This window comes from Lissotriton vulgaris, chromosome 9 (genome assembly GCF_964263255.1).
Source record: "Lissotriton vulgaris chromosome 9, aLisVul1.2, whole genome shotgun sequence".
Taxonomy (NCBI): domain Eukaryota; kingdom Metazoa; phylum Chordata; class Amphibia; order Caudata; family Salamandridae; genus Lissotriton; species Lissotriton vulgaris.
The window spans coordinates 659832839-660409554 of NC_141697.1; the positions used below are offsets into that span (position 1 = coordinate 659832839).

At 44.7% G+C, this 576716-nt stretch overlaps 1 long non-coding RNA gene across 1 annotated transcript; it reads right to left on the bottom strand.

Moving 5' to 3' along the window:
• Positions 1 to 183607: 183607 nt before the first annotated feature.
• LOC147692061 (uncharacterized) lies at positions 183608 to 185006 on the bottom strand. Its single transcript, XR_015299807.1, has 3 exons — positions 184972 to 185006; positions 184491 to 184876; positions 183608 to 183735 (listed from the first exon to the last, which is right to left on the bottom strand). It is a non-coding gene; the product is annotated as an uncharacterized LOC147692061 (long non-coding RNA).
• Between the last annotated feature and the right edge of the window lie 391710 nt (positions 185007 to 576716).

The window sequence follows — 576716 nt, forward strand, 5'->3', positions numbered from 1 at the left end:
CCACACTCCTGGGCGGGAGCAGATATTATAGTGATTCTCAAGAAGAATAAACCTCCGTTAGAACCTGGGTCCTACAGGCTCACAGAGGTTAAGCAAGGTAATTGAGAGTTTAGTTAGCACTTCACAGCACGGATTTATTCCAGGGAAAGGGAACACACAGCACACAAGGCAAATGATCACCATTTTAGATGCTACGGGGGTTGCAGGAGACCCTGTCGCGGCGGTATTCCTGGACGCGGAGAAAGCCTTCGACAGGGTTTCCTGGGACTATCTGTGGAAGGCTCTGGAGTGGTTTGGCATAGGCCCGGGATATATTAAAGCAATTCAGGCCTTATATGTAGACCCGACTGTGAGAGTAAGGATTAATAAAGGCTATACAGATGTAGTAGAGATAAGGCGCGGGACAAGACAGGGCTGTCCGGCCTCGCCCCTCCTGTTCGCGCTGTATTTGGTCTCTATCTTACGAAGGTTCGAGCGGAATATTAACATCCTTCCGGTTACGCTGCATGGAAAAGAACATAAAATATTCGCGTATGCGGACGACATAGCTATTATTACACCAAACCCAGGGAGAGCTATAGCAGAAATTGAGCAGGAAGCTACAAACTTTGGGGTAGTGTCAGGATATCTGATAAACAAGGGGAAGACGCAGGCCGTTTAAAACAGATTTGTAATATATCATGACATCAGAGGGGTGACGGAAGCAGTATATCTAGGGATAAAGGTTACAGCTGATTTAGATAGACTGGTGGAGCTAAATATGGGGCCCTTATTAGCAAAAGTAAAGGAAAACACTGAAAGGATTCACAATTTACATTTGACTCTGATGGGCCGTATAAACGTGATTAAGATGATAACGTTCCCGAAATTCCTTTACATTTTTAGAGCTATTCCGTTGTTTTTTGACCACTTATGGTTTAACAAACTAGAAGCAATACTTAATAGGCTCATCTGGGCACAAGGGAAGACTAGGAGAGCTTATCGATATCTCATGTTACCTAGGGAAAAGGGGAGCTGGGGGGCCCCAGACTTCAGGCTTTCCTACTGGGCAGCGGCTTTGCAGTATTTTCAGGGGCTGATAGGGGGCAGAGGAATGGAGCAAATGGATGGCAGACTTGGTTTCACTAATGTATATACTGCACTGTTGGGTGGTGAGGCTGAGAATGGTTTTCTGAACACAATTGATTTTAGTTATTTTAAACATACAAGGTTTAGGACACTAAGAGCGGCATATAATATCTGGAAGGTGATCTCAAAAAAACTGGGCTTAGGCAGGTACAATAGCTATACACGACTCTACAGGAATCACTCACTACCGGGGGATATTTTTAGGGACACGGTCATGAGGGACTGGGATAACAAGGAGATTATGAAGCTTGGGAACCTTATGGATCACCAGAGGGGTATCCTACAGTTTCATGAATTACAAACAAAGTTCAAACTAGAAGGTAGTAGCTTCTTCAAGTACCTGCAGGTAAGAAGCTATTTCACAAATAAGCAGGGTGGCCCACTAGGATTTGGCCAATGTCGAGTAATGGAATATATAGAACGTTGTACTCACTGCACAATCAGGCAGCTATGTGCAGAACTCTACGCAATTAAATGCGACAACAGGGCAAAATATGCCACAAAGTGGGTAGAGAAAGTGGGTACACAGCCAGAGGGCTTCCAGTCATCTCTTTATCTGGGACGTACTGTTTTATGCTCAGCGACACTACAATCGCAGCATTATAAGACACTCTATTTGCTGTATCACACTCCGGCCAGAATTGCACAGTGGGGTGGAGTCTCGGGAATAACCTGTCTGCGTTGTGATTCAAGCAATGCAGATATTGTCCATATGTTTGCACAATGCCCACAACTGTATTCTTTAAAGGTCGCTATCGAGAAGTTTATGGAGGGCTCACTAAGAATTGAGGTCAAACTCTCAGATGAATTAATAATCTTGGGGGTGGTGGAAGGGGTAGAGGGCCTATCCACGGAGTTTTTGTTCATGGCAGCCGCAATTTATCGAATTTGTATAGCAAGGGCGTGGCTCGATTACTCTCTACCTATAATTTAGAGAAAGCAATTTACAATAGAAAGGGGCGAAAAGCTAGAGCAATGGGGGGGGGGGAAGATTTGGCGACCTAAAGTTAATTGGAAAAATGCGATGGATACTGGAGGTATGTCGGGTGATGGGTGCGGGGATGCATCTCTGGCAACTGTCTAAAAAACACAAATGTTTATACGTTTATGTTTATGGATGAATTTTTTTCTTTTTATGTTTTTTCCTCTCCCCTTTGTGTACTGTACTGTTTGGAAACATTTGTGTCATGGCATAATATTGGTATAATTTGATTGAGTGTGCTGTAACACTTATTGGAACTTTTTTGGATAAATGCAAACTTTTTAATAAACAAAAAACAATTTAAAAAAATAAATAAAATGGTTCAGACGGATCGCCATGTAATAGCACTGGGGCTGAAGTAAAACTTTCCTTTAATGAGTTAACGGCCTCCTCAGCTTCTTTGGTCCATTCAAAATGAACACCCTTGCGGAGCAATTTGGTAAGAGGCCGAATCTTCCTGGACAATTCACCAATAAATCTCCTGTAGAAATTCGCAAAACCAATAAAACTCTGCACTTCCTTCACACAGGTAGGAGATTTCCAATCCACAACTGCCTGGATTTTGCATTCATCCATATTCATCCCTGTAGGAGAGAGGATAAATCCCCAAAACTACAACTTAGAAACATTAAAAGCAATTTTTCCAGTTTTACGAACAGCAGATTCTCCCTGAGTTTCTGTAAAACTTCTCTTACTTGCTCTTGGTGCGTGCATGTGTCTTCTGAAAATAGCAAGATATCATCGATATAGACAATTACACAGTGATCGATGTATTCTCTCAGAATGTCATTGATAAAGTGTTGAAAAGCTGCCGGCGCATTACATAACCCATAAGGCATTACCTGGTACTCAAATAATCCAATCTTGTCCTGAAGGCAGTTTTCCATTTGTCACCCTTCTTCATCCTGATTAAATGATAGGCTCCCCTCAGGTCTAATTTGGTGTATATCCGTGCACTTTTGACCTGGATCAGCAAAACAGAAATGAGTGGAAGAGGGTAAAGATTCTTTTTTGTAATTTTATTGATGGCGCAATAGTCTATACTGGTTCCTAGATCACCTTCCTTCTTAGGTACAAAAAACAGAGGCGAAGAGACTAGGGATTTGGACAGCCGGATGAAACCATTTGCTAAATACTTGTCTAAGTATTCCTTCAGGTGTTGGTGTTCTCTCTCGGTTAGTGCATAGACTCGACTGCAAGGTAGATTGGCGCCAGGTTTCAGATCTATTGTACAGTCATAGGTTCTATGAGGAGGTAATTGTTCCGCTTCTTTTTTTATTGAAAACGTCCTCAAAGTCTCGATGTTCTGGAGGTATTTCCTGTGAGTTGATAACGCAAACCGCCGCACCTGTCATACATAGTGAATGAGCAGGGTTGTTCTTGTAATCTTTTTCTTACCTTCCAAAACAATTCTCCTTACAGTAGTTTGAATTCATTGCAATTGTTCTGGTGCTCCAATCAATAGTGGGATTGTGTTCTGTCAGCCATGGCAGTCCTAGAATGAGCTGAAATTGAGGTGCATCAATTAAATTAAATCTAATGACTTCTTTGTGCCCGTCAATGGATATCATCTGCAAGGGTTCTGTATGGCTCACAATCGGTCCAGACGAAAAGTTAGTACCGTCCACTGCTCTCATTGGTTCCCTTTTAAGTTTTTGGATGGCTCTTAAATCTACCGTTGATACAAATTTTAGAACACAAACATTTCCAGTGGCCCCAGAATCCACCATCACCGACACATCTGTTAGAGTTATCTCCCGGAACTTGATCACCATAGACTGAACCAAATGAGGCGAGGAGGACTGAAGTGTATTTGCCAGCTGGTGTTCTTTCGGAGTTGATCCTCCTACTGGTGGTGCTTCGAGTTTTCCTTCGGTCTAAAAGAGGTTTTGGGTTTCTTCGGACATCCTCTCACAAAGTGTCCATTTGAGCCACAGTACATGCATAAATTTCCAGCTCTTCTTTTTTCCTTTTCTTTCATCAATGGGCCTCTTATAGTTCCAATTTGCATGGGAACAGTAATGGATTGTCCTTCCACAGCTCGGTTATAATCTGATCGGGCTCTATCAAATCTGGGTACTGCTGGTTTAAAATCTTTCCACTTTTCGCCTTTTCTTTCGCCTTGACGGAAATCGATTTCTAGTACTAAATCTACTAGTTCTGATATTTCAGTAGGTCGATTAGGTATTTGCACCAGCATATCCTTGAGTTCATCTCATAATCCACGATAAAAGACTGCTGCCCTTTTACTCTCTGGCCAGTTGGTTTCTACTACCAGCTTAATAAATTGGGCAAGGTAAGCCACGAGGTCTCGGTTGCCTTGTCGTAATTCAAGTAAATCATTGTCTACGGCTTGTGATATTCTTCGTCTGTCAAAAATTCGAAGGAATTCTTTCTTAAACTCATCATAGTTCTGCAAAATTGGATCATCCCTGGAAACTAGGGGCCTCGACCAAGATGCTGCGTTGCTACTTAAATATGACAGGGCAAACGCCACTCTTGACTGCGCATCTAGGAAATTTGAAGGGCGACACAGAAAGTGAAGGGAACATTGGGTGAGGAATATTTGTGCCTTTTGTCGATCTCCATTAAATCGCTCTGGTGGGGTCAGTGGAATAACCGGAGACTTAAACCTTTCCTGAACAAAACAGATCTTAAAACTGCAGTACAAGCGCTGGTCATATCAAGGATCGAATATGGATGTACTACCCTGGCTGGACTCCCTAAGATCTCAACTGCCCCATTGAAAGCTTGTCTTAATGCAGCCACAAGGCTGATAGTGGGATCAAACAAATTCGACCACATCTCACCTCACCTGAAAATGCTAAACTGGCTGCAGTTAGAAGCAAGAATTCAATTCAAATTGGCATGCATCACTCATAATGCAATTCACCACAAAACTCCAGGTTACCTGGCCCAGAAAATGACGCCATCCGGAGGTAACCAGCCTTCTAGGAGCAAATCAGACTTTCTTTTGAAACCGGCTCGCTTCAGCAAGAAAAAGACGTATGACCAGGCATTCTCAGGAGCAGCAACGAGAATTTGGAATACACTCCCACCAAACATCAGAAGAATTACATCCATTGCAACCTTCAAAAAGGAAGCAAAATCGTACTATATGAGCAAATTTCTTCCGTAAGGACTATATGGGAGGCCTGCTATCTATAAACTGCCCAACTTTATTACTGAATGTATATATGTCTATATGCTAAACTGAAGTGTAAAACATTATGACGGATGAAACACTATTTTAAAGAGCTATGCCACACCACACTGGGTCATGATCAAAGATGATCATGTATTTTAACTGCGCCATGGCAACTGTATTATTGAATGTATATATGTCTATATGCTAAGCTGAAGTATGAAACATTAACGACTGATGAAACGCTACTGTAAAGCGCTCTGATACCCTACACTGGGTCATGTTCGCGCTATAGAAAACACTTAATAAATAAATAAATAAATAAATAAATAAGTTAGTTGGTTGGAACCTTCAGCTGTAGCCCCTACACTCTCTCTTCCTGCACTAAAAGGTTGTCCCATTCTTTGTGCTAACTCTGCTGTTTCCTTTCTAGATTTTACACCTTCCTGTTTTAGATTTTGGTTTTCCTCCCTAACAGCTATCAATTCCTTTTGAATGGCCTCTAGAACCGTTCCCAAGGTTTGCAGGTTAATGCCCTCTGCCATCCTGTTTGGAGGCAATCACTAACGTGGGCACTTCACTCTGTCAAGGATTACAGTGAATTCTTACTTCGACTTGCACAGGAACAGGAACAGGTGTTGCCCTTTTCCCGACTCCGCCTCAAGGATACCCAGAGTCTGTTATAGAAACTAGACTCTCAAGGACCCCGAAGGGGGAAGGGGGAATTTGGATAAAATAACAAACTGAGAAGAGACTGCTCTGGAACTGTTCTTTCAGCTTCTTGTGTCTCGCCTTTTAATAAGCCGTAGCTGTAGAAATTCTAGCACAACCAAAAGAACAATTGTTAAATGCCTTTCTACCTACTCTTGTGTTTCTTAAAAGTACTATGTCTAACTCTTAACTAATTTTCCAGAGACTAGTGCTACTCTTCGTTTTTTAATCCTTCTTTTACTTTCTGAGCACTAATTCCAGAGTGTTGTAATCTGTAAATACTAGTACATTTATTTCTATCCTTCCTGCGTTTCTATTCTGCTATTTAATTTATTTCTCTCTACTCTTACCTTCTCCAGAATGTCTTGCTCTTACCATTTTCTTCTAGTAAATGTTCTTCTATTTATTCTTGTAACTTATTCTGTGCATACTTAACAATCTTCTTTTGCTTTTTAAACAATCTCAAATTTTTATGAATGTAGTATCTGAGAAGGTTAACTGGCAAGTATTGTCTCTCCAAACTCTCTATTCTTTCTCTGTATTTTCTTCTTGATTATTTGAATACACAGTCTCTCTAATACTTGAATACTAAGTCTCTCTATTTCTTGGATACAAAGTCTCTGTACGTTTCTTCTTAGAATTTGCAATTGCCTTCAAATACGCTGCGCCCACTTCTCTCTATTCTCCTCTGTAGATACTGGATACCGCCGAACTCCTGACCGCCGGAGAACTGGAGCGTGAGGTGAGTGAAGACTTGACGCGGTCTTTTCTTTGAAACTAAACTGAGCTCACAAAATACGGGAAAGAAATAAGGGGAGAAAATGGAGGGGGAGAAGGTCCGTGTAGAATTACGGTCCAAACAAGGGAAAGACACGACACACAAACAGGGAAAAAATGCGGCTAAACGGGAGCTCAGAAGCTTGATGCCTATTCTCCTATTGTCTCAGGTGAAGTGCGCAGTAGGATGCAATCGCGCTTCACCTAATCGCTAGCACCTGGGTATTGAGACAACAACTAGACCGCTGACTCCTCTCCAGAGTCAGCGGCCATCTTGAAGTTCCGGGCATGAACAGCGGAACTCCAGCAGCGGTTCTGAGTGGAATGTTCTCCTTTAACTCGGCATTTCTTAGTTTTCAGGGTACAAATTGCGTGGATTTGGCCAGTCACGGTCTTGGGAGGCCTGACACAGCCTCAAGTCCTTGCCAGCCAGCCCGGCCTCCTCTAGCCCAATGCCTCCTGGCACCGCACCGACGTGTGCTGGTCCCTGAGGGGGGCGCACACCCTCCCGCTCCTCGTGTCCCGTAGAAGCCGGGGCCCTCCTGGTATGTAGACTCAGCCCCGCAGTGTCTCTGAAGGCCCTATAATGAAGGCCTTGCCGCAATCTGCCTGCCTGTGCTCTGTGGCAGTAGCGAAGTCAGCTCACCCCCAACAATACCACCGCTGCCGCCGCACTCACTGTGCTCAGGATGGAAAGAGCGGCACACTCCCGCTGGCGGTCGCCCCCTCCCTGCTTACTTGCAACGCGGGCTCTCAATCTCCGAGCCTGCGGCGGCCATCTTGTCCTCACCGAGCCCACAAGCCGCCGGCGCCTGCAGTCACCAACGGAGTTGAAAACGGGGGTCTCGCTGCCAATTGACACCGCCAGCCGCCGCTCTTATTCTTCCGACAGCGGCAGGTGTCACAAGCATACACGGATAATGCCGGTTTAGGGGTGTATGGCTCGCTACTCGCTAGGGTGTGCGGCCATCTTCCACGGCTGCAGACCACACCCCCACTTTTTTTATTTTTGACACAGGTTTCTAAATGGAACTCTGTAATTTGCAATACATTCGAGTACAGCCAAAGTTTTTTTTTGAATAGTTTGTAGCTTTATTATGTCATTTTTTTCTTAGTTTTGGCCTCACACGCTCTCCATCACACACGTAGCACAACCTGGTGCTATCCCACAGTTGTGGCAGACTCTTAACAAAGAAATTGATAACAGGATTGACATCTTTTCCTCATTATCTGTATTATTATGCTTCTGTTACCTCTCTTGAAAATATTTCATATGTGATGGTAAAGTTTCATGTCTTGACAAGAACCCGTCTCTTTCAAAGAGAGGAGGTGAGGTCTCTATAGTTTGCTGTCTGTGAAATTAGGAGACCTTGATTTTAAAACCAGGGACCTAATGTGCAAAGCCAGTTAACAGTCACAATGCCTGCTCTTAGGAAAACCACAGGGTTTGTGACCAGAAAATGTCTTTTTTGCATTTACTGAACCGATTTTATAATTTCATGAGTGTTTACTGAATCTCAATTTCGAGGGGTGTGTTTAACCCCTCCCATGTTCATGACGAGCTGAGCTTGTCATGAGCCACAGCGCTCCGGTGCTCATGATGAGCTCAGCTCGTCATGGCCCGTGGAACGCTCAGGTGCGGGGAGAATTCCCCCGCTGTGCTGAGCGTTCCACGGGAGGCAATACACCTGTGACGAGCTGAGCTCGTCATGAGCACAGGAGCGCCGTAGCTTATGACGAGCTCAGCTCGTCATGAGCATGCGGGACCTGTGCACGCCCCCATCCCCCAGCACAGCGGGGGATTATCCCCTGCAGCGAAGGGGTTAAGTCATCCAATCCAAACTAGGATTTGAAATGCTATGTATCAGTGGTTTGCGGGCACAATTCCCGGTGCAAATCATTGAAAGTTTGCCAACTGTTCGAAGAACATGGTAACCCCTTCACAAAAGGACCTGTTCCCCTGTATGAATGTATGAAAAGTTTGTTTGGGAATGGGCAGTAACCTATATTGCCGTAGAACTTTTTAAAAAGTCATCTTTTTTTCAAACAGCACCTTTTCTCTTCAGGAAAATGAGCTGCATTTAAATGCAATCACAGGCAATGATGGTCTGCTGACCCAAGCTAGCCACCATTTCTGTGATGACATCTGTTGCACCTGTCAGCCTTAGGGTCGTCTTCCCCCAAACGTTTTGCCTAATTGCCTCCAATATTTGCTGGATGTTTGCTGGATGATGGCCTTAGGACTCTGTGCACTTTACTATTGCTACTGTGCTAAAGTGCTTGTGCTCACTCCCCTAAACATGGTTTTATTGGAATATACCTAAATGGGAAATGTAAACTACTTGTAAGTCCCTTATAGAGTGGTATACCATATATCAGCCTGTAAAATAAATGCAACTAGTGGGCCTGCAGCACTTATTGTGCCACCCACCTTAGTAGCACTCTAAAACCTGTCCCAGGCCTGCCATTGCAGTCCGAATGCAGTGTCACACTGCCATGTTGACTTAGCATTTGTATTGCCTTGCCAAGTCTTAAATTCTCCTTTTATTACATACAGGTCACCACTAAGGCAGCCCCTAGGTGGCCCATAGGGCACAATACTGTGTAATTAAAAGGTTGGACATTTACTTCTAAGTTTTACTTGTCCTGATAGTGAAACATTCCCAAATTAGTTTTCCACTACTCGAAGGCGCAACGCTCCTATAGGATAACATTGGGGATTCCTTATTATATTTATTAAGATTTAATTCTTGATTCAGAGGAAGTAGATATGTCATGTTTTGTACCAATGGAACTGTAATGATAAACCCTCAGGCCCACTCTTCTGTTCACTGCTGGACCTTCAGAAGGACTCTCAGAGGACTGCCTGCTGCACTGCCCTGCTGTGCGCTCTGTCAGACTGCTGCTGTACCTGGAAAGACTGCTTTGCCATTTGGAGATTACCTTGAACCTTCTGAGACCAGTCCTGCTGTTGAGCCCTGCATTTTTACCTTCACCCAGTTTCACTATAATTGACTCCAAGGCCTTCTGTTCAGAGCCACAGGGACGTAAAAGGCTCCCACCATCTTGATCCCACACCTGGAACCAGTGTGCCAGAGTCCTGAACCCCCAAGGGGTTTCCCACCAGTCCTGGACCCTTGGTTGTGGTGCTTAAGATGTCCAGATGGCCAATATCCATAACTAGAGATGGACAGAATTTGGCCAAAAGAGCTCTAAGAACCAGTAGAAGAACAGGACGAACCTGCTCGCCTAGCAGCCCAGGGTGCATCACCGATTGGGTCAATTTTGGGGCATCTACAGCTAAATTCTTGTTCGCAGCAAATCTGAGTCTGGAATCCTTCGCCAAAGGGGTATCTGACCTCGTGGAACTGTCTTCAGCTACTGCCCTTTGCCCCGCCCCACTAGAGATTTTTTACTTCCATTTCAGTGACTATGTCTGAAGGTCATACAACAACGACGCTCCCTCTTCTGCAGCCTTGCTCCACTGAATGTCTACCTTCTCAGAAATTTTTCTTAGAGAATTTTTCAAAGTCCGAAGGTAAGTGCTAATTTGGCACAGCCCACTTCTTGTATCTAAACTGCACTCCATCCCTTTTGGCCTTAACGTTTAACTTTGACCCAGTCTAGCGCAACCAGATGGCTGTGGTTGTCGCTTTGATCTTTTAGGGACTAGATTGCACTAAAAACATTAATAATCATAACTCTGGTTCTACTGATTGGATTTTTGTCACTTTGGTGTCAAATTATTTATCAAAATACACTCTATTTTTCTAAATTGGTGTAGGAGTTTCCTTGTGTTGCGTTATCACGGGCAACATCCTTTTCGACGCGGATTTTACATTGCAGTACTTTTAGAACACGTCCATTACAACGCAAGTCGTAACCACGACTTGCGCTTGAGGGCGCTAGAGGATAAAGAATAGTAAATTTACTATTCCAACACCTTCCCTAGAATCCACGGGGACTGGTGTTGGAATAGTAAATTATAATATTTACTATCCGCACCCCCAACGCAAGTCGTGGTTACGACTTGCGTTGTAAAAGACTCGTTGTAAAAGCACGAGTTGTGACGGTACGCGTCATACCGTCATACATCCCGTTTTCACTTTATTACTGTTTGTGTGGTGCATAAATACTTTACACATTCCCTCTAAGTTAAGCCTGACTGCTTTTCTGCCAAGCTATGAAGGGTTAAGCACAAATTAATTTAATGACTTTTTGTTGTTCATTCTGCAAGAGATTGTTGTGGTTGCTTGACCAGAGCTCACACCCTAGTCAACCAGCAAACCAATTTGTCATCCAACTGTAGTGAGCCTCTAATAGTAGGGACTCTCCTTTTACGACCTATCTCATGAATAGTAATGAGGTAGGTTGAACTGCGACCCACTCCGAATGGTGATTTTGTGAACTCAACTAATAATGCATAGGTCGGTTTTCGGAATTGAAATCAATTTGTAAAAAGTCTGTGCAATTTTCAACAATGTTTTGTGAATCAATTCTTAGTACAGCTGGCCCCCGATTCCTAAGTAACATTGTCTGATTGCTGGGTTAATCACTCAGGGCCCGATGTAGGTGGCCAATACCGGTCGGAAACGGCCGAATTTAACCTTTAACGACCAGTATTTAACCTTTTGAGATGTAGGAGACCTTTTTTTGTCCGATTCGGTATTTTACCAATTCGGTAAAATTACCGAATCGGAAAAATACAGAATCGGTAAGTTTACCGATTTTTAAAATTCGGGATGTAGGTGGGACTACTTTCAGTCCCACAGGCCCTTCAGATTCGGTATTTTAACACCCAATCCAATTGGGTGTTAAAATACCGAATCCAGGTGTGCATGCACATGTGTGCATGCACACCTATGCCATGTGACAGACAGACATGCCCTTAGGGCATGTCTGTGTGCCACATGGCACACAAGCCAGTATTGGGGGTGCTAGAGGGTGTCAAAGTGACACCCCCTGCACCCTTGCAGAAATCGGTAATTACCGAATCGGTAAATACCGATTCCTTCCGATTCGGTAATTTTTAAAATAATATTACCTACATCTGCCCTTCTCTTTTTTACCACTTCTTAAATACCGATTCGGTATGAATCGGTATTTATGAAGTGGTAAAAAAGATTTACCTACATCGGGCCCTAGATCTCTATGTGTCTCACTTTTACTGTTCTGTCAAAATATTTGATTTATCGAAAAAAGGGGGATGACGTTGTTGGCATGTTGTGATATTTTTTTAACATGATGCACAAGGTCATAAGTGGTGCATGATGGGAAGGGGACATACAAATAGATAGCTACCCTAACGCTGGAATTTCAAGGAAGACTGCGGAAACCTAGAAAGTGAATCCAAAGAAGAACCGACTGCACAGCAAGTCTCTCAACCCTTGTCTCTCTTACATGATCTCCAGCTTTATCATCCCTTTCCCTGCCCTAGTATTTCCCTTTTTCCAATCATCTAGTTTTTCAGTGCATTACCCGTGGTATCCACCACATCCACTGGCAGTTATAGTCCTACATTCCCTTTTTTTGCTCGGTTCTATTTAAATGGTAATCCCAACAATCTATTATTTTTTAAATGCTTCTTACTTACATAAGTTATGGCAAAACATAGATTTCAGACTGTCAAAACAATAATACTGACTATCCCAAAGAAGAAAGAAAAAGTGTCAAAGAATGGAGAGGCAGATCAAAGAGGGGAAGCTGTCACAAGGGATAATAAAAAGAAAAAGAGGCAAAAAGAAGAACGAGGTTCATCCAATCCATTCCGTGATTGGGCCCCAGACTTTCCGGCCCCTTTCATATCTTCTGTGCCCTTTTAGTCTATATACAGCAAATTTCATGTTGAAAATGGCCAGTAGTTGAACCCTCCAATTTAAAAATGTAGGGGAGTCGGGACTGATCCGTTGGGAAGTTATAACCTTTCTCAGAATAGACATAGAAATTAACAAGAAACCTTCTACGGCTTTGTTCTTCCCTGCTGAACTTTGTGTCTGATCGACCCCCAAGATTACTAAGGTAGGTGTTAGCAGCAGTTCTTTACCGGTAATCTGGACTAAAAATAATTCAATGTCTTGTATGTATTTGGACAAGTTGGGGCAGGAGAAGAACATATGGATTGTGTCAGCAGCCAAGATGCCACATCTGCTGCATGAATTCCCACGACTACTAGACCATCTCGAGATTTTTCCAGGGGTATAATATAAGTCAAAAGCTGACATACAGTGCTGGGCCCTCAGACTACTAGTTATTAAAGTTTAGTTGGCCAGCTCTAAGGAGGCCGCTAATTCTGTACCCTCTTGGCCAAATTTCCAGTCCCACCTCTCATTTTGAGTAATCAAGTCATCGGGTAAACCAGAGATAAGTGATTGGTATATTACACCATTTAAAGATCTTTTTTCTATGAGTCCTACCAGAGGTCTAGTGAATTCCAGCACCACTGCCTTACCCCAGCCAATAGTATTCCCATTTGCTGTAATAGTGCAGCCCAATGATAAAGCATTAGGGAAGGTAAACTCCAACCCCCCCTTGATCTAGGAAGTATCAGCCATTTGGCCGCCCTTCTGGCTTTATGATAACCCCACAAAAATCTTGTACAGGCCTTTTCTGCACTCGAAATACAGTGCACTGGAAATTCTACGTGGATAGTCCGAAATAGGTAAAGAAATTTAGGAAATATGGACTTTTTTTTACATTAGAGCGACCATGAAGTGAGAGGTGCAGATGGTCTAATCTTTCCAGAGTCTGGTTCACATCTTTGATAATCTGTGACATATTGATTTCTTATATCTGCTCTACAGATGGTGTAATCTTCACCCCCAAGTAGGTTGCAACTGGGGCTTTTGGGAACCCTTCCGACTTTGAGAAATCTGAATGTACGACATTCAGACGATGGCCCGAGACTGCACCGAATTGTTTCGATAGGTCATAAAGTGCTGGGAGGGCAGAGGTGATATCCTTCATAAAGATGGCCACATCTACGGCATAGGCTAGAGTTTTATAAGTCACGCCGTTAAGAGTAGCAGCCTTTATCTGTGGATTGTTATCCAATTTGCTCAGAAAAGGGACAATGTAGATTGAAAATAGAAGCAGGGAGCAGGGGCACCCTTGACGGGTTCCTATGCTGATAGAGAGTGAGCAAGACTCTTGACCAGCAATACGAACAGAGGCTACTGGGGAAAGATATACCGCATATATAGCTGTGATGAACTCCTGTGGGAATCCCTTGGTTTTCAGCAATAGCCATAAAAAGCCCCAGGAGACCCTGTGAATGCCTTTTCAGCATCCAACAGGATCATTGCCAAAGGCTGTTTACAGACCTGAGCCCAATCGAATAGTGCTATTGCCCGCCTGATATGATCCGATGTGTCACGACCAGGTATAAACGCATGCTGATGGGTGGACACCAGGGGGGCAATAACCTTTCCTAACCTGAGTGCAATAATTTTAGCATAGATTTTGCTATCAGCACATATTAGGGAAATCAGGCGATAGGAAGAAGGGCTGAGTTCTGGTTTATCTTTTTTCTTAACGACTACGATGGTAGTCTTATGTCATGAGTCAGGTGTCTGGCCATTCTGCGCGAGTGAAAACAAAAGATTCAAGCTCTTAAAAAAAGAATATGCCCGAATGTTCGGTAGAATTCGAGGGGCAATGAGTCAGGGTCAGTGGCCTTCCCCGCTGCCCGTCAGGTTATTGCTAGTTTCAACTCCTCCCTGGTTATCATGGCAGAGAGCATGACCCTCTGTTCCGGTGCAACCTTAGATGTTGTATAATCGCCCAGAAATTCTTCACCCGAAGTAACTTCCTCATCCCCATCTGGAGAGTAGAGTGACTTATAAAACTCTTGAAATACCTCCAACACTTTGCCCGGTTGGTCCTGAATCTGACCCTTTTTGTCTTTAATTTGGCGTATCCGGTTTGCAACAGCCTTGTATTGTAGTCTTTTGGCCGACAATCTACCTGTATTTTCACCGAACTCATAGATGTCCGTTTTGTTTTGAATAAACTTAGCAGCAAGTTCCTCCCCATAATATATAGGTATATTCTATTTTTACCAATTGCTATCTGGCATTTACATTCCTCTCTTTTTCCCTCATCAGCGATTACTAGAATGAGCTCTTCCTCTACTACTCGGAGCTAGTTAACCCAGCCGTAACCCTTTCTTTAATCACCTTCTGACGATGAATGGAGAAACTGAGGGTCTTCCCCCTCACGGCTGCCTTAAAGGTGTCCCAGACGATTAAATTGGGGGTCGTTCCGTTATTCCTACTAAAAAAGTCAGTTATCCAGTTTGTCATATAACTACAATACTCTTGATCTAGCATTAGTTTTCGCTCGAATGTCCAGGTTGCCGCAGCTTGTCTAGGGCCATTAGACGGTATTTGAATTATTAATGGATTATGGTCTTAGATTAATCTAGGATGGAGCTCACAGCTAGTGTCTTTCAGAATCAGGTCTGAGATGAAAAAATAATCTAAACGAACAAATTTGCTGTGGGGTGCTGAAAAGAAAGTATAGCCAAGTTCAGTTGGACACAGTTGTTGCCAGACATCTACCAAGGCATGTTCACGAATAAGCCCCCAAATGGATTTAAATGTCTTGCTCTTCCGCCCAGAGTATGGGGTATTGCTATATAAGTCTACGTTAGCATTCAAATGAATATTAAAGTCCCCACATAAAACTTTGAGAGAGGGCCATAACACAAGTTAGATGCTCAGGAAGTTTAAAATAGAAGGGTCATCGAGATTGGAGCCATACAGAGAGGAAATAGTATATGATGACCCTTTGATTAGAATATCAGCAATCACCCAGCTGCCTAAGTTATCCACCTTAACTTGCTTAGTGATAGTCGCGGCTTGCCAGGCCTGTATAGCTACCCCCCTGGTGGTAGTAGCTTGTCGAGTGCATGCAATAAGATCAAGACCCAACTCTTTTAACCAAGCCTGGTTGTTCCAAGAGACATGAGTCTCCTGCAGGCATAGTAAGTTGATATCCAAATGCCTAATAAGTTTAGAGAAAATGCCCCTCTTCTTTCTGTCATTCAACCCACAGCAGTTTAAAGAACAGATTTGTGTATAATTATCCTTAAGTACTGTCCAGACCAGCCCAGTGCGCCCAATACAGATCAGACCAATTTTTCTAATCCGGATGTCACCAAGAATAAGCTTAGTCAAATACAATTGTTGACATATTTTGTGCTGCGTGCCATAACTGCTTTTGAAAGGAACTGTCTGCAAGACCCCACTCCCACCCCCACACTCCCATTGAACCCCCCAGACCTCCCCCTCCCCTTTTCCCTTACCCTTACCCATTCTAAACCCATCCCTCCCAACCAACATCATCAGAGGCATGGGACCCAGTGGTCCCTGGTGATGCTGAGCTGAGCATCCCCACCCTCTCCACTACCCAATAGATGTACTCATAGATAGATGCAAAATTACAATAAAGAGCATCTGAGTAAGAGAAACAAAGAAACGGAAAATAACCTGAACAAGGAGAGACCGGAGAAGACCGGATGTATAAAGCAAAAAGTAAGCAAGTGATCCGATGATCAAAGTTAGTTAAAGTATTAGCTAAAGCAAAAAGTCAATCGAGTCCCAGAGAGCAACTGGGATTCTGTCCACTAGCAATTTTTGAAAGTTAAATCAGGGATTTTTTCCTGTCTTTATAGAGATAAGATACTCTTTAGCCTGGACCTTTGACTGGAAAAAGTGAGTTTGGCCTTTAAAAAGCACTTTTAACTTGGATGGGTTCAGGAGGAAAATCGGGGCTCCCTTTGCCTGGAATTCGAGCATCAGTTGTTGAAAGTGTCATCGCTGTTCAACTGTCTTCTGACAGAAGTCAGGGCGCACAAAAAATTTGCAGCCTTTCCCCACCCTTTTACGGTCGGGCCTCGCAAGATCGTTCAGGGATTCCCGAGCCAGGAAGTTGTTGAGGGAAATCAAGATGGCCCGTGGGTGATTGACAGACTGACCCCCTGAACTACGCTGATTAAATGGGCAGCGATGCACCCTTTGAATTTGAGTCTTCCAGTCCCATTGAGGGAGATCTGGGAAATCTTCCACAAAAAGTTTGATCACAAATTGGCAGATGTTGGACCCTTCCTGGCCCTCCGGAAAACCCAAAATTCTACGGCTGTTCCGCCTTGCCCGATTTTCCAGGTCAGTCAGTTTAAACAGAGTATTATCCCTGGCTGATTGCATAAGTTCAGTCTTGGACTTCTGTGAGGGCGTTTCATCTTCGAGTTGGGAGATCCGGGATTCTGCTTCTCCGATCCTAGTGGAAAAGTCTGAGCATATCTTGGCTATCCGGCGGATCAAATTTTGCAATTTCCTACAGGCCCCTTGTGTTCGGGAGCTTTCAGCCCTTACCTCCTCCCTATTTGCCATCATCACCTGGTATATTGTGGATAGTGTGATTTCTTCATGGCAGGGAGGAGTTGTAGCAGTTCTTGCCGATACTGCTCCGTCCATTATACCATTTTTGTCTATCAAGTCTGATGAATAAGAATAGTCCCAAGCCACAGCTCCTGTGGCCTCCTCCACCAGGGTGGGGCAAGTAGAGATTGCACTAGCTTTTTTCCTGTCTCTAGGTTTAGCGGAGAGTGATCAGCGTCGCCCTCCCAATGAAAACTGCTGGTGTCGCTCCCATTGCCAGCCCAATCCTTGTCCTGAATGTCACCATCATCTGAGGGATTGGATACATCAGACAGAGAAAAGAATTTATCGGCTGTGTCATCCTCCCTGTTAGGGTCAGTACCTTCCTGTAGGATGTTCTGACCTGCTGCTGCTTTAGGAGTGTTTAGGTGCTCTAAGTGCTCTAACTCTGGCGCTCCAGCTAAGGGGACTGCATTTACCAGAGTGCCTTGTGTTTGCTGGATGGGAGTTAAGTCAGTTAAATCAGTTCCTGGTCTTGCTGGAGAGTCAATCCGGGTACTGCCTGAGACATCGCCTGATACTGCTTGAGCAGCTACTGATAAATCTGCAGCTTGAAAGGACAATTCACCCACTGAAGCAAGCAAAAGTGGAGAGGAGAGATCCCCACTGACCTGAGCAGCCGGCACCTCTGGACAGCCGTTTAAGATAGGAGCTGGTGACTTTAGTTGAATGGAACCCCTAGCCCCCCCCAGGGGCATTGGGCGGTTGTTAGAAATGGAATTTACGGTTGGCTGAGGCTTGCGCCAAAGCCAGGCAGAAACCACCACTCTAGTCAGGGCAAGGGAGATACACGCCAAAGATAACACCTGCTCACCCTCTAGGTAACATGACACGAGCAGTAAGGCTTATCACGGAGGCAATGAGCGCACGCACCCACCAGCAACAACGTCCCAGGCCCCCCACAAAAGGAACTCTACACAAGGTTATATATAAAAATATCCTTTGTATTATACCAAACACAGTAGATAATAAACACACAATTTACACTGTGCCACTGGCAATATTTACAGGGGATTATATATACATAGGACAGGGCCACATGGACCACTGTCAGGAATAGCACTTGGTAGAAATTAGCACTTAGAACATAGGATAATTGTAGCACCAAATAGCAAATATAGCACACAACCAGTAACCACTGGTAAAAGGTAAGTACACCCTACGCAATCCTAAACACCATAGTCATATATCACGAACTCACTAGCATAACTATACTAGGATACACAACCTCCTAAGCATAAACACATTTAGAGGTATAGTCAAAAGCATTGTATTAATCACATTAAGCAGGTAATCACATTTGCGCCAAAATATCACAGAAGTGACCCCAGGCCAACCGGGCCTCTCAGGGGCTCACAGGCCCAATGTCCAGAATGTCTGGGCTGGCTGCGCAGGCAGCCAAAGAAGAATGCGCAAGGGCCTAATCAAAGCAGCTGCACACTAAGTGCTGGGCAGCTGGGAACTTGAGCCTGGCACCAGCGTGCCTCCTGGCTCTCCTCTAGGGCTCTCAAAATAAGCAGTAGTGCCCCCACCAACGTGGGAGCCTCGTGGGCTCTGGCTAAACAACTGTGCCCTTATGAGCCTTGTGGGCTCGAAACCGAAATGCTGTCTGTGAGAAGTTGGCCTGGTATATGATGCTCACTAGTTCTACTGATGACCTTGTACCATGCCAAGCAACCCTTATGATGATTGGTTGTAAGTCAACCTTATAGACCAGTTATCCTAGTGGTAACGTGGACAAAGCAGTCTTAGGCTAAACTCTGAAAGGCATGTGAAGCCAGCTGTATTACCATACACAATCCCCTTGAATACCAAATGAAAGGACACCACACAGATATATATTGAAAATATATATATATTTATTAACTACAAATATCCCCTGAACTCTTTATGAGCACAGAAGCACAAGCGTTAAACAAAACACAGTTTAAAATACACAAAAGTTGCACAATATGGATGAGCCCTAGGGGCCACCTAAACCATATAATAAGAAAGTGGTATAAGAGATACCAATCGAAAAGGAAACAGGCCTAGGGCCTTGGGAATCGCTGGAGCTGATCGGGACTAGCAGTGACTAAGGCGGGAAAGGCCCGCGGGACTCGGGTGCAGTGTTTAAAGTGCACGCACTCACCAATGCAATGACTATGGTGCGCAAAAGTTATAAAGTTAGTTAGTTAGGAACCTTCCGAGTGACCTAGAAAGCTGAAACTTAAGACACAGACACTAGAGATGTGTACCGGTGTGGGAACACTGACGTTGCTGAGTTACCTCACCCACAGGACGTGGGTGCATAGGGTCGAAGTAGTGTCTGGTTTCGTCACGCTGGTCGATGGTGCTTGGAGCTGAAGATGCTGCAGGCGGCTCGCTGTGAAGAGTTCCGGTGGATCCAAGGGTGGATCTGAAGTTGTGAAGACCTGAAAGCAGAGGGGACAATGTTCAAAGTCACTAGCCAGTGACTACCGTGGAACCAGATTGGAACCAGGCGATGTCGGGTGCAAACAGACGTTGAGGTGTAGCTTCTCTCTGCAGCCACGTGGACACGAAGAGGTCGAGGACATCCAGGAGTCAATCACGAGCTGTCCCACGCAGGCTTCTCGCTGTTGGCGGTGTCGACAACTTAATTGAAGCAAACAGGCCTTGGCTAATGCAAGCCACGCAGGAATCAAAAAAGGCTTATCAATCGGACCAGCAAGGTTAGAGCGGGTGCTCCCTTTTACAGGAGCGAGGGCAAGTCTGGAGCAACCAGACCCACAGTGTAGTTTGTAGGTTTCGTCGCCAAGATGGCCGCTGACCACGTGGCAAGTGGCCGGGATGGCACGTCAAGTGGCACAATGCAAAAGGGCCCCACGCAGATCGTGGAGATGCTGGGGGGCTGATCTTCGGTGCAAGGGCTGCTCGGTGGTGGGGCTTCTCAGTCCCCAAAGCACAACGTCAAGGGTGCCTCAGATGCTGCGCAGTCAGCTTCTCGGGGGTCTTTCAAGAGGTCTAGTCCCACGTCTCTCGGTGCCTCCACGGGTCCCTTCTTTGCAGGGCCTGTGGATCAGGCAGTGAGAAGTTTGGGAGTCTGGATCTTGTCAGGCTCTGGGCTCGGGCTCCGGCGGGAGGCGGCAGCAAAGCAGACGTCGAGTTGCTGGATGGTGCCTGTATTCACAGGGTGGCCACTCCTAGGCCACAAGGGAGATGCTCTTCAGTCTTCTGTGCAGCAGAATGTCGAAGTCCAGTCGTCTTCTTAGTTTAAAGTTGATTTCAGGATGATCTGAGGTGCAATGGCACTGCTCCCACTCTTATTCCCAATCTGAGGGGTGGATCACCTGCTAGGTCCCTCCTCTGGGTGGGACCAGGAATGGGGGCGGTTACACCCCCTTACCTTTGTCCAGCTCCTCGCCAGGCCTGGGTCTGGAAAGTCCCAGGACCGGTTTGGACTGGCTTATGCACTGGGACACCTTGTGTGCTCCGAGCATGTCTCAATCTATTCAGCCCTGTCCTACCCAATACACAAAATCCTGTCTGGGGTGGTGCTCGCACCTCCCAAGGCAGGAAACCCTTTGTCCAAGCCTCCCTCGCTGGAAGGACTCCCAGCAGCAGGAGGTCAGACTTGTGTCTGTGGTGGCAGCATCCATTTTGTGATGCTGAGGCTCTGGTTAACTTTAACCGGGGTTAAGGCAATGTACATGTCGAATCCCTCTAGAAGGGTGGAATGCTATCCCCGTCGACAGAACTGTAGAGGGGATAGTATTCCAAATCGTATGACACCTTACTCGACATGTTTTGATAAAGCCAAACCAAAGTTAGCATATAACCGCGAGGATTATAATGCACTTAAGAGTATATGGTATGGCAATATCCCGGTACAGCTAAGGGAGTTGTTCCCGACAGCTGCGGACAGGCTCAGCTCATGCTAGAGCACCATCTCACATATTTCCAAGCACTCTGCCTCCAGGATTGATGAGGCCTTCCATAGGAGTGGCTGATAGGAACATATGTGTCCAGTTTAGGTTAGGTATAGATATACTACACCTAAGCAAGAGGTGATTACACCAACTTGCCCAGGCTGAGTGATCAGCCAGTTGTGTCAAATATGGAGGCCAGGCCAGGCGTGGCACAATACATGCTGCAGCCCCTGGTAGGCCTTGGAAACACCTATGCCCTGGGTACCTAGGGTACACTGTTACAGGGGCCAATAAGGTGAACCAGTTCCAATTGTGTATGCACCTAAGGTACATGGAGTCCATTTTAAGGAGAGAGCAATCAGCCTGGGGCCCTGAATAGCAGGATCCCAGGCCAACTATGTCAAAAACCAACTAAACACCAGGCAAAATGTTTGGGGGTAACCATAGTCAGATATCCACCTTCCTACACTGTCGATTCGATTTGAAAGCTTTATTCGATTATTCAATAAACAATCATAAAAGCGCACAATATATTACATACAAATCCAGTAAAATTTGTTAAAACAATTGGGTTAAAATACATGATTCAATACATTTGACAAGGGGAGGAATATGATTGGCATAGCGGTAGTTAACATGGAAAAGTGCAAAATTAGAATTCCAAACTTTTTCTGGTGGACACAGATTTTTGGATAAAAGTCGCAGTATAAAAACAAACATCCGGGACATCGAGTGCAAATAAGAGTATCATGGCAGATGTAACAGTGGTCACAGAGTATTTCTTAAAAAGGGGTTTAAGATAAGTTATACGAAGATGCAGATACAGGGGACTGAAGGACTGGGTTATTCTAAGACCCAGCGGTGCCAGGGGACAACACCTGAAACCTTCGTGGGTAACCTGTTCCGGCGTACAAATGACAGAGACATGGGACACTTCCTTCGGCGTCAAAGATTCGAGGTTTATTACTGCAGGGAACACAGAAGTCACGAGAAGTACATAACGTAGGTTCACGGAGCCTGATTCAAATTGCTACTGTGGGTCGCTCCTTTTATACACATTTCTCTCATAGGTTAACATGGTACACAAAGGTTTACAATTTGGTTCCCATCGTAAAAGCCACAAGGGGTTACTTTCATGTATTCAGGGCCCGGAACATTAGTACGGAAACGTTTGGTGGTTCCCAACTGTAAAAACCCATCTTCCCACCATTAGTACATTCCAATCAGCAGTAAACAGATCGAAGAAGGAACAAGGACAGGTGCAGAGGAAGGCAGAAACAGTGGGGAGATCGGAAAGGGTGTAAAAGGGGTGGTATCGGGAAACACGAGCTACAGGCATCAAAGGGACGTGCCTAATGAGATGCACGACTAAGATAATAGACCGGCACGGCAAGATTAGCCTCGAGCGGGGCCATCTGCCTTACAGTATCATCCCCCTCATCATAAAGACACTTTCAAAGGAAACGTGTCTTCCGCAAGAGTTTGGGAATCCCAGGGTCGCGAAGCGGACAGCGTCCGTTCGCTGGCTACTTGAGGGCAAGAGACAAAATGGATGCCGCATCTAAGATGGAACCCGTGGGCTCGGATGTAGAAACTCACGAAACAAACGAACGGTTTAGGTTAGCACGGCGAAAATGCGTACACCCACTAAACTCGTCATTTGCGGTTCATAGATACCAGACTCGACCATATTCGTACGAGTCGAAAACACCACTTACAATCGTCACGGAACCTCAGACGCTCCTTTTGCCCTCATGTAGGCAAGCACTAGTCAGAATCATATTCGATATTCATCAAACCATCCAGATGTTGCTGCAGCATAATTCTATCCATCTGAGCTCCTTTGGTAACAGGCGGCTGTCTTATACACGTCGTAGCACAGAGGCCACATAAGGCAGGACCACACTGCACACAAAGGCAACACGTGAACAGAAACGCTACAACAACTCCGATGATCATCAGAATTTTCCAACCCCAAGTCGACATCAGGCCCCAAAACCATCCAAGTAGCGTCCAATCCCCTAAGTCCACGTGTATGGACTCAGAGATCTTATGCAACTTTGAAATGGCTTGATAGACAGTCGGAGCGTTATCTGGAATGAAAATACAGCAGCTCGAATGGATCACCTTACATACTCCACCTCGATCTGCTAAAACAACGTCTAAAACCATACGGTTTTGTAACGTCATGAGCCTATCCGCCTGAAGTTCTGCTGTGATGTTACCAAGGGCACTGGCAGTGATATTAGCTGTTGATTCCACCACTCGAGTCAACTGTCTCAGGTTCCTACTATTGACCATAGGTCCCCAAAACGGAAAGAAACCCTTGAAAAAGTCTCCTGCCTCTTGACCGGCAGTGTCCTCTTCACTAATCACGCCCCTCACAATTCTAGTCTTGTGGTACTCTGCATCAACGGTAAACGTCGGAGGCAACAAATTTGCAATATAACATGTGCCCGCAAAGTCGGAGGGGACGAGAGCATCGGCAAGACATACGTCTCGGAGCAAGCACTCTCTCCAAGATGAGCTCTCGGTCTTCGGCCACGACCTTTCAGACAGAAATTACCAAGGTGGGGTACGATCCATATCGGAGACGAGCTTCTAAGCTGTCTTTCACCCACGAGCGCACTATACTCAGCCTCACTCAGGTCCCTATAGGCTCTCTCCTCCTCCTCTGGGATGAGCGACGGCTCATAGATATCCCTATCTAAATCAGCGATCGCTATAGCCAAAGGCTTGTGGTACGGACCAGGACCAAAGTGGGAAGGACGTGGCTCTCGATTGGGGTAGGAATCTAGTGCACTTCGAAACATCGTTTGAAATGCTCGAGCTGAACCCTGGGAACTATAAGGAAGGACCAGATATGGAATTCCCTTATCCGTGGTATGTGGCATCAACCCACACACCCAACAATTAGTAGTATTAACCACTAACTGATGCTGATGAAGGAGCTGAATGAAGGAATTATTTCTGAATTCTGCACGTCTAGCCTGTTCGTGTTGGGGTAAGATATGGAAGGAATGAGGGGACACAGTGGTGGTAAGTTTAGGTTCAGAAGTAGGGGTAGGTGAGGCAGAAGGTAGGAAGTACTGTATCATATAATACACCCCACCCGCCAATAACGAGGAAACAGTTAGAAACAGAAGGAACACCTGAAACATAAAGCATTTTGTTCGAGTAATTTGTTGCAGTTTGAATCTTTGCGCCTGAGTTTTTTCCAAGTCCATCAGCTTTGAAAACGCCATCCTCTAAAACCGTCCGCAACGTTTCTTGACGCACTTCGTTCTGTGTAGCAGTAGTCAAACCCCAGGAGTTCCCAGGAACCGACGGCCTTCGACCTAGTGTCAAGACCTACTAACCAGAAGGAAGTACACGCGCGGCCCTACGGCACACCCGGATGCAAGGTATCTTAATTCACAAATATGTACAAAGTCTCACAGCTGTGGAAGCAAAAACACACATATGGAAAAAAACTCAATATTTACAAAATCACAATTGTATGAGTGTTTAGACTGATCGTGGCAATGGGGTAACGTAGATGTCGAGGGACAAAAGCAAACTTTTATTTGTCCTTGGTATTAGATCGCAAAGAGTATCGTCTTCTCCCAGGACGTGTCTGTTCGTCAAACAATGGATCCGATGAGAGAATAGAGTTCTGTTGATCAGTCAATTGTTCAGATCTTGAGTTTTGTGGTGGCAAATGTTCAACAATGTCGTTCTGCTGCACTGAGGATTCTCCGACAGGCTGAGCGTCGCTGAAAGGTACGAAGGTCTGCAGTCTTTCAGTTTCAGACGAAGCAATGCCCTTCCTCACCCACGAGTCCGCTGCTAAAGGTATAGGTACCTTCTTGGTGTGGGTGGCATGCACCCAATTCTTCCGGCCTTCCAAACGGACAGCAGTTCTCGTGGCAAGGAGGACTTGGTAGGGTCCAGTAAAGCGAGGTTCGTGATTTCGTTTTCTTCCAAAATTCCTCGTCACCACCCAGTCTCCGGGCTGGAGCTGGTGGCCTGGACCCTCCGTCTGCGTCGGCAGTGCTTCAAAGACCTGTTGATGAATTAACCTCAGTTTAGCAGTCAGATCATGAAGATAATCAATCAACATTGGGTACTCAAGATCAGAAAACACACTCGGTCTAGGGACCCCCCAAACATTCGCAGGACGGCCGAACACTATTTCATAGGGACTGAGCCCTACTCGGGAGTGTACAGTCGCCCTTGTTGACAACAGAGCTAGAGGCAAAGCGTCAGGCCACGAAAGACCAGTCGTAGCCTGAATCTTCGCTAATTTCAGTTTGCGGGTGCCATTGTACCCCTCAACCAAACCTGCTGACTGGGGATGATTGACGCTGTGGACTTTTTGAGTAATTCCAAGGCCCTTACTCACACTCTTCATCACACTCCCCACAAACTCACTTCCGTTATCAGACCATACAATCCGTGGCATTCCATACCGAGGAAAGTATTCCTTCAGTAGGATTTTCGCAGTGGACAGTGCCGTGTTGTCTTTGAGAGGGTAGGCTTCAATCCATCGGGAGAATGCGCAAACCACAACTAAAACGTATTTAAGGTTATTGCATCGCTCCATATGGATGAAGTCTAGTTGAATCACCTCAAAAGGACATGAAGGGGGAGCAATATGGCCAGGAGGTGTAGGGGTTCCTTTACCAGGATTGTACATCATACATATCATGCAATTCTTCACCAATCTCTCAGCACATTTAGTGATACCATCATTCTTCCACACAGGAGACAACAACTTGCAGATACCTTTCGCACTAATATGTGCTAACCCGTGTGCCATCGTCACAACAGCTAGCACATACGCATCTGGCAACATCCATCTCTTATGCTCCGACAAATCAATCCAACAGCCATTCGCATCCAACTTTCCCGTACTCTCTTTCCACTTCGTCTTTTCAGTTTCGGTGGCCTCATTCTGAATCGCTTTCACGCTCTCGATAGTATCCTCACACATACCAGTCTCTGTAGGCCACCTAACCGAACTCGTCACATACATTCTGGTGCTAAGGTTCCGGGCAGTCTCCTTAGCAGTCTCATCTGCAAACGCATTACCACGACCAACATCATCCGTCACCTTACGATGCGCACTACATTTGACAATCGCCACCTGCTTAGGCAACGTAAGTGCATCCAAAAGATCGTTCACAAGCTGTCCATGCTGAATCTTAGTGCCATACGACGTCATAAAACCTCTCTCTCTCCACAACCGTCCAAAACTATGCGCGACGCCAAAAGCGTATTGGCTGTCGGTAAACACATTCACCCGTTTCCCTTTCGACAACACACACGCTCTAGTCAAAGCGATCAGCTCTGCAGCTTGGGCAGAATTCTGATTCAATCTCGCAGCTTCCACAACAGTATTCAAAGTTACCACAGCATACGCAGTCGTCACATCACCATTCGGCAATTTAAAACATGAACCATCCACATACAAGGTCCCATCGGGATCTTCCAAAGGAGTGTTTTTAAGGTCCACGCGACCTTTCGTTTCCTCCTCAGTCCGTAAATAACAGTCGTGAGGTGTTACTTCATCTGACTCCATGCTAATTGGCAACAAAGTCGCCGGGTTCAGGACATTACAACGTTTTATCTGAATATGACTTGCCAAAAGCGTCAACTCATAACCAGACAACCTTGCACTCGTCAAGTGTTGGGTTTTTGTACGATTCAAGAGAGTGTCAACTGCATGCGGAACCATCACCGTAAGCATATTATCCATGACCAATCCTGCAGATTGTCGGATGGACACCGCAGCTGCCGCTGTTGCTCGCAAACAACTCGGCAATGCTCTAGCTACCGGGTCCAAGGTCGAGGAAAAATATGCACATGGACGTTGCTTACCACCAAAAGGTTGCGTCAAAACACTCAACGCACAACCTTCCCTCTCGTGAACATATAATGTAAACGGCTTGCTGTAGTCAGGGGTACCTAACACAGGAGCCGAACACAACGCGTCACGCAATTCAGAAAAACTTTTCTGACATTCTTCCGTCCATGGTAAAGGAGTTGGAACATCCTTGCATGTAAGAGTCACCAATGGTTTCGCTAGCAATGAAAAATTTGGAATCCATTGCCTGCAGTATGACGTGATACCTAGAAAGGCGCGCACATCTCTCTGAGTCGTCGGCACAGTCATTCGGGCAATCGCTGCAATTCTCTCTGGGGTCAACCTTCTTCCCTCCTTTGACAATAAGTGACCTAGATAGGTTACTTCTTGGCAACAATATTGCAGTTTAGAAGGAGACACCTTGTGATGCAAGTCACAGAGATGCTGCAACAACGATACCGTAGCAATTTTGCAAATGTCCTGAGTATCTGCAGCCACCAATAAGTCGTCGACGTATTGGATCATGGCTGCACCAGCCGGCAATACAAACGTATCAAGTTGGCCCTTCAAGGCTTGACTGTATATCGATGGACTCTCACAGTAGCCCTGAGGAGCACGTTTAAACCGGAAGCTGCGGCCACCAAGAGAGAAACCGAAAAGGTCTCTGCTCTCTTCAGCAATCGGAATACTGAAGAAAGCATTCTTCAGATCGATCACTGAAAACCAAGATGCAGAGGCTGGAATCAGAGTCAGTAGCGCCGTGATGTCAGGCACAACAGGGAACTGAGGAATCACAATTTTATTTACCTCCCGTAAATCGATAACAAAACGATAAACAGGTGGTTTTGATGGATCTGTGCGCTTCAAAATGGGCAGTACAGGACTGTTGCACATGTTTCCCCGAGTCTCCTCGATAACATCTTTTTCAATCAAATCGTAGATAATAGCTAACAATGCTCGCTCACCATCAAGGGAGATACGATACTGGGGAATACGTGGCAGGCGCACGTTAGATTTCAAGTGAACAACATAGGGGGAGATGTCAAGCAGGCCCACGTCATTGGGACCTGTTGCCCACAAAGATGCAGGAAGAGAGCTCAATTCCGGTGGAAGCTTATCGAGAGACAAGTACATTGGAGAGATAACTCTCTCACCCAAAGTAAGCTTTACTCCCGCAGGAGAACAATACAAAGTCGCATACAAACGTTTTAGCAAATCCAGGCCCAAAAGATTTTCACCACAACCAGTGGTCAAAATCAACGGAGCTTTCAGTTCACGAGGCCCAATTGTAAATGGCAAAGGGCACGAAACCGGATTGCTAACATGGGCGCCAGAGACTCCAACGGAAACATTTGTTAAGCCAGACAAAGGTGCGCCAGGGAGTTTCGAATGCATTATGGAACTTTTCGCTGCACCAGTGTCCAACAGAAAAGGCTCAACGACGCCCGAGGTGGCAACTGCGACGTAAGGCCCTCTCTGATCAACCGGAACTGATACTACTCCCTCTCCTTGTCTATGGCTGTCCTAGTAATTACCGTCATCAGCATCCTGATCGACGTAATAATCGTCCACATTGTACTGAGCAGATCGTCCTTGCGATGATCCGCGCTGGTCAAAACAATTATTGGAGTTAGAAGTATTAGTAGAACGATCGCTTTGAGCACCGCGACCTCTACCACGTGATGTCTGTTGAGAACCACCACAACCTCCTCTAGACGAATTACCACTATTACGCTCATTTAGAACTGGACAATCGAATTTTAAATGACCCTCATTTCTACAATAGGCACACTGATTGTACCCCAACGAAGATCTCTGCGAAGAGGAATCATTTCGTGATTGTGACCTATTTGGCTGAGATTGTGATCTGTTCCGCTGTTGCGAGTCATTCTGATTCGAAGGCGGAGGATACGCCTGTTGCAACAACACTTTAGTTTTGAGTTCTTTCGTTTTCTTGTCAGCACGATCATTCTCCTCTTTCTCCCTATTCTCATAATATTGGGCCGTAGCCAATATTTGAGCAGAAGTAGAAACAGCCCACGCACTTTCTGAATTTCTCAATTTGTTGCTCAAGTCAGGCAACAAATTAGAGACAAATTTGTCCACAAACAACCTCTGACCACCCTCGGTACCCATATCCTAACCACTATGATCGATGAATGCCTCCTCAAATCTCGTAAAGAAATCGGAGACGCTCTCATCCTTCTTCTGCTTGCAAGCGGACAGTTTGTCCCAATTTACCTTCATAGCTGGCATAAGCGTTTTCATTAGGGTAATTATTCTCTGAGGGAGATCGGCAATTAACTGTTCAGGTTTAGCCCCACCAATTTGTCATGTGTCTGCCGCAATAAGAGCAGCCCAATCACCACCTAATTCTGCTGCATGGTTTTCTTGACGAATTTTCGGCCAAACCGGTTGCGGTACGACATTGCCAAACAGCATATCGATATCGGCAAGATTCATTATCGTAGCATCTACAAGCTGCGACAATTCCTTATAATACCCTGCAGGATTTTTGCGAGGGTCAGGCAAAGATTGCTTCACCTGCAAAACTTCCGAACGTTTCCATGGAAGATGGATCCACACTCTCTGGAAATGCGGCAAAATCGGTGGTGCTCGAGTAGCATCACCTGGCATCCACACTGGTGGAACTTCGCGCATGGGATACTGACCAGGCGCTTCTAGCGGTCCCTCAATGTCTTCCACGAACAACGCTCGAGGCATTATAGAGGGACGAAAAGATAACAACTGCTCAACAGCACGTCGAACATTAGAGTCTACTATCATTCCGCTCGAAAACTGGAGCTGCAGATTAGTCAAAGCAGTCAATATATCGTCCGATGCATCGGCCGATATTTGATCACGTAAAACCTTACACATTTCCTCAAAAATGTATCTTTGTGTCGGTATATTGAATTGACAGAACGTATCAAGCACCGCACGTGGAGGATTTCTAAGGGGGTATTTCATCCAACCCATCGCCATATTATACAGCGCAGCACGTTCCCGATTACCGGGAAGCTGACTACGTCTTTGAGGACCGTCCGAACCAGCGGACTCAAAAATAGGTCCAAGAGAATTGAAAAAGTTAGCAGCAACTAAAGGAGTACGACGTCGAGTAGATGGAGAAGTATAGCATAGGGGATTAACAAGAGAAGAGTCGGAAACAGACGAAACAGCAGGAGTAAGTAGAACAGGAGCAGCAGCGGGAGCAGGAGTATGAGGAAGTACAAGCGGTGGAGCAGTAGGAATAGAAGTAGGCAAGGGAGCAGGAACAGTCGGAAGAACGGGTACAGGTTGAGGAACAGGTTGAGGAACAGGTACAGGGGGAACCACAGGAACTGTGGTATCCTGTGCGTACGGAGGTGGTGACTTCAGAAGATAGGACAGTAAAGGGTCCTCAACTGATTCCTCTTTCTTATCCGACTCCGTTGGCAAAGCGGGGTAACATTTATCTATGGACATACGCTGAAGCCTATCGAAAACTTCCTTTTCCTTTTCCTCCTTATCTCGCTGAAACTTCTGCTTTCTTCACTATGGTAGCAACTCCATCTCTCTGATTACGTTTTGTCTGTCTGATTTCTTTCTGCTTGGCTTCTTTGCGCCATAACCGAAAGGCATCAAACATGGCCGGCCTTGATTTTTTCTTAAACTATTTAGCCTCAAGGGTATCTAAAATCGGGGTCTCGAAACTACCATGAGGTGGCCAACTAAGGACACCGTCCTTTTTAGTATAGCGAATCCAATATTCATTAAAGGTAATCGGACCTAACCCATTCTTGCTATATAGCTCATAAGTTGGAGTTCCAACCGGAGGTATCGGACACGAGTCCTCCAGTCGGGAATCCACACCACAACGACCAAAACAACTGAACAAAGTACTACGGCCAGGCACCTTGCACACTAGCCGAGTTTCACAAACTTCAAGGGTTATGGGATTTACCAGGTCCCTGCAAAGAGCAAAAACCCTCGGTTTTTGGCGACTGCAGACGTCAAATATCACAACAAAGAACCAAGTACTAAGAACCACAAATGCAATGGAACCATGCAACAACTAAGCACCCACAACTAAGGACTCTGGGAGCGACCCACAAATACTTAACTTAAAGATCGATGGCGTCACCAGGAAGGCCCGTCAATCGTCTCGCTGTACCAAGGTCTACGCCAGGCGCCAAAACAGGTCTACAGTCAGGGCAGCAGTCCGTCGCAGCCGTCAGGAGGCAGGAATGTTCGCGGGAAAAGTCGTCGGGCCACTTGTTTCGACAACAGGATCGATGAAGCGGGGTGCACCTTCCCTCGGAGATTTCACACAAAGTTCCTCACGATCGTCGGGCTTGGACCGGTACCACTGATGCAGCCCCACGTTGGGCGCCAACTGAAGCACTGGGTTATTCTAAGACCCAGCGGTGCCAGGGGACAACACCTGAAACCTTCGTGGGTAACCTGTTCCGGCGTACAAATGACAGAGACACGGGACACTTCCTTCGGCGTCAAAGATTCGAGGTTTATTACTGCAGGGAACACAGAAGTCACGAGAAGTACATAACGTAGGTTCACGGAGCCTGATTCAAATTGCTACTGTGGGTCGCTCCTTTTATACACATTTCTCTCATAGGTTAACATGGTACACAAAGGTTTACAATTTGGTTCCCATCGTAAAAGCCACAAGGGGATACTTTCATGTATTCAGGGCCCGGAACATAAGTACGGAAACGTTTGGTGGTTCCCAACTGTAAAAACCCATCTTCCCACCATTAGTACATTCCAATCAGCAGTAAACAGATCGAAGAAGGAACAAGGACAGATGCAGAGGAAGGCAGAAACAGTGGGGAGATCGGAAAGGGTGTAAAAGGGGTGGTATCGGGAAACACGAGCTACAGGCATCAAAGGGACGTGCCTAATGAGATGCACGACTAAGACAATAGACCGGCACGGCAAGATGAGCCTCGAGCGGGGCCATCTGCCTTACAGTATCATCCCCCTCATCATAAAGACACTTTCAAAGGAAACGTGTCTTCCGCAAGAGTTTGGGAATCCCAGGGTCGCGAAGCGGACAGCGTCCGTTCGCTGGCTACTTGAGGGCAAGAGACAAAATGGATGCCGCATCTAAGATGGAACCCGTGGGCTCAGATGTAGAAACCCACGAAACAAACGAACGGTTTAGGTTAGCACAGCGAAAATGCGTACACCCACTAAACTCGTCATTTGCGGTTCATAGATACCAGACTCGACCATATTCGTACGAGTCGAAAACACCACTTACGATAGTCACGGAACTTCAGGACATATTAACAAAAAGTGCAACGTGCTCTGTTTGGAGGTTCCGTCACATGGGCAGGGATTTGACGTATGTTTTTTCATCTGGGGGAATGCCACCAAATTATGAACAATACCAAGTCTCAACCTGGTAAGAACAAACTGGTGAGATTGCTTGGTAATTACATTTAGATACTTTTAGAATTATAAAATAAATGGGAGGTAAACTGGCTACAGGCTTCTCCACGCAGTTTAGATTTATCCCCCAAAAAGACACATTTGAGCTCCTGTTTGGAGATGTTAGTGGCACTTACAGGATCCCTAGAAACATCCAGGTCAAACAGATCTTTATAAGAAGTCAAAACATATTTGAGCCAAGGGATCAGACTAAATTTATCCAGACGGAGACAGTCTTTTATTATTCTCCGAGTAAAGCCAGTTTCATCCTTGGCCCAAATTGACCTCCAGGCCATAAGGGGCCTCAATCCAGTTAAGTCAGTCAAATATTCCAGCCCCACTTCTTTGTGAACCAGCACATTAGACGCCGACGTTGGGAGACAAAGGAGCCTCTTTAAAAACACATTTTCAGCAACTTGCAGATCCCCTTGTTGGCAATGTCCCCAGACACCTGAACCATAGAGTGCCATTGAAGCGCATCTATGTCGGTAAACCGTTAGCATGTCTGGTAGACGGTGACTGCCCAGTTTAGAAGCAAATCAAAAACCCCTGAGGCCCCCTTACCCATCTTGGCCTTAACATTAAGAATCTCTGGGGCCCACGTGCCACTGTTGCTAAAAGTAATTCCTAAATAGCAGAATTTGTCCACCACTTCAATTGTATGGTCCCTGAACTGGAACGGTCTAAGCTTATCCACCCTTTTCCCGCATGCCATAATAAAAATGTTAGAATTATTAATTTTAAGTTTCCTACCCTTGATAAAAACGAAAAAGCAATTCATTAATCTCTGCAGACCAACAGGAGTTCTGGAGAGTAAGACAGTGACGTCTGCGTAAAGCAGTACCGGAATTGCTTGGCCCTCTACTTGGGGGGCATCAGCTTGAACCTTCTTCAAATCGGAGTCCAAAGCATTTATAAAAAGGGAGAAAAGTAACGGGGCTAAAACACAACCTTGTCTGATTCCGGATTTGACCTTGATCTTCCCAGCTCACACCGCGCTGTATGCAGACTCAGTGCCTCATCATCCTCTTCCAATCCTCCTGTGGATCCAGCACTTGAGGACCTCGCCGGACCCGCTACGCGGGTCCCGCATCGCCCCCTGACACAGGCAATAGCACAGCAGACCTTCAGGGGAACTTTGCTGGCAACCGGCAGGGCTGCGAGCACCAGCAGGGACTCCAAGGACCAGGAGTCCCTGCGCGCCCTTGGGACCAGCTGGGCTGCTTTCCCTGCCGGCACCGCCCGCCCGCTCCTGAATTAAAATCGGCCTCACCTGGGTCTGAGCGCTTTCCAGCTCACACCGCGCTGTATGCGGACTCAGCGCCTCATCATCCTCTTCCAATCCTCCTGTGGATCCAGCACTTGAGGACCTCGCCGGACCCGCTACGCGGTTCCCGCATCGCCCCCTGACACAGGCGATAGCACAGCAGACCTTCAGGGGAACTTTGCTGGCAACCGGCAGGGCTGCGAGCACCAGCAGGGACTCCAAGGACCAGGAGTCCCTGCGCGCCCTTGGGACCAGCTGGGCTGCTCTCCCTGCCGGCACCGCCCACCCGCTAGACTTCCTTCCAACGAGCTACTTAAAGAAGGCACATACCCCGCACCGCGGGAGCGCGCGGGAGGGCGCCGGGAGAAGCCCGGGACAAGGGCGGGACCGTCTGTGACCGTCCGGGGCCGATAGAGGCCGGGCCGGGCCCACTCTCTTTGCCCCTGTTGCCACCAATTTGGATCTTTTGAGATATTGCAGCTCTTATTGTGTTACACCATTTTTAACATAGATTGGCTTTCTTTACTGCAGTGTCTCCCATTTGTTTTATCATATAATAGGTCACTGTTACCCCTGCCCCCTGTTTTTCTCGTCTATTGAGATGTCTACCCTCGAGGCAACCCCGGTTCCAGGTACGTTAGGGTCTCCCATTTTAGGCCCGCTGGACAAATTTTTCGCAAAAATAAAGAATGAAGTCGACAGGGAGTTCACACTCGCAGAGAAACGAGCAGGGCGACGTCTCTCTATCGAGAAGTTAAAGCAAAGACCCCTCCAGCCCCATGATGCAGTTAAAGGACCTCTAATAGATTTAACTACACCTAAAGAACACGTTAACACCCCGTCTTTTACAGAAGACATCCCCCTCATTTTTCAGATGAAGTCCCCTGACCAGAAGGACACTATAATTATTTCTGACCCTTTTCATTCTCAGGCACCAGTCACTCAGACTATAGATTTAAGCACTCCTTTAATGGAACCAGCCCCTCTTTACGATAAAAATATACCTTCTCCTGTATTTACCCCAATTGGGTTTGATCAACACCCTTTTGGTATCCTTGAGGGAAAGCCTCTAAGATCATCTCCTAGGGTTTCCATCAAGCGTCCTAAAGGTTCCTCTGGCTCCCCACCGAGGAAGAGAAGAAGGAAGCATGCTTCTAAAAAGAGAATTGTTCCTTCCTCAAATTCTACAAACACCCCGTACACCACTCCCCAAAAGGAAGGGCTAGCAGATACCACGAAAGACATGACTCTCAAATCAATTTCTGTTCCTAGTTATGCAGGATTATTAAATGATATTGACTGTCTTATAAAGGCTCTGATCCTTCCTCTCACTGAAAGGATCAAAAGATTAGGGTAGAATATCGATAAAATCCTTCAAGACCAGAAGGGTATATCTTGCTTTAATCCAAATGCTCTTAGCGACACAACCCAGTCTACCAAAGAACCCAAACACCCCAAGCCTGTGATTGGTACCCCTAAAGCAAATCCAACATCTATAGCTGGGATCCCAAAACCTGTCCAGAATAGTAAACCCAACGACAAAAATAACAACAAAACTGCCCCATCTAACAACACCATGACTAAAGATAAGCCTTACACAGGGCCTCAAAGCATTCGCCCTAACAATAATAATAATACAAACCCTCCAGTTAATACATCTCATAATCCTAAAAGGAAGACCAATGAATATTGCTGACCTACCGCCTGAGTGCATAAACTATGTGATTGTACTCACAGGTGTCCCGCCCCCGCCAGACGGTAACCCAGAACATCAGGCTAATTTAAAAAATAAGGTTATCTACTGGCTGAGGAAAAACAGATCACTCCCTCCACACCTAAATGGTGATATCGTTTCGGCCAGGCGTTGCAATTGGGTAGGCACTAGACCTAAGGACATCGAAGGCGATGTGATCATAGTCAACTTTAAAGATCACAGACTGGTCACATATATCAGCGATTGGTATCCTGGGACGGGCGAGGGGGGGATCACAACCCATAACCTAAGTTACTTCTACCCTCAAGCTATGTTGAGGCCACCACCACCTAACAAATTTCTAGCTTGGAACAGATCCTACCATCCTATGAATAAATGGCACTCAAAAGGCCCCCACGGACCCACAACACCCTTGTTCCCAGCCCAAAGATGTCATACAGGATTTAATACTCCTTTTCCTCAACCAATGCCCACTCATTTTTCACCTAAGCACAGATCCTATGCTCCCCACAGACTAGATCCCATACTGATGTCAAGGGGCCAGAATTCTTATGACACTACCAATGATTTCCGTCAGTTACCTTTCCCACCGCAAAATTATCATAACCCTATCTCTTATTGGTGCGATCAACACTCCTACAACCCTAAGGACTCCTGGAATATACCGCTGACCAATTTATTCCATCCTCTCTCGGACTGGATGAGAATGAATGACATCATGAGAATAATAATACAGAAAAGCTGCCTGAGGGACACCAGCACCGTCAGTGCACCTTTACCCACAATCTTCCAGTAAGTCCATCAAAAGTGCATCAGGTCAACATGTGGGAGGGGATAAATTCCCCCGGTGATTTCTTGATACCTAGTTCCATTTCTCATCAGCCTAAACCACCTATCCATAATTGCCCTATTTCTATCCCTATGACTCCTCTCGCCACCTCAAACACACCATCTCTGCGAATGCAAAAATCTGTAGCGAGTGCAGGTAGCGTACATGTGATTACCAGGGATATATGATGTTACAACGCATACTATTACAACGCATACTGTTAAAACGCATCTTTTACAACGTGAATACTATTACAACGCATGTTTTTACAACGAGTACTATTACAACGCAAAATAGTACTTAAATAGGAAAAATACCATTACAACGCAACATATAACAACGTATACCATTACAACGCATATATATTATATATATATTATTCCTTTGTAAAATAAAACCTGGCACGGGATGCAGGGAAAATAGAGGTTTTGGGTGGGTAAGTGTATTAAAAAACGGCAAGAAAAACTATCATATTATTACGAATGCCAATTAATTATTTATTACATTATTACTCGAGTATTAAAAAAAAGAAATATAAATATATATTTTTTATTTCCTTTGTGAAATAAAACCTGGCACGGGATGCAGGGAAAATAGGGGTTTTGGGTGGGTAAGTGTATTAAAAAACGGCAAAAAAAACTACCATATTATTACGAATGCCAATTAATTATTTATTACATTATTACTCGAGTATTAAAATTAATACTCGAGTACTTACATTAATACTCCGAATGGTAAAAATGATATCATTTTACTTAATTCCCTTTTTAAAAACTAAAATAAACACATTTTTATTAATATACACGATATGTAATTTTCCGGATAAAACAAACAGATATATAGGATTCATGGACGCCATTTTGAAAAAGTATCACAATATTTAGTCCTACTATTATTTCAATGAATAAATACCACAACACATTAGCCAAAATGGATGCCAAAACGGCTAACATAACGCTATATAAACTACTTATAATTAATTTTTAAATTATACGTTCTCAGAGAAATAAATGTAAAATTAAAAACCAATTCCAGCGCATATTTTTACAAATAATTTTGAGATACTAAACCAAACTTATAAATAGTAGTCAGACACCATTTTGAAATTAGTTGATCCTCAACTACCCGAGAGAGCAGACGTGAAATCTCATTCTGTGACCTTTTCACCCTGTCATCCCAGTTAGACTAACTGAGCTACTTCATAGAACGATTAACAACGATTTACAAGTAAGTAACGTCTACTGAAAACGTTAACTGAATAAATATTTGTCATTTTATATGAATATATACCAAAATATTATTAACTATATTTCTTATTTAAAATGTAATTAAATGTGGCGAAAATATTACAGGGAATTAATAAAGATAAACGAAAAATAATTACATTTCATAAAAATACGTCCAATTTATATTGACACATAGAATTAAATAAAATAAATTTCTCAAGAAAACGTCATTTTATTTAAATACGATAAAAATAATATAATATTTATTTATTATATTTCTCTTAGAATTCACTTCAAAACGGTAAAAAACGAGAGACCTAAATATTACATTTATTCGGAAAACTGACCCGTTTGTCAAAGTTAGAAGAAGGTACATCATCATTATTAATTAAATAAATTTATTATTCATTATGTGTAAAATGTCGCATTACGAATAAACATTGCAATTTTTTCTGACAGAAATATTACTTCTAAATTACATCTCGGATCATAACTGGCCCAAAAAACTTTTTCGACATCCTTTTAAAAGGTAATAAACATATTTTCATGTCAAACTAAACACTGCATTTTGATTCCAAAAAAAAAGCACTTCAAACGGAAAAAGTTTATATTATTTTTTTTATGTTTCAGATAAAAACACCAATCCTTGAAAAAAAATAAGAAACAAACTGTTAACTGTGAAGAAACGTTTATCAAAACCATCATATAAAAAGGTAAAATCGAAATATTGATTAAAAATATATGTTATATATGTAAAAGCAATTTACATAGTCAAAAGATGTAATTTATTATTCTAAGTCCGATTAATTGCTGCAGTAGGGAAAGTGCAGGATAATCCAGAGATTGAAATTACTATACCAACTCCAGATAACTGTAGCAGTAGTAAAATTACTGGAAAATCTAGAGGCATAAATTAATAGTATTCCAACTCCATTTAAGTCCAGCAGTACAGAAAGTGCTAGAGAACACACAAATTTAAATTACTATTCCTACTCTGGATAACTGCAGCAGTAGGAAAAGTGTAGTATAATCCACAGGTACAAATTACTATTCCTACTCCATGTAAGTACTACCGTAGGGAAAGTGCAGAAAAGTCTCGGAATGTAAATTACGATTCCTGCTCCAAGTAAATGCAACAGTAGAAAAAAATGCAGAATAATCAAAAGGTTTAATTAACTATTGCAACTCCAAGTAATTGCAGCAGTAGAGAAAGTGTAGGATAGTCTACAGGTGTAAATTACTATTCCAACTCCAGGTAAGTGCAACAGTAGGGAAAGTGCTGGATAGTTAAGAAACATGTTAAATAATATTCCAACTCCTGCTAAGTGCTGCAGTAGGGAAAGTGCAGGATAGTCTAGAGGTGTAAATTACTATTCCAACTCCAGGTAAGTGCAACAGTAGGAAAAGTGCTGGATAGTTATGAAACATGTTAAATAATATTCCAACTCCTGGTAAGTGCTGCAGTAGGGAAAGTGCAGGATAGTCTAGAGGTGTAAATTACTATTCCAACTCCAGGTAAGTGCAACAGTAGGAAAAGTGCTGGATAGTTATGAAACATGTTAAATAATATTCCAACTCCTGGTAAGTGCTGCAGTAGGGAAAGTGCAGGATAGTCTAGAGGTGTAAATTACTATTCCAACTCCAGGTAAGTGCAACAGTAAGAAAAGTGCTGGATACTTAAGAAACATGTTAAATAATATTCCAACTCCAGGTAAGTGCAGCAGTAGGTAAAGTGCAGAATAGTCTAGAGGTGTAAATTACTATCCCAACTCCATGTAAATGCAGCAGTAGGGAAAGTGCTGGATAATCCACAGGTGTAAATTACTATTCCCACTCCAGGTAAGTGCAACAGTAGGGAAAGTGCTGGATAGTTAAGAAACATGTTAAATACTATTCCAACTCCTGGTAAGTGCTGCAGTAGGGAAAGTGCAGGATAGTCTAGAGGTGTAAATTACTATCCCTACTCCATGTAAGTGCAGCAATAGAGAAAATGCTGTATAATCCACAGGTGTAAATTACTATTCCGACTCTGAGTAAGTGCTGCTGTAAGGAAAGTGCAGAGAAAGTGCAAAAGTGTGCATTATTTCTATATATCTCGAATTAAAAAACATTTAAACTGTAACGAATTAAAAAGTCACTCTCCTCACAAATTATAACTGACACATTTTTTACCATACATTTCTTTTTAAAGGACACTACCCCACAAGAACTTGAAAAAGATCAAATAAAACCAACTGAAAGTGCAAGAACCCATTTCAGCAAATAAAACATCCAAATCGAAAAGTAAGTGAAAAACAGTTTACAATATACATATATGAATAAAGCATGAAAACAAAAGAATGCTAGATAGTGTAAAGTTACAGATACGTATTCCAACTCCAGGTAAGTGCAGCAATGTAGAAAGTGCAGGATAGTATACAGGTGTAAATTACTATTCCAAGTCCTTGTAAGTGCAGCAGTAGAGAAAGTGCTGAATAATACACAGGTGTAAATTACTATTCTAACTCCAGGTAAGTGCAGCAGTAGGTAAAGTGCAGAATAGTCTAGAGGTGTAAATTACTATCCCAACTCCATGTAAATGCAGCAGTAGGGAAAGTGCTGGATAATCCACAGGTGTAAATTACTATTCCCACTCCAGGTAAGTGCAACAGTAGGGAAAGTGCTGGATAGTTAAGAAACATGTAAAATACTATTCCAACTCCTGGTAAGTGCTGCAGTAGGGAAAGTGCAGGATAGTCTAGAGGTGTAAATTACTATCTCAACTCTGAGTAAGTGCTGCAGTAGGGAAAGTGCAGAGAAAGTGCTAAAGTGTGCATTATTTCTATATGTCTCGAATTTAAAAAACATTTAAACTGTAACGAATTAAAAAGTCACTCTCCTCACAAATTATAACTGACACATTTTTACCATACATTTCTTTTTAAAGGACACTACGCCACAAGAACTTGAAAAAGATCAAATAAAACCAACTGAAAGTGCAAGAACCCATTTCAGCAAATAAAACATCCAAAACGAAAAGTAAGTGAAAAACAGTTTTCATTACACATATATGAATAATGCATGAACACAAAAGAATGCTAGATAGTGTAAAGGTACAGATACGTATTCCAACTCCAGGTAAGTGCAGCAATGAAGAAAGTGCAGGATAGTGTACAGGTGTAAATTACTATCCCAACTCCATGTAAGTGCAGCAGTAGGGAAAGTGTTGGATAATCCAGAGGTGTAAATTACTATTCCAACTCCAGGTAAGTGCAGCAGTAGGTAAAGTGCAGAATAGTCTAGAGGTGTAAATTACTATCCCAACTCCATGTAAATGCAGCAGTAGGGAAAGTGCTGGATAATCCACAGGTGTAAATTACTATTCCCACTCCAGGTAAGTGCAACAGTAGGGAAAGTGCTGGATAGTTAAGAAACATTTAAAATAATATTCCAACTCCTGGTAAGTACTGCAGTAGGGAAAGTGCAGGACAGTCTAGAGGTGTAAATTACTATTCCATCTCCAGGTAAGTGCAACAGCAGGGAAAGTGCTGGATAGTTAAGAAACATGTTAAATAATATTCTAACTCCTGGTAAGTGCTGCTGTAGGGAAAGTGCAGGATAGTCTAGAGGAGTAAATTACTATTCCAACTCCAGGTAAGTGCAACAGTAGGGAAAGTGCTGGATAGTTAAGAAACATGTTAAATACTATTCCAACTCCTGGTAAGTGCTGCAGTAGGGAAAGTGCAGGATAGTCTAGAGGTGTAAATTACTATCCCAACTCCATGTAAGTGCAGCAATAGAGAAAATACTGTATAATCCACAGGTGTAAATTACTATTCCGACTCTGAGTAAGTGCTGCAGTAGGGAAAGTGCAGAGAAAGTGCTAAAGTGTGCCTTATTTCTATATCTCTCGAATTTTAAAAACATTTAAACTGTAACGAATTAAAAAGTCACTCTCCTTACAAATTATAACTCACACATTTTTTACCATAGATTTCTTTTTAAAGGACACTACCCCAAAAGAACTTGAAAAAGATCAAATAAAACCAACTGAAAGTGCAAGAACCCATTTCAGCAAATAAAACATCCAAATCGAAAAGTAAGTGAAAAACAGTTTACAATATACATATATGAATAATGCATGAAAACAAAAGAATGCTAGATAGTGTAAAGGTACAGATACGTATTCCAACTCCAGGTAAGTGCAGCAATGTAGAAAGTGCAGGATAGTATACAGGTGTAAATTACTATTCCAAGTCCTTGTAAGTGCAGCAGTAGAGAAAGTGCTGAATAATACACAGGTGTAAATTACTATTCTAACTCCAGGTAAGTGCAGCAGTAGGTAAAGTGCAGAATAGACTAAAGGTGTAAATTACTATCCCAACTCCATGTAAATGCAGCAGTAGGTAAAGTGCTGGATAATCCACAGGTGTAAATTACTATTCCCACTCCAAGTAAATGCAACAGTAGGGAATGTGCTGGATAGTTAAGAAACATGTAAAATACTATTCCAACTCCTGGTAAGTGCTGCAGTACGGAAAGTGCAGGATAGTCTAGAGGTGTAAATTACTATTCCAACTCCAGGTAAGTTCAACAGTAGGGAAAGTGCTGGATAGTTTAGAAACATGTTAAATAATATTCCAACTCCTGGTAAGTGCTGCTGTAGGGAAAGTGCAGGATAGTCTAGCGGTGTAAATTACTATTCCAACTCCAGGTAAGTGCAACAGTAGGGAAAGTGCTGGATAGTTAAGAAACATGTTAAATAATACTCCAACTCCTGGTAAGTGCTGCAGTAGGAAAAGTGCAGGATAGTCTAGAGGTGTAAACTACTATCCCAACTCCATGTAAGTGCAGCAGTAGGGAAAGTGCTGGATAATCCACAGGTGTAAATTACTATTCCCACTCCAGGTAAGTACAACAGTAGGGAAAGTGCTGGATAGTTAAGAAACATGTTAAATACTATTCAAACTCCTGATAATTGCTGCAGTAGGAAAAGTGCAGGATAGTCTAGAGGTGTAAATTACTATCCCAACTCCATGTAAGTGCAGCAATAGAGAAAATGCTGTATAATCCACAGGTGTAAATTACTATTCCGACTCTGAGTAAGTGCTGCTGTAAGGAAAGTGCAGAGAAAGTGCAAAAGTGTGCATTATTTCTATATGTCTCGAATTAAAAAACATTTAAACTGTAACGAATTAAAAAGTCACTCTCCTCACAAATTATAACTCACACATTTTTTACCATACATTTCTTTTTAAAGGACACTACCCCACAAGAACTTGAAAAAGATAAAATAAAACCAACTGAAAGTGCAAGAACCCATTTCAACAAATAAAACATCCAAATCGAAAAGTAAGTGAAAAACAGTTTACAATATACATATATGAATAAAGCATGAAAACAAAAGAATGCTAGATAGTGTAAAGGTACAGATACGTATTCCAACTCCAGGTAAGTGCAGCAATGTAGAAAGTGCAGGATAGTATACAGGTGTAAATTACTATTCCAAGTCCTTGTAAGTGCAGCAGTAGAGAAAGTGCTGAATAATACACAGGTATAAATTACTATTCTACCTCCAGGTAAGTGCAGCAGTAGGTAAAGTGCAGAATAGACTAGAGGTGTAAATTACTACCCCAACTCCATGTAAATGCAGCAGTAGGGAAAGAGCTGGATAATCCACAGGTGTAAATTACTATTCCCACTCCAAGTAAATGCAACAGTAGGGAAAGTGCTGGATAGTTAAGAAACATGTAAAATACTATTCCAACTCCAGGTAAGTGCAACAGTAGGGAAAGTGCTGGATAGTTTAGAAACATGTTAAATAATATTCCAACTCCTGGTAAGTGCTGCTGTAGGGAAAGTGCAGGATAGTCTAGAGGTGTAAATTACTATTCCAACTCCAGGTAAGTGCAACAGTAGGGAAAGTGTGGATAGTTAAGAAACATGTTAAATAATACTCCAACTCCTGGTAAGTGCTGCAGTAGGAAAAGTGCAGGATAGTCTAGAGGTGTAAATTACTATCCCAACTCCATGTAAGTGCAGCAGTAGGGAAAGTGCTGGATAATCCACAATTGTAAATTACTATTCCCACTCCAGGTAAGTACAACAGTAGGGAAAGTGCTGGATAGTTAAGAAACATGTTAAATACTATTCAAACTCCTGATAATTGCTGCAGTAGGAAAAGTGCAGGATAGTCTAGAGGTGTAAATTACTATCCCAACTCCATGTAAGTGCAGCAATAGAGAAAATGCTGTATAATCCACAGGTATAAATTACTATTCCGACTCTGAGTAAGTGCTGCAGTAATGAAAGTGCAAAAATGTACATTATTTCTATATCTCTCGAATTAAAAAACATTTAAACTGTAACGAATTAAAAAGTCACTCTCCTCACAAATTATAACTGACACATTTTTTACCATACATTTCTTTTTAAAGGACACTACCCCACAAGAACTTGAAAAAGATCAAATAAAGCCAACTGAAAGTTCAAGTACCCATTTCAGCAAAGAAAACACCCAAATCGAAAAGTAAGTCCAAAAAACTTTTCAATATACATATATGAATAAAGCATAAACACAAAAGAATGCTAGATAGTGTGAAGATGCTGATAGTTATTCCAACTCCAGGTAAGTGCTGCAATGGAGAAAATGCAGGATAGTGTACAGGTGTAAATTACTATTCCTAGTCCTTGTAATAGCAGCAGTAGGAAAATTGCTGGATAATACACAGGTGTAAATTATTATTCTAACTCACTGTAAGTGAAGCAGTAGATAAAGTGCAAGAAAATCTAGAGGTGTAAATTATTACTATTCCAACTCCATATAAGTGCAGCAGTAAGGAAAGTGCTTGAAAAACCACAGGTATAAATTACTATTCCTACTCTACATAACTGCTGTAGTAGGGAAAATGGAAAATAGTCTACAGGTGTAAATTACTATTTCAACTCCAGATAAGTGGAACAGTAGAGAAATTGCTGGATAGTTAAGAAACATGTAAAATACTAATCCAACTCCTGGTAATTGCTACAGTAGTGAAAGTGCAAGATAATTTAGAGGTGTAAATTACTATTCCAACTCCATGTAAGTGCAGCAGTAAAGAAAGTGCTGGAAAATCTAGAGATGTCAATTATTACTATTACAACTCTATGTAAGTGCAGCAGTAGGGAAAGTGCTGGAAAATCCACAAGTATAAAATACTATTCCGACTCTGGGTAAGTGCTGCAGTAGAGAAAGTGCAGGATAGTCTACTAGTGTCAATTACTATTCCAAGTCCAAGTAAGTGCTGTAATGGTGTAAGTGCAGAATAGTCTACAGGTTAAAATTACTATTCCAAAAACTTGTAAGTGCAGTAGTAGGGAAAGTGCTGGATAATACACAGGTATAAATTACTATTCAAAGTCCCTTTAAGTGCAGCAGAAGAGAAAGTGCAGGATAGTGTACAGGTGAAAATTACTATTCCAACTCCAAGTAAGTGCTGCAATGGTGAAAGTGCAAAATAGTCTAGAGGTTTAATTTACTATTCCAACTCCATGTAAGTGCAGCAGTAGGGAAAGTGCTGGATAATCCACAGGTGTAAATTACTATCCCGACTCTGAGTAAGTGGTGCAGTAGAGAAAATGCAGGATAGTTTACAAGTGTGAATTACTATTCTAACTCCAGGTAAGTGCTGCAATGCAGAAAGTGCAGGATAATCTAGAAGTTTAATTTACTATTCCAACTCAATGTAAGTGCAGCAGTAGGTAAAGTGCTGGATAATCTAGAATTAAACAATTATATTACTGATGCAAAATGAAAACTGCATACAAATCTTAATGTTAAATTTTTATATTCAAATACTTAATATTTTTTTTCTTTCTTTTCAGGAAATGTCTACACATCCAACTGCAAAATATATTGCTTCCAGGAAAGGAAACCAATTACTTAATCACGCAGGTTACATTTATTGTAAGGATAGGTTAAGTAATCCACGGATTCATTGGAGATGCGTGCAATACCATACAACTCGTTGCAGCGGCAGAGCGGTTACGGTCAATGATATTATTGTAAGAACAACTGACCATAACCACTCTGCCTCTGCAATGGAAGTTGATGTTAGAGAAACTGTTAATGAAATGAAAGCTATTGCAAGCACCTCCAATGAATCCACAGGATCTATTTTAAGACAGGTTGCACAACATGTCCCTACTCATGTTGCTAGTAATATTCCAAATATTCATAATTTGCGTAGAATTATACAACGTCAAAAGCAGGCAAGTAATACTCAAGTAAACACACCACATACCTTTTCTGATATCAATATTCCTCCAGAACTTACTATTTCTTTTTCTAATGAACCTTTCCTCCTGCATGATAACGAAAACCCTCTTAAGCGTATATTAATTTTTAGTACTCCACGTAACCTTGTTAAGCTTGAAACAAGTGAAATTTGGATGATGGATGGGACGTTTAAAAGCACGCCCCATCCATTCACCCAAATTTATACTATTCATGCAAAAATTAATAACAGTGTAATACCCCTAGTATATAGTTTGCTGCCTGATAAGACTTCTGCAACTTACACAGAATTTTTAACTGTGATTAAATCAAAAACAAACCAAAGTCCTAGGAAAATAATAATGGATTTTGAATTGAGCATGATCAACGTGATCACCAAAATGTACACGGATACCCAAATTCAAAGGTGTTTTTTCCACTTTTCCCAGGCATTCTGGTGTAAATTACAGAAAACACCCTTAGTTACAGAATACTCAACAGACAGCAAACTTCAAGTAGAATTAAAAAAATTAACAGCTCTTTGTTTTGTCCCTCCCAAAAGTGTAGACGAGTACTACACTGCCATTACAGAATCAGATTATTATTTAACAAACGAAGATAAATTGGCACCAATTTTAAATTATATGGAAGACACATGGATTGGACACCTAGGCAGATCGGGTCGCAGGAGGAAGCCACGTTTCCATGTGGAGTGGTGGAACTGTTATTCGAGTTGCCTACAGGGAGAGGCAAAAACAAATAATGCCATTGAGGGATGGCATAACTCCTTCAATCATTTAATTGGTAAACCCCACCCTAATTTCTATTCATTTCTTGAAACTTTAAGAATGAGCAAAGTTTTCAAGAAATGAGACTATCACAAACTCTCACAGGTAGTCTAAACTCACGGATTACTCAAAGAACTAAGGAAATGTCTGAACGACTATTGGCACTATTACAACAATTTTCGTTGTGTGTGGCTCTAGATTACCTTGAGAATCTTGCTAACATCCTTTCTTTTTAAACTATTATTGACATTACTTTCCTGCTTTTACCCAAATGTACTATTTTTCTAATTTAAATTGGCAAAAAACATTTTTACACAAAAAAAAAATCGAAATTTATTGTTGTGTCACCTTTTTTTCCATTTAATTAATTTTTTACCAGACATTTTTGAATAAATCCCTTACATGATTCTAATATTTTTTCTTTTTTAAACATAAACTTTTTGAAAAATAGCAGAAAAAATATTTCCAACATTCATTTTTTGACTGGATTATTAATTAATAGGAAATTACTTTGCAAATGAAATAAATGCATTTTCAATAACTTTCAAAACTCTTCTTTCAAAACTGCACCATAAAATTAATGAATAAAATATATATGTAATCAAAATATTGATATTTCCATGTTTCTAAATTAAGTGCTAATTCCTAAAACATTAGACATGACAATAAATCATTCATATATGAATTTACTTTGTTTTCTTCAAAAAGCGAAAAACAATCTGGGCTTGTCATTATTAAAATCCAATCTAACCTCATTTTCTAAATTCAAATATATCAACTCCTGCAAAAACCATAAATATACACTTCACCTTATTTTAAGAATAACCATAAACATTAATTCTGCCTTTAAGTATAATAAAGCAAAATAAAGTAACTCTCCGAATCTTTTGCTTTAATTATTTCAAATGAAAGACAAAGCAGAATGTTATACCAAATTTTTAATTGAAAACTAAATTGCAACCAATGTAACCAATCATAACATCACTTATTCGCAAATAATCCCACCAATTGAATCTCCAACAAATACATATTTCTTTCAAAAAAGCACGAATAAAACATTGGAAATATCACTATTAACATTCGTATAATATTTTATCAACAATTACTTGCAACTAACTTTCTCAAACTCCATATTTCCAAACTTTAATTTCACTCGAAAATGCATTTTAATACATTGCATACATAAATATATTTATTGTATATTAAATACAATTTAAAACTCTTTTTCATCTTTTAATCAAACTAATTAATGCTTTAATCTAATTACCGATCTTCCCCACGCCCTCCGACCCAACATAGGCATATTCTAATAATACGAGTAGCGACATGTTGTTTTAATGACATTTTTTTTAATTCGAGCAACCTCTACTTAACTTATCCTTACAATAAATGTTAATCTTTTTTTAATTTACATTATTATTTAATATTTAATTGGTTTTCCTACCTGATCGCAGATCAGCGTCCTGCTGCTTCCTGCTGCTTCCTGCTCCGGTACTCCACAAAATGGCCGATGACGCTCGCGTATACGTAATGACGTCAAGATATGCTGCAACAATAAACAAAGGACTACGGTACATTTATGTATAATACTTTTTTTGCATTAAAGTTATTTTTTATATATTATTACATGTATATGAAAAATGTACAAAAATATACATTAAATTTCAAAAAAACAGAAGTTTATTTTAATATATTTCTTGAATAATAAAATATAATTTTTACTTAATAAAAGACTGTCTCTTCGTTTTTATTTATTTAATGCAATGTATCTTATCTTTACTAATTTCATATAAAAATTGTACTTTCTTGTCTTACCTGTATTCTTCTTTCTTTTCCGCTTATTTCCATGTCTTTCCTTTTCTTTACTTTGCTTTAATTCCGGACCGCTATACATATCTCAAGGTATCATGAAAATAAATGAAGGACAAATGTATCCATTGAAAACAATGTTAAACCGTGGGAACAAAAACCTTTCTATGAGTTTTTCACAAATATAATCACTTAATTGTCTTTTTTAATTATAAACTTAATTAATATTATACTCTTTCTTTCATAACCATTATATTTTAATTAAATTAAAACTAAGATCTTTTAAAATAAATAATATTATTAATATAATAGTCTATAATACCCAAATTAATAATTAAATTAAATATACTTAAATTATTTAAAAAATACATACCTAAATTTAATAAACATACATTAAATGTATTAATAATACATACAATATATGCAATAAATAAATTTGACATATTTTTTAAAAATTAAATAATACACAAATTAACACTCAAATTAATTATAATTTACTTAATTAAAAAAAACTCCACTAAATAAAAATAAATCTTTTATTCCCAAATTATTCTATATTTAAATTAATACTCTAATACCCTAATTAAAACACAATATAATTATAAATACAATTAAATTATTAATTAATATATCTTATAATAATTAATTCTTTAATACCCAAATTAAAACACACATTGATTATTAAAATAATATTTCATATTTCACATAACTATAATAAAACTCAATTTACATTTATCTTAATAATTAATAATTATTATACATACATACATATTTATTTTAATATTCCTTTGTTTAATTCATTAATTAATTAATTAATACTTTAATACCCAAATTAATACCCAAATACCCAAATTAATACTCATAATACTAAAATAAAATAAACTAAAATAAACAATATAATGTAGAAATATTTTTTACCTATTTCTTTTAATTCTTTAATACCCAAATTGAATATCAAATTAATTATTAACATTAAAAATGTTATATTGTAAATTACTATATTTATACTCATTTACCATATAAATTACCATATAAATTAATAACAACAATTATTATTGATAAAAATAAATAAAAATATTACTAAAATCAAAATTATTTTTAAATAAAAAATGTAATTATATTTTAAAATAATAATAAATATAATAATAATATTAATAAATAGATATATATATATGCGTTGTAAAAGTACCTGCGTTGTAACAGTACCTGCGTTGTAACAGTATAAGTTGTAAATGTATGCGTTGTAATAGTACCTGCGTTGTAAAAGATGCGTTGTAACAGTACTGCGTTGTAAAAAATGCGTTGTAACAGGTGTATACCGATTACCAGCAGTGTACCCCATTCCAATTCCCTCCTTTCATGGAATGTGGCGGGGTTAGCCAGCAAAGTCACCAACAAAGCCTGGTTAGACGCCATACACAAGCACGATATCCTGTGCTTTCAAGAAACATGGTGCTCTGAAGAACTACACTTGCTTGGGTATCAAACCTTTCATTCTCCGGCTATGCCGTCAGCACAGGGTCATAATAAGGGTGGGCTCTGTGTTTATGTCTCAACAACGGCAGAGGTCAAGATTGACAAATTTTTTTCCAGCATTTATTTTCAAATCCTATCTTTTAACTGGGGTATGAATGAGAAAATTGTGCTGGTGAACTTTTACAACAATATGTCCAATAGTGAAATGGAGTCTACCATGTCCATCATGTTGTGTCAGTTGACTCGCACTGTTGACCTCTTTAAGGGGGCAAAAATAATATGGGTTTGGGATTTCAATTGCACCATTTGCTCACATTCTGACTCACCCCTGTGTGGTCTGGCAGACTTTGGGGCGGATGACCCAACCCATTTCTCTCACACAAAGATGGGGTCGTTGTTAAATGGTATTGTTTTTAATTTCGATTTTTCTTTTGCAAATCAGATTTGTCCATTGCCCGTGCCTTTTGAGGCAACCTTCTTTGGCAGAGGTTGTAACTCGACTATTGATTTTATATTGACAACCCATGCCAACCCAGGGTTTATAACCTCGTGGGAAGTTGGAAAAGATGTACTTAGCGACCACTATCCCTTGTTAATCGGCGTAAATGTAAAAGGGCGTTATGACAACAAGGGTATCCCTTCCACGTACCCATACAAGATCGATTTATCTAAAACTAATGGCTATGTGGTAAAATGGGAGAAGATCGTACCCAGTGTGTTCCTAAAAAAGCTGATCTCTGAGTGTGCCGCCGATGTTAATGCTTGTTTGGAGGAACACGCGGAGCCCACTACTGTTTTGTCAGCCTTTGCTAACATTCAACACCGCATTAAAAACATGCTGACTCATGTAACTAAAAATAACCAAACATGTAGCGTAGGGTGGTTCAATGGGAAGTGCACGAAAGCACTAAAAGCCCTAAAAGAAGCGCTGGCCCTGAAACCAAGATATCCTCATATAATACGCGAGGCCAGGAAATTATACAAACTTGCAATAAAAGAAAGAAGACTGGCCTTAAAAAAGCAAGCTTGGGAAACACTAAGAGAAGCCTCCACACAGAAAAATACCTCTAAGTTTTGGAGGCTGGTCAAAACTCTTTACCAACCGAATGATAGTGGCAACAAAATAGACCTCGCCATAACTGGTGAAAGATGGCTTACCTACTTCAGGCAATTGTATAAGCATACAAAGATAGCTGACACTATCCCACCCGTAGGGTCGAGCCCTATTGTAGTTAAAACTATAGTTAATAGTGGGGATACACACCCCCTAACTTGTCCATTTCCGATAGATCTAACCCCCTAACTTGTCCATTTCCGATAGATCTAACCTTTACATTAGGAGAAGTCCAGGACGCAATTAGGGATAGCGCACCAGGTAAAGCAGCGGGGCCCGATTGCACTCCGGTAGACGTTTATAAAGCTGAACCGGATTTCTGGGCTTCCCTTGCTTACAAATGTTCTGAATAAGGGAAACCGAAAGGGGTTTATTGAAACCTGGTCAGACGCAATAGTGGTCCCTATTTTTAAAAAGGGTAGCCGAGACGACCCGACCTGCAATATCTTTATTGGACGGTCTAATGAAAGTAGCAGGTAGGATCATTTTAAAAAGACTTCAAGAATGGGAGGAAGACCATAATGTTGTGTCACACCTGCAATACGGGTTCAGGAAAGGCATAGGGACATCCGAACAGTGTTTAAACCTGTCCCTCTTAACTTCCAAATATACCCAGGCTAGAGGTGGAGCACTTTTTATAACTTTTGTTGATTTAAGCTCCGCTTTTGATTGCGTGGACCACATGTTATTATGGTCCACGTTGGGCGATATGGGCATTGATGCACGTATAATCACCTTTATCAAAGAGCTGTACAACAACTGTGGGGCAAGAGTGAGATATGGCAAACAGGGGTAATGTACTGGAAAACTTGCACTTTCAAGAGGGGTTAGACAAGGCTGTATTTTGGCCCCAAGGCTATTTACATATTATATAAACTCAGTGGGTCAATACCTTTCCCTTTTCCCGAATGATTACCCCATTGTGAAAGGTTCACCAGTACCAATCCTCCTGTAAGCCGGCGATGCGGCCATAATGTCTCAGACTCAAGTTGGTAAGTATGTGTGAAATGGTCAGGGTCTATTGATTACCAACAAGCATTCATCTTAGGAACCTATATATAAATGAATTGTTTCAGGATTCCTTCAAAGTAGTACATGGAGAGTATTTATTTACTCAAACATTATAGCAATCAAATTATTTGAAAAGAAAGCAAACAAGTGCCACAAGTAATACATAAAGCTAGCGACCAATTAATTCATTGGAACAAGCAACACCAACACGGGCATAAATCTCCATAGCTTTGGTATCAACATTATCTTGTGGATTCAATTAACATATATTATCAATACAAAAAACATTTTGTATGCGCTCAAAAAGTGATCAGAAAGGGGGACAGTTTAGGTAGGATGGGTGTGGTTGGGTGGAGGTGAGGACTGGGTAAAGGGTGTTGTGACTATGTTCAATCACAGTGCAATACGATGCAACCTTTACAAACTAATTTTGTTCATTAGTTCCAATAAACTCTTTAGCATAGGATCTGTATGTATCCACGGGTTGCTTCCTGTGCTAAGAGGGTAAAGTATAATCCGGTCTACGTTTCGACCCCGGGATTAAGGGTTGATTGAAGCCTCATTCTGGGGTCTTCTTCAGGACTTAGAGAACTACAGGAGCGCCTGAAAGTGATATAAGTGTAGAGAGCAATGTATCAAAACTTGCGTTCGAGGCAAAAATGTACTACTACTGCTTAAGTGTAGGCATGGGCTTCTTACTTGATGTTGGGCCGTCTAGTGGCCTGTTAGAGTTGGACCATCATTGGTTCCTCCGTGATTAAAATTGACCTGGAAGTGTATTAGAAAAAGGGGTATATGTATCAATACTGGGTTATTTCTGTAACCCTATCCGTAGTATGTTTAACAGGAGACCAAAGGGGAACTTACTAGGACAAAAGGGGCTTTCCAGTCTGTCCATTTTCATATCCATATGTAATTCTTCAGATGTGTTATTCCTGAAGATTTAAAGAGAGGAGTTGCAATAGTTGTAAGAGCGGGTCAGATTGTCATAGTGGTAGTATAACTAATCATGGATCTAAGCCTCAATCCATGCAAATTACGCGCCAATTTAAAAAGGGAACTATTAGATCCTTTTTACATCACAATGTGGTACTATAGTATCGCAACACGCACAAGCCTTGTCTGGGATGGAAAATGGGGTTTTAATAAAAACGGGTCTGTTCTTGTCGTAAGGTCTTCCAGAAGCTGTCACTCGTTTAAAATGTGCATTAATGTGGAAACGTACAATACGGGATTTTAGCAAAAGCGCTTCCAAATCTTTAAACGCTAACGCAAAGCCGCATCTCAAAGTTTTAATTGAGCGCCGAGTTTTGGTTGTCGTTTCCCGATCGGGAGCGCTTACCTCCTGTGCTTTGTAAAGGCACGTCTATTCTGCAGCGCTGCCCAGCCGCTAGTGAAACAGCCGCGAGGTGCAGGCGCTGGATACTGACCGAGGGCTCGTCATAGACAGCCAATCGGATAGCAGTATCTGCGTCGTGTTCAGGGAGTGTGTCTAAAGTATATTCAAGGATTTGATAGATTCATGACATATGAAACATTTCAACATACAGCATCTCTAGGGTTATAGGTAGACAATATATTCAGGCACGACATATAGATATATGATTACATTTAGGCTGAGAAAAGCTTTTGCGTTTTTAACAACGAGCAAATATAGTAATGTTTAAAAATCAAACATTCAATGTGCACTCAAGTAGGCCTACAGAGGGCGGTTACTAAATTTGCGGGTTACATGCAGGAAAGAGGCCTTAAAGTGAACATCTCCAAAACATACACTATGCCATGCACCAATAAGCTTAAGAGGGCTCCCTGTAATATATTTCTGGACAAACAAAAAATAGCTACCATTGATAAGTTTTGCTACCTAGGAGTTCTGTTCGACAGGCGGTGCCGTTGGAAGCCGGCGATTGCAACTTGAAAACTGGCTTTCATTCGCACCATAGGCGCTCTGCGCGCCTTTTCTAACAGAATCGGTGGCAAACCAATCAAAGAGCTGACCCAGATTTATCGGGCCAAATGCGTTTCCACAGCTACCTATGGTGCGGGTCTATGGGGCATCAAGAAGGACCAATGCCTGCAGGGCTGTGAAAATCAATTTATCTGCTACCTTTTGGGAGTACCTAAAATCACATCCTCATTTATGACGCATATCAAGACAGGAGTTAAACATCTTAGCGACATAATCAAGATGTCCCCTATTCTTTTGTGGCACAAGGTGTGGACAACACTTGAAGCCAGTTTCAATAGGGACCTTCTAGAAGATTGCTTAGCCCTAGATGGGGTTGCTAATTTTAGATGGTTATCATATGTAAGATTATTACTTACTGAAATAGGTCATCCAGAATATTATGATAACCCGTGTTCCATGGAGGGTGTTTCAAGATCAGCTCTCAAAAAAATATTAACCATCCACCTGGAAACTGCGAGATGGAATTCCGAAAAACACAAACAAACCATCTTAAACTTCCAGGAAATTACCCCCAATGAAGGCTTGCAAACTTACCTAAATGTCGATCCTAGTCCGTACCATCGAATGCTTCTGTCCCGCCTACGTCTTGGGATTTTTTATCGTATGGTAACTTTACCTGACATGAACAACTGGTCAACCACTGAGCTGATCTGTACATGCGATAATATCGCAGTGCAATCTAATATGCATATAATGTTCTTTTGCACATTTTATTCTAACCCCAGAAAATTATATTTGAAACCTTTACTAAAACGATGGGGTTTAAGAAATTGCAGGCCAGCTTTTTTTAAACTGTTAAGATTTGAAGATGAGCACGTGATTTTCGCTGTTTCATGTTTTTTAAGAACTGTTATAAAGTATCGAAAATCCATGTGGTAAAATATTCCTCTTTTTGGTTTCACGATGCCCACGGTTGTTGATTGAAGATATTGCACTTTAAATTTATAACAACTGAAATCCTTTTATCTGGTTGTCTTTTACACTTGTTTTTAATTGAATGTGCATAAGTAAGCATTTTTTGTATTAACTATGATTATGAATTGATGTATTTGTTGTGCTTTTATGATTTCATATGAAAATCGATTAAAGCTTTACTTACTTACTACTTACTTACCTTGATCTTCCTGGTACATTCCCCCGCTGGGCCAAAACGAATCTGGGCTGACAACTTGTTATATAGTCTGGCCAGAAAATAAATAATAGCAGCAGGGGCTCCCATTTCAAGCAAAGTGGACCATAATAAAGCATGATCCACCAGGTCAAAGGCACTGGTAAGATCTGAAAAACAGAGAAATAAAGAACCCTGCTTGGCTATCGTGTATTTACCAATGATTAAATCTAGATTGATACACTGCTCGATAGTGCCAAGGCCCTTGCGGAATCCAAATTGTGAATCCGCAAGGATACCATTAGCTTCAGCCCACTCTTCCAAACGTAATATTAGGACCATGCTCATTTTTTTTAGCGAAGAATCAAGAAGGGAGATAGGGCGGTAGTTCTTGGCCTCTCCTCCATCTCCCTTCTTGAAAATTGGCAAAATGATGGATTCACTCCATGTAGATGGGGTGCTTTTATTAACAGAAGCATTAAAAACCTGTGTCAGGAGGGGGCTCCATAACAATAGGTCCGTTTTATACAGGTCAACCGGGACACCGTCCGGTCCTGGGGCCTTCCCTCCCTTGCTATTACGAATAGCGTTATCAACCTCTAACAGTGTAATCTCGAGAGGTAGCTTAGACCCAGTAATGTCGGCACTAGGGCTTAAATAATCCTCCCCGACCGGATCAAAGATTCCGGTAAAATATTGGACCCAGCTATCCTCACTAACATGAGCCGTTAAAACAGGGAAATCCTCCTTTTGGAGGAAAGGGCTGTTAACGGTGTTCCAAAATGGCTTACTGTCTCGCAGCTCTGCCGCTTTAGTCAAATTGTCCCACAGTTCTTCCCTTAGCTCCTGTTTTCTATGGTTCAAATGGAGTTTATAAGTTGCCCTAAGGAGTTTTACAGCTTCCCTGTCCCTAGGATGGTTTGAGAGAGCCTTCTTCAGTTCTTGAAGAGATTTCGTACAGGCTCTGTCAAACCATCCTACAGTAGCCGTCTTAATGTTAACATTGGTTATGGTGAGGGTCCTTTTAATAATACCGTTAAGTACTTCAAATGCGGCGATGGCACACAATGGAACTGCATCGTCATCAAGACAACGAAGCAGCTCTTCAGAGCTGGCTACCAATATTTTTCTCAGCAAATTATAAGAGTGTTCCCCGCACCATTTGATCCTAATACCATTCTGCCTACAAGGCATTATTTCATCAACAATCCCACGCTTGGCTGTAGACTTTGTCCCCCAAATAGATGTCGACATGACAATGGCATTGTGGTCACTAAGGCCTAGATCAACAATTTCTGGCATGGCACAATACGGTGTAATGTTAACTGAACCCAACAGATAATCTATTACAGAGGCTGAATTCCTCCCTACAAAAGTCGGTACAATATTACCTTCAATATCGCCAGCGGGCTGAAGAATTAACAAGTCAAAATGAAGCATGAAGGTATTCAGAGAGTCACCATAAGTTGTGTGGACAAAATGGGCCCGGTCCTCCCCATTTGACCCATCAAAACCACATACATTTGTAAAAGAGCGAGGGCATGTGCGAATATTAAAATCCCCTCCCCATATAATATCATAGGGATTATGGATAGCCCTGCCTATTTTCAGGACAGCAGTTTCAATACGTTAACTACACGGGTACTCGTGGGATCAAACATATTGTTATAGTGATTAATTAACAAAATATCTAGACCCCACTTTGCTCCAGCCATAGTACTTGCGAATGGAATCCAATGGTGGAATGGGACTTCACACGTATTGGGAAATTGAGGGACAGTAAAATCACCAGCCCACCTTTTGCCCTGCCCTTAGTGGATTCTTGCGCTAGACAGTTAAAGGACACAAAACCATTGTAATGGATCTCTGTCGTAGACCAAGTCTCTTGTAGGCAGAAGATGTCATAGTTTGCAATACTCCCCCTCCAACCAAGAGACAATTCCTTCTGGCGCCAACCGGCAATATTCCAACTTACTATTTTATAACCAAGATCACAAGGGGCAACATCTGGGATCACAACATCCCCAGAGGATACTAGGTTTGATGGAGACTCCTCATAATTGGCGGTGGAAACCAATGGGTGAACTATATCCGAAGGATTAACATCCTGTGAATGATCTAAGAGGTAAGTGGTAGTAAGGGGCACTAGGTGATGTATCCCGAGGGAGCTACGACCATTGGCAAGCACTCCACAAGGGTATTTACGTGGGGCTCAACAACTCCATCCGTTAGTACTTTACTCATGACAGAAGCAGAAGAACGTGTCAGTGTTAATGGCTGGACAGCTGGGGATAGTCAGTCGACTGCATCCAGGCAACTGAACCTGTTATAATCACAAAAGTGATCGCTCAGGGGCATGTGGACCTATCTTGCTTCATATCTTCTATTTCTACCCCTCCGCTCAACCCTGGTCCAGTCGTCCCTTCCTATTCTATGGGGCATAGAATTGCTGTCACCACTGGGGGAGCTGCCCGCTGCCAACCGTGGCCTCTCTACCCTCTAAAAATGCCCCTAACAATGTGGGTGTGGGAACCTCTCGGGCTCAAAACAACAATGTGCCCAGGAAGAACAATACCCCCTTTCGTGGAGCCTCTCCGGCTCTAACTAAACTGTTGCCCCTCACGTTTGAGCGGCGCGCAATGGCGGGCCCGCTCAGAAACTGGAGGGTCAGGCGTGGTGCTTCACAAGGCACCGCACTTGGGCACAGGGAGCTCCCCTTTCGCCTACGGGGACTCCCGACTTCCTTACAAGATGCCCCCCTCCTCTGCTCTACTCACCCGAGCTTCCCTGGCAGCATGCGGGGCAGGTCTTCCTTCAGGTGCGGCCCAGCGCGGGGTAGGCTCCCGCCTGGGTCTTCACTCTGGGACCGGTCTCCAGGCGCCACGCGGGGTTCTCCCTTTCTTCAGGGGAGCCCTGCTCGAGCCGGCGCTGGCTTCCGGTTTCCTTCTCCAGTGCCGGGACGTCCTGCAAGGCGGGGTAGGCTCCCGTCCTTGCTTTCACCTGCCACTTCCTCTTCATTGCGAGGCAACGCCCACAGCTGGGACCAATCCCAGTGCGGCGGCCTCGTTACGCCAGTAACGGGGGGGGAGGCCTTCCCATAGCTCCTGGGCCGCTGGCGGTGATTTGGAGGGGTAGGCTCCCTCTTTGAAGACTATAGAAAGCAGGGTAGGCACCCGCTATTAATGCAAAGGGGGCCAGAAGCTGCAGAAATGCGGGGTAGGCACCCGCTAGTCACACCATGCAGGGTGTGCACCTGCCAACGATTGAAATGTACGGCCGATAAGCAGGGTGGGCACCGCGCCGAAAATCACGCAGTCAGGGGGATCCCGACACCGGGGAATCCCTCAGGGCAGGAATCGCCGCTTCAGCAAAGCAGAAGCGCTATTTAGCAAAGGGAGGCCAGCGCTTCCCAGGCGCTGGCAGGCAGGCAGAAAATCCAAAAGTCCAGAAGTCTTTTTGGGAAGCAGGGGGGCCAGCTCACAGGGCCCTCCAGGCAAGGAGGCAGTCCCCAGTGGCGGTCCTCCTGGCGCCCAGCAGCAGCAGCAGGCCCCCCTTGTGTTTAGGATCAGGAAGAACATTTTTCAACGGGTCACAGCCCCTCTTTTATACACATATTCCCTTTGCCTAGGCTGCAGGGTTAATGGAAAAACCAGATGCAACTGGTTTTGGAGCACTGTGTTGTGCTCAGCCCCTCTCCCCATTCACAGGCCAGGCAGGGACATCAGACGCACCACAGGGGGCGGAGCCAACATTGTGAAGGGAAAGCCCAGTCCTATTCAGGTCCCAGGTGCACTCCTCCCACCCATCTGGCTGTCAATCTCTCTATGCACCACCGGGGCAGACCCATCCTGATTCCTGGAGCCAGGCACACCAGCCAGCTCCAGCCAATCACAAGCCAAACAGTCATTTCTCAGTTATTACACAGACATGCCAACTTCTAGAAGTATCCAACAAAGAACAAGTGCCTATACTGAATGTAATTGAAGAGGAATTTGACCACCAGAAAGGAGAGTTCTTCAGGACTGGGGTGTGCTTATAAATTGCAATTTTATTTTAACGTTTGGGTCAAAGAAAGAAAGGGCTATAAATGTCTTGGTCATAAACAGTTGAACAGAAAATATAGTTTTTACACACCAAGAGAAAATACTATGGACAAAAAACCAGTGAAACTGTTTAAAATCCAACAGGCATATCGAATTCATTCATATCACATTCATTCATCTTCATTCGTACAACACACAACTACAAATACTCTACCCGGTTAGATGCGAATAAATAACCGAGCAGAGTATTAGGTCTGCTCCAATATATACAGATATTATATACAATTTTTACAAGGGTTATACACGTCTCAATCAAAATCAATCAATAAGGTTCAAAAGATGCAATCAAAAGCAATATATCCAACAGTTTGTAGCCAGTAGTATGATGATGTTTCCACACTACGGGAAGAATAATGAAAAGAAGCAGACGCTGGACATGAAGGGGCCTACGCGTTTCAAATCCCTATGGGTTGGGAGGGATTTTCATCAGGGCCAGGTAGCTCTAAAAAGAAAAAGAACAAGAGTTCTATAGTGTATGGCTTAAAAGATTAAAAGAACCAAGAAGCTAGAGTGTAGAACCACCCAAGGTTCCAAATGCTTACCACTGAGCGGAGAAAATCCAAAGGAAAGATGTATCACCTGTGCAACAACAAAAACAATAAGGACTACATAAATGAAGGGAAGTGTTTGTCCGAGACTTAGAAATACAGTATTTAGGACAAAACAATTACCTAAGGTGTGTGCGACAGTACCAAAAGAGGTAATAATCTTTGAAAGAACTGTCCTCTCTGCCATCTCGGACATGGAAAAACAGAAAATGTTCGTGAAATTCAACCTTTCAAAAGAGGAAACTAATGCCCTTTCCACATTAAAAAATGACAATTCAATTACCATCAAGCAAGCCGATAAGGGCGGCTCCATCGTCATTTGGGACACCAACGATTATACAACTGAGATAATGAGACAGTTAAATGACCAGACTTGCTATCGCAAAATTGCCAAAGATCCTACGTTGGAATTCCAAAACCTTCTCTTTCCCATTTTGCAGGAAGGCTTTGAAGCAGGCTTTTTGGGACCAAAAGAATTGGATTATTTACGTAACAAACACCCCAAAACACCACTTTTTTACGTCCTTCCGAAGGTCCATAAACATCAAACAAAGCCTCCGGGGAGACCCATCGTAGCGGGGTGTGACTCCCTGTTGGAACCAATAGCGAAGTATGTCGATTGCTTTTTGAAGCAGTTCATGGATCTGGTTGTCTCTTATCTGAGAGACACAACGGACTTTATAACTAAACTGGAAGGAATAACATTCGAAAAGGAAAAAGATCTACTTGTAACACTGGACGTCACACAGCTTTACACACAAATCCCGCAGGATGAAGCTGTGGCTGTACTGGAATACTTTTTAGATCTAAGACCCAGACCCGTCCGGGTGCCCACACAATTCTTAGTGGACCTGGCAACTTTTGCCTTGAAAAAAAACTATTTTTGTTTCGGAAATGAATTTTTCCTTCAAACTAAAGGGGTAGCCATGGGGTGTCCCTTTGCCCCGGAGTTGGCAGTATTATTTATGTCACTCTATGAGGACAAATACATCCACAATAATAACCCCTTTAAAGATCACATCGCCACTTGGTGGCGTTTTATAGATGACGTCTTCATGATTTGGACTGGAGGTGAGGAGGCCCTCACACTGTTTCACAACTGGCTAAATACCAGAACACTGGACATACAATTCAGCATAGCTCACTCAGCTAAAAAAATTGCTTTTCTGGATGTTGAAGTCTTTCCATCGGCAGGAGGATTGGCTACTGCCCTTTTTACCAAGCCCACGGACAGAAATAAGGCCCTGTTATTCTCCAGCAATCACCCGAGGAGCCTTAAAGAAAATTTGCCATACGGGCAATTTCTACGAATTCGTTGAAATTGCACCTCAAACGAGGACTACAAATTACACGCTGAGAATCTAGTCTCTAAACTGTGCGACAGGGGTTACCCTAAAAAACTAGTCCGGAACTCCATGAAAAGAGCCAGATGGACCCCGAGGGACAGTTTGCTAGAAAGAAAAAATAAACCAGTTTCCAACAGACAAGTCTGTGTAACAACTTACTGCCCCAACGCCAATAATCTCAAAATAATCATCAACCAAAATTGGCACCTTGTAAAAAATCTGGATGCCAGCCTTCAAAACCCGCCCCTGTTTGCTTTCAGGAAAGAAAACAGTGTGGCAAACCACGTAGTAAGAGCTGGTATAAGACCTAACGTACAACCTTCGTTAAGGCAGATGATGGGATTTCCCCCGATTACAGGCCACCACAAGTGTGGAACATGTCTGTGTTGTGAATTAACCATCGAGGGATCATTATTCCAACACCAGGGTATCTCATGGAAACATGATAACTTCAGCAATTGTAAAACGAAATATGTCGTATACGGAATTATCTGCCCGTGTGGCTTACTTTACATAGGTAAGACCAATCAAGAAATTCGTACTCGAATTACCCAACACAAATCCAGAATAAAGAATGGAACTGAAAACGCGCCATTGGTAAACCACTGGAAACGTTGTAACCATTCCCTGAGTGACATCAAATGGACAGTGATTTCGCGTATTGAAAAGGATCCACGAGGAGGAGATATGGATCAAAAACTTTCAAAAAGAGAGGCCTATCTAATTGTCAAATTTGACACAGCCGTGAGAGGGCTCAATGAAATATCGGAGATATATAAATTATGAAGGAAAAACCCGAATTACTGAAGTGACTACTACTTTGACTTCACGCATGCGCAATTATGTACTACATAAGGAGGAGCTTCAGCCACTACATCACACTCCACGCATGCGCGAGGGACTAGTGCTATTGGAGACGCCGGTTAATCTCCCGATTAGACCTTTTGCTTTTTCCGGTAAGCTCTTTTTCGTCTAGCTCTAATTTCTAAGACGTGTGTATTCACACCTCGAACACTGGCCTGAGAAGCCTTCAATATTCTTCTCTTTTTCAATCAGTGACTGGAAACTAACGAAGACTGAGCCTGAATATTTGGAAACCAAGAGGCGGGACGCGATCGTCCACGATCCTCCGGTAAGAACCGAAGTTCAGTACCAGTTTAAGAAACACAACCTTACGCTATCGTTCCACACTAATAGTGTTCGTCTCTCCCATAGGCCATCTAAAGTCCTCTCGCCGTCCATTTTACAACTTGGATTTGTTTCACCGATGTGGCTGTCGCACACACCTTAGGTAATTGTTTTGTCCTAAATACTGTATTTCTAAGTCTCGGACAAACACTTCCCTTCATTTATGTAGTCCTTATTGTTTTTGTTGTTGCACAGGTGATACATCTTTCCTTTGGATTTTCTCCGCTCAGTGGTAAGCATTTGGAACCTTGGGTGGTTCTACACTCTAGCTTCTTGGTTCTTTTAATCTTTTAAGCCATACACTATAGAACTCTTGTTCTTTTTCTTTTTAGAGCTACCTGGCCCTGATGAAAATCCCTCCCAACCCATAGGGATTTGAAACGCGTAGGCCCCTTCATGTCCAGCGTCTGCTTCTTTTCATTATTCTTCCCGTAGTGTGGAAACATCATCATACTACTGGCTACAAACTGTTGGATATATTGCTTTTGATTGCATCTTTTGAACCTTATTGATTGATTTTGATTGAGACGTGTATAACCCTTGTAAAAATTGTATATAATATCTGTATATATTGGAGCAGACCTAATACTCTGCTCGGTTATTTATTCGCATCTAACCGGGTAGAGTATTTGTAGTTGTGTGTTGTACGAATGAAGATGAATGAATGTGATATGAATGAATTCGATATGCCTGTTGGATTTTAAACAGTTTCACTGGTTTTTTGTCCATAGTATTTTCTCTTGGTGTGTAAAAACTATATTTTCTGTTCAACTGTTTATGACCAAGACATTTATAGCCCTTTCTTTCTTTGACCCAAACGTTAAAATAAAATTGCAATTTATAAGCACACCCCAGTCCTGAAGAACTCTCCTTTCTGGTGGTCAAATTCCTCTTCAATTACATTCAGTATAGGCACTTGTTCTTTGTTGGATATATATCGGCCCAGCCTTGCTGATTCAGGGCCAACCCGACTTGTTTTCAGGGCAACTTCTAGAAGTGGCACTCCCGCACTAGACACATTAACGCCGCACACATCATCGCGCAGCATTCAATCTCACGAGTCCACACATACCAAACTCGAGCCTGCACTCCCCACACATCAGGAACTACCATGAACACATACATTCCCCATGCATTCCTAAGGGAGGGCAGGCCAATCTCACAACATGCACTCAGAGAGCGCACTCACTTTACACTGGGACACAGTGAAAGTGCGCTGAAGCCAAACATAACTAACACCAAGTCACATACCAAATCAAAAAGTTTAGGGGTGAACCTGCCAGAAGGGCCAAGTCCAACACAACCCCCTTCCAGCCACAACGCAGGGTAGACCAATCACCACCATGATGGGCTTACCTGATTTGGGTGATAAAACACGGATGCGGGCCCGCAACTGCAGGGACACCCTCCTGGTTTACGCCACGGTGAACCCATGGCGTTCCTTCTAAAAACACTGTCTGGAACAACTGGGCTACCCCACTGGTACTCCCAAGCTGTCCGCGGCCAGGACCAAGCCCTGAACGGGATGCTCCAAGTCCAAAACAGGGAGCGCCAAATCATTCGGGGGAACCCGGTTCTTCTCGGCTCTTTGCCGCTTCAGGTAGAGTAGTTAGCGAGGTTCTTCATTACAGAAGGACGGGTCAGTAGTGGAGAGTGGGACAACAGCTCAATCGTCTGTCAGTGCGGCTGCCATCTTGCATCCTCAATAATCCCAGCACTCTAGACTTCTATTTTGAAGCAGTTTTGAAATCCATTGCTCTAGAACAGAAAAAAAATCCTGCCTTGTGTCTTTTAATTATTTCCTCGAGAAAAGTCGAGCATCCTGATATTTTCTGTTCCTCTTTTCCACCAGTGTTTATAGGTTACATGGACAAGCCGTTCTTCTTTCATCTTGTCCTTTAAAGTATGATTTTGGTCAACCATCTCTGGATTGTCTTGAAACTATTTTTATCCTTTGATGACTTGGTCTCCTGAAATGTAGGTTATAAACGGCTAGAGCTGGATGCAATACCCCAGCTGTCCTTAATAAAACCGCACAATGGAATACATTTGATCTACAGAACTGCACACATTACTTCCAGAAGAGTCCACTTAGCTGGGCAGAATGCTCCTGAACTGGCCTCCAGAAACTGGCACAACATTCTTGATGTAGCCCCTCCAAGAAAACCAAGTATTGTCAAATGCAGCCTTAGGATTTGGGTCTACATACTGACTGAGGAGAAGTCTACACTAAAAGAAAGGCTAGATGTACAAAAGAATTGAGTCGGTAAAACTTTTACTGAATCTATTCTGATTTTGTGAGCCAACCTATGTACTAATCGGTCGGTTGAAAAAATCGGAATTGTAGTGAGTCACATTTCAACCTATCCCAAGAATAATAATGGGGTAGGTCACGAATTGTGAACCACTTAAATTTTCGGGCAACACAGGGATGGTGGGCTGCTAGGGTCAGCAAACCTCCATGCCGGTAACTGCTTTTTATTCAAGCAATTTTTTAATTTTTTTAATGCATCCCGTTTTCATTAAATGAAAATGGGCTATGTTTTAAAAAAAATGAAATGCTTAACAATTTAACCACTTTCTACTCTTTAAAATGTCTTTATTAAGATTCACAAGGCAGGCGGGGTCCCATGGGATTTGGATTTGTTCATGCTGCTGTGAGTTGCATGCTCACCTTATACAACATACTGAGTTTTTCCTTAGCTTCAAGTGATATATCATCTATTTATATTTTACCCAACACCGCCTGAACTGTATATTGTCGCTTAAATATTCAGAGCTAATATTACTAGGCTCACTGGTACACATCACTGACAAACAAATAAAAAGTACTGTAAATTGCTGGCTGGCACAAACACACACACACACACAGAACAGACATTATTTACAAGCTGGAGGTCATTCTATTCACCACAGTGCTGATACACACTGTCACACAAAGACATACGAACAATCACGTTCATCTCAGGAGCTTTATCAGTTTCTGAATGTAGGCATTTAATTGTTGGTGCATGAAAAAATTCAAGCATGGAGAGAGCAAGTGATTTGCTCAGGATCACAGAATTTGGTCAAGTATGGCAGTTGGGATTCATAGTGGATCTCGCAAAAAACTAGAAGCTTTGACATTTAAATCTGACAGTCAAGAAACTTCACTCTCACATAAATGGATGACACATCCGATTTAGCTGGAATCTGCCCAAGGCACTGTTTGGGCCATCTTGCCCAACACAGGTAATGATCTCCTTCATTCTGAAGTCCCAAATGAAAGTCAGGACATCCTGCCAAAGAAAATCACCTCTTCTTGCTGCTGACCAAGTGTCATCAGGTAAATGGGCTGTTCTGCTGGTCCTTGCCAATTCGCAGAGCGGGGGGTAGTAACCCCTGGCACATAGTAGCCATTCTCCACTCTTCCTCTCCGCAGGACAAGGCTAGACTGCCACTGGTTCTCCAGCTTAGGGTCTACACCCTCAGATGGACCAGGAGTCATGGGTGAGGCTCTTCTCCCCCTACCTCTCCTTCTAGGGTTCCGCCCTCTCCTCGTTCGAGAGGTATCCTAAGAACACCACTCTTCCAACCTAGGGTTTAACCCCTCAGGTTGCACCGGGGTCAGAGGCAGGCTCTCCCACTCTCTGCACCCCCATCCAGAGTTCTGCACCCTCCCAACTGGAGTGGTACCCCTGGAAGATGAACCGGTCAGGAAGCTGGTTACAGACGTCCTACCCTTCAGGTCAGGCTGATCCTGAACCTGGCCTCCCAACCTGTGGTCTAAAACCTTTGGTGGAATACTTGCCTTGCACTCCAGGACTTATGGGGACTTACACACCATCCCCCTGAGGCTAACACATGACTCATATGTTGTGTGACTGTCTGAGTGGCGCAGATCTCCCATCCCCTGTCCATCTGACAGTGCGTGAAGATCCCCCAGAACAGAAGTGGTGTCACCCGTGTCCCCCCAAGGGAACGTAGCCCAACTGGCTAGTCCCTGGTCCACTAGTTTTTCCACTGGGGAACTCATCCCCCAATCACTCCTCACTTCGGACTCCTGTGCCCTCCCAACTGGAGTGGCACTGCCGGACACTAGAACCACTAGAGCTCTATTTACAGGTGCTCCAGGTCCTCTATACACTAGGTGATCCTCCTCAAATGGACTAACAGGCAGCCAGACAGTAATTTTTCAGTTATTACACAGACATGCCTACTTCTAGAAGTATTTACAACAAGGGGTGGTATGATGCACTGGGCTAGGGACAGACTGATTTGCATATAGCCAGGTTCTGAGCTGGGATGGGGCAGTGAGATAAATAACGGTGATGGATCAAGCCCTGATCTTTGGACTGGGTAAGAGTGGTCTGCTCAATTCAGACAATCTGTTCATCACCACCCCTTTTGTACTTCTAGAAGTGGCACTTCCGCACTGGACACATTACCACCGCACACATCATCGCGCAGCATTCAATCTCACGAGTCCGCACATACCAAACTCGAGCCTGCACTCCCCACACATCAGGAACTACCATGGGCACATACATTCCCCATGCATTCCTATGGGAGGGCAGGCCAATCTCACAACATGCACTCAGAGAGCGCACGCACTTTAGACTGGGACACAGTGAAAGTGCGCAGAAGCCAAAAATAACTAACACCAAGTCACATACCAAAGCAAAAAGTTTAAAGGTGAACCTGCCAGAAGGGTCAAGTCCAACAGCGGTGGTTTAACCTTCTGTGATTGTGCCTTGAATAGTTCCGGTACAGTCTGCTTTCCCCTGGCCCGCGGTGTAAGTTTCACCAGCAGACTCCATCACAGAGACAGGTGCAGTTAGAGGATTTCCGACCTCCCTGTTCCCAGCATTAGCATCAGCCACAGGAGTTTTCAGCTGGATGCCTGGAGGAAGAGGTAGTTCACTACAGGGAAGTCTAGTTTACCAGCTATCACTTGGGCATCTCTTGAGCTGTAGATGTATGCTGCCACTGCTCGACAGCTGCACATCTTCAGGGGTGGTACTTCAGGCAGCGAGGAATTACAAAATACTGTTTCTAAGTGGCACTTGAGCACCCTCCGATGCTTGTAGCCCTTTAGGTTTCCACTCCTGGAAAGGCTGCTAAAGCTGCTTCGTGGTTCTAAACGTTAAACTGAGCTAAACTTCTAATCTTGAAAAGCTAGAGTCATGACACAACATTGTGTGCCAACAGACTTTGCAGCGTAGCATAAACCCTAAGGCAAACACAGGTCCTCTGGGAACTAGAGCAGGTCCTACCTGTGTCCCTCGTGTGCAGATTCATAAGCATTCCACAAAAAAAGTCAGACATTTGATCTAATAGCATAATTCTTCCCCATTATGAAAAAGTTATGACTTTTTGTGAATTCAGACAGGGAAATCTACAAGAGCCACACATTTACAGTAATAGTGAGGTCCCTAAGTCTGTTCGCCTCTAAAACTGCAGCATGACATAGAATTTCAAACGCAAAAAATAGAAATCTAATGTGCATTTTCAAGTTACATTTTTTGGTTTCCCTAGATCATACACTGCACCACCCTAGTGGATCCTGTTGTGCTTAGGCCAGGACCAAACTCAGTCCTGCTAAGTATGAGTAGCTCAAACAGATCCCTTCCTCATACCCTGTGGGATCTATTGCCCCTCAGGCCCTGTGCTGCTCCACCCACAGACTCAACACCGCTTCACTTCCCCACGGTATGCTGCTTCTTCCCCCAGACTCTGTCTTTCTCTAGCCATAGACCTTGTGTTGCTCCACCCAGACCGGGCACTGATTTGCTCCTTTGACCTTGTGTTGATCTATTTCCTCAGCCTGGGTCTACTTTCCCACAGAGTATTGTCTGCTCTAATACCCCGGAATTGTTTGTGCCCTAACCCCTGACATTGTGCCAGTGCACAAAGCTGGACCATGTGCACCACCACTGTCCACACTGTGACCTGCTCCAACACTGCCACCCACGTTGCTCTAAAACCACACCATGTAATATTCTGCCTCCTGAACCAAAACGATACTCCTGTAGACACAAAATTGCAGCACCCCAGACCCGACAGTTGTCAACCTCGCAAACTGTGCTTTTCTCCGGGACCCTGAGCTGCTACAACCCCAAACTCTACATTGCTCCACTCCCTGCAGCATGCATTGCACCTTCCCTGTCCCTGCACTCCTTCAATCTCTCTCTCCCTGCAGTATGTGCTGCACATGCAGCCCTACTTAAATCTCTCACAGCAGCGGCCTGTGCCGGTAAAAGCGGTGGGGTGGTGGGGCTGGGTTGGTGGGTGTTCAATGGATGACCACAAGGGAAAACGAAATAAATAAATTTCCCTCATCGTAGCTTCTCAAATCCCCCCCACAAAGTCCCACTGCCCCACTGCTCTTACCTACACAGGCCCGCGCCTGCTCCCTCACTCTTGTACTCTTACCCTTGACCAGAGTGCCAACCCCGTATCAGTAACATGACAAAATGTCCAACAGCAGTGCAAGCTTTAGAAGATAAGGGAAATACGCCCACTCTCCTGCCATCAATGCATTACCTTTTCTGTGAATTGCTCAATCCTGCAAACGTTCCGTTGGCAAAAACCAGTATTTTTGTCATTGCCAATGCTTATTTTCAAGCTGTGTCCTCTCTTAAAACTGAACAGGGCCTTTAAATGTAATTAAACACACAATCGCAGAATGGGTGTTCTTGTTGTTGCATAGCTCATTGGAGCACATTATGGATTGGTCAAAGTCACCAAGACTGAAACAAACTCAAAATGTGGTCAGTAGGAAGTTAGGATCTTTCTGGCCGGATTACCCCCACTTTTGGCTGGGGCCAGTGTTTTTTTGACTACTTAGTCTGCTGGGATCCTGCTAATCAGGACTCCAGCAACTGTGCTCTCTTCCTTAAATTGGTTCTGGTGTGTACATTTGTACCTCCGCAAGTGGGCTACTGGTGTACCCTTCTAAGTCCCAAGTGTATGGTACTGAGGTACCCAGGACATAGGTACACCAGGGGTTTCCCATAGGCTAGAGCATATGTTGTGCCACCCATTGGAGTTCACTTAAACTGTGACTACAGGCCAGCCATTGCAGCTTGTGTGGGTTGGGGCTTGCATCTCTCACAAGATGTAAGTTTAATTAAATCTGAGGCCACTGCACTTAAAACCTATACTTCACCCCTATGCCAGGCTCTCCAGTATTGTGGACAGGGTGCTCGGTTACAAGTGTGAGGGTGCTCCTGCATTAGTAGAACATCCCTGCAAACCCCAGAGTTGATTCTCAAGGCTTTGTAAGTGCCATTTTAAGACATAGTGGACATCAGTCATTACAAGATGTCTAACTATATAATGGCTGCACCAAAACTGGTCATGTTTGGTATCACACCTGCTGGAATCCTACCCCAACGCCAATTCCAGTGGTGGAAGTATGATCCCATGTACTGGGGGCTCCTTAGGGGACCCCCCTGTACTACCGGTAACAGCCTTTCAGGGTCTGCTGGCAAGCTAGTGCTGCTGCCCACCACAGACACGATTCTGCCCTCCTGCTGCTAAACCAGGCTCAAGCAGAAGAAGGTAGAGCAATAGGTTTCCTGTTGCAGGGAGGTGTAACCACCTTCCAGACAGGGCCTAGTGTATTGGGCTGGGGTTGGGGCACTTGCCAGTGCCACCAGACTGCTTTGAAGGGCACAGATGGTGCTCTCCTTGCATACTCCAGTTTAAGCCAGTTCAGGTGCCCTGGCATGAAACTGGACAAAGGGCATCGGAGTATCCTCACCTCTTGCTAGTAAATCAAATATACCAATCAGGGAAAACCAATCATAACATAATTTCCAGTAGGGGCACTTGCACTTTAGCACTGAATAGCAGTGGAAAAGTGCACAGAAACACTAAACCAGCAAAAATTGAAGTCCAGCATTACATCAAAAACAGGAGGTCAGAAAGTAAAAGACGGGGGATAAATTCCAAAAGATGCCAGGTCTAAAAAATTAACTTAAAAACATTTATTATTGTGATCAGTTGCCTACCTGTTGGTACCATTGGGTTATCAGTTGTTTCCAAATGGCTTGGTGCCAAAGATGTAGTTTTTTCATGTTTTTGAAGTCCCTCCTCATTTGCCAGTGTAGGTGTGTTGGAGTTGGCCCTTTTTGCAGGGTCATCCCTGAACTTTTTGCCTTCCTCCTATCCTTTTTTCTGACATGGTTCTTGGTGGTTCTATGACTCTGGGCACTTTAGCACTGCTGTCCAGTGTAAAGTGTGTGTGCTCTCTGAGGTAAACACGGTAAGATTGGTCTAACCCTGTTTGGCATTTTTAATTTACCTGTCACTCTCTTGTAAAGTGGTATCTCAGATACCCGAGGCCGGTAAATGAAAATGCTACTGGTGGGCTTGAAGCACTAATTGCGCCACCCACCAAAGTAGCCTTTTAAACCTGTCTCAGGCCTCTGCCATTGAAGGGCCTGTGTGCGCAGTGTTACTGCTGCTATGACGTGACACCTAAAGTGTTTGACATCTCTATGACCCCCCTTTTACTGCATGTCAGGCACCCCTAAGGTAGGCCCTAGCTAGCCCTATGGGCAGGGGACATTGTAGGTAAAAGGTAAGACATGTTTTGTGATCTTTACTGCTGATTGAAAACAAATTCTTGGTCCTTTAAGAATACTGTTTGTGGGGAATTGAACACCGATCTCCTCGGGGGCTGCACTTACTTCCTGCATTGCTGGTCAGCCATTCAGAGACGCCATTTTCTCGCAGTGCGCTCACTATTTATGGCTGCCGGCACATAAATATGCACGCTGCGCGGATGCGCATGCCTTTGAATGGTTTCTGATACTGCTACGATTGCCTCACACTAGCATTGCTCTTTGCACATCTATAGTTGCCCGATTATTTTAAACATTTTTAATTAGTATAGGAATGTTATGTGATCTTTGCTGCTAATTGGAAACTAATTCTTGGTCTTTTAAGAATACTGTTTGTGAGGAATTGAACACTGATCTCCTCGGGGGGGGGGGCTGCACTTACTTCCTGCATTGCCGGTCAGCCATTCAGAGATGCCATCTTCTCGCAGTGCGCTCTCTAGCTTTTTTTGGCTGCCGGCACATACATATGCATGCTGCGCAGACGTGCAGCGCCAAGCCCGTCTGCGCACGTCAGCGTCCTGGAAGAGGCCTGGGCCAGTTACTCTGCCCTTTGGCCTTCGGGCGCCCAGGCTAGGCTGTCTTACTCCAAGAAGGTGCTTGAAGCTCTGGGCATATATATGCCCTGTTCGACCTGCAGGTTGCCCAGGATTATACATGTGGTGCCTGTGTATTTTGTTAACACCCAGCACCTCTCGTATCCCCACAACCCATGGGCCATCAGCCCAAGCCCTCTAAGCCAATTTCCATCTCAGCGGCATTGATCAATGTGCGCTCCCTGAAAAAAACATTATTGTGAAGTGTTTGAACTTCTCTCCGACCGACCGGTCGACCTTTTGTTCATCACTGAAACATGGTTGGAAGTAACTTCAGACTCATTTGCTACTTTGGCCATCCCTTTGGGATATACAATCGCCAGGGCTGATTGCCTGAAGGGGAGGGGTGGAGGAGTGGCAATCATATTCAGAGGGAAGTGGGATTTTATTAGGGGTGAGACCCATACATGGGGTGAAGGGGAGGTGCTGGACTTTAGTATTAGGTTCTGTCCCCATTTTCTGTTAGGAGGCACTCTGATCTATCACCCACCTGGCTCTGCTCATTCTTTCTTGCAGTCTTGGGGTGATGCATGGACCACTAGGGCTCTTCGATTTTCACATTTTCTGTTTTTAGGGGATTTGAATATCCACCTTGATCAGTCAAAAGATGCCATTGCACTGGGGGATATCCTTCAGCTTGCCCAAGTGTCGCAATGGTTCATCCATCCAACTCATCAGGGCGGTCATATCCTTTAACCCATATGCTCTAATTTTAGTATTTCGGTCGAGGACCCTTTCCCAGTTTCATGGTCTGACCATTTTATCACCTTCTTTTTCTGAAAGCTAGCTTCGGCCTGTGCGATGGGATGTAATTCTCGGAAACCAGCTTTAAAAAAGTTGCTCCTTCTACTTTAGCAGTGGTTCCGGTGGCATCTAGACCTGCCTCTCGATCTCGGTGGGAGTCTTGCGGGCTTCACAAATTGGTTAGCCAAGTCTATGTCTTTGCTTGCCACTCCAACTTCATCTAGATTTTCGAGGGCCTCGCCTTCCAATCCCTGGTTTTCCTCAGACTTGCGCCTGCTTAAGCAGGAATGTAAAACATTTGAACGGATTTGGCGCCGTAGTGGGTACTGTCCCTTGGCTAAGGCTGCCCGTAGGGGCTGGCAAAAAATTTACTATTCTGCCATTTTTCAGGCCAAAAACCAATATTTTACAGCCCGTATTGAGCAGGCCCGTAATAACTCCAAGGAGATTTTCCATATAGTTCAGAGTTGTACATCTCCTGTAGCTCATACTTGTGCTCTCCCGGCCACTGTGGATTGGAGCAATACTTCATCACATTTTTTATTAGATAACATTTGCCTGATTCTGGAGTCCCTAGCTTCTTGCCCTGGTCCGCCCCTTGTCGCAGGGCCCGCTGCGCCACCGCAGGGTGCTTTGAGACATGTGCTGTCACCTTTTGCCCGAGTGGATCTTGTCAGCTCTCTGAAGATCCTAAAGGGTTTGAAGTCTGGCTTTCCCATGGATCCCTGCATGGCAAGACTGTTGGCAGCAGTAGCGGAGACTATTAACCCTGAGGTTAATGCCATTATCAACACCTCCCTTGGTGAGGCACGGGTTCCGTTGGAGTGAAATAGGCCAAATTCTTCCCCTTTTGAAGAAGACTAATCTCGACCCCCTGACTTCTGGGAACTACAGACTGATTTCCCTCCTCCCCAGCCTAGCCTAAGTCTGTGAGAAGGTGGTTACCAGGCAACTCACTGAGTTTGTGGACAAATCTGATACTTTGCATCCAACGCAGTCTGGGTTTCGTGCCTCTTACTGCACAGAGACAGCATTGGTTGAGATCTCTGAAGCCATCCGTGACTGTTTAGATGCTGGTGGTAGAGCAGCTCCGGTTATGCTCGATCTATCGGCTGCTTTCCACACGGTCCCGCACTTCAAGCTGCTCACCAACCTCATGGAGATTGGTGTCTCAGGTTTGGCTCTGGGCTGGCTGAGGTCCTTCCCGGGAGGGCGGGCCCAACAGGTTTGGCTGCCACCGACTGCCTCTTCTTCGCAGGTGGTAACTACGGGTGTACCTCAGGGGTCTTCCCTTAGCCCCCTTCTGTTTAATATCTATGTTACTCCTCTGGTCTTTTTGGCCGAGGAGTCGGGGGATAAGGTGATAGCATACACTGACGACACCAGGCTCCTCTTTACATGGTGTAAGGATGCGGTACAGAAGTGTTTGTCTTCGGTATTTGGGTGGCTCGCAAGGGCACAACTCAAGTGTAAAGAAGACAAATTGGAGATCCGTCTCTACGGCAACTTTCCGCCTGATTTCAGAAATATGATTTGGCCTTCTGGATTTCCCTCTCCTTCTTATAATGGGAAATCCGCTAAAAATCTAGGAGTATGGTTTGAGGATAACCTCTCCTTTTCTCTTCAGTTGAAAAAGATTTCAGGCTGCAGTTTTGGCCTCCTAAAAACACTCAGGACTTTTTCTCCCTCTCCTCCCTAAGTCTGCCAAAGAGACGGTTATTCGGGCAATAGTCCTGTCTCGCTTGGATTATGCTAATGCCCTGTATATTGGCATCCCTGGCTATTCTATGAATAGACCTCAGGTGATCCTGAACGCGGCCGCCAGGCTGCTTTTGGGAACCCCTAGGAGGAGTAGTGTGCGTGTCCATCTCTCTGCCCTGCACTGGTTGCCCATGTTGGAGAGGGTCACATTTAAATCACTGGTAATTTCTCACCATGCACTTTATGATCATGGGCCGATCTATCTACAGAAACGGTTCTCTTTTTATGTTCCGCCCAGACTTCTGCATTCTTTTGCCCTTTTGTTGGCAAGGGTGACTCGCTTCTACCGCTTCAAATTGGGAGGCTGCTCTTTGGTGTTAAGGGCTCTCAAGTTTGGAATGCTCTTCCATTCTATTTGCGGAACACTCAAGACCCGCTCGTATTTAAGAAACTTTTAAAAACTCACCTGTTCCCGTAAATGCTGGCTACTATGTTAAAAACCCCTCTTGGCTACGTGCTGGGATACTCTTTGGAGTAGCTATTGCGCGCTATAATAGGATTTAACATAACACATACCATAACATAACATAACATGTACCTTAAGTGTGTGACATGTCCTGGTAGTGACAAACAGCCATTTTGGATTCTCACTGCTGTGAGGCTGCACTCCCATAGAAATGAATTGGGGATTCCCTGATAAGTGTTTCAGTGGTAATTCCTGATATGAGAGGAGCAGCGTGGTCAAGTTTGGTATGGTTGGAATAGTAATAATAAATGTTGCGCAATGGTGTGCAAAGATTTATTATCACTATTTTAGAAATGACACTTCTAAAAGTTGCCATTTCTGCGTGCTATGTGTCTGCCTGCCTGAGGTGGATTGCATGTCTGGCTTTGGAGTGACAGGGGCTGGTGAGGTGTGTGTGGCTCCAGGGAGGGCAGGACGAGTCAGTGCTAGGCTGAATGGGCGATCTACATTTGTAGTAGTGAGGGGAGTAGTCCCCTGACCCTGGATAGGTCTGTGCCTGCCTAGGTGAATGCTGGCTCCACCCCCTGTGGTGTGTCTGATGACAGAACCCCAACCAGACAAAGGAGGACAGGAGAGCCCTGTAAACAAAGTGCTCTACACCCCCCAGAGCCAGTTCAGTCTGGTTCCCTCAAGCCCTGTGCCAAGCGCAGACAAAGGAGAAGGGTGTATAAATATTGGGGCTGTGACCCTGGGTATTGTTGTGCTTTTTGTGCTTCCTTGTACTGCTTTGGGGTGCTGCCTGCTGGGCCCCAGGAGGAACCACCACAAGGGACTGACTCCCTGCTCGAGGGTCCTTTGAGCTGGCCTGCCTGGGCCCAGCTGTGCCTCTTTCCAAGTCCTGGACTCTAGCACCTCGAGAGTGCCGTATCTTTATTGCTGGATCCCAAGGGAGGGGGCTCCAGCCTCTGCAAGGAGAAGAGAGCGTTCGTTGTAGGGGAGTAGGGTCTGCTTCCTATGGTCACCCCCACTTTTTGCTGTGATTCTCTGGTTTTTCGACTTTAGTGTGGCTGTGGGCCTGCTAATCAGACCCGCAGCCCAGCTGTTCTCTCTCTAAATTGATACTATGTACTTTAGGTACATACCTGATTGGGTATTGGGTCACCTTTGTGAGCCCCTGTGTAGTGTACCATAGGTACCCAGGGCATAGGTGCATCCAAGGCCTACCAGGGGCTGCAGCATGTATTATGCCACCCGTGGCTGGCCATCCAAACTGACACCACAGGCTGATCACTCAGCTTGGGTAAGGTGGTGTAATCACGCCTTACTTAGATATAGTATATCTATAGCTGCCTTTAATAGACACATAGTAACCTATAAGTCACTCCTATGGCAGGCCTTAACAATCCTGGAGGCAGAGTGCTTGGTTTTATGTGAGAGGGTGCCCTAGCATGAGCTGAGCCCCTCTTCAGCTTTTGGAACTGTAGCTGTTCTATGATATAGCCATACCATATACTCCTACGTGCATTATAATCCTTGCAGTTAAATGCTATTTTTGGTTTGGCTTTATCAAAACATGTCGTGTAAGGTGTCAAACACTTTGGAATACTACCCCCCCGCCAATTCTGGCGGCGGGGGTAGCATTCCACCCTTCTAGACGGAAAAGACATTTATGTTACTGCTTTACCCGGTAAAGTTAAACCGAGCCTCAGCATCACAAAATGGATACTGCTGCCACAGACATGAGTCTGACCTCCTGCAGCTGGGGGAAACTCCAGCAAGGGAGGCCTGGGCAATAGGTTTCCTGTCGAGGGAGGCGCTAGCACCTCCCCAGACAGCCTGTAGTGTTTTGGGGCAGGGTGGGTTGAATGGAGAGATGCTTTTCCAGACACTACCTGGGGCACAGAAGGTGCTCCATGCATAGCCCGGTTCAAACCAGTTGCTGGGGCACTCCAGCCCCGCTCTGGCGTGAAACTGGACAAAGGGAAAGGGGTGTAACCACCCCCTTCCCAGGTCCACCCATAGGAGGGACCTAGTAGGTAATCCAGCCCATTTTCTTAGTATAAAGATAGGTGCTGTGTCCCCAGGACTTTAGATTATCTGAAACGAAACTCTTGGACCTTCGACGTTCTGTTTCGACTAGAAGACTTAAGACATCTCCCTTGTGGTCAAAGAGTGACCACCCTGTGAAAACAGGCACCACCGGTAACTTGCCGGTCTGCTTTGTCGACACTCCCGATGGATCCCAAAGACTCAGCGACTCAGGAACTGGACTCTCAGACTTCTCTGACTCCAACCCACATCCACATCTGAGACCCGTGGCGGACACAAGAGATGTGGGACCAGACACCCTGGACATCCTGCATTTTGCTAACAGTGCAATTAGCGAGGCACCCTTGCAGTTGTGCAATGGGGTACGAGAAGCCCCAGACCCGAGCGCCATTTGCACCGAAGCCCTGCCCTCCACACTCCACGAGTGCCGCGTATTTGTATTTGTGCAACTTATCGTATACTAATTGAGTAACTTGTGATGTACTTCGATCTCTGACCTCATAAAGAGTACAGAGGGGTTGTGTTAGAAGTAAATACATATATATTTGATATACACCTTGAGTGGTGTCCTTTCATTTGGTATTCAAGGGATTATAATTGGTAAAACAGCTTGCTTTACATGCTCTCTGAAGTCTTAGCCTATGACTGCTGGTCCATACTACCACTAGGACAGCGTGTCTATAAGTTTGACTTTACAACCACCATCAATAAGGGTCGTTTGGACTGGTGCAAGGTGCCCACTAGAATAGTGAACATCATATGCGAGGCTAACTTCTCACATTCGTGCCCTGCAGAGCTGGGCTGCAAAATGTAGGCCGAGGGAATCCTGACATGGGGATTCTTCTACACTGCATAAGAGTTGGGATTGAGCCCAACCCTGCATCCTTGTGCCCTGCTGCCACGAGCAGCGACCCGAGAGAAGCGCAGCCAGAGAGGAAGGCAGGCAGCTGTGCCCCCGAAAAAAGAATCCAGGTGGGAGCCTACCCCGCGCTGGAAGGTGCTTGCAGGAGAAAAGCAGGAGTCTACCCAGCATTGCAGTGCCACTTTGGGGCAGTAGCCCAATCCGCACGTTGGTAAGGCGGGAGCCTACCCAGCCTTGTGGTGCTGACCACCGAAGACCGAAAGTCCGACGCCCGTGCCTGACCGTGGTCATGGCCTGCGACAAATACAGAGCCTCACAGGCTCCATTTTCGCCTCCCTATGTCCCCACGAGGAAGACCGATGGTGGCATCCTGATCGGGGGAGCCGGCGGAAAGGTACAGGGGAAACATGGCCCAGTGGAGCAAACCCAGGCGGGAGCCCACCCCATGCTTGTAGGCACCAAGGAGACCAGCAAGGCCCAGAAGGTGGTGTAGCCACCAGAAGAGACCAATAGAGTCCACGAGGCGCCCCAGTGAGTGGGGGGACCACAGGGCATTGTTTGTGCCTGGTGCTACAACCGCTTTTCACCCTGGAAAGAGCCCCGGTCAGTGGGGCTCCACTTAAGCAGTTCTTCTGACACCAGGACTCACTTGCGCAGACGGTGGAAGCTTCCGCCACCAGTTTTAAGAACTGTCTGTCAGACATAAAGAAGTGGATGAACGACCATTTCCTCAAGTTAAATACTGAAAAGACGGAGGTGATCGAATTCGGCCAAAAACCCTCCATCTGGAATGATCTCTGGTGGCCCCCAGAGGCAGGCACCTGCCCTATTCCGGCCAACAAGGTTAGAAACCTAGGATTCGTAATGGAAAAGGACCTCACCTGTACAGCCCAAATTAGTCAGGTCACCTCAGCTTGCTTCTTTACACTGAAGGTCCTCCGAAAAATCTTGCCCTACATCCCATTCGCCCTGAGGAAAACGGTAGTGGGAGCACTGATTATGTCCAGGGTAGATTATTGTAATCAATAATCAACAGAAGAGTGAAAAATTCTATATAATAAACAACCTCGAAATGATATACGAGGTGAAAGAAAAGAAAAGGAAAAACACAGAGAGATGGGACAATACAAAGTAATTTTAAGAACCCTCACTCACCAACCTAGTGGTGACATGCTTAATCACTGGGTTCCCACTGGAAAGACCTAATGTCTTTCCAGTGTGCTTCAACGCCTGTTTACAGCGGAGCTGGTTCTTGTGTGTGTTGAGGGTGTTTTCCAGGCCAAATTAAGCTAAGTGAGTGCAAAAAAGAAATAAATTAAAAAGTGCAGATTCGTGACTTTCAACTACTTTATTAATAGTCCGATTTGCACTGATTAAAAACAGATATAAATGGACCCATAGGTGATTTGAGATAATGCACCCCTAGTGAGATATAATATCCATCTCAGACATGAGGCACGCGTTCCAAGCATCCCCAATAACAACGAAATTGTCATCTATTTGACAATTTCAAATGTATCTGTCTCAGTTTTTGGTCGATGCCAGCTATGTGTTTTATTTTATCTTCGGTGGGTACAACCCCACCTAATTAACCCTCTTCCCCGAGGATGGTTTATTGGGCAAAACTTTCACATACGATGGATACAAACTTATCTGCCCAATGTTAGCAAAAACCCAAATTGCACACGCTGCAACGTATATCAGTTTCCGGAAATCAGGGTAACCGACAATGATAAATTAAAACTTCTTTTGAATACCCTCAGAATAATTATAAGACTTGCGGGTTTAATCCACCTTCTGACTCCCTTACAAACAACGTCGGAATAATAACAAACGCGTCCCCTTTAACATCTCGGGACTTTCGTGACGCTTCATGTGATCACATGTTGTTGTCACGTGGTAATACTAGGAAGTACGAATACCAACATCACCGGCGCCTCGGCGTTCATTCCGGGCCGAGGTGGTGCACGAATAGGTACTCGGCGGGGAGTCGCCTGCAATAATGTAAGTACAGAGTAATAATCTGTGCGCCTACGCTCCAATGCCATTATGATACCGGCATGGAGATGGGGATATTGTAATCTTAGCGATCTTTCCATTTGGCCACTTCTTTGCTTAGATATTCGGCGTGAAGATTACCCCACACCGCGATTGCCCACGAGGATATGCACTGACGTGCCTCCTGTGAGTTTAGAGAGAGACTCTCTTGTCTTCCATTTGTTCATTTGTTTTACCGAGTTCTTGCCTATGGAGCCTTTTTGAGACTCCGGTTTATGTGAAGATCATTTAAAGCGCAATTGATAGCTTGTTGTTTTCAATTTTATTATCCCCATTTTGTCACTTCTGTTAACAGTTGGGTGTAATGTTGAGCCTCATGAATTTTGAGGCAGCACACAATTCAGTGACCCACAGAATTCCGAATAGGCTGTGATGGTAGCCTGTGTCTTTTACGACAATGGGAACACTGCTAAACAACCACCTTGATTAATTCACCATACAGGTGGTTTTCTGTCTGGGTGATGGGACTTAATAGTATTATTTGGTACTGCACCATATTAATTGGGACTGTTTCATTCTAACCACTGAAACATTTCTCCCTACAGGTACACGACTCCAGCAAAATTGCTGTTTTGGTCTCGGACGGCTTATAATATATACCTTTTAAAAAGAAAAAAAATTCTTTTCTTTTTTCCTTTTCACACGCACTCCTCACGGCAGGGTGCACCTTAGGGCGTGTACACCACCAAAGGATCACATTATATGGTCCTGATGAAAGCTGAGCGACTCGGGCTCAAAACAAGCAGAAACATGTTGACCAATTTTTTCACTATGGACTAGGGGTCTTTAATAACTGAGACCAAACCTATGGGTCCATTTATATCTGTTTTTAATCAGTGCAAATCGGACTATTAATAAAGTAGTTGAAAGTCACGAATCTGCACTTTTTAATTTATTTCTTTTTTGCACTCACTTAGCTTAATTTGGCCTGGAAAACACCCTCAACACACACAAGAACCAGCTCCGCTGTAAACAGACGTTGAAGCACACTGGAAAGACATTAGGTCTTTCCAGTGGGAACCCAGTGATGAAGCATGTCACCACTAGGTTGGTGAGTGAGGGTTCTTAAAATTACTTTGTATTGTCCCATCTCTCTGTGTTTTTCCTTTTCTTTTCTTTTCTTTCACCTCGTATATCATTTCGAGGTTGTTTATTATATAGAATTTTTCACTCTTCTGTTGATTATTGATAGTAAGATAAGGGGTGTAAGAGTGAATATCCATACCCTTTCTCTCTTGTTGTTCTTGGATAGATTATTGTAATGCCCTGTACATTGGCGCGGGAGAAAAACAACTTGACAGACTCCAGTCAATTCAGAATGCTGCGGCCAGAGTTTTGCTTAACCTCCCCAAATGACATCCTACCTCCAAAGCAATTCGAGAACTCCACTGGCTGCCAGTTAGGCGCAGAATCCAATTCAAGGTCATGTGCCTGGCCCACAAGTCCCTCTATGGGCAGATATCCAAGCAGCTTTCCAGCCTTCTTCTCCCATATGTACCTGAGCGCTCACTCAGATCCAGATCCAGCTCCCAAAATCTATTGCATATCCCTAGGATGAAGAGAGTTTGCTGGGGTGGCAGATCCTTCTCTCATCACATACCCAAGCTCTGGAACAGTTTACCATCTGCACTTCGTTCAGAAATGAGCATAATAAAGTTTAGAAAGGCCTTGAAGACCTGGCTTTTCCACTGCCCTAAGCCTACACCCCTCTTTCCGTCCTACAGCGCCAAGACGCCTCGGCATAAGAGCGCTCTAAAAATAGTTCAGTCAGTCAGTCAGTCAGGAGGAGCCCGGTGATCGGGGTTCCTCGGGTCTGGTTGATACCAGTGCCTGACCATCACAGCTGCACTGCAGATCGTGGGCAGCTGCCACAAAGGTGGGCATGTGCTCCCAGGGTTCTGGAGGGGGACTGTAGAGGCACAGTGGTGCCAGGTCTAATTCGCACAGCTGCACTGTGAGAGAGCGGGCAGCTGCAGGGGCATTTTCTTTTGGTGAGAAGGAAGGGGAGAGACACGCCCCACGCCCCAGTGCACCGCACACCTTGGCTTTGCTGCTTTTGCAGCAATAGGGCTACTTGAAAGGCCCACAGGTTATGCCCTGACATTCTGGACAGAGGACATTTTGAGCCCCAGAGAAAGGCCAGTTGGCCTGGGGTCCTGGTTGGTACCTGAGTGTACAAGGAGGGTGCAAGGCCCTAAAGGTTTGCATAATGTCCTTATGCCTAATGTTATTGCTTAATGTGGTGATACCTAATGCAAATGTTATGCTTGGGATTTTTATGCATAACGTGGTTTATGCCTAGTGTGATGCAGACAGAATGTGTTTACGTGTTTATGTTGCACATGCTAATACTGAGTACAGTATTCTGCCAGTAGTTACTGGTTGTGTTTTACAAATTGCTAGTTGTGCTTTCTATAGGTTCTGACAGTGGCCCGATTGGCCCTGTCTTGTGTATATAATCCCCTGTGAATATTGCCTAGTGCTTGTTGGCACAGTGTATGTGTGTGATTATGGTTCTAATGGATTTTGGATAATACAAAAGCTATTTTTGATATATCCTTGTCTGGAGTTTCTTTTGTAGTGTGCATAGTGTGTTGCTGCTATGTGTGTGTGCTGTGCAAACTCTTTACACATTGCCTCTGGGATAAGCCTGACTGCTCGTGCCAAGCTACCAAGGGGATGATCAGGGGTTATCTTCAGCGTGTAACTCCCTTGCCCTGACTAGAGTGGTGGTTTCTGCCTGGCTTAGGCGCAAACCCTAGCCAACCAGAAATCCCATTTCTAACTAGGTGCATTTATTACTTACCACTTTTGATTTCTAGAACATGGGAATGGACCGGAAACAAGCATTCTGGGATGGGTTTTCAGGGATATTACCCCTCATCAGCCAGGCTAGCTTGAATCCAGTGGCTCATTGAGCCCGAGACCCACAATGGATTTAACCCAGATCTCTTGGCTGGGGGTGAATGTTCGGTTTGTTCCGCATTCCATCTATTCTGTGTCTTCTGCTTTCTCGCCCTCAGTGCACCGGGTATGCGCAGGCTTGGGTCCCGGGTTCATTTTGCCACTGGATTCAAGGTAGCTGGGCTGATGAGGGGTGAACCCCGAAACCAGTCCCAAGATGCTGGTCTGGTCAAGGAAGAACCGGGCTTGGCACTGTGGGCTGGACTTTTCCCATGAGAAGCAGGGCAAAGACTGATTTGCATATGGCTGCATCTAAACTCGGGTGGCGTGGTGAGCAAAGGAATGATGGATTTACCCCTGATCTCGTGACTGGGGTTGAAAATTTGATTTATTCTTCATTCCGTCCATCAATTGTGTGCCTTTTGCTCTCTTGCCCTAAGGGTGTTGGGTTTGCAGAGACGTGGTTCCCAGGCAGTGAAAAAGTGCACAGATACACTCCTGGGTCAGATTTCAGGGATATTACCCTTCATTCCAGGGATATTACCCCTCATCAGCCAGGCTAGCTTGAATCGAGTGGCACAGTGAACTTGGGAACCACAATGGATTAAACCCAGATCTTTTGGCTGGGGGTGAATGTTTGGTTTGTTCTGAATTCCATCCATCAATTCTGTGTCTTGTGCTATCCCTCCCTAAGTGTGCCGGGTATGCCCAGACTTGGGTCCCAGGCTCACTGTTCAACTGGATTCAAGCTAGCCTGGCTGTTGAGGGATAAAACCCCGCAACCGGTCCCAGGATACTTGTTTCTGGTCCATGGAGCACCTGGCTTGGCAGTTCGGGCTGGACTATTTCCATGAGGAGCAGGGCAAAGATTGATTTGCATGTGGCTGAGTCTAAACTTTGGTGGCATGGTGAGCAAAAGAACGATGGATTTAACCCAGATCTCTTGACTAGGAGTGAATGTTTGATTTGTTCAGCGTTCCGTCCATCAATTGTGTATCTTTTTCTTTCCGGTGCTATAGTAGGGACAAATCCATGCAGTACTGTAGTTAGAAAGCAGAACTGAAAAGCGAAGTCTTTAGAAATGTTTTAAAGGCAGAAATGCCCCTCACAGCCCGCAGATGCTGTGGGATCAAATTTCAGTGTTTTGAAGCAAAGTGAGAGTAAGAGCTACCACCCAGTGTTTCTCAGCATAGTTGTCAAATATTGTATGCTGATATATTGTGGCGATGTTACAATTATGTACTAACTAATACAACTTGTGTTCTAAGATATCTTGTGCTTTGTGAATGTACTCTTGTGCTAATCTTGCCTTTTTTTAGGTCTGACTTTAGCCAAACCCTTTTGATTTTCCTAAATTATATGTATAATATACAGACTTATATGAGGTTTCAGTCAGCCATTTTCATCCACTGCTCTGTTATTGTGTCATTCACATTTTAATTCTGTGCACAAGAGCATACAGCATGGTGCAATGGGCCAGATTACTTCAACCATTGGCTAACTTCACTATGAGTGCGGGCATATGTTCTTTCAGAGCAGCGCATCCACACAGAAAGTACTTAATTTCAGTGCCTGGGACTACAATGGCAATGTGTGCATTTCTCAACTAAAAATTGTTTTAGCCAGTTTTATTCTAGATTGATGAGGTCCAAGCAGCTTCCCAACAAGAAAGTTTTGCAGAACCCATAACAAAATCAAATAAGCATTAACCAACCCAAAGGTGGGCAGTGAAAAACAGACATATTGTTTTTTCCAATGCTTGTTTTCGTTATGCATATACTTGCCAATTGCACATCATATTTTTTAGGAGCACTCGGTGGTTAGAATGACTGGAGGTACATGTCCCACCTCAGCATTATTCCCAATATAGGGGCGAGCTCTAGGCTTGGATGCACCCCAGTTGATGAGAAGCAGGGAGTGCTCTTATGATCCTGTCTTTTGAACAAATAGGATTGATTTTCGTCTGTCTGTGGCAAATATAGCTCCCATGGTTGTTCCCTTTTTCTAATCAAAGCTGATCTTCACAACGTTTAGTTTGAAAAGGAAAATGCTACCTTGCTGGTGATCTTCTTCCTTGCATACTTAGTTTATATTATCTACTTTCTCAGGCTTGAGCGATAGTGCAAGATGCACCTTTTTTAAGTATTTTGGGAGTCTGATGTCTAATTGTTCTGTTTTCTTGCTTATTACAGGGACCAGTGGCACCGCCATGTAAGTATCAGCACAATTTACAGGTCTTTTAGCATAGAAGTAACAAATATGTAATGGAGATGTTACTAACTTCGAACATTTGAAAATGTAGATTGCATTTCAGCTGAGGTGGAAAGGCGCACATGTATGCATTATTTTTAATGCCACCCATTGAGCATCTGTGACAGGTTTCTTATGCTTGACACACAACATTAAATTGTGATGAAAAACAAGCTCACAAATAAAATAAAAGGATATCACCAAAACAATATTTTAGGTAATATTCTCTTTTACTGACAGATTCCAAATGACCTTCACTAAGGTGACCAATTTCAGACACCTGAGGTGAAAAGAGAAAATTAACCTTGAGTACAATTTATATTTTCTGGTCACTTAAACTATAGTAATCTCAATTACATTCCAATGACAAGAGGTGTGTATTACATTCATGTTGTATGCCTTCCTGCTATAAGAGTTGTAAGAGGTTTTTAAAAGCCTTGGTCAAGGTCAATGATGCACATTGCCAGTTACTGTATCCCTTGAAGAATAAACTCTTGAGGCCCTTCACTCTCTTGTTCCAGAAGTGGAAGCATCTACTTCTCCTTCCTGCATCATCCCTTTTCGGTGTACCTTCAATACTACTAATTGTATCTCAATTTAGTGTCAGTCAATGCACTTTATTTGATTACTTAAAATCATAGAAGACAATATAAGCAATTCATAGCAAATATATACATTCAATCATAATTACAATAGTCATACAATATACAAAGTATAATAAAATTCCATGATAAAAAGATTGTATAATATCTTGATAATGAATAAAAGTCAGACAGGGAGATTATGAGCAGCTAATCTTTTGGCGTTATTCCGTTCAGCAGCCACCAAAAAACTAGCAACACCAAAAATGGCACGAGTACTGCTTAGCAACTGCAGATAAGTAAGAGCACGCCTAACTTGTAAAAAACCTGCCTCTCTCAATATCGGAACTAAAAACTTTTTCCTAATATCCGCGTAGTACCCAACAAACATAATAAAGTGCATTGTGTCTTGAGTAGAAAAGTTATCATAACTACAAGGGTTAGAAGTTTCAGGTTGGCCCTAGACTGGAAAAGAACCAAGCAACAAATAAATTATATTGAATCGGAATCTAATTAAAAGGTGACGATGAAAAGGGATTGTTACAATTTTTAGGTACTGCTCGAGTGAGGGTGAAGTTAATAGAACATAATTAGCTCTTACACAAGGTTTCTTCAACTCCAATTCCTCATTATCCATTGATAGCATAACCAAAGAGTTTTTCTTTGTCCAACTTAAATCCTATTTTTTAGTAAGATCAGGTGATGTGTAAATCTCAGGGCGCCCAAGTTTTGTAAACATTTCTTTAATATAAGCTAACCAGGGCACCCTATCAACCTTCTCCATAGAAATACAATCACTTAAAATAAGGTGGTTTAATGTAATTTCTCGTTTTTTGCCAGGTCTTTATCCAACAAATCAATGGGGCAACTTTCAACTGATCGGTAACATACCCCAGCCCTAATTCTGTGTGCAATGAAAATGTGGGGGTAGATTGAGGTGCCGCCAAAAGGGATCTTAAAAATGTGTTTTCTGCGACCTGTATTTTCTCTTGTGGTGTAAAACCCAATATAGAAGCACCATACATGGCTATAGCCAGGCATTTGGATTTATTTATTTTTGTTTAAGAAATTTTTATTGAGATTTAACAAATACAATACAAAGCCATATAGTAATAGGTGGGAAACAAAATCAAAGAAAACATGTGGCATATGTAAGATGAACAAAATAGACTAAAAAGGGAAAGGGGCTAAGTATAGGAAAATTGGGAAAGAGGGGAGAAAAGAGAAAAGGCAAGAACAAAAGAGAGAAAAGGGGGAGGGAGAGAGAGAGAGCGGTCAAAGTCAAGAAGAAAGAGGAATATTTGCAAGATTGAAAAAAATACCATGTGATCATCTGGGAGATTTAGAGGAAAGATAAGTGGTAAAGGGGAGCCAAAGAAGATCAGATTTAATTTTTAGGGAAACAAAAGAAGAGGAGGCGACAGAAATCCTATGTTCATCACAAATGAAATTCCACCAAGTACAGATAGTTTGGAGTTATCTTTCCAACACGATAACATCACTTTAAAAGCAAGGGCAAATAAAAGATCAAGTAGCCTAGCATTAGAGGATACCATATCAATATCAGGTGATAAAGAGCCTAAAAAAAATTCAATAGTGATAAAGGGGAGGAACATTGGCATGCAAATATTCCAAACAGAATTCCAAAAAGTTAAAACAGAAGGACAATCATATAATTGATGCTTAAGAGTGCCTGTCTCTTTTGAACATGACCAACAAAGTGGAGAAGAAAGTGGTGAAAACGTATAAATGCTAACAGGTGTAATAACAGCTCTATGGTAAATAAAAAACAAAGATTGAGTGATACGTGCAGCAACAGAAACTTTAAACAATCTGGACCATAATCAATCCCATGTTACAACAGATAAAAAAACAGACAAATCAGTTTCCCAGGCAATCTCAACAGCTGATTTAAAACGATCAGGAACAGTAGATAACAATATTTTATAAACAAGGGCAACTTTAGGTTGATGTAATGAGAATAAAGGATATAGAGGAGTAGATGGAATAAAAGAAGGTAAAGTAGAAGATGCTAAAAGAATAGACATGTGAGATTGTATGGCAGTGATAATAATGGAATATTCTGTAAGACAAGAAGGAGACAAATGATACATTCTTTGGAGCTCAGGAAAAGGAATAATAGAATCATTAGAGAAAAATTGATGAACAAACAAGATACCCTATTCTTTCCAGTATTTGTAGTAGAAAGATTTGCCCTTGTATTTAAGAAATTTATTATACCACACAATGGAGGATAAAAAACGTTGAAGAGGGGAAAGGTCAGTAAGAAATGCATTATGAAGTAGTGTTTGGGAGTATTTTAGAACAGGGTGTTTGGCTAAAAAAGAGCAATTTGACATAAAAACAGTATGCTGAAATGAAAAATCCTGTAGAAGGGAGCGTTCAAAAACAACCCAACTGGGTATTGGAGTGGTCATATAATCATAAGCTAGGGAAAAGGATTGTTTAATCAAGAAAGCGGAGTGATACGTTTTAAAGTTGGGAAAGCGAACACCGCCTTCGTTCTTAGGTCGAATTAGTTTGTTGAAGGAAATGCGAGGATGCTAATCGTTCCACAAGAATTTAGTACAGAGAGAATTTATGCAGGAAAAATATGAGTTAGGAATTTTTATAGGGCGCATAGAGACCGTATATAATACATGAGGAGTAATCATCATTTTGATAGTGTCAAGTCTGCCCCACCAGGACAAGTGTAAAGGAGACCAAAGGTGGAGAAGGGATTGAACTTTCTTTATAAGGGCTTTAAAGGTGAATTTAAGTGTAGCAACTAGGGACGAAGAAAACCAAATGACAAGGTATTTAATTTTGGAGGGGCACCAAGTAAAATTAGTAGAATTGAACATGAATTGATAACATATAGAATTCAGAGGTAAGACCTCTGTTTTAGAGAGGTTAAGTTTATAACCCGAAACGGAGGAGTATAATCGGACTTCGTCCAAAAAAGGCGGGAGAGACGAAACAGGGTCGGCCATATAAACCAAGATGTCGTCAGCATAAGCGGATATTTTTGTTTCAATAGAGGCATGTTTGAAGCCAGCAATCTTAGGGTTATTACGAATTTGTTCCAAAAAGGTTCAAGGCAGAGAATAAATAATAGAGGGGAGAGAGGACAGCCTTGTCTGGTACCTCTAGATAGGGAAAAAAATCTAGAAAATTGATTGTCGACAAAAATACTGGCACGGGGGGAAGAGTAAAGGAGTTTAACCAAGGGAATAAAAGAAGGGCCAAAACCGAACCAATAAAGGGTACGAAACATAAATTGCCAATCGATGCGGTCAAATGCTTTCTCCGCATCTAAAGACAAAGCTGCTAGGGGGGATTTAAAATTCTTGCTATGCGAGATAACATTAGAAAACATACGCGCGTTGTCAGCAGCAAGTCTACCCTTCACAAAACCAACTTGATCTGTTTTAATTAGTAGTGGGATAATAGAGTCAAGATGGGAGGCAGGATTTTAGCAAATAATTTACAATCATAATTAATTAATGATATAGGACGGACGTTTTCACAATGGGACTGATCTTTGTTGGGTTTGGGAATTATAATGATGAGTGCATCCATGAAAAACCCAGAGGCCTTAGCTTCATCAATGAAGGAGTTAAAAAGTTGTAATAATTTAGGCGCAAAAATGTTGTGAAAGGTAGAGTAGAACTCAACTGGCAGGGAAATATCCTTCTCTAATTGGTGAAAGTCATCAGGAAGCGACAGTGGTGAAAGGAGACCATCGAAGAAAGATGCTAAATTCTGAGCTGAAGGGTGTGTGTCATCAGTATAAAGAGTTTGATAATAATTATGGAATACTTCTGCAATGTCTTCATCAGACGTGACAAGTTTATTAATGGTGGGGTTAAGAATAGGGCCTATTGTTTTACGTTCAGATTTTATTTTTAGATTGTTGGTCAACATTTTACCAGCTTTGTTCTGACCGCCATGGAATTTTGATTTAACTTTAAGCAAAGTATTACATGCTTCAATAGTAGCGATTTTGTTAAGCTCAGTTTTCACTAGTATTAGGTCGCTGAGAGCAGTGGAAGACTTAGAGGAGAAATAGGAGTGCTCAAGGCGTTTAATGTTCTGGAGTTGATCCTCATATTTAGTTCTGTTAAGTTTCTTTTTTCTTGAGACAAAAGATATAACGAAGGCCCATATAGCAGCCTTAAAAGCATCCCAGGTATTAGGGACAGAGGTGTCCGATGGGTTATTAAAGGTAAAAAACTCATTAATAAACACAGGAATTTCTTTTACAAAAGCAGGGTCGGACAGGAGGAATGTATTGAGTTGCCAACGACTAAATTTAGAAGAGGTAAGGGAAAGGTCAAGGTAAGCATAAACAGGTGCATGGTCAGAAATGAAAATAGAACCAATTTCAGATTTGATAATTGATGGGAGTAAAGATTTACTCACCAAAATGTAATCAATCCTTGAGCGGGTGTGGTGAACATTGGAAAAAAATGTATATTCAAGGGAGTCAGGATTACATGTTTTCCACACATCATATAATGAACGAGAGGCAATGGCAGATTGGAAACATTTATGTGATTTGTGAGGTTGTAATTTACACGAGGAAAGTCTATCTGAAAAAGGGTCAAGCCATTGGTTAAAATCACCTGCAATGACAATGTTTGGGCAATCAAATGAGGATATAAGAATTTTATTATCAGTCCAAAATTTAGGATCCGGTCTAACAGGGCCATAGATGTTCAATAAGACCAACGTTGTATTCTGAATCACAACCTTAGCCATTGCCCAACGACCTTCATCATCATTCTGCAAAGAGAGAACCTGATCAGACAACGCTTTATGAAACAAAATAGCAACACCCCCTTTTTTGTTAACAGCAGGAGAAAAAACAACCTGACCCACCCATTGTCTTTTTAGTTTGACCGATTCGACATCCGTACATTGAGTCTCTTGAAGAAAGACAACCTGTGAATTAAGCTTGGATAAATGAGACAATACCTTTTGACGCTTGACAGGGTGTCCAAGACCTCAAACGTTCCACGAAACAAAATTACACATGGTGGAGGGTAAGGATGACATTTGGAGGAGACACATCTCAAAACGAGAACTACAAAAAAGGACACAACAAACAAAAGCATTACATATGAATAAAACTCCCAATACACTCACAAAAGTAAAATAGCGAAAACACAAAGTCATAATAAACAACTACAAGAAGTAGTAAAAGAAAAGAAAAAAAAGAGATTATTCTGGAAAAGGATAATAGCAGACAGCACAGGACAGGAAAGAATGTCATAGGGTGAAAATGTACGCTAGGAAGAGAAGAAAGGGGAAAGAGATAAAGAGGAAAAGAAAAGTAGACAGATCAAGGCATAGAAGCCAGGTCTGAGAGAAAAAGAGAAACCAAGACAGCAGGGGCGAAGAGAAGCCATAGAGGACACGGATTCCAACGAGCATCAGAAGAGCCGAGAAAAGGGAAAAGAGAAATAAAAAAAGAAAAAAAAAGGATGAAATAGATAATAGAACCTCAAGAAAGATGTCAAGAAATAGAAGAATCAGGAAGAAGCCATATTAAGCACATAGATCACAACTGTTTAGCTAAGAAAAAGTAAAAAAGAATAGAAATATTAAATATTGGTGCCATGGAAGATGGGGAAACACATCTGCAGGAATGCGCGGAGCTTCTGAGGATCATCAAACGAGTACGAGTGTTTATTGTGGGTAATCCTACAAAAACATGGATGTAAAATACCATATTGGATGTTCAATTTTTTCATCTGAGGCACAGATTCAAAAATTCCTTACGGCGGGCATTCGTTGCATTCGAAAGGTCTTGGGAGATAAAAATATTGTGACCAGACCATAGGAGGCGTCGCTTGAGCCTGGAAGCTTTCAAAACATTCATTAACTCTGTAAATTCAAGGAAAAGCCGAATGATGCCACGAGGTTTAGACGCATTGGGATTAAGACGACCTAGACGATGAGCCCTCTGGATGTTGAGAGGATGAGACTCTGGCTGGAGTTCCAAAAATTCATGCAAAAATTTCCGAATGAATGACACCATGTCGGACCCCCCAACATTTTCCGGAATACCATAAACACGTAGGTTATTTCGTCGATTACGATTTTCAAGGTCCTCAGTGTGAAGTTTCAGCTTGTGAATCTCTTGCTCTGACATAGGAATTTAGAGGAAACAACCTGAATGTCACTTACTCGTTGTTCTAAGTTCAAAACTTTGCCTTCCATAACGACCCATCTTTCCTCTATTTGCTTAAGCTTTTCATTGGTTGCAATCATGAAGGGTTGAAGACCCCTTACCTCCTCCAAAATGGAATCCAAAACAGGATTTTGAGAAGTATGAATAGACGAAGGCGGGTAATTTTTTTAGTCGCTTATGCTTTGTTCCTCTGTGGGAGGACTTTGTGTTACTTGCATCATGCGCCATGATGGAAATGAGAGAGAAGGCAATCAGAATGAATTAAATGGAGGTCTAGGTAAAAGTAATACTGAGGCAGAAAAAGCAGAGATGTCTCTGAAAAAATTCAAAAATATGATGAGTTGCAAATATGGGCTGTCAGAGAAAGGCAGTATAGTGCCAGAGAAATCCGCTTCTAAATGGAAGGTGTCATCATTATACTGACTAAGATGACAAGCAGAAAAACGATAAGCTCTGAGAAGAGGTAAACAGAGGAAAGCTGATTAGACTGAAAAAAAAGGGGGCTGCAGTGAGAGGAAGAGTCAGCTGTACCAAAACGGGGCTTCACCAGCGCTGTGAAACAATGTAGCTGAGCAACAGAATAGAGTCAAAGGTTTGCGCCAAAATCTAAAATGGCGGTCGGTCGTCTCAGAGACCCACAAAAATCAGTGCAGCTGAGAGAGAACATGGCAAAAAGTAGAGTGAGAATATCACGATTTACGCAATACCTGAGATGATGCTTGAAAGCAGGTAGCAACTCGAAGATGTTACTTGTCACGGAGGCATCTCACAGGCGGAATGCGTTACATCAGATCGGGTAAGGACGCGGGCTCAGCGGCACAAAATGGCGGCCGCCCGCGTCCAGGAACAGAAGAAATCCACAGTTGCACACAACTTTGTGAAACCGGCAGGGAACCGGCAATTAAGCTTCCCTTAGATGTGGACCATGTTCCGCAAGCAGGACGACCGCAAATTAGGCTTCCAGCGGTGTCGAATGAGGTCCGTACATGAAGAGGAATCCCGTAGCTCGACGAAGCTCACACGGAAACCGCCATCCTGCTACGGTGCATAAGCCATGCCCTCCAGGCATTTGGATTTATAAACATTCAGGAGTGCCTCCATCGGTCTTTCACCCAACTGCTTTGCAAAGCCCATTAGTGCCGCCGTAGACCTGGCTACAGCGTTACTTTTGATCTTTTGTTGAGGGCCCCATGTACCTCTTTCATCAAATAGGACCCCAAGGCATGTGAAGACAGGTACCCTTGTTACCTCTGTACCTTTGCATAAAAAGGGTTTTAGCTTTAGACCCCTAGGGTGTTTACCAAAAACCATAACATGTGACTTTTTGTTATTAAACTGCAGGTCCAAAGATCCCATAAAGTCCCTAAAGGAATCCAACAACCTCTGGAGACCAAGGCCAGTACGGGCCAATAATACTGCATTGTCCGCGTATAGGAGAACAGGAATTACGGAATCTCCTATATGCGAAACATCCAAAGAGGCCCCCTCTAAGGACTTATCAAGAGCATTAATATATAAAGTAAAAAGAAGGGGCGCCAGGAGGCAGCCCTGCCTAACACCCCGCTTAGAACTAAAGTGACTGGTGCATCTAGCTTCCCTTGTAACCCTGACTGACGTTAAAAGATCCTGATGAAGAGCAGCTAAAAAGTTTACCAAAGGTGGGTCAATCCCTTACCAGGTCAAAGGCCGAGGAAAGGTCCATAAAACCCATATAGAGCTACCCCTCCTTGGCCCGAGTGTATTTGCTTATCAAAAGATACAAATTCAAACATTGGTCTAAGGTACTTCTCTTCTCCCTAAAGCCGTATTGAAGGTTGGAGAGGACCCCTCTATTCTCCAGCCAGTCCCTAAGTTTATGCAGGTTGACTCTGCCCAAGATTTTAACCGCAGAGTCTATCAAAGAGAAAGGTATGTAGCAGGAGGGGTCCCCGCCCTCAGGCCCTTTTTAAAAACTGGGATTATTATTGAAGTAGCTCATGATGCAGGGAACCCTTATTGAAAAGGCGATGAATCAACAGCTGTCGACCTTTATCGACCAGAATGACCTGCTGGACAATACGCAGTTCGGGTTCCGGAAGGGTCACGGGACGGAGACGGCCCTGATCAAAGCAGCTGAGGAGGTCAGGACTATCATGGACAGGGGTGGTACAGCGATTCTAATACTACTGGACTTATCCGCCGCCTTCGACACGGTCGATCACTCTATTTTGATCGACCGTGTCGCCGCCCTTGGCATCCAGGGCAGGGCCAGAGCAACGCTTGCTTCCTTCCTGGCCAATAGGATACAATCCGTGAAGATGGGAAACTTCAGTTCCCCTGACTTCACTCTTCCGTGCGGCGTCCCCCAGGGCTCCTCGCTAAGTCCGACACTCTTCAACATTTATGTGTCGGACTTGGCGAGGGTAATAAAGTCATTCGGCATAGGGCTTACATCGTACGCCGACGACACACAGCTGATCCTGGAGATACATAAAAACGGAGAAGCTGTGGCAGCTAACTTTCAGACAGGCATGAAGGCAATCAGTACATGGATGAATCGGAACTGCTTAAAGCTAAATTCCGACAAAACGGAGGTATTGGTTTTTGGCGAACTAACTCCGTCTTGGTCTCCGGTCTGGTGGCCTTCTGAACTGGGTACACCTCCACTGCCAGTTGCCAAGGTGAAAAACTTGGGCGTGCTTTTCGACAGTAAGCTGACGTTCCTTGGCCATGCTAACGCTGTGGTCTCTGCCTCTTTTTTCACCTTGAGAATGTTGAAGAAACGGCTCCCGTTTCTTCCTCCCACTGCTGGCAAAACTCTGATGTCCTCCCTGGTATTATCCAAGGTGGATTATTGTAATGGCTTACTGCTTAATGCACAGGAACAAGTGGTGAATAAGCTACAGCTTGTTCAAAATGCTGCTGCAAGGGTCCTCTTGGGGATACCAAAATACGCCTCTATCTCCCCTATAATTAGAGAGCTTCACTGGCTACCCATAAGAAGCAGGATAAAGTTCAAGGCCATGTGTATAACCTACAAGGCCTTGAACAATAACGGTCCCGACTTCTTCAAAAACGCCTTCAAAATTTACAAACCCAGTCGAACTCTGCGCTCATCCACAGCTCAACAGCTCCAAATTCCCCCAACAAAAAAGGTAACTTGGGGAGACAGACGATTTGTAGTGGCTGCATCCAAACTGTGGAACCAGATCCCTTCTCAGATCAAGGAACATACTTCGCTGCTTTCCTTTCGAAAACATCTTAAAACATGGCTTTTTAACCAGTAACATCTTCTCACAACCATGTAATCTGTACACACTAGCGCCGAGACACCGGAAGGTATTTGCGCGCTCTAGAAATTTTAAAAATGAATAAATAAATAAATAAATAAATAAATAAACCCATTTATACTGGAAGCATTAAAAACATTAGGTAAAATCTTCGCCCAAAATTTGGGTAAAGTACCATATAGATCCGCTGGGACGCCATCCGGACCTGGGACTTTATTTTTAGACATCTCGAGGATTGAACTTTGTACCTCATCCTCCTTGAATATTAGGGGTAGTAATGGCTGCGTGAACACATTATTATTCTCTGGGCAGGCAAGGCCCTCACTGCCATAGATCTCGCTAAAATGTGAGAGCCAATTCTCATCTGGAATGACACAGTCCAGAATTGAGTTCTCTTGCCCTGTAAAAAAAGGATGGTTGATGGTTGCCCAAAAATTACTAATGTCCCTTAGAACGTCTGATGACAAAAGATTGTTCCATGCCTCGGTTTTAATATCTTGCTTACGGTTAGCAATAGCCAACTTGTATGTCTCCCTTAATCTAGAGACTAACTCCCTATCTCTGGTTTTTTTTGCTTTAATGCTTGGAGAAGAGCACCGTGAGCTTTGGTGCAACTACCGTCAAACTATCTGTGTGGCTGATTTGGTCTTTCTTCATTTTTAACCTTCAGGTCCATTGAGATCTGGGTACAAATGGAGATGTAAGCTCCAATGATCTTCCTAGTAGGGGCAGAACTATCTAGACACATGGCCAGATTTGCGTCAGCCTAATTGAGAAAATCCTCCATGAAGGCTTCGGAGACCACCCTAGCCCACTTGAGCCTCCTACCTTGATCTTTTGGAGTTAATTGGTTAATCTCAGTGGTTGCCCTGTTCCTTAGGTCAGTAACCTCCCCCAGATCCAACTCCAGAGTTACTGGGTTATGATCACTATAAACGGGTAGAACTACTTTATAAAGAATGGCGCTAGCTAACACATCAGAGGATAAAAAAATATAATCGATGACAGTATCAGAATCTTTACCCTTAAATGTGGGGACCCTCTCCTCCCCCAGACCGGAAGCTACCTCAAAAAGGTTCATATTAGCTAAGAGGTCCTCTAGGGCCTCTCCCTGCCTGCTATGTTCAATGTGTGGGACCACAGAGCTTGGTGGCCCTTGATGGCTATCTAAAGAACAATCCCAGCTACATGGATGAATATTCAAATCGCCCAGAATAATAATATTGAAAAAAGTGTCATGTGCTAATTTATAATCTGACAGAATACCAGCCACGGAGTCTAAATGTTGGTTAATCGAATCCTTCTCACTGGCATTGTAGAAATTAATTAATTAAATATTAAGGAGATCTGGAACAGCCCACTCAAGAATTAATATGTTATTAGAGCCAGACTCCAGCCTTTTCAGGGGACCTCTCAGTTTTAACGAGATGAGGAGGATTAAACCTCCTTTCGGTCTGCCCCCTAACCCAGGGATTGCTGGAACAACAAAGCTTGTATACCCATCCAGGCTAAAGGTTTTAGATGTATCCCATGTTACCTGGAGGGCAATAACATCATATTGCTTTACAAAATCAACCCAGATATCATCATTTCTTTTATGTCTAGTTCCTGCCACGTTCCAACTAAGTATTTTACATGTAGGTACACCCTGGGTTGATCCATTAAATCTTGGGATGGAATGTCAAGGACTCACTTGGCTGATTCTCCAAGGTCTTGCACGGGAACAGAGATGCTAGAACCCAAATCCCCCTGAGCAATGTCGGTGGGTCAGATCCCTGAACCCTTCCTTCATTACCCGCAGGGAAGGGGGTGTGGATAAAATAACAAACAGTGAAGAGAATGATCCTGCAAGGGTTCCCTCTGTCTCTACCTTCTGCTAAAACTGGCAGGTGTGTGGAACCTAAAAACAATAACACAACATTACACTCCTGCTATCTATTAATCTCTAGTCTATTCTTAAAATGCATGTTTTTTCTATGCTCACCCACCCTAGTGCTGCAGGACCTTGCTCCTCTTCTTATGTATTGGTTTGGCGTCTGCTCAGCTACCTGTTGTCACTATATAACAAATAACAGCAATGAGTAAACCTGGGTATTCTGGTAACTGTGGCAGAACTCTATCTAATTATCGTGGATAAGAAGCGCACTTACTTTTCTGGCAACTGAGTCTCTTGTTAAAATGGGGTTCTGTTTTATTGTCTATTCCTATTTGTAGTTGCTTAAGAATAACTCTGTCCTTTCTTCCTCCTTATAGGTTTACAGGATTCCTTGAGTAGTCTCTCAGCTTATTTAGTAAGTTTTGCTCTTTCTTCACTTTGCTGGTTAGTTTTACTCTTTCTTCGTTTTGATCTTTCTCAGTTTTAAACGCGCGTTACAGTTTTTTCATTATTCTGTCTTGTTGAAAACTCAGGAATCTTTTTGATTAGCTAAATATATATATATATATATTCATTTGTTTAATATGACATTTCGTGAAAGGATTTCTGATTGTGCACTTAGCTTGCTTCTTTCTTGACGTCTCGCGCTGCAGGCGTCTCTCTCCTGAGCTTGTTCTCCGGAAACTCGAAGCCTCTGACAGGACAGCCGTCGAACTCTCCTCAGCTATTCCCGACAGCGGCTGGAGGGTTTCTTTGTGACGGTCGCTTCTCTTCAGCTTAACGGCAGTGACAGCACCTGTGACACGAAGAGCGCGTCTCAAGGCAGATAGCGGCTGTCCGGGTCTCTGACTGGAAAGGCGAACGCTCGCAATGTTTAACAGACTCGCGCTTGGTTTGTTGCGCCGAGTCTACATCAGCGAGTCCACCATAACTCTTCTATTCACTAATACTTATTGTACTTTTCAGAACTAAGACTATGATTCTTCTTCAGCTTGACACGACGAACTTCCTCAGCTAGGGTCTTCAGTGAAGTGCGTGTTTTTCATGACGCTCGCGCTTCACATAGCAATCTCAGCACCTCGGATCTGAAAGACTAGAACGTCCATTGTCTTTTACACTGGCCACGACGGCGGCCATCTTGTATCTCCAGGATCGTACCTTATCTACCCAGGTGTTTGGAGAGCATCTTGATTTTCTCCTTAACGCAGTCGGATTAGTAATGACAGTGCCCACAGCTGGAGTCCTGACAGTACCCCCCAACAAGGTAGATCCTTCCCTTCTTGGCTTGGTTGGAAATCTCTGATGGAAGGATTTCACCAATCTTGGTGCATGAACATCCTCTTCCTGCTCCCAAGACCGCTCCTCTGGACCATAGCCTTTCCAGTCTATCAAATAATACAGTTTGCCCTTGGAGCGCTTGGAATCCAAAATTTCTTTGACTTCAAATTCTGTTCCAGTTTCCAACTGGATGGGTTTTGGCGGTAGGTGGCTCCTCAGACTTGTGGAAACCTTTTTCAACAGTGAAACATGAAAGACTGGGTGTATTTTCAACTTTGATGGCAGTTCCAATTTGTAAGTGACCGGATTGATTTGTTCTTGTATAGGATACGGACCAATAAATCGAGGTTGAAACTTTCTATTTCCTTTGAGTCTCAAATTTTTGGTACTTAACCAGACCCGGTCACCTGTAACCAAAAAAGGTCCTGCTTTTCTCTTCCGATCAGCATATTCCTTGTACTTTTCTTTTGCCGATCGTAGATTGTTCATTACGTCTTGCTGAATCCGAGACAAATGTGACATGACTTCTTCCACAGCTGGGACTGCCGTCTCCATTTGTCGAATGGTTGCATTTGGATGTCTGCCATAATTTGCAAAGAAAGGAGAGAAACCTGTCGAGGTGTTCTTGGCGTTATTATGAGCAAATTCTGCTGCCCACAAATATTCCGACCAATTCCCTTCTTCTTTTAAGAGGAAGAGTCTCAAATATTGTTCCAATTCCTGGTTTACTCTCTCTGTCTGCCCATCTGTCTCGGGGTGGTAACTAGTGGAAAACCTAACTTCTGTTCCCAAACCTTCCATAAAGGCCTTCCAAAAACGGGACACAAATTGAGGGCCTCTATCTGAAATGATTATTTTAGGAATTCCATGCATTTTAACAATCTGGGCACTAAAGTGTGCTGCTAACTGTCTGGCTGTAGGTACCCCCTTTAAGGCTGTGAAGTGGGCCATCTTTGAGAAAGCGTCCACTACCACTAGTATGGTGTTGAATCCCTGGCTTACTGGCAAATCTGTTATAAGATCTAATGTAACTGTGTGCCATGGATGGGGGGGTGTGGGTAGTGGTTGCAATAGCCCCTTAGGTGCCTGCCGTTCTGACTTCCCCTGCGCACAAATCTCGCAAGACTTCACATACGTCTCAATATCTGACGCCATTTTAGGCCACCAATAGTGTCTTTTGACTAATTCCTCTGTTTTTGCTTCTCCCTTGTGGCCAGCCAGTTTATCATCATGACACTCCTGCATTACTCGTTGACGTAACTCGACTGTTGGCAGATATAAGGCGTCTTGATGATAGGGCAAATGTTGGATTATTTTTCTGTTGCTGTCTTCTTCCACCCATTTCTGCATGGCCTCGTCACTCATGACATCTGCAATTGACTCTTGCAATTGAATGGTGGTTATGGCTCCAATAATCTTTTCTGTGGGAATGATCGGCTGAATGTCGTTGGAAGATCTCTGGAACTCGGTACCTATTCTGGATAACGCATCTGCCTTCCCATTTTGGGCTCCAGGACGAAAAGTGATGATAAAGTCGTAGTCAGCGAAATACAACGACCACCTCAGCTGTCGTGGCGTAAGTGTTCGGGCTGTCTTCAAGAATTTTAAATTACGATGATCCGTAAACACCGTTACTTGGTGTTGAGCCCCCATCAAATAATGCCGCCACTCCTTAAAAGCGTCTTTGATAGCCAACAGCTCTTTCTCCGTGATGGTATAATTCACTTCTGCGGGTGACAGTTTTCTGGATCTGTAGGCAACCGGATGCAACTGGCCCGTGGTTTTGTGTCTTTGTGACAGCACTCCTCCTACTGCTTGATCGGACGCATCAGTTTCTACATAAAAAGGCTCAGAGGGATCAGCATGCAATAAAATTGGCGCTGTGGTAAAATTCTCCTTCAATGATTGAAAGGCCCCCTCAGCTTCTTCTGTCCATTCAAACTTGGCTCCTTTTTTCAGTAACTTGGTGAGAGGGAGGATCTTTCTGGAGAATTCGCTAATAAATCTCCGATAAAAGTTAGCGAATCCTATGAAGCCTTGAACTTCCTTAACATTTCTCGGGGATTTCCATTTTGTTACCGCTTCCACCTTGCGTTGGTCCATCACAATTCCGGAAGGTGACAGTACAAAGCCCAAGAACTCCACTTTGGTTACGTCAAAGGCGCATTTTTCTAACTTCACAAACAACTTGTTTTCCTGTAATTTTCTTAGCACTCCTCTCACTTGCTCGTGATGTTTTGCCACATCGGAAGAATAAATCAAGATGTCGTCAATGTACACGATTGCACACTGATCGATAAATTCTTTCAAGACATCATTGATGAAGTGCTGGAAAGCAGCTGGGGCATTACACAATCCATATGGCATCACCTGGTATTCAAAAAGCCCAAATCTTGTCCGAAATGCCGTCTTCCACTCGTCTCCTTCCTGCATCCGGACTAGATGGTAGGCCCCTCTGAGGTCAAGCTTGGTATAGATTCGAGCCCCTTTTACTTGGTCTAGAAGCACTGAGATAAGGGGTAGAGGATATCTGTTCTTCTTGGTTATTTTATTTATGGCTCTATAGTCGATGCACGTCCGCAAATCTCCCTCCTTCTTCGGCACAAAAAAAAGAGGCGAGGAGACCGGCGACTGGGAAGGACGAATGAAGCCATTGGCAAGATACTTGTCCAAGTACTCTTTCAAATGCTGATGTTCCTTCTCGGTCAGGGCATAGACACGGCTGCATGGCAAATTTGAACCTGGCTCCAATTCTATTTTGCAGTCATAGACTCGATGTGGTGGCAAACGTTCTGCTTCTGCTTCATTAAACACTTCTGCGAATTCCTTATAATCTTCTGGTATTTCTTGAACGTCGATTACACACAAGGAATGTTCAATGGTACACAAGGCTTGTGCTAGGGTGTTCTTCTCGGGTTGATTTCTTGCGTCAAAACAATTTTCACAACAGTAGCTTGAATCCATTACTATGGTTCTGGAACTCCAATCAATTGTAGGATTATGCTCCGTAAGCCAAGGGAGGCCAAGAATTAATTGGAATTGAGGGGCATCTATCAAATTAAACTGGATTTCCTCCTGATGCCCTTCTCGGGTTGTTAACTGAATAGTTTCGGTATGACTCACGATGGGTCCTGAAGAAAGATTCGTCCCATCTACAGCACGTACTGGTTCACTCTTGGCCTTCCGGATTGCTTGAATTCCCACCCTTGTGGCAAACTTTAAATCACAAAAGTTTCCCGTGGCACCTGAGTCAATCATCACGGATACTTCAGTCAAGGTAGTTTGTCTGAATTTTACTTCCATCGTTAAGATCAGATGCGGCTCTGCAGATTGCAACGTGTTTGCGACTTGATGTTCGTGTGGAGTTAATTCCTGAGTCGCACTCACCTGTTCAACTCCTCCCACAGGCGGTGCCACTAGTTTTCCTTCGGCTTAGATGGACCCTTTGGTCTTTTCGGACACTCCCGAACAAAATGGCTTCCGGATCCACAGTACATACACTGATTGTTCGCCCTTCTTTTCTCCTTCTCTTCTTTAGTCAGAGGGCCCCTTATTGTTCCAATTTGCATCGGTTCAACTCCTGTATGATTGTCAGACATTTTAGCGCCATCTGACCGAGCCCGGTCAAATCTCGGGGGTATTGTCTTAAAATCTTTTTTCTTCTCCCCACGCCGTTCTCCTTGACGGAAATCTATCTCTAAGACTAGATCTATCAGTGCTGAAATTTCGGTAGGCCGATTGGGAATCTGAGCTAAGGTGTCTTTCAATTCATCTCTCAGCCCACGGTAGAATACTGCAGCTCTCTTACTTTCTGGCCAATTTGTTTCTACAACCAGCTTATTGAATTGAGCCAGGTATGCAATTAAGTCTCGGTTTCCTTGTCGAAGATCTAAAAGTTTGTTATCTACTACTTGAGAAATTCTCCGTCGGTCGAAGATCCTTAAAAATTCTTGTTTAAAATCCTCGAAATTCCGTAGTAAGGGGTCATCTCTTGTGACTAGGGGCATGGACCACGCAGCTGCATCTCCGCTAAGATATGAGAGTATGAAAGCCACTCTAGACTGCGCGTCGGGGAAGATCGAAGGGCGGCACATAAAATGCAATGAGCACTGTGATAAAAATATCTGCGCTTTCTGAGGATCTCCGTTAAATCTCTCTGGGGCTGCCAGTGGTATGACCGGAGAGAGGGAGTGTATTACTTGAGTGGTGGATCTATTAGTTGTCTCTAAAACCGGGTTCATGGCTTCCCTCTCTAAACTACTGGGTGGGCGTAGTCTTAACGCCAAATCCGCAGTTTCTTTTCTGGCACTGATCACTTCTTGCCTCAAATTCCGATTTTCCTCCCTCACCGCTCCCAGTTCCTTCTGTATTGCATCTAAGATTGTACCTAAGGACTGAACATCAATTCCCTCCGCCATCTCTGTTCAGGTGCAAAGGTTACTTGGGCACTTCACTCTGTCAAGGACTCACTTGGCTGATTCTCCAAGGTCTTGCACGGGAACAGAGATGCTAGAACCCAAATCCCCCTGAGCAATGTCGGTGGGTCAGATCCCTGAACCCTTCCTTCATTACCCGCAGGGAAGGGGGTGTGGATAAAATAACAAACAGTGAAGAGAATGATCCTGCAAGGGTTCCCTCTGTCTCTACCTTCTGCTAAAACTGGCAGGTGTGTGGAACCTAAAAACAATAACACAACATTACACTCCTGCTATCTATTAATCTCTAGTCTATTCTTAAAATGCATGTTTTTTCTATGCTCACCCACCCTAGTGCTGCAGGACCTTGCTCCTCTTCTTATGTATTGGTTTGGCGTCTGCTCAGCTACCTGTTGTCACTATATAACAAATAACAGCAATGAGTAAACCTGGGTATTCTGGTAACTGTGGCAGAACTCTATCTAATTATCGTGGATAAGAAGCGCACTTACTTTTCTGGCAACTGAGTCTCTTGTTAAAATGGGGTTCTGTTTTATTGTCTATTCCTATTTGTAGTTGCTTAAGAATAACTCTGTCCTTTCTTCCTCCTTATAGGTTTACAGGATTCCTTGAGTAGTCTCTCAGCTTATTTAGTAAGTTTTGCTCTTTCTTCACTTTGCTGGTTAGTTTTACTCTTTCTTCGTTTTGATCTTTCTCAGTTTTAAACGCGCGTTACAGTTTTTTCATTATTCTGTCTTGTTGAAAACTCAGGAATCTTTTTGATTAGCTAAATATATATATATATATATTCATTTGTTTAATATGACATTTCGTGAAAGGATTTCTGATTGTGCACTTAGCTTGCTTCTTTCTTGACGTCTCGCGCTGCAGGCGTCTCTCTCCTGAGCTTGTTCTCCGGAAACTCGAAGCCTCTGACAGGACAGCCGTCGAACTCTCCTCAGCTATTCCCGACAGCGGCTGGAGGGTTTCTTTGTGACGGTCGCTTCTCTTCAGCTTAACGGCAGTGACAGCACCTGTGACACGAAGAGCGCGTCTCAAGGCAGATAGCGGCTGTCCGGGTCTCTGACTGGAAAGGCGAACGCTCGCAATGTTTAACAGACTCGCGCTTGGTTTGTTGCGCCGAGTCTACATCAGCGAGTCCACCATAACTCTTCTATTCACTAATACTTATTGTACTTTTCAGAACTAAGACTATGATTCTTCTTCAGCTTGACACGACGAACTTCCTCAGCTAGGGTCTTCAGTGAAGTGCGTGTTTTTCATGACGCTCGCGCTTCACATAGCAATCTCAGCACCTCGGATCTGAAAGACTAGAACGTCCATTGTCTTTTACACTGGCCACGACGGCGGCCATCTTGTATCTCCAGGATCGTACCTTATCTACCCAGGTGTTTGGAGAGCATCTTGATTTTCTCCTTAACGCAGTCGGATTAGTAATGACAGTGCCCACAGCTGGAGTCCTGACATGGAACATTTGGTCATTCATTATCCTCCATATTTGATAATGGGGAAAAATGATTTAGAAGAGCTATATCCGTATCCCGTTGGATTAATGAATTACAGATTGGGGGAGAGAGAATTGGTTAAAATCTCTCCTCTCTCTGGGGGGACCCTCTTACTGGATTACCTTGGGGGGCAACATGAAGCTGATTCAAGCCAGAAGATATATTCTTCTGGAAAGACAATGAGGGTTGTGTGACATGCGTCTTTATATGTGCAGCTACCGGTGGATAAAAATAGCCCAATGGTAGTGGCCTGATACCAGAATAACTAATGTCTGAGGCATCCCAAAACAATCTGTTTGCCACATTGCACCTGTTAAAATTAACCACCACGCAGTCCCCCTTTATACTCTTGATGCGCCTCCCAACCCATCCAACCCGTCTAGCCATGATGATGTGTGATTAAATATCTAGACCACCACTACTAAGCTAGGTACACCAGATTTTAGACTTCCCAAGAAGATCTTGGGTAGACTCTACCATGTTGTTATTTAGGGCGAGAACCCCAGTTAAGACAGCCACCAGAGGAGCAGCATCTGGTGGAAGATCTAGGGTAAAGCCACTAGGGGTAATAGGCCTGTTACTACTAAGGGCTGTCCTAAGAGATTTCACACCACCAACATCAGTAATTCTTACCCCATGGTTATTATTTAGGGGCAGGCTTCCCTTTGTTTGCTGAGGAGTATTTCTCCAGGTTAGGAGCACTAATAAGGCACACTTGGGGTAAAGTAATTTTAGTGCTATCCTGGTGACTCTTCTCAGCCCTGGTGTGGTTGTGATCTTCCTATGGTTGTTTGGCTAGACGTTGCCGACCTCTGTACTCTTTTATAAATTCATCTATATATTCGCAATTCTTTAATAATCCAGCAACACAAGTGTTAAGAGTGTCCACAATGTCCTTGGCTATACCTACGAGAACAGGCTCCAGCCGCGAATCAAACATTTCCTCCACTAGTGCCGCCTTTTAGTGAATTTCTTGCACTCCTTGCATGCAGATTTAATACCTAAAGTTGGTTTGAGTGTTAATGGCGAAATGTCCCTCGAATCTCCTTAAAACGATGAGTGCGACAAGGGTGTATATTGGCGCCCCTGCTTTTATCCTTTATATCAACAGACTATCCACTTATCTAATTTCTAACCCATAGACTCCCCGAGGATCGCACCCCGATCTGCGCTACTTCATGCTGAGGATGCAGTTCTCCTAGCCCGCACTTCTTATTTTATTTATTTATTTATTTACTGACATTTATAGAGCGCGAACAAATACCCGTAGACGTCTCGGCGCTAATGCACTGAGGCTGCTGGTGGATCGTTTTGCATCCTTCTGAGCAATCTTGATTTAACAACTAAGGAAAATCACACGTTATGGCGTGTGGGCCTGGTAAATCTAATAGAACCAGACTTAACAATCAACTACAAGCCACTTACCGATGCTAACGATTTCAGTTACTTGGCTGTAACTTTTAGATCAAAGGGGTCTTTGCTTTCTCAGCTTAATAGTTGCTGCCTTAAACTTGGCAGATTAGCAAGTGCAGTTTGCAATCTTTTTAGACCTAGAAGTAAAGGGACTATCTCCCCCATATTAAAAGTGTATGACATCTAGTGTGTAATGCTGCCATTCACGGGACAGGGATAATGGGCTTCCATACCACTTCCTCTTTTCTTTAAAAAAAAAAAATTGAATTTTTAAAAAAATATTTTACCCCCTAAACCGAGGGTAAGAGGCACAACATATCATAGAGTAAAATTTGCTTTGTACAGGTAAAGTATAGAATACATGAATCCGAAAGGCATACAATATAGACAACAAAGAAGAAATATTAGAAATTCAAAAGGTGATAAAATAAATACATCATAAATACTTCATCTTATCTCAATGGTTAATAACATCCTTAATCGATACATCTCTATATATAATTCTATTGTCCTACGTCTCATCCTTCCATCTAGTTATTGGTCTCCATATTTTCAATCCCAGTTTCCTCCCTTTCTTTCCTCTTCTAGCACAGATTGCTTTTTCCAAATTAAATACATTCAAAATCCTTGCCAACCAGTGTTGAAATGTCGTTGGAGTTGGGTCGAGCCAGGCTGAGCAATACATAACCTAAAAATCGACATAGCCACAAAAATAAAGTAACATTCTTCCCCCTGAGTACCATCTGAATTTACACCCAATAAGATTAAAGAGGGGGTTAAAGTAACTGTTATTTTCAATGCCCTTTGCATATAGGTCTCTATTTCATTCAAAATTGTACATAATTGTGGGCATGTTGCGAATACATGTACAATATCTACTTGTAAACTTCCACATCTTGCACAATTAATACCTGTTGGAGCTCCCCATTGTGCGATTTTTGCCGGGGTGTAATATCACCGATACAATGTCTTGTAGTGTTGCGCCTGTAAGGCTGCAGAACACAAAACATTCTGACCCAACTCTAATGATATATTAAAGCAATCTACTTCAACCTTTTAATTTAGTTACCCAACTTTCCCCCCATTTCTCCAAATCATCTTGTTTTGATTCTATTAGTTCATAGTAGAACCTTTTAATAATGCAATCAATTCCTTCCTGTACCAACTCCAAAATATTATTTTTCTCAAACCCAGCAGTTCCCCCTCTTTTATTTGACAAAAAACTTCTTACTTGAAGATACTTAAAAAATGCGTTTCTATCCCATATTTTGCTTGAATCTCTGAGAACTGCATGAGACCCTCAGTTCCCATCAAATCACCAATTTTAATGATTCCTTTTTTAACCCAATCCGTGAATACTAGATCGGAAAAGATTTCATTAGGAAAATTTGAATTGTTCTTCATTCTTGTGTATCTATTATTTTTACCCAAGCCATATCTCTTGCTAAAAGCCTTCCAAATATTATATGCTGCCATCAGTGTCTTAAAACGAGTCCTCTTGTAGTATGCTGAATCAAAATATCTAAGGAGTACATTATTGACATCTTCTCCCAGCAGGAGACCATATATTGCCAGGGTTCCTAATTCATCATCCCCCTCCCTCTCTGCACCACCAATTAGCCCCACCATATATTGCAGGGCAGCTGCCCAATAATAGAGTTTCAAATCAGGTAATGCCTAGCCGCCTCGTTCTCTTGGGAGTGCCATGAAACCTAGTGCTCTTCTAGTCTTTCCTTTAGACCATATAAACCTATTCATCAGGACTTCTAACTTTTTAAACCAGGAATTGTCAAACATCAATGGGATTGCCCTAAATATATATAAAAACTTTGGTAACACTAGCATCTTGATAATATTTGCTCTGCCAACTATTGATAGGTGGAGATTGTGCAACCTGTCTAGGTCCCTTCGAACCTTAGCTATGATAGGGGCAATATTCAATTCCACTACCTTGTCCAATTCTGAGCTAATTGTTATACCAAGATAAACACCTGCTTGTACAACCCTATGGTCCTGACATGCTACATTATTGTTCTTAATTATTTGCATTTTATTAGTATTCAGGGAATAGCCTGAAACCCTTCCAAAACTTTTTGCCTCTATTTCCACATGTCGGATAGCCTCCGTGGGTGATGATGTAAGAACTGCCACATCATCAGCATAAGCAAGTATCTTGCATTCCCCCTATGCGTAATCAGTGGAGCTATGTCTTCATTTCCATCCATTCTCCGAATCAAGGGGTCCAAGTACATAGCAAACAACAAAGGAGAACACAGGCAACCCTGTCTTGTCCCCCTCTTGATTTGGATCTCCCTAGTTAACCCCGAATTTACCCTTACAGCAGCTACCGGATTCCTATAGAGTGTTTTTATTGCATTCACGAATCCCTCGCCAAACCCCACTCTTTTTAAAACACACCACAGATAGTCCCAGGAAGCCCGATCAAAAGCCTTCTCGGCATCTAAAAACAACGCCGCCATCGGGCCCCCGAGACTTCCATGGTGTCCAATAAAGTAATAAGTTTCCGAGTATGGTGAGTCGTTCCGTTTCCTGGTATGAATCCATGTTGATTGATGGAGACTAATGGTGTTATCACATTTGCAAACCTTACTGCTAGTGCCTTAGAATAAACCTTTGTATCAGCGTTCATGAGTGTGATAGGTCTATAGGAACCAGGTTCACTTGATGATTTCCCTTTCTTTAATATAACCACAATTTCAGCACCTGACCAGGAGCCTTGTACAGATACCCCTATCTGTGCTTGTTGCAGGGTTTTCACCATATCCTTTCCTAGTGCTTTCCAGAATACTTTAAAGAACTCTATAGGTATTTTATCAGGTCCTGCTGCCTTTCCAGAGGGTAAACTAATGAGGGCGGCTTCAATCTCCTGAGAATCTAATGGTAAGTCTAATCTCCGTCGTTCTTCCTCTTCTAACATCACTTTTTCAATACTCTCTAAATAAAGTGCAATTTCCCCAGGATATTTTTCTAGCTGCTCTTCATATAATTTCATATAGAACTGTCGAAAAACTTCTCTAATCTTCTGCGTATCTTTTACCTTAATCCCTAAACTATCTTTAATTGCCCTTATCTCTCTAATCGCTGTTTTTTGCCTTGCTCGTACTGCTAGCGTTCGTCCCACCCTTTCACTAGCTTCATAGCACTTCTCTCTATTTGCTACATATATTTTTGCCACCTTGGTTGCTATATCTTCCTCTGCCTCACTCCTTATCTTTGCTAATTTAATAAGAGAAGCCTCCAGCGATTTACCTGTTAATATACATTCATTTAGCTCCTCCTCAGCTAGGAGCATATGTGATTTTACTTTTTGAATTCTATGTTGTTCCTGTTTACGTTTATTCGCACTATAGCTGAGAGTCTCCCCCCTTACCCCCGCCTTGAAGCTGTCCCATACAATACCATCTGATGCAGTGCCTCTATTTATTGACAAATACTCCCCAATCCATTGCATCATATGTTGAATATAGATCTCATCCTCCAAAAGCACTCTTTCAAATGTCCATCCTGTACCCCCCCTAGGACTCGACTTGGCAGTATAATTTAAAATTAACAGGTTATGATCAGACAATAACAGTGGCATCCTCTCAATCTGAGATTTAGATATGCAGTTACTTGATATCAGGAAGTAATCTAGTCTTACACTCACCCTATGCGGGCGGAATAATATGTAAATCCCTTGTCTTGCGGTTTTAAACTATCCCATAGATCTATTAGGGCATTATTCCTAGCCATAGAGCAAATTGCTCGGAAAACTCTTTCCTTCCTACCTTTATATGTTGTATAAAATCCAGCCCTTAATCCTAATCCCCCTGCACCATTGATATTAAAGTCACCTCCAAGTATAATACAAGGTGCCCATGTAGCCAGCTCTACGTCCAGGTATTAAAAAGTTTCAGGATCATCCCCTGTAGAACCATAGATAGAGCCTAAAGTTATCCATTCCTCCCCAACCATACACTCTACCAACGCCCATCTCCCCCAAGCATCCTCTAATTTCTTCCTCGTGATGATATCCCTGCGCCTTGATAGTATTGCCACCCCCCTATTTCTAGATCCTTGTCTCGAGAAAGCTAAGGTTACGAAACCCAGTTGCTCCAATAGATATATTTCAGATGCCATAATGTGTGTTTCTTGTAAAAGTAAAAAGTCAACTCTCGTGTTTTTTAACAGAAGAGATACCTTCTGCCTCTTCTGCCTATCATTCAGGCCACATATATTCCATGTCATTATTCATAATGCCATTAATAAACATCAAACACGTGTCCAATCCTTTTTAGCCATTTCAACTCAAATACTTGTTTCAACAAATATAGCCTCCACCATTTCTTATTGTTTATTTTCCTTTGATTTCTTTGCATTTTTGTATATAGTTTTTCCGTACTGTGCCCCTTACCCCCAAAAGGTCCCCCCCCCCCCCTGAGAGCCCCCCAGACTATCCCACCCCCCCTACTGGCAAATAGGTCCATAAGACCTATATGTGGCGACTGTGACCCCCCAAGGGTGACGCACTCTCACTCTCATCTCCATTACCCCTATACCTCCCATAAAGCACACCACTATCCCCTTCATTACCCCCCTACACTAAGCTTCTCCCTATTCTTCATGTGTTTTTCCCTCAGATTCTTGGATATAGCAGTCTCGTACTCCTCTTTTCAAATTCTATTATTTAAGTTTTCCGATTTCCGTGAGAAATCAGAGCCACTGTACCATCCTGAGTTCTGTTTTCTCTCAACCATACCAGGTATTCTTGGGCCTTTATCTCTGAGTAAAAAACTTTAAATTGTCCATTTTTGAATACCTTTAAGTCTACTAGGAAACATCAGATATGCCTCACATCCTAGTTTTTGAAATGGAGTTATTAACTCTCTCATCCTCCATCTCCTCTCAACTGTTGTGTGGCAAAAATCAGGCCTAGCAAAGAATTCAACATCTTTATATCTGCATTTAGCCTGGGGTTTTGCCTTTGCCATGATTTCTTCCCTTAGCAAATAGTTCCCAACATATATAAGTATTGCCCTAGGTTTAGCAGACATATTGCCCTTACTCTGTACAAACGGGAATCTGTGTGCACGTTGTATTTCACTTTCCCAGTTCCAACCTGTTATATCCGGCAGTGCACCTCTAAGCAATTCAATTACATATGCCCTCACGTTTCGGCTCTCCTTCCCCTCTGCCACACCCAGTAATCGTATGTTATTTCTTCGCTGTCTATTCTCGAAATCCTCGCGTTTCCACAACACATCTGACGTAGTTTTTTCTTGGTCTTGTTTGAAATCTTGCCACTTATTAACCTCATCTTCCAAATTACCAGTTCTCTCCTCAACTTCAGTAACCCTCCCCACAAGGTCTGTATATAGTTTATTAACTTTCCTAAGAGAGCCTTGTATCTTCTTACTCTCCTGTCTCGCTCTACGGCTCTCCACTCTAGCCTCCACTTGAATCTGTTTCAACATAGAGTACATTGTTTCAAATTCAAGCGGGTCTTGGCCTTGACCTGGCGTCTGCCTCTGTGGTATATCTTGGGCTGGTGCAGTACCCGCTGTCTCTTGGTACAATTGTGATGTCACAGAGTAGTACCAATCAAGTCTTTTTACAACCTGTACTTGTAAAGGACTTACACCGCTTTTAGATCTACTCCTTCTCTTTCTCACTAGGGTCTTTGATTTACGTCTGGAGGGGGTTTATGAACTGTTTCTTCCCTCAATTCCGAGCTATCTGAAATATCAGATTCTAGTCCGGATGGGAGTAGTTCCACTTCAACATCAGTATCAGAATCTGTTGAGGCATTAGTTAACTCTGAGCTTCAGCCAAGTTCAGTCCCTCCCACAGCTCCTTCTTCCACTTCATCACCGCCCTCATTAAGTGAGAAGAAACAATCGTCACTCGGTGAACCTGGGTTTATAGGAGATTGTAAATTAACACTCATAGGATTAAAGTCCAAAACCAATACAGTTTTATCAATCTGTGACCCTGTTGATGTGGGCGTTATCGCCCCGCCTTTGTTTTGTTCCTCTATACCCATAGTTTCTTCTGTAGAGTTCATATCCTCATTATTCACTTGTATTGCTCCTAACTCCTCCACACACTCTAAAAATAATTCTGCATTAGAGTGTACCTCCCCTTCCTCCAGAGTTACCTGCTTTATCTGTATTTGTTTTGTCTCCGTGTTAACCGAGGTCTGGATGGAAGCAGGAACAGTCTCCGAATCCTGTATCTGTTTCCCTTCATTACCCGGCACAGCATCTGACCGTTCTGTTTCATTCACAATGTGGAGCGGAGCCTGTCCTGACCTCTGCTCCAAAGACTCCGAATGCCTCGTCTGCTGATTCCGCGAGGTCTGCCCTGTCTGTTGCTCCGTTTTTAGTCCCGCCCCCTGCACAGCCTGTATTCCTCCGGTCCTCGTACCTGTCTGCTCTTGAGTGCGTTAGTGCAGCTGGTGCCGCTGGTAAGTATCCCGTTCACCTCCTGGTGACTCGTCAGGGAGCGTACCTCAGGAATCGTTGACAGCGGGGTATGAGGAATCGCTTTACCCGCCGATTCAATTGTTTTAGCGTTCACCATCGCCTTAGCGTTCAAACGTGTTGCAGCAGCTGCAGGAGAAAACGCCTCCAACACGGTGGGCTGTCTCAATCCTGCCTGCTCAAGTGTCTTTGTGCCGGTATTATTTCTCCTGGCTACGTTAGCCTTATCTTTTAATTTCTCCTTTTTCTCTTTTTCCTTTTGGTTTACCGCTACATTGTTACCAGTTGTCTTAATTGATTCTGTGTCTCGATCCTCTGTTTCCGGTGTGTTTGTTTTTGTTCGGAGATTTGCCGCTGGAGCGTCAGGGTCGCTACAAATTGCTTTCTCCTTTGTGTTTCTTTGTTGTTTTGGAGCCTTAATACGCCTCCTCAAACGGTACAAACAGCAATGGCTTGTAACAATAATTCTCTCAAAAAGTTCACGAGTGCGAGTCAGGCTCCGTTTTATGTTATCCTTTAAAATCAAGACGGACAATAATGTCTCAGTGGAGGAGCCCAAATCGGTTGGTAACAAGCTCACCGTAGATAACTTCCTTTGATATTTAACGTCGAAAAAACATTTAGTTTTCATCAGGGAGTTTTTCAGAAGGGATTCTTTACTAATCCTTTGTCATCCCTGTCAGTTAGCAGAGTGGCATGCTCTGTATTCCATTCAAAACTGCAGCTTCGGGAGTGAGGAGAGAACACGTCTTCCCTCTACGGCCTGCCAGCGGCCATCCTACCACTTCCTCTTTTCAATTGGAAGAAAATCGAATCCTTGCTGCACCTACCGCCGTCTAGTTCCAGTTTATTATCATCTCAAAGTCAGAGCTTAATCAGGGTTATATAGCAGACAAGGTGCACTTGGCTCCCCTACTGTTGTGGGTTATCTATGGAATAATCCGGAGGTATCATCATGCAGGGACATCATTTTGGCTTGTCTCAGCCTGGAGGAGGGTTCCTCTATTCCGTGGCTGAGCTACATCTGCAAAACACTGGACACCTGGGCAATGTCCTCCTTGTTTACAGACACTAGAAATATTAACATAAGGGATAAGTTCAAGGTAAACCTTGCTTTCTTAGTGCACTTCGAAGAAGCAAGATAGAAAATCGATGTATCTAAACTTACAGTGTTAAACCATTATAGATCTTTAGCATAAGCGGAATCAGCAATTAATTTAGCACTAGATCTTACACTTTTTCATTTTAGAATGGTCACAATCTGTTGGCTTTTGTGTTTTAAAAGTGTGTCTGACTCAGAGCGGAATGGAGTATCCTCCTGTCTATGTGATAACAAATCTGAACAGTAACTATTGCAGCCCTGCCAAGTACCACGCATCAGGCGTTAGACAAACGCATTTCAGTGTGGTTGTCCGAATCACCACACGGAAATGCTTTGTCACACATAATGCATAGGGCCTGTGCCTTCAAGGAGGAGCGCTAATATGTTTAAGTTTAACTATAGCTGAAATTGAAGCGCTCTGTGCGCAGTGCTCCCAGGTGAGGGGCTGGCCGGGAGTCCACAGATCTCTTTGCTAGCTATGAAATGAACAATTGTAACATTATATAAGGACTCACCGACACTTACAGCCACGTGGCAGATCTGATTCATCTGTGATGATTAACATGAGAGTAAGTGCTGCCCAATAAGAGACCTGGGGTGAGGTCATTATGAATTTTGGCGAACAGGCAGACTTCCTGCTGCTGCTTGCAGTGGCGCCAGGGCAGGCAACTGCAATTCACAAGGTTTTGGGAGCCTAGAATTAGCGCTGTTCGCATCATGGTATTATTGGCCCATCCACAACTAGAGCCGACCCATCCCACCACCAGAGGTTCAGTAACCACCACGCCCTATGCAGCCAGGTCTGAAGAGCCTCCGAATCATGCGGGCCAGCGTTTGCCTCTGCAGTCTTTGTGGCCATGATGACCAGGCGGCCTGTAATTGCCGCTCAACAACCCAAGTGAGTGAGTAGTGCCTGGATGGAGTGAACTCTCACTGTGATTGTTGAGCTTTAAAATGCTTTTTGACGCTAGCCGGAGCGCACAATTCACAGTGGACTGGTGGTGCCGGTCCAACAAATTACTTTAATCACACCAGCAGGCTGTCACATACTTAGTACTACTAATCAGGCTCCCTCTCTGCTGATTTATGTGACGCTGCTGCCAGCTCCGCTGGCCTGCAGCAGTGTTACATGCATCAGCAGAGAGGGAGCCTAGTGTAGTATCACTTGCTATGTGACAGCCTGCTGGTGTGATTGCTGGTGCCGCTGGTCGCTGGCCGTGGGGCTGAGCAGCCGAACTCCTTTTCAGGCTGGGTGTCACTCATACTTGTTGAAATGCCACTCATAATTACTCCGGAAATATGAAAATGTCACACATGGCAATTTTAAACCTTGGCAGCTATTCTATTGGACTTTACTTTTTTTCTGCTATTTGTACAATTTTTAACATAAGAACTTTCTGAAGCCCCTGTTAAAAAAGTTAGGGTATTGTTGGGGCAGAGCTTTGTTTCCCCTACAACTTCTGAGCTCTACTGAGATATGTTTCAGTGCAAGTTTTTTTTTAAATTCTGCTAAAAGAGCTACAAAAACAATGGATTGGTAATCATAACTTTCTCTCTTATTGCCCAGCGCTTGCGAATACTATTTGAGGATAATTGCGATATAACATACAAATTGTTTTAAGTAAAGTGAGTTTTTTATGATGTGCTGTAATTTCCCTTTTAGTATAGATCATGCTATGTGCGTACTTTCACCACTGAATAAGATGCACTGTGATCTCTTGCTTAATCAGTAGCTCCAGTTGATCATTGGACATAATCAAAATAATCATCAATCAAAAAAAATTAGGCAGACTTGCCTTGCACTAGCTTTGTAAAATACCAAAGTACTGATGACAACACAAGGAAAGGTATGCAATCTGTAACTGTGGGTGGCTCAATCCAGTTGAAAGGGCCTAAGTTACGGGATGGGTAAATACCTAAAACCAGCCAACCTTCCCATTTTGGGGCACCTGCATTATAAGGGCCTCATTTATGAAAAGTGACGCATCGCTGCGTGAAAACAGTGATACGTCACCTTTCATTGCACCCTGCTTGCGACATGCTGGATGCGTCACATTTACAGTATGACACATCATGTTGCAATTAGTTACCGATACTTCAGTATTTCTGCCATATCTGTAGGTGCTAAAATGACGCATTGCTGGAGTGTGTCACAAAAGTGACGCAACTGTTGCATGGGTCATTTCACACTGGCAAGTCCCACTTCAAATGTGCCTGCGTCAGGCTTACGCCTGCTGTGAGGCAGGCGTAAGATATTGACGCATTTTCGTCTTAGAAGTGGTGCAGTGAAATCTTATAGATTTCACTGCGTCATTTCTACGAGGCGCATTTGCGTCAGAATGCCTACCCTGCATACATTCTATCTTGCGCAAGTATAATGTGGTGCAGGGGTTTACAAAGTGACGCATCTACCTAGATGCGTCACTTTGTAAATATGACTCAATAATGTGATGCAAGGGCACATAAATAAGCCCCTAACTATTTTAGGGATTTATCATCTGTTTTTCAATGGCTCTGAGTTCTGATGCAATCTTGGTGTCTTGCAATGTTCTATAATTCTCCAGTATTGGATCTTTCATAGATTCACATGCTTGTATCTTCCCCGTCGTCATGGTGGGAGTCTCACGGTAAAAGAATTACCATTGCAGTTAAAGAAAAACTGCATAAAAAACTCATAGGAAAGTATGTAGTTAGGTAGCCTATCATTATTATGTGGTCCAAACACCAACCAATCAGCTGCCAGCCCTGAGATCACAATCCCCAGCAGAGCCACCACACTTCAGATTTCCAACCGAGAAGGAGTCTCCCTGAGCACTGCTCAGCTCTTTGGTGAACTTTTGACCTAGCTATAGTTTTGGATTGAAGTACTGTTTTTCCTCTATTTCTTCACCATGCCTGATAACTCTAAGAAGAGGCTTTTCAGACCTTGCAAATCTTGTGGGAAGGCCAGATTATTTTCTGAAGACCCTCATAAAGAATGCTTATACTGCCTTTACCCTAAGCACATTCCAAAGGAGTGCAAACACTGTCGGACTTTTTCTACTGAAACCCTGAAAGACAGAGAAGCTCGCTTATTATTATGGCTTCAGAAAAAGGTTACCTCAGACTCTGAGTCTGATAAAGGATATAAAGGGCACTCCTCTTCTAAACATAAGAGGGAGTTATCCAGTATTTGGGTATCTTTGATAGATTCACATCCTTAGAATCATCCCCGCCAACGAGGTGGGAATCTCGCAGTATAATAAATTATATACATAATAGTCATAAAAACATTATACAATAGGCTACTATGGACAGCAAAGTCACTACATTAGCCTATCTTAGTCCTTTTGTAAAAAGAACCACATTTGGAACCCAGCAAATCAGGCTGCAGCACCCTCTTAAAACCCTCCACAGAGAGGCAAACCCTCAGATTTTCTACTGCACGTCGTGTGACAGGGAGTCTCCCTGAGTCTGCTCAGTTTCCTTCACCTTTGGTTGAACTTTGTGAGTAGCTATGTCTGAGTCTTCCAACTCAACTTCCTACTCCTCCTGTTTTACAGAGTGCAGGGCCTTCTGCCCCTATCATTAAACCTCAGGAGGTTTTACATGCACAACATTTAGTCCAGGATGATGATGATACCGTTGCAGAGGATGGGGAATTACTGAATTCACCTACTACTGTGGATGAATGGGATGAATACCTGATTCCTACGCCGTCTTCACCAGTTCCTCAGGCAGTGGATTCACCTCCTGAAGATATTGGAGGTTTTCATGCAAATATGGAGAGGGCAGCAACCCGGTTTTATCTTCTGGTATATGTGAAGCAAACAGATTGTTTTCTTTATGATTTTAAGGACCATACTAGGAAGTCCGTGTGTTCTATCCCCATAATTGATCATATCTGGGAAGAAGGAACAAAATTAATTAAGAATCCTTTTTCAGTGCCTGAGATTCTTCCCAGAATCGATAAGAAATACAAAGCACCAGATAATGCTCCAGCTTGCCTATCCGGACATTCTAGACCAGTTTCCGTTATTTCACAGGATGCTCCACGTAAGTCCTAGAATCCATCCATACCTGTGACCACACCGCCGGATAAGAATGGGAGGCACCTTGATAGCATTGGTAAGCGTTTCACCACCATGGCAGGTGCTTCAGTTCCTACTACAAACTCTCTGGTGATTCTAGGAAGATATGACCGCCAGCTGTGGTCGGACATTGCCCCATATCTTGAATACTTACCTGATGACAAGAAGCAAGAGACAAGGAAGATTCTCCTTGAAGGAGAAAGGGCTGCGTCCAAAATAATTGATATTTCTATGGATCTAGCCCCTTGGGTTTTTGTCAATTGGCTGGAGCAGCAGTCCTCAGACGTCGGGGATGGTTGAAATCTATCACCTTCCTTCCCGATGTCCAAACGAAGATTTTGGACATGCCATTCGATGGTGATATGTTATTCGGTAAACATATAGATGAGGCTCTGCAAGACATCAAAAAAGATACTGACACTGCCAGAGCCCTTGGCACCTTGCAATATAGAAAGACTCATTTTCTCGGTTCTAGAGGCAGTGGATTGTATTCCTTTCGTGGTGGCTATCAGAGATACCAATACCTGGGTAATCAGGGACGACATAACTATTAACAGCAGCAACAGCAGCAGTCCTACAGAAACCCTCCAGCTGCCACTTATAGGCAGCAGAATAGACGACAGCCTCCAGGCAGAGATTCTGCTAGAAAACAGTGACGACTTCTTAGCACCTGCAGCAGCTCTGCCACAACTCATTTACAGGATTCCGAATGTATCCAGACACTTCAACAATTGGAAAAGGTTAACCTCAGACAAGTGGGTCTTTGACATTCTCAAATTTGGGCATACACTGGAATTTGTCACTATCCCTCCTCCTCACCCACCTTAAAGAAACGTCCTCCACAACTTGCTCTTCTCAGGAAGGAAGCAGAAACCATTCTCTCGAAAGGAGCAATAGAAAGTGTCCTCCGCTCTGAGGCGGGGAAAGGGTTTTATTTCCACTTTTTCGAATAAGGAAAAAGTCAGGGGAATGGAGGCCTATCCTGGATTGAAGAAAGCTGAACAAATATCTTCAAAAGAAATCCTTTCCCATGGTCACACTTCAGGAAATCCTTTTGCTTCTGGACCATGCAGATTTCATGACAACATTGGATCTCCAGGATGCATACTTCCACATCCCCATTCACCCCAAACATCGGAAATTCCTTCGTTTCACTGTGGCAGGTGCTAATTTTCAATTTAAAGTCCTCCCCTTTGGCCTACGTTCTGCACTGAGAGTCTTTATGAAATTCCTGGCCCAGGTGGCAGCTCATCTCAGAGTGCAAGGAATACAACTTTTTCCTTATCTGGACGATTGGCTTTTAAAGGCTCCTTCTTTTCAATAGGCTTCTTGAGCAACGTCCATATGCCTTCAACTATTTCAATCTCTGGGGCTGGTCCTCAACATTCAGAAATCAGCTCTTTGACCGTTTCAAAGGATTCAATTTCTAGGAGTAGTCTTCGACACTATTCAAGACAAAGCATTCTTGTCCAAAGAAAGGCAATCACGTCTGATTTCTCTGGCATCAGACCTCCAAAATAGACAGTTCGCTTCTGTAAGAATCACCAAATCAAATGCTGGGAATACTATCCTCAGCAATTCTGTTGGTACATCGCACCCGTCTAAGGATGAGACCGATCCAAGAGGAGCTAGACAGTCAATGGCTACAAATCTCAGGGTCGTTCGACAAAATAGTGAGAATAACTCCAATTATGCAGGAAGCGCTGCTTTGGTGGATTCGCTCCAAGAATATCTCAATCGGGCTCACTTTTCTTCCTTCTGTGCCGGAGTTCATCCTCACTACAGATGCCTCCCTAGAATGGTTGGGCGCACACCTCCAAGATCTTTGCATACGAGCAAGGTGATCAGCTGCAATGGCAAAAATGCATAGCAATTTCTTAAAGCGTCAAGCCATTTTCCTGGATTTGGAGTCTTTCTACCACGGCTTCAAGGGTAACCTTTGGTGTAGTGCGCATAGTAATGCTATGCGTAGCTACGCAAAGTGCACTTTGCACTCCGTGAACTGTGCGAACTGCATAGTACGGGAAACAACCTTTACAACGCAACTTTTACAACGCACTACCATTACAGCGAAACTTTTACAACGCAACATCCATTACATCGCATGCTATTACAATGCAACCATTACAACGCATGACACTACAACGCATACCACTACAACGCATGTCATTACAACGAGGTCATTACAACGCATACCATTACAATGCATACCATTACCATCCAACACTTACTCTACTGTTGCACCCCCTGGAGTTAGAATAGTAATTTTTACCCCTACACTATCCAACACTTACCCTACTGTTGCACCCCCTGGAGTTAGAATAGTAATTTTTACCCCTACACTATCCAATACTTACCATACATGCAATGTAATCTTATGCGTTGTAATGGTATGCGTTGTAAAGGTAGTATGCGTTGTAATGGAATCCATTGTAAAGGTAGTTTTAAAAAATTAGTTGTAATGGCATGCGTTGTAATGGAATGCTTTGTAATGGATGTTGCGTTGTAAAAAATGTGTTGTAAAGGTATGCGTTGTAAAAGTATGCGTTGTAACGTCATACAACCGCATAGTACACTGTGCAAAATGCTGTTCTTACTGATTGCACAGTGCTGGATGCTTGTCCGCACTGTGCAATCAGTGCAAACTGCATCTTGCACAGTGCAAGGGGTCGTTTTCTGCTGCTCGAGTAGATTTCTACTCGAGCAGCAGCTTTCTCAATGTGGACTGGTAGTTTCTCATTGCGAGCGGTTGCGAGCTTACGCGACCACTCGCAATGAGAAACCTGACCTCCCCACGTTGAGAATCTCGCTGGGAGGTTTATTTTCCCCGTTCGCGATCGGCAACTTGATGTTGCAGATTGCGAACTAGGAAAAAGTCGCGCCAGGATGTCATTTTGCTCGCTTGCGGTCGCCCACGTGATGTTGAGAACTGCGAGCAAGCAAAAAATGACCGCTACGCTATGCTAAGCGTGTTTACATTGTGCTATGTGCAATTCGCGTAGTGCAAAGTAGCGCAAACTTCGCAAACTACGCGCGCATAGCATAGTACTTTGCCCAGGGTTATTCAAGGGTCAACAGTTCTCATCAGAACCAACAACACCACTTGCATGCATTCCTTAAACAAGCAAGGAGGATCACACATACTATCTCAGGAAGCTCAAAGCATTTGGGATTGGCTGCTTTCTCACAATATCACGATAAAGTGGAGCATTTGCAAGGAATTCACAAACCTCTAGCGGACACTCTGAACAGGACTGTGAAGTCGTGCCACGAATGGGAGTTGGAATAATTAGTGGTGGAACACATTTTTCGGATGTGGGGCACACCAAATCTGGATCTCTTTGCATTCAAAAGCAATTGGAAGTGCCCATTCTTTGCCAGTTGGGAGCCGGAGAAGAGTTTGTGGGGGAACGCCTTCATGATGAGATGGCCAGGGAACTTTGCTTACACAACTCCCCCCTTTCCGTTGCTCCAAAGACTTCTGCGCAAGCTCAAAATTGAACTATTATGCATGATTCTCATTGCCCCGCGGTGGCCGCGTCAACATTGGTTCACAGAGCTTCTCCTACTGTCCAAACGCAGACCTTACCGCTTTCCAGCAGTTCTGACCCTGTTATCAATGAACAAGGGCCAGATTCTTCATCCTCGTCCAGTCCAATTGCATCTTCATGCATGGTTTCTGGATTTACACAATTTAAGGAGATATATTTACCTTAGGATTGTAGAGATATTCTTGCTAGGGCAAGAGCTACTTTTACCTTAAATAGGTATGCTCTGAAATGGAAGCGATTTTTTTCTAGTGCAGTCACAAAGATATGCATCTTTTAAGATGTTCGCCAGATAAAGTTCTGCTTTATCTTCTATCATTATCTAAGTCTGGTCTTATGTTTACGTCGGTTAAGTTACATTTAGCGGCCATCTCAACCTACAGACGTTCTGCAGGAGCTGCATCCCTTTGCTCTAATCGCTTGATCAAAAAAATTCTAAAGGGGCTATTCAGAACTTTACCACCCGTCGGAGATCCTCTTCCAGAATGGAGACTTAATCTGGGGTTACAGCAGCTCATGAAGCATCCATTTGAGCCTGTTCACAAAGCTGACCTCAAGTACCTCTCCTGGTAAACAGCACTTTTAGTGGCACTCACCTCTGCTCGGAGAGTCAGTAAAACGCAGGCTTTCACTATCAAACAAATTTATTTGAAATTCACCAAAGATTATATCCTCCTCAGGACAAATCCACCGTTTATTCCGAAGGTTCCCTCTACATTCCATTTTAATGAACCTGTTATACTGTGTTCTTTCTTTTCAAATCCGTCTTCCTCTGCTGAGAAGTCTTTGCATACCTTGGATATTAAAAGGTGTCTGAAAATATATATTTCACATACTGTGCCCATCAGAAAATCTGATCAATTATTTTTTGCCTATGGTGGTCAAAAGCCAGGAACAGCTGTGACAAAATCCACTATTGCAAGGTGGACTGCATCTACTATCCAATTCTGCCATTCTAAAGCTGGACATCTTTTATCTACGAAACCCAAGGCCCACTTCACAAGGGCAGTGTCCTCATCTACTGCTCTGTTTGCCGGAGTACCTTGTTTGGAGTGCTTCGACTTGGAAAAATGTGCACACTTTTACACAGCATTACTGTCTTGATCTGGCAACAGAAGCTGAATTAGCAGTGGGTCAAGCTGTGTCGCGAAACCTTTTTAAATAAGGTAAGCCTCTGTAAGGAGGTGATTATATCATTACATGGTGACATACTTAATACTTATTGTGTATTGTTGCTTTCTGGTTTTCAGACTGTATTTCTAAATATATATATATATATATATCGTGTCATGTGATCAAGGCTTTTGGTAGCCGAAACGCGTCATGGCTGACTGGTGTTGGGCAATAAAATAATTTCACCGAAGAATTGGGTCTCGCTTCATCCTTCTGCTCGGCTGAGTGGCTGTGTTTGGACGACTACGTACCGAATATATATATATATACATACATATATAATTTGTCATATTCATGCATATGTATTTAATGCTTTACCTTATTAGGGTTGAATGTTGTATGGCATTGCTGTATTGGTTTTTATGAGGTATCTATTGTTTTTTCTTATGATACCCACCATCCACTATACACCTTAGGATTATTTACTGCTAACTATTCTGATTCTAAGCATGTGTATCTATGAAAGATACCCCAATACTGGATAAGACAACAAGTTACTTACCTGTAACTTCAGTTATCCAGTATCGGTATCTTTCATAGATTCACATGCGACCCACCCTACTTTATTGTTATTGCATACTTACTGTCACTCGTGCTACGAAAATCTGAGGGCTTGCTTCTCTGTGGAGGGTTCTAAGAGGGTGCTGCAGCCTGATTGTCTGGGTTCCAAATTTGGTTCTCTTTACAAAAGTACTAAAATAGGCTAATGTAGTGACTTTGTTGTCCACAGTTGTAGGAGAGTAGGGTCTGCTTCCTATGGTTAATACTTATTGTGTATTGTTGCTTTCTGGTTTTCAGACTGTATTTCTAAATATATATATATATATATATCGTGTCATGTGATCAAGGCTTTTGGTAGCCGAAACGCGTCATGGCTGACTGGTGTTGGGCAATAAAATAATTTCACCGAAGAATTGGGTCTCGCTTCATCCTTCTGCTCGGCTGAGTGGCTGTGTTTGGACGACTACGTACCGAATATATATATATATACATACATATATAATTTGTCATATTCATGCATATGTATTTAATGCTTTCCCTTATTAGGGTTGAATGTTGTATGGCATTGCTGTATTGGTTTTTATGAGGTATCTATTGTTTTTTCTTATGATACCCACCATCCACTATACACCTTAGGATTATTTACTGCTAACTATTCTGATTCTAAGCATGTGTATCTATGAAAGATACCCCAATACTGGATAAGACAACAAGTTACTTACCTGTAACTTCAGTTATCCAGTATCGGTATCTTTCATAGATTCACATGCGACCCACCCTACTTTATTGTTATTGCATACTTACTGTCACTCGTGCTACGAAAATCTGAGGGCTTGCTTCTCTGTGGAGGGTTCTAAGAGGGTGCTGCAGCCTGATTGTCTGGGTTCCAAATTTGGTTCTCTTTACAAAAGTACTAAAATAGGCTAATGTAGTGACTTTGTTGTCCACAGTTGTAGGAGAGTAGGGTCTGCTTCCTATGGTTACCCCCACTTTTTGCTGTGATTCTCTGGTTTTTCGACTTTAGTCTGACTGTGCCCTGCTACCCAGGACCACAGCCTAACTGTTCTCTCTCTAAATTGTAACCATGTACTTTAGGTACATACCAGATTGGGTATTGGGTCACCTCTGTGAGTCCCTGTATAGTGTATCATAGGTACCCAGGGCCAAGGTGCATCCAAGGCCTACCAGGGGCTGCAGCTTGTATTATGCCACCCCTGGCTGGCCCTCCAAACTGACACCACAGGTCTGCAATTGCAACCTGGGTAAAGTGGTGTAAGCACCCATTACTTAGATTTAGTATACCTATATCTATCTATATCTATCTATATATATATATATATATATATATATATATATATATATATATATATATATATATATATATATATATATACGGCTCCAATTGCTGAGTCTCAACCACCGCAGCACCAAAACGAAGAGTGCGTCGTCGCAAAGGACTGACACGACCAAGTCTCTAATGCATAAAACAATCCTCTACACACTGGCACAGGAAGACGACGCCATGTTCTGCTTTCACCAAAAAGTTTATTTTACAAGTCGGCTGCTGGGACGCGTTTTGCCTGTTCACCAGGCTTGTTCACCACAGTGCGAATAAAGTTTGCATTACTTAAAGCCCACTGACTCGCAGTCGCGTAAATGAAACTACAATTCTATTGCCACTGAAAACAGACTCGTAGTTTTTACGAGCCAAGTATTAAAATGCGGTGAAACATCACTTAACCCATGCATTTGCGTAAACATTTTCAATTCATGGTAAGTGCAATGTATTCCAAACATCTAATAAAGTGACTAGTGCATGTAAATATCATTGGTCGATAGCGAATTTTGAGCAAGTGCTCATGAAAACCATTGAATCACAAAGGAGTAATGTTAAATTAAACCATAGAAATGCATAGAAAATACACCGCTATAATTTTTGTGTGAATAAAGCCCAAGTGGGCGTTTTCTATAGGCAACTTATTTCATGTCTATCATTCTCTTGTGGACTTTAACCATGTACCCCAATATCACCCATAAATAATGAAAAACTGTTAAAAACAACTGCAAACATCGAAAGGGTATTTTGCTGCTAGTGGATTAAAGGTGTCTATGAAGATCTTCTTCCATATTAAGAGTCAGAGTCAAAAATACTTTATTCGATTAATTAAAATCATAAAAGTATGCTACATACATTCACAATTGATACTTTCTAATTTACAAACAATTGTTAAAAAACGATAAAAACAGATAAAAACAGTTAAAACAGTTGTGTGGGCAATAGTCAGAGACGATTTAAACGTTTGGAAAAATGCATAATACCCTGTAAATCATCAGTTTGATTGTATATTAATTTCATTATCTTATCACTTCTTACTGACAGTCTAGACACAGCAGGGTAAAAAATGAACAGCTCATGATGGCATAAATTAATCAATCCAGTTTTGGCTAATCCAAAACACTTTCCATCATTGTAGAATTCAATATTCTTTTCCGTTTGGCACGCATTGTCGCTACCAGAAAGCTGGCAACCCCAAACATAACGATAGGGGTCTCCATAAGTTGTAAAAACAACAGCGCGGGTTTTACTTGCTTGAATCCCTTGTCCCTCAGAAGTGGTAAAATATATTTTTTCCTCCCCTCAACAAAAAAGGGGCAAAAAAATACAAAATGCATCAGATCTTGGTCATTAAAGGCATCACATTTACACGGGGCATTATCCCTTGGCTTATTCCATTTCAGATATTCACCTAAAAGAAGATGCATCTGATTAAAACGGAATTTCGTCAATAACCAGCGGTGATATGGCCTATTAACTACCGTTAGGTATGGCTGGATAGTCATGGTAGAAATTACCGTATAATGTGCCCTTACTGTAGATTTTTCAATTTCTATGGCTTCCCGCTGAGTATTTCTAAAGTTCAAAAATTGGACTTTAATCCATTTAAGGTCATCTTTACTAAGCCTTTCCGGGTGACTGTACAATTCTGGGCGGCCCAATAGAATGGCTAGGGATTTAATGTGTTTCAGCCATTTAATATCCTTGACTCTGTCTCTCCCCATACAGTCAGTGAGAATTTTTCGATTTAAGGACAGACTAGGGTTCAGCCATACTTTCACCCAAAGGAGTAGTGGTGCCAAGTTAAGGGCATCCTCAATATGACCTAGCCCCAATTCCGTAAGGACAGAGAATGAGGGGGTGGACTGTGGTAGGCCCAGTAGAGAACGCATAGACCTATTCTCCTCTTTTTGGATTGGGTCTAGATCCTTATGACCCCAAATCCCGGCCCCATATCTGGCCAGGGCCAGAGTTTTAGCTCTGTACAGGGAAAGAATAGCTTCAATTGGTTTCCCTCCCAGCCTCTTAGCGAAGGTCAGAATGGCTGCAAAAGATCTTCGTATGGCCAACGCTTTGTTAGTAATCTGGGGGGTCCAGGAGCCTAAATTGTCAAAAATTACACCAAGGTATGTAAATGTTTTTACTTTAGTCAGTGTCGCACCGTTACATCTCAGGGTTTTTGTGTTGTATTTTCCTTTCCCAATTGACATTACGTGAGACTTTTCCATATTTACAACCAGATCCAATTTCTGCATAAAGGACCCGAAACTGTCAAGGAGCAACTGTAGCCCATTAGGGGTTCTGGCAATGAGAACCGTATCATCGGCATACATCAGTACGGGCAGAGGGGACCCACCCATACTAGGTATATCAGATGTAGCTGAGGATAAAACTGAGTACAGTGAATTTATATACAGTGAAAATAACATGGGCGCTAAAATGCACCCCTGTCTTACCCCTCTGGCTGATCTAAAGCCAGCGGTGCATTTACCATCTAGTGACATACGAACAGATGCGGTCAAATCACTGTGCAAATAGGCTAGGAAATTTACCAAAGCAGGGTCCATACCCATCTCTAAAAGTAATGTCCACAGTTTCGACCTATTGACTAGATCGAATGCTGTGGACAAGTCCATAAATGCTAGATGGATTGACCCCCTAGCAGCAATAGTATATTTGCATATAGTCATGTACAAGTTAAGACACTGTTCTTCAGTACCCCTCCCCACCCTGAATCCATATTGGGTATTGCATAAAATTTCATTTTCCTTTTCCCACTTATTCCATATTAAGACCTCCCGGGTACTTGCTGTTTAACTTTATTATGTACCTCGACTCAAGTTTTCGAAGCCTTTTCTCATAATTCCCACCTCTGTCATTTTTCTGAATAGCATCTATCACAAAATAAGACAGTCCTGTCAGATTCCTTTCATGTTTTTTTATCAAAGTGTCTTGCGACAGGATATGCCTTATCTCCATTTTTAATGGCTCGAAGATGCTGCAAAATTCGCATGTGAACAGGGAGGGTGGTGCTGCCCACGTACTTCTAGCCGCAAGGACACTGAAGCACGTAGACAGCATGGTCAGTTTTGCAGTGGTAGTGGCCCTTGATTTTGAATTTTTCATCTGAGAGATTAGATGTATATGTCGAGGTATTTTTTCCATGAATACATGCCTTGCATTTTAGACATTTTACAAAACCCTCTTTCTTAACGAGCCACAATTTGGTTGATTTTTTGGGGAGAGGGGCTTTCAGAGTGTTACTAACCATCATCTGTTTAAAGCACCTGGCTTTTCGGAATGTGATCTGTGGTTTTTTGGTGACAATTTTACCTAAAACAGGATCACTCCGTATTAGATGCCAGTGCTTCTTCAGAATGCCTCTAACTTGAGTATGTTCAGTATTATAAGTAGTGATCATTCTGCAAGTATTTTTGTTTTCATTTTCTTTCCTTTTGGTGCTGTTACTTTTTCCAAAAAGAATTTCCTCTCTTGGTTTTTTCTTAGCTTTAGTGACAGCCGAGTTAACACATTCTGTGGTGTAACCTCTGGCTTTGAACCGTCTACTCAGATTTGTAAGGGCATCATTGCATTAGTTTTCGTTACTTCAATTCCGTATAGTACGCAGACTTTCCCCATAGGGGATGCTACGAATCAGGTTCTGGGGATGAAAACTCTTTGCGTGCAACAACGTGTTACCAGCACTTGGTTTTCGATAGAGAGATGTTTCAAGTTTACCATTTTCAATGTAAACTGTGAGGTCCAAAAAATTGACCTCAGTTTGGCTGATGTTGCTGGTAAACTTCAGATTTAAATCATTATGCTGTAGATTCTTGATGAAGTTTGCCAGATGGGATTCTGTGCCTTTCCACACAATGAATAGGTCATCAATGAACCTACTCCAGTGCATGATATTTGTCTGCCAAATGTCTTGGTACTGTTTCCGGACTACCTGCTCCTCCCACCAGCCCATATGCAAATTAGCAAAGCTGGGTCGAAGCAGGTACCCATGGCAGTACCACAGACTTGATGGAATAGTTCCCCATTAAAGAGAAAATAATTGTTTTGCAGACATATCGCAGTCATTTCCAAGATCATTTGTGTATGAGCCCAATATTTGACTGGTCTACTTCCCAAAAAGTAACTAACTGCATTCAGTCCATCTTGGTGTCTTATGCTTGTATACAAGCTAGTTACATCAATGGTTGCCAATATATAATCCTCTTCCCATGGGAGATCATAAACTCATTTCAAAAAATCCCCAGTGTCTTGAATGTATGATGGGAGGGATTTGGTGAGTGGGCACAGAAATGAGTCGATATATTTAGATGTATTAGATACGGCACTCTGTATCGCCGAGATTATGGGCCTGCCAGGTGGATTTTTCAGATCTTTATGTACTTTCGGTATTAGGTACATTACAGGAGTAACAGGTTTGTCTATCTTGAGAAATGACATTTCATCTTTTTTCAACAGGCCTTGCATATGCCATTCCGATAATTTACAATTGTAAGTCAAATGGCTTTTAATCATAACCGATTCATCTACTTTCACATAGTTTTGTCGGATATTCAGTTGTTTATATGCTTCCATAAGATATTGTTGCCTCCCCCACAGTACTACATTGCCACCCTTGTCAGTGTTGCACACAATACAGTTTGAATTGTTCGCTAACTTATTCACCAAAGCATGATAATCTTTTTGGTGCTGTGAAAATTTATTATTTTTAGAGTGGATTTTTGTGCACAAATTTTTTAAATCATTTACCACCAATTCACTATAAATGTCAATTGAGTCTCTACTGGTAATTGGGGTAAATTTTGAGGTTGGTCTGAAAGATGTAGGATCATTGCTCATGATATTCAAATTTTCTTCTGTTGCTATGTCCGTTGCTTGCCCAATATTATCTCTCTGTTCTGCCGCTTCACTTTGTGAGCCCTGTTGCATCTGGTAAACTTCCAACATGAGATTCATGTCATCAACTCTTAGTTCGTTGTCCTCCATAACCTCGATAGAACTCCTGGTTTGATTGGTCAAATTAGCACTGTTCAAAAAATGTTTTTTTAATTTCAAATTTCTGACGAATTTGAAAGTATCAATTCTGGTGGAAACGTAATCAAAATTGTCCTCACGGCAAAAAGACAAGCCCAACTTCAGTATTTTTTCTCCTTTTGTTAGTACAATGTCCGTTAAGTTAACAATGGAAGTTTTATCATCCTCTATTAGTTCTTCTTTTTCTTCACGGGCTCTCCTTGCCCGGAATAGTTTTGCGCCTTTCCTCCTCTTGCTCCTTTGCCTTTTCCTCTTGGAGGTTTTGCATATTGTACGAATTGCCTTGTTCTCAAATTGAACCTGTGTTCTTGTTCTAAAAAAGCAAATTCGTCAATGACTGTTGGTGCCGGGCCAAAATCTACATTTCTACCACTTGTGCCTTCTTCTGCGTCCGTTTCCACTTCAGAACTGACTGCACTGCTTAGGTCAGTTTGTCCTTGTGTTGTGTTGGCAGTTGCTTTGTTCATTTTTTGTTTTCTGATCGATTCAAACTTTTTGGCAAATGTGTAAATCTGGCCTCTCTCATAGTCCAACTTGTCTCGCATAAACTTTTGCGTTTTGCGTTCTTTGATAGATACTTCCAATTTTTTGAGTCTTGTCTGTATTTCTCCTTTATATTTCATGATAAATTCCTGGTCGTTATCTGCGGAAAAAAATTCTTCAATTTGTCTGATTTCTTCCATAATTTTTATCCTGTCAGACTCCGCATATTTAATGAGTATGCATAACATTTTTACTGAGGCTTCGTGGTTATTTTCTGCCCATTCTTTAAGCATATTATCGTCAGGGTCTTTGTATGTTGGTGCTACCAAAATTCGCAAGCCTCTCGGAATTCGCTTAACTTCCAGGTATTTAGTAAGTGATTTCGATTATTTACTGCTAACTATTCTGATTCTAAGCATGTGAATCTATGAAAGATACCCCAATACTGGATAAGACAACAAGTTACTTACATGTGGAGGGTTCTAAGAGGGTGCTGCAGCCTGATTGTCTGGGTTCCAAATTTGGTTCTCTTTACAAAAGTACTAAGATAGGCTAATGTAGTGACTTTGTTGTCCATAGTTGTAGGTGAGTAGGGTCTGCTTCCTATGGTTACCCCCACTTTTTGCTGTGATTCTCTGGTTTTTCGACTTTAGTCTGACTGTGCCCTGCTAACCAGGACCACAGCCTAACTGTTCTCTCTCTAAATTGTAACCATGTACTTTAGGTACATACCAGATTGGGTATTGGGTCACCTCTGTGAGTCCCTGTATAGTGTATTATAGGTACCCAGGGCCAAGGTGCATCCAAGGCCTACCAGGGACTGCAGCTTGTATTATGCCACCCCTGGCTGGCCCTCCAAACTGACACCACAGGTCTGCAATTGCAACTTGGGTAAAGTGGTGTAAGCACCCCTTACTTAGATTTAGTATACCTATATCTATCTATATATCTATATATCTATATATATATATATATCTATATATATATATATATATATATATATATATATATATATATATATATATATCTATCTATATATATATATATATATACTACTATTATAAAGAGAGAACTGTGCCCTTTGAGCCAGGTAAACTCGAAAGGTACACCACCAATCAAAACACCCAAGACATCTTTGAAAACCTCAGGGCAAGCAGAAGGACATAGGCTATTAAAAATAAAAAATCATACGTTGTTTAAAAAATTTAGAAATAAAAATAAAGTAGTCCCTTGCAAGTAGCGCCGGCCGCGACGTCTGCGTGATGACATCATTTGCGCTCCCATCACTTCCTGAACACTTCCTGAAATGGCGGCGGCGAAGATCGCGACCTGCTGGGAGGACTGCCCGGCCCTGCTTGCTGCTGGCCTGTGCGGGCGGGGCGCCTGGATCGGGACCGGCGGCTGACGTAAGATTGCATTGTCATGGAGTAGAGTGCGGGCGGGGCGCCTGGATTGGGAGCGGCGGCTGACGTAAGGATCAGGCTCTCCGGGACACGGGCGGGAGGGGGCCGGGGCGGGAGGGGGAGGGGGGCAGGAGGTTGGCTGAGGTAAGGGGCAGGCTCCGGGACACAGGCAATGTCGTAGCGGGCGGGGGGCAGGGGGCGGGGCGGGAGTGCACACAAGCCTCAAATGCAGCCCCCAGCCCCTTTCTGCCCCAGGCAACGCTGGGGCGGGCTGCTAGTATATATATATATATATATATATATATATATATATATATATATATATATATATATATATATATATATATATATATATATATATATATATCCTTTTGCACCCTCTCACATAAAACCAAGCCTCCAGGATTGTCGAGGCCTGCCATAGGAGTGGCTCATAGGTTCTTATGTGTATATATATATATATATATATATACACATAAGAACCTATGAGCCACTCCTATGGCAGGCCTCGACAATCCTGGAGGCTTGGTTTTATGTGAGAGGGTGCCTTAGCATGAGCTGAGCCCCTCTGCAGCTTTCGGAACCATCTACTTATAGCTGTTCTATGATGTAGCCATACCTTATACTCGTAAGTGCATTATAATCGTCGCAGTTAATGCTAACTCTGGTTTGGCTTTATCAAAACATGTCCTGTAAGTTGTCAAACACTTTTGAATACTACCTCCCTCCCCCCCCCCCCTGGCCAGTCCTGGCGGCAGGGGTAGCATTCCACCCTTCTAGATGGAGAAGACATGTAGTTACTGTCAAACCCAGTAAAAGTTAAACAGAGCCCCAGCATCACAAAATGGATGCTGCTGCCACAGACACGAGCCTGACCTCCTGCTGCTGGACGAAACTCCGGCAGGGGAAGCTTGGCGATAGGTTTCCTGTCCAGGGAGGTCCCAGCACCTCCCCAGACAAACTTTAGTGTATTGGGGCAGGGAGGGTTGCATTCAGGGAATGCTTTTTCAGACACTGCCTGGGGCACACAAGGTGCTCCATGCATAGCCCGGTTCATACTAGTTGCTGGGGCACTCAACCCCAACTCTGGCGCAAAACTGGACAAAGGGAAGGGGTATAACCACCCCCTCCCTAAGCCCACCCATAGGAGGGACCTTTCAGGTATTCCAGCCCACAAACTTAGTTTAAGTGTAGGAGCTGTGTCCCTAGGACTTTAGATTACCTTGGACGAAACTTTGATACATACATCCTGGACCTTCGACGTTCCATTTCGAATGGAAGACGGAAAACATCTCCTTTGTTGTCAAGGAGTGACCACCCTGTTCAAACAGGCACCAACAGCAACTTTGCTGGTCTCCATTTTCGAGGCTCCCGTCGGATCCCGAAGAATCTGCGACACAGGACACGGACTTCCAGACATCTCTGACCCCGACCTTCGCTCACAGCAAAGCTTAGACACGTGGCGGACACGCGAGACGTGGGACCGTAACTCCTGGACATCCTGCATTTTGCTACCTGCATACCCTTCCTGAAGCATCACGAAGTTGTGCATTGGGGTGCTTGAAGCCCCGAGCACCATTTGCACCGAAGCTCAGAGCCCCACACCGCACGAGTGACCCGTGGGCTCCGCTCCTGCGTTGCAGCTTGACACATCTTCCCGGTTAATTGCCCGTTGGTTAGTGAGCCCCTCGAAGACTTTCTTTTAAAATCAACTTGCTTTCCTGGTTGCTCCAGGCTTATTCCAGCTTCCCTTCAAAGGAGAAGTGCCACAGACCTTGCTGGTCTGCAACAAATCCAATCTTGATATCCTGCGTGGGTTGCGGTTGCCAAGGCTTGTTGGGTCCAATCCGGATACCAACACCGCAGTCAACTAGATCCATCATGGGACAGCTCGAATCCAGCTCCTGGTCATCGTCGATGCCTCCTGGATCTCGTGGCTGAAGAGACAACCTTCACTTCTCCTGAAATCACCTGACATTGGCTGGCAGCTTTCCATTGCCATCTTGGTCACTGGCAAGTGACCCAGACTCTGTCCCTTCTGCTTTCAGGTTCTTTAGATCTTAGATCCACCCTTGGATCCACCCGGACACTTTTCCTCTGGTCGCAAGCAGCACTTCTTTGCAGCTCTCCATTGAAAACGACGACAAAACCCGACACGAAAAGGCACCTATGCACCCGGATTCCCTGGGTGAGGTAACACGAGTACTCCAGTTCTCCTGTGGGTCTTGACTCTTGAAGTGTCCTAGTTTAAAAGGGTTCTGTTGTAGTCCATCCGGAAGTGTCCTTAAATTTTCCTTTTGTAACTTCTTTGTTTCCCATTGAAAGTCAATGGTAACCCGCGGCTGTGTTTAGACACTGCACGCGTCTCCCGTGGGCCTCCTACTTCCCAACCTTTGGTTGTTTAGAGTGGCCCCAGCGATTCCACAGGCCCTAAGCCTGCTTTCTATTCCAGACGTGGTTCTTATACCACTATTTTAGTATATGGTTTGTGAGGCTCCTAGGGCATAATGTATATTGTGCAACTTATCCTATTCTAATTGAGATTCTTTTAATGTACTTTGACCTCTGACCTCATAAAGAGTGCAGAGGGGATGTGTGTAGATTAAATACATATATATTTGATATATACCGTGTGTGGTGTCCCCGGGAGCTTGTTTCCTTCCCAGTGTAAGAATTGGCTTTTGTAGTTTGGTTTGCCCTGTTCCCATCATGCACTGGGACAGGAACAGACTAATTTGCATACAGCCAGGTTCTGAAACTGGGATGGTGCAGTGAGCTAAAAAACGGTGTTGGATCTAGCCCTGATCTCTTGACTGGGTGAGAGCTTTCTGCTTAATTCAGAGACTCTGTCCCTCACCACCCCTTGTTGTAAATATACCTCTAAAATAATAACAATTAGGGATGACTTCATGGAAAGTGAGCAGGAGGAGCAGACAGAGGAAGGAGAATTTCGGGAAGAAGGCCCTGGGGCCAATGAATGGGATCAATGTGTTACTTCTTCTCCAGTACCATCACCATCTCCGGCAAATTCACCACTGGAAGACATCAGTGGTTTTCATGACTTAATGGAGAAAGCCTCCAAAAGGTACGAACTTTCTTTGCCGGTAAAGGAAAATTATGTTTTCTTTATGACTTTAAGGAAACTTCGGGAAAATCTATAAGTACAATACCAATCATCATCCACATCTGGGATGAAGGGTTGAAGATTATGAAAAATCCGGCATCAGTTGCAGCCTCAGTTCCTAGGATCAAGAAAAAGTATTGTGCCCCAGAAACATCACCAGCGTGCCTAATAGGTCATCTTTAACCTGAATCGGTTGTTATGCAGGTGGCGCAGAGATGCTCCAAGAACCAGGCCTCTGCTTTGTCAGCTCCTCCTGACAAGGAGGGAAAAAAGATGGATGGCGCAGGGAAGCACTTTGCAGTGTTGGCAGCGGCTTCGATCAAAGCCACAAATGCATTTGCACTTGTTAGCTGATATAACCAACAGATGTGGCTGGACATAGCTCCACTTTTGTCTCATCTTCCGGAAGACAAGAAAGAGGAGGTGGCTATAATTCTACAAGATGGGGCTAGAGCTGCCTCTGAGTCCATTGACATAGCCATGGACATCTCATCAATCAGATTCAGACAGATGTCTGTGGCGATATCGCTTCGAAGACAAGGGTGGCTGAAGGCGACATCTTTCAGACCCAAAGCCCATGTAAAGATAGTGGACATGCCCTTTGATGGGGAGAAACTTTTAAGAAGGCACATAGATGATGTGGTGCAAGGAGTAAAAGCGGACACAGACACCGCAAAAACTTTGGGATCACTACAACAAGGAAGATTTCCGTTTTTTCGTGGAAGAGGGTCAAGAGGACAGTTCAATCAAAGATCTTCCTTCCAATCTTAACAGGTATCAACCCTACCAGCAGGGGTACGGTCAATACTCCGACAGCCAACAATTTCACTCCTCTAACACCTCTTACCAGCAGCAGTCTAGAAGAAAGTCTGCCGCGAGGGGAAAGGCACAGGACTTTAACAAAAGACAGTGATAACCTCCAGGCGCCTTCCAGCTCGTCTCATCCCAATCAGAGTCATTACCTCTCTCGCTATTATCATCAGTGACTGTCAATAACATCGGACAGATGGTGTTGGATATTATACATCAAGGCCACACCCTGGAGTTTCTACAAAAACCTCCAAGTCAAACACCCATTAACAGGACTCAAAACCATCTCTCAGCACTCAGGGCAGAAGTCTTGGCCCTTATTGTGAAAGGAGCAATAGAGGAGGTTCCAACTCAACAGCAAGGAAAAGGTTCTACTTGCAGGTTTTTCCCAGATACGAAAAAAGCAGTCCACCAAATGGAGGCCCGAACAAATATATTTAAAAAAATGTGTTTTGCATGCTGTCACTTCAAGAAATTCTCCTAATGTTGCGCAGAGGAGATTACATGGCATCATTTGATCTCTTAGATGCCTATTTTCATATTCTGATTCACATCAAACACAGACAGTATCTACGATTCGTGATGGCGGGGCACCAATGTCAATTCAAGGTATTACCCTTTCGGTCTCAGATCCGCGCCAAGGGTATTCACAAAATGCATGGTGCTGGTTGCGGCGCACTTGAGACAGCAAAGCCACCAGATATATCCGTATCTGGACGACTGGCTCATAAAAGGTGCATCGGTCCAGGACGTACGGCAATCCCTAGAATGCTGCATGGCTTTGTTTCAAAGTTTAGGACTGCGGATGAACATGGAAAAGTCTTCACTCATTCCAGCGCAGTCACTTCAGTTCCTAGGAGCCAAATTACGAACTCAAGAAACAAAAGCGTACCCCTCAGAAGAATTCACGCAAAAAATAATGGACCTGACAGCACAATTAAAATCAAAAAGGTTCACTTCACTAGGAATCTTCAAATCATTGCTGGGAATCATATCTTCTTGCATTCCATTAGTCCCCAATTTTTGATTTCGCATGCGGCTGCTGCAAGAACTTCTCAACAAGCAATGGGTACAAGCCCTAAGATACTTTGAGGATCAAATCATTACCAACCCTCAGATCAGAAAAGCTCTGTCATGGTGGGGCATCAGGAACAACTTATCAAAAGGTCTGCTTTTCGAACCATTATCTCCAAGCTACGTCATGATGACAGACACCTCATTACACGGATGGGGAGGACACCTTCAGGAACTGGAAATATAGGGCTATTAGACAGAGCAAGAGGCCCAATTACACATCAATCTCCTCGAGTTAAAAGCAGTGTTCCTAGGCCTGCAGGCATTCCTTCCCAGAATCCGAAACTCGCCTGTTCTAGTCAGGCCAGACAGTGCGACAAAAATGTTTTACTTACTGAAACAAGGAGGCACAAAATCAAAACTCCTCTCAGCACAAGCCCAAGAGTTTTGGAAATGGATGTTACAACACAACATTTCTCCGCAGGTCCAACATGTCCCTGGAGTACACAACAAGAGATCAGACCGCCTAAGCAGATCGGCCTCAACCTGCCATGAATGGGAACTAAATCAAACCCAACTCTTAAAAGATATTCAGGTTATGGGGCACACCAACTTTGGACCTGTTTGCAAATCAACACAACAAGAAATGCAAACATTTTGAAAGCTGATTCCCTCAAGCAGGGTTGTGGGGAAATGCGCTACACATTCGTTGGATGGGGATGTTTGCATACGCGTTTCCACCGTTCACTTGTATACCAAGGATTTTACGGATAGTGAGATCGGAAACTGAGATCGGAACCGTGCCATATAATCATAATAGCCCCGGTTTGGCTGAGACAGTTCTGGTACTCAGAACCCCTCCAGCTGTCAGTGAATCCCAGAGTGCAGCTTCCATTGATTCAGGATCTGATCTCCATGAGAGAAGGGCAAGTACTTTAACCGCAGTTAACCTCACTGAACTTGTCAGCCTGGAACCTCATGAGCATGAATTTTATTCCTTAGATATCCCTCAAGAATGCTGGGATATATTATCAAATTCTCGAGCAATATCTACCAATACAACTTAGACAGCAAGATGGAAGAGATTTTGCTATTGGTGTTTGGGTCAAGATCTGCATTCTTTTCACTCTTTGCCGGGGCAGATACTTCCTTACCTACTCCACCTAGCCAAAGCTGGACTCTCCCATGCATCAATAAAAGTACATCTTGCTGCTATATCAAGATATCGAAGAACACTAAATCATCCATTTCTTTGGTCACAGAGAGTCATAAAGGAATTCCTAAAAGGTCTGTTCAGAGTGTTTCCACCTATTAACCAGCCGTCCATTCCGTGGCAGCTCAATGTAGTCTTGTCTCATCTCATGAAGCCCCCGTTCGAACCGATTCACAAATCTGACTTACAGTCATCTCCTGAAAAGTGGCCTTGTTACTCTCACTTACTTCTGCCAGGAGAGTTAGTGAGATCCAGGCATTCTCTGTCTCAGAACCTTTTCTTCAATTCAAGTCAGACAAGGTAATTCTCAGGACAAATCCTAAATTTATCCCCAAAGTACCCACGGCTATTCCATCTCAACGAACCAATTGTATGACCCACATATTTCAGAGATCCATCTTCACCGCGGAACAATCCCTGCATACTTTGGACATCAGAAGGTGCCTCAAATTTTATATTGACAAAACAAAATCCTTTCAGAAACTAGACCAGCTGCTCGTCGCATTTGCTGGACTTAGAAAAGGCTTCGCTCTCTCAAGATCTTCCATTTGAAGATGGATAGCCTCTGCAATCACGTAATGTCATGAGAAGGCAAGAAAGCCTTTGCAAGCCAGAGTTCACGCTCATTGGACAAGAAAGATGGCAACGTCAACCGCATTGTTCACAGAGCATCGCTCCCGGACATCTGTAGAGCGGCAACATGGGCAAATGCACACACGTTTACCAGGCATTACTGTCTGGACACAGCGTGGAAAGAGGACACCGCAGTGGGACAAGCAGTTCTATGGCATCTGTATTTATCTATGGCATCTGGCATTTGTATGTTTACGTATATGCACATTTTCAAAAGACTAATTGAATCTGTTAATTCCTTTGTTCCATGACTGTTATATGTATCATCGATACTGGGTTTCAGGTTCCATTTTGCCAGGGTGATATGCAGTAAGACACATACCTCTGTTTTTGGGTCAGTATAACACATTATGATTTCCTGGTACTAGGAAGCAGAGCCCTACAAAAAGGGGTCTATCCTACAAACGCTACTTGGGTTCCGGACTGCTAACTATTCTGATACAAGCATGTGACTCTATGAAAGATTCAATACTGGAGGTAAGAGACTGGGGGGGGTGGAGTGGCGAATGTTTCCGCCCCCAAAACTTGTGCCGCCAGGGGCAGAACGCACCCCCAGCCCCCTTTGCATTGCCACTGTGCTTAGCACATACTGTCATGCGTTCATTCAGATAGTGAATTGACTCACATTATTCTGTAATAACCTTAACCATGTCATTACTAAAGAAAAGACTGAATAGTGTTCCCTTTAACAATTAGATCATCTTGCTTTGAATTAATCTTAAAAATGACAACATTCTCTACTGAAAGAGATGTCTTGGCCTACCTTAAAAAGGGAAAAGCTAAAGGTGTGTCAGAGCCGTTCACACAGCATATTGTCATAGACCACCTTCATGTTATGGGGTAGCTTCATCCATGTGACATGAATGGGATAACTGCCCAACCAAATCAAGTACTTACTTGGGTACGTTGTTGTCGACCTATCAAGCCATGTCTTCAGATCATTGCCCAACACACTAAGGTCTACATCTGGCACATCATGGTGTAATGAGATATGGACTGAGGGAGTGGGTGGATTCTGTAGTACCTTGTCTGTCAATAGCAGCTATCCTCTCTGTGTGGGCTTTGTGATACCCCCTCTGTGTGAGCTTTATTACAGAACTGGCCTTAAATGCTGCTTTTTAATGAGAGCAGCTGCTGTTAAAACTGACATCCTTTGGTGTGTTATATCTATTAGTTTTGCTTTCTGATCTCCTGCTTTTGATGGTCTGCTGAACTTCGTTTTTGCTGGTCTAGTGTCTCTGTACACTTTGCCACTGCTATTCAGTGCTAAAGTGCAAGTGCTCCTACTGTAAATTGTATTATGATTGGTTTTTCATGATTAGTACATTTTATTTACAAGTAAGCCCCTAATACAGTGCACCTTGTATGCCCAGGGCCTGTACATCAAATACTACCAATGGGCTTGCAGTTCTGGTTGTGCCACCCACACAAGTATCCTTTCAAAGTTATCTCAGACCTGCCAATGCAGTATCTGCGCGCAGGTTTACTACCATGTCGACCTGGCAAGTGCACCCACTTGCCAGGCCCTAACCTTTCCTTTTCTTACATGTCAGGCACCCCTCAGCTAGGCCCAGGATGTCTTACATGTTCTGATAGTGAAATACTGCCAATTTTGTTTTCACTATTGAAGGGCTATCTGTCTCACAGACTAACATGGGATTTGCTTTGTAGCATCTTACAAGCATAACTTTCCATTGTGACAAGATGGAGAAATGGAGTTTAAGCTTCCTGAACTCAGAATTTAAAGATGCATTGTTTAGTAAAAATTGTATTTATATTGTGTGTTTGAAAATGCCACTTTTAGAAAATGGGCATTTTCTTGCTTAACCATCCTGTGTGCCTCTGCCATTCGTGTATTACCTATCCGGTTTCAGAGTGGCCGGAGCAAGGGATGTGCTTATACACTAGACAGACACAAGAGGGGAGGGGTGGGAGTTGAGGTGTGTCCTGGCTTTCCTGGGTGACTCACAGCCAGGCTGAATAGATCTGGCTGCATTCAGAGTAGTGGTAGGAGTTGTTGCTTGCACCTGAATGGACTGTGGCTGCCTTCCACAAAGCTGTCTACCACTCCTGGACTGAGCCTGGCCTGAGCCAGGCAGAACTCGTTTATGTATGCAACTGGAATTTTGCTTGTGCCAACTTTGATGGAAAAGGAGATTGGCCCTTGAGGAGAGAAAGGTCAAATTAGGCTTACATTCCTATGAGAACGGTGGCATCAATAAAGAATCTGTGGTAGCTGCAGGCAGGGGTGCCCATGATCCTAGATTGCCCAAAAGGAATTATGCCAAAATATGTCCAAGGGAATTACATAGATAAGTGGCTGGCTCCCTATAAGAGAGATCTTAGGATGAGAAGAGTGGTGCCTAGCACTGGGAGTCCTTATTATGTGAACTGGTTGGGGGCGTGGCTTAGACGCCGATGTAGCTGGAAGCAGGACTCCGGAGCTCCTCCGCTCCCGCCTCGCTTCAAACCATATCCTGACCCCTGGCTCGGACCTAGGACCCCCAGGCACACGTGGGAGGTCCTGGTGAACGTGGGGAATGACCTTGGCGGCCCCAGAGTCCCTGTAACAGCCCTTGCTGAACGTATTTGGGCAAGGAGGAGCGCCCGGAATTACGAGCGCCCAAAATGGCGGCCGCGGTCCCAGCCAGCTCCGCCTGACGGCGGAATCCTGTGGACGACGAAGAGCCCTGCGGAGCAGCAATGATTGCCTGCTCGGCGGAGGGGACCCCCCGGTGTTGAAGGAGGTGGAGGGCTTTGCCCAACAAAGGGGCGCTTGAAGGTTCGGCGGCTGATGAAGCAGCAAGCTTCCTGACCCAAAAATGGCGGCCCCAAGGTGACAGGGGCGGACCGGGCTCTCTCGGCGGTGAGACCTGGCGGAGTGGCGGTTTCGCTTGGCATCTGTAGCGGAGACCCTGGTGCCCCTTGCCCTGGGGGACCTGGCACCCGTAGCTGAAGCGGATTTGAGGTGAGCGGCCCGAGTTGGGAAACCGGGAGTGCAGAGCGCCCAACATGGCGGCTGCTGCCCACATCTGACGGCAGGGCGCTGGTGGAGTTGGGGGGTCCAGGAGAGCGAGGGGCATTGTAGCAGTGACACCCCCCCCCCTGACGCCGGGGAGAATTAAGGGCATCGCAGCATTACCGGGATTGGAGTGCGAGGGCATAGAAGACTGCCTGACCCCAAGTTGGCACCGCCCATGCACCGAGGGCTGTCCTGCCGATATTGACATCGGGGGTCCCAGAGCCCTCGTTGAAAGGTGGGACTACCCCGCTCCTGGTGAGAAGACCCTGGCGCCCCGCGCCCTGAAGAGATCGGCGCCAGCCCCTTACTGCAGGTCAGTGGTGAGCGGGCTTTGAGCGTGGAGAGCACGTGGAGGCGGCGGGACCTCGACTGACCGGGGGGCCCTGGTGCCCCGCCGCCCTGGTGGAGTGGGGCCTGCTCCTGGAACTGCTCAAGGATCTAGAGCCCAGCCTGACGGGGGCACGGAGGCGCGACAGAGCCGAGAGCCTCCGTAGAATCTGGTTGGGGGTGTCGGAAGACCCTGATTCGCCGGTGACCTCCGAAGGGGCACGCAAGACTACCCGCCCGGCAGAATGGTGCGAGGAGGCAGGAAGAAGGGCATTGACGCCCTGAAGCTGGACGACCCGGGCCACCTTGTGGAAGAAGATGCACCGGGGCCTGGAGCGGGAAGCTCAACCTGCCCACGTGATCCTTCCCTGGGGGATAACATGCAGGCGATAGTGGCATCGCGGGAAGCCCTCGAAAAACGAATGGACACCATCGGATCGGACCTGACTTTGCTGAAGGACGACCACAGGAAACTGAAAGAGCGAGTGGCGACCTCGGAGGTGACCCTGAAAGATCTGCCGGGAGATGTAGCCGCTCTAAGAACATCTCTGGCGGAGATGGCGCAGAAGGTCCGGGTGCTGGAGCTCAGAGCTGAGGACAGCGAAGGGCGCTCCAGACGCAATAACCTCCGCCTCGTGGGGGTCCCAGAAAAAGTGGAGGGGCAGGACGCGGTCTCCTACCTAGAGGGCTGGCTGCGGTCTGAGGTGGCCCCAGATGGACTTTCCCCGTTTTTTGCCATAGAGCGGGCGCACAGGGTCCCTGCTCGCCCTCCGAAACTGGGGGGACCGCCCCGGCCGATAGTGCTGCGTCTCCTGCACTTCCGAGACAGGGACCACATCCTCCGGAGGGTACGAGACCTGCCGGACCTGAGAATCGATAACAGCAAGGTCATGGTCTTGCCGGACTTCACTAGAGACGTGCAAAAACAACGGACCTCTTTCCTAGCGGTCAAGCGGAAACTGAGATCACTGCAGCTGCCCTATGCAATGCTGTTCCCGGCTCGGCTGAGGGTCGTTGCTGGGGATCGCACCCACTTTTTCCTGACGCCACAGGAGGCCTGGAGCTGGATTGATGCCAGGGGGGGGCCGAGCGCAGATCCCCCTCCGGAGACCTCGCCCAGGAGGTGCTCTGTGGAAACGACGCCGACGCAGACATCTGGTTCCCCGTCGGGATGGCAGCAGGAAAGAGCCCAGGCAGTGCAGGCAGTGGCGGCCATCAGCCAGGGAGACGCCAGCCCTTCCAGTAGCGCGTCGGAGCACTCGAAGGTCAGTGTACCCAGTCCGGGGTCCAGTAGTGGTCACGAGCTCTCGGAGACGGACCTTTTGGTGGTGACTCCCCAAACAGCAGATGAAATACTTGGCTGAGATGGTTAGCAGGACACTGATCACATCTGTAAGGTACCGGGGTGCGGATGGGGGCTGCTTCCGGACGCTATGCGGTGAGGTGTGGAAGCCTCCTGGACTTATTGCTGAGGTGTGGGTAAGAGCCGGGGGACCTCTCCTGAATGTTCTGGGGGGGTGGGGCGGGGTCGGGGGGCTTCGGGTCTGATTGGGTCAGCGTCACGGCCACCCTAGCCCTATTCTACTGAGATACACTTTCATTGACTAAGTTTGGATGGGGTTTCCACGTTGGTTGTCTGTCCTGGGTGTGGGAGTTGGGGTAGTTTACTTGAACAGGTTGGGGGAGGATGGGAGGGGAACCTGGGCGTGCTGGGGGCGTCACTGAGAGAGTAGGTGGAGTGCGTTGGGCTCTACAATGGGATCCGACTTAGGCTACAAATGTCTCACATGAAACGTAAGGGGGATGCATTCAATGCATAGACGCCTCAAAATCCACTCCTATTTAGTCAGACGGGGCATTCACATTGCCTTCCTCCAGGAAACACACCAGCTGGCTAAGGAGGGAAAGGTGCTGCGACGAAGATGGAGGGGGCAGGTCTACCACACTGACTACTCTGCTTATGCTAGTGGGGTGGCCATTTGGATAAGGGCGGGGGTACCTTTTCAGTGCACACAACAGATAATTGACCCAGAGGGGAGGTACGTAATGGTGCGGGGCAAATTAGACGGGAGGGACCTTAACTTGGGTTGTCTATACGCCCCGAATGTGGACCAGCCCGCATTCTTCTCCCTGCTATCCAACAAACTGTGGAGAAGTGTGGCTCAGGGGTTAGAGGCGGCAGACCCGGAAGCTGAGATAGGCCCTGGACCAGGGTTCAATTCCCCACCCCGACGGGGGTTGGGCTCAATAATTCCACGGACTCGATAATTCTCACTCCGGTGCCTACTCGACTCACGGGTTCACACTCTGCGACTCTGGGCAATAGCTTGCTTAATCTCCACAACGGCCCCTCGCGGCGGGATGCCTGGCTTTCACCTTGTGGATACCCTGCCGGGTTATCTCACAGGGGAATACCAGGACGGGTTCCCTAAGCAAGCGCATAGATGCCTGCGATGTGGGTGATTTGCCCTATATAAATACATGTACATTTACATTTACAAACTGGCCCCTTTTTTAGTGGAACCCTTGCTCCTGGACGGGGACTTTAACAGCATGACCGATACTACCCTGGACATATCGCACCCCCCCTGGCTAATGCACCAGATGGCAAACTGGCACTTGCGCGCTCCGCCTGGCAGTGCCAATGAGATCTGGTCGACTCGTGGAGGGCTAACCACCCTTCGGACAGGGACTACTCGTTCTTCTCAGCGCTCCATGAATTGCATGTCCGCATCGATGCATTCCTGTGCTCACAGGACGTGCATGCAGAAGTGTGCCATAGTGAGTATCTCACTCGCTCGATCTCTGACCATAACCCGCTTCTTGTGCAGCTGCGCTGGTCGCAATACCGCCCGCGGATCCCGGCCTGGAAGCTGCGCCCAGAGGCGCTCGACGACCAGCTCTTCTGATCCACCATAGCCTCGGGCATCGAAGCGTACTTCCAGCTCAATACGGGCACAGCGGGCTCGGCGGCGACGGAGTGGGACGCCTTTAAATCCGTGGTGCGGGGCCAATGCATTGCGACCGCGTTGGGTGTGCGGAGAACCTTACTAGAGGACATCGCAAGGGAGGACGAGAAGCTGCGGGGGCTGGAGAGGGCAAGGCACGAACGTCCGGACACACATGAAGCCCTGCTCGAGGCGCGGGAGGTGGTGGCGGCGACGGTGGAGCGCCTCAGGTGCTTTGACTACAAAGCCTACCTAACACGCGCGCACTCGGAGCGCGATAAGTCAGGAGCGCTTCTAGCCTGGCTGGCCAACCGGCTCGCCGGAGCTCGGTCCTCCTTGAACTTAGGGACCGCGCGGGAGCGGCGCGATTTGACCAACAGGGGATTAATGAGTTATTCTATGATTACTACACGGAGCTTTATCGCAGCAGGGTCCTCCGATTGCTAGATGAATTCCAGGCCTTTTTGGAGGATCTGGAGTTGCCGGAGCTGGAGGAGGAGGAGGCGAAGCGGCTCAGGGACAAGATCGAGGAGAGAGAGGTGAGAGTCGCCATCAAGAGTATGGCGAGGAACAAGACGCCGGGCACCGATGGATTTCCAACAGAATTTTATCTCACCTATATTGATCTTCTTGCGCCCGACTGACGTGGCTATACAATGAGTCGAAGCGACTGGGTAGCCTGCCTGTGACCACCGGTGAGGCGCTCATAGTCCCCCTACTAAAACCTGGCAAACAGCCGTGGGACAGGACTGCGTATCGCCCATTGTCCATGCTCAACCTGGACTACAAGATTTTAAGTAAAATCTTGGCGACGCGCTTGCTCCCCCATATGCCCATGCTGATTCACGCGGACCAGTCGGGCTTCATCCCGGCCCGCAACACAGCGCTTAACGTGCGGCGGCTCCTACATATATTGGAGGCTGACACCTATGACGGCGACGAGGCAGTGGTGTTTGCAGTCGATATGGAGAAGGCCTTTGACAGCCTAGAATGGCCTTATCTCTTCCACGTCATGCGCATGCTGGGCCTGGGCGAGGGCTTCGTGAATTGGACGGCGCTGCTCTACCAGAACGCGACGGCGAGGGTCAGAACTGGGAGGGTTATCTCTGAGATGTGTGTGGTGGGCAGGGGCACCCGTCAGGGATGTCCTCTCTCCCCCCTATTGTTCGCCCTGGCGGTTGAACCCCTCACGGCGCGAGCCCGGCTGGGCCGGGTGTTTTAGGGGCTAGACGTCTATGGACAGGTGCACCACATCGCATTGTACGCAGATGACCTGCTGATGTTCTTGGCGGACTCGGCTGACTCTCTGCGTGGGGCTAAGACCCTCCTACAATCTTTGAGCAGAGTGTCGGGCCTCCGAGTGAACTGGGCAAAGTCCCACCTGTTCCCAGCCCGCCCACAAAGAATATGCCCAGAAATCACGGAGGGAGTGACGTGGGAGGAAAGGAGTCTGCAGTACCTCGGTACCTCGATCTTCCATGATAGGGCGGATATCCTTGAGGGAAATATTGGGTCGGCAATCAGGCACACTAAAGGGAATTTTGACTTTTGGAGCACACTCCCATTGTCACTCATGGGGAGAGTGGCGCTTCTTAAGATGGTGACCTTGCCGCGGCTGCTTTATTTCTTCAGGACCCTCCCGATCTGGATCCCGGCGAGCTACTTCCGGTGGCTGCGGACGATGGTTATCGGCTTTCTGTGGGGAGCGGGCAGACGCAGGGTGGCACATGACACGCTTCTCCGCCCCAGGACGATGGAGGGTTAGCAGTGCCAGACTATGAGCTCTACTACTTCTCGGCGCAGCTACAATGGCTGACGCAATGGGTGGCAAGAGCCAGGAGTAAAGAGGACGGGTCAGGAGAACCGGCGGGCCCGGTCCAGGTGTTGTCCCGGATTGTTCTGGGGCTCCCGATGGGAGATTTCCACCTCACTCAGGAATTTGCGACGGCCTGGAAATGCTGGAACAGGTATCGCCGGAGGGGTGGTATCGCGGTCCCATATGCACCTGAGATCCCACTCAAGCTCTGCGGGGCACTGCCGCATGGCGGTTCGTGGCACGGGCTAGACAGTTGGGACCTGCAGGGGCTGACGTCCATGGGTGACCTCTACGAGAACGGGGTGCTGTTACCTTTCGACCTCCTGAAGGACCGCTTTGGGTTGACGGGGGGAGACTTCCTCCTTCATGCGGCGCTAACGGCGGCGATTCGTAAACATTGGAAGACGGGCATGACGGAGCCGCCACTGTCTCTGGGCTGCCAGTATGTGGTGATGATGGTGGGGACGATCAAAGCTGTCACATGCCTATATCGGCGCATGGTCTCGGAGACTGTCGCCCCACTGCTGACCCTGAAGGCAAAATGGGAGGCTGACCTGGCGACCGAGATCCCTGAGGAGGCGTGGAATGGTATACTAGGACAGGCCCGAAATGGGACGCGCAACGCTAGGTGCCAGCTGGTGCACTTTTATGTCCTGCACTGGGCCTACCTGACCCCTGACAAACTACATAAATATTTCCCAGCCCACCCGCCGTCCTGCCCGCGATGCCCGGCGGACTTAGCTGATTTCCAACACATGTTCTGGTCCTGCCCAGAGTTGGGTCCCTTCTGGAGCGAGGTAGTGGATGTCCTGAGGGAGGTAACGGAGAGGGACTTACAACTCACCATGGCACACTGCATCCTACACTGGTTCCCACACACATCGAAGAACAAGGTCACTAGCAAGTTTCTGGACCTGGGTCTCCTCCTAGCGAAGCGGGCCATCACATCCCAATGGAAGGCAACTAGGGGCCCCACGGGAGAGAGGTGGAAGGCTGAGCTACACAAATGGGCCCGGTGTGAGGGAGAGCTCCGTATGCAGGCCGCACTCCGGGCAGACAATGACGCGGCTCTGGAGAGGGCCAGGGAGTGGGAGAGACTGGTCTTGCACCTCACGCTTCTGGACATGGATGAGGAGGAGACCCCGGTGCATAGCCCAGCTCCGGCGGAACGCCCGCCTGTCATGGGGGTGGCCTAGGCCCCCTCCCTTGCTCCCCTGTTTCCATTGTGATGACTGACAGCTGGTTGTTTATAGTTCCTGGTGGTTTGCTTTGGATCTGGATTCGTTGGGAGGGTTGAGGACTGGTACTGGTGGTACTCTAGCATGCCTGGGGTAGAGGGGGGTACGGTTGGGTGCAGGGGGTAGTGCTGGGAGAGGGGATGGGGGTGGGAGGGGTTGGGAGAGTTGGGGGAGGTCAGGGGGGCTGGTTGATCAGCAATGGTAAAGAGTGACTCCTGGTTCAATCGGACGTTGAGCACAGAGGAGGGAGCGAGAGGACTGAAAAAGCAGCACTGCCATTTCCCGAACACCTGGTAGTCAATGACCAATGAAGTATTCTCCAGCACAGATCTTTCTTCATGTTTTCGCCGCTCGACCTCCGGGGTGTGAGCTAACTGGCTGTGTGACACAGGGGAGGGGTAGTCGTATATTCATTGGGCAACAACGCGAATGGCGCAAATACTCTGATTGTATAACCTACCTTGCTGCAATAAAAAGATATTTACAAAAAAAAAATTATGTGAACTGGTTCTGTTGGTGAGGGAGGATAGGCTTCTGACACAATGATGACAATGATTTAGAGCACTGAATAAAAAGCAGTGTATAGTTGTTCTTTTAAAAATTATATCTCTGGAAACCTCCGGTGGATGTTTGTTTTTAAGGTGTCATTTTAAAGATAAACATACAACCTTTTATTAGAAACTGGTGTCTGATGTTTATTGTGTTTATTTCTCATTCAACTGTTTTGGTACTTTACTTCTTTATACTTTTAACCTATTCCTCGGATATTGTTTGTCTGCTGGGAGCCACAGCTACACAGGGTTGAGCTAAGTCTTTTTAAACCAATCTGTCTGGACCTAGAAAAGGTATTCGGTTTATTAATGGTGAGGTCTCACAACCACACCATATTATAAACGTATTTCCTCACATGCAATAATTCTATTAAAGCAGCACTATGACATTGCCATACTTCTGTTTTCCATACTTCTAAAGCAACCTCATACCGTATTATTGTATGTTAATCTGGCAGGAGGGCTCAACGAAAGTTGGTTGTAAGTTAGAATCCTGGGTTGAGGGGCAAGCAAAAGTCACTATATTTGATGAGTTGGCAGTTTGGCTGTTATGTTGTTGCATTTTTTCAATAGTGGTGTTTTGGGACAAATAAGGGCCATATGCATCAAGTAACCAATTTGAGATTCTGAAATAGCGATTTTTTAGAAATCGCTATTTCAGAATCGCAAATTGGGATGTATGTAAGAATGCGCCATTTTTTTGCGAATTCTTAGTATTCCTTAATTGCGAATCGCAATTAAGGAATACTTTCCCATTCATTTCTATGGGCCAGGAGGCCCAAAGGAATGAATGGGAAGTTATTCTCAATTTGCGATTCACAATTTGAGAATCGCAAATTGAGAATAATTTCAAGGGTGCAGGGGAGTCCAAAGGACACCCTGTTGCACCCCTGAAATAAGCATGGGTGCACATGTGACGCACATGTGGCGCACATACATGCCCTAAGCGCATGTATGTGCGTCACATGGCACTTTGAAAAATGCAAAAATGAGCATTTTTCATGGAATTCGCAAATTACCACCAACTTAAAGTTGGTGGTAATTTGTGATTCTTTAAGGACGATTAGCATTTTTTTTTTGCTTCATACATTGCATTTAAGGAATCGCAAAATTTGTGATTCCTTAAATGCAATTTCAAAATAAGGAATCGCAAATTTAGCCATTCCTTGTTTTGCACCAGATTTCCCTTAATCCATACCATTTGTCAAATTCGCATTCGCAAACGCCGAAATTCTGCAAATTTCGGCGTTTGCGAATGCGAATTTGCTTGATACATATGGCCCTTAGTGCTTGTGTTTGAAAATGAGTATAATTTGTGAGAAAAGGTGTGAACTGCAAGGAAGTAACACCCACACAAGAAAAAGGATGCCATGTGCCAATGCAGTGATCTTCAATGTCACAGGCCAGGCTTGAGTAAACCATCCAATGCTATTTTTTTAAGTCTCCCATATGGATGTATGACATTACAACGCATGCTTTTACCACGCATGCCTTTACAACGCTGTTTTTACATCGCATGCCTTTACAACGCATGGGGCCCGATGTAGGTAAATCTTTTTTACCACTTCATAAATACCGATTCATACCGAATCGGTATTTAAGAAGTGGTAAAAAAGAGAAGGGCAGATGTAGGTAATTTTATTTTAAATATTACCGAATCGGAAGGAATCGGTATTTACCGATTCGGTAAATACCGAATCGGTAATGCCCATTGATTCCTATGGGCATTGAAGCCCATAGGAATCAATGGGCATTACCGAATCGGTATTTACCGATTCGGTAATTGCCGATTTCTGCAAGGGTGCAGGGGGTGTCACTTTGACACCCTCTAGCACCCCCAATACTGGCTTGTGTGCCATGTGGCACACAGACATGCCCTAAGGGCATGTCTGTCTGTCACATGGCATAGGTGTGCATGCACACATGTGCATGCACACCTGGATTCGGTATTTTAACACCCAATTGGATTGGGTGTTAAAATACCGAATCTGAAAGGCCCGTGGGACTCAGAAGAGTCCCACCTACATCTGGAAGATACCGAATCGGTAAAAATACCGATTCGGTATTTTACAGATTCTGTAAATTTACCGATTCGGTAAATATTCCGAATAGGTAAATACTGGCCCCCTACATCTCAAAGTGCCAAATACCGGTCGGAAACGGCCGATTTTGGCCGTTTCCGACCGGTATTTGCCACCTACATCGGGCCCATAGTGTTTTGGGGCGCTGGATAGTGAATAGTTTAATTTACTATTCCAACTCCAGTCCCCGTGGATAGTAGGGAAGGTGTTGGATAGTAAATTAAACCTATTCCCTATCCTAGAGCGCCCCCCAGCGCAATGCGTTGTAATGGTTTGCGTTGTAAAAAGTTGCGTCATAAAGGCACTGCGTGGTAAAAGTTGCGTTGTAAAGGATGTTTCTCCTCCCATATAGATTGTTTTTATCTGTCTGTTCGGAATTTCCTCTTTTGGGCTGTACCAAATTTTACAGTGTGCTCATGTCCAATCTATTGCTTGATATTGCTTCACTCTGTTGTCAATTTTATTTGGAAGCTTTTTAATTGATGGCTTTCCTTGCTGTTTTCCTGTTGTCTTTCTCCTGGAGCAAAGCTTCCTTACTATCGTTTGATTGGATGGCTGCTATCCTTTTCCTTTTCACAATCGGGGACATCCTTTAATCTTTTTCTCTCATCAATCAATGAGAGTGCATGAGTTCTTGCTCTCACCCGCATGTGCTGCTACACCCATATAAGGGTCACCTCCACCTAAAGCTCTCCTTGCTGCTTATCTTTCTCTCCACCTCACCTTATTCATTGCTTCCTCATTTAAGCTTTTTTCCTTTTTCAGCCTTTTACTATTTTTTTATTTCCTCGAACTTTGAGCCCTCCATGCGCTCTGTGTTGACTTATGCCCCACCCACTTCTCCCACCTGCTTTCCGATTGTACCCCTCACCTCTCATCACTGTCTTCTACAAAAAAATATACGTTTATTAGATTTTTTAAGGCCGGGCTACGGTCATTCGCTGTTGGGCTGCTCAGTTTTTAAAACATGCTTTCATGTGTGTTTTACTAATTTTTGTTAATTTCCTGCTTGACTTCACTTTGTGTTCTTGTTTAGGAAAATAAAATTAAAAATCGTTGTACTGCTCAGTCATGTTGGTGAAGCAATCCGCCAAACTTACAAAGCATTGGCAAGAATCGCTCTGACTGTGGTTCTTGCCAATGCTAGAGATGCCCGCTGGTCTGGCAGACATCTCGACATTTGGGAAGCACGGACTCGGTCCGAGGGACATTGTGCTGTACTCCAGCACCCTGAAGCTTTACACACCCGTCCCCCAAACTCTTAATCAGTCTTTGGCCAGCACACAAGGCTCACCAGAGACACCATTAGAAAGTGACAGTGTCTACTGTGATAAATGTATTGTAAAATGAGGTCACACACAGACCCGACACTGGAATAAGTACTGAGCATTTGGAGAAAACACCTCCTGTTATGTGGTTAATGTGAGGCATGAGTTTGAATATGTAACTGTTGGTCTTATCCATCCTACTGTGAACTGTTCCCTCACCGGAGAAATTAAAATGTCGGTTTCCAATGATAGCATTGTTCACAAAAAGACTTCTTTTGTGATCAGACTAGAGAAACCAATGCCCTGACTTTAAGCTTGCATCAATATAAGATAGTTTATGTCAATGTGTTCAATTATAAACAATAACTTTTTCAAATATTTTTTTTATACAGCCACATCGAGTATGATCCGGTAAGAAAACCTGTTTTTTTCTTTACATAGCATGTATTTTCTCATCATGTTATAGAGGTGCAGATGAACAGATGATGCTACTTCAGGATATTTTTACGATGCATGTTATAAAAGGCAATTCTTCTGGGCCCCGTCGCACAACAAATCAATTTCTTACTGCTCCATGATGATGCACTGATCCTTAGCTATGCTGACCTCCTTGTGCTCAGACATGCCCTGGAATTACTTGGTCATCCACTAAACACCTTGAGTGAACCACGATAAGTTGTGTAGGTTTTTTGGGCCCTCTATAGTTTCTGGGCCCTGCACTGAGTAAGTAGATGCAGGACTTCTGTTGGCAGGTGGCCAATTGGCAAAAGTGGATTAATCAGGTTGTGCAAGCATTTGTAGTTTACTGTTTCCTTCCAGATGTGCCTTTGAAGCGAGAGGCCTTTTGTACAATGGCAAGTGTGTCCATTCGATTATCTGAGTGGTATTGAAGTTTGGAGTCCCACCTAATGTTGTGAATAAAAGGAATAATACAGATGCCAACTAGCCATTTCCTGTTGCATGCATGTGCCACTGGCCGAGAAGGTGATTCCAGGTCATTACAAGGAGTGCCATGAACAGAATTTCACTTTTTATTACATTTTCCTCCTTGGCTCCAAAGAGCTTTTGCCCATTGAAAACAAAGGGCAACATGATTACATTTGTAGAACCAATCCAATTAAACTTCCCCATTACTTCCCATTATTCTACACTATAATGGCCTGCAGTTTGGATTGCTGTTAATTAAAGTCTAAAGTCCCTGCCTCATCTTTAGCTCCAGTTTCCTGATGTGGAGCCCCTGACCCAGAAGATGCCTTACTTCAAGAAAAAGAAACTCTCTTGGGGCCAGGTAAAGGGTAGCAGACAATGTAACAACAATGCAACATTGCTGACATATTCCTTCCAACTTTGGAAGAGACATGCATACCCTCACTCTGGCCACATTCCTACTACAAGGCTCCATACTCCTACTCCTATTCATAATTATACCCCTACTCAAATAATATTAATAATAATAATAATTATAACAATAATAATAAATACCCTGCTTTTTGTACAGGTAACAGCCCCCTATACCAGGCAGCAAAATACCCATGAAAACTGGTCTCGAATAGTGGGGTCTGCTTCTCAACAAGCTTTTGCAGCGCAGGACCTCGTGCTAGCTAACCCAGTTCCTGGCATTGTTGGGGTATATGCAGGTACCTCTGGGCTTCCAGAACAAAAACATATGCAGCAATCTCCTATTGATTCTGAGGGTCACAAAGTACCTGTTTCTTTGGGGGACTACACCCTGGCAAGCGTGTATGTGGAAAGGCTGAAATGAGGAAAAAGTATAAGGAACAAATGAAGTCAGTCCATGTATGAGAAAACCAGCACTAGTTCAAGGGAATACTTCAGAAATCACTGGCCCAAATGCCTCCCTAAAGTCCTTAATCTTTCATTGTACAATCCAATTGTTTTACATTATCACTTTTAAGAATATGAAGTACGGCACTAGATTTAGCAAAACGATTTTTGGATGTGATCAATGAAAATAGAGCCATTGAAACATTTTTCAATGGAAATTATTTTTGGCCACCGTGAAATGGGATGTTTCCCATGTCAAGGGACAGCCTTGTTTGTTTTCTATACTGTATAAACAAATTATTGTTATGTTTCTTGATACTCCGAAAATCTCACTATTATAGTTCATGTATCTGTCAATTTGTGGAATAGTTTAAAAATCCAATTTTAAGCTCTATAATAAAAAACGGATCCTTCTGCTGAGCCAGGTTTCCTTAAGACAATTGAGTTCACAGTGTTACTCTCTTAAATTTTTTTCCACTATAGTGTTCTACTCTCTTAAATAGGACATGAATACATTGTGCTATTTCAATAGTTTCATGTAGGCATGAAATGTTCATTGGGGACAGTGTACTACACAAACTGTATACCGCAAAAGCTCAGCAATTCCACTAAGCATAAACCAAACATTTGATAATCAGATATTACAGCCTTTGGTCACACAATAAATAATAGTGACTTCTTGCCTCTTGTTGCCTCTTGTTACTGCTTTACACATTGGAGTATAACAGTGAAAAGAGCTATGCAAAAGAATGATAAAAACCGAAGTCTCCCTTCTGCTCCTACATGTCATATATTTGTAGACAATTATGAAATATATTGGTGATCTTATTTGTGCCCTTCTATTTTTCATCAAGCTCTCTGATTCTTATTTTTTAGGTCTTCAACTTTTCCTCACTTTTTTGGCAATCTTCCCTCCCATTTCCTCTTCTCCTGTTCATGCTTCTCCATCCCTGAATATCCCTACCACCTTTTTTCCTGAAACCCGCAAAGCCCAACTGCCAGTCCCCTATATAATCCCCCCACCCCAATTTCCTCGCCATGCCTGCAGTTATTTGCCCCCTCACCACCTCCAATCCTCTCGAATAAATCTTTCAGCGTGAAACTTTTTTCACCTACCTGTCCACCCCTTCCTCCCTCTCTCAGAAAGTATCCTCCTGGTGTTTCGCTCCATTCCTGTTTTACAACCTCCACACCCTCATCCTTCGAGCTGTTCCTCCCTGTTAGAACTGGCTATTTCTGGTAGGCTAAGGCTGACGCCAAAGCCAGGCAGAAACCACCATTCTAGTCAGGGCAAGGGAGTCACACGCCAAGATAACCCCTGCTCACCCCCTTGGTAGCTTGGCACGAGCAGACAGGCTTATCCCGGAGGCAATGTGTAAAGCATTTGCGCCATCACACAACAGCAACAACATCCTAGGCACACCACAAAAGGAACTCCACACAAGGTTATATAAAAATAACGTCTGTATTGTCAAAATACATCAGATAGAAGTCACACATGTATATTGGGCCAACTGGCACGGGAAATATTCACAAGGGATTATTTACAGGACAGGGCCACGTGGGCCACTGTCAGAATCAACACTTTTAGAAATAGAAATACTGTCAGAAATAGCACTTTGTAGATCATAGAATAAGTGTAGCACAAATTAGCAAATATAGCACACAACCAGTAACTACTGGTAACAGGGATGTACCACCTACGCAACCCTAACCACCTTAGGAGAATATCACGCAGGGGACCAGGACCTCACTAGGACCACCTGTACTGGAAAGAACAACCACCTAAGAATAAAATACATTTAGGGGTGTAGGCAAGAACAAAACACATGAAGCATAAACAACACATTCAGAGGTGTAAGGAAAGAAAACACATGATGCATAAAAACACATTCAGAGGTTTAAGGAAAGAAAACACATGATGCATAAAACACATTCATAGGTGTAAGGAAAGAAAACACATGATGCATAAAAACATTTAGAGGTACCAGAACATAACTCAATAGCGCAAAAACACATGATGCCTAAAACATTCAGAGGTGCAAGGAAGAACCACACAATTGCGCAAAAACTTACATAAGCCACCACCTGTGGCAGTCCCTGGGCCAATTGGCCTTGCATGGGCTCAAATGCCCTTAGTCCAAATGTCAGGCAGGCTGCGCAGGCAGCCAAGAACTCAAGCCTAAACGTGGCAACTGCCCACGAAGTGCTGGGCAGCTGTAAAGAGATGTGGCCACACGGTGGAGCCTCGCAGGCTCCACCGTGTGGAGGCTCTGGCCAAAAGAGATGCCCCCTAGAGCCTCTCTGGGGTCTTAATACAAAGATACAGCCTCACTAGGTGGAGGGGTCCCTCACGGGGGACCCGGGAACACTTGGAGCACCTTGAGCCTCTCCTTGACTCTCAAATCAAATATGGGCGGGAGCCTCTCGGGGCTCAAACACAATGCTCGGAACGTTGGAGTCCCTTACGGGGGACTCGGAAACAAACTGGCCCCAGGAGCCTCGGGGCTCCAATCACCAAGGGTGCGGGCGTCGTTGGAGTCCCTCGTGGACTCAAAGCAGTAACAAAGTGCCCCCGCGTTGGAGCCTCAACGGGCTCTGAATATCACAATTCCCCCTGAAGCCCTTGTGGCTTCGCCAGCACAATGAGCACGAGATTGCGCTGCTAGAGGGGGGGCGGACACCGACAATGTGTCCCGGCACCCCTCCCTTCTCCTCTGCGGCCCCACTCACTGGCTTCCTGTAGCGGGGGCTCCTCTGGGCAGCGCTGGTGCAGCGGGCGAGGCTTCTCTCACAGCGCTGGGCTCCTCTTCGTGAACGGAGCCCCGCCGGTACCTCAAGCCGCCTCTTCTCTGGGTGCGGGGCTCCCCCTTGGTCACGGGAGCCCCACAGCAGCAGGTGCCATCTTCTTTTCCACTCTTCCCGAGCGCTGGCCAATCCCAGCACGGCTCATCGGTGCAGCCTTCAGCGCTGCACCAATCACAGCGCTGCCTCTCCAGTCAAGCCCCCCAGAGCGTGCCAATCACAGTGTGGCCTCTCCGACAATGACTCGGGCCGATGGCGGTGATTCTATAAGGCAGAAAAGGAGGGGTGGGCACCCTCGGGAATCAAAACTAAATAAAAGCTCTACTAAGTGCTTAGGGGCAAAGTAAAGCGCTCTGAATGCTATAAGCAAAAATAAAGCGCTCTCAAGCGCTGGGGGAGAAATAAAGCGCTCCAAAGTGCTAGATGCCCAAAATAAAGCAGCAAAGTCCTTTAGAAGTCCGGGACCTCAGCAGTCCAGGACATACGGTGGAGCCCAGCAGCTCCCAGAACAGGAAAGTCCATCAGGTGACCAGGGGCTGGGCAGGGCTTAGGGAGGCAAGCCTTCCCCTGAGCCCAAGCAGCAGCAGGCCCCTGGCAGAATTCAAGTCAGAAACAAGAACATTTTGGAAGGGGACACAGCCCCTTTTTATACAGAGAAATCCTTTGTCTAGCAGGGTGCAGGCAGTGTGAGAACCAGCTAGAACTGGTTTTAGGGAATTCCTTTCACTGGCCAGGCTAGGGACATCAGACGCACCCCAGGGGATGGAGCCAGCATTGTGTGGGGAAAACCCAGCCTCACTCAGGACCCTCAAACCAGACAGTCAATCCACAAGCAGGCCCAGGCTCACTCCTCCCCTCACATCAGCATGCTAAACACTCCATTCACCACCGGGACAGATCCTGCCAGGCTCACCAGCCAGCCTCAGCCAATCACATGCCAGACACAAATTACACAAATATGCCAACTTCTAAAAGTGGCACTTCTACACTAGACACAATCATGCCGCATACATCATTACGCAGCATTCAATCTCACGAGTTTGCACATACCAAACCCGACCCTGCACTCCCCACACATCAGGAATTACCATGGTCACACATATTCCCCATGCATTCCTATGGGAGGGCAGGTCACTCACCACACATACACAGAAAGCTCACGCACTTTACACTGTACCACAATGAAAAAGTGCGCAAAGGCCTAAAATCACCAACACCAGGTTCCAGAAACAGGCTAGGAAAAAGCAAAAAGTTTCGGGGTGAACCTGCCAAAAAGGGCCAGGTCCAACACTCCCCAATTTCCTCCCACCCTAAAACATGTCTAATCTCTGTCATCCCAGCTGAGAAAACAACTTCTTCCCTTTCCACTCCATCACCTTAATTTCTTCCCTTTCTGGCACAAATGGAAGAAATTCTTCATAGCGACACCCCATTATAAGTATTATGTTTCCTTCCCACGTATTGTTACAATTTTTGACTTGAAAAGATACCTCACTCATTCACCCCTGCTGATATCCAGCAGTCAATGTCTTTGTATTATGAATATGAGAGAAATTGTTTCCTTCCCCAGAGTTATAAATCTCAAATCGTCCTTGAAGCAAAGCATACATAATTGATCATATATTTGCTCTGTTTGTATCTTGGATCCGTAGTGGGGCAGCTTTATTAATTTGAATCGTTTCACAGCTGCCTCCTGACCTGAAATTGTAGTTTCATGCGAAAGCCCAATATTTCTTCCAGATCTCATTTACAGGATGTATCCAGTCTGGACTAGAGTGTTTTTTGGATGGCAGCTCATTGCCCAATTCTACTTAGCTTCTGAATGCAATTGTTTTCCACTGAACTGTAACTCAAGCACAGCACTGTTTCTTCTTTCTTGGGTTCTAACATGGATCAGAAAGAAGATTCAGGTTGAGACATGGATACACATGTGCCACGACTGGGCCCACTTCCCTTGAGGGCAGAGTTATGCAGCCCGGCCCCTGAAAAGTGATTTCTGCGTCTCCCGTGCTGTTTTGCCACCAATAGGAGGCTGTTGGTCTAAGCCCATATTGAATTATGCAGAACCAAAAAGAAGTCTACTGAAAAGCTCATTAATCACTTCTTATTGACTTGTGCCATTGAAATACTTATTCTCTAATTATGGATCCAAACATCAAAAAATAAGTTCTCTGTTTAGGCTCACATAATCAATGACATATTATAATATAGATCCACAGTGTTGGTATATGTTTTATCATATCAATAATCTCACATTACTCTACTTAATGGGTTAGACAGGGGTATCACAACACAATGCAATCGCCATACACGCAAAGGCATTCTGGGCCCATGCTAACTCCATCAAAGTAGGGTCAATATAGGAGGCTGGGATGGATGTTCAAGAGAGGTAACTTGGGGGCATATTTACAAGCCCCTATCACCACGGGAACGTTGCTTTAAGTGATGTTCCTGTGGCAATAGGGGCTTCCCGAACTGCCAAGCCATGCCTTCCCTGGGCTGAAGATGGCTGGAATGCCAGAAACCGGTCCTCGGAAGCTTCTTTCCTGTCCAGGGAAGGCATGGCTTGGCAGTTCGGGCTGGACTGTTCTCATGAGGCACAGGGTCAGACTGATTTGCAAATAGCCATGTCTGAACTGGGGTGGCAGAGTGGGCTAAAGAACGGTGATGGATTAAACCCAGATCTTTTGACTGGGTGTGAGTGTTTGATTGATTCAGATGCTCCGTCCATCACCCCCCCCCTTTTGTACCGCTTTTGGCCGCCATAAGTGTGGCAGGGTATGCTCAGAAGTGAGTCCCTTGCTCACTTTGCCACTGGATTCAAGCAAGCCGGGCTGAAGACGGCTGGAATGCCAGAAACCGGTCCTCGGAAGCTTGTTTCCGGTCCAGGGAAGGCATGGCTTGGCAGTTCAGGCTGGACTGTTCCAATGAGGCACAGGGTCAGACTGATTTGCATATAGCCATGTCTGAACTGGGGTGGCAGAGTGGGCTAAAGAACGGTGATGGATTAAACCCAGATCTTTTGACTGGGTGTGAGTGTTTGATTGATTCAGATGCTCCGTCCATCACCACCCCCTTTTGTACCACTTTTGGCCGCCATAAGTGTGGCAGGGTATGCTCAGACGTGAGTCCCTTGCTCACTTTGCCACTGGATTCAAGCAAGCCGGGCTGAAGACGGCTGGATTGCCAGAAACCGGTCCTCGGAAGCTTGTTTCCGGTCCAGGGAAGGCATGGCTTGGCAATTCAGGCTGGACTGTTCCCATGAGGCACAGGGTCAGACTGATTTGCATATAGCCAGGACTGAACTGGGGTGGCAGAGTGGGCTACAGAACGGTGATGGATTAAACCCAGATCTTTTGACTGGGTGTGAGTGTTTGATTGATTCAGATGCTCCGACCATCACCACCTCCTTTTGTACCGCTTTTGGCCGCCATAAGTGTGGCAGGGTATGCTCAGACGTGAGTCCCTTACTCACTTTGCCACTGGATTCAGGCAAGCCGGGCTGAAGATGGCTGGAATGCCAGGAACCGGTCCTCGGAAGCTTGTTTCCGGTACAGGGAAGGCATGGCTTGGCAGTTCGGGCTGGACTGTTCCCATGAGGCACAGCGTCAGACTGATTTGCATATAGCCATGTCTGAACTGGGGTGGCAGAGTGGGCTAAAGAACGGTGATGGATTAAACCCAGATCTTTTGACTGGGTGTGAGTGTTTGATTGATTCGAATGTTCCGTCCATCACCACCCCCTTTTGTATCGCTTTTGGCCGCCATAAGTGTGGCAGGGTATGCTCAGACGTGAGTCCCTTGCTCACGTTGCCACTGGATTCAAGCAAGCCGGGCTGAAGACGGCTGGAATCCCAGGAACCGGTCCTCAAAAGCTTGTTTCCGGTCCAGGGAAGGCATGGCTTGGCAGTACAGGCTGGACTGTTCCCATGAGGCACAGGGTCAGACTTATTTGCATATAGCCATGTCTGAACTGGGGTGGCAGAGTGGGCTAAAGAATGGTGATGGATTAAACCCAGATCTTTTGACTGGGTGTGAGTGTTTGATTGATTCAGATGCTCCGTCCATCACCACCCCCTTGTGTACCGCTTTTGGCCGCCATAAGTGTGGCAGGGTATACTTAGACGTGAGTCCCTTGCTCACTTTGCCACTGGATTCAAGCAAGCCAGGCTGAAGATGGCTGGAATGCCAGAAACCAGTCCTCGGAAGCTTGTTTCCGGTCCAGGGAAGGCATGGCTTGGCAGTACAGGCTGGACTGTTCCCATGAGGCACAGGGTCAAACTGATTTGCATATAGCCATGTCTGAACTGGGGTGGCAGAGTGGGCTAAAGAATGGTGATTGATTAAACCCAGATCTTTTGACTGGGTGTGAGTGTTTGATTGATTCAGATGCTCCGTCCATCACCACCCCCTTTTGTACCGCTTTTGGCCGCCATAAGTGTGGCAGGGTATGCTCAGACGTGAGTCCCTTGCTCACTTTGCCACTGGATTCAAGCAAGCCGGGCTGAAAATGGCTGGAATGCCAGAAACCGGTCCTCAGAAGCTTGTTTCTGGGATTCCAGGGAAGGCATGGCTTGGCAGTTCGGGCTGGACTGTTCCCATGAGGCACATGGTCAGACTGATTTGCATATAGCCATGTTTGAAATTGGGTGGCAGAGTGGGCTAAAGAACGGTGATGGATTAAACCGAGATCTTTTGACTCGGTGTGAGTGTTTGATTGATTCAGATGCTCCGTCCATCACCACCCTCTTTTGTACCGCTTTTGGCCGCCATAAGTGTGGCTGGGTATGCTCAGACGTGAGTCCCATGCTCACTTTGCCACTGGATTCAAGCAAGCCGGGCTGAAGACGGCTGGAATGCCAGAAACCGGTCCTCGGAAGCTTGTTTCCGGTCCAGGGAAGGCATGGCTTGGCAGTTCGTGCTGGACTGTTCCCATGAGGCACAGGGTCAGACTGATTTGCATATAGCCATGTCTGAACTGGGGTGTCAGAGTTGACTATAGAATGGTGATGGATTAAACCCAGATCTTTTGACTGGGTGTGAGTGTTTGATTGATTCAGATGCTCCGTCCATCACCACCCCCTTTTGACCCGCTTTTGGCCGCCATAAGTGTGACAGGGTATGCTCAGACGTGAGTCCCTTGCTCACTTTGCCACTGGATTCAAGCAAGCCGGGCTGAAGACGGCTGGAATGCCAGAAACCGGTCCTCGGAAGCTTGTTTCCGGTCCAGGGAAGGCATGGCCTGGCAGTTTGGGCTGGACTGTTCCCATGAGGCACAGGGTCAGACTGATTTGCATATAGCCATGTCTGAACTGGGGTGGCAGAGTGGGCTAAAGAACGGTGATGGATTAAACCCAGATCTTTTGACTGGGTGTGAGTGTTTGATTGATTCAGATGCTCTGACCATCACCACCTCCTTTTGTACCGCTTTTGGCCACCATAAGTGTGGCAGGTATGCTCAGACGTGAGTTCCTTGCTCACTTTGCCACTGGATTCAAGCAAGCCGGGCTGAAGACGGCTGGAATGCCAGAAACCGGACCTCGGAAGCTTGTTTCCGGTCCAGGCAAGGCATGGCTTGGCAGTTCGGGCTGGACTGTTCCCATGAGGCACAGGGTCAGACTGATTTGCATACAGCCATGTCTGAACTGGGGTGGCAGAGTGGGCTAAAGAACGGTGATGGATTAAACCCAGATCTTTTGACTGGGTGTGAGTGTTTGATTGATTCGAATGTTCCGTCCATCACCACCCCCTTTTGTATCACTTTTGGCCGCCTGTACAGACAGGTTTTTGGCCCTAGTGGGCAGTGATATAGACTTTAATCTTGCTCACATCTAGGATACGTATTCCTAGCTTGTGTTGGCCCTTTTAAGCCCTTTCTTCCAGACCTAGAAGAAGCCATCTATTGCCTATTGGCTTTGGCCTGTCATTATTGCTTATAGTAGAGGTTGGATCCTGTGGTCCTGACTTTATATTACACATTGATATGGTTTATGTAGGTACTCTGACAGAGCTAAGGGTTATTTCATCCTTCTCAGGCGTACAGGCCTAGAACTAGAGGGACTCCATCTTGATGGAGCTGAGAGGCTTCAAGGGTAAAGGTAAAGTTTATAGTTAAAGCTGTTGTTCGCCCTAAGCGAACCGGAGAGAACCGGCCAGAGCTGAATCTAATCAGGAAGTGTTCCTGGGCTCAGGTCTCTAGACGAAACATGCGTGGGAGCGTCTAGCGCAAGGAGCCTGGTGCATGAGATTGGTGGGAGGAAGCTGCTGGCTGGAACTTTCCATGAGGAAACAGCATTCTATATTAGTGAAGTGCAGAGGCGGAGTCAGTTAGTTGAGCTGGAGTGCTAGAAGAGAGAGGAGTTGTTGGAAGAGCAGAGAGAGTTAGTTGTTGGAGTTGCAGAGAGAGAGAGTTCGAGCTAGAGAGAGCTGAGCTGAAGTTGCAGTTAGTTGAATTGGAGGAGCAGAGAGTGTTGGTAGAGTTGGAGAAGTGGAATTGCAGGAGGAGAAGAGACAGGAAATGCTTGGAACAGAGAGAAGACAAACAGACAGTCAGTGAGCTGGAACTGAAGGAAGCAGTCAGAAGCAGTTACTTATCAGGAGGAGTTGTGAATAGCTGGAGCCTGAAGTAATGCCTTTTAGAAGAGACTGAAGTTATATCGTGGATTAACCTGTGGGAGCAGCTGGAGTTAATTGGACATTGGCACAGAGACTATACCCATATTGAACAAGCTAGTGGAATGAACAGTTATCAGAGCGGCAGAAACTATTAGATTGAAGTTGGAAGGTGGAGAGAGTCCGTGGGGGAGAGAAATCCAGTGCAAAGTGATCAGCGCAGAGGTGTATCCAAGAGTGCAGGAGAGAGAGAGTCTGAGATGAGCCAAGACACAGACGAGAGAGGAGCCCAGATGACAGCTAGAGCAAGACTTCACACTCCCAAGGTGACCTCGTTCCTTTAATCTTGTCCTTATTCCCTAGGCTATTGTATGTCTAATCTTTTTCCTTTCAGCGGTGTGTTAAAAGTTCCTGTTACCCCGCAGATAAATTGTATGTGTAATCCTTTTCTTTCAGCGGTGTGTCAAAACTACTGTTAGTCATAGAGACCCCATAGATTTATGTATGTGTACTTCATCATTTTTATAATAAAACTTCCCCAGTTCTTAGTAAACTAGTGTGTATTTGTGGTTCTTATGATAGAGAGCGTTTTTACTCCTACAAGCAGACTGTCTTCTATTTCAAAGCATAGGTAACCTTTTCTTCTAGTCAGATGTTACAGCCAGAACAGATGCTGCCCCTGATCCGGTAAGTCTGAATAAATAGGGAGAACAAGGAGCCTTCGAGCTAGGGAATTGTTGACACTAAGTAATTCGGCCATCCCATAATATTATTGTAGTAGTGAGCCCGTAGTGAATAGAGAGAGAGACTTCCCAACATAGAGAGACAGAGAGCTGAAGGTATTCATAGGAAAGTGGTCGTCATTGGTAAGTGGCGTTAGTGAGAGCACTGATTGTGGTCAGTGTGTATACCCACAGGATTGTGGCTTGTGTTTGTATGAGATAGTGAGAGCACTGGGGAGGAGACCAGTGTGGAGGCCTGCCGGATTGCGGGCCGTGTGTAAGTGAGAGCACCTAAGATAGAGGGGTGTGTAGGTCTGCCGGATTGCAGACCGGGTATAAATGAGAGCACTGGGACTGCAGGCCCATGTGTGTAGACATGCTGGATTGCGTGTCGAGCGAGCACTGATAGTGATCAGTGTGTAATGGTAGATAATCAGAACTGCCCCAGGGTAGATTAGTCTGGACCCATGTGGTCGCGAGACTATAAGGTATGAGTGTGGTGTAGGGCATGGACGTCCTTAGTAATCAGTGAGTATTCTGATATGATATGATATGAATAGGCTTTTGTAAAGCGCGACTTACACTCCATGGAGCATATTGGCGCTAGTCATATCGTGTCCAGAGGGGAAGATAGGGAGAAAAACATAAAGCCAGGAGAGGAGGAAAATTAGTGGATCTGAAAGGGTTTGAGGGGTATAGGTTAAATAAGCGCTAGACAAAAGGTGTCCGAGGCATTAAAAATCCAGGTTTTAAGGGCCTTTCGAAACAGGTTCTCTGAGGGGATCAGACGCATGTGGGCTGGGAGCTTGTTCCAGGCTCTGGCTCCCAATACTCCTAGGGATTTTCCTCCCTTTGTGGTGAGTGAACCTGGGGACCACTAACAGGTTTTGGTTGGAAGTTCTGAGTGAGCGGGAGGGAGTATATCTTCCAAACCTTTGGGACAGGTATGTGGGGCCCGACTGGTGGTAGGCCCTGAAAGTGATTAGTAGGACTTTAAATAATACTCTCTTGTGGATAGGTAGCCAGTGCAGGGCTCTAAGTGCTGCCGAGGCAGATGACTTCCTAGGCAGTTTCAGCACTAGGCGGGCGGCGGCGTTCTGAACCATCTGCAGTTTGTGCAGAACAGCCTTGTTGGAGCCAGCATAGATGCTGTTACAATAATCCAGACGGGATGTGATGAGGGCCACTGCTACCGTCTTTCTAGCTGTCAGGGGAAGGAGGTCAAAGAACCTTCTGAGGCCCTTGATGATGTTGAAGCAGGACCCTGACACAGTACCTGCTTGTTGTTTAAAAGAAAGTGCTTCATCAAACTTTATCCCGAGGTTGCGGGCCGACTTGATGGTGTTCGGCGGGTCTTCGGCGTCTTGGGGCCACCAGATTTTGGGGGAGAAGAGATTGTCTCGGTCAAAAGGAAGGATTTCAGTTTTGCCTGAGTTGCACTTGAGGTGGTGGGTTCTCATCCATTCAAAGGTTGCGGTAAGGCAGTCCCTCAGATTTTCTTCTGCTTTAGTCGTGTTGTTGTCCAGAACAAGGATGAGCTGAGTATCGTCAGCGTAGGATATCGTGCTGATGTTGAAGGATGTAATGAGCTCAATCAGGGGGGTCATATACAAGTTAAAAAGAATTGGGCTCAGACTGGAGCCCTGTGGCATCCCTGTGTTTAGTGCTTTTTCGTCTGAACAGTGGCTTCCTAGTATGGTAACTTGTTTCCTATGGCTGAGGAAGTTTTTCAGCCATTTGAAGGCAGTTCCTGTTAGTCCCGATTCTGCCAGGCGGCCAGTTAATACGGGGTGTGAGACCGTATCAAAGGCCGCCGAAAGATCAAGCAGGATCAGGACGGCTTTTTTTCCTTGATCCATTGCCATTTTGAGAGTCTCTACTGTATGTAGAAGGGCTGACTCCGTGGAATGTTTAGCTCTGAAACCTGCCTGGCTGGGGTGGAGGAGGTGGTTATCCTCCAGATATTTGGTCAGCTCTTTGTTTACCGCCGCTTCAGTAAGTTTAAACAGCAGTGGAAGCAGTGATATTGGGCGAAGGTTGGAGAGTGTAGTGGGGTCAGCTAGGGGCTTTTTCTGCAAAGGTTTTACGGCAGCAAGTTTCCATTCAGATGGAATGGCGGCAGTGGCCAGAGAGGAGTTGATGATAGCATTTATAACTGGATTGACCGTGTCAACTAAAGTGCGAAGCAGCAGAGGGGGGCATGGGTCAAAGGGGGAGCCTGACTTGATGGAGAGAATAGCTTGACGAGTTTCGTCGAGGCTGACAGGGGCAAAATTATTTAACTGAGCTTTCAAGTTGGTTGGTGGTGGGATTTCATGAGAAAGGGATTCTGGGGGATCTGGGAAGTCTTTGATAAGATTTAAAATATTTTGTTCAAAGTAGTTTGCTATGGAGTTGCATAGTGCAAGTGAAGGCGGAATCTCTTGTCTAAGGGTTCTGGGGTTCATGAAATCATCAACTATTTTGAAGATTTCTTTCTGTTTGTTGTTGGACAGATTGATGACTTCTAGAAAGTGATCTTTCTTAGCGCTTTTTATCATTGCGTGATATTGTTTTCTGGCAGTTTTATAGGCGAGAAGTTCAGGTGTGTCATAAGTAAGGCGCCATTTCTTTTCAAGGGTTCTGACCTCTGAGCGTTTGTCTTTTAGAGGGAGGGAGAACCATGGGGCGGACTTTTTGTTCTGTTTTTTTCTCACTTTTTCTGAATTTGCAGGACCACAGAAATCTGTGATCCATTTACAGAAGTTGTTGTAGTCGGTTTCGGTACTTCCAGTTAGGGGCGGTTTAGAGTCCTCAGCAATGAGGTGCAGATTGGGGGAGTTTGCAAGTTTTTTCCAGTCTCTCTGTGTCTGGACGTCGATTTTTTGTTTGGCTGTATTGACTCTTTTCTTGTTAGTGGCCAGTTTGAAGGGGATCAGCCAATGATCGGTCCATGTTTGAACCAGGGGGGGTTTCAACGGCTAGGGTTTTAGTATTGGTGCAGATGCAGTCTAAGATATGACCTGCTTTGTGTGTAGGTATTTTAGTCAATATTTCCATCCCCAGGACATCAGTTAGGTCACTGAGCCATATTGCATTTGGGTCATTGGGTTTGTCGAGATGGAAATGTAGGTCGCCTAATACTGTCAAGTTGGAGTATTTCAGAGTTAAAGCGCTGAGTGCCTCTTCAAAGCTTTCGAAAAAGCCGTTCTGAGGTCCTGAAGGGCGGTAGATAAGGGCACCAGCAAAGGTGTTCTCCTCATTTATCTGGATACAGAAACCCATACTTTCTGCCCCCTTTACATCCGAGAGTTCGAACGTGGCGCATTTCATAGTATCCCTATAGATTTAGTGGTGTTTCTGATAATATGAGCTTGTATATTGCGAGTTCCCCATCCTCAGGTAGGTACCCAGGTGCCTGGATAGATGGTCCTGAGGAGGGAGGTGGTTACGTTCCGACTGGGTTAGAGGGGCTCTCAGGAGCTGATCCCATCTGGTCCGAAAATCCTGTCGGTACACCGCCATAACTGTGGCAGTGTATGCTCAGACGTGAGTCCCTTGCTCACTTTGCCACTGGATTCAAGCAAGCCAGGCTGAAGATGGCTGGAATGCCAGAAACCGGTCCTCGGAAGCTTGTTTCCGGTACAGGAAAGGCAGGGCTTGGCAGTTCGGGCTGGACTGTTCCCATGAGGCACAGCGTCAGACTGATTTGCATATAGCCATGTCTCCACTGGGGTGGCAGAGTGGGCTAAAGAACGGTGATGGATTAAACCCAGATCTTTAGACTGGGTGTGAGTGTTTGATTGATTCAGATGCTCCGACCATCACCACCTCCTTTTGTACCGCTTTTTGCCGCCATAAGTTTGGCAGGGTATGCTCAGATGTGAGTCCCTTGCTCACTTTGCCACTGGAATCAAGCAAGCCGGGCTGAAGACGGCTGGAATGCCAGGAACCGGTCCTCAAAAGCTTGTTTCCGGTCCAGGGAAGGCATGGCTTGGTAGTTCGGGCTGGACTGTTCCCATGAGGCACAGGGTCAGACTGATTTGCATATAGCCATGTCTGAAGTGGGGTGGCAGAGTGGACTATAGAATGGTGATGGATTAAACCCAGATCTTTTGACTGGGTGTGAGTGTTTGATTGATTCAGATGCTCCGAACATCACCACCCCCTTGTGTACCGCTTTTGGCCGCCATAAGTGTGGCAGGGTATGCTCAGACGTAAGTCCCTTGCTCACTTTGCCACTGGATTCAAGCAAGCCGGGCTGAAGATGGCTGGAATGCCAGAAACCAGTCCTCGTAAGCTTGTTTCGGATCCAGGGAAGGCATGGTTTGGCAGTACAGGCTGGACTGTTCCCATGAGGCACAGGGTCGGACTGATTTGCATATAGCCATGTCTGAACTGAGGTGGCAGAGTGGGCTAAAGAATGGTGATGGATTAAACCCAGATCTTTTGACTCGGTGTGAGTGTTTGATTGATTCAGATGCTCCGTCCATCACCACCCCCTTTTGTACTGCTTTTGGCCGCCATAAGTGTGGCAGGGTATGCTCAGACGTGAGTCCCTTGCTCACTTTGCCACTGGATTCAAGCAAGCCGGGCTGAAGACGGCTGGAATGCCAGAAACCGGTCCTCGGAAGCTTGTTTCGGGTCCAGGGAAGGCATGGCTTGGCAGTTCGGGCTGGACTGTTCCCATGAGGCACATGGTCAGACTGATTTGCATATAGCCATGTTTGAACTGGGGTGGCAGAGTGGGCTAAAGAACGGTGATGGATTAAACCCAGATCTTTTGACTGGGTGTGAGTGTTTGATTGATTCAGATGCTCCGTCCATCACCACCCACTTTTGTACCGCTTTTGGCCGCCATAAGTGTGGCAGGGTATGCTCAGACGTGAGTACCTTGCTCACTTTGCCACTGGATTCAAGCAAGCCGGGCTGAAGATGGCTGGAATGACGGAAACCGGTCCCCGGAAGCTTGTTTCCGGTCCAGGGAAGGCATGGCTTGGCAGTTCGGGCTGGACTGTTCCCATGAGGCACAGGGTCAGACTGACTTGCATATAGCCATGTCTGAACTGGGGTGGCAGAGTGGGCTAAAGAACGGTGATGGATTAAACCAAGATCTTTTGACTGGGCATGGGTGTTTGATTGATTCGGATGTTCCGTCCATCACCACCCCCTTTTGTATCGCTTTTGGCTGCCATAAGTGTGGCAGGGTATGCTCAGATGTGAGTCGCATGCTCACTTTGCCACTGGATTCAAGCAAGCCGGGCTGAAGACGGCTGGAATGCCAGAAACCGGTCCTCGGAAGCTTGTTTCCGGTCCAGGGAAGGCATGGCTTGGCAGTTCGGTCTGGACTGTTCCCATGAGGCACAGGGTCAGACTGATTTACATATAGTCATGTCTGAACTGGGGTGGCAGAGTGGACTATAGAATGGTGATGGATTAAACCCAGATCTTTTGACTGGGTGTGAGTGTTTGATTGATTCAGATGCTCCTTCCATCACCACCCCCTTTTGTACCGCTCTTGGCCGCCATAAGTGTGACAGGGTATGCTCAGACGTGAGTCCCTTGCTCACTTTGTCACTGGATTCAAGCAATCCGGGCTGAAGACGGCTGGAATGCCAGAAACCGGTCCTCCGAAGCTTGTTTCCGGTCCAGGGAAGGCATGGCTTGGCAGTTCGGGCTGGACTGTTCCCAATGAGGCACAGGGTCAGACTGATTTGCATATCGCCATGTCTGAACTGGGGTGGCAGAGTGGGCTAAAGAACGGTGATGGATTAAACCTAGATCCTTTGACTGGGTGTGAGTGTTTGGTTGATTCAGATACTCCCACCATCACCACATCCTTTTGTACCACTTTGGGCCACCATAAGTGTGGCAGGGTATGCTCAGACGTGAGTTCCTTGCACACTTTGCCACTGGATTCAAGCTAGCCGGGCTGGAGACGGCTGGAATGCCAGAAACCGGTCCTCGGAAGCTTGTTTTCGGTCCAGGGAAGGCATGGCTTGGCAGTTCGGGCTGGACTGTTCCCATGAGGCACAGGGTCAGACTGATTTGCATATAGCCATGTTTGAACTGGGGTGGCAGAGTGGGCTAAAGAACGGTGATGGATTAAACCCTGATCTTTTGACTGGGTGTGAGTGTTTGATTGATTCAGATGCTCCGTCCATCACCACCCCCTTTTGTACCGCTTTTGGCCGCCATAAGTGTGGCGGGGTATGCTCAGATGTGAGTCCCTTGCTCACTTTGCCACTGGATTCAAGCAAGCCGGGCTGAAGACGGCTGGAATGCCAGAAACCGGTCCTCGGAAGCTTGTTTCCGGTCCAGCGAAGGCATGGCTTGGCAGTTCAGGCTGGACTGTTCTCATGAGGCACAGGGTCAAACTGATTTGCGTATAGCCATGTCTGAACTGGGGTGGCAGAGTGGGCTAAAGAACGGTGATGGATTAAACCCAGATCTTTTGACTGGGTGTGAGTGTTTGATTGATTCAGATGCTCCGTCCATCACCACCCCCTTTTGTACCGCTTTTGGCTGCCATAAGTGTGGCAGGGTATGCTCAGACGTGAGTCCCTTGCTCACTTTGCCACTGGATTCAAGCAAGCCGGGCTGAAGACGGCTGGAATGCCAGAAACTGGTCCTCGGAAGCTTGTTTCCGGTCAGGGAAGGCATGGCTTGGCAGTTCGGGCTGGACTGTTCCCATGAGGCACAGGGTCAGACTGATTTGCATATAGCCATGTCTGAACTGGGGTGGCAGAGTGGGCTAAAGAACGGTGATGGATTAAACCCAGATCTTTTGACTGGGTGTGAGTGTTTGATTGATTCAGATGCTCCGTCCATCACCACCTCCTTTTGTACCGCTTTTGGCCGCCATAAGTGTGGCAGGGTATGCTCAGACGTGAGTCCCTTGCTCACTTTGCCACTGGATTCAAGCAAGCCGGGCTGAAGACGGCTGGAATGCCAGAAACCGGTCCTCGGAAGCTTGTTTCCGGTCCAGGGAAGGCATGGCTTGGCAGTTCGGGCTGGACTGTTCCCATGAGGCACAGGGCCAGACTGATTTGCATATAGCCATGTCTGAACTGGGGTGGCAGAGTGGGCTAAAGAATGGTGATGGATTAAACCCAGATCTTTTGACTAGGTGTGAGTGTTTGATTGATTCAGATGCTCAGTCCATCACCACCCCCTTTTGTACTGCTTTTGGCCGCCATAAGTGTGGCAGGGTATGCTCAGACGTGAGTCCCTTGCTCACTTTGCCACTGGATTCAAGCAAGCCGAGTTGAAGACGGCTGGAATGCCAGAAACCGGTCCTCGGAAGCTTGTTTCTGGTCCAGGGAAGGCATGGCTTGGCAGTTCGGGCTGGACTGTTCCCATGACGCACAGGGTCAGACTGATTTGCATATAGCCATGTTTGAACTGGGGTGGCAGAGTGGGCTAAAGAACGGTGATGGATTAAACTCATATCTTTTGACTGGGTGTGAGTGTTTGATTGATTCAGATGCTCCGTCCATCACCACCCCCTTTTGTACCGCTTTTGGCCGCCATAAGTGTGGCAGGGTATGCTCAGATGTGAGTCCCTTGCTCACTTTGCCACTGGATTCAAGCAAGCCGGGCTGAAGACGGCTGGAATGCCAGAAACCGGTCCTCGGAAGCATGTTTCCGGTCCAGGGAAGGCATGGCTTGGCAGTTCGGGCTGGACTGTTCCCATGAGGCACAGGGTCAGACTGATTTGCATATAGCCATGATTTAACTGGGGTGGCAGAGTGGGCTAAAGAACTGTGATGGCTTAAACCTAGATCTTTTGATTGGGTTTGAGTGTTTAATTGATTCAGATGCTCCGACCATCACCACCTCCTTTTGTACCGCTTTTGGCCGCCATAAGTGTGGCAGGGTATGCTCAGACGTGAGTCAATTGCTCACTTTGCCACTGGATTCAAGCAAGACGGGCTGAAGACGGCTGGAAGACCTGAAACCGGTCCTGGGAAGCTTGTTTCCGGTCCAGGGAAGGCATGGCTTGGCAGTTTGGGCTGGACTGTTCCCATGAGGCACAGGGTCAGACTGATTTGGATATAGTCATGTCTGAACTGGGGTGGCAGAGTGGGCTAAAGAACATTGATGGATTAAACCCAGATGTTTTGACTGGGTGTGAGTGTTTGATTAATTCAGATGCTCCGCCCATCACCACCCCCTTTTGTACCACTTTTGGCCGCCATAAGTGTGGCAGGGTATGCTCAGACGTGAGTCCCTTGCTCACTTTGCCACTGGATTCAAGCAAGCCGGGCTGAAGACGGCTGGAATGCCAGAAACCGGTCCTCGGAAGCTTGTTTCCGGTCCAGGGAAGGCATGGCTTGACAGTTCAGGCTGGACTGTTCCCATGAGGCACAGGGTCAGACTGATTTGCATATAGCCATGTCTGAACTGGGGTGGCAGAGTGGGCTAAAGAACGGTGATGGATTAAACCCATATCTTTTGACTGGGTGTGAGTGTTTGATTGATTCAGATGCTCCGTCCATCACCAGCCCCTTTTGTACCACTTTTGGCCGCCATAAGTGTGGCAGGGTATGCTCAGACGTGAGTCCCTTGCTCACTTTGCCACTGGATTCAAGCAAGCCGGGCTGAAGATGGCTGGAATGCCAGAAACCGGTCCTCGGAAGCTTGTTTCCGGTCCAGGGAATGCATGGCTTGACAGTTAAGGCTGGACTGTTCCCATGAGGCACAGGGTCAGACTGATTTGCATACAGCCATGTCTGAACTGGGGTGGCAGAGTGGGCTAAAGAACGGTGATGGATTAAACCCAGATCTTTTGACTGGGTGTGAGTGTTTGATTGATTCAGATGCTCCGTCCATCACCACCCCCTTTTGTACCACTTTTGGCCGCCATAAGTGTGGCAGGGTATGCTCAGACGTGAGTCCCTTGCTCACTTTGCCACTGGATTCAAGCAAGTCAGGCTGAAGACGGCTGGAATGCGAGAAACCGGTCCTCAGAAGCTTGTTTCCGGTTCAGGGAAGGCATGGCTTGGCAGTTCGGGCTGGACTGTTCCCATGAGGCACAGGGTCAGACTGATTTGCATATAGCCATGTCTGAACTTGGGTGGCAGAGTGGGCTAAAGAATGGTGATGGATTAAACCCAGATCTTTTGACTGGGTGTGAGTGTTTGATTAATTCAGATGCTCCGTCCATCACCACCCCCTTTTGTACCGCTGTTGGCCGCCATAAGTGTGGCAGGGTATGCTCAGACGTGAGTCCCTAGCTCACTTTGCCACTGGATTCAAGCAAGCCGGGCTGAAGATGGCTGGAATGCCAGAAACCGGTCCTCGGAAGCTTGTTTCCGGTCCAGGGAATGCATGGCTTGACAGTTAAGGCTGGACTGTTCCCAATGAGGCACAGGATCAGACTGATTTGCATATAGCCATGTCTGAACTGGGGTGGCAGAGTGGGCTAAAGAACGGTGATGGATTAAACCCAGATCTTTTGACTGGGTGTGAGTGTTTGATTGATTCAGATGCTCCGTCCATCACCAGCCCCTTTTGTACCACTTTTGGCCGCCATAAGTGTGGCAGGGTATGCTCAGACGTGAGTCCCTTGCTCACTTTGCCACTGGATTCAAGCAAGCCGGGCTGAAGATGGCTGGAATGCCAGAAACCGGTCCTCGGAAGCTTGTTTCCGGTCCAGGGAATGCATGGCTTGACAGTTAAGGCTGGACTGTTCCCATGAGGCACAGGGTCAGACTGATTTGCATACAGCCATGTCTGAACTGGGGTGGCAGAGTGGGCTAAAGAACGGTGATGGATTAAACCCAGATCTTTTGACTGGGTGTGAGTGTTTGATTGATTCAGATGCTCCGTCCATCACCACCCCCTTTTGTACCACTTTTGACCGCCATAAGTGTGGCAGGGTATGCTCAGACGTGAGTCCCTTGCTCACTTTGCCACTGGATTCAAGCAAGTCAGGCTGAAGACGGCTGGAATGCGAGAAACCAGTCCTCAGAAGCTTGTTTCCGGTCCAGGGAAGGCATGGCTTGGCAGTTCGGGCTGGACTGTTCCCATGAGGCACAGGGTCAGACTGATTTGCATATAGCCATGTCTAAACTTGGGTGGCAGAGTGGGCTAAAGAATGGTGATGGATTAAACCCAGATCTTTTGACTGGGTGTGAGTGTTTGATTAATTCAGATGCTCCGTCCATCACCACCCCCTTTTGTACCGCTGTTGGCCGCCATAAGTGTGGCAGGGTATGCTCAGACGTGAGTCCCTAGCTCACTTTGCCACTGGATTCAAGCAAGCCGGGCTGAAGATGGCTGGAATGCCAGAAACCGGTCCTCGGAAGCTTGTTTCCGGTCCTGGGAATGCATGGCTTGACAGTTAAGGCTGGACTGTTCCCATGAGGCACAGGGTCAGACTGATTTGCATACAGCCATGTCTGAACTGGAGTGGCAGAGTGGGCTAAAGAACGGTGATGGATTAAACCCAGATCTTTTGACTGGGTGTGAGTGTTTGATTGATTCAGATGCTCCGTCCATCACCACCCCCTTTTGCACCGCTTTTGGCCGCCATAAGTGTGGCAGGGTATGCTCAGACGTGAGTCCCTTGCTCACTTTGCCACTGGATTCAAGCTAGCCGGGTTGAAGACGGCTGGAATGCCAGAAACCGGTCCTCGGAAGCTTGTTTCTGGTCCAGGGAAGGCATGGCTTGGCAGTTCGGGCTGGACTGTTCCCATGACGCACAGGGTCAGACTGATTTGCATATAGCCATGTTTGAACTGGGGTGGCAGAGTGGGCTAAAGAACGGTGATGGATTAAACTCAGATCTTTTGACTGGGTGTGAGTGTTTGATTGATTCAGATGCTCCGTCCATCACCACCCCCTTTTGTACCGCGTTTGGCCGCCATAAGTGTGGCAGGGTATGCTCAGATGTGAGTCCCTTGCTCACTTTGCCACTGGATTCAAGCAAGCCGGGCTGAAGACGGCTGGAATGCCAGAAACCGGTCCTCGGAAGCATGTTTCCGGTCCAGGGAAGGGATGGCTTGGCAGTTCGGGCTGGACTGTTAGCATGAGGCACAGGGTCAGACTGATTTGCATATAGCCATGATTTAACTGGGGTGGCAGAGTGGGCTAAAGAACTGTGATGGCTTAAACCTAGATCTTTTGATTGGGTGTGAGTGTTTAATTGATTCAGATGCTCCGACCATCACCACCTCCTTTTGTACCGCTTTTGGCCGCCATAAGTGTGGCAGGGTATGCTCAGACGTAAGTCCCTTGCTCACTTTGCCACTGGATTCAAGCAAGCCGGGCTGAAGACCGCTGGAATGCCAGAAACTGGTCCTCGGAAGCTTGTTTCCGGTCCAGGGAATGCATGGCTTGACAGTTAAGGCTGGACTGTTCCCATGAGGCACAGGGTCAGACTGATTTGCATACAGCCATGTCTGAACTGGGGTGGCAGAGTGGGCTAAAGAACGGTGATGGATTAAACCCAGATCTTTTGACTGGGTGTGAGTGTTTGATTGATTCAGATGCTCCGTCCATCACCACCCCCTTTTGTACCACTTTTGACCGCCATAAGTGTGGCAGGGTATGCTCAGACGTGAGTCCCTTGCTCACTTTGCCACTGGATTCAAGCAAGTCAGGCTGAAGACGGCTGGAATGCGAGAAACCAGTCCTCAGAAGCTTGTTTCCGGTCCAGGGAAGGCATGGCTTGGCAGTCCGGGCTGGACTGTTCCCATGAGGCACAGGGTCAGACTGATTTGCATATAGCCATGTCTAAACTTGGGTGGCAGAGTGGGCTAAAGAATGGTGATGGATTAAACCCAGATCTTTTGACTGGGTGTGAGTGTTTGATTAATTCAGATGCTCCGTCCATCACCACCCCCTTTTGTACCGCTGTTGGCCGCCATAAGTGTGGCAGGGTATGCTCAGACGTGAGTCCCTAGCTCACTTTGCCACTGGATTCAAGCAAGCCGGGCTGAAGATGGCTGGAATGCCAGAAACCGGTCCTCGGAAGCTTGTTTCCGGTCCTGGGAATGCATGGCTTGACAGTTAAGGCTGGACTGTTCCCATGAGGCACAGGGTCAGACTGATTTGCATACAGCCATGTCTGAACTGGAGTGGCAGAGTGGGCTAAAGAACGGTGATGGATTAAACCCAGATCTTTTGACTGGGTGTGAGTGTTTGATTGATTCAGATGCTCCGTCCATCACCACCCCCTTTTGCACCGCTTTTGGCCGCCATAAGTGTGGCAGGGTATGCTCAGACGTGAGTCCCTTGCTCACTTTGCCACTGGATTCAAGCAAGCCGGGTTGAAGACGGCTGGAATTCCAGAAACCGGTCCTCGGAAGCTTGTTTCTGGTCCAGGGAAGGCATGGCTTGGCAGTTCGGGCTGGACTGTTCCCATGACGCACAGGGTCAGACTGATTTGCATATAGCCATGTTTGAACTGGGGTGGCAGAGTGGGCTAAAGAACGGTGATGGATTAAACTCAGATCTTTTGACTGGGTGTGAGTGTTTGATTGATTCAGATGCTCCGTCCATCACCACCCCCTTTTGTACCGCGTTTGGCCGCCATAAGTGTGGCAGGGTATGCTCAGATGTGAGTCCCTTGCTCACTTTGCCACTGGATTCAAGCAAGCCGGGCTGAAGACGGCTGGAATGCCAGAAACCGGTCCTCGGAAGCATGTTTCCGGTCCAGGGAAGGGATGGCTTGGCAGTTCGGGCTGGACTGTTCCCATGAGGCACAGGGTCAGACTGATTTGCATATAGCCATGATTTAACTGGGGTGGCAGAGTGGGCTAAAGAACTGTGATGGCTTAAACCTAGATTTTTTGATTGGGTGTGAGTGTTTAATTGATTCAGATGCTCCGACCATCACCACCTCCTTTTGTACCGCTTTTGGCCGCCATAAGTGTGGCAGGGTATGCTCAGACGTAAGTCCCTTGCTCACTTTGCCACTGGATTCAAGCAAGCCGGGCTGAAGACCGCTGGAATGCCAGAAACTGGTCCTCGGAAGCTTGTTTCCGGTCCAGGGAAGGCATGGCTTGACAGTTCAGGCTGGACTGTTCCCATGAGGCACAGGGTCAGACTGATTTGCATATAGCCATGTCTGAACTGGGGTGGCAGAGTGGGCTAAAGAACGGTGATGGATTAAACCCAGATCTTTTGACTGGGTGTGAGTGTTTGATTGATTCAGATGCTCCGTCCATCACCAGTCCCTTTTGTACCACTTTTGGCCGCCATAAGTGTGGCAGGGTATGCTCAGACGTGAGTCCCTTGCTCACTTTGCCACTGGATTCAAGCAAGCAGGGCCGAAGACGGCTGGAATGCCAGAAACCGGTCCTCAGAAGCTTGTTTCCGGTCCAGGGAAGGCATGGCTTGGCAGTTCGGGCTGGACTGTTCCCATGAGGCACAGGGTCAGACTGATTTGCATATAGCCATGTCTGAACTTGGGTGGCAGAGTGGGCTAAAGAACGGTGATGGATTAAACCCAGATCTTTTGACTGGGTGTGAGTGTTTGATTAATTCAGATGCTCCGTCCATCACCACCCCCTTTTGTACCGCTTTTGGCCGCCATAAGTGTGGCAGGGTATGCTCAGACGTGAGTCCCTTGCTCACTTTGCCACTGGATTCAAGCAAGCCGGGCTGAAGACAGCTGGAATGCCAGAAACCGGTCCTCGGAAGCTTGTTTCCGGTCCAGGGAAGGCATGGCTTGACAGTTCAGGCTGGACTGTTCCCATGAGGCACAGGGTCAGACTGATTTGCATACAGCCATGTCTGAACTGGGGTGGCAGAGTGGGCTAAAGAACGGTGATGGATTAAACCCATATCTTTTGACTGGGTGTGAGTGTTTGATTGATTCAGATGCTCCGTCAATCACCACCCCCTTTTGTACCACTTTTGGCCGCCATAAGTGTGGCAGGGTATGCTCAGACGTGAGTCCCTTGCTCACTTTGCCACTGGATTCAAGCAAGCCGGGCTGAAGACGGCTGGAATGCCAGAAACCGGTCCTCAGAAGCTTGTTTCCGGTCCAGGGAAGGCATGGCTTGGCAGTTCGGGCTGGACTGTTCCCATGAGGCACAGGGTCAGACTGATTTGCATATAGCCATGTCTGAACTTGGATGGCAGAGTGGGCTAAAGAACGGTGATGGATTAAACCAGATCTTTTGACTGGGTGTGAGTGTTTGATTGATTCAGATGCTCCGTTCATCACCACCCACTTTTGTACCGCTTTTGGCCACCATAAGTGTGGCAGGGTATGCTCAGACGTGAGTCCCTTGCTCACTTTGCCACTGGATTCAAGAAAGCCGGGCTGAAGATGGCTGGAATGCCAGAAACCGGTCCTCGGAAGCTTGTTTCCGGTCCAGGGAAGGCATGGCTTGGCAGTTCGGGCTTGACTGTTCCCATGAGGCACATGGTCAGACTGATTTGCATATAGCCATGTTTGAACTGGGGTGGCAGAGTGGGCTAAAGAACGGTGATGGATTAAACCCCAATCTTTTGACATAGTGTGAGTGTTTGATTGATTCAGATGCTCCGTCCATCCCCACCCCCTTTTGTACCGCTTTTGGCCACCATAAGTGTGGCAGGGTATGCTCAGACGTGAGTCCCTTGCTCACTTTGCCACTGGATTCAAGCAAGGCGGGCAGAAGACGGCTGGAATGCCAGAAACCGGTCCTCGGAAGCTTGTTTCCGGTCCAGGGAAGATATGGCTTGGCAGTTTGGGCTGGACTGTTCCCATGAGGCACAGGGCCAGACTGATTTGCATATAGCCATGTCTGAACTGGGGTGGCAGAGTGGGCTAAAGAATGGTGATGGATTAAACCCAGATCTTTTGATTGGGTGTGAGTGTTTGATTGATTCAGATGCTCCGTCCATCACCACCCCCTTTTGTACCGCTTTTGGCCGCCATAAGTGTGGCAGGGTATGCTCAGACGTGAGTCCCTTGCTCACTTTGCCACTGGATTCAAGCAAGCCAGGCTTTAGACAGCTGGAATGCCAGAAACCGGTCCTCGGAAGCTTGTTTCCGGTCCAGGGAAGGCATGGCTTGACAGTTCAGGATGGACTGTTCCCATGAGGCACAGGGTCGGACTGATTTGCATATAGCCATGTCTGAACTGGGGTGGCAGAGTGGGCTAAAGAACGGTGATGGATTAAACCCAGATCTTTTGACTGGGTGTGAGTGTTTGATTGATTCAGATGCTCCGTCCATCACCACCCCCTTTTGTACCGCTTTTGGCCACCATAAGTGTGGCAGGGTATGCTCAGACGTGAGTCCCTTGCTCACTTTGCCACTGGATTCAAGCAAGCCGGGCTGAAGATGGCTGGAATGCCAGAAACCGGTCCTCGGAAGCTTGTTTCCTGTCCAGGGAAGGCATGAAGGCATGGCTTGGCAGTTCGGGCTGGACTGTTCCCATGAGGCATATGGTCAGACTGATTTGCATATAGCCATGTTTGAACTGGGGTGGCAGAGTGGGCTAAAGACGGTGATGGATTAAACCCCAATCTTTTGACATGGTGTGAGTGTTTGATTGATTCAGATGCTCCGTCCATCACCACCCCCTTTTGTACCGCTTTTGGTCGCCATAAGTGTGGCAGGGTATGCTCAGAAGTGAGTCCCTTGCTCACTTTGCCCCTGGATTCAAGCAAGGCGGGCTGAAAATGGCTGGAATGCCAGAAACCGGTCCTCGGAAGCTTGTTTCCGGTCCAGGGAAGGCATGGCTTGGCAGTTTGGGCTGGACTGTTCCCATGAGGCACAGGGCCAGACTGATTTGCATATAGCCATGTCAGAACTGGGGTGGCAGAGTGGGCTAAAGAATGGTGATAGATTAAACCCAGATCCTTTGACTGGGTGCTAGTGTTTGATTGATTCAGATGCTCCGTCCATCACCACCCCCTTTTGTACCGCTTTTGCCCGCCATAAGTGTGGCAGGGTATGCTCAGACGTGAGTCTCTTGCTCACTTTGCCACTGGTTTCAAGCAAGCCGGGCTGAAGACGGCTGGAATGCCAGAAACCGGTCCTCGGAAGCTTGTTTCCGGTCCAGGGAAGGCATGGCTTGGCAGTTCGGGCTGGACTGTTCCCATGAGGCACAGGGTCAGACTGATTTGCATATAGCCATGTCTGAACTGGGGTGGCAGAGTGGGCTAAAGAACAGTGATGGATTAAACCCAGATCTTTTGACTGGGTGTGAGTGTTTGATTGATTCAGATGCTCAGTCCATCACCACCCCCTTTTGTACCGTTTTTGGCCGGCATAAGTGTGGCAGGGTATGCTCAGACGTGAGTCCCTTGCTCACTTTGCCACTGGATTCAAGCAAGCCGGGCTGAAGACGGCTGGAATGCCAGAAACCAGTCCTCGGAAGCTTTTTTCTGGTCCAGGGAGGGCATGGCTTGGCAGTTCGGGCTGGACTTTTCCCATGAGGCACAGGGTCAGACTGATTTGCATATAGCCATGTCTGAACTGGGGTGGCAGAGTGGGCTAAAGAACGGTGATGGATTAAACCCAGATCTTTTGATTGGGTGTTACTGTTTGATTGATTCAGATGCTCCGTCCATCACCACCCCCTTTTGTACCGCAAGCTTGGGAAGTAGGTGCACTAGCAAATGTGCAGGTGTCCAGGAGTTTCGGTTCCGTGCCTCTCGTGATGGCTTCGGGTCTCATCTTTGCTGGAATCTCTTGTCAGCCTCCGAGATGTCAGAAGTCTATGTCCTGTGTCACAAATCCGTCGGGATCTGGCGGGAGCCTTAGAAATGCAGACCGGCAAGATGCTTCTTTGATGCCTGTTTGAACAGGGGAAAAAAGCTAAACAGGGTCTAGACTCCTTACCAGCAAGGCTAAGTCCAAATCAAACTGAGTAAACAAAACAAATGCCAATACTGGACTTACTTATCAATTAATAACAAAAAAGACCTGTTATGAATTAAACATGACAGTCTATGGTCACGTTTGTTTCAAATTTATTTTCAAACGTTTTGAGAAATTTTCTTATTTTCAAACAATACTTTTTTTGTGTGCATACCAAAGATAAATACAAATTGTACAACAACATACACATTATATACCCATATTTACAATACAAAAAGATTTTAACTCAACCACACTAACCACTCTCATTCCTCATACATACCATTTATACAAAACTATTTTTGACACTCCAGATCATGAGGACATTATCGATGTACCTGGCCATGATTTTATTTGGTCGGGAAAGGGGTTTGTTACGTTGAGAATGACGTTTGTTTCCAGGTCATCTACAAACAGAATTGCAAAGTTGGGGGCAAAAATTGCCCCCATGGAAGTGCCCTTGCATTGCCTGTAGTACGTATCTTTGAATAGGAAGTAGTTTTTGGTTAGGGCTATTTCCAGAAGGCTTATTATAAATTCTGTGGGGACTTGGTGTGGAGCTGGACGGTTATTCAAATGTTTTTTGATTACATTGATACCTTTGTCCTGAGGAATGTTCGTGTAAAGTGACTCTATGTCTAGAGTCACCAGGATTTCACTGTCCGGATGGAATGGGTGTGACTCAATGAGATTAATCAGGTGTGTGGTATCCTTAACATATGTAGCCATGTCTTGTACCAGGTCTCGAATGAAAAATTCAATATATTTGCCTAGGGGTTCTACATCGGACCCGCATCCTGATAATATCGGTCGGGTGGTCGTTCTGTATCTTTGTGAAATTTAGGCAATGTGTACAGCACTGGGGTACGGGGGTTTTTGTTATTAAGGAATAAGAATTCATTCTTACTTAGAAATCCTAGGTCAAGTGCTTCTTGGGTGACAGTAAGAATTGTTTCACTTATATTTTTTATGGGGTTGCCTCTTAGTTGTTCATAGTGATCTTTGTTATTGATCTGGCGCAAGATTTCATTCTCATAAGATGTGCGGTCTTGGATGGCTATGCCACCACCCTTGTCGCATGGTTTTATGACAATATCATTGTTTTGTTTGAGTGTGATCAGGCTATTTTCTGATCCCTCTGAACCCTCTGATTCTACTGAGGATTCTGAGAATGTTACTAGCCGAAGATATGGGTGGGTTTTTTCTTTATTATATTGGTTGATGTCTTTAGAGACTTTTGTAGTTTTTTTATGGTGCTCAAAGCTCTCAAAGTCTTTTATGGTGCGGTCTATTTTCTCTAGTGCTGATTTGGCGTCGGCCAGGCTATCCAAATCACGGATTGCCTGTTCTAATGCTGCTATCTCCTCTAGTTCTTTTTTGCTATGCTCAAGGGCGGTATCGATGCCAAGCACCATCCAGTGGCTTGATAATAAAGAAAAAACCTACCCATATCTTCGGGAGGACTATTTCACTGCAGGTCCCCCAGACCAGCAAAGAGTTCCTACTGGATCGTGGGGCCGGTTCAGAAACCGAGCGCCAGTAACATTCTCAGAATCCTCAGTAGAATCAGAGGGTTCAGAGGGATCAGAAGGCCCTAGCACTTCCACTGGTACAAATCCCCATTTTTTAGGGAGAGGCCAGCCGAGGAACACAGACCCTCCTCGGGGGAGAGGGAGAGGGAAGACACGATCCAGACCCAGATACAACTTCTCCCCGGGGGAACGTCAGACCAGGAACAGATATTACCAATGGGGATACCAATATTAGACCTTGAACCAGTATCCAACGATATCCCAGAGACAATACCAATATTCAATCTGTCCCAACACCAATTAAATTCAACTGATATAGCTCTTCTTAGCAGAGGTCTATCATTTGTAATTGCTGAGAAACCAAACTGGTTCAATATCCAGGCTGAAATCATGCAATTTTTTAGAAAAGTAAGACTACAGACTTTCTTTAAAAACCGTGAGGGACCCAATAGGAATGACACCACAGGCTTACGCCCGCCCTCTACATTTAACCCTTCTAGCGGAACCATGCCACCAGAAGTGCTCACTTTTGAACACCTAGTGCTACGTGATCTAGGCAAAATACAAGACAACTATAAATTCACGCCCTATAACATCAGCAAAGAGGAGAAAAATAGCCTGATCACACTCAAACAAAACAATGATATTGTCATAAAACCATGCGACAAGGGTGGCGGCATAGCCATCCAAGACCGCACATCTTATGAGAATGAAATCTTGCGCCAGATCAATAACAAAGATCACTATGAACAACTAAGAGGCAACCCCATAAAAAATATAAGTGAACCAATTCTTACTGTCACCCAAGAAGCACTTGACCTAGGATTTCTAAGTAAGAATGAATTCTTATTCCTTAATAACAAAAAACCCCGTACCCCAGTGCTTTACACATTGCCTAAAGTTCACAAAGATACAGAACGACCACCCGGAAGACCGATATTATCAGGATGCGGGTCCGTTGTAGAACCCCATGGCAAATATATTGATTTTTTCATTCGAGACCTGGTACAAGACACGGCCACATATGTTAAGGATACCACACACCTGATTAATCTCATTGAGTCACACCCATTCCATCCGGACAGTGAAATCCTGGTGACTCTAGACATAGAGTCACTTTCACGAACATTCCTCAGGACAAAGGTATCAATGTAATCAAAAAACATTTGAATAACCGTCCAGCTCCACACCAAGTCCCCACAGAATTTATAATAAGCCTTCTGGAAATAGCCCTAACCAAAAACTACTTCCTATTCAAAGATACGTACTACAGGCAATGCAAGGGCACTTCCATGGGGGCAATTTTTGCCCCCAACTTTGAAATTCTGTTTGTAGATGACCTGGAAACAAACGCCATTCTCAACGTAACAAACCCCTTTCGTGACCAAATAAAATCATGGCACAGGTACATCGATGATGTCCTCATGATCTGGAGTGGTGATGAAGAAGCACTAAGCAACTTCTGCATATGGTTAAACACCAACCCAGCAGGTTTGAAATTCACCTACTCATACAGCAGACACCAAATCCACTATTTAGATGTAACCATCAAATGTGAAGAAGAACAACTGTACACTACACTGTTCCGAAAACCGACGTAACGTAACACCCTCCTACAATACCATAGTGCACACCCCAGGGCTCTGAAGGATGGATTACCCTATGGCCAGTTTCTGAGAATCAGGAGAAACTGTAAATACAGAAATGACTTTTTCTCTGAAGCAGAAGTTCTCTGCGGAAAATTAACTGCAAGAGGTTACCCAAGAAAACTTGTAAGGAGTGCCATGAAAAGGGCTTGGTACACACACAGAGAATACTTGCTTGAACCTCACCCCAAAAAAACCTTATAAAAAATCACCTGTGTTACCACTTTCAATACAGCTAGCAACCAAGGGGCTCATGCATCAATGTGTTGATTTGCGATTCGGAATTTGCGAAAAATAGAGAATCGCAAATTCCGAATCGCAAAACGGAATGCATCATCATTATTGCGAATTTTTACCGATTCGGTAAAAATCGCAGAAATGTGCGAATCGCATTAATTTATGCGAATAAATTGCGAATTCGCATTTTGCGATATCGCAAAATGCGAATTCGCAATTAATTCGCATTTTCATGCATCACAGCCCAGCCACACCCAGGAAGCCAGGAGCCTAATTGCACACACCTGCCAAGCAGATTCAAACTGAAAACAGGCAGTTGGTGCATTCAGCTCTGTTTGTCTGCAGTGGAGGAGTGTTTTGGAGTGCTGCTGTTGGAGAAATGGAGCCAGAAACTGCCAGTCAGGATGTACAAGTCAGAAAAAGGAAAATCAAGTTCAGTGAGCAAGAACTGGAGATACTGATTGAGGAGGTGACTTCACACCACGACCAGCTGTTTGGAAAGCTCTCTTTGAAGGTCCCTGAGGCTGCAAAAAGGAAAGTGTGGCTAGCCATACAGGCTAAAGTGAATGCTGTGGGGGTTGCCCACCGGGACATCACCAACCTACAAAAGCGTTGGTACGATTTACGCTCACGAGCAAAAGACAGTATAGCGTCCAGAATGAAGAGTAGTTTGAAGACTGGTGGTGGCTCCCCTGACAATAAGGTCACAACTCCCCTTGAGGATTTGGTTGAGGGGACACTTGTTGCAGAAGCTGTTGTTGGAGTGACCAACATAGACACCTCTGAGCATGCTGGCACTTCTCAAGGTAAGATTAATTTTTTTGGACAAATGCAAACTTAACTTAAATTGGGCTGCAGGATGTATTTAGTCATGTGTTTGATGTAGTAACATATAATTGTAATCTTCTGTTACATCATAACTTGCATAGCACTAGTGTAAAAGGCAATTTCATTGAACAGTGCAATGCATCATGGGAGTTGTAGTTTTTAGGTCTAAATCATTATTCATCAATGCAATATGTACATTGTCAGTTTGCCTATCAAATAATTGTTACACACATGGTAAATGAAGATTTAAAAGGCGTCCTTCTTCTGGAAAACATTGTCTTTATTACAAATCTTTTTTCTGAGAAGACATTACATTGATTTCATGCTTCATTTTTTTAATTATAGATGTACTAAAGGCTAATGAGGCAAACCCTTTTGATGACATCAGCATGGCTGTACATAGCCATTCAGACAATAACACCATGAGTTCCTCACCCTCTGTGCATGTTAAAAAAATCAGAAAGTCAGTGCGGAAAGTACTTGAATCAGACTCTGAGCAAGATGCCAATGTCACGGAATATGTGGTTGAAGATTCTGAGAAGGCTGCCACTTCCAAAAAAACTCCAGTGGTCGTAGAAAAATCCAAGAATTCTACCGAAGAAGGCCTCGCACTACAAATCCAAATGACTCCACAGTGGATGATGTCCATGCTAGTACAGTAGAACTCAAATTATTGAAAGTCCAGCGTCTTCAGGGGAAAGACCTGAGAGTGATAAAGGGACAAATGAGTCACATAGTGGAAGACATCAGTGGAATCAATAAGAGCTTGAAAACATTATGCAAGGTCATTGAAGGGGCACATACTGCCTCAAATCTGAATTCAGAGCGTGTAGCAAATGCATTAGTCACATTAACTGACATTTTTCAAAGTCAAAACATTGCCAACTGCAATAGACATTTGAGAGCTGTTGCAAGTATGCACACATATGCCCGGGCTCTGAATAGGGTGACCAGCAGCAATGCACGTGTCATAAAACACACAATGCGCATGCAAAAGGGCATCAAAAAGTGTTGTGCTGAACTATGTGAAGGATTGAAAAATATTAAAAGAGGGGATCATGTGCTGCCAACTGATGACAGCAAGAATACAGCTTTTGAAGGCAATGTGATCAATGAATCTGCAGGAACCAGTGTTGCTGCACACACAGATGACGTGTGTGAAAGGCGTAGTAAAAGAGGAAAAGAAATGTATATTTCCCCATGCATGGTTTCTGAATCCGTGAAAACTAAAGCTTTAGGTTTGCGTGGAAGGAAGAAGTGATTACTTGTAATTGTTGAATTTTATTTTACACATTTTCAATGTTCAATGATATGGACTAAGAATTACATTAGGCCAATTTCTTGAATTGTTTATCTTTTGAGAAAGTCTTTTTTTGAATATTTTTTTCAAACTACTACTGTGTGCAACATGGTTTATTAAAGTGTTCACCTTTTGAAGCATCAAAATATGTTTCCTACCTTTTATTAAAAGTAATGTTGTGTGATTTCTTCCCTTCTTCTTCTCCCTTCCGCTGCGTCCGGTCCATGAACTCTTGCATGTCGTTGTTGTGGCTGGTTGAAATTATTTGGTAGCAAATCATCCTCATGTAGTTCAAGGCCTCTCCTAGTTGCTAGGTTGTGCAACACTGCACATGTTGCAACTATTTTGCAACACACATCAGGCCGATATTGCAAGGCTCCTCCAGTCTTATGCAGTATTCTGAACCTGGACTTCATGACCCCAAACGTCCTCTCTATTATGCTGCGTGTTGAGATATGGGCCTTGTTGTACAGTTGTTCTTTGCGGGTAGTTGGATTCAGGTATGGGGTGAGAATGTAAGACCTCAATCCATATGCACTATCTCCTACATTGATAGATGACATATGTAAGTAAAACATCACAGACATTGCAATGGATGTCAGAATCATTACAATTTGCATTAAATTAAATAATAATTACCTAACAAATATCCATCTCCAAATTCTCCAGCAAGTAGGCGATCATGAATGGCACTATGTTTGAAAATATAAGAATCGTGGGCACTACCTGGGTAGCTGGCAACTAAGTCAGTGATGATTCCTTTGGAATCACAGATTGCTTGTATATTTAAAGAGTGGTAACTTTTTCTATTTCTAAAAATGTACTCATTAGCAGCTGGTGGACAAATGGGGACATGTGTTCCATCAACACATCCTATGACATGTGGGAAGTGTGCCACGTTATAAAAGTCTAACTTGGTCTGCATTAACTCCTGATGCGTTGAGGGGAAAATTATGTGGTGATTTATCCTATGGAGCATTGCATTCAGGAAGTCATTGAAGAATCTAGACAATGCACTCTGTGACACACCCCCTGCAACTGCTATTACCCCTTGGAAGGAGCCAGAGGCTAAAAGGTGTAGACAACATAAAACCTGCACATGGGTGGGTATGGCTTGAGTTCTACGCGTCTGCCTTTGCAGTAAGGGGTCCAACTCTGCAATTAAATCAATGATAGTGTCTGCATTCAGTCTATACTTATCATATATGTCAGCCTGTGTCTGCCCAAGCAAAGTAATGCGCAACCTGAAAACCCTTTCACTGAGTTCTCTTCTCCTCCTCCCTGCTGCTCTCATCCGCCATCTACGTGCTAGGAAAATTGCTGCTGCCATCCTGGAAGGGATCCTGAGTCATTCTGAGGTCCCTTTTATAAGTTGGTAATCATTTCAACATGTGTTGGTTTGAAAAAAAAATTTACCACCTGGTCTCACTTCTTCTTATTTTTGCACTTCCTAAATGTGTTTTCTGAGAATTACTGACATGTGCGAAAATTGATGCATTCCGTTTTTCGCATTTTTTTAAGGAATCGCAAAATTTGCGATTTTTTAACGAATCGCAACAAGGATTGCGAGTTTCTAAGGAATCGCAATTGATTTTGCATTTTTTTAAGGAATCGCAAAAGTAATTGCGATTCCAAAATGGACAAAAAAATGATGCATCTCATTTTCAGATATTGCATTCGCAAACGGCCGATTTTTGCGATTCGCACCGTTTGCGAATGCAAAATCTGTTGATGCATGTGCCCCCAAGTCACTAAAATGATCAAAAAACATTGGAATGTGCTAGACCCTCTAGAACTAAATACGGGGCTTCCCCTATTCTCATTCAAAAGCGGTCACAACTTAAAGGACCATCTGGTGAGAGCAGCCAGCCAGACAATCAGACAAGACACAATTGAAACAAGATTGAATATGCCACCAGTTTTAGGGCATTTTAAATGTAATAAGTGCATGGCATGCGAATTCACTACGAACACCAAAGTATTTGAGTATGGAAGTTGTAAGCACACCCTAAACTTTTTCTCAAACTGCAATTCAAAAAATGTGATTTACAGTATTGAGTGTCCTTGTAAATTGCTCTACATCGGACAGACGACTCAACAGATAAAGACAAGAATTTCTCAACACAGGAGCAGGATCCGATGCAAAGTGACAACGGCTCCATTGGTTGAACATTTCCTGGAATTGGGACACTCTGAAAATGACCTGAAGTGGCAGGTTATCGACAAACTTGTACCAAATGCCAGAGGTGGCAACCAACAAACAATTCTGAACCGCCTAGAATGCAAATGGATTTTTTATTGCAAAACAATTGAGAAAGGACTCAATACACTTGATGAATGGAATATGTGCACCTGAGCTATATCAAGTGATGGTTTACCGTATATCTATTGAGTCATTTTCTCCCTTTGCATATCATTTGGAAAATGTGCACCTGAACTTTTGCAGAAGCAGCACAGTAATGTTCCTTTGAAGAAACTTTCCATAAGAGTGTCTGCTTAAGGATGTAATTATTTCTTTACATAAATGTATGATATCATGAACCTTTTCAACCCGATCCTTAAAATTAAAGGCTAGTACTCTCCGCGCTAAAATCACTTTGTCAAGTAGTCTTTAAGAACCTGGATTAATTTCGCGTAGTTCCCAATGCAAACCACTCTGCCTGCGCTTAATTACCCCCGCTCATGCGCCACCGATCAACACAATCTCTCGCGCATGCTCCCTGAGCGCGTTCCGAGGGCACTCTGTCACACATGCCCCGCCGTGAAACACTACTGTTTCGGCGCGCGCACCACGCCAACACGCTATTAATGGCGACTTGGGCGTTCCATGAATTGTAAGCAGCAGCGAGAGAGGCTACTCGGACCCCCTTTTCTGCACGCCAAAACGCCGGTATTAAGTAAGTTTACCCCTGGGCGTGAGGAAACGCTTAGCACCCTGACTTTCCCTATACAACAGTAACCGCGTACTGAACAATTGCTTTTATAGTTACAGGCGCCAATAATCTATGACCAGAGCAACTAACGAGCTTAAACGGATTCTTCTAGATTGTCATTTCTTTTAATTTTCAAAGTAAGTGTAATTGCCTTTTCCTTTCCTATGACTGCAGCACTGTACAATGATATTAGAAAGGTTCTAACTACCCATTTTTATTTTAAATAAGTTCAAGTATGACCCTCGTCTCAATTTAAAGCGACTGAGCGCTACTTGGATCACCCCATTGCGAGATCTTAATCAATTTAAACCAATGTAAGTTTTCTTCAGTGAATAATCATTAGTAAATATGGGCTTCTATATTTTTGATAAAGCCACTACTAGAACAAAAGAATAAAACGTTTTTCAATCTGCATGCCTGGCTACTTTGACCACCCCCTCGAGAGATCCAATAATGTCAATGTAAGCTTTCTTCCTTAGTAAATAAGGGCTTCTCTACTGTGATACAGCCACTGTTAGAACCAAAGAACAAGAACTGCATGCTCGGCTAATACCATACTTTATAGTGTCCCTTAGGCCAATCTAGTGGCCTAAGTATAAATTGTTAGAAAACAATTATTAATACAATCTTGGCACTGTTTGAAAGTAATTTATGTTATTCCAGATTCTCTCCGGAAAAGCCACAACCAATTCAGTTGTATTATCAGAAAACCCATCCTTGCCTGATAAACGCATCGGCAAGGTAAAGTAAAAAACCAGCAATTAATAGTAAAAAAGTGCATGTATTTTTACATGGCCTCAGCACCAACCGTTTTTGGCTAAACAAGCGCTGCACTCAAAGGTGGAGTAAAATATGCACCTCCCTCATATTTTGATTAAAACGCGCATGTGAAAATAAACAGGTGCATGCTATTTCATTAACCCCCCGGAGCACGTAATCTATGTAAGTCTAAATATACATGTAGGAAAATATCGAATAACTGAAATCCTAAATCTTACAGTTTCAGGAGGCTCAACAGTCCTGATGATGATCTAAAGCTATATAGATCGAAACGCCGTCGACCCACCCAAGGAATTTCACTCGTCTTATTGTATATAATTGTTGTGTTTTTAACCTTGTTGTTGTTGTGTGACAGTACGTTCACTTTGATCACTTATGTCACGTCCTGCACCGTACTATTCACTTGAGCACCTGAAATACAGTATAAGAATATTTATGTTTATCTATAAAAAAGAAAGAGAAAATAAAAATTCCTACTTGTACCTACAATTCTCGCTCCCTAGCGTTTATTGAATACTCGCTATTGTCACCCTTTTTCCCTTGGACCTCATTAGGCCTACTCTGAACCATTGTTCCTCAAAAGTATCATTCCACCCCAGGTTCAAATTTAATGGGTTCCCTTGTTTATAAGAGCCATTGCAAAGTTAGCATTTGCTGCAAGGTTATAATGCACTTAAGAGTATATGGTATGGCTGTATCACAGAACAGCCTCAGAGAAAATATTCCGAAAGCTGCAGAGGGGCTCAGCTCATGCTTGGGCACCCTCTCACATCAAACCAAGCACTCTGCCTTCAGGATTGCCAAGGCCTGCAATTGCAGTGACTGATAGGTTCATAGGTGTCTGTATTTAGAGGAAGATATAGGTAACCTATATCTTAGCATGGGGTGCTTACACCACCTTACCCAGGCTGCAGTAGCAGACCTGTGGTGCCAATTTGGAAGGCTTCCCAGGGGTGGCATAATACATGCTTCAGCTCCTGTTAGGCCTCTGGGCTACCTATGCCCTTGGTACCTAAGGTACCATATACTAGGGACTCACAAGGGTAACCCAGTAACCAATCTGTAGTGTACCTAAAGTACATGCAATCAATTTAGAGAGGGAACCGTTAGGCTGGGGTCCTGGTTAGCAGGGCCCCAGCCAGACTAAAGTCGAAAAACAGTGAAACACCTGCAAAAAGTGGGGGTAACCAGAGCAAGCAGATCCTACTCTCCTATAACCCTTATGCCTGCCATGAGGCAGGCGTAAGGTTTTGATGCATTGGCGTCCTAGTAGTGGCACAGCAAAATCTAATAGATTTCGCTGCGTCACTTCTATGACCCTTTCTTGCGGAGGTACGCCCACCCTGCATACATTATACCTGGCGCAGGTATAATGTAGCGCAGGGTTTTACGAAGTAACGCATCTACCTAGATGCGTCACTTCGTAAGTAACGCATAGCGTTATTTTTTATGCCACTGGTGCGTCACAAAAAGTGTTGTACCGGTGGGGCAAAAGTGATGCAGGGGCTCATAAATGAGCCCCTTTGTATCTATAGGAGTCTTGGGAACCAGGGAAAACATAAATGTTTGTTCAGGGGATCCGGAGGATTCCTTAATTTAGTTACCTTTTAAAAAAAAGAAAATAGTTGTCTGCTTTTCTGTATCTACCCCAGTGGCTTCATGGAGATGTAGTGCCCTTCTGTGAAATGCGTGTTTGTTTTATTGAAAAAGAATAGAGTAGCTCTTACCTCAATGCCCCATGCATTGAACATTCCCTCCCTTCTCCCTTCTATCGCCTCCCTCCTTGTGAAGAACCCCAGCCTTTCATCACCTTGGACTCTGGGACAATCCACCTCTCTTCCACCCAGGACTCATCTTCTTCACTCCAGAGGATGGGTCCATCTTATATCGCCTGCTCGATGTCTTCTGCACCAGAATACTGGATGGCTGCTTCCTTCCACTGCTTCCCATTGTACAGAGAAGCATCCATCTCTTCTCAAGCTGCTTTGGTCTCTCCTGTCTCGCTGTCGGCGTTACTCTTCCTGGATGTCCCTTCTGTTTTTTCCGCTTCCTTTGGCTCTTCCAACCAAGAATCAAATCTGTTCTCCCTTTCACCCTTCCATTCACATGCTGATATCAACCATTTCTCCTTTACATTTTCCCATAAATGTATTCTTTCAATCTTTCACTATTACATCCATCCAGTGGCCATTCCATCCATCCATCCGTACAGACATCCATCCTCTATGCTTGCATCCATCCACCTACACATCCACCATTTGATTTATCCATCCATCAATAAAACCTTTCATACACCAATTGATTATTTTGCCTATCCATTCCTATGGTGCAAGGGGGCCTGCGTTAGTGCTAGGCAGCTGTAATTAGCACCAGTGCAGGTGGAAACGCCGGGCTGCGCAGTATTCTTTTAAATGCAGTGTAACCCTGCATTTCAAAAGTGGCAGAGCGTGGCATTAAGCCAACAAAGCTAATGCCAATTACCGCCAATTCACTTGTAAATATACCCCTTGGTTTGTTTCGCAATGGTGTCTTTATTTTTAGCTTGTTGTGCATTAAAGCATACATATGAGGTTGGGAGGAGTTTTTCCAAAATGATGGTAGGTTATTAATCTTCTTTGTTTCCTTCTAGGTCTGTGGAAATGGAAACACAAACAAACTTTCCAAGCTGCCGAACACAACCGTAAGTATTTATTCAGAATATAATCAATAATCTCCCTTCCCCATATCCTTTGGCGCTCAGGCTGAAAAAGGGGACCGAGAAAGAATAATAAGTAAATATGAATGAAAGGGAAGAAGTTTTACAGGAGTGAGGGAGAGAGGAACAGATGTCCTCTCTGTTCTCTCTCTTAAATTATACTGCCTGCTCCCCCAATAGGGTATATGTGACATCTCTGTATCTATCAGAGTCTTGGAAATCAGGGGAAACATAAATGTTTGTTTAGGGGATCTGGAGGTTTCTCTTATTTAGTTACCTTTAAAACAAAAAAGAAATTGTTGTCTGCTTTTCTGTATCTACCCCAGTGGCTTCAAGGAGATGTAGTGCCCTTCAGTGAAATGCGTGTATGTTTTTATTGAAAAAAGAATAGAGTAGCTCTTACCTCAACACCCCATGCATGGAACATTCCCTCCCTTCTCCCTTCTAACGCCTCCCTCCTTGTGAAGAACCCCAGCCTTTCATCACCTTGGACTCTGGGGCAATCCATCACTCTTCCACCCAGGACTCATCTTCTTCACTCCCGAGGATGGGTCCATCTTATATCGCCTGCACGATGTCTTCTGCACCAGAATACTGGATGGCTGCTTCCTTCCACTGCTTCGCATTGTACAGAGAAGCATCCATCTTTTCTCAAGCTGCTTTGGTCTCTCCTGTCTCGCTATCGGCGTTCCTCTTCCTGGATGTCCCTTCTGGTTTTTCCGCTTCCTTTGTCTCTTCCAACCAAGAATCAAATTTGTTCTCCCTTTCACTCTTCCATTCACATGCTGATATCAACCATTTCTCCTTTACATTTTCTCATAAATGTATTCTTTCATCCATGATTCAATCTTTCACTATTACATCCATCCAGTGGCCATTCCATCCATCCGTACAGACATCCATCCTCTATGTTTGCATCCATCCACCTACACATCCACCATTTGATTTATCCATCCATCAATAAAACCTTTCATACACCAATTGATTCTTTTGCCTATCCATTCCTATGGTGCAAGGGGGCCTGCGTTAGTGCTAGGCAGTTGTAATTAGCACCAGTGCAGGTGGAAACTTCGGGCTGCACATTATTCTTGTAAATGCTGTGTAACCCTGCATTTTAAAAGTGGCAGAGCGCAGCATTAAGCCAATAAAGCTAATGCCAATTACCGCCAATTCACTTGTAAATATACCCCTTGGTTTGTTTCGCAATGGTGTCTTTATTTTTAGCTTGTTGTGCATTAAAACATACATATGAGGTTGGGAGGAGTTTTTCCAAAATGATGGTAGGTTATTAATCTACTTTGTTTCCTTCTAGGTCTGTGGAAGTGGAAACACAAACAAACTTTCCAAGCAACCGAACACAACCGTAAGTATTTATTCAGAATATAATCAATAATCTCCCTTCCCCATATCCTTTGGCGCTCAGGCTGAAAAAGGGGACCGAGAAAGAATAATAAGTAAATATGAATGAAAGGGAAGGAGTTTTACAGGAGTGAGGGAGAGAGGAACAGATGTCCTCTCTGTTCTCTCTCTTAAATTATACTGCCCGCTTCCCCAATAGGGTATATGTGACATCTCTGTATCTATCAGAGTCTTAGGAATCAGGGGAAACATAAATGTTTGTTTAGGGGATCTGGAGGTTTCCTTAATTTAGTTACCTTTAAAACATAAAGGAAATTGTTGTCTGCTTTTCTGTATCTACCGCAGTGGCTTCAAGGAGATGTAGTTGCCTTCAGTCAAATGCGTGTTTGTTTTTTTGAAAAAAGAATAGAGTAGCTCTTACCTCAACACCCCATGCATGGAACATTCCCTCCCTTCTCCCTTCTATTGCCTCCCTCCTTGTGAAGAACCCCAGCCTTTCATCACCTTGGACTCTGGGGCAATCCATCACTCTTCCACCCATGACTCATCTTCTTCACTCCAGAGGATGGGTCCATCTTATATCGCCTGCACGATGTCTTCTGCACCAGAATACTGGATGGCTGCTTCCTTCCACTGTTTCGCAATGTACAGAGAAGCATCCATCTCTTCTAAAGCAGCTTTGGTCTCTCCTGTCTCGCTGTCGGCGTTCCTCTTCCTGGATGTCCCTTCTGGTTTTTGCGCTTCCTTTGTCTCTTCCAACCAAGAATCAAATTTGTTCTCCCTTTCACTCTTCCATTCACATGCTGATATCAACCATTTCTCCTTTACATTTTCTCATAAATGTATTCTTTCATCCATGATTCAATCTTTCACTATTACATCCATCCAGTGGCCATTCCATCCATCCATCCATCCGTACAGACATCCATCCTCTATGTTTGCATCCATCCACCTACACATCCACCATTTGATTTATCCATCCATCAATAAAACCTTTCATACATCAATAGATTCTTTTGCCTATCCATTCCTATGGTGCAAGGGGGCCTGCGTTAGTGCTAGGCAGTTGTAATTAGCACCAGTGCAGGTGGAAACGCCGGGCTGCACATTATTCTTGTAAATGCTGTGTAACCCTGCATTTCAAAAGTGGCAGAGCGTGGCATTAAGCCAACAAAGCTAATGCCAATTACCGCCAATTCACTTGTAAATATATCCCTTGGTTTGTTTCGCAATGGTGTCTTTATTTTTAGCTTGTTGTGCATTAAAACATACATATGAGGTTGGGAGGAGTTTTTCCAAAATGATGGTAGGTTAATAATCTTCTTTGTTTCCTTCTAGGTCTGTGGAAATGGAAACACAAACAAACTTTCCAAGCAACCGAACACAACCGTAAGTATTTATTCAGAATATAATCAATAATCTCCCTTCCCCATATCCTTCGGCGCTCAGGCTGAAAAAGGGGACCGAGAAACAATAATAAGTAAATATGAATGAAAGGGAAGAAGTTTTACAGGAGTGAGGGAGAGAGGAACAGATGTCCTCTCTGTTCTCTCTGTTAAAATATACTGCCCGCTCCCCCAATAGGGTATATGTGACATCTCTGTATCTATCAGAGTCTTGGGAATCAGGGGAAACATAAATGTTTGTTTAGGGGATCTGGAGGTTTCTCCAATTTAGTTACCTTTAAAACAAAAAGGAAATTGTTGTCTGCTTTTCTGTATCTACCCCAGTGGCTTCAAGGAGATGTAGTGCCCTTCAGTGAAATGCGTGTTTGTTTTTATTGAAAAAAGAATAGAGTAGCTCTTACCTCAACACCCCATGCATGGAACATCCCTCCCTTCTCCCTTCTATCGCCTCCCTCCTTGTGAAGAACCCCAGCCTTTCATCACCTTGGACTCTGGGGCAATCCATCACTCTTCCACCCAGGACTCATCTTCTTCACTCCCAAGGATGGGTCCATCTTATATCGCCTGCACGATGTCTTCTCCACCAGAATACTGCAGGGCTGCTTCCTTCCACTGCTTCGCATTGTACAGAGAAGCATCCATCTCTTCTCAAGCTGCTTTGGTCTCTCCTGTCTCGCTGTCGGCGTTCCTCTTCCTGAATGTTCCTTCTGGTTTTCGGCTTCCTTTGTCTCTTCCAACCAAGAATCAAATTTGTTCTCCCTTTCACTCTTCCATTCACATGCTGATATCAACCATTTCTCCTTTACATTTTCTCATAAATATATTCTTTCATCCATGATTCAATCTTTCACTATTACATCCATCCAGTGGCCATTCCATCCATCCATCCGTACAGACATCCATCCTCTATGCTTGCATCCATCCACCTACACATCCACCATTTGATTTATCCATCCATCAATAAAACCTTTCATACACCAATTGATTCTTTTGCCTATCCATTCCTATGGTGCAAGGGGGCCTGCGTTAGTGCTAGGCAGCTGTAATTAGCACCAGTGCAGGTGGAAACGCCGGGCTGCGCAGTATTCTTGTAAATGCTGTGTAACCCTGCATTTCAAAAGTGGCAGAGCGCGGCATTAAGCCAACAAAGCTAATGCCAATTACCGCCAATTCACTTGTAAATATACCCGTTGGTTTGTTTCGCAATGGTGTCTTTATTTTTAGCTTGTTGTGCATTAAAACATACATATGAGGTTGGGAGGAGTTTTTCCAAAATGATGGTAGGTTATTAGTCTTCTTTGTTTCCTTCTAGGTATGTGGAAGTGGAAACACAAACAAACGTTCCAAGCAACCGAACAATACCGTAAGTATTTATTCAGAATATAATCAATAATCTCCCTTCCCCATATCCTTTGGCGCTCAGGCTGAAAAAGGGGACCGAGAAACAATAATAAATAAATATGAATGAAAGGGAAGAAGTTTTACAGGAGTGAGGGAGAGAGGAACATATGTCCTCACTGTTTTCTCTCTTAAATTATACTGCCCGCTCCCCCAATAGGGTATATGTGACATCTCTGTATCTATCAGAGTCTTGGGAATCAGGGGAAACATCAATGTTTTTTTAGGGGATCTGGAGGTTTCTTTAATTTAGTTACCTTTAAAACAAAAAGGAAATTGTTGTCTGCTTTTCTGTATCTACCCCAGTGGCTTCAAGGAGATGTAGTGCCCTTCAGTGAAATGCGTGTTTGTTTTATTGAAAAAAGAATAGAGTAGCTCTAACCTCAACACCCCATGAATTGAACATTCCCTCCCTTCTCCCTTCTATCGCCTCCCTCCTTGTGAAGAACCCCAGCCTTTCATCACCTTGGACTCTGGGGCAATCCATCACTCTTCCACCCAGGACTCATATTCTTCACTCCCGAGGATGGGTCCATCTTGTATCGCCTGCACAATGTCTTCTGCACCAGAATACTGGATGGCTGCTTCCTTCCACTGCTTCGCATTGTACAGAGAAGCATCCATCTCTTCTCAAGCTGCTTTAGTCTCTCCTGTGTCGCTGTCGGCGTTCCTCTTCCTGGATGTCCCTTCTGGTTTTTCCGCTTCCTTTGTCTCTTCCAACCAAGAATCAAATCTGTTCTCCCTTTCACCCTTCCATTCACATGCTGATATCAACCATGTCTCCTTTACATTTTCTCATAAATGTATTCTTTCATCCATGATTCAATCTTTCACTATTACATCCATCCAGTGGCCATTCCATCCATCCATCCATCCGTACAGACATCCATCCTCTATGTTTGCATCCATCCACCTACACATCCACCATTTGATTTATCCATCCATCAATAAAACCTTTCATACATCAATAGATTCTTTTGCCTATCCATTCCTATGGTGCAAGGGGGCCTGCGTTAGTGCTAGGCAGTTGTAATTAGCACCAGTGCAGGTGGAAACTTCGGGCTGCACATTATTCTTGTAAATGCTGTGTAACCCTGCATTTTAAAAGTGGCAGAGCGCAGCATTAAGCCAATAAAGCTAATGCCAATTACCGCCAATTCACTTGTAAATATACCCCTTGGTTTGTTTCGCAATGTTGTCTTTATTTTTAGCTTGTTGTGCATTAAAACATACATATGAGGTTGGGAGGAGTTTTTCCAAAATGATGGTAGGTTATTAATCTACTTTGTTTCCTTCTAGGACTGTGGAAGTGGAAACACAAACAAACTTTCCAAGCAACCGAACACAACCGTAAGTATTTATTCAGAATATAATCAATAATCTCCCTTCCCCATATCCTTTGGCGCTCAGGCTGAAAAAGGGGACCGAGAAAGAATAATAAGTAAATATGAATGAAAGGGAAGGAGTTTTACAGGAGTGAGGGAGAGAGGAACAGATGTCCTCTCTGTTCTCTCTCTTAAATTATACTGCCCGCTCCCCCAATAGGGTATATGTGACATCTCTGTATCTATCAGAGTCTTAGGAATCAGGGGAAACATAAATGTTTGTTTAGGGGATCTGGAGGTTTCCTTAATTTAGTTACCTTTAAAACATAAAGGAAATTGTTGTCTGCTTTTCTGTATCTACCGCAGTGGCTTCAAGGAGATGTAGTTGCCTTCAGTCAAATGCGTGTTTGTTTTTTTGAAAAAAGAATAGAGTAGCTCTTACCTCAACACCCCATGCATGGAACATTCCCTCCCTTCTCCCTTCTATTGCCTCCCTCCTTGTGAAGAACCCCAGCCTTTCATCACCTTGGACTCTGGGGCAATCCATCACTCTTCCACCCATGACTCATCTTCTTCACTCCAGAGGATGGGTCCATCTTATATCGCCTGCACGATGTCTTCTGCACCAGAATACTGGATGGCTGCTTCCTTCCACTGTTTCGCAATGTACAGAGAAGCATCCATCTCTTCTAAAGCAGCTTTGGTCTCTCCTGTCTCGCTGTAGGCGTTCCTCTTCCTGGATGTCCCTTCTGGTTTTTCCGCTTCCTTTGTCTCTTCCAACCAAGAATCAAATCTGTTCTCCCTTTCACCCTTCCATTCATATGCTGATATCAACCATTTCTCCTTTACATTTTCTCATAAATGTATTCTTTCTACCAGGATTCAATCTTTCACTATTACATCCATCCAGTGGCTATTCCATCCATCCATCCGTACAGACATCCATCCTCTATGCTTGCATCCATCCACCTACACATCCACCATTTGATTTATCCATTCATCAATAAAACTTTTCATACACCAATCGATTCTTTTGCCTATCCATTCCTATGGTGCAAGGGGGCCTGCGTTAGTGCTAGGCAGCTGTAATTAGCACCAGTGCAGGTGGAAACGCCGGGCTGCGCAGTATTCTTGTAAATGCTGTGTAACCCTGCATTTCAAAAGTGGCAGAGCGTGGCATTAAGCCAACAAAGCTAATGCCAATTACCGCCAATTCACTTGTAAATATATCCCTTGGTTTGTTTCGCAATGGTGTCTTTATTTTTAGCTTGTTGTGCATTAAAACATACATATGAGGTTGGGAGGAGTTTTTCCAAAATGATGGTAGGTTAATAATCTTCTTTGTTTCCTTCTAGGTCTGTGGAAATGGAAACACAAACAAACTTTCCAAGCAACCGAACACAACCGTAAGTATTTATTCAGAATATAATCAATAATCTCCCTTCCCCATATCCTTCGGCGCTCAGGCTGAAAAAGGGGACCGAGAAACAATAATAAGTAAATATGAATGAAAGGGAAGAAGTTTTACAGGAGTGAGGGAGAGAGGAACAGATGTCCTCTCTGTTCTCTCTCTTAAAATATACTGCCCGCTCCCCCAATAGGGTATATGTGACATCTCTGTATCTATCAGAGTCTTGGGAATCAGGGGAAACATAAATGTTTGTTTAGGGGATCTGGAGGTTTCTCCAATTTAGTTACCTTTAAAACAAAAAGGAAATTGTTGTCTGCTTTTCTGTATCTACCCCAGTGGCTTCAAGGAGATGTAGTGCCCTTCAGTGAAATGCGTGTTTGTTTTTATTGAAAAAAGAATAGAGTAGCTCTTACCTCAACACCCCATGCATGGAACATCCCTCCCTTCTCCCTTCTATCGCCTCCCTCCTTGTGAAGAACCCCAGCCTTTCATCACCTTGGACTCTGGGGCAATCCATCACTCTTCCACCCAGGACTCATCTTCTTCACTCCCAAGGATGGGTCCATCTTATATCGCCTGCACGATGTCTTCTCCACCAGAATACTGCAGGGCTGCTTCCTTCCACTGCTTCGCATTGTACAGAGAAGCATCCATCTCTTCTCAAGCTGCTTTGGTCTCTCCTGTCTCGCTGTCGGCGTTCCTCTTCCTGAATGTTCCTTCTGGTTTTCGGCTTCCTTTGTCTCTTCCAACCAAGAATCAAATTTGTTCTCCCTTTCACTCTTCCATTCACATGCTGATATCAACCATTTCTCCTTTACATTTTCTCATAAATATATTCTTTCATCCATGATTCAATCTTTCACTATTACATCCATCCAGTGGCCATTCCATCCATCCATCCGTACAGACATCCATCCTCTATGCTTGCATCCATCCACCTACACATCCACCATTTGATTTATCCATCCATCAATAAAACCTTTCATACACCAATTGATTCTTTTGCCTATCCATTCCTATGGTGCAAGGGGGCCTGCGTTAGTGCTAGGCAGCTGTAATTAGCACCAGTGCAGGTGGAAACGCCGGGCTGCGCAGTATTCTTGTAAATGCTGTGTAACCCTGCATTTCAAAAGTGGCAGAGCGCGGCATTAAGCCAACAAAGCTAATGCCAATTACCGCCAATTCACTTGTAAATATACCCGTTGGTTTGTTTCGCAATGGTGTCTTTATTTTTAGCTTGTTGTGCATTAAAACATACATATGAGGTTGGGAGGAGTTTTTCCAAAATGATGGTAGGTTATTAGTCTTCTTTGTTTCCTTCTAGGTATGTGGAAGTGGAAACACAAACAAACGTTCCAAGCAACCGAACAATACCGTAAGTATTTATTCAGAATATAATCAATAATCTCCCTTCCCCATATCCTTTGGCGCTCAGGCTGAAAAAGGGGACCGAGAAACAATAATAAATAAATATGAATGAAAGGGAAGAAGTTTTACAGGAGTGAGGGAGAGAGGAACATATGTCCTCACTGTTTTCTCTCTTAAATTATACTGCCCGCTCCCCCAATAGGGTATATGTGACATCTCTGTATCTATCAGAGTCTTGGGAATCAGGGGAAACATCAATGTTTTTTTAGGGGATCTGGAGGTTTCTTTAATTTAGTTACCTTTAAAACAAAAAGGAAATTGTTGTCTGCTTTTCTGTATCTACCCCAGTGGCTTCAAGGAGATGTAGTGCCCTTCAGTGAAATGCGTGTTTGTTTTATTGAAAAAAGAATAGAGTAGCTCTAACCTCAACACCCCATGAATTGAACATTCCCTCCCTTCTCCCTTCTATCGCCTCCCTCCTTGTGAAGAACCCCAGCCTTTCATCACCTTGGACTCTGGGGCAATCCATCACTCTTCCACCCAGGACTCATATTCTTCACTCCCGAGGATGGGTCCATCTTGTATCGCCTGCACAATGTCTTCTGCACCAGAATACTGGATGGCTGCTTCCTTCCACTGCTTCGCATTGTACAGAGAAGCATCCATCTCTTCTCAAGCTGGGTTAGTCTCTCCTGTGTCGCTGTCGGCGTTCCTTTTCCTGGATGTCCCTTCTGGTTTTTCCGCTTCCTTTGTCTCTTCCAACCAAGAATCAAATCTGTTCTCCCTTTCACCCTTCCATTCACATGCTGATATCAACCATGTCTCCTTTATATTTTCTCATAAATGTATTCTTTCATCCATGATTCAATCTTTCACTATTACATCCATCCAGTGGCCATTCCATCCATCCATCCGTACAGACATCCATCCTCTATGCTTGCATCTATCCACCTACACATCCACCATTCGATTTATCCATCCATCAATAAAACCTTTCATACACCAATTGATTCTTTTGCCTATCCATTCCTATGGTGCAAGGGGGCCTGCGTTAGTGCTAGGCAGTTGTAATTAGCACCAGTGCAGGTGGAAACGCCGGGCTGCACAGTATTCTTGTAAATGCTGTGTAACCCTGCATTTCAAAAGTGGCAGAGCGCGGCATTAAGCCAACAAAGCTAATGCCAATTACTGTCAATTAACTTGTAAATATACCCCTTGGTTTGTTTCGCAATGGTGTCTTTATTTTTAGCTTGTTGTGCATTAAAACATACATATGAGGTTGGGAGAAGTTTTTCCAAAATGATGGTAGGTTATTAATCTTCTTTGTTTCCTTCTAGGTATGTTGAAGTGGAAACACAAACAAACGTTCCAAGCAACCGAACACAACCGTAAGTATTTATTCAGAATATAATCAATAATCTCCCTTCCCCATATCCTTCGGCGCTCAGGCTGAAAAAGGGGACCGAGAAACAATAATAAGTAAATATGAATGAAAGGGAAGAAGTTTTACAGGAGTGAGGGAGAGAGGAACAGATGTCCTCTCTGTTCTCTCTCTTAAAATATACTGCCCGCTCCCCCAATAGGGTATATGTGACATCTCTGTATCTATCAGAGTCTTGGGAATCAGGGGAAACATAAATGTTTGTTTAGGGGATCTGGAGGTTTCTCTAATTTAGTTACCTTTAAAACAAAAAGGAAATTGTTGTCTGCTTTTCTGTATCTACCCCAGTGGCTTCAAGGAGATGTAGTGCCCTTCAGTGAAATGCGTGTTTGTTTTTATTGAAAAAAGAATAGAGTAGCTCTTACCTCAACACCCCATGCATGGAACATTCCCTCCCTTCTCCCTTCTAACGCCTCCCTCCTTGTGAAGAACCCCAGCCTTTCATCACCTTGGACTCTGGGGCAATCCATCACTCTTCCACCCAGGACTCATATTCTTCACTCCCGAGGATGGGCCCATCTTATATCGCCTGCACGATGTCTTCTGCACCAGAATACTGGATGGCTGCTTCCTTCCACTGCTTCGCATTGTACAGAGAAGCATCCATCTCTTCTCAAGCTGCTTTGGTCTCTCCTGTCTCGCTATCGGCGTTCCTCTTCCTGGATGTCCCTTCTGGTTTTTCCGCTTCCTTTGTCTCTTCCAACCAAGAATCAAATCTGTTCTCCCTTTCACCCTTCCATTCACATGCTGATATCAACCATTTCTCCTTTACATTTTCTCATAAATGTATTCTTTCTACCAGGATTCAATCTTTCACTATTACATCCATCCAGTGGCTATTCCATCCATCCATCCGTACAGACATCCATCCTCTATGCTTGCATCCATCCACCTACACATCCACCATTTGATTTACCCATCCATCAATAAAACCTTTCATACACCAATCGATTCTTTTGCCTATCCATTCCTATGGTGCAAGGGGGCCTGCGTTAGTGCTAGGCAGCTGTAATTAGCACCAGTGCAGGTGGAAACGCCGGGCTGCGCAGTATTCTTGTAAATGGTGTGTAACCCTGCATTTCAAAAGTGGCAGAGCGTGGCATTAAGCCAACAAAGCTAATGCCAATTACCGCCAATTCACTTGTAAATATATCCCTTGGTTTGTTTCGCAATGGTGTCTTTATTTTTAGCTTGTTGTGCATTAAAACATACATATGAGGTTGGGAGGAGTTTTTCCAAAATGATGGTAGGTTATTAATCTACTTTGTTTCCTTCTAGGTCTGTGGAAATGGAAACACAAACAAACTTTCCAAGCAACCGAACACAACCGTAAGTATTTATTCAGAATATAATCAATAATCTCCCTTCCCCATATCTTTTGGCGCTCAGGCTGAAAAAGGGGACCGAGAAAGAATAATAAGTAAATATGAATGAAAGGGAAGAAGTTTTACAGGAGTGAGGGAGAGAGGAACAGATGTCCTCTCTGTTCTCTCTCTTAAATTATACTGCCCGCTCCCCCAATAGGGTATATGTGACATCTCTGTATCTATCAGAGTCTTGGGAATCAGGGGAAACATAAATGTTTGTTTAGGGGATCTGGAGGTTTCTCTAATTTAGTTACCTTCAAAACAAAAAGGAAATTGTTGTCTGCTTTTCTGTATCTACCCCAGTGGCTTCAAGGAGATGTAGTTGCCTTCAGTGAAATGCGTGTTTGTTTTTATTGAAAAAAGAATAGAGTAGCTCTTCCCTCAACACCCCATGCATGGAACATTCCCTCCCTTCTCCCTTCTATCGCCTCCCTCCTTGTGAAGAACCCCAGCCTTTCATCACCTTGGACTCTGGGGCAATCCATCACTCTTCCACCCAGGACTCATCTTCTTCACTCCCGAGGATGGGTCCATCTTATATCGCCTGCACGATGTCTTCTGCACCAGAATACTGGATGTCTGCTTCCTTCCACTGCTTCGCATTGTACAGAGAAGCATCCATCTCTTCTCAAGCTGCTTTGGTCTCTCCTGTCTCGCTGAGGGCGTTCCTCTTCGTGGATGTCCCTTCTGGTTTTTCCGCTTCCTTTGGCTCTTCCAACCAAGAATCAAATCTGTTCTCCCTTTCACCCTTCCATTCACATGCTGATATCAACCATTTCTCCTTTACATTTTCTCATAAATATATTCTTTCATCCATGATTCAATCTTTCACTATTACATCCATCCAGTGGCCCTTCCATCCATCCATCCGTACAGACATCCATCCTCTATGCTTGCATCCATCCACCTACACATCCACCATTTGATTTATCCATCCATCAATAAAACCTTTCATACACCAATTGATTCTTTTGCCTATCCATTCCTATGGTGCAAGGGGGCCTGCGTTAGTGCTAGGCAGCTGTAATTAGCACCAGTGCAGGTGGAAACGCCGGGCTGCGCAGTATTCTTGTAAATGCTGTGTAACCCTGCATTTCAAAACTGGCAGAGCGCACCATTAAGCCAACAAAGCTAATGCCAATTACCGCCAATTCACTTGTAAATATACCCCTTGGTTTGTTTCGCAATGTTGTCTTTATTTTTAGCTTGTTGTGCATTAAAACATACATATGAGGTTGGGAGGAGTTTTTCCAAAATGATGGTAGGTTATTAATCTACTTTGTTTCCTTCTAGGTCTGTGGAAGTGGAAACACAAACAAACTTTCCAAGCAACCGAACACAACCGTAAGTATTTATTCAGAATATAATCAATAATCTCCCTTCCCCATATCTTTTGGCGCTCAGGCTGAAAAAGGGGACCGAGAAAGAATAATAAGTAAATATGAATGAAAGGGAAGGAGTTTTGCAGTAGTGAGGGAGAGAGGAACAGATGTCCTCTCTGTTCTCTCTCTTAAATTATACTGCCCGCTCCCCCAATAGGGTATATGTGACATCTCTGTATCTATCAGAGTCTTGGGAATCAGGGGAAACATAAATGTTTGTTTAGGGGATCTGGAGGTTTCCTTAATTTAGTTACCTTTAAAACATAAAGGAAATTGTTGTCTGCTTTTCTGTATCTACCGAAGTGGCTTCAAGGAGATGTAGTTGCCTTCAGTGAAATGCGTGTTTGTTTTTTTTGAAAAAAGAATAGAGTAGCTCTTACCTCAACACCCCATGCATGGAACATTCCCTCCCTTCTCCCTTCTATTGCCTCCCTCCTTGTGAAGAACCCCAGCCTTTCATCACCTTGGACTCTGGGGCAATCCATCACTCTTCCACCCATGACTCATCTTCTTCACTCCAGAGGATGGGTCCATCTTATATCGCCTGCACGATGTCTTCTGCACCAGAATACTGGATGGCTGCTTTTTTCCACTGCTTCGCATTGTACAGAGAAGCATCCATCTCTTCTGAAGCTGCTTTGGTCTCTCCTGTCTCGCTGTCGGCGTTCCTCTTCCTGGATGTCCCTTCTGTTTTTTCCGCTTCCTTTGGCTCTTCCAACCAAGAATCAAATCTGTTCTCCCTTTCACCCTTCCATTCACATGCTGATATTAACCATTTCTCCTTTACATTTTCTCATAAATGTATTCTTTCAACCAGGATTCAATCTTTCACTATTACATCCATCCAGTGGCCATTCCATCCATCCATCCGTACAGACATCCATCCTCTATGCTTGCATCCATCCACCTACACATCCACCATTTGATTTATCCATCCATCAATAAAACCTTTCATACACCAATTGATTATTTTGCCTATCCATTCCTATGGTGCAAGGGGGCCTGCGTTAGTGCTAGGCAGCTGTAATTAGCACCAGTGCAGGTGGAAACGCCGGGCTGCGCAGTATTCTTTTAAATGCTGTGTAACCCTGCATTTCAAAAGTGGCAGAGCGTGGCATTAAGCCAACAAAGCTAATGCCAATTACCGCCAATTCACTTGTAAATATACCCCTTGGTTTGTTTCGCAATGGTGTCTTTATTTTTAGCTTGTTGTGCATTAAAACATACATATGAGGTTGGGAGGAGTTTTTCCAAAATGATGGTAGGTTATTAATCTTCTTTGTTTCCTTCTAGGTCTGTGGAAATGGAAACACAAACAAACTTTCCAAGCTGCCGAACACAACCGTAAGTATTTATTCAGAATATAATCAATAATCTCCCTTCCCCATATCCTTTGGCGCTCAGGCTGAAAAAGGGGACCGAGAAAGAATAATAAGTAAATATGAATGAAAGGGAAGAAGTTTTACAGGAGTGAGGGAGAGAGGAACAGATGTCCTCTCTGTTCTCTCTCTTAAATTATACTGCCTGCTCCCCCAATAGGGTATATGTGACATCTCTGTATCTATCAGAGTCTTGGAAATCAGGGGAAACATAAATGTTTGTTTAGGGGATCTGGAGGTTTCTCTAATTTAGTTACCTTTAAAACAAAAAGGAAATTGTTGTCTGCTTTTCTGTATCTACCCCAGTGGCTTCAAGGAGATGTAGTGCCCTTCAGTGAAATGCGTGTTTGTTTTTATTGAAAAAAGAATAGAGTAGCTCTTACCTCAACACCCCATGCATGGAACATTCCCTCCCTTCTCCCTTCTAACGCCTCCCTCCTTGTGAAGAACCCCAGCCTTTCATCACCTTGGACTCTGGGGCAATCCATCACTCTTCCACCCAGGACTCGTATTCTTCACTCCCGAGGATGGGCCCATCTTATATCGCCTGCACGATGTCTTCTGCACCAGAATACTGGATGGCTGCTTCCTTCCACTGCTTCGCATTGTACAGAGAAGCATCCATCTTTTCTCAAGCTGCTTTGGTCTCTCCTGCCTCGCTATCGGCGTTCCTCTTCCTGGATGTCCCTTCTGGTTTTTCCGCTTCCTTTGTCTCTTCCAACCAAGAATCAAATTTGTTCTCCCTTTCACTCTTCCATTCACATGCTGATATCAACCATTTCTCCTTTACATTTTCTCATAAATGTTTCCTTTCATCCATGATTCAATCTTTCACTATTACATCCATCCAGTGGCCATTCCATCCATCCATCCGTACAGACATCCATCCTCTATGCTTGCATCCATCCACCTACACATCCACCATTTGATTTATCCATCCATCAATAAAACCTTTCATACACCAATTGATTCTTTTGCCTATCCATTCCTATGGTGCAAGGGGGCCTGCGTTAGTGCTAGGCAGTTGTAATTAGCACCAGTGCAGGTGGAAACGCCGGGCTGCACATTATTCTTGTAAATGCTGTGTAACCCTGCATTTCAAAAGTGGCAGAGCGCAGCATTAAGCCAACAAAGCTAATGCCAATTACCGCCAATTCACTTGTAAATATACCCCTTGGTTTGTTTCGCAATGGTGTCTTTATTTTTAGCTTGTTGTGCATTAAAACATACATATGAGGTTGGGAGGAGTTTTTCCAAAATGATGGTAGGTTATTAATCTACTTTGTTTCCTTCTAGGTCTGTGGAAATGGAAACACAAACAAACTTTCCAAGCAACCGAACACAACCGTAAGTATTTATTCAGAATATAATCAATATTCTCCCTTCCCCATATCCTTTGGCGCTCAGGCTGAAAAAGGGGACCGAGAAAGAATAATAAGTAAATATGAATGAAAGGGAAGGAGTTTTACAGGAGTGAGGGAGAGAGGAACAGATGTCCTCTCTGTTCTCTCTCTTAAATTATACTGCCCGCTCCCCCAATAGGGTATATGTGACATCTCTGTATCTATCAGAGTCTTAGGAATCAGGGGAAACATAAATGTTTGTTTAGGGGATCTGGAGGTTTCCTTAATTTAGTTACCTTTAAAACATAAAGGAAATTGTTGTCTGCTTTTCTGTATCTACCGCAGTGGCTTCAAGGAGATGTAGTTGCCTTCAGTGAAATGCGTGTTTGTTTTTTTGAAAAAAGAATAGAGTAGCTCTTACCTCAACACCCCATGCATGGAACATTCCCTCCCTTCTCCCTTCTAACGCCTCCCTCCTTGTGAAGAACCCCAGCCTTTCATCACCTTGGACTCTGGGGCAATCCATCACTCTTCCACCCATGACTCATCTTCTTCACTCCAGAGGATGGGTCCATCTTATATCGCCTGCACGATGTCTTCTGCACCAGAATACTGGATGGCTGCTTCCTTCCACTGCTTCGCATTGTACAGAGAAGCATCCATCTCTTCTCAAGCTGCTTTGGTCTCTCCTGTCTCGCTGTCGGCGTTCCTCTTCCTGGATGTCCCTTCTGGTTTTTCCGCTTTCTTTGGCTCTTCCAACCAAGAATCAAATCTGTTCTCCCTTTCACCCTTCCATTCACATGCTGATATCAACCATTTCTCCTTTACATTTTCTCATAAATGTATTCTTTCATCCATGATTCAATCTTTCACTAATTACATCCATCCAGTGGCTATTCCATCCATCCATCCGTACAGACATCCATCCTCTATGCTTGCATCCATCCACCTACACATCCACCATTTGATTTATCCATCCATCAATAAAACCTTTCATACACCAATTGATTCTTTTGCCTATCCATTCCTATGGTGCAAGGGGGCCTGCGTTAGTGCTAGGCAGCTGTAATTAGCACCAGTGCAGGTGGAAACGCCGGGCTGCGCAGTATTCTTGTAAATGCTGTGTAACCCTGCATTTCAAAAGTGGCAGAGCGTGGCATTAAGCCAACAAAGCTAATGCCAATTACCGCCAATTCACTTGTAAATATATCCCTTGGTTTGTTTCGCAATGGTGTCTTTATTTTTAGCTTGTTGTGCATTAAAACATACAATATAGGTTGGGAGGAGTGTTTCCAAAATGATGGTAGGCTAATAATCTTCTTTGTTTCCTTCTAGGTCTGTGGAAATGGAAACACAAACAAACTTTCCAAGCAACCGAACACAACCGTAAGTATTTATTCAGAATATAATCAATAATCTCCCTTCCCCATATCCTTCGGCGCTCAGGCTGAAAAAGGGGACCGAGAAACAATAATAAGTAAATATGAATGAAAGGGAAGAAGTTTTACAGGAGTGAGGGAGAGAGGAACAGATGTCCTCTCTGTTCTCTCTCTTAAAATATACTGCCCGCTCCCCCAATAGGGTATATGTGACATCTCTGTATCTATCAGAGTCTTGGGAATCAGGGGAAACATAAATGTTTGTTTAGGGGATCTGGAGGTTTCTCTAATTTAGTTACCTTTAAAACAAAAAGGAAATTGTTGACTGCTTTTCTGTATCTACCCCAGTGGCTTCAAGGAGATGTAGTGCCCTTCAGTGAAATGCGTGTTTGGTTTTATTGAAAAAAGAATAGAGTAGCTCTTACCTCAACACCCCATGCATGGAACATTCCCTCCCTTCTCCCTTCTAACGCCTCCCTCCTTGTGAAGAACCCCAGCCTTTCATCACCTTGGACTCTGGAGCAATCCATCACTCTTCCACCCAGGACTCATATTCTTCACTCCCGAGGATGGGCCCATCTTATATCGCCTGCACGATGTCTTCTGCACCAGAATACTGGATGGCTGCTTCCTTCCACTGCTTCGCATTGTACAGAGAAGCATCCATCTCTTCTCAAGCTGCTTTGGTCTCTCCTGTCTCGCTATCGGCGTTCCTCTTCCTGGATGTCCCTTCTGGTTTTTCCGCTTCCTTTGTCTCTTCCAACCAAGAATCAAATTTGTTCTCCCTTTCACTCTTCCATTCACATGCTGATATCAACCATTTCTCCTTTACATTTTCTCATACATGTATTCTTTCATCCATGATTCAATCTTTCACTATTACATCCATCCAGTGGCCATTCCATCCATCCATCCATCCGTACAGACATCCATCCTCTATGTTTGCATCCATCCACCTACACATCCACCATTTGATTTATCCATCCATCAATAAAACCTTTCATACACCAATAGATTCTTTTGCCTATCCATTCCTATGGTGCAAGGGGGCCTGCGTTAGTGCTAGGCAGCTGTAATTAGCACCAGTGCAGGTGGAAACGCCGGGCTGCACATTATTCTTGTAAATGCTGTGTAACCCTGCATTTCAAAAGTGGCAGAGCGCAGCATTAAGCCAATAAAGCTAATGCCAATTACCGCCAATTCACTTGTAAATATACCCCTTGGTTTGTTTCGCAATGGTGTCTTTATTTTTAGCTTGTTGTGCATTAAAACATACATATGAGGTTGGGAGGAGTTTTTCCAAAATGATGGTAGGTTATTAATCTACTTTGTTTCCTTCTAGGTCTGTGGAAGTGGAAACACAAACAAACTTTCCAAGCAACCGAACACAACCGTAAGTATTTATTCAGAATATAATCAATAATCTCCCTTCCCCATATCCTTTGGCGCTCAGGCTGAAAAAGGGGACCGAGAAAGAATAATAAGTAAATATGAATGAAAGGGAAGGAGTTTTACAGGAGTGAGGGAGAGAGGAACAGATGTCCTCTCTGTTCTCTCTCTTAAATTATACTGCCCGCTCCCCCAATAGGGTATATGTGACATCTCTGAATCTATCAGAGTCTTAGGAATCAGGGGAAACATAAATGTTTGTTTAGGGGATCTGGAGGTTTCCTTAATTTAGTTACCTTTAAAACATAAAGGAAATTGTTGTCTGCTTTTCTGTATCTACCGCAGTGGCTTCAAGGAGATGTAGTTGCCTTCAGTCAAATGCGTGTTTGTTTTTTTGAAAAAAGAATAGAGTAGCTCTTACCTCAACACCCCATGCATGGAACATTCCCTCCCTTCTCCCTTCTATTGCCTCCCTCCTTGTGAAGAATCCCAGCCTTTCATCACCTTGGACTCTGGGGCAATCCATCACTCTTCCACCCATGACTCATCTTCTTCACTCCAGAGGATGGGTCCATCTTATATCGCCTGCACGATGTCTTCTGCACCAGAATACTGGATGGCTGCTTCCTTCCACTGTTTCGCAATGTACAGAGAAGCATCCATCTCTTCTAAAGCAGCTTTGGTCTCTCCTGTCTCGCTGTCGGCGTTCCTCTTCCTGGATGTCCCTTCTGGTTTTTCCGCTTTCTTTGGCTCTTCCAAACAAGAATCAAATCTGTTCTCCCTTTCACCCTTCCATTCATATGCTGATATCAACCATTTCTCCTTTACATTTTCTCATAAATGTATTCTTTCTACCAGGATTCAATCTTTCACTATTACATCCATCCAGTGGCTATTCCATCCATCCATCCGTACAGACATCCATCCTCTATGCTTGCATCCATCCACCTACACATCCACCATTTGATTTATCCATTCATCAATAAAACCTTTCATACACCAATCGATTCTTTTGCCTATCCATTCCTATGGTGCAAGGGGGCCTGCGTTAGTGCTAGGCAGCTGTAATTAGCACCAGTGCAGGTGTAAACGCCGGGCTGCGCAGTATTCTTGTAAATGCTGTGTAACCCTGCATTTCAAAAGTGGCAGAGCGTGGCATTAAGCCAACAAAGCTAATGCCAATTACCGCCAATTCACTTGTAAATATATCCCTTGGTTTGTTTCGCAATGGTGTCTTTATTTTTAGCTTGTTGTGCATTAAAACATACATATGAGGTTGGGAGGAGTTTTTCCAAAATGATGGTAGGTTATTAATCTTCTTTGTTTCCTTCTAGGTCTGTGGAAATGGAAACACAAACAAACTTTCCAAGCAACCGAACACAACCGTAAGTATTTATTCAGAATATAATCAATAATCTCCCTTCCCCATATCCTTCGGCGCTCAGGCTGAAAAAGGGGACCGAGAAACAATAATAAGTAAATATGAATGAAAGGGAAGAAGTTTTACAGGAGTGAGGGAGAGAGGAACAGATGCCCTCTCTGTTCTCTCTCTTAAAATATACTGCCCGCTCCCCCAATAGGGTATATGTGACATCTCTGTATCTATCAGAGTCTTGGGAATCAGGGGAAACATAAATGTTTGTTTAGGGGATCTGGAGGTTTCTCCAATTTAGTTACCTTTAAAACAAAAAGGAAATTGTTGTCTGCTTTTCTGTATCTACCCCAGTGGCTTCAAGGAGATGTAGTGCCCTTCAGTGAAATGCGTGTTTGTTTTTATTGAAAAAAGAATAGAGTAGCTCTTACCTCAACACCCCATGCATGGAACATCCCTCCCTTCTCCCTTCTATCGCCTCCCTCCTTGTGAAGAACCCCAGCCTTTCATCACCTTGGACTCTGGGGTAATCCATCACTCTTCCACCCAGGACTCATCTTCTTCACTCCCGAGGATGGGTCCATCTTATATCGCCTGCACGATGTCTTCTCCACCAGAATACTGCAGGGCTGCTTCCTTCCACTGCTTCGCATTGTACAGAGAAGCATCCATCTCTTCTCAAGCTGCTTTGGTCTCTCCTGTCTCGCTGTCGGCGTTCCTCTTCCTGAATGTTCCTTCTGGTTTTTCGGCTTCCTTTGTCTCTTCCAACCAAGAATCAAATTTGTTCTCCCTTTCACTCTTCCATTCACATGCTGATATCAACCATTTCTCCTTTACATTTTCTCATAAATATATTCTTTCATCCATGATTCAATCTTTCACTATTCCATCCATCCAGTGGCCATTCCATCCATCCATCCGTACAGACATCCATCCTCTATGCTTGCATCCATCCACCTACACATCCACCATTTGATTTATCCATCCATCAATAAAACCTTTCATACACCAATTGATTCTTTTGCCTATCCATTCCTATGGTGCAAGGGGGCCTGCGTTAGTGCTAGGCAGCTGTAATTAGCACCAGTGCAGGTGGAAACGCCGGGCTGCGCAGTATTCTTGTAAATGCTGTGTAACCCTGCATTTCAAAAGTGGCAGAGCGCGGCATTAAGCCAACAAAGCTAATGCCAATTACCGCCAATTCACTTGTAAATATACCCGTTGGTTTGTTTCGCAATGGTGTCTTTATTTTTAGCTTGTTGTGCATTAAAACATACATATGAGGTTGGGAGGAGTTTTTCCAAAATGATGGTAGGTTATTAGTCTTCTTTGTTTCCTTCTAGGTATGTGGAAGTGGAAACACAAACAAACGTTCCAAGCAACCGAACAATACCGTAAGTATTTATTCAGAATATAATCAATAATCTCCCTTCCCCATATCCTTTGGCGCTCAGGCTGAAAAAGGGGACCGAGAAACAATAATAAATAAATATGAATGAAAGGGAAGAAGTTTTACAGGAGTGAGGGAGAGAGGAACATATGTCCTCACTGTTTTCTCTCTTAAATTATACTGCCCGCTCCCCCAATAGGGTATATGTGACATCTCTGTATCTATCAGAGTCTTGGGAATCAGGGGAAACATCAATGTTTTTTTAGGGGATCTGTAGGTTTCTTTAATTTAGTTACCTTTAAAACAAAAAGGAAATTGTTGTCTGCTTTTCTGTATCTACCCCAGTGGCTTCAAGGAGATGTAGTGCCCTTCAGTGAAATGCGTGTTTGTTTTATTGAAAAAATAATAGAGTAGCTCTAACCTCAACACCCCATGAATTGAACATTCCCTCCCTTCTCCCTTCTATCGCCTCCCTCCTTGTGAAGAACCCCAGCCTTTCATCACCTTGGACTCTGGGGCAATCCATCACTCTTCCACCCAGGACTCATCTTCTTCACTCCCGAGGATGGGTCCATCTTGTATCGCCTGCACAATGTCTTCTGCACCAGAATACTGGATGGCTGCTTCCTTCCACTGCTTCGCATTGTACAGAGAAGCATCCATCTCTTCTCAAGCTGCTTTAGTCTCTCCTGTGTCGCTGTCGGCGTTCCTCTTCCTGGATGTCCCTTCTGGTTTTTCTGCTTCCTTTGTCTCTTCCAACCAAGAATCAAATCTGTTCTCCCTTTCACCCTTCCATTCACATGCTGATATCAACCATTTCTCCTTTATATTTTCTCATAAATGTATTCTTTCATCCATGATTCAATCTTTCACTATTACATCCATCCAGTGGCCATTCCATCCATCCATCCGTACAGACATCCATCCTCTATGCTTGCATCTATCCACCTACACATCCACCATTCGATTTATCCATCCATCAATAAAACCTTTCATACACCAATTGATTCTTTTGCCTATCCATTCCTATGGTGCAAGGGGGCCTGCGTTAGTGCTAGGCAGTTGTAATTAGCACCAGTGCAGGTGGAAACGCCGGGCTGCACAGTATTCTTGTAAATGCTGTGTAACCCTGCATTTCAAAAGTGGCAGAGCGCGGCATTAAGCCAACAAAGCTAATGCCAATTACTGTCAATTAACTTGTAAATATACCCCTTGGTTTGTTTCGCAATGGTGTCTTTATTTTTAGCTTGTTGTGCATTAAAACATACATATGAGGTTGGGAGAAGTTTTTCCAAAATGATGGTAGGTTATTAATCTTCTTTGTTTCCTTCTAGGTATGTTGAAGTGGAAACACAAACAAACGTTCCAAGCAACCGAACACAACCGTAAGTATTTATTCAGAATATAATCAATAATCTCCCTTCCCCATATCCTTCGGCGCTCAGGCTGAAAAAGGGGACCGAGAAACAATAATAAGTAAATATGAATGAAAGGGAAGAAGTTTTACAGGAGTGAGGGAGAGAGGAACAGATGTCCTCTCTGTTCTCTCTCTTAAAATATACTGCCCGCTCCCCCAATAGGGTATATGTGACATCTCTGTATCTATCAGAGTCTTGGGAATCAGGGGAAACATAAATGTTTGTTTAGGGGATCTGGAGGTTTCTCTAATTTAGTTACCTTTAAAACAAAAAGGAAATTGTTGACTGCTTTTCTGTATCTACCCCAGTGGCTTCAAGGAGATGTAGTGCCCTTCAGTGAAATGCGTGTTTGGTTTTATTGAAAAAAGAATAGAGTAGCTCTTACCTCAACACCCCATGCATGGAACATTCCCTCCCTTCTCCCTTCTAACGCCTCCCTCCTTGTGAAGAACCCCAGCCTTTCATCACCTTGGACTCTGGGGCAATCCATCACTCTTCCACCCAGGACTCATATTCTTCACTCCCGAGGATGGGCCCATCTTATATCGCCTGCACGATGTCTTCTGCACCAGAATACTGGATGGCTGCTTCCTTCCACTGCTTCGCATTGTACAGAGAAGCATCCATCTCTTCTCAAGCTGCTTTGGTCTCTCCTGTCTCGCTATCGGCGTTCCTCTTCCTGGATGTCCCTTCTGGTTTTTCCGCTTCCTTTGTCTCTTCCAACCAAGAATCAAATTTGTTCTCCCTTTCACTCTTCCATTCACATGCTGATATCAACCATTTCTCCTTTACATTTTCTCATACATGTATTCTTTCATCCATGATTCAATCTTTCACTATTACATCCATCCAGTGGCCATTCCATCCATCCATCCATCCGTACAGACATCCATCCTCTATGTTTGCATCCATCCACCTACACATCCACCATTTGATTTATCCATCCATCAATAAAACCTTTCATACACCAATAGATTCTTTTGCCTATCCATTCCTATGGTGCAAGGGGGCCTGCGTTAGTGCTAGGCAGCTGTAATTAGCACCAGTGCAGGTGGAAACGCCGGGCTGCACATTATTCTTGTAAATGCTGTGTAACCCTGCATTTCAAAAGTGGCAGAGCGCAGCATTAAGCCAATAAAGCTAATGCCAATTACCGCCAATTCACTTGTAAATATACCCCTTGGTTTGTTTCGCAATGGTGTCTTTATTTTTAGCTTGTTGTGCATTAAAACATACATATGAGGTTGGGAGGAGTTTTTCCAAAATGATGGTAGGTTATTAATCTACTTTGTTTCCTTCTAGGTCTGTGGAAGTGGAAACACAAACAAACTTTCCAAGCAACCGAACACAACCGTAAGTATTTATTCAGAATATAATCAATAATCTCCCTTCCCCATATCCTTTGGCGCTCAGGCTGAAAAAGGGGACCGAGAAAGAATAATAAGTAAATATGAATGAAAGGGAAGGAGTTTTACAGGAGTGAGGGAGAGAGGAACAGATGTCCTCTCTGTTCTCTCTCTTAAATTATACTGCCCGCTCCCCCAATAGGGTATATGTGACATCTCTGAATCTATCAGAGTCTTAGGAATCAGGGGAAACATAAATGTTTGTTTAGGGGATCTGGAGGTTTCCTTAATTTAGTTACCTTTAAAACATAAAGGAAATTGTTGTCTGCTTTTCTGTATCTACCGCAGTGGCTTCAAGGAGATGTAGTTGCCTTCAGTCAAATGCGTGTTTGTTTTTTTGAAAAAAGAATAGAGTAGCTCTTACCTCAACACCCCATGCATGGAACATTCCCTCCCTTCTCCCTTCTATTGCCTCCCTCCTTGTGAAGAATCCCAGCCTTTCATCACCTTGGACTCTGGGGCAATCCATCACTCTTCCACCCATGACTCATCTTCTTCACTCCAGAGGATGGGTCCATCTTATATCGCCTGCACGATGTCTTCTGCACCAGAATACTGGATGGCTGCTTCCTTCCACTGTTTCGCAATGTACAGAGAAGCATCCATCTCTTCTAAAGCAGCTTTGGTCTCTCCTGTCTCGCTGTCGGCGTTCCTCTTCCTGGATGTCCCTTCTGGTTTTTCCGCTTTCTTTGGCTCTTCCAAACAAGAATCAAATCTGTTCTCCCTTTCACCCTTCCATTCATATGCTGATATCAACCATTTCTCCTTTACATTTTCTCATAAATGTATTCTTTCTACCAGGATTCAATCTTTCACTATTACATCCATCCAGTGGCTATTCCATCCATCCATCCGTACAGACATCCATCCTCTATGCTTGCATCCATCCACCTACACATCCACCATTTGATTTATCCATTCATCAATAAAACCTTTCATACACCAATCGATTCTTTTGCCTATCCATTCCTATGGTGCAAGGGGGCCTGCGTTAGTGCTAGGCAGCTGTAATTAGCACCAGTGCAGGTGTAAACGCCGGGCTGCGCAGTATTCTTGTAAATGCTGTGTAACCCTGCATTTCAAAAGTGGCAGAGCGTGGCATTAAGCCAACAAAGCTAATGCCAATTACCGCCAATTCACTTGTAAATATATCCCTTGGTTTGTTTCGCAATGGTGTCTTTATTTTTAGCTTGTTGTGCATTAAAACATACATATGAGGTTGGGAGGAGTTTTTCCAAAATGATGGTAGGTTATTAATCTTCTTTGTTTCCTTCTAGGTCTGTGGAAATGGAAACACAAACAAACTTTCCAAGCAACCGAACACAACCGTAAGTATTTATTCAGAATATAATCAATAATCTCCCTTCCCCATATCCTTCGGCGCTCAGGCTGAAAAAGGGGACCGAGAAACAATAATAAGTAAATATGAATGAAAGGGAAGAAGTTTTACAGGAGTGAGGGAGAGAGGAACAGATGCCCTCTCTGTTCTCTCTCTTAAAATATACTGCCCGCTCCCCCAATAGGGTATATGTGACATCTCTGTATCTATCAGAGTCTTGGGAATCAGGGGAAACATAAATGTTTGTTTAGGGGATCTGGAGGTTTCTCCAATTTAGTTACCTTTAAAACAAAAAGGAAATTGTTGTCTGCTTTTCTGTATCTACCCCAGTGGCTTCAAGGAGATGTAGTGCCCTTCAGTGAAATGCGTGTTTGTTTTTATTGAAAAAAGAATAGAGTAGCTCTTACCTCAACACCCCATGCATGGAACATCCCTCCCTTCTCCCTTCTATCGCCTCCCTCCTTGTGAAGAACCCCAGCCTTTCATCACCTTGGACTCTGGGGTAATCCATCACTCTTCCACCCAGGACTCATCTTCTTCACTCCCGAGGATGGGTCCATCTTATATCGCCTGCACGATGTCTTCTCCACCAGAATACTGCAGGGCTGCTTCCTTCCACTGCTTCGCATTGTACAGAGAAGCATCCATCTCTTCTCAAGCTGCTTTGGTCTCTCCTGTCTCGCTGTCGGCGTTCCTCTTCCTGAATGTTCCTTCTGGTTTTTCGGCTTCCTTTGTCTCTTCCAACCAAGAATCAAATTTGTTCTCCCTTTCACTCTTCCATTCACATGCTGATATCAACCATTTCTCCTTTACATTTTCTCATAAATATATTCTTTCATCCATGATTCAATCTTTCACTATTCCATCCATCCAGTGGCCATTCCATCCATCCATCCGTACAGACATCCATCCTCTATGCTTGCATCCATCCACCTACACATCCACCATTTGATTTATCCATCCATCAATAAAACCTTTCATACACCAATTGATTCTTTTGCCTATCCATTCCTATGGTGCAAGGGGGCCTGCGTTAGTGCTAGGCAGCTGTAATTAGCACCAGTGCAGGTGGAAACGCCGGGCTGCGCAGTATTCTTGTAAATGCTGTGTAACCCTGCATTTCAAAAGTGGCAGAGCGCGGCATTAAGCCAACAAAGCTAATGCCAATTACCGCCAATTCACTTGTAAATATACCCGTTGGTTTGTTTCGCAATGGTGTCTTTATTTTTAGCTTGTTGTGCATTAAAACATACATATGAGGTTGGGAGGAGTTTTTCCAAAATGATGGTAGGTTATTAGTCTTCTTTGTTTCCTTCTAGGTATGTGGAAGTGGAAACACAAACAAACGTTCCAAGCAACCGAACAATACCGTAAGTATTTATTCAGAATATAATCAATAATCTCCCTTCCCCATATCCTTTGGCGCTCAGGCTGAAAAAGGGGACCGAGAAACAATAATAAATAAATATGAATGAAAGGGAAGAAGTTTTACAGGAGTGAGGGAGAGAGGAACATATGTCCTCACTGTTTTCTCTCTTAAATTATACTGCCCGCTCCCCCAATAGGGTATATGTGACATCTCTGTATCTATCAGAGTCTTGGGAATCAGGGGAAACATCAATGTTTTTTTAGGGGATCTGTAGGTTTCTTTAATTTAGTTACCTTTAAAACAAAAAGGAAATTGTTGTCTGCTTTTCTGTATCTACCCCAGTGGCTTCAAGGAGATGTAGTGCCCTTCAGTGAAATGCGTGTTTGTTTTATTGAAAAAATAATAGAGTAGCTCTAACCTCAACACCCCATGAATTGAACATTCCCTCCCTTCTCCCTTCTATCGCCTCCCTCCTTGTGAAGAACCCCAGCCTTTCATCACCTTGGACTCTGGGGCAATCCATCACTCTTCCACCCAGGACTCATCTTCTTCACTCCCGAGGATGGGTCCATCTTGTATCGCCTGCACAATGTCTTCTGCACCAGAATACTGGATGGCTGCTTCCTTCCACTGCTTCGCATTGTACAGAGAAGCATCCATCTCTTCTCAAGCTGCTTTAGTCTCTCCTGTGTCGCTGTCGGCGTTCCTCTTCCTGGATGTCCCTTCTGGTTTTTCTGCTTCCTTTGTCTCTTCCAACCAAGAATCAAATCTGTTCTCCCTTTCACCCTTCCATTCACATGCTGATATCAACCATTTCTCCTTTATATTTTCTCATAAATGTATTCTTTCATCCATGATTCAATCTTTCACTATTACATCCATCCAGTGGCCATTCCATCCATCCATCCGTACAGACATCCATCCTCTATGCTTGCATCTATCCACCTACACATCCACCATTCGATTTATCCATCCATCAATAAAACCTTTCATACACCAATTGATTCTTTTGCCTATCCATTCCTATGGTGCAAGGGGGCCTGCGTTAGTGCTAGGCAGTTGTAATTAGCACCAGTGCAGGTGGAAACGCCGGGCTGCACAGTATTCTTGTAAATGCTGTGTAACCCTGCATTTCAAAAGTGGCAGAGCGCGGCATTAAGCCAACAAAGCTAATGCCAATTACTGTCAATTAACTTGTAAATATACCCCTTGGTTTGTTTCGCAATGGTGTCTTTATTTTTAGCTTGTTGTGCATTAAAACATACATATGAGGTTGGGAGAAGTTTTTCCAAAATGATGGTAGGTTATTAATCTTCTTTGTTTCCTTCTAGGTATGTTGAAGTGGAAACACAAACAAACGTTCCAAGCAACCGAACACAACCGTAAGTATTTATTCAGAATATAATCAATAATCTCCCTTCCCCATATCCTTCGGCGCTCAGGCTGAAAAAGGGGACCGAGAAACAATAATAAGTAAATATGAATGAAAGGGAAGAAGTTTTACAGGAGTGAGGGAGAGAGGAACAGATGTCCTCTCTGTTCTCTCTCTTAAAATATACTGCCCGCTCCCCCAATAGGGTATATGTGACATCTCTGTATCTATCAGAGTCTTGGGAATCAGGGGAAACATAAATGTTTGTTTAGGGGATCTGGAGGTTTCTCTAATTTAGTTACCTTTAAAACAAAAAGGAAATTGTTGTCTGCTTTTCTGTATCTACCCCAGTGGCTTCAAGGAGATGTAGTTGCCTTCAGTGAAATGCGTGTTTGTTTTTTTTGAAAAAAGAATAGAGTAGCTCTTTCCTCAACACCCCATGCATGGAACATTCCCTCCCTTCTCCCTTCTATTGCCTCCCTCCTTGTGAAGAACCCCAGCCTTTCATCACCTTGGACTCTGGGGCAATCCATCACTCTTCCACCCATGACTCATCTTCTTCACTCCAGAGGATGGGTCCATCTTATATCGCCTGCACGATGTCTTCTGCACCAGAATACTGGATGGCTGCTTTTTTCCACTGCTTCGCATTGTACAGAGAAGCATCCATCTCTTCTCAAGCTGCTTTGGTCTCTCCAGTCTCGCTGCCGGCGTTCCTCTTCCTGGATGTCCCTTCTGTTTTTTCCGCTTCCTTTGGCTCTTCCAACCAAGAATCAAATCTGTTCTCCCTTTCACCCTTCCATTCACATGCTGATATTAACCATTTCTCCTTTACATTTTCTCATAAATGTATTCTTTTAACCAGGATTCAATCTTTCACTATTACATCCATCCAGTGGCCATTCCATCCATCCATCCGTACAGACATCCATCCTCTATGCTTGCATCCATCCACCTACACATCCACCATTTGATTTATCCATCCATCAATAAAACCTTTCATACACCAATTGATTATTTTGCCTATCCATTCCTATGGTGCAAGGGGGCCTGCGTTAGTGCTAGGCAGCTGTAATTAGCACCAGTGCAGGTGGAAACGCCGGGCTGCGCAGTATTCTTTTAAATGCTGTGTAACCCTGCATTTCAAAAGTGGCAGAGCGTGGCATTAAGCCAACAAAGCTAATGCCAATTACCGCCAATTCACTTGTAAATATACCCCTTGGTTTGTTTCGCAATGGTGTCTTTATTTTTAGCTTGTTGTGCATTAAAACATACATATGAGGTTGGGAGGAGTTTTTCCAAAATGATGGTAGGTTATTAATCTTCTTTGTTTCCTTCTAGGTCTGTGGAAATGGAAACACAAACAAACTTTCCAAGCTGCCGAACACAACCGTAAGTATTTATTCAGAATATAATCAATAATCTCCCTTCCCCATATCCTTTGGCGCTCAGGCTGAAAAAGGGGACCGAGAAAGAATAATAAGTAAATATGAATGAAAGGGAAGAAGTTTTACAGGAGTGAGGGAGAGAGGAACAGATGTCCTCTCTGTTCTCTCTCTTAAATTATACTGCCTGCTCCCCCAATAGGGTATATGTGACATCTCTGTATCTATCAGAGTCTTTTGAATCAGGGGAAACATAAATGTTTGTTTAGGGGATCTGGAGGTTTCTCTAATTTAGTTACCTTTAAAACAAAAAGGAAATTGTTGTCTGCTTTTCTGTATCTACCCCAGTGGCTTCAAGGAGATGTAGTGCCCTTCAGTGAAATGTGTGTTTGTTTTTATTGAAAAAAGAATAGAGTAGCTCTTACCTCAACACCCCATGCATGGAACATTCCCTCCCTTCTCCCTTCTAACGCCTCCCTCCTTGTGAAGAACCCCAGCCTTTCATCACCTTGGACTCTGGGGCAATCCATCACTCTTCCACCCAGGACTCGTATTCTTCACTCCTGAGGATGGGCCCATCTTATATCGCCTGCACGATGTCTTCTGCACCAGAATACTGGATGGCTGCTTCCTTCCACTGCTTCGCATTGTACAGAGAAGCATCCATCTTTTCTCAAGCTGCTTTGGTCTCTCCTGTCTCGCTATCGGCGTTCCTCTTCCTGGATGTCCCTTCTGGTTTTTCCGCTTCCTTTGTCTCTTCCAACCAAGAATCAAATTTGTTCTCCCTTTCACTCTTCCATTCACATGCTGATATCAACCATTTCTCCTTTACCTTTTCTCATAAATGTTTCCTTTCATCCATGATTCAATCTTTCACTATTACATCCATCCAGTGGCCATTCCATCCATCCATCCGTACAGACATCCATCCTCTATGCTTGCATCCATCCACCTACACATCCACCATTTGATTTATCCATCCATCAATAAAACCTTTCATACACCAATTGATTCTTTTGCCTATCCTTTACTATGGTGCAAGGGGGCCTGCGTTAGTGCTAGGCAGCTGTAATTAGCACCAGTGCAGGTGGAAACGCCGGGCTGCGCAGTATTCTTTTAAATGCTGTGTAACCCTGCATTTCAAAAGTGGCAGAGCGTGGCATTAAGCCAACAAAGCTAATGCCAATTACCGCCAATTCACTTGTAAATATACCCCTTGGTTTGTTTCGCAATGGTGTCTTTATTTTTAGCTTGTTGTGCATTAAAACATACATATGAGGTTGGGAGGAGTTTTTCCAAAATGATGGTAGGTTATTAATCTTCTTTGTTTCCTTCTAGGTCTGTGGAAATGGAAACACAAACAAACTTTCCAAGCTGCCGAACACAACCGTAAGTATTTATTCAGAATATAATCAATAATCTCCCTTCCCCATATCCTTTGGCGCTCAGGCTGAAAAAGGGGACCGAGAAAGAATAATAAGTAAATATGAATGAAAGGGAAGAAGTTTTACAGGAGTGAGGGAGAGAGGAACAGATGTCCTCTCTGTTCTCTCTCTTAAATTATACTGCCTGCTCCCCCAATAGGGTATATGTGACATCTCTGTATCTATCAGAGTCTTTTGAATCAGGGGAAACATAAATGTTTGTTTAGGGGATCTGGAGGTTTCTCTAATTTAGTTACCTTTAAAACAAAAAGGAAATTGTTGTCTACTTTTCTGTATCTACCCCAGTGGCTTCAAGGAGATGTAGTGCCCTTCAGTGAAATGTGTGTTTGTTTTTATTGAAAAAAGAATAGAGTAGCTCTTACCTCAACACCCCATGCATGGAACATTCCCTCCCTTCTCCCTTCTAACGCCTCCCTCCTTGTGAAGAACCCCAGCCTTTCATCACCTTGGACTCTGGGGCAATCCATCACTCTTCCACCCAGGACTCGTATTCTTCACTCCTGAGGATGGGCCCATCTTATATCGCCTGCACGATGTCTTCTGCACCAGAATACTGGATGGCTGCTTCCTTCCACTGCTTCGCATTGTACAGAGAAGCATCCATCTTTTCTCAAGCTGCTTTGGTCTCTCCTGTCTCGCTATCGGCGTTCCTCTTCCTGGATGTCCCTTCTGGTTTTTCCGCTTCCTTTGTCTCTTCCAACCAAGAATCAAATTTGTTCTCCCTTTCACTCTTCCATTCACATGCTGATATCAACCATTTCTCCTTTACCTTTTCTCATAAATGTTTCCTTTCATCCATGATTCAATCTTTCACTATTACATCCATCCAGTGGCCATTCCATCCATCCATCCGTACAGACATCCATCCTCTATGCTTGCATCCATCCACCTACACATCCACCATTTGATTTATCCATCCATCAATAAAACCTTTCATACACCAATTGATTCTTTTGCCTATCCTTTACTATGGTGCAAGGGGGCCTGCGTTAGTGCTAGGCAGTTGTAATTAGCACCAGTGCAGGTGGAAACGCCGGGCTGCACATTATTCTTGTAAATGCTGTGTAACCCTGCATTTCAAAAGTGGCAGAGCGCAGCATTAAGCCAACAAAGCTAATGCAATTACCGCCAATTCACTTGTAAATATACCCCTTGGTTTGTTTCGCAATGGTGTCTTTATTTTTAGCTTGTTGTGCATTAAAACATACATATGAGGTTGGGAGGAGTTTTTCCAAAATGATGGTAGGTTTTTAATCTTCTTTGTTTCCTTCTAGGTCTGTGGATGTGGAAACACAAACAAACTTTCCAAGCAACCGAACACAACTGTAAGTATTTATTCAGAATATAATCAATATTCTCCCTTCCCCATATCCTTTGGCGCTCAGGCTGAAAAAGGGGACCGAGAAAGAATAATAAGTAAATATGAATGAAAGGGAAGGAGTTTTACAGGAGTGAGGGAGAGAGGAACAGATGTCCTCTCTGTTCTCTCTCTTAAATTATACTGCCCGCTCCCCCAATAGGGTATATGTGACATCTCTGTATCTATCAGAGTCTTAGGAATCAGGGGAAACATAAATGTTTGTTTAGGGGATCTGGAGGTTTCCTTAATTTAGTTACCTTTAAAACATAAAAGAAATTGTTGTCTGCTTTTCTGTATCTACCGCAGTGGCTTCAAGGAGATGTAGTTGCCTTCAGTCAAATGCGTGTTTGTTTTTTTGAAAAAAGAATAGAGTAGCTCTTACCTCAACACCCCATGCATGGAACATTCCCTCCCTTCTCCCTTCTATTGCCTCCCTCCTTGTGAAGAACCCCAGCCTTTCATCACCTTGGACTCTGGGGCAATCCATCACTCTTCCACCCATGACTCATCTTCTTCACTCCAGAGGATGGGTCCATCTTATATCGCCTGCACGATGTCTTCTGCACCAGAATACTGGATGGCTGCTTTTTTCCACTGCTTCGCATTGTACAGAGAAGCATCCATCTCTTCTCAAGCTGCTTTGGTCTCTCCAGTCTCGCTGCCGGCGTTCCTCTTCCTGGATGTCCCTTCTGTTTTTTCCGCTTCCTTTGGCTCTTCCAACCAAGAATCAAATCTGTTCTCCCTTTCACCCTTCCATTCACATGCTGATATCAACCATTTCTCCTTTACATTTTCTCATAAATGTATTCTTTCTACCAGGATTCAATCTTTCACTATTACATCCATCCAGTGGCCATTCCATCCATCCATCCGTACAGACATCCATCCTCTATGCTTGCATCCATCCACCTACACATCCACCATTTGATTTATCCATCCATCAATAAAACCTTTCATACACCAATTGATTATTTTGCCTATCCATTCCTATGGTGCAAGGGGGCCTGCGTTAGTGCTAGGCAGCTGTAATTAGCACCAGTGCAGGTGGAAACGCCGGGCTGCGCAGTATTCTTTTAAATGCTGTGTAACCCTGCATTTCAAAAGTGGCAGAGCGTGGCATTAAGCCAACAAAGCTAATGCCAATTACCGCCAATTCACTTGTAAATATACCCCTTGGTTTGTTTCGCAATGGTGTCTTTATTTTTAGCTTGTTGTGCATTAAAACATACAATATAGGTTGGGAGGAGTTTTTCCAAAATGATGGTAGGTTATTAATCTTCTTTGTTTCCTTCTAGGTCTGTGGAAATGGAAACACAAACAAACTTTCCAAGCTGCCGAACACAACCGTAAGTATTTATTCAGAATATAATCAATAATCTCCCTTCCCCATATCCTTTGGCGCTCAGGCTGAAAAAGGGGACCGAGAAAGAATAATAAGTAAATATGAATGAAAGGGAAGAAGTTTTACAGGAGTGAGGGAGAGAGGAACAGATGTCCTCTCTGTTCTCTCTCTTAAATTATACTGCCTGCTCCCCCAATAGGGTATATGTGACATCTCTGTATCTATCAGAGTCTTTTGAATCAGGGGAAACATAAATGTTTGTTTAGGGGATCTGGAGGTTTCTCTAATTTAGTTACCTTTAAAACAAAAAGGAAATTGTTGTCTGCCTTTCTGTATCTACCCCAGTGGCTTCAAGGAGATGTAGTGCCCTTCAGTGAAATGCGTGTTTGTTTTTATTGATAAAAGAATAGAGTAGCTCTTACCTCAACACCCCATGCATGGAACATTCCCTCCCTTCTCCCTTCTATCGCCTCCCTCCTTGTGAAGAACCCCAGCCTTTCATCACCTTGGACTCTGGGGCAATCCATCACTCTTCCACCCAGGACTCATATTCTTCACTCCCGAGGATGGGCCCATCTTATATCGCCTGCACGATGTCTTCTGCACCAGAATACTGGATGGCTGCTTCCTTCCACTGCTTCGCATTGTACAGAGAAGCATCCATCTTTTCTCAAGCTGCTTTGGTCTCTCCTGTCTCGCTATCGGCGTTCCTCTTCCTGGATGTCCCTTCTGGTTTTTCCGCTTCCTTTGTCTCTTCCAACCAAGAATCAAATTTGTTCTCCCTTTCACTCTTCCATTCACATGCTGATATCAACCATTTCTCCTTTACATTTTCTCATAAATGTTTCCTTTCATCCATGATTCAATCTTTCACTATTACATCCATCCAGTGGCCATTCCATCCATCCATCCGTACAGACATCCATCCTCTATGCTTGCATCCATCCACCTACACATCCACCATTTGATTTATCCATCCATCAATAAAACCTTTCATACACCAATTGATTCTTTTGCCTATCCATTCCTATGGTGCAAGGGGGCCTGCGTTAGTGGTAGGCAGCTGTAATTAGCACCAGTGCAGTTGGAAACGCTGGGCTGCACAGTATTCTTGTAAATGCTGTGTAACCCTGCATTTCAAAAGTGGCAGAGCGCGGCATTAAGCCAACAAAGCTAATGCCAATTACCGCCAATTCACTTGTAAATATACCCGTTGGTTTGTTTCGCAATGGTGTCTTTATTTTTAGCTTGTTGTGCATTAAAACATACATATGAGGTTGGGAGGAGTTTTTCCAAAATGATGGTAGGTTATTAATCTTCTTTGTTTCCTTCTAGGTATGTGGAAGTGGAAACACAAACAAACGTTCCAAGCAACCGAACAATACCGTAAGTATTTATTCAGAATATAATCAATAATCTCGCTTCCCCATATCCTTTGGCGCTCAGGCTGAACAAGGGGACCGAGAAACAATAATAAATAAATATGAATGAAAGGGAAGAAGTTTTACAGGAGTGAGGGAGAGAGGAACATATGTCCTCTCTGTTTTCTCTCTTAAATTATACTGCCCGCTCCCCCAATAAGGTATATGTGACATCTCTGTATCTATCAGAGTCTTGGGAATCAGGGGAAACATCAATGTTTTTTTAGGGGATCTGGAGGTTTCCTTAATTTAGTTACCTTTAAAACAAAAAGGAAATTGTTGTCTGCTTTTCTGTATCTACCCCAGTGGCTTCAAGGAGATGTAGTGCCCTTCAGTGAAATGCGTGTTTGTTTTAGTGAAAAAAGAATAGAGTAGCTCTAACCTCAACACCCCATGAATTGAACATTCCCTCCCTTCTCCCTTCTATCGCCTCCCTCCTTGTGAAGAACCCCAGCCTTTCATCACCTTGGACTCTGGGGCAATCCATCACTCTTCCACCCAGGACTCATCTTCTTCACTCCCGAGGATGGGTCCATCTTGTATCGCCTGCACAATGTCTTCTGCACCAGAATACTGGATGGCTGCTTCCTTCCACTGCTTCGCATTGTACAGAGAAGCATCCATCTCTTCTCAAGCTGCTTTAGTCTCTCCTGTGTCGCTGTCGGCGTTCCTCTTCCTGGATGTCCCTTCTGGTTTTTCCGCTTCCTTTGTCTCTTCCCACCAAGAATCAAATCTGTTCTCCCTTTCACCCTTCCATTCACCTGCTGATATCAACCATTTCTCCTTTACATTTTCTCATAAATGTATTCTTTCATCCATGATTCAATCTTTCACTATTACATCCATCCAGTGGCCATTCCATCCATCCATCCGTACAGACATCCATCCTCTATGCTTGCATCTATCCACCTACACATCCACCATTTGATTTATCCATCCATCAATTAAACCTTTCATACACCAATTGATTCTTTTGCCTATCCATTCCTATGGTGCAAGGGGGCCTGTGTTAGTGCTAGGCAGTTGTAATTAGCACCAGTGCAGGTCGAAACGCCGGGCTGCACAGTATTCTTGTAAATGCTGTGTAACCCTGCATTTCAAAAGTGGCAGAGCGCGGCATTAAGCCAACAAAGCTAATGCCAATTACCGTCAATTAACTTGTAAAAATACCCCTTGGTTGTTTCGCAATGGTGTCTTTATTTTTAGCTTGTTGTGCATTAAAACATACATATGAGGTTGGGAGAAGTTTTTCCAAAATGATGGTAGGTTATTAATCTTCTTTGTTTCCTTCTAGGTATGTGGAAGTGGAAACACAAACAAACGTTCCAAGCAACCGAACACAACCGTAAGTATTTATTCAGAATATAATCAATAATCTCCCTTCCCCATATCCTTTGGCGCTCAGGCTGAAAAAGGGGACCGAGAAACAATAATAAATAAATATGAATGAAAGGGAAGAAGTTTTACAGGAGTGAGGGAGAGAGGAACATATGTCCTCTCTGTTTTCTCTCTTAAATTATACTGCCCGCTCCCCCAATAGGGTATATGTGACATCTCTGTATCTATCAGAGTCTTGGGAATCAGGGGAAACATAAATGTTTATTTTAGGGGATCTGGAGGTTTCCTTAATTTAGTGACCTTTAAAACAAAAAGGAAATTGTTGTCTGCTTTTCTGTATCTACCCCAGTGGCTTCAAGGAGATGTAGTGCCCTTCAGTGAAATGCGTGTTTGTTTTATTGAAAAAAGAATAGAGTAGCTCTTACCTCAACACCCCATGCATGGAACATTCCCTCCCTTCTCTCTTCTATCACCTCCCTCGTTGTGAAGAACCCCAGCCTTTCATCACCTTGGACTCTGGGGCAATCCATCACTCTTCCACCCAGGTCTCATCTTCTTCACTCCCGAGGATGGGTCCATCTTATATCGCCTGCACAATGTCTTCTGCACCAGAATACTGGATGGCTGCTTCCTTCCACTGCTTTGCATTGTACAGAGAAGCATCCATCTCTTCTCAAGCTGCCTTGGTCTCTCCTGTCTCGCTGTCGGCGTTCCTCTTCCTGAATGTTCCTTCTGGTTTTTCCGTTTCCTTTGTCTCTTCCAACCAAGAATCAAATTTGTTCTCCCTTTCAACCTTCCATTCACCTGCTGATATCAACCATTTCTCCTTTACATTTTCTCATAAATGTATTCTTCCATCCATGATTCAATCTTTCACTATTACATCCATCCAGTGGCCATTCCATCCATCCATCCTTACAGACATTCATCCTCTATGCTTGCATCCATCCACCTACACATCCACCATTTGACTTACCATCCATCAATAAAACCTTTCATACACCAATTGATTCATTTGCCCATCCATTCCTCCATCCATCAGTCATCCCATCCACTTTCTATTTGCTTCTCCGCCCATCCTCTCAGACTTCCATTTACCATGCCATCCATCCCTTCTCCCAAATGGCTAATTACTCTGTCATCCTTACATCCACTTACCTAGCCACCCATCCTCTGAGATTTCTATTTTCTCTGCCATCCTTTCTCCCACCCATCCACCCTCTAAGATTTCCATTTGCTTTTAAATCCATCCTTCCGTCCATCATCTCAGATTCTCATTTACTCCGCAATCCTTTAAATCCACTCACCCCTCCATCCATTCTCAGATTTCCATTTACTCTGCCATCCTTTCACCCCTCTATCCACCTATCCACCTATCCACCCATCCACTTAGATTTCAATTGACTTTGCTATCCATCAATCCATCCATCCATCCATCAATACATCTTAGGTTTCCATTTAGTCGGCCATATTTTCATCCACTGACCCATCCTCTCAGATTTCCATGTACTCTACCATGCTTTCAGCCATCCATCTATCTGTCATTTCACCCACTCACCCATCCACCTTTTCACCCTCCTACCCTTTCACCGACCTATACAAAATTTCACCCATCCATCCTTTCTCCTACTCATCCATCCTTTTGCCCGCTCAACCTTTAATGCACACATCCATCCTTTTACCCACCCTTCCTAACATTCTTTTATCCACCCATCCTTTCACCCACTCATCCATCTATCCTTTCATCCATCATCCTTTCACACACTGATCCATCCTTCTTTTCATCCACCCATCCTTTCACCCAGTCATGCATCTCCTCACCCATCCTCCTTTCTCTATCCTATCAGTCTATCTTTCTTTCTTCCGTTTAGAGATAATTACAAGCCTTTATCTGCCATGTTACAGATATAGAGGTCCATAAGAACCCTACCCCCACTGTAGCTGGTAAAGCGGGGGTTCATAACATCTTGGCCTCTGGAGGTGACTGAGAAAATAGCCAATCTACAAAATTAGGAAGCATCGGAAAAAAAGAGCTCTGTAAAGAAGTGTCTGTTTTTTTCCTAGAAAAGAGCATCACCAATCCGTTTGCTAACCTAAGCTCACCATCTTCCTAGTTTTAAGGAAAATGCAGAATTGAATCAAGAAACATTTTTTTTGCCAAGGTTTTCTCATTTTTCTTAGGGGTAGCCCATTATTCCTATTTTTTGTGCTTCCAACCTATTTACAGTTTATGGTGGAAACAGGTGTGAAATACATTGGTGATCCAAGAAAGCTATAGATTTCTGAAAAGTATGCATAATTCGGAATTTAGAAAGGAGTCATTTGTGTAGATCCTGCAAGGTTTTCCCGAAGATATTTACTGTTAAAATAAAAACAAATGTGAATATGAGAAGGAACAACAACCATATGTGACAACATTGTAACCTGTGACCTCTTGTCACGATAGGAAATTTACAAAAGCAACATACCGTTACGTCCACTAGACCCTTCTAGTCCCAAAGACATACAGGGTTTATAGGTTCTCCAAGAACTTGAGGTACCCAGCGCCAATATCTGAGCACCACCGTCCAATGATTTTTATTTGAGTACCACCTATGCAGTAATTCATATGGTAAAATATAAAGAATGAAAAATGAGTATGAAGGAAACCTATATATTTCTGAAATGTACAAATAACCACTACTCCTAAACTCAGTTTCCTGTGTACATCTATAAATTTGTGAGTAACCCATACTAGCATTTGATTACAAAATATCTTCTTTCTTACACACTGGCTTACATTTGGAAGGAACAGGTGCAGGGAGAAATCTAGTTGGTAGCAATACAGTGTCTTCTTCTTCAAAAACCTTTATTTTGGTCTGTACGACCATAAAAGTATGTATACATTACAATCAGAAACATTACATTGCATGGTTAAAAGCACCCAACCGAAGATATAAAAATAGAGAAGTAACATCAATGGGAACACAAGAAATTTCGCAACACGGGCTAATGATTCATTAGTTCTGAGAAAGTGCAAGTGCAATAATAGCAGGGAAAATAAAAAACACAGGCATAGATACAAGCAATCAAATCAATTGGGAGGATCATCAAATACATAGCAAATTTAAAAGTACACCCGGAGAGGGTTATAGATAAATATCACATTAAAAATCATCATTTCATAATTAAAGATTTTTAGAACAGTTAAGAAGAATAAAAAACTGACCCTTTACCCATATTTGTGAAATTGAGACAATCTATGCCCTAAGAGCTTGGGCGGTTGATACTGTTTTGGGTTTTTCTTTTTCTATAAAAGCCTGACGCCTGTGCCACATTGTGTTTAAAAAAAGAGACACAGCAAAGACAATGGGTTTGGAGGTGTCATGCTTCAGAACTCTGAATGCCACCTGGCAGTGCACAAACCCCATGTTCCTGCACAGCTGTATAGCCAACACTGCCTTGCCGTTTTATACCTATGGCAAAAAAAAAAAACATGCAACTCTGTCTCCTCCTCATGGTTGCATGCTGGACAACTACGATGGGCCGATCCAGACAATTTAGAGGTAAAGGCCCGCAGGGAAAGGGTACTGAATCTGAACTGGAGGTATAATTTTCTTGCTGGAAATGGTAGAATATCATCCAAAAATGGTTCTAATTTATACTCATCTTTTAGAGCAAGAGATTCTGCTGTCATAACACCTAAATTCGGGTTCCCATGGATGACCTCCAGTTTATGGGATTGATAAATTCTCACCAGTTCAGCTCGAGAAACTATAGGGCAAGTTTCTTCAGGGTTACTCCAGAGGGTTGGTTTGCCTATCCTTTTGCACTCTTCCCTTATATGTGCAAACCAGGAAAATATTTTTCCACCCCTGGGAGACGTAAAAGCTCTTTAGTTTCTGCCTGGTATTCTACCAGTTCCGGGGTCACCCACATCCTGTGCCAAAATGTTAGTGGTCATAGGCTAACTTCTTCTTCAATCTGCCTTATACCTAGATCTAACCGCAAGGGTATTAGCGGGGTGCTGGCGGAAGGCCCAGAATTTGTCTTAGAAAGTTGTTCTCAACTTTGCTTAGGAGACTAAAGAAACAGTGTCCCCAAAGTTCAGCCCCATGCAATGTGACTCCCCTTGCCTGTGCCCTATACATGTCAATGATTGGCCCAGTAGGTTTATAGGTCGATTCCCTCATCAATTTAGCTATCGCACCAGAAGTCTGTGCTAATTTGAGCTTAGCTTTGGCTATTTGTGGCCCCCAATCCAAGTTTTCCATAGGAGTAACCCCCAAATATTCAAATTCAGGAACCCTTTCCAGTGCTATACCATTTAAGTGGGGATTTGGGCGTGCTTTCTTGGCCGTATTGACAATCATAAACTTGGTTTTCATGGTATTAATCTCCAACCCCCTGTTATTACAAAAGATGACAAAACTGTCCAGTATCCTCTGGATTCCCATCAGTGACTTGGACCCCAAAAGGGTGTCATCAGCAAACATCAAGGCTGGAACCTTTGAGTTTGCTAACTTGGGGGCATCATTATCTTACACCTCTGTAAGTTGGGTAATAAGTGCGTTGACAAAGAGGTAAAACAGGGTCGGTGCAAGCACGCAGCTTATCTCCCCCCTCTGTCAACTGGAAGTCTAGTAGTTAATTCCTCCCCCTTTCCACACCTTACTCGGGCGTAGTTGGCCTCATGGAGCTTAATAAGAATGCTTAACAGGTGAAAGGGAATCCCCAATACTCTTAATACCCCTCATAATTTAACTCTGGGCACCAAGTCAAAAGCCGTTTTCAGGTCCACGAAGACCTAATAGAGGCTGCCACCCTACATTGACACAGTTTTCCATGATATAAGTTGGAGTCTATAGATTTGGTCAACGGTGGAAGTGTTCTTCGTGAACCCTGCTTGATAGGGGCTTATTATATCATTGTCATGCATCCACCCTTTTATATGGTCTAAAAGCATCTGTGCAAACAGTTTTTGGGTGACGTCGATCAAACTGATCGGTCTGTAGTTTGCAGGAAGTAGGGGCGAGCCCTTCTTAAAGACTGGGACGATTTCTGCCCCCGCCCAGGTGTCAGGGATCGACATGCCGTTCATTATGGCGTTAAATAGTACGCACAAATAGGGGCCCCAGATAGCTGGCTCTTCTCGGAACAGGTCCCCTGGTAACCTATCTAAGCCAGGCGCTTTACCTGTGGGTAATTTCTTGATTGCTTTGGTAACTTCAAGGAGTGTAATCCAATCAGGCACCTCAGCAGAATACTCAGGAGCAAGGGTGATTAGCTCCTCTACCAGGACAGTGTCAGCCCCTAAGTCCCCTTGTGTGGCAGTATGACTGGAGAAATACAAACCAGGGTCAGTTTCCATAGCATATAATGCCTGGAAATGGTCGGCCCACTTTTTTGCTGGAATATTCGGTTCAGTGGCTAAAATGCCTTCCCTACTACCTGTTCTAACTATGGCCCAGAATTTTTTCATGTCCCAGTTATGTAAGGCAGTTTTATTGTCCTCCCATTTGTTCACTTTCCAGGACTGCTTTGCTTGAGAGACAGCCTCTTTATATAAAACCCTCCTCGTTTTTATTAAAAGCCTATTTTTAGGTTTAATGGCCACTATCAACACCCGTTTTGTCTTGTGACAGCTTTCATTAAACCACATTTTTTGGGGCGCACTATTGGGTAGAATATGTCCACTAATTTAGTTAGCAGATTCGTATGAAGTTCTCCAACTTGGTTGCAGGAGGTTAAATGGTCCCAGTCGGCTACAATGCTGCTAAACTCTTGCAATGCTGGTACTACTACTTCATATAGGGCACCCAACTTCTCAGGTGTTTGTTTTATTGCCCCCCACTTAATTCTTCTTCTATTATTGGTAAGTGTTAACCTGTTCTCCCGGGGTGATTACTAACAGGGGAAATGCCCGAGTCCGGCACCTTCAATACCAGTATCAGCGCATTGTGGTCACTATCATGCCGTGAAAGAACAGCAAAATCAAGGACCCTGTGATCCGATCTGGACTCCACTAAGATATAATCCAAAAGATAGGCTTGGCCAATTCTATTGAATGTTAGTTTACCTGGTCTGTCATAAGTATGGGCGAAATTTGAGAATTTTCGGTCCGCAAATTTGTGTGAAATTGCAAAAAAAGTCAGAGAGTTCGCAAATTTTCCCGCGGACTCGTGGATTTTTGTGCCATTTGCACAAATATGAGACCACATGTGCCTGTAACTTTGTGAGCACGCCAAAAGGCGCCGAAGTCCCTTGAGTAAGCTGGCCATTATAGTAGGGACGGGCGGGAAGACGTTTCATACCGCTAGTCTCTGGTGGATGGGGCCAAACGGGCGGGGCTTCTATGCGAGTTCACATGCATCTTGTTTATAAAGGGTCAGAGACCGAGCAGAGCAGCAGATGAGGAGAAAGCAGCCTCCTGGTCACAGGAGCTACACGGGGATGGCGCTCGGGAAACTCATGGATGCAAAAATACGTTTGGCACAGGACCCCAGAATCCTTCAGATATCCAAGATAGCTCTGCTGCGCGTGTTGGTACAAAGCCATTCTGATCCTGCTCAGTGGGTTCAGGCGCATGCAGCTGCTGCTGCTAGACAATGTCCCATCTCATACTAAACTGCCCCGTACAGGCATATGCTGACACTGGGCAGTAGGGTGCAGTGGCATGCGGGTGCTCCACGCATGGTACATGCGCATACCGGTGCCAGAGGGGACACGTGTTTATTGGTGCTGTGTAGCAAGTTATGACTTTACATTTTGACTGCACCAGACGGTGGTACCACTTACACGGATCAGGAGCATCCAGGCACCAGACTTCATGGTGCAAGAGCATAATGGTGCTGTGCGGTATGGGTATATATGTACTGGGGGCAGGGGGACACTTAGCACAATGTGTGCTCACACCCAGAGGGCTCCCAGGCAATTGAGCATGAATGATTTTCACACTAAGAGGGCTCCTGGGCAGTTCAGCAGCACGGGGGCTCACACCCACTGGGCCCCTGGGCAGTTCATTAGCGCGTGGGCTCACAACCCCTGGGCAGCTCAGCAGCGCAGGGGCTCACACCCTCAGGGCTCCCGGGCAGTTTAGCCGCGCCACCCTCTGGTTCATCACTGCCACCCTCTGGTTCACCACTGCCACCCTCTGGTTCATCACTGCCACCCTCTGGTTCACCACTTCCACCCTCTGGTTCACCACTGTCACCCTCTGGTTCACCACTGTCACCCTCTGGTTCGTCACTGTCACCCTCTGGTTCATCACTGCCAACCTCTGGTTCATCACTGCCACCCTCTGGTTCACCACTACCACCCTCTGGTTCACCACTGCCACCCTCTGGTTCATCACTGCCATCCTCTGGTCACCACTGCCACCCTCTGGTTCATCACTGCCACCCTCTGGTTCATCACTGCCACCCTCTGGTTCACCACTGCCACCGTCTGGTTCACCACTGCCACCCTCTGGTTCACCACTGCCACCCTCTGGTTCATCACTGCCACCCTCTGGTGCACCACTTCCACCCTCTGGTTCATCACTGTCTGCCTCTGGTTCTTCACCTCACCCTCTGGTTCACCAGTGCCACCCTCTGGTTAATCACTGCCACACTCTGGTTCACCACTGCCACCCTCTGGTTCTTCACCGCACCCTCTGGTTCACCAGTGCCACCCTCTGGTTCATCACTGCCACACTCTGGTTCACCACTGCCACCCTCTGGTTCACCACTGCCATCCTCTGGTTCATCACTGCCACCCTCTGGTTGGTTCATCACTGCCACCCTCTGGTTCATCACTGCCACCCTCTGATTCACCAGTGCCACCCTCTGGTTCACCACTGCCACCCTCTGGTTCACCCCTGCCACCATCTGGTTCATCACTGCCACCCTCTGGTTCATCACTGTCACCCTCTGGTTCATCACTGCCACCCTCTGGTTCACCACTGACACCCTCTGGTTCACCACTGCCACCCTCTGGTTCACCACTGCCACCCTCTGGTTCACCACTGACACCCTCCGGTTCACCACTGCCACCCTCTGGTTCATCACTGCCACCCTCTGGTTCACCAGTGCCACCCTCTGGTTCACCACTGCCATTTTCTGGTTCCTCACAGCACCATCTGGTTCATACCTGCACCTTCTGGTTCATCACAGCAACCCCTGGTTCACCACTGTAGATTATGGGGAGAAAGAACACCTGCCCTGCCTCAACCGGGGGCTGGTTAATGTGTTACTGAATTTGAGCTTCAAGTCCGGCACCTGCTTCCTTATCTTTAAGTGCTTCCTGTTGTGGTTTAATTTTTGTGACAGCCTGGAGCATTGTGCCATACTTGTAACTATTCTCTAACCCTTCTTCGAGGGTCAGATCAGGGTCAGAGAATAGTTGCAAGTAGGCAACAACTCTGGAGACGCCGCTCAGGAAGCACTTACAGGGTTATAGCAGGTGCCCAAGTTGAAGTTAATTTCTCAAATTCCGCGAACGGAACGGATTTTACACCCATGCTTAGAGGTTGTTCGGCCATTGCAAGCTCTCAACGAGTGGTTTAGAAAGATGGCATTTATTTGAAGTACCAGGGGAGACCAGGACTTAATCGGTTGGATTTGTGATTCAGGGATAGCCCACTGGGAGTCCTCATTGGAAAATTAAATCGTAAGTGCCAGGAAGGGGCTCGAATTGACAATTAAAGTCACCCCCGACAATTAACCTTGTGTTAGGCGGCACATAGGAGATACAAGAGTTTAAGGCATCAAGGGTTAGTGATTCCTTGCTCGCTCTTACAGGTCGAGAGTAGACATTAATAAGGGCAAACTTCAACTTAGTGGGGAACCTATGCATGACACATTGGATGTCATTAGAGGAAGTGAGCAAAGGACTAGCTAGGCAGCCCACATGTGAGCCGACCCAGATAGATAAGCCTCCAGATGGTCTGCCCCTCTCTCTAGTAACAGCTGGAATGTTAAATGTCGCAAAGCCCGCGCTTGTGTATTCGTCCCCACCCATGTTTCCTGAAACATGCAGATGTCATAGTTGTCCACGAAAAGTCCCCATTAAGGGCAGGAGAGTTTACCCTTGATGCCAGCCATGTTCCAGGAGAGGATCTTCAGCTCGTTACCTGCCCATAAAATTTCCTCCGGGGGATAAGTACCAAATGGGATTACAATTGGGGGATTTACCCCCGGTGCAGTATTATTAGAGTGAGTAAAAGAGTTAATGAGTGTGGGCCCCGAAAGATGGCCTGGTCCCACATGGCCCTTACCCTCCTGTGAGGTGGCTAGAACCAGAGCCCCCGTTTCTGTTACTAACTTTGGAACGGAGGGCTGGATTTTGCCTCCATGATCTAACTCCACTCGTCCTCTTAGGGACGTCGGAATTCTCTCAAAATTACCCAATCCTACTGTCCCTGATGGTCAATCCACATTTTCCAGGGGCCAATTCGGTTATTTACAGGTAAATTAAATAAAAGAGATCTAGTGGGCAGATGTCTGTGATCAACCTTCTGGTCTTCAATCAGATGCCTTTCATACCCCAAGGTTACATTTGCCCTACCAGGATTAGAACAGTGGGAGTAAAAGTGGTCAAGCGAAAAAGCTCTCACCTCTGTATGGGGCTCTGCAGGACTACTTTTATGATTTAAAAGCCTATGTACAGTCTGAGGATTTTTAAAATTGATAACTACACAGTCCCCTTGAGTAGTTTTTGGTAGGTCCCACCCATCAATTCTCTGCACCATTAATATTTCCCCAGCCCTTTCATAGGGGAACTGCATGTGTCTTGCTAGCCAGAACAAACTCTTGTTCCTTAGTTCTAATTGTGACTCCCTCTGGTTGTTGTTAAGTGGAGGAACCCCAGCCAAAATGATTACACACAGTACTGAAGCAGGTGGAAGGTTTATAATTGACTGAGCAACTACTTCCATCCTACCTACAGGGCACTCAACCCTCCTCTGCTCTTCTCTGCTTGTACTTGGCCCTGGTACACTCATAATGGTTTGGTGGGTATTCCACATAGTATCGGTTGTGGCGTTACACTCGACCACACTGCGGGATGTCCTCATCCTTGTGTGTGCTGGCTGCTCTAATACTCACTGTGTACCGGAATGCTGGGGGATATGACTGGTATCTTGACTATTGATTGACAGGGTATTGGGGTCGTGGGTCCTAAGTGTCTCCTGATTATTTAGAGAAGCACAAGGGTTACGATCTAGTATATTATTAAAACCGCCCTCCCTCGTTGCAGATTGTATTACATTGGCACTGGCTTGCCTTTGCCTTAGGCCCCCCACCGTTGTAAAAATATTTAGTTGATCAAGTAATAGGGCAACTTCTTCCTTTATAATAGCTCTTAGTTGAATCAACATGTCTGCCAATAGGGTATGAGCCCAGGTTGGGTACTTTGGGTCTGTACAAGTGAAGATGGCAGGTTCTATTGATGGGTTGACATAGGTGAGTGTTCTAAACTTGGCTTGTTCCCTCTTTTTGATTTCTTGCTGTTAGTTGCCCTCCCGCCTGTTTGCTTTCGTTTCCCATTCTTACGCATGCCTAGACCCTTGTCCCCCTTTCTAGATACACTTGTCGGAATGTTCACTCCAAGTGAGGGGGATGAGGAAACATTTCCATTAGATGAAGGTACTGCAGAAGTAGTATTGGGAATAAAGAAATCTACTGTTTGGAGGGATGGATCAGGGGTGATTGACAATCGCCTTTCAGTGTGTTCAATTTCAGTTGTTACAGGCCCTATTGCCCTTTGTAACATTTTGTCAATTGACGTTGGGAGTGGCGAGGAGGAGGGGTTAACTTGGGCCCTGGCTTTTTAGTGGTACAAATGCGTTTCCCCATAGTGTAATTTTATAAACACACCATGCTCAATCCCCCTTTAAACCAGCTTCTGGAGTCCCGCGCCGTGTAAATTTCAGCAGCACCTTTGAGGGCTTATTGGCTCCTCCCCCACATCTGAGGCAGCTGATTGCAGTCAGAGAGCACCCTGGGACATGGAGTCCCATCAGGGTTGAGTGCGGCTCTTGGGATGTCACGATTCGAGGATCTGTGGGGAGGTGAGCGCATGCATTGTAGCCCCCTGGGACGAAGTTCCCACCAGGGTTTTAAGAGGACCACAAGCTGGCCCCCACAGCGAATAACAGCTTCTGGATTCCCGTTTCTACTATTCTGTCTTGCCACATGTATCCTGATAAAAATGGCACCTTACATGTATGAGTACGTCTAGTTTCCAGTAATGTTGAAGCTCACTGTGAAACTGTGAAAATAAAGGATAAATGACAACACTGAAATAAACAATTCGCTCTCAGCACACAAGTTTGCATGGTTTATTGGGAACCCAATCAGAATGTAATCAGAATGCAAATATACGTGCGGCACGGAGACCTCAGCAAAGCTTACTGAGTGCCTAATTGGTATGACAGTGCAGAGACATTTTATAGGTACAAGCCCTACAGGATGGGCATCATAGCATACGTAACCTAGATCAGACTATGTCCTGCTGGACCAATCAATGAAGGGCAATTGTGGTGTGATACCCTTTTAAGGCTCGAAATATGTCTATACCCTGGCGTTGCTGCCCACGTGCCATCTACAAGAGCAGATTTGGGTTTTCCCCTAAAGGTGAAACTGTCCCTCTGGTATACGTGGATTTGGCACGCACGTGACCGGCCAGGTCATGTCGACATGATTACTGAAATGTGAGGTTTTGCAATAGCTAGCTGGAAGCTGGCGTGTTTGCTCTCGGAAAGCCTTGCGTTGCTTTGCAAGTTGCGCTGACTGACACACAAAATGGAGCGTGCGACCATTTTGTGAATTCCTGCTGGTGTCAATTCTTTAGTAGCTCAAAAAAGATTATAGGCCTGGCAAAATATGCATTTGGTATCATAGAAATATCTGCCTCATCATTCCCAGATCTGATACCGAATCATATGCTATTCAGAAACCATCTGTGCTCATCATTTTTTGTCCCTCATCCTCATCCTTATGGGTGTGGTGAATCACCTTTCCTGGATATGCAGCGGGCACAGGAGCTGGAAATTACTGTACAACAAGCTGGGCATATTTTGATCAGGAGGCATAGTGTCAAAAAGGCTGCTACCACTATTATAATTGCCTTTAGTATCCAAGAACCCCAGTCTGTGAACCAGTTCATCATGTCTTCCCATAAGCCTCCTGTGTGTATACCGTGGGCCTCATCTCTGATGTCTTTGACCTTTTTTATTGCTTTATTTATATTCCCACTGTTATCCTGTATGAATACACAGCATTGGCTCTGGGCCAGGGAAGATACTTGAAGAAGGATGGAACAGACTCCTCCTTCTTTGGTCAGAATGATATCGAGAGCAATCCTGTTCTGGACCACAACTGCCCTCATGGAGGTGAGTTCCTCTGTTATATTTCCTAAGGCATCAGTGGTAGAGTCCGCTAGATCCTCAATCATCCTGGATAACTGGTGTATCCTTTCTGAGGTATAGATATTGCCTACTACTGGGATCATTACCCCAAAACCTGTTAACATGTGGTCTACCCATGCGGCTGTTCTCTTGGCCCTAACTAGTGTCAACTCTTTCTTTTCTGCTGGCACTAATTTTGTGAAGTGGGTCATCTGTGGGATGATGGATGCTAGGTAGCAACTTCCATACCATCCTGGGGGCAGATAGAAGTATGCCCATGGACCACAGACAAAGAACAGGCCCCTGTAACCTACCAGACCTGGTGACGGCTTGTCACGACTCCTAACTCGAGTTAGTCTTGTGGTGTGGTTACAGCTGCTCGTCCCCATGTAAATCTGGGGAACTACCTTGGTAGGTAGTATGCCTTTTATCCTGTTTATCCTGTCTCCACAGTCAAACCATCCCTGCTCCCCTTTAGCGAATTTTTCGAAGGTGCATCCAAATGAAATGCATTCTTTCCAGTTGTCTTTGGACAGCAGTTCCGAAAAACTGCATGTTCTGGCAGCTCCTTTTGGCAAAACCGGTATTCTATTTGTGTTAACATTTCATCCTTAAGGATGCAGGAGGGGGCTGAAACTTCCCCTACCCTGAACCTTGGTACTTTCATGTGGCTAGTCTCTATGTCATCCCAGCTAAGCATGGGCGAATTTTGCGAATTCGCGATCCGCGAATTTGCGGATTTGCGAATTCGCGATCCGCAAAATTTGCGAATTTGCGGATTTTTGTTTTTTTGTGTGTTCGCGGGGTTTTTTGCGTGTTCGCGGGGATTTTTGCGTCTACGCGAGCCGCTTGCATAGCGAAGTTACCCATGCAGTCGTTTATGGGAGAGGGAGAGAGAGATAGATAGATAGATAGATAGATAGATAGATAGATAGATAGATAGATAGATAGATAGATAGATAGAGAAAGAGAAGGAAAGAGAGAGGGACCGAGAGAACGAGAGAAAGAAAGAGAGGCCGGATCTCTGAAGGGCCAGATTCCTGAGTTGCCCCTACAGAACATACAGCTTTTTATTTTTAGCAAAATGCATATGAAAATTGTGCTGTAAAGGTCTCTTTTAGGTTACCCCCTCCTGACAACTCAAAATGGGTGTATTTGCCATCCTCTCCCTTCTTCCTGTTTTTTATATCTGTAAGTGCTTCCTGATGAGATTTAATTCCTTGGACAGGTGCCTCGTTGCCTACTTGTAACTATTCTCTGACCCTGCTTCAAGGGTCAGAGCAGGGTCAGAGAATAGTTGCAAGTAGGCAAATAGGCGCCAGGAAGCAATTAGCAGCAGGTGTCCAAGTTGCAGTTAATTTGTTTGTAACCCTTTTGTAAAAGGTTACAAAGAAATTAGGTTCAACTTTTGCACCTGCTGCTGTAACCCTTGCTTGGCTGAAAATTCGTCCCCGCTGATTCGCGGATTTTACAGCGATTTCGCGAGATTCGCGGATCGCGAAATCGCGGAAAATCCGCAAATTCGCCCGAGAAACGGATTTTACGCCCACCCTTAATCCCAGCCCGCTCGGCCTCTCCATTCCTCATTCCTAGCAGCCCTGTAAAATCCTTTTAGCATCTCTAGGTCTCCCTTAGTTGGCTGTATAATCATGCAAGGGATCCTCTTAGGTCTGAGAGGAGGGCCTGTTGTTTTTCTGCTATAGCTATAGCCATTGCTACCGCTGGGATCAGCAGCCAGTACTTCAGATGAGGTCACACCTATCTATACTGACACAGACATGCTGTGTTGACGTAGTATCATGTCATGCATCAGAACACAGCCTACATATTTGGATACCGGCAGCACATTGTACTTCAAACTATGTGTGGCATCTGTGGGCAGGTGTGTGCAAGCATAGCAATCTGATATATTCAAAATTGTCACATATAGTTTCAGCATTTCAATATATTAGTTTCCTTCATATGTATCCCACAACCTTTCTTGGTCCCCTTTATTCACATCCACCCCCATTTCAGTAATGTTCGCTGTTATATTCTGTTCATAGTCTTTTGGGGATTTTGTTGGCTCAGCTCCATCACTCCCATCCCCCACTCTTCCATTAAGATGTGGTATTTCAAGCTCAGCAGAATACACTATTATCATCGTTGTTACTAGTATTGCTGGTGCCGGTAACAATATTGCAAGGACCACTGCTTTCCAGTTACATGTGTGTCTTTCAGTGAACGGCATGACTCAAAACAAACCTGACCCTTCCCTATGCTATGCAATCTTCTTGTGAATAGACCCTTAAGTTCATTCTTGGTCCACTTGGGCTTGTGAATAGACCCTAATTGTATTCTTCTTCCTCTAACTCTCCCTTAGAGCCAAGTATTTAACCACTGTTTTTCTCTTGTATTTAATGTCTCAAATAAGTCTAGGACCAGTGACCTCTGTTGCAAAAACGGCACAATGGAGAATGTTCAAGGTTTTGAATAATGCTAGAACCAGTGCTTTCTATCGCAAAAATGGCACCATTGAGAATGTCAAAACGTAGATCAGTTAATTCTTGCTCAGGGACTTGCTCTGGGCCCGTTGGAAAGGAAATCTCATTAAAAATTAGTCTGATTATCTCACTGAGCAATAGTGGCCTTGGGATAAGTAATGTTAATGTTGCACTTATATCTCTCCCCGGACACAAAATAGTTAATTGTATCCTGGACCATTGTCCGCAGGCTTGTATTGACACAGATCGAAGTCTATCAGTCCTGAGCCCTTGCATTTAGGCAGCAGCTCATTAATCATTAATCTATGTCTGCGGCTTTCTGTTTGTTGAAGCGAAGGTTATATTCCTGGCGAGGCCCTGCTGTCGATACCAGCGTTGGTGGGATCTGTTCTTCGTTCTCAGGCGTTGCTTTTTTGGTGTGTGTCGCATGAATTCACAAAGTTAGACCATCACATTTCACTGCTGTAGCCGTAGTGAGAATAACCTGCATGGGTCCTCTCCATCTGGGCTGCAAGCAATTTCTCCGTGTGTGGGCTTTGACCCAGATCCAATCCCCTGGTTGCAGATCGTGGGCTGGTGGAGTCACGGCTTCTGCGAGGGTCTTCAGCACCTGACAATGGAGGTAACGTAAAATGTCTGTTAATTTCCTCAGTAACACAATAATAAATCGTCTGTCACTGACAGTGGGGCTGTTGACATGTGTCCTGGAATGTGCATTGGCCTACCAAACACAATGTCGTGTGGGCTCAGCTTTGTTAATCTGTCTGGTGTACATCTCATTGCTAGTAGTGCTAAGGGCAGCGCATCTACCCAGGAGAGGTCTGTTGACGCACACATTTTAGCTATTTTGTTTTTCAACACCCCATTCTTCCTCTCAACAGCGCCTGCTGCTGGTGGATGATAAGCACAATGCAATTTCTGTGTTATGGCAAGCCCCTTACATAGTCCCTTTATGGCATGAGAGATAAATGCAGGCCCATTGTCGGACGCAAGGAGAGAGGGTACCCCAAACCTTGGCAGTAGTTCCTTCAGTAGGCACTTGGCCACGCTCTGTGCATCGCAATGTTTGGTGGGGTAGGCCTCTGTCCATTAGCTAAACATACAGACGACGACTAAGACGTACTTGTATGTCTGGGTGGGGGGCAGGTCTATAAAATCAAGCTGAAGGCTTTCAAATGGCCCATGAGGAGGGGGAAAGTGGCCAGGTGCAGTTGGTGTACCTTTTCCGGTGTTGTATTGGGCACAGACAGAGGATTGCTTGCAAAGCCTTTCTGCTGTCTGGCGAAATTTTGAGTTATACCAACATTGAGAAAACAATCTGATCATACATCACGTCCCACATGTGAAGGCCCATGGAACAGTCTGCTCATTGAAGGGAGCATGGTGGAAGGCAAACATATCCTGCCATTAGGCCCTGTCCATAACCCCTCCTTTGTTTGTGTGCAACCCTGTTGCGCCCACTCCTCCTTTTCCTGATTGGCCGCACTCATCTGAATATGTATTGGGTCAAAATGTAATGAACCACTATCCTTTCTGGTTTCTGTTCTGCTGTCTACTAATTGTACCATTGTTCGCTGGCAGCCTGTAAGTGCTATTCTCTTCACTTCTTGGTCAATGAAAGCATTGCCTCTGGAAATGGGGTCTTTTGATGAGGTGTGGGCAGCACATTTTATGATAGCCACTTTGAAAGGTAGTAGTAGAGCTCGGAGAAGGTCACAAATCAATTGTGCATACTGTATCTGCTGGCCTGCTGATGTGAGTAACCCCCTCATTGACCACAGCTGGCCAAATTCATGGACCACCCCAAAGGCATACTGGCTGTCCGTGTATATATTCACTTTCTTTCCTTCAGCCCATGCACATGCCCTTGTAAGTGCCACAAGTTCGGCTGCCTGTGCACTCTTTGCTGCTGTCAGTCTCCCTCCTTCCAATAATTTAGTAGCTGTGCCCACCGCATAGGATGCTTGTAGTACTCCTGTGTCATCCCTTAAGCACGACCCATCTACAAACAAATCTCCTTGAGCATCTGGGAGTGGCGTATCTTTAAGGTCTGGGCGTATCTTAGTATGCCTATCTATGGCCAAGGCACAATCATGAAAGGAATCATCTCAATCAAAATCCTCCAGCTCATGTTCAGTTGGTAGCAAGCACGCAGGGTTCAAGGTTCTACACCTCTTGATGATAATGTGTGGTGTCAAGAGTACCAACTCATACCTGGCGAGGCATGCATTGGTGAGATGCTGTGTCTTGGTGGATGTGAGAAGTGTGTCCACTGCATGTGGAACATGTAGGACTAGTGTGTGTCCTAACACTAAGTTGTCTGAGTGTTCCACTGCAAGTGCTGCAGCTGCCACTGCTTTCAGACACGGCGGGAGCTCTGAGGCCACTGGGTCTAGCGTGGCAGAGTAATAGGCCACTGGGCGGTAGAAGACTCCATGTTTCTGAGCCAAGACCCCATTGAGCAACCTCCCTTCTCGTGACAAAACATGTGAAAATCCTTGCTATAGTCCGGTATGCCTAGTGCTGGTGCTTCCCTCAATCCTCTTTTCAGCTCATTGAAGGCTGTCTCACATTCTTGTGACCAGGGTATAGTGTCAGGTATGTCTTTGTGTGCGAGTGCCTGTAAGGGTTTCGCAATGAGAGAGAAATTCGGTATCCAGTGATGACAGTACCCTACAACCCCTAAGAATGCCGTAACCTCCTTCTGAGTGAGGGGTCTGGGAAAATAGGTTATTGATGAAATTCTGTCTGGCAGCAGTTTTCTTGTTCCTTCTGTTAACTCCTGGCCTAGGTACTTCACAGAGGCGAGGCAAAACTGTAACTTCTTTGGGGAGACTTTGTATCACTTTAGTACTAAGTGGCACAGAACAGCGACAGTGTCTTATACACAAGCTTCCCTCGAAGGCGAGGCCACTAGTAAATCGTCAATATACTGGATAAGCGTGGATCCCTCCTTTAGTACCAGGGAGTCTAAATCTACTTTTAAGGCATGCGTGAAGATGGAGGGTGACTCGGTATAGCCCTGCACGAGCCTTGTCCAACAAAATCTCTTCTGTCTAAAACTAAAGGAGAAGAGATGTTGGCTGTCCATGTGCAAGGGGATGGTAAAGAAGGCGGAGCTAAGATCCATCACTGTGAAGGGGGTGGCTGTCACTGGGATGTTGGATAGTATTGTTGCTGGGTTTGGGACCACTGGAAAAGAGGGCAACACTACCTTGTTCAATTCTCTCAGGTCTTGTGTGAATCTATAGACAGGTGAAGAAGGCCCTTGGTGGCCTTCTTCACCGGGTGTATCGGTGTGTTACATTGACTGTATTGAATCTCTTAAAATTCCTTGTTTCAGGAGGTCTTGTATGACTGGTGCGATGCCTTCCTCCCCCTCCTTAGATATTTTGTATTGTGGCACTCTTGAGAGAATTGCCCCTGGCTTTAGTTTTATCTGTACTGGTGGGTAGTTCAAGACCCGCCCTACGTCATTGGCGCTTGTTGCCCAGACTTCAGGCGGCACACAATGGAGTAGTTCTGGTGGTATTGTGGGGTCGGTGCATGTCATGAAAGCTTGCAACATTAGGCCATTGGCCTTGCTCTCTAGAAAGACCCCTGTTGGTGAGCAGTGTATGGTGCATTGCAATTTGCATAACAAATCTCTCCCCAGCAAATTCATGGGGCAAAAAAATCTGCAAAGAATTAACTGGTGGTGCACTGTTATTGTGCCTACTACAAACTGTAGTGGCCCAGTAAGGTATTCTGTAATCGGTTGGCCAGTCATGCCTTCTGCGGATTTCGTAGTCCTAGAAAGTGGAGCCTCTGGCGTTGTTAGTGCCTTCAGCATTGATCTTTGAGCCCCTGTGTCAATTAGAAATGGAACAACCCTGCCCAATATTTCTCCCTCTACATATGGTCTGGATTGATCTACTGCTATTGCTGGTGCTATCACGCAGTTTCCCACTTTCAGGCATCCCTAGAATGATGTTGGGGGTGGTGGTGGAGGCCAGTCATTAGTTACTGGTGTCTACCCTTCCCCCCTGTCCATTGCTGCTGGGACTCATTTTCCTGTTGCGCATTGTCTCGGTACCCTGTGTGCCGAGTGTAGTTCGTGTGCTGGTGTCTGCCCTCCTGCCCGCTGTTCTGTTTGTACCTACTGTCCTCATTTCTTTTCTTTAATATTGGGCAATCTGCTTTCCAATGATTGGGGTCCTTACAATAGAAACATGCTGTTCCTTGAGGTGGCAGGGAGGCTGATCTGCGGGGTATGGAAGGTGCCCTACTGGTCTGTTGTTTTCCTGCGCCTCGTGCCCCTCCTCTGCTCCTCTCCCTTCCCCTGTTATTGCTGTAAAACCGTTCTTGTGCTACCATTAACCTCACTTTTTCTTTCTTTCATTTTTCTGTCTCCATCGCCTGCGCACTAGACTGGAAATCTGAGCAGTATTTAGCCGCTGACAGCACTTTTTCTATAGGTTCCGGCTGCCAGCAGACAAAAGAGGTTTGCAAGTGTGTTTTGATAGGTGGTGTGAGGCCTTGTACAAATGTAGTTACCAGGGCCGGCATCGCATCCCCATAGGGTTTTTCAATCCACTGTTCTGCCTATATACTTGCAGGAGGCGGTCAAAGTGTGTATTCACACTTTCATCTTTCTTCTGTTTAGTACTCGTATTTTTGCTCCAACCAACCCTATCTTCAGGTACCTTCTCCTTCAAGTGTTCCACCACCTTCTTATATAACTCATCTATTTCTGGACCTGGCATCCCTCCCTTGCCCCTCTTTGGCTCCACATCTTGCCACCCGACCTTCCCTTTACATTCTTCTCAAAGGTCCTTTGGGATAATGATAATAAACAATGTATCCAGATCTCTCCATAGTAACCCCCCTAATGCAGACATTCTCTGTAACTCCTCATACCACTTTTGGGGCTCCTCTCTGAGCTTGGGGAAGTCTCTACTGAAACAGTTAATGTCCTGCCTTGACCATGGGACATAAAAATATGCTAAATCATTTGCTGCACTGCCAGGTGGTGTCGGTATCTCCCGTAGGGGCATGATAAGTGATGGGACTTCTGTTGTGGTGGAGAAGTCTGTTATGTTGGCTGTGGTGATGGAGTGGGCAAGAGAGTGGGCTACGTCAATTACTGCACATGTGTGTATTAGCTGTTTCCATTGTTGTAATTTTTCTAAAGCATATTTAAGCATGTCCTGCAACTTAGACTCCTCCCATGTTATTAAATCTGAGTCTGTGAATCCGAACTTCCCTATTTCCCAATCATATTGTGCTGGTAGTTGGGTACTGTTACCCGTGGTTGTCTGGGTCTTGGCTTGTTTCGCATATGCCAAATGGGCCTGAGGTCCTTTGTTCATTAACTCTGCTCGTGCTAAAGACAGTGTTTTCTCTAAATACTTTCTACCCTGTGTTTGTATAAATGAGTCCACAGTTAGTGAGCCCTCCACGGGCCGCTGTAGTAGTGCTTTACAATTTAAAGAATCGCTCTTTAGCATCAATTTTGGTGAGTTTGGAGTGGACGCAGAAGCTCCTCCCACCCCTCCCCCCAAACTGCCTCTTCTTTTGCTCTCTGGAGTTGAATCTGGGGCCAATTCACAGAACTAACTTAAGACAAAATCCTAAACTTACCACTTTTGGTATTCACAGAAGGTAGGATTTTGTCTTAAGTTTGTCTTAAGACAGACTTAAGACAAACTTAAGGCAAAATCCTAACTTAAGTCTGTCTTAAGTCTGTCTTAATTTTGTTTTAAGACACAATCCTAACTTCTGTGAATACCAAAAGTAGTAGGTTTAGGATTTTGTCTTAAGTTAGTTCTGTGAATCGGGCCCAGTGTGTCTGCCAAACACTGCTCTAAAGTCAAAATGTTGTGTTCTGTGTGGTGGACATATTTAAATACATCCCATATTAGTGAGTGCCACTGTGATTGGCTGAATGAATTATCCTGTGATTCATCCTCAAATAATTGCTGCCACTGTCTGTCTATTAATTTAGGTATTTTAACCTGTTTTTTCACACATTCATTAAGAATGCTATGTTTCTTGTTGTTGTAGTCTGAAGCAGCTTGGACTGCTGTGTCTCTCATTAGTTTCAGAGAACCCAGGTCTTGGACAGCGTCCAACTCTGGTCTCGCAACCTTATCTTTCAGCGCTCTGCGTACAAAGGTTATGGCTGCCTCCCTTTCCCCGGGAGTTAGCTCAGTGTGTTCTGGCTCAGATGCAGGCAGCGGTGAATTGCATCCCAGGCATCCCAAGAGAATATCTTCTAGGAGTTGGTCCTCCACCCCTGCCCCACCTTCTACCTTCTTTTCTTCTTTAACTTGGACGCATGGGAATGCGCCTACTACGTCTAGCTGATGCTCCAGTTTTGCCTGTAATACTTTCATTTTAATTTCCATAATTTCACTGTGGACCTTTGATTTGACTAAACTAGTTGAACGCATCTCACTTAATCCACAATCCCAACTATAGTAAGCCTCCCATTCCAGGCTTCTAACCTTCTTTCACTTTAAATTCAACATCTGGCGCAAATATGATAATTTTGGCATGTCATATGTGCCATTACATGGGAACTGTAGATCCGGGTTTTTAGATGTGAGATCGTGCCACTTGTGTGTGTACATAATTGAGCTTAAGCCTCTTTTTATACCCACTATATATGCAGGTGAGTTCTTGGGTGCCGCTGGCTGAGCCGTATCTAAATTCTTTTTACTATTGCTGTTTCCCATGGTTGAGTTGTGTGTAGCAGCTAGTCCTAAATGCCATACAAATAACTGTTCAAGTATACCAGACAGATGGGTTGCAGGGTGGACTTCAACACGGTAACATGTGATACAATAGGTTGGCAGAAATGCTTCATATATATTTCAGCCACACCGTATTTGCAAGAGAGCAACAAGAAAGCCATACATCAGTCACCCCAACAGGTCATGTTGTGCCAATTCATCAAAGCTGTTTCACAAGGAAGAAAGAAGCCAGATCCTGGTTGTTTGTTGAGCCTTGACGGCCTGTGAAATAAGTAAGATAGGAAAACAGACCCTGTCTGTGGCTGTGCCACAGGGTGCTAACATTCAACAATAGTAATAACAAGTAAGGGATGCCTCTGACACCATAGATTAGACACTTAATTTAGTCCAATGTCATAGTTTATTGACATTGTCATCAATTTTTACTTTTGCATTTTCTTCAAAGCTATTCAGTAGTACACAATTGGGTGTTAGCACTTAGCTTGTCATCATCTCCTTAGATGAGAAACACATTCAACATATATTAAAACAATGAATTCAAAACATGGACATTTTAAACATTATTCTACACAACATTTAACAATACTAGACATATATAGAATTTTTACAAAAATCTGTTATCAAGTCCTACTTGAAATCAATAGAATAATTGTCTTTGGGATATAAATACTTCTCCACAAAGAGATAATCAATATGGGCCTGTGTTAGGTCGGAGAGTCCTTTTTAAGAAAAGTTTTTTTGGCCGTAGTGTGAGATGCTTGTCTCACTAGATGTCCTGTTGGTTTATCAGGTCATAAGGCTTGCATTTCTCCTGGCCTAGATGATGTTAAGCCTACGCGTTTCGACCTTATATGGAACAGGCAGGAATTAGAATGAGAAAGGTCTTCATCAGGGCTCAATGCTGTTCGTGTAGGACATTGGGTTACACCCAGTGTGTGAAGAAGAAAAAATCTTTTTGTATTTTTTATCGTTGTGTCGATCGCTGAGCCCAGCGTCGTGACGTTTTTTCTTAGGTTGACCTGCAGTGTAGCCCACGAGTGTCGGGAGGATTCACAAAAGAAAGCAAGCAGTGCACTTACGATCAATTCAAGTAAAGACGCTACACTGCAGGTCAACCTAAGAAAAAATGACAATGTCAATAAACTATGACATTGGACTAAATTAAGTGTCTAATCTATGGTGTCAGAGGCATCCCTTACTTGTTATTACTTAACCAGATTCCAGCCTCTGTCTACCTTAACTGAATCAATCCCCTGTGATCGTATGCTTAACATTCAACAATAGAGCCAGAGGGGTGAATTGCTTCGTGCAGTTCAGACAATCACATAAAACATCTAGGACAAATTCTGGGGATCCTACGCGGCAGCGCTGTAGAAAAAACCCTCTGTACTGAGAATGCGTGTGGGTCTGCTGTACTTACCCAAAGAAGTGAGGGGAATAACAGAAATTACTTTTAGTTTTGGAAATTTAGAGAAGTGCACATTAATCGGTCTTTCAGCCAGTCCCTTTTAGAGGCCAGAGAGTATTATGGATATAAGTACCTATTTAGCAACGTTGGTAAATGGGTGTGTGAGGTAAAGGTCTTCTATCAGATCTCCGTCAAGTAACGTTCTGATACCCAGAATAAATGAACAAGCTGGCAAAGGAAATCTAGAACCTGGCACCAAGTAAAAACACCCCACATACCTAACAGTATTTGGCAACTAAATAAGCCAAGCCCATTGCAAGTACACAATAAAAAAATGCTATGAAACCTATAATGATTGAGAAAAGAAACACTGGTGTACCAAGCATCACACCCCCCTTTTCGTGCCGAGAAATATCCTGAGGCACGAACCTAGAACCACTCTGGCGCCTAGAAGGACGTCTCCATGGGGAGGGAGGAGGCGGAAGCCGGGCAGGGCGGCGGGCGCTAGCCAAAGAGCCAGGAGCGCCTGGAGCGTTCCTCATAAATGCCCAAATATTGGGCCAGCGGCGCGTGGGCGATAGTGCTAGACCCAGGTCAGAGCTCATGAGAACAAAAGAAAAGCACGATCGTCAAATACACAGTAGACAACAAAACATGGCTGCTAATCCGGCCACCCGTATCGCGATACCTAACAGGCACACACACTATGTGCCAATCTGGGGAGCAAAAGTACCATGCCCTATAATGGTGTGCTACCTGCTACCACCCACAAGGGAGCAAAACCTGCCACAGCTCAACAACTCAGGGCCAACTGCTACAACCCAAAACCGGAGGATGAAAATCCCCCCCAAGTGTACTCACCGGGCTCCGTCCAGTCTGTTAGAGCATACCGACGTCCGCTGCAACCAAGGAGAATGGTCTGGTGAGGGCGTCCCGCACTCCCAGCGGCCGTTGACTCTCTGCGGCGGGGGAGGGGTGCAGAACTTCACCCTCAATGGCAGGCCAAGGGCCTTCCGATACCGAAATCACCAAAGAGTTACTGCCGGCCAGGAATCCTGCAGAAACCTGCCGTCACCAGCCAGGGAACGAAGGAGACCAAAGCCAGACCCTACAGGACAAAAAAATGATTGTGAGAAAGGCAGCGGACTCCAGGTAGCAATGACAGAGGGGAACACATGCCAGTGTCACAGAAATGAAGAAAAGTCAATAGTGCAGGGAGCGAGAGAAACGGCTAAACAGGAGTTACCTCCTGGGCAGCGTGATGACAAAAACAAAAATATATTATCAGAGCCAATAACAGCAGAATGAAGAAAGCGATCAGAAAAGGGATCACAAAAGACATGGAGTCTGGACAGGCAGTGTAAATATCCCCAGGACACAGGCACACTGGTCCAGACATAGAAAGCCAAGAACAAGGGTCAGAAGAGGCAGAAACAACCCAAGCATGCTGAGAGTGAAAAGCGCAGGATCACACCAAAGAGAACAGAGAGGCAACAAACAGACCATCCACCGGATCCGACCCGTCCAGCAACCAGAGAGATCGGGGAGAGATAAACAAACAGAACGTTATCACCTCAAATCCCCGCCCTCAGAAGGGTGCCAAAGGGTCCGACCACCAGTGTCCGTTCCGTCAATGGAGCCAGTCAGTCGTAATGGGTCCGCATTCTTTCACCAAATGTTGAAGCTCACTGTGAAACTGTGAAACTAAAGGATAAATTACAACACTGAAATAAACAATTCGCTCTCAGCACACAAGTTTGCAAGGTTTATTGGGAACCCAATCAGAATGTAATCAGAATGCAAATATACGTGCGGCACGGAGACCTCAGCAAAGCTTACTGAGTGCCCAATTGGTATGACAGTGCAGAGACATTTTATAGGTACAAGCCCTACAGGACGGGCATCATAGCATACGTAACCTAGATCAGACTATGTCCTGCTAGACCAATCAATGAAGGGCAATTGTGGTGTGATACCCTTTTAAGGCTCAAAATATGTCTATACCCTGGCGTTGCTACCCACATGCCATCTACAAGAGCAGATTTGGGTTTTCCCCTAAAGGTGAAATAGGTGCCTCTGGTATACGTGGACTTGGCACGTACGTGACCGGCCAGGTCATGTCGACATGATTACTGAAATGTGAGGTTTTGCAATAGCTAGCTGGAAGCTGGCGTGTTTGTTCTCAGAAAGCCTTGCGTTGCTTTGCACGTTGCGCTGACTGACACACAAAATGGAGCGTACGACCATTTTGTGAATTCCTGCTGGTGTCAATTCTTTAGTAGCTCAAAAAAGACTATAGGCCTGGCAACATATGCATTTGGTATCATAGAAGTATCTGCTTCCTCAAAGGTACTGCAGAAGTAGTATTGGGAATAGACAAATCTTCTGTTTGGAGGGATAGATCACGGGTGATTGACAATCGCCTTTCAGTGAGTTCAATTTCAGTTGTTACAGGCCCTATTGCCCTTTGAAAACTTTTGTCAATTGACGTTGGGAGTGGCGAGGAGGAGGGGTTAACTTGAGCCCGGGCTTTTTAGTGGTACAAATGCGTTTCCCCATAGTGTAATTTCAAAAACACACCATGCTCAATCACCATTTAAACCAGCTTCTGGAGTCCCGCGCCGCGTAAAAGGCAGCAGCGCCTTTGAGTGCTTATTGGCTCCTCCTCCACATCTGAGGCAGCCGATTGCAGTCAGAGAGCACCATGGGACATGGAGTCCCACCAGGGTTGAGTGCGGCACTTGAGATGTCACGATTCGATGATCTGTGGGGAGGTGAGCGCATGCATTGTAGCCCCCTGGGACGAAGTTCCCACCAGGGTTTTAAGAGGACCACAAGCTGGCCCCCACGGCGAATAACAGCTTCTGGATTCCCGTTTCTACTATTCTGTCTTGCCACATGTATCCTGATAAAAATGGCACCTTACATGTATGAGTACGTCTAGTTTCCAGGGTCACAGAAATGCCCCAAAATGCAACATGGACACATTACATTTTTCAGCTGCACACTGGCACTCTTTTTGCTATGTGGCAAGCTGTGGATTTTGGGCCCAAGGCGAGCCAGTATCTATGGAAACCTAGTAAACCTGCACATTCATTAAAACTATACACCTAGGGAAATCCACGTTGGGGTGACTTGTCCTTGCAAACCTCAAAAATAGATTTTTTTTTGTAAAAACATTTTCCTCACATTTCTGTAATGGAAAGTTCAGTAAAGTGGTAGGAGCCACACATTTCCTACCAATTAGTATTCCACAAGTCTCTCGATAAAGATGGAACCTAATTTTTGTGGGTAGGCCTAGTGTCTATGACAGGAAAGGTTCTAAACTGCAACATGGACACATCACATTTTTTTACTGAAACCAGACCCTTTTTAGGTCTCGCTGAGTCAGCGCTTGTGCTGCTCTGCGAGACTTTAGTAGGTGAGTTTTCAAAGTGCTGCTGGCTGGTCTAGTGCTTGCGTTCACATGAGCGTGTACGCGCGCAGCCATTGTCTTTCACGGGTCATTAGAACCACTCGGCCGCACGTCTTGTGGCTCCTGCCATGTCAGCCGCCATCTGTCACGTCATGTCACGGGTCATTAAGTGCATGCTTCTTCCCGTCCCCTTGTGTGCTGCTTTTCATCTCTCCAGACACCCCGTTGCATACCTCCCTCAACTGTTCTTCCGTTGCACCCTCCAGCAGCCTTATATGTATATTTTAAATTAATTCTTTAAAAAAAGTATTTGTGCTACTTTATTTAATTTTTGAAACACGTGAGTTCATGCGTGCTTACATCATCACACTTGCGCACACACGCTGGGGCAGAATCATCCTCTAACCTCCGTGTTTAATGAAATCGTTTATTTCCCAGTCATTCCTTAAAAAAAGGTATTTGCACTACTTTATTTAATTTTGGAAACACGTGAGTTCATGCTTGCTTACATCATCGCACTTGCGCACACACGCTGGGGCAGAATCATGATTTAACCTCCGTGTTTAATAAAATTGTTTATTTCCCAGTCATTGAAGTTATGGCGGTTATCATTTCCAAACCGTGCAGTCTGAGACAGTCAGCTGGAACATGAAACTGCTGCTGGTACAGTGTATCGTCTTTTCAAACTTTTGCCACCATGGCACCCCCACACAGACGGGATCGGCCAAAGCCCTGCGGTCCTCTGCTCTCAAGCGGGATGGTAAGTGCACGCTCTGTTCGTGCTGCTGGTTTTTTTTTTATTGTGCCGCTCCTCACAGAGCGCCCCTCCCCCACCACATAGTGCGTCTCTTTATCACTCTCTTTATATGGCCCTGCTCCGGTCTGTCAGCTTATCCTCTTTGATGTAGGGTTCTAACATCCGCTGAACTCTAGTGTGTTTCGTGGACGACTCCATCGTTGAGGACACCACTGTCGACGATGACATCGACGACGGCAATAAGCCCACCGTCGACGGCGGATCCGTCGAGGACGAAGATTTCACTGGAAGTGATGTATGCCTGTTTTTCAACTCCGGTTTTGCAAACGGCGTGCATGGAGTTTAAAACCCCAAAGATTTCACCTCTACCTCCCAGCAAGCTTCTGGATGTTGAAGATACGGACGACGATGAGTTTCAATTTGGAGTGGCTTATAGCCCCTCACAGTTTAATGTGAAATTTCAAGAGGATGATGACTATGCTGAGGAGGAGCACTACTACCAACAGTATGAAGCCCCTCCTGTTCATTATAGACACATTGAGCAGCCTGTGCAACAACCTGCTCAATTCCCACCAGCGTTACTATTAGACCTCCAGAGTATGCTGCAGGACTACAGAAAGAGGTTCCCTCCTCAAGACCAGGAAATTGTAGTACCTCCACCACAGGCAGCACCTCCAGCACCTTTGCCGCCTCCTGTGATGCCAAGTCCCAATATCCTCCCTCTCCCGCCACAAGAGGATCCAGCTACCTCTGATGAAAAGCAGGAGGAGGGGACATTCCTGACCCTGAGACAGCTGCTGACGAATGGGATGATTACGTAGTGCCAACGCCTTCACTGCCACCTCATCGCCCTTCGGTTTCACCTCCTGAAGACATAGGAGATTTCTATAGTATTATGGATAGGGCTGCTGTTAGGTTACACCTACCAACTGTTGTACATCAGGAGGACTGCTTTCTGTATGACTTTAAGGAGCAATCCAGAAAAATTGTGAGGTCAATACCTATCATCGATCACATTTGGCAGGAAGGGGTGAAAGTGATAAAAACACCACCCTCTGTAATCCCTGTCCTGCCGAGACTGGATAAAAAATATAGAGCCCCTGAGGACTCTCCTGCTTGTCTAACAGGTCACCCCAAGGCGGATTCAGTAATCTCTCAGGCGGTTCCGAGGCCCTCTACGAATCCGTCCGCTCCTATTACCTCCCCCCCTGATAAGGATGGTAGACGTCTTGCCATCATCGGAAAGAAATTTTCGTCGATGGCAGCGATTTCTGTAAGGGCGGCAAACGCTCTGGCAATCCTTAGCAGATACGATCGTCAGCTATGGTCTGATGTAGGGGAGATGAAACTCTTCCTCCCTGAAGAAAATAAGGATGAGTTTGCTAAACTCATCACTGAAGGAGAAAGAGCAGCGTTAGAGCTGATTAAAATCGCTATGGACATTGCCACTACCAGTTTTACGCAGTTAGCCAATGCTGCTGTCTTAGGGCATCAAGGGTGGCTGAAAGCGACAAGTTTCAGCCCGGAAGTGCAATCCAAAATCTTGGATATGGCTTACGATGGTGATAGCCTCTTATGCAGCCACATTGATGAAGAGTTGCCTGCCATAAAAAAAGATACTGAAACAGCTAGAGCTCTAAACTGCCATCAAAAAAAGATACTGACACAGCTAGAGCTCTAGGTACCCTTCAGTACCGCAAGGTTCCTTTTTGAGGAGCTCCAGCAGAGGTTTCTCAAACTACAGAAGTAATTACCAGCGTTCCCAGACCTATCAGTCTTACCAGTAACGACAAGGTTATCAGCAATATAACCGCCAACCAACTACAGCTGGATTCTCTCGACAAGGCTCATGATGAAAGTCAGCATCCCAAGGCCGTGACTCCGGCCTCAAACAATGAGTTCAGTCGGGTACAAGTGAGACTGCCTCTTCCCTTGAAAGGTGCAAAACTCTCAATGCATTTACACCAGTGGCGCAAAATCACCTCAGACAAGTGGGTCCTAGATCTCGTACCTCACGGCCACACCTTGAAGTTTATTCAGATACCACCCAATACCACCCAGGGGATCGCACCCCTCTTGTCTACATATGTTCAAGAGGGAAGCGAAGATCATGCTTCAGAGCAATAGAAAAAGTCGCTGTCCCTCAGTTTTTTCCTTATTTGCAAGAGATCAGGAGAGTGGAGGCATATCCTGGAACTCAGAAAGTTAAACAAATTCTTGAAGACTCGAACATTCAGGATGGTCTCTCTGGCAGACATCTTGCGTCGCCTCAACAGTGGCGACTTCATGATGTCATTGGACCTCGAAGACGCTCACTTTCATAACCCTATTCACCCAAAGCACAGAGAGTTCCTAAGGTTCACAGTGGCTGGTACCCACTACCAATTTCGAGTCCTTCCCTTTGGTCTCAAATCGGCTCCACGAACATTCACGAAATTCATGGTCTCAGTAGCAGCTGCATTAAGAAACAGTGGTCATCAGGTATTTCCATAACTAGATGATTGGCTTCTGAGAAAGCGCCGTCGGCTCATCTAGTGGAAGCAGCACCGGAAGATTGCATTTCCCTGTTTCAGCGATTAGGCCTATCATTAAACTGCAAAAAATACTCACTCATTCCAAGCTAGAGAATGTGTTTTCTGGGAGCAATTCTGGACACCATTTAGAACAAGGTCTTCCTTTCCCAGGAAGGACAGCAACGATTACAGACACTAGCACTAAGACTGACCAGAAAAAAGTGTGTTTCTGTAAGGGTGTTCAAATATCTACTAGGAATGCTTTCATCGGCAATAGACCTAGTGCCAATGACTCGACTACACATGAAACCTCTTCAAGAGGAGCTACAATGCCAGTGTATATAGACCAAAGGCTCTTTAGACGACATACTAAAGATCACTCCGCTAATGAAAGAAACTTTCCTCTGGTGGGCACAACAATCAAATCTATCCAAGGAACTTTCTTTTCTCCCAGTTATTCCAGACCAACTTGTCACAACAGATGCTTCTATGGAAGGCTGGGGAGGACACTTACAGGACATACAAGTTCAAGGAAATTGGTCTTCAGTTCAACGCAAAATACAAATAAACAGACTGGAGTTGAAAGCCATCTCTCTTACTCCAATCTTTCCTCCCACTGATTCAGAGATCCTCGGTTCTAGTCCTCACGGACAACAACACAAGCATGTTCTATATAAACAAATAGGGAGGAACCAAGTCCCTATCTCTGTCACAAGATGCCCAACAACTTTGGGACGGGCTAACACTTCACAAAATCTCTTTAACAGTTGAACATGTCCCAGGTTTAAGAAATACCCTAGCATATGTCATGAGCAGAGCGAACGAAGGTTGTCACGAGTGGGAGGTGGAACAATCACAGCTGGACAGGATATTTACGACATGGGGGAAACCAGAACTGGATCTCTTTGCGACTCAAATCAACTCCAAATGCCGATTCTTCGCAAGCAGATTCCCTCTCCCAGGATCTCAGGGGAATGCGCTTTCGATGCGCTGGTCAGGGATCTAGAAAAGGGGGTGGTGATGAACAGAGTGTCTGAATTAAGCAGACCACTCTTACCCAGTCCAAAGATCAGGGCTTGATCCATCACCGTTTTTTAGCTCACTGCACCATCCCAGCTCAGAACCTGGCTACATGCAAATTAGTCTGTCCCTGGCCCAGTGCATCATAGGAACAGGGCAGACCAAACTACCAAGCCAATTCTTATACTGGGAAGGAAACAAGCTTCCGGGGACCGGTTTCTGGCATTACAGCCGTCTTCGGCCCGGCTTGCTTGAATCCTGATGGTGCAGTGAGCAAGGGACTCATGTCTGAGTATACCCTTCCACGCTTATGGTGGACAAAACGATTCAGAAAAGAGGGTGGTGATGAACAGAGTGTCTGAATTAAGCAGACCACTCTTACCCAGTCCAAAGATCAGGGCTTGATCCATCACCGTTTTTTAGCTCACTGCACCATCCCAGCTCAGAACCTGGCTACATGCAAATTAGTCTGTCCCTGGCCCAGTGCATCATGGGAACAGGGCAGACCAAACTACCAAGCCAATTCTTATACTGGGAAGGAAACAAGCTTCCGGGGACCGGTTTCTGGCATTACAGCCGTCTTCGGCCCGGCTTGCTTGAATCCTGATGGTGCAGTGAGCAAGGGACTCATGTCTGAGTATACCCTTCCACGCTTATGGTGGACAAAACGATTCAGAAAAGGGGGTGGTGATGAACAGAGTGTCTGAATTAAGCAGACCACTCTTACCCAGTCCAAAGATCAGGGCTTGATCCATCACCGTTTTTTAGCTCACTGCACCATCCCAGCTCAGAACCTGGCTACATGCAAATTAGTCTGTCCCTGGCCCAGTGCATCCTGGGAACAGGGCAGACCAAACTACCAAGCCAATTCTTATACGGGGAAGGAAACAAGCTTCCGGGGACCGGTTTCTGGCATTACAGCCGTCTTCGGCCCGGCTTGCTTGAATCCTGATGGTGCACTGAGCAAGGGACTCATGTCTGAGTATACCCTTCCACGCTTATGGTGGACAAAACAATTCAGAAAAGGGGGTGGTGATGAACAGAGTGTCTGAATTAAGCAGACCACTCTTACCCAGTCCAAAGATCAGGGCTTGATCCATCACCGTTTTTTCGCTCACTGCACCATCCCAGCTCAGAACCTGGCTACATGCAAATTAGTCTGTCCCTGGCCCAGTGCATCATGGGAACAGGGCAGACCAAACTACCAAGCCAATTCTTATACTGGGAAGGAAACAAGCTTCCGGGGACCGGTTTCTGGCATTACAGCCGTCTTCGGCCCGGCTTGCTTGAATCCTGATGGTGCAGTGAGCAAGGGACTCATGTCTGAGTATACCCTTCCACGCTTATGGTGGACAGGGATCTATGCGTATGCTTTTTCCCCCATACCCGATTTCCAGGGTCCTCACGAAGATCAAGTGGGAATGTTGTCACATTCTGCTCATAGGCCCCAGATGGCCCACGCAACTCTGGTACTCAGAACTCCTCCTGTTGTCAGAAGCAATGCCCATTCACCTTCTCCCAACACCAACACTATTATTCAGGAACAATGGACAAGTGTGTCACCCGGAACCAGCCACACTGCAATTGCATGCTTGGCTCCTGAAGTCTTTGAATTTAAAGACCAAGACTATAAAGAAATTATAGCCAAGTCAAAAGCTGACAGCACCAATAGAACATACAAACTTAAATGGAAGCGTTTTTGTATATGGTGCAGACTCAAAGGCTTAGATCCTTTCCATTCTGCTGCTGAACAAATCCTACCTTATTTATTCTTTTTAGCAAAATCTGGTCTCGCACACTCTTCAGTTAGAGTTCACCTGGCTGCTATATTGAGATACCGGCGATTGCCCAATCGCCCCTCGTTATGGTCATCAAGAATCGTGAAAGAGTTCCTGAAAGGCTTGTTTAGGATTTTTCCACCTATCAAAGCTCCACCTTCAGAGTAGCAACTAAATGTAGTATTGCCTCAGTTGATGAGGCAACCTTTTTACAAAAAGAGACTAATAGGCTATATGATGCATGTTTGCATCTATGGGCCATTGTTTTTTCATTATTTACTGCTATGTTATTTGTACCGTGGGACTCCCACTACGATGAGGGGGAATTTTATCAGGCATTTAAATCTATGAAAAATACCAATACTGGATAACTGCAGTTACAGTAAGTAACTTAGGGGCATATTACCAAGATTAAGCGATAATTATCGCTTAACACGGTTAGCGGCAATATTATTATCGCCGAGCTCCGCTGATTTTTATCGCAGATAAACCTTGCTATTATCAAGGTTTATCTCAAAAGCGATAAAAATCGGCCGTAATGCATGAATATCGCTAAAAAGTCAGCGATATACATGCATTACTGAGCTCATGATCTTAGCCATGTTATTCCACCTACCATTGGATAACATGGCTAAGAACTGCTCTGGGCAGGCGTTAGCTTTTGGAGATATTCGCGCTTAGAGGGAATATTTCCAAAAGTACGCCTTGTAGGTAATAGGAGATAGCGATGTTAGCGACTGTTTACAGTCGCTAACATCTTGGCACGCCCACTTTGCATGTCATTAGCGATAAATATTGCTGACATGCAAAGTGGGCCCCAAGATGATCGCTATCTCCTACTAGCTGTCGCTAACAGCTAGGTAATAGGGCGATAAAATTATCGCCGCTTTAGCGGGAAAAATTCCCGCTAAAGTGGCGATAAGGACCTTGGTAATATGCCCCTTATTTCTTACCTGTGAAATACTTTCCTTTTCATTATATAAGCATGCATGGTAAAGGCAAATGTGTTTTTAAAACTGAATATATGTATTTTTAGACCCATATCTGTATGTGTATATGTATTTACATATCTATAGATAATACATTTATATTTTTTATATACATGTATGTGTATATATAAATATATAAATCTATTTTTTTTTTTTTTTTAAATATATTTTTATTGCAGGAATCAGTAAATTTTTACAAAGCGGACCAGCATTATAAGTTCAATCAAAATTAGTAGGATACATCCCATCGTCCCTCAGCAGGATGGTCCATTACACAGCCATTTAGCCCGCAACCCAAGGGTCGGGCGGCGATACCCAGTGGGGACTCAACAGGAAGTCGAAGCCGGTCCGGATGATCCACTATCCGTCATCTGCTTTTCTAAACCATCCTACAAAAAAAGGCCAAAAGAAACCCCCCCCCCCAAAACACTATGAACCAAACAAACCCCCCCCCCCAACCCCGCCATCAGTGCACGGTAACAGCCGTAATAGGATCTGTGAGAGGACCCCCGGGGAAAGCAACAGACATGTAAAGTGCAATCGTCTATCGGGACTCGGGGCGAGCTGCATCCTCATTTTCGGAATCGCTGGGAGCGCAATAATCCCTGAGGGCCTGCACTAATGTCTCCCATTCTAGCGCTGCCTCCTGCGCCTTCTCGTTGTGTTGTCTCCTAGCTAACTGGTATCGCAGCGTACTTTCCCCCGCCGCCCATTTCAAGAGTTCGCTGTGCCATCGGGCCCCCGTTGGACCAACCCGTGCCTTCCAGTTCCTGGTCACCTCCCGTTTAGCAAGGAGAAGCCCCAGATCGATGAATTTACTAGTGATTTTATTTTTGGGGGTATGCGGAAACCAGTGCAGGAGCCCCACTGCCGCATCAACCAATAAGGGTCTCCCCGTTACCTCCTTCAGGGTATCCCCCACTTCCAGCCAGTAGGAGGACAGCCCCGGGCAAGACCACAACATGTGGAGGAGGTCTGCATCAGGCGCCTGGCACCTGGGGCAGTCCGCGGAGTCCGTGGCAAAATATTGTAGGATCTTCGCCGGGGTCAAGTATGCCCTGTGGAGTACATAGTAGTGGACCAATTGAAAGCGGGCGTGGCCCTTCCAGGCCCGCCTCATGAGTTGGGACTAGGTCGTCTCCGGGATCTCCTTCCCTATGTCTCCTCCCAACGGGTTCTTAAGGTAGTGAGGGGGGCCAACCCCTCATTGAGCAGTCTGCCGTATAGGCAAGTAACCGCCTTAACCGTTCCCGCAGACATCATGACATACTGGCACACCGGGGATGTAGGAGGTTCCTCCTGTCCGTGCTTCCAGTGCGCCTGAATCGCTCGGACCAGGGCCGTGTGCAAAAGAAAATCGCCGCGAGGAACCTCGAAGCGATCAATGAGCTCCTGAAAGGGCAAGAGCGCCCCGTCCTCGTAAAGGTCACCCACCAACTGTAGACCCGCGTCCTCCCAGTCCGCTAATCGTGACCAATCACCCCCATGAGGCAGGGCCGTCAGCATGCCCAGAGGCATTTCGGGTGCATACGGTATCCGCAACTGGCCCCGGGCGTGGGCTCTGTTCCAGCATAATCGAATGGTCTTCTCTTCGAGCGTCAGGTCCTGCAGGGCCAAACGCTGTCGCAGCGCTATGAAGGAGAGAACATGCCTAGCCATCCCTGTGCCCCTCCTGTCCTCTGGGCCTCGGAATTCTCTGGCGACCTCCTGGGTGAAAGTCTGCAGCTGCGCTGCCAAGTAATACTTTTCAAAGTCCGGCACCGCAAGCCCACCCTCAGCTTTCGGTCTCGTCAGGGTCTTGAGGGCCACTCTTCGGCGGCCCGAACCCCAGAGGAATCCAACCACCATTGACCGTAACAGTCGAAATGTGGCTGGCGGGACCCAAATCGTCAGCGCCCGAAAATAATACAGCAGCCGGGGGAGCGCCACCATTTTAAGCAGAGCGATCCGTCCCGTTACCGAGAGCGGTAGAGTAGCCCAGAAGTCCATGCTACCACGCAGCGCGCGAGTGCTGCGAGCTATGTTCCCATCCAGGAGGTCAGACGGTTCATGGTAGACGTACACCCCCAGGTACTTAAAGCAGTCAGGTTCCCACCTAATATCTCTGTTGATATCAGGGCTAGGTGTACCCTTGCGAACCGGGAAAAGACAGGTCTTAGCCCAATTCACCCGAAGGCCCGAGATCTCCCCAAATGCTGTGAGCGCCGACGCAGCCCCATTCAAGGCAGCAACCGGGTCCTCAAGGAAGAGCAACAGGTCATCGGCGTACAGCGAGATATAATGTGGGCCCGAAGGTGTCCATAAACCATTATAGTGGGTCCCCGACCGGAGTAGCAGCGCCAGTGGCTCCACCGCTAGCGCGAAGAGAAGCGGGGATAATGAACAACCCTGCCTCGTGCCTCTCTCCACCGGGTATTGCGAGGAGATCAGCGGGCCTGCCCGTACCCTGGCCGACGCCGAGGCATACAGTACCGTGGTCCATCTAACGAAACCCTCACCGAGGCCGAACCGCAGTAATACAGTGCGCAGGTAGTCCCATTCCAGGCTGTCAAAAGCCTTCTCCAAATCTACCGAGAGGACTACCGGGCATGGGGCGTCCACGAGCGGTTCTCCTAGCAAGCGGAACAGCCTACGGATGTTCATGGTCATGTTTCGCTTGGGAATGAATCCAGCCTGGTCCTCATGTACCAGAGAGCTCATGTGACCTAGCAATCTCGATGCCAAGATGCTGCTCAGTATCTTATAATCGACCGTCAACATTGATAAAGGACGGTAGGACGCCGGATCGGACGAGTCCCTTCCCGGTTTGAGGAGGGGAACCACTAAGGCCTCGCACATCGAGCCGGGGAGCCGACCAAGCCGCTTCGCCTCTCTGTAAACTATCAGCAACCTCGGTGCCAGGAGATCAGCATAAGCGGCATAAAATTCAACCGGAAGGCCGTCTAGTCCCGGGGTCTTATTCCTCGCCATCTTTTTAATGGCGCTGCGAATTTCCCCCAGTTCAGTGTCGGAGCCCAGGGCTTTCGCTACGTCAGGCTCCACCACTGTGAGCTCTAGGGGTCGCAGGTAGTCATCGATCAGGTCGGGGTCCCTGGCAGAGCGACTGCGGTACAAGCGTTCATAGTAGCGCAGGTAACAACTCAGAATCTCAGGCTGAGTGTGCACTTCGGCCCCTTCCGCCGTACGCATGGACGTCGTTAGAGAGGTCTGGCGCGTGGGATTAGCTAGCCACGCCAGCAATGCGCCCGATCTGTCCCCCTCCGCGAGCGACCTAACAGTATAGGCCTTATAGTCGAAACAGCGCAGCCGTTCGACCTCCGCCGCTACCGCCTCCTTCGCCGCTGCCGTGCGTTCCTTAAGTTCAGGGCGCCCGGGGCGGCGGAGTTCCAACTCACGGAGTTTCCGATCGGCCACAGCCAAATCATCAAGGATGATTCGCCTCATGCCCACCTTTTTAGAAATGCAGAAGCCCCTGACCACCACCTTAAAGGCGTCCCATTGCAGCGCCCTCGAACCCGCAGTGCCCCCATTGGACGCGAAGTATTCCGAGATCTTATCTTCTAGGTCCGCTTTGAAGACTATGTCCTCCAAAATTTCGGGACGCATTTTCCAGGTGGGTACAGCAGGCACCCCAGGAAACCAGCGAAGGTCCAGCAGGAGAGGGTTATGATCTGAGATGGTCCTGGTCAGATATTCAGACCGGACCGCCGCTGAAACCAATTCTGCCGAGCCCAGAAACCCGTCCAGTCGGACGTGCAACTCGTGCAGGCCTGAGAAGTAGGAATAGTCCCTAGTGTCGGGGTGCTGTGCCCTCCAGATATCCGTCAGACCCGAGTGCGTCTGCCAGTCCCTCCTACCTTTAGCCACACGGCGAACCGGAGAGTCAGGGAGGGGGGGGTGTGAGCGGTCAGCCTCCACATCCACTATTGAATTGAAATCCCCGCCGAGCAGGAGGGGCCCGGAGAAGAAGTGGGCCAACGAGCCCGATAACCTGGAAAGGAAGGCAAGCTGGTCCACATTAGGCGCATAAACACAGCAAACGTTTAGGTCCCTCCCCCCCAGTGTGCCCGAAATGGCCACGTAGCGACCCTCCGGATCCACAACTGATTTCGTAACCTGAAACGGAACCCCAGCTCTGATCCAAATCAGCGCCCCCCTGGCATACGCGGAGTACGAAGTGCAAAAGACCTGCCCTCTCCACCTACGCTGTAGCGCCGCCCCTTCCGCCTTGTTAAGATGGGTCTCCTGCAGCAGCGCCATTTGTACCCCTCTACGCACTAAATAAGCGTGGACTTTGTGACGTCTAGACATAGTGTGAAGCCCCCGTACATTCCAAGTGATGCATTTCACATTAGCAACATCAGCCATTGTCCCATATTGTTCGTGCAAAGTCTCTCCATCCGGGTTCCAACAAAGAAAGAGCAACAATCAACCCAGCACTGATGGCGGCCATTTTCCCCAACCAAAAAACAACAACCCCCGTTCGATCCAAACCAATGCCCACCCTCCCCAGAACAGGACCCAAATAGTACCATCTAGTTCCCATCCAAACCATACCCCCAACAAACCCACTGTCCCCAACTAATCCTGCAGTCGCCACCGCAGGAAGGCCTTAAGGGCTAGGTGCGGGCTGGGCGCCGGCAATGGGCCCTCGATGCTCGGGCTACCGAGACTAAAGTGAGCCCAAAACAATAAAAGAAAACCCTCATGTCACGAGCAGGGCACCCCACCTCCACTTCCCCGGAGTTCATGAGCAATCGCCTACCCCCGCCACCCCCGCTGCGGGCCCCCACCCAAATGGACTCAGCTCACCCCGTCATCCCTGTCCATCCAAAAGGTCCTCAACCGAGTTCGGAGTGATCACCGGCGTGTGGACACTGTCGGTCACCGATTCCTCCGAGTCCGTTGGTGCCCCCTCGTCACCAAGGTCCGCTTCCTCCTCAATGGGACCATCTCGTGAGCCAGACAGCGCAGACAACACCTCCAACACTCCCCTCCGCTCCGTCGATGTCTCCACAGTCGAAGGTCTACCTGACTGGCCACGGCGACTCCGAATTCTTTTGGACCGCCGCCGCTGTCCAGGCTCCACTGCTAGTTGAGACGAGGAGCCAAAGCCATCCTTTCCGGCTCTATAGAGTTCGAGCCAGCTACAGACGTCCTCCGGGGAATCAAAGAACTGAGTCTTGTCATCAACAATTATGCGGAGCCTTGCAGGAAACAGGAGCGAGTATTGGATGCCCTCGCTCCGGAGCTCGCGCTTGACCGCCAGGAAAGAGAACCGCCCGCGCTGGGTCTCATATGTGTAGTCCGGGAAGATATTCACCTGGCTATTCTCCACCTTGTAGGGGCCATTATGTCTGGCGGCATTAAGGATGAGGTCTCTGTCCCGAAAGTGCAGTAAACGTGCCACCACCGGTCGCGGGGCACGGCCCTGCTGCGGCGGCTTCGCCGGGACTCTGTGCGCTCGCTCCAGGGTGTAGAAGGAGGATAGGCCCTCCGGGACCACCGTGTCCCGTAGCCAGGCTTCCAAGTAGACCACCATGTCGCCATCTTCAATCTTCTCCGGCAGGCCCACCACTCGAATGTTATTTCGCCTATTACGACCCTCCGCATCTTCCGCTCGCCGCTCCAGGGCATCAATCCGGGATAGGGAATCCTTCATCGTCGCGGCCAGGGTTCTCTGTGCTGGCTACAAGGTTTTTACCGAGCCCTCCACTTCCTTGACCCTGTCGGAAAGCTTGCCGTGGTCCGCTCTGAGGAGGCCCAGACTCGTCGCAACCTGGGCAATGTCCTGCTGGAGGGCAGAGCGCGTGGTCGCGATCGCCTCCAGGACCCGGTCAAATTGTTGCTGCAATGGCGCGCCACCAGAGCTCTCCGGGTCCCCACGTTCATCTTTGTCCGGGCTCTCCGAGTCCGAGGCGGCTGGGGTGGTCCCCGTGGCTCCCCTCGGTTTTCCCATGGCGCAGGAGTCCCACGGTGGAGAGGCAGTCAGAGGTGCCACCGAGTGCGGGTGTCGACTATGTCTCTCTCGGCTGGTGGTCTTCGGGCCGAGGGCCGGCGATCTCCGTCTCCAGGGCCTGTTGGTCCTCCACAACCTCGGGCCGCGCCACCACCGCGTCGTCGGAGGGCACAGAGGAGGAGGCGGGGACAATCGGCGCCAAGTCGGGCAGGCCCGTTTGGCCGATGAGGATCTGGAACGAGGGTCACCAACACCACCGGAGACTTTGTGGCGCCAAGGCGCCGTGCTGCCCATGGAAGTCAGTCGCTCGGCGGGATGCAGCCAGGTGCAGCTCAGGGGGTCGGCACCGCAGACAGGGTCGCCAGGCGTCCGTGAATCGAGGTTCACGATAGTGTGGGCATCCGACCATCCAGGAGCGATCACCGCGTTCAAAGTCCGATCAGAGCGACACCCAGACCATCACATCACAGGGAAAAAGAAGGTGGAGGGTGCGCTGTAGCCAACGACGCTCCTCCAGACTAAGGGTCCCAGCCAAGGGGACAAAGAGGTCCGGGCGCCATGTTGGGCCGCACTCCGCGGGTCCTCAAACTTCGATTTTCCGTCGGATCAACCCATGTTCGAGTTGCACCGGGTGCCTCGGCAGGTCCCAATCGGTCCGATCAACGGTTTGCGGGGACTAGGGTGCCCCGCGGACTCCGATCTGCAGGATAATCACGGGCTCAGTCTCGGAGCCGAGCTCTCAGGCGGCCATCGCCATCGGCGTCCAAGCCACGCCCCCTCAAATATATAAATCTATTTATGGATTTTTTCTTTTATCAACCCCAAATCCATCCTTAACCCTCGAAATTCCCTTCCCACCCAAAACCCACCCTAAAAATTCCCTTACCAACCAGAAGCCCAAATCCACCCTAAACCCAAAAATCCCCTTACCACCCAAAATCCCAAACCCACACTCAATCCTAAAACTTTCCTTGTCTCCCAAAAACTGAAATACACCCAAACATTCTTTTGAAAACGAAAAACCCAAACCCACCCGAACCCTTATAAATTCCCTTGCCATTCAAAAACCCAAATCCACACTAAACCCTATAAATTCCATTGCCCCCCAAAACCCAAACACACCATTAACCCTTATAAATGCCCTTGCCACCCAAAAACCCAAACCCGCACTAAACCCTATAAGTTCCATTGCCACCCAAAAACCCAAACACACCCTAAACCCTTATAAATTCCCTTGCGAACAAAACACCCACACCCAGCCTGAACATGTCCTTATATATATATATAGGTCAAAGTGTCAAAGCAGGTTTTGGTTGTCATGAAAAGTTTAGGGGTGATCCAAGGAGGTGGAACCAAGAAATAGGGGCGCAAAAACAGGGTGTGTTATAATGTTAATTCCCATAGGTACATATTGTTGAACTAGAGCATGAACCATTACACGGAATTGCCCCAAATTTGGCAGAAAGGTAAATGTTGTTACCCAGATTGTGCCTTTTGTTATTTGGTGCAAATCTGTCCAGTAGTTTTTGAGAAATTTAAGCAGGTAATTCATAGATATATCTCTGGCCGTGGATATTTTGCGATGAATCTCAAATGCCCGCCCCAATGGGAATGCTCTTATTGGCTAGACTCCACCTGAGTCAAAAGTTGGGTTCATCATTTTATCATCTGGAAATGGTACCTGGGGCTAAAAATTTATATGAAAGCTCATATAACGGGTCAGGGTGGAGATACTATGGCCAAATTTTTGAGAAATGAGTGTGCTAGTGACACAAGTCATGTGTCCAAAATAGATTTTTTATATTATATCATATCATATTGGCGACAACGCTATGATCGCCAGCGCACCCCCTTGTACCATCACGGGGACATAGCGACTATTGTGACGTCATTTCAAATATAGGTGAAAATATATGAAAAAAATATATATATTTTTGTACACAATTACAAATCACTGTCACACACTCCTGTATGCACTCACAAACTCACTCAGACACGGATGCACCCATTCACATACCCACCCACACACTTATACATTCATTCACATACCCACTCAGGTACTCATGCACCCACTCACATACCCATTCAGGTACTCATGCACCCATTTACAGACTCACTTGGAGAGTGATGCACCCATGTACAGACCCACTCAGACCCCATTCACATGCCCAGTCACTCACACACTCAGTCACAGACCCTCTCAGATACTCATAGACTCATTCACTCATATACTCACAAACTCACAAACTCCCTCACAAACTCACTCAGATATATGTGCACCCACTTACTCACCAAGTCAAGGTTTATGCATCCATTCACATAGCCACCTAGACGCTCTCCCAGTCACAGACACACTCATACATTCACCCATTCACTCACCCACTCAGAGAGTTATGCTCTCACTTACAGACCCATTGTGACACTCATACACCCACTCACAGGTCCATTTAGACACTCATACATCCACTCATGGACGCACTCAGACACTCACACACACCCACAGTCACTCACACAACCACTCAACGACCTACTCAGAGACTTATGCACCCAGTCAGTTATACACTCAGAGACTCGTGTACCCACTCACAGTCACACTCAGTGACTCACACACTCACTGACCGAACTACTCAGACACTCAGACTGCCAGTCATAGATTCACTGAGAGACTCATGCACTCACTCACAGACCCACTCAGATACTCACTTGAACAATCATATATTCACTCACAGATCCAGTCAGACACTGATATACTTATTTACAAATGCACAAGGGCACTCATGCACCTACTCACCGATTGAGTGATAGATTTCCGCAACCAATCACAGACCCATTGTGACACTGATGCACCCACTCATAGATGTACTAAGGCAGTCATGGATCTCGTTACAGAAGAATTTAAAGACATGCACCGTCTCACAGTGAATGAGAGACTAAATGATACGGTGATGCATGCAGTTATAGATTTACAGAAAGTTGTGCACTGTGTTATAAAGATATTGAGGGAGTTGTACATGCGTTTATACAGTCGATTAGATAGTAATGTGTTTAGTGTGCTGGTTATAATCCAGTTTGCAGTTAAAAGTTTTGAATGTGGTGGTAGCTTTTAAATGTCAGCATGTGTTTTGTCATTTCACAATGAAATCATTGCGACACTTGGTGTTACTGCTGAAGTTTTTATACAAACTCCCTACAAAAATATGACTTCAAACAGTGCAGTAATAAACCCCTAGCATATCTGTGCTTTGCGCCCCCTAATAAATGGACAATTGTCGGTAATTAATGTACTTTATAATAAACACATCCCAAATCAAAAAATGAGAGGTATATTCAGGACTGATTAAGACAATGTTTCACAGTTACAAATTAGTATAAGCTTTGTTCATCAGTCACATTTTCATTTTTCTCCCCAACCATAAACATTGTCGGTCGCCATGTTGCCAACAGCCCATCCTGTAGCGGGAAGGACAATCTAGAAATATAATACTAATAATGGAGTCAAAACGTTCTCATGTCTATGCCCAACAGTGACATGTCACTCTAGCCCCACTGTGAATAGGGTCTGCAGTAGTCAGCCAACCCCACCATACATTACAAGAATAAAGCAACCCTCTTCCCTCCCTTCCTCCCCAACAGTCCCACCCAGTCCCCCCCGTCTCCTGGTCACAGTGAAATCACCATAATATAGTGCCTTCTGATTTATATCTTAATTGTGTAGACCATAGCATTAAAGATACAAGTAGTCTGTACGTTGCCCCGGGTGTCATAATGTCCCATCAATCAAGCTCTGTACACTGTGTAGGCATCATACCCTATCCCCTTGTGACAGTATAAGATCTATTCACTCCAGTTCAATTAGCATGACCTCCCATTCCTGTGCTATAGGATATTTCCGTTGGCCTTTCTCCTCCTCTCTTCTAAGAGCTGACCCCTCCGCTCAGCCCCACTTCACAAGGTCTGTCTGCCACACGGCCGTTCTGGGTGGCCTGGGGGATTTCCATCTCATTGCCAGTGCCCTGACCGCTAATAGGAGGGCCAAGTCTAGGAGTTTCAATTTAGCCTTCAGCTGTTTGGCTCTACTACGGACCCCACTAAGCAGTATAGAGCCTCCTCAGGTACTGGCAGGTGGGTAATGGTTCTTAATACCTGGCATATTTCTGCCCACTATCCCCGTCGGCGTGCACAGGACCAGAGCATGTGGAGGAATCCAGCCTAATCTTCCCCGCAACGCAGGCAATTATGGGAGGAGTCCGGGAACATCTTGTGTAGTCTTTTTGGAGTTAGATACGCCCTATGCAGCACCATTACTTGCATGAATCTGAATTTAACATTCCGCGGCACTCGCCTGTGATGCTCAATGATAGTCTGCCAAGCCTTATCTGTCAGTACTGTGTCTGTATCCTGAACCCAAGTGTCCCTAAGCATTATAAGTGGAATTGTTGCATGTTCCCTAAAATACAAAAAAGAGAAGGAATTTTCAATCATCTAGCACACAGTTATTATTAAAGGTGGCAATTAATGTGATCGACGCGCGTTTCGGCGTTAAAAGAACGCCTTCTTCAGGAGCCACGAATTTATTCTGTAAAATATAATCAAAAAGAAGAAAAAGATATAAAACTTCAATCTATACGTATTCTAATTACAATCATAAGAAATAAAGAAAACATTTGATAAAATTCATTTTCATCATACATATAAATACATAAATCAGCTTTAAAAACAAACCTCTTCCCTATCTGTTCAGATAACAAGTATATGATAAACATATAATTGAAAATTCCTTCTCTTTTTTGTATTTTTTCTTAAATTGATACTTATGCTTTCTCTTCCAGTTTATATGTATTATGTTGTATATGATTTATGATTTTAATATGAATGTTTATTAAAAGGAATATAATAATTTTATAATAGAGTTTGTATCCTTAGTCTCCTTTTTTACAACCTTGTTCCCTTTGCTGTTGTTATGATTGCCTGGATTGATATATACAACCCGGAGAGCTATGGCCAGGGGCTCCAGAGCGAGTATGAATAAGAGCGGGGAAAGGGGACAGCCTGTCTAGTGCCCCTATACACCGGGTAACTGTCACACACATATCTGTTTGTGCGCGCCCTGGCCAAGCGGCCCGTGTATAACAGTCTGATCCACCGCAACAAGGTGTCCGGGAAGCCAAACCGTTCCAGGGCTGCAAACATAAATGTCCATGACAGGGAGTCGAGCGCCTGTTTTAGGTCCAGAGCTATAAAGCCAGCTCGGGGGTAGTCCCGTAGCTTAGTTGTCATAAGTGCATGTAACCTCCGCGTGTTCAGGGACGTACTCAGTCCCGCGTGAAACCCACATTGGTCTCGATGCACAAGGGTAGGAAGGTGGGATTGTATACGCAAGGCTATGAGCTTACTAAGGATCTTATACTGTGTGGAGAGCATGGACAGAGGCCTATAATTTACCATGTCTTCAGTGTCCCTGCCAGGCTTTGGCATCGACGTGACCAGAGCTTGCATCATCGACGTAGGTAGATGTCCCTCCTCAATCGCGGCCCTCTATACCTTTTCCAGGACCGGTACTAGGGTATCTGCATAAACCGAGTAAAACTCCACCGGGAGCCCATCTAAGCCCGGTGTCTTATTGCGGTTGAGAGACCTGATGGCCATGCGTATTTCCTGCTGCGTGATGGGCCCCTCCAGTTCCTTCCGCACGTCATCAGTCAGTGCCGGGAAGGGAAGATCCTGTAGAAACTCAGACACCCTGTCCGGGTCCTCACGATCGAAGGGAGCATATAATGCTCTCAAGTGGTCGTGGAACGCTTTGTTAATCTCTGATTGCGAGCGGACCAGATTACCCGATCTATCAAGTATTCACGTTTCACCGGGGGGTCCGGCTGGTCTCGTATCAGGCGGGCCAATAGAGTGCGCGATCTGTCTGCCTCAGTATGTTGGCGGCGTAAATATTCCTTGTGATCAATGTTCCTCAGTGTTTCCAGTGTTTCCGCATGTTCAATGTTACCTAACTGCAATTTCCCTTTCTTCCCTTGGTCCATACTCGCCTCCCTCTCGAGTCCCTTTAAACGGTCCTCCGCCTCACATTGTTTTTTGTGGATTTCCTGTCTGGCTCCTACTAGTTGACCTATGGCGGCTCCACGCACTACGACTTTCATGGCATCCCATACCACTAAAGTAGAGGAAGCAGTGTCCCAGTTTTCCATGAAATACTTAGTCAGGGTGTCAGACAATGTTGCCCGGAAGGGGCCATCCTCCAGGAGGAGCGGATTGAGCCTCCAGGTAGGTACCGGGGTAGGCACCCTATCCCAGAGGAGGCTGAGCGACAGGGGCCTGTGGTCTGAGTAAGTCTTGGCCAAATACTCTGGGTTTTCAATCATGGACACCAGTGATCGTGAACACATGAACCGGTCGATTCTAGTATGTAGGTTATGTAAGGGGGAATAGTATGAGTATTCCTTGTGGTCCGGGTTAGATACACGCCACGCATCTGCCAGTCCTCAGCCTCCGGCCCATGCCGTAAATACCTCAGACAGTCGGGAAGCTCCAGCCGTTTGGAGGGGAGGATGTGATCTATCCAAACCCAGATCCAGTACCATGTTCCAGTCCCTGCCCAGTACCCAGGTGATACCGGTCCAATCCGAAAGCGCCAGACCCACGGTATGTAAAAATGTATCCTGATCGGAATTCGGTGCATAGATACTGCCAAGCACTATCAATTCACCATCTAAGGTGCCCTTTACCAGGATATACCGACCTTGATCATCTACTTTCCTCTCTATTTCCTCAAATGGCGCCCCATGTCTTATCCAGATGGTCGCTCCTCTAGAGAAGGCAGAGTATGTCCTGGAATAAATAGTACCTCTCCACTTTTTCCGTAGTTTCTGGGCCTCTGATGCTATGAGGTGGGATTCTTGGAGGAATGCAATCTGTGTGTGGTGTCTAAGCAAAAATTAGTGAATGCGATGCCGTTTCTGTAGTGCCCCCAGCCCGCGCACATTCCATGTAGTGAATCGATATGTTCCTACAGTGTTAGCCATGGTCATCTGGGAGCAAGTGCAGGAGTGTCAGTAAACCAATAGCACAGTCCCTTATGCCGGGTGACCAGGAGACTTCATACCCCAAACTCCCCTTCAAGAACTGAACTAACCTGGCGCAACAATACAACATTGCTGGGCCCAACATGGTAACAATTAACAAAGAAGTCCTAACTCCAGTGCGTACGCCAATGGGGGGTTGGCCAAGCACTATTTAGGTCATCTAATCGGTCGCACCGGGTGCCACTGGCTCAACGGCGTACCACCCTGGGGGCACAATTTTAGAATCATACTTGTAGCCATTGACTGCAGGCCTCTCCATGGGATGCCTCAATTAACCCGCAAGGTCTAAATTCAACTAGGGACCGCGTCCCTTGCCCTACCTCCACCCGGGCAGGGAAAGCGACAAACTCTCACAGTGTAAGCAGGCAGAAAACATATCACCCAGCAACAAATCAATTCCTCATAATAGAAGAGGGCAGTTAAAGCAATAAACAGAATACACATTATAAAGGATACTCAAATGGTGCAGTTCAGCCAGTCTGCTCCAAGCGGAGCCATCTACTTCTTCAATTGTCCAGCATGCCATCCGCCGCTCTGGGCATGACGGTAGGGAACAGGACCACACTGTGGTCCGAGTCTGAGTGGACCGTGCTGTCGTCCGAGTCCGTTGCGATCTTTCCCGAGTCTTCTCGGAACGTGCCCACCATCGCTAATGCTCCCAGCTGGTCTTCCTTCTGTTGCTCCCGCGATGGGCCTCGTCGTCCGGCTCTCCTCTCGGACCCCGGCGATCCTCCATTTTCATGTTCCGAGCCTCCCCGTGATCCATTGGCCGCCGTCTCTTGGGTAGCGTCTTGGGTCCCATCTATGCCCATCACCTCCAGCCATTCTTCAGCATCCGCAGGGCTCTAAAAAAAGTGTGTTTTCCTGCCGTGTACAATCTTTAATAGGGCAGGGAAGAGTAGCGCATATTTCAGTCTGGCCTTTTGTAGCCTTTTCTTCACCTTACAACAAATATATTGGAGGGTCTGACACACAATGTATCCTAACAGGGTGCCCTATAACAACTTCAAACCAGGTGTATCAAAAACAAAAGAGTCATCCCCATGATGATCAAGGAGGGATGCCCATCAGTCACCACACGGAACCGCCCTTCATCATTTGGGATTCCACCAAGACCACTTCTGGGATAGCCGATCAACTAACACGGTCGGGGGCCCTGATGTAGGAAGGAGCTCCACCGCCGATCAGTGAGGTCTAACTGGGGTCTTACTTCTCAAGTTCTATGGGTGAGTGTTGGACCCGGCCTCGTGGCGTGGTCCTCTCTGATCCCCGCAACCCAAGAACTACTGGTCGACCTGACCCCAGCCCGCCCAGAGCTGTACACGACCCCTCTACACCGGACGTGAGCCGAGCTCCAGACCGCGTGCCTGCACCCGTGCACGTGACCATCAGACTCCATGTTTGGCCACACCGGCCGGCCGGCTGCCTTCTTCCCTTTTGGCAGCCTTTGGCTGACCCTGGCTGCAGACAGGCGTGCGCGCCGGGCGCGCCCGGACCCGCCCGGGGGGTGAAGGACCCACCAAGTACCCGAAACCAAGACTTCAATCACACCTCCGGCCTCCTCCCGAGAAACTGGTTCCCCTCACACCTCTGAACTATCCATGGGGGCCGGTTTCGATCACACCTTTGGCCTCCTAGCGAGCTGGCTCCAAACCTTGATGGGCGTCTGGGAATCCCTGGACGCACGGTCCAAAGCATCAAAGAACCAGGCGCCCAGACAATCGGCCGCCTGGCCCTCGGACCACCCGCCCCCTGCCTATGAGGGTCCGGACATCAAAGGGCCCCTGAACTATAAGGCAGCCTGCCTCACATCCAGCCGGCAGTTGTATCCTGGACAAGAAAGCCCTGCTGATCTTATCGCGGCTGACCTTGAGGAGAACAGACTCTGAACCACCGAGCCCTGCTGACGCTGTCGCAGCACATCCTTGAAGCTTCGGGACTGAAACAGCGGCTCATCCTCGAAGTTACGGAACTGAACCATCGAGCCCTGCTGACGCTGTCGCGGCTCCCTCTCGAAGAGTAAGACTTGAGCCATCGGAGCCCTGCTGACCTCGTCGCGGCCCACTCTTGAGAACGAGAGACTCTGGATACCACCCCGAGCCCTGCGGACGCTGTCGCGGCTCCACCTGACTACGAGTACTATGGGGTACTCCCGATCAAGCCCTACTGACCTCGTCGCAGCTTAAAGACCCCTCTGGTCCGGCGGGACCAGCAACGCTACTCTCACGACAACCTCGAACCGAAGTGAGTAGGACAGCAAGTACCATCGCCAGCCCTCGTACCCCCCAGTTCGAGGATTGAGAACTGGGCGCAGGGTACGCTACGTATTGGCCGGCCCTCTAAGACTGTCCCGCTTCGCCGTTCCCTTGTTGCACGAGACTTTCGCGATCCCTTGATCGCTGTGTATTGCTACCTATTTTACTTTGATAAAGATCATACTTGATAAAGATTCACGGTGCGGTGTCCGTTCGTAAGTGTGGTGTGACGACAGTGTGTACGATCAGTCCTTCCCGGCGAGGACCATCTCTCGATAAGACTCTGCAGGAATAGTGGGAGAGGAGGGTCTCGGGTGGTTAGGAGAGCAATCTTGACCCCTGGGGTCACCCCCTTCCAACAGTGAGAATATCAAAACTTGGGGACTGATGTTGCAGTGCTCAAAAAGTGTTAAAGTAAGAAAAAACTAGTGAATATAAAATAGGATAGGGTGGTACTTATAACTTTATTCCGGTGTTACCCTGCCTTCCAATGTTAAAAAGTAGTAGTTAGTGACAGTCAAAAAATATATAGACCGTCTAGATGTTTTGTGTGGTCGACATGTTTCAGCAAACTAAAGACATATTCGTCATTGCTTTCTTCAGGACCATGTTAACTAATAGCTACTGCAGACTAAGTGATAGTGAATACAACTAAGTGCTCAAAATCAAAATAAGATACAGAGGTCATCTGATGTCACTAGGTGTCTGCTCCCTCTTAACATGAATTCTGAAAAAAGAGGAAACAGAAAGGTTTGAAGGATGCCTTTTCTTCACCGAAACATATGAAGAGCGCTGGTTTTGGACCACGTTGGTATAATCCGGGTAGAGGGATACTCTTTGGTTCTCATATTGAATGGGGGAGTTCTCTCGGGCCTTCTGCAATAGTTTGTCCCTGTCCCGGTAGTTGAGTATCCGTACGATCAGAGGGCGGGGTGGGCGGCCTGGGCCTACTGGTCGGGATACAGTGCGCTCGCTCTACATAGAAGTACGGGGATAATCCCTCCACAGCGACATGGTCCCGGAACCACTGCTCCATAAAATCCGCAGCACGGGCCCCCTCGCAGCACTCCGGAAGGTCTATGACGCGGATGTTGTTGCGGCGATTACGGCCTTCCGCGTCCTCCACTCGATCCATGAGGGAGGTGACCTGTTGCTGTAATTGTTGGATAGAGGTGGAGTGGTCGGAAACGGTCGGTGTGAGTTCAGCGATGGCGAGTCCCTGATCTTTAACCTTATCCGTCAATTTACCATGGGTCATTCGGAGGCTTCGTGCTCCCTCCTCACCTCAGGCGCCTACCTCCGGGTGTTCCCGGGCAGCAATCCGGTCCTCCACCGTCCCCGGGCCCCGGCTCAATCCTCACATCGGGGGCCTCCAGCTGGGTCCTCACCCCCCCTGCAGCCAAGCACTGTCCTCCGGTAGGCCTCTGATTCGGCGGCGCCTCCCCCACACCTTCCAGGGGGTGCAGTCCGGGGACTTCAGGCTTCGTGTGCCTCCGCCGTCCCGGGCTCCGCGCCTACCCCAGCTCCCGGCTTCTGCCTGCCGGCGTTGCTTCAGGCCCGGGCCTCCTCCATGCGCATTTTATGGGTCGCGATCACTCCCTCCGCAGCTCGCAGGCTCACCGCGGGTTCCGTCAGTATTCCCCCTCCGTATACCGCAGTCAGGATTCGTGCCGGTACCCTATATCAGGATCAGGCCCCCAGGCGGACACGGAGCTCTAGTAGCAGCCGACCGCCATCGTGGCTGGCTAGCCACGCCCCCCCCTGTATATGATCTAAAAATAATATACAATATCCATTTATAAAAAGAATATAACAAAATGTTAAAGGCTCACTTAAAACAAAATGGATGTTACAATTAAGAAATAGAATTTTTTTTAAACCTTAGAAATTCACTGAAAAAAATCAAAGGTTACAGGGATGTTATAGTTAGGAATTAACATTTAAAAAGCCATAGCAATCCACTCGGGAAACAAGCATTTGCAATGCAACAGGTCTCGCATCAGTTAGAGTTAGAGTTATTGGCATTGCAATTACAATTGTGTTTTATAGAACTCTCAATACTCCACTACTCATACTTCTGTTTGAATTCAACAGATATTGTTATATCTTCTGCTTTGAAAACAGCAGGAAAATGTTCTGCCTGTCTATAGTAACATATCATTATATCAATATCATTTTGAGGATGTGCTTGGGAACTCTGGCTCAGTATGTTTCCAGGTTCTAAGCAGTTGTTTTTGCAAAGTAGGTAAACTCTGATCAATGACTGAAATGATGGTGGTTTGCGACTCATGCGCTGCAATCTTACAAGGACTAGTCAGGTGGCTAGGTTAACGACTGGTTCAAATTGTCTCATTGTCTTCTTTGGTGACCTCGTTACATACTGATTAAATAGTCCATCCAAAACACCACCGGCGTGTGGACTAGGTTTGTCTTGAACTGCTACCCCTATGGTCAGGGTAGTGTCCAGGACACAAAACGGTTCAACAATGAGTGTGTGATTCGCAACTAATAGTATAGTCTGGGATTGCTTCCTCTTGCAGTGTGGGGGATTGCCTGTTCCTTTCTATACTATAGAGTACTGATTAAGTCAATAATAATGACAGTTATGCATGGTGTGCTTCAAGTGCCTAGAAATGGAATAAACGATCAAGTGAAATCTAAGCAAATTGATATCTGAAACTGAGGTCTTCAGAAAAGTTCAGACTTCTAGGCCTTATTGTAAATGGATTGACTCACAAACTACTGAACAGAGCAAACAGATGAAGGTAGACGTATGCAGAATGCAGATATCCACCAATCAAACTGTGTATCAGAGTAACCAGCACAGTGATGTGCATGATACTTTGCATTGCCAATCTCAAGTGGTCATTTAGTGATTCGACTTGACTTGCTCTGAAAAATTATATTTGATGATGATGATGATGATGACTTGCTCGGAATGGCTATGTTAAAGGCTGAAGAAAATGGACCTGTGGGCGTATATCGACATTTAGAACAAATATCGGACTTTTCTGGAATTAACAGAGGATTCCAGGACTACTTCTGGGAAGGTGTGCCTATCCCAGGACTAGCTCTGAAATCGTTTTTTTTTAATCCCAAACTTTGTAACATGCCAAGGCATTTATCATGTCTAACTGTGCATGGCGTACCTGTACATAAGCACAAATACCTTGCAATAGTGCTACTGTATTCGTTTTTCATTGAAACCGTTCATTTTATTAGCATCATTTAGTGTGGGCTATGCAGCCTTCCTCTACAATGTTAATAAACGCTACCATGACAGGAACGTGGGATGTATTTAACTATTGTTTGCATTTGGAAATTTATTGCCAGATTACCTTTCCCGTGCCCTGGTAATATTTGCAAACCAAACATGTGTGTTGTTTTTCTCATCTAGTGGGCTTCTATGCGACACTTCAGTACAATACCACCAAGTTGACAGTTATGGATCATGTACATACCATATTCGGTTATTGTCACTGTGCAAACAGCGGTGGTTGAAATATGGCATTCAGAACCATGGAATCGGACCAGTGAATTAATTATGTTATGTAACCAGAAGTGGCGCCGACAGTACGCCATTCTCGTGAATTGCAGATTTTTAAGCAATAAGAATCTTAAAAGACTATTTTAACAAAATAGTGAATGAGGCACAGATTGTGTATTTACCCTACTCAATATAACTGACTTTATAAATGAAAGAATGCATTGTCCTTCGGAAATGCGAACGTCTGTCTATCCAACCTACAGATTATTTACATAACTGCAGCTGCGCGCGGCGCTCACGTCCCGATTGGAACTGGGGTGTTTCCTGTTTAAGGACTGCTGTTTGAAGCACCCCATCAGCTCACAGCGCCTCGAATCTGCTGTTTGTTATCAGCTCCATCACCCACCGGTACGTGTCAGATGCACAGTGAAACAAGCATTTGCAATGCAATAGGTCCCGCATTAGGAAAGTGTGAGCTATTGTATTGTAAATGATAATTTTTTTTAATATGTGTTTGGCTTTGAAAATATATAAATTAATAGCATTGTTATTCACAAAGCCAATAGCTTACACTTTCCTAATGCGAGTCCTATTGGCTATGGCAATGCTTGTTGGTAGCAAGCAAGGACAGTGCTGTTGTAGTGCTGAGTGATGATGTGGTTGGGCTGAGTGATGTGGTGGTGTATTAGAGTTATGTGGTGGTGTATTAGAGTGATGTGGTGGTGTCCCAGAGTGATGTGGTGGTTGTGGTGGTGTCCCAGAGTGATGTGGTGGTGTCCCAGAGTGATGTGGTGGTGTCCCTGAGTGATGTGGTGGTGTCCCCGAGTGATGTGGTGGTGTTCCTGAGTGATGTGGTGGTGTCCCTGAGTGATGTGGTGGTGTCCCTGAGTGATGTGGTGGTGCCCCTGAGTGGTGCCCCTGAGTGATGTGGTGGTGTCCCCGAGTGATGTGGTGGTGTCCCCGAGTGATTTGGTGGTGTTCCCGAGTGATGTGGTGGTGTCCCTGAGTGATGTGGTGGTACTCCTGAGTGGTGCCCCTGAATGATGTGGTGGTGTCCCTCAGCGATGTGGTGGTGTCCCTGAGAGATGTGACGGTGTCCCTGAGTGATGTGGTGGTGCCCCTGAGTGATGTGGTGGTGTTCCTGAGTGATGTGGTGGTGTCCCAGAGTGATGTGGTGGTGTCCCCGAGTGATGTGGTGGGGCCCCTGAGTGATGTGGAGTAGCCCTTGAGTGATGTGGTGGTGTCCCCGAGTGATGTGGTGGTGTTCCCGAGTGATGTGGTGGTGTCCCTGAGTGATGTGGTGGTGTTCCTGTGTGATGTGGTGAGTGAGGGGGTGTGGGGGTGTGAGGGGGTGAGGGTGAGTGGGGGTGAGACGGTTGTGAGGGTGAGGGGTGTGAGGCAGTGAGGTTGTGATGGTGAGTGAGGGTGTGTGAGGGTGTGAGGGTGAGTGAGGGTGTGTGAGGGTGTGTGAGGGTGAGGGGGTGTGAGGGTGAGGGAGGGTGAGGGTGACGGGGGTGAGGGTGAGGGTGTGTGAGGGTGAGGGTGTGTGAGGGTGAGGGTGTGTGAGGGTGAGGGTGTGTGAGGGTGAGGGTGAGGGTGTGTGAGGGTGAGGAGGTGTGAGGGTGAGGGTCCGAAGTAAATGGTGGCAGGGCAGACATCATAAGACAGAGAGAAGAGACTGCATGGTGACTGCGTTGGTGAGTTTCAGAATCAGGAGGGGCAGAGTCAGCACAGTCTGCGAGGGACCAACGTGTCCAGAGGCAAAGCATAGCGGATGTAGCATTGCAGCTAGCAAGTTGAGTGTTTTCAAGCTGAGTGTCCCTAGAGAGATGGCAGCACAGCAACAGCGTTTGAAGAGCAAGGCTACTGTAAACAAGCACGGTAGGCTTTCACTTTCACCTAGAAACAAGCTCTCGGCATTGCTGTGGCGGGGGGGGCGGGGGAGCGGCAGCCTTTGAAGTCTGATGCCGAGGCACAGACAAATGGTGGTGCGCGATGTGCACGTGGGGGCGGGGGAGCGGCAGCCTTTGAAGTCTGATGCCGAGGCACAGACAAATGGTGGTTGTGTTATGTGGCTGGCGGTGGTGTGCACGGGCATAGATCACATGAACTGTATGCGATCCGCACCCGTTTTGGTAGATTTTTCTATTCAGCTTACTATAATCTCGCCGGAGTAATGTGCAAGCGCATTGACTCAGGCAAGACCTAAAAAGCAAACGTCTGGGCGACCTACATATGCATAGACCTCGGGAATTGGAGATCTCCGCAAAAGCTACAAATTGAAAAACATTCTGTAAAGAAATGTAACCTTGAGATCTGCTGCTGTGTCTCTTCATATAACTTTATTTTCAAAAGACAGGAGAAGGAGATGCGATAAACAAATCTCAAAGGATACCAAGTATTATGTCATATTCTTAAGCAGACGGGAGAGGGCGCTCTCTAGATTGCTATTATTCTTTTGTATGAGCGCGCTATCTCTCTTTTCTAATGGCTCTTTTTCTTCTACATACACATCTCGCTCAGCTTGGTGGACTTTAGTAAAAGGAGAAGAGTGTGATCTGTTTCTAGTACTCGGTCCCTGATCCAGTGACTGTTTCGGTATCATCAAGAAATACCAAGGCTGCGACTTACAATACATCTAAATTGCGCACGTCATCACGGATGGGGATGCAGCTCAGAGGTAGAGTGCATGCTTCGCATGTATGAGGCCCCGGGTCAATTCCTGGCATCTCCAGATTACACATCTGTATTTCACGAAAATTGATTTATGTTAAACCATAACGTAATAATTATTTGCTGTGCACGAAATATAAATTAATTCAGAAAGGAGGAAAACAGTGTTGAAAACGTGAGTTAGCTAACACAGATTGTGAAAGCTCGCGACCGTTAACTATGAAACATTTCAGGCGTGTTTGCAATGACTCATATGACGTCACGTAGAAAAAGCTGACATACCAGCTGAACTAATAAAACTAGACATTGCATTGATTTCAATTTACGCATGGTTTCAGTGGAGGCTCATTCCACAGAATGAATTAAAGTCTTAGGGGCATATGTATCAAGCCCTTTTCCCATCGCAAACAGGCCGATTCTCACAATCTACCCATTTGCGAATGGGGAAAGGCCTTTTGTATCATCCAAAAGACATCGCAAATTAGAGAATCGCAAAACTTGCGATTCTCTATTTTGCGAAAGCATTTAAGGAATCACAAATTGCAATTCCTTAAATGCACGAAAGCATTTAAGGAATCGCAATTTGCGATACCTTAAATGTAATGTAATAAGCATCCAATCAGATTTCAGTACAGGGATTGTCCTTAGATATAAAAACTTGTTTTTTTGGTTTATATCTCAAAAACCTCTGAACAGATTTACACTAAATTAGAAAAAGAACACTTTCTGGACCAAGAGCTAGCTTTTTGTCAAATTTAGTGTAATTCTGTTCACCGGTTCAGGCTGCGGTCGTGTTCAAAATCCCTAAGGCAATTAACATGGGGAAAACTTGTTTTGGGACCCCAACTATTTCTCTGCCCAGCATGATGGATCACCCTGAAACTTTCAAAATTTCAGCTGAGTGTCGTATTAGTTTTGAACATTTTGTGAAGATTTGTCAAATGGGCCCAAATATTTTGGGGAAAAAACTGCTCTTCCTATGGAAACTAGATTCTAACGATAAATATCTACTGGCGACAGCCAGTTGCTATATAAATATATTTCCTATGGGTGGGCCCCTCCCCCCTTTTTTAACAATAATAAAACATTTTAGAAAAGAAGTCAGGCCCCAGGTCAAGGAGTCCTCTGTGCCAAATTCAGCCTGGGAGTGGGGCTGCACAGCCTTCCTCCGCCTATTGTTGTTTAATAAAAATAAACTAAAAGGCATGGCCCTGGGGCCAAAATTGGCCCAGAAGGGGATGGCCGTGTAGCCCCCTCCCCATTAAAAAATGCTCTGGACTCGGCGGATGGGGTCCCTGGGCCAAAAACGGTTCAGGGAAGAGGAGCCATGCGCGCCCCTCCCCTAAATATTGTTTTAAAAAATTGAAAACAAACTCCAGAAAGTTGCTGGAGGCCACACCCCTTTCACCACCACTCTGCAAATGCGCCGCCTGACTCTCTGTCCACTGTGTGACCTGAAGTCCCCTTGGCTACAGAGAGTCCTTGGGAGCCAATAAGTTCTCCTGTTACTACTTTAAGTAGGTCCCAAACAGCAGATTTGCTGAGAGGACTTGGCCATGCCCCCTTTCTCCACCACTCTGTAAACGTGCCTCCTGGTGCTTTGCTGGTTGAAAGATGAAGCCCCTTGCTGCTGAGGGTCTTTGGGAGCCAACTACCCCTCCTATTATCTCCAGTGAGTCCAACACAGCGAGATTGCTGAGATGTTGTTGGAGGCCACGCCCTCTTTTTCTATCACTCTGCAATCACACCTCCTGGCGCACTGCAGGTTGGGGGATGGAGTCCCCTTGGCTCCAGAGGGTCCTTGGAAGCCAACTTCCCCTTGTGGTACCTCTGGTCAAGTCTCACAGAGTGTGATTGCTGTGAGGACTTTGGAGGCCACAACCCCTTCCTCCACTACTCTGCAAATGCGCCTCCTGGCGCACTACTGATTGGGGATGAAGCCCCCTTGGCTGCTGAGGGACCTTGGGGGCCAAAAAGCCCTTCTGTTACCTCCAGTTAATGCCTTACAGCGGGATTCGTGAGAGCTGGTCTGATGTCCCGCCCCTTTCTCCACCAGTCTGCAATCGCGACTACTGGTTACAAAAGCCATAGAAATTAGCTTAATTAAACAAAGGTTACAGGGACATTATAGTTAGAAACAAGAATTAAAAAAACCTTAGAAATTCACTGAATAAACCAAATGTTATAGGGACATTATAGTTAGGAAATAGAATATAAAAAAACCTTAGAAATTCACTGAAAAAAACAAAGGTTACACGGACATTATAGTTAGGCTCAGATTTCACTCATACTAAAACAGTGAAATTCAGCAGTTATAGTTACTTGAGAATCTGGAAACTGGGGAAGAACACAGAATCGCTCCAAACAACAGCAAGCCCAGGCCCGGCAGGAGTGAAACAAAGGGAGTACCTCTTCCTAAGAAGAACTTAACACTAATTTCATGGAACATCGCAGGGAGCAGCAAGATCGCAGAGAATAGCAACCTGAGGCGATTTCTGGAAACAGGAGACATACTCTGCCTCCAAGAGACCTGGGCATTATCTAGCACTGAAAACAAAGAGAGTCTAGGGGTCAGATACAAGGAACTCGACTACATGAACCGTCCAAGACACAACTAATTACTAACGAAGTGAATATAAACCTATAAGTGTCTATATATGTTGTGAACTAAAAGACAAATCTCAAGGGTATGGGAAAAATTCCCATCAGTTGCCACTCTGTACCACCCTTTTACATCATATGGGTTCTCCTTAACACCCAATGTGAGAAGTTGGCCTGATATGTAGTGTTTCCAATTCTGGAACCACTTGGTATCAGTCCAAACAAACCCCAAAGATGTCTGGTTGTAAGTCAACCTTGTTAGACAAGCTATCCTAGAGGTAGCATGGACTAAGCAGCCTTAAAGGCTTAACTTAAGAGGTCGTGTTAAGCGAGCTGTTTTACCACATACAATCCTGTAATCAAATGAAAGGACACCACACAAGTATATATTATAAAAATATATGTATTTATTTCTAAATTACTCCCCAGTACTCTTTATGAGGAAAGGGGCACAAGCGTTAAATCAAAAGCACAGTATAACATACAAAGTTGCACAATTTTGGATGAGGGCCGGTGGCCACTCAAACCATATACTAAAAAAGTGGTATAAGAGATACCAATCGAACAGTGGTTAGGCCTAGGGCCTAGAGAATCGCTGGGAGCAGTCAGGACTAGCAATGCTGAAGTCGGGAGTAGCCCACGGGACTCGGGTGCAGCACGGAAAGTGCGGCTTGCACCAATGTAATGTCAATGGTGCATAAAAGTTACACAAAGTGAGTTTAAAGATACTTCCGCTGAACCTAGAGGAACAAAACTCAAGACACAGACCCTAGAGGTGTGTACCAGTGTGGGAACACCGGCGTTGCAATGTTACCTCACTCACAGGCCGTGGGTGCACAGGGTCGAAGTGGCGTCGGGTTTTGACACGCAGGCTCTTGGTGCTTGGAGCTGAAGAAGCTGCAGGCGATGTGAAGCAGAAGTGTCCGGTGTGATCCAAGGGTGGATCGAAGTCGAAAAGTACCTGAAAGCAGAGGGGACAGAGTCTGGGTCACTCAGCAGTGACCAGGGTGGAACCAGGACGGAACCAGGCAATGTCGGGCGCAATCAGGTGGTTGTCGAGAGGCTTCTCTCCGCTGTCACGTGGGCTATGGGGCATCTGCGACGTCCAGGAGCAGGTCACAATCTGTCCCACGTAGGCTCTCGCCGTCAGCACCGTCGGCTTCAAGATTGCAGCAAACAGCACTTGGCAAAAGCAATTCACACGGAACCGGGAGATTGCTTCTCACTCGAACCAGGAGGGTCAGAGTGGGGGCTCCTTTTCACAGGAGCGGGTGCAGATCTGGAGCAACCAGAAAAGCAAGTCGTATTCAAGGTTTCGTCGGCACAGGGGCCACAAGCCAGCTGGCAAGTGACCGGCCCAACGCGTCGAGCCAAAACAAGCAGAAGGGCCCCACGCAGCACTCGTTGAGTGTGAAGGGGGTAGCTTTGGTGCAAGTGTAGCTCGGGGTGGGGGCTTCTCAAACCCCGGTGCACAGCTTCGAGGATCACTCGTGGGCTGCACGGTCAGCGTCTCGTGGCCTTTTCAAGATGGCGTGCCCCACGCTTCCGGTCGCCTCCACTGGTCTCAGCTCTGCAGGGACTGTGGATCGGGCTGGGAGAAGGCAGGCAAGCTTGATCTCGTCAATCTCTGTCGCTCGAGTTCCGGCGGGAACTGCAACAAAGCAAGGGTCGAGGGCTGGATGGTGCCTGTTTGCACAGGGTGGTCACTCCTTGACCACAAGGGAGATTCTTCAGTCTTCTATGTTGAGTAGAATGTCGAAGGTCCAGAATTCGTTTCTTATGTTTCTTCAGGATGATCTGAGTTGCATTGGCACTGCTCCCACTCTTATTCGAATCTGGTGGGCTGGACATCCTGCTAGGTCCCCTCCTATGGGTGGGACCCAGGAAGGGGGTGGTTACACCCCTTTCCTTTGATCCAGGCCACGCTGGGACTGGGGCTGGAAGGCCCCAGAACCGGTTTGGCCGGATTATGCAAGGGGCAGCCTTGTGCTCCCCAGGCAGTGTCTGGTTTCTTTGAAACCTCCCTGCTGCAATCCACTATCTCCTGTCTGGGGTGGTTTGACACCGCCCTGCGACAGGAAACCCTTTGTCCAGGCCACCATTTGCTGAGTTTCGGTCAGCAGCAGGAGGCCAGACCCGTGTCTGTGGCAGGGGCATCCATTTTGTGGATCTGAGGCTCATTTTAAATCAACCGCGTTTCAGTAAAGTAACATGTCTTATCCCTCTAGAAGGGTGGAATGCTACCCCCGTCACCAGAACTGGCGAGGGGGTAGTATTCCAATTCGTATGACACCTTACACGACATGTTTTGATAAAGCCAAACCAAAGTTGCTATATAACCGCGAGGATTATAAGGCGCTTAAGAGTATATGGTATGGCATTATCCCGGATCAGCTTAGGGAGTTGTTCCCGACAGCTGCAGACAGGCTCAGCTCATGCCAGAGCTCCATCTCACATAAAACCACGCACTCTGCCTCCAGGATTGATGAGGCCTTCCATAGGAGTGGCTTACAGGCTATACATGTGTCCAGATATAGGTTTAGATATAGGTATACTATATCTAAGCAAGGGGTGATTACACCCACTTGCCCCAGCTGAGTGATCAGCCAGTTGTGTCAATTTAAGAACCAGCCAGGGGTGGCAAAAGCTATGCTTCAGCCCCCTGGTAGGCCTTGGTGGCACCTATGCCCTGAGCACCTATAGTGCATGGTACAGGGGCTGACAAGGAGTCCATTTCCAATTGTGGTATGTACCTATAGCACATGTATTATACATTTAGAGAGAGAACAGCAGGCTGGGGGTCTGATTAGCAGGCCCACAGCCTCAGTAAGTCGAAAACCAGTGAAGCAAAAAGCAAAAATTGGGGTGACCATAGGATAGCAGACCCTACTCTCCTACACAACCCCCACCCAAACTCAGGGACATTAAACTTAACCTTGACCAGATAAGTCTTCATGTTCTAAGTGGAAGTACCTGGAGAGACCATCTGCATTACCATGGTCAGTCCCTGGGCGGTGCTCCACTGTAAAGTCCATCCCCTGTAGGGAAATGGACCACCTGAGCAGTTTGGGATTTTCACCCTTCATCTGATTTAGCCACAAGAGGGGCTTATGGTCTGTCTGAATTAGGAAGTGAGTACCAAACAAGTATGGCCTCAACTTCTTCAGGGCCCAAACCACAGCAAAGGCCTCCCTCTCAATAGCTGACCAACGTTTCTCCCTGGGGGTCAGCCTTTTGCTAATAAAAGCAATGGGCTGGTCTTGACCATCTTGATTAAGTTGTGAAAGCACAGCTCCCACCCCCAACTCAGAAGCATCTGTCTGTACAATGAACTGTTTGGAGTAGTCAGGACTCTTCAGGATAGGTGCAGAGCACATGGCCTTCTTCAGGTCATCAAATGCCTTTTGACAGCTAACTGTCCACTGAACCTTTTTGGGCATCTTCTTGGATGTCAAGTCATTCAATGGTGTCACAATGGACCCATAGTTCTTTACAAATTTTCTGTAATACCCAGTCAGGCCCAAGAAGGCTCTGACTTGTGTCTGGGTAGTTGGAGGAGCCCAGTCCTGTATGGTCTGGATCTTGCTCTCCAGTGGTTGAACTTGACCCCACCTACTAGGTGGCCCAAGTACACAACCTTGCTCTGCCCTATCTGGCACTTGGTAGCCTTGATAGCCAGGCCTGCCTTTTGCAGGGCCTCCAGAACCTTCTTCAGGTGGATCAGGGGATCCTCCCAGGTGGAGCTAAAGACAGCAATATCATCTAGATATGCTGCACAAAAGTCATCCAACCCAGCAAGGACTTGATTCACCAACCTTTGGAAGGTGGCAGGTGCATTCTTCAAACCAAAGGGCATTACCACAAATTGATAATGTCCACTAGGGGTAGAGAATGCTGTTTTGGCTTTTGACTCTTCAGCTAGTCTGATTTGCCAGTAGCCAGCTGTCAAATCAAATGTGCTCAGAAACTTGGCAGAAGCCAATTTATCAATGAGCTCATCTGCTCTTGGAATGGGATGTGCATCTGTCCTAGTGACAGCATTGAGACCTCTGTAGTCCACACAAAACCTCATTTCTCTCTTCCCATCTTTGGTATGAGGTTTTGGCACAAGGACCACTGGGCTAGCCCATGGGCTCTCTGGTGGCTCAATCACTCCAAGCTCCAACATCTTTTGCACCTCAGCCTTTATACAATCCCTGACATGGTCAGGTTGCCTGTAGATCTTATTCTTCACAGGCAGACTGTCACCAGTGTCCACCTCATGGGTGCACCAATTAGTCTGGCTGGGTGTGAGTGAAAACATATGTCTGTGGGCCTGCAACACCTGTCTGCAGTCCACCTGTTGCTGCTCAGTGAGGCTGCCTGCCAAGGCTACTCCATCAACTGAACCATCATCAGGGTTCTGGGAAAGCAGGTCTGGGAGAGGGTCACTCTCTTCCTCCTGATCCCCATCTGTGGCCATGAGGAGACTCATGTCCTCCCTGTCAACAAATGCTTTCAAACGGTTTACATGGAGCACCCTGTGGGAGCTCCTAGGGGTACCAAAGTCAACCACATAGGTGACTTCTCCCTTTTTCTCAATGATAGGGTAGGGTCCAGTCCATTTGTCCTGGAGAGCTGCTGGGCCCACTGGGTCCAACACCCACACCTTCTGCCCTGGCTGGAACTCAACCAGAACAGCCTTTTGGTCATGCCAAGCTTTCTGTAATTCTTGACTGGCCTCAAGGTTTTTGGATGCTCTCTCCATGTATTCAGCCATCCTGGAGCGGAGACCAAGTACATAGTCCACAATGTCTAGTTTAGGCTTTTTGAGAGGTAACTCCCATCCTTCCTTCACCAAACTCAATGGACCCCTCACAGGGTGGCCAAACAAAAGTTCAAAAGGGCTGTAGCCAACCCCCTTCTGTGGGACCTCTCTGTAAGCAAAGAGCAAGCAGGGTAAAAGGATGTCCCATTTCCGCCTAAGCTTCTCTGGTAAACCTTTTATCATTCCCTTTAGGGTCTTGTTGAACCTTTCAACAAGCCCATTGCACTGTGGATGGTAGGGTGTGGTAAACTTATAGTTTACTCCACACTCTTTCCACATTGCTTTTAAGTATCCAGACATAAAGTTGGTACCTCTGTCTGAAAGAACTTCCTTTGGAAAGCCCACTCTTGAGAAAACTGCAATGAGGGTTTTTGCCACCACAGGAGCTGTGGTGGTCCTCAGGGGAATTGCCTCTGGGTACCTGGTGGCATGATCCACTACCACCAGTATAAATCTGTGCCCAGATGCTGTTTGAGGATCCATGGGACCCACAATGTCTATTCCAACTCTTTCAAAGGGTACCCCCACCACAGGTAGTGGTATCAGGGGGGCCTTTGTTGTGCCACCTGACTTACCACTGGCTTGGCAAGTGACACAGGAGCGACAAAACTCCTTGACATTTTCTGACATGTGAGGCCAGTGAAAGTGTAGAACAAGCCTGTCCCAAGTCTTATTCTGGCCTAAGTGTCCTGCAAGGGGAATATCATGGGCCAAGGTAAGAAGGAAACCCCTAAACTTCAAAGGTATAACCAACCTCCTGGTTGTGCCAGGCTTGGGGTCTCTAGCCTCTGAATAAAGGAGTCCTTCATCCCAATAAACTCTATGGGTACCTTGAGCATTCCCTGCAGCCTCAGCAGCAGCTTGCTGTCTGAGGGGTTCAAGTGAAGGGCAATCTAATTGGGCCTGCCCCAGGTCTGCCCTTGAGGGTCCCCCTGTCCCCAGAAACTCAACCTGGTCAGGTTCAAGCTCCTCTGAGACAGTCTCCTCTTGGACTGCAGAATCAGTTTCCTGTGAAACTTGATCCTCAACCTGGGGCAAGTGGGAAGGCACAGCCTTAACCCTCTTGCTCCTTCTCTTGGGTTGTGGTTGGTCTATTGTTTCAAGATCCACCACTGGTTCAGGAAGGCACTTCTTAGCCTGAGACCTTGTCACTGCAAGGACATGAGCTGAAATCCCTAGCATTTCTGCATGAGTCCTGTACTCCACTTCTGACCAAACTGAGCTTTCAAGATCATTGCCTAACAGACAGTCTACTGGGAGGTCTGCACTCACAACAACTTTCTTTAGGCCATCTACCCCTCCCCAGGAGAAGTTCACAACAGCCACACTATGTGAAGTAGTGGAGTTGCTTGCATTGGTCACTAGGTAACTTTCACCTAGTACAATCTGACCAGGGTCCACAAAGTCTGGTGTCACCATAGTGACACTGGCACAAGTGTCCCTGTAGGCCTGAGCCAGTTTCTCATTGATTAAGGAAGTCTGCCTATATTTGCCCAGGTTACTGGGACTTACTGCAGTGGTCAAAGATAAGTCCACATCATATAGGAGAACTGCCTGTGTGGGGACTCTGACTAGGCCAGATTCCACCTCAGTACCCAAGGTTAACCCTACTATCCCCTTAGGTTGTGCACTACCACTGCTGACTGTACTAGGGGGTGCAGTTGCTTTAGGAGCTGCAGTGGTAGGAACTGGATTTTTCTTAGTGCATTCACTGCCCCAGTGTGAAACTGATTTGCAGGTATTACACCAAGGTTTCTTTGGGCCATCATTCTTCTTTTTCTTGTTTCCATTTTGGGAACCCCCCTCCTTATTGCTAGTTTGGGGGCCTGAAGACTTCTGGTCCATTTCTTTATCTTTCTGATTCCCACCCTTCTGGTCTGTTTTCTTCTGGTCACCTTGTTTCTGTTTTTTCTGCTTAATCCTTGTTCTGACCCATTTGTCTGCCTTCTTTCCCAATTCTTGGGGAGAGGTCAGATCAGAGTCAACAAGGTATTGATGCAACAGCTGGTTCTGACAGTTATTAAGGATCTGTTCTCTCATCATAAGATTGTACAATCCTGTATAGTCTGAAACTTTACTTCCCTGCAGCCAACCCTCCAGAGCCTTAGTGGCACAATCAACAAAATCAGTCCAGTCCTGAGTCTGTGCTTTTTGGGTGTCTCTGAACAACAACCTGTATTGCTCAGTGGTTAGGCCAAACCCTTCAATAAGAGCACTCTTCAGGACAGAGTAGTTTTTGGCATCCTCAGGTCTAACAGTGAGGAGCCTATCCCTCCCTTTCTCAGAAAAGGAGTACCATAGAATTGCTGCCCACTGATCCTCAGGGACCTGCTGTACCATGCAGGCCCTCTCAAGAGCAGTCATCCATTTGTGGATGTCATCCCCTTCCTTGTAGGGGGGCACAATTTTGTCAGGTTTCTATTATCATAGGCCCTGTCTTTTTCTTTAGGACCTTTGCTGCCACCAGAGGCATCTAAGCCACACAATTTTCTTTCTCTTGCTAAAGCAAGTTTAGCTTGAGCCAAGGCTACCTCTTCCCTCTCTATCTGGAGTTGGACAGCCCTCATTCTGGCCCTATGCTCTTTCCTCTGGGAGGGAGTCATCCCTCTTTGAGATTCTCTTGAGGCACTAGAAAGGTGAGAGTCCCCTGATTGAGATCTCACCCTCCTGTTGCCTGGGAGAATTTGGTTATGAGATCTGGAGTGGTGCTGGCCCTCTCCATTCCCATGTAGGTCTAAGTTGGCCTGGTTAAGCCTGGCAACCTGTACCTGGGTCACCCTCTGATCCTGATCTTCAGACTCTTCTACATCTGAGCCTTCCTCTTCCTCTTCCTCCTCCTCTTCTTCTTCTTCTGGAAGATCCTCATTCTCAGGGGAGTTTATCCCCTCACCTGAATCTAAGGGAGCCTGATTCACCTTATCTAAGTCATCCTTTTCCAGGATAGCTATCAGGGAAGGAATGGTAGGGCCTCTGCCCTTTTTTAGCCCCCTGGCTGTGCACAAGGCACTCAGGTCTTTGTGGCTAAGGTTGTCATATCTGGAAGTTGCCTTGGTAGGGTCAACTGCTACAGGAGCAGAGCCTGAGGCTCCACCTGTATCAGACATGACTGCTAGTGAGGTGTAAGTGATGCACTTACCTACACTAAGAGTTTTCCTACTGTACCTTGCTAGTGAGTTGTAGTCAGGGTGTGCTAATCCCTTTAATCTACAACTACTAAGTTCAGTAGAACTTAATATGCTAAGCTTTTGATTTATATGTACCTAAGGTACTTGATGTGATCTTTCAATTTGATATAAAGATTGCAATGGTAAAACAAACAGCAAGCTCAAATCCGCACCGCTGCACACCAATGTGAGAAGTTGGCCTGATATGTAGTGTTTCCAATTCTGGAACCACTTGGTATCAGTCCAAACAAACCCCAAAGATGTCTGGTTGTAAGTCAACCTTGTTAGACAAGCTATCCTAGAGGTAGCATGGACTAAGCAGCCTTAAAGGCTTAACTTAAGAGGTCGTGTTAAGCGAGCTGTTTTACCACATACAATCCTGTAATCAAATGAAAGGACACCACACAAGTATATATTATAAAAATATATGTATTTATTTCTAAATTACTCCCCAGTACTCTTTATGAGGAAAGGGGCACAAGCGTTAAATCAAAAGCACAGTATAACATACAAAGTTGCACAATTTTGGATGAGGGCCGGTGGCCACTCAAACCATATACTAAAAAAGTGGTATAAGAGATACCAATCGAACAGTGGTTAGGCCTAGGGCCTAGAGAATCGCTGGGAGCAGTCAGGACTAGCAATGCTGAAGTCGGGAGTAGCCCACGGGACTCGGGTGCAGCACGGAAAGTGCGGCTTGCACCAATGCAATGTCAATGGTGCGTAAAAGTTACACAAAGTGAGTTTAAAGATACTTCCGCTGAACCTAGAGGAACAAAACTCAAGACACAGACCCTAGAGGTGTGTACCAGTGTGGGAACACCGGCGTTGCAATCACCTCACCCACAGGCCGTGGGTGCACAGGGTCGAAGTGGCGTTGGGTTTTGACACGCAGGCTCTTGGTGCTTGGAGATGAAGAAGCTGCAGGCGATGTGAAGCAGAAGTGTCCGGTGTGATCCAAGGGTGGATCGAAGTCGAAAAGTACCTGAAAGCAGAGGGGACAGAGTCTGGGTCACTCAGCAGTGACCAGGGTGGAACCAGGACGGAACCAGGCAATGTCGGGCGCAATCAGGTGGTTGTCGAGAGGCTTCTCTCCGCTGTCACGTGGGCTCTGGGGCATCTGCGATGTCCAGGAGCAGGTCACGATCTGTCCCACGTAGGCTCTCGCCGTCAGCACCGTCGGCTTCAAGATTGCAGCAAACAGCACTTGGCAAAAGCAATCCACGCGGAACCGGGAGATTGCTTCTCACTCGAGCCAGGAGGGTCAGAGTGGGGGCTCCTTTTCACAGGAGCGGGTGCAGATCTGGAGCAACCAGAAAAGCAAGTCGTATTCAAGGTTTCGTTGGCACAGGGGCCACAAGCCAGCTGGCAAGTGACCGGGCCAACGCGTCGAGCCAAAACAAGCAGAAGGGCCCCACGCAGCACTCGTTGAGTGTGGAGAGGGTAGGTTTGGTGCAAGTGTAGCTCGGGGTGGGGGCTTCTCAAACCCCGGTGCACAGCTTCGAGGATCACTCGTGGGCTGCACGGTCAGCGTCTCGTGGCCTTTTCAAGATGGCGTGCCCCACGCTTCCGGTCGCCTCCACTGGTCTCAGCTCTGCAGGGACTGTGGATCGGGCTGGGAGAAGGCAGGCAAGCTTGATCTCGTTGATCTCTGTCGCTCGAGTTCCGGCGGGAACTGCAACAAAGCAAGGGTCGAGGGCTGGATGGTGCCTGTTTGCACAGGGTGGTCACTCCTTGACCACAAGGGAGATTCTTCAGTCTTCCAGGTTGAGTAGAATGTCGAAGGGTCCAGAATTCGTTTCTTATGTTTCTTCAGGATGATCTGAGTTGCATTGGCACTGCTCCCACTCTTATTCGAATCTGGTGGGCTGGACATCCTGCTAGGTCCCCTCCTATGGGTGGGACCCAGGAATGGGGTGGTTACACCCCTTTCCTTTGATCCAGGCCGCGCTGGGACTGGGGCTGGAAGGCCCCAGAACCGGTTTGGCCGGATTATGCAAGGGGCAGCCTTGTGCTCCCCAGGCAGTGTCTGGTTTCTTTGAAACCTCACTGCTGCAATCCACTATCTCCTGTCTGGGGTGGTTTGACACCGCCCTGCGACAGGAAACCCTTTGTCCAGGCCACCATTTGCTGAGTTTCGGTCAGCAGCAGGAGGCCAGACCCGTGTCTGTGGCAGGGGTATCCATTTTGTGGATCTGAGGCTCATTTTAAATCAACCGCGTTTCAGTAAAGTAACATGTCTTATCCCTCTAGAAGGGTGGAATGCTACCCCCGTCGCCAGAACTGGCGAGGGGGAAGTATTCCAATTCGTATGATACCTTACACGACATGTTTTGATAAAGCCAAACCAAAGTTGCTATATAACCGCGAGGATTATAAGGCGCTTAAATGTAAGGTGTTTTGTAGCGCGCTCAATTACTACCGGAGTATCCTGGCGCGAATGACCGCTGGGTAACCCGTCCTGGCTTTCCCTGTGAGATGGTCCCATGCTGGGTATCTCCAAGGTGAAGCCAGGCATCCCCGGCGTCTGTGGGGGGCCGTTGTAGCGATGAGGCAAGCTTAATGCCCAGAGTTACCGAGTGTGATCACTGCCCAAAGTGGGCACCGAGGCGAGAATTATCAGTCCGCTGACCCTGGTCCTCGACCCTGCCGCGTCGGGAATCGAACCCTGGTCCCGGGCCGTTCTCAGCCTCCGGGTCTGCCGCCTCTAACCAGTGAGCCACACCTCGCTACAACTTAAGAGTATATGGTATGGCATTATCCCGGATCAGCTTAGGGAGTTGTTCCCGACAGCTGCAGACAGGCTCAGCTCATGCCAGAGCTCCATCTCACATAAAACCACGCACTCTGCCTCCAGGATTGATGATATTTACAACAAGGGGTGGTGAGGGACAGAGTCTCTGAATTAAGCAGAAAGCTCTCACCCAGTCAAGAGATCAGGGCTAGATCCAACACCGTTTTTTAGCTCACTGCACCATCCCAGTTTCAGAACCTGGCTGTATGCAAATTAGTCTGTTCCTGTCCCAGTGCATGATGGGAACAGGGCAAACCAAACTACAGAAGCCAATTCTTACACTGGGAAGGAAACAAGCTCCCGGGGACCGGTTTCTGGCATTACAGCCGTCTTCGGCCCGGTTTGCTTGAATCCTGATGGTGCAATGAGCAAGGGTCTCACATCTGAGAATACCCTTCCACGCTTAGGGTGGACAAAAATATTTACAACAAGGGGTGGTGAGGGACAGAGTCTCTGAATTAAGCAGAAAGCTCTCACCCAGTCAAGAGATCAGGGCTAGATCCAACACCGTTTTTTAGCTCACTGCACCATCCCAGTTTCAGAACCTGGCTGTATGCAAATTAGTCTGTTCCTGTCGCAGTGCATGATGGGAACAGGGCAAACCAAACTACAGAAGCCAATTCTTACACTGGGAAGGAAACAAGCTCCCGGGGACCGGTTTCTGGCATTACAGCGGTCTTCGGCCCGGTTTGCTTGAATCCTGATGGTGCAATGAGCAAGGGTCTCACATCTGAGAATACCCTTCCACGCTTAGGGTGGACAAAAATATTTACAACAAGGGGTGGTGAGGGACAGAGTCTCTGAATTAAGCAGAAAGCTCTCACCCAGTCAAGAGATCAGGGCTAGATCCAACACCGTTTTTTAGCTCACTGCACCATCCCAGTTTCAGAACCTGCCTGTATGCAAATTAGTCTGTTCCTGTCCCAGTGCATGATGGGAACAGGGCAAACCAAACTACAGAAGCCAATTCTTACACTGGGAAGGAAACAAGCTCCCGGGGGAAGAATTGGCTTGGTAGTTTAGTCTGCCCTGTTCCCATGATGCACTGGGCCAGGGACAGACTGATTTGCATATAGCCAGGTTCTGAGCTGGGATGGGGCAGTGAGATAAATAACGGTGATGGATCAAGCCCTGATCTTTGGACTGGGTAAGAGTGGTCTGCTCAATTCAGACACTCTGTTCATCACCACCCCCTTTTCTGAATCGATTTTGGCCACTATAGGTGTGGCAGGGTATACTCAGACATGAGTCCCTTTCTCACTGCTCCATCAGGATTCAAGCAAGCCGGGCCGAAGACGGCTGAAATGCCAGAAACCGGTCCCCGGTAGCTTGTTTCCTTTCTGGTGAAGAATTGGCTTGGTAGTTTAGTCTGCCCTGTTCCCATGATGCACTGGGCCAGGGACAGACTGATTTGCATATAGCCAGGTTCTGAGCTGGGATGGGGCAGTGAGATAAATAACGGTGATGGATCAAGCCCTGATCTTTGGACTGGGTAAGAGTGGTCTGCTCAATTCAGACACTCTGTTCATCACCACCCCCTTTTCTGAATCGATTTTGGCCACTATAGGTGTGGCAGGGTATACTCAGACATGAGTCCCTTTCTCACTGCTCCGTCAGGATTCAAGCAAGCCGGGCCAAAGACGGCTGAAATGCCAGAAACCGGTCCCCGGTACCTTGTTTCCTTTCTGGTGAAGAATTGGCTTGGTAGTTTAGTCTGCCCTGTTCCCATGATGCACTGGGCCAGGGACAGACTGATTTGCATATAGCCAGGTTCTGAGCAGGGATGGGGCAGTGAGATAAATAACGGTGATGGATCAAGCCCTGATCTTTGGACTGGGTAAGAGTGGTCTGCTCAATTCAGACACTCTGTTCATCACTACCCCCTTTTCTGAATCCAGGATTGATGAGGCCTTCCATAGGAGTGGCTTACAGGCTATATATGTGTCCAGATATAGGTTTAGATATAGGTATACTATATCTAAGCAAGGGGTGATTACACCCACTTGCCCCAGCTGAGTGATCAGCCAGTTGTGTCAATTTAAGAACCAGCCAGGGGTGGCAAAAGCTATGCTTCAGCCCCTGGTAGGCCTTGGTGGCACCTATGCCCTGAGCACCTATAGTGCATGGTACAGGGGCTGACAAGGAGTCCATTTCCAATTGTGGTATGTACCTATAGCACATGTATTATAAATTTAGAGAGAGAACAGCAGGCTGGGGGTCTGATTAGCAGGCCCACAGCCTCAGTAAGTCGAAAACCAGTGAAGCAAAAAGCAAAAATTGGGGTGACCATAGGATAGCAGACCCTACTCTCCTACACCCAGGAGAAAATGTCCACAGTCTAAAAGATGTGGCTGGACCTTGACCAGTGATGAATGTATAGGTGACTTGGTGATACCAAAACTTGTATTTTAGTGTGGGTAACTGAATAGCAGTGCAAAAGGTGAGTGTGTGAAGTGAATTGGATAGGACTGAGTAGAGAGTGAACTTTAAAAAATTTTCTCAGTTCCTCCAAATTTTAAAAGAAGTGTAACATACCAACAGATTTAACATAATATCTGTTTTGCAATAGAGGTCGACATGTTTCAGCAAAAGTGGCCGTTACGCCACTGCTTTCATCAGGACCAGAATTTTTGCTACTGCACAAGTAGTGAGAATAAAAATAATTATATCACCTGTTGATTCCAGGTTTCTTTTTGTTAATACATCCTCCACATCGCTGTAGGATTGTTGTATCAAGGACAAGGAACAAGGAGAACCATGGGGAAGAAAAGAAAAACAATCGAGACAAAATAATACAATACATATCTTGTCAAAGTTAAGTGTGACTGATTTCCCATTACTCCATAGCAGTCAACCACTTACCTATTTGGTGTGGGGATAATGCTTCACCCCACCTGACTGCAGCTCAGGTAAGAGGAGCACCGCTCTAATTAAAACAATGAAAAACATTCGATCAGAAAATGGTCAAAACTACTACATAGATTGACAGATGCAGATGTAGTTCTTAAATCATCATACATCAGCTATGTGTAGAGCCATGTACTCGTGCTCGTTGTGCTGTATACAAACGACTGCATATTCACAGAGCACTATGCTGTTCACATATGACAAACAACAAACTTTTATGTAGGGATCTTAAGAGATGAATCGCGCCAACCCTTTTAATTCATAGTTTGGTAAAACACACAAAAGACACCTTAATGGATTAATGTAGTCAAATAGTATGATTGACCCGAGTATGTGATTCTCATAATGGTTAGTATCTCTCAGTACTCACTTTAAGCGAGAGCGAAAACGCCCCCGTGAAATGTGGGAGTCGTGAAACCATAAAGTAAGCACTGGGGAGAATTTGCTTGCGTTTGATGTGAGATTTATGCTGGACGCCCACAAACAGCAAGTCGAGTCATGATGCTAGCGTTAGCGCATACAAATAGGAAACCAATGCGGTCCTAAGTATAACGATCTTTTAATTGAGACTTGCACTAAGAAGCGACCGCCCATAACCGGCGATTTAGCTTATAATGCCTTTGTTGTAAGCGTAGATATAGAGTATGATCGCTCGAGATCTGGAGTATAACAATTTTCAAAACGCTTATGAGCCGGGCGATAAAAACTCTAAACCGGCACTAACCTGTCCGTCGGTGTCTCCCAGCGTCCTTCTGCGCTGACTGGGGAGGCACCGGTTTGGAGATCAGTGCCATATTTGTTTAGTCCTCGATGGTGAGTGGTCACGTGATCCGCCGATCACATAACCAAGCGGCTCATGGGTAATGTAGTACAATGAAAAGCCGATCACTTTAGCTACCTCGTCTTAGATAACATGGTTCAACGTGCAATAGTAGTAGAACCATGCAGATTGTTCAGCAGTGTTCAATTTTTACCACGCTTAGGATCAATCTTTCTGGTAGCTATCATTGCAGATTAATGTGGAGCAAACCTGGCATAATAAATGATCAAACTGACGGCAATTCTAAAAGATGATAAAGAGTGTATAGGTACAACACTATCCTCCGATGTGGCCCAATGAATTATTTCTCTCTTTATATATTAGAAAGGCCAACTAGACCCTTCGTATTAAGCCTTGCTAATGAGTTGTTACGTGATCAGCCGATCACATGGCGAGGCTGCTCATGGGTAATGTATTTCAGTGGATAGGCGGATCACTGGAACTGACTACTCGTGTAATGTAGTGCAATGCACGGATATTGAAGAACCATGCAGATTATCTTAATGTTCCAGTATTCCATTTATACCACGCTTGAAATGAATCTTTCTGATAGCTTCAGGGGCAGAATACTGTAAAGAGAAACGTGCATATCAAGTGCTTGTACTGCCAGACATATTAGACAAAGTAATAGAGTGTGTGTGAGCACAACTCTTTTCTCCGCAGAATTTATTTTTCTCTCTCAGTATGTTAGAAAGGCTGTCTAAACCCTTCGCATTAAGCCTAGATATAGGATTAATTGCAGCCACCGCAACCAATCCTGTAGGCAGTTGTGTGCGTTGGTCAGTCAAACTGGTTGCCTGTTAATACCCGTGGCCTGATGATGTAATGATTACAAGTGTACTAGTTGTCTCTTCCATTATAATCCACCTTTATGTTATAGTCATTTCATGGTGACTCCTATAGGGACAACTAGTGTCGTCTGGACGGATGATAAGTACCTTTAAAGATTCACTTTTTGTCTGTCTATAGATCTTTTAATAGTACCTCTTGGGTGCCCATTCGGCTATAAAGACATCCATGGAATAGGTTTGTTTAGTCCGTCTTTGTCGCTATTGAGCTTATACACCCATTTTTGTTCTTTATTGAACAGAAATTTTGCCACATCAGGAACGTGTTCAGGTATAAAGGGCTGCTCTAGGACTGTCCAAGTAAAATCAATCGGACCATGTCCCACTTCCCAAAAATGTGCTGTCAGACGTGTTGCTTGTTTACGACACCGAATAGTGCTCTTGTGTTCGGATATGCAAACCTTAATCTTTCTTGTCGTCATGCTGACATACCATTGTTGGCATGGACATGTAATTAGATAGATAAGGTTCTGGCTGTTATAATTCGTAAACTTGCGTTGCTGCCAGGGTCTGTTGGCACCTATATCTGTACTCAGAGATTTGCATGTTTGGGGACAGGCTGAACACATGCCACAGGGGTGATGGCCTTCAACTGGAGGAAGGTCCCACAATGTGCCGACTGATCTAACTGGTTTGCTCCTTGGTCGTGTAAGTACAAGTTTGTCCCTCAGATTTTGTCCTCTTTTAAAGGTGAAGAGGGGCATAAGTACACTATCTCCCCCTGTATTCAGGATTGACCAATGTTTCTGGACAATTTTCTGAACCTGGTTTGATTTGGTATTAAATGTGTTCACAAAGGTGACTCTCGAGGATTTCTCTTTTGGTATTGACTGCTCGAGGAGTGCCTCACGGTTATTATTGGAAGCACGCTTCTTTGACTGGCGTATTATCTAGCACGCCATTGGTAGGGTTCTATGAACATCATGTGCCAGCAATGAAGAAGAACCTCTTTGGTCGCCCCTCCGGCGGTCTATCAGTTTATATAAAACACGCAAGCCCCCTCGTAGCGACTGGAATAAACCTAAATTTACCTGGGCTGCAAGCCCTGCAAATAGAAGGTCTGAAACACACACTACAACCAAGACGCCTCCTAATATTAAACTGCTACGTCAATCCAACTCAAACCACCATGAAAGATTAGTTGAAGGCATTGACAAGGGAAATCAACAGCCTCCTAAACAAATCCAAAAATCATCAAGTAAACTTTGTCGGGGACTTTAACTTGAAGGACCTCGACAATACAGCATCCCCATATCGAGGGACGGGAAGGGGTGCACCCTTTCATGGCTTATTCAACAATCATAAGCTATCTTCAACGTATGCTGTGAAAGCAAGATACTCGAATGGCGGGCGACTACAGCTGACCTTCTGGGACATCTCGAGGATCGACTATATCATGGTCAGCGAAGTAATGGCGGCCAGGCTGCAAGATTTTACAGTCAAGATCAGGTTGGAAAGCGATCACAGGCCACTAATAGCAGTTTTCAAGCTAGAAGTTCCAGCGGCCCTTAAGTTCCAAGCCATCGGAGAGTCCAGAGGGGACGAAAATTACAGCCTCCTAAAGAGAATCAGATGGACAGACGAGACGGGAGCAAAACTTCAAAACTGGCTGGACCTAAAGCAGGAGGAGATCCCAGCAATTCAGTCTTCACCGATAAAAATATGGGAGACCATAGTTGATGAGATACAAACAAGCTTGGGCCATACCCAGCCACAATGCTCCAGACCCAAAAAGAATATAACAGCTGGAATCATCCGTCCAACCAAGGACATCCGCGAGACCAAATGCCTCTTGCGTAAGGAACTAGTAATAAAGAAAAGAGGGGGCAGACAAACAGATGGGACATCGATTGCATCATTGAGGGCAGCCCTAAGAAAGAAATGGTGGGAACACAAAAATGCTCACATGGAGAGGGAATGGATCAAAGTTTTCTCCCTGCTCAAACAGAAGAACTCAGCAGGATTATGGAGACCCATAAACCGGCTAAGCAGCAGAGGTGCTCAAAGAGAAAACGGGTTGCAGAGCAAGATTGGCTGGTCTACGTAAAGCAGCTATATTCAATTGCCCATGTAAATACATGCAGTACTGAAGATTCTAACTGTGGGACGGACTGTCTCCACCTACCAAGGGCAATGATCGAAGAAAAAACTTCTAGCCCCAGAAATCCTCCTGAGGGTTTGCGCGACCAGGCAGAGATGCGCCATACCCTGTCTGCCCAGATAAACCATGATATGGTTATTAAGATATTTAAGAACATGAAAAACGATGGGGCCCCTGGACCAAACGGGATACCGGCCCAGGTTTTTAAAAAGGCCCCCGACTTTTGGGCATCTGTCCTACTCATTTTTATAACCATTCCTTAACAACAGCAATAACCCCGACTCATGGAGGGGCTCCATATTAGTCCCAATTTTTAAAAAGGGAGATCGTCTAAAGCCATCGAATTATAGGCTCATCGCTCTTCTTGACATGGAAGCCAAGGCCTACGCCCGCCTCATACTGAAGGACCTGGAGACATGGGCCGAAGGAAAAAGCATCATACCCTGCTATCAGACTGGCTTCAGACCACAAGCATCGACAATGGATAATATCCTGGCATTAGCGCACCTAGCAACTGAAGCAATAAAGAAGAAAAACCCTCCCCTCTTTTGTTGCTTCATTGATTACAGCACAGCATTCGATAAAGTGGTATGAAATAGACTATGGTGGAAACTAGAAAATTGGGGCGTTCCGCCAAACCTACTGAAGGCAATCAGATCACTTTATGACTTTATGATGGCACCTGGGTGCGGGTTAAAATCAGTGCTGGTACAGTGTCCCCTAAAATAATAACAAACAACGGGCTGAAACAAGGATGCGTGCTGGTGCCCATCCTTTTTAACTTGTACACAGCGGATTTGGGGGATGCCTTGAAAGGCGTCAGCTTAGTAGCACCGAGATTAGGCAGCATGAGGCTGCCGGTCCTACAATATGCCGACGACACAGCTGTAATGGACCACACGAGGGTGGGCCTACAGAGATCCCTAAATGCGTTGAATGAATTCAACAAAGATAACAACCTTCTAGTAAACCAAGGGAAAACTAAGGTCCTCATTTTTGGGAGCTATCATCTGAAAAAGAAAGCACAGTGGCGAATGGGAGATCTGCAGATCAGTACAGTGGCAGAGTATAACTACCTAGTGGTTTGGTTTATGGAACGGGCCAACGCGAATGTCCATCTGAAACAGCAGTCGTCCAAGGCCAATAAGGTGATATTCTTTTTAAAGCAACTGAGCTTACATCTGATAAGCCCCACGGCCGGACCAATATTACCTGCCTTAAAAAGCAAAATTGCCTCCAGCCATCAGCTATGGCCACCAGGCCTTCCGGGGACGCAGGATGCCCTTCTCACCGCAATCCAAGCCAAAGCATATAAATCAGTCTTTTCTATCCCAAGATCGGCAAGGAAGTCAAGACTAAGATTGGAGCTAGGCCTGGTTAGGCCAGACTTGATGTGCCAAGGGGGGGTTATAAAATCATACTTAAGGATTATAGGGCCCCAACAAACTCCCTAAGATACCAATTGAGAGCCATCTTCGAAGGGCCAAGATCAGCACGGCACACCAGTCTTGGCAAAGCACTCAAGATTCTAAAGATCGAGGAAAAGAGCATACCACTGCCAGAAATCCCACTAAATGCATGGAAAAAGCCATAAACAGACAAGTCTGAAAATCTCATTCGAACTGGACCTTAAATCCCTACGCTATAGACCCCACCTTGACCCGCTGAATAGTTCCTACATGGTAGGCAAGGCACAACCCTACCTGAATGAGGCCCTGACACCACAAGACAGAACTAAAATCCTCTCTATGAGACTGTGTACTCTAGGAATCACTGAATTTAACCCCACATGGGCTCGTAATGGGGAAAATACAAGCTGCAGACTTTGCCCCTACACAAGAGAATCCTGGTTTCACCTTTTATGCTGCTGCCCCTCCCTTGCGAATGAACACCGTTGTCTACTCCGCCCAGCCTGCATCATCAAGGGAATCAAGACATGACGCAAAGCATCAGCCTTGTGCTTTTCTAGAACAACCACGATGACCTTGGCGAGTCTTGGGAAATTCATTCATCTGATTAGAATGGCTTTAAAGACAGCAAACGATAACAAAGAAACCAGTGCCACCAGCGTGGTACAATAAGGGGATCAAGGCAGCCTCCCCTCAAATGAGCCATGATTCTATCCATCCGCCCTAAAGAAATCACACCACATCAATGGCTCTCTGTAGGAGAAAACCACCAAGGCCTACGAAGCTGTCTAAGAAACTTGGTGCAAGGACTTATGATAAAGACCCGGGGCTGAAGGTCCGAGTGGGTGCAGCGGAGAGGGGATATATTACTTGAACAAAAAAACTTTTTAACCAGCAGTCTTTATAGTTTTAATGTGATCATTGTTTTACTCACCAGTTTTATTCTTTCTTACTGTAATGATTTTAATTAATTGAACAGTTAATAAATTCAAAAATAGTTACTTGAGCTAACTTTAACTTACGCCCCCTCATGCACTGCTTATGACCTCACAGATTACATCACTCATAACATGGACAGTGACATTACTGATGATATCACTGATGACATCATCTGCAGGACCACTCACACACCCACTCACACCCCCATATAACCTCTTGCACGCTGACTGACACACACACACAACCACTTCACATACCCATTTACAGAACAATTCCAGTATTCATATACCCACTCACTTCTTCATAGTGGCACTCATGCTTGCACTCATTCACTTGTACAGCCACTCAGACAACCATTCACTCGCCAGTACAGCCACTCATACAACCATTCACTCACACGTACAGCCACTCAACACAGCCTCTCACTCACATGCTCACATACCCACACAACCACTTACATACCCATTTATGCATCCATACAAGCACTCATACATCCACTCACTCACCCATACAGCCATTCACACAGACACTCTCCAAGACAGCTACTCACACACCAACTTACTTAACTAAAAACTCACTCAAATTAGCCACTAATTTACCCACACAGCCATTTACACACCCATTCACTGACTCATTCAGCCATTCAGACACCCACTCATGGGCTCGCAAAGTCACTACACACCCACTTACCCACCAGTTTACCCACCCATAGAGACACTCACTCTGCCACTAACTCACTCATACAAACACTGACACACCCATTCATTCACCAATACTGCCACTCACACAGCATGTCACTCACCCTCGTAGCTACTCACACACCCACTTATACACCCATGCTGCCTGCCACTCACACACCCATACACACAAGGATACTTAGTCACACAGCTACTCACTTAAAATATATGTTAGACATTAAGTAGTAGTGCACCTAGCATACTAATTTGACTTTGTAGTAGATTAGTACATATGTTTGACACTGATAAACTCTTTAAAACACTTACTCTCTAGATGATATCATCAGTGATGTAATTTGAGATGTAATCGTTGATTTTATTGACCATATTAGAGCAGTGCATTGCGGGGGTGTAAGGTAACTATAACTGCTGAAATTCACTGCTTGTGTACGAGTGATATCTGAGCCTAACTATAATGTCCCTGTAACTTTTGGTTTTATCAGGGAATTTGGATATATGTATATATAGATATAGAAATATATATATTTAGATATATATAATACACTTGCCTTTATACTTGCTTTTGCATGGTAATGGCATGCGTCGTACAAAAATACATGGTAAAGGCATGTGTGGTAAAGATGCATGCAATGTACCACTTGCATAGTAGTGATATGCGTGGTTTAGACCGTGTTGAAATTGCTGTTTCGATGGGGGCTGCAGGAACTCTCTTTACTTTCACCCAGAGATTGTTGGTGCTGAAAATATCTGAAATCAATTTGCGAATGTATGAGGAAAATAAGGAATTACCAGAAGAATTGGACCTGACATTTACCCTGGTTATTCCTCATTTATTAGTGGACACTCATGGTCCAACTTATAATAGGCCAGATTTTCTAAGCTCCCGTTTTTACCAATACCCCTTGTAACTTATAATGGCAAATGGGGTTCAAGCCTCTAACAGATTTCGTAGTGGGACCCCATAAACAGACTGAATCTTCCTAATATTGATATGGGCCAAACCTGCCAAAAGCTCCCTGCAAGGCCCCTGCTTTCTATAAGACAATGTGTTATGAGTTATTAGAATTTTTAAAGAGGGCTCCAGTTAGTCCAAGACACATATAAACCAATACTTACAACCCATCACTTACTTGTCAGAACCTTAGCTCCCTTGCATTGTATCTTTAAAAGAAGGCACATGGGGTCATGTTTACTAGGAGATTGCACCACTAGAACCTCACTTTTTTTGATGTTTCAGGAGTGCGATGCCCTGCACCATATTTACAAAGCGGTGTTAAGCCACTCTGCATGACTTAACGCAGCTTTTTAAATATGGTACCCTTTGACGCAGTTTTCTGTGTAAAAGGGAAGTCTAACGGATGTTCCTGTGGGTGTTCCACTTCATCACCCACTGCTTTTTGTCACTGTCCCAGATTTACAAGGACTTGTAAAACTGAGGTAACTCCAAAAACTAATACATTGCAAAAGCAGGCGCTAATTTGGTGCAACTAGGAGAAATACATTTATTTCTCCTTGTTTTGGCTTTTTCTACATGCTATCCAATCACCAATATTGTTTGTGTGCAGGAAGGTGTCCCTGCAACACATGCACCCTTGTACTATGGCGCAAGGGTGTCTGCACTGCATTGCCGCTAGTCAGCTATTTTTAGCGCCAGCACAAGGGAAAACACAGGTGTGTGATGTATTCTTAACACCCACATCCCAGAGCTTTTTAAATTATGGAGCGTGGCGCTGCAAAATTTGCTCCAGCGCCATGCCATTTCCTTATAAATATGCCCCTTGGTTTGTATTTATTGATATAAATAACTTTCAACATGAGCAAAAATACTTTCTTCCATTTTTAAGGTCTTGCCTACGCAGCGCACATGCGCTGCATAGGACAAAGACCTTTTGAAATCGCTTCAGTTTTGGTGCCAAAAACGTGCACGCATTGCATTCCCTTCAATGGCAACGCGTGCACGTTTGGCGATTCCCTTGCGGGGGCGAGCTTTGTCAGATGGTTCCTGCTCACTCCCACAAGGGAAACAGGCGCTGGCCCCCTCATCTCTCCCCTCATCCTGCTGCCTACTCCTCTCCTTGTCTTTTTTTTACGTCGCTCAGCGCGATGCGCGCGCACTTGTTTCCAATTGTTAACAGCTCAAAGCGAATGACCTGCTTATTAACAAATGTAGGTGAACATTGTGCGGTAAAATGCACCATTTGCCCAAATTCTTTAAAAATTACCTCGGGGAAGAACCCCACCCTGACGGACGAGAGGCCCGCTCGATCTCTACCGTTCAGAGTTTGGGCGATGACAGTTATGCGAAGAATTGGTGGATCTAGACTGCACCAGAATTGGAAGAGGGAAAAAAACTCTTTAATATGAGAAAAATGACAACTATTTATTTATTTGCAAATTAAGCACTGCTAGTAAGTATCTTGGGCTCAGACAGCAAACGCTGCTTGACTGGCATTGCTCTGACTCTCTGTCAGAAGAGGGCAATCAGCTCTTAGGTATCAATTAACTTCTTAATTGTATACCGTGTCTGCGCATGCGCTTAAGAGCGAGGCTGCCGGTGCAGAAAAGCAGCGAGGTTCATAGAACTCCAGAAGAAGAGTGTTTATAAGAACGAATCACATTCTTCCTTTCCATCTGTTGTGCATTGTGGGGTGAGAAACGCACGTACCAAGAAAGCAATAGATCAATCATAGCCTCTTTACTGTGGCTATAGCATAATGTGAAAACGCGGGAATTGCTTCTTTGTGGAGAGATGAGACTGGCCCAATGTCAAGTCCTTTTAATGCAGCTCTAGTGGCAGATCTAAGACTGATCTGATGTTTCTAAGGAAAAACGAAAGGAGTCTCGTGTTTCATGGTTTCCCTGGTCCAGCTGACCACCTCAGACAAGCTACGACGGGTAAGCGTTGTGCCACCAGGTAGCTCTTTATTCTCTTTTTAATACAGAGAGTCCGCTATTTCACGGGGATAGCAACCCCGTAGGTGCCTTAGGACATGATGGGTCCATGCACTGAAGAGGCACGCTTATTAAATAGATTTAAAACTGCATGACTTACACCACTCGTCAGCTCGCCTTTTTAAAAGAGGGCCTTAGGTGGCCCTAACATGGGAAGTGAAGAAGACGGGAAGCCTGGAAGCAGTGTTTTTTTTAAATGTCTATTAATATGTTATTTTTAACAAGTTTGCTGTTGTTTAATCAGCTCTAGAAATTGAAAATTGGGGTGGGATAGCCACTGAAGCCTCGAACCAACTTCAAGCCAGGTACATGGCTTTTGTTTTGCTAAGCCGTAGGGCTCGAAAATTCCACTCGACCGCTCGCATAGTCGAGCTAAATTTAACAAGGTCCAGCTGTTTTTAGGTCCTTCTTGCCCTTTCTGGTGAGTAGGAAAACAAACTAACTTCTGTCCTCTGTCTGTGAAAAACGAGCAAATGTGACAAGATAACAAGATTTAAAGGCATTTTTATTGCTCACAAAGTTAATGAGCAATAAAGTTGCCTTTACATCTTATCTTGTCGCTTTCAGAGACGGAGGTCAAGTAGGTTTCAGTCAGGTGGAGGATTTTTTTAGGTACTAGTCCTGCAGGACTAGTACCATTTTTGGGATTTTTCGAGCCCTGAGCCAGATACATGGATTTGGAATAGTCGTTATCACGTTTTACACAATGATTTAAAAGTCAAAGAAGCAGAGGACTCAGTTCGTAATAACTAGCGCCAAGCCAGGCTGTTTGCTCAGATCGATTCTATTAATTTTCTGGTTCGCCCACATATGATGAAAAACACAAAACTGTAGATGCTCACCATTGCTGAGTGCATGTATCCTGGAAAGGGCCAGCACTTGCCTGCTGAAGGCATTACCACGATTGGTAATCCTCGTCGGACTAGCAATGTGTAGGACATGGACACGTCATGGAGGACGTAGATATGGGGGGGGCCGAGAGGCCAGTGTATGTCGAGGGAGGGAGTTCCCTGTCAAGAAGTAAACAGGACTGCAATTCAAAGCAGTACCAGAAAAATAAATATCACCCCCGTCCCTATTGGACGAGGGAGCTTAGGACGCCTACATCCAGAAGGATGGTGGGTCGGTCAGGCTGCTCAGGGACCATGCAGCTAGCTCGATCAGAACCCGCACAGCGTCTAACTACGGGCTGCCCTGCGCGTCAACATTTTCAGTTACTCCCCTTCCCCAGCGGAGAACGAGACAGCATGCAGTCCCTGCTTTTCGTCCGTGGGTTGGCCGTTGAGTATGTCTCCACCTGCCACAACACGCAGACAATCACCACCCGTGTCTACATTAATCGTGCTGCAGGCTGTGGGAGTTAGTAGCCTGTAGGCAACTTCCCACACTGCGTCTGCCCAGCCTGCTGCACTCCGTCGGGCTTCCCGCGGGCGGCAGAAACCACACCTTCCTTGGGCTGCGCATCTGACATTGAGAGATGCGCAGACGTTTGATGAGGCTGGAGCTATCAACAGACATGAAGAACGGGCAGAAGGGCTGGGAGGAGTCAGTCACGGATGGTAAACTGTACAGCTTCCGTATTCGCCCCCATGCAGAAAGAAGCTTTGGGAATTCTGCAGATTCCCCATTCCTCTCGTGGCTGAACTCACCTGGATGTTCGCTTCTGGTTACAATTCACTTATTTCAGTAAGGCAGCTTATTATTTATTGCACAGAGCCCTGTAGGTCATAAACTCCGATAATGATGACACCGTCCAAGGTTGTGCTTTGTCGGCGCCGCTTCGCTGCTCTCATTTAATTGTGCAGCCCTTTTTGGAGATTGTGAAGTTTGGCGGGTGCTAGCCCCAAATACTCCAATACAGATCACACAGAGTCCACGGACACAGTTCATTAAATTGGATAACTGGCCCAGAGCACGTGCGCTCGGCCCCTTATATTGTCAGGGTCACCTGACTGGTGACGTCTGTGGTGGGTGGGTGTACAGTGTGTGGTACAGCAGGGGAAAACACTAGAACATATCCAGCCGGATACTACAGAGATCTCGATGCAATGTAAGATGTAGTCAGTCTCCTGTGTCCAGAGTGGGGAGAGGTTGTAGTGTTATGGCCAGAGCTCCCGACTTTAGACCAGGGGAACCAGGTTGGAGCCTCGGCGTCGGCTCAGTTTCCTGTGATTCTGGGCAAATCACGTACTCTCCCCCTGGTTACCAAAATTTAATGTGTCCTTGTGTAACATAATTGGTGCTCAATGTAAAGCACTCTAATACCTTTGTGTCGAGTTCGCGCTATAGAAATCTGCAAAGAGAACAAGCATTAGCATAGCCAATAGGTCTCGCCTTTGGGACCTTATAAGTGTTTGGTTTTCCAGTACAATTTCCTTGGCGCAACAACATCAGCTGTTGCATGGCTAAACACTGATAAGGTCCCAAAGGCGAGACCTATTGGCTATGCCAATGCTTGTTTTAATCTGCCGCCATTTTGAGCTATGTATAACGTCGACAAACGCTTAGCATTTGGAAAAGACACAGCTGATTTGCAATACGTAGAAAGAACTTTTTAGTGTTCTTGTCACATTTCCTTTTGGGAGACTGTATCTAGTCTATTGTATTGACAAGTGATCACACATTTAAGAGGAAGTTTAAGAGCACCAATAAAAACAGAGGGCCATATTTACGAAATTTTCACCCATTGAAGGGCAGCAAACAAAGTTGCTGCGCTGCTCTGCATGTACGTTAGAGAGCTGAACAGAACTATATGTACTAAAATATGGCACTCTTCAACTCTCTACCTGTGATGGTTCACTTGAGGCTGCTTAGCAGCAATGCGGGTGCCTTTGCACCATGGCGCAAGTGTAAGTGCATTACGGGCAGGACTGTTTTTCTGCAAGAAAGGATACCTTCCAGCACAAAAACAATCCAAAGATGCATTTTCTTTCTGTGTGTGATGTGGAATGCATCATAGCATAACAAAGAGAAACAGACATATTTCTTCTCCTTACACTATGGTCTGGGTGGCGTACCATTTTGGCACAATCCTAGTATACTGATTGCAGTAAATCTTTGATTGCTTAAATTTCATAGGTGGATGCATTGGAGTGCCCATTTTCCACCTAAGGAACACCTACCACCATGAAATGCAATCCAGTGCATTGCGCCAAATTTATTTCTCACACAAGGCATTGCAAATCGCCACTTTTATGGCTTTGTGAATCTTCAGCATTCGCATTGCCTTGTGTCGCAAGGTGCAACGGAAGGACAATGCAAAGACTTAAGGCCTGAATTAGATCTCGGCTGACTGGTTACTCCGTCACAATGGTGACGGATATCCCATTTGCCATAATATAAATCTCATTATATCCACTGGGGTTTATATTTCGGCAGATGGGATATAATCAGTGTTGTGACGCATTAACCCGTCCACCGAGATCTTAATCAGGCCTTCAGTAAATCTGGGACAGAACATGATCAAAAATCCCTAAGATCGCTATGAGTAACCCTGCATTCATGTCCTGTGGTCCACTAGCTATAATGCCTCACTAATAAGTGCTTTTGGTATTTCATCCCTTATATTCACTATATGTTTTGTAAAGTTATATTGATTTTTATAGCGCACTAATCACTCAAGAGGGTATACAGGCGCTTGGCAGGTGTATAGGTTTGTGGTCTCCAAGATACGGAGAATCAAGAAGTAGGAAGTTCTGAAGTGTTGCGGGAGGTTGTTCCATGTCTTGGGTGTAATTTTGGAGAATGAGCTACCTCCAGTTTTGCTTTTCCGGAGGCGGGAAGTGTGTGGATTGAGAGTGAGGCAGATCATAAGTGTCTCGTGGATGGGCTAAATCGTATGCGGCTGTTTATATATTCTGGTCCTGTTTTGTGAAGGGCATTTATATGTGTGCGGGAATAGGTTTGAATAGGCAGCGCTTGTGAATGTGGAGCCAGTGAAGCTTCCTGAGGTATTGTGTGATGTGGGTGCAGCATGGGAGGTCGAGTATGAGTCATGCAACTGTGTTCTGAATGGTCTGAATTCTGTGCAGGATGTATTTGGAGATTCCAGCATAGAGTGTGTTGCCATAGTGCAGCCTACTAGTGATGAGTGCCTGCATGACGGTCCGCCTAGTGTTGTGGGGCGACCATTTGAAGATTTGTTGCAGCATGTGTAGGATGTGGAAGCAGGAGGTGCATACTGTGTTGACTTTAGTTTTCATGTTGAGCTTGTCATCTAGGATGATCCCTACATTTCTTGCGTGGTCTGTGGGTGTGGGTATTGGTCCTAGCTGCAACGGCCACTAGGTGGAGTCCAATGGAAAAGTCTTGTTGCCAAAAACCAGTACTTCCGTCTTGTTGGAGTTGAGCTGCACATAGTTGGTTCACATCCAGTCTGCTACCATGGTTATGCAGTGGGTGAATTTGGTTCTGGCGGTGGTATTTTGTTCACTAGTTTATGAGTTCCAGAAATAAGGGATGACAGATTGTGCACAGCATATTAAAATAACATTTGCATACCATAGTGTTTTTTTGCAAGAAATGCAGGATTGAATGGTTATAGATGAATCAAATATTTTTTAAATGCAGGCTCATGCAGTTCCACGACCATTCACTGCTTTTCATTAGTATGTAGATGTACATGGATGTTTGTCTGAAAAACATAAATTGTAAATCATATATTGATAGATAGATTCTGCTTATTAAACCTTTTAGGAACTTGTACAAATTTGCCGTCTATAATCGGGGGCTGGTGGTAAGAAATGGAAAAAAGATGAGGGAATGGACATGAAAAAAAGGAAGAAACATGGGTCCAACCCCTCCCTTTCCCACCTCATGCACTGATGAGTCCTGAGGACACTATTGTAATTGTAATTTATATTTATATAGCTCATTATCACCAACGGTCTCTAAGCGCTTGCTTTGGGAACCCGTCCTGGTTTTTCCCCTGTGAGATAACCCATACTGGGCACCCCCAAGGTGAAAGCCAGGCATCCCGCCGTGGGGGGCCATAGTGGAGATTAAGCAAGCTATTGCCCAGAGTTGCAGAGTGTGAAACCGTGATTCGAGCAGGCACCGAAGCGAGAACTATTGAGTCTGTGGACATTTTGGGCTCAAGACCCTGCCGCGTCTGGAATTGAACCCTGGTCCCGGATCTGACCTCTGCTTCATGGTCTGCCTCTTCTAACCATTGAGCCACTACTGTCCATTACTGTACCCCTCAAGCCACCTCTGATGGTAATCAAGATCTGACAATGAAGTTGACTTACTGCAGCCTTACTTATCAGTGCCATGGGGCTACATTGTCATGGTAGGGAGGGACACTAAAATGTAGCAGTTTAACGTATTGAGAGCAGGTCAGCTCATTAAATTTGTTTTACAAACATTCTATGAACGGAGACTAAACCTCCCGAAACATGTCAGCTTTGAATTTCAGGGAGAGCATTAGTTTCTCCATACCCCGCTTGTGCCAAATCTGGACCATGGTCAGGTCTATACCCCAGAAATAGAGACTAGCCTGATGAGCAGCACACAATGCAAGGGTGATCTGCTGTCCTCTCAAACATTTTAGTGAAAAAGAACCCATCTGGCAGTTCCAGAATTGTTTGAGCGTAATGCGGGGGATTCAAGTATCAAACATAGTATCAGCATTATGCAGAATTGTCTCTTAGTACTGTGTCACACCACAGGCCCTTCAGCATTCCCTGTTCCATTCCTGGCACCACCCCGAACCCTAGCTGGAGTATTAAGTAGCAATACATTGCTATCTTTGTCATGGTTTCCCTGCTGGAGGCAACCTGTGCAATGTACCATGATTGGTGAAATATATCTTCCAGTTCCTTAATTGTGATGATGCACCCTAACTCAGTTTTCCATTATTTTTGACTAGGAAATTTCTCTTTCAGGAAGAAGGTGCTAAGAAACATTGCATCTCAGAAACTAGGACTTTGTTATTGGTCTTCCTTTTTTCAAAAGATGTGAGTGGTTTTATGGTGGGATGTGTGGCCCAGTGACTGATATGCATTAATTGCATTTGTTCAATCTCTGTAATCGGTGGTCTGTTATTAGTCTATCAAAGGGAATAATCCCTTCTATGTCATAAGGGCTAACCACTTTTGTGTACCCAGATATCTGCCAGTTGGTGAAGAGATGTCCCTGGAGACTAGGAGTGAAATCTGCGATGCCAACAATTGGTATCTTTGGTCATCAGAACGAGGAACATTCCCTCCCTTCCACCACCCTCCCCCATACTGCCAAGGTAACCCTTACTGTAGAGGAAGAATATAAACATATGTAGATTCAATATATAAACATATAAAGGTTCTATGTTTCCAGAGCAGCCACAGGACCTTCCCAATATCTTCTGGTCCATAAAGCGTCAGTGCTTTTTGGATGCCTCCTTCCCCTCTCCACTATGTAACACAGTTGTGCTGTCTGGTATTCTTGGATGATGTTTGCTACTCATATGCCGCCTTCGGACATGGATCTGTAGGCCAACGTGTGGTGCATGCACAGTTCCGTGCATGCACAGTTCCTAATCTCACCAGACCAAACAATTGAGTGCTGTTTGTATTGTCTTGAGTGTAATGGGGCAGTTGTATCAGGCTTATCAGTAAGAGGAATATGATTTTGATGGATTATTCCTCTTTATCGCAACAATCCTCCCTTACCAGGAGAATTTCAGTTGATGCCACAGAGATAGGTCTTGCTTGACTTGACGATGGAGTACACAGTAGTTTATAGGCATCGTTTCCACAGTGGACTTGGTGAGTTGTATACCAAAATACCTAATAGACATCTCAGCCCAGGTTATAGTAAACTGAGTTTGGAGGTCAAGCTACTGTGCAGGAGAAACTCAAATATTGAGTTTCTGCCATTTCTGCAGGTTAATATTGAACCCAGAGAATTCTCATCGTGCTCTGGCATATACCTATCAGGACTGGTAGAGCAAGAATAGCGTCGGTGAGAGCTACCAACACATCATCTGTATATAACCCGACAATATGAACCTCCCCGCTGAACCTTACTCCAGTTATATGTGGATTGTCTCTAATAGGCTGGAACAACTGCTCCAGATAGAGGTAAAAAAGAAGAAGGTGGACCAGTGGCCATCACTGATGGGGTCGACTTGGATGGAAAGGCCCGGAGGAGGCTCTGTTCACCCTCACTGAGGCCCTGAGAGAGCAGTACCCCCAGGATATTCACTGGCTGAAGCTTTCTCCGAAACGAAAGTCTGTCATAGTCTGGATTAGGTAGGGCTAATGAAATTCTGATGAACGTTTTCTTTGCATCCATTGTTAGAAGCATGATTTCTTGTTTTGATCTGTAGATTTTATCAATAATGTTGAGTATGTGTTTTGTATTGTCTCTTGGTCTCTATGAAAATCTAGGAGGGACAATGAATGTATTATGGAGGTGATATATCTCTAGTCTGATACGATTTACTGAATAGGCTGATTATATGATTTAGGAATATTCTGACCTTATAAGGCCAACAGGGTGAGGGTAAGAATTATCACAGGGTGAGAATCGGCAGCTGTCACTGGATCTCACCATGGTAACCATTTTAGGACAATAACTTGAATTTGACACTCCTTAAAGCTTACTGCATAATCCCAATATGGGGCTTGAGGTCAGACACACATTAGTTTATTTGGCCAGTAATTGAGGTCTTGCCTATGTGTCTGCGTCATCACACTGTCACGTGGTCACACTTGTGTGGAAGCACGTGCTTCTTGAAGATGCCAGGGAGAAGGGACTAAATCCTACACGCCAGATCATGCAGGCATCTTTGGGTCCGTGGAGGCGGAATAGGATGGTGGCAATGACTACATGCAGTGCATGTGAGTGCATTGGGGAATGAGTGACTTGAGATTGCCTACTCGTACATTGAGGACCCATGGCCATTTAGTTCATATTCAGGGAGTACCTACAGGTGGCCTGAGATCCCACGTGTCCTAAGGGGCCTGATTCTAGTGGGGAGTGAGTAAGAGCCTAACAATGAGCCTGCATTTGATTCACGGTGATCTTAAGATAATTTACATATGATTCACACATTTATCACATTGATCGGAGGATGTGGTATCACCAGTTGCATACCATGGTCCCACGCAGCCCCACAGTGTGGAGGGCCCAAAGCTCCAGGTGGCCGGAGAGCTCCCGATTGAGTCTAGAGGGTGCCCTTCCACGTGCCTTACAGGGGGGCCCCCTCAAGTTTCGTTATGCCAGTGGGTATCACTACACAAAAGAGGTCTGTGTGAATGTCATGTTTTTGACAGGTATCACGGTGTGACACCCAAAGTGTGGGATGTGTAAACAATAACATAAACAGGATACACATTTGTATCCTGTGATGTGAACGTTTCACATTTTAATTTGTTTATAGAAGTATATTTTTTGGTCAGTTTTCATGTTTTGAATTAACCCTCTAAATGAATGAATGAATGAAATGGCATTTGTAATGCGCAGCTATGCCCAATGGGTGTCAAGGCGCCTAAATCAAATAACTAGCTGTCAGCAGTCAGAAACAGAGCTTACTGGTATGCTTTAATAAAAAGCCAAGTTTTCAATGACTTCCTGAAAAGGTCAAGAGAAGGCAGTGACTTGATCTCAAGGGGGAGTGAATTCCACATCTGGGGTGCCAGAATGGAAAAAGCTTTGCTCCCCCATCTAGCCTTCTTGGCTCGAGGGATTACCAGTAGGTTGAGCTCACTGGAGCGTAGGCATCTGTTCGGGACATATCTAGTAAGTAGGGATCCAAGGGAATCAGCCGGACCTGCAATTAAAGCCTTATATGTTAGACAGAGAAGTTTGAACGTGATCCTTGAGGGAATAGGGAGCCAATGGAGATTCTTCCTCGCCAAGGTCATAGATGACAACCAAGGCAGGGCAAGGGCGAAACGCGCTGCCGCATTTTGTATGCCCTGCAGGCGCTGCAGAAGGCCCTTGTTGGCCCCAGCGTACAGTGAATTACAGTAATCGAGCCTTGAGCCAACAAGGGCGATCACCACCTGTTTCCGTGCCTGTGGGGAAAGATAATGGACAATCCTTTTCAGAGTCCTAATGACGCCCCAACAGGTAGCCACCGTTCTGTTGACCTGAAGCTCCATAGAGAGCTGGGTGTCAAAGATGACACCAAGGTTCCTGGCAGATTGTGTAGGTGTGGGGCAGATGCCTAAAGAAGGAGGCCACCACTCACCTGACCACATGCCCTGGTCTTTGCCAAAGACCAGGACCTCTATCTTGTCCCCGTTCAACTTTAGGGAGTTGGAAATCATCCACTCTGCAACAAGTTGCATGCAGGACCTAAAGTTTGACGCGGCTTCATTCACAGAGTGGGTCAGGGATACCATAATCTGCGTGTCGTCGGCATACGACACCACCTCCATCCCCTGAGATCTTACTAGTCTTGCAAGGGGGGCCACGTAGATATTGAACAGGGTCGGGCTTAGTGCCGACCCCTGTGGCACCCCACATTGCAAAGACTTAGCAGGGGAGAGGTACTCACCTAGCATGACACGCTGCTCTCGTTGATGTAAGAAGGAGCTCAGGAGACTGAGGGCCGGTCCTTCTACCCCTGCCTCCCTTAACCTGGATGTTAAAGTAAGGGGAGACAGGGTGTCGAATGCTGCTGTAAGGTCCAGCAGCACCAGCACGGTGGTTTGACCCAGATCAACTTTCCTGCGGATGTTATCCATGACCTAGGTCAAGGCAGACTCCGTGCTATGCAGCTTTCTAAAGCCATGTTGGGACCCATCCAAGAAACCTGAGGCATCAAGGAAGTTAGAAAGGTGAAGGTTCAAATGGGTCTCCACATCTTGGCAGGGGCCGGCAGAAGGGAGATGGGTCTGAAGTTCTTCAATACTCCGGGGTCTAAGGTGGTCTTTTTCAGCAGCGGCTTTACAATGGCTTTCTTCCAAAGTGATGGAAAAATGCCTTGTTCCAAGGCTCTATTCATTACTTCCAGCATCGGAGGAAGAATGATATCCCTACAGTTCTTTAGTTGTTTCAAAGGAACTGGGTCCAATGGGGAAGACAATTTCGTTTTGTCCAACAGGCTATTAAGTCCCTCCAAAGAAAGAGCAGGGAAATGTTTGAGGGACTGGGGGGTGTCTCTACTCCAAGATTCCAGCAGTTTAATTCGAGAAGAGTCCTCAGAACTCAGAGATTTCCTCTGTGATTGCAGAGCTATGTAGATATCATCTATTTTTTTGTAGAAGAAGTCTGATATGTTGTTGCATAGCTCCTGTGAAGCAACCACAGGGTCTGGTACCTGGAGAGAGCACAGTGAATCCACAATTTTAAAGAGCTCTTTAGAAGATGTTAGAGAACAGGTTAAGTTGGTAAAATAGTCCTGTTTTTCCTTAATCACTCTATTTTTGTACTCTCGTAACAGGCTCTTATAGACTTCTCGATCTTTGGGATCCCAGGATTTACGCCATCCTCGTTCCTTCTGTCTGCATTTTTGTCTAAGAAGCCTCAGGTCAGTTGAAAACCAAGGGGCAGTTGGCTTCTGTCGAGCTACAGATTTCAGAGAGGGGGGGGCTAATTCATCTGCGGCTCTGGTGATAGCATCAGTGATTTCTTGAGCCGACTCATCCACCTTCCGCTGAGATGTGATATTGGTGTTCAGAATAAAAGGGGCAAGAGCCTCATTTGTGAAATTTCTGAAGCTCCTTTTAGAGTATTTTTTGCCAGTGCCCAAATCAACTTCAGAGCAGGGGATGTCTAGGGACAATGGGACTGCTAGGTGGTCGGACCAAGTAATCGGTACCGGCGTTCCAACAGTTAATCTGGAGTCGTTAGAAAAAATCCCATCAAGGGTGTGCCCCGCCTTATGGGTCGGGTGGAGAACTCTTTGGACAAAGTCGCACGCCTCCAATGAATTAAGCAAGGAGGAGGTATCTTTCGAGGCCATATCCTCTAAATGGAAATTGATATCCCCCAAAATGGTAAGATGTGGTCTACCAAAGTAGGGTTCCAAAATTCTAAAGAGTTCTGGGCAGAAGTTAACTCTGGAACCGGGAGGCCTATAAAGTAGAATACCAGAAAAAGAGCTCGATGGAGCATGTACAATACAGAAATATAGGGCCTCGAAGGGGTCAGTAGGAACCGATAGGGGTTTTATGGTGCAAGAGAGTGTGGATTTAAAAAGAATAGCTATTCCACCACCTCTACAACGTTCTCTATCTAACCTCAGGAAGGTGTACCCTTCAGGTATGGCCAAAAGAAGGTCATGACCAGAGGAGTCAGAGGCCCAAGTCTCGGTAACAAAGACCCAGTCCGGATGCCTCGTGCTAACAAAGTCATGAAATTCGATCCTGTGTCTGATCAAGGAACGTGCATTGATCAAAAAGCCCTGTTTGGATTGGGAGATGTGACTAACAGACGCAGGAGGAGCAGAATGCCTACAGGCCTGACTGGAAAAATTAAAAGATAGTTTACAAGAGGGACACGCACGCGCCTGAAGCAGTACCTCCGGTCTGAGCCGATGATGACAGAAGTGCGCAGGGGGTCTCAGTGACAGCAGGTTGCGAAACAAATCATCCCGGGTGGAGGAAAAGGATAAGTCGGGAGTCCCAGGGTCCAGCACGTCCTGCAGCCCGTCCTCAGCGCGGACGGGCGCTGACGGGCTGAACTCTGGCGTAACTCCGGCGTCAGTCTGGCGTCCCCGCAGCGCGTATCCGCTGCGCGTCAGCATGACTCACTTAAGTACACGCCTAGCGTCCTACTGGCGACTAGAGCGCTATGCCTACCAATCAGCGCTAAGACTCGGCACCATCCACACCCAAGATGGCGCTACAAAGCGGAACTGCGCCGGGAAGCGGACCCGCCAAACAGCGGTGAGTTTCCCTCAAGTTAGAGTGCAAGTAAGGGCCAGGCGCTGTCAGCGCTATTAAAAACAGGGGAAAATTAACTTAAGCTGAAATAAAATATTAGACAAAGTTATCTTAAAAACGAGCAGCAGCTCGATTCCTGAAGTGCACAAAGCGCATGCACCGGTCGACTGGCAGCTACGAAGGAAGAACAAGCAGTTTACCTCACTTAAGTACACGCCTAGCGTCCTACTGGCGACTAGAGCGCTATGCCTACCAATCAGCGCTAAGACTCGGCACCATCCACACCCAAGATGGCGCTACAAAGCGGAACTGCGCCGGGAAGCGGACCCGCCAAACAGCGGTGAGTTTCCCTCAAGTTAGAGTGCAAGTAAGGGCCAGGCGCTGTCAGCGCTATTAAAAACAGGGGGAAATTAACTTAAGCTGAAATAAAATATTAGACAAGGTTATCTTAAAAACGAGCAGCAGCTCGATTCCTGAAGTGCACAAAGCGCATGCACCGGTCGACTGGCAGCTACGAAGGAAGAACAAGCAGTTTACCTCACTTAAGTACACGCCTAGCGTCCTACTGGCGACTAGAGCGCTATGCCTACCAATCAGCGCTAAGACTCGGCACCATCCACACCCAAGATGGCGCTACAAAGCGGAACTGCGCCGGGAAGCGGACCCGCCAAACAGCGGTGAGTTTCCCTCAAATTAGAGTGCAAGTAAGGGCCAGGCGCTGTCAGCGCTATTAAAAACAGGGGAAAATTAACTTAAGCTGCAATAAAATATTAGACAAGGTTATCTTAAAAACGAGCAGCAGCTCGATTCCTGAAGTGCACAAAGCGCATGCACCGGTCGACTGGCAGCTACGAAGGAAGAACAAGCAGTTTACCTCACTTAAGTACACGCCTAGCGTCCTACTGGCGACTAGAGCGCTATGCCTACCAATCAGCGCTAAGACTCGGCACCATCCACACCCAAGATGGCGCTACAAAGCGGAACTGCGCCGGGAAGCGGACCCGCCAAACAGCGGTGAGTTTCCCTCAAGTTAGAGTGCAAGTAAGGGCCAGGCGCTGTCAGCGCTATTAAAAACAGGGGAAAATTAACTTAAGCTGAAATAAAATATTAGACAAGGTTATCTTAAAAACGAGCAGCAGAGGTGTAAGTTATATCACAATATCACAATAAATAAAGATTTGGTGATCATTTGAGTGGGTGCACACTGTGAATATGTATTAGAGTTCACTACATGTAGATTAGGTTTTATTGGGTCCTGATGAATTGCCATAGATCTGTAGAGACTGAGAAGGGCAAGAAACATGTCGATCTATTAGGAGAATATATAGAGGAATATTTCCCAATATACTGCCTATTGTTTTTAACCTCTAACAGGGAACCCTAGAAAAAAAGTACTTTTATAGGGGTGCCTTGGTTGATTTTAACTTTTGTTTAAATGATCTACTCATTTGTATTGTGAATAGCCGCTTAATTACACAAAGTTTAGTTTACTCACTTATGGCAAATTGAGAAAAAAGATCTCTGACAAAGCGCCTCTTTTAAGAGGTCCATTGAGCGTTGCAGCAACGGCCCAATGAGGATTTAGCCCAGTGATGAAGGTATTCCACCCCTTAGGGTCGTAGAGGGCTGAGAGAGTCTGAAACTCTCTGATCTTATCACCGCCCAGGATCACAAGTTGGGTTTCCCTTGGTTTGGTTAGGAACAGCACACCTTGTCTAACTATAGTAACACCATCCTGGAGATTTTAAATGTTTCATTTTGCCAATGACAGATATAACTTTTTTATATCATAATAGGTTTCCTTAGATTTGTAGTATGCTCCAAAGGAAATTCTTTGGCATATAGTATCTCCAGGTAGGGTGACTATTATATCTTTGAGTTTGTGGGTTTGCAAGCAGTAGAGGGTATGGTAAAATTTTCCAAATATTTATGTGATCTCATAATCACCTGTTATTCCACCCCCATTTTGTCCAAAACTGATTGCACTCCCTCCCTATTCACCCTTGATGGCAATGTATGCATCTGTATGATGTAGCAATCAGCCTTCCCTGACCACCAATTTCAGTGGTCCCACATGATGTCTTGAAGGACCTCCCCTGTGTTGTTGTCTCACATGTATTGAGCAATAGTTTTATTCACCCACGTTAATGTTGTACTTATTGCGTAAACTACTATCTCAGAGCCTCCATGAACCGGGTACCTCCCTTTTTGCTGACATGCCAGCGGCCAATAGACAATGGTGTGTGGTCCGACTGAGACATAGCCTCTTTGTTCACTGTGTGAGCAATGGCCTGAAGAGCTGGGCCAGCCAGAAAATAATATATCCAGTCATATGTTTTATGGAATGCTGAGAAAATGCGTAATCCCTCTGTGTGGGGTGAGTCTATGGAGATAGACCAAGTCTCATAGCCGGATTTTTGTTTTCTTAGAGAGGACCCCTGTTTGTCCGAAGTGCTGGCCGGACCTGTCCAGGTCATTGTTCAATGCCATATTGAAGTCTCCACCCACTAGGATGTCAGTTTCTTGGGTGTGCATGGTATTAGTGATTGCTTTTTGCAAGAACTGCTCTTGATGATCGTTAGGAGCATGGACATGAGCTGTAGTAAAATGTTGGTAGGCTAGCATTCTTCCCTTAATTTCAGTACTTTTCTCCACAACCTCTCCTTTGAAGTCTCTGGAGATGAGTACAGCAATCTCTTTTTTTCTGGATCTGTAGATACATATTGGTAAGGGAATCAGCATTACTTTAACCTATCCACGTCTGTGTAAAGAAGGTGCATCTCTTGGAGTAGGCAGATTTCATAGCCTCCACCCTCTTGCTGCAACATAGAGAGGAGAATTGCTAGTTTCTTCGCCGGGCTATTTAAGCCATGAACATTGAGGCTTCCTATCTTAATATGAGTAACGGTAATTTGGCAGCCAGAATTGTGCTATATTGGCTAGGTAGATTATCTAGAGGCACAAATATAACATATGTAAAGGATCTGCCTGGTCTGTTTTTATAATCAAAGTATAATTGTATTCTAACATCTGTGCTTGCACAGAACTATCTTTATATATTTCTAACCATGGGCACGTGCGGTAGCCATAAACGAAACAACAAAGTTGAATCATGACTTGGGCTCTGTTTAGCTGAAGAAATTCATAGACTTCTACTTGACAGAAATAGAATGTAAATTATTTTTCATGTTTATTCTTTATATACTCCAAGAATTTCTGTGAGCTTCCCTGGTGCTGCTTTATATTTCTGCTCAATTAACCACAAATGTATCGACAGAAAATGCTGGTGCCATTCTCAAGCTTTCTGCAGCTGGGGCAATGTGGTGCTTGATTATTGATTTGCAGCCTGAAACATCCTGTTTATTGGCCATTTCATGAATTCCATACATACTTTTGTATCTGCAACCTGGGACATTAGGCTGGCCAAAACAGCCACTGGGGACAGCTGAATGCATGCAGGTGCCTCAGGGCTTCCTGTACAAAAATGCAATCAGATACCTTTCCCTATGAGGCTACACCCCAATAGGTGTAAGGACTTGGATGAGGAAGATTGATAAGTTCATAATGCAGATAGCTCATGAGTGTGGACACAAAACCTGGTCCCGAGGCACACATGAGATATTACTGATCCAAAAGCCTTAGTGACAAAGTCAAGATGTTAAGCTGTTTATCATTAAGGAAGAAACTGTAATTTTACACCTTAATATCTCACACTCAAATATTGTTAGTCATAGTGTATGATGTATGCAATTAGGTTTTCTAAGATCTCTGCATCTGAATGCAGAAGTGAACATAAGTGAATCCATGTCATGTCATTTGGGACATGATGACATTGGATGTTTTGGATGTCAATGCTGGTTCTGTCAAGCTTTCTACTAGTAAGAGGAGGAATATTATATTTTTTGTATAGTCTCAAGCAAATCGATGCTAAGTATGTTGAACACGTGAAAGAACAGTGTTAGGAGCGATAATGAAAAGAACATCCGTATTTGCAACCTGAGAGTGTTTTAAGATGATGCACTTTACAGGTTTGGTTTATAAACATATCACTAATGGCCTGAATTAGAGTTTGACGGACAGTTTACTCCATCACAAATGTGACGGATATCTGGGCAACCTTTTTGCTACTGGATAGATATAATTAGGGCGCCCCGTTTTTTTTTTAACATTTCCGTCTATATTTATCCAGCTCTATTTTTGGGTCATTTTATCTGTTTTTATACACATTTTATTTTTTCGCAAGCAAAAGAAGACGCTGCAGCTAGTATTTCTTCACATTTATTTAAACAGGCAATGCACACTTGATTGTTAGAGGTTTAGATAGATTTATGTAGATGGATGAATGGGTTACTGCTTTTAACAAAGTGATCCTTTTGTTACTTGCAGTTAGTAAGTTTCAACCCTACTAATATAGCACAGTGAGCTATGAAGGACCCTGTAACCCTCACTGTGTTATGTAACACTTCCTACACATTGATTTACACATATATGATGTATTGTCAATGTATAATGTGCTATATAAGGCGCTCTGACACCCTGCAATGGGATGAGTAGTGATATAGCGTTAAATGAGAAATAAAACAAAATAGTGTTATTTAAATTGTTATTTTTGTAGATCCTGGGACAGACCAACACATATACATTCCTACGGTGCATGCATATCTCTTGGATCCAGGGACTCAACAAAGGCAAAAGCATGCCTCTCTTTTTTAAAGTTCAAGAAAGCTTTATTGAGTAGTTTAAAGGTGTCAATAAAAAGTACATCTTAATAGCTTCATAAAGGAGTATCCAGTATAAACATATGTATGAATATGCGCATCAGACACATAAATGATAGGATAAGAGATACAAATAACATTTGAAGTTTGAAGACTAACGAAATAGAAGAAAAAGTAGGAACATTAAGGGGATCAGGGAGGTTTAGGAACTTGTTGTTGTAATGGTTGTGGTTGAGAAAACATTTGAGCGCTAACATCAAGAAACATTGTAACAGGTGACCATAAGTTCATGCGTTTCGTTGCCAATTTTAGGGGGTAAACAAAAGAAGTATCTAACCTGTGGTTATGGCAAACATTATACCACCAGGCTCTTTTTTTTTTGTAAGGTGTCTTTCCAGTTTATAGTAATTTGCTGGAAGGCGACAGCCAATAACAGATCGATAATTTTAACATTAAACGTCATGTTTTCCCATAAAGGTGAGAGACTCTCTAAGAAGACATTGCTAAAGGAAAAAAGAAACTTAGTATCAAAAATTAAGTTGATTTGAGTCCAAACTTGTTTCCAGAAATTAAAAACAAATTCAGAAGAAAACAACATATGAAATGAATCTGCTTTTGGAGATAAACATGTCCTGCATACATCGAAGACAGTTGAAAAACATTTGCTTAAAATGTATGGTGATAATATAAGTCTATTATAAGCTAAAAACAGTGTTTGCGTTATATTTGCTGCCCTAGAAGATTTACGTAATTTAATCCATAAATTCCTCCATAAAGGGAGTGGCCAAGAGGTCTGAAAATTGTGTTCCCACGCTTCCTCAATTGTGGATTTCTGTCTGGTAATGTATGTGCATTGTAAAAAATTGTAAATAGTGGAAGCCCTGGGTGAGTTTTTTAATATGGTATTTAATTCTGAAAGGGAGTCAGAGTCATTTGATATAGAAGGTACGTTTGACAATTGAGTGTAAGTGGTCATCACAGCTTCTTGTAAGAGACAATATTTTGTAGTAAATGAAGTGGGCAAGCTAAACATTTGCCTGAGTGAAGAGAAGGATAAAAAAGATGACTGGGAAAATAACTGGTGGACCCAAATTAATCCTCTCTGTCTCCAAGTTTTCTAGCAGAAGGGTTTATTGGGAATGAGCAGGCTTTTATTATGCCAAATGGTGGAGTTGAGAAAGGAGTGATTGAAGAAGTTTAGAAGTCAATTTGATTATGGGGGTGGAGAGAGTCTGTGTTTTTTGTAAAAAGGAGAGATATTCTTGGAAGGAAAAGGGAGATAAGAAGAGACTTTCAACTGAGGTCCATAAAGGGCGATCATTCATAGGCTCAAGTAGCCAAAAGGATGCCTTACATGTACAAGATGCCGTACTTCCCGGGCAGCACTCTCCACGTGGACTGTCATTTCTCTCAGATGGTTTAGGTCAGTAATTTCTATTCCATTCCAGCTAACTTCATCCCAAAAAAGCAAGCAGGGAAACCAAAACAAGCCATTCTTAGAAGACTGGTACCTTGTGGTTAGTGGAGGAGGAGCCTGATCTCAGCTGCGGTCTGCCAGAGCCGGAGCCAGTGCAGAGGAGTGGAGCCGGCATGTGTGGTTATGACTGCATTGGGACCGCACAAGTGTCGCGACCAGAGCCGGGCAGGCGGAGAGCAGCTTGCGAGCAAGAGTCAGGTGGAGAACAGCTTGCGAGTTCAGACACGCGGGGGGCAGGCGCAAGAGACACCGGATCCCAGAGAGGCCAAGGCCAAGGAGATGCCCAAGGACCTTTGCCAAGGTTGGCGGGGGTGCAGCAGCCGGGCACTCGAAATTTTGAACCGCGCCACCGCGGAGGAAAGCAGAGCATTGGAGAATCTGGAGGGCGGTCCAGTCCTGGTTTTGGGATCAAGCGGCAGTCGAGCTGCGCCCCGGAGCTGCATCTAGGAGATCAAAGGTGTGAAAGAGCAAAGGAGGTGGAAGGAGGTGGGACTCTTCCCGGTGGACTTGATCCTTGAGACTTGATCCTTCCGTCCACCTCTGCCCACCTTTGCACCGTGTCACCTCAGTGTCTTAGGAGTCTTCAGAAGCGGCAGGGGGTAGAACGGTTGAGCGGTAGAGCTCCGGAAGGCTCCGGCAGGCTCCTGCGCCTGCTCCTCTTGTGACTGCCGGAACCACGATCAAAGGCTACGGCCCCTGCGTACAGGAGGCTCAAAAACCTCAAAGGTTAGTGGGGCACGGGGCACAGGACACAGGGTTACAGTTAACAGCTAACCAGGGCCAACAGTTAATCAGGGCCAACGGACCCGGCTGAAGGGGAGGGATACACGCAGCTTCCTGCTGTCGTGCTCCTTGCAGCCTTGCTGTCTCGCTGTCTTGCTGCAGATTTGGAGGGTGGAGAGTGGAGGGTGGAGGGTGCAGTATATGGTTCCCTCAGTCTGGCTAGCACCCCCCAGCGTGGCAGGAGCTGTAAGCACCATCCATCACAGCATATTGTCTGCTAATATTAACTTCAATTTTTATCAACCAAACTAAACAATTAAACAATTAAACAATTAAGGAAACACAAAATACAAAATACAAAACAACAAAAGAGTCAACAAAATAAAAAAATAAAAAAGCAAATATAGGAGCTAACAACCAAGCATACGAATTACATAACCAATATAACCAATCAAGCCCGATTCATCCGGACGCCACAACAGCAGGCCCTTAAGAGCGTTATGAGGTCAGGGAAAGTTAGGTCAGCAACAGCCAGTGCCCCGGCAAGACGGCGCGGGACCAACAAGCACAAAGCTCTAAGTACTACAGACAACCTGCTGCTGGCACAGGAAGAGCCTCCACTAGGAGACCCGATCTGTGAAGGGGCTGACCCAGGAACCATCGGAAAAGAAATGAAGAGTTACCAACCAAAAATCTACACTATCTTTGCCTTTTTGAAAGACCCCAGCTCTTTCCTAAGTACCTCAAATAGTAATCTCAAGGGCTTGCCATCGCCCATGGAGCCCGAGGGTTGTATTCAAAGCTTTATCAAAGGAGGCTAAGAAAGCAAAAAAAGTGGAAAAGCTGAAAATTTTAGACAAGATGCAATGAGTCATGAGAAAGGCATTAGGGCTGAATGAGGGCAAGTGCAAGGAAATGGTATGGAGGGCTTGGATAACGGCACTTGGAGTTCTCACACCCCCAAGGAAAGTTATGTACAAACCAAAATGCCCAGCAACAATGACAGCAGGGTGATTAACAATATTAACACCTGTACCAGTAATGAAAGGGGTTACCCGCTTGAGCCAAGGATAGTAATTCAGACAAACGTGCAGCCATCTACTACAGCATTAGGGGCCGAGCAAAGCGGTCAGGAACCCATCATTAACAGCAATACAGACCTACCTAGGATCAATGAGCCAAAAAACTTTAGGATGGCCACCTATAGAGGCACCTAATGTGTTGGATCAAGCAAGATCTAATCCAGGAGGCAACACCAGCACTCCGGCTGTGGTTACCGCCGCAGACCAAGACATAGTCCAGGAGAATCAAACAGATCACTCTAAGTGGGAGAAGGTAGGGAGACAGAAAAAGCGCTGAAAAGAGACCACACAGGGGAATCAGAACTGACAGAAGAAACTGAAACATCAGAGCTAAAGCAGGTGTACGACCAAACGGAAATAACTCCCAGTTAACAACAGAGGAGTGGGAGAGGCTAGTAGCTTCATACTCCCCAGCTATCACTCAGGAGGATGACATCGAAACAGGCATCAAACGGGATCTTGACACGATTCCAATAACAGAAGAACACCCAAAAAGTTCTGAATTACTGTGGTCGTCCTTGCTAAACACGTTACAGTTATCAAATAAAGGCTTTGCAGTACCTCTCGGAAAAAATGGACATGCAATTATCCCTCCTAAATTTCTTAGCCATACATGTAGCCAAAATCGATAACAAGCTGGCAGACATGAATGGTATGATCAAGAGGGTTCAAGCCGAGACAAAAATATAGCAGCTGAGCTGCGCCTGCTACTCAATCGTAGACAAACTCACAACAAATTCCACAACTTCTGGGGGGCATCCTGTCGGACTTAAAAAAGACAACTGAAAATGTAAGAGGATCTAATTCAGAGATTGTGAACAAATCAATAAAATCAAATGCTAGATATTTGAGAGAACATCAAGGCCTTGTAAACCCGCAGAACATAGCAAACATGCCCAACAGTCAGAGTGGAGAGGGCGAGTCAAGCAGCCCAAACAGTTCGGAAGAGAAAAAAAATTAAAAATGAAACCTATGTCGCAGACACAGGAAAACCCTCAATGAGGCCCGCCGAAAAACAACGAAGGGAAGGCCCTGCGAAAATGAACATACAGCCCGGCAGTAGAATAAGATGATAGCTTTCGTCACCATGCATTTTTTGACAGGTGGGAACGCCCCCCGGAAGTGATGTAGGAGCCGGAAGTCCCGCCCCGGAAGTCCGGGGCCGGAAATCCAGGGCCGGTAGTCCAGGGCCGGAAGTCCAGGACCGGAAGTCCAGCCACTGAGGGTCGGTTCCTGAATGGCAACCCCTGAAGTGGGTCAGACGCAGTGTGTGAGTGCCCTTCACACAGGAATTAACGGATGTTTAGGGGCGTCATAGGTGTAGAGTGGTGGTGCGGGGTGGCTAGGGCTAGGAGCAAGGCAGTCAGTAGGGCCTACTAGTGTGTTTAGAGTTTTGGGTTGGGGGAGCAGAGGCTTACCTGTGTGCGCCATGTTGGTTTGGCCAGTAGGGACATGCCTGGGCATGCAGGGACATGTCTGGGTCTTTCCATCGGCTAGTAGCGGCTGCAGGCTGATGTTGCTTGAGCAGCGTTGAGGTCCATCTGTGGAATGGGAGCCCTAGAGTGTTGTATGGTCTTTTTTGGGAGATAGGCCATCCCCCTAGGAGGCGTGCCAGATGCCAATGGAGTTCCTGAGTGGTGGCCTGAGGCATGGGGGCGTGCCATAGTCAGCAGAGGGCAGGAAATCCATTGGTTCTAAAAGAGGCGGGAAGCTAGACTGCTAGTTTGCCAGCGTAATATTTTGCATAGCCTAACTTTTAAAATGTCTGGTGTAAAATGAAACTAATTATGAAAAGAAAAATAAATAAATATTTTAAGGTCTCTGATGTAAAATGATATCAGTTATGAAAAGGAAAATAAATAAAATAAAAAATAAATAAAGACAAGTGTTGTGCAATTGTCATTTCTTTCTATGAGGGAGTAATGTGTTGGGGATAATAAACAGGGGGCCAGTATGTAATGCAGCTGTGAGGAATGTGTAACAGACCAGTGCGTGGTTCTGTAGCCGGGTAATGTGTTGTCACAGACCTAAACTGCAAAGTTGCTGGTGCAACATCATGCACAGCCAAAGTTGAAAGTCTCTGAGTAACAAACACCTGCAGGGTCCTTTAACATTGTAATGTGTTGTCACAAACCTAGACTGTAAGTTCCTGTTGCAACATTATGTATAGTCTATTTGAAAGTCTCTGATGTAAATGACACTAAACATGAAAAGAAAAAAAGACATGTGTTATACAGCTGAGGCTGCGCTCTACGTGTGAGTGAGGGGCCAAGGCTGATAAATGTAGCAATCTTGTAAAGCATGCACAGGGTACAGCAATATGGCTAGGCATATTTTATAACTGCAAAATAGGCTACCACAGCCGAGAAAGGGCTGGATGGCACAAATTCCACAAAAGGCGGCAAATCAACCAAGACATGGAGATGTAACCGGGTGAAGAAAAGAAAATGCTGCAGCACAGAAAGAGCGGAACGAACCAGAGTTTCATAAGAGTGGCAACATTAAAATGTAAGATTGCTGATGTAACATTTTCAGCACCTAATTTAAACTGCCTAAAAGACTGCAAAGAGACGAAGAGGCTTCTTCATGGGAGTCAGCTGTCAGGGACTGATAAGCACGACCGTCTTGTAAAAGAGTGGCGCGAAATGGGCACAAGGGACTCTTAGGCGGGACAGTGTATGAGAGGGAGAGTGAAAGCATGACAATTTTAAAGGCACGCATTTTACACCTTTGGAGTGTGCAGAGAAAAAAAATTGAAATGCAACAAGTAAGCTCTTTTTTCCATGAGTTTCCAGCCTGTCTAGGATACTACGAGGCTTCTACGTGGGGAAAGGGGTGGCATGGAATGATAAGCATGTGAGTCTTGCAAAAAGTGTCACCGAGGGTCTGGAAATATGCACAGTCATGATGTTCTTAGACAGGGAGAGGTCGGTGAAAGTATGACATTTTTAAGGCGCTCTTTTTACACCTTGGGAGTGTGCAGAGAAAAAAATGAAAAAGGGACTTAACTACACCTGCACTCTGAAATTTGTTGGAGCACCTAATTGTATCTTTGCTGGTAAACAGGCTTTGGCAGAAGACTACAGAGTTAACATGGCACAGAGGTGATACAGCCACGCTGATGAAACACACTCTATACTTAATGTATGTAGCTTTGGATTTTGTTTTTAATCTATAAGGCAGGTCTGGTATTTGTTAAAAACTTTAGACAATGAATAACTGTAAAATAAGCATGCATATAGGTATTATTGTAGTCATAGAGACCTAACAGCTTTAAGAGGGTAAAAATTTCAAAATAAAACAATGCCTTTTATACACATACCTTAGTTGTTGGTGATCTCCGGCATCTGCTGTATTACAAAGGACCAGTTGTGGTAGGCGCACTGGCTGCTGCTCTGAGCACTTGTTTTACCCCAGATACTACATTTTATTGACTGCTTGCCTTCCCCTGCTGCACCTTCTGGGAGCACACTCCGCAGCATACTGATACACGATCTTTACTTAACACAGCACTTGTAGTCCTGGCTATTCTCAGTCTCATACTGTTTAGGGGCGGACCAGTAATGTTATTGGGAAATCGACAATGACAATACTTCCTATCAACATTCTATGCATGTTCGCATTCATTTGAGAAGACTATTGATGTTTTCAGGGTGAGTGTGCCATGATGCTGTTAGTCTTGTACATTTGTATTTACAGCAGCCAGGTTACAAAGTGCACATCAGAGGGCTCAGACAAGACCATTGCATTTAACAATTAGAGACGTGGCATTACATTCCTCAGCACACTGCCATTGGATCCCCTTATTTGGCACCGCTGATAGCCTCCTCATGATTGTCTTCTGTTCAGTCGACTGCTCTATTGACAACACTGTTTTATTGTAGTTTTACTGCTTTGATTCCATGTCTCGTGAATACACAGGTTTTGCTCTCTTGATCTCTGTTGCAAAATTTGTCCTCTGTAGACCATTCATTGCAGTGGTTAATTTGTAAAAAATAAGTGCTGGGGATCTTGTCAGGAGGCAGCTTCCACCAGACCATTTCTACTGCTAGCATCGCCTAAAACAAAACCAACTACCAACCACGATAGTGGGGAGAGGATGTGGCGTAATGGCCAAAGTTGCTGACTTCGGCACAGGGGAACTAGGTTTGAGCCACGGCATCGGCTCAACATCCTGTGATTCCGGACAAGTCACTTGATCTCCCTATGCATAAATGAACGTGTCCTTAACTGGTGCTTATGAAAAGCACAGGTTTTGATGATTAAGCGCCAGCTGAGCACTGGAAAACACTGGCTCAAATTAAGCACTGATTCTTCTGCTTCTTTGTGCTAGAGCTAAAACATACATGAACCTGTCAATCTGTGAAAGCTATTCCTAAATAAAAGTGCCTTGAAATATATGTGCTGAGGCAGGAGGACAGATCCATACTCCCCATACACAGAGTACACTCCTTGTGTTGTACATTCCCAAAGGTGCCATCCAGTGTAGGTTGAAAAACACAAACTTCTTTTTGTCCACACCTATATCACTCACAGTTACCAACAACTGGTGCCCCAGGTGTTGGAACTAGGGGTGGATCAGGTGGTACAGCACCCTCAGACCTGGAAGGAGTTAAGAAAGGTGATGGAAAACAGTGAAGCCTTTCAATCTGTGAAATTTTCAATTTGAGCTGTGTGCTCAAAAGCAGTGAACGGAAATTAAGGAGAGCCCAGAGAACAAGGCATGCCACTCTTGTGAGTGGGAGATATCAGATTACAAGAATGAGGCACATGAAAGGCACTAATGTAACCAATAGCTCATTTTTAAAGTTTGCCAACATAGCAGACAAGAATCATTTGCGTCTTTTAATTGGGAAATGTGGAGATAGACATGTGTTAAAGTAGTGCGCAGAAACAAACCAGTCCACAAATTATTTTACCCTTGTGTGCATGCATGGCTAAAACCACTCTGATTTATTAATGGTCTCTTCTAAGTAACTCATTTCTTTAATATTTTTTTTTTGGTAAAATAAATTGACACAATGTATTCACATGATTCATAATATCGTACCATAATGCAAACTGAACCACATTTTCACCAAAAAAGGTCTCAGACTATCATTCACCCGCTTCCATCCCTTCAGCTCCCCACTTAAAACTTTTTGTCATGCTCATTTGATACACTTGCTTGTTCAGTAGCAGCATGATGCTCTTAGAACACCTACAGTTTTAGCTTGCTAAAGCCCCTGGCCAGCATCCTGAATCAGAAATGTGTTCTAGCATCACTGATGGCTTTTCAGAGCTCATGTGACATTGTTCACCAGATGACCACTTTCAAGCTTCCTGGGAGGCAGTTCATGCCATAGAGCACTTCTGCGGACGAGTCTAGACCTTTCATATTCTAGATGACAGAAGATGTTTTCTTCTCCAAATCCTCGTGCAATTAAAAGTGTATCAGACCAAGGTAGACATCCCTCCATCACCATAGCGACCTTTAAAATCTACATACTTACTGTGTCAAATAGGATTTTCTGTGGTGTATTGAGCCGCAGAAGAAAATGGACTTGCATCTCCAGAAAGCGAGGAAGTAAACCTGATAATGTGTTAGTAGCAACTGTGCAAATAGGAAAGAACTCTTTGTTATGTTATGGTAGGTGTTTTTATTTAGCCACCCTACACTATTTACATGGTCTTTTAATACCCTTACGTTTTATGGTAGTTTGCTCTCCAACAGAAGGTTAATTATTTGTGGAAATCAGACTTGTGTATTCCTGATTTGTTGTTAGTGTGTTTGTGGTGGCTTTGCTCAATTTGCAATGTGGTGGTGTGTCTCTATCCCTGCACCTCGAGTTTATTGTTTGTCCATTTATGGATGTAAACAAGCAGATGCCTCTGGGTGAGGGCTCTGTGGTTTGCATTATATTTTTATATTCTACTACAGCTCTGTTTGGCCCAGCAGTGTGAGGTTTTTCTGGAAGAGGTTTGCCATAATAGATACATGGTTTATACTAGATGTTGAACACCCTGATTTTCTGTGTAAGACTTGTGTCTTGCTGTAACTTGTGTAAAGAAGCAGGTTGGCATGGTTTAGACTGATGTGGTATTGCAGTGGGTGGTATAGGGGGGGTGTGGGGAGTCAAGTGTGGTCTTGGCTATTTTACTACTTTTGGTTGTATAGAAATAGATTGCAATTTAGTGTGGTAAGGTGAGGTATGGTGTTATATGGCATTTGGTGATGTGGTACACAGACCTTTAAGGTGAGACGTAATGATATGGTGTGCCAAAGTCTGAGAAAGTGTGGCATGGTGTGGTATTGTGTGTGTTGAGAGTGGTATGGTACTGAGAGATGTGGTCTTGAAAATTGATGATGTGACATGATGGCATATGTTAGTGTATGAGCTGTAGTGAGGTAGACTGAAGTGGAGTGGTGCAATATGAGATTGTCTTGTTTGGTATGTTGGTGTATTCGCTGGTACGGTGTGGTGATATGTACTAAGTGAACTTTGTTTATGTATAGTTCTGCTGTGTTGTGATGTGTAATGTAATTGCTCATATATGGATAGTTGTGGTATTGAAGGGCACGTTTACTGCATGGTGTGGTGTAGTCTGATGTGGAGCCATAGGGAACTATGGCAGGGGTTAATAGATGGGTGGAGTGCAATATGATAGCCTGTGATGTACGCTTGGTATAAAGTGTGGGATGCTGTAATCTGGTATAAGTATACTTGTATCCGGTGGTGCAATGTGTAGGATATTGTGTTTTGGTGTGGTGTAGATTGGTGTGGTGTACATTAGTGTGGTGTTAGATTTTGTGGTGCTATGTGACATATGTGGTATGGTGAACAGGGAGGTGTGTTGTGGTACAGTAGGGTGTGTTGTATACCATAGAATGTATGGTCCTGTGTGGAGGTATGAAGTCAAGGAGGATGCTGTGAGGTGCGGTAGCATGGCGGGAAGAGTGTTGCCATAATAGATAGATGGTTTATGCTAGATGTTGTGCAACTTACTTTCTGTGTCAGACTTCTGTCTTACTATAACTTGTGTAAAGAAGCAGGTTGGTATGGTTTAGACTGATGTGATGTTGCAGTGGGTGGTGTAGGGTGGTGTTGGGAGTCAAGTGTGGTTTTGGCTATTGTACTACATTGGGTTGTAAAGTAATTACATTGCAATTTAGTGTGGTAAGGTGAGGTATGGTGTTATGTGGCATTTGGTGATGTGGTACACAGACCTTTAAGGTGAGATTTAATAATATGGTGTGCCAAAGTCTGAGAAAGGGTGGCATGGTGTGGTAGCGTGTGTGTGTTGAGAGTGGTGTGGTACTGAGAGATGTGGTGTTGAAAATTGATGATGTGACATGATGGAATATGTTGGTGCATGATATAATGGGCTGTAGTGAGGTAGACTCAAGTGGAGTGGTGCAATATGAAATTGTCTTGTGTGGTTTGTTGGTGTGGTGTGGTGATATGTACTAAGTGAACTTTTTTGTGGTATAGTTCTGCTGTGCTGTGATGGGCAATGTAATTGCTCTTATATGGATAGTTGTGGTATTGAATGGCGTGTATACTGCATGGTGTGGTGTAGTCTGATGTGGAACCATAGGGAACTGTGAGAGGGGTTTATGGATGGGTGTGGTGCAATATGATAGCATGTGATGTGGCTTGGTATAAAGTGTGGGATGTTGTCATTTGGTATAACTATACTTGTATCTGGTGGTGCAATGTGTAGGATGTTGCGTTTTGGTGTGGTGTAGATTGGTGTGGTGTGCATTAGTGTGGTGTTAGATTTAGTGTTGCTATGTGGCATATGTGGTATGGTGAACAGGGAGCGAGGGGTGTTTTGGTACCGTAGGGTGTGTTGTGTTGTACACCATAGACTGTATGATCCTGTGTGGATCCTTGATGTAACTTATGTAAAGAAGCAGGTAGGTATGGTTCAGACTGATGTGGTGTTGCAGTGGGTGGTATAGGGTGGTGTGGGGAGTCAAGTGTGGTCTTGGCTATTGTACTACATTGGATTGTATAGTAATTACATTGCAATTTAGTGTGGTAAGGTGAGGTATGGTGTTATGTGGCATTTGGTGATGTGGTACACAGACCTTTAAGGTGAGACGTATTGATATGGTGTGCCAGAGTCTGAGAAAGTGTGGCATGGTGTGGTATTGTGTGTGTGTTGAGGGTAGTGTGGTACTGAGAGATGTGGTGTTGAAAATTGATGATGTGACATGATGGAATATGTTGGTACATATTATAATGGGCTGTAGTGAGCTAGACTCAAGTGGAGTAGTGCAGTATGAGATTGTCTGGTGTGGTATGTTGGTGTGTTCGGTGGTGCGGTGTGGTGATATGTACTAAGTGAACTTTGTTGTTGTATAGTCCTGCTGTGCTGTGATGTTGCATGTAATTGCTCCTATATCTGGATAGTTGTGGTATTGAATGGCATGTATACTGCATGGTGTGATGTAGTCTGAGGTGGAACCATAGTGAACTAAGGGAGGGGTTGATGGGTGCGTGGGGTGCAATATGATAGCATGTGATATGGCTTGGTATAAAGTGTGGGATGCTGTAATCTGGTATAAGTACTCTTGTATCCGGTGGTGCAATGTGTAGGATATTGTGTTTTGGTGTGGTGTAGATTGGTGTGGTGTACATTAGTGTGGTGTTAGATTTTGTGGTGCTATGTGACATACGTGGTGTGGTGAACAGGGAGGTGTGTTGTGGTATGTAGAATAACATAACATACCTCCACACAGGACCATACATTCTATGGTATACAACACAACACACCCTACTGTACCACAACACACCTCCCTGTTCACCATACCATATATGCCACATAAGAACACAAAACCTAACACCGCGCTAATGTACACCACACCGATATACACTACACCAAATCGCAACATCCTACACATTGCACCACTGGATACAAGTATACTTATACCAGATTATAACATCCCACACTTTATACCAAGCCATATCACATGCTATCATATTGCACCCCACGCACCCATCAGCCCCTCCCTTAGTTCCCTATGGTTCCACCTCAGACTACATCCCACCATGCAGTATACATGCCATTCAATACCACAACTATCCATATATAGGAGCAATTACATGCAACATCACAGCACAGCAGGACTATACAACAACAAAGTTCACTTAGTACACATCACCACACCGCACCACCGAACACACCAACATACCACACAAGACAATGTCATATTGCACCACTCCACTTGAGTCTACCTCACTACAACCCATTATATCATGTACCAACATATTCCATCATGTCACTTCATCAATTTTCAACACCACATCTCTCAGTACCACACCACTCTCAACACACACACAATACCACACCATGCAACACTTTCTCAGACTTTGGCACACCATTTCAATCCGTCTCACCTTAAAGGTCTGTGTACCACATCACCAAATGCCACATAACACCATACCTCACCTTACCACACTAAATTGCAATGTAATTACTATACAATCTAATGTAGTACAATAGCCAAGACCACACTTGACTCCCCACACAGCCCTATACCACCCACTGCAATACCACATCAGTCTAAAACATGCCAACCTGCTTCTTTACACAAGTTACAGCAAGACACAAGTCTTACACAGAAAATGAGGGTGTTCAACATCTAGTATAAACCATCTATCTATTATGGCAAACCTCTTCCAGAAAAAGCACACACTGCTGGGCCAAACAGAGCTGTAGTACAATATAAAAATATAATGCAAACCACAGAGCCCTCACCCAGAGGCATCTGCTTGTTTACATCCATGAATGGACAAACAATAAACTCGAGGCGCAGGGGTAGGGACACACCACAACATTGCAAATTGAGCAAAGCCACCACAAACACACTAACAAAAAATCAGGAATACACAAGTCTGATTTCCCCAATAAATGAACCTTCTGTTGGAGAGCAAACTATCATAAAACTTAAGGGTATTAACAGACCATGTAAACAGTGTAGGGTGGCTAATTAAAAACATCTACCATAACTTAACAAAGAGTTCTTTCCTATTTGCACAGTTGCTACTAACACAGTATCAGGGTTACTTCCTCGCTTTCTGGACATGCAAGTCCATTTTCTTCTTCGGCTCAATACACCACAGAAAGTCCTATTTTGACACAGTAAGTATGTAGATTTTAAAGGTCGTTATGGTGATGGAGGGATGTTTACCTTGGTCTGAGACACTTTTAATTGCACGAGGATTTGGAGAACAAAAAATCTTCTGTCATCTAGAATATGAAAGGTCTAGACTCGTCCGCAGAAGTGCTCTATGGCATGAACTGCCTCCCAGGAAGCTTGAAAGTGGTCATCTGGTGAACAATGTCACATGAGCTCTGAAAAGCCATCAGTGATGCTAGAACACATTTCTGATTCGGGATGCTGGCCAGGGGCTTCAGCAAGCTAAAACTGTAGGTGTTCTAAGAGCATCATGCTGCTACTGAACAAGCAAGTGTATCAAATGAGCATGACAAAAAGTTTTAAGTGCGGAGCTGAGGGGATGGAAGCGGGGAATGATAGTCTGAGACCTTTTTTGGTGAAATGTGGTTCAATTTTCATTATAGTACCACATTAGAAATCATGTGAATACATTGTGTCAATTTATTTTACATTTAAAAAAAATATTAAAGAAATGAGTTTCTTAGAAGAGACCATTAATAAATCAGAGTGGTTTTAGCCATGCATGCACACAAGGGTAAAATAATTTGTGGATTGGTTTGTTTCCGCGCCCTACTTTAACACATGTCTGTCTCCACATTTCCCTATTAAAAGACGCAAATGATTCTCCAGTATTACATCTTTCATAGATTCACATGCTTGTATCTTCCCCGTCATCATGGTGGGAGTCTCACTGTAACAGAATGACCAAAGCAGTATCATAGAGAATAAAAACTGCATAGAACAGCCCATAGGGACTGTATTATTTGGTAACCAGACCTCCTCAAGGTTTGGTCCTAAAGTCAGCCAATCAGCATTGCTGCCCTGCCCTCACACTCCCCAGCAGAACCTTCCTGCCTCAGATTTCCAACTGCCTTCGTGTGAGAAAGGAGTCTCCCTGAGCTCTGCTCAGTTTGCTGTTCCTGTCTGAACTATTGACCTTTGTTTTTCAACGGTATTATCTTCTGGATTAAAGTATTGTGTGTACCTATTTCTTTTATGATGGCTGAAAGCTCTAAAAAGAGGTTTTTCAGGCCTTGCAGATCCTGTGGAAAGGCTAGGCTTTTCTCTGAAGACCCTCAAAAGGACTGCTTATACTGTCTTCATCTAAAGCATGTGGCTAAGGATTGTAAATATTGTAGAACCTTCCCTGCTAAAACTCTGAGGGACAGAGAGGCTCGTCTGCTGTTGTGGCTTCAAAAAAAGAAGGCCGCATCAGATTCAGATTCTGGTGAGGAGTCTACTAGTTTAACACCTAAGAAGAGAAAGGCCTCACATTCTGTGGAAAAGGTGGAGATTAAGAAGGTTAAATCTAAGGGGAAGGAAGCGTCATCTCTACCCCCTACTCCCATCAAGAAGTCGTCAGGTCAGAAGGTGGCAGGGTCTGCTCCGTCGACCAGTTCACTGATTTCTGCTGTTAAATCTGTGGCAAAGACCTCAGCTCCGTCGACGACTTCACAGTCGACGACGACTATTTCGACGATGACAGCTGCGTCGACGACGGGAGCTAAGACAGTGTCGACGACATCTATGTCGACGAGTTTGATAATACCGTCGACGAAGAAATCGTCGACGACGACATCGTCGACGATGAAATCAGTGTCGAAGTCATCGACAACCCCGTCGACGACGGTCCCGTCGACGATGGCTTTGGTGTCGACGTCTCCGTCGACGATGGCTTCAGCGACGATGGCTCCGTCGACGATGGCTTCGTCGACGACGACTCCGTCGACGAAGAGTGTAATTTCAACAGCAAAGGCGTTTAAATCACCTCAATCAAAGACTTTGATCTCCTTTCGCTCATTTCAGTCGTCGAGGGGTTCGGCGACCATAAGCAAACCTGCAGAATTCACGTCGTGGACGCAGATTTCACCTCTGCGCCCATCTTCTTTGCTGGAGCAGGATTCAGAAGGGGAGGAGTCATCTGGAGCGGCCTACAGTCCTTCGCAACTTAAGATAAAGAGCCAGGAATCAGATGATGAGGAGGTGTTTTCCTTTACGGAGAGAGCTCAGTCTCAATCTGCAAGATACGAATCTTTCCAGGGGACTTGCGACTATGCTGCGGAAGATGAGCAGCAGGAAGATTCGCGAGAGGAGTCGCGAGAAGAATCAGTCTTCATACCTGTAGCTTTGGTTTCTGACCTGAGATTCATGATTAACGACTATTATAGTCGTTTTCCGGAAGTAAATAAGCCTACACCATCTACGCCAGCGCCTGCAACACAGCCTCCGAGAACCCATTCTACCCCTCACGTGCAGTCTGTGAGGTCACCTCCAGTGGTCACAATTAGGGATGACCTAACGGACACTGATGATGATGACCAACCTGAGGAAGGTGAAATTCTGCAAGATTCAGCAGGAGGTCAAGAATGGAATGAGTACATCTTGCCGTCGCATCCGTCGCCTACTCCGCCGCCAACCACTTCTCCTCCTCAGGATATTGGAGGTTTCCATGACATTATGGAAAAAGCAGCCAAGAGATTTGATCTGGAGATGGAGGTTAAAGAAACTGAGTGTTTCTTATATGATTTCAAGGATGACGCCAGAAAGTCTGCTCGCTCAATCCCGATTATCCCTCACCTTTGGGAAGAGGGATTAAAAATTTTGAAGACACCGGCCTCCATCGCAGTTTCGGTTCCTAGAATCGAAAAGAAATATAGAGCACCAGAGTCTTCTCCGGCCTGTCTGATAGGGCCCCCGAGACCAGAGTCAGTGGTGACACAAGCAGCTCAGAGGAATTCTAAGAACCCAGTGGCTACTTCAATGGTGCCGCCAAACATAGAAGGGCGGAGGATGGATGGAGCCGGGAAGAGGTTTGCTGTTATGGCAGCCTCTACTATTAAGGCAGCCAATGCGATGGCCTTGATTGGCCGTTTTAACAGGCAAATGTGGTCGGGTTTGGCACCCATTATGGCTGCACTCCCGGAGGATAAAAAAGAGGGCATCAAGTCAGATACGGACACGGCTAGGGCGCTAGGATCCTTTCAACAAGGAAGGTTCCAGTCCTTTCGTAATAGAGGGGCAAGGGGCCAATTTAATCAGAGATCTTCATATCCATCCAACAGATATCAGCCTTATAACCAGCAGGGATATAAGCAATACAATACCTCAAATCAATATAGGCCTTCAAATTCAATCCAGAAGCAAGTCCTCCAATAGAGGAAGGAATCAACAATCTAACAGGCGATAATGAGTTCATGCCGGCGCTCCCCACACAGCAGATCCCGGAAAACGACCATTATCTGTCTCTCTTCTTCGACAATTGGATGTCCATAACATCGGACAAATGGGTTTTGAATGTAATAAGCAGAGGCCATACCCTAGAGTTTGTACAAATACCACCGCATCATCTCCCGGTGCTCAGACATCATCAGCATCGTCAGGAGCTGCAAAAGGAAGTCCATTCACTTTTGCAGAAGGGGGCTATAGAGGAAGTACCTCAACAACACAGAGGGAAAGGCTTCTATTCGCATTTCTTCCTCATCAAGAAGAAGCAAACTACGAAGTAAAGACAGGTATTGGATTTGAGGGATCTGCATCAATACATAAAGAAAATTCCCTTCCGAATACTCTTGTTACAAGAGATCCTCCTACTATTAAAAAGGAAAAACTTCATGGCTTCGGTGGATCTCATGGATGCATACTTCCATATACCAATCCATCGGAAGCACAGGAAATATCTAAGATTTGCCGTGGAGAGTCGCCATTTCCAATTCAAAGTGTTGCCATTTGGCCTCAAATCGGCCCGAGGGTGTTTACCAAATGCATGGACCCGGTGGCGGCCCACTTAAGGTTGAAGGGGCATTGCATTTACCCATATCTCGACGATTGGCTGGTGACAGGACCATCATTCACAAGAGCCAGAAGGTCCCTTCAGTGCTGCATCCGCCTTTTCCGTCGGTTAGGATTAAGGACCAACTTGGAAAAGTCTTCCCTGATTCCAGCTCAGGGCATTCAATTCCTAGGGGCGTGGATATGCACCAAGGAAACGAAAGCATACCCGTCCGAGGAAAGGATGAGGAAAATAATTGGCCTCGCAACATCCCTTCAAACGAAAAGGTTCACTTCTGTGCGGATGTACAAATCCTTGTTGGGGATGATGTCCTCTTGCATCCCACTGGTTCCAAACTGCCGTCTTCGAATGAGACCCTTGCAGGAACATCTAGACGAGCAGTGGGTTCAGTCCAAAGGAACCTTCGAAGATCGGATTACCATCACTCACCGTATGAAAGTGGCCATGTCATGGTGGAAGGTTCAGAAGAACTTGAATCAGGGTCTGAACTTTGTACCTCAGAATCACAAATATGTGATGATGACAGACGCGTCTTTGCAAGGATGGGGCACGCACCTCCAGGAGCTGGAGATCCAGGGCCACTGGTCAGAGTGGGAAGCTCAGCTTCACATAAATATGTTGGAGCTCAAAGTGGTGTTTCTGGGTCTTCAAGCTTTCCTGACCAGAACCCAGAACTCGTCGGTGCTCATTCAGACAGACAGCACCACGACTATGTTTTATCTTCTGAAGCAAGGAGGAACAAGATCCAAACCACTTTCTGAACTGGCGCAAAGGATTTGGAAATGGCTGATAAACCACAACATTTTTATTCAGGTGCAGCATATACTGGGCATCCTCAACACAAGAGCAGATGTCCTAAGTCGCACAACGAGTATGTTGCACGAGTGGAAACTGAACAACACTCAGCCTCATAGAGTGTTTCAAAGATGGGGAACACCAACGTTCGATTTTTTCGCAACCCGGAACAATTCGAAATGCGGTCAGTTTGCGTCCGTTCCCTCAGCGGGATTCCAAAGGAAATGCGTTCCACATGGACTGGATGGGAATGTTCGCTTACGCGTTCCAGCCAATTCCTTTAATATCACGAGTGATTCGCAAGATGAGATCAGAACCATGTCATGTCATCCTGATAGCACCAGCCTGGCCGAGGCAAGCATGGTTTTCAGATCTACTTCAGATGTCAAAAGGCAACAAAATACAATTCCCGACATTCCAGAGCCTCATATCCATGAGCAACGGCCAAATTCTGAATCCGGACCTAACATCGCTAAAATTATCCACATGGAACCTCACGAGCGGGAGTTTCAAGCCGTGAGCATTCCACAGGACTGCAGACAAATATTATCGCAATCCAGGGCTATGTCGACCAACAAGGCTTACAAAGCAAAATGGACACGCTTCTGTCACTGGTGTGCCAGTCAAAGTCTACATCCGTTGACAGTATTCCCAGAAGGTATTCTGCCTTATCTGTTGTTGTTATCAAAAGCAGGTCTGTCTCATGCCTCGCTAAAAGTGCATTTAGCGGCAATATCAAGATTCAGGACGGTGCCGGATGAGCCGTCTCTCTGGTCACACAGACTGATAAAGGAGTTTCTCAGAGGGCTCTTTAGAGTTTTTTCACCAATTCAGCGGCCACCATTCAAGCCGATACACAAGACAGGCTTACAGTTCCTTTCGTGGAAGACAGCCCTACTCTTAGCTCTAACCTCCGTGAGGAGAGTTAGCGAAATTCAAGCTTTTTCAGTGGAAGAGCCTTTTCTTCAATTTCGAAAAGACAGAGTCATACTACGGACAAACCCTACTTTTATACCAAAAGATCCTACTACCTTTCACCTTAACGAGCCAATTATTTTGCCTACTTTCTTCAGCAATCCATCATCTGAAGCAGAAAAGGCTTTGCATTCCTTAGACATCGCTAGATGTTTGAAATTCTACAATGAGCGGACAAGAACATTCCGCAAATCTAAACAGTTATTTATTGCATTTGAAGGACATAGGAAAGGCCTCCCTCTGTCAAGACTGAGTATCGCCAGATGGATATCATCAGCTATCGTTAAATGTCATGAAAAGGATGGTAAGCCGCTTCATTCCAGAGTGAATGCTCACTCCACAAGAAAGATGGCGACATCGATGGCCTTGTTTGCAGGAGTGTCTCTACCTGACATCTGCAGAGCGGCGACGTGAAAGAATGTGCATTCTTTCACCAAGCACTACTGTCTGAACACTGCGTGGAAGGAGGACACTGCAGTGGGACAAGCTGTTCTGAGGCGTCTATTTCAATAAGGTATTCTTTTGTTCTCTGTTAATACTTTATGCAGTATATATATTTATAGAGTCTGTTATTTTAGAGGATTTAATGCTTTCTTTCAAGAGTTTGCACTGTATACTATAAAGGGGTATTTCGTTGCTTTTTGCTATCTGCCCTGTCTATTTTCAGATCATGTACTAACGATATTTCAGCTGCAGAACTTCCTTCTGGGTTCTATCCTGGAAACGCTGCAGGCTTTGTGGGTACTACTTACTACTCTGATACAAGCATGTGAATCTATGAAAGATGTAATACTGGAGAAGGAATTAGTTACTTACCTGTACACTATAGTTCTCCAGTATTATCTTTCATAGATTCACATGCGCCCGCCCACCTCCCCGTTTCTCAGGCAGAACCTGTTCTCTCGGTATTTATCCATGTCTCCCACTTGGGGCCGGAAGGTTCTGCTGGGGACTGTGAGGGCAGAGCAGCAATGCTGATTGGCTGACTTTTGGACCAAACAATGAGGAGGTCTGGTTACCAAATAATACAGTCCCTGTGGGCTGTTCTATGCAGTTTTTATTCTCTATGACACTGCTTTGGTCATTCTGTTACCGTGAGACTCCCACCATGACGACGGGGAAGATACAAGCATGTAAATCTATGAAAGATGAAAGATAATACTGGAGAACTATAGTGTACAGGTAAGTAACTAATTCCTTCTTGTCTGCTATGTTGGCAAAATTTAAAAAGGTGCTATTGGTTACATTAGTGTCTTTCATGTGCCTCATTCTTGTAATCTGATATCTCCCACTCACAAGAGTGGCATGCCTTTGTTCTCTGGGCTCTCCTTAATTTCCGTTGATCTTTCACTGCTTTTGAGCACACAGCTCAAATTGAAAATTTCACAGATTGAAAGGCTTCACTGTTTTCCATCACCTTTCTTAACTCCTTCCAGGGCTGGGGGTGCTGCACCACCTGCTGCACCCCTAGTTACAACACCCGGGGCGCCAGTTGTTGGTAATTGTGAGTGATATAGGTGTGGAAAAAAAGAAATTTGTGTTTTTCAACCTACACTGGATGGCACCTTTGGGAATGTACAACACAAGGAGCATACTCTGTGTATGGGGAGTATGGATCTGTCCTCCTGCCTCAGCACATATACTTTAAGGCACTTTTATTTAGAAATAGCTTCCACAGATTGACAGGTTCATGTATGTTTTAGCTCTAGCACAAAGAAGCAGAAGAATCAGTGCTTAATTTGAGCCGGTGTTTTCCCGTGCTCAGCCGGCGCTTAATCATCAACACCTGTGCTTTTTATAAGCACCAATTAAGGACACGTTCATTTATGCATAGGGAGATTAAGTGATTTGTCCGGAATCACAGGATGTTGAGCCGATGCCGTGGCTCAAACCTGGTTCCCCTGTGCCGAAGTCAGCAACTCTGGCCATTACACCACATCCTCTCCCCACTTTCGTGGTTGGTAGTTGGTTTTGTTTTAGGCGGTGCTAGCAGTAGAAATGGTCTGGTGGAAGCTGCCTCCTGACAAGAGCCCCAGCACTTATTTTTTACAAATTAACCACTGCAATGAATGGTTTACAGAAGACAATTTTTGCAACTGAGATCAAGAGAGCAAAACCTGTGTATCCACGAGACATGGAATCAAAGCAGTAAAACTGCAATAAAACAGTGTTGTCAATAGAGCAGTTGACTGAACAGAAGACAAACATGAGGAGGCTGTCAGCGGTGCCAAATAAGGGGATACAATGGCAGTGTGCTGAGGAATGTAATGCCATGTCTCTATTTGTTAAATGCAATGGTCTTGTCTGAGCCCTCTGATGTGCACTTTGTAACCTGGCTGCTCTAAATACAAATGTACTAGACTAACAGCATCATGGCACACTCACCCTGAAAACACCAATAGTCTTCTCAAATGAATGCGAACATGCATAGAATGTTGATAGGAAGTATTGCCATTGTCGATTTCCCAATAACATTACTGTACCGCCCCTAAACAGCATGAGACTGAGAATAGCCAGCACTACAAGTGCTGTGTTAAGTAAAGATCGTGTATCAGTATGCTGAGGAGTGTGCTCCCAGAAGGTGCAGCAGGGGAAGGCAAGCAGTCAATAAAATGTAGTATCTGGGGTAGAACAAGTGCTCAGAGCATCAGCCAGTGCACCTACCACAACTGGCCCTATGTAATACAGCATACGCCGGAGATCACCAACAACTAAGGTATGTGTATAAAAGGCATTATTTTATTTTGTAATTTTTACCCTCTTAAAGCTGTTAGGTCTCTATGGCATAGTACTACAATAATACCAATATGCATGCTTATTTTACAGTTATTCATTGTCTAAAGTTTTTAACAAATACCAGAACTGCCTTATACAATAAAAACAAAATCCATAGCTACTTACATTACGTATAGAGTGTGTTTCATCAGCGTGGCTGTTTCACCTCTGCGCCATGTTAACTCTGTAGTCTTCTGCCAAAGCCTGTTTAACAGCAAAGATACAATTAGGTGCTCCAACAAATTTCAGAGTGCAAGTGTAGTTAAGTCCCTTTTTCAATTTTTTCTCTGCACACTCACAAGGTGTAATAAGCGCGCCTTAAAACATGTCATACTTTCACCGACCTCTCCCTGTCTAAGAACATCATGACTGTGCATATTTCCAGACCCTCGGCGACACTTTTTGCAAGACTCCCATGCTTATCAGTCCCATGCCACCTCTCTCCCCACGTAGAAGCCTCGTCGTGTCCTAGACAGGTAGGAAACTCATGGAAAAAAGAGCTTACATGTTGCATTTCAATTTTCTTTCTCTGCACACTCCAAAGGTGTAAAATGTGTGCCTTTAAAATTGTTATGCTTTCACTCTCCCTCTCATACACTGTCCCGCCTAAGAGTCCCTTGTGCCCATTTCGCGCCACTCTTTTACAAGACGGTCGTGCTTATCAGTCCCTGACAGTTGACTCCCACGTAGAAGCCTCTTCGTCTCTTTGCAGTCTTTTAGGCAGTTTAAATTAGGCGCTGAAAATGTTACATCAGCAAACTTACATTTTAGTTTTGCCACTCTTATGAAACTCTGGTTCGTCCCGCTCTTTCCGTGCTGCAGCATTTCTTTTTCTTCACCCGGTTACATCTCCATGTCTTGGTTGATTTGCCATCTTTTGTAGAATATGCGCCATCCAGCCCTTTCTGGGCTGTGGTAGCCTATTTTGCAGTTATAAAAATATGCCTTACCATATTGCTGTACCCTGTGCATGCTTTACAAGATTGCTACATTTATCAGCCCTGGCCCCTCACTCACACGTAGAGCGCAGCCTCAGCTGCATAACACATGTCTTTTTTTCTTTTCATATTTAGTGTCATTTACATCAGAGACTTTCAAATAGGCTGTACATAATGTTGCAATAGGGAACTTACAGTCTAGGTTTGTGACAACACATTACAATGTTAAAGGACCCTGCAGGGGATGTTACACAGCCCCCAGCTGCCCTACATACTGGCCCATGTTTACCAGCCCCAGCACATTACTCCCACGTAGAAAGAAGCCACAATTGCACAACACTTGTCTTTATTTATGTATTTATTTTATTTTCCTTTTCATAACTGGCATCATCCTACATCGGAGCCTTTAAAATATTTATTTATTTTTCTTTTCATAATTAATGGCACTTACATCAGAGACTTTCAACTTTGGCTGTGCAAGATGTTGCACCAGCAACTTTGCAGTTTAGGTCTGTGACAACACATTACCCGGCTAAAGAGCCACGCACTGGTCTGTTACACATTCCCCACAGCTGCATTACATACTGGCCCCCTGTTTATTATCCCTAACACATTACTCCCTGTGAGAAGTTGGCCTGGTATATAATGCTCACTAATTCTAGTGATCACTTTGTACCATGCCAAGCAACCCTTATGATGATGGTTGTAATTCAACCTTGTAGACCAGTTATCCTAGTGGTAACGTGGACAAAGCAGTCTTAGGCTAAACTCTGAAAGGCATGTGAAGCCAGCTGTTATACCATACACAACCCCCTTGAATACCAAATGAAAGGGACACCACACAGATATATATTGAAAATATATATTGATTTATTAACTATTAAAATCCCCTGGACTCTTTATGAGCACAGAAGCACAAGCGTTAAATCACAAGACAGTTTAAAATACACAAAAGTTGCACAATATGGATGAGCCCTAGGGGCCACCTAAACCATATACTAAATAAGTGGTATAAGAGATACCTAAAGGAAAGTGAAGAGGCCTAGGGCCTTGGGAATCGCTGGAGCTATTCGAGACTGGAGTTAACTAAGTCGGGAAAGGCCCACGGGACTCGGGTGCAGTGTTCAAAGTGCACGCACTTCTCAATACAAAGTCTATGGTGCGTAAAAAGCACAAAGTTAGAAAGTTAGGAACCTTCCGAGTGACCTACGGAGCTGAAACTTAAAACACAGGCCCTTGGGATGTGCACCAGTGCAGGAGCACCGGCGGAGCTGAGTTACCTCACCCACAGGAAGCGGGTGCACAGGGTCGAAGATGTGTCGGGTTTCGTCACGCTGGTCGATGGTGCTTGGAGCTGAAGATGCTGCAGGCGGCTCGAGGAGAAGAGTTCCGGTGGATCCAAGGGTGGATCAGAAGAGTTGAAGACCTGAAAGCAGAGGGGACAGTGTTCAAAGTCACTAGCCAGTGACTGCCCTGGAACCAGAGTGGAACCAGGCGATGTCGGGTGCAAACAGGCGTTGTCGGGTAGCTTCTTTCTGCAGCCACGTGGATACCCGGGGTCGAGGACGTCCAGGAGTCGGTCACGAGCTGTCCCACGTAGGCTTCTCGCTGTTGGCGGTGTCGGCGACCTGATCGGAGCAAACAGGCCTTGGCAAATGCAAGCCACGCAGAAGTTGAAAAATGCTGTTCACTCGGACCAGCAAGGTCAGAGCGAGGGCTCCTTTTCACAGGAGCTTGGGTAGGTCTGGAGCAACCAGACCTGCTGTTTAAATCTTCGGGTTCGTCGCCAAGATGGCCGCTGACCACGTGGCTAGTGGCCGGGATGGCGCGTCGAGTGGCACGGTGCAAAAGGGCCCCACGCAGATCGTGGAGATGCTGGGGGGCTGATCTTCGGTGCAAGGGCTGCTCGGTGGTGGGGGTTCTCAATCCCCAAAGCACAACGTCGAGGATGCCTCAGAAGCTGCGCAGTCAGCTTTACGAGTGTCTTCCAAGAGGTCCGGTCCCACGTCACTCGGTGCCTCCACGGGTCCCTTCTTCGCAGGGACTGTGGATCGGGCTCTGAGAGGTCTGGGAGTCTGGTTCTTGTCGGGCTCTGGGCTCGGTCTCCGGCGGGAGGCGGCGGCAAAGCAGACGTCGAGTTGCTGGTTGGTACCTGTGTTCACAGGGTGGTCACTCCTTGGCCACAAGGGAGATTCTTCTTCAGTCTTCTGTGCAGCAGAATGTCGAAGTCCAGTCTTCTTCTTAGTTTTAAGTTGATTTCGGGATGATCTGCTGTGCAATGGCACTGCTCCCCCTCTTATTCCCAAACTGGGGGTGGATCACCTACTAGGTCCCTCCTCTGGGAGGAACCAGGAAGGGGGGCGGTTACACCCCCTTTCCTTTGTCCAGCTCCGCGCCAGGACTGGGGCTGGAAGGCCCCAGAACCGGTTTGGGCTGGCCTATGCACGGGGACACCTTGTGTGCCCCGGGCATGTCTGATTCTTTTCAGCCCTGTCCTACCTAATACACAAAATCCTGTCTGGGGTGGTGCTCGCACCTCCCAAGGCAGGAAACCCTTTGTCCAGGCCACCATCTGCCGAGTTTCGGTCAGCAGCAGGAGGCCAGACTTGTGTCTGTGGTGGCAGCGTCCATTTTGTGAAGCTGAGGCTCTGTTTAACTTTAACCGGGGTTAAGGCTACACACATGTCGTGTCCCTCTAGGAGGGTGGAATGCTATCCCCGTCGCCAGAATTGGCGAGGGGATAGTATTCCAATTCGTATGACACCTTACTCGACATGTTTTGATAAAGCCAAACCAAAGATAGCATTTAACCGCGAGGATTATAATGCACTTAAGAGTATATGGTATGGCAATATCCCGGAACAGCTTAGGGAGTTGTTCCCGACAGCTGCAGACAGGCTCAGCTCATGCCAGAGCACCATCTCACATATTTCCAAGCACTCTGCCTCCAGGATTGATGAGGCCTTCTATAGGAGTGGCTGATAGGAACATATGTGTCCAGTTTAGGGTTAGGCACAGACATACTGTACCTAAGTAAGAGGTGGTTACACCGACTTACCCCAGCTGAGTGATCAGCCAGTTGTGTCAAAGATGGAGGCCAGGCCAGGGGTGGCACAATACGTGCTGCAGCCCCTGGTAGGCTTTGGATACACCTATGCCCTGGGCACCTAGGGTGCACTATTACAGGGGCTCATAAGGTGAACCAGTTCCAATTCGTAATGCACCTAAAGTGCATTGGCATCAATTTAGAGAGAGAACAGCAGGCTGGGGGTCTGATTAGCAGGCCCACAGCCACATTAAGTCAGAAACCAGTGAAGCAAAAAGCAAAAATTTGGGGTGACCATAGGATAGCAGACCCTACTCTCCTACATAACCCCCCCCCAAACGCAGGGACATTAGACTAACCTTGACCAGTTGTGTCTTCATGTTCTAAGTGGAAGTACCTGGAGAGACCATCTGCGTTGCCATGGTCAGTCCCTGGGCGGTGCTCCACTGTAAAGTCCATCCCCTGTAGGGAAATGGACCACCTGAGTAGTTTGGGGTTTTCACCCTTCATCTGATTAAGCCATAGGAGGGGCTTATGGTCGGTCTGAATCTTGAAGTGAGTGCCAAATAAGTATGGTCTCAACTTCTTCAGGGCCCACACCACAGCAAAGGCCTCCCTCTCTATAGCTGACCAACGTTTCTCTCTGGGGGTCAGCCTTCTGCTAATGAAAGCAATGGGCTGGTCCTGGCCATCTACATTAAGCTGTGAAAGCACTGCTCCCACTCCCAACTCAGAAGCATCTGTTTGGACAATGAACTCTCTTGAGTAGTCAGGACTCTTCAGGATAGGTGCAGAGCACATGGCCTTCTTCAGGTCATCAAATGCCTTTTGACAGATTTCTGTCCACTGAACCTTTTTGGGCATCTTCTTGGATGTCAGATCATTAAGAGGAGTCACAATGGACCCATAGTTCTTAACAAACTTCCTGTAGTACCCAGTCAGGCCCAAGAAAGCTCTGACCTGAGTCTGGGTAGTTGGAGGGGACCAGTCCTTGATGGTCTGGATCTTACTCTCCAGTGGTTGAACTTGGCCTCCACCTACAAGGTGGCCCAGGTATACAACCTTGCTCTGCCCTATCTGGCACTTTGTTGCCTTGATAGTGAGGCCTGCCTTCTGCAGAGCCTCAAGCACTTCCTTCAGGTGGATCAGGTGATCCTCCCAGGTGGAGCTAAAGACAGCAATATCGTCCAGATAAGCTGCACAAAAGTCATCCAACCCAGTGAGGACTTGGTTCACCAACCTTTGGAAGGTGGCAGGTGCATTTTTCAAACCAAAGGGCATCACCACAAACTGATAATGCCCACTAGGGGTAGAAAATGCTGTCTTGGCTTTAGACTCCTCAGCTAACCTGATTTGCCAATAGCCAGCTGTCAAGTCAAATGTGCTCAAATATTTGGCAGAAGCCAACTTGTCAATGAGCTCATCTGCCCTTGGAATAGGGTGTGCATCTGTCCTGGTGACAGCATTGAGTCCTCTGTAATCCACACAGAACCTCATCTCTCTCTTGCCATCTTTGGTGTGAGGTTTGGGGACCAGAACCACTGGGCTAGCCCAGGGGCTCTCTGAAGGCTCAATGACACCTAATTCCAGCATCTTTTGCACCTCAGTCTTTATACAGTCCCTGACGTGGTCAGGTTGCCTGTAAATTTTGCTCTTTACAGGAAGACTGTCACCAGTGTCCACCACATGTGTACACCAGTTAGTCTGACTGGGTGTCAAGGAGAACATATGCCCGTATGCCTGTAGAACTTGTCTGCAGTCATGTTGCTGATGTTCAGTGAGGCTGCCACCTAAGGCCACACCATCAACTGAACCATCCTCAGGGTTCTGAGTGAGCAGGTCTGGGAGAGGGTCACTCTCTTCCTCCTGTCCCTCATCTGTAGCCATGAGCAAGCCCATGTCTGCCCTGCTGACATATGCCTTCAATCTGTTCACATGGAGCACCCTGTGGGGGCTCCTGGGAGTTCCTAGGTCCACCAAGTAGGTAACCTCTCCCTTCTTTTCCAGAATTGTATGGGGTCCAGACCATTTGTCTTGGAGTGCTGCTGGGGCCACTGGCTCCAACACCCATACCTTCTGTCCAGGCTGAAACTCAACAAGGACAGCCTTTTGGTCATGCCAAGCTTTCTGTAATTCTTGGCTAGCCTCAAGGTTTTTGGATGCCTTTTCCATGTACTCTGCCATCCTGGAGCGGAGACCAAGTACATAGTCCACTATGTCCTGCTTAGGCTTTTTGAGAGGTAACTCCCATCCTTCCTTCACAAGACACAGGGGTCCTCTTACAGGGTGCCCAAACAACAATTCAAAGGGGCTGAAGCCAACCCCCTTTTGAGGGACCTCTCTGTAAGCGAACAAAAGGCAGGGCAGAAGGATGTCCCATCTTCGCCTGAGCTTTTCAGGTAATCCTTTAATCATGCCCTTTAGGGTCTTGTTAAACCTTTCAACAAGCCCATTGCATTGTGGGTGATAAGGAGTGGTGAACTTGTAGTTTACACCACATTCCTTCCACATAGCTGTCAAATATCCAGACATGAAGTTGGTACCTCTATCTGATATTACCTCCTTAGGAAACCCCACTCTGGAGAAAACTCCAAGTAAGGCCCTGGCCACAACAGGAGCTGTTGTGGTCCTAAGGGGAATTGCCTCTGGGTACCTGGTGGCATGATCCACTACCACCAGTATGAATCTGTGCCCAGATGCTGTAGGGGGATCCATTGGACCAACAATATCAATCCCCACTCTCTCAAAGGGAACCCCCACCACAGGTAGTGGTATCAGGGGGGCCTTTGTTGTTCCACCTGCTTTACCACTGGCTTGGCAGGTTTCACAGGAGCGACAAAACTCCTTGGTGTCTTCAGACATGTGAGGCCAGTGAAAGTGAGGGACAAGCCTGTCCCAAGTCTTGTTCTGGCCTAGGTGTCCTGCTAAAGGAATATCATGGGCCAAGGTGAGTAGGAAGCCCCTAAATTGCAGAGGTATAACCAACCTCCTGGTAGCACCAGGCTTGGGGTCTCTAGCCTCTGAATAAAGGAGTCCATCGTCCCAATATACTTTATGGGCACCTTGAGCATTCCCAGCAGCCTCAGCAGCAGCCTGCTGTCTGAGGGGTTCAAGAGAAGGACAGGTTAACTGAGCCTGCCCCAAGTCTGCCCTAGAAGGTCCCCCCGTCCCCAGAAACTCAACCTGATCAGGTTCAAGCTCTTCAGGGACAGTTCCTTCAGGGGTCTCAAGATCAGTTTCCTGTGAAGCCTGATCCTCACTTGTAGGCAGTTGGGAAGGCGCAGCCTTAACCCTCCTGTTCTTCTTCTTGGGAGGTACTTGGTCCATTGTTCCAGGATCCAAGACCTGAGGTTCAGAGAGGCACTTTTTGGCCTGTGACCTGGTCACAGCAAGGACATGTGATGATATCCCTAACATCTCTGCATGAGTCCTGTACTCAACTTCTGACCATAGAGAGTTCTCCAGGTCATTGCCCAACAAACATTCTACTGGGAGATCAGCACTAACCACAACTTTCTTTAGGCCAGTTACCCCTCCCCAGGAAAAGTTAACAAGTGCCACACTATGTGTAGTAGTGACATTGCTGGCATTGGTCACCAGGTAATCATCGCCTGGCATGTATTGGCCAGGGTCCACAAAGTTAGGTGTCACCATAGTGACACTGGCACATGTGTCCCTGTAAGCTTGAGCCACTTTGTTGTTAATCAAAGGTGTCTGTCTGTATTTGCCCAGGTTACTGGGACTTATGTCAGGGGTCAAATCTATGTCCCCTTCACAAACCAGAACAGCCTGTGTAAGGGTTCTGACTAGGTCAGAATCTCCTTCAGTTCCCAAAGTGATTCCCACTAAACCCTTGGCTTGAGGACCAACACTGCTAACTGTACTAGTGGGTGCAGGTGCCTTAGGGGCTGCAGTGCTGGGGGCTCCACCCTTTTTACACTCACTTGTCCAGTGAGAGGTGTTCTTACAAGTTTTACACCAGGGTTTCTTCTGACCTTCTTTCTTCTTCTTCTTGGAAGTTTGGGACCCACCCTCTGTCTCAGTTTGGGGCCCTGTTGAAGACTTCTGGTCTTTAGCTTTCTGCTCCCCACCCTTCTGGTCTGTTTTCTTCTGGTCACCACCCTGGTTCTGGTTCTGGTTCTTTTGCTTAACTCTGGTTCTTACCCACTTATCTGCCCTCTTTCCCAATTCTTGGGGAGAGGTCAAATCTGAGTCAACCAAATGTTGATGCAACTGCTGGTTCTGACAATTATTTAAAATTTGTTCTCTCATCAGCAAATTATACAATCCTTCATAGTCTGTAACCTTGCTTCCCAGCAACCATCCCTCCAGAGCCTTAGTGGCACACTCAACAAATTCAGACCAGTCCTGAGTCTGTGTCTTCTGGGTATCTCTGAACATTAACCTGTACTGTTCAGTGGTTAAGCCTAACCCATCAATCAGAGCACTCTTCAGGACCAGGTAGTTTCTAGAATCCCCATCACTAACTGTGAGGAGTCTATCTCGGCCTCTACCTTCAAAGGAGAGCCACAAGATTGCTGCCCACTGCTCCTGAGGGATCTGCTGTACTCTGCAGGCTCTCTCCATTGCAGTAATCCATTTATGGATATCATCCCCAGCTTTGTAGGGGGGCACAATCTTACTCAGGTTTCTATTATCAAAAGACCTGTCTTTATCCTTGTGGATATTGCTGCCACCAGTGGGTTCTATTACCCCACTCTCTCTAGGCTGTCTTGCTCTAGCAAGTTTCTCCTTAGCCAGGGCAACCTCTAACTCTTGCCTCTGGATCCTAAGCTCAGCCTCTCTCATCTTGGCCTCATGTTCCCTTCTCTGAGGGCTAGTCATCTCCTTTCTGGAGTGACCATGAGAGCCTCTAGAGACATGGGAGGTATTGGATTCACCTGAGTGATGCCTTCTCCTCCTATGGCCCTGGTTAAGTCCACCTGGGGGTCTGAATGGGTTGTTACCTGATTCATTCCCAAGTTGACTTAAGTTAGCCTGGTTCAGTCTACTGACCAGCACCTGACTATCTCTGTCATCATCTGACTCACTGCTTTCCACCTCCTCCTCCTCTTCTTCTTCCTCTTCCTCTACATCTACTTGAGGAGCTCCAGTGGTGGAGGCTTCCTCATCTACTAGGATGATAGGGGTAGGGGTGTCTACAGTGTCATCCTCTGAAGGATGGCCTCCTTCAGCATTCCCTGTGGGGTTTGCTTTAGAGGTCTTTAGAGCCTCAGACTGATCCAAGAGCTCTCTTAGGTGGTCTGTAGTAGGGGAAGGCCCTGTCTTCAGACCCCTTAAGACACAAAGCTGTCTTAATTCCTTAAAGGGAAATATAGCAAACTGGGATGGTGCCCTTGGAGGGTCACTCTCAACAGGAGTAAGTCCACTGGACCCCTCTGTTCCAGACATTGCTCTAGTGTGGGTGGATGTGTTGCAATCTACCTACACTGGTGTTTACCTACTAAACCTATCTAGTAGTTGTAGCTAGGGTGTGCTACTCCCTTTACTCTACAACAACTAAGTTCAGTAGAACTTATGTATACTAGTCTTGTTTTATATGTACCTAGCAGGTACCTGTATGATCTTTCAAATGATAATCTCAAAGATTGTAATGGTAAAACAACAGCAAGCTCAGATCCCAATCCGCTGCTCACCAATGTGAGAAGTTGGCCTGGTATATAATGCTCACTAATTCTAGTGATCACTTTGTACCATGCCAAGCAACCCTTATGATGATGGTTGTAATTCAACCTTGTAGACCAGTTATCCTAGTGGTAACGTGGACAAAGCAGTCTTAGGCTAAACTCTGAAAGGCATGTGAAGCCAGCTGTTATACCATACACAACCCCCTTGAATACCAAATGAAAGGGACACCACACAGATATATATTGAAAATATATATTGATTTATTAACTATTAAAATCCCCTGGACTCTTTATGAGCACAGAAGCACAAGCGTTAAATCACAAGACAGTTTAAAATACACAAAAGTTGCACAATATGGATGAGCCCTAGGGGCCACCTAAACCATATACTAAATAAGTGGTATAAGAGATACCTAAAGGAAAGTGAAGAGGCCTAGGGCCTTGGGAATCGCTGGAGCTATTCGAGACTGGAGTTAACTAAGTCGGGAAAGGCCCACGGGACTCGGGTGCAGTGTTCAAAGTGCACGCACTTCTCAATACAAAGTCTATGGTGCGTAAAAAGCACAAAGTTAGAAAGTTAGGAACCTTCCGAGTGACCTACGGAGCTGAAACTTAAAACACAGGCCCTTGGGATGTGCACCAGTGCAGGAGCACCGGCGGAGCTGAGTTACCTCACCCACAGGAAGCGGGTGCACAGGGTCGAAGATGTGTCGGGTTTCGACACGCTGGTCGATGGTGCTTGGAGCTGAAGATGCTGCAGGCGGCTCGAGGAGAAGAGTTCCGGTGGATCCAAGGGTGGATCAGAAGAGTTGAAGACCTGAAAGCAGAGGGGACAGTGTTCAAAGTCACTAGCCAGTGACTGCCCTGGAACCAGAGTGGAACCAGGCGATGTCGGGTGCAAACAGGCGTTGTCGGGTAGCTTCTTTCTGCAGCCACGTGGATACCCGGGGTCGAGGACGTCCAGGAGTCGGTCACGAGCTGTCCCACGTAGGCTTCTCGCTGTTGGCGGTGTCGGCGACCTGATCGGAGCAAACAGGCCTTGGCAAATGCAAGCCACGCAGAAGTTGAAAAATGCTGTTCACTCGGACCAGCAAGGTCAGAGCGAGGGCTCCTTTTCACAGGAGCTTGGGTAGGTCTGGAGCAACCAGACCTGCTGTTTAAATCTTCGGGTTCGTCGCCAAGATGGCCGCTGACCACGTGGCTAGTGGCCGGGATGGCGCGTCGAGTGGCACGGTGCAAAAGGGCCCCACGCAGATCGTGGAGATGCTGGGGGGCTGATCTTCGGTGCAAGGGCTGCTCGGTGGTGGGGGTTCTCAATCCCCAAAGCACAACGTCGAGGATGCCTCAGAAGCTGCGCAGTCAGCTTTACGAGTGTCTTCCAAGAGGTCCGGTCCCACGTCACTCGGTGCCTCCACGGGTCCCTTCTTCGCAGGGACTGTGGATCGGGCTCTGAGAGGTCTGGGAGTCTGGTTCTTGTCGGGCTCTGGGCTCGGTCTCCGGCGGGAGGCGGCGGCAAAGCAGACGTCGAGTTGCTGGTTGGTACCTGTGTTCACAGGGTGGTCACTCCTTGGCCACAAGGGAGATTCTTCTTCAGTCTTCTGTGCAGCAGAATGTCGAAGTCCAGTCTTCTTCTTAGTTTTAAGTTGATTTCGGGATGATCTGCTGTGCAATGGCACTGCTCCCCCTCTTATTCCCAAACTGGGGGTGGATCACCTACTAGGTCCCTCCTCTGGGAGGAACCAGGAAGGGGGGCGGTTACACCCCCTTTCCTTTGTCCAGCTCCGCGCCAGGACTGGGGCTGGAAGGCCCCAGAACCGGTTTGGGCTGGCCTATGCACGGGGACACCTTGTGTGCCCCGGGCATGTCTGATTCTTTTCAGCCCTGTCCTACCTAATACACAAAATCCTGTCTGGGGTGGTGCTCGCACCTCCCAAGGCAGGAAACCCTTTGTCCAGGCCACCATCTGCCGAGTTTCGGTCAGCAGCAGGAGGCCAGACTTGTGTCTGTGGTGGCAGCGTCCATTTTGTGAAGCTGAGGCTCTGTTTAACTTTAACCGGGGTTAAGGCTACACACATGTCGTGTCCCTCTAGGAGGGTGGAATGCTATCCCCGTCGCCAGAATTGGCGAGGGGATAGTATTCCAATTCGTATGACACCTTACTCGACATGTTTTGATAAAGCCAAACCAAAGATAGCATTTAACCGCGAGGATTATAATGCACTTAAGAGTATATGGTATGGCAATATCCCGGAACAGCTTAGGGAGTTGTTCCCGACAGCTGCAGACAGGCTCAGCTCATGCCAGAGCACCATCTCACATATTTCCAAGCACTCTGCCTCCAGGATTGATGAGGCCTTCTATAGGAGTGGCTGATAGGAACATATGTGTCCAGTTTAGGGTTAGGCACAGACATACTGTACCTAAGTAAGAGGTGGTTACACCGACTTACCCCAGCTGAGTGATCAGCCAGTTGTGTCAAAGATGGAGGCCAGGCCAGGGGTGGCACAATACGTGCTGCAGCCCCTGGTAGGCTTTGGATACACCTATGCCCTGGGCACCTAGGGTGCACTATTACAGGGGCTCATAAGGTGAACCAGTTCCAATTCGTAATGCACCTAAAGTGCATTGGCATCAATTTAGAGAGAGAACAGCAGGCTGGGGGTCTGATTAGCAGGCCCACAGCCACATTAAGTCAGAAACCAGTGAAGCAAAAAGCAAAAATTTGGGGTGACCATAGGATAGCAGACCCTACTCTCCTACACTCCCTCATAGACAGAAATGACAGTTACACGTTCCCCACAGCTGCACTATATACTGGCCCCCTGTTTATTATCCCTAACACATTACTCTCTCATAGAAAGAAATGACAATTGCACAACACAATTTATTTTTTATTTCATTTATTTTCCTTTTCATGACTGATATCATTTTACATCAGAGACCTTAAAATATTTATTTATTTTTCTTTTCATAATTAGTGTCATTTTACACCAGACATTTTAAAAGTTAGGCTATGCAAAATATTACGCTGGCAAACTAGCAGTCTATCTTCCCGCCTCTTTTAGGACCAATGGCTTTCCTGCCCTCTGCTGACTATGGCACGCCCCCACGCCTCAGGCCACCACTCAGGAACTCCATTGGCATCAGGCACGCCTCCTAGGGGGATGGCCTATCTCCCAAAAAAGACCATACAACACTCTAGGGCTCCCATTCCACAGATGGACCTCGACGCTGCTCAAGCAACATCAGCCTGCAGCCGCTACTAGCCGATGGACAGACCCAAACATGTCCCTGCATGCCCAGGCATGTCCCTATTGGCCAAACCAACATGGCGCACACAGGTAAGCCTCTGCTCTCCCCAACCCAAAACCCTAAACACACCAGTAGGCCCTACTGACTGCCTTGCTGCTAGCCCTATCCACCCCCCACCACCACTCTACACCTATGACGCCCCTAAGCATCCGTTAATTCCTGTGTGAAGGGCACTCACACACTGCGTCAGACCCACTTCAGGGGTTGCCATTCAGGAACTGACCCTCAGTGGCTGGACTTCCGGTCCTGGACTTCCGGCCCTGGACTACCGGCCCTGGACTTCCAGCCCCAGACTTCCGGGGAGGGACTTCCTGGGCGGGACTTCCGGATCCTACGTGACTTCCGGGGGTGCGTTCCCACCTGTCAAAAAATGCATGGTGACGAAAGCTATCATCTTATTCTACTGCCGGGCTGTATGTTCATTTTCGCAGGGCCTTCCCTTCGTTCTTTTTCGGCGGGCCTCATTGAGGGTTTTCCTGTATCTGCGACATAGGTTTCGTTTTAAAGTTTTTTTCTCTTCTGAACTGTTTGGGCTGCTTGACTCGCCCTCTCCACTCCGACTGTTGGGCATGTTTGCTATGTTCTGCGTGTTTACAATGCCTTGATGTTCTCTCAAATGTCTAGCCCTAGCCACCTCGCACCACCACTCTACACCTATGATGCCCCTAAACATCCGTTAATTCCTGTGTGAAGGGCACTCACACACTGCGTCTGACCCACTTCAGGGGTTGCCATTCAGGAACCGACCCTCAGTGGCGGGACTTCCGGCCCTGGACTTCCGGCCCTGGCCTTCCAGCCCTGGACTTCCGGGGAGGGACTTCCGGCCCCGGTCTTCCGGGGAGGGACTTCCGGGGCGGGACTTCAGGCTCCTATGTCACTTCCGGGGGCCGTTCCCACCGGATGAATGACATTACAACGCATGCTTTTACCACGCATGCCTTTACAACGCGTTTTTTACATCACAATTCATTACAACGCATAGCGCTTTGGGCTGGATAGTGAAAGGTTTAATTTACTATTCCAACACCAGTCCCCGTGGACACTAGGGAAGGTGTTGGATAGTAAATTAAACTTATTCCCTATCCTAGAGCGCCCCCCAGCGCAATGCGTTGTAATGGTTTGCGTTGTAATGACCGCGCTGTAAAGGCACTGCGTGGTAAAGGTTGCGTTGTAAAGGTTGTTCACCGTTTCCACCTGTCAAAAAATGCATGGTGACAAAAGCTATCATCTTATTCTACTCCTGGCCACACGCAGGGGCAAGTTTTAGATAGCTACATACATCAAAGTCCCCATAGCGAAAGCATATGAAATAGAGGCATGGAAAAACCCAGGGAACAAAATAAAAGGGTGAAAACAAAAAAGCAAAGGAAGAAAAAAGATTGGCAACATAAAAGAATTCTCAAAAGGACAAACACGATTACAGAAGAAGAAGCAGAAACAGACCGGCCAACTGCGACTGTAAGCACATCACCGGTCAAGGAGACGGTACAAATCATACAAAGGCCGAACTCCAACCACTCGATCCAAAGGGTGGGACTGTCACAAGATGGATGCAAGGGTGCTCCCCCAAAACAGGGTCCCACATCAGCAGACAACTTGGAGAAACGAGAAGCGCAGGGAGAAGAACCAACACCCGGTAAGAGATCTGACTGCACACAGGCTGATTTAGTCACAGAAGACCTCAAACAACGGGATGACAGGCAGGTGGCAGCCGAAAGAAGCACAATCCTGTTTATTCCTGAATACAATTCAAGAGGCAGAGGGGACATCCTCAATCGAGGCAATATGTTATGCCTATTATCAACTATCAGCAACTTGACCGACATCAGCTCAAATGACATAGACGCGGTGGAATTTGCCCATTACAATCACCTGTCAGACCATGAGGTCACCAAAACAACATGGGCGAGGAATGAAATAGTAATGATAATAATGGAAACAGAAACACGCTTCCAAGCATGGGGGATACGCCTAAAAAGACTGGAAAATATAGGGTATCCTGAACCGCTAAGCCAGGCACATAATGAGAGATACGGTCACAGCTCTCTAATCAAACAAATACCACTGAAAACAGAAAGTGTCCTGAAGGGGGCTCAAAGCTCCTCAGTCTCAAGGAAAGACACTTACTCACAGACCAACAGGCAAGGGTCACTTGGACAAGATGACTGGAATTGGGTAGCAAGGACCATTAACATAAGGGCCTCGATGACATGACAAAACACTCAATCAAACACCGCAACAAAACAACAATTAAGAATATGTTCCTGGAATATAAACGACCTAGGGAGCCAAACTGATGATATTCAGCTTTTACCTTTATCTACCAAAAATGTATATAATTGCCCTCCAGGAGACCTGGCTAGATCAACCGCACCAAATTAAGGGCTTTAAATCACATCATCTACCAACGATAAGAAACGCCAAATATGGTCACCTAAAAGGTGGCCTAACAATATACACAGCCATAAAGAGCTTTAACGAACTAAAGAACAAAGACGCGAAACAATTAGGCAACAACAGCATTTTTACAATAGAACTGGAGGTACGGGGAAAATAACAAAAACAAAAGCTAACACTGATAAATATACATTTACATCCTTGTGAGAAAAAATCCGGGATGAACCTCCTGACGGCAGAAGTGATAAAAACACTGGCAGAGGAGGCAACATCCAATCTCATAGTAATGGGGGATTTCAATATGCATCTCGGAGGGACACAGAAAAGGGATTCACTTCTGGAAGATCAGTTCCTGGCGTGGGACATACCACAACAGGAACCAAGCAAATGGGGCAAACAAAAACCGTTGGCAACGCACAGCATAAAGGTCTTAGAACATCTCAACCTGGTAGCTCTAAATGGCTGTTTCAAAAATTACATCCCCCCAGCAGCCACTTTTCACAACTCAACCGTCAGCTCAACTACAGATTTTACATTTTCATCCCCACAACTTTTCGGTAAAGTCATGAACTTCCAAATAGAAACAAAGTCAGCCAGTGACCATCAGCCGCAACAAATAACTCTTAACTTCCAGTGGGTAGTGCTATCCACGATAGTAGTAAACTTAGGATGCTCCCTTTCGGTGGTACATAAAAGAATAAAATGCAACACGCAAAACCTGGAAGGCTTCGTTAACAAAGGGAAAAAGCTGTGGGAAAGAAGCACTGCAAACCAGACAGACAACCTCAGATGCTGGGAGCAATTTACGAGCAGTCTTGGTTTAGCACATACAAGGAAAACTAAGACCCACACAACACTGGAAGCTCCAAACTCTCAAAGTCTTACAAAGTGTCCTCACCCAATGGGTGGCCATGACAAGGCTATAAAACAAAACACCAATCTAAAGCATCTCAAAAGAAATATCAACAAATTATTCCGGCAATTACACCGAGAAGGACCAGACATCGTGGTCCAAGAGGAACTACAAAAACTAAAAATCTGCAAAAAGAAATTAATTTGCCATGCAAAAAGGGAAGCAGAAAAAGAGCTATGGGCTAAGCTCCTTCATGACGCAAAAGGAAATAACACTAGCGGATGATTCTGGAAAATGGTTAACACCCTCCAGAACCCAATGAGTCCCAGCATTGATTCTTATCCTACAGAGGAAGCTTGGTCCAAATACCTCCAGCTTCATTTCAACACAGCACCAAAGTTCACCACAACTAGGCAACTAGAATGCAACTAGAATGCGACAGCAAAATCCAAGCTCGTGCCCCACAGTTGGTCACTACTTCACTGGCCTTCACTGAAAAACAAATCATACGTAGGATAATGAAAGGGAAGCCAGAGGGGGCTCCAGGACCCAACGGGATCCCTCCCATTTTGTATAAACGAAACCCGGAATACTGGGCAGTGGTACTACTACCACTGTTTAAACAGATCACAGGCACCGAGACAATTCCAGCATCATGGAAAGGATCTATAATAGCTAAAAATTATAGACTTGTTGCCTTAATTGACAACAAGGCCAAATATTATGCTGGTCTTCTACTAGAGGAGCTCACGGAATGGATATACAAAAATGCTGTGATCCCCATCACCCAGACAGGCTTTCACAAACAAATGGGAACAACATCAAACATTCTGGCTTTATCACTTCTTATTGACGCCGTTAAACTAGCCAATCTGCCCATTCACGTATGCTTCATTGATTTCACTTCAGCGTTCGACAACATTAACAGAAAGCTACTATGGAAGAAGCGGGCAAACAGGAAAATTCCATCAATCCTACTAACATCGCTGATGTTACTACACACGGATACGTGGGTACAAATAAAGCTGGGACCAGGAGACCGCCTGTCAAGGAAAATACACACGACCAAGGGCCTCAAACAAGGGTGCGCTCCGACATTATTCAATATCTTTATGTCTGACCGTTCACAGAAGCTCGAAAAAAGCAACTCTCATACCCCAAGCTTAGGTGGTCTTACCCTCTCTAATCTGATGTACTATGACGACATTGTGCTGATCAGCTGGATGCTGATAGGGCTACAACATCTAATCAGCACAACATACAATAACTCAACAGCGTATAGCCTAAGCATCAATCTCTCAAAAACAAAAATAATGAGGATAAACGCTAAGACATCATCCCCAAGGTTCCGCTGGTACATGGGAGGATTAACACTGGAAACAGTGGAGGAATATATGTACCTGGGCGTAATTGTGGACAGAAAAGGTTAATTTCAACAAGAGAAGGAAGCAATAAAACGGAGAGGAGTCAGCACAGCGATCACACTATGGAGCCTCAAAACAAAAGCAGTCTGCTGTAGCTTCACCCCACTGCTGCAAGTGATTCAGGCAAAATTAACACCGGCCATTATTTATGGGAGCGAATGCCTCGCGGGAGGGACGCACAGCTATTGAACAACACAATAGCCAAGGCTATGATAATGATTTTCAATCTGCCCAATTATACCTCGCAGGCCCAAATAAGGCTCGAATTCGGCCTGAGGAACCAAAAAGCAGAACGAACGGGGGCCTATGCCAAAAGATCGCACAATAGAAAGCAAAAACAATTGTGCAGCTGCAAAATCTCGCTAATAGAGGACAAAGCAAGTCTAGCTAACAGGGCTCACGGCTGGACAGTCATCCAAAACTACACTAGTAGCTCCTGCCAAAGCTATTTAGGAGTCGGGTTCACTCGGCGCACAAAGGAGAAGCTTATACGCCTACGGCTGGGCATAATTCCGTCACAAAACCATCTTCCCCCATGGAAAAGGCCCCAAACGACAACGAACTGCAGAATATGCAGGAATTCAAAAGAGGACATCGTCCATTTAATATGCACCTGCAAAGGTCTGGACATAGAGCGCAGATACCGTCTAAAACCGTTCCTAAAGAAGTTAGGAATAAGAACATGCCGGCAGGCAGTCAAGGCATGCTTTGATGGCAAAAACACTCAACTAGCAAGCCATCTTGTCAAATTTCTGCGGAAATGAAACAAGTTGGAGAAAATTACTCACTCAGCACAAACAAGGAACAACCACCTGAATGCAAGTTTGCACATAACAAAACAGCAGAAACAGTTTACAACGAACCATAAGGCTCCCTCGAAAACCAAGCTTACAAGCGTCAATCTAACCAGACAGAGCTGCTTAAACCTGGCTGGAGACCACATAGGTGCAAGACTTTTAACACAGTCACTTCAGGCCACATAAAGGACTTTCTTTATCTTTAATCTACGCACAGCGCGAAAGAAGCTTAACCTCTTCAGAAAGCACTTTTTAGCCACATGAAACTTGTTTAATTGCTCTTTCATAAAAGAAAAATGGTATTTATAAAAACTGCTGCATCAGATCATTTGGTATTTAATGTATTATATGCTACTGATTGCAATGGTTTTAATTAACTGAGCAATAAAGATGTACTTACTTACTTAAAAGGATGCCTGGCGTTAGAGAAATGCTTTCTGATATGTCGGAAAATCCGGAAAGTTGACTCCACCTTCGTCTTTAGAACGTATTAGTCTTTTCAGAGACATTCTCGTTTTTGTTGTTGTTCCATAAAAAGGAGGCAAGAGTTGAGTTCATTTTTAATAAATAGTTTAACAGGGAACGGAAGTGGTATGTTAGAAATAGTGTATAGTACTATAGGGGTCAACGTCATTTTAATAGTGTCTAAGCGCCCCACCTGGATAGATAAAGAGGATGCCATTTAGTGGTCAGGTCTGTAAGCTTTTGAATACATTTATTCATACATTATGCTACTGTATCAGAAATACTAGATGTGATATATAGTCCTAGATATTTAATATGATTTGAGCTCCATGTAAAATTAGAGGCGCTAAAGTCTGGTTTAAAAGTGTATTTAGTCAAGGGCAAAATTTTGCACTTATCATTATTTAGCTTATACCCAGAGATAAGGGAGTACACGTGTACTTCAGCTAGAAAGGCAGGAATTGACTCATTTGGATCGTAGATGAAAAGCAAGATGTCGTCAGCGTAAGCTACAAATTTGATATGAGAATTTACCATCTTGAAGCCATGTATGTTTGGGTTCAGGCGAAGTTTAGAGAGGAAAGGTTCTAAAGCCAAATTAAACAAGAAGGGAGATAAGGGGCAACCTTGACGGACTCCTCTTCCTAAATCAAAAACAGAGGAAACCAAACCGTTGGCACAAACTGCAGCCCGGGGATTAGAGTAGAGGAGAGAGACCAAAGAAATGAATTTAGGACCGAAACCAAACCATTTCAGAGTATAAAACAGGTAGGTCCACTCAAACCTGTCAAACGCTTTCTCTGGGTCAAATGCGATTGCAGGTAGGGAGTGTTGCAGGTGGGAAGATTTGGACAAGATGTTAAAAAGAAGTCAGGTATTGTCTGTAATAAAACGACCCTTATCAAAACCAGATTGTTCTTTCCCCAATAAAATTGGTAGGAAGGAGTCCAGTCTGATAGCTAAAGCTTTTGAAAAGATTTTGTAATAAATATTGACCATTGAAATGGGTCTATAATTCTTACAGAACTTAGAGCCTTTACCATCCTTAGGGATAAGGCAAATGTGTGCCTCTGAAAAAGATCCAGAAGATTTGTTTGAAGAGGTGAAAAAATGTGTTAAAAAGTGCAGCTTAGGTAAGAGGAATCTGAAAGAGACACGTTAGTGATAGATTGCTTACCTTAGAATATCCCCAGGCGTCAGACTGGATCCGGAAACTTTTGCGTAGCAGTACCCTTGCGCGTCGGTAGGTGTCGTCTGCGGCTCCGCGTCCGTCGTCGGCGTCGTGGGCGCCAGTTCTTTTTTCCGCGCCAGCCAGCACAGATCAGGAAAGAGCAGTTTACCCAAGTCAATTTTTGACTAACTTTTGGATCATTTTTGATCATTCATCGAAGTCTAGTGACTCCGATTGGTGCTGCAGGGATGCCCGGATTTAAACATTGTGAGGAGTGCGACCACACGATGTCGGTCACGGACCCCCACCACCTATGTTTGACCTGTCTAGGCGTCGACCACGACGACATGGCCTGTTCCGACTGCTGGGCCCTCCCTTCTAAAGCCAGGCGGGAGCGGTCCCGCAGGCGACTCGAACTCCGGCAGTCGGCCCCACGCCGCGTGAGGTCCCAGTCCCACGGGAGGTCGAGGGACAGGTCGCGGGGATGGAGCCACCAGAGCTCCGGGAGTTGGCACCACTCCTCCGGGTCGATCTCGTCGTCAGGTAAGAAGCACAAGAAGTCGAAGAGGCATCATCGCTCTTCTGACTCCCCCCGACGCTCGCGCGACGTGGCCAGGGCTTCGGGTGACACCACCCACACGGCTCCTTCGGAGTCGCGGGCGTCACGTTCCGCCCCACACCCTCCGGTCCCTGGGCAGAATGCGGCGCCGGAGGAGATTGAGCGCTTCCTCATGGCCATGAGGTCCCTTTCTCCTCCGACGGGCTTCCCAGCGCCTCCGGGCCCAGCGGACCCATCTGGGGGCCCAAGCGGGTCGGGGGCTTTGGCCCCGACGCCGTCGGGTGCTTCGGCTCCGACGCCGCCGGCGTTTTCGGACCCGGTGCCGCAAGGCCCCACTATCCTGACACCACCGGTCCCTTCGGGCCCGGCGCCGTAGGTTCAGAAGTCCCCGACGCCGCTGGTGCCTTCGGGCCCGGTGCAGCGGGACACCGCTGAGCTGTCCTCGGGCTCTGGACCGTCACCGGTGGACCTTACGACCCCTCTGGCGCCGTCCTTGGGCGGCGCCGCCCCCGATACCTCCTTCATTCCTGTTCCGACGTCGGAATGGCGCCGCTGGGTGCCGCTTTCGACGCCGTTTGGAGACTTCCACTTCTATGAAAAGGCCCCATTAATTGACAACCCTGAGTATCAGGAAATGGGTGATGAAGAGTATTGGGAGGGGTCTGAGGACCCTCTGACCAAGGAGTGTCAGTCTCATGAGGACTGGGCAGGAGACCTTGGGGAGGCCAGTGGCCTGGACAACTCTCCAGACACTGGTTTTGTCTCCCCCCCCCCCTACCGTGGCTTCGGAGGAGGGGGCAACGTATGGTGTGGTGTTGACGAGGGCTGCCAAGGCCTTGGGCCTTGAGCTCCCCGTCGAGGTCGCGAGGACTAACCTCCTCACTGAGGTCCTTAAACCGCAGTCAAGCTCGGCCGAGCCTCTGCTGCCTTTTAATGAGGCCTTGATGGACGTTCTTTTGGGCACTTGGTCCAGGCCCGCTATGGGTTCACCCGTAGATAGGAACGTGGCCAGACGCCACCGCCCGGCCCCGGGCGACCCATGTTTCCTGTCCACCCATCCCACCCCCGAGAGTCTGGTCATCCAGGCTTCTAATTCCCAGACCGCATTCCCGTCGGCTCCGCCAGACAGGGAATCCAATAGGTACGAGAATTTTGGCAAGAAAATATTCTCCTCCCTCAGTTTGGGACTGCGGTCTTCTAACACCGCTTGCCGCTTGGGCCGCTACACCCACTCTCTGTGGGAGACGGTCGCGGAAGTGCTGCCAGAGTGTCCGTTGGAGGTACGGGCCAAACTCAGCCAAGCCCTCGTGGAGGGCCGGGATGCAGCCCAATATTCCATCCGGTGTGGGCTGGATACCACCGACTCGCTAGGCAGGGCGATGGCAACGACGGTGGCGATGAGACGCCACGCCTGGCTGAGGTCCGCCAACTTTTCGGCAGATGTCCAGAACACTTTGATGGACATGCCGTTCGATGGCCGTCGCCTGTTTAGCGACAAGGCAGACCATGCGCTTGAGCGCTTTAAGGACTCCAGGGCTACAGCCAAGTCCTTGGGCCTCTCGGCCCCGCGCCAGCAATCGGGTGCCTTTCGTTCCTTTCGTGGCCACGGCATGGGCGTCCCCACACGTTCCGCTAGTCACACGCCGCAGACTAACATCCAGCACGGTGGCGGCCGTGGAAATTGCCGTGGAGGCGGTCAGGGACAACGGCGAGGCCTGTCCACACCTTCCCCGCAGCATCCGCCTCTAAACCCTCCTAGTCCGTGCTTCTCGGCCCATGTGACGCCAGTGGGGGGCAGGGTTTGCCATCACCACTCTGGCGCACTGTCACTTCGGACAGGTGGGTGCTGCAGATTGTCCGGAGGGGCTACTCCCTCCCCTTCGAGACGACCCCTCAAGCCATACCACCGCAACACCACCGCGTATCGGGGGATCACTTGCCGCTTCTGCAGGAGGAAGTTTTGGCCCTCTTGGCCAAGGGGGCCATCGAGCACGTTCCTGGGCCAGAAGTAGGACGTGGTTGCTACTCCCACTACTTTCTGGTACCCAAGAAGGGCAAAGGGGGCCTACGCCCTATCTTGGGCCTACGGAACGTCAACGGCTTCCTCCGGAAGGAGAAGTTCAAGATGCTGACTCTGGCTCAGGTTCTAGCTGCCCTGGACCCAGGAGACTGAATGGTAGCGTTGGACTTGCAGGACGCCTATTTCCACATCCCCGTCCTGCCGGCCCACCGGCGTTACCTGCGGTTCACGGTAGGCCACGAGCACTTTCAGTTTACCGTGCTCCCCTTTGGACTTACCAGCGCCCCCACGGGTATTCACGAAGGGGATGGCGGTGGTCACAGCTCATCTGCGTAGGTTAGGGGTTTCATCCTTCCCCTACCCCTACCTCGACGACTGGTTGTTGAAGGCGGGATCGCCCCAGTCAGTCATCAGCCACCTCCAGACGATGGCAGACCTCCTGCACCAGCTGGGGTTCTCCATCAATGTGCCGAAGTCACACCTGTGCCTCTCTCAGAAGCTCCTCTTCATCGGAGCGGTTCTCGACTCGGCGCAGTTTCGGGTTTACCCACCTGAGCAGCGGGTTCGGGATATACAGGCTCTGATTCCAATCTTCTATCCTTTATCCCGAGTTTCGGTCAGGTTGACGCTGCTGCTTCTGGGGCTGATGGCTTCCTGCATCCTTCTGGTGCATCACGCCCGTTGGCGGATGCGGGCTCTGCAGTGGGACCTGAAGTTTCAGTGGGCCAAGCATCAGGGCAATCTGTCCGACCACGTCCTGATCTCGGAGGGCACTGCGAGACAGCTGCAGTGGTGGCTCACGGACCGCGATTGGGTCTGCGGCAGATCCCTCTCCCTTCCCCAACCGGAGCACGTAGTTGTGATGGACGCGTCCCTCCAGGGCTTGGGAGGCCACTTGGGAGAGATGGAGATCAGAGGCCTCTGGTCTCCGGCGGAGTCCCAACTCCATATCAACCTCTTGGAGTTGCGGGCGATTCATCTTGCACTGAAAGCATTCATCCCCTCTGTCCGGGGGAGTGTAGTGCAGGTGTTCACGGACAACACCACCGCCATGTGGTCCTGCAAAAAACAGGGCGGGGTGGTGTCGTGGACCCTGTGCCAGGAAGCTCTGCGCCTCTGGCAATGGCTGGAACATCAGGGCGTGACTCTGGTGGTTCAACACCTGGCCAGGGCGGACGAACTCAGCCGCCGGTGCATGATGGATCACGAATGGCGTCTGAACTCGGACGTGGCGCAAGGTCTCTTTCTGCAGTGGGGAGAGCCTTGGTTAGATCTATTCGCCACCGAAGAGAACGCGCAATGTCATCAGTTCTGCGCATTGGAATTTCCAAGGTGGCACTCGCTCGGAGACGCTTTTCGTCGCGAGTGGAGTTGCGGTCTTTTGTACGCCTTTCCGCCTATACCACTTCTGCCCAGAGTGCTGAAGAAGAACAAGCGTGACCGGGCACAAGTCATCCTTGTGGCTCAGGACTGGGCACGAAGGTACTGGTATCCCGAGCTACTCAGTATGTCAGTCGATCCCCCGGTTTGTCTGCCTCTTCGGGAGGACCTTCTGTCGCAGCAGCAGGGGATGGTCCTCCACCTGAACCTGTCCAGTCTCCACCTCCATGCTTGGAGATGGAGCGGGGACAGTTGAGGCCATTTGACTTGCCTCCTGAAGTTTACAACATCACTCTGGCAGCCAGGCGTACCTCCACTAAGTCGGTATAAGCCTGCAGGTGGAACAGATTTGTGGCATGGTGCACAGCAAAGGCTGTGGATCCCCTTAATGCCCCTCTTTCAGAGGTTCTCCCCTTTCTTCTCTCTCTTGCCCAGCAGGGCTCTGCTCTGGGCACTATCAAGGGCTATCTTTCGGCTCTTTCAGCCTTTCTGAGGCTGCCTGATCAACCCTCTTTGTTCAAGTCCCCTATCGTTAATCGATTCCTGAAGGGCATCACACATACGTTCCCTCCTGTTCCCTTCGTGATGCCTCAGTGGGACTTGAACCTGGTTCTTACATTTCTGATGTGCGCTCCCTTTGAGCCACTTCACAACTGTCCTCTTCGCCTTCTCACTTTGAAGACTGCCTTCCTGGTAGCCATCACCTCTGCCAGGAGAGTGAGTGAGCTCCAGGCTCTATCTTGAAAACCTCCCTTCCTTTCAGTCCATCCGGACAAAGTTGTGTTACGGACAAGGCCCTCCTTCCTACCCAAGGTAGTCACGGCCTTCCACATTGGGCAATCTATCACCTTGCCCACCTTCTTTCCGCCTCCGCATCCCTCGAGTGAGGAAGAGAGGCTCCACCGTCTGGACCCAAAACGTGCGCTCTCCTTTTATTTGAATCGCACACGCCAGTTCCGGGTGGATGACCAACTCTTTGTTGGTTACGTGGGCGCTAAGAAAGGGAAAGCGGTGCACAAGAGGACCATCTCGCGGTGGATCATCTTGTGTATCCAGGCATGTTAACCTTGGCTAAGAAGGAACCCCCTGTGGGGCTGAGGGTTCATTCCACTCGAGCCACAGCGACTACAACTGCTTTGGAACAAGGTGTGCCATTGCAGGACATTTGCCAGGCTGCTACGTGGGCCTCGCTGCACACGTTTGCAAGACACTATTGCCTTGACAGTCAAGTCCGGAGGGATGGCTTCTTTGGCCGTTCCGTCCTCCAGGACTTTCAGGTGTGATTATTGGTTCGCAGACCCACCACCACGGGGTTGGTATTGCTAGGGTATCTATTCTAAGGTAAGGAATCTATCACTAACGTGTCTCTTTCAGATGCACAAGTTACTACTTGTGTAACGATATATCTGTAAGAGACATTAGTTAGTGATAGATTCCTTACCGACCCACCCATCCTCCCCGTTCTGCGAACCGATATCTAGGGTTAAGGTCATCCCTTTTCAGGGCCCTAGTTTCATGGCACCAATGTTGGTTTTTGGCATAGCTCTGCGTTTCTGGCGCAGAAAAGCTGTGTCTAAGAACTGACGTCTGTTATGGAACAGGGGTTGACCCAATATAGTCCAAGGACCTGGGTATTCAGCAGTATAGACAACAATTGGTCCTCGACATAATTTTACTATTGAGAATGATCATAACATTTGGTCAAGTGATATAACTCCTCACCAAGACTGAATCTATAATCTTAATAACATAGATGATACTAGCCCACAACCTCAAAAATTATTTACAATACGTGCCAATAAACCAATGAAACCAAAAGGAGGTCCAATTAGAATGATTAATTTAATATACCATATATCGACGTATGAAGATCAATGTATCTATATACATATATTTACACAAATCATAAGGCAAAATACATTTTTATAAAAAAGAGAGAACGTGCACAGAGAAAGATAAAGTATGTGCTCAAGTGAATGATCAAGAAGATCAGAAAACAATGTAGATCATTTATATACAAAGAAACATTGAGCCTGTCCTAGGTAATGCTTGTAAAAAATACTTCTTTTTTACTCGCTAAATACTATCTACAATTCCTTGGTCCTTAAATTGCACCGTTGGCAATAGGATTGGGATGGAGGGTGGACAGGGGACAGGGGTCAATAGGTACAGGCTCCCAAAGGGGAATGTCGTTGACGTTTCGACCCAACCATATAGTGGGTGGTTCAAGTCCTCAACAACCGGTCTTCATCAGGACGGAGTAATGGGGGAAAATCTCTCAAAGTGCACGTCAATTAAAAACAATCGTTGGGCACCCTTCCGTGGTGCCTTGACAAGACAAAGTGCGACGATTGGTCCGCACTCACAATATGTAAGTATCCAAAGTTATACCAATGCGTTTGTTCACTGGTGTTTATTATGTCAAAATTATTTGTCAAGTGAATCTGACACCGAATGCCCGTGTCTTCGGTCAGAGCGAAAGGTATTTATTCCGTAGCTCCGCTCAGTGGCGCACAGCCTTCCATCTAGAAACGCGTTATGGAAAGCGGAAGCCGCATTCCATAACGCGGTTTCTAGATGGAGCTACGGAATAAATACCTTTCGCTCTGACCGAAGACACGGGCATTCGGTGTCAGATTCACTTGACAAATAATTTTGACATAATAAACACCAGTGAACAAACACATTGGTATAACTTTGGATACTTACATATTGTGGGTGCGGACCAATCGTCGCACTTTGTCTTGTCAAGGCACCACGGAAGGGTGCCCAACGATTGTTTTTAATTGACGTGCACTTTTAGAGATTTTCCCCCATTACTCCGTCCTGATGAAGACCCGTTGTTGAGGACTTGAACCACCCACTATATGGTTGGGTCGAAACGTCGACGACATTCCCCTTTGGGAGCCTGTACCTATTGACCCCTGTCCCCTGTCCACCCTCCATCCCAATCCTATTGCCAACGGTGCAATTTAAGGACCAAGGAATTGTAGATGGTATTTAGCGAGTAAAAAAGAAGTATTTTTTACAAGCATTACCTAGGACAGGCTCAATGTTTCTTTGTATATAAATGATCTACACTGTTTTCTGATCTTCTTGATCATTCACTTGAGCACATACTTTATCTTTCTCTGTGCACGTTCTCTCTTTTTTATAAAAATGTATTTTGCCTTATGATTTGTGTAAATATATGTATATAGATACATTGATCTTCATACGTCGGTATATGGTATATTAAATTAATCATTCTAATTGGACCTCCTTTTGGTTTCATTGGTTTATTGGCACTTATTGTAAATAATTTTTGAGGTTGTGGGCTAGTATCATCTATGTTATTAAGATCATAGATTCAGTCTTGGTGAGGAGTTAAATCACTTGACCAAATGTTATGATCATTCTCAATAGTAAAATTATGTCGAGGACCAATTGTTGTCTATACTAAGAACTGACGTCAGCATGCGGAGGCGGCGTCTAAGTACTCCAACGACGTCATCACGGCGCCCACGACGCCGACAACGGACGCGGAGCCGCAGACGACGCCTACCGACGTGCAAGGGTACTGCTACGCAAAAGTTTCCGGATCCAGTCTGACGCCTGGGGATATTCTAAGGTCAGGAATCTATCACTAACTAATGACTCTTACAGATATATCGTTACACAAGTAGTAACTTGTGCATTTGGCAAAGTGTAAGTAAAATCCAACTGTAAAGCCGTCCGGACCTGGTGCTTTATCTGTTTTAAGATGTTGTAATGCAGACATTAATTCCTATTGTGAAATATTTGACTCTAAGGAGGACAAGTCCAGAGAGGAGAGATGAGATTTTGGTATGTTAGAGAAGAAGTGTGATAAAGACTGTTCAGTAGGTTGTGTTTCAGATGAATAGAGAGATTTGTAGAAGAGAGAAAATTCACTTAGAATTCTCAGCATCTTTTAAATTTTAAGTTCAAGTTATTATCATATATTGATTCTATATTTAACTTGTTCTGTGTAATCTTTAAGTAATTAGCTATTATTTTTGATTTTGAAATACTTTGTTCTGTATATAATAACGTCTAATTGCTAGCTTTGTATACTGTATCTCATTTTGGGTGTTGAATAGATAGTCTTATGTAAAGAGAATTGTACAAATATTATCATGATGAATGGCAATATCAATGAATTAATTGTCTAAACAAAACCAGATGTACAATTTTTCACTGTTTTGAAAACAAAATATTAAGAAAGAATATTGACTATATATTTTAATAAGAAATACTGTAGGTGATTTATTAAATATGGGTCAACTGTCAGCTTTGTGATAATAATATGCACATAACCCGGTGCTCAGATTGTCTTTTCTAAAAACCAAATTAGCTATTATTTTGCCAGCTTTATTATTACCTCCATAAAATTTAGCACTAGATTTTAACAGGTATAGTGAGGCATCATTAGTCGACTTTTTGTTAAATTGCATCTTAGCGTTTATAAGAGTTGTTAGGCAGTCTTTTGAGTGTGAGGTATAATAGGAATGTCCTAGCTTCTTGTTGTCTTGGAAAAGATTTTTAGTCTGTAAGCGGGCAGATCTACAGTGTTTAGCAACAAAACCGATTATAAAGTCTCTCACTGAAGCTTTGTAAGCATCCCATATGGTTGAAAATGGGATATGTTCTGTGTGATTTAATTCAAAATATTCATTAGAAAATTTCGTAAAAGAAGTGGTAAATTCTGGATTTAAAAGAAGATTGTTATTAAAACACCATCTTTTAGGGGTTGAGGATTTGGGTAGAATATCGATATCAACGAAAACAGGAGCATGATCTGAAATTAAAATAGGACCAATTTCTGCATTTGTTAGCGTTTGTGATTAATGGTGTGAAACTAAAATGTAATCAATTCTGGACTGGGTGTGGTTGGAGGGAAAGTAAAAGGTATATTCTCTGGTACTTGGGTTGCACAGTCTCCAAGCATCTATAAGTTTGTGTTGACTTATGGCATGAACAATGGATTTATGCGGTTTATTGGGGACAAAAGAAAATCTACAGTTCCTATCTATAAATGGGTCAAAAACTTGGTTACAGTCACCCGCTAATATAAAATTGTCTTCATTGAATGTGCAATCTGCTTGGCTAATGTGGACCAAAAAGAGGGTTCACCACATGTGGGGGCATAAACGTTAAGAAGAGAGACCGGAACATCTTTTAATAACAACTTGACAATCAACCATCTACCGTCGCTGTCAGATTCTAGTGACACGAATGAAAATGGAAGTGACTTGCGACAAAGTATTGTCACACCATTATGCTTCTCATCTCCTGGAGATGAGAAAATATTCCCCACCCACCCCCTTTTCAATTTTAATGATTCAGTGTCTGTTACGTGAGTTTCTTGGAAGAACACCAAATCAGCATTTAGTTTGGCTAAGTGAGTAAGGACTCTTTGTCGTTTGATAGGTGAATTGAGACCCCTAACGTTCCATGAAATAAGCTTCAATGACATGAATAATCAGAAACGAAATACAGCAAAACTATGAAGCAGAAAACTGATCATTAAAATAACATTTTGAATTGTTGAGAAAGAGTAAAGAGAACTATAAAGAGAACATAAAGATAAATAGGCAAAAGATATAAAGTTTGGAAGATATTGACCTAAAATAAAAGACAAAGTTGATGAGAAAGTGAGGCATAAAAATGATGAGAAGATTAAGAGAACATAAGAAAGAAAAAATGCTGAATAATGGAGTACAGAGTGATAGAATATAGAGGTAAGAGAAAGAAGAGATGAGATTACATAGGACACCAGGAGCAGAAAAAGAGAACATATGCGAGGCAAGACAAAAAACAAAAGACAAAACGAAAGACATACCTACAATGAGGGAAGGAAAAAGTGGAGAGAGGTGGGACCACATGGAGGGGACGAAACATCCACCAAGGACCGGACCGGAGCTTGGAGTCGACACGCCATAACATAAATTTGGCAATAAAAACATGGAAAAAAGAAAGAAGTGAAGTGATAAAATGAACGTTGGCCTATATTGCAGCGTAAACAAAAACATGTAATGCTACGTAGTAATAACTATAATGTGACTGGGATGTAAAAAACATATAGTGGTAAAGATATCATAATCAACAGGAGAAATGACAACACAAGTAAAAAGCTAAAATAAATCAAGTTCCATGTGAGGACGAGGATCTTGAAGAATCCATGAAATCGGTGCTATGCGCATTGATGAAACTTCTTATACGCATTGGGTCTTCATATGAAACAGTGTTGTTATTGTAGGTGACTTTGAACAAGCATGGGTAGAATAAGCCATACCTGGCACCCATGGATCGACGAGTCGGTCTCATATCGAGACAGGCTTTACGCCGTGACGCAGTGGCTCTGGAGTAAGCCTGTGCAAAAAATATTGTGGCACCAGACCAGATTATCTTTTGACGAGCCTTAGCAGTGGCTGGAACTTTTAACAGATCTGTGTACTCCAAGAAATATATGATAACTCCTCTCGGTTTCTGTGTTGGTAGTGGGGCCTAGTCTGTGAGCAATTGTATGTTCAGTCAGGGGATGTACGTTGTTACAACGTATGCTTTTACCACGCATGCTGTAACAACGCAAGTTTTAAAACGCATTACACTGGGGGGTGCTGGATAGTGAATAGTTTAATTTACTATTCCAACACCAGTCCCCGTGGACACTAGGGAAGGTATTGGATAGTAAATTAAAACTATTCCCTATCCTAGAGCACCCCCCCAGTGTAATGCTTTGTAATGGTTTTCGTTTTAAAGTCTACGTTGTAATAGCACTGCGTGCTAAAAGTTGCGTTATAAAGGTTGTTCCACTCAGTCTGGTGTCCTCTGGCAAATGAAGAATCTTAGGTAGGAAAGATTGAAAGAAGGCAATAGGATCTGTACCTTCGACCCCCTCTGCTAAATTGTATATGCGTAGATTATTTCTCCTGTTTTGATTTTCAAGGTCCTCAGCCTGTTTTTGAAGAGTTGACACTTGAGACTTCAAAGAGGTAACCCAACTAGTAGTATCCTGAAGAGAAGGAACACTCTGTTCCACAGTTGAGAGTCTAGCATCGAGTTATGACCCGGTATCGGCTAGAGATTGTAATTTGGTATTTGTTTCCTCCATGAACGGTCTGAGGGCCCTGATTTCCTGTAATAAGATTTCCATTGATACTGGAGAACGTGTTTTTGGTGGTGATGGGGGCTCTTTTTATTAACCTTTTCATATTCGAATTCCCTGTGGGTAGTTGCATAGGTTCCATATCTGTATCGCTCTGGTCTACCGCAAGGAGACCCAAACTGTCCAAGTTAGAAAGTTCTGAGAAAACTTTAGCGTTCTTGATAAAAATGTGTTTTGAAGTAGCAGAACTAGTGCCTTTTGTTCTTCCCATGTAACATAAATTCACTTAGACCTCACTACAGAGTATGCATCTGAATGACTTAAGGAAACACTGTGAGGCCTTTCAAAACAGATTCAAGGAGCAGGAGAGTGTCTCGCAGAAGAAGAACGGTTACTGCACAATCTCTCAAATTGATATAATTAGGCCAGTTTAACTCTTGGTGAAACTGCAACAATATTGCCGCTTAATTTGAAATGAAAGAGGAAAAATGGCGGCTGCAACCACATCACCCCAGACTCTAAATAGAGGTGGGGTAAAACTGGGTTACTACGCCACCACCAAACTCTCACATAGATATTGAAGGACCAATGCGTGCAGCAATATGAACTTCTAAGCAGTCAAAAAGCGGTTACGCTGCAATTTGGAAAAGGGGAGAGAAAACAATAAAGTGATAATATATTGGCCATCTTAACATTACTTCACTAATGCGTCGACAGCAACAGAGAAGGGCTGCTGAATAGAAAAAGAATGCCTTAAATGAGCGGTAAAATAAGCTCACAATGCTTGTGTCTCGTTATATTTTCATAGTTGTAGTAGGTTGAAAACGTTTATGTTCCTCAAAATGCCGGGTGGGAATGCATTCCAGCATAGCAGGTATAAAGCTGAGGAAGAAATTATAGAGGCACTTTGGTGAGATATGAGGCATTCAAAGATACCTCTTAATTTTGAAGTCGGGACCAATTTTGGAACCTATGCCGGCAAATGCTGCAACTTTAAATAATGCTTGGGGCAAACGTCATTTGATAAAATGGCGGCCGCCGCCTCGTAGAAGAGCACAGCCGCGTTACCTGTGGAATGAAGAATCTTAGGTAGGAAAGATTGAAAGAAGGCAATAGGATCTGTACCGTCGACCCCCTCTGCTAAATTGTATATGCGTAGATTATTTCTCCTGTTTTGATTTTCAAGGTCCTCAGCCTGTTTTTGAAGAGTTGACACTTGAGACTTCAAAGAGGTAACCCAACTAGTAGTATCCTGAAGAGAAGGAACACTCTGTTCCACAGTTGAGAGTCTAGCATCAAGTTATGACCCGGTATCGGCTAGAGATTGTAATTTGGTATTTGTTTCCTCCATGAACGGTCTGAGGGCCCTGATTTCCTGTAATAAGATTTCCATTGATACTGGAGAACGTGTTTTTGGTGGTGATGGGGGCTCTTTTTATTAACCTTTTCATATTCGAATTCCCTGTGGGTAGTTGCATAGGTTCCATATCTGTATCGCTCTGGTCTACCGCAAGGAGACCCAAACTGTCCAAGTTAGAAAGTTCTGAGAAAACTTTAGCGTTCTTGATAAAAATGTGTTTTGAAGTAGCAGAACTAGTGCCTTTTGTTCTTCCCATGTAACATAAATTCACTTAGACCTCACTACAGAGTATGCATCTGAATGACTTAAGGAAACACTGTGAGGCCTTTCAAAACAGATTCAAGGAGCAGGAGAGTGTCTCGCAGAAGAAGAACGGTTACTGCACAATCTCTCAAATTGATATAATTAGGCCAGTTTAACTCTTGGTGAAACTGCAACAATATTGCCGCTTAATTTGAAATGAAAGAGGAAAAATGGCGGCTGCAACCACATCACCCCAGACTCTAAATAGAGGTGGGGTAAAACTGGGTTACTACGCCACCACCAAACTCTCACATAGATATTGAAGGACCAATGCGTGCAGCAATATGAACTTCTAAGCAGTCAAAAAGCGGTTACGCTGCAATTTGGAAAAGGGGAGAGAAAACAATAAAGTGATAATATATTGGCCATCTTAACATTACTTCACTAATGCGTCGACAGCAACAGAGAAGGGCTGCTGAATAGAAAAAGAATGCCTTAAATGAGCGGTAAAATAAGCTCACAATGCTTGTGTCTCGTTATATTTTCATAGTTGTAGTAGGTTGAAAACGTTTATGTTCCTCAAAATGCCGGGTGGGAATGCATTCCAGCATAGCAGGTATAAAGCTGAGGAAGAAATTATAGAGGCACTTTGGTGAGATATGAGGCATTCAAAGATACCTCTTAATTTTGAAGTCGGGACCAATTTTGGAACCTATGCCGGCAAATGCTGCAACTTTAAATAATGCTTGGGGCAAACGTCATTTGATAAAATGGCGGCCGCCGCCTCGTAGAAGAGCACAGCCGCGTTACCTGTGGAATGAAGAATCTTAGGTAGGAAAGATTGAAAGAAGGCAATAGGATCTGTACCGTCGACCCCCTCTGCTAAATTGTATATGCATAGATTATTTCTCCTGTTTTGATTTTCAAGGTCCTCAGCCTGTTTTTGAAGAGTTGACACTTGAGACTTCAAAGAGGTAACGCAACTAGTAGTATCCTGAAGAGAAGGAACACTCTGTTCCACAGTCGAGAGTCTAGCATCGAGTTGCGACCAGGTATCGGCTAGAGATTGTAATTTGGTATTTGTTTCCTCCATGAACGGTCTGAGGGCCCTGATTTCCTGTAATAAGATTTCCATTGATACTGGAGAACGTGTTTTTGGTGGTGATGGGGGCTCTTTTTATTAACCTTTTCATATTCGAATTCCCTGTGGGCAGTTGCATAGGTTCCATATCTGCATCGCTCTGATCTACCGCAAGGAGACCCAAACTGTCCAAGTTAGAAAATTCTGAGAAAACTTTAGCGTTCTTGATAAAAATGTGTTTTGAAGTAGCAGAACTAGTGCCTTTTTTTCTTCCCATGTAACATAAATTCACTTAGACCTCACTACAGAGTATGCATCTGAATGACTTAAGGAAACACTGTGAGGCCTTTCAAAACAGATTCAAGGAGCAGGAGAGTGTCTCGCAGAAGAAGAACGGTTACTGCAAAATCTCTCAATTGATATAATTAGGCCAGTGTAACTCTTGGTGAAACTGCAATAATATTGCCGCTTAATTTGAAAAGAAAGAGGAAAAATGGCGGCTGCAACCACATCACCCCAGACTCTAAATAGAGGTGGTGTAAAACTGGGTTACTACGCCACCACCAAACTCTCACATAGATATTGAAGGACCAATGCGTGCAGCAATATGAACTTCTAAGCAGTCAAAAAGCGGTTACGCTGCAATTTGGAAAAGGGGAGAGAAAACACTAAAGTGATAATATATTGGCCATCTTAACATTACTTCACTAATGCGTCAACAGCAACAGGGAAGGGCTACTGAATAGAAAAAGAATGCCTTAAATGAGCGGTAAAATAAGCTAACAATGCTTGTGTCTCGTTATATTTTCATAGTTGTAGTAGGTTGAAAACGTTTATGTTCCTCAAAATGGCGGGTGGGAATGCATTCCAGCATAGCAGGTATAAAGCTGAGGAAGAAATTAAAGAGGCACTTTGGTGAGATATGAGGCATTCAAAGATACCTCTTAATTTTGAAGTCAGGACCATTTTTGGAACCTATGCCGGCAAAGGCTGCAACTTTAAATAATGTTGGGGCAAACGTCATTTGATAAAATGGCGGGCGCCGCCTCGTAGAAGAGCACGGCCGCGTTACCTGTGGAAAGCTTTACAATGCCGCTGCGGGAAGTCGCGTAATGTCCCCCGTGTATGTGAGGGCTAAGTCATAGCGAGGTTCGGCCAACAGGTGGTCCGCTTGAATTTGTGTAGGCACCTTTCCCCAGGGCCGGACCAGGAGCCTCACTGAAGCGCCGCCATCTCAGTCAAGCTCCAAGCCACGCCCCCAAAGCATGCCTCTCTTAAGTACTTGTGAAGTGATAAGCTGTGTGCATTTGTTTTCCCTCAATTGCTTTTAGGTGTGCACCCCCCTACCCCCTCATAGTTCTCAGAGAAGATACTTATACAAACGGAGGCCTGATGGCCCCTTAATGTCGACCTTTGTTATGGGCGCAGCTGAAATTCGATAAACCCTCTCCCCGCCTGCACTCAGACAGGCTCATCTTCTTTTGGCAGACAGCAGCAACGTTAAACATATTTATTGGCATTTTTCTGTTTCTATTGAAAAATACAGACAAAGGTAAAATATTTTTCCATCTGTATTCATATGCAAAAATCAGTTTAGCCGGAGCTTTAGATATAATGCACTTTTAATAAGGCAGACACAAAATCTGTCACATTTGTGAGGGAGTAACGTATCCACCAAACACTGTATAAGAAACTAAGCTTTTCATTTACCTGGCTGAGCCAGGAGCAATCTGTCATATGCCATCATATACATTAGGAAAAGGATAAATCACATACGCTTCTGCAATAACTCTGCACTCCTATCTAGGGCAATGAAATAATTAATAAAGCCTGGTGAGATATTATTATCTTTGAAAACATTGCTTATAATAGAGAAAGATTACTTCTTGTTATGACATTGATGGAAGTATAAAATTAAAAGTGACAATGTCAAAAATTATTGTGGAAACATTATTTTCACCTTTTTACCACAGAAATGCAATAGATAGTTCACATCAAAAACAAGGTGATGGATGGAATGCTTGAATTAAAATGAGCCACTCGAAATTGCTTGAGGTTGCCCCGATCCATAGTTTTTCACCCAATATGTCACGTCATTTTGGACCCAGGCATATGCAAATCAGTATTGCCAGGCCAGGTCCTCCATGAACCAAAACACAAGCAACCCAAGACCAGTTTCTCTCTTATTAGGGCTCATTAGCCAGGTATAACTTGGTTCCAATGGCACATGAGCATGGGACTCACATATGGTCATACCCATTACAGGACATAAATAACAAGGTGCTGGTTGAATGCTTGATCTATTCTCAGTCAGTGGCAATCGCGCTGGTTGTATCCTGAGCCATTGTTTTACACCGACCATGTCACCTCAGTTTGGACCCAGTCATATGCAAATCAATCTAGACCATACTCAATGGGGACAGTCCAACCCAGACTGCCTGGCCAGATCCTCCCTAAACCGGAGCACAAGAAGCCCAGGACTGGTTTTGCCCTTATTAAGCCTCATAAGCCAGGTTCATCTTGGTTCCAGTGGCACAGTCAGCATGGGGCCCACATCTGAGCATACCCATCACACTTAAGGCATCAAAAACAAGGTGACGGATGGAATGCTTCAATTAATCTCAGCCACTTGTAGCTGAAAACCTTGCACTCCAGCAAATTGACTCTTGATGCTGCTACCTGCTTTAAACTTGACATTCCGGCATCACAAAGCACAGAGAGCTTTACCCTGAACTCACTCCCAGGCCCCCTCGCCCAGACAATCTCATCAGGCAAAACAACTATAAAAATCCTGACCCCTCTATCCCACACTGTAACGGCTGGACTGAACTTACAGTCACATAGCTGAACACTCAATCCCTGGCTAAAAACCAACTAGAAATTTTTCAGCTTCTGGACTCAGATAAACCAGACATATTCTTTCTCGCTGAAACTGAAGCTCACCGAAGGGGCCACCCAAGGCACCCTAGCATCACTACCTAGCAATTATTATATCCTTCAAGCTAACAGGATCCCCGGGAAAGTAGGGGGAGGGGTTGCAGCCATAGTTCGCCAGAAGGTACAGTTTACATCTCTTGAAACAATGGGCTTTCCATCAGTCGAATGCTTAATTTTCTAACTTGATTACCCACTTTCCCCGCTCATTTGTGCACTAATTTATTGACCTTTCTATCACATGGGATTTTAATTATTGGGCTAGTAATACTATGGGAGGCTCCAGCTCTGCTGAACTGACGGACTTCCTTATAGGGCTGAACTATACCCAGCATGTGACTGTCCCCACTCGCGTCAAAGGTCACACTCTTGACCAAGTTTGGACATCCAACCTGAGGGTCTATAATTTAATGATCTCCCATTGCACCTGGTCGGTCCACTATTTTATACACATTCTCCCTCACCAACATGTACTTAGCCAAGCCTAATTTGAAGGTGAGCCGCATGGCAAGAAATTGGAGACGCTCCATCATTGAAGACGTCTGCACTCTGCTGGCCTGTACAGTCCATTTGAACAGCAGTTGATTAACAAACACAAATAAGGCATTAAATATTGGCTTGAATCAGCTAGTGACAGCTCTGCACTCATTAAAAAGTCAATATAGCCAGACCACACGATGCCCAATGTTGGTTCTCCGACAGCCTGAAACTTAGGAAACTCACCCTACGTCAAGCAGAACGCATCTGGGAATGAAATTACTCTCCAGACAAAAAGGATATATGTATAAATCATCTTAAACAATACAAACCAAGGCCACCTATATTTCCAACAAGATATTGAGCTCATCTAACAAATCTAAAGAAATCGTTGCTTTTGTGGCTGAACTATCCAAGGCAGCATCACAGCAAAACCCGCCCCCACTCAAGCACTATGTTACTCCTAATACCTACTTTATAGAAAAAATTGCTACCATTAAGTCTAGCTAATTCCCCTTCAATAGCCCAACTATCTACGGTCAGGAACCCCCACTTGCTAGAACAGGTTCCTCTCATTACCAGGGAAGCCATCTCTAGGTTTCTAAGGTAGGTGAGATCTGGCTCCCTTACTGACTGTTGCCCTCCGCATATATTAAGGGAAGCCTTCCTCACTAGTCTGGATCCTTCTCTGGTGCTTCTGAATAACTCCCTTAAGCAGGGCGTGTATTTAAAGAAGCAGAAATTGTCCCCATCCTAAAGAAAACAGGGTCAGGTCCTTTAGCTCTGACAAACTATCGCCCCATTTCCCTCCTCCCCTTTCTAGCCAAGGTTCTGGAAGCCCATGAGGCAAGCTGTCTCAGCACCTTTATCGAACATTCCCACTACCTCGAGCCCCACTAGGTGGGCTTCCGTCCGGCTCATTCTACAGAGGCCGTCACCATCACGGTCGTAGACCAACTTAGAAAGGGTGCCGACAAGGGCATTACTAAGGATCTGATACTCCTTGATCCCTCTGCAGCATTCAAGACGGTCAACATGAACTTCTGTCCGACGGTGTCAGAAACACCGGGATCCAGGGCCGGCCTTAAGTGGCTATTATCCTTTCTTGAAGACCGCTCTCAAGATGTACACCTTTCCTCCCCAAGGTTAAACTGACCTGTGGGGTGCCGCAGGGATCTTCCCTCTCACTGCTTCTTTTCAACCTGTACATTCAGCCCCTCATTCGCTCCCTTGGAAAAAGGAAGGTCTGCACCCTCAACTTTGGCAACGACCTACAATTGATATTTGATATCAATCAGTCGGCATCTTCTGTCTCCAATTTCCAATCCACCTTGCAATTCATAAGTGAATGGATGAACAGCAACCATCTGAAATTGAACCCAGATAAAACAGAGCTTATTCTAATTGGTGGGCCATCTAACCCCTGGAATTCCAACTTGTGGCCAACCGAACTGGGAAACCCCCACTTCCCTCGAGCTCAACCAAAAGTCTGGTCATCACTATTGACAATGATCTTTCTCTGAAAACCCAGATTGGGACAGTGGTCTCTTCCTGCTTCTTTCAGCTTCGAAGGATCAGGAATATCAGCAGATTATTTAATACTGAAGCACTGACCCAAGTGGTATTGGCCCTAGTCATCTTCCACATTGACTATGCCAACTCACTCTACGTTGGCATCCTGGCATATCAATTAAAACGTAGCAACTGGTGCAAAACCAGGTGGCCAGACTAATCTACCACCAGCCTAAATGGCACCAGGTTATCCCATTAATAAAAAAATTATACTGGCTACCGGTAGCCGAACACAGCGCTTTTAAGCTAGGCTGCATCAACTTTAAAGTTCTTTATGGCACAGTCCAGTGTTTGTTTCCTCGCGGGTGCAGCATTATGTCCCCTCTCGGGACCTTAGGTCTTCCCATCTGAATCTTCTTGTCATCCAATCCTTCAAATGCAAGAAATTTGGGGGACTAAGATTTTTGGTCCTGGCCTCCCAATTCTGGAATTCTCTCCCTCTGGACATCAGATTACTGACCTCTTACGCTCAGTTCAGGAAGCTCTTAAAGACCTGGCTGTTTCGCCAGGCATATGATTAAATCACTAAAGCAGTAGTATCCCTCAGACCCCAGCGCCATGAAACCGTTTGGTCTATGTGCGCTTTAAAAGCTCCTTTAACATAGCTTAACATAACACTGGTGATTGCGCGGGCCGCATCCAAATCCATAATTTTTTGCCCATCATGTTACCTCACTTTGGACCTGCCTTGTGCAAATCAGTCCTGGGACCGAGCTGTACCCACCTAGCTGATGAGCCCTAACTAGGGTGAAGCCAGTCTTGGGTTGCATGAGTTTGATTCTAGAAGCTCAGGTCAGACTGTTCCCATTGGAGCAGAGTCAAGATGGATTTGCATATGGAGGTGTCCAAACTGAGGTGACATGGTGTGCAAAATAACAATGGATTGGGATGCAGCCAAAGTGATTACCAGTAGCTGAGATTAATTCCAGCATTCCATCCATCAATTTTTTGTTTGCTTAGGTGTGTCACTCTATGTGGGACAAGTGTGCTCTGACATGGGTCCTGTACTCACTGTGGCAATGGAACCAAGCTATACCTGGCTGATGAGCCCTAACTTGGGCAAAAGCAATCCTGGGTTGCTTTTGTTCTGGCTCAAGGAATGCTTAGCCTGGCATTCAGGGTTGGTGTTTCATTGGAGAAGGTTCAAGACTGATTTGCATATAGCTTGGTCCACATTGAGGTGGCCATCTATTTAGTTAATTATTGTCTTGTCACTGCTGTTTCCAAGAGCTGCTATAAAACGTTTGTTGATGAAACAAAATCAAGCGGCTGGACCAATTTAAGGGCAATGTTTGTGATTTTAATCACTCCATCTGCCAGGCTCAGTGTCAGGCAGTGTGCAAGCAGAGTCTACTGGACCTCAACTATGAGGGTTGAAATCATTTGCCTATAATGTCCCATCGACCAGCCTACTATGGTGCTGTAAACTGGGTCAAATACAACCTTTTCCACACTTGACTCTCAGTGGTATAGATGGAGAGATCTTCAAGGCTACTCAGGGAGGTAGTGTGGATCTGCTCTTGCTCAGTGCTCAACAAGCACCTCTTCCTCTGCTTTTCTATATCTCCCCATAGATCCAGGCTATTTTCCTCAAGCCTAGGTGTCACCCTGAGTAAAGGTTATAAGTTACTAGCATTAATGCAGTTCAGTTGTACTTGGTATCGCTCTCAAAATAGAGGCACCCAGTTCACAGTCACAGTTCACAGTGTTACTACTCAACACAGTCCTCGATGGGCTGGTTTAGCTGCCCAGCGCATGGGCATAACTCTCACCCTCTCAACTGAGAGGTTGCACACCATTTTGCAGCACTTTCTTAGATCATACTTCTTCCACTAGGCCCATGCTGAATAGTGGGCCTGACAAAAGCGGCGGCACCAGTCCGGGATCGACAGAGTCCAGATCGGAAAATGGATGAGTATCTCTACAGTCAGGATCCCAGCTATGCACGCATGCCAACATTGGTAGCCATTACTGGGGTCTGATCATGCAAGCTGACACTTACAAGTACAACCTCTTCTGACTGGTCATGGTGTCAGGAGATGTATCATTGAACTGGTCAGGTCAAATCGACAATTGTAGCTCCCTAATGGGCTAATCACTCTGGGTAATTGTGGCCATGCACAGCCCTATCACACTCTGTGCAGTTGTGGTCATGTCAGACCTATGGTAATTTTTGGCAGTCTCTTAAAGGCATAGGCCCGTACAGGCTGACTTTTCTGTTACCTTGTAGAGACACGTTCAGATCAAATTTCAACATATACTGGAGTTCATTAGGCCTCAGTAATTGCAGTTACAGTGAATGCATTTCCAGTGAGGCACCAACATGGAGAGATTACTGACCCCAACAAAGAGGTTGAACAGATCACTCTCTTCAGTCCTTCTCTTCAGTACGCCTCAAAGACACCTGGACATGCTGCAATTTGCTCCTCCTGGACCAACACTCGTCGAGCAGCGTTGGCTTGCTCCTTCGCTTTCTCAAGAGGCAGGTTTCTAAATGCTATAACACAGGTAAACCTCACTTCCTGCAAGAGAGCCAGACTCATAGATGTTCCTTACCTGTGGTAGACTGATTATCATGCAGACCCAGGCCTGTTTTGCAGCAGTCCTTTGAGTACTCTGTGGAGCACTCCTTTTCTTGGCTGTAGAGGACATGGACCTGGAACAAAAACTGGGGTAGCGAGGTCCCACTTTTATTTACCAATATCAGACAGGAGATGTTTACCCACTATCTGTGACCGTAGAACTAGTTTGGGGAGGTTCTCCCTTCATCTATTCTAAGATGCTTTCCAGACACTGTCTTTGTGCAGAGTGATGCGTATCAGAGAAGCGGCACACAAAGCAGTAAGGTTTTTCTACCTGACTTGCATCAGCCAAACTCAAGGAGTAACCATTGAAGGACCAAAGGACAGGCCTCAACTATAGGTTTTCTCACCTTGCACTTTCATCTGCAGCCCCCCCTTCACCACTACCATCCACCAACTGGCAGTGTTCAGAAAGTCTAATCCGCAACTCCTTGCTAAGCAAAAGGCCTAAAAAAAATTCTTAAAGGAGCCCTGTTTCCACTCCTCCCAATTTACTGTCTAGTTCTCCTCCCTCCTGCTTTAGGAATGTAAAAAAAATAAAATCCACTGACCAGGTAAATAGACTCTCCTTCAAACTGCGCAAAGGCTAACACAAATGAATTCCACATATCTCCATTACTCTGAGTTACTCATACACACGATGCATATAACATACAGGCAGGGTGACCAGATGTCCCGGATTCCCCTGGGCAATCCTAGTTTTCATTGAAATGTCCCGGTGTCCCGACACATTTTTTTATTTGAAATAAATTTTCCGGTCAGGTAATTCAGCAAAGCACAATTGAAAAAAGTATTCTCTCCTTTCACGAGCGCCTTTGAAGACAGAAAATGTATCTGTTTCTGTGTTATATATATATAGTTATTTTAAGTAAGCCTCTAATATTTCGTATTTTCTTTCTATAATTGGATATTGTATATTACATTTATATTATATACCACTCATTTTTTTGATTTGGTATGTGTTTAACATTAAGTACATTATTGACTGGTTTTATTTTTAAGAATTTTTTGAGTCGGCACACCATTGTCACATTTACTGTGGAGAATCTATGATCAATAAATGTATTTCACATACAGAAAAATACACTTAAAGAATTTTTTTTTAAATAAAGTATGTCTAAATATTTAGTAAGATATTGTTTTAACTTTTCTTTCTGTGACCAATTTAGAAGAAAAACACCTTTAAAAAAAATAATTATATTTGCAACTACCGACATCATCTGGGTGCCATCAGTAGACACAAAGAACACGTGCTTTTGTACAAAGTGTAAAACATATATATGTAGACACATTCTATGACAGCATGCATCACTGTATTGCTAAGTCTCTCATTTACTGTATAAGTATTTGAGGTGCTCTGTGAGGCAGTGCATCAGTATTTTAATACTTCTCAGTACATCTATGAGTGGGTGCATCAGTGTCACAATAGGTCTGTGGTTGCGGAAGTCTCTCAATCTGTGAGTAGGTGCATGAGTTCCTTTGTGCATTTGTAAGTATATATATGACTGTCTGTCTGGACCTGTGAGTGGATACATGAATGTCTAAGTAGGTGTCTGAGTGGGTGAGTGAGTGGGTGCATGAGTGTCTGAGTGGGTCTGTGAGTGAGTGCATGAATCTCTCAGTGGGTCTGTGACTGACAGCGTGTGTGTCTGTCAGTGGTTACATGGGTCACTGAGGGCGACAGTGATTGGGTACATGAGTCTCTGAGTATATAACTGACTGGGTGAATAAGTGTCTGAGTGGATCTATGAGTGGCTGTGTGAGTGACTGTATGGGTATGTGAGTATCTTAGTGGGTCCATGAGTTGATGTATACATGTCTTAGTTGAGCTGTGAATGGGTATATGAGTGTCTCAATAGATCTGTGAGTGAGAGCATAACTCTCTGAGTGGGTGAGTGAATGGGTACATGCATGAGAGTCTGAGTGGGTCTGTGACTAGGAGGGCGAGTGTCTGGGTGGCTCTGTGAGAGGATGCACAAGCCTTGACTCTGTGAGGACGTGGGCGCATGTATATTTGAGTGAGTTTGTGGGTGGGTGTATGAGTCTGTGAGAAGTGAGTAAGTGAGTGATGGAGTCCATAAGTCTCTGAGAGGGTCTGTGACTGAGTGTGTGAGTGACTGTATTGCTCTGTGAATGGGTCTATGAGTATCTGTGTGTCTGAGAGTGAGTGGATGAGTGTCTCAGTGGGTCTGTGAGGACATACACAAGTGTGTGAGGGGTCTGTATGTAGGTGCTTGAGTCTTTGAGTGGGGAATCTGTAAGTGGATCTATGAAATGGTAAATGAGTGCCCAGGTGGGACTGTGAGTGGGTTTAAGAGTCAAGTACGAATGAGACTGTACGCATGAGTCTATGAGTGAATCTCTAAGTATGTGCATGAGACTCTGAGTGGGTCTGTACATGGGTGCATCACTCTCCTAGTGAGTCTGTAAGTGGGTGCATGAGTACCAGAATGGGTATGTGAGGGGGTACATGAGTATCTGAGTGGGTAAGTGACTGAATGTATAAGTGTGTGGGTGGGTATGGTAATGGGTGTATAAGTGTCTGAGTGAGTTTGTAAGTGCATACATGAGTGTGTGACAGTGACCAGGGAGTGTTTACAAATATATATATTTTTAAATATATTCTCACCAAATATACGTGGTGACATCGCAATATTCGCAATGTCCCCATGATGGAACACAGGGGGTCGCGCTGGCGATCACGTCATCATCGCGAATATTCTACGCACATAAAAAAATCTATTTTGGGCACATAACTTGCATCACTAACACACCTATTTCTCAAAAATGGGCCAGAGTATCTCTACCCTGACACCCTATGTGGGCTTTCACACAAATTTCCAGCCCCAAGAACCATTCCTGGATGATAAAATGGCAGCCACAACTTTATGTTCAGGTTGCCTCCATCCAATCTGAGCATTCCTGTTGGCACGTGCATTTGCTCTTAATCCTGAAACTACCACAAAATATCCGTGGCCAGAGATATAGCTATCATTTTGGGCCTAAATTTCTCCAAAACTATTGGATGGATTTGCACCAAATAATATAATGCACAATCTGCATACCAACATCTACCTTTCTGCCAAATTTTGTGTAATTCCGTCCAGCGGTTCGGGCTGTAGATTTGACAACGCATTCCTATGGGAATTAAGCTTACAAAGGCATCCTTTTTTTGCACCCCTATTTCTGCACGGATCACCCCCAAACTGTCCATGACAACCAGAATCTACTTTGACACTTTTTAGTGAAAATTTAATAGATTGGTCAAGCAACGCCAAAGTATTAGGCAAGTCAAAAAATGCTTTTCCTATGGAAACTAGATCCTAACTATAACTACCTACCAGCCTCACCTTGGGAACGCTACACTCGCAGCAGGGCTTCTTCTGCGACTGGAGCCGGCCGCTTTGATCCTAACCAAACCGAGTTGCCCCTTAAGGAAGAGCCACACCAGTATAATCCTGATGACATCTTTTTACATCTGTATGCAGCCTTCGTGACTGAATAAAGAAGGAATTGAACATACCTGGTGTGTCTATTCCAGAAGGGGCAACTCTGTTTGCTTCGGATTATAGCGGCCGGCTCCGGTCGCAGAAGAAGCCCCGCTGCAAGTGCAGCGTTCCCGAGGTGAGGCCAATCTGAGGTCTCCGCAAAGGGAGGTAGTATTCTTCACAAAGGAACGATACTGCAGCATGATTGTTTTTAAAGATTGAACATAACCCTACTGTGGTTATTAAGTGAATTGTATCGTTTGCACCACAGGACAAACTCACTTGAGATTAATGGGTGCAACTACGAAGACCAGAAGCCCTGAGGCCACGCCCACTGGGTCCAAGTAATAATAATGCAGCTGCACTTTACCGGTCCTGTGGTACAGAATTCGCCACTGCCATTGAAGAAGGGTCAAGAGACTTTAAACGTGTCGGCAGTGAATGGCAGTATAAACCTGATGACATCTTTTTACATCTGCATGCAGCCTTCGTGATTGAATAAAGAAGGAATTGAACCTACCTGGTATGGCTCTTCCACTCCCATAAGGGGCAACTCTGTTTGGTTTGATATATATATATATATATATATATATATATATATATATATATATATATATATATATTACCTACTGGCGGTCGCCAGTAGGTAGTTATAGTTAGGATAATTTTCAATGTTAAATCTCAACATTCTATTTTGAATAACTTTGGCGCCGGTTGACGAATCTGCCTGAAATTTTCAGGAAAATGGTCTCATGGCGGTCCGGTCCTTCCCTGAAAATTTGGGGGGGATTCGTCAAGCGGGGGCCGAGATAAAAGGGGGGTCCCAAAACGCGTTTTCCCCATGTTAATTTCCATAGGGCGGTCGATTTCACTTTTAGCCCGAACGGCTGAATGGATTTCCACCAAACTTGGCAAAATTGTAGGGACTGGTAGCCCGATGTGCCTTTGCTATGTCTCAAGATATGTGCTCCAGTGGATTTTGAGTAATTAAGGTTCAAAAAAATATATATATCTATAGCAGCGCTCCGGTAAGCGCACCGGTACGCGCACCGGGCGCGTCACGCGACTTGCGCGGAGAAAGCTGATTGGCTCTGGGGTGTCTGTAAACATTCTAAACAGTCCGGAGCGGCCGCCATCTTGTGTCTCGGTAGGATCGAGACACAAGAGGTGGCCAAAACAAAGGGGGAAATGACCATAAGGGGGCAGAGTAGACCCCCCTTGACCCCCTAGGTTTGATGTGGGGGCCATAAAAGGGCCCCACGGGGCAAAAAAAAAAAAAAAAAAATTTTGATTTTCGCGGGGTGAGCGCCCGGTACGCGCACCGGTAAGCGTACCGGGGAGTGTACCATGGGGAAAAAGAATGACAGTTTTAAAAGTAGCTGATTAGAAAAAAAAATGTTTTTTTTATATATACACATACATATATATAAATGCATATGCACATATATATATGCATATATGTCTATATGTGTGCGTGTAGAGAGAGGTAGAGAGGTAGAGGTGTAGAGGTAGAGAGGTAGAGAGGTAGAGAGTAGAGAGTGAGTAATAGAGAGTAGAGAGTGAGTAGTAGAGAGTAGTAGAGAGCAGTAGAGAGAGTAGCAGAGTGAGTAGTAGAGAGTAGTAGAGTGAATAGTAGAGTGGTAGTAGAGAGTAGTAGAGAGTGAGTAGTAGAGACTGAGTAGTAGAGAGTAGTAGAGAGTAAGTAGTAGAGTGAGTAGTAGAGAGCAGTAGAGAGTGAGTAGTAGAGAGTGGGAGAGAGTAAGTAGTAGAGAGTAGTGGAGAATATTCCAAAGTTTGGCACAGCACCACTTTCACAATGAGTCCAATCAAATCATATCACTTAGAGTACTTATTGAAGCGCTGAATCTTGGTGTATATTCAAATGCTTTTATTTTCCTTAAGTTTATGTACCACAGCCAGCCGAAACGTTTCGTTCTGTACAACAGAACTTCTTCAGGGCGTTCTTATTTCCTTCAAGTTATGTCGGTATCCCGTTGTCATATAACTAGATATTTCTTCCAAATGTTAGACGAGACATAAGTATATTCTTATTAAAAGTGACTAGGTATCAATTTTACCCACACAATTCGGGCAGACTTGAGTAATTTATAGCATCCTCAAAGTCAGTCTTTCAAAAATTCCAAAGTATAGGACATGATAATCCAAATCCAAATGTTTCTCAAGAAAAGTCATTTACAATCGTTCGGAATATCGGTGTTTGGGCAGATATGATCCAGGGACCCCCAGTATGCAAGGGGAATTAGTCCCCCCTCTGCAAAGGCGCCAGTGGCCTGCATTGCAGAGAGGTGTAACAAGGGTGTGGCCTCATTACACTTCTCTGCAATGCAGCTCCCTCGTGCATACTGGAGGCTCCTGGTGGACTAGTTGACCCCAGGGACCCCCAGTATGCAAGGGGAATTAGTTCCCCCTCTGCAAACGCGGCAGTGGGCTGCGTTGCAGAGAGGTGTAACAAGGGGCATAGTCTCATTACACCTCTGCAATGCAGCCCCAGGCGCATACTGGAGGTTCCAGGTGGGCTAATAGGCCCCCAGGGGCCCCCAGTATGCAAGGGGAATTAGTTTCCCCTCTTCAAACATGCACGGGGGCTGCGTTGCAGAGAGGTGTAAAAAGGGTTGTGGCTTCATTACACCTCTCTGCAATGCAGTCCCCTGGCGCATACTGGAGATTCCTGGTGGGCTTTCAGGTCTTATATAGTTAGGAATTAGCATTAAAAAAACCTTTGAAATTCACTGAAAAAACCACAGGTTTCACACCAGTTATAGTTAGGAATTAGCATTTAAAAAACCTTTGAAATTCACTGAAAAAACCATAGGTTTCACACCAGTTATAGTTAGGAATTAGCATTTAAAAAACCTATTAAATTCACTGACAAAACCAGTTATAGTTAGCTGGAAATTTTACTGATATAAAACCAATGAAATTCCACGTTATAGTTAGTTGGACTCACTATAACTTGCGCGTGCAATGCACTGCTGATGACGTCACATATTACATCACTCATGACATGGTCAGTGACATCACTCATGACATCACTGATGACACCATCCTTGTGACATAGTGACAGACCTCCTTTCAGTGTAATGTAACCCTTGAAACACATATTCAAAAATAGAAACTGAAATTTAAAAAAAAATGGAGATACCCATATCAGTTACAACAAGCAATTCAGTAATTCCACCATCTATATGCACATCCAGTCATTCACCAACAGTTCTATATAGTCACTCATACATATACTCACTTATCATATGAAGTGATACACCTATACATCCTGTTACACACCGACAGTCATCCAAAAGTTACTCACACACATACTCACACGTGCAAATAAACTATTGAACATCCATTTATTTGAATATAGAGTTATACACACACTACAACCTTACTTGTATTGAAAATTACACATATTTATTCTCTTAAACAATCACTTATAGAAACACATACTTATTTAAACAGGAACTCTTACAATCTCTTACTCTCACATATACTCACTTATATACATCAATATTCACATATACTAGATTAAAACATATGTAGTTACTGATAAAGACACTAGTGAGACAGTCATTCACTCACTAACAAACACATATACACACTCATCCATCCATACAGTCCTGCACATATGCTGTCTTCAAAACACATACAAACAGCGAGTCAGTCACTCATGCATCTATGTGCTAAGTAATACCCCCACCAAACCATATAGACACTCATACTGATACTAAGAGAAACATCTAATAACCCATATACATACGCATGTAGCTACTTACCAACACATGTAGCCACTTATAAACAAAGTGAAACAATAATATATATATTTAAATATTTAAACATTACTCACTAATATTTATTTTTCAGAAAGACACATATTCACTGGATGGTGTCATCAGTGATGTCATGAGTGATGTCACTGACCATGTCATGAGTGATGTAATATGTGACGTCATCAGCAGTGCATTGCACGCGCAAGTTATAGTGAGTCCAACTAACTATAACGTGGAATTTCATTGGTTTTATATCAGTAAAATTTCCAGCTAACTATAACTGGTTTTGTCAGTGAATTTAATAGGTTTTTTAAATGCTAATTCCTAACTATAACTGGTGTGAAACCTATGGTTTTTTCAGTGAATATATATATATATATATATATATATATATATATATATATAATTACCTACTGCTGTTCGCCAGTAGGTAGTTATAGTTAGGATTTTTTTCAATGCAAAATCTCAAAATTCTATTTGGAATAACTTTGGCGCCGGTTGACGAATCTGCCTGAAAATTTCCTCAAATTTGCCTCGCGGAGCTCCGGTCCTTCCTTGAAAGGAGGGGATTCGTCAAGCAGGGGCCGAGATAAAAGGGGGGTCCCAAAACATGTTTTCCCCATGTTAATTTCCATAGGGCAGTCGAACTCACTTTTAGCCCGAAAGGCTGAATGGATTTCCACCAAACTTGGCAAAATTGTAGGGACTGGTAGCCCAATGTGCCTTTGCTATGTCTCAAGATATGTGCTCCAGTGGTTTTTGAGTAATTTAGGTTAAAAAAAATATATATATCTATGGCAGCTCCCCGGTACGCGCACCGGGGAGCGCACCGGGCGCGCTACGCGACTTGCGCACGGAAAGCTGATTGGCTCTCGGGTGTCTGTAAACATTCGAAACAGTCCAGAGCGGCCGCCATCTTGTGTCTCGGTAAGATCGAGACACAAGAGGAGGCAAAAATAAAGGGGGAAATGACCATAAGGGGGCAGAGTAGACCCCCCGATCCCCTAGGTTTGATATGGGGGCCATAAAAGGGCCCCGCGGGACAAAACATTTATTTATTTATTTTCGATTTTCACGGGGGGAGCGCCTGGTACGCGCACCGGGGAGCGTACCATGTTAAAAACCCAGTGAAACAGTAAAATAATAATTTAAAGTGCTTAGAGGTAGTGATGCATTGCTGGAGTGTGTCACAAAAGTGATGCAACTCCAGCAATGCATCCTTTCACATGGGGCCAGCCCCATGTGCAAGATTTTTTACGCAATGGTGTCCTAAAAGTGACGCAGTGAAATCTCATAGATTTCACTGCGTCACTTCTACGACCCTTTCTAGCGTCAATACGCCCACTTTGCATACATTACACCTGGCGCAGGTATAATGTGAAAGGGCTTGCGTCAGTCTTTTCTTATCCTTCCACGCCACCGTTCTTTTACTACATTTTCTTCACTTATTCATATTCTCCATGTTCACTCTACTTCTCCTCACTCTCGTTCCCCACACTCACCTTCTTTCAGTCCCCCTACTTCACTTCCCTTCCTCTCTCGTCCCTTTCTTTGCTTTCTCACTCATTTTCATTTCCTCTCCTCTCTCACTGCCCTCCACTTCAGTTACTCATTTTGAATTTGATAAGAATATAGCTCTTTTTTGAGAACTGGAGGTAGTTCTAAAAAGAACTGTTTTTTTTCTTCTTTTTTTATGTTTTTTTCAGAACAAAAACAAAAACAGGGAATGCAAAACTGCTCAACAGCAGCAAAAAAAGGGGACAAATTCGGGCTGGGGAAGGCAGCGGTGTTCTTGCCTATTGCGTGCAATGAGCTTGATGCTCTGCTCACCATAGCAAAGCAGTTCCTCGCATTGCTTACACTTAATAGTAATGTCACTAAAAACAGGTTGAATGTTCAGAATCATCTCCAATTCCGCTGCACGTCCTCTCCCTGATGTTGTGGCTCCTCCTGTAGATGTAGAGGCACCATCCCTTGGGGGATTACGTGCCAGGTCTCGGACACTCTCCCGGGTATAGTTCTGGGGGTGCCTGCGTTGGACGGTGCGAATCATTGTCGAATTGCCAAAACTGTACTTCCTTTTTGGGTCTCCTCGGGAAAGCACAGTTTGGCAGATTTTGCATTCTACTTTGGGAGCATTCACCTTTTTTAATCCTTCAGGTATTGAAAAAAATTTCCAAATAAAATGCTCCTTGATCTTGGGCTGAGGAGGCTCTTCCTGAATGAAGCCATCTGAGTCCTCACTACTGCTGGATGGTCTAGCTGCCATTCTTTCCACAAAATTGTAGGACAGAAAAAAACAGGTCTTGCTGTCTCCAAAGTGAAAGAAGAAATGAAGGAAATGGGTGGGGTTTTCATTAGTTGTAAAAAAAACTGATAACAACCAATGAAAAGAGTTATTTTAAGGTCACATGACCAGGGCTTTCATTATTTGGAAACCAAAACTGTCCTGAACCTATAAAAAGTGTTAATTTTAGGTCACATGACCCGACGCGCTTACGCTACGTGCCCCGGGCACGCCCAGGGGCGCGTCGCGTAAGCGCGTCGGATGCTTACGTTGCGCGATCGTATTCGCTCGAGTGCTTCCGGGTGCGCTTACACCGTGCGTATCACGCGGACGCGGCTAAGGGATACGTCACGATGATGTTCTCGTTCGCGGCAATAGCGCTAACGGGGCGCTTACCGGTGCGCGCCCCGGGGCGCGCCGGAAAAAAGTGCGCTTTCCGGTGCGCACCGGGAGCGCACCAAGGCAAAAAAAGAAAAAAAAAAGAAAAAGTATTATATAAATGTACAATATAGGATTCATTATAAAAAATATTACATGTCATAGGTTTGAGGCCCTATATATAGTTAGGAATTGGCCTTTAAAAAACCTATGGAATTCACTGAAAAGACCGTAGGTTTCACACCAGTTATAGTTAGGAATTAGCATTTAAAAAACCTATTAAATTCACTGAAAAAAACATAGGTTTCACACCAGTTATAGTTAGCAGGACGTTTTACTCGCATAAAACCATTGAAATTCCCACGTTATAGTTAGTTGGACTCACTATAACTTGCGCGTGCAATGCACTGCTGATGACGTCACATATTACATCACTCATGACATGGTCAGTGACATCACTCATGACATCACTGATGACACCATCCTTGTGACAGAGTGACAGACCTCCTTTTACTGTAATGTCAGCAGAAAGTTCATCGACCCACATGGGTTAAATGTGATTTTTAAGAATGCTTACTGCAACGCACTCACAGGAGTTGGAATATTCTTGCACTACCAGGACCAGCAAGCCAAGTGATTGGCCCCGCCCACTGGGGCAGTCCCGGGAACTAATAAATGTGCAAAGAACAAGCGCTGCAGTATCAGCAGGACTTTGAGCCATTGAGAAAGGGAACGGGCGTTCCAGAAACGCGTCTGGCAGAGGTCAAGTACTTCTTTTTGCATGGACTTTACTGCCCGGTGCCAGCTTAAGCTGCCTTCAATCAATAAAATTTGACCATTTACACGTTCCTGTTGGTTTCTCTCATAGGGGCGAACTCTTTGTGTGGATATATATATATATATATTCACTGAAAAAACCATAGGTTATAGACCATATATAGTTAGGAATTAGCATTTACAAAACCTTATTTTACTCACACAAAACCATTGAAATTTCATATATAGTTAGTTGCACTAACTATATATCGCGCACCCGCAATCCACTGCTGATCATGTCACATATTACATCATTCATGACATGATCAGTGACATCACTGATGACATCACTGATGACATCACTGATGACATCTCAAATGACATCACTGATGACATCACTGATGACAACATCCAGTGACTGTATGTTTCTGAAAAGTCAAAATATGTCTTACATATTGAAGAATGAGTGGATGTATAAGTGTCTGGATGAAGGATTTAGTAGGTGCATGACTGACTGTATGAGTGAGTGATTAAATGTGTCTCACTGAGTGCATGGGTTAGTGACTAAACTGTCTTAATTTGTGCATCATTATATCTGTTGTTCTGTAAACTGCTGCATGTGTTGATCAGTAGCTTTATGATTAAGTATATGGGTTATTGATTGGTTGCCCAAGTATTTGTATGGGAGAGTGAGTGTGTGTGTGGGTGGCTGTGAGGTGTGTGACTATGTGCATAGATGTGTGAGCAGTTGGTTCACTAGATGTATGGGTTCAAAAGTGCATGTGGAAACAGCTGTATGGGCGGTTGACTGTCTGCATTAGTGTATTGGTGAGTGAATGGATATCTCAGTGCTACATGTCAAAGTAAGTACATATGTAAAACACAGTACATGTGAGAGTTGACATATATAAATAACTGTGCATAAGAGCCAGTGAATGTGTGAGTGGCTGTATGGATCATTGTGAACTAGTATCAGGGATTGTATAACAGAGTAAATATGTGTTAGTATATGTTTGAATAAGTAAGGTGTGTATAACTGTATAGTTGAGGAAATGGAAGTGCGATTGATTCTTTGCATGACGGACTAGGTGTGTGAGTAACTCCATGGATGAGTGACAGTCTGTGAGCGTTTATTTACTCAGAGTGTATCTAAGATTATATTAGAGTCTGAAGAGGTTCACCGTATTATCACATGAATGATGTCATCAGTGATGTGATCAGTAATGGCAAATGGATGTTGTCATCAGTGATGTCATCAGTGATGTCATTTGAGATGTCATCAGTGATGTCATCAGTGATGTCATCAGTGATGTCACTGATCATGTCATGAATGATGTAATATGTGACATGATCAGCAGTGGATTGCGGGTGCGCGATATATAGATAGTGCAACTAACTATATATGAAATTTCAATGGTTTTGTGCGAGTAAAATAAGGTTTTGTAAATGCTAATTCCTAACTATATATGGTCTATAACCTATGGTTTTTTCAGTGAATTTTCAAGGTTTTGTAAATGCTAATTTCTAACTATATATGGTCTATAACCTATTGTTTTTTCAGTGAATTTCATTGGTTTTTTAAAAGCTAATATCTGTAGCTGTAAAATGTATTTTTCTTTAAATCCAAAAATATATTTTATATGTTTATTAATAATTTTTTAAAAATATTTTTTTTGTTCGCTCCCGGTTCGCGAACCGGGAAGCTTTTCGTTAGCTCAATTTGATGCCGCGACCCGGTCCGCTAACTGGTAAACGTTCCGTTTGCGCAACTGCCGCGTTAGAAATCAACATCGTGACGCGTCGCGGAAGCGCGACATATCACGTTGTCGCGTAATGCGTCTTATGACGCGCCGCGTTAGCGCTCCCGAAAGTGCTCCGGTACGCGATCTAAGACGCGAAGCGCAGCTCCCCGGAAGCGATTCGGGGCGCGGCGCGCAGCGCGTAACATAAGCGTAACAGGTCATGTGATTTGTAAATAAAACTTTTCATTGGTTCATTTCACTTTTGGTTTCCTAATGATGTAAGGCTAGGTCAGGTGACCTAAAAATAACACTTTTCATTGGTTTAGAACTATTTTTTTTCCCAAATGATGAAAGCCCCCACCTTTTTTCTCACTCTGACTTTCAACTTTGTGAAAGGAAGACCTATTTTGCTCAGTGGAAAATGGCTTCACTAGTAGCTTCACCTGGTGGACCCCCACCGCCACCACCACCTCCTCATAGGAAGAGAGGACCACCTCCACAGTTCCTTGCCAACACAGAGGAGGAAGAGGATCAAGAAGAGGAAGAGGAAGAACAGGCACCACAGTTTTTACAAGAGGAGCCCCGGGTATCTCATCATAAAAATAGTTTCATTTGGCAGTTTTTTTCATTTCCTGAAGGACAGAAAAAAGTTAATGCTCGGTATGTGACGTGCCTAATATGCAAAGAGGACTTATCTAGAGGCACAAATAAGAAGTATAGTTACGGCAACTATACTATGCACCGTCACATGCAGAGGTGGCATCCTCTAAATTACAGCCGGGCAGAGATGCGTGACCTGCAGGACAACCCACCAACTCCTGTGGCCAGGACATCAACACAGATATCTCTGTCGGGGCCAGAGGCACGGGAAACAGTGCCAAACATACAGGAAAACTTTGTCCACATGAAGATTGTCTGTCTATATTGCGGTACCTTACTTTCATGTGCCAATATGAGCATTAACTTAGTAAACAGAGCATTTGAAAATCACAAGTGCTCTAAACGCCCCAAAAAATAATTTTTTTTTGCTCCTGTTGAGCCCTTTCCAATGCCTGTTTTTTGTTCTTTCCCCTCCAAAAAAACAAAAAAAAACATAAAATTGTTCAAAAAATACAAAAAAACAAAAAATGTTCAGAAAATTAAAAAAAAATCTAAAACAACAAAAACATTAAAAAAAGTTCTTTTCAGAACTACCTCCCCTTTATAAAAAAATTGCTAGAATGTTTAGCACTCTGGCAAGCTCTATTTCTTTTGGTTCGCTTTCCGGTTCGCTCGCCGGTACGCGAACCGGGAGCTAACCCAAAATTTTTTTTTTTTTAAAAAGAAGAGTAAGTACAAGGGAAGTAAACAGAGAGTAATGTTAAAAGAAAGACAGCTATAGGGACTAAACCAGAGATGCTGTTTAATAGATTTATTTACCGAAGAAAAGATGGAAGAGGATATAATTGTGAAAAACAAAATAGATAAGGAAGTGAAAGAATCAAGCATTGAAAATGCAATAGGTCTCGCAATGGAAGAGTTTGACCTTTTGGATTTGCAAATGGATGAGTGGCGTTGCGTGGATGAGTGGCGTTGCGTGGATGATTGGCGTTGTGTGGATGAGTGGCGTTGCGTGGATGAGTGGCGTTGCGTGGATGAGTTGCGTGTGTGAGTGGCGTTGCGTGTGTGAGTGGCGTTGCGTGTGTGAGTGGCGTTGCGTGTGTGAGTGGCGTTGCGTGTATGAGTGGCGTTGCGTTGTTGCATGTTTATCTAGGTTCCTGATCGATACTGTGACCTTATGCCCCTATTCGGCTATAAATCCATTTATTCCCTACATTGGCATAACCGTTCAAGTGCGATATTCAGAAAGTCATCTCTGGCCTCACACGAACAGAGCCACATTCCAGAATAGTTGTCTGCCACTTCCTTTGCAACCAATTAGTGCAATGACAGAGCAGAAGTCACTATCTGATATTCCTAGATTAACACTCCGAGTTCTTCAACAAGATAAAAACTCAGCAAACCTGGAAATCCCCGCTTGCTGTGTTTTGATTAGTAATGGAACTCTAATGAGCAACTGATAGCTATCACTTCCTAGTGACATCTTTAATTGACGTCTTATGTCCAGCAAACTTGCGTCAAACCAGGCACCTGTCAGGTATAAATACTACCAACAATGCCTTAAGCAATTGCTGGTGTCCCATTGCTGTTGTATGCTGTATGCAGTACGCTGATGCTGCTGCTGTCCCTTTGGTGGTGAAGCTACTGATACCATTATCGCTGCTAAAGCGCGAACGATGGTGTGGTGAGCGAAGGAGCTGAACAGCCGTCCCTCTGCAAAGAGCCCAGCAGATGCCAAGCTGCCCGCGGACGCTGTCCCCCCTCCTCCTCCTCGACGCGCTGAAGAGAGACGCTGCCTTTCTTCTGCTGAGAAATCCAGCTCCAGCGTTTCTAGTCTGCCCTCGCGGGTGACTGGGATACTGAGTGCCTCCTGAAGGAGATACCAGACCTCCATCATTCTATTCAGAGGTATGGTGTTGACTAAACCCTTAGATGAGAATTCTTGAAGCAAACCTTGGCAAAACCAACTTAACTTAAAGCTACTTACTTACTCCCCTTCCACGTGTTAGGCTTCGGTCAGGCACACTGGGGTAGGCGTAGTTAGAAGCACCAGTAGAGTATGTTAGCCTAATGTATATATGACTGTATATATGTTTTATTACTTTTAAACCATTGTATGGCTAAGAAACCATATCAATGCTTTTACAGTATTATCTTGCAATACTTATCTTACTGTACGTACTTTTTGTAATAACAAGTCTTGCAATTGTGGCAATACATTTCTCTTGTACGAGAAGAAAGACTGTTCAATAAATGTTAACCCTTTATTGACAAACGCCCGTCTCTCTATTCTCTACATATCGTGAAAGTAAACTGCACTAACCTGACTGAGTGAAATACATGTCTATTGTTTCACACGACCCTAGAGATTGACTCTTGATCTGAGGAGCAAAGTTGTCATGTTGCATGGTTGTTGGAAAGCTGAATCCCTTCTTGTCTGTGCCAGGGAAGCTGATCACTTCCTATGCAGAGAAGAAAGTTTCCAGTGACCTCTGAGCTAGTTGGTAACAAACCCAATTAAGTTTAGCATAGTCAGTGGAGGCCTGGAAGATCAGCACTTCTACGTCAATACTACTGTTTATGTTATTCCAATGCGCAGGGCCTAGTGGGAAACTAGGAACTACACTACATGGCGCCCAAACGTTTGGTAAGGCGATAAACTAACGCAAGACGTTAGAGTAACTCAGTCGTGCATATTTCACACAGACCCCTTTCTCCCGTAAATACTCCAATAGACGTCTGGAGTGGGTGAAAGGTTAAAATCCGCCCGACCTTAGTAGGAAGAGATTCCTATGTAAAGCTCTGGTTTATTCAGCGTTGAAGGCTACAGTGTTCCAAAATATTGTGCACCTAATCTTTGTCTCCTTGGAGACCTACTCTGCAAAGCCTGCATTTATAAAATGACAGACAGTGAAGAAGAAAGGGAAGCAGTTAGACTGGCAACCCTACTAATAGAGGAAGACTCGAGTCTCCTACATACAGACCCGGATGCTATTATCATCCCGGTCCACTTAAGAAAATCTATAACTTTAAAACTTATAGAAAACGGACTGACACCTCAAGGTGGTACAGTAATTTTCGTGATAGAGGCTCACGAATATCGGCAGACAGAGGTATTCTATTCATGGATAAACTTTCCAGCGGCAAACGCTACAACAAGAGTTTCACTATTACAAAATAGAGGAACCTCCGGAAGAGTACGCTCCTTTCGAGGAGATTGAAATTCCACTTAAATTCCAAGAGCACCTGCTCTGGTTTAATGGTGCCCTAAAACATAATGATCACATTACCAGGCTCGGTCCACTAGGTAGACCAGGAGCAACGTGGCCGGTTCTAGCCAGCTACACACCACATCCTGACATTGTAAAAATGTCAAAGGAAGAGCTGTTAGTACAGCTAAAAACACTAATAAAAATACATAGGCAATTAGTCCAATATGTAATGCGGACTGCAACAGTCCAGCCAGCTGTTAATGTACCACAGCTGACCCCTCATCAGGGGAACACTAATAAAATTACACCACAGAACATACAGTCATGTCTTGGTAAAACACCCGTAAAACGGAAACAAATTCCTTTCTGGTTAGCACAGAAAATCACTCAAATAGAGGCAGTATTTCCGGATACTACCCCTATAGAAAAACACAGAATCTTGACAATCTGCCTTCCTATGGGAATCGCACCACACGTGGAGGACTGCGACACTTGGGGTACAGTCTTTGCTTCCATTTACACAAAAACACACGGTGTTCCGTCTATGGCGGTAATACCAGAAGTGCTAAAACAGATTCAAAATGAATACGGTCCAGAGCCCGCTTTAAATCTTGGTATGAAATTACTGAAAGACTTCAAGCAGGTCTCGGCTATATTATTAGCCAATATAAAAGGAGAAGCAGCATCTGTGGCGATCCGCCAGAAGTTGAAGGAAACAGATATAAAAGATCAGCCAGTTGAGCTTGCCAAAATCATAGAAAAATGCTATGAAGAATTAGGTAGAGACAGCTTGGGTGGGAAACCAGTAAAGCCCCAACTGCTCGAAAATCCTGAAAAATTATTTATTAAAAATAATTTAAACACTCCTAAAAAGAGCTGGGATGGAAATAAACAATCCACTCCCAAGGAAAAATTTTCCAGTCCAGAGGAAGGTCTCCTCGACGGAGGGAAAGAACTCCGACTCGAGAATGCCAGTCTCCCCAGAGGGAGCCCTCTGAGAAAAGATATAACCTTAGAAATAGGGATAATCTGAAAAAACCTGATAGATATCAAAGTATTGATACATGTCCCTCTCGATATTTTCCACAGAATTCGGAAAGAAGAGGACGGTCAGACCCAGGAGAGCACACCAAGTCCAAAGACAAGGAACCTGCTCAGAGTAAAAAATCTCAATTTCAGTAAAAGAAGGTAGCCAGTATTAGAGTAATCAACCATGCCGAGAATACTGAGGACACAGTTGAAAAACGGGGAGTGGGCATTGACAATGTTGGACAGTGCAGCAGAAATCAGTATAGCACGCAAGATCTTGATGAGTCATCTGGAGACAGTGGACACGAATGAATACATTCAGGTTGAAACTGCCGACACCAGACTTAGCGAGCCCCATAAAATATACGAAATAACATTGCGTATAGAGGGTGATAAGACTAGGAAAATAAGAGGTCTATTTTGGGATAAGCTCTCAAAAGGCTATGATATTCTGTTAGCTGAAAAAGATTGGCCCCCGGAGTTTGTCAGGGAGTGCCCTTGTGGCGAAGAAGTGATTATGCCTGCCTTCTCGAATCACATTCCGATTCCCAAAAAATATACATATGCAAGGAAATGGGCAGTGGCCCAGGCACCTGCATTATATAAAAATCATGTAGGATGGGATGAGGACTCAACTCCTCACAAAATCCAATTAAAAAGTGAACCAACTGCCCAACGGCAGTATACAATTAAACAAGAAGCTAAAAAACAAGTCAGGGAGATTTTAGATCAACTTGAATACCAGGGGGTGATTGAAACATGCACCTCTCAAATGAACAATCCTTTGTTTCCTGTCTCCAAGCCAGACAATTCATATCGTCTAGTTTTGGACTACAGACATCTTAATACATGTTGCAAAACTTTTGCAGTACAAAACTCGCATAGTGCAGCCCTAATGAATAACATAGTTAGGAAAAAATATAAAACGACATTAGACATATCTAATGGCTTCTTTTGTCAAAAGATTGCACCGGAAAGTAGATACGTGACCGCTTTCTCAGCATTTGGGTCGCAGAAAAAATTCTGTCGACTCCCACAGGGGTTCAAGAACAGCCCAGGACTATTCTCAGCTAGGGTAACAGAGTTACTACAAATATATGATGATGAGGCATTGTCTTACGTAGATGATATCTATCTCACAGACAACGACTTGGATACTCACTTGAAAAGAGTGAACACCATTATACTTGGGTTCGCAGCAGAGGGTTACAAATTCAACTTTAAAAAGTCCCGAATTGCCCATCTGACAGTACTATTTTTAGGGTACGAATTATCAAGTGAAGGGAAAAGCCTAGCGGACAACTTCTTAGAGAAGTGCGCTGTACTCCAAGCTCCAAAAACGCTGAAGAATTTACAATCCATTCTAGGTTTTCTGAATTTCGGAAGAACATACATTCTAAATTACGCAGAGAGGGTTAAACCTCTCTACGAACTAATTAAACCTGATTTTAAACAAATCAATTGGACTCAAAAACACACAGAAATTTTGAGATCACTGCAAACAGACATGTTAGCAAAAACAAAATTAGATACACGTGACACCACACGTGATCTTGTAATCCGAGTCATCCCAGGAAGATGCGGGTTCACATACCTGACCTCTAATGAGGGAGAAAAGGTACCAATTTCAATTAAATCTCACTTGTACACACAAGCAGAAAAAGCATTCAGTCACACAGAAAGAACTGTGAAAGCAGTGCAAATTGCATTAGCAAATGAACGAGAACTAGCACACGGCAAAAGGATTAATATCCTCACAGCGGAATCCGCCTTTGAGGCGCTATTCAGCCCAGTAAACCTGCCTACAGTGTCACTGGATCCGAAATGGATACAGTGTGTAGATTCTCTAGGAGCGGAAGATGTGAGATACTATTTCGCTCCGCAATTTGAAGAACTGAATGATTTAGAATATGAAGAAGAATATCCTCTGCCAATCGAACTTCTGCCTCTCCCACAATACGCCTGTATAATCTATACAGATAGTTTTGTACAGCATTTCAACGTAGAGAGCAAATCCTACAATGCAGCCTGTGCGATCATTAAAGGTCGTTGGCTGTGCGGTAAATTCAGACCGAAAGTAACAAAAACTGAATCAGTAAAGTGCTGTTCGGCTCAGAGAGCTGAAATCAGATGTTTAAAATGGCGTTCGAAAATGCAGAACGTGAATTCCCGACACTTATCGTGTGTGATTCTCATTTTTGCGTCAACTCTTACAACAATAAATTGCAGAGGTGGATTGAAAACGATTACAAAGATGACACAGGTGCCACAATAAAGCATAAATTGCTCTGGAAACAGGTAGCTCTTTTACACAAAGAACTACAAAAGACTCACGTGATTCACGCACAGAGTCTTCAACGTGATGGCGTTCACGTTGCAGGGAATTCATTGGCTAATACAGCCACAGCGGAAGCAACTAAACCGGCTTCCGTAGCCACAAAAAAGCGTACAGATAAATACATAGACGGGGAAACCATGCTGGCAGTAAAAACGACCGTAAAAGGTGACTGTGCAGCACTACCCGTAAACTATCCACTCAATTATGCATACGTAATAGATGCAAACTCCGTTCCTTTTGCTCGAATCCCTGGAGTGGGGGACAGAGTAATTCCAAACAGGAGCAGGAGGGGCTTCCTCTTACTGGAAGCACACATGGAGTTGGGTCTGAGACACCAAACAATTAAGGTTTCTCTGAAAGAATTACAATCAGAGTACTGGTGGCCAGGAATGAGTATAGATATTCAATGTTTTGCTCAAAATTGTGAAAACTGCAACAGAGATCGCAGTAATGAACAGGCCAGTGTAGTTTCAGGATCCCTGCTAGACAGCATAAGGCGGTCTATCTGCGCAATCAAAGAAGAGAAGCGCGTCCCATTGTACACAGTTAAGGCTAAACACACTTAAATAATGTAGCCTCCTGCGCTCGGCTGACGCTAGAACTGTTATAAGAGAGATCTGCGAGTCCATATCGGCATATACTCAATTACCACGTTCCATTCTGACCAGGGTCCTGCTTTCAGCTCTCGAGCCTATAAGGAGGCCATGGCCAGCATGGGAATTGGGTTGCGGTATTCTTGTCCATCGCACCCCGAAGGGAATAGTGTGGTTGAAAGAAAAAAACGGGACATAAAGCGATCTATAACAGCGAAGGTATTAGGTTCAGGCGCTGGGTGGGTCAAACATCTAATAAGTGTCCAGACTAGTCTTAATAACTTGCCAAGAAATTCTCTAAAAGGTTTCAGCCCATACGAACTATTGTTCGGAATTAGAATGAACATTCAGGACCTCGATAGTCAGATGTCAGTGGTACAAGAAAAAACAACAGACTTTGACATCAAAGATCGTTTGGCTGTTTTACAGGAACTGAATGAAACAAGAAAATCCTTAAGCAACATAAAGTTAAAGCAACAGCCATCTACCACTGACGAGGCACCACAAGCAACAGCCCCAGCAAGGCCTGTCTGGATTCCAAAGATTGGGGATCTAGTCAGAGAAAAAATCGCGGTGAAGAAGGAATTTGGGCCTTCTTACAGAAAAGCAGTACCTGTCTTGGCAGTCACCGGAACAAGATCAGTTGTACTACCGCCCCTTGCTGGTAAAAAGGAGAACAGAGTTGTGTCCATCGACCTGGTAAAACCACAAGCATATGGCCTATAATCAACAGTAGGCCCAGTGGACTCCCAAGAAACAACAGAATACCCAAACTTGCAACAATCCAAGAGGTTCAAACTGAAAGACTAATCACATTCGATCAGCCTGCAGTGCACGGTGAAGGACTATGCAATAATGCCATGGAACTCGTGCCTCTTGAAACACAGATTGAAACGGTTCGTCAAGAAACAACACCAGTCTACACTAATGTGGCATCAGAAAATGCTACCGAAAGACAGATTGAAAGAACAATCCCAACAATTGACAGAACTGCCTCTGGTTATTTCATCAACTTCGACAACTTCTCTGAAGATCAAAACGACCCCGAAGTGATGCCAGAAACAAAAAAGTATTCTAAAGAAAATACAACAGGACTCCTTCAACAAATCAAAGAATTATATCTGGATTCACCGTTGATTGAGCATTGGATTATTTCAGGGGTATTCATACTCCTACTATGCCTAATTTTAGTTTTAATTTTAGGAAAGTTTATTACAATTGAATGGACACAGCAAGTCAGAACATCAACCTAGTCCTCAAACCACACAGATCATCCCATGTGAAGAAAAGAGAACTGTCAACAGTAAATGTCACAGCAATTCCAATACCTGGTGGGGTAGTATGGGAGGAAACTGACTATGAGATCTATGGTCCGGTCGAAATCCTGAAGTATCCTCATCAACTGAAGGTTTCCTTAAGTGACTTTGTAAGACCTAGTACATTCTCTGATGATTGGGACTTTAACAGTATTAATGACATGATGTCTGATTTAGTAATGTCAGCTAGATTCACAGATCATGATTATTTACAAGGTTCATCTAGTTATGAGCAGTTATTCTGCTACACACACTATGGTGATCATTACTTGCATAAATCTGCACAGCCTAGAAATGTTTTTATGTATAATCAATGGGAACATTGTGCTACACCACCTAAAAGCAGTTCTAAAGCATATTTTGAGAAATTCAAATACTTCTCAGGGTTTAACACCAGTAATGCAGAAACGTTTTATTACAAACTGTTAGATAAAACAGGAATGAAAACAATGCTGACAAATTCTAAATTGATATATTCAGAAGCATTTTATGATAAAATGATGACATTTGGTTTTGATTATTGGAAAAATAATATTGAAACGAAAACAATTTGGGGTACAAAAGATTGGCAGGTACAAGGCATTGAAGCACTATTTAGAACCTGCATGATACCAGAACAAATGTAGTTTTTAAATGACACAATACACCAAACATCCTGTCTTGGCCTAGCTAAGATCAAAGACCTTAAAACACCGTCTATACCAAAGCCAATACCTGAAAATACAACTGCAGATATTGAGTTAGACGTGTCACAAATTTTACATTTTAACAGAACACATCCTGATTGGAAAAAGTGGTTAATCTGGCCTACTGACACAAACAGCTGTCAAGATAGATTCCTGAAAAAACACAGGGGCTAAAAATGACCAGACTAGACCCGAGATACTCCCAGAGACAACATCCAGGGATAATAACAACATACAGTGTAGGGAAACTCTGCCTTGAATGGCTAACATCATCCACACTGGCTGAAATTAAGCAACACTTGTCTTTACTAAAAGATGGTGCTGATTTGCGCGATTTCATTCTTGCACCACGCAAACAGCGTCAAAAGCGTTTCATAGCAACCAGTATCTATGCTGCGTACAACGAGGCTTGGAAAGTTAAACAAATTGAAACAGCTGAAAAAATACGAGAAATTGATCGTATTAATTTGGAAAAATCACTTTCTGTAGTGGACAATGGGTTAATGACTCTGTCTTCCAGAATATATTCGTTGGACAATATTGTATCCTCTGCCTTTGATGTGATAGATAGAGACTTGCTAATGTTACAACATGGCCAATCTCAATTACGTTCTATTATACAATTAGGCTGGACCCTGCAAAATCTTCGTTCAGGCTATGTGCCTTGGCGTTTAATCAACATAACGTCATTATTTTCCATTTTTAACCTTACTGATAAACAGATCAGTTTGGCACAGAAAGGAGCAGACTATACAATTTTGAGCATCGAAAAACTTGAGAGATTACCATTGACAATGTCAGAGAGTCCTGTCATTGAATGGATAATACACGGAATTATCACCATTCCGATAACAACTTTCCGATTTAAAAAGTGCCTTGAATACATACCTACTGGCCAGTATGAACAATTGGGTAAAGGATATGTAAAATCTGAATGGAAATTACCATACACACATTCTTGCTATAGTGACAGCGACAAAAATGTATTTCTTAGTGGTGAAAATTGTAAACATTCACTAAGCGGTATACTTTTGTGTCAGGGTATTAATTTACACGGAGCATGTGATGGAAATTCTAACAACCTTTCATGCCACCAGCTAGTCACACCTGCAACTCAGATAGAGCCCTTCTTTATGCAACTTGCAAACGGGAGTTACATTCTTAGAACGGATCACAGATGTTGTGGCCTTGTGCCAGGGAAAAGTTATCTAGTAAGCGTAACATCCATGGTCAAATGCTGTATGCAGGCATTGTTCCCGAGTGGGCCTGCAGACACAGTGACTCCCATCTGGCCTCGTCTGAATCTCTATTCTATACGAATTGATACTTTAAGCAAAATGAAGTCTGTGCTTTTGCAGACAACAGTGCCTATAACGTCATCAAAAGAGACGTATGATCTTCTAGTAGCAAGGAAAGCTACTGAAGTTCATGAACTTTTATCAACAAATTGCCCCGTGCATTTCGTAGAAATGCTCAGCCAACTCCTTAACATGTCTAGTGCCACAAGCATCCCAGGCATATTTAAGACGATTTTTACGGGACTGCTAACACCTTTTCAAGCAATTTTGGGAATCGTTCCTACTTTTGTACACTCTGTTTTTGGCGGCATACCATTATTTTTGGGACTTGTAGCAGGGATTTTATTTTTGACCGTCCTGCTTCGTTATGGCAAGCCAAAGCTCAGACATAGCTCCCATGGGAATGGAAGAGACAATCCTAGCAATGCGCTACCGGGACAGGATAACTAACGTCCTCGGATTGGCCAGGCTGAGAGATCTAAACATGACCTGGTTCCTTTCATTCAGACCTATATGGCAGAACTGTATCTTACCGGTACTTCGATGTATGCTATGCGGAGATGAGTGCGTGTTGGACATCTGTCTTTCACTTTCATCAGCAGTACCAATGGACGTCGATACTTTGCTCAGTCAAATAACGGCTCACGCATTGTGTTGTCCCCAGCCGCTACCAATCCTGATGACGGCATTCGTTGAGACTCCTGTACTACGACTAGGTGGTAACAGTGGAGCGAGTGACAAAAGCAACATCACCCAGGTACGACCTTCTGTGAGCTTTGCTGATCCTGACTATGATGACAGCAATCATTATCACACCTGCCAAGTTACAGCGCTATCGAATTTGGTTGAACTGTCACCTGATTTTGTAGACCAATTCTTTGAGAGCCTGTCTGATACGATGTTCTCACCCGTACAGAAACAATAACTTTGGAGAAGCTTTCCGACACACAGTGTTCCCATGAACTCTGAATTCGGCCTTCAGTTTTGATCAACAAAAACTGCTAAAAGCGTTGGAACTCTATTTCCCCATTTAAGCATTAATTCTTTTGAATTGGACATTTTTTAATATTGACCTTTTTTGGCACGAACAATTCTTTGCTTAAGGTAAAAACTATTCTTAGAGAACAGAAGCTTCACACTTCTATTTCTAAACACATCTAGAGACATAACAAACTTACATCAGCCTCTAGCACATTTATTGCAATGCATTTATATGTGATGATTTATCTCGCCCTTCTTCTGTTTCAGAGATATTTCATGTGTAATTCTTTTTGCATAATCGTTTATTGATTTCATATGCAATAATTTTTGAATGATTTCTATGCTTCAAAAACGTACAGTACCTAAATTTCACCTATTACAATATACGCCTATTTCAAATGCATTTATGTATTTTGGGGTGGGCAATGTTACACATGCATCTAATTGCTCTAGTTTTAGTAATTTGATGGACATGAAAACGTGGAGTGGGTGTTGCGTGTTTATCTAGGTTCCTGATCGATACTGTGACCTTATGCCCCTATTCGGCTATAAATCCATTTATTCCCTATATTGGCATAACCGTTCAAGTGCGATATTCAGAAAGTCATCTCTGGCCTCACACGAACAAAGCCACATTCCAGAATAGTTCTCTGCCACTTCCTTTGCAACCAATTAGTGCAATGACAGAGCAGAAGTCACTATCTGATATTCCTAGATTAATACTCCGAGTTCTTCAACAAGATAAAAACTCAGCAAACCTGGAAATCCCCGCTTGCTGTGTTTTGATTAGTAATGGAACTCTAATGAGCAACTGATAGCTATCACTTCCTAGTGACATCTTTAATTGACGTCTTATGTCCAGCAAACTTGCGTCAAACCAGGCACCTGTCAGGTATAAATACTACCAACGTTGCCTTAAGCAATTGCTGGTGTCCCATTGCTGTTGTATGCTGTATGCAGTACACTGATGCTGCTGCTGTCCCTTTGGTGGTGAAGCTACTGATACCATTATCGCTGCTTTAGCGCGAACGATGGTGTGATGAGCTTAGGAGCTGAACAGTCGTCCCTCTGCGAAGAGCCCAGCAGATGCCAAGCTGCCCGCGGACGCTGTCCCCCCTCCTCCTCCTCGACGCGCTGAAGAGAGACGCTGCCTTTCTTCTGCTGAGAAATCCAGCTCCAGCGTTTCTAGTCTGCCCTCGCGGGTGACTGGGATACCGAGTGCCTCCTGAAGGAGATACCAGACCTCCGTCATTCTATTGAGAGGTATGGTGTTGACTAAACCCTTAGATGAGAATTCTTGAAGCAAACTTTGGCAAAACCAACTTAACTTAAAGCTACTTACTTACTCCCCTTCCACGTGTTAGGCTTAGGTCAGGCACACTGGGGTAGGCGTAGTTAGAAGCACCAGTTGAGTATGTTAGCCTAATGTATATATGACTGTATATATGTTTTATTACTTTTAAACCATTGTATGGCTAAGAAACCATATCAATGCTTTTACAGTATTATCTTGCAATACTTATCTTACTGTACATACTTTTTATAATAACAAGTCTTGCAATTGTGGCAATACATTTCTCTTGTACGAGAAGAAAGACTGTTCAATAAATGTTAACCCTTTATTGACAAACGCCCGTCTCTCTATTCTCTACATATCGTGAAAGTAAACTGCACTAACCTGACTGAGTGAAATACATGTTTATTGTTTCACACGACCCTAGAGATTGACTCTTGATCTGAGGAGCAAAGTTGTCATGTTGCACGGTTGTTGGAAAGCTGAATCCTTTCTTGTCTGTGCCAGGGAAGCTGATCACTTCCTATGCAGGGAAGAAAGTTTCCAGTGACCTCTGAGCTAGTTGGTAACAAACCCAATTAAGTTTAGCATAGTCAGTGGAGGCCTGGAAGATCCACACTTCTACGTCGATACTACTGTTTATGTTATTCCAATGCGCAGGGCCTAGTGGGAAACTAGGAACTACACTACAGCGTGTGTGAGTGGCGTTGCGTGTGTGAGTGGCGTTGCGTGTGTGAGTGGCGTTGCGTGTGTGAGTGGCGTTGCTGTGGGGAGGGGGGGAGGAGAAATGTACACGGTGGGCAGGGGAGGGGGCGGAGCGGGGAGAGCGGCATGAGGGTGTGAAGTAGCCGGGGCCTTTGAAGTGAAGCTAAGCTTCACTTCAAAGGTGTGGGAGGAGTGCGGCTGAGGGAACAGACGGCGATTTGGTGATGTGCACGCGCATTTTAGGTCAATGCGCTTGCGCATTGACCTAAAAGCCACGGGCACAGCACCAAATCGCCACAGTTAGTTAAACTTTGTTTAAAGCCCTATAGTCAGAAGCCCTATAGAAGCTGTGGAACTAATAGTAGGTGAATGTGATAGAAATGTAACGAAAAGAGTACAAAACATTTACCTTATAATTGTCGTTAACTTACTCACTTTTTATTTTTATACTTTCAATCTGTGAAAGAGAGAACAAACATTAGAAAAATAATAAAACATGTATTTAAAAATTAGAAAAGACAAGGGAAAAGATTGAAGGACAAATAGTTTTTCAACAACTTTGACACTTACAGAAGCCTCTGCTTCTCCAGGCCCCCTACACAGTCCTAAAGATATATATTTTAAACTAACAGTATCTTGATGCAGATGAAGTGAGGCCTATCTTGGAACATGGTGCATGTTTTGCACTGCTGCTGTCTCACAACAGTGATGCAATGGCAGCGCAAAAGAGGTGCAAAGCCATCATAAAATTGTCCCAACATTTTAAATGATTGTTTCAGGATGCCAATAAGATGTGTCCTATCCAGAGGTTTGTTTGAGGTGAGGGAGGCCTACTCAGGGTTGCAGATGAAATTTAGGTTTGTTGAAGAGTACAGAGGAGATAATACATGTGCAGGCCTACCAACGAAGTTAGTCATGTCCACTGCACTCTTGAACAAATGTCAAACCTCCTCTGTCTCCTGGAACAGGCTTAAACCTCATCTACACAATGTGATGTGTAATGTTAGGAAACACAGGTAACATAATTGAAAAACGTGCAATTTATTTTGCTCATTCTACAATCACATCACCTGTGTTTACATTGCTTCGGTATCTCATTGTGGAAATGTAGTCTATCATATGAAAGACTACGTAGAATGTGAGCACTGTATGCAACAACTTTGACACTTACAGAAGCCTCAGCTTCTCCATGTCTACTACACATTTTTTAAATGTATATTTTAAGTACAAAAAGTACAGAATTAATTATACATGTTAAATGGTTTATTTTTGCTGTTCTCAGAATGTATCAAATTTCACTAAAATCAGTGACTTGAAGGTATTCATCATGTAACAGCGGGGAAAAAAAACACAATCAAAATGATTGTGTTTAAAAAACCCATACAACATAAGAAATCAGAATTCAAAACTCCTTAAAATTAACTTACTTTCCATGACGTCGAAGGATGTCCTATGAACAGCTTACACTCTGTTGTGCTGTTAATATTTTCAGCCCGCCACTTTCTGAAAGAAAACCTCCATCGTTTTGAAAAATATGTTACATACGATAAAAGACTTCTCGCTCTCTACCACACGTTTCCACAAGGCCAAATCATGTAAGAGCCATTTACAACTCTTGGAATTCTTGTAAGCAAATCCCGTCATTTTCTATTTTCACAACTTTCAGAAAGAAAACGTTTAAGATTACTTTCACAATCCTGGACTACTAATATCTTACCCTTCTTGCTCACTTATGTTCTACATTTCCTATGACACTGATACTGCTTACTATGAAGCAGACTTACTTGCATCAGGTTTATATAGTTGGATTTTTAAAATGACATTATAATCAAAAGTTTGGACCAATAATCTAGACAGCATTGCAGACTTACATTCCCTCTACTCCATGAACCTCTTGAAATTCCTCAGAGCACATCCCGAGATTCTTTCCCTAAAATTTTGGTTTTAAAAACACCAGGTAAGAATTTTTAAGGTCATACGGCAATTTTTTTTTAAAGTTAAAACAGAATCGTTGCAGAATGACCAGCCGTTTCTAGACTTTAAATAAGTTGTGTAATGTCCTGATGTTGTTGAAGGACCGTCATGATATATAATTGCTGCAGTTACAAAAGTCCTTCCTGATATTGACAACTGCGAAGCAACAAATTTTTTTATTAAAGTTGTAAATTTTGTTCCATCAGGCCTACATCGTTGGAACATTAAAATGACATACTGGCCATATTTTCGTATAAATAATGTTGACATCATTTCAGATTTACATTGGCTACACTCCATGTTGTGATCAGCTGCTTTTACTAGCTTATTAAAGGACACTGATTTACTGTCTGGCAAAGTTAAATATATAAATCTTTCTGAGTCTACACTAGTAGTACTTGATACCCTACAGTTCTCGCAGTCATGCTGCCATTGATAAGAAAGCCCAAACAGGTGATCTACATCTACACCTTCAGCATGCAATACATCAAGCATATACATTAAAAACTCCTGACAATCTTGCTGAATATTTTGAGAGAATTGTGTTTGACCTGAACATCTGTCTAACAGATTTCGAATTTCAGACACACTTTCTATTTTTGTTCTATCAGTGCTACATTTCTCTAACACAGAATTTAACAAACTGCAAAATCTTTGATCCGAATTGACCACAATCTCTTCTTTTACATTTAATAGAGAAAACAAAACATTAACCACTACATTAGCATAGCAGTTGACACCAGAACTGTTTTCAAATTGAAAACCAACAACATCTTCAACAGAATCCATTTTCTTTCTGCTTATAATTTCAGGTTCATCGACTTTTCGTCTTTTTGCTATAACCTCCCTACTATTGGTCACATTTCTTCGTTTCCGGCCTACTACACGTTTCTCAAACAAAGGATATTGAGGCAAATGTGGCGCATACTCTCTTCTTAACCTATTGTATTCCTTAACACAATCTAGATCCGCACAAATGTTTGTGACATCACACTCAATCAAGTACAATCCCGATAAAGTTCTAACTCGTGACAATGCCACATATGCCATACCCTCCTTGAACACAGAACTGCCAATATTCACCAATGCACTGTCTACACTTAAACCCTGCGATTTATGGATTGTCACCGCATATGCCAAGCAAACAGGAAACTGCTTACGGCGCACATATAAGTCTTTTACAAGCAAAAATCTAGCAGAACAACAACCAATTAGCTGTAGTTCCTCAATGCGATCAAATTTAATTTTTAAAAATTCAATTCCATCTCTATTTCTGTATTTCACAAAATCAACAACATTACCCATTGATCCATTTACCAGACCTCTTTCAACATGTAAATTCCTTCTTAAAATTATACGGCAATTTAAGCACACATTCAGAGTCTTTTCAAAACCTGCAGTTTTAGATATAGTCTTCTCTAATGAATCCAATTTTGATTTCAAATTCTCAGACAAAATAATTGTTGATCCCATATGCTCTACTCTGTCAATAGCTTCCAGTTTCACAATCTCTTGGTTTTCTAAATGCAACATTTTGTTGTTGAAGATGGCACATTCTGCAAGAGTTGGCATCAAACATATTCCAGATTTCTTCTCAGTAATTTTCTGAAAAATATTCTCAGGCACAACGTCTTCTTCTGGATACAAATTTGACAGTAATCGTGCATGTAAAGCTTCTTTCCCATGCTCGGTCACTTTTCCAATTCTAACATCTTGTAGAATATTCTTGTAATCTTCATCCTTCGCCTGACGCATATTTTCATGCAGTTCAGCATAATTGAAGTTTAACCATATATTGACGTTGCCAATGCTCCCTAGGCACTTCCTGGTATCTTCATGCGTGAGCATTTTGAACACAGGTTGTCCTTTCACTGGTGTCAGCTGCAGAAGATCTCCGAAAACAATGATGTGTTTGCCACCAAATAACACATCATACTCTGTTTTAAGAACTTCCTGCATTCTCAAATGCACAAAGGCAAGCATGACATTGGAAACCATGCTTACTTCGTCAATGATAAGAAGTTTCATTTTCCTCAAGACTCTTGAAACTTCACAACAAGCATCTCCAGAAAACTTGTGGTATTGTAATTTGTTGTCATGCTCCACTGGCAGCATCAGTAGACGATGCAAAGTAATACCTTTAATGTTATGTGCTGCCAGTCCAGTTGGAGCGGTGACAACACAAGACAGCGATGACTCAGTCCTTTCCTGCAAATAACATGAAATTGCTTTAATGAGGAAACTTTTTCCAGTTCCTGCTTCTCCACTCACGTACAGTCGGACAGGCTTCAACGACGTACATGAGCACTCTTTCTTCTCATGACTTAATCCATGATCAATTTGCTTGGTAACTTCGTCATATATTTTCCTCTGCTCAACGTTGAGTTGTCTTTCCAAGTCTTCTAAGTTAACCGCATCCTCCTGAGCATGTGCCATGGCTCTTTCCACTTCATTCATAGCAGTGGCAGCTTCATTTTTGATAACAGGTCCTCCTAGTGGATCCTGACTCAATGAAACAGAACTCTGACTGTCCTGAGAACTGTCTCTGGCAATCTCGGCTGCAATCGTTGCTTCCTGCTCAATTTCCAAAGTCAACATTTCTAGATATTTGGGAAAAGCAGGACATTCTATGGTCTCCTTGGCGGCAGTGAAAGAGTCTTCTTAACAGAGGAAATCTCCAAGCAGTTCCTCTTCTGCACGCCAAGGCTTGAAAAGTTGCAAGAGTGCTAAATAGAAAAACTCCTTTTTTTCTGGAGATTCGCCACTCAATTTTCGATGGTTTACCAAGTGGCATTTTCTTTGCTTGACCAGACATCCCTCACTTCCAATTACAGCATACACTCCTTTCTCAATATCTTCTTTGATGTTCCTCTTGAATATGTAATTTTGTAGAACCTCATACAGACAAACATTCTCGAGGTGACTGCTTCGATTTGGATAATATGTATCCAACATGTTGGTCTTCAAAATGTCGGTACTGTTTGGCTCCTTTTCCGCCAAATACTCAATTTCCCGCACAGGTTTCAGAACTCGATTACGCGTTGCAGCAAGACCAAGACTCGCCCAAACGATACTCCTGGATTTGGCATAGAGACTTGCTGAAGACAACCGGTCAGAACATTCGTAAGCTCCGATTTCTCGATGCGACAACATCTTCAGACTGAAACTGTACAACTTCTTGCTGAGGCTCTTTTCATGGGAAATGTCCTCCCACATATCCTTCAATTCTGTCTTTTCTTTTTTGGTGATGTAAGATGTCACATACCGAGCCACAGCCATACAGTTATCAGCCACAAACTGTATATCCATGTTAGCATTCCACATGGACAAAATCACTGGGTTGTAGTCGTTGATGTACTTGGACTCTTCGTTCCTCTTTAAATTGTATGTGTTTTTAGGTGATTTCTTCATCACATTATGTCGCAGCGAAGACATCAAACTGTTTACTCTTCCTTTAGAAATCACCGGTCGTGGAAAGTTGAAACGACATTTGGTGTAGAACTTGTCCTTGTTTCTGAATTTACGACGACAGTACTTTCCACAACGATGGCTTTGGAAACGTAGAACTTGTTCTCTTAGGCTTTTCTTCTCCTTTGCGTTTGGAACAGCACACGTAGAATACTGTTCTATGAAACTCATCACTAAGTCATCCGGATCTGTTCCAAATTTAGGTGCATCCTTGATCCACAGCAGCATATGTATATGAGGAGCACCTCTTGCTTGGTACTCCTTTCTCCAGAAGAAATCCAACACCTCTCCAAGAGGTGGATTCTTCTTATTCATGATGAAAGACATCATAGCTTCAAATCTATGATTGAAGTACCTGCATACATTGACTGGATCCAAAGAGCACAGTTCTCCGGGTGTCTTGAATTCGATGTTTTCAATGTTTCCATTTGCCTCTCGTAGAAATTCAAGTAAGTCTTCCCAGCCATACTCGGCACAGCTCAGAGTGAGGAACCATGTCGGAGTTCCTAAGTTCCTCAGCATACATTTTAAATCACCATGACGACGGTACCAGTACTCATTAGTACCACGCGGACACGCCATGAGATTAATTAGGTGAGAATCCAAAATACTGTCTTGGACATTGACTTTATCCATAAAGTCCCTTGCCGAGATGTTTCGCATCTGTATACCACTTTTCAAGATGTGGTTCACTGCATATGACAGTCCAGACAGATCGCTTTCAAACAGGAGATGAAACAAATAGGGAATGCATTGTCGAAACCTAGCATCTTCTGCATACAATCGTAAAGTCCGGTATTCAGAAGCAGGAATTTGATGAGGTCGCTCATCATATCTTCCTCCTTGACCTGTTGGAAATAGCTGTGGGAAACACCGAGCTTCCAAACTTTCCTCCCAAACACTAATGGGACTCCCTTTGGCTTGTTTCATTTGAAACAACTCAATAGCATTCCCCATGACTTCCTTGGAATGCAAAGGATGAACACTATAATGTTCATATATTTCTTCACTTTTAGAGGCTTCTACTTTCTCAATTTGGCCAGCACACAAATCGCTATCCTCTTCCTCACTTACTTCCTCTTCTGCAACATATACATTCTTATAGTACTTATTATTTGTTTTCAAATACAATGTTGCCTTTTTGACTTTCCTAACATCCACTAAATCTTGCCATATTTTCTTATTCTTTGTCGGAACCCCATTAACTAAGATAACCAGAGGTTCCTCTTCCACTTTTTCTACTCCAATCGTGTTAATGTTTTTGTTCAAATCTAGAGGCAAATAAACAACTCTTCCCTTTAATCCTCTCTGTAAATCTGATGGAGGCAATTTCCCTGTCTTTGGCTCCATTCTTACAATAGCCTGAAAGGGATGGATACTTTGAATCAAAATAGATTCATAAGTATTTAAATCCTTCAATTCAGAAGGAATCTCAACCAATTCCAGATTATTATGAACCGCTCTAGCAGGCATCTGGTTTTGGTTTAATTTGTTACAACAATAAGTACACACACGTTGATCCGATCCCAAATCAAAACAATTTTCTACCATCAAGTATGTTGCGAAATCCTTCCATTCACTATTATTTTCGCTTTCACTTTTTGCATATAAATCCACTGACTTAGTCTGATTCTTATAATAAGTGCGTCGACAACACACACAAGTGACATTAGGCCTCTCACTTGATTTCACCTGAAACGTGGCAATTTCCTTCTGAAAATTATCTGTACTGGAAACCTGTACACTATCTTCCACATTACCCTCTTCTTCTGGGTCAATTTCAACATTCTCCTCTTTACTTCCAAAGTAACAAAACTCAATTTCTTCACAAATGTTCTTCACATCTATTTCAGAACATTGCAAAAGAGCAGCGCATAATTGTTTAAGCATAATTGCTGGACTCTTAGCATAATACAACATTCTAACTAATTTCCTCACTTTATTATGATGCACTGCTAGCATCCTGAAATGATGAAAAACACTCTGGCATACTCTCCTGGAAAGACAAGCCAGTGAATGACCATGCAAACCTGTCACTTCTCTCACTCTGCAAGGATCTAATTCTTGCAACAACTTCATTTTCTGCTTCAAACTTTTCTTATTAAATGTCCGTACAAAATCACAAAGCAAATTGATGGAATCCTGTCGCACACTGCAAATACTACTACACTTCCAGGTGTACACAGGACCCTTAGGACGTCTTCCTAAAACCTCATTACCTAACACCTCTTCTGTCTCTGTTGTCACAAGTTTTTCTTTTTCAACTGGACAACCATCTTTCACTTCATAAGCTCGACCACTGGTGTCAACTGCATGCACCAAATCATTATCCTGGAAATAACTCTCCTCATTAAAAAATGCCTCAGAACTTGAACTATGCATCCATTCTCCGGAAAAAACTTCACAAAAATTACTACGATTAACTATTCTCTTCCATCTACTATTTCTTTTGAAATCATAAATTGCCTTGTTTACCTTCCTAATTCTGTTGATTATCAAAATAAATAACTTTCGTTTAATTTCAAATGCCTGATAAATAACTTTCTCAACTTTTTTTTCTCTTATAAAAAACCACTTTCTGTTGACCTTTCTTAATATTTTTTAACAAATTGCCAATTATCCTGTTGCGGAACATTCGTTTACGAATGTCCCTAAACTGTTGTTTCCTTCTACTATCATGCACAGAGTTATCTCTTGCTCTAGCAGTAACATTTTTGATTGGCCTTTCCTTTCCGTTTAAATTGCTTCTCTTTTTCTGGACTGAAACATTTTCTGTAGTAATACTTTTTTTACTACAAATATTTCTTATGAATGATTTCGTGGTCTTACCCGGTGCTTTCTTGGTGACTTGACAAGTTTTTTTTGTAGAGGACTGCTGCAGTAATTGATGGACCTGCTGTCTTTGACGTTTTGTAGCCTTTCTAATTCGATTCTTAGTTGGCATTTTCAAATTTTGAAATGATCTGCAGTTGAATCTGTGGTAAAATATAATAAAAAATGTTATTAACCACTATTACCAAACAGTAAATCAATAACAATCATCAAAATCTTAACACCCTACTTGTTATTTTAACATAGAACAATTTTTAGTGCATTGGCAAATTTAGAAATGACAAATAGTAGCAAAGAAATTGAATGCTTCTACATTTTACCTGTGTTGTTTTATGTGTGAATCTGAACTAATTTTATGAGCATATTTGATTTTTTTTAATAAAGACACTACACACAAACTATTTTTGAACTTTTGTTTAATTTTAAATGAAACGGTTTACATTTTTACTACATAGGCTCAAGCAGATCAGCTTCCTACCCTAAGTCATACAATTCTGACAAATCGGCATTCTCATCATATTCTTCATCATCCTCAGGATTTAAGTGATCTAAGGGATCTACTTCCACTGACGTTTCAATGACAAGTTCAATGATAAGATCGAGATCAACTGATTGCTCATTATCACTCATGCTTGATGTTGTCGTTATCTTTAAAAAAAGAGAACAACAATGAGATGTTGCAGACTAAGACACAAATCTCAGAGACTATAATAGTAAAATAGTTTAACAAGAGTATCATTTTGCAGCTATTATTTAGCCATGTCCAGCGATGCTGAAGAAGTGAGGCCTATGTCCAAGTCTTCAGTAAACAGGACTCATCTCTTCTTAACCTTGGATAAGCCTCACCGACTCTGTGTCCCCTGCACATACTTAAATGTAAAGGGGCAGATTTATGTTAACTGGCACATCCCCAGGGATGCACCAGTTAACGTGCACCACTGCTCTGCTACCCATGGTGTGCCGCATTTACAATGTGGAGCACCATTGAGTAAAAACAGCACAGATGCGTCACGCATCGGTGCCGCAAAAGCAACACATTGCACGAGTCACGTCGTAAACACGACATGTCTACTGCAATGCACAGGACGAAGCCACACATTGCATGGTGCTTCACTCCTTATGCCTGTTTCAAACAGCCATAAGGATTTGATTCAGGAATGCTATAAAGCTGACTCAGTGAAATCTTCTAAATTTCACTGTGTTAGTTTTACAGGGCTTTCATGCAAATGAATGCCCACCCTGCAACAAAACACCTATATGAAACCTGACGCAGGTTTCATGTGGCACGGGACTTTACAGCATGACACATCTGCCTAGATGCATCAAGTTGTAAATATGTTGCCACATAGCAAATCTTTTGGACTGCCGCTGCAGAGTACAGAGGAGATAATACATGTGAAGGCCTACCAATGAAGTAAGTCATGTCCACTTCACTCTTGAACAAAGGCCAGACCTCTTTTGTGTCCGTGGACAGACCTAAACTTCATCTGCACAATGTCATTCGTAAACTTAGGAAACACTGGTGATGTAATTGAAAAATGTGGAGTTTCTTTTCCTCATTTCACAATCACATCACCTGTGTTTCCTTTGCTTAGGTATCTGATAGTGCAGAGGGAGTCTAGCATATCAAAGAGTACACAAAAGTTGAGCAGTGTATACAACAATTTTGACATTTAAAGAAGACTCAGCTTCTTATCTTGTTGGAGATGAAGTGAGGCCTGTCTTGCATCATGGTGCATCTTTTGCATCACTGCTGCATCGGTTTCATGTGGCACGGGTTTTTTACAGCATGACACATCTGCCTAGATGCATCAATTTGTAATTTTGTCGCCTCATAGCAAATCTTTTGCACCGCCACTGCATCACAAAACTGACGCACAGTGGCGCAAAAGAGGCATACACCTATCATAAATCTGTCCCTAACATTTTAAATGATTAATTCAGGATGACGATAAGGTGTGGCCTCTCCAGAGGTTTGTTTGAGGTGAGGCCTACTCACGGTTGCAGATGAGATTTACACTTGTTGAAGAATACAGAGGAGATAATACATGTGAAGGCCTACCAATGAAGTAAGTCATGTCCACTTCACTCTTGAACAAAGGCCAGACCTCTTTTGTGTCCGTGGACAGACCTAAACTTCATCTGCACAATGTTATTCGTAAACTTAGGAAACACAGGTGATGTAATTGAAAAATGTGGAGTTTCTTTTCCTCATTTCACAATCACATCACCTGTGTTTCCTCAGTGACTTAAAATGCCCTAAGACACATGAAAGTGTTTTTTTAAAGCCTTTGCACCATTTTTGGATCACTTTTAACATGGCTATGTAAGTCAAATAATCAAAATCTAAATTTGCCAAGCACAGATGGAAGCATATTTACAAGGAACTTGCACCACGGGGAAAGGTCTTAAATTAAAATGGGAAAAATAACATCAGAGACACTCAAATGCCTTATAAATATGCCCCAAACAACCTATGAAGCTCTAGCAGTACATATCCAGAAATGTAATTGATTTCAAAAAACGTTTTTAAACACAACATATAAATCAATTGTATACCTACATTCAAGAGGAAATGACTTAAAATGTCCTTAAGACACATGAAAGCGTTTTTTGATTGCCCTTGCACCATTTTTGGGTCACTTTTAACATGGCTATGTAACTCAAAGAATCAAAATCTAAATTTGCCAAGCACAGGTGGGAGCATATTTACAAGGAACTTGCCCCACGGAGAAAGCTCTTAAATTAAAATGGGAAAAATAACATCAGAGACACTCAAATGCCTTATAAAGAAGCAGACACCATTATTTCCTTGTGATAAATTTTAAAAGCATTCCTTTTCCTCAAAAACGATTTTCAAGTCATAATTTGAAAACACTGCACAGCTCCTATGTACAAAAACACCCTGTCAGTACTAATACTTCACATTATCTCCAATTACAATTTCTCAAAGAAACAAAATCTATTTGTAAAACACTTGAGACAAAGCAACATTTTAAAAACACAACTTTCTTCATAATTTTCTCCTTAAAGCATACTATTCTCTATCTAAATTAAATAAATCTTTTCTCACCTTAGCAAATACTTTATGAGTTTCAAAACAGTCTCAGAAATACACCAAATTGTCTTCAGCAGAACAAAGGGTATGCACTCCAGAGGCTGCAGCTATAGAAAGCACAGAAACGCTGACATTCATCACACATATCTCTCATGTCAGCCAATCAAAACTCTTCCCTCACTTTTTTCAAATCAAAACCCTTCCCCCCTCTGCCCTCTCTGCCTTTTTTGCATAGCAACCACCTCCTGAAAGACCTCTGATGTTTGCAAGTTCACACAACAATGTTTCATTTGAACTCTGAACTCTTAGTGCACCTGCGTATCCAGTGCAATCTTTCATTAAATGATTTTTTCTTGACCATTCAAATTACATCTTTCAAAGAACACATCCATGCACCCTAACTTTCTGTTTTCAGAAATGGAAATCCACCAATCACTGCTAGTGAATCATTAGCACTGAAACTCCACATTTTTTTTCTTTACAAACTCCTACTGTTTCAACTGCCATTTCATTACCACACTTCATCTGACTACAGCAGAACCTTCTCGCACCATGTTTTCTGTCTGGATTGTTGGACATAGTTACGTCTACTGGGCTCAAAGGTATGCTGAGAACAGAAATTTACCTAACCTCAATTTACAAGATGTGGAAATTAAGTGGTTTGGCCACAGAGGATTAAAATGTCACCAATTGATACCATTGGTGAAAACCTTTATGCATTTGCCAAAACCTGACCTGTTAATTGTGCACTGTGGAGGTAATGATTTGGGCACTTTGACTGGGGTAGGTCTGGAAATGCTTTTAAAGGACACCTTTGAGCAATTAATGGTACTTTTTCCTCAAACTGCCTTGGTATATTCAAATATATGCCAAAGACAGAAATGGAGGCGGTCGAACCAATTTTGTCCACAAATTGAGAAGTCGAGGAAGCATGTAAACAAATCTGTTTCAGCTTACATGAGAGACCATGGAATGGGCTCCATGTACAACAATAACTTGTGTTACTGCATGCAAGATATCTACAGAGGAGATGGAGTTCACTTCTCAGATGAGGGCAACAGAATTTTCATTTTGAATTTAAGACTGTGCATTGGTACCTACTTATAAGTACCTAAATGTACCATAAACCCAAAAGCTCTTCTCAGAGCTACCCTACATCTGATCACTCACAATTATTATTTTACTCTAACTTTTTTCACTAATTTTCAACAAAGAACGCTCCCCGGAGCGCTACCCGGTACGCGAACCGGAAGCTAACCGCGCAAAATTTCTAAAAAAAATGTTTTTTTCCCGTACATATGGGCCTCCTCAGCCACCCTCAGAAAACCTAGGGGGTCAAGATACGTCTACCGTGCCCCCTTCTACCCATTCTGAACATTATTTGCCCTCCATCTTGTATCTTAATTCGACTGAAACACAAAATGGTGGACTCCCGTAACGCTGCTGGTTCGCGTACCGGGGCGCTACCCGGGAAGCGCTCCATTAAAAAAGGTGGGAAAGTAATTTACAGAAAAACGACTGGAAACACTTTCACCAAATATAGATTAGCTCATACTACATACCAATCCCTACCATTTTCATAAATTTGTTTGGAATTCCATTTAGCCATTTAGCCTGTAGACCTCTCTAAATACCCTGTGGTAAATTACTTCATAAAACACATCTGAAGTGTTGGAATTGACAACCAATGAAAATGTTACTTTCATTTTCAATTTTTTTTTACCTGACATTTGATTGGTTATGTACCTGAATATATATAAAGGAAGAGAAGGAAACACAGCCATTTTGACTACTACTTCCTGGTGTACATTTCAATAGGATTTTCACTAATAACTTCAACTTCTTTTTAAAGGTAAGATGTTATTTTATAAATTTGAAAGGAGAACTATGTTATGCACTTTAAATTAATTTGGGAAAACATTTTCAGATAGTTATATACTGTCCCTCTGTAACAGTTACACATTGAGAAAGGCTTGTTTATTATAATTATGGATTGATTTAGGTTTCTATGATATAATTATGAATTTACTTAGGCTTCTTCACAGGCACTTTTTAATAGTACTACTTCACGCCTGAAACCATACAGTGCCCAAAGATAACTTCTCTGTTATAAACTCACAAGTACCTCTCTGAACTTAAACCCAACAGTGCCCTATCTCTACTGATATATTTTTTTTTATGCAATTTACAGCAAGAAAATGGAAGCTCAACAGAATGAATTTAAAATTTCATTTCAAATTAAGATTGAAAAGAATCCTAACGAAGAAAAAGAAGAAACAGACTTTTTGGATGACACTGTAGACGAAGATTTAATTAAATGTGTTGAAGAATGTGAATCATGGAATGAAAATGACGACATACCAGATGACTTAACGTTACAAATTCTTTTAGATTTTGAAAAATCAGAACAATAAATTTAAATTTTATAAGTTAAAATTGTTTGAGACATTATTCTTTTTTATTTGAAAATGCTGAAAAAGTACCCAAAAGATATAATATAAAATGAGACTTAAAATATACTGTGCAACTTTTTTGTGTTAGATAGTAAATAAAAAAATAAACAACAAAACAAACAATCAATTAACATACAATATTTGAAAAGTCTATCATTCTTTTTTCCTCATAGTACGCTCCCCGTGCCGCTTCCCGGTTCGCGAACCGGGAGCTTCCCACGCAAAAAAAAAATCTCTTTTTTTTTTACCCCGCGGGGCCCTTTTAAAACCTCCACATCAAACCTAGGGGGTCAGGGAGGATCTACTATGTCCCCTTATGGTCATTTCCCCCTTTGTTTTGGCCTCCTCTTGTCTCTCGATCCTACCGAGAGACAAGATGGCGGCCGCTCCGGACAGTTTAGAATGTTGACAGACACCGGAGAGCCAATCAGCTTCGCTTCGCGAAGTTCCGTTACGCGTCAAGTACGCGAACCGGAGCGCTGCCCGGAGCGCTGTTACAGATATATATCTTTTTTTTAACGTTAATTTCTCAAAATCCACTGGAGCACATATATTGAGACCTAGCAAATGCACATCGGGCTAACAGTCCCTACAATTTTGCCAAGTTTCGTGTAAATCCATTCAGCCGTTCGGGCTAAAAGTGAGGCCAACCGCCCTATGGAAATTAACATGGGAAAAACGCGTTTTGGGACCCCCCTTTTTTCTCGCCCCCCCTTGACGACCCCCCCCCCCCCCCCCCCAAATTTTCAGGGGCTGCTCAGAAACCAAATGTGCCATTTTCCTGAAAATTTCAGCCAATTCCGTCCACAAAAGCCAAAGTTATTAGACATAGAATTTTCAAAAATCCCATAGAGAAAAAATCCTAACTATATATACCTACTGGCGACCGCCAGTAGGTAATATATATATATATATATATATATGCACATTGAGACGATCCAGGTCCCAAACAAAAGACGCCATTCACAGGGATTCTTTCATGATTTTATTAAAGTGCAAAAAACCCTCTCCCTGCCAACAGACGCGTTTCGGCATTGCCGCCTTCCTCGGTGTTGGCTACCATAGATCAAACCACCATTTTTAATATTTCTTTGGCTATGCAAAAACTAGGAAACCAGGACAGGCCAGATATAGAAGTAAGGAGGCACAAGATTGCAGCCGTTTTAAACAAGACTTTTGATCGCCCCACTGTGGTTTCATTTTAACACTGATTACTGTTTTACAAGACAGACTCACTGGAGTAATATACATGAGTGCAACTACGAATACCAGATTGCTCAGCATGTGGCCACGCCCACTGGGGTGGTTCATGAGCATTTAAATCAAGTTGCACCCCGCCGTCTTGTTCTACATATGAATTGCCAATGATTAAGGGTTGATAACCGAAACGCGTCTGGCAGTAACAAGAATGATGACTGTGTTTTAACCTGCCTGCAGCGTTCATGGAATATCACCTACCTTGTTCGAGGCTCTTCCATAGGGGAAACCTTTTGTGATATATATATTATATATATATATATATATATATATATATATATATATATATATATATATATATATATATATATATATATATATATATATATATATATATATATATATATATATATATATATATTATATATATTTATATGCACTTATTTGTTTGGCTACTCAAAAACTAGGAAACTAGGACAGGCCAGATATAGAAGCAAGACTATTCCTAGCGTGTCACGGTTTTTGGTTCTCAAAATCTGGTCACCCTACATACAGGATACACAGATAAACAAGCACAACATGCACTTGGGATGTTAACAATAGGACCTGGGAAAAGGCTTAGAAGTGGAACTTTACATGAGTGGACCATTGGGCCTCCATTACAATGACACAAATAAAAAAGTCTGGTCACAACTATGGACCCAAAAAATACGCCATGTTGCCACCAACACTAAACCCACTACATAGATATTAGTCCACTGTCCGACAATGAGGGCACGCTTGATGAACATCTCCACATCGTGGAACGAGTTTTTCATCCAGTATTGGGGTATCGTTCATAGATTCACATGCCTAAATCATTCCCCGTCGCCGAGATGGGAGTCCCTCGGTAAAATACAAAAGTAGTTCCATAAATAATAAATAGGCCAAAGGCTATATCTAAGTAGCCTATCTACGTCCTTATATGAAAAGGACCAAAAGTCAGATCCAACTAATCAACTATCAGCACGCTCTAGAACACTCCCAACAGAAGCAGTTCTCCTAAGATTTTTACCACACCTCGTGTGTAAAGGGACTCTCCCTGAGGTCTGCTCAGTTTCTTCTGCTGTTACTTCTTTTTGGATCATCCAAGATTATACTTCATGTTTCATTTCTCTGACCCTGGCACTAATATGGCAGTAATATGGCAGAGTGGCAGAAAACAAGGTAATAGACCACGAAATATGTCTAACCTTTTCCTCAAAAACTCTCACGTTCTGAGAGATGAGGCTATTATTGGGACTACAGAGACTTAAATCTGTCACTTCTGATGAGGACAGATTTAACAACGAGGATCAACGAGGATTCCTTCACCTCATAGGAGAGGTCAAAGGGAATGGGCGCGCCAAGAGTCTCCAGAAGGCACGCAAGAAAGCCATAAAAAAGACTTACCTTGAGTCTTGATAAGGCATAAGGCACTTCTCACAGAGCAAGGGAATTAGAAAAAACTTCCTCAGATGCATATCCTACAACTCCCTATTCATCCCTGACACTATATCAGGGAAGTCCGCATAACCTGACAATTAGGAGTCTATAACAAAACTCCATGCCTACTATTTCTGCCTCACCGATATTGAACTCATCTACAATGGCCTCGACTACGATGGCCTCCTATGATGGTAGTCTACGATGGTAATCTACGACAGCCTCATCTATGATGGTTGTCGATGACACCCTCATCTACGACGGTCATCGACGACGGCCTCATCTACGACGGTCGTCGACGGAATAGGTGACGTTACAATGCATGCCATTACATCGCATGCCGTTGCAACGCAAACTTTTACTCCGACTTTCTGTCGAAGGGCACTGAAAGTTGGAATAGATTAATTTTCTATTCCAACTCCAGTGTGTGCTACAGTATGGAAGGTGTTAGAGTTAACTCCAACACCTTCTACCCACTGCTGCACACCTTTTGTGTTGCAAAGACATGTGATGTAATGGCATGCGTTGTAATAGTTTTGTTGTAAAGGTTGTCTCCCTCGTCAACGACGGCCTGATCTATGACTATCGTCGTCGACGGCCTCATCTATGACGGTCGTCATCAACGGCCTCATCTACGACGGTTGTCGACGATAGCCTCATCTATGACGGTCGTCTACAACAGCCTCGTCTATGACAGTTATCTATCTATCTATCACGGCCTCCTTTATGATGGTCCCACCTACGAATGGCCTCATCTACAAAGGCATTGTCTAGGACATCTTGATGACAACATCATCTACAATGGTCATCTACGACGGTCGGCGGTGACAGCCTTATCAATGAGGCCTCATCTACGTATGGCCTCAACTACGTATGGCCTCATCTACGAATGGTCTCATCAACGAATGGCCTCATCTATGAATGGCCTCATCCACGAATGGCCTCATCTATGGATGGCCTCATCTATGAATGGCCTCACCTATGATTGCCTCATCTATGATTGCCTCATCTACAATGGTATTTTCTATGACAGTCGTCGACGACAGCCTCATCTATAATGGTTGTTCATGACGGACATCTATGACAATGGCCTCGTCTGGGATAACCTCGCCTACATAACCATGTCTATTGACGGCCTAGTCTACGATGAGAGTCTATGATGGCCTCATCTGATAGAGAGTACTGGCGCGCTAACATGTTAATGTTAATGTTAATGTTATTGGGATTTGTATAGCGCTCGGCTGCCCCAGCAAAGGGGCGTCCCGGCGCTGCGAGCAAAGCTAAAGACAGAAAAGAAGAAAGCACCAGAAGGGAAGAGGTGCGGTTACTGAAAGAGGTGGGTTTTGATGGCTTTCCTGAAAGCCAGAAGGTCCTGCATGCCACGGATAGTTTCCGGAAGGCTGTTCCAGAGCTTGGCAGCGAGCAGGCTAAAGGATCGACCGCCCATTCTGGCTAGATTGGTGCGGGGAATGACCACCAGATGTTGTCCTTCTGAACGAAGTGACCTCCCAGGAATATATTCCGTCAGGAGGGGGCGCAACATCGGGGGGGAGGCGGTTTTAAGGATTTTGAAGGCAAGGCAGAGTGCCTTAAACTGAATCCTTTTTCCCACCGGGAGCCAGTGTAGTTTTTTCAGAGCTCCAGCCACTGAGGAGTGGCGGGGGAGACCTACTAACGCTCTGGCGGCAGCATTCTGCACTCTCTGAAGTCTGGTAGTTTCAGCCAGGTTAGCGCCCAATAGGAGGGAGCTGGCATAATCCAGCCTAGAGAGGATGGTAGCTTGGACAATTAACTGGCGGGTGTGACAGTTGAAGAACTTCAGAATAGGTCTTAGATTGCGCAGGATGCCGAAGCAGGTGGCTGCGACTTTTTTGGTGTGGTGAGTGAATTTCAATGCTGAGTCGACCCAGACTCCCAAGTTTTTTACACATTCCTTGGGTTTAGGAGGTTGGCCTAAAATATCAGGCCACCAATTTTCGCCCCAGGATGCGGTGTTTTTCCCCAAGAGCAGTATCTCCGTTTTCCCCGCATTGAGCTGGAGGAAATTGGCCGTCATCCAGTTGGTGATGTCAGTAAGGGTCTGCTTGAAGTGATGGGCCTCCAGACCGTTGTTACCATTGAGAGCTACCACCAACTGGGTATCATCTGCGTAGGATACTAATGTCAGACCACTCTGTTTAACCACTTCTGCTAGTGGTCGGACGTAAACATTGAACAGGGTGGGGCTCAGTGATGACCCTTGAGGCACCCCCTGTCCAATGTTGTGCTCTTTAGAGATGTAAGGGGGGGTGGAGACTTCGAAGGATCTATTGGCAAGAAAGTCTTTAAACCATCCCAGGGCCGTACCTGTGATTCCAGCTTCCTCCAATCTCGTCAAGAGGGCCTCGTGTGACACCGTGTCGAAGGCAGCACTGAGATCCAACAGGATCAGTGCTGCCGTTCCGCCGGTGTCAAGAATGGTACGGAGGTCCTCTGTAACACTAAGCAAGGCTGTCTCGGTGCAGTGATGTCAAGACTTCAAGCACCATAGCTAGCATTAGGTCAGTGCAAGAGAAAACTCAGCGGTCATTAAAGCAGGTCTCTAAATATCCACGTTGGAGAAGGCAGCATAGAGTGACCACGTTATTCCTGCAGCGCTGTGTACAGAACCTAGGAAAGCGAGTACCCCAACATGGCTGCCGAGGAGGATTACGAACAGTGTGGAGTGAGCGTTCTAGTCTTCGAGAGCGCGCGAGCAGCTGTGGAGATGAAGCGCACGGCTGCTCTGGAATCTGCGCACTTCAACTGACCTCTTCACCGGAGTCATAGCGCGGCTCTGTGTGAAGTTCTTGTTCCGAGAAATTCCTGTCAGCGCTTCTTGTTTTTGGTTGTTCTTATCGCATGCGCAACGTGGGATTCTGGCAAGTGACTTAATTTGAAGAATTTCGTAGTATTGTATTTAGTTGGTGCCACTTCATGGAATTCTAGTTAGATATTTCGAGTATCAGAGTAGGGGTTATTACCTCACCTTAGTTAAGACTGTTCTATAGGACAATATTAGCTTACTTATAGCAAGGTTTAGCCATTTCAGTGTCGACTATAGCGCTCAATTCTTGAGTCAGAACTTTCATTCCATCCCAATTTCCCAAGAGACTCTCCAAGCCAATCTCCATTTGGTTCTTCACTTTGGGCTACTTGTAGGAACAGAGAAGTACCCGTCTGCCACCACATACTGAGGCAAGTCCAGCTCATACAGAGGGTAAGAGACATCACCTGTTATTTCCAAGTAAATCACAACAATTGTTTAGAGTGTAACATAAGTTATTCTTTCAGAGGTGGTGGGCATAGGAATCAGTGTCGACTCCAGTGTTACTTGAATCTTCTGACAAGTGACCAGCTCTAAACCCGTGTTGGGAGTCATCCAGAATGTTATTGGTTATGAGGAAGTTGGTGAGGGCGGTGTTGACGTGTGCCTCTATGATTTTAGCTGGCCAGGGGAGAAGTGAGATGGGCCGAAAATTTTCAGGAAAGGTGGGATCCAGGGTGGGCTTTTTCAAGATGGGGGATACCCATGCCTGCTTCCATTTAGAGGGAATTTTGGCCGTAGAGAGAGATAGGTTAATGATGTTCCGTATCGGTTCCGTGACAAGCTCATTGGCTGCACAAAAGGTCTCGGGTTTTCAGGGGGTCAGCCGGGGAGCCGGATTTTATTTTTTTACAGATTTTGTGGAAGCTCTCACGTTCTAGTGTGGGGAGGGAAGAAAGACAGGGCCTACTGGGGTCTAAAGTAACGGAAATCTGGGGGGAATGGGGGAAGGTCTCGTAAATTTTCTTTATTTTGTTGGTAAAGAAATTGGCCATGTTATTACATAAGTCTGGAGAGGTGACGGCAGTAATGGTGTTTTTTTTTGCAGTGAGGTCTTTTAGAATTTTAAAAACAGTTTTAGCGGCGTTGGTGCTACTGTTGATTTCAGTGGCATAATACGCCGCCCTTGTTCTACAGACATGACGATGATAGGTTTTTTGGAGTTGAACATAATTATGCTTAAGGTTGGTGTCGTAGTTTTTCCTCCATCCTCTTTCCGCTTTTTTACATTCTTTTTCCAGAGTGGCTAATTCTGAATTGTACCAGGGGCTAGCCACATGGGCACAAGCCTTGACCCATTTAGCTGGGATCAGGGAGTCCAATGCTTGGGTTATCCAGTGGCAGAACTGGTCATATCCTAGGTCAATGTCATCACTCAGGGGAGGGGGATTAGTCCTTAGGAGATTATGAAGCTCCTCCAAGCGGAGTTTTCTCCACGGACGCTTCTGAACTTGAGGGGTAGGTGCAGATGCGGGGGCGGGTTTGCAAGGGACTGTCATGATCACCAAATGGTGGTCTGTCCACGCCATAGGAATAGGTGTACCAGCAGTCCCATTCTCGATGTTGGAAAAGATGGGATCAAGGAGGTGTCCCGCTCTGTGGGTGGGGCCACTCACAAGTTGATTAAGCTGGAGGGCAGCAAGATCCGCAAGAAAGGAGGAGATTTTGGGCTCCGTGTCCCGGTCAAGGTGTAGGTTAAGGTCACCTATGATCGTAAAATTGGAGGTTTTAGTGATGTTAGTGCCCAGGTACTGTAGGAGCGAGTTGATGAATGGAGTGTCAGCGCCAGGGGGTCTGTAAATCAAGAGGCCAGTTGCGCAAAATTGAGGGTTGGCTTTAATGGAAAATCTAGCACTTTCGCTGCCCCTAATATCAGCTTTGATTAATTGGCAGGCGAGGTGCGATTTAGCTATGAGTGCAAGTCTGCCCCCTCTTGAATTTCTGTTTACGGTACATGTGGTAAACCCCATAGGAGTGGCCAGGTTGATGACCGAGTCCATGTCGTCATAGAGCCACGTCTCGGTCATAAACAAGGCATCAAGGAAGTAGTCAGCTAGGAGATCATGTATGTCTAGATGATGCTTCTGCATCGATCTGACATTGAGGTGTCCCATCCTGAGGGTCGTCTGTGTGGATTCAGGAGGTTTTGGTTTTAATGTAGTAAGGGTACATAGCTTAGAAGGGTGTGGCAGAGGGTGCAGGATATGAGCTGGGTTCCGCCTGGTACAAGTGCAGGTATGATGCTGAAGATTCAGTAACTCTTGCTTGGAGTAGCGCATCTTACCAGGCAGGTTACAACCCCGGAATAGCAGGGGGTCTGGCGCCTGGGGCGGCCTGGTGCGGACGGGCACAGACGGGCTGACTCAGGCCAGACTCCGGCGCTAGGGACGGCGCTCCCGCAAACGCGACCGCTAGCGCGGGAGACAGCTGTTTCCTTTTATGGTGGACACTAGAGCGCTCCCACCGCTCTTGCCCTCACAAATATGGCCGCCGTGAAAGGAACTTCCTAGCCCTTCATAAAGCCCCAAAACGGCCGATAGAGCCGTGCAAATGATGCGAAAATGAGTGCAGGTAGGCTGAAAGAATGCTGTCTGCAATACAGTGTGGAAAAATTACAATTTTAAAATAGCGCTAAAAACGAGCAAAGTGGCTCGAAAATAACATACAATACACCAATAAAAGTCAGTGCATTACAGGTCGCGTTTTTAGAAAGTAACTCGCCAAGAATCTCGCGAGCACGGTCAGAGGGCTCCTTTTATGGGGGACACTAGAGCGCTCCCACCGCTCTTGCCCTCACAAAGATGGCCGCCGAGAAAGGAACTTCCTAGCCCTTCATAAAGCCCCAAAACGGCCGATAGAGCCGTGCAAATGATGCGAAAATGAGTGCAGGTAGGCTGAAAGAATGCTGTCTGCAATACAGTGTGGAAAAATTACAATTTTAAAATAGCGCTAAAAACGAGCAAAGTGGCTCGAAAATAACATACAATACACCAATAAAAGTCAGTGCATTACAGGTCGCGTTTTTAGAAAGTAACTCGCCAAGAATCTCGCGAGCACGGTCAGAGGGCTCCTTTTATGGGGGACACTAGAGCGCTCCCACCGCTCTTGCCCTCACAAAGATGGCCGCCGTGAAAGGAACTTCCTAGCCCTTCATAAAGCCCCATCAGTTTTCTTCTTTTCCGCGTGCAACACGGAGCCGAATCGTGTACTCTGGCCTGTTTCAGGCCTTCCTTTTTCGCATTGAGTGTTTTTCTTGAGAACAGTGTGCGAATGCTTTTGGGCTTCAAAACGTGCTCGACGGATCCTCACTAAATCTGCATGTGGTGTTTCGGGGAGCACCACAACTCCACAGATTGTGAGGTGTGTCAGCAAATGAAACCGAAGTCCCGGCAGGAGTGCTGGATGAAACTCTTTTCGGCATGCATGTTCAGGTCATCGTTGTCACCACGTTTGTCCCCAGCAGATGGCTTCAGGAAGCGCAGCCTCCGTCTCCGACATCATCCTTCTCCCAGGCCGCAAGAGCATCACTCACCTGTTGGTAAGTGTCGCAGTTTGTCCACGAGGCCTGGTCCCCGGCCTGTTGGGGGCGTGGGTTCTCCGTGGGTGTTGCGGCCCGCGCGTCGCCACCCTATCCACCGTTTCCCGGCCCGGGGGCGACTAGAGCCTAGATGGAGGCTTATACGGCAACCTTGCAGGTCTCGTTGGATCCCTTGCTACACGCGGGTACTTCTGCTGCATCACCTACGGCTTAGGCTCCGGCACCGACAGGTTCGGCTCCAGGTTCGGAGGTTGTGGTGCTGTTGAGGTGCGACCCTCCGGGGTTCCATCCGCCGGTCCACGGCACTTCTGCCTCCCTGGAAACCCTCACGGGGGTCCCTGTAGTGTCGTGGGAGATTACCGGGGCATGTCCCTGTGTCCTCTGGGCAGGCGGCGGCCTTGTCCGAGGCCGAGGTGACGCCGCTCAGGCGCTGGCGGTTGCTGGCTATGGCGGCGCCGCAGGTGACGGCTAGGGGTCGGGCATGTTCTTAAGCCCCCCTCGTCCCTCCTTGCAGGCAGCTGACTCATTGGGGGTCGAGTCTACCCCAGTATAGGCCAGAATTTATTAAAGCCTGGAAGAGTATAGATCTGCAGCTTCTTAAAGCGCATTGGCTCTCTACGCAACCAGAAGCTTCATCAGACCCGAATCTTGCCTTATCAAACTATTCAAACTGGCTGCACAAGGCTTTTAATCTACTGGTGCCGCAAAAAAAAACGTATACGTTGTGCACCTTCCGCTCCTTGTTGTTCAGAAGCCCTCAGAGTACAGAAGCAGCTGTGCAGAAATCTTGAGACATTGGCGAAAAAACTATAACAATAATGACAAAACTCAATATAAAGACGCACTCACGAAATACAAATTGCTGATTGTACAGGAGAAAAGCAAATATTATATTGGACAGATAGAATCTACGCAAGACTCTAACAAACACCTCTATCAGGTAGTAGCCAAATTATCAGGCTGACATCAAACCCCACCCCAGCCCCCTCACAGGCCTTATGTGACTCTTTGGCTAGCTATTTCTTTGAAAAGGTTAATAACAGCTACATTAACTTCTCCTCTCAACCCAAGACTGATAATCAGTCCCCAATCCTTGGCATTACTCAACCCTCCTCTTCCTTCTTGCAATTTGATAGGATATCATCTGACCAGATCTTAAATGTAATTTCTACTACTAAGTCAGGCTCTGCCACCAACCCCTGTCCACCAGCCATCCTAAAACCGATTGCCGACCTTATTGCACCTAGTCTTTCTAACATTTGCAATGAGATCTTTACATCGGGCGTATATCCTTGGATTTGGAAAAAAACAATCATTAAACCTCTGTTAAAAAAATATAATCTTGATCCCAACGATAAAAAGAATTATAGACCTATAGCCAGTTTGCCTTTCCAAGCAAAAGTCTTCGAAAAAGTGATGAATACTCAATTATCTAAGTATATTGAAGATCACCATCTCTTGGATGACACACAATTCGGTTTTGTAAGAGCCATGGAACCGAAACAGCGCTTATTAAAGCATAAGAAGATATTAGGATGACACTAGATCAGGGTGAGACCGCTGTCCTCAAACTGTTGGATCTATCAGCGGCATTTGACAGGGTTGATCATGCCATCTTGATCAACCATGTCACAAAAATAGATATCAAACATACAGCCAGAGCCCTGCTGACTTCTTTCCTTACAAATCATACGCAATCAGTGAATCTCGGCACCTTCAATTCTTCTCAACTGGCCCTCCTGTGTGGTGTTCCGGAAGGATCATCATTGAGTCCGACACTATTTAACATCTATGTGTCGGACCTAGCCAAAGTCATCAAAGCACACGGGATGGGCCTCACATCTTTCGCTGATGACACTCAACTGGTGCTTGCTGTACACAATGATGGTGATGAAGTCGCAGCTAAGTTCCGAAAAGGCATGTTGGCCATCAGTAGTTGAATGGCCAACAATTACCTTAAACTTAACTCTGAAAAAACAGAGATCATGATATTCGGCAAACTACTGCCAAACTGGTCCTCCTCCTGGTGGCCATCTTTGTTGGGTCTCCTTCCACTGCCAGTCGCCAAGGTCAGAAATGTGGGTGTCATATTTGACGACAGGCTGTCCTTAATTCCTCATGCAAATTCTGTGGTTTCATCATCATTCCATAAACTGCGAATGATAAAAAAGCTCTTACCTTTTTTACCTCTTAGAGCTGGAAAGACACTAGTAAGCACCTTAGTTATGTCTACCATTGACTATTGCAACAGGCTTCTTATTAATGCTCAAAGCAAAGTCCTCCATAAACTTCAAGTGGTTCAAAACTCAGCAGATAGAATGCTATCAGGTACCCCCAAATACAAGTCCATCTCACACATACTTCAATAGTATGACTGTCTCCCTGAAAAAAATTGCATTAAGTTTAAAGCTCTTTGTATTGCATACAAAGCCTCACGTAGTTTGGGACCTTTGTTTCTGAATGAGGCCCTTGATGCTTACATTCCAAATCAATTTTGCTAAAGGTCCCTCGGACTAAGACAGCATCATGGGGTGACAAGCGATTCATTGTTGCTACGGCGAAACTTTGGAATTCCCTCCCAATTCATATCAAAGCCAGCCAGTCCTTACTTGCTTTCAGAAAAATGACAAAAACATGGTTGTTTGCGCAATAAGCTTTTTTGTCGTCGGGTTCATGTCCGTTGTCCTCAACACCGAAACACCTACGGGTATTTGCGCGCTTTACAAATCTCATAAATAAATAAATGCCGCTCGTTGGTGCCGTTCCTTAGCCGTCCTGGCTCCGGCCCTGCCGCGGTCTCCTACGCTGCGCGTTGTGGTGGAGGTAGTTCCGGTGTCGCCTTCGGCGCCTGTCGATGTTCACCTGCCCCCAGTTCTGAAATCGTCTATGGACGCCCCCTCCTTTCCAGAGGTTTGGCGGTTGATGGTTTCATCTTCTCCGGAGATGGGTTGCCGCATCGTGGCTTTTTTCCCTGCGTCCTCTATAGACGGCTCCTTGCCGCGGCCGCAGTCTTCGCCAGTCGTCCCCATTCCTCGGTCCCCTTTCCCCCTTTCCGAACTTGGCCTTTCCTTCCTCCGGTGGGATTGGGGGACAGCCGCCTTAGCTTGCAGCCATCGCCCACAGAGGAGCTGCTTTTCCCACCGCAGGGCCCTGCGGAGGCGGGTGCTGCCTTCGCTCTGGCTGTTTCCACGGTTGTGAGAATCTTCCACAAGGCGATCCATGTTAGAAGTTGGCCTGGCATATGATGGCCACTATTCTAGTGGGCACCTTGCACCAGTCCAAACGACCCTTATGGATGGTAGGTTTAAGACAACCTTTATGGAAAGCTATCCTAGTGGTAGCTGTGGAGAGCAGCCTTCAGGCTAAGTCTTGAAGGAATGCAAAGCAGCTTGTTTTATCAGTCTATAATCTCTTGAATAATCAAATGAAAGTGCACCACACAAAGTATATATATAAAATATATGTATTTATTCTAAACACAACCCCTCTAGTATCTTTATGAGGTTAGAGGCCAAAGTACAATACAAGGAGTTATTTATCATACAGTAAATTGGCAGAGTATACGTTTTACCCTAGGGCCCTCACAAACCATATACTAAGAAAGTGGTATAAGAACCACGTGAGGGATAGAAGTGAGGCCTAGGGCCTGTAGAACCGCTGAGGCAACCAGGAACCACCCAAGGTAGGGACGCAGGAGACCCACGGAGGACGTGTGCAGTGTCTATACATAGCCACAAATCACCATTGACTTCTATAGAGGAAATACAAGTTACAATTTTAAAGATTAAGGACACTTGGAACCCCTTTGGACTTCGAGAGTCAAGAACCACGGGAGCACCGGAGGACTCGTGTTACCTCACCCAGGGAAGCTGGGTTCATAGGTGTCTTTTGGTGTCGGGTTTCGTCGTCGATTCCAATGGAGAGCTGTGAAGAAGTGCTGCAGGCGACCAGAAGAAAAGTGTCCGGATGGATCCAAGGGTGGATCGGAGATCTGAAGAACCTGAAAGCAGAGGGGACAGAGTCTGGGTCACTAGCCAGTGACCAGGATGGTGACAGGAAGATGCCAGCCGATGTCAGGTGCTTTCAAGTAGAGTAGGTGAAGCTTGACTCTTCAGCCACGAGGACCAGGAGGTGTCAACGATGACCAGTAGCTGGATTTGAGTTGTCCCATAAAGGATGTCGAGTGCTGCAGCATCGGTGTCCGGATTAGACCCAACATGCCTTGGCAACAGCAACCCGCGCAAGATGACAAGATTGGCTTTGGAGCAGACCTGCAAGGCCCGAGGGACTCACCCTTTGGAGGAGAGTCAGAGCACATCTGGAGCAACCAGGAAAGCTAAAGAAACAAAGGATTGTCTTTCATGGGGACCCACTAGCCAATGGACTAGGGATCATGAATGAGCCTCGAGCTGCGGTGAAGAAAGCAGACTCACAGAACACTCGTGGAGTGTAGGCCTCTCAGCATTGGTGCAAAAGGTGCTCGGGCAAGGGCAACAAATAGCCAAATGCACAACTTTGGGAAACTTCGGGAAGTAGGTGCACTTGCCAACTTGCAGGATGTCCAGGAGTTCCGGTCCCATGTCTCTCATGATAGATACATGGCTGAGCTTTGCTGGGGCCTCGTGTCATCCTCTGAGATGTCTGGAACTCCATGTCCTGTGTCGCAGATTCTTCGGGAGCCTCGAAAATGCAGACCGCAATATGCTTCTTTGGTGCCTGTTTGAACAGGGAGGTCACTCCTTGACCTCAAGGGAGATTTCTTCCGTCCTCCAGTCGATATGGAATGTCGAAGGTCCAAGATTTCATCTTCAGAGTTTCGTCCAGGGTAATCTAAAGTTCTAGGGACTAGGTTCCTATACTTATACTAAGTTTAGGGGTTGGACTAACTCTAGGGTTCCACCTACTGAAGGACCTGGGGAGGGGGTGGTTACACCCCTTCCCCTTTGTCCAGTTTTGTGCCAGAGCTGGGGCTGAGTGCCCCAGCAACCGGTTTGAACTGGGAAATGCATGGAGCACCTTGTGTGCCCCAGGGAGTGTCTGAAAAGCATTCACTGAATGCAACCCACCCTGCCCCAATACACTAAAGCCTGTCTGGGGAGGTGCTGGCACCTCCCTGGACAGGAAACCTATTGTCCAGGCCTCCCCTGCTGGAGTTTCGTCCAGCAGCAGGAGGTCAGATTTGTGTCTGTGGCAGCAGCATCCATTTTGTGATGCTGGGGCTCTTTAAAACATTTACCAGGTGTACCAGTGTGTACATGTCTTCTCCATCTAGAAGGGTGGAATTCTACCCCCACCACCAGGACTGGCAGAGGGGTTGGGGTTCCAAAGTGTTTGACACCAAACACAACATGTTTTGATAAAGCCAAACCAAAGTTAGCATTTACTGCAAGGTTATAATGCACTTAAGAGTATATGGTATGGCTATATCATAGAACAGCTACAAGGAAGGGTTTCCGAAAGCTGCAGAGGGGCTCAGCTCTTGCTAAGGGACCCTCTCACATAAAACTAAGCACTCTGCCTTTTGGATTGTCAAGGCCTGCCATAGGAGTGACTTATAGGTTAATATGTGTCTATATAAATAGGTAGATATAGGTATACTATATCTAAGTAAGGGGTGCTTACACCACCTTAACAAGGTTGCAAGTGCAGACCTGTGGTGCCATTTTGGAAGGCTTCTCAGGGGTGGCATAATACATGCTTCAGCCCCTGGTAGGCCTCTGGGGTACCTATACCCTTGGTACCTAAGGTATTTATTTATTTTATTTTCAATTTGTAAGGCGCAACAGCTACCCAACAAGGGTTTCCCAGCGCAGAGACGCAGCTAGAAAGAAAGTCAGGGGAAGGGTTCTGGTAATTCAGGTTATTGTTCAAATAGGTTCTAAGGTACCATATACTAGGGGCTCACAAGATAACTCAGTAACCAATCTGGTATGTACCTAAAGTACATGATATCAATTTAGAGAGATAACAGCTAGGCTGTGGTCCTGGTTAGCAGGGCCACAGCCAGACTAAAGTCGAAAAACCATTGAAACACAGCAAAAAGCGGGGGTAACCATAGGAAGCAGACCCTACTCTCCTACAATCCAGCTGCCCATTTCCCCACAGATCATGTACTGGAGGTCCTCCATCAGGGTTCTGGTGGTCGGGAGCTGCTTATTCCCTTTGAGGCTTTGCTCAACACTTCGCTTTTGGAGGCTTGGGGGCGCCCCCCACGGGGGACCCGGTGCCCCAACAACTTCTGCACCGCCACCGCGCCACATGACCCTGTCTGTGTTTTCTTTCACCCTTCTACCAGGGGTCCTCTGTTACAAAATGCCTTTCACTCCCTGCCATCGGTGTTGTCTCCCCAGTCACGACAGGCCCGCTGGTTAGACTCCTGGGGGCGCAATATCTTTGCCTCCAGCCAGCGCGTCCCTTAACACTCTGTGTGTCTTGGCTAAGGCCCCTTCTTGCTTGTGGGACTCGGCTGAGTCTCTTCTGTGTTGATCTGCGGCACCATGTGTTGGATGGCCAGGAGCTGGCGTCATTCATTCTTTGCTCCGCTCTGAACATTTCGGAAGTGCTTGGTCGTAGCATGGCTTCTTCTGTGGCCCTTCGCCGACATGCCTGGCTACGGGATAGTGATTCCCCGAGAACGTTAGGGAACGGCTGGTGGACCTTCCTTTTTATGGCACTCTTTTGTTCCACACCCCTGCGGACTCTGCCATTTAGAGGATTCTGGCGGGGCTTCGTCGTCCTCCTCCTCATTCTCCCCCTCAGTGACCAGTGAGTCATTCTGGTTTTTTGGGAGGTGTTCTTCCATTGTGTTCTGGGGCCTTCTTGCGAGTATTTCTGTGAGATTGTTGCGCCTTCCGGTACTTTTTTTTAGGACTTTGGTGCTGTTGGCTGCTGGTCTGGCCCCTTTTTGATTGTGGTTTTGGCTGTTGATAAGCCGTGTTGGCCCTGAGATTAGGCCTTCTGTGTAGTCTTTTTGGCTGCTTGGCAAGCCATCTGCGGTTCCTCCGCAGGTCTTTTTTGTTTGTCCTCTGCTGCGGATACTTTTTCCTAAGAGGGTTCCCATGTCTTGGGACGTCACATGCCCTATGTGGGGTACTGGTAGCTATTATATATCTCTATCATGTGCTGGGAGGTGTAGTCATCCTTCAGGCCTCTGCTCTCGGTGGCGTCACAGTATGTCGCAGGTGCGATCCTCTTACTAATGGTTTTGGAGTGGCTTGCGTTGCACCACTGTCTATCTTTCTTTCTGGATCGCTGTGTTGCTAGCCTGGGCTGGCCTGCTGTCTGTGTTTTAGCATTGTAACTCTGCCTGGTTCCACTTCTTTCGTGGGCCTTTGTGTGACGGGCCCATCTTGGCCCTCCTGGCATCTAGTTTGGCTGGCGTCTGGCTTGTCCCGGGTGCACCGTTCCGTGGTGCTGGCTGCTGGCTGTGCATGTCAATACAGACCTGTTGTTCTTCGGCACTATTGTGCCCTTGGACCCTTCTTCTCCCGTCTGCCTTTTTTTGCTGAGGCACTGTTCGGTCTTGTCTGTTGCCTTCCGGCGGTGACGGGCTTGGATGCCCTCATAACTGGTTGTGTTCCCGGTGGGGGGGGCTTGCCTTGGTCCTACCTCTTCTCCTTGGAGTCTCTGGGTAGCTCTCCTTTATTGGTGCTTCTCTGCATTGCCTATGCCTCCAGGACTTCTGGTGGAGATCCTTGTTGTTTTGGCGGGGCACGGGGTGCTCGGGACTCCCTTCGCCTTGTCCTTGTTTCCTCCTGCTGGGAGAGGGCGGGCCGCCTCTTTGCATGTCTACCCGCATCCCCTCTGGGACTGGTGGTCTTCTTGGATGAGGGGTTCTTTTTTGCCTGGGGACAGGGCTCTGTTCCCAGTCCGGTTGACTCATCCCCTCAGGGCTCTGTGTTGAGTCCAGGCTGGTGGGTCCCTTCGCAGACCCTCGTTCCCTTTGGGTATAGCTAGGGTATCTATACTACGTTATGGAATCTACGGCTAGTAGTCTCTATCAGATGTTCAAGTTACTTACCTTCGGTAACGATGTATCTGGTAGAGAAGATTCTAGCCACAGATTCCTTCATGATCCACCCTTCCTCCCCGTTTCTGTGAGGACCCTCTGCTTGGGTTTCTACAGTTGCCTCCCTCTGGCTACATTGTCTTCTGTGGGTATTCTCTTTGTTTTCTTCCGGCCAGGCTCCCTCCAGCTGGTTTCTGATCAGCGTGGGGGCCTACCTTGCTCTTTCCCTCTGTTGTTGGAATTTCTGATCCCCACATGGTCTTCGTCATGGAGGGTTCTTTTACCTGTCCTTGGACTCCTGTTCCCTTCAGATGGCATTGTGGTCCGCGGATGTGTTCCCTGTCCTTGCATCCTCCTCCTTTCAGGAGTTGGCAGGGTGATCTGAGGTTAGGTTACTTTTGCTCCTCTGTCCCGGTGTGGTGACACTTCCCCTTGTGGTTGTAGTTGCAGACTTCTTCCTTTTTTTCTTTCTTTTTCTCTCTCCTTTTCTGTTGAGGCGCTTTCACATGCTTGTGCCTTCAGGATGGCTCTAGATTTGGCTTGCACGGTGATTCCGCTGAGTGGTGCTTTGCACTTTCTTGCTATGGCCTTGCTGCTCTCGCCTTCTGGTGCCTTACTGCCACCTGGTGTTTTCGCCTTGGCTTGCACAAGTTGTTCCTTAGTGTCGTGCTCTTCTCCTTTACTGCTCTGACCCACTGTTGTCGCCTTCTGGTGCCTTGGGGCCGTCGAGTGGTGTGCCTCGCCTTTTTATTTTTCTCTATTTGTTCTCTGGTTTCCGCACACTGTTCCATGCTCTCCTCAGTTTTGTTGTGAGGGCTCCGCGTTGTGGCGTGGAAAAGTTCTCCGAAGCAAACTGACGTCAGTGTGCCAGGGTGGGGCTTATGTGACCTCGCTGACGTCATGCCAGCAGAAGACGTCGGGCGGAGTGGCGTGGCACCGCCCCCGGTGCGCAGAGATGCTGGGCAAGAAAGTTTTCCGGGTCCAGTCTCACGCCTGGGGGATATTCTACGTTAAGGAATCTGTGGATAGAATTGTCTCTACCAGATACATTGTTACCGAAGGTAAGTAACTTGTACATCTATGACTGCATCCTGTACAACTGCCTTGTCGATGACAAAAATTGTCAACATCAGCCTAGTCGTCTACGTCAACCTAGGCAACTATGATCTCAATGACAATACACCTTAGTAATCAAAAAGTACAAAAGATAGATAGTCCAGAATAACTTAATGACACAAATTAAGGGGACTAATACGAGTAAGTCTATAACAGTACCCAACATATGGAGAGGGAATATGTGGAGCAAATTCACCACTTCGCTCTGCCTCCAACTTTACAGCATACGGCAGATCTATGTCACTCTAGTACTAAACCTATAGGGTGTGTTACAGGACTACTACTAACACTTTCCCGAGACTGTAAAGTCACACTGTGTCCGATGTGTCCGCATACTCTGATGCTCCTGCCACAGAAGAGTGATTCACAGAATGAACTTAAGACTAAATCCTAAACTTACTACTGTTTGGTATTCACAGAATGCACTTACTACTTTCGGGATTCACAGAGTGAACTTACTACTTTCGGGACACAGAATGAACTTACTACTTTCGGTATTCACAAAATAGATTTAAGACTATTAACTTTACGTCCGAACTCGGGCCGGAAATTCCGGCCCGGAGGCGGAGCTTGCAGTCCGGAGGCGGAGCTTGCTGCCCAGAAGTGGGGCCGGAATTTAGGATTTAGTCTTAAGTTCATTCTGTGAATCGGGCCCTCTGTATCTATCAGAGTCTTGGGAATCAGGGGTAAAATAAATGGTTGTTCAGGGTATCTGAAGCTTTCTTTAATTTAGTTACCTTTAAAACAAAAAGGAAATAGTTGTCTGCTTTTCTGTATCTGCCCTAGTGCCTTCTTGGAGATGTAGTGCCCTTCAGTGATATGCGTGTTTTGTTTTATTGAAAAAAGAATAGAGTACCTCTTACCTTAACACCCCATGCATGGAACATTCCCTCCCTTCTCCCTGCTCCCTTCTCCCTCCTCCCTCCTTGTGAAGAACCCCAGCGTTTGATCCCCATGGACTCTCTAGAGTCCTTCACAACGTCCTCTGGGGCATTCCACCACTCTTCCACCCAGGACTCATCTTCTTCACTCCTGAGGATGGGTCCATCTTGTATCTTCTGCTTCGACTTCTTCTCCACTAGAAAACTGGATGGCTGCCTCCTTCCACTGCTTCACATTGTGGAGAGAATCCAGCTCTTCTAGGGCTGCTTTGCTCTCTCCTGTCTAGCTGTTGGCGTTCCTCTTGCTGGATGTCCCTTCTGTTTTTTCCGCTTCCTTTGTCTCTTCCAAATAAGAATCAATCTTCACCCTTTCACCCTTCCATTCACCTGCTGATATCAACCCTTTCTCCTTTACATTTTCTCATAAATGTATTCTTTCATCCATCATTCAATCTTTCACTATTTCATCCATCCAGTGGCCATTCCATCCACCCATCCGTACAGACATCCATCCTCTGTACTTGACCTATCCAGCCATCAATAAAACCTTTCATACACCAATTGTTTCTTTTGCCTATCCATTCCTATGGTGCAAGGGGGCCTGTGATAGCACTAGACAGCTGTAATTAGCACCAGTGCAGGGGGAAACGCCGGGCTGCACAGAATTCTTGTAAATATGGTGCAGCCCTGCATTTCAAAAGTGTCAGAGCGTGGCGTTAAACCAACAAAGCTAATGCCATTTACTGCCAATTCACTTGTAAATATGCCCCTTGGTTTATTTCACAATGGTGTCTTTATTTTTTAGTTTGTTGTGCATTAAAACATACATATGAGGTTGTGAGGAGTTTTTCCGAAAAAGATTGTAGGTTTTTAATCTTCTTTGTTTCCTTGTAGGTATTCGGATGTGGCAACACAGACAGACTGTGTGATCAACCAAACACAGCCGTAAGTATTCAGTCAGAGTAAATCAATAATCTCCCTTCACCATATCCTTCGGCGCTCAGGCTGAAAAAGGTATGCGAGAAAGAAAAATAAGTAAATGTGAATGAAAGGGAAGAAGATTTACACGAGTGAAGGAGAGAGGAACAGATGACCTCTCTGTCCTCTCTCTTAAATTATACTGCCCGCTCCCCCAATAGGGTATATGTGACATCTCTGTATCTATCAGAGTTTTGGGAATCAGTGGAAACATAAATGTTTGTTCAGGGGATCTGGAGGTTTCCTTAATTTAGTTACCTTTAAAACAAAAAGGAAATGGTTGTCTGCTTTTCTGAATCTGCCCCAGTGCCTTCTTGGAGATGTAGTGCCCTTCAGTGAAATGCGTGTTTATTCTATTGAAAAAAGAATAGAGTAGCTCTTACCTCAACACCCCATGCATGGAACATTCCCTCCATTCTCCCTTCTATCTCCTCCCTCCTTGTGAAGAACCCCAGCGTTTCATCACCTTGAACTCTCCAGAGTCCTTCACAACGTCCTCTGGGGCAATCCACCACTCTTCCACTCAGGACTCATCTTCTTCACTCCCGAGGATGGGTCCATCTTGTATCTCCTGCTCGACGTCTTCTCCACTAGAAAACTGGATGGCTGCTTCCTTCCACTGCTTCGCATTGTGGAGAGAAGGATCCAGCTCTTCTAGGGCTGCTTCGCTCTCTCCTGTCTCGCTGTTGGCGTTCCTCTTGCTGGATGTGCCTTTTGGTTTTTCTTCTTCCTGTGTCTCTTCCAAATAAGTATCAATCTGTTCACACTTTCACCCTTCCATTCACCTGCTGATATCAACCATTTCTCCTTTACATTTTCTCATAAATGTATTCTTTCATCCATCATTCAATCTTTCACTATTTCATCCATCCAGTGGCCATTCCATCCATCCAGCCGTACAGACATCCATCCTCTATACTTAACTTATCCAGCCATCAATAAAACCTTTCATACACCAATTGTTTCTTTTGCCTATCCATTCCTATGGTGCAAGGGGGACTGCGATAGCACGAGACAGCTGTAATTAGCACCAATGCAGGGGGAAACGCTGGGCTGCACAGTATTCTTGTAAATATGGTGCAGCCCTGCATTTCAAAAGTGGCAGAGCGTGGCGTTAAGCCAAAAAAGCTAATGCCAATTACCGCCAATTCACTTGTAAATATACCCCTTGGTTTATTTCGCAATGGTGTCTTTATTTTTTAGTTTGTTGTGCATTAAAACATACATAATAAGTTGTGAGGAGTTTTTCTGAAAATGATGGTAGGTTTTTAATCTTCTTTGTTTCCTTCTAGGTATTCGGATGTGGCAACACAGACAGACTGTGAGATGAACCAAACACAGCCGTAAGTATTTATTCAGAGTAAATCAATAATCTCCCTGCACCATATCCTTCAGCGCTCAGGCTGAAAAAAATATATAAGAAAGAAAAAAAAGTAAATATGAATGAAAGGGAAGAAGCTTTACAGGAGTGAAGGAGAGAGGAACAGATGACCTCTCTGTCCTCTCTCTTAAATTATACTGCCCGCTCCCCCAATAGGGTATATGTGACATCTCTGTATCTATCAGAGTTTTGGGAATCAGTGAAAACATAAATGTTTGTTCAGGGGATCGGGAGGTTTCCTTAATTTAGTTACCTTTAAAACAAAAAGGAAATGGTTGTCTGCTTTTCTGAATCTGCCCCAGTGCCTTCTTGGAGATGTAGTGCCCTTCAGTGAAATGCGTGTTTGTTTTATTGAAAAAAGAATAGAGTAGCTCTTACCTCAACACCCCATGCATGGAACATTCCCTCCATTCTCCCTTCTATCTCCTCCCTCCTTGTGAAGAACCCCAGCGTTTCATCACCTTGGACTCTCCAGAGTCCTTCACAATGTCCTCTGGGGCAATCCATCACTCTTCCACCCAGGACTCATCTTCTTTCTCCTGAGGATGGGTCCATCTTGTATCTCCTGCTCGACATCTTCTCCTCTAGAAAACTGGATGGCTGCTTCCTTCCACTGCTTCGCATTGTGGAGAGAAGCATGCATCTCTTCTAGGGCTGCTTTGCTCTCTCCGGTCTCGCTGTTGGCGTTCCTCTTGCTGGATGTCCCTTCTGGTTTTTCTGCTTCCTGTGTTTCTTCCAAATAAGAATCAATCTGTTGACCCTTAACATTTTCTCATAAATGTATTCTTTCATCCATCATTCAATCTTTCACTTTTTCATCCATCCAGTGGCCATTCCATCAGTACAGACATCCATCCTCTGTACTTGACTTATCCAGCCATCAATAAAATCTTTCATACACCAATTATTTCTTTTGCCTATCCATTCCTACGGTGCAAGGGGGCCTGCGATAGCACTAGACAGCTGTAATTAGCACCAATACAGGGGGAAACGCCGGGCTGCACAGTATTCTTCTAAATATGCGCAGCCCTGCATTTCAAAAGTGACAGAGCGTGGCGTTAAGCCAACAAGGATAATGCCAATTACCGCCAATTCACTTGTAAATATACCCCTTGGTTTATTTCACAATGGTGTCTTTATTTTTTAGTTTGTTGTGGATTAAACATACATATGAAGTTGTGAGGAGTTTTTCTGAAAATGATGGTAGGTTTTTAACCTTCTTTGTTTCCTTCTAGGTATTCGGATGTGGCAACACAGACAGACTGTGAGATCAACCAAACACAGCCGTAAGTATTTATTCAGAGTAAATCAATAGTCTCCCTTCACCATATCCTTCGGCACTCAGGCTGGAAAAGGTAGGCGAGAAAGAAAAATAAGTAAATATGAATGAAAGGGAAGAAGCTTTACAGGAGTGAAGGAGAGAGGAGCAGATGACCTCTCTGTCCTCTCTCTTAAATTATACTGCCCGCTCCCCAAATAGGGTATATGTGACATCTCTGTATCTATCAGAGTTTTGGGAATCAGTGGAAACATAAATGTTTGTTCAGGGGATCAGGAGGTTTCCTTAATTTAGTTACCTTTAAAACAAAAAGGAAATGGTTGTCTGCTTTTCTGAATCTGCCCCAGTGCCTTCTTGGAGATGTAGTGCCCTTCAGTGAAATGCGTGTTTGTTTTATTGAAAAAAGAATAGAGTAGCTCTTACCTCAACACCCCATGCATGGAACATTCCCTCCATTCTCCCTTCTATCTCCTCCCTCCTTGTGAAGAACCCCAGCGTTTCATTACCTTGGACTCTCCAGAGTCCTTCACAACGTCCTCTGGGGCAATCCACCACTCTTCCAAGCAGGACTCATCTTCTTTACTCCCGAGGATGGGTCCATCTTGTATCTCCTGCTCGACATCTTCTCCCCTAGAAAACTGGATGGCTGCTTCCTTCCACTGCTTTGCATTGTGGAGAGAAGCATGCATCTCTTCTAGGGCTGCTTTGCTCTCTCCGGTCTCGCTGTTGGCGTTCCTCTTGCTGGATGTCCCTTCTGTTTTTCCGCTTCCTGTGTCTCTTCCAAATAAGAATCAATCTGTTGACCCTTTCACCCTTCCATTCACCTGCTGATATCAACCATTTCTCCTTTACATGTTCTCATAAATGTATTCTTTCATCCATCATTCAATCTTTCACTTGTTCATCCATCCAGTGGCCATTCCATCCATCCATCCATCCGTACCGACATCCATCCTCTGTAATTGACTTATCCAGCCATCAATAAAATCTTTCGTACACCAATTATTTCTTTTGCCTATCCATTCCTACGGTGCAAGGGGGCCTGCGATAGCACTAGACAGCTGTAATTAGCACCAATGCAGGGGGAAACGCTGGGCTGCACAGTATTCTTGTAAATATGGTGCAGCCCTGCATTTCAAAAGTGGCAGAGCGTGGCATTAAGCCAACAAAGCTAATGCCAATTACCGCCAATTCACTTGTAAATATACCCCTTGGTTTATTTCGCAATGGTGTCTTTATTTTTTAGTTTGGTGTGCATTAAAACATACATATGAAGTTGTGAGGAGTTTTTCAGAAAATGATGGTAGGTTTTTAATCTTTTTTGTTTCCTTCTAGGTATTCGGATGTGGCAACACAGACAGATTGTGAGATCAACCAAACACAGCCGTAAGTATTTATTCAGAGTAAATCAATAATCTCCCTTCACCGTATCCTTCGGCGCTCAGGCTGAAAAAGGTAGGCGAGAAAGAAAAATAAGTAAATATGAATGAAAGGGAAGAAGCTTTACAGGAGTGAGGGAGAGAGGAACAGATGACCTCTCTGTCCTCTCTCTTAAATTATACTGCCCGCTCCCCCAATAGGGTATATGTGACATCTCTGTATCTATCAGAGTTTTGGGAATCAGTGGACACATAAATGTTTGTTCAGGGGATCAGGAGGTTTCCTTAATTTAGTTACCTTTAAAACAAAAAGGAAATGGTTGTCTGCTTTTCTGTATCTACCCCAGTGCCTTCTTGGAGATGTAGTGCACTTCAGTGAAATGCATGTTTGTTTTATTGAAAAAAGAATAGAGTAGCTCTTACCTCAACACCCCATGCATGGAACATTCTCTCCATTCTCCCTTCTATCTCCTCCCTCCTTGTGAAGAACCTCAGCGTTTCATCACGTTGGACTTTCCATAGTCCTTCACAACGTCCTATGGGGCAATCCACCACTCTTCCACCCAGGACTCTTCTTCTACACTCCTGAGGATGGGTCCATCTTGTATCTCCTGCTCAACGTCTTCTCCACTAGAAAACTGGATGGCTGCTACCTTCCACTGCTTCGCATTGTGGAGAGAAGCATTCAGCTCTTCTAGGGCTGCTTTGCTCTCTCCTGTCTCGCTGTTGGCGTTCCTCTTGCTAGATGTCCCTTCTGGTTTTTCGCTTCCTGTGTCTCTTCCAAATAAGAATCAATCTGTTCACCCTTTCACCCTTCCATTCACCTGCTGATATCAACCATTTCTCCTTTACATTTTCTCATAAATGTATTCTTTCATCCAGCATTCAATCTTTCACTATTTCATCCATCCAGTGGCCATTCCATCCATCCATCCGTACAGAGATCCATCCTCTATACTTGACTTATCCAGCCATCAATAAAAACTTTCATACACCAATTGTTTCTTTTGCCTATCCATTCCTACGGTGCAAGGAGGCCTGCAATAGCACTAGACAGCTGTAATTAGTACCAATGCAGGGGGAAACGCCGGGCTGCACAGTATTCTTGTGAATATGCGCAGCCCTGCATTTAAAAAGTGGCAGAGCGTGGCGTTAAGCCAACAAAGCTAATGCCAATTACCGCCAATTAACTTGTAAATATACCCCTTGGTTTATTTCACAATGGTGTCTTTATTTTTTAGTTTGTTGTGGATTAAACATACATATGAAGTTGTGAGGAGTTTTTCTGAAAATGATGGTAGGTTTTTAATCTTCTTTGTTTCTTTCTAGGTATTTGGATGTGGCAACACAGACAGACTGTGAGATCAACCAAACACAGCCGTAAGTATTTATTCAAAGTAAATCAATAATCTCCCTTCACCATATCCTTCTTCGCTCAGGCTGAAAAAGGTAGGCGAGAAAGAAAAATAAGTAAATATGAATGAAAGGGAAGAAGCTTTACAGGAGTGAAGGAGAGAGGAGCAGATGACCTCTCTGTCCTCTCTCTTAAATTATACTGCCCGCTCCCCCAATAGGGTATATGTGACATCTCTGTATCTATCAGAGTTTTGGGAATCAGTGGAAACATAAATGTTTGTTCAGGGGATCAGGAGGTTTCCTTAATTTAGTTACCTTTAAAACAAAAAGGAAATGGTTGTCTGCTTTTCTGAATCTGCCCCAGTGCCTTCTTGTAGATGTAGTGCCCTTCAGTGAAATGCGTGTTTGTTTTATTGAAAAAAGAATAGAGTAGCTCTTACCTCAACACCCCATGCATGGAACATTCCCTCCATTCTCCCTTCTATCTCCTCCCTCCTTGTGAAGAACCCCAGCGTTTCATTACCTTGGACTCTCCAGAGTCCTTCACAAAGTCCTCTGGGGCAATCCACCACTCTTCCAAGCAGGACTCATCTTCTTTACTCCCGAGGATGGGTCCATCTTGTATCTCCTGCTCGACATCTTCTCCCCTAGAAAACTGGATGGCTGCTTCCTTCCACTGCTTCGCATTGTGGAGAGAAGCATGCATTTCTTCTAGGGCTGCTTTGCTCTCTCCGGTCTCGCTGTTGGCGATCCTCTTGCTGGATGTCCCTTCTGGTTTTTCTGCTTCCTGTGTCTCTTCCAAATAAGAATTAATCTGTTCACCCTTTCACCCTTCAATTCACCTGCTGATATTAACCATTTCTCCTTTACATTTTCTCATAAATGTATTCTTTCATCCATCATTCAATCTTTCACTATTTCATCCATCCTGTGGCCATTTCATCCATCCATCCGTAAAGACATCCATCTTCTATACTTGACTTATCCAGCCATCAACAAAACCTTTCATACACCAATTGTTTCTTTTGCCTATCCATTCCTACGGTGCAAAGGGGGCCTGCGATAGCACTAGACAGCTGTAATTAGCATCAATGCAGGGTGAAACGCCGGGCTGCACAGTATTCTTGTAAATATGGTGCAGCCCTGCATTTCAAAAGTGGCAGAGCGTGGAGTTAAGCCAACAAAGCTAATGCCAATTACCGCCAATTCACTTGTAAATATACCCCTTGGTTTATTTCGCAATGGTGTCTTTATTTTTTAGTTTGTTGTGCATTAAAACATACATATGAAGTTGTGAGGAGTTTTTCTGAAAATGATGGTAGGTTTTTAATCTTCTTTGTTTCCTTCTAGGTATTCGGATGTGGCAACACAAACAGACTGTGAGATCAACCAAACACAGCCGTAAGTATTTATTCAGAGTAAATCAATAATCTCCCTTCACCATATCCTTCGGCGCTCAGGCTGAAAAAGGTAGGCGAGAAAGAAAAATAAGTAAATATGAATGAAAGGGAAGAAGCTTTACAGGAGTGAGGGAGAGAGGAACAGATGACCTCTCTGTCCTCTCTCTTAAATTATACTGCCCGCTCCCCCAATAGGGTATATGTGACATCTCTGTATCTATCAGAGTTTTGGGAATCAGTGGAAACATAAATGTTTGTTCAGGGAATCTGGAGGTTTCCTTAATTTAGTTACCTTTAAAACAAAAAGAAAATGGTTGTCTGCTTTTCGGTATCTGCCCCAGTGCCTTCTTGGAGATGTAGTGCCCTTCAGTGAAATGCGTGTTTGTTTTATTGAAAAAAGAATAGAGTAGCTCTTACCTCAACACCCCATGCATTGAACATTTCCTTCATTCTCCCTTCTATCTCCCCCTCCTTGTGAAGAACCCCAGCGTTTCTTCACCTTGGACTCTCCAGAGTCCATCACAACGTCCTCTGGGGCAATCCACCACTCTTCCACCCAGGACTCATCTTCTTCACTCCAGAGGATGGGTCCATCTTGTATCTCCTGCTCGACATCTTCTCCCCTAGAAAACTGGATGGCTGCTTCCTTCCACTGCTTCGCATTGTGGAGAGAAGCATGCATCTCTTCTAGGGATGCTTTGCTCTCTCCGGTCTCGCTGTTGGCGTTCCTCCTGCTGGATGTCCCTTCTGGTTTTTCTGCTTCCTGTGTCTCTTCCAAATAAGAATCAATCTGTTCACCCTTTCACCCTTCCATTCACCTGCTGATATCAACCATTTCTCCTTTACATTTTCTCATAAATGTATTCTTTCATCCATCATTCAATCTTTCACTATTTCATCTATCCAGTGGCCATTCCATCCACCCATCCGTACAGACATCCATCCTCTATACTTGACTTATCCAGCCATCAGTAAAACCTTTCATACACCAATTGTTTCTTTTGCCTATCCATTCCTACGGTGCAAGGGGGCCTGCGATAGCACTAGACAGCTGTAATTAGCATCAATGCCGGGGGAAACGCAGGGCTGCACAGTATTCTTGTAAATATGGTGCAGCCCTGCAGTTCAAAAGTGGCAGAGCGTGGCGTTAAGCCAACAAAGCTAATGCCAATTACCGCCAATTCACTTGTAAATATACCCCTTGGTTTATTTCGCAATGGTGTCTTTATTTTTTAGTTTGTTGTGCATTAAAACATACATATGAGGTTGTGAGGAGTTTTTCCGAAAATGATGGTAGGTTTTTAATCTTCTTTGTTTCCTTCTAGGTCTGTGGATGTGGAAACACAGACAGTCTGTGAGATCAACCAAACACAGCCGTAAGTATTTATTCAGAGTAAATCAATAATCTCCCTTCACCATATCCTTCGCCGCTCAGGCTGAAAAAGGTAAGCGAGAAAGAAAAATAAGTAAATATGAATGAAATGGAAGGAGTTTTACAGGAGTGAGGGAGAGAGGAACAGATGACCTCTCTGTCCTCTCTCTTAAATTATACTGCCCGCTCCCCCAATAAGGGTATATGTGAAATCTCTGTATCTATCAGAGTCTTGGGAATCAGTGGAAACATAAATGTTTGTTCAGGGGATCTGGAGGTTTCCTTAATTTAGTTACCTTTAAAACAAAAAGGAAATGGCTGTCTGCTTTTCTGTATCTGCCCCAGTGCCTTCTTGGAGATGTAGTGCCCTTCAATGAAAAGCATGTTTGTTTTATTTCGAATAAAGAATAGAGTAGCTCTTACCTCAACACCCCATGCATGGAACATTCCCTCCATTCTCCCTTCTATCTCCTCCCTCCTTGTGAAGAACCCCAGCGTTTCATCACCTTGGACTCGCCAGAGTCCTTCACACCGTCCTCTGGGGCAATCCACCACCCTTTCACCCAGGACTCATCTTCTTCACTCCCGAGGATGGGTCCATCTTGTATCTCCTGCTCGACGTCTTCTCCACTAGAAAACTGGATGGCTGCTTCCTTCCACTGCTTCGCATTGTGGAGAGAAGCATCCAGTTCTTCTAGGGCTGCTTCGCCCTCTTCTGTCTCGCTGTTGGCGTTCCTCTTGCTGGATGTCCCTTTTGGTTTTACTGCTTCCTGTGTCTCTTCCAAATAAGAATCAATCTGTTCACCTTTTCACCCTTCCATTCACCTGCTGATATCAACCATTTCTCCTTTACATTTTCTCATAATTGTAATCTTTCATCCATCATTCAATCTTTCACTATTTCATCCATCCAGTGGCCATTCCATCCATCCATCCGTACAGACATCCATCCTCTGTACTTGACCTATCCAGCCATCAATAAAACCTTTCATACAACAATTGTTTCTTTTGCCAATCCATTCCTATGGTGAAAGGGGGCCTGCGATAGCACTAGACAACTGTAATTAGCACTAATGCAGGGGGAAACGCCGGGCTACACAGTATTCCTGTAAATATGGTGCAGCCTTGCATTTCAAAAGTGGCAGAGCGTGGCGTTAAGCCAACAAAGCTAATGGCAATTACCGCCAATTCACTTGTAAATATACCCCTTGGTTTATTTCGCAATGGTGTCTTTATTTTTTAGTTTGTTGTGCATTAAACATACATATGAAGTTGTGAGGAATTTTTCTGAAAATGATGGTAGGTTTTTAACCTTCTTTGTTTCCTTCTAGGTATTCGGATGTGGCAACACAGACAGACTGTGAGATCAACTAAACACAGCCATAAGTATTTATTCAGAGTAAATAAATAATCTCCCTTCACCATATCCTTCGGCGCTCAGGCTGAAAAAGGTATGCAAGAAAGAAAAATAAGTAAATATGAATGAAAGGGAAGAAGCTTTACAGGAGTGAAGGAGAGAGGAACAGATGACCTCTCTGTCCTCTCTCTTAAATTATACTGCTCGCTCCCCCAATAGGGTATATGTGACATCTCTGTATCTATCAGAGTTTTGGGAATCAGTGAAAACATAAATGTTTGTTCAGGGGATCGGGAGGTTTCCTTAATTTAGTTACCTTTAAAACAAAAAGGAAATGGTTGTCTGCTTTTCTGAATCTGCCCCAGTGCCTTCTTGGAGATGTAGTGCCCTTCAGTGAAATGCGTGTTTGTTTTATTGAAAAAAGAATAGAGTAGCTCTTACCTCAACACCCCATGCATGGAACATTCCCTCCATTCTCCCTTCTATCTCCTCCCTCCTTGTGAAGAACCCCAGCGTTTCATCACCTTGGACTCTCCAGAGTCCTTCACAATGTCCTCTGGGGCAATCCATCACTCTTCCACCCAGGACTCATCTTCTTTACTCCTGAGGATGGGTCCATCTTGAATCTCCTGCTCGACATCTTCTCCCCTAGAAAACTGGATGGCTGCTTCCTTCCACTGCTTCGCATTGTGGAGAGAAGCATGCATCTCTTCTAGGGCTGCTTTGCTCTCTCCGGTCTCGCTGTTGGCGTTCCTCTTGCTGGATGTCCCTTCTGGTTTTTCTGCTTCCTGTGTTTCTTCCAAATAAGAATCAATCTGTTGACCCTTAACATTTTCTCATAAATGTATTCTTTCATCCATCATTCAATCTTTCACTTTTTCATCCATCCAGTGGCCATTCCATCCGTACAGACATCCATCCTCTGTACTTGACTTATCCAGCCATCAATAAAATCTTTCATACACCAATTATTTCTTTTGCCTAGCCATTCCTACGGTGCAAGGGGGCCTGCGATAGCACTAGACAGCTGTAATTAGCACCAATGCAGGGGGAAACGCTGGGCTGCACAGTATTCTTGTAAATATGGTGCAGCCCTGCATTTCAAAAGTGGCAGAGCGTGGCATTAAGCCAACAAAGCTAATGCCAATTACCGCCAATTCACTTGTAAATATACCCCTTGGTTTATTTCGCAATGGTGTCTTTATTTTTTAGTTTGGTGTGCATTAAAACATACATATGAAGTTGTGAGGAGTTTTTCAGAAAATGATGGTAGGTTTTTAATCTTTTTTGTTTCCTTCTAGGTATTCGGATGTGGCAACACAGACAGATTGTGAGATCAACCAAACACAGCCGTAAGTATTTATTCAGACTAAATCAATAATCTCCCTTCACCATATCCTTCGGCACTCAGGCTGGAAAAGGTATGCGAGAAAGAAAAATAAGTAAATATGAATGAAAGGGAAGAAGCTTTACAGGAGTGAAGGAGAGAGGATCAGATGACCTCTCTGTCCTCTCTCTTAAATTATACTGCCCGCTCCCCCAATAGGGTATATGTGACATCTCTGTATCTATCAGAGTTTTGGGAATCAGTGGAAACATAAATGTTTGTTCAGGGGATCAGGAGGTTTCCTTAATTTAGTTGCCTTTAAAACAAAAAGGAAATGGTTGTCTGCTTTTCTGAATCTGCCCCAGTGCCTTCTTGTAGATGTAGTGCCCTTCAGTGAAATGCGTGTTTGTTTTATTGAAAAAAAAATAGAGTAGCTCTTACCTCAACACCCCATGCATGGAACATTCCCTCCATTCTCCCTTCTATCTCCTCCCTCCTTGTGAAGAACCCCAGCGTTTCATTACCTTGGACTCTCAAGAGTCCTTCACAAAGTCCTCTGGGGCAATCCACCACTCTTCCAACCAGGACTCATCTTCTTCACTCCCGAGGATGGGTCCATCTTGTATCTTCTGCTCGACGTCTTCTCCTCTAGAAAACTGGATGGTTGCCTCCTTCCACTGCTTCACATTGTGGAGAGAAGCATCCAGCTCTTCTAGGGCTGCTTTGCTCTCTCCTGTCTTGCTGTTGGCGTTCCTCTTGCTGGATGTCCCTTCTGGTTTTTCCGCTACCTGTGTCTCTTCCAAATAAGAATCAATCTGTTCACCCTTCCACCCTTCCATTCACCTGCTGATATCAACCATTTCTCCACTACATTTTCTCATAAATGTATTCTTTCATCCATCATTCAATCTTTCACTATTTCATCCATCCAATGGCCATTCCATCCATCCATCCACCCGTACAGACATCCATCCTCTATACTTGACTTATCCAGCCATCAATAAAACCTTTCATACACCAATTATTTATTTTGCCAATCCATTCCTATGGTGCAAGGGGGCCTGCAATAGCACTAGACTGCTGTAATTAGCACCAATGCAGGGGGAAACGCCGGGCTGCACAGTATTCTTGTAAATATGGTGCAGCCCTGCATTTCAAAAGTGGCAGAGCGTGGCGTTAAGCCAACAAAGCTAATGCCAATTACCACCAATTCACTTGTAAATATACCCCTTGGTTTATTTCGCAATGGTGTCTTTATTTTTTAGTTTGTTGTGCATTAAAACATACATATGAAGTTGTGAGGAGTTTTTCTGAAAATAATGGTAGGTTTTTAATCTTCTTTGTTTCCTTCTAGTCTGTGGATTTGGAAACACAGACAGACTGTGAGATCAACCAAACACAGCCGTAAGTATTTATTCAGAGTAAATCAATAATCTCCCTTCACCAGATCCTTCAGCGCTCAGGCTGAAAAAGGTAGGGGAGAAGGAATAATAAGTAAATATGAATGAAAGAGAAGGAGTTTTACAGGTGGGAGGGAGAGAGGAACAGATGACCTCTCTGTCCTCTCTCTTAAATTATACTGCCCGCTCCCCCAATAGGGTATATGTGACATCTCTGTATCTATCAGAGTCTTGGGAATCAGTGGAAACATAAATGTTTGTTCAGGGGATCTGGAGGTTTCCTTAATTTAGTTACCTTTAAAACAAAAAGGAAATGGTTGTCTGCTTTTCTGTATCAGCCCTAGTGCCTTCTTGGAGATGTAGTGCCCTTCAGTGAAATGCGTGTTTGTTTTATTGAAAAAAGAATAGAGGAGCTCTTAACTCAACACCCCATGCATGGAACATTCCCTCCATTCTCCCTTCCATCTCCTCCCTCCTTGTGAAGAACCCCAGCGTTTCATCACCTTGGACTCGCCAGAGTCCTTCACAACGTCCTCTGGGGCAATCCACCACTCTTCCAACCAGGACTCATCTTCTTCACTCCAGAGGATGGGTCCATCTTGTATCTTCTGCTCGACGTCTTCTCCTCTAGAAAATTGGATGGCTGCCTCCTTCCACTGCTTCACATTGTGGAGAGAAGCATCCAGCTCTTCTAGGGCTGCTTTGCTCTCTCCTGTCTTGCTGTTGGCGTTCCTCTTGCTGGATGTCCCTTCTGGTTTTTCCGCTTCCTGTGTCTCTTCCAAATAAGAATCAATCTGTTCACCCTTTCACCCTTCCATTCACCTGCTGATATCAACCATTTCTCCACTACATTTTCTCATAAATGTATTCTTTCATCCATCATTCAATCTTTCACTATTTCATCCATCCAATGGCCATTCCATCCATCCATCCACCCGTACAGACATCCATCCTCTATACTTGACTTATCCAGCCATCAATAAAACCTTTCATACACCAATTATTTATTTTGCCAATCCATTCCTATGGTGCAAGGGGGCCTGCAATAGCACTAGACTGCTGTAATTAGCACCAATGCAGGGGGAAACGCCGGGCTGCACAGTTTTCTTTTAAATATGGTGCAGCCCTGCATTTCAAAAGTGGCAGAGCGTGGCGTTAAGCCAACAAAGCTAATGCCAATTACCACCAATTCACTTGTAAATATACCCCTTGGTTTGTTTCGCAATGGTGTCTTTATTTTTTAGTTTGTTGTGCATTAAAACATACATATGAAGTTGTGAGGAGTTTTTCTGAAAATAATGGTAGGTTTTTAATCTTCTTTGTTTCCTTCTAGTCTGTGGATTTGGAAACACAGACAGACTGTGAGATCAACCAAACACAGCCGTAAGTATTTATTCAGAGTAAATCAATAATCTCCCTTCACCAGATCCTTCAGCGCTCAGGCTGAAAAAGGTAGGGGAGAAGGAATAATAAGTAAATATGAATGAAAGAGAAGGAGTTTTACAGGTGGGAGGGAGAGAGGAACAGATGACCTCTCTGTCCTCTCTCTTAAATTATACTGCCCGCTCCCCCAATAGGGTATATGTGACATCTCTGTATCTATCAGAGTCTTGGGAATCAGTGGAAACATAAATGTTTGTTCAGGGGATCTGGAGGTTTCCTTAATTTAGTTACCTTTAAAACAAAAAGTAAATGGTTGTCTGCTTTTCTGTATCTGCCCCAGTGCCTTCTTGGAGATGTAGTGCCCTTCAATGAAAAGCATGTTTGTTTTATTTCGAATAAAGAATAGAGTAGCTCTTACCTCAACACCCCATACATGGAACATTCCCTCCATTCTCCCTTCTATCTCCTCCCTCCTTGTGAAGAACCCCAGCGTTTCATTACCTTGGACTCGCCAGAGTCCTTCACAACGTCCTCTGGGGCAATCCACCACTCTTTCACCCAGGACTCATCTTCTTCACTCCCGAGGATGGGTCCATCTTGTATCTCCTGCTCGACGTCTTCTCCACTAGAAAACTGGATGGCTGCTTCCTTCCACTGCTTCGCATTGTGGAGAGAAGCATCCAGTTCTTCTAGGGCTGCTTCGCCCTCTCCTGTCTCGCTGTTGGCGTTCCTCTTGCTGGATGTCCCTTTTGGTTTTTCCGCTTCCTGTGTCTCTTCCAAATAAGAATCAATCTGTTCACCCTTTCACCCTTCCATTCACCTGCTGATATCAACCATTTCTCCACTACATTTTCTCATAAATGTATTCTTTCATCCATCATTCAATCTTTCACTATTTCATCCATCCAATGGCCATTCCATCCATCCATCCACCCGTACAGACATCCATCCTCTATACTTGACTTATCCAGCCATCAATAAAACCTTTCATACACCAATTATTTATTTTGCCAATCCATTCCTATGGTGCAAGGGGGCCTGCAATAGCACTAGACTGCTGTAATTAGCACCAATGCAGGGGGAAACGCCGGGCTGCACAGTTTTCTTTTAAATATGGTGCAGCCCTGCATTTCAAAAGTGGCAGAGCGTGGCGTTAAGCCAACAAAGCTAATGCCAATTACCACCAATTCACTTGTAAATATACCCCTTGGTTTATTTCGCAATGGTGTCTTTATTTTTTAGTTTGTTGTGCATTAAAACATACATATGAAGTTGTGAGGAGTTTTTCTGAAAATAATGGTAGGTTTTTAATCTTCTTTGTTTCCTTCTAGTCTGTGGATTTGGAAACACAGACAGACTGTGAGATCAACCAAACACAGCCGTAAGTATTTATTCAGAGTAAATCAATAATCTCCCTTCACCAGATCCTTCAGCGCTCAGGCTGAAAAAGGTAGGGGAGAAGGAATAATAAGTAAATATGAATGAAAGAGAAGGAGTTTTACAGGTGGGAGGGAGAGAGGAACAGATGACCTCTCTGTCCTCTCTCTTAAATTATACTGCCCGCTCCCCCAATAGGGTATATGTGACATCTCTGTATCTATCAGAGTCTTGGGAATCAGTGGAAACATAAATGTTTGTTCAGGGGATCTGGAGGTTTCCTTAATTTAGTTACCTTTAAAACAAAAAGTAAATGGTTGTCTGCTTTTCTGTATCTGCCCCAGTGCCTTCTTGGAGATGTAGTGCCCTTCAATGAAAAGCATGTTTGTTTTATTTCGAATAAAGAATAGAGTAGCTCTTACCTCAACACCCCATACATGGAACATTCCCTCCATTCTCCCTTCTATCTCCTCCCTCCTTGTGAAGAACCCCAGCGTTTCATTACCTTGGACTCGCCAGAGTCCTTCACAACGTCCTCTGGGGCAATCCACCACTCTTTCACCCAGGACTCATCTTCTTCACTCCCGAGGATGGGTCCATCTTGTATCTCCTGCTCGACGTCTTCTCCACTAGAAAACTGGATGGCTGCTTCCTTCCACTGCTTCGCATTGTGGAGAGAAGCATCCAGTTCTTCTAGGGCTGCTTCGCCCTCTCCTGTCTCGCTGTTGGCGTTCCTCTTGCTGGATGTCCCTTTTGGTTTTACTGCTTCCTGTGTCTCTTCCAAATAAGAATCAATCTGTTCACCTTTTCACCCTTCCATTCACCTGCTGATATCAACCATTTCTCCTTTACATTTTCTCATAATTGTAATCTTTCATCCATCATTCAATCTGTCACTATTTCATCCATCCAGTGGCCATTCCATCCATCCATCCGTACAGACATCCATCCTCTGTACTTGACCTATCCAGCCATCAATAAAACCTTTCATACAACAATTTGTTCTTTTGCCAATCCATTCCTATGGTGAAAGGGGGCCTGCGATAGCACTAGACAGCTGTAATTAGCACCAATGCAGGCGTAAACACAGGGCTGCACAGTATTCTTGTAAATATGGTGCAGCCTTGCATTTCAAAAGTGGCAGAGCGTGGCGTTAAGCCAACAAAGCTAATGGCAATTACCGCCAATTCACTTGTAAATATACCCCTTGGTTTATTTCGCAATGGTGTCTTTATTTTTAGGTTTCGAACCTGGCGAGGGGCACGAAGTGCCCCTCCCAGTTTGAAAACTATTGTCTTCAGTATGGATGTCGGCCCCGCCTCTGCCTCTCATTGGTTAGCTCCATAAATGGAGGCTAGCCATTGGGAGACAGAGGCTGTCAATCGTGCTTTCTCTCGAAAACGCGATTCGGGGGCGTTTCTGGTGCTTTTTTTAAGCCCCGCCCCTTTGTCCCGGGCCGCGCTGCGATTGGCTGCCGGCCCGGGACACCCCCGTGACGTCATTCCCGGGCCGCGCTGTGATTGGCTGCCGGCCCGGGACACCCCCGTGACGTCAGCCAATCACAGCGCGGCCCGGGAATGACTGGGAAGAAGCAACCCCGGCCGTGTAGTTATGATTAACGTGAGTGCAAACGTGCTGAAAGCGAAGGGGCGATTATGTAGGGGACGTGCGTGAGTGTGAGCGCAACATGCTCTCCCGTCAAGGCGTTCCACGCAATAAGATGCCACGGGGAGATAACACGGGGAGGACAGAAGGGGGAAACCTGGGACGAGCAGGCATCACCTGTCGTGCGTCAGAGACGAGCCCCCAACACACAACTTGCACGTGCTTTCCGTCGGACCTCTGAGCTCCCTTCTCCCCATACCGTCCCGCGGGGGCCGCCGGTGACCCTGGCACCGAATGAACCCCCTCCTACTACCCGCCCTCCCTCCACTTCACTACCACTACCCGCCAGCGCACCCGACCGCACCCCTCCAGCCCCGAGACTTGCAGAATTCCGTGGGGTGCAGATGGTTGAGCAACCCACGTGAAATGAACCCGGATACTTCAGACACGTCACAGGTCCGCTCCACTGTGCAGCAATGACGGCCACAGCAGCGGGTCCGCGCAAAGACACACATTCAGTCCGAACTATTAGACCCGGCCACGTGTTGCTTGCAGCCGCGTCTTGCCCGCACCAACACTAGCTTACTCCCTGGGGTCCTGGGCTGCAAGAAAGGCGCAAGAAGCGCGCACCGGGTGGTTTTAAAAGTTTCCTCGGAGGGACTCTTTGCTATCTCAAAGTGTTTTCTGCGCCGCGAGCATAGTCAGCTTCACTCACCTTAGTTCCTCTGCGGGAGCGGGGACTTTGCGGAGCACCGGAGGCGCTGCACGGGGCAGGTGTGCCAGGTGCGCTGCTCCGGTACCAGGGCGCTGTCGCGGTGGCAGGGCTGCTGCTGCGCTGCACGGGGAACGCCGCTGCGATGCTGAGGTGCCGCGCCTTCCTCGCTTCTCCGCTTGCCTCTCCCTCCCTCCTCACACCTCTTGTGGGAGTAAAGTCTTCACTAGAAGGAGCACCGGTGTTGGATTTTTATAGTTTGTCCCCTCTGGTGGCATCACGCAGCGCGCGCCTAATAATCTGACGATATCTTGACACCTCATGCGCACCGGCTGCTTGTGAATAAGTAATGCCCAGCCCCCCCTCCCCCACCCTGCTCCGCCATAGCCCCTTGTCACCATTCACCGTGCCCCCACTTATGCACGCACACTGCAAGCGCCCGCCTGTGACGCAGGAGGCCCCCAAGCAGCAGGCTCGGCACCAGCCGCCCATTGATAAAAATACCTGAATGAGGTGCAACACATGGTCTCTCATTCGCAGCCCCAAGAACAGAGTGACACTGACACTTGCTCCGGATCAGGAATGGGGCCACAGTGGGCCGTGCTGCCCCCTGGGGTCGGGTCATGATGGAGCAGCAGCCTCTAGTCTAGCCCTAACCATAGAGTCGCCGTGGGACATGTTGCCTCCTGATGAGCCAGGGGAGGGGTCATAGTGGGTCATGCTGTCTCTAGCCCCAGAGATGGAGTCACAGTGTGGCATGATACCCCTGGTTCCGGTGAAGGGGACACAGTGAGGCATTCTGCCTCTAGCCTCTGTGGGGGGATCACAGTGGATGAATTCTGCTTCCAAGCTACCCATGGGGCACAGTGTGGCATGATACCCCCAGCTGCGGAGCGCGCATTGTGCCTCTTAGCCTCAGTGGTGTGGTCACAGCGAGGCATGCTGTGTCCAGGCAAAGGATGGGGTCACAGTGGGAAATGAAGCCTCACACTGCAGAGATAAGGTCACTGGGGTGGGGTCACAGTGAATTTTGAATTTGAATTTTTTAGGAATTTGTAGAGCGCACGTTCACAATGCAGTTTCATGGCGCTAGAGAGGTTCCTGGGCAAGAAAGAGTAGAGAGGACTATAGGCTGAACACCTGCTGGAACAAGAAAGTCTTGAGAGCCCTACGAAACTCCATATAGGAGGGAGAGAGTCTGATGTGGGGCGGAATGGTGTTCCAGAAAGTGGGCGCGAGAACCGTGAATTTCTGGCCTCCCGATCTTGATTTCTTGAAACGGCGGATGACTAGTAGGGATTTGGTGGATGAGCGAGGATCTCTAGAAGGACTGTAGTTGGTGATGACAGAATTAATAAACGCTGTCTGTGTTATGTTGTACTTTCTATGTGTCTGCTGTACTCTCTGGGTTCCTATCTCTTTAAACAGTCAACGTGTCAATTTGTTCATGCTCTGTATTTCTGCTGTGCACCTTGAGTGTTTTTGTCTATTTGTAGTATATGTTTTTATTGATTTATTAATGAAGAACCTCTACTGGAAACACTGTGCTCCTTAACACGATGGTACATTAGATATCTATCACCTGAAATTGTTGGTAAATAGGCGGCGAAAGTGATAATACATTGAAAATACAGTACGTTTAATAGTACTCTGCACTCATTTCATTTATTAATTTTGCAGTGTTACTCTCAGTTTCACTGTCTGGACATTGTGTACGTAAGAATACACACACTCTTTGGGTGTAATTCGTCTGTGGACACTGTCTCCTTCTGTCTGTGTAATAACAGTTGTTATGTTGCTTGTATTCTTATAGCGTGTGTGCTGCCATTGGTATGGCCTCACAGCTCCAACAGCCTGCTTCTTTACAAACCTGGTTTTGAGGGTTTCGTTACAGATCAAAGTCTAATTTGGTTTATGAGGTGTCATATAGCATATTTGTAGTTTTGTTATTGTTTACATTTGGGGCGTGCTGCTCATTGCTAATTAGAAGATTTGATGGATGTGGACAGAGTGCTTTCCAAAAAGCTTGGTGGTACCTAAATATTAGCTTGCATACTGTACGGCATGGTGTTATGCGAGTGTGCGCTAACTGGAGTCAGCAGGTCACAAGCAGTGATATCCATGACCTACCCTGACTGTGTACAGTGCATGATTGGTTTTCTGTTTAACATACTCTTTAGTTGGTTGGTGTTTCTTGTATTGGTGTGGCTGCATGATTTTGTGAGCCTGAAAATAACTAACAATATTTCATATTTATGCTGTGCTGGATGTGTGTGTTTTGTCTAATAATGATTTGCATTGGATGGTTATTCTTATTCTTTTCCAAAGGCGAAACCGTTGCATTGTAAATGCTTGTTTAGTTTGTTGTGCATTAAAACATGCATATGAAGTTGTGAGGAGTTTTTCCGAAAATAATGGTAGGTTTTTAATCTTCTTTGTTTCCTTCTAGGTATTCGGATGTGGCAACACAGACAGACTGTGGGATCAACCAAACACAGCCGTAAGTATTTATTCAGAGTAAATCAATAATCTCCCTTCACCATATCCTTCGGCGCTCAGGCTGAAAAAGGTAGGCGAGAAAGAAAAATAAGTAAATATGAATGAAAGGGAAGAAGCTTTACAGGAGTGAGGGAGAGAGGAACAGATGACCTCTCTGTCCTCTCTCTTTAATTATACTGCGCGCTCCCCCAATAGGGTATATGTGGCATCTCTGTATCTATCAAAGTCTTGGGAATCAGTGAAAACATAAATGTTTGTTCAGGGGATCTGGAGGTTTCCTTAATTTAGTTACCTTTAAAACAAAAAGGAAATGGTTGTCTGCTTTTCTGTATCTGCCCCAGTGCCTTCTTGGAGATGTAGTGCCCTTCAGTGAAATGCGTGTTTGTTTTATTGAAAAAAGAATAGAGTAGCTCTTACCTCAACACCCCATGCATAGAACATTCCCTCCATTCTCCCTTCTATCTCCTCCCTCCTTGTAAAGAACCCCAGCGTTTCATCACCTTCGACTCTCCAGAGTCCTTCACAACGTCCTCTGGGGCAATCCACCACTCTTCCACCCAGGACTCATCTTCTTCACTCCCGAGGATGGGTCCATCTTGTATCTCCTGCTCGACGTCTTCTACACTAGAAAACTGGATGGCTGCTACCTTCCACTGCTTCGCATTGTGGAGAGAAGCATCCAGCTCTTCTAGGGCTGCTTTGCTCTCTCCGGTCTCGCTGTTGGCGTTCCTCTTGCTGGATGTCCCTTCTGGTTTTTCCGCTTCCTGTGTCTCTTCCAAATAAGAATCAATTTGTTAACCCTTTCACCCTTCCATTCACCTGCTGATATCAACCATTTCTCCTTTAAATTTTCTCATAAATGTATTCTTTCATCCATCATTCAATCTTTCACTTTTTCATCCATCCAGTGGCCATTCCATCCGTACAGACATCCATCCTCTGTACTTGACTTATCCAGCCATCAATAAAATCTTTCATACACCAATTATTTCTTTTGCCTAGCCATTCCTACGGTGCAAGGGGGCCTGCGATAGCACTAGACAGCTGTAATTAGCACCAATGCAGGGGGAAACGCTGGGCTGCACAGTATTCTTGTAAATATGGTGCAGCCCTGCATTTCAAAAGTGGCGGAGCGTGGCATTAAGCCAACAAAGCTAATGCCAATTACCGCCAATTCACTTGAAATATACCCCTTGGTTTATTTCGCAATGGTGTCTTTATTTTTTAATTTGTTGTGCATTAAAACATACATATGAAGTTGTGAGGAGTTTTTCAGAAAATGATGGTAGGTTTTTAATCTTCTTTGTTTCCTTCTAGGTATTCGGATGTGGCAACACAGACAGATTGTGAGATCAACCAAACACAGCCGTAAGTATTTATTCAGAGTAAATCAATAATCTCTCTTCACCATATCCTTCGGCGCTCAGGCTGAAAAAGGTAGGCGAGAAAGTAAAATAAGTAAATATGAATGAAAGGGAAGAAGCTTTACAGGAGTGAGGGAGAGAGGAACAGATGACCTCTCTGTCCTCTCTCTTAAATTATACTGCCCGCTCCCCCAATAGGGTATATGTGACATCTCTGTATCTATCAGAGTTTTGGGAATCAGTGGAAACATAAATGTTTGTTCAGGGGATCAGGAGGTTTCCTTAATTTAGTTACCTTTAAAACAAAAAGGAAATGGTTGTCTGCTTTTCTGTATCTGCCCCAGTGCCTTCTTGGAGATGTAGTGCACTTCAGTGAAATGCGTGTTTGTTTTACTGAAAAAAGAATAGAGTAGCTCTTACCTCAACACCCCATGCATGGAACATTCTCTCCATTCTCCCTTCTATCTCCTCCCTCCTTGTGAAGAACCTCTGCGTTTCATCACGTTGGACTTTCCATAGTCCTTCACAACGTCCTATGGGGCAATCCACCACTCAGGACTCTTCTTCTACACTCCTGAGGATGGGTCCATCTTGTATCTCCTGCTCAACGTCTTCTCCACTAGAAAACTGGATGGCTGCTTCCTTCCACTGCTTCGCATTGTGGAGAGAAGCATTCAGCTCTTCTAGGGCTGCTTTGCTCTCTCCTGTCTCACTGTTGGCGTTCCTCTTGCTAGATGTCCCTTCTGGTTTTTCCGCTTCCTGTGTCTCTTCCAAATAAGAATCAATCTGTTCACCCTTTCACCCTTCTATTCACCTGCTGATATCAACCATTTCTCCTTTACATTTTCTCATAAATGTATCCTTTCATCCATCATTCAATCTTTCACTATTTCATCCATCCAGTGGCCATTCCATCCATCCATCCGTACAGACATCCATCCTCTGTACTTGACCTATCCAGCCATCAATAAAACCTTTCATACAACAATTTGTTCTTTTGCCAATCCATTCCTATGGTGAAAGGGGGCCTGCGATAGCACTAGACTCTTACCTCAACACCCCATGCATAGAACATTCCCTCCATTCTCCCTTTCTATCTCCTCCCTCCTTGTAAAGAACCCCAGCGTTTCATCACCTTCGACTCTCCAGAGTCTTTCACAACGTCCTCTGGGGCAATCCACCACTCTTCCACCCAGGTCTCATCTTCTTCACTCCAGAGGATGGGTCCATCTTGTATCTCCTGCTCGACGTCTTCTACACTAGAAAACTGGATGGCTGCTACCTTCCACTGCTTCGCATTGTGGAGAGAAGCATCCAGCTCTTCTAGGGCTGCTTTTCTCTCTCCGGTCTCGCTGTTGGCGTTCCTCTTGCTGGATGTCCCTTCTGGTTTTTCCGCTTCCTGTGTCTCTTCCAAATAAGAATCAATCTGTTCACCCTTTCACCCTTCCATTCACATGTTGATATCAACCATTTCTCCTTTACATTTTCTCATAAATGTATTCTTTCATCCATCATTCAATCTTTCACTATTTCATCCATCCAATGGCCATTCCATCCATACATCCGTACAGACATCCATCCTCTATACTTGACTTATCCAGCCATCAATAAAAACTTTCATACACCAATTATTTCTTTTGCCTATCCATTCCTATGGTGCAAGGGGGCCTGCAATAGCACTAGACTGCTGTAATTAGCACCAATGCAGGGGGAAACGCCGGGCTGCACAGTATTCTTGTAAATATGGTGCAGCCCTGCATTTCAAAAGTGGCAGAGAGTGGCGTTAAGCCAACAAAGCTAATGCCAATTACCACCAATTCACTTGTAAATACACCCCTTGGTTTATTTCGCAATGGTGTCTTTATTTTTTAGTTTGTTGTGCATTAAAACATACATATGAGGTTGTGAGGAGTTTTTCCGAAAATGATGGTAGGTTTTTAATCTTCTTTGTTTCCTTCTAGGTCTGTGGATGTGGAAACATAGACAGTCTGTGAGAAAAACCAAACACAGCCGTAAGTATTTATTCAGAGTAAATCAATAATCTCCCTTCACCATATCCTTCGGCGCTCAGGCTGACAAAGGTAGGTGAGAAAGAAAAATAAGTAAATATGAATGAAAGGGAAGAAGCTTTACAGGAGTGAGGGAGAGAGGAACAGATGACCTCTCTGTCCTCTCTCTTAAATTATACTGCCCGCTCCCCCAATAGGGTATATGTGACATCTCTGTATCTATCAGAGTTTTGGGAATCAGTGGAAACATAAATGTTTGTTCAGGGGATCAGGAGGTTTCCTTAATTTAGTTACCTTTAAAACAAAAAGGAAATGGTTGTCTGCTTTTCTGTATCTGCCCCAGTGCCTTCTTGGAGATGTAGTGCACTTCAGTGAAATGCGTGTTTGTTTTACTGAAAAAAGAATAGAGTAGCTCTTACCTCAACACCCCATGCATGGAACATTCTCTCCATTCTCCCTTCTATCTCCTCCCTCCTTGTGAAGAACCTCTGCGTTTCATCACGTTGGACTTTCCATAGTCCTTCACAACGTCCTATGGGGCAATCCACCACTCTTCCAACCAGGACTCTTCTTCTACACTCCTGAGGATGGGTCCATCTTGTATCTCCTGCTCAACGTCTTCTCCACTAGAAAACTGGATGGCTGCTTCCTTCCACTGCTTCGCATTGTGGAGAGAAGCATTCAGCTCTTCTAGGGCTGCTTTGCTCTCTCCTGTCTCACTGTTGGCGTTCCTCTTGCTAGATGTCCCTTCTGGTTTTTCCGCTTCCTGTGTCTCTTCCAAATAAGAATCAATCTGTTCACCCTTTCACCCTTCTATTAACCTGCTGATATCAACCATTTCTCCTTTACATTTTCTCATAAATGTATCCTTTCATCCATCATTCAATCTTTCACTATTTCATCCATCCAGTGGCCATTCCATCTATCCAGCCATCCGTACAGACATCCATCCTCTATACTTGACTTATCCAGCCATCAATAAAACCTTTCATACACCAATTGTTTCTTTTGCCTATCCATTCCTACGGTGCAAGGGGGCCTGCGATAGCACTAGACAGCTGTAATTAGCACCAACGCAGAGGGAAACGCCAGGCTGCACAGTATTCTTGTAAATATTCGCAGCCCTGCATTTCGAAAGTGGCAGAGCGGGGCGTTAAGCCAGTGCCTTCTTGGAGATGTAGTGCCCTTCAGTGAAATGCGTGTTTGTTTTATTGAAAAAAGAATAGAGTAGCTCTTACCTCAACACCCCATGCATGGAACATTCCCTCCATTCTCCCTTCTATCTCCTCCCTCCTTGTGAAGAACCCCAGCGTTTCATCACCTTGGACTCTCCAGAGTCCTTCACAACGTCCTCTGGGGCAATCCACCCCTCTTCCAAGCAGGACTCATCTTCTTTACTCCCGAGGATGGGACCATCTTGTATCTCCTGCTCGACATCTTCTCCCCTAGAAAACTGGATGGCTGCTTCCTTCCACTGCTTCGCATTGTGGAGAGAAGCATGCATCTCTTCTAGGGCTGCTTTGCTCTCTCCGGTCTCGCTGTTGGCGTTCCTCTTGCTGGATGTCCCTTCTGGTTTTTCTGCTTCCTGTGTCTCTTCCAAATAAGAATCAATCTGTTCACCCTTTCACCCTTCAATTAAGTATTCTTGTAAATATGGTGCAGCCCTGCATTTCAAAAGTGGCAGAGCGTGGCGTTAAGCCAACAAAGCTAATGCCAATTACCGCCAATTCACTTGTAAATTTACCCCTTGGTTTATTTCACAATGGTGTCTTTATTGTTTAGTTTGTTGTGGATTAAACATACATATGAAGTTGTGAGGAGTTTTTCTGAAAATGATGGTAGGTATTTAACCTTCTTTGTTTCCTTCTAGGTATTCGGATGTGGCAACACAGACAGACTGTGAGATCAACCAAACACAGCCGTAAGTATTTATTCAGAGTAAATCAATAGTCTCCCTTCACCATATCCTTCGGCACTCAGGCTGAAAAAGGTATGCGAGAAAGAAAAATAAGTAAATATGAATGAAAGGGAAGAAGCTTTACAGGAGTGAAGGAGAGAGGAGCAGTTGACCTCTCTGTCCTCTCTCTTAAATTATACTGCCTGCTCCCCCAATAGGGTATATGTGACATCTCTGTATCTATCAGAGTTTTGGGAATCAGTGGAAACATAAATGTTTGTTCAGGGGATCAGGAGGTTTCCTTAATTTAGTTACCTTTAAAACAAAAAGGAAATGGTTGTCTGCTTTTCTGAATCTGCCCCAGTGCCTTCTTGGAGATGTAATGCCCTTCAGTGAAATGCGTGTTTGTTTTATTGAAAAAAGAATAGAGTAGCTCTTACCTCAACACCCCATGCATGGAACATTCCCTCCATTCTCCCTTCTATCTCCTCCCTCCTTGTGAAGAACCCCAGCGTTTCATCACCTTGGACTCTCCAGAGTCCTTCACAATGTGCTCTGGGGCAATCCACCACTCTTTCAAGCAGGACTCATCTTCTTTACTCCCGAGGATGGGTCCATCTTGTGTCTCCTGCTCGACATCTTCTCCCCTAGAAAACTGGATGGCTGCTTCCTTCCACTGCTTCGCATTGTGGAGAGAAGCATGCATCTCTTCTAGGGCTGCTTTGCTCTCTCCGGTCTCGCTGTTGGCAGGGCTGCTTTGCTCTCTCCGGTCTCGCTGTTGGCGTTCCTCTTGCTGGATGTCCCTTCTGGATTTTCTGCTTCCTGTGTCTCTTCCAAATAAGAATCAATCTGTTCACCCTTTCACCCTTCCATTCACCTGCTGATATTAACCATTTCTCCTTTACATTTTCTCATAAATGTATTCTTTCATCCATCATTCAATCTTTCACTATTTCATCCATCCTGTGGCCATTTCATCCATCCATCCGTAAAGACATCCATCCTCTACACTTGACTCCTCCAGCCATCAATATAACCTTTCATACACCAATTGTTTCTTTTGCCTATCCATTCCTACGGTGCAAAGGGGGCCTGCGATAGCACTAGACAGCTGTAATTAGCACCTATGCAGGGGAAACGCCGGGCTGCACAGTATTCTTGTAAATATGGTGCAGTCCTGCATTTCAAAAGTGGCAGAGCGTGGAGTTAAGCCAACAAAGCTAATGCCAATTACCGCCAATTCACTTGTAAATATACCCCTTGGTTTATTTCGCAATGGTGTCTTTATTTTTTAGTTTGTTGTGCATTAAAACATACATATGAAGTTGTGAGGAGTTTTTCTGAAAATAATGGTAGGTTTTTAATCTTCTTTGTTTCCTTTTAGGTATTCGGATGTGGCAACACAGACAGACTGTGAGATCAACCAAACACAGCCATAAGTATTTATTCAGAGTAAATCAATAATCTCCCTTCACCATATCCTTCGGCGCTCAGGCCGAAAAAGGTATGCGAGAAAGAAAAATAAGTAAATATGAATGGAAGGGAAGAAGCTTTACACGAGTGAAGGAGAGAGGAACAGATGACCTCTCTGTCCTCTCTCTTAAATTATACTGCCCGCTCCCCCAATAGGGTATATGTGACATCTCTGTATCTATCAGAGTTTTGGGAATCAGTGGAAACATAAATGTTTGTTCAGGGGATCTGGAGGTTTCCTTAATTTAGTTACCTTTAAAACAAAAAGTAAATGGTTGTCTGCTTTTCTGAATCTGCCCAAGTGCCTTCTTGGAGATGTAGTGCTCTTCAGTGAAATGCGTGTTTGTTTTATTGAAAAAAGAATAGAGTAGCTCTTACCTCAACACCCCATGCATGGAACATTCCCTCCATTCTCCCTTCCATCTCCTCCCTCCTTGTGAAGAACCCCAGCGTTTCATCACCTTGGACTTTCCAGAGGCCCTCACAATGTCCTCTGGGGCAATCCACCACTCTTCCACCCAGGACTCATCTTCTTTACTCCCGAGGATGGGTCCATCTTGTATCTCCTGCTCGACATCTTCTCCCCTAGAAAACTGGATGGCTGCTTCCTTCCACTGCCTCTTATTGTGGAGAGAAGCATGCATCTCTTCTAGGGCTGCTTTGCTCTCTCTGGTCTCACTGTTGGCGTTCCTCTTGCTGGATGTCCCTTCTGGTTTTTCTGCTTCCTGTGTCTCTTCCAAATAAGAATCGATCTGTTGACCCTTTCACCCTTCCACCCTTCCAATCACCCGCTGATATCAACCATTTCTCCTTCACATGTTCTCATAAATGTATTCCTTCATCCATCATTCAATCTTTCACTTGTTCATCCATCCAGTGGCCATTCCATCCATCCATCCATCTGTACAGACATCCATCCTCTGTAATTGACTTATCCAGCCATCAATAAAATCTTTCATACACCAATTATTTCTTTTGCCTATCCATTCCTACGGTGCAAGGGGGCCTGCGATAGCACTAGACACCTGTAATTAGCACCAATGCAGGGGGAAACACTGGGCTGCACAGTATTCTTGTAAATATGGTGCAGCCCTGCATTTCAAAAGTGGCAGAGCGTGGCATTAAGCAAACAAAGCTAATGCCAATTACCGCCAATTCACTTGTAAATATACCCCTTGGTTTATTTCGCAATGGTGTCTTTATTTTTTAGTTTGTTGTGCATTAAAACATACATATAAAGTTGTGAGGAGTTTTTCTGAAAATGATGGTAGGTTTTTAATCTTCTTTGTTTCCTTCTAGGTATTCGGATGTGGCAACACAGACAGACTGTGGGATCAACCAAACACAGCCGTAAGTATTTATTCAGAGTAAATCAATAATCTCCCTTCACCATATCCTTCGGCGCTCAGGCTGAAAAAGGTAGGCGAGAAAGAAAAATAAGTAAATATGAATGAAAGGGAAGAAGCATTACAGGAGTGAAGGAGAGCGGAACAGATGACCTCTCTGTCCTCTCTCTTAAATTATACTGCCCGCTCCCCCAATAGGGTATATGTGACATCTCTGTGTCTATCAGAGTCCTGGGAATCAGTGGAAACATAAATGTTTGTTCAGGGGATCTGGAGGTTTCCTTAATTTAGTTACCTTTAAAACAAAAAGGAAATGGTTGTCTGCTTTTCTGTATCTGCCCCAGTGCCTTCTTGGAGATGTAGTGCACTTCAGTGAAATGCGTGTTTGTTTTACTGAAAAAAGAATAGAGTAGCTCTTACCTCAACACCCCATGCATGGAACATTCTCTCCATTCTCCCTTCTATCTCCTCCCTCCTTGTGAAGAACCTCTGCGTTTCATCACGTTGGACTTTCCATAGTCCTTCACAACGTCCTATGGGGCAATCCACCACTCTTCCACCCAGGACTCATCTTCTTCACTCCCGAGGATGGGTCCATCTTGTATCTCCTGCTCGACGTCTTCTCCACTAGAAAACTGGATGGCTGCTTCCTTCCACTGCTTCGCATTGTGGAGAGAAGCATGCATCTCTTCTAGGGCTGCTTTGCTCTCTCTGGTCTCACTGTTGGCGTTCCTCTTGCTGGATGTCCCTTCTGGTTTTTCTGCTTCCTGTGTCTCTTCCAAATAAGAATCGATCTGTTGACCCTTTCACCCTTCCATTCACCCGCTGATATCAACCATTTCTCCTTCACATGTTCTCATAAATGTATTCTTTCATCCATCATTCAATCTTTAACTTGTTCATCCATCCAGTGGCCATTCCATCCATCCATCCGTACAGACATCCATCCTCTGTAATTGACTTATCCAGCCATCAATAAAATCTTTCATACACCAATTATTTCTTTTGCCTATCCATTCCTACGGTGCAAGGGGGCCTGCGATAGCACTAGACAGCTGTAATTAGCACCAATGCAGGGGGAAACATTGGGCTGCACAGTATTCTTGTAAATATGGTGCAGCCCTGCATTTCAAAAGTGGCAGAGCGTGGCGTTAAGCCAACAAAGCTAATGCCAATTACCACCAATTCACTTGTAAATATACCCCTTGGTTTATTTCGCAATGGTGTCTTTATTTTTTAGTTTGTTGTGCATTAAAACAAACATATGAAGGTGTGAGGAGTTTTTCTGAAAATAATGGTAGGTTTTTAATCTTCTTTGTTTCCTTCTAGGTATTCGGATGTGGCAACACAGACAGATTGTGGGATCAACCAAACACAGCCGTTAGTATTTATTCAGAGTAAATCAATAATCTCCCTTCACCATATCCTTCGGCGCTCAGGCTGAAAAAGGTAGGCGAGAAAGAAAAATAAGTAAATATGAATGAAAGGGAAGAAGCTTTACAGGAGTGAGGGAGAGAGGAACAGATGACCTCTCTGTCCTCTCTCTTTAATTATACTGCCCGCTCCCCCAATAGGGTATATGTGGCATCTCTGTATCTATCAGAGTCTTGGGAATCAGTGAAAACATAAATGTTTGTTTAGGGGATCTGGAGGTTTCCTTAATTTAGTTACCTTTAAAACAAAAAGGAAATGGCTGTCTGCTTTTCTGTATCTGCCCTAGTGCCTTCTTGGAGATGTAGTACCCTTCAGTGAAATGCGTTTTTGTTTTATTGAAAAAAGAATAGAGTAGCTCTTACCTCCACACCCCATGCATAGAACATTCCCTCCATTCTCCCTTCTATCTCCTCCCTCCTTGTAAAGAACCCCAGTGTTTCATCACCTTCGACTCTCCAGAGTCCTTCACAACGTCCTCTGGGGCAATCCACCACTCTTCCACCCAGGACTCATCTTCTTCACTCCCGGGGATGGGTCCATCTTGTATCTCCTGCTCGACGTCTTCTCCACTAGAAAACTGGATGGCTGCTACCTTCCACTGCTTCGCATTGTGGAGAGAAGCATCCAGCTCTTCTAGGGCTGCTTCGCTCTCTCCTGTCTCGCTGTTGGCGTTCCTCTTGCTGGATGTCCCCTTTGGTTTTTCAGCTTCCTGTGTCTCTTCCAAATAAGAATCAATCCTTTCACCCTTTCACCCTTCCATTCACCTGCTGATATCAACCATTTCTCCTTCACATGTTCTCATAAATGTATTCTTTCATCCATCATTCAATCTTTCACTATTTCATCCATCCAATGGCCATTCCATCCATCCGTACAGACATCCATCCTCTATACTTGACTTATCCCGCCATCAATAAAACCTTTCATACACCAATTATTTATTTTGCCTATCCATTCCTATGGTGCAAGGGGGCCTGCAATAGCACTAGACTGCTGTAATTAGCACCAATGCAGGGGGAAACGCCGGGCTGCACAGTATTCTTGTAAATATGGTGCAGCCCTGCATTTCAAAAGTGGCAGAACGTGGCGTTAAGCCAACAAAGCTAATGCCAATTACCACCAATTCACTTGTAAATATACCCCTTGGTTTATTTCGCAATGGTGTCTTTATTTTTTAGTTTGTTGTGCATTAAAACATAAATATGAGGTTGTGAGGAGTTTTTCCGAAAATGATGGTAGGTTTTTAATCCTCTTTGTTTCCTTCTAGTCTGTGGATGTGGAAACACAGACAGACTGTGAGATCAACCAAACACAGCCGTAAGTATTTATTCAGAGTAAATCAATAATCTCCCTTCACCATATCCTTCGGCGCTCAGGCTGAAAAAGGTAGGCGAGAAAGAAAAATAAGTAAATATGAATTGAAGGGAAGAAGCTTTACAGGAGTGAGGGAGAGAGGAACAGATGACCTCTCTGTCCTCTTTCTTTAATTATACTGCCCGCTCCCCCAATAGGGTATATGTGGCATCTCTGTATCTATCAGAGTCTTGGGAATCAGTGAAAACATAAATGTTTGTTCAGGGGATCTGGAGGTTTCCTTAATTTAGTTACCTTTAAAACAAAAAGGAAATGGTTGTCTGCTTTTCTGTATCTGCCCCAGTGCCTTCTTGAAGATGTAGTGCCCTTCAGTGAAATTGCGTGTTTGTTTTATTGAAAAAAGAATATAGTAGCTCTTACCTCAACACCCCATGCATGGAACATTCCCTCCATTCTCACTTCTATCTCCTCCCTCCTTGTGAAGAACCCCAGCGTTTTATCACCTTTGACTCTCCAGAGTCCTTCACAACGTCCTCTGGGGCAATCCACCACTCTTCCACCCAGGACTCATCTTCTTCACTCCCGAGGATGGATCCATCTTGTATCTCCTGCTCAACATCTTCTCCAATAGAAAACTGGATGGCTGCTTCCTTCCACTACTTGCATTGTGGAGAGAAGCATCCAGCTCTTCTAGGGCTGCTTCTCTCTCTCCTGTCTCGCTGTTGGCGTTCCTCTTGCTGGATGTCCCTTCTGGTGTTTCTGCTTCCTGTGTCTCTTCCAAATAAGAAGCAATCTGTTAACCCTTTCACCCTTACATTCACCTGCTGATATCAAACATTTCTCCTTTACATTTTCTCATAAATGTATTCTTTCATCCATCATTCAATCTTTCACTATTTCATCCATCCAGTGGCCATTCCATCCACCCATCCGTACAGACATCCATCCCCTATACTTTACTTTTCCAGCCATCAATAAAACCTTTCATACACCAATTGGTTCTTTTGCCTATCCATTCCTATGGTGCAAGGGGGCCTGCGATAGCACTTGACAGCTGTAATTAGCACCAATGCAGGGGGATACGCCGGGCTGCACAGTATTCTTGTAAATATGGTGCAGCCCTGCATTTCAAAAGTGGCAGCGCGTGGCGTTAAGCCAACAAAGCTAATGCCAATTACCCCAATTCACTTGTAAATATACCCTTTGGTTTATTTCGCAATGGTGTCTTTATTTTTTAGTTTGTTGTGCATTAAAACATACATATGAGGTTGTGAGGAGTTTTTTCCGAAAATTATGGTAGGTGTTTAATCTTCTTTGTTTTTCTTTATAGATAGTTATTCGGATGTGGCAACACAGACAGACTGTGAGATCAACCAAACGCAGCCGTAAGTATTTATTCAGAGTAAATCAATAATCTCCCTTCACCATATCCTTCGGCGCTCAGGCTGAAAAAGGTATGCGAGAAAGAAAAATAAGTAAATATGAATGAAAGGGAAGAAGCTTTACAGGAGTGACGGAGAGAAGAACAGATGACCTCTCTATCCTCTCTCTTAAATTATACTGCCCGCTCCCCCAATAGGGTATATGTGACATCTCTGTATCTATCAGAGTCTTGCGAATCGGTGGAAACATAAATGTTTGTTCAGGTGATCTGGAGGTTTCCTTAATTTAGTTACCTCTAAAACAAAAAGGAAATGGTTGTCTGCTTTTTTGTATCTGCCCCAGTGCCTTCATGGAGATGTAGTGCCCTTCAGTGAAATGTGTGTTTGTTTTATTGAAAAGAGAATAGAGTGGCTCTTACCTCAACACCCCATGCATGGAACATTCCCTCCATTCTCCCTTCCATCTCCCCCTCCTTGTGAAGAACCCCAGCGTTTCATCACCTAGGACTCTCCAGAGTCCTTCACAACGTCCTCTGGGGCAATCCACCACTCTTCCACCCAGGACTCATCTTCTTCACTCCCGAGGATGGGTCCATCTTGTATCTCCTGCTCGACATCTTCTCCCCTAGAAAACTGGATGGCTGCTTCCTTCCACTGCTTCGCATTGTGGAGAGAAGCATGCATCTCTTCTAGGGCTGCTTTGCTCTCTCCGGTCTTGCTGTTGATGTTCCTCTTGCTGGATGTCCCTTCTGGTTTTTCTGCTTCCTGTGTCTCTTCCAAATAAGAATCAATCTGTTCACCCTTTCACCCTTCCATTCACCTGCTGATATCAACTATTTCTCCTTTACATTTTCTCATAAATGTATTCTTTCATCCATCGTTCAATCTTTCACTATTTCCTCTATCCAGTGGCCATTCCAACCACCCATCCGTACAGACATCCATCCTCTATACTTTACTTTTCCAGCCATCAATAAAACCTTTCATACACCAATTGTTTCTTTTGCCTATCCATTCCTACGGTGCAAGGGGGCCTGCGATAGCACTAGACTGCTGTAATAAGCACCAATGCCGGGGGAAACGCAGGGCTGTACAGTATTCTTGTAAATATGGTACAGCCCTGCAGTTCAAAAGTGGCAGAGCGTGGCGTTAAGCCAACAAAGCTAATGCCAATTACCGCCAATTCACTTGTAAATATACCCCTTGGTTTATTTTGCAATGGTGTCTTTATTTTTTAGTTTGTTGTGCATTAAAACATACATATGAGGTTGTGAGGAGTTTTTCCGAAAATGATGGTAGGTTTTTAATCTTCTTTGTTTCCTTCTAGGTCTGTGGATGTGGAAATACAGACAGACTGTGAGATCAACCAAACACAGCCGTAAGTATTTATTCAGAGTAAATCAATAATCTCCCTTCATCATATCCTTCGCCGCTCAGGCTGAAAAAGGTAGGCGAGAAAGAAAAATAAGTAAATATGAATGAAATGGAAGGAGTTTTACAGGAGTGAGGGAGAGAGGAACAGATGACCTCTCTGTCCTCTCTCTTAAATTATACTGCCCGCTCCCCCAATAAGGGTATATGTGAAATCTCTGTATCTATCAGAGTCTTGGAAATCAGTGGAAACATAAATGTTTGTTCAGGGGATCTGGAGGTTTCCTTAATTTAGTTGTCTTTAAAACAAAAAGAAAATGGCTGTCTGCTTTTCTGTATCTGCCCCAGTGCCTTCTTGGAGATGTAGTGCCCTTCAGTGAAACACATGTTTGTTTTATTGAAAAAAGTATAGAGTAGCTCTTACCTCAACACCCCATGCATGGAACTTTCCCTCCCATCTCCCTTCTCCATTCTCCCTTCTATCTCCTCCCTCCTTGTGAAGAACCCCAGCGTTTCATCCCCATGGATTTTCCAGAGTCCTTCACAACGTCCTCTGGGGCAATCCACCACTCTTCCACCCAGGACTCATCTTCTTCACTCCAGAGGATGGGTCCATCTTGTATCTTCTGCTCGACGTCTTCTCCTCTAGAAAATTGGATGGCTGCCTCCTTCCACTGCTTCACATTGTGGAGAGAAGCATCCAGCTCTTCTAGGGCTGCTTTGCTCTCTCCTGTCTCGCTGTTGGCGTTCCTCTTGCTGGATGTCCCTTCTGTTTTTCCGCTTCCTGTGTCTCTTCCAAATAAGAATCAATCTGTTCACCCTTTCACCCTTCCATTCACCTGCTGATATCAACCATTTCTCTTTTACATTTTCTCATAAATGTATTCTTTCATCCATCATTCAATCTTTCACTATATTATCCATCCAATGGCCATTCCATCCATCCATCCACCCGTACAGACATCCATCCTCTATACTTGACTTATCAAGCCATCAATAAAACCTTTCATACACCAATTATTTATTTTGCCTATCCATTCCTATGGTGCAAGGGGGCCTGCAATAGCACTAGACTGCTGTAATTAGCACCAATGCAGGGGGAAACGCCGGGCTGCACAGTATTCTTGTAAATATGGTGCAGCCCTGCATTTCAAAAGTGGCAGAGCGTGGCGTTAAGCCAACAAAGCTAATGCCAATTACCACCAATTCACTTGTAAATATACCCCTTGGTTTATTTTGCAATGGTGTCTTTATTTTTTAGTTTGTTGTGCATTAAAACATACATATGAGGTTGTGAGGAGTTTTTCCGAAAATGATGGTAGGTTTTTAATCCTCTTTCTTTCCTTCTAGTCTGTGGATGTGGAAACACAGACAGACTGTGAGATCAACCAAACACAGCCGTAAGTATTTATTCAGAGTAAATCAATAATCTCCCTTCACCATATCCTTCAGCGCTCAGGCTGAAAAAGGTAGGTGAGAAAGAATAATAAGTAAATATGAACGAAAGGGAGGAAGCTTTACAGGAGTGAGGGAGAGAGGAACAGATGACCTCTCTGTCCTCTCTCTTAAATTATACTGCCCGCTCCCCCAATAGGGTATATGTGACATCTCTGTATCTATCAGAGTCTTGGGAATCGGTGGAAACATAAATGTTTGTTCAGGGGATCTGGAGGTTTCCTTAATTTAGTTACCTCTAAAACAAAAAGGAAATGGTTGTCTGCTTTTTTGTATCTGCCCCAGTGCCTTCGTGGAGATGTAGTGCCCTTCAGTGAAATGTGTGTTTGTTTTATTGAAAAGAGAATAGAGTAGCTCTTACCTCAACACCCCATGCATGGAACATTCCCTCCATTCTCCCTTTTTCCTCCTCCCTCCTTGTGAAGAACCGCAGCGTTTCATCACTTTGGACTCTATAGAGTCCTTCACAATGTCCTCTGGGGCAATCCACCACTCTTCCACCCAGGACTCATCTTCTTCACTCCCGAGGATGGGTCCATCTTGTATCTCCTGCTCGACATCTTCTCCCCTAGAAAACTGGATGGCTGCTCCTGATGGAGCGAGTTTCAGAAATGATTTTATTCTGGCTCGTGAAGTTAATCTTTCATAATCAGATTAATCTTATTAATAGGTTTTGCATGATTTGTTTTACTAAACCAATCTAGATTAAAATTGCATACACCATTAAATGGGGTTAACATTATGTGCTTTAATGTTGCATTTGCAAGTACGTTTAAAAATAATAAATTAACGTTGTTTTGTTTGTCCTATTGTCTTTGTCAACACTAATGCAGCTGTTTTAAATAATGGCATGTGCATATGTTGTATGTGCTTTTGTCTATGTTGTGTCTTTTTATCTTTTTCAGATATATGGAGAATCCAGCTGGACTTATGAAGAATGGTAGATTAATAATACTGCTTTCTATGTGCTTTATGCTAGGAAACATAGACTAATGGGTCAACATTAGCATTGGTGGGTGGGTAACAGAATGACTTTCATTACCTGAATTAATTATTGTTTTGTGTTTGTTTGAATATTAGCCCGAGAAAAGGCTTGTGGCCTACTCTTTAGGAGGGTGACCGAAATCCTGTTGAGAAAGAGCTGAGCACAGAGAAAAGCAAAATGGAAAAGTTCTGCCACGTTGATGTGTTCATCGAAAGGAAAAAATGTAACTGCGCAAAGACAAGCAAAGTCGAGCTCTGATGGTTCTTTCCAAGGCCAGGGGCAGGATATGTGATTTCTGCCAAGCTGAGGAAGCAGCAACATACTGTTCTTAAATGTTGCTTTTCTGAGGAAGCTGGATGATGGTGAAACTATGAACAATGGGGCTTATGATGTGCTCCGGACTTGGTCAAAATTGTATGACCTAACGTGGTGTGATGGCTAGCAACCAATAAGGTTGATGAAAGACTCTGAATAATTACAATAGTTTAGATTAGTGAGTTAGAAAGGTATAAAAACTTGGCCCCTTGAGAGGGTCGGGGCTGTTCTGTTCCTGAGGACGAAGTGCTGTCCGATTTCTTGGCACATGTAAGGCTAATCAATTTAAATGTCTTTTCCTTTCCAGGTCAGAGAGCTTAACATAGGGAATTAGGTCTTGATAAATATTTGCTTTATTTCATTTGTTTTGAGCAATCTTGAAATGCCAGTCTAATGTGCCATTGCTTAAATAAAGAAATGTAATTCTAATTAAAATGATTCATTAAGAAATGAATAAAACTAATAAAGGATTTCTGATTGATATGCTTTAATTTCAAAATAAAAAGACTTACAATGTCAAGCTGGTCTTGATTTATTTAGTCGTTACCATCAGCTGATTCATTGGCCATAGTGGCTTAATTAAATGTTTCCATTATTTTATCATGATTAATGTTTTACTGCAGTTGTATATATTGTGAATATATTTTCTAGTTGGTTAAGTTAATTAGGCCACATGATTCAGTCGCCTAGAATCTGTCTCAGTATTATGGGCCTTGTTGGTGTTTGTATATAATGGTGAGTATTAGGTAGAGAGTGTAGTGTGGTTCGAGACAGAATTTCTTCAAGGGTGCTGCATCAATTTCCTTGGTAGCAGAGTTCGGTTGCTATGGTAACTGACATGTTACATGCTGATTACATAGGATTCATGTTTAAAACTTGTTGTTAAGTTTGTTCTCTTGTTGTATGTAGTCGAAAGGTATTTTCCTGCAGTGTGAAAATTCCTGGTTTAGCCGGCGAAAGAGTAGTGTGACAAGTGAAGTTACACAGTACATTTGTTCTGTTTCAAAATTGTGGTATAGAAGATATCACCAGTGTTGCGGACGTACAACACAAGTTTAGGGACCTTAAGTGTGACTGGATAAATGCGTAGTGAGGATTGTTTATGAAATCGTAGCATTAAGTATAGGGACATGTTGAGCCCGTTTTAAAACTTTCTGTGAAAAGAGTAATAAATCTATCTTACCTTGAGTGAAGGGTAAAGAAGCGTCATCTATTTTACAAGCGATTCTGGATTTTTATGGTTGGTTAGAGTACTGTCAAGATTTCATGCTTGTATTAGGTTTTCCGTTTGAATGCGTAAATGATTTTTGAGAAAATAGCGTTGTCTATTTTCATGCGAAAGGTTTTTCTGAATGACTGTTAGAACTATCTCTTCTTAGCGAAACAGACAAATGTTTTGTTTATTTGTAGTTACTAATTGAAGTTCATTGAAAAGCATTGTTTAAAATGGCGCTGTGAAAATTTTTTGTGAAGGCGGGGTGAGTTTACGGAGTGAAACGCGCAGCTTCGCTGCAGCGGCAGTGTACGTCATTGGGTTGGCGCAGTGATTGGTTAGCATACGTCACAGCAAGCGCACTGGTTGGTTCACGTGACAGTGACGAGCTGATAGCTGATTGGTCTATTCTGAAAACAGCATATCTATTGGTTGAGCAAGGTGGTGACGTAGCTCAACCTGATTGGCTAGTTGGTGTCTTTCGTGCACGGATTGGCTAAAGTAGCGGAACACCAAGAAAACATTACGATCTTTTTGAAATAAGCAATTTTGTTTAAAAACATGAGTTATTGGTATGGTAAAGAGGAAACGAAGCCTTCATGGTTTCAGAAAAATATATATATATTTAGTCCCGACAAGAAAATTGAAACGCGTGGTGGAAAATTACTTCATAAGTACAAAACACAAGCAGCATATATGGAAGGCGAATATGGCTATCATACGGTAATTTGGTTTGAAAATTGGATGCAATAAACAAAAAATGACGGCGTATTAGCATGACCAGAAGATGGTTCATTTAATATGAAAGTTTTGAGGAACCTGAGAGAAAAAATTATGGCTCTTTTGCCAAAGCCTAGACCTACACAATTCGAAGCTTTAGTTGAATGGGAGGTTGAGATGATGGAACTCGAACGAGAAAGCAAAGGATTATTAGAAACCCAAAATATAAAGAAAATCGAGAAACACATAAGGATAAAGTGAGACGCTAGAGAAAAGCAGACATGTATGATGGTCTGTATCCAGTGAGAATAATGATAACTGATACTCCAGGTCAAAACAGTACTCAAAAGAAAAGTAGACTTGATGAAGAATTAGTTGATGCAGTTTTAGAAGACATGTATTCTACTAAACGTAAACCGCCACCTTATCAAGCAGAATCTCAATCTACTCCGAGAGTTTTTTCAGGAACTTCTCCAACTGCACCTCCTAGGGAAGATGATGAAGGTTCACCTAGATTTTTAAAATTACCTGAAAGAATAGGATCAAGAAATAATTCCAGTACACCTAGAGAAAACAGAATTTCAGATCAGAGAAATGATAATGATTTTCTGAGAAACCCAGAAAGACTAGCTGATATGCCAGAGATTTTGAGTTATAATAAGGCAAAGGAAGATTTAATTCAGCAATTAACTAAAGGCATGGAAGCAGTGACAGTTCCAGTAACGATTGGTCCTGTTGTACCAGTTTTTGATCAAAGAGAAAATAGACATGCAGCATTGACAGTTCCATTAAATGCAGAAATACAAAAAGTGGCTGAAAAATTCTATTCAGAGTTAACAGAAATGCACAGAGAAAAATCCATGATGCCAAATTTAACTTTTAACCAGAGCTTGATAGGTTGTCAGACACCATCTGTTGCAGAATCTGATTCTGGAAGCTTGAATAAAATAGATATAACACAAAATGCATTGTCTCCAGAAGCCCCTGAATTTAAAAAGCTTGATGTTGCAAAATTAAAAGCAGATTTGGAGGAATTAGTAATTGGCACAATTGGTACTGACAATTTAAGATTGTATCAGGATGATGAACTTCTTTTTATTTGCAAAAGTATTCAGTGGAAAACGAAAAACAGGTACGAACAACTGGAAGAAATGGCTGCTGAATTAGAAATTGATTTAAGTAAACAAAAACATTTGCAGAAACATTACAGAGTGGATTTGTCTGAGAAAGATATTGATAGCCTCAATACTTCAGGAAGAATAGCCCATATTAGAGAATTGATCACTTTCCTCAAAAGATTAGGTGAATTAGGTAAATGGAGAATCAAATGGTCAAAGAATAAAGAGCATGACAAAACAGACAGAGGAGCAACAGTTTCTGAATTTCCAATGAGGGAAATAGCAGGTGGAGGGTATGTGCATTTGCCTTGGTCAAGACAAGACATTCTGTTGTTTACGAATGATTTTCCTCGGCTGAGAGAAAAACCTGTGGAATGGTATCGTCAGGTAGACAGATTCATAAAAGTGTCAAAGGTTCTGTGGATTGATCTAGATGGATTCTTTGACATTGTTGTGCCATCAGATCTTTGGACAGAATGTAAAATTTTCAAAAGATGTCATGGAAATTTATAATAAAGTAATTTACTGGCTAAAAGGAAAAATTCCACCGAAAGAAGTAGATTGGGTTAAAATTGACAGAACAAACCGGGAGCCAAAAGAATCAGTACATTCATTTTATGAAAGGCTGCTATTGGTTTTCAAACAGTACAGTGGCTATGAAAAATTAAGTGAAAAAGATATGAGCCACTTTATTTACAGATTTGTTTATGGTCTGAGACCTGAAATAAGTGATATGATTAAAAACGGAATTGTGGGTTGGCAATCACTTACAGTTGATGACATCCTGAGAAAGGCAAAATATTGCAGTGATGTAACTGAAGCTAAACAAAAGAAGCTTAAAGAAAAGGCAATGTGGGCACAAGTGAAGGTAGCTGAGCAACAGCAGATAGCTCTAGAAAATAAAAATGTTCAACAGAATCAAGGCAAATTTAGAAACAATTTTAATAATAAACCGAAATTTAATGTGAATATTGAAGAGCTAAAACAAAAGCTCCCATGTTTTAATTGCGGCGAAATTGGACACTGGAAGCGTGGGTGTAAAAATCCGCCCCGAAATTTTAAGAATTCATCATTGAATCAACAAATGCAGAGTGAGATTAATCAGCAACAGCAGCTACAGCAGCAGTTAAACGAGTTAAGTCAGCAGCGACAGCTACAGCGACAGGTAGTGAATCAGCAGAGCCAGTTACCACAAGCTCCATTTCCCAACTGTGTGAATCTTCAGAGGTACACACCTGAACCAGGTTTCTGCGGAGGAGATCAGGTAAACAGATTGCCAAAAACGAATGTGTCAAATGTTTCTCAGCAATTTTGGTTGAAAGATAATGAAGCAAGTGATTCCTCTGAGGATTACACATGACGGTGCCTGAGAGAGGAGAAAGAGTGTGTGCTTGGACCCACTCTTGAGGTAGACCAGGCTGGTCCATTTGTAAATGGTAAAGTGAATGATGTTGATGTCACTTTTCTTGTGGACACAGGTGCTACCCGTTCTACTGTTAGATCAGCAGAAATTGAAAATCTTCCTCTCTCTGGTGAGTCCATCCAAGTTGTAGGTGTGGCTAATCAGCAAATTAAAACTAGTTTAACAGAACCGGTAAAAGTTGAGATTGGGAATTTTAAAGATAAACACAGATTTCTAGTTTGTGACAGTAGTCCTGTAAATTTGTTAGGACGTGATATACTTTGTAAGATGAACTGTCGAATTTATTGCTCACCGGATGGTATAGAGCTACAAACTTCGGAAGAAGATGGTCTTTACAAATTAACAATGTTGATGGTCAAAGAGGAAAGTAAATTATTTCCTGCTTTTAACAAAAATGATTTGCCAGAAGAGCTTAAAAAGCAAGTCAAACCAGAAATTTGGGATTTAACTGGAAATGATATGGGTCTTATGAAACATGTCGATCCAGTAAAAATTACTGTAAACAAGGAGTAGATTTCCCTAACGTTCCTCAGTATAAATGAAAGCTGAAACAATTGAAGGAGTCATTCCTGTTATTGAAAAATTCATTAGTCAAGGTGTTTTAAAATAGATTGAGAGTAGCCCATGTAATTCACCGATTATGGGTATCAAAAAGCCAAACGGAACTTACCGAATTGTTCAGGACCTCAGAAAAATTAACCAGATTGTTGTTCCATGTTGCCCTGTTGTTCCAAACCCTGCGGTAATTCTTTATCAGATTCCGCATGATGCAGAATGGTATACGGTTAATGACCTATGTAATGCCTTCTTTACAGTTCCACTGCATCCAGAAAGCCAGCAAATGTTTGCGTTCAGGTTCCAGAACCGCATTTTAGCATGGTGTCGTATTCCACAAGGGTATACTGAGAGTCCATCTATCTTTAATCAGTTATTAAAGAAATCTCTGGAAGATTTAGTTTTGCCTGGAAAATCATTATTGGTTCAATATATTGATGACCATCTAGTGGCTGCAAAAACACGAGAAAATTGTGTAACTGATACCATTACTCTTTTGAATCGATTGGCAGATGAAGGACATAAAGTGTCACCTGCAAAATTACAGTTTTGCAAACAAGAAGTAAAATATCTTGGTCACAGAATTGCAAAGGGAATCAGACAAGTGACAATTGAAAGGATTAAAATAATTCGAGCAATACAACCCCCGACTACTCAAAAACAGGTCAGAATGTTTCTAGGAATGGATGGTTACTGTCGTCAATGGATTAGTGGGTTTTCGGTAATTGCGAAACCGCTACAAAGACTGACAAAAGCAGACATTAAAGACCCGATTACACTGACAAAAACTGAGTTAGAGGCTTTCGAGCAGCTAAAAAGAAGTTTGTGTGAAGCTCCAGCTTTAGGAATGCCAGACTATGAAAAAGAATTTGAGCTATACTGCAGTGAAAGGGAAGGTTGTGCATTGTCAGTTTTAATACAGAGGCATGGAAAACTGAGAAAGCCAATTGCTTATTTCTCAGCAGTTTTGGACCCTGTTGCAAAAGCTTTGCCAGGTTGCTTAAAAGCAGTGGCTGCAACAAGTGTAATGGGATTTCCTGTAAAAGTGTATGTACCCCATTCTTTTGAAATTCCTCTTACCAGAAGCAAGACTCGACATTTGACAAGTAACAGACTGACTAAATATGAGAAAACAATTCTGGGATCAGATAATGTTTCTATTGCAAGATGTGTGAATTTAAATCCTTCCACGTTATTGCCTGATGGTATTGTTACTGAAATTAAAAACAAAATTGCCATTGATCATGAGTGCTTGGGTGTTGTAGATTATTGCACCAAGCCAAGGCAGGACATAAAAGATGTTCCCTTGCCAGAATCTGATTTGGTTTACTTTGTTGATGGTTCCTGTCTAAGAACAGAAGAGGGAATTCTAAGAGCAGCATACTCAGTATGTACGGTCTCAGATGTTGTTGAGGGTTCTCCTCTTGATGGAATTCGTTCAGCTCAAGTTGCAGAATTAATTGGTTTGATTCGAGCTTGTGAAAGAGCAGAAGGGAAAAAGATTACCATAGTGACTGATAGTCAGTATGGATATGGCGTAGTCCATGACTATGGTCTCAAAGAGGTTATTTAACCTCTGCGGGAACACCAATCAGAAATGCAAAATTGATCAAGAGATTGATTGATGGCATTCAGTTACCAGAAAAGATTGCTGTTGTGAAATGTGCAGCTCATAAAAAGGAAACAATTACATCACAAAGGGCAATGCTTATGCAGATAAAATTGCGAAGTACTGTGCCAAAAACAATTATTCAATCAATCGGGAAAAAGACAAAAGTCACATTCTGAACTCTCTCATGCTAATATCTGTAGTTGAAACATGGCAGGGAGTAAAAGACCTACAAGATGAGGCAGATGATGAAGAGAAAAATATATGGCTAAAAGCAGAGTGCAGACAGCGAGAAGAAGATGAAGTCTGGGTTTACAAAGATGACAGACCAGTAATGCCAAATTGCATGATTGCTGATATGGCACGGATGTACCATGGTCCAGGGCATTTGGGAAGAGATTCCATGATCAGATTATTCCGAGAAACTTGGTTTCGTCCAAAATTCAGGATTATTGCAGAATCACTTTGCCAGAGATGCTTGACCTGCCAACAAATGAATCCAAACAGGAAAACTGTTGTAAGTTTGGGAACCATAGGACGGGAGGGTGGTCCTTTTATCAGATTACAGATGGATTTCATTGACATGCCACCACACAATAGGCTCAGATATGTGCTTGTGATTGTTTGTCTGTTTTCAAGATAGGTGGAAGCATTCCCAACCCGTCACAATGACTCAGTTATTGTGGCAAAATTACTCTTGAGGGAGATCATACCTAGATATGGTTTTCCGGTAACTATTGAAAGTGATCGCGGTCCACATTTTGAAAACAGGTTGTTACAATTCATTTGTGAAGCTTTAGACATTAAACAAAAGCTGCATTGTGCATACAGACCAGAAGCATCAGGTGTTGTAGAGCAGATAAATGGTACTATCAAGAACAGAATTTCAAAAATGTGTCTAGCTACAGGTGTGAAGTGGACAGATGCTCTTCCACTTGTTTTGATGTCTTTGAGAAGTACTCCAGATAAAAAGACAGGCCTTAGTCCCCATGAAATCTTAATGGGCAGAGTTATGAGGCAAGCATTTGTTCCAGTTGGCAAGCTTTTGAGTATTAATGATAGTGCAATTATCGAGTATTGCCAAAACCTTTCTGATGTAGTAAATTCCGTATTCCATCAGGTGGGAACAGATGTGAGTTCAAAAGAAAAAGAGCAAGCCCATGATCTGTTACCAGGAGATTGGGTCAGAACAAAAATTAATCGAAGAAGAAACTGTCTTGCACCCAGATGGCAAAAAGCAAGACAAGTGATTCTAGTTACAACTAATGCTGTCAAGTGAAGAGGCCTAAAAAGGTGGGTGTATGCAAGTCACACAATTTGTGTACCACCTCCTGATGATCTTGACGAAGAAAGTGACACAACAGCTGATTCAGATTCAGAAGGAGATCCTGAAGATCCAGATTCTGATGATCAATAAGAAAATCAACATCTGAAAAGTTCGGATGTGAATCAGGCATTGGATGAAAAAGATCTGGAAATTATGACTCTAGATCCAGAAAATGATGAAAATCTGCTAGAAAAATAATATCAAGCAGAAAAGGAAGATTCAGAAGCTGAAAAACATTCTGAAGCAGGAAAATCTGAGCAAGAAGATAATCAAGTCCAGGAGAGTATTGAAAAGCAGAATAAAAGCTCTGACTGCGGGAACGAAAATCCTGAAACTGGGAAGCTAAAGGTGATCCCTGAAGAAGAGGAAGAATTACCAAGTACCAGCTATAAGGATGATGTTCCAAACGTAGTGAAGCTGCCGAGTAAAGAAGTTCCTAGGTACAAGTTTGAAGTCTCAGAAACAGATTCAGACGAGAGTGATGAAGAATCTGAAATAAGAAAATTCAGAAAAAGAGCTTGGAAAGCTGAAAGTAATGAGAGTGTGCCAAAGAAGAAAATCTTGAGAAAAGGAGATACTTGGCCAAAAGATAACTTGAGATTCAAACTAGTGAAAAGTTCTAAGGAGCAGATCAACGAAATCTCGAGTCAGAAAGATGATTCTGGAAAAGAAATCGAAAAAGGAAAGAAAATAGAAGTAATTAGTGGTAAAGCAAAAAGAATAATTAGGCCTAATCAGAAATATAAGTCCCCAGAGTGGACCTATATTATAATTCCGCCAATAGTAGATGTCGGAAGTAGCAGTCAAGAAGATTTGGAAGAGGCTAGTGACAATGATTAAGGTTGTTTTCTTTTAATTTAGGGATTTCATTTTTGGCATAAGGCTGAAGAATTTGTGTTAGGTGACACAAGGTCGAAAAAATTGTGTTAGTTGGAAAAACACATTCATGTGATGCAAGGTCGAAGAAAAGCTGTTAGAGGGTTACTTTAAAAAATAAATAATAATAATTTAAATAGGGGAGATATTATACTTACATTATTTATATTATTCACAAATTTTTTAAATTTTTGTTTTTGGTTTTTGATTCTTTTTCTACTATTCTAGAATGCCTAGTTCTAATACTTCAAGGTGCTCCATTTTGAGAAGATGTTGCAAAATGTCTTCAATCTGTGTGGTTCTTTTAATCCTGGTCTGGTTAATTTCAGCTGTCATTTACCCATTTGGTATTGATAAGCAAAAACTTAAGGCAAATATGACAAGTAGAGTAGAGACTAAACAGGAAAAACATGCTGGCAAAACTAACAGAGTTATTGAGCACAATCCAGAGATCCATCAAGACAGATCTGTTGGAGATTTTTCAAGCAAAACTTTTTCTAGACTTTTATCAGCGTATGTAAGAGTCATGAATGTAAAGGATTGTTATGTCTGTGTGAAGCTTCCTGCTTCTGTTTCAGAGGGGGTTACTTACAATATGTTACCCCTCACATATGGCATTACATGTAGTGTGATTGCTAGCTTGTTCTATCAAACAGGTCGGCTGGAGTATTTCTACTCAGATTATGATGAGATCTTTGCGAACCTCAAAGTTGTAAATAGTTTAAACAAGGTCAAACCTGCTAAGCAGATGAGGGAATTATTTTTGGTGACTAATGAGCTTACCTACGAATATGCTTATAGAAACAATTTAACATGCAAGATGAGGGCTGAAGAAAAGACTTGTCTTAACATGGTTGAGGAAAGAAGAGCGATTTATAAAAGGAATGAGATGTTGAAACATGCTAAATCTAAATTTTGGCAGCTCGAGGACAAGAAACTTAATAGTGTTAACACAAATGCTGCTATACATATAGACGAACCAGTTAGTGGTAAATTTTGCATTAGGAGAGATAATACACTTTATGACAACTTTTTTGTGGGTGCAAGCCAATGTGAGGACACATACCGTATTATAGTGGGATGGGGATTTAAAGGTGGTAAAGATCCAATTTTGTGATTAAACAAAAAGGACTAGCTTAAGTTGACCAAAGTGTTACAGTACTCAAATTAGTTCTGTCACAGGCACCTTTTTGGTGTATTCATGAAGCCCTCACCCACCAACCTAGTTGGTGGCATGCTTCATCATCGGGCCCACCCAGTGACACCTAGTATGTCATGGGTGTGCTACGACGCCTGATTACAGCGGAGCTGGTATATTGCTGAGAGTGCAGTGAGGTTGGGTGAGTTGTGATTTAAAACGGCTTGGTGGTGGTCCCAGTACCCGAGGGTAAATTAAATTTTAATAACTGGGCCGTCACCAGCGGTTAAAAGTAAGGCTACAGGACGCGTAAGGGTGGCAAGTTACTGCCCCCTGCATCCTTCAGATGTTCGACATGTTTCAGCCAGTGCCTTAGAGTATTCTGGCTTTCCTCAGGACCGATTTTAAAAAGGTGTGGTGAAATAAAACAGACTTAGTGTTGTGGTACAGTCTTCCCCTGACGTTGTGAGCCTAACAACTACTGTCAGCTGAGGAGCGGGCGAGGGGGTCAGGTAGCAGTCTGCATTTCTTTTTTCTGTGCTGCCTATCGCCCTGTCCCCATCGAGCTCCATCTCCCTCAGCGCTGCAAAGCGCTCGCCATTTTGTCGCGGCAGAGCGCTGCTTGTACTTTCAGCTTTTCCTGCGTCATCCAAGCAGCGGTACTGAGGTCTTTGGCACTGTATTTCTCTCTCATGGAAGGGATATACGATTTTCACTATTTTTTGCGCCTGAAAGTGGACATTATAAGTATGAGCCAAATGATATATACTGATTGAAGAGTTTTGTCATGTTCTCAAGCATTCTTAAGTGCCGGGGCTTTATTGTTTCTATTTTTGATTTCACTTTATAAAACTTCTCATGCCTATGAGGGTTTTGGTGACTGCTTCTGCAAGACTCTTCTTCTACACGTCATATAAAATGCTATGTTAACCTTCCCTCCTACCTGTGGTCATTATTTATCGCAGGGAAGTATTTCTTCAGCCCTGGTTCTGTCCTCTGACTTAATTTTTACAAGTAGGTGAAGTGCACTTTGCTTGTCTTGCTTACTGCTGCTCAATATATAATTTCTCTCACCCACATGGATCCTGTTTCAACCTTTGGACAGAAAAGCACTATCAATATGTCGTCTTTCTGTAAGGACTCTAACTCTTCTGCTCCTCCTAAACGCCAAAAGAAAGAGCCCAACTCTCCCATCAAATCTCAATTACCTATCACGTTGGAGGATCTCATGAAGGAGATAAAGTTGATTAAACCTTTTGTTATTGATACCAACGCCACTCTTCAAAAATTGGCTGAAAAATAGTCCAGCCTTGATTCCAGAATGTCAGTGGTGGAAAAGAAGGTCAGTGATGTTCAAGATGTGTTTCCTCAGGTTGCGGCAATGTCTAAAGAGATCGCTCTTCTTAAGACACAAAAAGTAGATTTAGAAAATCGAAATCGTCACAATAATCTACATATTTTTGGCATTCCAGAGGGTGAGGAAGGGTCAGACATGCTGGCCTTCTTAAAAATTCACATCCCTAAAATGGTTGGTCTTAAGGATGGTACTACTCTTAACCTGCAATGCGCTCATGGCATTAGTTCCAAATCTGGATGTTTGGCTGCTTTGTCATCTTCTAATCGTCCCAGAGGGATAATTGTACTGTTTTTAGAATACACTGAGTTGGTATTGGTACTTTTGGCAGAAAAACAAAGAAAGCAGATAGAGTGGTCTGGTCACAAGGTTTTCTTCTCTCAGGATGTTGCCCGCGCTACTGCCACTAGTCGCAAGGAGTTTTTGTCTCTTCAACCAGCTCTTCGCTCCATGAAAGCTAGATATGGTCTGGTTCATCGTTGTTTCTTCAAAGTTACTTATAAGGAGAGGTCCTACTCCTTTGATCGTCCTGAAGATCTACGCCAATTATTTTCTCGGCATAAAGGGGACAAGATGGATTATGAAGGGGCCTGTTCTGTACTCAAGATTTAAGTGGAGTGGTGTGGCTCACTGGTTAGAGGCGGCAGACCCGTAAGCAGAGGACGGCCCGGGACCAGGGTTCGATTCCCGACGCGGCAGGGTCGTGGACCAGGGTCAGCGGGCTCGATAATTCTCGCCTCGGTGCCTACTCTAGTCAGGGACCACACTCAGCAACTCTGGGCATTAGCTTGCCTCATCTTTACAACGGCCCCCCCAGACCACCGGGGATGCTTGGTCGCACCTTAGACATACCCATTAGGCACCATCTCTCAGGGTGAGCCAGGACGGGTTCCCCAGCGGTCGAAGCGCGGAGATACTCCTCCGGGAGTCGATTCCTAGCGCTATATAAACCCGCAATTAAATTAAATTAATTAAATTAAGTTGCTGGGTTTTTTCTAATTCAGTGCCCTTTGCTTGTTAATTGGTTGTCTGTTTTGATTTGTTGCTGTTGTTCTCTTGCCCAATGTAGGCTGATGTCCTATAGATTGGTCTTTTCTCTCCACTGTTTTTCTTTTCCCGTCTCTTCCCACAGATGTATTTTCCTCTGGTACAAACCCTTAATCCAGATGTTTCCTCCCTCCCTATGTTTCTACCTCATCCCTAGTTGTCCACGGTTGCCCTCATGATGGTAAGTGTTAAGTACTTGTTCTCTCATTTTCGATTTCATTGTATGATTTTTCCACGTTTATTACTTAAATTTGTTCTTTAGTTGTCCATGGCGTCTATAATCTTTTACAGGCTTTTTGTTATGTTGTGTTTTAGTTCCTCTTTTTATATTCAATGGTTCTGACCGTTCTCGTTGCTCTGGCTATTTTGGCAGTATTTCTCTCCTTCGTGGCTTCCCGCTTCCTCAAGCTTATTTCTCTATTTTTTTTTATTCATACCTTGGTATTTTTGACTAAAGTCTCTCGCCTTTTCGTCAACTTTCTCATGTTTATCACTTTTCTCTTTCTCCTCTCACCTTTCTTCTTTTTTCTCTTCAGGATTTTTAATTCTATTTTTTCCTTACTGTCATTTGACGCTAGATTTTCCTTAATGTGCAACGCAATATGTGTTACTACTATCTTCCTTTTTCGCTTCCTTTATTATCATTTTTCTATTCACTTTTCTAGTTACTCTCCTTTCTGTTTTCCTGGTATTTTTTTATTCTTTATCTTTCCATGTTTATCTTATAATCATTTATTTTCAGCTTCACCATCTATTACAGTTATTGCTTAAAGTTACTCAATGCCTATTTTGTTGCATGATTATGTTTTTTTCTGAATACCATGACTGAAAATGTTGGCATTATTTCATGGAACATTAAGGGATTACATAATCCTGTTAAGAAGCAGAGGGTTCTCACTCACTTGTCTAGGCTGCACTGTAAAATAGCATTGCTTCAGGAGAATCATCTTAATGAAAATGAGATTAATTCCCTTAAAAAGCAATGGGTTGGTCATGTCTTCTGCTCCCCGTCCAAAGATAAAAAAAAATGGAGTGATTACTTTGATTCATAAATCACTTACCCTTGCTGTGGAGAAGGAGAAGAAGGACACGGAGGGTCGATGGCTCTTATTACATCTCCTTATATATGGTTCCCCGTTCCTTGCTAAATATCTACGGCCCTACTGGTGTGGATGTACAGTTTTGGAAGGATATGTCACACACTCTTCACTCCTGTCCTGATGTCAATTTATTGGTGGGTGGGGATTGCAATCAGGTGTTGGATCCTTTCACAAATAGGAAATCCAATGCTAGATATATTCCCAACAAAATGCTAAAATCCTTTTTTACTACAATTCACTTGAGGGGCTAGGTAGATGCATGGAGAATTTATCATCCGGATACATTAGAGTACACTTTTTACTCCCCTAATAGACTACCTTTTTTGAGCCCTCATCTCCTTACTAATTTGACTCATGCAGATATCGGGCCCATCCTCATTTCTGATCACGCTCCAGTTCTGATTAATCTAGATCTCCCCTCTGAATCCCCTCGGTCACGCAGATGGCGCTATAATAATTATCTACTTGAAGGTAATAAATTCCTAGAGCGTTTTAAAGAGTTCTTGCCGAAATTCTTCCTTAGGAATGCCTCCCCAGATATCCCTTTTTCCACCACATGGGATGCTTTCCAGGCTACAGCCAGAGGGTTTATTATTTATTATGTGGCAGCGAAAAAGAAGCAATTTTACAAAGAGTCTGCTTCATTACTAGCTTCCATCAAACGTATGGAACATACATATTTTACATTCAATAGCGAGGATAATTTAAAGACGTTAGTTAAAGCTAAGCTGTCTTTTAATAAAAAATCTACTGAGGAAGCTCCTGGTACCTTACTCAAAATTCATTCTAAATTCAATGGAGGTCAAAACAAGGCTGGTAAGTCTCTAGCTAATTATTTGAAGGTCAAGTCCCAACGTTCCAAGGTCGTAAAAATTACTGGCTCTAACATTTAAAAGATGACAACATTTTGAACTGTTTTACAGATTTTTATAAGACACTGTACACTCCAGAATCCAAAACAGACGACCTTTTTTAGGACAGCGTCCACCAAGACGCTCAAACTGGAGACCACATTATCGTCAAACATTTCAGAATCCCCCACCACAAGAGTACCAGTACCCAGCACATCAAGAGATGGAATACGACCAATACCTGGAAACGAGGAACAACAGGTACTGGAGAAACTAGATCAATTACCCATCTTCAATCTTACATCTCAAACTCTTCTCCCGAATACCATTGCAGTACTATCTAAAGGTCTTTCATTTGCCCCACATTCAGGACTCAATAAATTTGATTTATTTAGAGACCTACAAATATTCCTGAGAAAAATAAGACTAAAATTCTTTTTCTTAAACAAAGATTTAAACCTAGAACCATCTAATTTGTCAGGTCTTAAACCCAAGTCCATCTTCACTCCAATCTTGGAACAAGTGCCTCCCCAGGTAGCAATCTTTGAACAAATCATGAACGAAAAGTTCACAGACATCGCCAACTTTGCCCCTAGACCAAAATTTAATCTTACCAAAACCCAATACGAAGCAATGAATATGATCAAAAAAGACCCTAATATCACAGTAAAAGCATGTGACAAAGGGGGAGGGATTGTCGTCTATGAAACTCCAAGATATATAGCAAAAATGGAGGAAATGTTAAGCGACCAACAATACTATGCACCTATCACTAGAGACCCTACAGGCGAGACAAAGAAAAAAATTAAAAGAGTGACCCAACAGGCTCTGAGGAATGGGGAAATATGTGACAAAGAATGCCAATACCTAAATGTAGAAAAACCAAGACTAGCTAGCATCTATGGCATCCCCAAGGTGCACAAAGATATACGAGACCCTCCTCTAAGACCGATAGTAACAACGATAGGCTCGGTAACCGAACCCCTGGCAAAATATATAGATACCATCTTGTGCCTGCATGTAGCTAACATCCCAGGACATGTGAAAGATACTAAACACATCATTAACCTTGTGGAACATGTACCATTTTGTGACACGGCTAACATACTGGTTACAATGGACATTGTAGCCCTATATAGTAACATACCTATAGCGGGAGCATTGACAGCCACACAATGGTTCATACAGAAGTACCAAGTACAGTGCCCGAGTGTCTTCATATTAGAATGTCTGAACATCGTACTCAATGAAAATGTGTTCGAATTCAATGGAAGGCTTTTCAAACAACAGCAAGGAGTCAGTATGGGGGCTTCTTGCGCCCCAACTATTGCCAACATTTATATGGCCCATTTTGAGGCACAATTTGTTTTTAATGAAGTAACACCTTTTTTTGAGTCTGTATGTAACTGGGCCAGATATATAGACGACGTGTTCTTCATCTGGCTTGACAATGAAGACACGTTAGAAGAATATCTGCAATGGATAAATCTATGTGACAACAATATCAAATTCACAAGCCACACTAGTAGAGAAAGAATAACCTACTTAGATGTGGAAATAAAACATCAAGATCAGACATTAATAGTAGACCTGTTTGTTAAGCCCACCTCAAAGAACACTCTACTTCACTATGATAGTTTCCATCCCACAATCCAAAAGAACAGCGTGCCATTTGGAGAGTTCCTAAGGTTAAGGCGCAATTGTACTCAAATACAGGACTATGACACCAGAGCCATATCTATGAAGGAAAAATTTTTGTCCAGAGGGTATCCCAAAAAGCTAATAAGAGACTCATTTAAGAGAGCGCGCTTCTTTGACAGACAAGTATTGTTACAACCCAAAATAGAGAAACCCAGCCCCCAGTTAGTATTTGTCACTAAACATTCTAACATCAACGAAAGGATTAGACAAACAGTAAATGCCAATTGGCACATACTAAATGTAAATATCCCCAAACAGGACAAACTACCCAGGCCCATTTTTGCGTATAAGAGAAACAAGACTTTAAAAGACCACATAGTAAGATCCAGAATGGCAACACAAAGTGAACCCAGACAACAATCACTCACAAACCTAAGACCTGTAGTGGGTAACTACAAATGCTCTACCTGCAAATCCTGCAATTCAGCCATAGAAGGCAACAGTTTGACTTTCAATAAACAAACAATTGTACCGAAAAATCTTAATAATTGTAGAAGCACCAATGTAGTCTACCTTATCATCTGCCCTTGTGGCAAAGGCTACGTAGGACAAACAGGAAGAGCTTTCAATATCAGATTGACTGAGCATAGGTCTGCCATAAGAACGAGAAAAGAGACAGCCCCTATGGTTAGCCATTTTCTGGAAGAAGGACACACACCAGAAGATATAACTTGGTACATCCTAGAGAAAATCCACCCAAGGGTAGGATATGATCAAGAGAAAATACGTAAAATGAGGGAAGTATATTGGATATATATTTTGGGTACAGCCACCAATGGACTCAATGCGGAAATCCCATGGGATCAAGCGATCATATAACAAGTGTGAAATGTTGGAATTGCATTAAAAAGTAGGGGCCAGGAGATAGGGAGCTAGCAGTAATGGACTAGATTTTGTGCGACAATTATATTTAGATCAATAACAGCAGGTATTGCCTATCAGTCGATATATCTCATATGTTGTTATTGCATGCAGATGGCAGCAGGTGAACCCAGTAAGTATCATATTGTTTTCCAGTTCATTCCTCACAGAACAATATGAATGGGAGCAGTTTCCATGAGTTTCTGCCATTTATTCATTCCCGGTTTCATATATACCTTGCCCTCCATGCCCGTGCAAGCCCAAAACAATAATTATATACTCTGGGACAAATAGATAATTAGATTTAGACTATATCCTTAGTCCACAGGAACTAGGATAAGATGGCGGCGCCAGGAATAAACTCGTAACAGGAAGTACACGCCTACACCAACCCGTAATCTCGCGAGATTACGCTCCGTTGTCTGATCCATGGCGCGAGATATTTTGCCATTTAAACGCCCAAACAGAACAACACAGCTGGATCGACTATCGGAACACACTGAGGACGGCACCCGTACATTTCAGGTATGTCACGCTGCTCCCTTTAGATAGAGGTGCATACGGAAGTTTCTCCACTTAACTCCTGGTATATACTAGTTGACTAAAGGAAAACCCCTTTTTCCCCCCATTTAAAGGAGATCACCTAGTACACAGCATCCAGGGTCCCAACTCCCAAGCTGTTAATCATCAAAACAGACCACCCAGTAACGCAGAGAAGAAGTCTTAGAACATTTCTAGGTAAGCACCACATCTAATTATGTATGAGCTTCTCGGCTGACCGATAATAGAAATAGACACCGCAAGTGTTCCGTTGTCCCCCAGCACAGGTGCAAAAGTAACGATAGCCGATATACAGACCCTTAAAAGAGAATGAGGCAGCAGCTACAAGTCTTAGAGCAACACTAGGTAAGCGCTACGTTTAATTATTTATGATTGTCTCAGCGGATTGATAATAGAAATAGACACCGCATATGTTACTTTGTCTTTCAGTATAGGCACAAAAGTAACGATAGCCAAAATACAGACCATCAAAAGAGAATGAGGCAGCAATTGTGGGGGATCTAACAGGCATTTCTAAGGTAATTCAAACATATCCGGCTTAGAAGATAAGTATTTTAAGAATATGAGTATCACTCAAATTAAATAGCCTTTACTTTGTGTCTTATACAGAAGACAAAACATACCGGCCCCATGGAAACCGGCACTCATACAGACTGCTAGCCTGCAGCACCACCATCGAGACTGTTAGGCGGCGATATACAGCTCTAATTAAACATCAGACAAGGTATCTTTTCTATCAGAACAAACACTTATAATAACTTCGATACAGCATAATAAATTAATAGATACCCCTCGTACTGTTTAGATACAGGCACCTGGGACTTCTGGCTTTACACAGAACTAAATATATCTAGCAGAAGCCGTCTTCTCTTATTATCAACGTAATTACATGCTACCTCATCCAACAACCTCCCAAGTCCTCCTTTTAAAACTCATGCCACCCTACCCTGAGAGTCCCGAAATTTGAAAGTCCCCGTTAATGATAGAAGCCATGTGATTTTTGAAGCTGAGAAGAGTAGCTACCATCTGCAAGCAATAATCTATAAGGCAAATAATCTCATGAGTTAGATAATGTGAATCAGAGATAAATGTACATAATGTATATGGATGAATGAAATAAATGTACAGAATTTGTATATATAAGTATGTAGATAACTGTAAATATGACAGCACCCAGCTTTAGAAGGCCCTCACCGTACTTAGGAGTTTGCGTAACTGTAACAGACATAAATACAACATTGTGTAAAGTTAGAACAGATTGAAGTAAGCCATTAGACATGTGTTATATAGAACTGTATATAAGAGAGATACTAATAGTGTTTTCCATCATTTTTAGCCACGTTATCTATAGTAAAGAACAAAGCAGATTTCCTGAGGAAGGCGACGGCCGAAACGCGTTGAAGGAATTAATTCTGCGTTTGCATTAAGTTTCTTATAATGATTATGTGGTTATTTTAAAAAGTAGTGAATATTTATGTGACAATTTCTAATGTTTTTGTACATGACAATGTTCTTGTTAAACAAAAAAAGTATATATATAAGTATAAGAATAATAAGTTAAAAAACGACTTTAAAAAAATATGATCTAAAAATACTCTAAAAATAAAATAAACTAAATGGTATCAACTATAATCATATGAGTGAAGAATGATTCATTGTTAAACACATGTCTAAATTACTCTTAGATTAGCAAATACACTAAACCCGGTGTGCACTTTCCCTTTCCAAAAACACTCCAGAATCCTCCCCATCAGAGGTGGAGTTGGACTCTTTCTTCAAAACTCTTCCTACTCGTTCCTCTGAACTTCCCGACTTCTCAATTTTAGACGCAAACCTCTCTCTCTCTGAACTCAAGTCCTCTCGACTCCTATTACCAAAGGACAAATCTCATGGTCCAGACGGCTTTACTCCTGAATTGTATTCTTGTTTCTCTCAGTTTTTACTCCCTCATCTTTTATCTCTAGTCCAACACTTCTTGTCATGTAAGGAAGCCCGTGGCTCCTTCCAGGAGACAATGATATGTTTAATTCCCAAGAAAGGTAAGGACTCCTCTTCTTGTGCTAACTACCGTCCTATTTCTTTGATCAATCTAAATTGTAAGATTTTTGCTAAAGTTCCTGCTCTTCGCATCAACAAGGTAATTTCCGAGTTAATTGGATACGAACAAACAGGTTTTGGTAAAGGTAAACTATTGCGGACAATGACAGAACTTTTTTAAACATCATACATCTTGCTTCCAAGAGCTCTACTCCTTTTGCAGCTATCACTCTAGATGCGGAAAATGCTTTAGATCGAGTTCCCTGGCTTTTTATGATGCGTTCCTTTAAATGGAATGGATTTGTTACTGCTATTATATCTCTTATTAGTCTGCTGTATTCTTCTCTCACCACTTCGGTTTTTGTTAACGGCTCTCAATCTCCATATTTTACTCTCCAAAGAGGTACCCGTCAAGGTTGCTCCTTGTCTCGTTTGCTCTTTATTTTGTCTCTTGCACCTTTCCTTCATTCTCTTAGGAACTCACCTACTTTCCGCAGCTTTACTCACAAATCTATTGAAATAAAGTTTACTGCCTATGCAGATGACATTCTTTTATATATATCTAATCCCTCTACATCTTTGCCCGCCTTTGTTGATCTTCTATCTTCTTATGCTGCCATCTCTGGTTACAAGTAAAAATGTTTCTAAACCTGAGATTCTCCCACTTAATAAATATTGTCACAAAAGTATGTTCGAGGGGATGGACTTTAAATGGAACATTAACTGCATCACCTGTTTAGGGATTAAATACTCTGCTTCCATAGTTAAAACTGTTCCATTGAACTTGGATGAGGTCTTATCTCAAATTTCAGCTATGACGGAGAAGTGGTCACCTTTATTTCTGTCCTGGTGGGGTAGGTTAGATACCTCCAAGATGATGATGTTGCCGATAATTAACTTTTATCTTTCTATGTTACCGGTAAGTCTCACCTTAAAATTCTTCAAAAATCTTAACAGTATCATGAGTAAATTCCTTTGGACCAATCGGAAAGCTTGTATCTCTCCTCGCTAGATAATTTTGTTCGTCCTCCCTGTTCCTTTAATTCCCCTATTATTTCATACCTTATTTCTATTCTTCACCCGATACATAATAAATCATGTTCTCCATTTCAGTTATTTTTAGATTCTTCCATCTGACACAACAAATCTATTAAGCTTTCCAATCGTACCATTTTCTGGAAAGAATGGATTATCAAAGGTATGTTACAGGTTAAACACTTATTGCATAATGAACAGTTTTTATCTCTCCAGGAACTTTAGTCTAAATACAACGTACCGGTTACTTCTCTCTCCAAAATTGAGTCTCTGAGACTGACTGTAACCCAGCAGCTCTCTCTTTTATCTTATACTTCTTCATCTGCTTCTGATTCTTCTTCTCAATTGTAATTATTTTCCCCTGCTGTTAGGGCTTCTCACATTTATAAATTCTTTTTCTTCCGTCTATCTCCTCATCCTAAAAGTAAGACTGAACATTTATGGGAAACAGATCGACAACACACTTTTCTTGCTCATACGTGGGATACATCACACTTCATGCAACGCTAGTAATACTCAAACATTTTTTTATTTCTATCAGAGACTTTTTTTAACCTCTTTAGCTATATACAAATTCAGTCCTGCCCTATCTCCCAACTGCTGGTCGTGCCAAAACACCCCGGCACTTATTTGCATTCTTTTTTCCCTTGCCCTAACATTTACATATTTTGAACAAAAGTTTGCAAGTCTATTGCTTCAATTTTTTCTATGAATTTTCGCTTTGAAATCACTTCAATTTTTTGGGGTAGTTCTTCCACGCACTGGTTGGGTGGCCGAACAGTTGGCACTTTCGTAGATTTCGCAATTGCAATTGCCTTTCAGGTAATACCCTCAAACTAAAGTTTCCTTTGCAGCTTGATGGAACTTACTTCGTCAGCATCACAGGCTAGATAGAGCCTTTGTAATCACATCTCAGCAGCTTATCCGTAAAGAGGCCTTTTGGTTCCCCCCTCACTAATTATGTTTCTTCTACTGCTTTCCGTGCCAATGCTAGTAATTTTGTTTTTCAACCACAATGAATTGCTCTGCTTATTCCCACACATGTTTTGCATATTTAAGGATTCTTTATTCATTACTGCGGTTCTGTATTTTGTATATTACACGTCACTGGAAAGCTTTATCAATTATATAGTACATGATTGACAGTACCCTTTTTCTATTCTCTTCTTTCCTTCTTTTCCGCTCTCTTCTATTGCCTCTCTCCTTTTCTTACTTTCTTCTTTTTCTTTCTTTTCTTTCTCTGTTTTTTTCTCCCAAAAAAGCAAAATCAAAAACGCTATTTTAAGTATGGTACTTTGTGATTATGTTTTCCTTTCATATTTATTCTCTTCTAGCAATTTATGCTGTATTAGATTATTCTCCTTGTTCCTTCATGAGTAGTTTTATATGTCACCAGGTGGATTTGTTTTGTATTCTTAGTATTATATTTTTGTACCATGTTTTTTCTTTTTGCTTAATAAAGCTTTCTAAACTTAAAAAAAAACTCTCCACGAAAGAGGTCTGTCTTGCAATTTTAAATTTGATAAAGAAAGCCATGGGTATCTGGAAAAAGTATGAACCATTATTTTACCACAATTTCCTATGTATTCCATGCCCTATAAGAAAATATTATTTTTATGAATTGTAATCTTAGTTGAAATATATTTTTATATCATTTCTATTTGTGTGTAGAATTGTTTAATTCTTATATGTTGCATTGCCGAATAAAGATGCTTTGACTGACAGACTGACTGACTAACTGACTACCAGAATCTGCAATAGCTCTCCAAAGCGTTTTCTTCTGATGGGCATTGAACTGTATGGTTGCAATCAATGTTCCCTCTAATTTTTTTCCACTGTGTGCGGCAGTGGAGGGTCTCTGTGCGCTGCAACCATGGCTATGTGCGCCAGGAACCAAACCGAGCGTGTTTGTGGCGCCAAATGGCACTCAAAACGTTTACTTTACAAAGTGAAAAAATGGTGCATTTTCACACATACAGCACCACAATTAGGGTCTTAAGGATGGTTTGCAAAATGGATAAGCACTCCATGACATGAATTGGTTAAACTGGCCCGTTCTGCCCTCTTTTCCACTCGTTTTTCCCTCGTTTTTGTTGCCCTCTGCCCAACTCTTTTTTTTGTGCCTTTCTGCCCTCTGTTCCACTCGTTTTCCCCTCGTTTTTTGTGCCCTTCTGTCCTCTGTTCCACTCGTTTTCCCCTTTTTTTTGTCCTTCTGCCCTCTGTTTCACTAATTTTCCCCTTTTTTTGTGCCCTTCTGCCCTCTGTTTCACTTGTTTTCCCCTTTTTTAGTACCCTTCTGCCCTGTTTCACTCGTTTTTTTGTGCCCTTCTGCCCTCTGTTTCACTCGTTTTCCCCTTTTTTTTGTCCTTCTGCCCTCTGTTTCACTAATTTTCCCCTTTTTTTGTGCCCTTCTGCCCTCTGTTTCACTTGTTTTCCCCTTTTTTTAGTACCCTTCTGCCCTGTTTCACTCGTTTTCCCCTTTTTTTGTGCCCTCTGTTTCACTCGTTTTCCCCTTCTTTTTTGTGCCCTTCTGCCTTCTGTCACAGCTCTTGAGTGCAGTGAGGACGCGGGGCAGACTCTGGCCTTTTGTTTAAGTATTACTGTTAATCAGAGCCCCTTCACGGGCTCTGATTAACAGCAATCCTTAAACAAAAGGCCAGGGTCTGCCCGCGTCCTCACAGCACACAACCTCCACCAGCCCCCGTCTCCTTACCTGCACTCCTCACGACTGCTCCACCGCATTCGCACCGCTCGCTTCTTTCGAAGCGGCCGGCGGAGCGACGTCCTGACTGTATGCGCGTTCCACGTGAGGTGGTGCGCGCTGAGGTTAGGAGCGGTGCGCGTGCACGCACGCACGCTCCCTAAAGGGAACGGTGTTTGCAATATATGAAGAAACAGATTGCACCTGCAAGTTTTTGGATATCTGGTTGTTTGAAACACATTTATATACATCTAGCACAAGCATTCATCAATAGTCAACTCCAGTGGCGGCTGGTGACATTTAAAAGTGGCAGGCATAAACATTGGGCATGACTTTTATATAGCGAGCGCCTTGAATAGCTTTAATGGACAAACCTGAGATACAGGGTCAGTCCCTCTCCTGAGAAAGAAATTTAAAAAAGATGGCCAAATGGTATATTTCAAAGAAAATTAATGTCGTGATAAAGCAAGGCTTATAAAGCAGTGGGAAAGTATAGTCTTGAAATGTCAAACGCATAAAAACTGCCTCATATCTTACTGCATTAATATGTTAAGCAGTTAATGTATTGTGTAAATCTTACAGCATGACACCTTTGGTACTTTAAAATATATGCCTGCCCACTGTCTTGTACTGCATGCAGCATTAACATAAAAAATGCTCTAACCACCAGGCTTCGGGAAGCACCCAAAGCTGCTGGCTGCAACCAGTCATATAGAAATATGTGCAGACAGGTCTTTAAGTGGGATGAACATAGTAGGGGGTCTCTATAAAGGAACATGTAAAATACATTTCTGTGATTCCCAAAGTGTGCCAACCGTGCAGTATTTTGGTTTACTGGTTTCTCTCTGAGATGCAATGTATCCAGATGAATGGCATAACAACTGATCTACACGTAAAACTTCTCTCTACGATTGGCTTGGTCAATGGGTGTTAGCTGGTTAAAACTGCTATTTAGCCAAGGTACCCCCTTTAATTATTTAAGGTCCTAGAGGAGGGGGATAAAGTGAATACAAAACCCAAGCAACCTCTTGTCAAACCTCTCTAATTTAGTTATTGGTCATAACTCTACTAGTCATATTTTAGAATACAGCACAGATGCATGAGAAACAGAACCAAAGTTAGATCGCTTTTAGATAGTGTTTTTATGTATTAAAAAGCATTATTTCTCTCTTTTTTGTATATAAATATATATTTTCAAACAAATCATAACATGAAATTATTTACAGTAACATTCAAGGACAAATAAGAAAAAAGAACACTTTCTATTATTTTTCTATTGATAAAAAACTAGATAGCCCCCACAACAGAACAGAAGTGAAATAAAAAAACATTGTTGTTGTAAAAGGCTACTGGACCCCTCATAGTCACAACATTTTCTTATAATGGCAAAATATATATCCAAGGATATATTTGCGGCATTAATTAATAAATCTGTTGATACCAGTGTGATTAAAAATGTTTAAAATAAAAATACCGCTATGGATTTCAAGATATTATACGGCCATGGGTAGGTAAAAATAGAAAAATGACTAAAGGCTTAGGCATTGCAACTGCAAAGGATTACTCGCAGCTACAACATAAGGCCGGCATAGTATGAATATCTCTATACCATCACAAGACCAGCAGAGTATATATGTGTACTTCTAGGTATAATGAAAGTTGTACGAGGTAACGCGATGACCTATCCCTCGTCACAGGAGAAACTAGCCCGTGAGCGCCATGTTGTAAAGGGCTACGGGACCCCTCGTAATCGCATCATTTTCTTATAACGACAATATAAATATCCAAAGATATATTTGCTGCATTAATTGATAGATCTGTTGATATCAGAGTGATAAGTAAAGGTATGATAAATGTACCGCTGTAGATTTCAAGCTATTATACGGCCAAGGGTAGGTAAAAATAGAAAGAAGACTAAGCGCTTAGGCATTGCTTCTGCAAAGATTCTTCGCAGTTACATCACAAGGCCGGCATGGTATATGTATCTCATCTAAAAGACCCATGCCAAGGAAAGGACTTCTCAAAATTAAATAATTGATGGATTTGTGCTATTTTTAATGTACATGACAAAAAGATTGATGTCTCAGATGTGTTTCTCTGTGAATATATTTTGCACAGCATGAGAGTTTGTGTGTTTGAGAGGAATGAATGGTGAGATAGGTTGAATGAGGAAATGTTTTTTGATTTCACTTCTGTTCTGTTGTGGGGGCTATCTAGTTATTTATGTATAGAAAAATAATAGAAAGTGTTATTTTCTCTTATTTGTCCTTGAATGTTACTGTAAATAATTTCATGTTAAGATTTGTCTGAAAATATATATTTATATACAAAAAAAGAAATAAAGAAGGAGAGAAATAATGATTTTTGATAAATAAAAACACTATCTAAATGAGATCCAACTTTGGTTCTGTTTCTCATACATCTGTGCTGTATTCTAAAATATGACTAGTAGAGTTATGACCAATAACTAGATTAGAGAGGTTTGGCAAGAGGTTGCTTTGGTTAGCTGTTTAAAATAAATGAGTAATAACAATGATTTGTTATAAATAATTAACATTAGAAATGTTTCAATTCTGAAATAGTGAGTCTGTGAATGTGATAGCATTCAGGCCTGTGGAAGGAGTTTTGGCCTTCAGTTATGTGTGCTTTATGTTAGATAGTTTTCATCTTTTTCTCTGCATATCTTGTCCATCTAACATCTTCAATAACCTTGGGCGGAGTTTGGGGAGTTGCACTATGAGGAACTCTGCAAAGTGCAAAAACAACTCTGCTGCACTACGAGGAGCTCAGCAAGCAGCAGAATACAATAGAAAAATGCAGTTGGCAGTGATTGCACAGTGCTATATGCTTGTCCGCACTGTGCAATCATCGCGAACGGTACCATGCACAGGGCAAGCGGTCCCTGCTTTCCTTTTCTGCCGCTCGAGTAGATTTTTACTCAAGAGGCAGCTGTTAGGGGTGGTCGGATTTGACCCCATTCATGAGTGTTCAACGTAGATTCCTCAGGCTGCGTAGAATGCTCTTTTCTGCAATTGTTGTTGTGCCCCTGAGATCCTTTTGTGACTTTCCCTAAATCTCTTACTGCTTTAGGCTACGGTATTTTGAGACGCTCCCTAACTAGCAGAAAAGGGAATCTCACCTGCGAATCCTTGCTTGGCTTACTGTTTGGTTAGTGACCACGCCCCCTCTACTCAGCGTTCTGCTCCGTGAGGTTCCCGTAGCGTTCTGAGATCCTGTTTTGCCTTAGCGATCCCGTTTGTGCTCCTTTCCTGTTCCTGTGGTTTTCGCCTTTGTGTCACAGTATTTCTTTTTCTGGCCTGTGTCCTGCCCGTTGTTTGTACCTCCCGCTCTGTTCCGCTAACTTTCTCCTTCCCGGCACGCCCTCCCCCTGTGCCTATCTCTCCCTTCCGCCTTGGTTCCCCAACTGCCCTTCACTCCTCGTTTCTGTCAGTTTAATGCTGGCGATTCAGCCCTGCATTTCTCAGTGGTCATTTCTGTCGTTTAATACAGAGTGATCAGAGGGGTTCTGTTTGTGTGTGTTTACGCGCTCCGCTCCGTCTTTTGTTTACGAGTGGAGCGCTGCTTCGTCTATCTCGTATTGTTACATGTACACCCGTTCCGCTCCGTCCTAAATTTACGAGTCGGACGTGGTGTGTATATTGTCTGTGTTCTACGTTATTTGTTCCTCACTCCGCTCTGTCTTAAGCTTAGGAGCCGGAAGTGGGGATTGTCTGTGTTGTGTGTTATTTGTTTCTCACTCCACTCTGTCTTAGGTTTATGAGCTGGAAGTGGGAGTTTCTGTATCACTTTGTCTTTAGCTTTATAAGTGATACAAGTCTGTCATCAGCTGCGCTTGTGGCCCCAGTCTTGCTCTGTCTTCAGTTTATGAGCAGGACTGGATTTGTGTGCATTCTGCCTTGGAGGTATCCTTGCTGGTAGTCACCCAGGTTCCCTTCTGTACCTCCTGGTTCTCGCCTTGACTACTAGCATAAAGCCCTGACGCTCACCTGGTGAGGTAAGTGGAATGCTATGTTGAACACTTATGTATCAGTCCTGTAAATTACTGGTGAGGTTAGTATTGTTGTACGTTTATTTTCCAGCCATCTCCTGCCATTGAGACTGCAGCTACATCACCCTTGCTGGGGGAGAGTGGTATACTCCCTGGGAAAATTCCCCCCACACTTTTTGGTAGCAGCTGACTTTGAGCGAGTTATCTCTTCTCGCTTGGGTCGTTGTTGTCTGGAAGTGTGTGGGACATTCATCTTTGCTCCTGTGGATGAAGAGCCTCCTCTACCGAGGGGGATCCTTGACAGCAGCTTTCTCAACGCAAATGGGCTGTTTCTCAACTAGAGGGGTCGCGAGCATATGCGACCACTCGCAATGAGAAACCTGACCCCCCCACCCCATGTTGAGAAATCTCACCGGGAGGTTGATTTTCCAAGCTCGCCAACTTAATGTTGATGAGACAAACGTGGAAAAATCTCGCTGAGAGGTTGATTTTCCTAGCTTGCGGTCGCCAAGTTGACATTGACGAACACAAGTGTAGTTTTTCATAACTCCACGTAACGCGCAGCGCGGAAAACTCTGCAAACTCTGCGAGCGGAGTGGAGGGCACCTCCCAGGGTTAATCTTCAAACTCCTCTCTTTCCTCTTCCACATCCTCTTTTCATTCTTCCCTGAATGCACTTCCTTGCATCGCGGTCACTTCACTGCTAAGCATACACTGCATTCCCCCAAATGTAAGCACTTTATTTCCTCTTACTTTTGCCTTGCAAATATTCTGACATCTGTGTACCCCCTTTACACATATACCCACAGGATTTTTGTTGCATATGGAATACATAAGCATTGTTCTGTGTGCTCTGCAGTAGGCCAACTCACTGACACCCACTTTGTTTGGCTTCAGCCTAAGCGCCTACCCCTCATAAACACCTGGCATGGCTCAAGCCTCAAAGTATGCACAGAAAGTAATACAGATAAACAACAACATTATAAAATAGCTAACTCTTGGGAAATGCAAGATTAAGTAAAGTATGAGAAATAATAGAGGAACTAAATCACTGAAATGTATTACCTCATCATTTCTAACATTCATTATTTGCAAGTCAATCCATGTTTTTGGCATCAGTGTTGACTTAGGGGCATGAAGCCACTGGCAGTATTAATTTCACACATCAGAGGGGTGCTTGAAGTTGTGATATTCATGGATTAATGTCAGCTTAGCTCCCAGGTTCTGATCCTAGGATCCAGAAACAAACCAAATGGTTTTTCAGGAAAACCCGGGATTGCACCTGGGAGCTGTGCTGGGACTAATGCAAGAATAGCACAGCAGCAAGACCTGCCCCTCAAGGATGACCAAGCACTGGGCTGCGCTTGACCATGCAAGCAACAGCATTCTACAGGAAGTAAAAGATAGTTTGTGACTACAGCTACCATCATGCATCGGGGAAGAAAGGAACTGTCTTTCCATACCAACGCAAAAACCCTTTTTGTTAATAAATTAAACAGTAATCGAATATATTGAATTTGCATAAATGTGTCCTGTGTTTATGTGAGCAATATTGATGGAAAAATGCTTCATTAAATGTTTGATTTTTTCTCTGAGGTTTAGAGACAACAGAACAAATCTATCAAGGTTTAAGGAAATCCACAGGCTACACATCTGAACAGTGAAGTTCTGCAGAATTCAAACTGACCGCATGGTGCATATGTTAATGAACAGAAATGGCACACTGGGCATAGCACAGCTAAATGTTACATATTTCCTGGGCAGACTTCCCCTCATTAATTACGTACAGGCCGTGCTTGGCGCATGAGGACCTTGAAGGTACAGGTAGGTTTAAAATTAACAGGAGTCAATAACTCCTTCCGAGGGCAGAATAATGAAGATGCGTGACACCCAAAACTTCGATCTATGAAAGCACACTGAATCACTTGAAAAGTCTTGGGAATTGGCTGCATTTGAACATGTGCAACAGTCATTACAGCACCAATGTAGTTATAGACACAGCAAAGTTCCAAAGAGTATGTTTGACCAGCAGATGTCTCGATTTCAGTTTCTAACTGTCCACTGTTGGCACATATTTCTCGCCTAGCTTGACTCGGATATTCGGATCAACTTCACAAGGGAACAAGAACAAATGCAGCAGAGCCACTTCTAACGGGGCCAACAACATGCAGTCAGGGCCTGGGGTGTCATAGTGGGAAGGTTAGCATGATGAGTGGTAAAAGCTCAATATACATAACACAACTTTAGCTTGCAAACAATTACCATTACTGAGAACAAGGCACCGGATCAGGCGTGCTTGCATCCACTCTCACGTTTGACGAAAGGGAGAGATCTAAGCCTTTGAATGACGTTGTTTGAAGTCACGCAGGGATGAAGTTTCCCATGCCCAAAACCATGACGCTAATTGCGTCACTGGCCTACAGAGTGCATACAACCATAGACCCAATGGCAATGAAGGGCTTTAAAACAGAAAGCCCTGCGTCCTGCATCACAGTTCTGAAAGATTTACTTCCTGGCTTCCGTCTCCTGCTTCAGAGCGAGGCGGGGCAGGCGGCCTGAAACACGCAGCCCACATTGATTTACTTAGAGATACGATTGTATCTTTAAATAAATTGATCTATTTAATATGTTGTTATGTAAATGTGTAGGATCTTCATAAGGGCGCAGCCCCACAGCCCTAATGGAGAAACCACCCCTGGTCAACACAATAAATGTGTATATGTCACCTGCTAAGCACTGCTTAAGCATGAATACACACTTGTGACCATCCTCAACCCTGGTCATGACTTACACTGACTGAGTCAGCCCACTAACATCATGTAGCCCCAGGCTACCCTACATGTACTGTGATGTAAGGCACTATGACACACACACACCATTGAGACCTTCTGAATGGTGACCTCCTTGTGCATGACTGTCCAGACACCTTTATAGCCAGGCCCAGTGATTGGATTAGAGCTTGATACCATTGTATAGACTACAGCTTAAGACTAAGGTCACAAAGTAAGGGCTGGCATAAGTGTCAATGAGAGCTGCCTCTTTGGGGATGTTTGGGCCTGTGAACATTCTTAATCTGATAACATACTAGGTCAGATTGAGTTTGTGTGGTATGTACTGCCATCACATGACACAGCTTTTGCCATATGTGGCACTGTAAGAAGGGTGACATTCAACATACCATTGCATGTGTTGTTTCGTTGGATTAAATGTAACAAAACTGGATATTGACATTTCAAAATCTCTTCAGATTTATCCAACTAATTACACTGGTTGTGTGTCAGATGTGCAATAGACCTGTACAGTGGGAGCATGACATATGGAAAAGTGACAACAGACCTGTGGGAGTAAGGGGACTGTCATAAGTTAAAGACACACATTGACAATGTAGGTCAAGGGAAAGAAGTATCAGGTCAGACGGGTTACCTCGGTCACCATTCCAAATTAAATTTGTGTTAAAGCAATCAGGGCTATCATTATTAAAACTCATTTTTGGAACATCCATTGATCTGCAGGTCTAAAGGGAGATTACTCTATGCATCAGTTGTCTTGTCACAGTAACTGCCTCAGTCTGGGCCATGACCCAGACTGGCTTCAAGTCATTGCCAGGACTTGCTCTCTGCAGGCTGTGCCTATTGATCCCACATGAACATCACATTTCCACCAGTTCAAAGCATAAGAGTGAATCTTCTTGTCATCAAATGTGGGACCTCAAGGTTGTATGGCAGTCTGAAGGGGTCAGTGAGGTATAGCTATCTCCCAGACAACAGTTTTTCAAAACTTGATGTGGACTAGCCGAGCTGTGGGACTGTACACATGGCAAACATCATGCTAAACTGTTTCTTCCAGTATACAGACACAGCTCATGCTGTAAAGTCTATACATTTCTTTGCATATATACCATGATCTGATTTGGTACTTATCATAGGTACCATGAAATGTAGACATGCATAGATTTGTGCATGCAACACATTTTGGATACGGGGCTTATCTCACATTACAATGCTGATGTTCACTCCACAAAGTACAGAGCCCCATAATCCATTATATGATTTTCCTATGTAGGGAACAATTAATTTCACCAAAAATAGCATGGTTTCACTCTGGGACTCAGAGGGACATTGTAGCCAATGGGAATTGAAAGGATGAAGTTGAACAGAGTAAAACATGTATTTAAAATAGTTACCTGTTCCTCTGGTGAGCCATAGTGCTGGCCATAGAAAGGAGGGACCCTCTTAACCAGGGTCTCCAGCTCCTCAGGAGAGAAAGGATGGACTTTATCACCTGTTTGGCCTGGCATGATTATTCCCGGAGGTGGCAAACAGCAGCAGTTACAGTGGAAGAGGACTTGATTGTGTCAGGGGTCACAGGAATTAGTCATGGGCAGGCATCAGGGAGAACCGGAGCACGGTAGAACTACATCTCCCAGCGACAGCAGCGGACATAAGACATCATACGCACTATTGTGCGTGGCGTCCGGAAACCATGGAAAAAGGAGGAATCTGCAGGAGATGTTGCTGTTTATTTGTGAAGTTCCTGTCTTTTGTGCTCTTGATTTCGTGGCAGATCTTGGGTATCCTGCTCAGGTAAGGATGCCATTTGGTACCGTTTATTTTCCTTTGGAAACTGAAGTCCGAGGAGTGCTTTTTACTAACTCTCTCGGAGTGGCTGGTTGTTCCAGCTATCTTTTACATATTTCCCTGCGTTGGCAAGTCTTATGCCTTGAGGAGTCATGAAAGGGAAATATCTTGATTGATCTTGTGCATAAGACTTTGCTCATATCATTTATGCATATATTCTGTTGGGGGCATTCTCCTTTCCTTCCCTGTTGGCAAGTCTGTTGCAGAGACTCATGCAGACTCATGCCGGGAGGGTTATGTTTGCCTCATTTATTGACCGGGCTTTCAATCCACACGGAGAGTGATTACGAACTCTCATAACTTTTTGCTTTGTATACAGTACATGATGATTCTATGAACTATGCCATGAGTGTTTTTTACTTCATTGCTTGCTTCTGATATTGAACCTCTTGACAACGAGCATTGCTTCACTATTTGCTACGTCTTGTGTTTACTTATCCACAGGGGTGGTCGGTTGCAGGTAGTTATTTCTTTAGTGTTTTTGGCCTTCTTACACTGATAATAAGGGCAGGTGTTTCAACTTAGGGAGAGATATTTCATACACTTAAGGGGTATTGCGGTTAGGTGGAAAGTAAAACATTTATAGATTCTTCTGTCTTATTCAATTGCAGTATACAGTGTAAGGCAGCGAGATTACCTGCTCACCACCCATTTCCGCAAGGAAGCATTTTCTTTCTTTACAAGTTAGTTGAAGGTTGGGTTCATGCAGTCTTTGAGGGAGTGGTAAAGACATCTATTCTGAATGAACTTGAATTATAATATTTCCTTTTGTGTTAACAGGTCTCCCTCCCCGCAGTCCCCATCCTTCCCTTCCCCTGCTTGACCATCCTAAAGTCTGCATGCACTAGTATCCAGACTTGGGACTGTCGAAAGGTGGACCCCTAAGAGCATCAGTTTGATCCTGAAGATACGTTCAAACCTGGGACAGATGGCAGCAGTGTCAGGCGGCAAGTGCGTTTTTTTCTTTTCAAACTGCGGCATACATGTACACCACATATTTGGTCATTAGCGTAGCTGCACATGGCCATTGGACCACAACCATTACAATCACCAATGTTAGCCTATGGCTGGGTCCACCGTAGATGCAACTGCCTACGGCACAGCCGACTTTCGCCGACGGCAGTCGTTCCAAATGGTCCATATGCGAGCTCAGGCATCTACCATTTTTGCGGTTGGAACTACAGTTTTGGTGACTGTTAAGTGCGTCAGCTCCACAACAAATGGAACTAACATGTTTACATTTGAAAAACTCCCTTCTCATGAAATGTCCAGTACAAAAACCATCTGTGTTGTATATTACTGTTCATAAAGGCAAAATGTGTACTGTGCACTGTACACCACAGTTTGCGATTTTTGACGTAAAATGTCATGAAAACCTCAGTTTTGTACAAATGTTAAATTTCAGAATAGGTGATGTGCACATTTTTGTTACAGACACATGTGAAGGTCGCATTGGGGATTTTTGATGTTGACCAGTAGACAATGATAATGTGAATTGTATGTAATGCTTTATGAAGCAATTATATTATGTCACATGAGTTTTGGCTAACTCTTCATATATGTACCTCTGGATACTGTGACCAATGAACAAAATTATGTTCACTCTTCACATAAGTACCCTAGGAGAAGGAGGAGACAACAGTCTCCTGTGTACTGTCCATTTCCAGACCTTTAGACCATGGAAGAAAGAAATGTGAGCAAGATATTTTGTTTGAATAGGCAAACAATACAGGATTTATGTCATCAGTTGAAGCCTAACCATCTTCCTGAAATCACTTATTGTACATCTTTTACACCAATTGTGAAACTTATGTCAGTCTTGCATTTCCTGGCCACAGGTTCCTTTCAATTCCCTGTGACTGTTTTTGGTGGTATGTCACAACCAATGTTCAGTTGTGTACTACGAGACGTGCTTTCAGAAATGAATAGACACATGGACAGCTGCATCCAGTTCCCCACACGTGAGGATTTAGCCACGGTGAAGGGTGATTTCTATAGATTTGGTTGCATTATACATGTGGTTGGATGCATTGATGGTACTCATATTACCTTAGTACCACCTCAAGCCAGGGATCAAGTATACCATGACAGGAAGCCGTTCCATTCTATCAATGTGTAAGTTGTCAGCTTACCGAATTTGTACATCTCAAAAGTCTGTGTCAGGTTCCCAGGATCTGCACATGACTCCTTCATACTGCGGAACAGCACCATGCCCCAGCTGAAGTCACAACAACTACCAGAGAGGGCCCAGCTTGTTGCTAAGTTTGATCTGTCCTAGCTTTTTGTGGGTAATGTCAGATTGTACAATCTGAAAGGGTTTAACTCCTTGTTGCACTTCTGTCTGTCTTCCATCTAGAAGACACAGCGTATCCCACCCACCCTTCCATGGTTATTGGCACCGCTCCGGAATCCTACTACGCCAGGGGAAGTCCACTTCAATGAAGGCCATGGAAGAACACTGCGGGCATGGAGTGAGCTTTTGGGCTCCTGAAAGCCAGATGCAGATGTCTGGACAAGATTGGATGAGCTCTCTTCTATTCCCACAGGAAAGTGTGTTAAATCACTGTGGCTGTTGTATGCCCCACAACATTGCCCTGCGATGGAACATGCCTCATATCACAAAGGAAGAGGACTATGAAGAGCCAGCGGGTGAGGAACCTGAAATGCCAAATGATGACAATAGTGGTGAGGAGGGGAAGAGGAAGGAGCTGACTTGCATCAAGATCTCATCAACAATGTCTTCTGATGAGTGTAAGTATGGGGTGAGAAGTAATGTCTGACTTTTCTAGCACCTCTTGTGATGATGTGAGGAAGATGTTTATGAAACATACTAGAAATATGAAGTTCTGGCAAAATCTGGGGAAAGGTCTTTCTTTTGTTATTGTAGCTTTCTTGTTCTTCAGATTTTGTCTTGCACTGTTTTATCTAGAAGTTGACTGTGAATTGTGCCATAGGCATAGTGTCATAGCTAAACCCTTTGTTTTGGTGTATTTAAGATACCTTCACCATGGCATCTTCATTTTGACATTTCAGAGTTGTGACCGTACCAGGTATATAATGCTGTTCTAATGTACGTAGTGGACATGGATTGTTCATATAAATATCTGTCACAGACTTTGGGTGTACAAAATTCGTACCAATATAGCTTGCCCATTAATAGGATGGAATTTCCAAGGGTTCTATTGGACTAGTTCCTTGTGGAGTGGTAGTGCTAATGCAATATCTGTACCATCATGTGCTCCAACACAATGTTGCGCTGGGTCTAAATCATGCTATTCTGCCTTCACATTGACTATATCCTCATTGAGTATATAGCTGTAGATGTGTCTCCTCATTGTAGGCCAAAGTGCTTCTGGCACATCACTGACATTTGTTAGTGACATTCCAACAGATGCAGCAACACTGGATCGGAATGAGCCTCTGCTCATAAACTATTGTACTGTCATGTGCCTGTTTCTTGACTTAACTGATGAGGTGGGCAATATGGCTCCAGCTGATAATGTAGACCTATTCCAATGTTGCCTGCTGTATAGGTTATTGTCTGATGTGTCCCCTCATTCCATGTTGTTACGGTCTACAACTGAATCAGTGATCACTGACACAGGATATTTGAGTCTTGTCTAATTTGCTATGATTCTGGCATCAGGCCAGCCTATGATTGTACCAATGGAATAAAGATGTTATAAGACCAGACACATGTATGTATATGTTGGTGACAGTTTTGGTGGATAGCGCACACTGCTTGAGAACAACTCTACAGCAGATACATCGGTATGTGTGCTATGGTAGAAACTATGCCTGCGAAGCATATGTCTGAACCTTAGAATGTGGCCTAGTCCCTGAACGGCGACTAGGACTCTAACATGCACTACAGATTGGTGTGTAATACTCAATGTGAAAACCAAATTTTAATGAAAAATTTACTGTGAAATTTTACACATTACCACGCTTCATGTATTTTTACATATATAATGCTTACATGGATAATATGTACATTTAAAAAAATATCAATGATACAAACTTAGTTTAAACAAAACAAAATGACAGAACGCAATGCATTTCGGGACACCTGGTCCCTTCGTCAGGGGTAATCTGTGGAGAAGGAATGGGAAACATTTCAGGAACTGCACAAGAATATCAACATAAAGACTTTCAAAGAATCAAGAGGCAACGTATAATTTTAAAGGTGGTTATGCACCCTTCACCATGTAGCGATACAATCTGTGACATAGTGTGATACCAAGGTAATGAACACTTACTGTCTTCAAGCGATTGATACTGCACAAACAAAAAAAATAAACAAGAAACAACAAGGTTTAAGGTGCTACCGAGGACCAGTGACCGGCGTTTTATGTGTCATTTACCGTTGACTCTACATACCTGGTAGAACTGTGAGTAAACTTGTATGTTCCCCTGAGGTATCTAACTATGGTCTGGCGAGATGACACACCTAAAAAGTGAAACGAAGATATGTTTTCACAACACTCCATAAATGTATATGTTGGTGAGACATGGTTGTGATCCTGATTTAAACATTGTTTACATTCATCATATCCATGCTTACACAAGTACCTTGTTTTGGCATTCTAAAGTTCACATGGGAGAACATATACATTGGTAAATGTATGAGATACCACAGGAGACAATGCATTGGTGCCTAGTGTATTTATTACATCGAACAAGGAAAACATTTATTAAAATGTTCAAAATAAAACAGGGAAAGCCACAAGTGAAGAAGTTACTCGTGGTGGATGAAACTATAGTTGTAGATGCCATATTGTCTTGAGTCCAAAGTCCAACATACTACTCCCATCAGAAATTGAAAAGTGCCCAGGAGGAGTCCACAAAGTTAATGTCTTGCACACACAGGAGGGATTTGGTGCAAGGTTTCTTACTGGCAGTGGCAGGTGCCTTGCCACACCAACCTCCTGGTTTATTGGGTGAACGTCCCCTCTTTTGTTGGGGGGGATCTGCTGCTGCTGAGAAAGGGGTGTCTACAGACTTGTCTTCCTCTGACAGGACCTCCCTTCCTGTGGCTGCCGCAGATCTTGATGGCCTGGAAATATTTGGAACACAAGAATGGGTAGATGCAGCTGGAAGAGCCCTGCAGAGGCTAGTGTGATGTCCTGCAGCACCCCACCAAGAGGGGCCATGTTGGTGTTGATGCCAGCCACCTCCTGGTATGTGACCCTCTGCAGGTGCTTCATCGCCCGGATTTCAGTAAGTACCTGGCCCATCACGTCTTGGGAGTCCTGATGGACTCTTAAGACTTGGGTGATGGTGGCCTGGGTGTAAGTAGCCCCCAGTGGGCTCACTCAGTAGACCCACAGTTATCCTTCCATGACCCCTACCCCCACATGCCTGTGTTCTTGGCCCAGGCTGCACCCTCCCACTGGTTCCTCAGTGACTGGGTTGGTGATTTCCACTTCAAAGTCCAGGCCTGGGGGGCACAAGATATTGCTGACTGTGCTAGGTACACAATTTGGGGAGGCAGTGGTTGGCTGTGTTGTTGCAGCTAGGATAGGAGGTATTGTTATGGGCACAGTGAGCCCCACAGTTGCCGTCTGCTTATGTTGACCAGATGGGCCAGAAAGGTTATCAACGTCCATCTCTCCATGAGTGTTGTCATTACTAAGGGATTGCTCCTGAGTTAGAGTTGAAGTCTGTTAAGTAGTCATGCTCTGGCAAGGTGCTCTCCCAGATAGACCTGCTGAGAAATTGAGAACATTGTTATTGGTGGAAGTGTGGTATCTATATCCACAATGTTTGTGTCACAGTGAGTAAAGACCTAAGATTTGTGTGGTTTTGAAGTTTTTTACTAGACAATTGGAGACATTCAGTACATGCAGTAGAATTGAGCAGCTTATTGGATGTGCTGATATGTTGCATTTTTTAATTTAGGAATAAAAAAGACATCTTCTAAACATTTAAGCATTTCAGCCAACACAGTGTAGAGTAACATGTGATTTTGACCATTCCAAGCCCTAGTTCTGTAGAATAGAGTTGTACACAGAACATGGTTGTATGTCTAACAATATTCATCATGTGCACAGTGCAGAGTAAATTGGTCACCTGCCACTTCTAATCACCTGAGTCATATTCAAGCCTTGCATATGTGTAATACCCCAAAACCGGTCTGTGAGAAGCTGGCCTGGTACATGATGTACACTTATTTAAGGGGACACCTTGCACCAATTCAGACAACCCTTATAGTGATTTTAGAGGTCTTAGACGACCTTAGAAAGCTCTCAAAGTGGTAACTGTGGGGAGCAGCCTTCAAGCTTAGTCCAGAAGGAGTGTAAAGCAGCTTGTTTTACAATAATGCAATCTTATAGTATAGATTAAGTGAAAAAGAACAACACACGGTATTTATAACAATATGCATATACTACTCTCTAACACATAGAAATATCTCCTACCCGGAGATATGCACAATGCACACAATACTTTAGCAAAGAAACACAGTAAATAGCATGTAATAAACATTAGACCCCAGGGAGGGACCAAACCATACACTAAGAAAGAGGTATAAGAACCACGATTTGGGTAAAGACAATGTCGAGAGAACTTAGAAGTGCTGGGGACTCAAGGAACCACCCAAAGTTAGTAGATAGGGACCTTATGGAGAGCGTGTGCAGAGTGGGAACACGACCAAGTACTCCGTATAACTTTGCGTGTAAGTCACAGTTGGATTTTTAAAGATTAAGGACCCTTCCCACTGGACTCTGAAGAAACTCAGTGGAAGACAAAAGATTGGAGAGCCACTAAGCATGGGCAGAAAATCCGTTCCGCTCGCGGATTTCGCGGATTTTCGGTAAATTCGCAATCCGCGAGATTCGCGAATTTCCCGCAAAATCCTCGAACGGAAATCCGCAAATGGGGATTGGGTCAAAAGTTCAAGCTGACTTTTGTAACTCTTTTAGAATGGCGCCAGCAAGCTGCCAGAGCCATTCTAAAATAGTTACAAAAGTCAGCTTCAACAGGAAGCTCTAATAGATAAAGTAAAGCAGGTGCTGCTCAAATTCAGTTACACAATCATTAATCACCCCCAAACTTGGGGTGAAAAATGATTGTGTAACTTAATTTGACCTTCAACTGGAGCACCTGCTTTACTTTATCTATTAGTGCTTCCTGTTGAAGCTATTTCTAGCTATTTTAGAACGGCGCTGGCAGCTTGCTGGCACCATTCTAAGTGGGGCTGAGGGCAGAAGGGCACAAAAGTGGGACAGAGGGCAGAAGGGGACAAAAAATGAGTGGGGAAGAGGGCTGAAGGGTACAGAAACAAGTGGTACAGAGGGCAGAGGGTGGCAGTGATTAGGCAGGCAAACCCCCCCGCGAAATTGCAAAGCGCCTCGCGAACACCCGCGAACACGCAAAGTGCCTCGCAAACACCAGCGAACACACAAAAACAAAAAAATGTGCGAGAATTCGCGAATTTTGCGGATTGCCAATTCGCAAATCCGCAAATTCGCAAATTGCCAATTCGCAAAATTCGCCCATGCTTAAGAGCCACCCTACCTGTGGATACAAAAGTACCCACGTTACCTACACCAAGGTGTATACGAGTGAAGTGGTGTTGGAAACCGCTGTTGAACCCAATGGAGGTCTTCAGGAAAGTGCCACTGGTGTAGGAGAAGGTGTCCAGAGGAATCCGAAGGTGGATTCTAGATGAGAGGTACCTGCACGCAGATGGAACAGAGTCTATGTCACTCAGGAGTGACCATAGGCTTGGAAGATGAATGTCCTCCAATGTCGGGTGTTGCAGGATGCGTGACGAGGACCTTGTCTCTGCAGCTGTGAGGCCAGGCAATGATGAGGAGGACCTTGAGCCATGCACAAGCTGTCCCATGAAGGATGTTGAGTGCTGAGGGGTCGGTGTCCGGCGGGAGCACCAACAAGTCTTGACAAATGCAACCAATACAGGAATTGAAGAAGGAGCAAGGTTGGGACCAGCACGGTCTAAGGGACTGACCACAAGCAGGGGAGTCAGGGCAGGCCCCAAGAAATCAGGAAAGCCCAAAAGAAACAAAGGTGACCCTCAAATGGACCCGGAGGCACTGGAGTCGCATGAGGACCTTAAGCAGCTCACCAAAAGATGCAGGCCACATTGTACACAATGTGGTGTGGCTGAAGATTCTGGTCACTGAAGGAACACGAGGTTGGATCTTCTTGGAAGGACGCCAAAAAGCAGTTGAAACTTCAAGTTGACGCTGTGCACATGGGGGTTTGGTTATTCAAACCACCACGAGGGATACTGGCCTCAAACTTGTTGAGAGGGCAGGGCAGGCCTCAGGAGCTGTGGAAAACCACCACCTGTGTTGCAGAACCTTATGGAGGTCGGAGGTGCTCAGGATCAGCAGACTAGTTGACTTAGTTGGGATGCATGTGAATGCAGGGGAGTGACTCCTTTACTCCAAGGGAGATTCTTTCAGGTGCCTTTGATGGCCACAGGCCTTGGAAGGTTCCTGTGCACAGGCACAGACGATGCAGCAGACTAGAAGGGAGATGAAGGTGGGCCCAAAGAAAGTCCACCGAAGTCTAGAGTGCCCAGACAGTAGAAGTAGAAGTGGTGTCTGATCTGAATCTTATCCCTAAATGAATTTAGGGACCGTCACCCAGGTAAGCCCTTAAGTACCCTGGGGAAAGGATTGAGACGATTCAGTGGACCCTCCTGGGGGGGGCCTGGATGGGGTGAAGTTACTCCCATATCCTTTGTCTAGTTTTGCACCAGAGTAGGAGCCAATGGCTCACAGGACTGCTTTGAACTGGACTATGCATGGGGACACCAAATATGCCCCTCATACAGACGGAGTGACGCTGGCATGAGCACCCATCCTACCCCAATCAACTAAATCCTGACTAGGAGGTGGTCACACCTCCCTGTGACAGGATGCCTATTGTTCTGCCTTCCCCTGTTCGAGCTTGGCTCAGCAGCAAGAGGTCAGAATCGTGTCTCTGGTTGACAGCGACCATTTCGTGCTGTCCAGGCCAAGAAGTCTGGTACCGGGAGCACTGAGACCCTAACTGAGGGCTCTTCCAGTGCTTAGAATCTTACCTCCCATACCGTTTACGGTGTGGGTGTATGATTCCAACATGTTTGATAGAAACATGATTGGATTTGTTTCAGCCAGTTTCGAGATGGTCATCACGTAATTACGCGGTGCCCCTCTATATAGTATAATGCTGCTTCACTACTTCACTTACAACCCGGGAGAATGTACTCTGTAGGAAGTAGGGGAATCCTGCTCATGCAGGGTGTGAGAAGTTGGCCTGGCATAGGATGTCCACTATTATAGTGGGCACCTTGCACCAGTCCAAACGACCCCTTATTGATGGTAGGTTAAAGACAACCTTTATAGAAATCTATCCTAGTGGTAGCTGTGGAGAGCAGTCTTCATGTTAAATCTTGTTTTACTAGTCTGTAATCTCATGAATGACCAAATGAAAAGAGAACCACACCAGGTATATATATATAAAATATATGTATTTATTCTAAACATCCCTCTAGTCTCTTTATGAGGCTAGAGGCAAAAGTATATTCAGTAAACTTAATAGCACACAGTAAATTATCACAATATTCCTTGAGCCCTAGGGGCATACCAAACCATATATTAAGAAAGTGGTATAAGTACCACGACTTACATAGGCACAAGGCCTAGAGCCTTCAGAACCACTGGGGCCACCAGGAATCACCCAAGGTAGTGACACAGCCGTGAATCACTATTAACTTCTATGGGGAAAGTCGAGGTTGGAATTTTAAAGATGAAGGACACTTAGAAGAGGACTTGGAGCAAACCCCTTTAGAACTAGGCGGTTCTAGAGTTAACACCCACGGGAGTACCGGAGTACTCAAGTTACCTCATCCAGGGAAGCCGGGTGCATAGGTGTCTTTTCGGGTCGGGTTTCGGCGTTGTTTTCAATAGCGATCTGCTGCAAAGTGCTGGTGGTATCCAAGTGGAAAGTGTCCGGAGTGATCCAAGCCTGGATCGGAGATGTGAAGTACCTGAAAGCAGAGGGGACAGAGTCTGGGTCACTAGCCAGTGACCAGGAGCGTTATAGGCGGATACACACCAATGTCGGGTGATTTCAGGTGAAGAAGGTGAAGCTTGACTCTTCAGCCACGAGGTCCCAGAGATGTCGATGACAACTAGGAGCTGGGTTTGAGCTGCCCCACAAAGAATGTCAAGTGCTGCGGTGTCGGTGCCCGGATTGGACCCAACAAGCCTTGGCAACAGCAACCCATGCAGAAAGCAGAGATAGGCTTCGGTGCAGAACAGAAAGGTCTGTGGGACTCAGTCAGTCAGTCAGTCAAAATACACTTTATTCGATTTTTGTTAAAATCATAAAAGGCAAGGGAAATACATACATTAAAAACATTTTAGAAATACCCACAATTCATTTTGTTTTTACACAGTGTCCGTAAAAGAGTCACTTAATTAATCACCATGATATATAAAATGAAATTACAATTAATATATTGGTTTTTAGTTTAAAACAGTACAGTTCTAGGGATATTGGTTTTTAGTTTAAAACAGTACAGTTCTAGGGATTCTTTTGTTTCTTCCTCTGTATGCGGCTGTTAGAAAACTTGCTACACAAAAAGTGACGTGTGCATCCGGTAATCTTTGAAGATAAAGCAAGGCTGGTCTCACTTGTATGAAGCCAAGAATTTTCAGGAGGGGAATTAGATATTTTCTCCTCTCCGTGTTATGAAATGCACAAAAAAACAGAAAATGGAGAGTGTCCTGATTAGAAAACTGGTCACACTCACAGGGTGGTGCATGCTCCGGTTTACCCCACGTAGGGAAGGTGCCTAGTAAATAGTGGATCAGATTCATTCTAAATCTGGTTAGCAAAAATCTGTGCAAGGGTTTAGAAACATATTGCAGATATGGTTCCATCGAGGGGGAAGAGGACAAAACCAAGTGTGCTCTTACCAGTGGTTTGTTAACTTCAGACTCCTCTCTCTCTAAGCGTGTCCTCCCCTGGAATTCCTTCTTAATCCATGCAATATCTGCTTTCCTAATTATTGACGGTGTTGTATAAAGGTCAGGTCTCCCGAGGGCAGTGAATGATGACTTTATGTATCTCAACCAGGGTATATTCATTGCCCCCTCCCTTGCAGTCACATCTTTAAGAATTGTGTGGTTTAAGGACAACTCAGTATTTAACCAGGTTTTGGCCCAAAAAAGTAAAGGGGCCAATTTCAATCCATCTATAATATAGGGTAGGCCAACTTCTTCATGTATGGAGTAGGTAGGTGTGGAGTTTGGAACCGACAAGATTCTTCTAATAAGCTTATTCTCTACCCTCTGCATACTGTCCAGGTTGGTATAACCCCACAATGCTGCACCATATGAGGCTATAGAAATGCATTTACTTTTGTAAACTTTTAACACAGCTTCCATTGGTTTAGCCCCTAGTCTTTTAGTGAAATCCATCAGGGCTGCTGTGGACCGGGCTAAAGAAATATGCTTGGCCTTAATTTGCGGGACCCAGGAGCCCTTCTCATCAAACAGGACCCCTAAGTATGGAAAAACAGGGACCCTGGAGAGAACCTCGCCTTTACAGAAAAAGGTTTTTGTGTGTGATTTATTTTTCTGCGGACCCACGATCATTGTGTGCGATTTGGTCACATTGATTTTTAAATCTAATTTAGCCATAAAGGAACCAAAAAGCTCCAAAAGGGTCTGTAGACCAATGCCCGTGCGGGCGATGAGAACAGCATCATCCGCATATAGGAGAGCCGGAATCTGCTTCCCACCTACCCGCGGGACATCAGCGTTGCCTGCTAACAAGGACTTCCCTAGATCATTAATATAAATGGTGAATAAAAGTGGGGCCAAAATGCAGCCTTGGCGAACACCCTTATTTGACCTAAAGCTGTCAGAGCATCGCCCTTCCCTGGTTACCCGGACCTTCGCAGTAAGTCCTTGGTGCAAACTTGCTATGAGGGCCACCAAGGAATCCTCGATACCAAGCTCACGGAGTATAGCCCAGAGCTTGGCCCTATTAACCAAGTCGAAGGCCGAGGAGAGGTCCATAAAGGCTAAATATAGTGAGCCCTCCCCGGCCACCGTATACTTAGATATTAGGAGATGTAAATTTGAGCATTGCTCTAAGGTTCCCCGTTTTTCCCTAAAGCCATATTGAATCTCTGCCAGGCCCCCACAGAGCTCCAGGTTTGTTCTCAATTTAGTCAATAGTACTCTGCCCAGGATCTTAAAGGCAGAGTCTATTAAAGAAATTGGGCGGTAGCATCCCGGATTCTCCCTATCTCCCTTTTTAAAAATGGGTACTATGACAGATGTATTCCAAGTTTCTGGAAAACATCCATCGTTTGTTGCCCTAAAAACATTTGTGAGGACTTTAGACCAGGTGGTTGGGGCGTATATAAAAAAGTCTACCGGGACTCCATCTGGGCCCGGAGCCTTATTCTTCGTGGAATCCATTATAGCTTTATATACCTCTTCCTCGCAGAATTCTACTGCCGCTAGCCCCCTGGTCAGTCCTATATCGTTTCCATTCACAGAATCATTACCGCCGTATATGTTTTTAAAATGATCAACCCATTTCTCATCACTGATAATGCAGTCCGAGATTGTGTTAATCTCCCCAGAGAAGAATTGGTCATTTATAATGTCCCAGAATCTCTTACTATTACGTAGTATATCCACGTCAAGCAATTCATTCCAGGCATTTTTTTTAATTGTGTTTTTCCTATTTTTGATAGCCAATTTATACTCCCGTCTTAATTTAGAGATTAAAGTTTTATCCCTCGGCTTTGTTTTGAGTGCATTTTTCAGGTCTTTATGGGCTTTAGAACAATTTCTGTCAAACCATTTATGAGGCTTGGGTGGCAAATTGGATTTGGGAACTGTGAGTTCTTTAGCTGTTTGTGAGCAAATAGAGTTAAAAGCTAAAACAATCTCTTTGCTAGTGGCATTTTGGTCTAGACAAATACACATGGGTTCCTCTATCTTTGGGCACAGGGAAGCCATGAAGGTTTCCTGGACCACCTTACCCCACTTAAGCCGTCTGCCCTGGTCGCTGGGCACCGTCGATGTGCAAGCCCTAGGAAAACCCAGGTGTTTGCTCCATAAGTCACTCCAGTGAACCTGTGCAGAAACTGGGTTGTGGTCACTATGTGGGGAGGCAGTTACCTCATATATCCCCATCTTAGAGGTTAAACCCTGGGAAACAAAAATGAAATCTATCACAGACCCACTTTCAGACCCTTTGTAAGTGGGCAAAGATTCGTCACAACCAGTGCTGAGGGGTTCAAACATATTAAGGCTAGCAAGGAAAAATTCAAGCGCCTCCCCCGCTTTGGTGTGAGCGAAGTGCAGATTGCCATTTTCAGTCTGACCCTCCAGGTTGCCTAAGTTACATTTTAAGACACATTTTTGAATGTTAAAATCACCTAAAATTATGAAATCGAAATTAGTGCAAGATTTATGACTGTAATCGCTAAGAACATTTTCCAAGTGGTCCACATGGGCTGTGTCTGTTTGTCTAACCCAGGAATTATAAAAATTAGAGACCACTAGAACCCGCCCTGGTGAGATAATCCACTCTACCATTAAAATATTTGGGGAGCCAGACTCTAGTTGTTTAAACGTCCCTGCCAGTTTAAGTGAAAAGAGGAGAACTAGTCCACCCTTAGCTCTTCCTGCACTACTTGGGATTGCAGGTATAGTAAAACTTGTGAACCCATCCAACCAGAAAGTTGGTGAGGTGTCCCATGTTTCTTGGAGGGCAATTACGTGGTTGCTGGCTATAAAGTCTATCCATGTGGGATCTAGTCTTTTAGCTCTAGTGCCCGCCACGTTCCAGCTAAGGAACCGACATGGAGTGAGTTCCACCTCCCCTAAAGAAGCTAAAGGCGGTGTCTGAGTATATGTTGGTTGTTTATTAACTGCAAGCATAGGATCCTCCGCCCTAACTATTTGGGTTTGCAGGGCCGAATGTCTTTGCCCCTCTGGTGTTTCTGCTTTGGCGCCCATTTCTGTGATCTCCTTAGAGGCCTTATCTGTTTGTCAATCCACCCCCTCTAGGCCGTTTAGACAATTAAACCGATTATAAATTGGGAGAAAAGGTGCCGGTCTACCCAAAAGTGGCCAGGGATGAGAAGCCTGGTGACGCCCACTTCTTCTGACTCTCTCCCATCTATCATGATTTGGGGGTGGGTGGTGTGGGCCTGGGGTAATAGGGAAGAAGAAAGACACACGGAGGGTATGGATGGTAGATTCCCTTGATATATTTTCCCCTTGGCATATATGCGACACCGTGCCCTTGTCCCTGAAACTCACCAGAACACAGTCCCCAGTGATGGATTTCTGGGTTCTCCCCACCCATGGGACCCTTCTTACCATTATAATCTCATTGTTAAGGTGTCTCGGGAGGGGTCTATTTTTATTTAACCACTTAATAACCCTAGTTTTTAGGCCACAAAAATCCTCTACTTCTCCTTCATCAAGTGGCGGGACCCCTGCCATAACTACTGTAAGGTCATTAGTCTCGGGGGGTAGGTTAGGGCGACGGGGTCTTGCGGGGGGCATTTTTTGGTGGTCCGGAATGTTATTGTCTATCGTATGTGCCTGGGGTACTGATACAAGGGGGGGATTAAGCGTGTTTGCATGAAGTGAATTGGTAGCTACAGGATTTGGTTTTAGGGGTTTTTGGGGGACTACCCCATCTACAGCCTGAGATGGAACTGGCGCTGGGTTAGCTACCCTGTGTTTTGACCCTTGCGAGGCAACAGGGGTGGTGATGGGTGCTAAATCGCTTTCCTGTCGACCACCGCGAGTTTTCAGACTTCCCAATGTGGCCTCCAGTATAGTTAGTCTGATCTCGATCTTTTTTACGCTTTCGCTGATCGGGAGTAACAGTGACCTTAAGAGAAATTCCAAGTTTCCCAGCGGCACAACAGAGAGGGGGACATTAACACTACTAGTTCCTGCATCTTTACTCAAGGCGGGAACTATAACATCCTGCACATTAGATTTAGGGTGTGACTCTGCCAGTGGTTTTACTGTGGATACAGAATGTTTTAGGGATTTGCCAAAGTCTAGGTGTAGAGTCTTGGGTTTACTACCACCCTGCACTCCCTTTGCCCTTCTCCTGCGTTTTTTTGGGGGGGGTCCCGGGATTACTTGTGTGGTGACTACTTTCAATTTGGGATGCCTATCTTTATGGGCTATGGGCGGTTGTGAGGTTAAATCCGTAATCCCCCTAACGGGGCTGGAGCTAATAGGTAGAGCTGTGCTCGTAATTTCAGCTGGGGAGGTATTCATACCCTCCCTTAACAGGAGTGGAACATCATCAATTCGAGTTAACTCCTCCCTTAATGTAATAGATTGTTCTCCCATGGGGGTGTTTTTCAGGTTGTCCACTGATCGTCTCCGTTCCGCCCTTAACCTTGACAAATTTCCCTCTTTGTCCACCTCCCCCACAGCCCGTGCAAAATAGTTTTCAAGAGTCCCGCTTTTCACTCCACCCGGCTTCTGAGGGGTACTCTCCCTTGTTGGTGAGGGCATGATTAAGCTCCGGGAGGGTCAGTCAATTATGCCTCCCAGGGCGGGTGCAACAAAATAATAAGTCCAGTAAATACCTGCGCAATATGGAAAACCAAGAAAGTGGGCCCAGCCCGGCCTACTCCGGCCGATGACGGCCTTGGACGGTCCCGCCCTTGTCCCGGGCTTCTCCCGCGCGCTTCCGCGCAGCGGTACTGTCGTCCTTGTTTATAGGATACTAGGGTGAAAAGGGGGAGGAGCCTGCAGGGAGAGCTGACCAGGTGGAATGAGTTAGGGCGGGCGGGCGCTCCTGGGACAGGTAGTCCTGCGCCTCCCGCCTGCTCGCAGCCCTGCAGAAACAAGGATCCTCAAGTCCCTCCACGCCCAGGGGACACAAGGGTGCAAGTTGTTCTCACCCACGCGACGTGAGTCTGTGGGACTCACCATGCAGTGGAGAGTCAGGGCACGTCTGGAGCAATCAGGGAAGCCCAAGGAAAAACAGAATAGCTTTCGTGGGGACCCACCAGTCAATGGACGAGGGATCGTGAAGGAGCCTCGAGCGGAAATAGAAGAAGCGGGCTCACGGAATACTTGTGGAATGTAGGCCCACAATCTTCTGTGCAGATGAGGCTCAGGGCTCGGGCTATAATTAACCCAAAGCACAAGTTCAGGAAAGTTTGGGAATTCAATGCACTTGGCAAATGTGCGTGGTGTCTAGGGTTCCGGTTCCACGTCGCTCGTGAGGGCTGCCGGTCTCAGCTTTGCTGGGGACTCAGATCGGCCTTCGAGAAGTCCAGAAATCTTCTTCTTGGGCTACAGGTAGTTTAGAGTCTGGCGGGAGCTTCGGATATGCAGACTGGCAAATGCTTTGTTGGTGCCTGTTTGAATAGGGGAGTCACTCCTTGACACCAAGGGAGATTCTTCTATCCTCTAATCGTTAGTAGAGTGTCGAAGTTCCAGGATTCCATTTCAAAGTTTCGTCCAGGTGTAATCTAAAGTCCTGTCGCCAGGGGTCCCTTACGTATACTAAGAAAAGGGGTTGGACATACTCTGGGAACCCACCTATGGGTGGGTTTGGAAAGAGGGGAGGTTATACCCATTTCATTTATCCAGTTTCACACCAGAGCAGGGGCTGAGTGTCCCTGCTACCGGTTTGAACTGGACTATGCACAGGGACACCAAATATGTCCCCAGTACAGACTTTCTGGCACTCTCAGAGTGCCCCCACCCAGCAGCAATACGCTAAAGCTTGTCTGGGAGGTGGTTACACCTCCTTGTGACAGGAAACCTATTGTCCAGGCCTCCCCTGCTGGAGTTTCGTCCAGTAGTAGGAGGTCAGATGCGTGTATGTGACTGCAGCATCCATTCAGTGATGCTGGGGCTCGTTTAAACTATTACTGGGCAGACCAGTGTGTACATGTCTCTCCCTCTAGAATGGAGGAATTCTACCCCCGCCGCCAGGACTGGCGGGGGTGGGGGGGAGTAGGATTCCAAAGTGTTTGACACCAAACACAACATGTTTCGATGCAGCCATTCCAAAGTTAGCATTTACAGCGAGGTTATAATGCACTTAGGAGTATATGGTCTGACTGCACCACAGAACAGCCTCAGAGAATAAATTCCGAAAGCTGCAGAGGGGTCCTGCTCATGCATGGGCACCCTCTCACACAAAACCAAGCACTCTGCCTTCAGGATTGATAAGGCCTGACATAGCAGTGGCTGATATATTTATATGTGTCAGTGATTTAAAGTTAGATATAGGTAGCCTATATCTTAGTAAATAGTGCATGCACCACCTTACCCAGGCTGCAGAAGCAGTCCTGTGGTGTCATTTTGGAAGGCTTCCCAGGGGTGGCATAATACATGCTGCAGCCCCTGGTAGGCCTCTAGGGTACCTATGCCCTTGGTACCTAAGGTGAAAAAATAAGGGTTGTGCAGCACACTCCTGTTTAATCCAAAAAGAAGGTTCTACCTTGATTTAACTAGTGTATCCCAATTTTGAGGGGCGTGCTGGGAGGGAAGGAGGGGCTAACCTCCGAATTGAACCATGAACCTGCACTCTCAGGTGATCACAGTCACCCAACTCTGTCCGCACAGCTAATGACAGAACTCCATCTGTCAAAATTAACTATTCACATGCTTGTGATTATATATTTCTTGTTTAATTCATTCAATGTGTTTTGATGAACACATTCATCTTTTTTGAACTCTATTTACACATATTGCACAAAAAACAATAACTAACTAATGTTTCTCAATGCCCTAAACTAGACATAGGATTTCCTATCTAAACAAAAAACGTAATTAATACAGAAATGTCAAAGATAAATTCAAAATCTCTTCCAATCCCAATGCATTTAGGGAATAATCCCTTCGTCAGGGGAAGATAACATGTGTCAGTTGATATTGCTGACCAATGTCCTTTCTTCAAAATCGCTTAGGCGAGTTCGAGTACCCAAAAACCAGTGATCTAGATTATGGCTGCTCCTCCGCCGTATGTTTTGCTCTTTGAAGGAAATCGATCACACATAAGTCTCTCTTGCGCCTCAATTTTCGGACTGTCGTGTTATAAAGAACTCCTTGCGTCAGACAACTGCTGAGTGTAACTAACTTCCAACAGCGGTCATTCAATTCTCTGTGGGCTCAAATTCAAAGCTCTCACGTTGTCAACGCGAGATCTTGGGATTGGATGGGCATCAGTCCCGGTGACTGCATTGAGACCCCTGTATTCAACACAAAACTTCATCTCTCTCTTACCACCATGGTTGTGAGGTTTTGGTACAAAGACCACTGGACTAGCCCAAGGGCTATCTGAGGGTTCAATAGCTCCCAAATCCAACATTTTCTTGACTTCAGTCCTGATACAGTCCCTGACATGATCAGGCTGCCTGTAAACTTATTTTATCAGGCAGACTGTCCCCAGTGTCCACTTCATGAGTGTACCAGATAATCTGACTTGGAGTCAGTGAAAGCATGTTCCTATACTGATTGAACACCTGTCTGCAATCAGCTTGTTGCTGAGCAGTGAGGCTGCCTGCCAAGACTACTCAATCAACGGACCCATCATCAGGGTTCTGTGAGAGCAGGTCAGGGAGTGGATCACTCTCTTCCTCCGTTCCCTTATCAGAAGCCATGAGCAAGCCTATGTCTGCCCTGTCAACATAAGGTTAAAGTCTGTTGACATGAAGCACCCTATGGGGGCTCCTGGGAGTTCCAAGGTCCACCAAATAGGTAACCTCTCCCTTCTGTTCAACAATAGTTTGGGGTCTACTCTACTTGTCTTAGAGAGCTGCTGGGGCCACAGGCTCCAACACCCACACTTTCTGTCCTGGCTGGTAAACAGTCAGTACAGCCTTTTGGTCATGCCAGACGTTCTGTAATTCCTGGCTAGCCTCAAGTTTTTTGGTTGCCTTTTTCATATACTCAGCCATCCTGGAGCGTAGACCAAGTACATATTCCACTATGTACTGTTGAGGGGGTTTGAGAGGTTACTCCCATCCCTCCTTCACTAGACACAAAGGACCTCTGACAGGATGCCCAAACAGAAGTCCAAAAGGGCTGTAACCAACCCCCTTCTGTGGAGCCTCCCTGTATGCAAATAAAAGGCAGGGTAGTAGGATGTCCCATCACCACCTAAGCTTTTCTGGGAGAACCTTGATCATACCCTTTAAGGTTTTGTTTAACCTTTCAACCAAACCATTACATTGTGGGTGATAGGGTGTGGTGAATTTGTAATTCCCTCCACACTCCTTCCACATTGCAGTCACGTAGATAGACATAAAGTTTGCATCTCTATCAGATACTACCTCCTTAGGGAAACCCACTCTTGAGAACACACCCAAGAGGGCTTTTGCCACCACCGGTGCTGTAGTGGTCCTAAGGGGAATTGCCTCTGGGTACCTAGTGGCATGGTCCACTACCACTAGGATAAACCTGTGCCCAGATGCTCTTTGAGGATCCATGGGACCAACAATGTCAATCCCAACCCTCTCAAAGGGAACCCCCACCACAGGTAGTGGTATCAGGGGGCCTTTGTAGTACCACCTGCCTTACCACTGGCTTGACAGGTGACACAGGAGCTACAAAAATCCTTGGTGTCTTCAGACATATGGGGACAATGAAAGTGAGGAACACTTCTGTCCCAAGTCTTGCTTTTGACTAGGTATCCTGCAAGGGGAATATCATGGACTAGTGTCAATAGGAAGACCATGAATTTCTAAGGGATAGCCAACCTCCTGGTTGCACCAGGCTTGGGGTCTCTACTCTCTGAATACAGGAGTCCATCATCCAAGTAAACTATATGGGTGCCACTAGCATTCCCAGCAGCCTCAGCTGCAGATTGCTGTCTGAGGGGTTCGAGAGAAGGGTAGTTTAGCTGCTCCTGACTCAGATCTGCCCTAGAAGGGCCCCCTGTCCCCAAGAACTCAACCTGACCAGGCTCAAGCTCATTTGTGACAGTTCCTTCTTCAGGATCACAATAATCTCCCTCAAGAGACTAATCCTCACTCTGAATCAGGGGGAAGGCACTGCCTTTACCCTACTGCTCCTTTTCTTAGGAGGCACCTGGTCCATTATTCCAGAATCCAGGGCCTGTTCAGTTTTAGACATTTTGGCCTGTGACCTAGTCACAGCAAACACATGTGCAGATATCCCTAACATTTCTGCATGGGTCCTTAACTCCACTTAAGACCAGGCTGCAGTTTCTAAATCATTGCCAAGCAAGCATTCAGCAGGGAGATCTGCACTTACCACAACTTTCTTGAGGCCAGTTACCCCTCCCCAGGAATAATTAACAACTGCCAGGGCATGGTTGGTCCTGACATTGCTAGCATTGGCCACTTGGTTAAGTTCACCAAATATGATCTGTCCAGGGCCCACAAGGCCTTGTGTCACCAATGTGACACTTGCCCCTGTATCCCTGTAGGCCAAAGCCTCCTTTCCATTGATTAAAGGCTGCTGTCTGTATTTGCCCAAGTTACTGGGACTCACACAGGGACATATCCATGCCTCCACACAGATCAGTACAGCCTGAGATGGAACTCTGACTAGGCCAGAGTACATCTCAGAACCCAGGGTTAACCCTACTACACCCTTCTGCTGAGTACCACCAATTGGAGCTGAACTAGGGGGAACAGTTGCATTAGGGGCAATGGTGGCTGGAGTTGAGTCTTTGGGCCTAGTGCAATCACTAGTCCAGTGGGTGTTCTGCTTACAGATTTTACACCACAGTTTCTTTTGGCCTTTCTTTTTGGATTATTGGGAATCTCCACCATTAGAAGATTTTTGGGGACCTTGTGAAGACTTCTGGTCTTTACCCTTCTCCCCACCCTTATTAAGATCTTGCTTCTTTTGGTCACCACCTTGCTTCTGTACCTTCTGCTTCACCATGGTTCTGACCCATTTGTCTGCCTTCTTTCCCCATTCTTGGGGAGAGGTCAGATCAGAGTCTACCAGGTGCTGATGCAACAGCTGATTCTGACAGCTATTAAGGATCAGCTCCCTTACATTCAAGTTGTATAATCCTGTATAATCACACATCTTACTGCCAAGTAACCAGCCCTTCAGAGCCTTAGCAGCACAATCAACAAAGTCAACCCAGCCCTGGGTCTGAGCCTTTTGGGTATCTCTGAACTCTATTCTATATTGCTCAGTAGTTAGGCCAAACCCTCTCTTCAGGACTGTACAATTATCCGCATCCTCTTCTCTTACAGTGGGGAGCTTATCTCTACCTTTGTCTGCAAAGGAGAGTGTAGGAAAGTGGAATCTTACTGCATGGTTACCCCCACTTTTTCCCTGGTGTTTTGATGGTTTTTTACTTAGTTGGCTGGGATCCTGCTTTTCAGGGCCCCAGCCTATCTGGTTTCCTCTCTAAATTCTCTCTAAATACATTGCATGTACATCAGGTACACTCCACATTGGTTACTGGGTTACCCGTGTGGGTCCCTAGTATATGGTACCTTAGGTACCAAGGGCATAGGTACCCCAGAGGCCTCCCAGGGGCTGAAGCATGTGATATACCACCCCTGGGAAGCCTTCCAAATTAGCACCACAGGGCTGCACTTGCAACCTGGGTAAGGTGGTGTAAGTACCCCTTACTTAGATATAGTATACCTATATCTACCTATATATATAGACACATATTAACCTATAAGTCACTCCTATGGCAGGCCTTGACAATCTTGAAGGCAGAGTGCTTGGTTTTGTGTGGAAGGGTGCCCTAGCATGAGCTGAGCCCCTCTGCAGCTTTCGGAATCCCTTCCTTATAGCTGTTCTATGATATAGCCATACCATATACTCTTAAGTGCATTGTAATCCTCACTGTTAATGTTAACTTTGGAATGGCTTTATCAAAACATGTGGTGTTTGGTGTCAAACACTTTGGAATACTACCCCCCCCTCTGCCAGTTCTGGCAGCAGGGGTAGCATTCCACCTTTCTAGAGGGAGAAGACATGTACACACTTACTTACCCGGTAAATGTTTAAAAGAGCCTCAGCATCACAAAATGGATGCTGCTGCCACAGACACGAGTCTGACCTGGTGATGGATCAAGCCCTGATCTGTTGACTGGGTACGAGTGTTCTGTTTAATTCAGATACTCTGTCCATCACCACCCCCTTTTCTGAATCGTTTTGTCCACCATAAGCGTGGAAGGGTATACTCAGATGTGAGTCCCTAGCTCATTGCACCATCAGGATTCAAGCAAGCCGGGCCGAAGACGGCTGTAATGCCAGAAACCGGTCCCCGGAAGCTTGTTTCCTTTCCAGTAAAAGAATTGGCTTGATAGTTTGGTCTGCCCTGTTCCCATGATGCACTGGGCCAGGGACAGACTAATTTGCATGTAGCCAGGTTCTGAGCTGGGATGGTGCAGTGAGCTAAAAAACGGTGATGGATCAAGCCCTGATCTGTTGACTGGGTACGAGTGTTCTGTTTAATTCAGATACTCTGTCCATCACCAACCCCTTTTCTGAATCGTTTTGTCCACCATAAGCGTGGAAGGGTATGCTCAGACATGAGTCCCTTGCTCACTGCAGCATCAGGATTCAAGCAAGCCGGGCCGAAGACGGCTGTATTGCCAGAAACCGGTCCCCGGAAGCTTGTTTCCTTTCCAGTGAAAGAATTGGCTTGGTAGTTTGGTCTGCCCTGTTCCCATGATGCCCTGGGCCAGGGACAGACTAATTTGCAAGTAGCCAGGTTCTGAGCTGGGATGGTGCAGTGAGCTAGAAAACGGTGATGGATCAAGCCCTGATCTGTTGACTGGGTACGAGTGTTCTGTTTAATTCAGATACTCTGTCCATCACCACCCCCTTTTCTGAATCGTTTTGTCCACCATAAGCGTGGAAGGGTATGCTCAGACATGAGTCCCTTGCTCACTGCACCATCAGGATTCAAGCAAGCCGGGCCGAAGACGGCTGTAATGCCAGAAACCGGTCCTCGGAAGCTTGTTTCCTTTCCAGTATAAGAATTGGCTTGGTAGTGTGGTCTGCCCTGTTCCCATGATGCACTGGGCCAGGGACAGACTAATTTGCAGGTAGTCAGGTTCTGAGCTGGGATGGTGCAGTGAGCTAAAAAACGGTGATGGATCAAGCCCTGATCTGTTGACTGGGTACGAGTGTTCTGTTTAATTCCGATACTTTGTCCATCACCACCCCCTTTTCTGAATCGTTTTGTCCACCATAAGTGTGGAACGGTATGCTCAGACATGAGTCCCTTGCTCACTGCACCATCAGGATTCAAGCAAGCCGGGCCGAAGACGGCTGTAATGCCAGAAATCGGTCCCCGGAAGCTTGTTTCCTTTCCAGTAAAAGAATTGGCTTGGTAGTTTGGTCTGCCCTGTTCCCATGATGCACTGGGCCAGGGACAAACTAATTTGCATGTAGCCAGGTTCTGAGCTGGGATGCTGCAGTGAGCTAAAAAACGGTGATGGATCAAGCCCTGATCTGTTGACTGGGTACGAGTGTTCTGTTTAATTCAGATACTCTGTCCATCACCACCCCCTTTTCTGAATCATAGAGCCCCATGGTGGCAGCAATATCCCTAGAGGTAGGGATAGGTCTTATTATCATAGAAACCTCAACAAGATTGTCCCCCCTATCAGAAAGGGGATGACATCCTCAAGTGGATAACTGTACTGGAGAGGGCCTGGAAGTTCAGAAGGTCCCACAGGAGCGATGGGCAGCAATCTTGTGGCTCTCCTTTGCAGAAAAAGGTAGAGACAAGCTCCTCACTGTAAGAGAAGAGGATGCTGACAATTACAAGGTCTTGAATAGTGCTCTGATTGATGGGTTTGGCCTAACCACTAAACAGTATAGGTTGAAGTTCAGAGACCCCCCAAAAGCTCAGACTCAAGACTGGGTAGACTTTGTTGATTGTGCTACTAAGGCTCTGGAAGGTTGGTTACTGGGCAGCAAAGTGCAAGACTTTACAGGATTGTATAATTTGAGTATGAGGGAGCAGATCCTTAATAATTGTAAAAAAACAACTTTTACACCAGTACCTGGTGGACTCTGATCTGATCTCTCCTCAAAAATTGGAAAAGAAAGTAGACAAATGGGTCAGAACCCGGGTGAGGGATAAAAATCAGGGTGGTGACCAAAAGAAAGATTCTACCAAGCCACAAGAGAAAGGTGGGGATAAATCTAAAGATAAATCCACAACAGGGCCCCAAAAATCCTCTGAAGGGGGTGGGTCACAAACTCCTTCCTCTCCTACCAAGAAACCTTATTGCCATGTATGTAAGAAACCTGGCTATTGGAAAACTGACAGCAGTTGCCCAAAAGCCACCAATAAGGAAAATATTCCTCCAAGTAATACCCCAACACCTCCTGTTACTACCAGTAGTAATCCCCCAGGTGGTGGGAGTGCCAAAAAACATTTGGTTGGGTTTGCTTGGGGAACTCAGGTGGAATCTGGCCTAACCAGGTCCCCTACTGTCGCAACTCTAGTCTGTGATGGTGGCATGGAGTTTGCCGATTTCACTGCTTGTCCCAATACCTTGGGCAAGTACAGACAAGAGCCCCACATCAATGGTCAAACAGCTGTGGCCTGTAGGGACACAGGGTCTAGTGTCACCATGGTGACATAGAGGCTAGTACCCCCAGAACAGCTTTTACCTGGGTTTACTTACCAGGTGATCAATATTGATGGAGTCAGGACAGATCATGCGCAGTAATAAATCTCAGCAGGGGAGGGGTCACTGGCCCAAAAAGAGTGGCAGTGTCCCCAAACTTGCCTGTAGATTGTTTACTAGGCAAAGATCTAGAGATCTCAGCCTGGACTAAGGTAGAAAAAGAGACCCATTCAGGATAGTAGGCCTTCCTTAAAAGGTTAGTGGGGCTGTGAGGGCCACAGCCCAAACCCAGACAGATTTAAGTGTTGTGAAGCCTGAAACTATGGATCACTCCACTCAGACAGAGAGCATTGGGGAGGAAGAAAAGTCTCCCTCAAACCAGACTATAGGTGAGCGTCAGCCCCCTCAGGGAACTAACCCTACCCCTTGTGAAGTAACTGCCCCAGAGGTAGTCAGGCCTGGCCTGGCAGAGCCCCTGATGACAGTGGACCCTTCCAAGGTGGTACCCAGTCTGGAGCAGGTAACCTGCCCCTCTCTACCCTGCCTCAGGCAGCCCAGGGCTGCAGAGGTGAGGAAGGTCAGTGGACCCCAAAGGGCCCCCTGTCCAGAGGGACCCCCCCATCAGCAGATTCGGGCACCCAGGCTAGTAGCTCCAGCCAGGTGAAAATTCCTCATCACTCTGAGGGATCCCCCTTACCCTTGTGTAGGGACCTCCCCCAGACGGACTCTGTTGGGCAAAGGCAAACCTGGGACCCAGTGGTTCCAAACCTGCTCTGTCCCTCCAGTGTTCCACCCAAAGGGATGGAAACCCCAGCTGTAGGCAGCCAAAGGTTGACCCTGGGAGCACAGTGCAACTCAGTCATGGAAAGAACGCCTTTATGGAGGACAGTGATTTGAGAAAGCTGAGCCCAACCTTCGTAGGGCCTTACTTCAATACTCAATCCCAACACCAGCCTTTGACTTTACCAAAACACCCCACAGGTAGTAATTCCCTATTGGGGGAGACCTTCTGATACCCTTAGGGTGAGGAATCGCTTAGTGGTAACCATGCTAGTGCAGGTACTTCCTTATATGGCCACTTAGTCAACATAGGCTCAACTGGGCAAGGTTAGCCTTATCTCCTTTTGTTTGGGGGGGAGTTGTGCAGGAAGGTGGAACCTTACTGCATAGTTATCCCCACTTTTTGCCTGGTGTTTTGATAGTTTTTGACTTAGTTGACTGGGATCCTGCTATTCAGGGCCCCAGTCTATCTGCTTTTCTCTCTAAATTCATTACATATACCTTAAGTACACTCCTCCCTAGTATATGGTACCTTAGGTACCAAGGGCAAAGGTACCCCAGAGGCCTACCAGGGGCTGTAGCATGTATTATGCCACCCCTGTAAAGCCTTACAAAATGGCACCACAGGCCTGCACTTACAGCCTGGGTAAGGTGGTGTAAGCACCCCTTACTTAGATATAGTATACCTATATCTACCTATATATATAGACACTCCTATGGCAGGCCTTGACAATCCTGAAGGCAGAGTGCTTGGTTGTGTGTGAGAGGGTGCCCTAGCATGAGCTGAGCCCCTCTGCTGCTTTCGGAATCCCTTCCTTATTGCTGTTCTATGATATAGCCATACCATACACTCTTCTTTTTTTTAGTTCAAAATGTTTAATGACAGTTTTGATTAAAGAAAAATAATAAAGACAATACATAAAATATTATTGTTAAGCAAATAATACCAAGGTGACAATGAATAAAAAACAAAACAATAGTCATCTTAAAATTATAATAGGTATTACATCAATATATATGTAAGAGAAATATAGAGGAAAAGGGGAAGGTAGGGAAGGGAGGGGACATATAGAACATGAATAGCATATAATATATACATTATATAATAAAAGTAAACTATATGGATTAAACTAAGAATTAAAGTCATAACTACAACATGAAGAAGATAAATATACATCAACAGGTATCCAAAAAGATTGAAAAGCAAGAGAGTTATGATTAATCCCATTCATAGATAATTGTGCACCTCTTCTAGTGAGAATAACCCATGACCACCAAGCATGAACAGATAGTAAAGAAACATCTTTCCAACAATAAGTAATAGATTTTAGTGCTGCGGAGATAAGAAAATTAAAAAAGTTTACTTTCCAAATCACATAAATTCTGTGATAAAATTGCAGATTTACATATTATTAATTGATAAGAAATATCTATATGAATATTAAAGATCTTTTTAATGACAACCCAAATTTCAGACCAAAATTTAAAAACCAAAAGACAATCGATAAACATATGTTGTAGAATATCTGGAAGTGATTTACAATGCCAACAATCTGCAGAGGGAAGAAGTTTAGCTTTGTGTAAACGTACTGGAGTCCATAAACGATTATATAAGATATAAGAATTGGTTTGGTAAATTGAGACAGGTAGCCAGCCTAACATACTACCAAGCCAAATACCTTTCCACTTGTCAATAGATAAAGAAAGCGACAGTTCATTGTTCCAGAAAATTGAAATCATCTCTAAATTATTACCTAAAGTATCTGATATTTTTTTATATGAAATGGAAATCCCATGAGATGCTCTAGAGACTGTTTGAATATAAATTGACAAGTCGGCAGTAACATTAGAAGGAATAGCATTGGAAAAGAATCTACGATTGAACTACATAAATATTGATACTTAATAGTGTCTGATTTGAGTAAACCAAATCTTGCTTGGAGTTGATCAAAAGAAATAAAAATATTATTGGAGTAAACATCTTTGAGGTGAAAAATACCAACTTTAATCCATGAAGACCAAAAACTAATATTTCAGTTTAATTTAATAACACTACTATACCATAACGAGACTTCCTGAGGATTATTGATGGGAGAGAGAAAAATTAAATCAAGATCATTAAATAACATTTAGTAGATTTAATAATAAGTGATTTTTGAAATAATATAGCATTATTACACATAGATATCAAGGAAGGAAGTGGAAATGGACTAGCAATTGATTTCTCAATACGTAACCATGCAGGAGGATTATTTAAAAATAACTGAGTAAACCACAACACACTTTGTTGTAAAATAAAAGCTTTATGATAAAGAAAAAAATCAGGGATATCAAAACCAGCATTACGTTTAAGGACTTTCAACTTTTTGTAACAAATATGAGGAGATTTGTTGTTCCATAAAAACTTTGACAAAAGTTTATCAACATCTTTATAGAACTTTAATGGAAATTATGGAAGTAACATAGCTAGGGTGTAAAGGATTTTGGGAGCAATAGTCATTTTGATGGTGTCCATTCTGCCCCACCAAGTAAGATGTCCATTTAGCCATTTTGTTTTTAATATAGTTTAGGACAAATTCACAATTTAAATTGATTGAAGATTTTATGGAGGATGAAAATAAAATTCCAAGATATTTTAGCGTATTCTTTTGCCAAATAATTTCACACATAGGAAGCATATCGGGAGTGCAATAAACATTTAAGGGGAAAAATTCTGTTTTATTGATATTTAAAGTATATCCCGAAATTCTAGAATATTTTGTAATAATATCCATCAGTGAAGGGAATGAGGATAAAGGGTCATTAACAAATAATAACACATCATCAGCATAAGCAAGGGTTTTAAGAATAACATCCTTAACATTGATTCCTTTAAAATTCTCACAATTTCTTATAGAGGCAAGAAAGGGTTCAATGCCAATTAAAAATAAGAGAGGCGAAAGAGCGCATCCTTGTCTTGTACCTCTAAAAAGTGAAAATTGATTTGAGATTTGACTATTAATAAACAAGCGAGCAGTTGGAGCAAAATATAAAGCTGAAATCATGCGTATAAAAATATCTCCAAAAATAAATAAAGATAATGTCTGAAATAAAAATTGCCAATGAATTTTATCAAATGCTTTTTCAGCATCCAAGGCTAAAATTCCAAAAGGCAATGTTAAAGTATGACTTTGGTCAATAATATGTAGCAAAGTTCTTATATTGTTAGCGGAATATCTATGTTTCATAAAACCAGATTGGTCTGGATGCATAATAGAATCTAATATGGGCCCTAATCTAGTAGCAAGAATTTTAGCATATAATTTACAATCCTGATTTATTAAGGAAATTGGATGATAATTAGAAACTAGAGTGGGATCTTTATCTGGTTTCGGAAGTACTATAATTAAAGCTTCCGTAGAAGAGCCAGACGTAGTACCAGTGGAGCCAAAAAGCGTTAATAATTGGTGTAAAAAAGGTAACAATTGTGACTGAAATTCTTTATAAAATTCTGCAGGGATCCCATCAGGACCAGGAGACCTATTCGTTTTAAGGGATTTTATAGCTGATAAAATTTCACTTGTAGTAATAGGTGCATCTAGACCATTCTTATCTGCTTGTGAAATCTTGGGTAACTCACAGGAATTTAAGAAGGAATCTATCAAGGATACATCATGAAAATCAGGTTTGTTATAAAGTGTAGAATAGAAATTGAGAAATTCATCAACAATATCATTATGAGAGAAAGCAATTTTACCCTGGGAACCATGAATTGAATTGATTTTTGTTTTATCTTTTTTTATACGTAGATAATTAGCTAATAGTCTTCCAGATCTATTGGCATTAAAACTAAATTTGGATGTAGCTTTAGAAAGTTGGATACCTGCTCTCTTACTAAGGAGCAAATTGAATTCCTAACACAATTTTTATAGTTTAAATTTATATTGGGGATTGTTGGATGTAATAAAAAGTCTTTCAAATTTCGCAATCTGGGATTGAAGGTTTTTGGCACTTGCATGAAAAGTTTTATTTTCGTGGGCCATAATAGATATAGTTACACCTCTAATATAAGCTTTGAAAGTGTCCCATCTAATAATCATGGAGGTAGAATCTTCAGGTTTGAGTACAAAAAATTATTGAATGGCATTTAGAAGTTTATGTTTGTTATGCTCATTTAAAACTATACCAGCATTCATTCGCCACCTAGAATTTGTAGTAAAAGCTGACTCTAGATTCATAACCAAAGAAATCATAGCATGGTCTGAAATGTCAATATTACCAATAGTAGGATTGGATATTGAACTAATTAAATGTCTGGAAACCAGTAAACAATCAATTTTAGAATGGGAATTATGAGTGTTGGAAAAGAAAGTGACATTTACAAACAACAAAAAGTACCAGAGGGTCTCAAACCAAGCACCGCCCAGAGGTGTACGTTAGTTGCCCAATTCACCACACACACCTAATCAACCACAGTTCAAAATTGATTCGGCACAGGAGGCTCTCAAAGGATGAGGAAAATACCCATCAGTCACCATACGGATCCGCCCTTCGTCATTTGGGATTTTATCCGGACCACCCGTCTGAGAAAGTCAGTGCCACGATCAAAGGTTGACCCGGTGGTAAGGAGGTCCCTTTGGTGGTATTTTTGGTTACAGTGTGGTCTGCCACTCAATGTTAATGAGTGGGAAAAGACATGGGACTGGGGTGTGCAGTGCAAGGAAAAGTGAGTGAAAAAAGAAGAAGAAGCCAAGACAAAAGAGTGTGTTAAAATTGGTTTAGAAAAGCACAGAACGATATTTATTCTATGTGTGCTTTTAATACCAAGGTTAAAAATATATGTGACCTTAAGCAGTCTGGTTATGTAGACTGCCTGAGGTAAGGTTGGTCGACATGTTTCAGCAAACATGGACTACTGCGTCCTTGCTTTCATCAGGACCAGGACTACGGTGCTAAGGCTACTGCACAACGTGAATAAGTAATAAAGTGAAAAAGGTGACAAAAGGAAATATAAGACAAGTGCACACGGTCACCTGAATAGTCCAAATGCCCTTACAGTCTGTGTTGATCACTGTGGAGAGAGAAGGGGTGTGGGTATCAGGTTAAACTTTCTGTATCCTATGGGCTATGAAATTAGTCCATAATCTATGGATCAATATTAAAATCACATTCAAGAGGTTGATCTATTCACTCTTATTATTACAGAGTCAATTATTATCCATTTGGTAAGAAACATCATTATCCAAATGTCATCCAGTTCTTACCTTGATCTGTAAGGTAGACTAGCCTCACCCCACCTGGCAGCGGCTCAGGGGAAAATGAAGCACCGCTCTAAAAAACATGTGAAACACATGTAAGTCACAGTGTGCACAACAAAATACAGAACATCCTCTATTGTCAATAACCGGAAGTGAACGGGACTTGTATCTATATCTAGTGCTGCCGTTCCCCAAGGCGACGGAGAAAGACCTCCGCCGCGTGGAATGGACTTGTTCGGGAATGGAGCAGCATAGCGAGTGACCAGGAAGCAAGGAGCTCGTCTTACCTATCCGTCGGTACTTCGAGGCCGGCGTCCTGGCCGACTGGGGAGGTACCGGACGGCAGGCGCGAGGCTGTCTTTAAACGCGCTGCCACTGGTAGCGTGATCACGATGTGCGCATGAACGCACGTTGTCATTGGTTCTGCTCGCGTCTGTGATGCAACAAGCACGCCCATTGGCTAACCCGACATAAACCTCGAGTGTTATTGGTCGGTTATCGGGCTTGTTGTCAAGGAAACCACGTGGGCAGTGGAAGTAAACACAGATTCGAACGCATCTAAGCGAGGTCAAATGATAGGGAATTAAAGGCCAGCGTTCATTACGTTTATCTATTGTAGCCTCATGTTAAATATTATGATGAAAAGCACCATATTTGTATACTGAGGAGACTCCCCTATGTGGGTAAAAGTTTTTGTACATTGCGCTCATACACTAGAATGGACAGATTTAAATATCCTCATAAAGGTCTGGCTATAACTAACCCTGTAGGGTATTACATACAAAGCCAATGTGCTTGTACAATAAAATGGACAGGTGTTAGTATCCTCATACAGGTCTTGGCTTACAGGGGGCTAGTGATTACTAACCAGGAAAGAACTCCGTACAGGAACCTACTGTTTACAGATAACAGACTACAGTATGGACCATGGGATATCATCATTTAAACCTTCTTTATGTGTTTTAAGCTTTAGTACCCATCTTTGTTCTTTTGTCATTAGGTACTTCGCCACATCCGCTGTGTGCGTTGGAATGAATGGTTGTTCCAGGACAGTCCAGTGAAATTCCGTGGCCAGATGTTTAGCTTCCAGGAAGTGGTTGGTTAGTTTCGTGGCCTGTCTGGCACAACGGATGGTACTTTTGTGCTCTGATATCCTTATTCGGACCTTCCGTGTGGTCATGCCCACATATTTATAACCACAAGGGCAAGTAATCAGATAGATCAAACGATCACTGTTGCAGTTAGTAAATTTTATCTGCTTCCATGGTCTCGATGTGCCAATATCAATTTCCACCGACTTTGTTGTCTGCGCACACACCTGACAATTGCCACAGGGGTGATGTCCCTGGACTGGAGGGAGGTTCCACAGTAAACCTATGGCTCTTGGTTGGTCTTCACGTGGTCTGGTGTACACCAGTCTGTCTTTTAGATTTGGACCCCTCTTGAAGGCGACCAAAGGGCGAGAAAGGGTCAAACGTCCCGAGTTCAATATTGGCCAATGCTTCCGGACCATACTTTGGATACTGTTGGAGAGATTCCCGAAAGTGTGGACAAAGGTTAGGCGATCCAAAGTAGCCTTTGGAGGCCGTGGTTCCAGCAGAGCTTCCCGATTATTGTTCATTGCTCTTTTCATGGACCATTGGACTAGTCTCGGGGGGTATTTCCGGGCAACCAGCTGCATGCTCAACCTGTTGGAATGTTTCTTAAATGCCGCCGTTGTTGAGCAATTCCTCTGAACCCGTAAGAACTGACTTAAGGGGAGACTCTCCTTAAGGGATTTCGGATGGTTGCTATCAAACAGTAGCAGCGAGTTCCTTGAGGTGGGCTTCCTATAGAGCTCAGTTTGCAGGCCATCTGGTCTCGCAGTGATCAACAGGTCCAAAAAAGCCAGTTCATGTTGACCTAGTTCAATGGTGAACTTCAGATGGTTGTTTCTGCTGTTTAGCCAACCCAAGAATTCTATGCATCTTTCCCTTGGCCCTCTCCAAATAACAAAAATGTCATCGATATACCTTTTCCAGGTCCTTAGGTTATCGATGAAGGGATTGTGGACATTCAATACGTGATCTTGTTCAAATGAGTGAACGTATAAATTTACCAAGCTGGGAGCATAAACGCTCCCCATGCTGGTTCCAGATGTTTGTAAATAGACCTGCTCTTCGAATTGGAAAAAATGTTGTTTCATGGCCAATGTGGCGCAGGCCATTATGAACTGGACCGGAGTGATACTGTTCAGTTCCCTGGAAGGTCCGAATAAGGATATCAGAGCACAAAAGTACCATCCGTTGTGCCAGACAGGCCACGAAACTAACCACCCACTTCCTGGAAGCTAAACATCTGGCCACGGAATTTCACTGGACTGTCCTGGAACAACCATTCATTCCAACGCACACAGCGGATGTGGCGAAGTACCTAATGACAAAAGAACAAAGATGGGTACTAAAGCTTAAAACACATAAAGAAGGTTTAAATGATGATATCCCATGGTCCATACTGTAGTCTGTTATCTGTAAACAGTAGGTTCCTGTACGGAGTTCTTTCCTGGTTAGTAATCACTAGCCCCCTGTAAGCCAAGACCTGTATGAGGATACTAACACCTGTCCATTTTATTGTACAAGCACATTGGCTTTGTATGTAATACCCTACAGGGTTAGTTATAGCCAGACCTTTATGAGGATATTTAAATCTGTCCATTCTAGTGTATGAGCGCAATGTACAAAAACTTTTACCCACATAGGGAAGTCTCCTCAGTATACAAATATGGTGCTTTTCATCATAATATTTAACATGAGGCTACAATAGATAAACGTAATGAACGCTGGCCTTTAATTCCCTATCATTTGACCTCGCTTAGATGCGTTCAAATCTGTGTTTACTTCCACTGCCCATGTGGTTTCCTTGACAACAAGCCCGATAACCGACCAATAACACTCGAGGTTTATGCCGGGTTAGCCAATGGGCGTGCTTGTTGCATCACAGACGGGAGCAGAACCAATGACAACGCGCGTTCATGCGCACCTCGTGATCACGCTACCAGTGGCAGCGCGTTTAAAGACAGCCTCGCACCTGCAGTCCGGTACCTCCCCAGTCGGCCAGGACGCCGGCCTCGGAGTACCGACGGATAGGTAAGACGAGCTCCTTGCTTTCTGGTCACTCGCTATGCTGCTCCATTCCTGAACAAGTCCATTCCACGCGGCGGAGGTCTTTCTCCGTCGCCTTGGGGAACGGCAGCACTAGATATAGATACAAGTCCCGTTCACTTCCGGTTATTGACAATAGAGGATGTTCTGTATTTTGTTGTGCACACTGTGACTTACATGTGTTTCACATGTTTTTTAGAGCGGTGCTTCATTTTCCCCTGAGCCGCTGCCAGGTGGGGTGAGGCTAGTCTACCTTACAGATCAAGGTAAGAACTGGATGACATTTGGATAATGATGTTTCTTACCAAATGGATAATAATTGACTCTGTAATAATAAGAGTGAATGATCAACCTCTTGAATGTGATTTTAATATTGATCCATAGATTATGGACTAATTTCATAGCCCATAGGATACAGACAGTTTAACCTGATACCCACACCCCTTCTCTCTCCACAGTGATCAACACAGACTGTAAGGGCATTTGGACTATTCAGGTGACCTTGTGCACTTGTCTTATATTTCCTTTTGTCACCTTTTTCACTTTATTACTTATTCACGTTGTGCAGTAGCCTTAGCATTGTAGTCCTGGTCCTGATGAAAGCAAGGATGCAGTAGTCCATGTTTGCTGAAACATGTCGACCAACCTTACCTCAGGCAGTCTACATAACCAGACTGCTTAAGGTCACATATATTTTTAACCTTGGTATTAAAAGCACACATAGAATAAATATCGTTCTGTGCTTTTCTAAACCAATTTTAACACACTCTTTTGTCTTGGTTTCTTCTTCTTTTTTCACTCACTTTTCCTTGCACTGCACACCCCAGTCCCATGTCTTTTCCCACTCATTAACATCGAGTGGCAGACCACACTGTAACCAAAAATACCACCAAAGGGACCTCCTTACCACCGGGTCAACCTTTGATCGTGGCTCTAACTTTCTCAGACGGGTGGTCCGGATAAAATCCCAAATGATGAAGGGCGGATCCGTATGGTGACTGATGGGCATTTTCCTCATCCTTTGAGAGCCTCCTGTGCCGAATCAATTTTGAACTGTGGGTGATTAGGTGTGTGTGGTGAATTGGGCAACTAACGTACACCTCTGGGCGGTGCTTGGTTTGAGACCCTCTGGTACTTTTTGTTGTTTGTAGGTTCTTTGGGGATTGTATCCAGAGCTAGGTCTATAAATTTCCCCGAGGTCCTCCCCCACCGTAGTGTTTTTTATTGTTTATGTGCAGTTTCTCAACTGCGGACCTCTCTTCCCTACAAATTAGGTATATCGTAGGAGTAGTTCATCACGCAATAGTGTTTTGAACTTAAATGTTACCCTCGTTTTAGTGTGCACTCTTGTCAGGACACTCTCTACAGTCATGGCCGAGAACCATGGTTTATCGTTTTCCGATGAAGATCTTTTGGCAGCACTTGCTGAACATCCTGATTTGACAGAATCCACCGTTTCTGTCGTTACCATGAGCGAGGACGAATGGGGAAAACTGCTGGGCTTAAAAAAATCCCAGACCAGGACAGCCTTACACGGCACGATTATGGCCCAATATCTGCGCAATGACTGTGCTCCAACAGGACTAATAGTGACGAATGCCCCGAGGTTGTTTTTAAATGATAAGGAGTTTCTGAAGAATTGGGCTCTTATAGCCTGGAGGTGCACTAGAGATTGGCTGATTCTCATCATCCAAACCTCCAAACGTATAGCCGATGCCATACTTATAGAGATCCAAGTTCTTGAATCTAAAATCAAAACCACTATAGCTCCTAAAGTCTTTAACAAAAACTTAGATGACTCCAATAAAAACAATAGGGAGTTTAAAGAACACACACTGACGGTCAAAATGGACAAATTTAGGAAAGACCTTGACAAGTTCAAATTTGAAAGAGTGTATCCATACTCGAGTGATACCTACACCCCCCCAGACTTCAGCACCACTGGCCGAAGAATGGGTTCTTCATATGGTACATCGAGCTCCGATGATAACGCCTCAGGGAGCGATACCAGCAGTGAGAATTTCAACACACGAGGCCGAGGGTGGGGTAAGAGAAACTTTAGGAACAACTGGAGGGGCCACCAGCCACAACAATGGTGGTCACCTAATCCTTTGCAGTTTGGTGGCATGCATCCTTTCTTTCTACCACAACATTCAGGTCCTTTTCAACAGCCGATGGGACCCAATATGACCAATTTCCCTGGGAATTTTCCAACTAACTATCAGAACAACTTTAATGGGCAGCCTTTTTTAGGGTTTGGCCGGGGCAGATCACGCGGGAGAAGAAGAGGGAAGACACAACCTCAAGTTCACTTCAGCCCCCGTCAACCTCAACGGAGGGGAGGACACTGAGGAGCAACACGTCCAAGAACAAAGAAGCCGGACAGAGCAGTGCTGCCCCAGTATAGTAATGAACTTTAGCAAACATACTTTGACTCCCATTGAGGAAGAAGCACTAAACAAAGGATTGGGCTTCGTACCTACCCATCATAATGATGAGTTTGAGACCCGCTTGGAACTAGCGAGGTTTCTGAGAAAGATTAGACTGCACTTCTTTTTCGCGGACAAAGAAGCCCCCGTGCATACTGAAGACGACGTCAACACAGGACTGAAATGTAAGTCGACGTTTACCCCTCCCACTCATTTAATGCCTCCTCAGGTCTTGGCCTATGAACAGGCACTTGAGAAAGAGATGGATGACCTCTTCGCTGCAAAACACAAGGTTTTCTACAACTTGCCCAAACAACATCATCTAGCACTCAAATCTTTAACTGAGAATAAGGACCTTACAATAAAACCAGCCGACAAGGGCGGTTCGATTGTCATACTCGATACCGAGACCTATCGCAATGAGTGTCTCAGACAACTGAACATAAGGAATGCCTACTCCCCTTTGAGCCATGATCCTACTGAAGAATTAAAACACAACATCAAAATGCTGGTGGAAGAAGCGTCCTCGGAAGGATGGATAACACCAGCTGAGGCTTTGTACTTATGTACAGAACACCCGAAGATGCCATACTTCTACACCTTACCAAAGGTCCATAAAGAGCAACGACCGCCCCCAGGACACCCCATAATCTCAGGGATAGGATCGGCCCTGGAACCCCTCTATACTTTTGTGGATCATTTTCTAAGACCGATGGTGCATGAAATGCCCACTTACCTTAAAGATACAACGGATTTGTTAAGATTAATACCTGATATTGAATTCAATATGGATACCGACCTCTTAGTCTCTTTTGACGTGGAGGCACTCTACACCTCCATCCCTCAGGATGAGACATTGGACGTTGTGCACCAACTACTGGATTCCAGGGAACTGAACAGTATCACTCCGGTCCAGTTCATAATGGCCTGCGCCACATTGGCCATGAAACAAATTTTTTTCCAATTCGAAGAGCAGGTCTATTTACAAACATCTGGAACCAGCATGGGGAGCGTTTATGCTCCCAGCTTGGCAAATTTATACGTTCACTCATTTGAACAAGATCACGTATTGAATGACCACAATCCCTTCATCGATAACCTAAGGACCTGGAAAAGGTATATCGATGACATTTTTGTTATTTGGAGAGGGCCAAGAGAAAGATGCATAGAATTCTTGGGTTGGCTAAACAGCAGAAACAACCATCTGAAGTTCACCATTGAAATAGGTCAACATGAACTGGCTTTTTTGGACCTGTTGATCACTGCGAGACCAGATGGCCTGCAAACTGTGCTCTATAGGAAGCCCACCTCAAGGAACTTGCTGCTACTGTTTGATAGCAACCATCCGAAATCCCTTAAGGAGAGTCTCCCCTTCAGTCAGTTCTTACGGGTTCAGAGGAATTGCTCAACAACGGTGGCATTTAAGAAACATTCCAACATGTTGAGCACGCAGCTGGTTGCCCGGAAATACCCCCCGAGACTAGTCCAACGGTCCATGAAAAGAGCAATGAACAATAATCGGGAAGCTCTGCTGGAACCACGGCCTCCAAAGGCTACTTTGGATCGCCTAACCTTTGTCCACACTTTCGGGAATCTCTCCAACAGTATCCAAAGTATGGTCCGGAAGCATTGGCCAATATTGAACTCGGGACGTTTGACCCTTCCTCACCCTTTGGTCGCCTTCAAGAGGGGTCCAAATCTAAAAGACAGACTGGTGCACACCAGACCACGTGAAGACCAACCAAGAGCCATAGGTTCACTCTGGAACCTCCCTCCAGTCCAGGGACATCACCCCTGTGGCAATTGTCAGGTGTGTGCGCAGACACCAAAGTCGGTGGAAATTGATATTGGCACATCGAGACCATGGAAGCAGATAAAATTTACTAACTGCAACAGTGATCGTTTGATCTATCTGATTACTTGCCCTTGTGGTTATAAATATGTGGGCATGACCACACGGAAGGTCCGAATAAGGATATCAGAGCACAAAAGTACCATCCGTTGTGCCAGACAGGCCACAAAACTAACCACCCACTTCCTGGAAGCTAAACATCTGGCCACGGAATTTCACTGGACTGTCCTGGAACAACCATTCATTCCAACGCACACAGCGGATGTGGCGAAGTACCTAATGACAAAAGAACAAATATGGGTACTAAAGCTTAAAACACATAAAGAAGGTTTAAATGATGATATCCCATGGTCCATACTGTAGTCTGTTATCTGTAAACAGTAGGTTCCTGTACGTAGTTCTTTCCTGGTTAGTAATCACTAGCCCCCTGTAAGCCAAGACCTGTATGAGGATACTAACACCTGTCCATTTTATTGTACAAGCACATTGGCTTTGTATGTAATACCCTACAGGGTTAGTTATAGCCAGACCTTTATGAGGATATTTAAATCTGTCCATTCTAGTGTATGAGCGCAATGTACAAAAACTTTTACCCACATAGGGAAGTCTCCTCAGTATACAAATATGGTGCTTTTCATCATAATATTTAACATGAGGCTACAATAGATAAACGTAATGAACGCTGGCCTTTAATTCCCTATCATTTGACCTCGCTTAGATGCGTTCGAATCTGTGTTTACTTCCACTGCCCACGTGGTTTCCTTGACAACAAGCCCGATAACCGACCAATAACACTCGAGGTTTATGTCGGGTTAGCCAATGGGCGTGCTTGTTGCATCACAGACGCGAGCAGAACCAATGACAACGCGCGTTCATGCGCACCTCGTGATCACGCTACCAGTGGCAGCGCGTTTAAAGACAGCCTCGCGCCTGCCATCCGGTACCTCCCCAGTCGGCCAGGACGCCAGCCTCGGAGTACCGACGGATAGGTAAGACGAGCTCCTTGCTTCCTGGTCACTCGCTATGCTGCTCCATTCCTGAACAAGTCCATTCCACGCGGCGGAGGTCTTTCTCCGCCGCCTTGGGGAACGGCAGCACTAGATATAGATACAAGTCCCGTTCACTTCCGGTTATTGACAATAGAGGATGTTCTGTATTTTGTTGTGCACACTGTGACTTACATGTGTTTCACATGTTTTTTAGAGCGGTGCTTCATTTTCCCCTGAGCCGCTGCCAGGTGGGGTGAGGCTAGTCAACCTTACAGATCAAGGTAAGAACTGGATGACATTTGGATAATGATGTTTCTTACCAAATGGATAATAATTGACTCTGTAATAATAAGAGTGAATAGATCAACCTCTTGAATGTGATTTTAATATTGATCCATAGATTATGGACTAATTTCATAGCCCATAGGATACAGACAGTTTAACCTGATACCCACACCCCTTCTCTCTCCACAGTGATCGACACAGACTGTAAGAGCATTTGGACTATTCAGGTGACCGTGTGCACTTGTCTTATATTTCCTTTTGTCACCTTTTTCACTTTATTACTTATTCACGTTGTGCAGTAGCCTTAGCATTGTAGTCCTGGTCCTGATGAAAGCAAGGACGCAGTAGTCCATGTTTGCTGAAACATGTCGACCAACCTTACCTCAGGCAGTCTACATAACCAGACTGCTTAAGGTCACATATATTTTTAACCTTGGTATTAAAAGCACACATAGAATAAATATCGTTCTGTGCTTTTCTAAACCAATTTTAACACACTCTTTTGTCTTGGTTTCTTCTTCTTTTTTCACTCACTTTTCCTTGCACTGCACACCCCAGTCCCATGTCTTTTCCCACTCATTAACATCGAGTGGCAGACCACACTGTAACCAAAAATACCACCAAAGGGACCTCCTTACCACCGGGTCAACCTTTGATCGTGGCACTGACTTTCTCAGACGGGTGGTCCGGATAAAATCCCAAATGATGAAGGGCGGATCCGTATGGTGACTGATGGGTATTTTCCTCATCCTTTGAGAGCCTCCTGTGCCGAATCAATTTTGAACTGTGGGTGATTAGGTGTGTGTGGTGAATTGGGCAACTAACGTACACCTCTGGGCGGTGCTTGGTTTGAGACCCTTTGGTACTTTTTGTTGTTTGTAGGTTCTTTGGGGATTGTATCCAGAGCTAGGTCTATAAATTTCCCCGAGGTCCTCCCCCACCGTAGTGTTTTTTATTGGAAAAGAAAGTGAAACATTTTTCTGTAGGGAAATGTAATCGCCAAATATCAACCAAATTGGTAGCTTGAAGAAATGATTTAAACGCAAAATAAAATTTGGAAGGATGAAACTTAGTAAGAGATAATCTATCTAGGGATCCGAAATAACATTAAAATCTCCTCCAACAATCAAGGGGACATTACCAATCTTTATAACCTCCGTTGTGAGAGTAGTCCAAAACACTGGATCCTCCGCTGTAGGACCATAAACATTTAATAAAAATAAAATTGAGTTATGAACTTTAATTTGAACAAGTATAAATCTACCATCCTTATCAGAAATGTTGCTCAAAATTTGACAATGAAGTTTCTTTGCAAATAAAATAGCTACACTGTTTTTCTTACCATTAGCAGGAGAAGAGACAATAGCATCTACCCATTTTTTCTTCATATAATTAAAAATGTTATCATCTATGTGAGTCTCTTGTATAAAACAAACATCTGCTTTGTAACTATTGAGATAATCTAAAACTTTTGTACGTTTAACTGGATGGCGTAAACCTCTAACATGTAGTGAAACAACATTAATATGGTGTGTATTAGCCATAATAAAAGCAGGAAGAAAGAAGATAAAGAAGAGGAAAATAAAAGAAGATCAAGAAAATAGGAAAAATGTAGATCCAGTTAAAGAAGGAGGAAAGGTAAAATCAAAAAAACATGGACAAAATGACAAACAAAGGACAAAAATATGAAATGTGAAACGCACACACGATGAACAAGCATGACCATAACCGCTCGAGCCCTTTTATAAAGAAATTTCAGCATTGAGTCAGAAGAAACATATCAGATAATATTCACGTAGCAGAGTCATTGGTATCCATTGAGTGCTGTGACTGGTGATCCAAAAAAATGTCTTAAATATTCAGGGCGATGAAAAGATTTTGAGAAATTATCCTTCCAAATGCGCATCGTCGATGGATCAAATATACCATATTTGTAGCCTAGACTTAAGATAAAGAGGACCTCCTCAACATCGACACCGACACCCTCCAACAGCTCATGGACAGCTCTGGCACCCCACCCCCAGGAGCAGGAAAGCCCAGCTGCATCCAGGAGCCCCCACCCCCTGCACAGACCACACAGCAGGAAGCACCCACCACCACAGCTGTCACATGGCATTCCAACGCCGTGTATTAGGGTCACAGGAGAAGATGGCTGATCAGGTGCAGGTGCGTTTGACCTCACGGCAGCCAAATTAGATGCCATACATGGGTGTCTAAGTCCCATCAGGGACCACTTACAGTCCCTAACGGACACCCACTTTGCACCCCATGCTCTCCAACAATCCATGGCTGACATTGCTGGAGTCCTGACTCTGAGCCAAGAACAGAATAGAATAGAATAGAATAGAAATAGATTTATTGAGCGCGGTTGCTGCCCAGGGGCGTCCAAGCGCTGAGGTGAGAAACGTAGAGGCAAGCCGAGTGCCGGGTTAGTGATCGGAGGCTTTGGCAAATAATAAAGTCTTCAGCTTTTTACGAAAAGAGAGCAGGTCCGGGTTAGAACGGAGTGAGAGGGGGAGGGTGTTCCAAAGTTTGGCGGTATTCAGTGAGAACAGCCTGCCCCCGGATCTGGCTCTCTTCACTCTAGGAATCACTGCCAGGAAAGCCTCAGTGGAGCGGAGGTTCCTATTTGGGTGATAGGGGATGACAAGATTGCTGTTGATTGCGGGTCCTGTTTTCCAAAAGGCCCGGTGCGCAATACACAGCGCCTTGAATGCCACTCTGTGCTTGACTGGCAACCAATGAAGACTTTTTAATGCAGGTCTTGCTGACTGGGCTCGTGGAATCTGCAACAGGGTGCGCGCGGTGCAGTTTTGCACCACCTGTAGTTTCCGGAGAGTCATCTCAGGGGCCCCTACATATAGGGCATTGTTTGAGTCCAGGCGGGACTGGATGAGGCCTTGTACTGCCACTTTCTTGGCTTCTAGAGGCAGAAGTGGAAGGACTTTCCTCAGAGTTTTGAGGATGCCAAAGCAGGTGGCGGACAGCTTAGCAGCCTGGGTGGAGAAGGAAAGCTTCCTGTCCAGCCACACTCTCAAGCTCTTGACGCTATCCTTGGGAAATGGGGGGGGTGCCCCGAGCTTGGGGCCACAATGAGATAAAAGGTATTGGCGAGGCTGGGCCTAGAAGCATGAGCTCTGTTTTTTCTCCGTTTAGTTCAAGGGAGGAGCTGGTCATCCACTCCTTAACGTCCTCTAGGCAGCTCAGCAAGCCTCCCTGGGGTTGACTGATGTTCTCTTGAGCCAATGATACCACTAACTGAGTATCGTCGGCGTACGACACAATTTTGATGCCGTACGGTTCGACGATCCCAGCCAGCGGTCTCATGTAGACATTGAATAACACAGGGCTCAAGGAGGAGCCCTGTGGGACTCCACAGCTGAGAGGTTTGCTGGTTGATATTATGTCGCCATCAAGGATCTGAAAAGATCTGTCGGACAGGAAGGAGTCGAACCACCTTAACGCGTCGCCTGAGACTCCGATGTCCCGGAGACGGTTCAGCAGGGTGGCATAGCTGACCGTATCGAAGGCGGCGCTTAGATCAAGGAGGATCACTGCCACTGATCCTCCCTGATCTAGAACCCTTCGGGATTCCTCGGCGACCGCTAGTAAGGCAGTTTCGGTACCATGTTACGGTCTGAAACCTGTCTGGGATGGATCCAGTAGGGAGTGGTTTTCAATAAACTGGACCAGCTGAGCATTTATGTATTTTTCCAATACCTTGCCAGCCCAGGGGAGGAGTGAGATGGGGCGGTAGTTGGAGTGATCATCGGGGTCCAGGTTAGGTTTTTTCAGCAACGCCCGCACCATGGCTTGTTTCCATGCTGTAGGGACAGCACATGCGGCTATGGATGTATTTAGGAGTTCCAAGATAACAGGCAGGGTGGCTTCATGTGCTCGTAACAGAACTTCTGGTGGGGCTGGATCGCGCAGGGAGCCCGATTTAACTTGGCGTGCCATTTTGCTGAGGGTGTCAAGGTCCAGGGGAGGGAAGTGCTCGAGGGTTGGCTGGTCTAGGGGAGAAAGAATTCTTGGGGAGGGTAGGTCGGCTATCTCCGGTGCTGTAGCTCCCGTTTGAAAGGTGGAGTATATTTTCAGGACTTTGTTGTAGAAAAAGTCTGCAAGCTCGTTGCATTGGTCTTGAGTTTTGCTCGGAGGGGGGGCGGTGGTAACGCTAGAGCAGTGTTTTATTATCTGAAAAATTTCCCTGGGCTTCGATTTAGCCTCCAGGATTTTGTCAGAGTAGAAGGTCGCTTTCGCCGTCCTAACCCCATCTCTGTAAGTTTTTATCGCCTCTTTGTAGGATGCCTTTTTTTCCGGGAGAAAGTCTAGTCGCCAGGCTCTCTCTCGTTGCCTGCAGCAGCGTTTTAGTTCTCTTAAAGAATCAGAGAACCAGGGCGCTGATTTCTGCGTTCTATTAGAGGAGGATCTACGGAGAGGAAGGATCGTATCTAATGAGTTAGTGGTCCAGCTGACATAGTTTTCGTTAGCTACGCTGGGGTCTGGGCAGGGGGTCGGGCGGGTGGATTCCAGGCTATGCGTCCACGATTCCAGCTGGAGTTTTGACCAGTTCCTCCTGGTTGTTATCCGGGGGGTAACTGGGGGACCTTGTGGGTGGCCCAAGAAAACGGAATCAGAAAGTGATCTGACCATGGGAGGGGGATCGGATGGTCGACAGTCAGATCACTGCAGCTGCTGAAAATTGGGTCGATCAGATTGCCCTTCTCATGGGTTGGCGCTGTAACCAGCTGGGACAGCTGAAGAGCTCCAAGGTCGTCAATTAGCTCCTTGGCTATATTGTCTGAGGGGGAGTTAAAGTGAAGATTAAGGTCTCCTAAGACTGTGTAATTAGCAGCGGATAAAGTTCTTTTCGCTATAATCTCCGGAAGCGACCTATGGAACAATTTTGCTGGGTCAGGAGGGCGGTAGATCAAGGTGCCCGAGAAAGAAGTGTTGGCGTTGAACTCTATACAGAATTCTATGCTTTCGCACTCGGGGATGCTTTTTGCTGTGGTGCGGCAACGGTACTGGTTCTTGAGAATGATAGCCAGACCACCGCCTCTCCCTGTAGGTCTGTCCGATCTAACTATATGGTATCCACTGGGTAGAGCTGCGACTATGTCTGGGTCAGATTGGGTAGATAGCCAGGTCTCTGTTAAAAAGATAACATCTGGTTTACGCTCCTCTAGTAGTATGGACATTTGAGTGCTGTGCTTTGGTAATGATCGGCAGTTTAATGCTAGCATGCAATATTTCTGTACCGAGGGACAAGCCGGGGTATTTCGGAAAGGATGTTTGCATTCGGAGCAACAGGGAGGGAGGGATGTGGGTGCAAAAATGCGGGTACATGGGGCAGTTGCTCTGCTTCCTATGTAGCGCAGGGCTGTGGGGCTGTAGGTCCTGACCGGAGGAGCGGGAGAGGCAAGGGGAGTGGCCCCTGGTCCCGTCTGGTCGCGGACGGGCGCAGACGGGCTTGCCTTAGGCGCGCCATCGTCGTGCGCGCTGCGCTCGTCCGCTGCGCTTCCTGCCAAGGCACATGATTTATGTTCTAAGAGTGGAACGTCAGAGGGGGTGTGGCCAACCGAGGTGGGCGTGTCTCTCGGCGCGCCTCTGCCTCGAGAATGGCGATCAGGGTGTCTAGCGTTGCAGCGTGTATCCCGCTGTTCAGGGAGGCGAAGTGCAAATAAGTGAGTGATTTTAAAAAACAGGTTATCACACAGAAAGGTTTTTAAAAAATTTGCAGTCTCGCTCCCGGCTTCCGCCTCAGGAGTTTCTCAGATGGTAGTGTCGCGCTTTGCAGCTGCGCGCACTATTTATGCTGGTGTCGAGGGGGCGTGGCCAACCGAGGTGGGCGTGTCTCTCGGCGCGCCTCTGCCTCGAGAATGGCGATCAGGGTGTAGAACAACTGTCTAGTAAGAGTGGCTCCAGGGATGTCAGCCGGAAGTTGGGACAAATAAGGAGAATGATGGAGAGCTTGGTTCGGATGCAGGCGGAAACAATGTTTGCCATGGCGGCACACCAGCAGATCCTCTTCATGGCATTGCCACCACATGGCCTTGAGTGGAGGAATGCTGCTGCTACCACTCCATCCACATTTCCGCTCCCTGAAGTGTCAGTGCCACACAGTGCGGCAGACATTCCACCTTCGGCTCCTGATGTGTCACTACCACACAGTGATGCAGTCGGAACACCTACACCAACATGTGCGGCATCTGACACATCAGAGGATGATGGTGATGACAAATCCAGCTTTGTGCTCAGAATGAAGTGGTAGCATTCATCTCCACCATATGGCCGGTTTCAGCTTGGTTCCGCACTCTGCATCATGCCCTGGAATAACACCTTCCACTATCCCCCGATACACTCAGTGACACTCACCTTGGACCTCGACATGGATTGCCATATTTTTCTGGTTACCAATGACACAGCAATCACACTGCAGATTGAAGTCTTCCACTTCCGCTGAACTTGTCAATCCCTAAAGGACTCTGGATGGCCCTCCTCGGGGCAACAATGTGAAGTCAGGTTTGCATGGCCCTGTAGTGCTCCAGCTTCAACACAACCACTGAATGTGAATAAAACATTCTAATTCATACAGATGTGTCATGACTATGATCAAACAAGTATGTAAGTATGGATGAATATAGGGACAGTGATTCAATAAAAAGGTACTCCCTGGGTAATGCTATCAATGTGCATGTTTGGCTGTGGCCCAGATGGGAAGTGAGACACACATTGTCATTCAAATCAACACTCATTACAGTTGAATACAAGTGAATATGTTTACATTTTATTAGCATATGCTTGTCAGTAGGGGCAAGATAAGGGGCCACAAAATACAGACCAATGCAGCAGTATGTCAGAATGAGGAACCTTGCCAAGCGTTGCTGTCCACTCCGGGGGAGTGCCTCACCTTAACAGGTGTGTGTCAACCCGCGTTGTTGTCCACTCATGCAGGGGTGTAGGAGACAGTAAATTTGTAGGGGGGACAGGGATAACTTTGTAGACTTTCCAGTGACCCTATACATTTTGCCTGTAGCGTGAGACCGTGCACACGTTAAATTAATTAAATCACATAGTTTTGAAGTGAAATATTATGAAAGACAGGCATGTAGTCACAGTTTCCAAGTATGCTTTATTGGTATTTACATTCACAAAGTAATTAGACCAAATGTGAAAAATCATGTGTATAATTTTTTATAGTGCTACTCATAGTTCACTCACACTCAGTTCTGATATCTGGATGGTACATGTTCTTTGCAGCAGGCACATTAACTCTCCGCACTACTTTACAATGAGCTAAAACTTCCTCTAGACAAAATTCCGAACTCTCACTAGTAGGAACATAAATCACCAGAGTTATCTTGACATTTGTATTGTTGCCTGAAATCTGCCTGATGCACAAGGAAGTTTGTGTGCTTTTAAAGCCAAAATTATTTTTAAACACTGCACCCCTCACCAAATTCAATGCCAGGTTTGGCTGCACCACTTGCACCACCTTAAAGACAGTCCTGTTCCCAGCAATGGGGCAGGTCAAGCATTTCCAGAAATTGGGCCAGAGCTAATCTCATAGCCACCATATGAGGAAAGGAATCTATGTAAGTGGTGGGGTATGATACTTCCCACCAAATTCCAGCAAACAAAACACCTTAACATATTTCTTGTAGATGATTTATGGGAGAGTACACTTCTCCCTGGAAATTATTTGAAATTTTTAGGATCAAATTTACAAAACGCTGCAAACCCTTAAAGGGAATTCATGAAATATTCCTCTACTTTCTTGGTGCACCAGGGAAGCCTGGCCTTTCCTAGGAGTAGGTCACTTTTTTATTCAAATGTTTTAAGTCAGAAATTACTTCCACTATACCAAGGTTATCATTTTTCCAAGCGGGAGCCCCTTCTGCCAAGGATTACATTCAATATGGCTGTGCCAGAAATTTACCATGGATACTACAGCCACAGTCATGGGTACCTCTAAAAATCCCCTCCGTTATACAAGGGTCAGCATTTGGCCATTGACACCCCCTATACAATGAGTACAAGGAATCTTATGACAACATTTACCTCCAATATCAGTTCCAACATTTTGCTATGGATCTACCTAATTTACTCAGGGGCCGATTCCGATTTCATCCAGAAGGGCTCCGAACCATGTTTGGAGCCCTTCCAACCAAATCAGTCAGTGCGGGACGGATTCCTTTCCGACCAAGCCATTCCGATGGGCTCGGTCGGAAAGGAACCCGACTCGGATTTCCGGATTGCGGACGACAAGCTCAGAGAGCCTGTCCGTAGTCCCGAAATCCCTCAGTACTCCCCCGGTCACCTCTTTACGACCAAGGGAGTACAATGGCAGCTTTTCACTGCCTTTTCGTGCCGGTCTGTCTGGCACGAAAAGGCAGTTGGACGCTTTCTCTGGGGGCCCCAGGCAGGGTCCCCATTGAAGTGAGGCTGCCAGATGGTGGCCTGGTGGCACCTATGGTGCCCCACTGTTGATCCCTGCACCTGGTGGCAGGCACCTTGGGGTGCCGGCCACAGGGTGCAGGGATGAACTGCACCCCTGCTTTCAGCAATGCAGGCATGCATTCAGCTCGGAATGCATGCTTGTATTACTAAGTATACGAATGTGACCAGCCGGGCTGTAACCGACAACAGCAGGTTAGTCGGTTACAGCTCCTGGCCGATGTCTGATGAACTCAGGTCCGTCCGACATCCGAATAGGACCCAAAGAATTATCTGCATCATGTCAGGGCCCTCGGCCAGATGTGGTGGCGCGTGTTCTGTGTCCCTGCTACTGGGTGTGACTGGGTTAGTGGCTTTCTCAGTTAGACAGTTTGAGTCCTCACAGTCAGGGCCTGCAGTTTGCCATTAGTAACACCTCACATCCATATGTTGTTAGTGCCCTTGTCCATAAGGAAAGAATAACCTCCAGTATGCCAGACTAGCATCACTCTTGAATGCATAACACGCTTTGTGAGAACTGTGCTTGTTTGAGTGAGATTGCAAAGTGAGCAGTGAGAGTGACAGGTGAGTAAAGGGTCACATGAGTGCAGGGTGAGTGGTGTGCTTGTGTAAGTGTACAGTGAAAAGGGTGAGTGCACGGTGAGTGGTGTGAGTGCAGTGTGATCACTGTGAGTGCAGGGTGAGCGGTGTGCTGATGTGACCACAGGTTGTGGAGGGAAAATGGCGTGAGATGATGGCGAGGGACATGAATGCAGTGTGGTTGTTGTGAGCGCAAGGTGAGAGGTGTGCTTGTGTGAGGGCAGAACAAGAGGAGGATGAACAGCGTGAGTGTAGGGTAACGTCGAGAGTGCAGTGTGATCGCTGTGAGTGTAGGGTGAGCAGTTAAAGTAACAAGTGAGTGGAGTGTCATGTGCGTGAAGGGTGAGCAGTGTGCTCATGTGAATGCAGGGTTGGAGGAGGGTGAATAGCGTGAGTGCATGGTGAACAGTGTCATCGCTGTGAGTGCAGGGTGTGCGTGAAAGTGAAGGGTGAGTAATGAGAATGAGGATTGAGTTGTCTGAATTCAGGATGTATACCCAGACACCTGAAATAACTCAGAATTGTACTGACGGCAGATATAGGGCTTCCGACATATTAAACTATTTTTATAATGGCATCAATCAGGGATGGAAGGTGGATGAAATAAATAATGTGCTGATCCTGCCATAAATTTTCACTCTGCTGATTAAGGTTGCCAGCTGATCGGATTTCTACTGTTACCACTGGTATTTTGATGTCCCAATCAGTACAAAATTATGCAAAATCACCTAAAGCTGGCATTTTTAGAACTTATCTGAGCGTACTTCAAACAGCAAATACAAATAGAAAGCACTTTTAAATGTGTTCTAGGGCTGCATTAATGATCCGTGACTAATAACTACAGTTTAGGTTTCATTAAACAAAAGGAAACAAAGACCGAAAAGTCTTGTTACAAATGAACCCATACCATTTTATTTACAGGCCTGTATTTTTCTTTTGGGAAGGCAGTATCCCTACTTGTGAGATACCTTTTCACTAAATGCATTTTCCCACTGTGGAAGGAAAAATAAAGTACATATGTGAGGAACAGGCAGAGTGTTGGCCTTCAGAAGACTTCTCAAGACATGGCTCTTCGATCAGTAGCGGCCTCCCCTCCCCCCAGCGCCTTGAGACCCTCACGGGTATGTAGCGCGCTTTAGTAATGCAGTGATTGATTGATTGATTGATTAAGTGTGGAGCATAGGGGGTACTGGAACCAGTGAATATACCAAACAAATACTCCTAAACCAGTTCCAAAAGGATGTAAATGGTCTTTTAAAGACCTGAGAAAAACTTGGATATGGCAGAGATAAGACTCCAGACACGGCCCAGCCAAGGTCACAGCAGCACAACCTGCACCAGCCCGGACTGAGACACACAAGGGGGGAGGGGGGAAAGGAGGGTGGGTTAAAGTTCTTTTAGCCCTATGAGTGTTGCACTCCTTATCACAGGTAGCTGGAGGCAGGTCACAGGTCAAGTTCAGGGCCATTATATGTAGCGTTTCCATGCTAATGGCCCTGCGAATTACAGAAAGGAGAGGAGAAATTCTATGTCCCCTCGTCCCCCCACCCTTGTCCCCCATACCCCCACTCCAAAATCTGGTGGAGGGGATATATCCCCTGCATACCCCACACTTCCTACGCCCATGACTGCAGTTAAAAAATCTCCTGTCAGTACACTGTACATTACAAAACAGATGTACTGAAATTGAAACAGGCTATTATAGATCATGTCTATTAGTTCCATGTTCACATTTCGTATATTCTGGGACTGAGTGTGTTTCGGTCCCCAGATGCAGTACTGATCTTCTGTGACATGCATTCGGTTTGAACATGGCTGCCGCCCTCATATGTATCTCTATTTACTTAATTCATGGGCTCTTACAATTGTGATTGCAGTGCTGCCATTTTTCTCTGCTCCTTTGTTTTCCACCGAGAGGGCACAGTTCGAACCAGGGCCCGGCTGGCCTGTAGGGAAGTCAGGCAGTGCCCAGTGGGCTGGTTCCACAGATCAGTATTTGGGCCAGTTTTTTTTAGCACTTTGTGGCCATGTATTATGGGTTTCTGGGCAGGTTTTTACTGTTGATTTCCTTGATATTAAAACAAACATTACCTGCAGCAAGTGTAAATTTACACATTTGTTCACACCTTGCAAAACACTTATACAGCATATCTTTAGGAGTTCAGAACTGCCTCAATTTGTAAATATGGGTCACTAATTCACTAGTAGAGGCCACATTTATTTTGGGGCCTGGGACTATTTTCTGTCCCACTCCAACCCTGGACTGAAGCATCTGCAGGTTTATGGTGTAAAATGGTACAGTGCTTAGGATGTGGAGGACCAGAGCTCTACTTGATGCAAGGACACCCTGTGTGTGTGGTGAGCAGGAGTTTGAGCCCCAGGCACACAACACTTCCTGGCTGAGTGCATGTTGAAAGATACTCATTTATGTTGTTGTCCTGAAAGTTCCAACTTTCTGGTGACAAGCCAACTTAAGGGTACGAAATGAGCCATTTCTGGTAGAGCACAACATACCGTTTGGTTGGCTATCTTTATCTGATAGAGACTACTAGCCGCAGATTCCTTAACGTAGAATTATCCCCAGGCGTGAGACTGGATCCGGAAAACTTTTTGCCACAGCATCCCTGTGCGCCGGGGGGACTGCACCACGTGACTCCGCCCTGAAGTCGTTCGCGTTTGTGACGTCAGCGAGGATACATTAGTCCCACCCTGGTGCGCCTACGTCAGTTTTTTCCCTTTTACTTGTGCAATGCGGATCCGAATTGTGTCCTGGCCTGTTACATGCCTTCTCTTCTTTTTCACGCTTGCCATTAGTGGAACAGTGTGCGAATGCCTTCGGGCTTCAAGATGTGTACCTCCTGTGCACGTCCCATGTTGGCGATGGACCCTCACCCAATTTGCATGTGGCGCCTCGGTGAGCACGACAACTCAGAGAGCTGCGACGCCTGCCAGCACCTTAAGCCTAAATCGCGGCGGGAGCGCCGGATGAAGTTGCTGTCTGCGCGTTTGTCCGGGTCATCCCAGCATCTGTCCCCTACCTCAGAGGCGAGGAGCAGCCAGTTTTGTCTGCGGCATCGTCCCTTGCCACGGCCCCAGGGCCGTGGCTCACCGGCTGGTAGGTCCTTCAGTTTGTCTCCGAGGCCCTGTCCTCCTTCCGCAGTGGGTGCCCGCTCCCTCCGGGACATGCGCCCCCTCCTGTTGCCTCCTTACCCGCTGTTTCTCGGTGTGGAGGCAACTAGGGCCTGTAGTGTAGTTCCTATATAGGCTCTGCGCATTGGAAAAACATAAACGACAGTTTAGACGTATGACTGAGGTCGACTAGGTCTCTATTGAATATGTTAGACTTAATTATGAATGCCAGCTAGCTCAGAGGTCACTAGAAACTTTCTCGAGTGAACAGGAATGAGTTAACTTTCCTGAATAGACAAGAAGGGATTAGTTTCTGACAACCGCATAAACATGAAAACTTTGCTCCCTCCAGAATAAGGAGTATATCTCCAGAGTCGCGGAAACAATAGACAGCTATTTCACTCAGTCAATCGTGCATGCTTAGTTTCACCAGGAGTGCAGAGAAATAGAGAGGCGGGCGTTTTCAATAAAAGTGGTTATTTATTGAGCAGTCTTCTTTCTCATGCAAGAGAAGTGAATTGCCACAATTGCAATACTGGTCATAAAGTAAAGTGCGTACAGTAAAAGGAGTATTATGAAATAATACTGTAAAAACATTTATATGGTTTCTAAGCCATAAGATACTTAAAACGGATAAAATACATACAGTGATAAAAGTTGACTAAACGTACTCAACTGGTGTTTCTAAAATACGCCTACCCCGGTGTACCTAACCTAAGCCTAATACGTGGGAAGGAGTAAGTGAGATATAGTTTGAGTTAAGATAGTTTTTGCCAAGAATCTGAATCAAGAATTCTCTAAGGATCTAATCAGCTCCGTACCTTGGTTATAGAATGAAGGAGGTCTTGTATCTCTCTCTCAGGACTCGATCTACCAGCAACCTGCAAGGGTGACTTCGAACACTGAAGCTGGATTTCTCTGCCGCAGAAAAGACAGCTTCTCTCTCAGTGAGTCAATGGGAGAGTCGGCTTCCTTCGGCACTCGTTACAGCAGGGCGTCAGGTAAGTAGATAGCCGATCTGCTCCAAAGCACTGTGTGTTTGCTAAGGCAGATGCTGGTATATTTATACCTGGAAGGTGCCGAGTTTCACGTAAGGTTGGACATAAGACGTCACTAAGAACTTGCAGTTCTTTCAGGACTCCAGAAGTTCTTGGACAAATCAAAACAGAAGCAGGGGGAATTTCCAGGGCTGCTGGAGGCTTGGTTTGTTTAAAGAACGCGTTGTACTTTCTAGGAGTCTATGGCAGTAGCTTTGCCGTATTTGGACTGTATTGGCTATGACTAAATATGGATATGATTCTTATGCCTTTATAAGGATATAATTTGTTATAACCACATAAGGGCATGAATCAGGAATATTTAAATAGGGTCCTAGATACGTTCACAACAGGCCCAAATAACAGCCTACGCTGCGGCTCTGCAGGCATCCTTGGCCCTTTCTCTACCTCCTGAGACGTCCGCGGAGCCCTTACCTCGCGCGGGGCCTGCCGTGGAGTCACCAGCGGCTCCGACCCCAGCGCAGAAGGTTTCGGCTTCAGGTCGTAGGAGGGTGGTGTCGTCGAGGTGTGGTCCTTCAGGGCTACCCTCTTCAGTGCCTGGCGTCCCTGCCTTGCCGCAAAACCCTACGGTGCTCCCGGTGGTGTTGCAGGAGATCACCGGGACTTCGAGCTTGCCCCCGAGTCCCCCTCGGTCCTCTGAGCAGGCGGCTGCCTCGCCAGAGGTTGAGCCGGAGCCGTATCGGCACCGGGAGTCTTCCTCCCCGGCTCCGGTGGAATAGCGGGTGGAGGCCGGAACCTGGGACGCTTTCCCGAGTCCCTTTCGGTCCTCGACGCGGGTGGCTGCCCCGTCTGAGGTGACCCAGCACTTTTTCGGCACCGCTCCTTCGCCGTTCCAGCATCGACCCTGCCCCATTCTCCTGGAGTGGTATAAAAGGGGCTGAAGACGGCTGTAATGCCAGAAATCGGTCTTAGGAAGCTTGAATCCGGTCCAGGGTAGGCATGGCTTGGCAGTTCGGGCTGGACTGTTCCCATGAGGCACAGGGTCAGACTGATTTGCATATGGCCAAGTCTGAACTGGGGTGGCAGAGTGGGCTAAAGAACGGTGATAGATCAAACCCAGATCTCTTGACTGGGTGTGAGTGTTTGATTGGTTCAGATGCTCCTTCCGTCACCACCCCCTTTTTTACCACTTTGTTCGCCATAAGTTTGGCAGGGTATGCTCAGACGTGAGTCCCTTGCTCAATTTGCCACTGGATTAAAGCAAGCCTGGCTGAAGACGGCTGTAATGCCAGAAACCGGTCCTATAAGCTTGAATCCGGTCCAGGGAAGGCATGGCTTGGCAGTTCGGGCTGGACTGTTCCCATGAGGCACAGGGTCAGACTGATTTGCATATGGCCATGTCTGAACTGGGGAGGCAGAGTGGGCTAAAGAACGGTGATGGATCAAACCCAGATCTGTTGACTGGGTGTGAGTGTTTGATTGGTTCAGATGCTCCGTCCGTCACCACCCCCTTTTGAACCGCTTTGTTCGCCGTAAGTTTGGCAGGGTATGCTCAGACGTGAGTCCCTTGCTCACTTTGCCACTGGATACAAGCAAGCCTGGCTGAAGACGGCTGTAATGCCAGAAACCGGTCCTAGGAAGCTTGAATCCGGTCCAGGGAAGGCATGGCTTGGCAGTTCGGGCTGGACTGATCCCATGAGGCACAGGGTCAGACTGATTTGCATATGGCCATGTCTGTACTGGGGTGGCAGAGTGGGCTAAAGAACGGTGATGGATCAAACCCAGATCTGTTGACTGGGTGTGAGTGTTTGATTGGTTCAGATGCTCCGTCTGTCACCACCCTCTTTTGTACCGCCATTCTCCTGGAGAGCAGATGGTGTTAGAAGTCGACCCGGCGCCACGAATACCAACCCCGAGACCGGTCGACGTTGATCAGGCTCCGACGGCGGACTCCACGGAGCCCTGCCGGCGTCGTGTTCTTGATCAATTTCCTGATGTCCGTTCTTCTCCAGAGGTCTGTCACCTGTTGGTGTGTTCCTACCCGGAGACTGGGTGCCGCATTGTTGCCTTTTCACCGGCATCTTCCAGGGAAGGCTCCTGGCCGTCCCCACGGCATAAATCCTTGAACCCTTCTTTTCGTGGCTCACGGCGGGCTTTTCCACCAGCCTCTCCGCCTTCCCCTGAGGCCCCTCAGGTTCCTCATTCATCTGCGGACCCTCCTCTGTCAGAGGCTGACCGCTCCCCCCTGGACATGGGGATAGAAGGCTCAGTCTACAGCCATCGCCCACGGAGGAATTACTTTCTCCTCTGCGACGCCCTACTGAGGCCAGTGTTGCCTTTGTTCGGGCTATTTCCAAAGCCGCTGGTATTGTGCAAATGGGTGAACCTGTCACTCCTTTTCCTACGGACAACCTTTTGGAAGTTCTCCACCATTGCTCTGGTGGACGGGAGTGTTCCTTCCTTTTGAAGCGTCACTCCATAATACTCTTATGGGGGCTTGGGGGTGCCCTGCCACTGGCGATCCGGTGCCTCAGGCGCTACTGCATCGCCATTGTCCAGCTTCGCATGACCCGGTCTGTCTTTCTTTCCACCCCTCTACTCAAGGCACTCTTCTGCAGAATGCTTTTCTGTGTCTACCTGTGGTGTTTTTTCCTCCATCTGGGGAGGCCCGCTGGTTGTATTAATGGGGGCTTAATGTCTTTGCTTCTTCCAGCGCTGCTTTGCGGGCGCTTAACACTTTGTGTGTGTTGATCAGGGCTACTTCCAGCCTACGGGTTTCTGTGGAGTCTCTTCTTTCTCATGTCTCTCATGAGGGTGCCTGTGCTGATCTGCGGGGCCATGTGTTGGATGGTAGGGAGTAGGCCGCGTTTATTCTTCGTGCAGCCTTGGATGTTGCTGATGCTCTCGGCCGTGCTATGACCACTTCTGTGGCTCTCCGTTGCCATGCTTGGCTACGTGATGCTGTTTTTCCAGAAAATATTAGAGAGCGTCTGGTTGACCTGCCCTTTGACAGAGTCCTTCTGTTTAATACTCATGCAGACTCCGCCATTCAGCGACTTCTTGCGGAGCTCCATCCTCCTCCTCCTCAGTAGGTTGCTTTGTTGATCCTCTGGGTCTCAGTGGGAGGCGTTATCCCACTTTGCTCCTGGTTTTTGGTTTCTGGAGTGGCTGTTACACTTTCTGAAATTAAATGAAATTAAATGAAATTTGATTTATAAAGCGCATGGCTGCCCGAGAGCGTCCCAGCGCTGCGGAACCAAGAGCAAAAATAAACTGAAGAGGGTAGCATTAATTAGCTCATTTGGAAAAAGAAAAGTTTTAAGGAGTTTTCGAAACTTCAGATGGCTAAATTCCGTTCGAATCATGGCGGGAAGAGTATTCCAAAGTGTTTCTGTGAGGGTTACTGTGTCCTCAGGGTTCTTGGTTGGCGTCTGTCTTCAGTTGGCTGCTGGTTCAGCCCGCTTTTTGGGTAAGAATGTACCTTTTGCCTGATTCTAAGCCTTCTGTGGTTCATGATTTTGTTCTCTGATGCAGGATTGTTTTCCCTAAGAGTGGTTCCCATGCTTTCTTGGAACATGTCCTACCCTATGTGGGTTACTTGTAGCTATTGTATAGCCTGTCTTATGCTGGGAGGGTGTGGATTCCCCCTTGTGGGTTCCTCGCCTTTCCTGATGTTGCTGTATTACGCTGGTGCGGCCCTTGGTCCTTACTTGGGTGTGGCTTGGCCATTTATGGCGTTGTGCTGCGTAGTATTTTGCCCTTTGTCTGCTGTTTGGTCTGGTCCACTGTCTGGTGTTCTGAGGGGATAATTACCTGTGTTGATGGCCTGGTCCGTCCTCCTTGTTTCTCCTCTTATCTTCTAGCCGATCGCACTTCTTCGTGGGTCAGTTCTGTCCGGAGAGGCCCCTTTTAGGGGTCGTTCAGGAAATTTTCGGGCCTTGCCCTTGTTCTGAGCCTGACGTGGTCTGGGCATTTAGTTTGTGGCGCCAGTCAGTGGCTGGCTGTACCCGCCTGCTCTTCTGTTCTGTGGCCGGGGGCCTTGGCGTGGGCCCTGACGCTCCTGCTTCTTGCTCTGCGTGACTCTTGTGAGATTACGTTCTTCTCTCCCGCCTGCCTTCTTTGCTGAAGCACCTTTCTGTCTTGTCTGCTGACTTCAGGCTGTGATAGGCTCGGCTGCCCTCTTCACTGGGTGTGTTTCCCAGTGGAGGGCTTTGCCTGTGCTTCTGCTTCTTCTCCTTGGAGTCTGTGGGTTGCTCTTCTTCCTCGGTACTCCTCTGCATTACCCTTACATCTGGGGCACCTGGTGGGGATCCCTGGTTCCTTGTCTGGGCTTGGGGTGCACTGGCCTACGTTTGCCTTGTCCTTGCTTCCTCCTGCTTGATGAGGGTTGGGCTGCCTCTTTTTGTCGTCATCACACACCCCCTCTGGGGCCGGTGTTCTTCAGAGATGACAAGGTTCTCTTCTGCCTGGGGGGACGGAGCTATTCTCTTTGTCCCTGTGACTCTTCCCCTATTGGGGCTCTATGTTCGTCCAGGCTGGAGAGGTCCTCTCGCAGACCCTCCTCTTGTGTATGGCTAGGGTATCTATTCTACGTTAAGGAATCTGCGGCTAGTAGTCTCTATCAGATGTACGAGTTACTTACCTTCTGTAACAATGTATCTGGTAGAGACGATTATAGCTGCAGATTCCTTCATGACCCGCCCTTCCTCCCCGTTCTGCAAGGACCCTTCCTTGGTCTTCTGCACTCACCTGCCTCCAGGTGGTTGTCTTCTGCGAGTCCCTCGGGGGATGCTAGCCTTGTTGTTTGCTCAATTTCTTCCCATCTGGGGATTAGTTGATGGTTTCATGAGTGCTTCTGCGCTCCTGTACCTGGTCTCCAGTGTGGGGTCTGCTTGTGCTCTTCTTCCTTTCGTTGATTGCACTGATGACTCCTCTGCAGTCCTTGGGGTTGGGTTGAGGTCTCTTGGCTGGATCTCGACCCTTAGCTTTTTTCAGGAGATGTCTCTCCCTGCTGGTGTTGTCTGGGGGTGAATTGTCGTTCTCTTCCGCTCGGGCCTTGATGCCTTTCTCTGTTCTGGGCTGTGGTTGCAAACTTCTCGTCTGCTATGCGCTTTTTCACATGCCTATTGCCCCAGGGAGGCTGTTGTATTTGTTTGCAGGCTTGCTTGCAGTAGCTGTGTTTGTTCTTTCCTTCCATGGCTTTGGTGCCATGGTACCTGGCTCCTTCTGGATGGTGCTGTTCCTCACCATTCGTTTCTTCCCTTTCTGTGTATCTGATTTTCTCGCACACTGTTCCCATATTTTCAGTTTTTGTTTGTGATGGCTTCGCGTTGTGGCGAGTAAAAGTTCTCTGAAGAAAACTGAAGTAGGCGCGCCGAGGTAGGACTTATGTATCCTCCCTGACGTCACGTATGCGGACAACATCAGGGTGGAGTCATGTGGTGCCGTCCCCCCGGCTCGCAGGGATGCTGTGGCAAAAGGTTTTCCGGATCCAGTCTCATGCCTGGGAATAATTCTACGTTAAGGAATCTGCGGCTAGAATCGTCTCTACCAGATACATTGTTACCGAAGGTAAGTAACTTGTACATTAATCTCTAAATATTAGATACACTTGTTTGTCAGCAGTGTTTGCAGGATATCATTTGAGTCAGAGTACAATGCTATTCAGTATGTAATCCAGTGGTTACTCCAGTACTTTGCTCCCAAGGGCTGGTACATGTTGCTAATAGATGATTAGATAGGTGCTAAATTGTACCGGGTACTTCCCTGTAGGCCACTTTTCCTCATGGTATTTTGTTTTGCCTAGTGTATCGATGGGTGGTTTCCATTATAGCTGATTTGCATGTCGGCAGGTTCCTTGGTGATTCTTAACCTATACATCTTTGAATGGGTGCTTGCCTTGCACGGGTATTGGTATGCATATATTTTAGGGTCTTTGTGATTAGAATTAGATCATTTTCCTTTGCAGAAATTATGCGAAATGTCCAGAAAATCACTGAAATTATGCAAAATCCCGGCTTTATACTTTTGCATTATTTTTTAGAATAAAATGTGTCCTTGCATTTGTTTTTGGTACAAGAACACATTTCACACTAAAAAAAGCTAATTTGCTCCAGCCTCCAGCAACAGTAACTTTAGCTCACTTAGGGTTATTCTCTCTCTTCCTGTGCTCCTATCATAGGATTTTTACTCAATTAAAATGTCAGTTATGCGAGTGGTGAGTGAGGATACATAAGTCCCACCCCGGCGCGTCTACGTCAGTTTTCTTCTGAGAGCTTCTCCGTGCCACAACGGGAAGCCATTACAAACAAACACTGTGAGAAAATGGTAACAGTGTGCGAAAAATCAGGTGCATGCATGATCACCGGTAACGGGGGCTGGTCACAAGTGCTGGGCCATTATACATAGCGCTTTAACGCTAATAGCCCTGTGATTATCACACAAGGGAGAGGGAACATTCTTTTGTCCCCTCGTCCCCACACCCTTGTCCCGCATGTCACCCCAATCCAAAATCTGGGGGATATATCCCCAGCATCCCCCACACTTCCTATGCCCGTGACAGAGAAGACAAGATCTAGAGAGGTGTGACAGCTATAATGTAGAAAACATGGAGAAAGAGAGTGACAAGGAAAAGGGAGAGAGACAAAAGAGAAAGGGGGAATTTGAGGTAGGGAGATAAAGAAGAGAGATTGAGGCGAGGCAAAGATAGTTACAAGAGAGACGCAGACAGTGTGTGACCAAGCAGTAAAAGATGCAGGGTAAACACAAGACACTTAAAAAAGACAAGCTAGAGAAAGGAAGTGAAAGATAAAAGGGAGAGCAAAAGAGGCAAGGTATTGAAAGGACAGTATATTAGGTGAGAGGCGCAAAGTTCAGTGAGAGAGGGTCAGGGGACAGAGGGAAGGGGGAGGGGAGAACGATGAGCAGGCCAGTGTCATCTTAAGGATTTGTTTTTAAGGGGGTGGGGGGGCAAGACATATGTTGGAGGCCCCAACTGGGAGAAAAATTTAGTTTTCTTATGCATTTCCTGCTAGTTCAAGCCCAAATCTCCCAAACTATATGAAATATATGTTAAACTTTCAGAGACTGTGTCGCACAAACATATTTTAAATATGTATTTCCCAGCACCACAAAAGTCCTTAAGCTGATACAAGCAGGCAAAGAGAGGGAGAGTGGTTTCCAAAGTGAAATAGACATAGTAGTCAGAGGTCAAAAATCACGCTCCCTTTCCCAGGGGGCCTTTGAACGAGGAGGGGTCATGGTAATTGCCCACTTTGCCCATGCCATAACATGTCTCTGGGACAGGCAGACTTAAGAATAGTACTAAGAAGGGTCCAGGGGAAGAGACAAAAAGGCCACAAAATGAAGTGGGAAGAAGTGGATCCCACACGCACCATCTGGAGGGCCGTGTGCAATGGCGCGTGGATGTAATGGAAGTGGTTCTGTGAGCCTCTTAGGCCCTGTATTATTTCAGATAGACTGTGGCACAATGTGAGCAAATGTGGATAATTGAGAGGAAATGCCTTCTTTTTGAACGATCTCTCCCAATGTTTGCCTGATTCTGATGGTTTCCGACTCTTGCTGTGGGCTCTGCTAACCAGGCTGAGGGCCAGTGCTCCTATCCCCAAAAGGTACATATTGAACTGATATAACAAACAATTGGCATAACTTAACTTACTTGTAAGTTTCTAGTGTGTAGAACTGGATGTAAGTTAACCTTCACTCCTGGACTGCGGAACTCACTGTGACACCACACCAAGATGATGGCAAAGACAAACCTGACTCCCAGACTGCCATTGCTACCTTGCAGCCTGGGAGTCAGTTAAACTGCCAATTCATTTAAACCTATGGCAAAGCCCAAACCTTCCCCTGTCTTATTTATAAGTCAGCCCTGAGTGAGGCCTGTGATCCCCAACAGTTAAGGTAAATGGCATTACAAGAGGATATATGTTTTTAACATATCCCAGCAGTAGAAACACCACATGTCATTTTCAATGTAACAAGGAAGGTCGTAACCCCTATTGAATAACGTGGGAGTTTCCCCACAGGTCTAACTTTGCAATGGAACTACTAAAGCTGGTGCTGTTTGGTATCACTGCAATTGTTATATTAAACCTGGCTTTATTCTGAAGTAGCTTTTGGTGGCCCCAGCCTGCCAGCACCCTGGCTGGTAAACATCCGCTGTCCCCAAGCTGCAGTCCCTACTTAACAAGGTGCTTATGACCATGCCGGCGGGAAGACAAAGAGCTGCCTGGGACGGAGGTGTCACCTCCTCCCTGGCAGGCTGGGAGACATAGTCATGACCCCTGAGGAGTGTCAGATACCCTGTCCTGGTTGCACAGACCCAGGAGCAGCCACAGTGGTTTTCCACCTCCGTTCAAGTACACTAGTATATTCAGCTCCATTAGACCAGTGGGCACTGGTCTGTCGCTGGACCCTGTCAAATTCATCGTGGGAGGCCAAGTCCCAACACTAAGGATCGCCCCAAACCCTCATAGACCCAAGAGGTGGGCACTGGAGGAATCCTTTCTGCATCTTTCCAGACCAATCACCAGCTTCACTGTGATGGAATCTACCGTGGTATCAGGACCACTCTGGTGCCGAA